The 576,716-nt window shown below is 34.4% G+C and overlaps 2 protein-coding genes across 3 annotated transcripts; one reads left to right on the top strand and one right to left on the bottom strand.

Moving 5' to 3' along the window:
* Positions 1-116,950: 116,950 nt before the first annotated feature.
* On the bottom strand, positions 116,951-335,944 carry COL11A1 (collagen type XI alpha 1 chain). 2 transcript variants are annotated; one of them, XM_007977793.3, is made up of 67 exons: positions 335,508-335,944; positions 310,698-310,865; positions 306,576-306,789; positions 302,526-302,688; positions 263,841-263,969; positions 258,834-258,950; positions 258,139-258,231; positions 255,335-255,589; positions 253,943-254,005; positions 252,460-252,501; positions 251,465-251,527; positions 249,346-249,420; positions 248,209-248,292; positions 245,771-245,827; positions 241,773-241,826; positions 239,862-239,915; positions 239,680-239,733; positions 239,463-239,516; positions 238,230-238,283; positions 238,060-238,104; positions 236,813-236,866; positions 236,349-236,393; positions 236,035-236,088; positions 235,533-235,577; positions 230,526-230,579; positions 229,258-229,302; positions 228,175-228,228; positions 228,049-228,093; positions 221,700-221,753; positions 219,816-219,923; positions 216,737-216,790; positions 211,946-211,999; positions 211,615-211,659; positions 211,415-211,468; positions 211,263-211,307; positions 207,391-207,444; positions 202,464-202,517; positions 198,038-198,091; positions 195,162-195,269; positions 194,687-194,776; positions 194,374-194,427; positions 178,882-178,989; positions 172,946-173,053; positions 171,662-171,715; positions 167,694-167,747; positions 167,080-167,187; positions 162,215-162,268; positions 160,748-160,801; positions 159,519-159,572; positions 154,910-154,963; positions 153,949-154,056; positions 153,597-153,650; positions 152,887-152,940; positions 151,400-151,453; positions 139,498-139,551; positions 139,221-139,328; positions 138,682-138,735; positions 130,915-130,968; positions 129,916-130,023; positions 129,312-129,365; positions 129,167-129,202; positions 129,021-129,074; positions 127,270-127,519; positions 123,649-123,761; positions 122,139-122,207; positions 120,139-120,372; positions 116,951-118,651 (listed from the first exon to the last, which is right to left on the bottom strand). In XM_007977793.3, the coding sequence occupies exons 1-67, from the start codon at positions 335,611-335,613 to the stop codon at positions 118,505-118,507; spliced, it is 5,421 nt and encodes a 1,806-aa protein (XP_007975984.1). In that variant the 5' UTR covers positions 335,614-335,944; the 3' UTR covers positions 116,951-118,504. The 2 variants fall into 2 exon arrangements, with proteins under 2 accessions (XP_007975984.1, XP_007975985.1); XM_007977794.3 differs by lacking the exon at positions 258,834-258,950 and adding an exon at positions 258,418-258,570 and having other exon boundaries at positions 335,508-335,938.
* Positions 335,945-540,716: 204,772 nt separating this feature from the next.
* LOC119624317 (small ribosomal subunit protein uS14-like) lies at positions 540,717-541,021 on the top strand. Its single transcript, XM_037998121.2, has one exon. The coding sequence runs from the start codon at positions 540,745-540,747 to the stop codon at positions 540,913-540,915; it is 171 nt and encodes a 56-aa protein (XP_037854049.1). The 5' UTR covers positions 540,717-540,744; the 3' UTR covers positions 540,916-541,021.
* The last annotated feature ends 35,695 nt before the right edge of the window (positions 541,022-576,716 follow it).

The raw sequence follows: 576,716 nt of genomic DNA, 5'->3' as shown, positions 1-576,716 counted from the left end.
CTAAGGCACAGTTTGAAGCTAGTTATGAGTTAGCTGAGAACATGTACTACTGCTGGTTTTCTCAATTTAGGACCTACTTATACAGTTTTAAAGTGAAAAGTTATATATAAATATTAATTAGAGGCAGAACTAAAGATGGTATAGCTAGTTTTATCTTGGGTAAAAGACCTAAGGAACTTTTGAAAAGGCGTATGTAGCAGACAAAGAGTGAGATCTTGGTTTTTACACAAACAGATTTGACTGAGCCTGCATATCAAGATAGTTTTGAATATTTTGTAGCTTTCTTGTTTTCCAATGAGTTAGTGATTGTCACTGTAAAATGATAAATCTATGGTAATTCATATTGCCTCACTTCTATCTCAGACCTTCACAACATACAAGGAAATCTTAAGGGTACAGTATAAGTAAGTGGATATATACTAATGCTAATCTGCCTCACTTTTTCCTAATATCCAAGTCTATTTACTGGTCTCCCCTGGGTTATTCCAACCTCATAGAGTTCCTTTTGAGCTCACGATAAACTAGCCTTAAATCTAGTCATGCTAAAGTAATCAATATTTTCATAATAACCCAGAGTAGCTATAGTTGTACCAAGTGACTCTGCCTTTCGAACTAGAGAAAGAAATTTGACCTAAGTGATAGATCAAGTGGTGCCTGTGAATCTGCAGTTTAAGTTTTCAGATCTCAGGTTAAACTAGTCTCTTGAATGGAAGAGATATAAAACTCCGAAGCCATGGCATAGGCATCATCTGTATTTCTAGAAGGCCAGTGAATAATTCCCCTATTTCCTCTGCTCAACTTCGAACCAGTTGAGAGATGAATAAAAGAGACAGTCAAGTGGAAATCAAAATACAAATTGTTATAAAACTCTAGATTAGAGAACAAGACCTTGTCTTGGCACGACTATAGTGTTTTCAATATGACACAATGCTGCAAGAGGTTTTCTAATGATTCACAGTACAGCACTGAAAACCAAAGATCTCTCCATGAAAACAGAGCCCTTTTACTTTACACAGGCAGATCCTCATGCCTCTGACCAAAACTTTCAAACTCGTCAAGGAGTCATTGTCCCACACTTCTGTACTTACTACAGATAAGTAATAAGAAAAAGTGCAAGAATATTAGTCTAATCAGGTATATGTCACAAGGAGGGATACATCAGGAGTAGGGTATAGGCTGGTTCATAGAAAAGAATGAATAAAGACAATATTCATAAAATTAGTTGGTACCTAGATTCCTCGATGAAAACTGAATTAGTCTCCTTTTCTGCCTGCCTCTTCTAATAAAGCAGTCATCATTTTTTAAATTTTATTTCCCCTTTATTTAAATTCAAAATTGTGGATCTATTTTTAATATTGTTTTATCTTGTCCTTTCTAAACTAATCAGTAATCCTATCATACCTACTTTTACCGAAAGAAACATTTCTAATTTCTTTTCTCTCCCCATTGCTACTTTTTCCATCACTTACAATCAAGTCAGCATTTCCAAAAGTATTCTGAGGAACATTGCACTTTTAGAGTCTCTTCAAAGAAATGAGGGCTTCCTGTGATTAAATATATTTTAGAAATGCCACATGTCTTGCCCCATTTTAGAGATTTAATATGCTCATTAGCAGAGATATCTTCCAATAAAGAAAACTCTTTGATTTGTTTAATCCAAAATTCCCAGTCTTATCTCAACATAGCAACTTAAAAAAAAACTCTTATAACCTCTAGAAACTAGTGTTCTGTGAAATGCACTTTGAGAAATGCTTTTCTAAGATACTTTAATGAGTTTTTAACTATCCTGGCCTCAAAGGCAGTCATGCCAAATTTATCAATACCTTTTGTGACTTAAGTGCTATGTTTGAAAACATTCTATGCATCTTCGCTGCCTTTTGAACAAAAATCAGTTCAAACTACTCAGGGTAATATAAAAAGTCAAATGCTGTGTTTACCAACCTATTTTTCTAGAGAAAAAATTCGACTATTTCCTCAAAGAAAATCTTCCACATATTAAACTAAAGTTAAACATGTTCTCTCACTTCTACAAAGGACAATCAATCTAAGTTCTCTAAGCCTCAGTTTCCTCAAATCCTACTTCATAACTGAAACGACATAGCAAGCATTTCCTGATTCATACTCCCTTACCTGAGCTCTGAAGTGCATTAACTGCTGTGAATTTATTCTACCCTGTCTTTATGTTTTGTTCTGTTCAACAGGCTCAGAGTAAATACAAATACAATTAAGAACCTGGGGTCCATATCTTAGCCAAGATCACTTAATAGACATGTGATTTAAAGCTAATCACTTATTATCTATGTTCTTCTTTCCTCATATGTAAAATGCAAATCAATAACTGGTTGGCAGGATTTTTACAAGTATTAAGTGAGAGTATATATGTATATATGGTAATAGAGATTTTTAATATGCAGCTATTATGATTAATATTAGAGTGCAAATTCCTTTATATCAGTATCCAGCTATTATGTTTCTTTGTAGTGTCCCCATTTTACATACAAAAATTTTGCCTATGGGAAATATTGATGAAATAATTTATGAAATCAAAATAGACTTTCAAGGGGCCGTAGGGGTCATAGAATTTAAATTGTAAACTGATGAATTGAACATGTAATTTACTTACCTAATACCACATAACTGGTTGGTAGTACATCCAGGAGTATGTGTCTGGGCCAAGACCTATAAGATCCAGCTTTTAATTGATTTTACACAGACAAAAAACAAACAAACAAATAAATAAATAAAGGCAAGCTACAGTTGCCTGAATAGTTTATTTCAAAGTAAGCACCATTCATGAAGTATATGGTGAAATGCAACGATGGTTCCCAAATTTTTCTCTTTCTTGTGTCCACATTCCTTTACTGTGTAACATTGTGTGGGCTCCCATATTCACCTATGCCTTGACCGTATGACATGCCTTTAATAATTGTGAATGGCGTTTTTCCTCTTTTCAAGCTCTTGCAGCCCGCTGAGAAGCATGTGAAAATGTTCAGACTACGCTTTTGAGATATGAGAGACTGCAAAAAGCAGAAATGAGATGCCTCAGAACCTCAGACCAACCAGCCCCAAGCCAACCTGTCATCTGACCACAGGTTGGCAAGTGAGTCAAGTCAAGTTTAGCAGAAGTCTTCATATCTTGAGTCCAGTCCAAACTTCAGAACCACAGAATCGTGAGGTAAATAAAAGATGGTTTTAAGCTACTAAGTTTTGGGGTGGTGTATTACACAGAAAAATAAAGAACCAATAAAATTAATTCGTAGATTCATTATTAATTAAAGTTATATGAAAAAAGGCAAATTAGCCGCCTCACTTCATGTCCCCTCATGCACAAGAAGATAGTACTTATTCTTCTCTAAACAAAACAATTATTCAGTTAATAAGTATCGTAGACTCTGATATCATAAAAATTTTAGTACGTTTGTCCCTAACACTTGTCAGTTCTTTAGCTATTATATCAGAATGACTTTTCTCTTTTAGAGACTGAGTTTCTTTGTTGGCATTCTTTGGTCATAGCTAGCATTTCAGTTTAGCAATTTATCCTGGCACATCCTACTCTTCGAAGGACGTATTCTGTGATATAAAATACACTTTTGACAATGCTCATGAATGAATAACAGTGGTAATTAAAAGGCAACTCGAATATTTAAATAAGATGATTATATGTTGTAACACTCTACTTAGATGTCAAAGAAACAAGTTAGCATTTTTCCCTCCCTATAAGTGATGTAAAATTTCTTACACCCACATTATTGCATAAAGTAATAGGTTGGTGTAAAAGTGAGTGCGGTTTTTGCCACTACTTTCAATGGCAAAACACAATTACTTTTACACCAACAGAATAGCAGAAAACCATCACTGGTTTACACAGACATTAGATACACTTTCAAAGTGTTCTTGGTAGTAGAGGAAAAGCAATTTGATTTGGAACATGTCAGTGATTATTTGATTTTTCCATTTTACTAAGATGTCCATGAAATGCTGAGTAATAGTTCATTGGAAGTGGTGTGGTGTTGATAAATGTTTACCAGTATTTCTTAATTTCAGTATTTAAGTTATTCTTAAAGTACATATGTCACAAGTGGTGTGTAATCCATATTTTGTATGTTACAAATACATATATATTTGGACAATAAATATTTCTTTTTTATTGATTTTAGACTTGTTTATTCTTTCTCCATAATAATTGTTAAACTATACATAAAGATGTACAGTGATACCTTTTTAAGTAAACTTTTATCTCATTATACTATGGATCCAATGAAAGTACATCTTTTGTGTTTGATGGTGGATAGAGTTTGTGAAACCATACTAAGAAGCTCTGTCAGCCCCGCAGCACCTATAGCATTAGATAATAGAGGATTGATGCACTAAGACAGACAGAAAAATAAATAGGCAAAAAATTAAAGACGGAGTGATTTTTAGTTTATATGTAAGCAGTTGAAAACAAAATGTATGCATATACCAGAGATAAACTATATAACAGATTTCAATTATACAAGCAGTCGTGATGTAGAAAGGTACAGTCACCAAAGCCAATGGGTAAACAAACTTCAGAGAAGCATAGTGGGCAATTCCAAGCAATTCTCCAGTAAAGAACATTCAGGCATGGTCAACAAATGAATAAGTATGACATACTGGTGGTAAGATGGTGTTGATTCAGGGGCAACTCTTTGTCTATTTTAAAACTTGTATTTTATATTATTTTAAATTATATGTTGCTTCGGGAATAGAACCTAATCTTCAAGTTGCAGCTATTATAGAAAAATTATTGGATATGATCCTGTAAATTTGGGCTATATTTGGGCTTATGGAATATAATATGAAATAGAAATAGAGAAGTAAAATTAACAAGAATATTTTGTCAGCCAGTCAATACTTCTTTGTGAAGAGCCCATTACATACAGGGTCATAACCTCATTGACTGTGGCAGAAGTCTATTCTAGACAATCTATAACAGGATATGAATAAGTTAGACGTAGTAATACACTTTTAAACTTTTTTTAGCTTTCACAGCTTATGTAGTTATTTTACATACTTAGCTCATTATTTCCCCATATATAATTATATACATTATGTTGCTATTAATAAGTTAATTTTTCTAGTTTTGTAGGCCTATTCAATATTGACCATCAAACAATTTAATTAGTATTTCTTGGTTCATAAATTGCATATGAACAACTATTAACCTTATAACATTTTTTTCGCCATTTGTGGAAACTAAGAGCCTAAATACTAATCAATTCACTCTATTCTCACAAGCTGAGAAAGGATTCTGAATGTAAATTTGAGTATTTAAACTATTTTTGAAGTACACATGTCACAAGTGGTATATAATCCATAATGGGCTAAGCATGTAAAATAACTACTATACAACATTATTTTACACCTCCCCCTCTCTCAATATCTCTCTCTCTCTCTCTCTCTCTCTCTCTCTATATATATATATATATATATATATATATGCAATAAAGATTCTTGGATCAACTTTTTAAAAATATATTTAGTGTTTGACCCTGGTTCTTGATACAGAGCTCCTAAGAACTTGTAATTTCCCAAATAATAGGAACATCTGACACAGAGCTCCTAAATCTACTGGAATTTATTGGGCAATAGAAGCATCTTTTGTTCTAATGAAAGCATCTTTTGTTCTAATGAAACAACTCATAGTGGGTTCCTGGATGAGGACTGGTCATCAGAAAGACCAACCCATGTTTAGAAGCTTGGAACTTTTAGCCCCACTCCCCATTCTCTGAAGAAGGGAGAGGGGCTAGCAATGGAGTTAATTAATTATATTGATGTAATTAAGCCTGTATAAAAATTCATGAACTGTAAGTTTTTGGGAGCTTCCAGGTTGGCAAATGCTAGGAGAGTGGACATACTCCAACTCCATAAGGATGAAAGCTCCTACACTCAGGTTCCTTCCAGACCTCCTGCTATGTATCTATTCATTTGATTGTTCAACTATAGCATTTATCATATCCTGTTAATACAATAAACATTAGCATATATGTTTTCTGAATTCTGTGAGCCATTCTACCAAATTAATAGAACCTGAGAAGAGGGTCATGGGAACCCTGATTTATAGCTGGCAGTTAGAAGAACAGATAGCCACCTACTACTTAAGATCGGCATCTGAAGTAGGGGCAATCTTGTAGAACTGAGCTTAATCTGTGGGGTCAATCTGAATCTAACTTCAAGTAGTAGTGTCAGAATTGATTTGAATTATAGGATACCCAGTTGTCGTCTTCTGAAGAAGTGTTTAGTGTGTGAGAAAAACTCTCTACCCATCTGTTATGAGAAGTGAAACGTTCTTTCTTGTACTGAATGTTGAGTGGTGTGTGAAAACGAAAAAATAAAACTAAAAAATAAATCTCATACAATTATAAAGCCAAAAGAAGACAAGGGAAAGAAATTAAATTGAACTGATTCAATATTTGCTTCCCTATATTTACTATAAGTCTTAAAGAAGATATTTGGTTATGTCATCAAGATAGTACACTGACAAACACAAGGTTAAATAAAACCATATCCGATGGTAGATAATGTAGTCAGCATACTGATTGGTTAACCAGAACACTCAAATTGAAGGAAAATAATGAATCCTCATCTAGTATAAAGATTAATTTGAGGGGTACAGAATACATCAGAGCTATTTTAGTTTAGACTCATCTAAGTTCACTCACCTGAAATTTGAATGTCCTTACTTTTCCACTACAAATCTAAAGAGTTCTAATTGTAGGTCAAGGTTGATTGGTGGAAGACACTTGGCAGCTGTTGATGTAACTATAAAATGGAATTAAGCTTAGTTTTTTCATCTTGTTAATGATGTATGTATGCGATGCCAAGTATTTAGCAATATTAGTTAATCAGGGAATCCATTGTGAATGATTAAAGATACATTACATATGTAATTGTAATGCAGGCTCAAGGCTACCATTCCTTTTTTTTTTTTTTCTAATGAGTTAATGTGTTTAAAGGGATGATGATGTTAAGCTACAGTCGTTTTAACTTTCAAAGAAAAGAGCTTTTAATTAGTACAATCACAGATTCTCCTTGAAAATCTTATTATCTTTTTATGGGGAACTAAGAAACTATGTTTTGCCTTGCAATTAAATTTTCAAGATAGTAATGACAAATGTGGTATAAGAAATTACCAGTGTGGTCATGGAAAAAGGCTTTGTTTTATTATAGCTGATTCAAAATTTGTTCACACAGGAGGAACAGGAGATGCAGTAGAAAAACAAACTTCCTTATAAGTTATGGGCAAGCTAGAATATGACATTCAACAGAGTGATAATTTTACTGTATTACACAAATAAACTACCTAACCATGAATGCCTAGAGAAAAAAGAGAATATTTTAGCTTCTTGCATTCAATTCTAATAAGTAAAGATTGCATTACTCTGTAAATTGAATTGTATCTGATATATAAAGCTGGGGTTTTGGTTTTGTTTCATTTTGTTTGTTTGTTTTAGAGGCAGAGGCTTACTCTGTCACCCAGGCTGGAATGCGGTGGTGCCATCATTAGTTCACTGGAGCCTTGAACTCTTGAACTTAAGCAATCATTCCTACCTCAGCCTCCTGAGTAGCTGGGACTACAGGTGTGTGCCACCATGACCGACTGACTTTTCATTTTTTTTTTATTGTTTGTTTTTTTTGTTTTGTAGAGATGAGATCTCATCTTGTTGCCTAGGCTGGTCAGCAACTCCTGGGCTCAAGCGATCCTCCTGCTTTGGTCTCCCAGAGTGCTGGTATTACAGGCATAAGCCACCATGCCTGGCCTATAAAACTGTTTTAGGGAAATACCAGAGCTTTTTAAAATTTTCTATATCATCAGTAAATCAGATCATAGATATCTGTCAAGGCCTGACTTGCACTTAGTCTAGTCTGCTAATGTCAAACTTGTGAGATTATTATTTTTTTATCTTTGGGATTCCCTTTCAATAATCCTTTGCTGTAGAAAAAAAGATAGAAATAAACATTATCTATCTTGTCTGAATAAGTGATTACTAATTAAGCAAAATGATATTTAAAGCTGCTTTATAAATGATATGTCAAAGCCTTTGTATGGAAGGTAGATCTTATTTTCACGATGACCTTTCACTGAATTTTGATGCTACTTTTGTCAGAAAAGGACACATCAGGAGAATATTTTATCTTCATTACTATTTTCATTACCATCATCATGACAATGATCTAAAGCATTTTTCACCATCATGGTCTAAAAGCATTTATACCCATTGCTCATCAATATGTTCTGTTTAAGCATTGTTTTAAAAATATAATAAAGTTGTTATTTCACTATCATCCATTCTAAGAGTTAAAATTCACATTTGGCTTCAAAGAGTAGTAAATTCGGATGATAATCTTGAAAGGAAGCTGGAGAACAAAATATTAGATTATTAATATATACAAAAGTGTTTTCGCTCAGGCAATTTACCTGTTCATATAGGTTTGAATAAAATCAGTATTTCTACATTTTAATAAGAACAATAAGAGGAAACAATGTATTCTATCAAACTTTTAACATTTCTGGAAGTATGAATTCATGTAATTGATAATTCTTTCTAATCTAATTTCAGCCTGAAAAGTTATGTAGAAAATCATTGATGATTTTATTTTTATAATTGTTTTATATTTTATAATGTATACAATTATGATATATATTGCAAAATATATGTATAATGTATTTTACATTTTATATATATATATATGTGTATATATATTTTTTCAAACAGTATCTCCTCTGACAACTAGGCTGGAGCACAGTGGTACAATCAAAGCTCACTGCAGCCTCAACCTCCCAGACTCAGGCTATCCTCCCACCTCAACCTCTCAAGTAACTGGAACCATAGATGTGTGCCACCAAGCCTGGCTAAATTTTTATTTTTTGTAGAGACAGGGGTCTCACTATGTTGCCCAGGCTGATATATTATAGTTGAATTGAAAATTCCAATAAAGTGATAAAATTCAGGACTTCCATTCCGAGAAAGCAAATATATTTGGTTTGATATGGTAATTATAGATGTATTACTCATATGCCTGACTGACATAAGCCAGCCAGGCAAATATGGGTTATATAGCGTATATACAAGGTTCTTTTTCTTTTTCTGTAAGGGCAATGATGCCAAAGGATAGCAAACACTATTTGCTGTATCTATTCACTGGAGCCCAGAGTGGACTTAAAATCACTTATAGGAAGCCAGGATCTCAGAAACTATGGAAATTTGAAAGGTTAAGATCCACTCAGTTAATAGGAAAACAGAATGCCTCAATTATTTTACTTTTGAAATTCAAGTCGGACAAGTTTTATAACAGCAACCAACTGTTAAATATTACTATGAAGTATGAAATAAAGGAGAGAAAATTGTGAGCTGAATAAGAGTTCTCAGAGACATAAAGAGCAGACTCAGTGAAGCATTGAAAAATGATCTATGGCAAACAATGAGATAGTAATTAACATACCTAGATAAACAGAGGATTGTGGCAATCAAAACAAAAAGAAGAATAAAATTTCCCAATGAGTGGCCAGAATAAACAAGTAAATATAGGAGCATTATCAAATACAGCAATAAAGAAACATCAGAATATTCATAATATTAATATTCATCAATATTCATGTTGTAAATTGGCAGTCCGAAAAGAAAATGATAGAGGTGCTGGAAAATAAAGAATTGCATAGAAACATATATGAGGTAAAATTATCAGCAAAAGATGTGATCATCAGATGCAACTGTATGGTAGATGGTTAATAGAAAAGTGAATTTTAAATTAGAAGCAGTTTTTAAAAAAATAAATGAGAGAAAAATTTTTATTATACTTTAAAGATACTAGAAAATACAAGCAATAAAGTTCTTTGGCCAAAACTCAAATTTTATTTTGCTAATAAATTGATTTTTAAATTTCTTTTGTGAGGATCTTAATAAATCATCATAATTGTGCAATATCAATCATTTTGACGATGTTTATGTATCAAAGCATAGACAATTTCAGAATTTAAGTTTCATAATGGATAAGTTGCATTGCTATAGTTTCTCAAAAAATCAAGATGTTTTATATCCATTCAGAGAGAAGAGAGGTTTTAGAGCTCTAAAGCCAGTGCTTTGTACTTGATATGCACACAAGTTTAATTATTTATTTATTCTGAATTTTTAATGCAAATATTTTTAAATTTTTCATGCAAAAGAATTCTTTACTTAAAAACAGTTTTTGTAAAATTAGAAAAGATGTTGGTCTCTTCACTTCTTCAACTAAAATACTTGTTTTTCTTCAGAAATACCTGTATGGCATACTGGGAATCACACATTTATTGTATTACTTTGTCTTTTTCCATAATATTTCTTTGGAATGAATATAAAGGAATGTAAGTAAAACTTGACTGATGGAATTTTCCAGAGAATTAAAGGACCCATAAATTTTATCAGTTTACCTGCTAAACAATTGACTTATTACTTATCAATATTAATTATATACTTGAATGCTCAATTTAATGAGATATTCAACTGGCCTTTAATTATGTTAATAAAAGATTTTTTCATTTTAATTGAAAGCTATGAAAGGAATATATAAAAATAATTTAAAATTGTTTTCTGATACAACATTTAATAAAATACATTATTCTTACAGCATTGTCATCTAGAAGGGCACCTGAGTATTCTTACTTTTTATTCTAACATGAATATATTAGAGTAGACAGAGAGCTAGACATGAGCAGGAGGGGAAGCACCTGAAAAGAAGAGGTCTAGAAAATCTCACACCCCACAAATCACCCAAAACATTCATGCTAGATACGACCAGAGCAAGGGGGACGTACCTATGCAGAAAGAAACGCCCTGAAATGCTTCGTAAGATGTGCTAATAACTATTCACTTGGCAATCAAACTATCAGAATGTAGCCAGCTCACACCAATAAGAAGAGACAAGGACAAAGGAGAAATTGCTAAGAGATACGCAGGTGCAGTGAATGTAGATTTCACCACTATTCAACCTTCCTGTGGTGGCATTAATGAGCAATGTAGCCATTAGAATTTGTATCCAGTTTCATTCTCCTACACGTGCCTAGCCAATTACTTCAGCAACATTTGTTGAAAAGGGTGTCCTTTCCCTATTTTATGTTTTTGTTTGCTTTGTGGAAGGTCAGTTGGGTGTAAGTATTTGGGTTTATTTCTGGGTTCTCTATTATGTTACATTGGTCTATGTGCCTATCCTTATAACACTACCATGCTACTTTGGTGACTAAGGCCTTATAGTATAGTTTGAAATCATGTAATATGATGCCTCCAGATTTGTTACTTTTGCTTAGTCTTGCTTTGGCTATGCAGGCTCTTTTTTGGTTCCATATGAATTTTAGAATTTTTTTTTTTTTAATTCTGTGAAGAATGATGGTGTTATTTTGATGGGGATTGCATTGAATTTGTAGATCGCTTTTGGCAGTATGGTCATTTTCACAATACTGATTTTACCCATCTATGAGCATGGGATGTGTTTCCACTTGTTTGTGTCGTCTATGATTTCTTTCAGCAGCATTTTGTGAAATTGAATCCTCACCTCTCACCTTATGCAAAAATCAACTCAATGCATCAAGGACTTAAATCTAAGACTCGAAACTATAAATATTCTGGAAGATAACATTGGAAAAACGCTTCCAGACATTGGCATAGAGGAGGATTTCATGACCAAGAACCCAAAAGCAAATGAAATTAAAACAAAGATAAATATCTAAGACTTAATTCAACTAAAGAGCTTTTGCATGGCAAAAGGAACAGTCAGCAGAGTAAACAGACAATCAACAGAGTGGGAGAAAATCTTTACAATGTATACATCCAACAAAGGACTAATACCCAGAATGTACAATGAACTCAAGCAAATCAGTAAGAAGGAACCAAACAATTCCATCAAAAAGTGGGCTAAGGATATGAATAGACAATTCTCAAAAGAAGATATACAAATGGCCAACAAACATATGAAAAAATGCTCAACATCACTAATGATCAGGGAAATACAAATCAAAACCACAATGGGATATTACCTTACTCCTACAAGAATGGTCATAGTCAAAAAAAAAAAAAAAAAAAAAAAGATGTTGGCGTGGATGTGGTAATCAAGGAACACTTCTACACTACTGGTGAGAATGTAAATTAGTACAGACACTACGGAAAACAGTGAGGTTATTCTCCACAACAGTGTGGAGATTCCTTAAAGAACTAAAAGTAGAACTACCATTTGATCCAGCAATCCCACTACTGGGTATCTACCCAGAGGAAAAGAAGTCATTGTACAAAAAAGATACTTACACATGCATGTTTATAGCAGCACAGTTTGCAATTGCAAAATTGTGCAAAATTGCAAATGCTCATCAATCAACGAGTGGATAAGGAAACTCTGAGATACACACACACACACACACACACACAATGAAATATTACTCAGCCATAAAAAGGAACGAATTAACAGCATTTGCAGCGACCTGGATTAGATTGGAGACTATTATTCTTAGTGAAGTAACCCAGGGATGGAAAGCCAAACACTGTATATTCTCACTGATAAGTGAGAGCTAAGCTTTGAGGACACAAAGGCATAACAACGATACAATGGACTTCGGGGACTTGGGGGAAAGGTGGGGGGCGGGGACAAAATACTACAAATAGTGTGCAGTGTATACTACTCGGGTGATGGGTGCGCCAAAATCTCAAAAAGCACCACTAAATAACTTAATCATGTGACCAAATACTACCTGTACCCCAATAGCCTATGGGAAAAAGATATAATTCGTATTCAACACTGTACCCGCACATGCTCATCAACTGACTTTAAGGGAGAATCTCACAACCCTAGCGTAGGAAGTAGGTGAGGGAAAAGGTGGAGACTTAAGGCAGGAGAGGGAAAACTCGACAAAGAAAAAAGGCAGGCACTTAAGACAGATGCGGGAACTTCAAGAAAAAAATCTGACATCATAAAATCCCAATGCAGAACTCTCAGAGCTGATGCTGGCTCTTTTCAGCAGCCCACCCTGCCTCATCTTTCAGAATGTACTATCTCTCCAAATAAGTTTTTTACTCCTAATTTCTTTTCAATAAAGCTCGCTCTCAGAGCTGTTGCTGGCTCATTTCAGCAGCCCACCCTGCCTCATCCCTGCCTGTCCCTCCAAATAAGTATTTTAATCTTTATTTCTTTTCAATAAACCTCTCTAGTATCTTTGAACTGCATCTTGGTCAAAATCTTTCGCCCAAGATGATGATTCTCACACTTTCCAGCAACAAATATTCTTAGATTTTTATTATACTTATGATCTTTTTTTGTTTGGTTTTGTTTTGTTTTGAGTCAGAGTCTCACACTGTTGCCCAGGCTGGAGTGCAGTGGCACAATCTATACTCATCACCGCAACCCCCACCTCCCAGGTTCAAGAGATTCTCCTGCTTTGGCCTCCCGAATAGCTGGGATTACAGGTATACACCACTACCCCTGGCTAATTGTTTTGTATTTTAGTAAAGATGGGCTGGTCTCAAACTCCGGAGCTCAGGCAATCCGCCTGCCTTGGCCTCCCTAAGTGTTAAAATTACAGGGGTGAGCCACACATCCGGTCACATTTCTCATCTTTTAAACTTAGCTTCTGAAGTTTTCTTTTCTTTTCTTTTTTTTTTTTTGTGAAACGAATATATAAATGAAAAAAAAAAAGAGTAAATTAATAAATTGAGTAGTACATATAATATCTATCATAATCCACTATTGTAGATATGTTATACTACATTAGGGTGACTAACAAAATTATTCTGACATACTAGCTCATTCTTAAATTTTAGAAAATATTGTCTTCACCTCTAACTTTCTTTGCATTTTGCTTTTCAACTTTGGCATTCTGGTATTGGTTGATTCCTGCTGATTGTCACTGATGCATATGGCAATTAGACAACCTCTCTCTTTGCAAATAATATTTTCTATTCTTCTAAGGTATATACAGTTTTGATATGGGTTATGCTGTATGAGACTATACCACTCTCCATTAAACAAAATCCCCCTAAACATGTTGAAGAACAAATCGTAGAAAGCGTATTAACTCATTATTTATTCCCTTTTCAAAAGACTTATGTTTTTAATTTTATTTATTTTATTTTGGAGGCATTTACCTCCATGAGATGATTGAGAAAATAGAGTATTGATGCATTTTGAGAGAAACTAGATTAGGTAGGCTTAATTTAGAAGAATATTAATGTTTGAATAACCATATAGAGTCTTACTAAAATTATAATTTACCATTCAAATAAGTATTTGCAAAGGAAATTTAAAGTTAGAAAACATTATTGTGAAAGTATCTATGCAGAAAAGTTGGAGCTGTGCGTTCTTACATTTTAATCTTTGCTTATCTACTAATATTGATGCAGTGGCCCTGTCCTTGAGCCTCTTTTCATCTCACACTGCATATTCTCTTTAAGGGATAACTTTAACTCACTTCAATTAGTCACATATGGATGAAAGTTAGATATCTCTAGTCACCCTCTCAATGTAAAAATAAGTATATCCATTGTCTGATGTTCATTTCTTTATAAAAGTTCTGCAGAGACTTATGTTATTCTTTACTAATCCCTCCTCTATTAAGCAATTCAGTCTAGTTTTTGAACTCTGCTCATAAAATCACCATTCAAAAAATATCACAAATTCAAACCTCAGGGTTAAATTTAAATCCTTCTTCTCCATTACCATGATATTAAATGGTCTCCTAGTCTTTTCAATTCTACTTTAGAAATATCCTCTACTTTCTAGTTCCACTTCTGCTATCTTATTTTTGTTAATCCTATCTTGAGAATTGCTCTTATGATTTAAAATATTTTTTCAATTCTATTTTATTTCATCTCATTCCATTTGTCAAACTTCCATCAGGATTTTTGTTCTGAAAGTCATTCTGATATTTCACTCTTCCATTTCAATAATTTTGATAGCTCTGCTTGCCTATGGACTAATGTTAAAAACCTTAACTTGTTGTGGAGAACAGTATAATTTTTACCAATTTACTAATGCAACTTCATACTTCCACCGCTCCTCCAACACCCATGTTTTTCAGGTGCCCAGTGACTTTGCACACAGATAATTTCTTTCCCTCTTCCTTCTTTATTCATCTAGTACATGTCCACTAATCTAAGTTTACTTTTCTTCCAGTTTAAAGAAATTACATTTAGTTCTTTCAGTTATCAGATCAAATGACCCTTCTTCCAGCTAGAATGTGAGATCGTGAAAGGAATTTTATCTTGTTTATCATATTGTCCTCAACAACTATCACGGTTCTTTGTATATATTTCAGAAAAATATTTATTGAACAGAGATAAAAACCTATATAGGAATAAAGTAAAATTATCATTTTGGCTATTAGTGAATATAAAAATGCATTAATATTATGAAATATTTCTCTACGTTATTACAATAGATTGGCATGGGAAATAGCATGTTGTATATTAAGAGAGAAAAGATTAGGATAAAAAAGTTACTATAAATATATCACACATTGAAGTTTCTTTAATACAGTATAGAATAAAAGGTAGAGAAGCAACTTATCTTTAAATTAAGAAAACATTATGATTTACATGAATCAAACATGGACATAGAAAAATAGATGAAACTGTTGTACCACAACCAAAAAATGTGGTTCCATTCTAATAAAGGAATTTCAGGTTTTGTAATGACTGAGAAAAACATAAATTGAATGAAGGAAAAAGGAATCAGAGATTGTGACATCTATGTGTGTATTTACACACATACACACTATATCTTTATAAACAATAGTAATCAGTAGTTCAACTGGAATGGAATATAGACATTTACAGCTTTAAGAGACTGGGAGGCACTATACAATAATTTTTAACAGCCTTTTCTTTAAAGAAGTTTTAGCAAAATTGAGTAGAATGTTTCCCATGTACACTCTGTTCCCACACACGCATAGATTCCCCCACAACCAACACTCCCCAGTAGAGGGTGTGATGGTTAATACTGAGTGTCAACTTGATTGGATTAAAGGATGTAAAATATTGTTCCTGGGTGTGTATGTGAGGGTGTTGCCAAAGGAGATTAACACTTGAGTCAGTAGAATGGGAGAGGTAGACCCACCCTCAATCTGGGTGGGCACCATCTAATCAGCTGCCAACATCGCTAGAATAAAGCAAACAGAAGAAGATGGAAGGAACTGACTTGCCCAGTCTTTGGCCCTTCATCTTACTCCCGTGCTAGATGCTTCCTGACCTCAAACATCAGACTCCAAGTTCTTCAGCTTTTGGACTCTTGGACTTACAACAGTGGTTTGCCACTGCAGAAGGCCACTGGGCCTTCTGCTACAGACTGAAGGCTGTGCTGTTATCTTCCCTACTTTTAAGGTTTTGGTAGTTGGACTGGCTTCCTTGCTCCCCAGCTTGCAGACAGCCTGTTGTGGGACTTCGGCTTGGGATCATGTGAGCCAATAATCCTTAATAAACTCCCCTTTATATACACTATCTGTTAGTTCTGTCACTTTAGAAAACCCTGACTAATAAAGACGGGTACATTCGTTACAACTGATCAGCCTACGCTCACATTAGCATTATCACCCAGAGTCCACAGTTTACATTAGGGTCCACCTTTGATATTGTACATACTACAGGTGTTGTTAAATGGATAATGAAATGTATCCACAATTATAGTATCACTCATAGTAGTTTCACTGTACTAAAATTTTACTATGCTCCCCCAGTTCATCTCTCTGTGTGTGTGTGTTTAACCTGTGAAAACCATTGATCCTTTTGCTGTCTCTATAGCTTTGTCTTTTCCAAAAGATCATAGATTTAGAATTATATAGTATGTAGTCTTTTTAGATTGGCTACATTTATTTAGAAGTATACATTTAAAGTTCTTCAACGTCTTTTCATGGCTCAATAGCTCTTTTTAGCACTGAACACTATTTCATTGTCTAGATGTACCACAGTTTATTTACCTGTGCATTTCCTGAGGGATATCTTGGTTGCTTCCAAGTTTTACCAATTATAAATAAAGCTACAAAAAGCATCTATGTGCAAGATTTTTGTTTGGACATGTTTTTAACACCTTTGGGTAACGCATGATAAGAGTTTTTTTAGTGTCTTCCAAAATGGTTATGACATTCTTGCATTCCCTCCAGCAATGAATGAGAATTCCTCTTACTCTACGTCCTTGTCAGCATTTGGTGTTGTCAGTGTTTGTGGATTTGGTGGTTCTAATAGGTATACAGTAGTATCTTATTGTTTTAGTTTGTAAAAGTTTGGTAGAATTCAGCAGTGGAGCTATCTGATCCTGTGCTTTTCTTTTTGATACTGATTCAATCTCCTTACTCACTATTGGTCTGCTCATACTTTCTGTTTATTCATTATTCCAATTGTATGTATCTAGAAATTTATCCATTTCTTCTAGTTTATCCAATTTGTTGGTATAATTGTAGTAATTTCTTATGATCCTTTGTTATTTATTATTTATCCCTAGGATTGCTTTTTAATTGTTTCTATTTCTTTGTCAAATTGTTCATTTTATTCAATTGTTTTCCAAATAATATTTAATTTTCTATCTGTATATTCTTGTTCACCAAACTATTTAAATAGAATTATTCTGAACTCTTTGTTAGCCATGTCAAAGATCTCCACTTCTTCTGGGTCCATTTCTAGAGATTTATTAGTTTCCTTTGGTGATGTCATGTTTTCCTGATTTTTCATATATATATATATATATATATATTTTTTTTTTTTACTTTGGTCCCTGTACATTTAAGGAGATGGCCAAGACTTCCAGTTTTGCTGACATTCTTTGGTGTCAATATACCTTTGCTATTTAGTCTATCCTGAGATTCTGGATGAACCAGCTGAGAGCAATCCTGGACAGGCAGACCTTGGTTTCAGGTTGTCTAGTTAGGTTCTGTTGCTTCCTGTGCTCTAAGGTTAAACAGTACTGTTGACTGCTGCATGGTCTGGTGAGACCATTGGCTGTCTGCCAGCAGGTGGATTTCCCATCCTGGCTCTACAATAATCTCTAATTAGGCGAGGTTTCAGGTTGTCTTCCTGACTGGGCCATATTGTTTACAATCTGCAGTTGGGTAAGGCTATATGATGAACTCCCAGGCTACGTGAGGTCTCTGGGGTTACTATTAACCCACATGAAGTGGCTAAGCCAGAAATTATGCCCCACAGGTATGTGTGGTCTTGGGCTCACCTCCTGGCCTACAGAAGGCTTAAGCAGAGAACTCAGGTGTGGTAGAGTTTCTGCTCAATAGCTGGGGTGGGGCAGAGCCAGATGCCCCCTCTGCCAGTAATCATTGGCCTGCAGCTGCTTCCCAGTCTAAGAAAGATTTAATGTGATCACCAGAACCTAATTTGATCAGATTGAATGGGACAATATGTTCCCTCTATGGGCACTCACTGACCTGTAGTTGCCTCTTAACTTGGAAGACTTAAGGAGAGCACCTGGGATGTGGCTTGCCACAAATTTTGATAACTTGTGTTTTCATTTTCATTTAGTTCAAAATGTTTTTTAATTTCTATTTTGGTTTATTTTACCCTTGTGCTATTTAGATATATGTTATGTAATCTCAAGTAATTACGATTCTTCCAGCTTTCTTTTTGTTATTGATTTCTAGTTTTAATTGCATTGTGGTCCGGGAGTATACATTATATAATTTTTATTAATTGAAATTTGATAAGATACTTTTATGGCCTCATATGCAGTCGGTCTTGGTGAATGTCCCACATGAACTTGAGAAGAATATATATTCTGCTGTTATTGAATGAAGTAGTCTATGTATGTCTATTATATCTAGTTGACTGATAGTGTTTCTAAGTTCTACTATTTCCTTCCTTCTTAATTTTCTGCCTCCTGGATCTTTCCATTTATTTTCTTTCTTTCTTTCTTTTTTTTTTTTTTTCTTTTTGAGATGGAATCTAGCTCTTTCACTCAGGCTAGAGTGCAGTGGTGCAATCACAACCCACTGCAACCTCCACCTCCCCGGTTCAAGCAATTCCCCTGCCTCAGCCTCCCGAGTAGCTGGGATTACAGGCACCCACCAGTGTGCCCAGCTAATTTTTATATTTTTAGTAGAGATGGGTTTTCATCATCTTGGCCAGGCTGGTCTCAAACTCCTGACCTCGTTGTCCACCCACCTCAGCCTCCCAAAGTGCTGGGATTACAGGCGTGAGCCACTGTAAAGGGCATTAAAGTCTCCATCTCCGATGGTGGATTCATCTATTTCTCCTTGCATTTCTACTAGTTTTTGTCTCAAATATTTTGACATTTTGTTGTTAGGTGTATACACATTAAGGATTGTTGTTCTTTTGGATAAATAATCTCCTTATCATTATGTACTATCCTTCCTTATCATTGATAAATTTCCTTGCTCTGAATTCTACTTAATCTGAAATTAATACTGCTACTCCTGCTTTCTTTTGATTAGTGTTAGTATGTTATATTTTTCTCCTTATCTTTACTTTTACTCTGTGTGACTTTATATTAAGGTGAACAGTTTGTAGACAATATATAATTAGTTGAGTCTTGTTTCTTGGTTCACTCTGACAACCTCTGTCTTTTAACTGGTGCATTTAGACAATTGACATTCAAAGTAATTATTGCTATAGATCAATACGCCATATTTGTTACTATTTTCTATTTGTTGTTCTTGGTTTTTGTTCCTTTTGGTCTTCCATTTTATTTATTAGAGCCTTTCATATTTATTCCTACTTGTTTTAAAATTCCTGGTCTGATAATTCCAACATCCCTGTCATATCTGATTTTAGTTTTGATGTTTGCTCTATTTTCAAACTGTGTCTCTTTTTTTTAATTTTGCTTTTTAGTGTTGCTTGTATTTTTTTTTTTTGATAGTTTGACAGGATTTATTGGTTTAAAGGAATTTCTATCAATAGATCTTTAATAACCTAGTGGTAAGATGTGATTGTTAGATGTGAAGAGAGGAGAAGCATTTTACAATCCTATGAATAGGTCTCAGTTTTTTATTAAGCCTATACCACTGGACTGTGAATTTCACATGTAAATCTCATTTTTTTTTCTCCCTCCAATGGGACAAGATAGCTAGAGTGTCCTGGAATTGGATATTTCCTTTTCTTCACGTGCTAGAGACAAGTGGAGTTGAATATTTTCTTTACCTTCGTGTTAGACTTTGTTAAAACCTCAGCAGTTTAGGGTCTGGTTAAATAGCTTCTACTGAGGTCAGACCTTGTTAAGAAGAACAGAATGCTCTGGCACGTTTCAAAATTATTTCTTTTCTTCTCCCCTTCTAGAAGCAGCAGGGGATATTTTTTCAATATTAACTGTGAGAATCTGGCTTACCACCTGTTGATAAGCCTCACAAAATTGTGGAGCCTCAAAATAGCTGGGTGTCCTTTGAATTATTATCTTTCAGGTTTGTTTTTGCTAAGCCTCCAGCAATTAATCCATCATAGTTCAGGTTTTCTTACCTCAGTGCTGGTTCCCAGTGTTGCTTTTGCTTGTGGGTTTCTGCTCCAGCAAGCTGCAGTTCTCTGCATTCACCTGTTGGGCTCTCCAATATTAGGAGCAGCAGATAGCTCTGGGAGTCCACCTTTTTGCTGGATCTAAGAAGAGTTACTCTATTAATTATTATTATTATTAATATTAATATTTTGAGACGGAGCTTCACTCTTGTTGCGCAGGCTGGAGTGCAATGGCAGCATCCACTCATCACAACCTCTGCCTCCCTGGTTCAAGCAATTCTCCTGCCTCAGCCTTCCAAGTAACTGGGATTACAGGCATGTACCACCACACCCAGCTAATTTTTTGTATTTTCAGTAGAGACGGGGTTTCTCCATGTTGGTCAGGCTGGTGTAGAACTCCCGACTTCAGATGATCCACCCGCCCTGGCCTCCCAAAGTGCTGAAATTACAGGCGTGAGGCACTGCGCCTGGCCAACATTTGTTTTTTGTTTGTTTGTTTGTTTGTTTTTGAGACGGAGTTTCAATCTTGTTGCTCATGTTGGAGTGCAATGTCACGATCTCGGCTCACTGCAACCTCCACCTCCCGGGTTCAAGCCATTCTCCTGCCTCAGCCTCCTGAGTAGATGGAATTACAGGCGCCCACCACCATGCCCGGCTAATTTTTCGTGTTTTTAACATACACGGGGTTTCACCCAGGCTGCTCTCGAACTCCTGACCTCATGATCCACCTGCCTCAGCCTCCCAAAGTGCTGGGATTACAGGAGTGAGACACTACGTCCTGCCCGAGTTGTTAATTTTTAAGTGGTTTGTCATTTTACTTGATGTAAAGATGGAGTGGTGACTTCTAGCTTTTTACATGCCAGACAGGAAATCGGAAGAGCACCATGCAAAAATGTTAAAACTTTAATTAGTGACACACTGGTAGCCTACTTCCTTTGTTTTATACACTACCCTTTTCTTGATTAGGTTAATCGCGGAGCCATCATGATCAGATGCACAATCTCCATCACATATACTCAACACCAACTATAACATTTGCAGTTAATATTTATCTGTCCACTGAATAATTCAAATAATTTTACTTAATGAAATCTAATGAATATACAACTAAATGTTCAGAAACTACATAGATATGTGGGTGAATTATGCTAAATCATGATGCCAATAACGTCAAGTCATAGATTTCACCTAGGAAGTGTATATATATGCCTATGGAGATATTTCCATTTTAAAAACATTACAGAGAGATATAAAAATATATATTATTTTATTTTGCTATATAATTATACAAGAAAAAGAGAAGAAATCTAAAATATCTACTTTTTGCCAGTTGCTATTTTAGCTCCTTCATATACTACTATCTTTAAATTTTGACATATAATAGATTTTCATTTTGTATGTGTTTATGATACAGTATATTTTATTTCCTTTTCTAAATTAGTTTCATGAAAAATATATATGAGGTAGTGAGGAAATGAAGCACTATTTTCTCCATCTCGCATACTTAATTTCTGAGAGTTTTTGATTATGAACTGTTACAGGAAACAGGTCCTGATTCAGACCTCAAGAGAGGGTTCTTGGATCTCGTACAAGAAGGAATTCAGGGCGAGTTCGCAGTGCAAAGTCAAAGTAAGTTTATTAAGAAAGTAAAGGAATAAAAGAATGACTACTTCATAGAGCATCCCTGAGGGCTGCTGGTTGCCCCTTTTTACAGTTATTTCTCGGTGATATGCTAAACAAGGGGTGGATTTTTCATGCCTCCCCTTTTTATAAACCATGTAAGTTAACTTCCTGATGTTGCCATGGCATTTGTAAACTGTCATGGCGCTGGTGAGAGTGTAGCACTGAGGACGACCAGAAGTCACTCTCGTCGCCATTTTGGTTTTGGTGGAGCTTGGCAGGCTCCTTTACTGTAAACTGTTTTATCAGCAAGGTCTTTATGACCTGTATTTTGTGTTGACCTCCTATCTTATCCTGTAACTCAGAATGTCTTAACCATCTGGGAATGCAGCTCAGTAGGTTTCAGCTTCATTTTACCCAGCTCCTATTTAAGATGGAGTTGTTCTGGTTCACTTGCCTCTGACAGATCCTTAATCTAATAGTATTCCTGTCATGTCCAAACTGGGGATGAACGATACGGTAAACAATAAGCAAAGAGAAATAACAATTATTTGGATATATTATAGGAGAAAAAATAAATTCACAAATATTAATTGCCTCTTCTATTCTTTTTGCTGAGATTACCAATGTTAAGTGTTTGTTGTATATATTTGCAAAATTTTATTTAATGTCTTTGCATTACTTTTATAACTATTTTATTTTTTAATTTTAATTTTTAAAAATTTGAAATCTTTCAAAATAAAAGATTTAAAAAAATAAACCTCAAAATGTATAAATCACATACCTTCTTTTGAAGTAAATACTTGTTTGCAGAATCAAAAGCAATATAATAACATTAAAAGGTTTTGGAAAATGGAGAAAAAAATGGTTCCAAACTTTACCAGTTTCACAATCATAGTTTTCACTTGGGTAAAGCCCAGGCTTTGCACTCGCACATTCCTGTTTGTGTGTGTGTGGGGGGGGGGGGGGGGTGCGGGAGTGTAGTTATTATTTTCATTATAACTTTATTAGCTATTATTTTCATATAACTTCATAGTATCAGTTTTTATTTTGATTTTTACCCTATATTCTCTTATTTTCCTAAAATCTATCTTCTGTTAAATATAGTGACCATTTAGGTCAAACGTTTCTTTTTTAAAACCCAAAGTAGCATCATTTTATTATATAACCAATACACTATTGCATAGAAAAAGGTGGGATACACTTTTGTAAAAGCTCCCAAACCCCTTGCTTTTGATCAAACAGTGCAAAGTTCTATCAAAGCTGCATATTTGATTCAGAAATGTATTATGAAGTCTTCAGTCGACATGGGCCTCAGGTAAATTTTAGCTCTCCTGAACCATTGGCCAAAAAAGAGCTCACGCCCTTCTGCCAGCCACTGGTTCTCAGTTGTCTGGGACACAAGGTAAGAACAGGTGCCAGAGCCCGTCAGTCACTGTAGGGGTGCTGTGCAGTGCACATTTGCCTTCAAAGTGTCTTTCTTTGATCTGTCAGAGCACCAGAGGAGATCTCAACAGGAGCTAGGCATCTGGCCAACCTTGTCAGCTTTCTGCCAAACTTTTGATTACAAATGCCAGAGAGGGAAAAACAGATTCAAAAAGAAAGTCTTCGGGGATATAGTTAAATATCCTTTTATTTCCAGTTTCCGTGGGGCAGGTGGAGGCAGGTGTAGTAACTAGGTGTTCACTAAATAAAAAGAACAAGAGACAAGGGCTTTAAAAAGTTGAGATGGGCTGGACCTGGTGGCTCATGCCTGTAATCCCAGCACTTTGGAAGGCCGAGGCAGGTGGATCATGAGATCAGGAGATCGAGACCATCTGGCCAACATGGTGAAACTACCTCTCTCTACTAAAAATACAAATATCAGCTGGGCGTGTTGGTGTGTGCCTGTAAGTCCAGATACTCAGGAAGCTGAAGCAGGAGAGTCACTTGAACTAGGGAGTCGGAGCTTTCAGTGAGCTGAGATCGTGCCACTGCACTCCAGTCTGGCAACAGAGCTGAAACAAACAAACAAACAAACAAACAAACAAACAAATAAATAAATAAATAAATAAATAGTTGAGGTGCATGCAGAGGCAAATTTCAGCTTCCTTATTGATCCAGTCACTGATTTAAAACTCCTGTTGGACCATCATCCGAGGATGCTAGCCTAAAGATAGCTATTCCTGAATGTTCCAGATAAATATAAGATGATGCCAACATGGATCCCAAAATCCACTGTCTATAATTAGTGTCAAGTTGTTATCCAAGAGCTGCCAGCACAGTTGTTTTCCAGCTAAAGGAATTCATGTTCCAGGAATTCCAGAACAAAAGCAAAGGGTCTGGACTGGATAAAATACTCAACCTTAGGCAACTGAAAGTGATTGCTTATGGCTGTTGGATTTAGTAAATGAAATCCACGATCACAATCTTCATTGTGTCAGTAGCTCTCTATGCCCTGATCATACTTTAGCCACAGAATCTAGAATATTACCTGACATTACCTGATGAGTACTAAGATACGAGTAAAGGAATGATTGATACTGACCTTGAGTTTTTTCCAAAGTCTGTCCCTCAGCCCTCTGTTGTTTTTTGTTACTAATTATTGTTAAACATTATTATAATTATTATTATAAGTTGTATATTTTCTATTTGTATTTCCTCTTGTTTGAGTGTTTAATGGCCTTTATTTGCTTAACTTCATTTCTATTTATTTATTTATTTATTTATTTATTTATTTATTTATTTATTTTTGAGACGGAGTTTTGCTCTTGTTGCCCAGGCTGGAGTGCAATGGCATGATCACTGCACCTTCTGCCTCCCAGGTTCAAGCCATTCTCCTGCCTCAGCCTCTGGAGTAGCTGGGATTACAGGTACACACCACCATGCCTGGCTAATTTTTGTATTTTTAATAGAGACGGGGTTTAATCATGTTGGCCAAGCTGGTCTCAAATTCCTGACCTCAGGTGATCCACCCACCTTGGCCTCCTAAAGTGCTGGGATTAAAGGCATGAGCCACTGTGCCCAGCCTGCTGAACCTCATGTCTTAGGGAAAAACAATGTAAACTCTCTATTTAATTTTAACTCAATATTCACATCATTTAGTTTTTTAAAATTAATTGTAATAAGGATGATGTTCTTTATTTTTTATGTGATACACATTTGATTGCCTTTCTCTCATTTCCTAAATACATGCTGACTACTTAAGGAGAGATTGAGTCACCTCTTAAAGATGTTATCAGGTACATTAATCACGACTTGCTTTTTAACCTTCATTTTACTTCTTGTTTGTAACTGATTTTCATTACTTAAAATTCCAGTAGTGTTTTCTTCCAAGGTGCTTTTCTCTAAGGGCATATAAAAATTGCCTACATGAAATATTTTGACATGTTATTTTGAAAATACAATTAAGAGCCAAGAAATGGATTAATATTTATGGAATCATTCAGTTATATAAATTATGTTTAGTATAGTCTATTGTCAAAATAGATTTTTCTGCAATAAAAAAGATAAAAGTTGACTCATTAAAGAAGATTTTCCAGAAAATTCTACTTCACAGGATTTTAATGTTAACAAAATTTTAATGTTCAAATTGAACTTGATTTGGAGGACTTAGAGTGATATCAGACATTTAAAAAACAAGATATTTGTCTTAATAAATAAGGGTTTTTTATAATTTTCTCTTGCTATAGGTCAATATACTACATAGAAATGGAGTGTATTCTTTCATGCATTGTTCCCAAATTTGATTATCTTACAATTTTAAAATTTGATTTTTTCCCTTAATTTAGTGAGTTGCTAACAGTTGTAACTTGCATATATCTTCCCTCATCCTGGAGCTCTTGATTACCTTATACTGCTCTATGTTTTCTTTTTTTCAGTCACACTTGTCATTTCCTAATATTTAACAAAACTTATTTTATGTTTTATTCTTTACTGTCTTATTCTTCCTTTTAGAGTTGGCTATTTGAAGCCAGTAATATGTGTATGTGTGCATGCATGCGTGTGTGTGTGTTTGTGTTTTCACTAATTACTGTATCCAGAGCACGTGGAGCTCCTTCTGGCACTCAGAAACATATATTTAACAAATAAGTATTTGTTAAAAGAATGATTTTTAGACAGTGACTAAAGTAAAACTAATAATCTTATCTGTTTTCATAGGATGAAATGTTTCAGTGTGTTGGAAGGATCACTATAAATTTGCCACGTACAAACACAACTTAAGTTAGATATCAAAACACCTTAGTTTTTTATTTTTTATTTTTGTTAACATTTCAACAATTGCAATTTAAATCTCATTCAAGTTTGCAATACAATTCCACCTATGGACCATGTTCCCAAATATGTGTGGTATGTATGAATAGAAAGGAAACTGGTAGTTGTGTTATATAACAAAATCAATATCTTAGGTGACTCATCAATCTCATTACTGGATATATACCCAAAAGAAAATAAACTGTTCTACTAAAAAGACACATGCACTTATGTGTTCACTGCAGCACTATTTATAATAGCAAGGAAATGGAATAAACCTAGGTGCTATATACACCATGGAATACCACACAGCCATAAAAAATGAAATCATGCCCATTGCAGCAACATGGATGCAGCTAGAGGCCATAACCCTAAGCATACAGTTTTATGTCATCCCTATTACTTTTGTAAAACTGAGTTTATGTAGCAAACAAGGACAGACAAAAATAAATAAAATTTAAATATTTTTCTGTGTAAAACATTCATTTAGTTTTATTGTTTCACTATAAATACAGATTTCTGTATTTGGGGTGGCATTTATCATTTATATCATAGAAAGAAATTATGATTTACAGATTTTACAAGGTCATTCTGAACTTCAAAACTGAAATTTGTTATTTATTATAGAATTTTTCAATACTTTGAATTTATATATGATATTTACAAATGATAGATACAGCTTACTAATAATTCCATGTCAGAAATTAGTAGAGAACAAATGGTTTTTTAATAGATTTTTCCTTAAAAGTTGCATCATCTTTTTGTTAAGAGAATTGTAAGAGTGTTTTGACATTATTTCTTCCATCTATGTAAATCCATAGAAAAACATTAACATGCAGTGGGTGTTAAGAACAACAAAGTAACTCTTGTCTTTAATCATATAGTCAATTTTATCCAATTAAAATAGCCATAAAAGATGCCTAATAAATATAGAAAAAAAGAAATAAAAATTACTTTCCCAAATAAAAAAGCCTACCTACACTGTATATTTAGTTTGTCAATAAATAAATAAATAAAATAAATAAATAAATAAATAAATACTTACTTGCCCTGGGCTTTTCTGCCTTTTTGATGAGGAAGTGGTTTAGCTGTCTTAATGATAAGCATTCATTTTTCTTACAAATTTATAGGCAGAATAATGATGAAAGTAGACTGTGAGTCATCATTTAACAATCCCAGAATTGTTTATTCTTAACAAGAGAAAAAGAATATCTAATTGAGAGGTGGGAGTCTGCACTTATGGTAATTTGTGAATCATTTCTGCTTGAACTTTCATCTGAAAAATTGTGCATTCTCTGAAAAATAAGCTAAAACCAAGACAAGAAATAAGAGGGCCCTAGTTTAGGAAATGAGGAAAAGGTCAAGAGAGGTAGATAATGAAGGAATAATAGAGACAGAAATTTTTAAAAGTGCTATAGAAAAAAAGTAGAAAATATACCACTCAGATGTACCAATGACATTAAGTTATACATCCCAGTATTGAATCTCCATGTGACTGATTCTCGTTCAGCCTACTTTGTCATTGACATTATGAAGCATTATATAATAAGTAACCACTATGTAGCCTGGAAGGTCCTTTAAGCATTTGTATTTTATTAAAATTTTGTCTGACCGTAATTAAATCTTGCATAAACACAAAACTCAAAACAAATAAAAAGAATGCTTATCTGAGTATTTGTTTTAGTCCATTCTTATGCTGCTAATAGACATACCCAAGACTGGGTAACCTAAAGGAAAGAGATTTAATTGACTCACAGTTCCACAAGACTTGGGAGACCTCAAGAAACTTACAATCATGACAGAAGGGGAGGAATACGTCCTTCTTCACATGACGGCTGTAAGGAGAGATAAATGAGAGCTTAGTGAAGAGGTAAGACCCTTATAAAACCATCAGATCTCATGACAACTTACTATCATGAGAATAGCATGGGGGAAACTGCCCACATGATTCAATCACCGCCCACTGGGTTCCTCCCACAACACATAGTGATTATGGGAACTAGAATTTGAGATGAGATTTGGGTGGGGACACATCTCAAGACCTTGGCCCCTCCCAAATCTCATGTCCTCACATTTCAAAACACAATCATGCCCTTCCAACAGTCCTTGAAAGTCTTAACTCATTCTATCATTAACTCAAAAGTCCAGAGTCAAAAGTCTCATCTGAGACAAGAAAAGTTCCTTCCATCTATGAACCTGTTAAATCAAAAACAAGTTAGTTAATTCCTAGATACAATGGGGGTAAGGCATTGGGTAAAGACACCCATTTCAAGTGGGAGAAAACAGTAAAACCAAAGGGGCTACAGGGCTGATGCAAATCTGAAATCCAAGGAGGCACTAATTAAATCTTAAACCTCCGAAACAATCTCCTTTGACTCTATGTCTCATATTCAGGTCATGCTGATACAGGAGGTGGGCTACCTCAGCCTTGGACAGCTCTACCCTTGTGGCTTTGCAGTGTACAGCCCCTCTCCAAGCTGCTTTCATGGGCTGGCATTGAGTGTCTGTGTATTTTGCAGGTACACAACGCAAGCTGCTGGTGGATATACCATTCTTGGTTCTGGAGGATGGTGGCCCTCTTCTCACAGCTCCACAAGGCAGTGCCCTAGTGGGGACTTTGTGTGGGGACTTCAACCTCAAGTTTTCCTTCCACACTTTGCTAGCAGAGGTTCTCCATGAGGGCTCTGCCCCTACAGCAAACTCCTGCCTGGACAACCAGGTGTTTCCATACATCCTCTTAAACCTAGACAGGTTCCCAAATCTCAATTCTTGACTTCTGTGTACCCTCAGGCCCAACACCACATGTAAGCCACCAAGGCTTGGGGTTTGCACCCTCTGAAACAAAGGCCTGAGCTATACAATGATCCCTTCAAGCCACAGTTGGCATTGAAGCAGCTAGGATGCAAGGCATCATGTTGCAAGGTTGCATACAGCCAAGGGACCTAGGCCCAGCTCAGGAAATTATTTTTCTCTCCTAGGCCTCCAGGCCTGTGATGGGAAGTGCTACAGTGAAGGTCTCTGAAATACCCTGGAAACATGTCAGATATATTTTCCCATTTATCCCCACTGGTGATTAACATTTGGCTCCTTGTCACTTAAACAAATGTCTGCAGCCTGCTTGAATTTGTCCCCAGGAAATGAAGTTTTCTTTTCTATGGCATCATCAGGCTGCAAATATTCCAAATTTTTATGCTCTCCTTCCTCTTGAATGCTTTGTCACTTAGAAATTTCTTCCCCCAGATACTCTCAGTTATCTCTCTCAAGTTCAAATATCCATGGATTTCTGGGGCAAGGGCAAAATCTTGTGAGTCTCTTTGGATAGCAAGAGTAACCTTTACTCCAGTTTCCAAGTTTCTTATCTCCATCTGAGATCACCTCAGCCTTGATTTCATTATCAGCATTTTGGTCAAAACTATTCAACAGATCTCTAAAAAATTCCAAACTTTCCCACATCCTCCCATCTTCTGAGCCCTCCAAGTCTCTAGGGAGTTCCAAACTTTCCCATATTTTTCTTCCTTCTTCTAAGTCCTCCAAACTGTTCTAATCTCTGCCTGTTACCCAGTTCTAAAATCACTTCCACATTTTCAGGTATCTTTATAGAAGCACCTCCACTCTCTGTAGTATCAGATTACTGTATTAGTCTGTTCCATGCTGCTAATAAAGACATACCCAAGACTGGGTAATTTATAAAGGAAAAAGGTTTGATTGACTCACAGTTCCACGGGGCTCGGAGGCCTCAGGAAACTTCTAATCATGGCAGATGGGGAAGCAAACATGTTGTTCTTCACATGGTGGCAGCAAGGAGAGAAAAATGAAAGCCAAGTGAAGGGGGAAGCCCCTTATATAAAACCATCAGATCTCATGAAAACTTACTCACTCTCTCGAGAATAGCATGGGGGAAATCACTCCTAAGATTCAATTACCTCCCACTGGGTCCCTCCCACAACACATGGGGATTATGGGAATTACAATTCCAGATGAGATTTGGGTGGGGACACAGTTAAACCATGTAAGTTTTTATTTTATTTATCCTGATTTGAAGACAATTGGATCGTTATCTCATCAAAATTTTTTTGTAGCTTTAAAATGTTTTTGTAGCTTTTGCAGTAAACCATTTTAAATGTATTTTGGATTTCTTCTGAGTAGCATTACTTCTAGCTCATTTGCTTTGTACTATTTTATCTGTAAATTATCTGCTAGAAAGTACACAAATTAAATTGTGAAGTCTTTTAGGATTGTCAGATCATTTCCTTCCCCACATATTACTTCTGGCTAAATGTAATGGTCTGCCACTATCCAAAGGTAATGTTGAACACTTTACTAGAGAGGAAATTGAAATGTATGGCTCAATTTCAACAGACCTAAATAGTGTAATTATTTAGTCATGTATTTGAATGCTATCTGCCTCTCAGTTCCCTTTCTCTCTTCTTGCTTTAGAAAAATAATTCATTTTGACAAACAATGCATTCAACTTACAGACAAAACTTTCCAGACTCTCTTGCAACAAAAATGACCACATTATTAAGCTGTGGATAAAGAGATATAATTAGGAGTGTTGTATCAGGCTTTAGGAAAAATGTTTAATGGGAGGAGCCTGAAGCTCTTGAGTAATGTCAAACCTTCTTAGACTATGAGTTTATCCTGAGGATAGGAGCTAGCCCTAGGTATCTGATGACTTTCTTGAATTGCCACATCAGCAAGGGAATGTTTACATTCAGGATTATTTTAAAAGAATAAAATCTTGTATGTCTAAGCCACTGCAAAACAATGCATATTTAAGTCACTATTAACACAGTTCTGAGATTGCTACTCAGAGAACTTGAATTGATTGCCTCTAGGAATATCTTACATATAAAGTATTTACTAGAAGAAAATAAGTGTTTTTATAGAACTAGTAGCTACTGATGTAGGCCATAATTCACTTTCCTAATTATATATGCAAAAATACATTCAATTTGTGAGTATAAGGAAGTCAGCTGACATTTTTAAGAACCTTGAAACATGATCTGTGTAACCTTTGATTCAAAGACCTCTCAACTCTATGTGCTGTTTAAAAAGCATAAATCTATCTTTATTATACAACATATGAAAAAGGAATAAAGACTTAAGACATTTCTTTATTTATATATTTATTTTTAACTGATAGAGAGTCTCACTCTCTTGCCCAGGCTGGAGTGTGGTGGCACGATCTCTGCTCAATTTAATCTCCGTCTCCCAGGTTCAAGTGATTCTCCTGCCTCAGCCTCCTGAGTAGATGGGATTACAGGCACACACCACGATGATCAGCTAATGTTTGCAATATTTTTAACAGAGATGGGGTTTCATCATGTTGGCCAGGCTGGTCTTAAACTCCTGACCTCAAGTGATCCACTCGCCTTGGCCTCCCAAAGTGCTGGGATTACAGGCGTGGGCCACCACGCCCTGTCTGTCTTTTATTTATATCTAATGTAAAATTCACTGGGGAATGTCAATCATCAAATCTTATTTTAAAAACTGTTTATACAAAGTCTATTATCTCATTTGAATCTCAAAGGCAATAGGAGAGACATTTATTAATTTAGCTTCTTTATATATGAAATTAAGATCAGCTTTCAAACAGAAACAAATAGAGCTCTTATGTTAAATTTAATTTCCTGAACTTTAAAAACAGTTCTGAATACATGGAGGGAATGTGCCATTAAGTGGATACTTTCTCTGTAGTTTGGTCCAAATTTATATTCCAATAATTAATTTTGTAGTGTAGAAAAAGATTTGAGAGGGAAAAAATATGAATTTAGTCCTATACGTTCTGAGTTCTATGTGACTACAGGATGTTGAAGGTGATAAGGAGGCAATTGACTAAACAGATCTAAAGCCTGGAGTGAGGACAAAGAGTACCACAGAGATTTGATAGTCATTAGCATATAGATGAGAAGGGTTGCTGCTATACAAACGCTGCAAAGTTGAAAAAGCAATTGGCCAAGGATGGGATCCTGGAGTTGTAAGATGAGGATATGTCCATAAAGGAATATCTGAATGAGTAAGAGAGAACAAGGAGAGTTGGGTCACCTAAGGCAAGAGAGAAGAACCTTTCTAGAAAGGAGTAGTTGGCAGTTTTAAACTTGCCAGAAAAATCAAGAAGCACAAGGGCCAAGAAAAATCTACTGGATCTGAGAAAATAGAAAGTATAGGGAAAACATATTTTGTTTGAAGAAAGATAAAGATTCAAGAGGGTTGACGATTGAATGGAAAACCAAAAAGTAGAGATACGTGGTTGATTCTGTCTCTTTAGAGTAATGTCACTTTTTATTCTTTATTTCTAATTCTTATAATTAAGATTTCTTGCTCTACTAACTACTACCTTCAGGATAGTAAAGTAGTGATATCTACACATTTTGACCTCTCCTTTACTACGAAAAGACTACTTGTAAGTTTTCATCATTTAGCTGGAAATTGTCTTTGAGTTTTTGATAGAAATGTTATCATATCATACCCTATTTAGATTCCCCTTTAGAAATGTTAGACTTATTTCCTCCAGCTACTAGAAGTGTTGCAAGTAGACAGGTTTTAGCTATTGAACTCCTATCTGGATTGCCTGGCTGAAGACAGCCACCTGATTTAAAGCTATTTCTTCCTGGGACATCTAGCATAAATGACTAATCATCAAAGGATGTAGAGGCTAGGCTTGTTCATTGAGCCGGGGCAACTTTGAAGGATGATCCCCGTTTCTGATCTCCTCATGTAATCAGTGGAGGCTTCTTTTCAGATGGTGTTATAGATCAACATTTCTCTCTGTCTTAATCCTACTTCCCTCACCCCCAACACCCTTCCACAAGAGTTGACTCTAGGTATCTTCCCCAATAAACCAACAGTATGCTCATGATGACAGAGACTGCTTCCTAAAAAATAAGTCAAATTGCAAAAATATTCTTTATCAGATTATTTGCTTCTCATTTATTTATAGTTTCTTAAATACATCTCCTCTTATTTTTTTATTTTATCGTATAAGCTCCTTGATGATTCTTGAACTATACTAGCAGACTGAAGTTAGACTCAGTTTTCTATCAAGGAGAAGTTCTGAGGTTGTGAGTTTTCACATGAAATCAATAGGAATTGATGAAAGGGACTCAATATTTGCCTCCTGCCACTCATAGGCTTAAGATACACATATTTCTGAAACATGGGAATTTTCTATTTCCTTTTTCATGACAAGTATATATTTAATTTATTTCAATAATATTTCATTCTGTATTTTTATATTAGGACACAAGATTCTTCATTATTTCAGTCGATCCTGTTTCTCAAACCAGTAGTCCCAAATACTAGTACATTCCTCCCCAGTCTATTTTCTATGCAAGAAGATACACACACACACACACACACACACACACACACACACACACCAACTACTCAATAGATTATCTATGTGAACATATTTTTCTGTATGATTGTAATTTTTGTTAATACTATTTTGAATAGCTATAGAACATCTCTTTGTCTCAGGACAGATTCCCTAGAAGCAGATCCTGTGGTAGGATATGTGTGCAAGTGATTTATTAAAGCTGTACTCCCAGAGAAAATTGGTGAATAGTGAAATATGTAATATTGTTTGACCTTCCCAAAGCAAGAGAGTTGGGTTTTCAAATTCACTCACAAATCAGTCACTGATTAAGGGCCATCCAGAGGGACATAGCTCGCAAACTCCCAAATACTACCAGCTCTCAGTAGCACAAGAACATTCTCCTGAAGAAAGTTACAGATGCAAGCCTACAAAGAAAGCACACAGAAGTAGGGGGTATGGCTTATAAAAGCAATAAAAGGATCTGAGTGCATCTGGCACCAATAATGTCTGCTCTGCTTATTTTATTATCATATACATCTATATATAAAGTACACTATCAAATATATACAGATATAGTAAGATAAAGCTCATGTTTTCTAACTAAAGAGACTTTTAGACTCTTCAGTTGAACATGAGAATTAAGGATTCTTATCTGTAGGATACAAATTGCAAAACTGTAATAGTGAATTTAACAACATTAACATGTTCTGTAAATATGGTTTGTCTCTCCTAAAAGATGGAAGTAAGGTGCAGGTAAGATGAAATACAGAATATTATGAGAATGAGATTACAGCATTTATATATACATACATACATAAGAATTACAGATCTTGTATGTAAACAGTGCTGAAGGAGAATAGGATGAGCACTGTCGTTGCTTTGACTTCTCTGGAGGTTTGTAGAAAAGTGAAGGTAGACACATCAGAAAGGAAATGGTAGGTTGATCAATCTATGACTGACCAGTGGTATGGAGACTTTGCTCAGAGTTCAAAAGCAAAGGTGAGTAGTTACTTTGATATCACTGCTGAGGTAACTAAAGTCCATATCCAACGGCCCAACTAATTGAACTTGCAGAATGAGATTCTTGATTTCTCATCACTTAAAGAAACCAGCAGTTATTTATGTTGCCACACAGTACTTTTTATTTATTCAGAATTTTAAACTAATATGGTTATCATTACACACACACACATATACACACTAACTTGATACTTTAATGAAGTTTAAAATAACAAATAATACTGGAACATTACCCTTGGAATTTGTGATTTATGCTTGTTCTGGGAAACTGTTTTAAATAATTATTTATTTTGCATTGAAAAAGATGCTATTTAGATTGTTATGTCTTCTAATACAGACTAATGAAAGAAAAATATAAAATATTTTTCTATACAATTGAACATAATGATGTAATCTAAATTGAGTTGAACATATTAAATGTCCTAAATAGCATGTTTCAAAGAAAAATTTTAACTTTAGTCTTTTCTTTCATAGAAATATGTGCTTTTGCAAATAGTTTTAAATACAATAGAACATTAAAATTCTAATCTTATTTGCCAATCCCCAGTTTCCTGAGAATCATCTCCTAAATGATAAGAAATAAAACAGATCATTCCTTTTAAAATTATGTAAGCATTTAAAATAATATTCATGTTTTAAGACTACACAATTAAGAAAAGTCTGACTTGGGTTTTAAGAATAAACTCCTACCAGAACCTTCATTCCAAGTTCTCTAAAAATTACACTATAGTAAATTATAAATTATATTTAAACTCTTAAGAAATCTCAAAACAGATTTTATCTGAATCTTTGAGGTAATTTCATAAAGCTGCAGTGCCCCCTGGTTGCCATTTTATCCACCATTTCTAGCCAGCCTCTGTCTGACTACTCTATGAAATATTCTTAAAATTGCATATCAAAGAGCCTTCTAGAAAACAAGCATGTTACATTGAAATGAACCAATCTGAGATATAAATGTTTTAAAACTTGGCAATAGTCTAAGCATTGCAACATTATAGCTGGAAATTGGTAACTTATTACATTCTTATTTTTACTTTTTTTTTTTTTTTGTATTGAAGTTAGTTGGTTTTAAGTTTTGGGTTTCATCTGAAAAGTAGTGTTTCCCCGTTAGTTATAATTTCCACAATGAAGAATATGGATTATTGTAAATTTTAAACACAATGAAAGTGCTAATAGTTTTCAGAACAATTCCGGTTGTTTTGTTTTGTTTTATTTTTTACTTTGAACATCTGTTTATATCTGTAGAAGACAAGAAAGATAAATATCACAAGTAAGGACTGATGATATGAGAAAACTTACCACTTTTTTAAAGTTGTGCATTAATAGTTGTATTGCTAACACAAATAATAAAATCATATAACTGATTAAGAAATATTATTATTATTTTATTTTTATTATTATTATTTTTTTTGAGACAGAGTCTCACTCTGTCACCCAGGCTGGAGGACAGTGGAGGGATCTCGACTCACTACAATCTCCGCCTCCCAGGTTCACGCCATTCTCCTGCCTGGGCCTCAGGAGTAGCTGGGACTACAGGCGCCTGCTACCACGCCCGGCTAATTGTTTGTATTTTTAAAGTAGAGACGGGGTTTCACCGTGTTAGCCAGGATGGTTTTGATCTCCTGACTTCGTGATCTGCCCGCCTCGGCCTCCCAAAGTAACTAATATTATTAATTAAACAAATAAAACGCACACTCTTAATATGAATAAATTAATTGACAAAATTTAAAATTGGTAGGGTTAAACATAAAGGTTATTGGAAAATGTGTTAATAAATCAATATTTTCCACAAAGAGAGAATAATAATATCAGATAAGTTATAGCATTCATTTTTCATATTAAACAAAGTAGTCCATTTATTAACATCTTAAATATGAAATACAGAGTCAGAATAATTTCAGTAAACCTTAAGAAAACAAAAAAACAAAGGATCCAGTCAATGTTAAAACTATTTTCTCTATTATCTCAAAAATAGTTTAGCTTTAAAAACAGAATTCAATCAATGACAGGCAAAAATGGACTGTGGATCACCGTGTCAGGGACACCTGCTTGAAACTTGAAATGTTCCTTTATGAAAGTATGCACTGAATGAAATCAATATTAATGATATATTTTATTTTTTATTATAAATCATAACAAGGAACGTGCCAAGGTTGTGAAAACAACTCACTATTCAACACCATTTTTTAGGTCATTAGTAACTTTAATATTAGTTTTGACAACAAATTATACAAAAAATTCCGCTAAATAAATCACCACACTTTTAGTCAAAAAAAACCAACAAACCAAAATCCTAGTTAATAGGCTATTTTCTAATTTAATAATTTATACTGCTGGGACTGGTAAATCCTTTATTGAAAAACCTACAACTAATCAAAACTCACCTTGAAGACACCGATTAGAAATATTAATGTTAACACCAAACTTATCGTTTAGCAGATACAAAGTAAAAAATCCTGAAGTGAAATTATTAAATACAAATGAAATGCTTCACTAAAAATCTACATACTGTGTATAGTTTAAAGAAGGCTAAATTAAATTTTATAAACAAATTTCACTATGTGCATTTAGAAGATTAAAAAAGAAAGCTTCTCACTTGAACCATCAATTAATTAATATTCAAACCCTATTCCTGAATGTTGTATTTTCCTCCAGGGTTTCCTTAGGATGAAAAGGCAGTTGTTATACAAAAATGCTAACAAAGTGTTATGATAAACCCATCTGTGGGAATTCCTCAGTTGCTAGTACAAGAACAATTAGAGGAGCTCATGTGAGCAGCTCTGCATCATTTCTTGGCTTCGACAAGCAGCAATGCGTACAACATTTCAACAATATCCTCAGAGGGAGTAATTTCAGAAACAACTGGGAAATACTCACCAAAGATGAAAGTCTGGCAAGAAAGTATTCCAACTCAGGAACTTGCTGCTTGTAATTCGAGGCATGAAACATGTTTAGGAATTGCTTAACACTACAGCATCATTAAACCTTTAAAAAAGTGGAAAGAGTAATGCCTTCATCATGACATTTATTGTTTCCAATTAATGTATTCTTCTTGTTTAAATCATAAGTTATTTATTTTGAAATACATACATAGAATAAAAGAAGAAAAATTGTAAGTTTTTTTTCTTAAAAATCCAACTCAAATTGTGAAACAAACTGTAAAGCATAGTGGTATGGTTAGAAACAAAGGATGATGGAAGTATAAGGGAATAAATGAAGTGAAAAAGAATGCTTTTTATTAATCTGAATTATTCTGCTGATTTTTAAAACTTATCAATAGCTTTGCTCATAAACTCCTGCCCCAAATGTGTCTGCTCCAGAATTTGCAACTTAACTAACATCAGAAAAATCATCATCATGATCATAAGGTGAAAATAATTTCATTTCACAGTGTGCAGTAACATATTTCACAGAAGATGAAGTACAGGGTCAGTTTTACATTTTATCATGAAGAGAAAGATTCACAGATTCATAGAATTTTAGACTGAAGGTCAAAGTCAGCACTAATGAGTAAGACTGGAGGTGTTAAAACGAGCTCTGAAGTGACCAAGAGTATCATGCTTGCCAAATTTTTCTATCTCAGTTTTTAAAAATAATCTGATAATAAAGCCAACCTGTCAACTAATATCCCATAAACATCAATCTCAGTAGATAATACTAATTCACCTGAGCCCATCTATTTAGGCCAAGAGCATGCTCAACTCTCTTGATGCATAATAACTCAGACCTCTTAGTCAATAACCAGTATTCTAGATAAGGAAATAGAAAAATTTTAAAAAGTTATTATCTTTCCGTGACATGTTTCGTGTGACTGGCTTCCTGAAATGTTCTATTTGAAATGGTATATTTGTTTTTCATTTGTAAGTTCATTTACACAAAATTGTATCCACTATTTGTAATTTTCATTTTAATGATAACCTCTTCTATATTTATGCATTTTCTCTTTGTCCTCTGTACCATCTCTCTCTGATCTTTTTTGACAGTGGATTAAGGTAGCCCACATTCTCATTAACAACAATAAGTGCTAAAGGCACCTGAGGGCAGCTCTCAATGAAGGTAGATTACCTGAAGAAATGCAGTGTCTATATACTCTGTAAAGAGGAAGACTGTCCCAATGCTTCAAATTGAAGGAGAGAAAATTTAGATAATTTCTCTGCAATCCAACCAAGGTAGAACTGACTGACTCATCTTAGTGTTTGCTTAGAGTACTATATTATTATCCATTTCAGTTAAGATAACATTCTTAAAGATTCGCTGAATCCAATATCTCTAAATGGCACTCATGCTTGTAAAATGTAATTTTATCTCTGGATATTAACTTAGTTTAATTTATTTCCCATACTGTGTGGTCAGTAAAGGAAATATGTGTATTGCAATTTAGGTTTATAAGTACTTTGAATCAAATTCAATCTCACAAAACTATTATAAGAACATACTAGTCAGATGGTGAATAGTTCACCCAATTGTTTTCAGTATAGTCTGATATTTCAGTATCTTCATTAAATTAAATGGAATTTTAGTTTATCATATATTCATCAGTTTTACTATTTAAACAATAAAGATTCAATCCTTTAATTAAAGAGCACAGAAGAAAAAATAACATAACTTTGGCTTAGGTTAGCGGTTCTGTTTTTGTGTTCAGAAATTCATTCCAGAGCTCCACATTAAAATACAGGAGCTAGGCAGTGGTCCTTTCAATCTGTGGGGCAAAAAATTAAGAGCATTTAGCAACTGTTTAGCTGATATCTGGGCAGAGGAGTGGGAAGAATTTGCTATGGAGATTATCACCTTTCCAAAGATTTAATATATAGCACAACACTAAAGAAAAAGGAGAATAACGACACTAAAAATACTGATGTTTTGCTTTATTTTGTAGTGAGCTTTGCTGTGACTAACATTGCCAACTCAAAGGTAGAATAATTAATCAATATACATTAACCAGTTTTGGAAATATGTAACATTACACATTATTATAATAGCTAATGCTAATAATTTTTAAAAGCTTGTTTTTGGAGAGATGTCATTATATTCTAGGAAGATATGAATAATTAATTTTGCCCACTTATGTTTTCAAAGTCTATTTCAGAAGATTACTTGGTTACAGGTACATATTATTGTATATCTCATTTTACTTGCTAAATTTGATGGCTTTTTCAATGGTGAAGAAAATAGGCAACAGTCAATTGTGTTTCTTAGGGAAGAATAAGTTTAGGAGGTGAATCAGATTGTTCCACAGGTAGAAAAACAAGATATACTCATACTGTTAACACACAAAGGTTTATATAAAAAGTTTAAAGAAAATTAGGGAGGGAGATAACACTAGTTAGAAAGTCTTAAGGATATTGTTGTGAAGGGTGAGAGGGACTAAATTTTTCCCAAAGTTTTGAAATAATTTTTCAGAGTGCAATTTCTAAATGTGGGTTAAATGGATTAGTCTGCATTATATACAGTTCATCTGTCAATGGGCTAAAAATTCTGAAGCTATTTTATGTATATTCTAAAATTAAGAAAGTAAATAAGTACTTTTTGGATATGAGAGCCAGGGTTCTCAATATTATAGAACAGAATTGCAAACATGGAGAGGAAAAAACAAGTTAGAATTAATATGATCCAGTTGTATATAAATTAGACGGATCATATGAACTTATGGTTAGCTATAAAATATCCCATTCTAATAAAAGAGAAGATGATAAATGGTTGAAAGATGATCCTAGAATATTGTGGTGGTAAAAAATTAAAAAGTGCTCAAAAAATGAAGAAAACATGTCAAAAGGACAGGAAAGCCAGCTTGAAGAGGATTCCATTGCACCCACAAAATTATTTTTATTGCTCAAATCTGGTGAATATAAGCAACAATAATAATTATGGTGACATGTTATAATCCACAGAATAGTATTAGTGTGTATTAACTTGTAATCAATCTACAAATAAATGGATATGGAGAATGTTTTGCAGAAAACATGATAAAAATATTATTTGCAAGCCAAGAAAGCAGTAATTGTTCAGACAACAATCATCAATGAATGTTACTATTAATGATATATTGATAAAAGAATGATAAAAATAGAATATTTGCATAGTTTTTAAGTATCTTTCTGCAAGATGCTTATTAGTAATTTTACATTGGAGATGGAAGACAGACACCAAGTTAAGGATGTCATCACATTTAACATTACCAGTGATGGAGCAACATAGTGCGCCTTCTGACATGTTGTAGTTGAAAGAACACTGCAACATTCTGTGGTCCTCCTGGCAAATATGCCTAACCTGAATCTCATTACAAAGAAAACCAGACAAATCAGAACTTTAGGGAAATCTACAAAATAATTGTCCTGAACTTTCCAAAAGTATAAGGTCACAAAGAAATGTAGGGGGAATATTCTAGATTAAATGAGACTAAAGAGACAAGACAACGAAAGCAATGTGTAGTCCTGAATTGGATCACAGAATAATTGGTGCATTTTAATGAGGCTTGTAGGTTATATAATAGTAATATGTTACTGTTAATTTTCTGAAATTCTATAATTTTGCTGAGATTATGTAATACAATGTTCTGGATTTTTTTTAGAAAATTACACCGAAGTATGTAGTGTTAAATGTCTTTGCAACTTACTCCTGAAATTAAAAAATATTGATGTCTGCAGAGTTAAAGATGCGTGATTAAACCAGTGTGGTGCCCTTGGCAAATCTGGGTGAACAGAATTTGTGCATGTTTTCTGTTATTTTTATAAGTCAAAATTAGTTTTTAAAATAAATTCCAATCCTGGAAGAGTGGACTGGATTGGGTCATATTCTCTTGGCAGGGTGAGGGAGTGGCAGGAAAGGCCTAGATTGAGAGGCTCCCCAGTGCCACAGAAATGGGGAAGGAGTAATCTCTGATGGAACACACAAGGGCATTTATCAAGGAGTCAAGCAAGTGATATTTGTCAGATCAAAGAGCAGATGTCCCCCACAGAGAGAGTTTCTTCATTTTAGTTATTGGATAAGCATTTGCAAGATAAACTTGTAGACAAGATAAACAAATACATATATTTATAGACTGCATATGTATAGTTGTAGTTTGTTTAAAAAATAGTTGTAAAGAGTACTGATTTTTTGACTTTTCATGTAAATTTAGTCTAAATTAAGAGAAAGTTTTTTTTGCTGTGACAGCAAACTCTGAGTTTGACATAGGGCTGTTCAAGTATTTTTGTTGTGATTTTTCTGTCGAGAATAAAGGTATGGCTACCGCAGTCCTTGCTGACAAAGTTTTGGTTGAGATAGCTAATATCTTTGATGACAAAAACTTAAAAGGATTAGAAGATTGAACTATTGGACAAAAAATATAAAAAGCTATGATAATAGAGATAAATATAATTATTGTTTTTACATTCAAAATAAATATTAAATAAATACAGAAACAAGGATACCCACAGTATCCTGATAAAAAGAGACTGAGAGAAGGAAAAGAGGTTTGAAAAAGCTAAATATGCACACAGCTTCCTTTAAAATCCCCGCCCAAGACACAATCCGTTTCTTTTTCTCTTATGTGTATTCATGCTCTCCTGCATGACTGAAATAGCTCAAGAGAAGACTAAGGCCCATCTGATTTACAGACAAGAGAGTACTTTATTCACCTTAGCCTTTCTAACCACTTCATGGAAACAGGGTGTTTCAGAATAGCTCTGTTTGCAACTGAGTTCAGAGGGGCAAACATATCTTGTAGATCTACTTTCTCTTCACCTTTCATGGACTGATGACTTAAGAGCTTCTATCACACTGGCTGTCAAAGCAGGTGTATATATTTGGATGAACATACCAAAATAAAGTTGATATAATTTCTTATCTTCCCATATTATTCCTTTACCTTAGCCCAGCATCTCCAAGGCCCACAAATGTTTCTGAAGCAAGCAAGGGTAAATGTGAGGTAAACATCAGGGTAAGTACCCTCCAGACATTAGTTTTTAGAAATTATTGATGAACCAATTCAGCTCTCAGCAGGAACACTAGGATGATTAAGAAACACCCCTCTCCACAACCCTATCAGATGTAGTGAGGTATCTCTCAGAAGAGTGAAAGAGTACGCCTATGAATGTGACCTTCAAACTAAAATCAGAAACAAATGTCTTTGTGAAACTCATCTCTAAACTCACATTTTGGTTCTGGACTCTACTGCTTAGCATTAAAATAGTGCCTGAATAAATCTGACAACATATTGATTAGAACTATGTATACTCATCCTAGTAACTAAAGACTGACATTTCTTAAAGTCACATAATTCTAATGAAAACAGTCAGATTATGTATTTTGCATTTAGGAGGTGTAATAGCATCTTCATGGGAGAGTCCAAACTAAACATGACGCTCCACAAGTTTCTTAACATAAAAGATGAGGTAAATAAAAGATTATGTGGCTTGAAAATAAGCAATGACTGCAGAACTTTTGAGCTGAAACTGGATATTCAATGAAATTCAATGTCACTGAATTTCCATATTTCTCTAATTGGCTCTTCACATACACACCCAATGATGTGGTGAAAATGATACGTGCACGCATGCGCGTGCGCACACACACACCGTGTTAGTATCAGATAGTTCCATACAAAGGAAATCCTTGCCTTATCACACTAAAAACAGACATCTAACCTGATGCACCAGGCCTCTTTAAAGGCAGAAAATTCTGCTGTAGGCTACAGCTACTGGAAATAGTCCCAAGGTTCCTGCTACTATCAGAATTTAGCAAAAAGCCTCTATCAGCGTATTTTAACCATTTGGGAATTATGTTTCTATTTCTTCTTATCACATTTTTTATTCAGTGTTGATGTTAACAGCTGAAACATATTAATACACACAAGTGTGTGTACATATATGTGTGTGTTATATATGTGTGTGTGTATGAATATGTATACACACACACACACACACACACACAGAGTCTCATCCTACCAGGCAGTGCCTTTTTCCAACCTAGTGTTTATTTGATATTCAAATTAGATGAAAAGAAGAGGAGAAGTCTCTCTAACTCCCTAGCCCATATGGACCAGAGTATGTATTTCTATTCTGTGGAAGTGGAGATCTGTTAGACCCCAAGCTTTCTGGCAAACATTCACTGATCTCCAAACCTGCGAGTATCCTGGTAAATGATTATTAGTTGTTATTTTAAACTTTTTCTCTGCTAAATCATAGGCCATATTGTTTTATATTTTCTTAAATGTTGATATAATTCATCCTCATCTTTTCTTAGTTCTCCTTGTTTCCAAATTTAGTCAGAATCACAGATTCTCACAGCCTCCTTCTCCCTCTCTCACTAGTGAAATGCCAAAAGTAGGAGAATATGAGTCATTAAAAGTAAACATTTAAGAGCTTGGCAAAGCAATTTTCTATTTTTTTCCCAAAGTTATGTTTCACCTGCAGTATTACTTACAGATAATAGCACTGCGGAGCTCTGCTGTTGAAAATCAATAGTGCAACACATTTGGTGACCATCTACATTATTCCAACCAAACATCAACAGAGATGGAACATGGGGTATTGTAGGAAGATATTTTCCTAAATGAAAAAGATGGGACAAAAGATAATTAATGCCAATGCAATCATTCTGTTTTCTGCTGTAAACCTGTCAGGTTCCTAAAAGTTTAACTATTTCTCTGAATATTCAGATTCTCTGATTCAGTTTAAAGGTACAAAGGTAATTGATACTGCAGATTGCTGTTCAATAAATAAGTTGGAAATCTATCACCTGGTCACTTAAAGGCATTAACATCTTCTAAAAATTTAAGAAATAAATGCCAAATTTTGACCAAAGAGAGCTCATATTTAAAAGCATAATTTATGGAAATATACACATCTCAATCTTTGAAACCTCTTTTTGTACCTTGGAGCTAATTATTGGAAATAAAATGAATGCATATAAGAAAACAGACATTATTTTAACCAGATTCAATACCCAAGTCTACTCAAATCCATTAAAAATGGTTCCAACCCAAGAAAATACATCTAGAAAATGATGTAAGCAAAATTATGGTGAGAAATAGTTATTTCTGGAATTATGTAACAATATATTCTTGTTTTGCTTATAAATAAAAGATACCATAGCACAGTTGATGCTTGTTTAAACTTTGCACACAAATATGCAAGATGCCAACTGGATTCAATTTATCCTGTCCTAATTTGAATTAACTTGACGGGTCTTTTGACACATGCTGAACAGACTAATTGTTGCTTATTTGGGTGCACTGAATCAGTGAACAGCGCAATCAGAATCCAGGCAGATGTTCATAGTTTCTTTGATTGCCCGGAGCCTAAGGTTGGAAAAGAGGGAGAATCATTTTGCTGATTTACTTTTGTTAGTATCTGTCAAGGCACAGTCTGAATTACAAATACAACTGTTCAAATAGGCAAACTCTGCTAAAGAGTTGTGGATAATAGATAGGAATACTAATTATAATTTTATCTTTTGACACGTTTGAACTTGTATGGTTCCTGTAATCAGGTTTTGGCAGGGGTGAAATTGCCCCAACATATTTATCTTCTTCTTCTCTTATTTTTTTCAATATTATAACCTGTTTTAATGTTGCTATTAATTCATTATGATCTGTTTCAAGAATACAGAAAGCTGTAGGGTAATAAAAAGACAACAAAAAGCTACCACTCTTACTGTCCACTTTGTCAAATTTTGAATTATGTATTACTTACTATGTTATTTTTTAAAAAACTGGAATCTTACAGATTCCATTGAATCCTCCAGTGAATGAGTGAGAGATAAATAGAGGTTAATAAACTCCATAAATTTTTTAAATTCTTGTTACACAATTATATGTGGTCTTAATTAAGATTAGAATTGGGTACATCTATTAGAAAAATTTAACAACCAATTATATCAGAAGAGGGAAAGAAATCTAGAGTTGAATAGCTCAGAGGTCATAAAGTGACTTCTGAAAATTGTCAGGCATCCATTTCATCACATATTTCTGGTTTGCTTATGTTTTCTATTCTATGATTTTGTGTTCTGCATGTCTCATGTGTTTTTGTATTGGATAGTTCATTACTTTATTTCAAATGGGCATGGAAAATTCTTTACACGTTTAGGATACCAGTCTTTTGTTCGTTTAATTTGTTAAAAATATCTTTCTACAGCCAACCACTTGTTTTTCACCTGTTGTTTCACTTGTTTCACCTTGCTGAAGAGATATTTTTTACTTTTAATGTCATAGATATTAATAATCATTTTCTTTTTCTGCTGTGTTTTTCAGTCCTTCTTTAAACAAAAATATTTTTGGCCAAAAAGTATTTCCAAGTCAGAGGTTTTATATATTTTCTTCTAAATGTTTCAAAGTTTGTTTTTCATCACAGTTTTTCATACACTGAGAAGTGATATTATGTATAAAATGTGATTTCAATTTTTCTTTCAACAAAAATAATAATCTCATCGCAATTTTGTCACTATTTCTCTTAACATAGTCTTTTTGCCGCCTTTTCTATCCTCCTCTCCTCAATTTCTTATTAGACATATAAGAAGTCTTCTCATTATTTTTCTACATATCTATTACTTTTATAAAATTGTTTTCTCCTCATTTAACCTGTCTCTTCTTTAGTCTGTGTAATATTATTCTGTGAAAATACCCAAGAAACCCACAACCAGATTAACATATGGAACAGTAGTAGTACCCAGGAAGCTCCCTACTTCCCATTCTCAGTTCACCCCCACCTCCCACCAAGTAATCATCACTACGCTTAGTTCTATCACCAGTGGTGAACTTTATATCAATTGATACGCACTCTTTTATGTTTGACATCTTTGAGATGAGTGAGATCCATCCATGTTTCTGCCTGTGGCAACAAGTTGTTTACTTGTTTTTAAATATTCCATTAATAGTTGTACCGAATACATTTATTACTTCTACAACATATGCCCTCCCCACAAGTTTGAGAATATTATATTGTTGCTATGAACATTCTTGTACATACATTTTATTGTATATAGGTAATTCTGGTATTTATATATCTAGGATGGGAATTGTGAAATATTAGTATATCAATTAAAACAATCTTCCAAAGTAGTTTTACTAATTTACAATTCTATCAACCGTATATTATTCTTAACCAATAATTGATATTGTGAATTTTTTTTTTTTTTTTTTTAGATGGAGTCTCGCTCTGTCGCCCAGGCTGGAGTGCAGTGGTGCAATCTCGGCTCACTGCAAGCTGCGCCTCCCAGGTTCACGCCATTCTCCTGCCTCAGCTTCCCAAGTAGCTAGGACTACAGGAGCCCGCCACCAGTAGAGACAGGGTTTCACCGTGTTAGCCAGGATGGATGGTGTCGATTTCCTGACCTCGTGATCCGCCCGCCTCGGCCTCCCAAAGTGCTGGGATTACAGGCCTGCGCCACTGTGCCTGGCCGAAATTTTTAAGATTATGTAGGCTATTGTAGAGAGTATTCAAAAGTATCTTATCATACTTTTAATTTTCATTTCATTAACAGTAAATAAAACTAGTCACCTTTTCATAATGGGTTATCTGCATATCTTTTAAAATGCCTGTTTAAAATCTATAAAGAGGGTCCAGCACAGTGGCTCACGCCTGTAATCCCAGCACTTTGGGAGGCCGAGGCGAGTGGATCACCTGAGGTCAGGAGTTTGAGACCAGCCTGGCCGACTTGGTGAAATCCCATCTCTACTGTGCACATGTACCTTAAAACTTAAAGTATAATAATAATTTAAAAAAATACAAAAATTAGCCGAGTATGATGGCGGACGCCTGTAATCCCAGCTACTCAGGTGACTGAGGCAGGAGAATCGCTTGAACCCGGGAGGCGGTGGTTGCAGTGATCCGAGATCGCTCCCTTGCACTCCAGCCTGGAGCATGGGCAACAGGAGCGAAACGCTGTCATAAATAAATAAATAAATAAATAAATAAATAAATAAATAAATACTATAAAGAAATCAAATTTGAGCTTTCTGTTTTTTCCTTATTAGTTTATTAGAGACATTTATATGTTCCGAAAATGAGTGGTTTGTCAGATATTGCAAATATCTTCTCCCCACTCTGGGATATGCCTTTTAATTTCTTAATAATATCTTTATTAGGCAGTCTTCCCTATTTCTTAATAAAGTATAATTTATCAAATTGTTTGCTTATGGTTTGAGCCTTTTACCATATTTGAGAAATGTTTGCTTCACCCAAGCTTATGGAGATATTCTCTATGTTATATTTTAAGACCTGGAGTTGATTTTTATTTAAAATTTGAGGCAAGGACCACGAATCCATTTTTCCAACACAGTTGATTCCTCAGTACCTGTGGGGGATTGGTTCCAGGAATCCCCACAAATACTAAATCCACAGGTGCTCAAGTCCTTATATAAAATGGGTTATATAACCTACACACATCCTCCCATATAGTTTAAATCATCTCTAGATTATTTATGATAATCTCATATTAGATTATAATATCTAATACAATGTCAATGCTATATAAATAGTTGTTATACTATATTGTTTTTTAATGTGTATTTTATTGTTGTATTTGTATTTTTATTGTTTTTATCCCAAATATTTTTTATTAGCTGTTAGCTAAATTCTCAGATTCAAAACCTCCAGATATGGAGGGTAGACTATATTGTAGTCAGTTGATCTGGCACTATGTATTAAAAAGACTATTATTTTTCCCCTAAATTGTAGTGACTTCTTTCCTAACTCAAGTAATTGTGTTTTTGTGAATCTGTTTCTGTACTCTGTATGCTATTCTGTTAATCTATTTGCCTATACTTGTACAGCACCAGAGAATGTTTCCAGGCTCATCATGGGAAAACCACTCAACTGACTCTCATCAAATGACTACATGTGTCCAGCTTTAACAATACAATCCATTAGGGTTCACCTGACCACCCTGGTTGGGGCAGTGAAACCTTGGAGAAGGGGATTGCCAAGGGTGTTAACTAGTGGCTGGCAGGAGGAGAAAGCTGGCAGTCAGTGGGCTGTGTGTGTGTGTGTGTGTGTGTGCACTTCCAGTTATAAAGCAGGTCCATGTGGGGGCATCTGAGGGTCTGCACCTGCCCCAGGAGTATTCTCATGATAAAGATGGCACAGCTTTCAACAGCAAATTAAAAGCCATCATGACACACAGGAAAGGTATGATATTTTAGTACCTTTAATGACACTTTTTCCTTCTTTTTGAACATAGAATCTTGCATTTTCATTTTGAACTGACCTCTATGAATTCTAAACTCTGCCCTGGTCTTTAGCAAATACACAATTTATTTGTGCCAATTTCGATGAAATCAAATTATCAATCTAATTTTTTTAATACTGACATATTATTCGCAATTGCCAATATACCAATTATGCTTTTAATATCTTTAGGGCCTATAGTGGTGTCTCATATTTTATTTCTTATATTTTTTTCTTGATCAGATCTTCAAGGCTTATTTGAATTAATTTTATTGTTCCTTTCAAAGTACAATTACAGTGATTTCAAATTATCGAGATGATTTTGAGACACGATATCATAGCTACTACTTATTAAAAATTTACTCCTGATACTTGGTCGTGTTTATACATAAATCATTTTAAGTGTTTAGTAAAAAACAACGGAAAAGATAGTTTTAGAACCACCCCATTATGCACTTAGACCAATAGTTTAGATTTCATTACATGATAATAATGAATTGATGTAAGTATGGTTTTGCCTGGAACTTGACAGTTCTTTTAGTTACAAGGTAGCATGTCTCTCAATCAACATTTTTATTCTAACACTTTTTCATATTGGTAAATCTCAGCAACTAACCTCTTCGTCTCTCTGCTTCTGCTTCTTATTTCAATCTCTTTCTTTTATATTCCATATTCAAAATTATGTGAGTAAAGATCATTTGGGCTTAGTAAAAACAGACTAATTTTGTTCAGAATCCTCCTTTAATCTTCTTTACTATGGTAAATAGCTTGTGTTTTGGGTGAATCCACAATGTGTGAAGGTGTTGTTTGTTCATTTTATTAATTTACATTATTTTCTAGCATTTTAATTTATTATATTAATGTTCAAATTAGCTATACCAATTTTACACTACCACCAGCGAAGTATGAATGTTTCACATTTTGCTAATACTTGGTGTGATCAGACACTCAAATTTTTATTTTATAAATTTATTAATCAAGTTGCTGTATGGTATTGTTGCTTCAATTTCATTTTCCTGAAAATGTTTCTCCTATGATCAGTCCTATACAAGTCTGTACGAGATTTCTCTCCATTTGATGATTAAGAGGTTCAAGCGGCTAAGTTATCCTCTAGGGTGTTATCATTTTTATGTACCTGGTCTGCAGAAAAACAAAGAATATGAGGTGAAACTACAATACATTCCAAAATTTAGGTCATAAGTGACATGCATTAATTTTGCTCATATTCCTTAGCTGAGACGTGGTCAGAGCCACACCTAAATGCAGAAAAGTTGAAGAATATAACCTGTGTGCCAGAAGGAAGAATAAATAGATTTTGTGTGACTGGATTGCAATTTTGCTGTAATTACCTCAAAAGATCGTAATAGCTTGGGGGGGGGGGCGGGGTAGGGCGGCGGGGAGGGGGGGGCTCTTACTCCCCATATCGCGGGGCGTGGCCCACTCTCCCTGCGATGTGGATCGTTAAGAGCCAGGGGGGAGAAGGGGTGGCTGTTACTATCCATATCGCGGGGGTTGCCTCACCCCCCTGCGATGTGGATCGTAAGAGCCGGGAGGGAGGAGAGGGGGTGGCTCTTATGCCCCATATTGCGGGGGATGCCTCACCCTCCTGCGTTCTGTGTCCATTATCACCATTCTCTTTTCTTCTGGTATCAGTGACAATTTCACAGGCTGTGTGTACACAGCCTGAGATATGAAAACTAATAGCATCCTCTGCACCTCCGCAGATTAGGAACCGTATCACACCATGGGTGTACACTTTTTGCGAGATTTGGGGTAATGCCATCCTTGGTTTCCCTGAATATTCGGGGAAATATCACAGGGCGGGTGTCCACCCGCTGCTCTGTTGGGAGGCACATCCTACGTTAGCTACTGGAAATTAGGAGCTATATCACAGATGGGGTGTAGAGCCACTGTCATATCTCAAGTACTATCATGCTCTCCCCCACGAGTTGTGAGGAGCAATATCACGGGCGGTGTATATCTTCTGCCGTTTGGGAGTAATATCATCATCTCTTCCTTTAGATGATAGGAACAATATCACAGAGCGGGTGTACACCCCGTGTATTTTGGAAGCAATGCCATTCACTCTTCTTCTCGATTTTACGATCCATATCAAAAGCGGGGTGTACACCCCTTGCTATATTGGGAGTAATATCACCTCTCCCCATGTAGTTATTAAGGACAAAATCACAGGGTGATGTACACTTCCTCCGTTATTGGGAGTAATATCATCCACTCACCCCCTGGATATCAGGAACCACATCACAGAAGAGTTGTGCACCCCCTTCGATATCATCAGCAATATCATCATCCTCTGCCCACTTGGGTATTAGGAACAATACCACGGGGGTTTGGGGGTGTGCACCCACTGTGAGATCCAGAGTAATATCAGCCTCTTTCCCGCTGGATATTAGAAACTATATCACAGGTGTGTGTACACCTTCTGCGATATTGGGAGTAATATCAGCCTCTACCCCGCTGCCTATTAGGAACAATATATGGGGGGCGGGGGGTTACACCCCCTGCGATATTGAGAGTAATATTATTCTCTTTTCTCTGTACCTTAGGAACTGTATCACAGGGGTCTGTACACCTTCTGCGATATTGGGATCACTGTTATCCTCTCCCCTCCCCCTGAATATCAAAAAGAATATCACAGCAGGGTGTACACCCCCTGCGATATGGCCAGTAATGTCATCGCCTCTACCTTTGGATACTAGGAACAACATCACAGAGGGTGTGTACACCCCCTACGATATTGGGCATAATGTTATCCTCTCTTCCCCTGGATATGAGGAACAATATCCCTGGTGGGGGGAGGATATCCCTGGTGGGAGGAGGTGGAGTACCTTAAGAACAGTATCAATGGGTGGGTGTACACCTGCTGCGATAGTGTGTGTAGTATCATCCTCCCTTCCCCAAGATACTCAGAACAGTATCACAGGAGTGCTGTACAGCCCCTGCGATATTGGGAGTAATATCATCCTCTCCCTCTGTCGACATAAGGAACAATAACCCAGGGTGCGTGTACATCCCCTGTGATATTGGGCGTAATGTCATCGTCTCCCAAAGTGGATACTGGGAATAATGTCACAGGGGGGTGTACACCTTCTTCGATATTGGGAGTAGTATCATCCTCTCCCCTTGGGATTGTAGGCAAAATATTGAAGGGGTTTTACAGCTTGTGCGATATGGGCAGTAATATTATCCTCTCCCCATCTAGGTATTAGGAACTCTATCACAGGCGGCTGTACACTTCTCGCGATATTGGGAGTAATAGCATCCTCTCCCATCGTGGATATTAAGAACAATATTACAAGGGAGGTCCTCCCGCCCCGCGATACTGAGAGTAATATTATGCTCTCCCCTTCGAGATATTAGGAACAACATAGCAGGAAGTGTGTACAACCCCTGCGATATTGGGGGTAATATCATCCTCTCCCCCGAATGTAAGAAACAATATCACAGGAGGATGTACACCGCCTGCGATATTGGGAGTAACATCGTTTTCTCCCCCTCTGGATATTCGGAATAGTATCACAGTGGGTGTGTACACACCCTGCGATGTTGCCACTGGTATGATCCTCTCCCTCCCAGGATATGTGGAACAATGTCACAAGGAGGTGTACACCCCCTGCGATATTGGGGGTAATATCTTCCTCTCCCCCGCCACTGGCTATTAGGAACAATGTCACAGAAGGGGTGTACACCCCCTGCTATGTTGACACTAATATCATCCTCTCGCCCCCTGGATATTAGGAACAATATCACAGGGGTGGTGTACACTCCCTGCGACATTGGAAGAAATAGCATCCTCTCGACCTTTGGATGTTAGGGACAATATCACGGGGGAGGTCTGCACCCCCTGCGATATTGGGAGTCTTGCCATCCTCTCCCACCCAGGCTATGAGGAACAAGATGACCGAAGGGATGTACACCCACTGCGATATTTTCAATAATATCAACCTCTACCCCCTGGCTATTAGGAAGAACATCATAGAGGGGTGTACCCTTTCTGCGATATTGCGAGTAATATCCTCCCCCCCCGGGATATCAGGAACAATTATATTAATTATTAGTATTAATAAATATAAGCACAATTAATAGTAATCATCGATATTAATAATTACAATAAAGAGAGTAAAAGTTAACACTGATTAAAATATTGACAATTACTATTAATAATTAACGTAATATCACTATTCATAATAGAATAATATCAGTAATTCATGTTACTTAAATCAATAAGTGACTTTGGCAATAAAATAATAATTAACATTAATAACTAATATTATTGATAAACAACATGAATAGTAATAATTAATTCAACCATGAATAATCATATATTTATAATATTTATTAAAAATTAATAACATTATACTATTAATTAATATTAACATTTATAATTATTAATAAAACTGATGTTTGATAATTAATAATATCATTACTCTTAATATCACAGGGGGTGTACACTTACCTGTGATTTTGTTCCTAATATCCAGGAACGAAGAGCATGATATTAGTTTTAATATCGCAGTTGTTGTACACTCACCCTGTGACCTTGATGTTAGTATCCAGGGGCTACAGTATGACATGTCTCCCAACAGAGCAATGAATGTACAGTCACCCGGTGATATTGCTCCTAATATTCATGGAAGAAGCCTATGATATTACGCCCAATATTGCAGGGAGTGTACACCTCTTCTGTGATATTGTTGCTAGCATCCGGAGAGGGAGAGGATGATAACAATTCCAGCACCGCAGGCTGTGTTCACCCACCCTGTGATATTGTTATTAATATCCTGGAAGGGAGAGGATGATATTAGTCCCCACAGAGCAGGAGGTGCACACCCACCCCGGGATATTGTCCCTAATATCCATGGAGGGGAGAGGTTGATATTACTCCCAATACGCCAGGGGGTGTACATCCACCCCGTGATACTGATCTTAATATTCAAAAGCCGAGAAGTTGATATTACTCGAAATATTGCAGAAAGTGTACACCCCTGGTGATACTGTTCCTGGTATCCAGAAGGGGAGAAGATGATAGTACTCCCCATATCGCAGGAGGTGATCACCCACTCTGTGATAGCTTTCCTAATATGCAGGGGGAGAGGTATATTATTCCCAATATACCTCAAAACTGTTTATTGTAAAAAGTTTTTCCTTTGCCCAGTGGTTAGCATTGCCTCTTCAGACTTATGTAAAGTATTCATAGATGCACAGGTCTGTCTCAGCATTCTTTCTTATGTTCAATTTGTATTTTTGTCTATGCCTTGAGCCGAATTACATTATCCTGTACATTATAGTACAATTATGGTGTGATAGCTACTAGGAGAAATTCTCCTATTAATAATTATGAATATATTCAGTAAGTTTTCCTATTCATAAATACAGTGTTGCATAAACTTACATAATTTATATAATTTTAAGGTAGATATTGCTAATGTGCATGTGCAAAATAGGTTGATTTATTACAAAATCAATATCATAAAATATTATCAAAATAATAAAAATAATAAGGTTGCTGGTGTGGTATTTCATTAACATTTAGGTCAAATATCTAACTATATTGAAATCTCTGTCTCTTTGTTCTTTGAGAGAGCTCTTCACACTACTAATTGTCTTTAAAAAAAAATTCTGTCAAATCTCTGCTATTGCAAGACCGACAGTCCAACAACAGAACAATACACTGAGACAGCAGGGTGTATTGGTCTATTAGTCTTTTCTCACACTTCTATAAACATATTACCTGAGACTGGACAATTTATAAAGGAAAAAGGTTTATTGAAGATGAGATTTGGATGGGACACAGCCAAACCATATCAGCAGGGTTTGAAGCAGAGTAGGAGTTTAACCATCCCAGGGTGGCCATGCAAGGACATAGGAGGAGACCCTCAAATTCATCTCCCCAAGGAGTTCTGGGCTGGGGCTTTTAAGAGGTTCCTAGAAGGTGAGGAGCTGGAAGATTGAGTTTCTTGTTGCTGATTGGTCAGTTCAAGGAGGATGAAATCATCAGGATGTGGAAAATATATATACATTTTTTTTGATGAGTCAGTTCTTGGGGTTTTGGTTTGTTTGTTTGCTTGTTTTTTGTTGATTTTTTGTTTGTTTTGTATTATTATTATTATTAGAGATAATAATAATTCTCAAATAATAATAATAATATTATTATTATATAAATGCATGATTACACCAATTTTCCATACATATGCTGGAATCCTTAGCATATGATTTCAAGAAAGACTTATGCCTCTGTAATTCTTTCTGTAGCTACTTTTACCATAATAATTATAACTAATGTGTAACTGCGTCAAATCTCAGCTGCTTCTACAAAGTATACTTGTGTACACAGTAATTACAAATTAAACTAAACCTACCAAATGAACACATTAAAAGCTTACTATGTACTTAATTTTGCAAATTCCAGTTAATCATTTCTCCCTAAAACTAGGCAATATATCTGTGATTTCTTTCAGAAGTATTATGTAGTTTTCCTTGTAGAGGTCTTTCACCTCCTTGGTTAGGTATAGTCCTAAGTGGTTTATTTATTTATTTATTTATTTATTTATTTATTTATTTATTTATTGTAGCTATTGTAAAAGGGGTTTCATTCTTGATTTGATTATCAGGTTGGTCGCTGTTTGTGTATAGCAGATCTACTGATCTGTGTACATTAATTTTGTATCTGGAAACTTTGTTGAATTTGTTTATCAGATCTAGGAGGTTTTTGGAGGAGTCTTTAGGATTTTCTAGGTATATAATCATATCATCAACAAACAGTGACAGTTTGACTTCCTTTTTATTGATTCACCTTTATTTCTTTCTATTTTGTTTTGTATTTTTCTGAGAGTCACCCTTATGACTTAGACTTCACTTAAAGGGTAGTTTTAGTCCTGTGTAGAACTGGAACCTAGAATGCACTAGCAATCTAGACGTTTCATATATCATTGTTTATGTACCTCAAAAACTGAGAAGAGGGATGAAAGGAAGAAGTCCTCCCCTGCAACAGTCCAGCAGTGTATACAATGTTGTTCTTTTCCAACATAGGAAATATTAAGTGATAAAGTAGTTTTTAAATGCATGATTGCACCAATTTTCCATACATATGCTGGAATCTTTAGCATATGATTTCAAAAAAGACTTTTGCCTCTGTAACTCTTTCTGTAGCTAATTTTATCATAATAATTTTAACTAATGTGTAGCTACATCAAATCTCAGCTGCTTCTACAAAGTATACTTGTATACACAGTAATTACAAATTAAACTAAACCTACCAAATGAGCACATTGAAAACTTATTATGTAGTTAATTTTGCAAATGCCAGTTAATCATTTTTCCCTAAAACTAGGCAATATCTGCTGCTAAAAAAACAAAACAGGGAAATTAAAATATCAAGTGATATACTTTCCAACAAGTAGAATTTCTAACTGTGATTGCCTAACATTTAGAAGAAGGTTCTAGTCATTCAAAGTAATTGTTTTCTGTCTCTTCATATCTTGGATGTCATCAGAAGATGTTAACTCTGTTTGCGCTATTATCATTGTATTGCAAATACAGTTTTATGCCATATAATAACAATTCAGCCAATGACAGACTTCATATATGACAGTTGTCCCGTAAGGTTATAATACTGTATTTTTACTCTACTTTTGTGTTTTGATACACAAATACCATTGTTTTACAATTGTCTACGGGATTCAGTAAAATAACATACTGTACAAGTTTGCAGCCTAAAGGAATAGGTCATATTATATAGCTTAGGTGTGTAGTAGTCTATACCATTTAAGATTGTAGAAGTATAGACAATGGTGAAATTAATGCTTTTTTTCAAAAAGTATTTACGTTGTTAAGCTACTCATGACTACACTAGATTACTTAATTATCACCTCAATAAACTATATCAAACTCCATTAAGTTAGAGACCTTTTTTTTTGCTCATAATTAGACCACCCCATCTTCTACCATTGTTTTGTTCAGTACTGACAAAAAGTGTTATGGAATGAACTGCATCCCTTTAAGATACACACGTTTAAGCTCTAATCTCTAACGCCTCAGAATGCGATTGTCTTTTACAATAAGGCCTTCAAAGAGGTGATTAATTCAAAATGAGGTTATTAAGGTGGGCCCAAATCCAATCTAATTGCTGTCCTTATTAAAAAAAAAAAAAAAGAAAGAAAAAGAAATTTGAGTACACAGAGAGATGACAGGAATGTGGACAGACAGAGGAAAGACACAGCGAGAAGGTGGCCATCTACAAGCCAACGGAAGAGGTCTCAGAAGAAACCAAACCTGTGGACACTGATTTCAGATACTGAGACCTTGAGTTAAGCCTCCAGAACTATGAGAAAATAGGTTTATGTTGTTTAAGCCACCTAGTCTGTGGTACTTTATTATGACAACCCTAGCAAACTAACACAGTGAGTTCTAAGCAAGAGTGTTGTATGAATGGGCAGTTGCAGACACAAAAGGAGCTAGTGAATAGTGTCTTGAAAGCTTAGGAACCCTTGCCCAGCCAGTGAAATGGACCGAGGGCATTGGAGAGAGAGAAAATTGCTTCCAAAGGCAGTTAGATTTTATTCACTTCTTCAACAAATATTTAATTAACCTATTGCACAGTCTAGGCTGTTGTGATACAATCAGGTGCAAAAACATATATGGCTCCAGCTCTCATACAACTTATAATTTATGGAGAAAAGCATTTAGGAAAACATTAGCAAATAAATCATTGCAAAACTGTGTTCCTATAAGCTGAAATAAACATAGAAAGCAAAATAAATAAATGCATATAACAGATAATTAATGCCTTCTCCTCAGTTAATTGAGTTTTTAAAAAATTCTATTTTGTCTCTACTACTGACTTATTATTTCTTACTTCAAAAAATTTATTGGTTGTCCTAGGATTTAAAATATAAATCTTTAATAAGTCATTCGTTACTTATAAATAACATCATACTCTTGATTTGTAGAGTAAATGGCTCAGAACTGAATATACCAATTATTCCCTTCCATCTTTGTGGCAATGTGGTCATATATTTTCCTTTAACAGATGCTTTAAATATATATTACACTGTGGGGTGGGCATGGTGACTCAAGCCTGTAATTCCAGCACTTTGTGAGGCTGAGGAGAGCGGATCGCCTGAGGTCAGGAGTTCAAGAACAGTGTGGACAACATGGTGAAACACTGTCTCTGCTAAAAATACAAAAATTACTCAGGTGTGGTGGCATTTGCCTACAATCCCAGCTACTCTGGAGGCTGAGGCAGGGGAATTGCTTGAACCTGTGAGGCAGAGGTTGCAGTGAGCTGAGATAGTGTCACTGCACTCAGGCCTGGGCAACAGAATGAGACTTCATCTCAAAAAATTTTATATATATAACATTATGTTTATATACTATTTAATATATGTTACAACATCTCAATATTTTGCTTTATAAGGAATTATTTTATAGCCTGGAATTGTAGTGTGCCTATAGTCTCAGCTACTCAGGAGGCTGAACTCAGGAATTTGAAGCTGTAGTGAGCTGATTACACCGCTGTATTTCAGCCTAGGCAACAGAGCTATCCCCTATCTCATAAAGTACAAGAAAATAAAATAGATATTTTAGTGCAATTAAATTTTAAAAGAAACTGGATGCTATGCTTGTCTTTATTTACTTTATATCCATCAGTTTTTCTTCTTTCTTGTATATCCAGGTTTCTGTCTGTCATCATCATCTTTCTGCCTGAAGAAATTCCCTAATGTCTCTTGTACTGCAGGTCTACTGGCTAGTAAATCATCACAGGTTATGTGTGTGTGTGTGTGTGTGTGTGTGTGTGTGTGTAAGTAGCTATTTCTCCTTCACTTTGAAAACTAAGGGACATAGAATGTTTTCTGCAGGTTTCTTTGTTTTTGTTTTGTTTTGTCTTCTTTCACTGCTTCAGAGACACGCAACCACTGCGTCCTGGTTTGCATGATTTCAGATGAGATTTCTATTGCAATTCTTCTCTTTGAGCATCTCAATGATTTGTATCTTTTTTTTTTTTTTTGTAGTTGTAGCTGCCTGTACGTTTTTTATCATTTTCATTTATTTTCAACAGTTTGAATATGATAGACCTATGCGTATGTCTAATATCTTTCACTAGTTTTGGAAAATTTGTGGCCGTTATTCTCTTAAATATTTCTTCTCCCCATTCTTTCTCTCTTTATTTTCTGGAATTCCTAGAATACATTTATTAGACCATTTGATATTATCCCACTGCCTTTGGATCCTCTATTCTATTTTCTCACTTGTTTTAAAACCTATCTTGAAGTTCACTGAATCTTTAAATTGTTGTGTTGAGTTTACAAAAGAGTCTGTTGAAGTCATTTCTGATCTTTGTCACTATTTTTTATTTGTTTCCAGCATTCTCATTTGTGTCTTTCTTATATATTCATTTCCCTGCTAAAATTACGCATCTAAAATTGTGAGTCCACTTTTTCTATTAGGACCTTTATTATATTTATTAGACTTATTTTAATGTTCTACTTAGAGCTTTCCCACATCAGTGTCATATACCTGCTTGGTTCTGTTGATTATTTCTGTGTCTTGGCACAAAGACTTGTTAGTGTTTTCTGTATTTCTTGATTTTTTATGAATATTTTAATGTTTTACTGAAAGAAGCCCGACATCTCATACATGACAGTAGAAACAGAACTAAATAACTTACTAGTGGGACTTGTCGGGGGTGAGTTAGAAAGAGTCGCCATGCCTCTCCTTCTGATAGATCTTCTGCTAGTGTGAGGCCAGGGGTTGTACTTGGTTAGGATTATTTTGTTGCTATTTTTACCCTCAGCTTAGCAGAGGTATCAAACTCCTCTAGTGATAACTTGCATATATGTTAAGGGATGGTTTTATCATCTCTGCATCACTCTTAGCTTTAGATCCTTACTATGTGGCTTAGAAAGGTTTATTTTCCAGGATTTTGTTCTTATGCTGGTCCTCTTCTAAGAGTTTTGCTCTGTTACCTGATACTTACTAATTTTTAATCTGGTGGCAGAGTGTAGAAGGGACATTCTCTGCTGTTCTTATTAAGCCTCAGTCATAAGTAGACACTGTGTCCCTAGGTCTCACTAGTTTGGCCTGCTCAGTGTCTTTACCTGTACTCCAACTGTAGCACTGATCCACCTTATATTCCTCCTTCACCGATAGGGTTTCCTTCACCAGTTTTCAGCAATGTCATAAATGTCACAGTGTTCATTGTGTTCTCCCATATTTAATTCCGTAGGGCAAGCAGTGAAGAAGTATCTGAATGCCTCCTCTCACACTATTGAAGCTTTGGTCTTTGGATTTGGAAACATCCCTTGGTGAAGACTCACGTTATGTTGTGGGCCATTCTTGTTTCTGTTGCTATTTTCAGATCTTCCCTTCAATAAACTGCTATCCTGCTGCCCATCCTTTCTCTGCTGCTACTCTGGTATTGAACTCCACCTACTGTTTTTCCAACTCAAGTAGACGATTCCTTCTCTAATGATATTATCTCAGTTGGAATAAAACATCCAATTTTTAGGACATGAATTATTGTTAATAAATGTGAATTATATTTGATTTATATTTATCACATCAGACATCAGGCTCTGTTTTATTCTAGTCTCATGTGCACAGTTACAAACCACAATTTTGTCAATAATTTTAACATCTGCAGCTACCTATATGTTGTAAAAAAAAATTTGCTTTCAAACTGCGACTCTCTCAAGATATTGATGTTTACAATTGCCCGCCCCCCGCCTTTTTTTATATATTTGAAGTCTAACCCATCTGTTCTTCAACTGACACCAGAGTTTGCAGAACCTGATGATATCCTAGTACTTTGAAAGTGAAAGAAAAGAAATCTTACTCTTCCTCCCACCAAAATCATTTTTCCCCTACTAATTAAAACATCTGGTGTAATAGAGTCCTCAAATGCTTAATAAACAAATTTCAAATTTTGTCTAAAACTCTCCTCTACCTGCCTCCGTTTGAAGTACACTCTTTATTTTAATTCATGCCTCTTTTCTACATTGCAAGATTTTTTCCTTAGAGCCATTGCTCATTGTTGTATCACTAGCAGTTTTACTGTTTTACAATATTCTTATGTTTACAGATATTAACTCAATTTTTCACAAGCCAATTTTTCCAAATCCATTAGAGTATTAGAAAATGTTAAAAGGTAAAATTTAGAATAATAAACATTATGTCATATAATGTAACTTTAAATCCATTCCAAAAGTTTGTGTAAAACAACCTTTATGTGACTTACACTACATGTGGCCCTGTTCTTTATACAAACTAATAGAAAAACCCAATCAGCACGTTACAATTCTGCAAGCACTTCATTTGGTGCAAAACGTCAAAATTTGAATGAAATGAAATATGGTTGGCTGGCAACCTTCAGTTTTGCGTCTTTGTCATGGAAGGATCACCATATAGATAAAAGAATATGCTCATTCACAAAAAGGTTAGTTATTAGAAAACAACCACATTTAACAAAATTATTTTTCCCTACTCCATTTTAAAAGATTTTTTATACTATAATTTACTTAGTTATGCAACATATCTGCATCTTATTAAAAATATTTACATATATACAATTGCTCAAACAGTAAATATAGCCAGTTTCAATTGTAAATCCATAAAATAATCTTTATGCTAGAAAATGTGGAAGGTGGTCTGTTCAGATCTCAGTAATTCAGAAGTCTCAGAGTTGTGATCTTGTGATGAAAATATGAATGAAAAGCTGATTTCAATGCTTTTAACTTTTTTTGGTTTTTAATTGATATTTCATAGTTGTACATATTTTTGGATGTATGTGACATTTCGATACATGTATACAATGTGTAATTAGAAAACTGAGGGTTGGGATATCCATCACCTCAAACATTTATCTTTCCTTTATGTGGGGAATATTACAATTTTTCTCTTCTAGCTATTTTGAAATATACAGTAAATTATTTTTAACTATAATTTTCCTACTGTACTATCAAATACTAAAACTCATTTTTTTCTATTAATTTTTTTTTTATATCCAGTAATCATCTTTTCTTTTAGCATTCAGGGAAAACTGCTTGATAATCATTGTTCAGATATTATTCACATTATAGCGACCTGCCAATATTTTCTTCTCCACTCTAATGGATCACTACTCTTTCTTAACAAATCATCTATCGCTAATCAATTTTATGCTATAAGAGGAAAGTGTTTTAAAATACGCCATTTTGGCAGAGCAAGATGGCCGAATAGGAACAGCTCCAGTCTCCAGCTCCCAGCGCGAGCGACACAGAAGACAGGTGATTTCTGCATTTTCAACTGAGGTACTGGGTTCATCTCACTAGGGACTGCTGGACAATTGATGCTGGTCAGCTGCTGCAGCCCGACCAGTGAGAGCTGAAGCAGGGCGAGGTATCGCCTCACCTGGGAAGCACAAGGGGGAAGGGAATCCCTTTTTCTAGCCAGGGGAACTGAGACACAAAACACCTGGAAAATCAGGTAACTCCCACCCCAATACTGCGCTTTACCAAGGGCCTTAGCAAACGGGCACACCAGGAGACTATATCCCACACCTGGCCGGGAGTGTCCCATGCCCAGGGAGCCTCCCTCATTGCTAGCACAGCAGTCGGTGATCTAACTGCAAGGCAGCAGCGAGGCTGGGGGAGGGGCGCCCGCCATTGCTGAGGCTTAAGTAGGTAAACAAAGCCCTTGGGATGCTCGAACTAGGTGGAGCTCACAGCAGCTCAAGGAGGCCTGCCAGTCTCTGTAGACTCCACCTCTGGGGACAGGGCACAGCTAAACAACAACAAGAACAAAAGCAGCAGAAAACTCTGTAGATGCAAATTACTCTGACAGCTTTGGAGAGAGCAATGGATCTCCCAACACGGAGGTTGAGATCTGAGAAGGGACAGACTGCCTGCTCAAGTGGGTCCCTGACTCCTGAGTAGCCTAACTGGGAGACATCCCCCATTAGGGGCAGACCGACACCCCACACCTCACACGGTGGAGTACACCCCTGAGAGGAAGCTTCCAAAGCAAGAATCAGACAGGTACACTCGCTGTTCAGCAATATTCTATCTTCTGCAGCCTCTGCTGCTGATACCCAGGCAAACAGGGTCTGGAGTGGACCTCAAGCAATCTCCAACAGACCTACAGCTGAGGGTCCTGCCTGTTAGAAGGAAAACTAACAAAGAAGAAGGACACCCACATCAAAACCCCATCAGTACGTCACCATCATCAAGAACCAGAGGCAGATAAAACCACAAAGATGGGGAAAAAGCAAGGCAGAAAAGCTGGAAATTCAAAAAATAAGAGCGCATCTCCCCCTGCAAAGGAATGCAGCTCATCGCCAGCAACGGATCAAAGCTAGACGGAGAATGACTTTGACGAAATGAGAGAAGAAGGCTTCAGTCCATCAAACTTCTCAGAGCTAAAGGAGGAATTACATACCCAGTGCAAAGAAACTAAAAATTTTGAAAAAAGAGTGGAAGAATCGCTAGCTAGAATAATTAATGCAGAGAAGGCCATAAACGAACTGACAGAGATGAAAACCATAACACGAGAAATACGTGACAAATGCACAAGCTTCAGTAACCGACTTGATCAACTGAAAGAAAGAGTATCAGCGATTGAGGATCAAATGAATGAAATGAAATGAGAAGATAAATCTAAAGAAAAAAGAAGAAAAAGAAATGAACAAAGCCTTCAGGAAGTATGGGATTATGTAAAAAGACCAAATCTACGTCTGATTGGGGTGCCTGAAAGTGAGGGGAAAAACGGAACCAAGTGGAAAACACTCTTCAGGATATCATCCAGGAGAACTTCCCCAACCTAGTAGGGCAGGCCAACATTCAAATTCAGGAAATACAGAGAACGCCACAAAGATACACCTCAAGAAGAGCAACTGCAAGACACATAATTGCCAGATTCACCGAAGTTGAAATGAAGGAAAAAATCTTAAGGGCAGCCAGAGAGAAAGGTCGGGTTACCCACAAAGGGAAGCCCATCAGAATAACAGCAGATCTCTCGGCAGAAACTCTACAAGCCAGAAGAGAGTGGCGGCCAATATTCAACATTCTTAAGGAAAAGAATTTTAAACCCAGAATTTCATAGCCAGTCAAACTAAGTTACATAAGTGAAGGAGAAATAAAATCCTTTACAGATAAGCAAATGCTTAGAGATTTTGTCACCACCAGGCCTGCCTTACAAGAGACCCTGAAGGAAGCACTAAACATGGAAAGGAACAACCGGTACCAGCCATTGCAAAAACATGCCAAAATGTAAAGACCATCGAGGCTAGGAGGAAACTGCATCAACTAACGAGCAAAATAACCAGTTAATATCATAATGGCAGGATCGAGTTCACACATAACAATATTAACCTTAAATGTAAATGGACTAAATGCTCCAATTAAAAGACACAGACTGGCAAACTGGATAAAGAGTCAAGACCCATCAGTCTGCTGTATTCAGGAGACCCATCTCACATGCAGAGACATACATAGGCTCAAAATAAAGGGATAGAGGAAGATCTACCAAGCAAATGGAGAACAAAAAAAAGCAGGAGTTGCAATACTAGTCTCTGATAAAATAGACTTTAAACCATCAAAGATCAAAAGAGACAAAGAAGGTCATTACATAATGGTAAAGGGATCAATTCAACAGGAAGAGATAACTACCCTAAATATATATGCACCCAATACAGGAGCACCCAGATTCATAAAGTCAGTCCTTGGAGACTTACAAAGAGACTTAGACTCCCATACAATAATAATGGGAGACTTCAACACCCCACTATCAACATTAGACAGATCAATGAGACAGAAAGTTAACAAGGATATCCAGAAATTGAACTCATCTCTGCAGCAAGCAGACCTAATAGACATCTACAGAACTCTCCACCCCAAATCAACAGAATATACATTTTACTCAGCACCACATCACACTTATTCCAAAATAGACCACATAACTGGAAGTAAAGCACTCCTCAGCAAATGTACAAGAACAGAAATTATAACAAACTGTCTCTCAGACCACAGTGCAATCAAACTAGAACTCAGGACTAAGAAACTCAATCAAAACTGCTCAAATACATGGAAACTGAATAACCTGCTCCTGAATGACCATTGGGTACATAACAAAATGAAGGCAGAAATAAAGATGTTCTTTGAAACCAATGAGAACAAAGATACAACATACCAGAATCTCTGGGACACATTTAAAGCAGTATGTAGAGGGAAATTTATAGCCCTAAATGCCCACAAGAGAAAGCAGGAAAGATCTAAAATTGACATTCTTAACATCACAATTAAAATAACTAGAGAAGCAAGAGCAAACATATTCAAAAGCTAGCAGAAGGCAAGAAATAACTAAGATCAGAGCAGAACTGAAGGAGATAGAGACACAAAAAACCCTCCAAAAAATCAATGATCCAGGAGTTGGTCTTTTGGAAAGATCAACAAAATTGACAGACCGCTAGCAAGACTAATAAAGAAGAAAAGAGAGAAGAATCAATAGATACAATAAAAAATGATAATGGGGATATCACCACCAACCCCACAGAAATACAAACTACCATCAGAGAATACTATAAACACCTCTATGCAAATAAACTAGAAAACCTAGAAGAAATGGATAATTTTCTGGACACTTACGTTTTCCCAAGACTAAATGAGGAAGAAGCTGAATCCTTGAATAGACCAATAGCAGGCTCTGAAATTGAGGCAATAGTTAATAGCCTACCAACCAAAAAAAGTCCAGGACCAGATGGATTCACAGCTGAATTCTACCAGAGGTACAAGGAGGAGCTGGTGCCATTCCTTCTGAAACTATTCCTATCAATAGAAAATGAGGGAATCCTCCCTAACTCATTTTATGAGGCCAACATCATCCTGATACCAAAGCCTGGCAGAGACACAACAAAAAAAAGAGAATTTTAGACCAATATCCCTGATGAACATCGATGTAAAAATCCTCAACAAAATACTGGCAAACCAGATCCAGCAGCACATCAAAAAGCTTATCCACCATGATCAAGTGGGCTTCATCCCTGGGATACAAGGCTGGTTCAACATATGCAAATCAATAAATGTAATCCAGCATATAAACAGAATCAAAGACAAAAACCACATGATTATCTCAATAGATGCAGAAAAGGCCTTTGACAAAACTCAACAGCACTTCATGCTAAAATCTCTCAATAAATTTGGTATTGATGGAACGTATCTCAAAATAATAAGAGCTATTTATGACACACTCACAGCCAATATCATACTGAATGGGCAAAAGCTGGAAAAATTCCCTTTGAAAACTAGCACAAGACAGGGATGCCCTCTCTCACCACTCCTATTCAACATAATGTTGGAAGTTCTGGCTAGGGCAATTAGACAAGAGAAAGAAATCAAGGGTATTCAGTTAGGAAAAGAAGAAGTCAAATTGTCCCTGTCCCTGTTTGAAGATGACATGATTGTATATTTAGAAAACACCATTGTCTCAGCCCAAAATCTCCTTAAGCTGATAAGCAACTTCAGCAAAGTCTCAGGATACAAAATTAATGTGAAAAATCACAAGCATTCGTATACACCAGTAACGGACAGACAGAGAACCAAATCATGAATGAACTTCCATTCACAATTGCTTCAAAGAGAATGAAATACCTAGGAATCCAACTTACAAGGGATGTAAAGGACCTCTTCAAGGAGAACTACAAACCACTGCTCAGTGAAATAAAAGAGGACACAAACGAATGGAAGAACATACCATGCTCATGGATAGGAAGAATCAATATCGTTAAAATGGCCATACTGCCCAAGGTAATTTATAGATTCAATGCCATCCCCATCAAGCTACCAATGACTTTCTTTACAGAATTGGAAAAAAACTGCTTTAAAGTTCATATGGAACCAAACAAGAGCCCACATTGCCAAGACAACCCTAAGTCAAAAGAACAACGTGGAGGCATCACGCTACCTGACTTCAAACTATACTACAAGGCTACAGTAACCAAAACAGCATGGTACTGGTACCAAAACAGAGATATAGACCAATGGAACAGAACAGAGTCCTCAGAAATAATACCACACATCTACAGCCATCTGATCTTTGACAAACCAGAGAAAAACAAGAAATGGGGAAAGGATTCCCTATTTAATAAATGGTGCTGGGAAAATTGGCTAGTCATAAGTAGAAAGCTGAAACTGGATCCTTTCCTTACTCCTTATACGAAAATCAATTCAAGATGGATTAGAGACTTAAATGTTAGATCTAATACCATAAAAATCCTAGAAGAAAACCTAGGTAATACCATTCAGGACATAGGCATCGGCAAGGACTTCATGTCTAAAACACCAAAAGCAACGGCAACAAAAGCTAAAATTGACAAATGGGATCTAATTAAACTAAAGAGCTTCTGCACAGCAAAAGAAACTACCATCAGAGTGAACAGGCAACCTACAGAATGGGAGAATATTTTTGCCATCTACTCATCTGACAAAGGACTAATATCCGGAACCTACAAAGAACTCAAACACATTTACAAGAAAAAAACAAACAACCCCATCAAAAAGTGGGCAAAGAATATGAACAGACATTTCTCAAAAGAGGACATTCATACAGCCAACAGACACATGAAAAAATGCTCATCATCACTGGCCATCAGAGAAATGCAAATCAAAACCACAATGAGATACCATCTCACACCAGTTAGAATGGCAATCATTAAAAAGTCAGGAAACAACAGGTGCTGGAGAGGATGTGGAGAAATAGGAACACTTTTACACTGTTGGTGGGATTGTAAACTAGTTCAACCATTATGGAAAACAGTATGGCAATTCCTCAAGGATCTAGAACTGGAAGTACCATATGACCCAGCCATCCCATTACTGGGTATATACCCAAAGGATTATAAATCATGCTGCTGTAAAGACACATGCACATGTATGTTTATTGCGGCACTATTCACAATAGCAAAGACTTGGAATCAACCCAAATGTCCATCAGCGACAGACTGGATTAAGAAAATGTGGCACATATACACCATGGAATACTATGTAGCCATAAAAAAGGATGAGTTTGTGTCTTTTGTAGGGACATGGATGCAGCTGGAAAGCATCATTCTCAGCAAACTATCGCAAGAACAGAAAACCAAACACCACATGTTCTCACTCATAGGTGGGAACGGAACAATGAGATCACTCGGACTCGGGAAGGGGAATATCATACACCGGAGCCTATCATGGGGAGGGGGGAGGGGGGAGGGATTGCATTGGGAGTTATACCTGATGTAAATAACGAGTTGATGGGTGCTGATGAGCTGATGGGTGCTGACAAGTTGATGGGTGCAGCAGGCCAACATGGCACTAGTATACATATATAACAAACCTGCACATTATGCACATGTACCCTAGAACTTAAAGTATAATAATAATAATAAAAATACGCCATTTTATGCAAATACTTTAATTTTATTAAGACTGATATCAGCCTGAATTCTCAGCCATTGAATTTCTAAGATGACTCATTCTAGAAATATGGCTTATCTCATTATCACAAACTGAGCAACTTAAATTAACAGAAAGTTACTACCTCACAATGCCAGTGGTTCAGAAGTCTAAGCATAGCTTAACTAGATCTTCTGCTTAGGGTCTCATGTGCTGCAAGTAAGGTGATAAGAAGACTGCATCCTTATCTGGAGGACTGGGGAAGACTCTACTTTCAAGTTCATTCAAATTGGAAGAATTCATTTCCTTACAGTTCTATGAGTGTAATCCTCCCTCATAAGCAGTTCACTACATACTTGTTTGCTTCTTAAAGAGCAGCAGAAGAATCTCTTGCTTGTCAGTCTGCTAAAATGAAATTTTATATAATATAAGGTAATCGTGGGAGACACATTTTACCATCTTTGCCATGTGAACTGTCCAATCAAGTGAGTGATATCCTATCATTTTTGCCATATTGTAACATTCACAAGCAAAACAGAGGCTCCTCCCACACACACACAAAGGATGGGATTACACTTACATAAAACCAGGGGTGAAGATAAAGGGGACTCAGAATTCTCACCACCATATTTCTCTATTGTTCCATTAATTTATTCTTTATAGGTTAGATCCACCTACCAATTTTAAGCATGAATACAAAAAAATTATCTTAGTTTGCACTAGTAGAAAAGTTCTGCTTCCAGCTTAAATAACCTCTGAAATTTCTAAATTCACGTTTTGCCCCATTTATCTCAGTACAGTTTCGTTAACTGTGAAGACTAAAGGCTAAAGCCTTTCCCTACAAGAAAATAAGTTTAGCAAGGCTATTATTTTTAAAGTTCTAAATTTTAAACTTTAACATATAGCAAGTCTCTTTCTTGGCTAATTTTTCGTAAGAGTTTAATGAAGAAAAAACTTTTACAATAGAATCCCCTCCATTACTGAAAATGCCATTTATTTAATTCCCCTTGGTTTAAAGTACCTAGAGAGAGAATCCTTTCCAGTGATTTCTGTTATCTTGGAAGGCAGAACTACTTTGGTAGAAATGTCATTTTGCTTTCTTAATTTCTCCTTTACCCTCTTTACTCTATCCACGCTGAATCTCTCAACTGAGGAAGGCAAGCAGGACCCAGGTCATCTTCCAGGGATTTTTTACCTTAATGGTTGTACATTCTTGGCTAATATATTTAACTATTAGCATTTTCTTATGTCATAATATGTAAAATTGGTTGTGGTAATCAAGAGAGGGGTCTGCCTCCAGTCTCTATCTCCCCAGTAAGAGTTACAATCACTCTGTTCAATAACAGCAGAGAAAAACAAGGCTTTTTGTTTGTTTTTGCTTTGTTTTGTTTTGTTTTTTGAGATGGAATCTCACTCTGTCTTTCAGACTGGAATGCAGTGGCGCCATCTCTGCTCACTGCAAGCTCCGCCTTCCCAGTTCATGCCATTCTCCTGCCTCAGCCTCCTGAGTAGCTGGGACTACAGGTGCCCACCACCACACCTGGCTAATTTTTTGTATTTTCGGTAGAGACAGGATTTAACCATGTTAGCCAGGATGGTCTCGATTTCCTGACCTCATGATCAGCCCGCCTTGGCCTCCCAAAGTGCTGGGATTACAGAAGTGAGTCACTGCGCCTAGCCAAATAAGGTCTTTCTTCTTCCTGCCTTTGTAGGATTCCTATGGGTTTGGCAAAGATCTCACTCTAACTATATTTACTATATTATCTTCACTTTCATTCTGCTGCCAGAATGTCCTGGGCAGCAATGACTGAGACAGTAAAAGTGGAGCCCCTTGGTTTGTTCTAATTATCTCAATATTCTTACCATAAATTTGACAACATGCTCTCTCAACAGTTTCATCCCAGATTTCCAGCTCCAGGCCTTTAAACAAGATCTTACAGAAAGACTGTGCTCTCCTAGTATCCCAACTTGTGAACTGTTTTCTCTTTTCAACAGATAAATATTTTCTGCACTTCTAATTAAAATGCTTATGTTAAAATTCCTTCAAGAAAAAGTGAAATCTGTTTCCTCCAACATCAGTAAGTTTTTCAGGAAGTCGCAAGTACACAAGCATATTGAAAAAGTGAGAAAGAGAGATTGAGCGACATCTGACGTAGTCCTGGGGATTAGCTGAGTTTCACAAAGATATTGTATGGTAAATTTATGTAAATATTTATGATACTCAAAACAAAATTACACAGGATTTGTGGGGCCAGAGTTAAGGAACATGGATTGGAAAGGGACAAAAAAAATTGTTTGAGATGATAGACATGTTCTATATCTTGATTCGGGTGGTGATTACATAGGTTTATTTATCTCAAGCTCATCATGCTTTACATTTACGTTGAATAATTTTATTGTTTGCATATTGTATCTAATAAAAATTGATTAAGCAATATTATTTATAGTTTGTAGTTATTATTTATGCTTGTTAACAACTGTATGCCCATATGTACAAAGAACTTAGAAAGGAATAGACATAGGAAGGGGGATATGAATATTTCTGTATCTATAGTTGTTTATTTCTCTGTTGTATGAAGTGATAGTAATATGTGTCAACTCTGGAATACATAAGTATCTTATTTTCTATATTGTGTTTTTAATCAAATATTTGAAATTTTAATTTAATTTTTTTATTCTACTAGAAATGTAGATACATACACAGTTGTAGGAAAAAATAAAGTGAAAGTCTGTATACCCTTTAACTAGTTTTCCCAAATGGTATCAGTTTGGAAAAACATAGATCAACATTACCAGCAGGATATTGACATTAAAGCAGTCTAGATACATAACATTTCCCTCACCACCAGGGTCAGTCATGTTTCTCTTTCATGGGCACATACAATTCTTTCCCACTCTCATTCTTTACTTAATTCCTGGCAATCACCAATCTATATTATGTCATTGCAAGGCTGATATATAAATGGAAACATAGAGTATATAATTTGGTGATGTTATTTTATTTTTCATTTCAATGAGGATGTAGTATAGCTCATTATGGTATTTATTTGCATTTCACCAACAGCTAACAGTGTTGAACATAGTATAAGTGCTTATTTTCACGAGTAACATCTGCAGTGAAATGTCTCTTCATGTATTTTGCCATTTTTGAACTGGATTGTTCATTTTATCACTGTTGAGTTTTGAGAGTGCTTTACATGTCCTAGATACTAGTCTTTGTTGAACATATGACTTGTCTTTTTTTCTCCCACTTTATGACTTGTCTTTTCATTCTCTTTATGAGTTTTTTCACAGATCATAGGTTTTTAACTTTTATAAAATACACTTGTTTCTTAGTTTTAAAAATTGTTAAATTATTATGGCTACATAAGAGTTGTACATATTTATTGAACACATATACACTTTTGATACTATATGTAATGATCAATTCAGAGTAATCGGAGCCAGGTGTGGTGCTCATGCCTATAATCTTAGCACTTTGGGAGACTGAGGCAGGCAGATCACTTGAGCCCAGGAGTTTGAGACCAGCATGGGCAACATGGTGAGAGCCCACCTCTACAAAAAATGTAAGAATTAACCAGGTGTCAGAGGCCGAGATGGGTGGATCACGAGGTCAGGAGATCAAGACCATCCTGGCTAACACGGTGAAACGCCATCTCTACTAAAAATACAAAAATTAGCCGGGCACAGTGGCGGGTGCCTGTAGTCCCAGCTACACGGGAGGCTGAGGCAGGAGAATGGTGTGAACCCGGGAGGCAGAGCTTGCAGTGAGTGGAGATCGCGCCACTGCACTCCAGCCTGGGCGACAGAGCGAGACTCCATCTCAAAAAAAAAAAAAAAAAAAAAAAAAAAGAATTAACCAGGTGTCATGGTGTTCATCTATCGTCCCAGCTACTTGGGAGGCTGAGGGCTGGGAGGATCACTTAAAACCTGAAGGTCAATGCTGTAGTGAGCCAAATCTCACCACTGTTCTCCAGCCTGGGCAACAGAGTGAGACTCTACCTCAAAAAACAAACAAACAAAAATCATGGTAATGGGGATACACACATTTCAAGCATTTATCTTTTTTTTATTAGAATACTCCAATTTCACCATTTTAGTTATTTTGAAATATACAAAATTATTTTTAACGATAGTCACCTTATTGTGATACCAATATTGTTAGCTAGTAAATTATTGTTACTGTTGGATATAATGAGTTCTAGATTTCTCTTCAAAGAATCAGTATGTTCAGTTCTTTGTCCTCTATTTTAAAGTTTAACTTTCTTGTAGTTTCAATAAACAGTCAGTTTTAATCAGTAGTTCACATCTGTTCCCCTGGGCACCTGTTCCATCCTGACTCATCCTGGTCATCTGCTTTGAACTGAGCCACCCCTGGTCACTTGCTCTGACCTAAGTCACCTTTAGTTACCTGTTCCTAACCATCCTTCCCGCCAAACTACTCACCCTGCCACTCTGGCTCATACCCCTGTTCTCTTTAAAATAGCCAATTGGAATTAGCTTAGACTGTGCAGTTCAACCCTCGCCAATTGGGGAACAATTCCCTGATGCAGGGGCTTCCTGCATCAGGAATAAGAACCCCTTCCCCTCCCTTGTTCAGGTGTGCTCTCGACATTACTCCATTCGTGAGTCGCACCCTTCTATAGAAGTAGAAATTGCCTTGCTGAGAAAATTAAATTTATATTTGAATGCTATATCTTTGCAGTACTGAGGAATAAGCATTTTATTTCAAACAATTGAGGAACAAGCATTTTGTTTCTAACATTACCAATAATGACTAATTGTAAACAGTAAATTATTGTTAACTAGAGTCACCTTATTGTGCTACCAAACACTAGATCTTATTTCTTCTATCTAATTGTATTTTTGTAGCCATTAAACATCCCCTTTTAATCTCTTCTTTCCCATTAAACTTCCCAGCCTCTGGTCACCACCATTCTTATTTCCATGAGTTTATTTATTTATTTAGCTTCCATATATGAGTAAGAGCAGGCAATATTTGTTTTTTATGTCTGGCTTACTCCACTTAACATAACGTCCTCCAGTACCATCTGTGTCGTAGCACATGACATGCCAGGATTTATTTATTTTTAAAGCTAAATAATATTCCATTTTGTATATATGTGCCACTATTTATCCATTCACCTGTTAATAGGCTTTAGGTTGATTCAGTATTTTGGGTATTGTAAACAGTGTAGCAATAAACATGGGAGTTCAGATATCTCTGTAGGGAGCTGAAGGTCTATGGGTCATGACCAACTCAGCATTCTGCTGGAGGCTATATGATCAAACAGCAAATTGTTTATCATTAATGCAGGATATAGGCAAACTCATGACTGCTCCTGCCACCAGAAGGTATGCTGAGTGCAATCACTCCCTGGAGCCATGTTCCTTGAGGTTAGCTACTGGAACATCTGGAGACTGCTGTTCAGAGAATGCAGTCATGAAACCCTGTACCAAATCAAGCAACTGACTGACAACCACCCCCTTCTCCCTATCTCATTTATTCAATAAATACAAGGGGAGCTAAAAGCTCAGGGCTCTTGTTCACTGGAAGCAAGGAGCCCACTGACTGCGTCAAAGTGGCACCCAAACAGGGACTTCAAGGATGTGAATGAAGAAGCTCTGCTGGAGCAGAGGAAGTGAAACTGACAAGATGATGGGTACCTCGGGACGAGACTGCTGGCAGCAGATATAAGGTCAGTGTCCTAAAGAGGTATTGTTCAGTGCCCTAAAGAGATACTGGGAATGAAATAAGGTCAGTGCTGTAAAGAAGTACTGGGAATGAGAAGTTTTCTGAATCATGGTAACGTGGGGCATAATTTGTCTGTTGAAGAAAAACATTATGTGCAGTTGCTTAAAGTTCTGTTGAGACAGTCTGGAACTCAGGTTAATTCACAGACATTAACTAAGCTTCTGCAGCAGGTTATTATGCATAACTCATGGTTTCCAGAGACAGGCACTCTTGATGTGGAAAATTAGGACAGAGCAGGAGAAAGATTAAAATGGGCTCATCAAAAAGTCTTAAAGTTGATCATTCTGTTTTGTCCACTTGGAGTTTAGTTCATACTGTCCTTCTGCCATTATCTCCTTCTTATTCTCCTGGACAGCAGGAGTCACATTCTGAGTATAAAAATCTGAAAGAATCTGTTGTTCCACCCAGAGCACCAATTGAAAAAATATAATAAAACAGAAAAGGGAGGCTAAAAATTGGTCTATACTGCCCCCTCCAGTAGCAGAAACATCTGTACTGCCTCTTTCAGTAGCAGAGATAGAGACCCCAATACAAATAATTTTATGCTCTGCTGTCATAGCTGGAGAGCCCTTAGGTCCTTGCACTTTTCCTATTTCTGTAAGGCCTGATCCAGATAATCCACAGCGGTATACTTATAAACACAACCCATTTGAGTTTAAGTTGTTGAAGGACTTAAAAACTAGTATAGTTAATAATGGAGTAGAGCCCATTAACTTTAGAATTGCTAGAATCTGTATTTGGTGCTATGTGCCTTCTACCCTTTGATGTAAAACATTTGCTGAAACTGGTTTGTCTGCTAGTGCATATCTGACATGGAATTTTAATTGGCAAGAGATGTGTGCAGACCAGGCTAGACAGAATTGTGCTGCTGGACAAGATGTTACAGAGGATATGCTGTTAGGTAATGATCCTTGTTCAGTCCTGGAACATCAAATGGCACTCCCAAATTCTGCTTATCAGCAGTATGCACAGGCTGTTAAACGTGCCCGGGCCACCATTCCAGAAGAGGGAGTTCCAGTACCATCCTTTGTACATATCATGCAAGGGTCACAGGAGTCCTATGCATATTTTCTTGCAAGATTACAAGAGGCAGCGAAGTTTGAAATTCCTCATACCACTGATACAAAAATGTTAACCTTAACTTTAGGTTTTGAGAATGCAAATGTAGAATACAAATGTGCACTGGCACCGGTGAGGTGCATAAAAAACTAGCGAAATTTTCTCAGAGCTTGTCAGGATGTAGGAACTGACCTTCATCACTCTGCAATGTTAGTGCAAGCAATGGCTAATTTAGCAGTTGACAAATCTAAAAAGAGTCAAGGGTCAAACCCTAAAATGGGAAAATGTTATAATTGTAGAAAAACTGGACATTTAAAAAGGAACACCACCAGATCTCAGGACAGAAAGGATCTTAAAATGCTGTTCCCCCACCCCACAGCGGAAAAAAATGCCAGGACTCTGTCCTCGCTGTAACAAAGGAAATCACTGGGCTAACAAACGCCACTCAAAATTTCATCAAAATAGCACCCCCCGGCGGGAAATGAGAAGGGGACCTGGATTCAGGCCCCACAAACAATGACGGCATTTCCAGTCCAGGTCACAACCCTGTTTCAGGAATGGGTCCCAGAAGAAACATTGATTCCCTCACCCCAGGAACACCAGGAAGTGCAGGATTAGATCTCCTAATCAGAGAAAGAATTACATTGGTTGGAGAAGAAAAACCTACCAAAGTTCCCACTGGCATTTGGGGACCTTTACCAGCAGGACTAATTTTAGTCAAAAGCCCCCTTAACTTGCAAGGCATTACTGTAGTCCCAGGAGTAGCTGACTCTATTATGAAGGAGAAATTCATGTAGCTTTAATGTCACAAAATCTTTGGGTTTCTGAACCAGAAGAGTATATTGCTCAATTATTGTGTATTCCCTGAAAATTACACCCTTCTCCATGAAAGGAGAAATGAGGAAATAAAGGGTTTGAGAGCACAACTACATGAGAAATCTATCTATCCCAACCCATAGCCTCTAATAGACCCACCTGTGTAGTACAAATTAAAGGAAAGAAATTTTATGGACCTATGGACACAGGAGCTGATTTGTCAGTAATATCCTGTAAGGACTGGCCCCCAGTATGGCCTCTCAGACTAACCTCCACATCTTTAGTGGGAGTAGGAGCAGTTCAAAGTGTTCAACAGAGTGCTGAGATTTTACCTTGTCTTGGTCTGGATGGATAATCATGTACTCTCCGGCCTTATGTTGCAAATATAGCTATCAATGTATGGGATCAAGGTTGACTAACAGCATGGGATATGAGACTTACAAATAAAAACTTGGTAATTCAGAATTTAAAATGTTGAAGGACATGGGATATTAGAGTGGAAAAGGTTTAGGGAAATTCCTACAAAGAAACTCTAATCTGATATCAATAACTGGAAAGACAGGTTAAACCATTCAAGGAGATTGTTCATTAAATTCCCTGTGGCAATCAAGCAAAGAGGCTGAAGTGGAGTTACAGCTTTTAGAACAGATGTTTCAACAGTGACATTCCTCATGGCTACAGTCACACAAACCTTTGCTTTGTTTGTTCTTCCTACCCCCCACTCTCCAACACGACTTCTAGGCAAATGCTTAGACAAACCTGTAACAGTCATAGAATGACTCTTTCCACCTAATCAAGAGGTCAAAACCTTGTAAGTCTATCTTTCTTTAATTATACATATTGTGACAATAGATAAGCATAGGTCAAAAATGTTTATGAGATAGGATCCAGACAAAATTATTGTTCCCTTAGACAATCAGCAACAGCCCACAGCTTGGGAAATGTCAATTGCATGGAAAATTGCTTTTGTAGACTTAGTGGGAATAATAGACAACAACTAACCCTCAGACAAAATTTTGCAGTTTTATAAAGTTCATTCTTTCATTTTTCCTGTGATTACTCATCACAACCTACTTCAGGTGGCCAGACTTATTTTACTGATGGCTCTTCCAAAGGTCGTGCAGTTATTTATGAACCTAAATATCCTCAAACAATAATGATCTCTGGGGTTTCAGCTCAACACTCAGAGTTAATTGCAGTCATTCAGGTTTTAGAGCTCACAACTTCAGATCCTACCAATGTTGTCTGCGATTCAGCTGATTTTTTAAATGTAGCCAGTCACATAAAAATTACTACAATTAAATGTACCCCAGAAACAGAACTGCTTGTTTCTAAGACTTCAGCAAGCTATTTCCTCTCACACAGCTCGTTTTCATATTTCTCATATTCACTCTTACACACAACTTCCTGGACCACTATCTCTAGGTAATGATAGAGCAGATAAACTGATTGATTCTGTGTTTCAGCAAGCTCAAGCCTCTCATGCACTACTGCACCAAAATACTTCTGCTCTTACTTGCATGTTTCACTTGTCTTGCAGCCAAGCTAAGGCTATAATGAAAACTTGTCCTACTCGCCAGCATGTCCCTGGAGCCATACCTGTAGACGCTGTAACCCACAAGATTTGGCTCCAAATGAAATCTGGTAAATTGATATTACACATATCGCAGCCTTTGGCAAGCTTAGCTATGTTCACATGACTATGGACACTTATTCTCATATGCTGCATGCTACATACCAAACAAGTAAGACAGCTGGTCATGTACAGCGACATTGTCTGTCATCATTTACTCATGTGGGGATTCCTAAATAATTAAAAACTGACAAAGGACCTGCTTATACTAGTCATGCTTTCCAAAATTTCTTACAGTTTTGGGCTATACCCCATAAAACAGGAATTCCTTATAGTCCTGGAGGACAAGGCATTATAGAGTGGGGACATCAAACATTACAACGTATGTTGAATAAACAGAAAGAATAGGAGACCATTTACCACCTCAAGCAAAACTACATTTAGCCTTATTTACTTTAATTTTTTTGACTCCTGATATGGATGGTAAGACTCCAGCAGAAAGACATTGGCAACTGTTAGAGGAAAATAAAAAAGTTTATCCAAGAATGTTATGGAAATCCCCAGAAGAGGGACAATGGAAAGGTTCAGTAGATTTATTAATGTGGGAATGAGGGTATGCTTGTGTTTTTACAGGAGATGGAAAAACCATGTGGGTGCCCTCAAGGTTCACGTGACCATGGAATGGGAGACTGGAGGAACCCCAGGTGGCCAACCATGGTCCCGGTCCCTCTTGTATGAGCCATGAGCCAGCTGAGCTTGAGTGAAAGACAGAGAGAAGGCCAATCGTAGTCACGACGACATCAACCACCATAACCCGGGGGCAACTCAAGAAAACTACACAGAAAGCTGAGAAACTACTGGAGCATCAAGGCCAGGCAAAAACCCCTGATTTAATATTCTTGGCCATGTTAGCCATAATGCCCTGTGCAGTATGTTTTTCCTGTGCAGAGGGAAACATATTGGGCATATGTTCCTGATCCCCCAGTAGTACAACCTGTACTTTGGAGTGACAGTCCCCCTGAGATCTATCATGATCAGGGAGCATGGGCTCCAGGACCCCTATCTCCCCCTGACATAGAACAATTAGACTCTCAGAACAATGTCATTAGTTATACCACCCCACTGGAAGGACTCTCCTTGTGTATCACTACAAAGATGTCCTCAACCGTAGCTGTCTTATAATTCAAGCTCAAGAATGGTTGAATCACTATGGAAAAGTCACGTACCTTTTAAGTCTTGGTTGTATTAATGTAACTGGTATGCTAACCAACCATTCCCGGTCCAATTGCCCCAATTATGCTGACTATATGGAACGGATTCCCTTTGATAGTTTCTACCCTGCTCCGTGGAACCAGTGTCTTGCCCCACTGCCTAGAAAACAATCTATGTTAACTGGAGACATTGTGGATTGGGGACCTAACGGTCAACTATATGGAAAAGATGAAAATCAGAAATCATGGTACAAAGTTCACTGGCATTGGTGGCAAACTTTTAATGCATGCATCTTTATACCAAATCGGGATCCAATCCCAGTTTCCTGCCCAGATTGCTTGGCATAGAAAAGGCTTCAGCCCACTTCTTCCTCAGTGGCATTATCTAGGGAGGAAAGGACCAGTTCAAGAGATATAATGGAAGGCAGCACTCCCGTTTATGAATGGCAGCATCTGGGTTGGGATACTATCCAATAATAGCAATAGTAAGCAACACAGTCTTAACCTTACATTTGTAAAGAGTATCACCACTCAATTTATGATTTTTGTTTTTAATCCTTATGTCTTTTTGGCAGCTAAGAAGGACCAGCTCCAGGTAAACAATACCCAATTGAACTATAAATCTTGCCAGTTATATCACTGCATTAATCTTAGCACATTGCAAACACATAATATCTCAACTTTGATAATTTTGGGTTGCATCCCTGGGCTATGGATTCCAATTAATCTGTCCAAGACTTGGGCTGCCACCCCTGCTTTGCACTTCATGAAACAACTTCTAACTCAGCTTTCTCATCATGCCTGTAGAGCCTTAGACATGATAATATTTGCTATTGTTTCCTTGGTCACACTAATAACTTCTGTTGTGATGTCCTCTTTAGCTTTGCATAGTTCTGTTCAAATGGCTCAGTACAGAGAGAACTGGACACATACAGCCAACCAAGCATGGCTACTTCAGAATAAAATTAACACTGAGTTACAAACGGAAGTGGCTATGTTGAAATCCACAGTTCTATGGTTAGGAGAACAAGTACAAACCTTACAATTGCAACAATTGTGCTGTCATTTTAATCACATTCAAATTTGTGTAACCAAGTTAGAATATAACAAAAGTAAGTATCCATGGGACCTTGTGAAAGCCCATTTGCAGGGAGCTTTCACATCCAACATCATCCTTGATATTAGCAAATTACAAAACAGAATTCCTTATTTAAATAAGCAAACTCAAGAGTTTAAGCCTTCTTTAGAAGACTGGATAGAATTCCAGCAAGGACTGGAGAGCCTTAATCCTTAGACCTATATAAACTACCACATTAACATCTCATATGTAGTTCTTGGAAAAATGCTGTTCTGTCTCTGTTTTCTGTTCATAGTCTGTAAAATCAGATGGACTGCCAATCATAAAATGGGAGCTGTCCAGCCTGGCCTTACATTCATTCAACTAATACATAAACAGAAAGGGGGAAATGTAAGGAGCTGAAGACCTGTGGGTCATGATCAACTTATTGTTCCACTGGAGGCAATATGATCAAACAGCAAGCTGTTTATCACTAATGAAGGATGTAGGCAAACTCATGACTATTCCTGCCGCCAGAAGGTATGCTGAGTGCAATCACTCCCTGGAGTCATGCTCCTTCAGGTTATCTACTGGAATATCTGGAGACTACTGTTCAGAGAATGAGCCATGCAAGCCTGCACTGAATCAAGCAGCTGTCTGACAACCATCCCCTGCTCCCTATCTCCTTTACCCAATAGGTACAAAGGGAGTTAAGGCTCAGGGTCCTTGTTCACTAGAAGCAAAGAACCCCCTGATCTCTTCTTCCAAATATATTCTTTTGTCTTTTATCAGGAGAACCCACTCGTGATGTTTAACATGGGTTCTTTTCTATTTCCCAAGTGTCTTGGCTGGGTTGAGAAATAAAGGGAAAGAGCACAAGAGAGAGAAATTTAAAGCTGGGTGTCCGGGGGAGACATTACATGTCGGCAGGATCCGTGATGTTCCCCAAGTCATAAAACCAGCAAGTTTTTATTAGCGATTTTCAAAAGGGGAAGGAGTGCACAAATAGGGTGTGGATCACAGAGATCATGTACTTCACAAGGTAATACAGTATCACAAAAGCAAATGGAGGCAGGGCAAGATCACAGGACCACTGGATGAGGTGAAATTAAAATTGCTAATGAAGTTTCAGGCACGCATTGTCATTGATAACATCTCATCAGGAAACAGCGTCTGAGAGCAGATAACCTGTCTGACCAAAATTTATTAGGTGGGAATTTTTGTCCACCTGATAAGCCTGAGAGTGCTATAGGAGACCGGGACTTATTTCATCCCTTCGGCTTCGACCATAAAAGATGGGACGCCTTAAAAAGGGGCCTTCTATAAGCCTACCTTCAGGGCTCATTCTCTTTCTCAGGGATGTTCTTTGCTGGGAAAAAGAATTCAGCCATATTTCTCCTATTTGCTTATGAAAGAGGAGGAATATAGCTCTGCTCCGTCTGACTCACCAGCGGCCAGTTCAAAGTTACCTCTCTTGTTCCCTGAGCATCACTGTTATCCTGTTCTTCTTTTAAGATGCCCAGATTTCATATTGTTCAAACAAACATGCTCTACAAATAATTTGTGCAGTTGATACAATCACAGGGTCCTGAGGCAACATTCATCCTCCTCAACTTACAAAGAAAATGATGGGATTAAGACATTAAAGTAAAGACAGGCATAGGAAATCACAAGGATATTCACTGGGGAAGTGATAAGTGTCCATGAAATCTTCACAATTCATGTTCAGAGATTACAGTAAAGATAGGCATAAGAAATTATAAAAGTATTAATTTGGGGAACTAATAAATGTCTATGAAATCTTCACAATTTATGTTCTTCTGCTGTGGCTTTAGCCGGTCCCTCCATTCAGGGTCCCTGACTTCCCGCAACAGTCTTTATCTTTATTCCCGCATTTGCCCCCCTTTGTTCAGTGCAACAGGGATTGGGTCCACATGAGGTCTCTTTAATATACTGATTTTCTTTCTTTTGGATATATACCAGCAGTGGAATTGCTGGATTATAAGGTAATTCTATTTTTAGCTTTCTGAAGAATCTCTTTACTGTTCTCTATAGTAAGATACATTCCTATCAACAGTATATAAGGGTTCCTCGTTCTCCATATCTTCACCAGCATCTGTTATTACCTGTCTCTTAGATAAAAGCCAGTTTAACTGGGGTGAGATGATATCTTATTGTAGTTTTGATTTGCATTTCTCTGATGATTAGTAACATTGAAGACTTTTTAATATACCAGTTGGTCACTTGTATATCTTCCCTTAGTAAATGTTTATTCAGACTTACTTCAAATTATACTACAAAGCTATACTAATCATAACAGCATGGTAGCATAAAAACAGGCACATGAACAGAATAGAGAACCCTGAAATCTATGTATTTACAGTGAACTTATTTGTGACAAAAGTGCCAAGAAGGCCAGGTGCAGTGTCTCACACCTGTAATCAGCACTTTGGAAAGCCAACGTGGGCAGATCATGAGCTTAGGAGTTTGAGACCAGCCTGATCAACATGGTGAAAATCTGTTTCTACTAAAAAAAATATTAAAATGATGGACGTGATGGTACACGCCTATAATCCCAGCTACGCAGGAGTCTGAGTCAGAAGAATAGCTTGAACCCAGGAGGTGAAGGTTGCAGTGAGCCGAGATTGGGCCATTGCACTCCAGCCTGGGTGACAGAGTGAGATTCTTTTTAAAAAAACAAAAAAAAGTCCAAGAAAATTCACTGGGGAAAGTGTGTCCAGAATTGGTGGGTTCTTGGTCTTGCTGACTTCAAGAATGAAGCCACTGACCCTCGCAGTGAATGTTACAGTTTTTAAAGATGGTGTGTCCGGAGTTTGTTTTCTCAGATATTCAGATGTGTCTGGAGTTTCTTCCTTCTCGTGGGTTCGTGGTCTCACTGGCTTCAAGAGTGAAGCTGCATACCTTAACAGTGAGTGTTGCAGCTCTTAAGGCCGCACATCTGGAGTTGTTCGTTCCTCCCGTGTGGAGTCGTTTGTCCCTCCCAGTGTGTTCATGGTCTTTCTGGCTTCAGGAGTGAAGCTGCAGACCTTCGCAGTGAGTGTTACAGCTCATAAAGGTGGCACGGACCCAAAGAGTGAGCAGCAGCAAGATTTATTGCTAAGAGTGAAAGAACAAAGCTTCCACAGCGTGGAAAGGGACCCTAGTGAGTTGCCACTGCTGGCTGGGGCAGCCTGCTTTTATTCCCTCATCTGACCCCATCCACATCCTCCTGCTAGGTCCATTTTACAGAGAGTTGATTGTTCCATTTTACAGAGAGCTTATAGGTCTGTTTTGAAAGGGTGCTGACTGGTGCATTTACAAACCTTGAGCTAGACACAGAGCGCTGATTGGTGCATTTATAATCCTTTAGCTAGACATAAAAGTTCTCCTAGTCCCCACCTGACTCAGGAGCCCAGCTGGCTTCACCTAGCATATCCCGCACTGGGGCTGCGGGCAGAGCTGCCTGACAGTCCGGCGCCACCCGCCCGCACTCCTCAACCCTTGGGTGGTCAATGGGACTGGGCGACTCAGAGCAGGGGGATGCTTAGGCTGCGTGGGAGCCCATCGGGGTGGGGGGTGCTCAGGCATGGCAGGCTGTAGTTCCCGAGTCCTGCCCTGTGGGGAGGCAGCTGAGACATGACAAGAATTCAAGCACAGCGTGTGCAGGCCAGCAGTGCTGGGGGACCTAGTGCACCCTTCACCCGGTACTAAATCCCTCCCTGCCTGGGGCCAGTGGCACCAGCCAGCGGCTCCAAGCACGGGCCCGCTGAGCCTGAACCCACCCAGAACTGGCGCTGGCCCACAAGCACCACAGGCAGCCCCAGTTCCCGCCTGCATCTCTCCCTCCACGGCCGCCCTGCAAGCAGAGGGAGTGGGCTTTGGCCTTGGCCAGCCCAGAGAGGGGCTCCCACAGTGCAGTGGCAGGCTGAAGGGCTCCTCAAGCATGTCCAGAGTGGACACTAAGGCTGAGGAGGCGCTGAGAGCAAATGAGGGCTGCCAACACGTCACCTCTCAAGAGGACGGTCTCTTCCACAAATTTTTTCTGGGAAAACTGGCTATCCTTATGCAGAAGAATGAAACTAGAATCTTATGTCATGCCATATAAAAAGGTCAAAGCAAAATAAATTAAAGAGTTAAATCCAAGGATTGAAATTATGAAAACACTAGATGAAAACTTTGTAGAAATACTACAGGACATTAGTCTTTGCAAAGATTTCTTGAGTAAGATCTCAAAAGCTCATGCAAGCAAAGGAAAAATGGACAAATGAAATTATATCAAGCTAAAAACCTTCTGCATAACAAAGGAATAAAAACAAAAAAGCAAAGAGACAGCTCACAAGGTGGAAGAAGATATTTTCAAACCATCCATCTTATAAAGGATTAATAATCAGAATATATAAGAAGTTCAAACAACTGAACAGAAAAAAAAATCCCAATTAAAAAATGGACAAAATATCTCATTTTTTTCCTTTTTTATGGATCATGCTGCATTTGGAATCATGTTTAAGAACTTGATGCCCAGCCTCAGATTTCAAAGATAATCTTCCATCACATTATTTCTAGACCTGTGGGCCTGAAGGGAACCCAGTGCCCTGAAGGGTGAGTCCCAGGCCAAGTGGAATTCACCACAAGCTGACTGAAGAGTCTTTGGGCCTTAGAGGAATATTGGCAGTAGTCTCATAGTACTCTCTGTGGGTCTGTGACAGTAGTGGCTAAGGGGTGAGGCTTCTCTGCCTTTCAAAAGGGGAGGAAAGTGTGGGAAGGACTCTGTCTTGTGGTTTTAGTGACAGCTCACCCATAGTATAATTGAACATCAAGGAGACGTCTATGGATATAGACTATACTCATTGGCTACATGACAGCATCTCTGGACCTGCTCAGTTCCTTGGGGAGCTCACTGCCCTAAACGGAATGACACAGGCCTGGCTGGCTTTACAACCTGCAAAGATTGTAGAGCCCCAGGGCCTTGAAAAAACATAAGCAGTAACCAGAAAGTGGTTACAGCAGGCCTTGGACAAGACTCAGTGCTATGCTGGCTTTAGATCTAACCAAGTGAAATTCTACTGCAGGTGGCCACAGGGATGCTTGTGTTACTCTAGCCCCAGTTTCAGGTGACTCAGAACAGAGAGAGAGAGGCTCTGTTTGGGAAAAAGTAAGAGAAGAGAACAAAGATCTTTGCCTGGTATTCCATATAATTCTTCTGGAACTTTTTCAAGGCCATCAAGGCAGGACTTCTATGAATTTGCAAGAACCACAGTATTACTAGGCATAGGTTAAACCCTAAAACAGATATAGCTTAGATTACAACTCTGAAGTCAATTTGAATATCAAAAGCCTTCACAAGAATGACCAATACGAACAAACCCAGATTGAGGAAAATAAAATAAATGTCTAACTCTTCAATGATGAGAAACAGACAAACATCTGTAAGTATCAAGACCATCAAAGGAAACAAGACTTCATCAAATGGACTAAATAAGGCACCAGAGGGAGAAGCTGAGATATGTAACCTTTCATACAGAGATTTCAAAATAGCTGTTTGGAGGAAATTCAAATAAATTCAAAATAACACAGAGAAAGAATTTAGAACTAAATCAGACAAATTTAACAAGAAATTGAAATAATTAAAAATAATCAAACAGATATTCTGTGGCTGAAAAGTGCAACTGGGATACTAAAGAATATATCATAGTCTTTTAATAGCAGAACTGATCAAGCAGAAGAAAGAATTAGTGAGTTTGAAGACAGGCTACTTGAAAATACAATATCAGAGGAGACAAAATAAAAGTGATTAAAAATGAAACACATCTACAGCATAGACAATACCTTAAAAGGGCAAATCTAAGTTATTGGTGTTAAAGAGGAGTTAGAGAGTTGGGGCAGAAAGTTTATTCAAAGGGATAATAAGAGAGAACTCCCCAAACCTAGAAAAAGATACCAATGTTTAAGTACAAATAGGCTGTAGAACACCAGGCAGATTTAACCCAAGAAGACAACCTCAAGGCATTTGATAATCAAACTTCCAAAGGTAAAAGATTAAAAAGGGATCCAAGAAGCAGCAAGGGAATGGAGTTCCAATACTTCTGACAGCAGATTTTCCATAGAAGAAAACCTAACAGGCCAAGAAAGAATGACATGACATATTTAAAGTGCTAAAGGAAAACAAATCAAAAGCTCACCCTTGAATAATATATCAGGCAAAAATGTGCTTCAAATATGAAGGAGAACAAGGGCTTTCCCAGAAAAACAAAAGGTGAGAGATTTAATCAACACCAGACCTGTTCAACTAGATATTCTCAAGAGAGTACTTCAATCAGAAAGGAAAGGACATTAATGAGAAATAAATAAATCATCTGAAACTCACTGCTAATAGTAAGTATGCAGAAAATACAGAATATTATAACACTGTAACTGTGGTGTGTAAACTAATCTTATCTTAAGAAGAAAGACTAAAAGATGAACAGTTCTAAAATAGTAGCTACCATAATTTTTCAAGACATAGACCATAAAATAAGATATAAATAGAAACAACAAAAAGTTTAAAAAAGTGAAGGATAAAATTAAGATGTAGAGCCTATTAGTTTTCTTCTTGCTTTTTTGTATGCTTATTAGTATATACAAAGTATTTTCAGCTGTAATCAGCTTAAAATAATGAATTATAACATAATATTTGCAATCCTCATTTTAACCTCTAACCAAAAAACATATAGCAGATACACAAAAAAATAAAAAGCAAGAAACTAAATCATATCACCAGGGAAAATCAACTTTACTAAAAGAGAGAAAGAAAAGAAAGGAGGAAGAGAAGACCAGAAAATGAATAACAAAATGACAGGAATAAGTTCTTACTTATCAATAAAATAGCAGGGATAAGTTTTTACTTATCAATAATAAAAGTTCTTACTTATTAAGTTTATTAATACATTTAAAAATAATTTAATAACCAAAATGTAAATGGACTAAACTGACCAATCAAAAGACATAGTGTGACTCAATGGATGAAAAAAGAAGACCCAATAATCTGTTGCCTACAATAAATTTACTTCACCTACTAAGGAACACATAGACTGAAAATAAGATGAAAAAAGATATTCCATACCAATGTAAACCATAAATGAGCAGGAATAGTTATACTTATGTCAGAGAAAGTGGATTTCAAGACAAAAAGTAAAAGAAAAGGAAAAGAAGGTCACTGTATGATATAGTTTGGATGTGTGTCCCCACTCAAATCTCATATTGAAATGTAATCTCTAATATTGGAGGTAAGGCCTGGTAGGAGGTGAGTGGATCATAGGGGCAGATTTTTCATGAATGGGTTAGCACCATTTATCTTGGTACTGTCTTGGCAATAGAGAGTGTGTTCTCATGAGATCTGGTGATTTCAAAGTGTGTAGCATATCTCCCCTTGCTCTCTTGCACCTGCTTTGGCCATGTGACATGCCTGCTTCCTCTTTGCATTTGCTATGATTGTAAGTTTCTTAAGGCCTTTCCAGAAGCCAAGTAGATGTCAGTATCATGCTTCCTATACAGCTTGCAAAATGGTTAGCCCACTAACCCTCCATTCTTTATAAGTTACCCAGTCTCAGGTATTTCTCTACAGCAATGCAAGAATAGCCTAATACAGTATATAATGATAAAGAGGTCAATTAAGCAATAGGATAATAACAATCATAAATATATATACACCCAACACTGGAGCACCCAGATATATAAAGTAAATATTATCAGAACTGAAGAGAGAGATAGGCCCCAATATCATGATAGCTGGAGACTTCAACACCCCACTTTCTACAATGAACATATCTTTCCAACAGAAAATCAACAAAAAAAAAATTGGATTTAATCTTCACTATAGACCAAATAAACCTGATATTTACAAAACGTTTCATCCAGTGGCTGCAGAATACACATTCTTTTCCTCAACACATAGATCATTCTCAAGGATAGACTATATGTTAGGTCACAAAGCAAGTCATAAAACATTCAAAAAATTAAATAATAGTGATCATCTACACTGACCACAATGAAAATCAATAACAAGAATAATTTTGGAAGCTATACAAATACATAGAAGTTATACAATGTGGTTCTGGATGACCAGTGGGTCACTGAAGAAATTAAGAAAGAGATTGAAAAGTTTCTTGAAACAAGTGATTATGAAAATGCAGCAAACTAAAACCTATGAGATACAACAAAAATAGTACTAAGAGGGGCTTATAGTCACAAGTGCCTACATCAAAACAAAAAAAAAAAAAAAAAAAAAAAAACTTCAAAGAACCAATTGACTTATGTGTCCGAAGGAACTAGAAAAGCAAGAGGAAACCAAACCAAAATTAGTAGAAGAAAAGTCATAATTAAGATCAGAGGATGAATAAATAAAATTGAAGAAAAACAGTACAAAAGATAAATGAAACAAAAAGTCAGTTTATTTGAAAAGTTAAACAAAATAGACAAGTTTTAGCCAGACTAAGGAAAAAAAACACAGAAGATTAAAATAAATAAAATCTGAGATGAAAAAGGAGACATTACAACTGATACTGCAGAAGCTCAAAGGATCATTAGTGAATACTATGAACAACTATATGCCAATAAATTGGAAAAAAAAAAATAGAAGGAAATGAACAAATTGCTATATACACACAACCTACTAAGATGGAACCAAGAAGAAATCTAAATTCTGAACAGACCAATAACAAGTAACAAGATCAAAGCCATAATACAAAATTTCCCACTAAAGAAAAGCCTGGGTCCCAGTGACTTCAGTTCTGGATTCTACCAAATACTTAACTAATAACATCCTACTTAAACTATTCCAAAAAATAGAGAAGGGAATACTTTCAAACTCATTCTATGAGGCCCTGACACCAAAACCAAAACACATTAAAAGAAAAGAAAAGAAAAGAAAGAAAAGAAAAGAAAAGAAAGGAAAAGAAAAGAAAAGAAAAAAGAAAAGAAAAGAAAAGAAAAGAAAAGAAAACTACAGGCCAATATCCCTGGTGAATATTGATGCAAAAATCTTCAACAAAATGCTAGCAAACCAAATCAAATTCAACAATATATTAAAAATACCATTCATTATGATCAAGTAGAATTTATTCCTGGTTTGCAAGGATTCTTCAACATATGCAAATCATCGATGTGATACATCATATCAACAGAATGAAGGACAAAAACAATACGATCACATCAACTGATGTTGAAAAAGCATATAATAAAATTAAACATATTTTTTATTATAAAAACTCTCAAAAACTAGATATAGAAAAAATATATCTCAGCATAATAAAAGTCACATATGACAGACCCACAACTAGTATAAAACTGAATGGGGAAAAACTGAAACCCCTTTCTCTAAGATCTGAAACATGTCATGGATGCCAACTTTCACCACCGTTACTCAACGTACTACTGGAAATACTAGCTAGAGCAATCAGATGAGAGAAATGAATAGAAAGCATTCAAATTGGAAACGAAGAAGTCAAATTATCCTTGCTTGCAGGGATATATTTGGAAAAACCTTGATTCCACAGAAGAACCGTTAATACTAATAAACAAGTTGAGTAGTTGTGGGATACAAAATCAATATTCCAAAAATCAGTTGCATTTCTATAAGCTAATAGTGAACAATCTGGAAAAGAAATAAAAAAAAAAAAAAGCAATCCCACTCACAATAGCTACATATAAAATTAAATACCTAGTAATTAACCAAAAAAGTAAAAGAACCCTATAATAAAAACTATAAAACACTGATGAAAGGAATTGAAAAGGACAACAAAAAATAAAAAGATATTCCATGTTTATGGATTGGAAGAATCAATATTATTAAAATGTTCATGCTATCCAAAGCATTCTACAGATTCAGTGCAGTCCCTATCAAAATGTCAATGATATTCTTCACAGAAATAGAAAAAAAAATCTAAAATTTATATGGAAACACAAAAGACCCAGAATAGGCAAAACTGTAGGAATCATGTTAGCTGACTTCAAATTATACTACAGAGGTATAGTAACCAAAACAGTATGGTACTCACATAAAAACAGACACATAAACCAATGGAACAGAATAGAGAATTCAGAAACAAATCCACACACCTACAGTTACCCCATCTTCAATGAAGGTTCCAAGAACGTACATACAATGGAAAAAAGACAGTCTCTTTAATAAATGGTACTGGGAAAACTGAATATTTCTATGTAGAAGAATGAAACTAGAACTCTATCTCTTTCTGTATGCAAAAATCAAATTAAAATGGATAAAAGGCTTAAATCCAAGAACCCAAACTGTATAACTACTATCAGAATATATTGGGGAAACTCTCCAGGACATTGGTCTGGGCAAACATTTCTTGACCAGTACCTCACAAGCACAAGTAACCAAAGCAAAAGTGGATAAATGGGATCACATCACGTTAAACAAGACTGCACAGCAAAGAGAAACAGTCAACAAAGTGATGAGACAACCCATGGAATGAGATAAAATATTTGCAAACTACCCATCTCACAAGGGATTAATAACCTAAATATATAAGGAGCTCAAACTCCAACAGGAAAATTTAATAGTTTCATTTTAAAAATCAGTAAAATATTTCAATAGATATTTCTCAAAAGAAGACATACAAATGACAGGTATATGAAAAGACATTCAACATCATTGGTCATCAGAGAAATGTAAATCAAAACAATGAGATATAATCTTATTCCAGTTAAAATGGTTTATATCCAAAATACAGGTAACAAATGCTGGTGAAGATGTGGGGGAAAAGGAACCCTCAAACACTGTTGGTGGGAATGTAAATTAGTACTACCACTATGGAGAACAGTTTGGAGATTCCTCAAAGAAACTAAAAGTAGGACTACCATAGGATCCAACAATTTCACTGCGGTATATATACCAAAATGAAAGGAAACCAGTATATTGAAGAGACATCTGCACTTGCATGTTTGTTGTAGCACTGTTAACAATAGCTAAGATTTGGAAGCAACCTAAGTGTCCATCAGAGATAAATGGATAAAGAAATTGTAGTACTTATACACAATGGAATACTATTCAGCCATAAAAATGAATGGGATCCTGTCATTTGCAACAAGATGATTGGAACTGGAGGTAATTATGCTAAGTAAAATAAGCCAGGCACAGAAAAACAAACATTGCATGTTATCACTTATTTGTGGGATCTAAAATTCAAAACAATTGAACTCATAGAAATAGAGAGTAGAAAGGTGGTTATCAGAGACTAGGAAGAATAGTGAGGTGATGATGGGGAGGTGGAGATGGTTAATGGATAGAAAAAAATAGTTAAAAAGAATGAGTAAGACCTAGTATTTAATATCACATTAGGGTGACCATAGTTAACAATAATTTAATTATAGGTTTCAAAATAAGTAAAAGAGTATAATTGGATTATTTATAACACAAAAGATAAATGCTTGGAGGGGATGAATACCCCGTTTTACATGATGTGATTATTATGTATCGTATGCTTGTAATCAAAGCTTTCAGGTACTTCATAGATATAGAAGCCTACTATGTACCCACCAAAATTAAAATTTGAAAAAATGAAAACAAAAATATAAATGATAAGTTACTTTCTTTTCTCTTAAGTTTTACAGTCTTATATTTCATATTTTAGTCAATCATCCAGGAGGAGTTAATTTTGTGTAAGATATGAGATTTAGCACAAGTTTTATTTATTTATTTGCAATTGTTGGGCTATCTTCCTCAATTGGATTTCTTTTGTGCCTTTATCAGAAATGTATTGGGCATATTTGTATCTATTTCTGAGTTCTCTGTTCTTTTCCATTGATCTATTTGTCTAGTCTGCCAATACCACACACAATGTTGATTACTATAGCTATAGAAGTGTTGCAATCAGAAAGAGCAGTTGTTCCACTTTATTCTTCTTTTTTCAAAATTGTTTCAGCTATTCTAGTTGCTTTGGTTTTCAATACACATTTTAAAGTAATCTTGTACACACCTGCAAAAAAATCTTGCTTGAATTTTTATAGTAACTCAATTAAACTTATATATCATTTTTTTTTTTTGGAGAATTGGGAACTTTATTGATACTTCAATATATGACCACAGTATTTCTCTTCATTTTTATAAATAACCTTTGATTTTTTCATCAGTGTCATGTAGTTTTCAGCTTGCAAGTCCTGTACATGTTTTGTTATGTTTACATATAAATACTTTATTTTTAGCAGTTATAAATGGTACTGTATTTTCAATTCTGGTGTCTATGTGTTTATTGCTAGTATACAGCGATAGATTGCTGTATGTTAATCGTGTATCCTTCAACCATGTTGAATGCATTTATTAGTTCAAGTTTTTTTACTTTTTATTTTTGCAGATGCCTTTGGGATTTCTACATAGACAACCATCTTATCTTCAAATAGGAATGGTTTTATTTCCCCTTTTACAATCTCTGTCTTTTTGTATCTCTGTATTCTCTTTTCTTGTAAAGACTCCAGTCATGTTGGATAAGAGTCCACCTTAATCATGTATAAACTCAATTTAACTTGAATTCATCTGCAAAGACAATATATCCAAATAAGAGCACATTGTGAGGTTCCAAGTAGACATAACTATTTGGGAATCACTATTTGTTCTGTTACACTTGGGTTTTCTTTCTGCATCATATATTCCAAACTTGGAGTTGAAGAAGCTGGCAACCCAGAAATGCCAACAGACATGGACATAAAAAGTCTAAACAAAAGCTTATTCTCTCTACCTACAGGAACAGAAAAGGAGAAGCCTAGCAAGGCCAAAAATTTTTACATAGTAACTGCACTACTCCAATTGAAACGTGTGGTGCCACCTTATTGACATCAAGAAAGAATCAGTGAGGATCACACACTTCCATCCTTGTGAGGCTGTAAAAAAAGCTCCCTACATCCCTGCAAGGATGATAGCAGAGAAAGCAATTGAAGATGCTAGGACTTTCATTTCCACTGTTGGCAGTGAGCTCTTCCTTCTGTTATCAATAGAAACCAGTGGGAAGTCTAAACTTTTGCCCCTAGTTGGCAGGAAAGTAACAAGACATCCCCTTGTCTCTACTGGAGTGGTGGCAGAGGCCCATTAGGAAGTCAAGACTTTTACCATTGCCCAGGAGTAATCAGGTTACTCCCGCTGTGGTATTAATGGAGACTTGGTGGGGAGAGCCAAACCTCATCCCTGCGGTAAGGACCCCCACTTAACTGATCTGCCTTTTTCTTTTGACTTTTCAGAATCTACTTATGTTTCTTTTATATACTGAGTCCAGGGTTTTTCAATAGTACTTCATGGGAGGATTAGGGGAATTATATCTACTCTATCTTCCTAGTGGCAGAAGTCACCCTAAATTTTATCTTAAGAAGAGTTTTAAAAGGCTTTCTTGTTTATCCAACTTCCTCTCCAACATGTTCAATAAATCTTTAAAGGGGACTTAGTAAAAAATAAAATGTAGTGAACTGAATGTAGCGTCCTTTCTAGATCAGCACAGGTGGTTGTGTGAGGCATGGTTCCAGTCCAAAGGCACAATCCTCAGAGACAGCCCTTGAAGCTCAGTGTTTCAGAGTCTAGGAGCAGTCAGTTTATATACTGCGCTGTTGTCTGTGTTCTTATGTTCTTGGACAGCCCAGCCCTCTGGGATGATGGTAAGGACAGAAAGAGTGGTCTGAGCAGTTGTCTCTAGATTGCTTCAAACCCTTATACAGGAATCCAGGAAAGTGAGCATCTCTCTGCTTTATTTCAGGGCTGAGCTCCAGATTTCAGAGGTTTCTTTATAAACATCAGTAATTTTTTGAGTTTGACAAGATCACAGCAGTGCTATGAAGCCATCTGAAGCATTGAGGCTCAGGTTACCCCTTTGGCATGTAAGTCAGATGTTCTCCTTCATGATGTTGTTATTTGTCTCTGACACAAATTTTTTCCACATTCCTCTTCAGACATTTAATGTGGAGCGATCTCAACCAGGGATGAGCCATTCTCAAATTATTAATAACTTCTTTTGCAAAGTATGTTTTCTTTATGATGCCGTTGTATAAGATCAAACCAGACAGGAGACTCTAAATACAGGCGAGCTGTGATAAAGACTTTACTTTGACAGCATCTTCACTTGGTTCTTGACTGCCTTCATTATTCTGGTTGAAAGAGTGTAAGCTATGCCATAATATAGCCTATTTTACCTTTTTGTTGTTTCAAGTACTTCTCATGAGATCTGACTCCCTTTCCATAACAACTGGCTGATCTGCCCAATTTCTACTGGATTTATTAATCTATCTCTTATAACTTCTGCTTTTCTTTTGGAAAACAAATTTCTTCTCTGATCAATATTTCTTAATATTTACCCTCTTTTGCTGTTTTTTTTTTTTTTTTTTTTTAAATATTAGTCTTCTGTTTTAGGGCTCAAATGCCTAGAAGGAACAATCAAAATGGAGTAAACCAAATATAAGCAAAACAACAGCGAGTACAGGAGGACACAGCATGTTACAGAGTGCATGCCCCTATCTAACAGATGCAGTGGGCACTTTTCATTTTATCAGATTCTCCAAATTTTCAAGAGAAGCCAGAAATTCAGGCTTTCAGAGGTTTGCATCTAATTAAAAAGTTAAAAATATAAAAGGTGTATGTGACCAAACAACATAGATCTGAGAGCCAGATTTGGCTCTTTAGTCACCAATTAAGGATGTATACTATATTACAATCCCTTTAATGATTTCTACAAAGGGTTCTAGGGGTTTTCATGCAAATCATTCTCCTGTGGCTTATAGTAATATCCCTTAGTGGCTTTGGAAATCAGAACAATTTAAGGCCAACTTATGATGCAATCATGTCTCATGTATTTTTTCAGCTCCATCTGGTAAACAGCTCCCCCTGGCTCAAATAATCATTGTCCAGCTGACTGCTGGCCATAGGGCATGACTCCCTCAAAGAATAGGACATGGGATATCTGCCCAAATCACTCTGTTTTGGGGATAAGTCTGTCTATACTGAATAGTTTATTATGTCACAAGCTGTTATATAGCTGTGCAGCTGCTTCTGCAGTGGCAGCTGAGTGCATCTGTCATACAGAATCTGCAGACATTAATACTATTGCTATATTAGGCACTGGGATTTTATTTTCCACAATATTTTATTTATTTCATTAAACAATATTGAATTTTCTTCTGCCCAAGTTGAGTTGTGAGACTAAATTATCAACAGATGCTTTAAATTGTTCTGTTGATGATAGCTTGTTTCTCTTTCTGGTATTGTTTTATCTCTGAAGTACTGCTTTGGGTTTTCAATTTTGGTGAACAGACCTGTGTTTCTCTTCACTGCAGAACTTTAAGCAAGTCTCTAAGGCATGTCTTACTATTTTATTTCTTGTTCCTAATGTGTCAGTCCAGGTTGGGCAGCAGCCTGCAGGAGCTGCAGTTTGTTTAACAGAAAGTTTCAGAACTACACTACAGAACTTTTTGGTGTGGTGAGACTAAGAGGAAAAAAATTCTTATAGCAATACTCCTCCCTCCCCCCAAAAAAAGGAAATTCGAAATTCTACTCAGACTTTTTGTCTACCAAGACTTTTTCCACTAGATTCATGATGTAATCATGATCTTCCCTTTATTCATGCACTTTCTCTCTCTCACTGCCATTCAGATGGAAATTTTCTACATAACTTGGGGGGTCTCAAATTGAAGATCATTTACCCACAGACACCTTCCTGGGCTCCTAATGAACATTAGAGCCATTGCCGTAAATTGCCTCATGTCCTTATATGTGTTATATCATAAGTGTTATATCGAGGCTGTGTGTTATATGTGTTATATCATAATTCATTATTATTCTTGTTATTGTTATTATTGATGTTGTTGTTATTACTGATATTTTATTTCACTAACACCTGGCTTACTTTTTTTATTTCTTATTCAATGTTTTCATCAACTTTCATTTTAATTTGAGGGGTCCATATACAGGATATGCAGGTTTGTTACACAGGTAAACGCGTGCCAGTATGGTTTGCTGCACAGATCATCCCATCACCTAGATATCAAGACCTGCATCCATTAGATATTCTTCCTGATGCTCTCCCTTCCTCAACCCCTCACCGAGACAGGCCCCAGTGTGTGTTGTTCCCCCACATGTGTCCATATGTTCTCATTATTCAGCTCTCACTTATAAGTGAAAACATATGCGTATTAATGCATTTTTCATGTTGCTGATAAAGACACACCTGGGACTGGGCAATTTACAAAAAAAAAGAGGTTTACCGGACTTACGTTTCCACATGGCTGAGGAAGCCTCAAAATCATGATGGAAGGTGAAAGGCACATCTCACATGGTGGCAGACAAAAGAAAGAGAGCTTGTGCAGGGAAATTCCCATTTTTATACAGCCATCAGATCTCATGAGACTTATTCACTATCACAAGAACAGCATGGAAAAGTCCTGCCCCAATGATTCAATTACCTCTCACCAGGTTTCTCCCATGACACATGGGGATTGTGGAAGTTACAATTTAAGACGAGATTTGGGTATGGACACTCAAAACATATCAATGTGATATTTAGTCTTCTGTTCCTGTGATAGTTTGCTTAGGATAATTGTTTCCAACTCCATCCATAGACATGGTCTTGCTCTTTGTATGGCTGCATAGTATTCCATGGTGTATATGAACCACATTTCCTTTATCTAGTTTATCACTGATGGGCAATGAGATTGATTTCATTGCCTTGCTATTGTAAATACTACCACAGTCAATACATATATGCACATATCTTTATAACAGAATTCTTTGACTTCTTTTGGATATATATCCAGTAATTGGATTGCTGGGTCAAATGATATTTCTGCCTCTAGGTCTTTGAGGAATTGCCACACTGTCTTCCACAATGGTTGAGCTAATTTACACTCCCACCAACAGTGTAACAGCACACCTTTTTCTCTACAACCTCACCAACATCTGTTGTTTTTTGAATTTTTAATAATAGCCATTCTCACCGATGTGAGTTTTTATCTCATTGTGGTTTTGATTTGCATTTCTCTAATGATCAATTATGCTGAACCTTTTAAAAAATGTTTGTTGGCTCCACGTATGTCTTATTTTGAGAAGTGTTTACTCATGTCCTTTGCTAACTTTTAATGCTTTTTTTTCTTGTAAATTTGTTTAAGTTCCTTATAGACTCTGGATATTAGACCTTTGTCAGATGGATAGATTGCAAACATTGTCTCCCATTCTGTAGTTTGTCTTTTCACTCTGCTCTGATGACACTTTCTTTTGCTGTGCTGAAGGTCTTTAGTTTAAACTCAACTTCTCAATTTTTGCTTTCATTGCAATTGCTTTTAAAGTTTTTGTCATGAAGTCTTTACTTGTGCCTATGTCCTAAATGGTATTGCCTTGATTTTCTTCTAGAGCTTTTATAGCTTTGGGTTTTATATTTAATTATTTAATCCATTTTGAGCTAACTATTGTATATAGTGTAAAGAAGGTGTCCAGCTTCAATTTTCTGCATATGGTTAGCCAGCTATCACAGCACCATTGATTAAATAGAAAGTCTTTTCCCTATTGCTTTTGTCAGGTTTATCAAAGATCAGACAGTTGTAGTTGTGCATTCTTATTTCTGAGTTCTCTATTTTGTTCCACTGATCTATGTGTATGCTCTTGTACTAGTACCATGCTGTTTTGGTTACCATAGCCTTGTAGTATAATTTGAAGTTGGATAGCATGATGCCTCCAACTTCATTATTTTTGTTTAGGATTGTCTTGACTACATGAACTCTGTATGCTTATATATGAATTTTAAATAGTTTATTTTAATTCTGTGAAGAATATCAATGGAAGTTTAGTGGGAATAGCATTGAAAGTATAAATTACTTTGGACAGTATGGCCATTTTCACAATATTGATTCTTCCTGTTCATGAGTATAGAAAGTTTCTTCATTTGTTTGTGTCCTCTCTGATGTTTCTGAGCAGCGATTTGTTGCTCTCCTTGAAGAAGTTCTTCAATTCCCTTTTTAGCTATATTCTTAGGTATTTTATTCTTTTTGTAGCAATTGTGTATGGGAGTTCATTCATGATTTAGCTCTCTGCTTGCCTGTTGTTGCTGTATAAGAATGCTAGCAATTTTTGTACATTGATTTTGTATCCTGATACTTTGCTGAAGTTGCTTCTCAGCTTAAGAAGCTTTAGGGGTGAGATGATGAGGTTTTCCAGATATAGGATCATGTCATTCACAAACAGGGATAGTTTGACTTCCTCTCTTCCTATTTGAATACAATTTATTTATTTCTCTTGCCTAATTGCCCTGGCCAGAACTTCCAATACTATGTTAAATAGGCTTTGTCTTGTGCCAGTTTTCAAGGGGAATGGTTCCGACTTTGTTCATTCAATATGATATTGGCTGTGTGTTTTTACAAATGGCTCTTATATTTTCAGGTATGTTCCTTCAAAACCTAGTTTATTGAGAGTTTTTAACAGAAAGATACATTGAATTTTATCGAACGCCTTTTTTTCATCTATTGAGATAATTGTGCGTTTTTTGTCTTTAGTTTGGTTTCAGTGATGAATCGCATTTATTGGTTTGTATATGTTAAGCCAACCCTGTATCCTGGAAATGAATTCAACTTAATCGTGATGGATAGGCTTTGGGATCTGCTGCTGGATTTGGTTTGCAAGTAGTTTTTTGATAATTTTGCATGGGTGTTCATCAAGGATATGGACCTGAGGTTTTCTTTTTTGTTGTTGTTGTATCTCTGCCAGGTTTTAGTATCAGGATTATGCTGACCTCATAGAATAAGTTAAGAGAGGAGTCCCTCATTTTCAATTTTTTGGTATAGTTTTAGTAGAAAGGGCATCAGCTCTTCTTTGTACTTCTGCTAAAATTCAACTGTAAATCTGTCTTATCCTGGGCCTTTTTTTTTTTTTGGTTCATAGGCTATTTATTACTGCTAAAATCTCAGAACTTGTATTGGTATATGCAGGGATTCAACCTCTTCTTAGTTCATCTTTGGGAGAGGGTACATGTCCAGAAATTTATCCATTTCTTCTAGATTTTCTAGTGTATGTTGGTAGAGGTATTTACAGTATTCTCTGATGGTTGTTTGTATTTCTGTGGGGTCAATGGTGATATCCCTCTTATCATTTCTGATTGTGTTTACTTGACTCTTCTTTCTTTTCTTCTTTATTAATCTAGCTAGCAGTCTATTAATTTTATTAATTTTTCCCAAAAAACTACTTCTATATTCATTGATTTTTTGGAATGATTTTCCATGTCTCTATCTCCTTCAGTTCAGCTCTGATTTTGGTTATTTCTTGTTTTCTGCTAGCTTTGGGATTTATTTGTTCTTGGTTCTCTAGTTCTTTTAGTTGTGATGTTAGGTTGTTAACTTGAGATCTTTCTAGCTTTTTAATGTGGGCATTTACTGCTATAGATTTCCCTCTTAACACTGCCTTTGCTGTGTCCCAGAGGTTTTGTTACATTGTATCTTTGTTCTCATTAGTTTCATAGAATTTCTTGATAACTGCTTTAATTTTATTGTTTATCCAAAAGTCATTCAGGAGCAGGTTGTTCAATTTCCAGATAATTGGGTGATTTTGAGTGAATTTCTTAATCTTGAGTTCTAATTAGATTGCTCTGTGTTTATTATTATTTCATTTCTTTTGCATTTGCTGAGGAGTGTTTTACTTATAATTTTGTGATCAATTTTACAATAAGTTACATGTGTCAATGAGAATAATGCATATTTTATTGTTTTGGGGTAGAGAGTTCTGCAGATATCTGTCAGGTCCACTTGATGCAGAGCTGAGTTCAGGTCCTAAATATCTTTGTTAATTTTCTGTCTCGATTATCTAATATTGACAGTGGGGTGTTAAAATCCCCCACTATTCTTGTGTGGGGGTCTAAGTCTCTTTGTAGGTCTCTAAGAACTTCCTTCATGAATCTGGATGCTTTGCTGTTGGGTGTATATATTTTCAGGATATTTAGGACTTCTTGTTGAATTAAACCCTTTACCATTATTTAATGCCCTTGTTTGTCTTTATTTTTATATTTGGTGGTTTAAAGTCTGTTATGTCAGAAACTAAATTGCAATCCCTGCATTTTTCTGTTTTTCATTCCTTAGAAAATTTTCCTCTATTCCTTTGTTTTCAGCCTATATATGTCTTTGCAATGTGTGATTGGTCTCTTGAAGACAGCATATTGATGGGTCTTGGCATTTTATTCAGCTTGCCATTCTCTGTCTTTTAATTGGGGGATTTAGCCCATTTACATTTAAGGTTAGGATTGTTATGTGTGAATTTGATCCTGTCATCATGATGTTAGCTTGTTACTTTGTAAACTTGTTTATTTGGTTGCTTCATAGTGTCACTGATCTGTGTATTTCAGTGCATTTTGGTAGTGACGGGTAATGGTATTTTCTTTCCATATTTAGTGATTCCTTCAGGAGCTCTTGCAAGACCAGCCTGGTGGTGACAAATTCCCTAAGCATTTGCTTGTCTGAAAATGATCTTATTTTCCCTTCACTTATGGAGCTTAGTTTGGCCAGATATGAAATTTTGGGTTAGAAATTCTATTCTTTAAGATTATTGAATATTTGCCCCCAAGACTCTCCTGGCTTGCAGAGTTTCTGCTGAGAGGTCTGCTGTTAGTCTAATGGGTTTTCCTTTGTAGGTTACCTAGCCTTTCTCTCTGGCTCCCCTTAACATTTTTTCTTTCATTTTGACCTTGGAGAATCTGATGATTATATGTATTGGAGGTGATCTTCTCATGGAATATTTTACTGGGGATCTCTGCATTTACTGAATTAGAATGTTGGCCTGTCTTACTAGGTTGGGAAGTTCTGCTGGATGATATCCTGAAGTATGTTTTCCAACATGGTTTTATTCTTCCCATCTCTTTCAGGTACCCCCATCAGTGGTAGGTTCAGTCTGTTTACATAATCTCATATTTCTTGGAGGTTTAGTTCATTTCTTTCCTTCTTTTTTTTCTATATTCTTGTCTGCCTGTCTTATTTCAGAAAGATAGTCTTCAAGCTCTGAAATTCTTTTCTCCACTTGGTCTATCCTGCCATTGATACTTGTGATTGCATTGTGAAGTTCTCGTTTTGTGTTTTTCAGCTCCATCAGGTCAGTTAGGTTCCTTTCTAAACTGGCTATTCTGGCTATCAGTTCCTGTGTTGTTTTATCATGATTCTTAGTTTTTTTTTTGTTTTTGTTTTTGTTTTTTTTTTTTGCATTGGGTTACAACATACTCCTTTAGTTCAGTGATGTTTGTTATTACCCACTTTCTAAAACCTACTTCTTTTAATTCAGCTAACTCAGCCTCAGCCCAATTCTGTGCCCTTGCTGGAGAAGGGTTGTAGTCATTTGGAAGAGAAGAGACACTCTGTTTTCTTGAGTTTTCAGCATTTTTTGTGTTGATTTTTTCTCATCTTTGTGAGCTTCACTACCTTTAATTATTGAGGTTGCTGATCTTTAAGCAAATATTTTGTAGGGTCCTTTTTGTTGATGTTATTGTTTTATGTTTGTTTACTTTTCTTTTAACAGTTAGGTCACTCTATCATAGGGCTTCTGTGGTTTGCTGGGTATCCACTCCAGACCCTAATTTCCTTCGGTTTTCCCATATCTGTAAGTATCACAGTGAAGGCTTCAAAACAGCAAAGATGCCAGCTCCTTCCTCTGGAAGTTCCATTCCAGGGGTTACTTACTTGTTGCTGGCCTGAATACACCTGTAGAAGGTGGCTGGAGACTGCTGTTGGTAGGTCACACCCAATCAGGAGGAACATGATTCGGGACCCAATTAAATAAGCAGTCTGTCTGCTTTTGGATAGAACAGGTGTGCTGCATTGGATGGGATAGTGGGGGTTGGGAGCTTTCTTTGTCTGGACTGTTTGTATTCTCCAGAGCTGACAGACTGGAAAGACGGAGTCAACTGAACTACAGAGGTGGTGGTCATTCCTTCCCACCAGAAGCTACATCCCAAGGAGAGATTAGATCTCTATCTATAGAACCCTGGCTGGTGTGGCCCAGTGAGGAGGAATAGATTGAGTTCCTATTTAAAGAAGCAGTCTGGCCACAATCTGGTAAGGCAGCTCTACTCTTTTGTGGGGGACCCTCCCTCATTCAAGCTATTTGTATTCTCCAAAGCCGGCAGGTTGGAACGGCTGAGTCTACTGAACTGCAAAGATGGTGGCAGTCCTACTTCCAGGAAAGTGGAACCCTCTCAAGCAGATTTCAGCCTGTTGCAGTTGACTGGCTGGAGTTTCAAGCCAGTGGGTCTTAACTTGTGACATACAATAAAAGTGGGGTCTGCAGAATAGCCCTGTTTGGCTCCCTGGATTCAGTCCCCTTCTTAGGGATATGTATGGACAGATTTCCTCCCATGCCAGAGAACCCAGGGACAGAGTATATACAACTCCTGGGTCTCTGTGTGTGCCCGAGGGGCTGTATGCCAAGACCCCACCCTGCTCTGTGTATTGGACCCAGATCAGTGGTGATATGGGCTCATGAGGGGATCTCCTGATCTGTGGGTTGCAAAAATCCTTAGAAGAAGCATGGTTTCCAGAGTGGGGTCACACTATTACTCACCACTTCCCTTGGCTTGGGGTGGTGGTTCCTTGGGCTCTGTGTCACTCCTAGGTTGTTTGCCACCCCTCCTCCTTTTCTTTATTTTCCATGGGTCAAGTTGTTCGCCTAGTTATTCTCAATGCAAGAACATGGATATTTCCATAGAAGGTGTTGAATTCACTCACCCCTTTTCATTTCTCTTTGTGAGTGCTGCAGACTGCAGCCGCTTCTAATCAGCCATCTTTGTTCCTATGTCTGGCCTATCTTTGAAGTCTCAAAGGTGAGGAATTAGGTCTGTCTCATCCACCACTGGATATCCAAAAAAAGAAGTAAAAACACATGTCTTTGCTACATCCATACACTTTTATACACTCTTATGCCTATTTTATTTTTAATCTCGTATACTTCATTAACATTTAGCACCTGTTTGTCAATCACCATTTTATAGTTGCACAGAGCAAAACAATCCACTTTACTCTCCAAATTTAATAATTGTTAGCCACCTTTTTCTTTCCTGCTGCATGTGTTTCCTCTCCTCATATTCCAAGAAATAAGAATAGGGGACATAACTGGTTCACTGGTTACTAGCTTAATTCTGAGTGATATACACTGAAAGCAAAATCTCTTGTTTAATGCATCTGGAATGTGAGATCCAAAACTTTTAAGTTCCTAGCAATTTAATAAAACTCTCTCTTTTCTAAGAATGTAGGATTATTGCTTAATACTTATACATCTTTTATCTACTCAAACAATATTTACTTAATACCTAGTTTTCTAGGCCTACTGTAACAAAGTACCACAAACTGAGGCACTTATACAACAGAAACTTGTGTTCTTACACTTCTAGAGGATAGAAGTTGACAATTGAGATATTGACAGGCTTGATTCCTTCTGAGAGCTGTGGGAGGAGGATCTGTTCCAGGCCTCTCTCCTGGTTTGTAAATTAATGTCTTCTTCCTGTGTCTCTTCACATAGTTTTCCCTCTATGTGTATCTGCCTCTGTGTCCAAAGTTCCTTTTCATAATGACTTCAATCATAATGGATTAGGGCTCAAAATTATTACTTTGTTTTAACTTGGTTATCTCTTTAAAGACCTTGTGTCCAAATAAAATACATATGAGATACTGGGATTAAGACTTGGATATATGAATTTTTGTAGGATACAACTCAGCCCACAATATACCTATTATGTAATTAGAAGTGATTTTTAAGCTGTGAAGGATGCACATTTGTACTCTTTCTGGGTAGACTAAACTAACATTCATTAAAGAGCAGTATATGACACAAACAACTATGCAACCAAGTGCTGAAATTAAGTAGACTTCATGTTTGTACTGTAGGAGTTCAAAAATAAAAATAGCAATATGCATTGGAGTAATCAGAAAACATTGGAGGCTTTAATAAACACAAAAGTTTAATAGAAATAAAGTTGAATAATAAAAATAGAATTTTGGTAAGTATAAAAAATAAAATAAAAAAGCATTTAAGTTAGAGTATATGCGTGAGAGCACAGAACCAAAATGGAAGGCATATTCATGTCAGAGTGAACAGATGCTCTGACTCAGGGAGGAGAAACACATTGAGGAGAAATAGAAAAGAAGATTAAAAAGAAATGAAGCTTAGGCCAGAAAGAAGCAGTTTTTGGATATTAAATATGTAAAAGTTCTTTGAATATGAGATTGACAGAGATTATGATAGAATCCAGATATCATCACAATCTTTCACTCCTTCCTATATTCATGCACTTTGCAATGTAACTTTTCAGCTCCTCCCATTCAGAGGTAGAGACTATTATTTCTTTTTTTCTAGTGAACATGATGGCCTGTGACTTGCTTTTCAAATAGAAAATCTCCTAATTAACATTGAAGCAGTTTTGACACTTTTCCTCAAATGAACGGCTGTGTACGTATCTCATTATCTTTCTCTCTCTTCCTTTCTGTCTTTACCCATTGTGATACCATTTGAAGAGATGTGGTCTAGCATGCTGCTATGTGAAGGAAACTCACACAGGCAAGGTCATTCTTTATTGCCAGACTCTAGTTGGCCAACCAATTGGCAGCAAACACATGAACAAGCCAAAGCAAGATCAGTCTAGTCTAGTTCAGGCCAGAACAACCTCCCATCCATCACAAAGACTTAATATTTAAACCACAAAGTTTTTCAGTTGTTTGTTAGGTAGCATCATTGTGATAGAAAAGAAAACAAACTGTAACATTTTGTTACAGTAAGTCGATAGTCAGGCATGAGAAGAGGGCAGGAGAGGGCTCCTACCTCACCACCCCTCTCCATCCAACCAGTCACACACACACCAGGAATGTCAGTGGACCATTAGGTGATGGTCAGGCAGTTGTTAAACTGTCTCTCTAAAGTAATAATTAGTCGCAGCTGGTGCCAGGGAACGGCAGTCTCCCAATAGATAAGAAACACTTGAAACTGTTTATCAGCACCTTCCCAATAAGATGTCAGGAACTGGGCATGTTGACTCAAGCATGTGCACTAAGAGGCAAAAGGGTGAAGTTTAATTGGTCTATGACCTTCCTCTAGGAATGGTAACTGGTAAGGGAAGAATGCTTCAAGTGAGTATGCACACAACTCCAGTAAACTAATTGTGCATGTGGCCCCTCCCAAGTGCTAACAGACCACTGTGTTTGTGGACAGCCCACCTCAAGGGAAGAATCAGGCGAGAAGGGACACAAGACCCCAGAAGCATACCAACATATAAAACCCTAAGTCAAAGGTCAAAGTGTGCACAAGTCACCCACTTGTCCTTCTTCACCATTTTACAGTTGCACAGAGCAAAACAATCCACTTTACTCTCCAAATGTAATGATTGTTAGTCACTTTTTTCTTTCCTGCTGCATGTGTTTCCTCTCCTCATATTCCACAAAATAAGAATAGGGGACATAACTGGTTCACTGGTTACTAGCTTAATTCTGAGTGATACACACTGAAAGCAAAATCTCTTGTTGTTGCTTTCAAGTGTACTTTACTTCCTTTCAGTCCTACTCTAAAGTTTGTTAATAAACTTTCACTCATGTTATGAAAGATGCCTTGGTCTCTCCTTCTGCCTTCTGCCCCTCAAACTCTTTTTACTGAGGAGCCAAGAATTGAAGTTGCTGCAGGCCCATATGGATTTGCTGCCAGTAACAATCTGAGTAATTAAAGGAAAATAGATCTGACAGCAATAGTGGTGTGCATTGAAGTATTTGTGAGCCTATTTGGAAGTGAAAGTGATGATTAAAATAAGGAAGAATATTTGGGAAATTGATTTAAGAATGAACTCAGACTAGATTACTAATAATTTAGTTTTACAATGAAAGAGTCATAAAAGTATTATGAAGAGAAAACTGAAAGACCTTGCAAATAAAAAAAGGAGATGGGGAAAATTAAGAAATTATTTGGCTTTTTGTCAAGTATTATAGCCAACCTTTTGCAACTTTCTTTTAAAATATTTCTAAAGTGATTTGTATCGTTCAAATAAGCATTTTTTTTTAACCCATTCCTTTCATCAGTTTGTTAGTCATTTGTGGTGCTAAGAATGGGAAGTTTGAGAAACATTTCTATAAACTGTGTGGTCACTTTTGAAACTTTCAGACAAAAGTGAAAAGGCTTTTGCTTTGAATGATTGGTTAAAATGTGAATAACAAAAGCACCTTAGATTTTTGATAAGAACTTGCATTTAGATGACTTTGGTCTTTCAGTTAGTAAGATTTTCTACTTGCTCCAGTTCCATGGTATATCAAGGACAAAGTCAAATTGAATATTTTCCTGTCCTGCTCCTTGACTTTCTACCAGACTCATAGTGCTTCATTACACCTATCCTCTATTTTAAACTAAATCCTTCCCACGTTGTTTTGCAGGATGTGCCATCTGAGCAGGGAAGGATCTTTAAAATGAGTGTAAAAGGCACACCCATATATATAAAAACTATGAAAATATGGATAAATATACCAAGTGTAATTTTTGTTTTACTTTGTTATGAGTACCAACAATAAGATAAAATTTTGAATATTTGAGTAAATTAATGGTCATGGGTATATGTTTGTTAAGAATAGAATAGGCCGGGTTCAGTGGCTCACGTCCGTAATCCTAGCACTTTGGGAGGCCGAGGCAAGTGGATCTCAAGGTCAAGAGATCGAGGACTTCCCGGCCAACATGGTGAAACCCCATTGTATCTACTAAAAATACAAAAAAAAATAGCTGGGCGTGGTGATGCGTGCCTGTAGTCCCAGCTACTCTGGAGACTGAGGCAAGAGAATCACTTGAACCTGGGAGATGAAGGTTGCAGTGAGCCAAGATCGCACCACTGCACTCCAGCCTGGGCAACAAGAGTAAAACTCCATCAAAAAAAAAAGAAAATTAAAAAAAAAAGAGTAGGAGAATAGTAATCTTAGGTCATTTTTAAAACAATTCTCATCAATAATCAAGTAATTTTCTTTTAGGTCTATATTCATGTATATAATGCAGCTTTCACTAAATTTTCTTGGAAGAAAAATCTATTTTGCTCACAGATAAGCAAAGCATCCATTAAAACAGAATACGTTAATTTTAGGTAGAAATTAGTGAGTAAAGAAGAAAATAGAAAATATGAATGGTGTCTACCTTTTCTCTGTTGGGCTCTTTAGTTGTGATTCCTCAAAGATCTGTACATCTGCACATCCATTTTCCTTTTGTTACACAAATGTGTTACTTAAAGACAACGTAGAGACTTCAGTAATACTAATGCTTCTGATAACAAGGCATATAATTTTGATACAGATTTGTATTACTGTGGATGATTCTTGCTGGGAAGGCTTGCATAGTAACTGATGCAGTATATGACACTAACCTACCACTGAGCCTACCTCCAGCTGCTCTATTTGAATGAAGTTAACTAGAATTAGCCTGAAGATCCTCTGTTTTTAGTTTTCTATTTAACGATTCATCTCTTCTTTTGTGTTACAAATGAGAATTTAATATGGAAATAACTAATTTCCATGACAAGACTAGGGTATTTGCGCAGCTTGTTCCCAGTGACTTCAAATGATTTAAAAAAAAAATACAAAAAGAAGCAACATTTGTCTTCAATATATGCAAAATTACTTATGAAACTCAAAGTTTCCTAGACTTTTAGATTTTTTTTGCACTGAAAAGTACATTACAAATAGCATCTCACGTCATTAAATTTACTAAACCTGATTTTTTAACAACTTTATTATTCAAGCTACAAATGTACCTAACCTTTTTGTAAACCAATGTCATAATAGCACACATTTCTATTCTTTTCATTTTTAACTGGTATTGGATAGACAATTGCAATGAACATATTTTAGGTAAAATCTATCTACATGCAATAGGGTCATACAATTCAACTAGCATCACAATGCCAAATTGCACTGTACTTAGACATAGGAGACCAGAGTGAACCAACTTGGACAGAGGCAGAATAGGAAGGAATGTCACTCAGGTGGCCTTACTCAACAATGTAATGTGTTTGACATCTATTCCTTTGGCCAGTGTTTTCTAGATTAAGTAACTGATCATTCTAATGAGTACAACTAATATCTTCTGAAATAAAATACAATACTATAAAATGGAATATTACATACCATGGTGAATCACAATCAATATATTTGAAAATATTATTTCAATTTTGTGTGGAGTGCCTATAGATAAGAGAAAGAGTGAAGGAGTGGTTGTGAAACGTATGTTTTACACATGGTAAAACAGAATAAGTGAAAGTCAGTGTGGTAGGTGATAGGAAGCCATTGAGGAATTTCATATGTGGGAGTGAGCTGTGTGTGGAAGTTAGATTTGGAAATAAGGAAAGTAAAAAATATCACACAGCAAGGCTTTTAAAATTGTGTAGTGAACAATCATCACTACACAAACTTGGACAGTGCTGTAACTGCAGAATGGATTCTTCTCACCTGCTGCCTCGATAGAGCTGATTTATCAAGACAGGAGAATGGCAATAAAGAAAGAGAGTTTAATACATGTAGAGCAGGCTAAAAGGGAGACCAGAGTTGTATTATTACTCAAATCAGCCTTCCCAAAAATTTGGAGGCTAGAGTTTTTCTAAGATAGTTTGGCAGGCAGAGGGCTAGGGTATGAGTCCTGCTGATTGGTTGAAAAATGAAATCGTAGTGGTGTGGAAATGGTCCTTGTGTGCTGAGTCCCTTCTGTGTGAGTGTCACAGAGAAGTCACTGGCCCTCTTGGGACCATCTGGTCATCAGAAATGCAAAAACTTGAAAACACATCTCAAAAGGTCAGTTTTAGGTTCTATAGTAGTGAGGTTATTTACAGAAGGAATTAGAGAAGTTACAAGTCTCTGAAGTGACCTCCAGAATAATGGCTAGTAATCATTTTATTATGCCTGTATCTTGGGCAGATATCAGGCCCTTCTCACCCTCCTAATCTGGTGATCTTTAATGAGTTTTACAAAGGTGGTTTAGTTTTCGGAAGTGCTATTATTAAACTGTAGACTAACTTCCTTCCAAAGTTAGCTTGACTAGTGCCCAAGAATGACCAAAGGCAGTTTGGAGGCTAAAGGCAAGACGGAGTTGACTAGGTCAAATTTCTTTCACTCTTATAATTTTCTCACTGTTATTTTAGCAAAGGTGATTTCAGTGGTAATGAAAATAAAGGGGAAGGAACAAGTCTGAAAGATATATAAGCATAATTGACAGAAATGGATGACTGATTTGAAAGAACAGCAAGCAACTGATAATTACTCCAAATGTCTTTGGCTCAGGCAAAAGAGTGGATGGTAGTGCCATTAAGTGAGATAAGGAGCAGAGGAAGGGGGAGCAGATTTTGACATGATAAATTGTCATCTCTGAAAATATGCGTATTGGATTAGGTAAATATTTTATTATTTGTGATATCAAAAACTTTTAAAAGAGTTCAGAAGATAATTTAAATTGCAGTAGATTAAAAAGTAAATCTTGTGTAAGAAAGTAGAGACTGGGTGCAGTGACTCATACCTATAATCCCAGTACTTTGGGAGGCCAAGGCAGAAGGATGGCTTGAGAACAGAAGTTCAAGACCAGTCATTGTCAACATGGCAAGACTCCCATCGCTATTAAAAAAAAAAAAAAAAAAAAAAAGGGTTAGTGGCTATAATGCTCTGATCTTTCTCAAACCAGATAATTTTATTCCTATAAATTATTCATAATTATGCCCAAAGCTTACAGTCCATTTAACTATTCCTTCTGTGCTAGTGTTTACTTAGGAAAATTTTAACATTAGCAGACAGAAGTATATAACTAAGTTTTAGCAATTAATTACTCTATAAATGTACCTCTTCTACGGTTGATAAGGTACACAAACTTTTATTTCTATCAGGCAAACAACTGGCCCGAAACATTGTAAGTATGTATTGTTTAAGTAATTGCAAGTTATTCATATGTAATTTCTACAATAGTAAATGAGATACAATGGAAGATACAAAGTCAAGCAATAGAGTTATTCCAGATATCATTTATTTCACTGAGACTTGTTGGCTTTTCAGATTTTAGTAAAAGTAAGATTTCTATGTTGTTATAAGTTCTTAAAGGCTAGGCAACTATTTTAAGATGTGTCTGGTGAATGACCCTGGGATATTTGTAAATTTTTTAAAAAGTAATTTTAAGAATTTTATTTATGGCCAGGCGTGGTGGCTCATGCCTGTAATACCAGCAGTTTAGGAGGCCGAGGTGGGCAGATCATCTGAAGTTGGGAGTTCTAGACCAGACTGACCAACATAGAGAAACCCTGTCTCTGCTAAAAATACAAAATTAGCCATGTGTGATGGCACATGCCTGTAATCCCAGCTTCTCAGGAGGCTGAGGCAGGAGAATGGCTTAAACCTGGGAGGCGGAGGTTGCAGAGAGCCAAGATCACACCATTGCACTCCAGCCTGGGCAACAAGAGAGAAACTCCATCTCAAAACAAAACAACAACAACAAAGATTTATACTTCTTTCTTCATTTTAAGTAATGCACGTATGGTTAGTGTAATACAAATTTGTCTTATCACCCACTTAAATATCTTCAACAATCTCTTGGCACTTGGTCTTCATTATCTGACTCATCTCACAGATTCATTCAACATAGATAGAATATCTAGTAGGTAGATTCTGAAAAATCTGCCAACATTGTCATTCTCAACACGACTTCCATTGTGACTTTGTCCTACTTAAGAACTAACATTCATTCTTCATTATATGTTGCATACTATCCAGACTCTTTTGTGTGATTTTAAGCCATTACAACCCAACCCTAAATACAGACCTTGGCAATCCATCACCTGTGTCCATTCACTGACAGCTGTTTCTTCAAAGTTCTTGTCCTTTTCATATGCTATCCCTGCTTATGCTTCTGGAATACTTTCATGGATTTCCTATTCGAAGTGATCTTCTTTTTCTCCTCCACACGCACTCATCTAAACCCTACAAATACTTGGGGACCTACCATCATCTTTACAATGTACACTTACAAACTGACTGTTATTCCTTTTCCAGTTCTGTGAATCTCTGTATAGTCAGAAATTTGATAATAAGCTTTCCTTTTAGATGGGATGGATGCATCTCTTCCCTTAGGCTGTTATTAAGGATATAGTATAGACAACTTATGACACAATTATTTTGTGAACTTCTTTTTAGTAGAAACCTGGACACATCACAATGCTAAATCATATAATTGATCATTGATTAATTGATGAATAAGTGACTATCATATTTTCAGGCATTGATATTCTATTATTCCATGATTTGAAACCCACTGAATATATTTTTAGAAAATATTTACATGAAAACTGTGACTTTCAAGAATTTAATCCAAAATCTACAATGAAAACTTAATTTGCCCTAGTTACATTGTTATTTTACTTTTAGTTAAACAGATAATACTTTAAGGGTTGGTGTTATTATTATCATTTATTTTTTTTCATTCTTATTTCTTTCACTAGTGTATTAGTCCATTTTCATACTGATATGAAGAAACTTGAAAGACTGGGTAATTTATTTTAAAAAAAAGTTTAATGGACTCACAGTTCCGTATGGCTGCAGAGACATCACAATCATGGTGGAAAGCAAAGGAGGAGCAAAGGCACATCTTACATGATGACAGACAAAAAAAAAAAAAAAAAAAAAAAATGTGTGCAGAGGAACTTTCATTTATAAAACCATCAGATCTCATGAGACTTATTTACTATTATGAGAAGAGCAGGGGAAAAACCCACCTGCATGATTCAATACCTCTCACCAGTTTCCTCCCACAACATGTGAGGATTACGGGAACTACAGTTTAAGATGAGATTTGGGTGGGGACATAGCCAAACAATATCATTCTGTCCTTTTCCCTTCCCAAATCTCATGTTTTCACATTTTAAAACCAATCAAGTCCTCCCAACAGTCTTCCAAAATCTTAGCTCCTTTTTGCTCTAACTCAAAAGTCTATAATCAAAAATCTCATCTGAGAATAGGCAAGTCTGTTCCACCTATGAGCCTGTAAAATCAAAAACAGGTGAGTTACTTCCTAGATTCAATGGGGCACAAGAATTGAGTAAATACATTCATTCCAAATGAGATTTGGGTTGGAACACAGCCATACCACATCATTCCACCACTGGCCCCTCCCAAATCTCATGACCTCTCATTTCAAAACCAATCATGCCTTCCCAACAGTCTCCCAAAGCCTTAACTCATTCAGCATTAACCCAAAAGTCCACAGTCCAAAGTCTCATCTGAGAATAGGCAAGTCCCTTCTTGCCTATGTCTGTAAAATCAAAAGCAAGTTACTTCCTAGATACAATGAGAGTACAGGCATTGGGTAAATACAGCCATTCCGGCCAGGCCTGAGGTCTCACACACTTTGGGAGGCTGAGACAGGTGGATCACAAGGTTAGGAGTTTGAGACTAGACTGGCCAATAATGTAAAACACCATCTCTACTAAAAATACAAAAATTAGCTGGGTGTGGTGGTGGGCACCTATAGTTCCAGCTACTTTGGAGGCTGAGGCAGGAGAATCACTTGAACCCAGGAGGTGGAGGTTGCAGTGACTTGAGATTGTGCCACTGCACTCCAGCCTGAGTGACAGAGTGAGACACCATCCCAATAAATAAATAAATAAATAAATAAATAAATAAATAAATAAAATAACGAACAGATAAAGCCATTTCAATGGGAGATATTGGCCAAAGGGACTATAGGTCCCATGCAAATCTGAACAGCAGGGCAGTCAAATCTTAAAGTTTTAAAATGATCTCCTTTGACTTTGTGTCTCACATCCAGGTCATATTGATGCAAGAAGTGGGCTCCCATGGTCTTGGGAAGCTCCAACCCTGTGACTTTGTAGAGTATAGCCCCTCTCCTAACTTCTTTCATGGGCTGGCATTGAGTGTCTGCAGTTTTTCCAAGCACACCGTGCAAGCTGTTGGTTGATCTACCATTCTGGGGTTTGGAGGACAGTGGCCCTCTTCTCATAGCTCCATTAGGTGGTGCCCCAGTAGGGACTCTGCATGGGGGACTCTGACCCCTTATTCCCTTTCTGCACTGCCTAGCAAAGGTTCTCCATGAAGGCCCTACCTCTGCAGTGAACTTCTGCCTGGGCATCTAGGAGTTCCCATACATCTTCTGAAATCTAGGCAGACGTTCCCAAACCTCAATTCTTGACTTCTGTGCACTCGCAGGCTCAATACCACATAGAAGCTGTCAAGGCTTGGGGCTTGTACCCTCTAAAGCCAAAGCCCAGTCTCTACATTGACCCCTTTCAGCCACAGCTGGAGCAGCTGGCTCGAAGAGCACCAAGTCCCTAAGCTGCACACAGAATGGTGACCCTGGGACTGACCCACAAAACCATTTTTCCTGCTTGGCCTCTGGGCTTATGATGGGAGGGGCTGCCATGAAGATCTTTGACCTGCCCTGGAGACATTTTCCCCATTGTTTTGGGGATTAATTTTCCTCTCCTTGTTACTTATGCAAATTTCTGCAGCTGGAATTTTTCCTCAGAAAAGGGTTTTTATTTTCTATTACATTGTCAGTTTGCAAATTTCCTGAATTTTTATGCTATGCTTCCCTTATAAAACTGAGTGCTTTTAAAAGCACTCAAGTTACCTCTTGAATGCTTGTTGCTTAGAAATTTCTTCTGCCAGATACCCTAAATCATCTCTCTCAAGTTCAAAGTCTCACAAATCTCTAGGGCAGGGACAAAATGCCACCAGTCTCTTTGCTAAAACATAACAAGAGTCACCTTTGCTTCAGTTCCCAACGAGTTCCTCATTTCCATCTGAGACCATATCAGCATTTTGGTCAAAACCATTCAACAAGTCTCTAGGAAGTTTCAAACTTTCCCACAATTTCCTGTCTTCTTCTGAGCCCTCTAAACTATTCCAACCTCTGCCCATTACCTAGTTCCAAAGCTGCTTCCACATTTTCAGGTATCATTTCAGCAGTGCCCAGTTCACTGGCACCAATGTACTATATTAGTTTGTTTTCACCATACTGGTAGAGACTTTCCCTAGACTGAGCAATGTACAAAAGAAAGAGGTTTAATTGGACTTACAGTTTCACGTGGCTGGGGAAGCCTCACAATCATGGTGGAAGGCAAGGAGGAACAAGTCACATCTTACATAGATGGTGGCAGGCAAAAATGAGAGAGCTTGTTCAGGGGAACACCTCTTTTTAAAACCATCCGTTCTCATGAGACTTATTCACTATCATAAGAACAGCATTTGAATGACTTGCTGCCATGATTCAATTGCCTCCCATCAAGTTCCCACACAACAAGTGGGAATTCAAGATGAGATTTAGATGGGGACCCAGTCAAACCATATCCCCGTGGTTTTGTTTAACTCATACCTATAGTATTATAGACAGAACTACCATTATAACGTTATTGTAAAATAAATCATAGTTACTATAGCATGAAGCATTTCTGAAATTATTTCAAAATGTGGTTTTAGGACAGAGTTAACAGTGGATTTGTAAATTTTTTTTTCTATTGTTTTCTTTTTACCCTGAACCATCTCCTTCTAAATATTGACAGATGGATTTATTAGATGAATAGGGAATGAGGATTCTGTATGGGTTGCTATGTACAGCTTACTGAACTTGGAATGGCTTAAGCAGGATATTTTTCCTTAAAAAACTTTCTGTAAATAATTCTGCAATCTATGGATATCTTGGCTGCAGCTGTACTGAGCAATGGTTAATCACACAGCCAGTACAGGGATATGAAACTAGCAAAGTACCAAAGTTGAGAGACCCCCAAGACCTATTAAAATCATCCTCTGGCAAGTGAAACACATTTTCGTCTGGCAAGTGAAACATTTTGGTAGATATAGAAAAAGAAGATTTGATAAGCTATGTCTCATGAATTCAGACTTACTGGATATTAAAATGTTTTAGGCTGCTGTTCTTTTCTTGGTATCTTTTGCAAATCGTTTGTAAAACTTGTATATAAATCTCTTTGATGATTTGGTACTCTGTGATCATGCAATTTGCATAATATTTACTTTGTTAAAATGAAATCTTTATAAAAGTTCTATGATATTTTGTAGCACAGGTGTTACTAGCTACATTTTAGAAAGGGATTTATACTGTGGTGATAATAGTGGCAGAAAGAAATCTAGAGCAGCAGCAATTTCTTTATAGCTGATATATGCCTGATATTGTTAGGTAACTCATATGTTTTGCAGCTATCCAGCATGACACCGTCTATTTAACATGAAATTCATAAAGCTTAAGCTCCAGGACACTTCTTTTACATGGGCTCCATTTAAGACCCTGGGAGGTCTCCTAGAAATATGTTTACGTGTTCATATTATTAGTAATATTTGCCAAAGTAAGATTGACCATGATTAGTTAAGAACGTTGTTTTACCACTGCATCTACTCTTTGTCATTTCACCTTTTGTTAGGTAGAGTGGAAGGGGCCAGCGAGGAGAAAATTCAAATATAGATTCATTTATTTGGGGTTTGTATACTATATTTACATGAGGGGGTATAATTATACAACCTGTCATTATTTTTGTATATTAATGCTAGCAATCTTAGTGTAAACGACTTTCTGGAATAACCCTGTCATCCACTGATACAGTTGGGATACGTGTCCACACTCAAATCTTATGTTGAATTGTAATCTGCAATGTTGGAGCTGGGGCCTGGTGTGCTGTAATTGGACCTGGGGGTGGATCCTTCACGAAGAGTTTAACGGCATCCTCTTGGTGCTGTTTTTGTGACAGTGAGTTCTCATGAGATATGGTTATGTAAAAGTGTGTAGCACCTCCCCCATCACTGTCTTTATGCACCTCTTCCAGCCATGTGAGATGCCTCACTCTCACTTTGCCTTCTGCCATGATTGGAAGCTTCCTGAGGCTTTCCCAGAAGTAGAAACTGCTATTCTCCTGTACAGCCCACAGAATCATGAGCCAATTAAACCTATTTTCTTTATAAATTACTCAGTTTCAGGTGTTTCTTTATAGCAGTGGTGGAATGAACTAATTATATGTCATGATGACCACGAAGAGGACTGAGTTTGTACCTTGGCATGCATGTGTTTTATGGTGTCCAGAATATAAAATCTATAGGCAGTGGAGGAGAAACAAGATTTGAAATATACAGAATCAGAAGCTAGTCTGTGGAAATTTCTCACAAATTTGGTAGTGCGTAAGAAATATATGTAATAGAGATTTTGCTAAATTTTTAAATAATCTAAAAATTTTATGATACTTACCAATAACGACATGACACGGAAATATTTCTAAGGTATCAATAAGAAACATTTTTTCACCTTGTGGGTTAAGAGTATCTTACTCTACAGGAAGTTAAATTATGAAATCTCTTATAAGGAGGCACTTGATTGCAGCCAAAAATATAATATAAAAAATCACAAAAGTGTTTCAGAAAGATAGAAACATTGTTTTCCCAGATTTCTTGGTATTTTTGTGTGTCAACTTTTTAATAAAATTAACAATTTGTTGTCATATCTTTATTCATTATAGTCACTTCTGTACTTTGTGTTTGTAGTTTTATTTCTTAAAGAAAGTTAGATCAAATTTCCTGTGCACTAAGTCCATGATTTACCCTGCCTTCAAGGTTTATACTATTTTTTTTGTATTTTTCATATGAATAACTTATACCTGCTGGGGCTAGTATTAAAATGTCATCTAATAGTTTTTTTTCTATTCTGATGAGCTTTCTTTTGTCTAGACTAAATTAATCATAAGGGAGAGAAAAAAGTCTGATGTCCTGAAGAAGACTATATCCATATATGGGAAGAATATAAAAGCAAAGCCATTCAATTATCTATTCATTCTGTTGAGTGCCAAATTAAAGTTTTATTTTTTTTTTAAATGGATAACACTGCATCCCTGAGGCAGGCTAATATGCAAAATATTTTGTTATTGCTATACTTTCATTAAAGTAAATTTTCCAATGTATACAATCCTTCTATTCCATGATACAAAAATTTTATGTATGTTTTAGATAATTAAAAAGTTCTGAATATATGACTAATTTTGAAACAAAAACACTTTTGACACTTTGTAAAATACTTAATTACAAAAATATCTCTTTGAAATTTTAAGTATAATCTACTTTTATTTTATAAATTTAGTATTACCATGTTCTTTTTACTATTTTACACATGTGGGGGATTTAGACAACTTATCTCTGAATGGTAATATGTTTGTTCAGAAGTGTAAAACTATTCTAATCTGGATGGTCAAGAAAGAATCAAAAGCTTTATCTGCAATTGAGAATAATTTGGAAGCTATTTAAGAAAGAAAATGACCAATCCAGGTAGCCAAGACTTGAGTTTATTTATTGGATTCATATCTCCCTTCTTAAAAGGACATTTACAAACTCGATTTCAAAAATAAAAGAAATTCTTTATGACAAATTTCACGTTTTAATTTCAATATTACAGGTATGTTCTTTTGTGATAAATTATCAGTTCAAACTGTTCCAGTGAAATCTGGTATCAATTAATTTAACACTTTATATAAGAAATAATAAAACATTTATTTTCAAGTCTTACATATATTACTTAAAACAGATACAAAATTCAGTTTTTAATTTTTAAATTGTATTGCTATTTCAAGCTACCTTAAAGTAAATACCTTAGTGGGAAAAAAAGTTTAGATTTTCCTGAATAAGTATGACTTAAAACAAATACTCTTAATAACAGTCCACCATATGTTATTTACTTAGCAATTAGGTAGGTCAAATGATTTATAAAATTATCTTGAAAGGAAAAAAGTAATATTTGTCGGGCAAGTAAAATAATTTTCGAGACTGTTATAATATGCAACTTAGAATCAAATCCGAGAACTTGATTGATAAGAAAATCTAACATTGCACAAATTCATAAATAATTGCTTAATTTCCATCTTTAATATTAACCTGCATTACTGAAGCACACTGAAAACAATGAGATGAGATAAGGTAGAAAAAATTATACATATGATCGTTTGCTTGACGGAAGCATTGATTTGTTAAAATACTTTCTTACACACATTTCCCTGTCCAAAAGTATAAACTTGCTTGTTTTCCATATATACAAGTATCCTGTGAAATCCTGGATTCTGAGAAGAACAAGTTTGAGGTATAGCCTTGAATAAAGCATCAAAATGCGTAATATTTTTGGCTGAGATTCAGCAAAATGACTGTCGGCAGAGAAGAGTTGATCGGAGTGTGCTTCCAAAAGTCTTCCAGATTTTTGCCCTCTGAGAATTTTGTTGGCGACATCAAATAATTGAACTCTTCAACATCAATATATACAAAGGCATTTTATTATTAACCAAAGAAAGGGACTTAGAGTCATCAGAAATTACAACTTTATTTTTTCATAATACATATATTTATTGCCATCAGAGTTCTGCAATTCTCATAAAATTAGAGTCAGATGGAATTCCGGGACATGTGCAAGTTTTGGAAATGGACACAGGTAACAGTATAGAACTGTACACAAAATAATTACAATTTATTAAACACACTGTTTTAGCACATCCTGGATGGATGAGAATGAGCACCATATTTTTTATGAATATATATTTTTCTCTTTTTGTTTTCTACAGCACCAAAGAAATTCAAATAGGAAAAGGAGAGATGAGAATTGGGAATCAAGAATCAGCCCTGTTTCCATCTTAGCCACACTAACATATCTTTATGATTTTCAAAGCTTTTGTCATGTGATTCTGCCCCCACAAGGGCATCGGTATCTCCTAAATGGTACCTGCATATGTAGCAAGTTGTTTTCTATACCATCCTTATTCAAAACTTGCATGTGGCACAAAATGGGTTGGTGGCACCAAGGTATATTTTCTGTTGATTTCATGTGTTCTTTGTCCTAATCTTAGCCAAGAAAACAAACGGGACCAACTTCAAATCCGAACTTCTGATTCTGATCACCAAAGTCATTGATCATGACATCAACAATAGGTACTTGATCAATTTTTGGTGTATTGATTTCAATGACAGTCTTTTCATAGCCTTTTCTGGACTGTAAAATAAAGCAGAAATAAAAAGTTACACAATCATTTAATATTTTTAAGTGCATCTTCATTTTTCTTAGGCTTCTAGTGGAGGTAAGAAGCTGAGAGAGAATAGAAAAACAAATTTTCTATTATTTATGTAATAATTCTTATTGCTGAAATAGTTCTAAATTTTGAACATTGATTACTACATTTAATATTTAGCTGTAATTACTTAAGTATGATAGAGCTATATATTTCATATTTAAAAAGAATTTTGAGTTAATAAATACAATATGAAAATTGATGTTGGTATTGAATCCTCATATATATATATTTTTTTTTTCTTTTTTTTTTTTTGAGATGGAGTCTTGCTCTGTTGCTCAGGCTGGAGTTGAGTGGTGCAATCTCAGCTCACTGCAACCTCTGACTCCCAGGTTTGAGCCATTCTTCTGCCTCAGTCTCCCAAGTAGCTGGGTCTACAGGCATGTGCCACCATGCCTGGCTAATTTTTGTACTTTTAGTAGATAAGGTTTCACTATGTTGCCCAGGCTGGTCTTGAACTCCTGACCTCAGGTGATCTGCCCACCATGGCCTCCCAAAGTTCTGGGATTACAGGGGTAAGCCACAATATCCAGCCCCTCCTGTATAAATAATACATCTTTACCATTATAGTTAAGATTAACATGGTCAAATTCTGTTACAGAAAAATTTGAATGCAGGTTCAGAACTATAATGCAGAAGATCAAAAGTCAAAAAATTTCTTCTGCTATATGTTAATTTTATGAATATTTAACAATAAACTATATTGGAGAAGCTTTTCCCAACTCTTTCTCCATTCATTTGCTTTATTCTCTCTTCTTTATTCTACTTGCACTACACTCATTTTGAGGAAAACATGAACTTATTTATCTATAATTGTGACTTCTCTTTAGTCATCAATATTCGGCTAAAGCAATGAGCTTTTTAGGGCACCTATTTATTATTTTCTTATATAAAATCTTATGTATGTGAAAAAGGTACTTCTATAAGATAGAGATAACAATAATGATAGGGGATCTCAAACTGATATAGTACAAATTAACAAGTTTCTTATAAACAAAATATAGGGCTAAAAATTACTGATATTATAAATAGTGTAATGGTGATTCCTTTATCTGTCATTTTAAAACCACCAGTAAGGAGGCAAATGACATAAGGTTTTTTATTTTCTTTTTCATTTTAGGAATAACTGGCTGTGATATGATTCAAATGTCAGGATTAATAAAATAACATAATCCAAGATTACCTTCTATTATGCCTTTAAAAATGTTTCAGAGTGTCTATGCGTGTAACTGTGTTTGTGTTAAGATTACTGGTTTCTCACATACCATAGTTTAACATGTCAGGATTAAGCATCAAATGTTAATAACAACTGACATCCATTTCATGAGAAAAATCTGGCTTAGGACCAATTGAAACGGTGACATATTGCCTCTCATCTCTGTGAAGGCAGACAAGCAGAACTTATACTCACCGCACAGCCATCATACAGTGCTTTGATGAAAGGGTTATTGTCATAGGACATCTCCTCATCATTCGATCCCAGGAACCGAAGGGCTTTGTCATAACTTCCTGATGACACATCATACCAGGCTGCTGACTGATGACAGTGGTAGGTGAAATTTTGCCGAGCAGAGGCAGTCAGAAGTTTCAGGAATGTCATTTGCACCATATTGATGGAATTTCCTTCAACATCTAAATATGAAAGCTAGGAATAAAGGAATAAAAAGGCACCTAATGACTCTTTTCCTCCTTTATGCTACCAAGAATAAAATCATCGTCGACAGTGAACTGTGATGCCAGAAGCATGTAGATGAATCAAAAGTCCCATGTTAACCTAATTGAAAAAAGTGTACATTGAGGGTCAGAAGACCCAGAGACAGGATTTTATGAATTGTATCCCACCTAAGTTACTGTAGCCGCTGCTTACCTTTGAAACAATCATGTTATCTCTATGTCTTAGTTTCCTAAACAGTCAACTCTATAAAAAAGCTTTAGTTTCCAAGAAATGTTTCAGTATATTTGTGCATCTTTTTGAAAAACAAATTGGTAAAATAATGAAACAATGAAAACCAAGGAATCTCAGAGTAATGCGAAGATTATCTGGTTTTACGATGTTTGATTTTGACTATTCCTTTCAAACATTTCAAAATGTATCAGCTTTATCCAAACCTGTAAACATGTTCTTGCACTTTTCATTTTTGGGGCAATAGTTCTCAAAGGTTATTAATATTTTCAGAAATGCCTGTTTGTCTATTTTTAGATGATGTTTGTACTCAACATTGTATTGCTAGCACCAAGCATAATGTGCAAGACAAGTTAATACTTGTTGAGTCAATACTTATTCTGTGATTATAGCAGTATAGTAGTCTTAGTTGTAAATTATTAACAACTCTCTCCTATCATCTTTATAAATTGTCTTAGTTTTGGTATTTAAAATATCTGAGTTCAGCTGAAACATGTACACTTAAATTTGAAAAAAAAAGTTGAGATGTTCACCTAGATTATAGATGAGGTTAATGTAAAGGCAGTTATCTGTTACTTTCTTCCTTAAAACAGATTTTACTTAGTTCTTACTGAATAGCAGATCAGATGATGAGTATTTTTGTAGGGTTGAAGAAAAAAAATCTACTGGGAAAATTTAATCCACGAAGATAGAGTTCTATCTGTATATATTTTAAACGTATACAAAGATAATAGTGTAATATGGATGTATAATATGCAACTGGAAGACTATAATAGATAATTATAACTCCAGTGGACAGCGTCAATGAAAGTGGTTAATATGCATGAGTTTGTATAGAAATAATAACTGTATAGTCATAAATGGAAAATAATAGCTTTTCAAAGAACATTAAACAATTGAATAATCATCTGCATAATTGGAAAACACTTTAAATTCAATAAATTCTAAATAAAATACTTTAAACACATGTATATGTTTAAACACCTTTTAAATATGAATTTAACTTTGACATCTAATCTTAAAATATCTTTAGAAAATTATTGAAATGAACCGGTAATTGTAGGGAAATCTTTAAATTTGTGCCAGAACAATCAGAAAAAGTTGCACATTCCAACTTACTGAAATGAAGAATAAAGAAGGAATTAGGTTTCAAGTAGATAGAAAATGAAATAATAGGAAGATATTAAGTAGATATTATACTCCTTATACCTGACATTTCTAACATAATCAATTTTTATGATGTCTATCTCAGGTACTTAATAAATTGCATGATTTGATCCTTGTTTTCAGTAAATTTAGCATATTTCCATTTACTTTTATACAAAAATGTTAGGTTGCTTTAAGATACCACAGTGCTCTAAGAGGTATTAAGTGGAACAAACTAGAGACCACAGGGAATCCTCCTTTAGCATAATTCAGACTTTCACTGTTAAGGTCCAGAAATACATAATTAGAACTTCACTTCTTGAGTTTGTGAAAAACCATTTCATGTTGAGGTAATAACATACCAGTTTTCCCCTCTTAAATTCACTAAACCAACTTCCTGGTTTCTCCTTTGGCCATGATGAAATTCTTACCTGTTGTAAGGGAATAGAAAAGTTAGTAAATGGGTGAAAATTTACAATATAAACAGTATTTTTATATACATATAATTCATTTTTAGTAAGACTGAGAAAATAAGGAGTTCTTAAAATCATTTTAAAATGATATGAATTAGATTATACAAAATGAGATAAAGAGAAAAATTTGAGATAGATCCTGTAAATTCTATGCAGTGAAGATTGAGCCATTTCCATTTTGTTCTCTTCAGCGGCTCTAAAGGAAAAGGGGAAAGACGACCTGGTAAAGGCATACTAAGGGTTGCAGGGGACATTGGTGGAACACTCAGAAACCCTTTGCAAAGGAAATCCTCCAACTGTCAGTCAGCATCATCAAGCAAGGCAGGTACCGTCTTCACTCCATAGCCAAGGAACATGTTTGAAAGTATTTAGACAGTAGCTAAGGAGAGATGCTGTATGAAAGGCATTGACTGGAAACAACCCGAATCATTCCCTGCTGGTTAGAATATTTAGAATCTTTTATAGATCTGCATTTATTATTCTGCTTTGTGAAGAACAGCAAAGGGTATGTAAGTCCTCACAATAGGGAACTTGAGTTATCTGTGTAAGAAACGGCATTTTCTGTTTTTCCACATTTCTCTGGAGGCTAGGGTAGCTTTACTGTGCTTCATCACACGCCAAGTAGGGTTGGGAGATAGAAGCTGTTTTTTCTCCTGCCCTTACTACCCACTCTTTCCTCAGAAACTTAATTTTTCTCCCAAAACCATTAGTCACACATAAAGCTACTTGTTTTGCCTTAAGGAGTTTCTATGCCTCTATTGTCCACACCATTTACTAGGAAGAATGAGATTTATTACATGAATACCAATAAAGACAAAATGTCCCACTGATAAAATGTTTGGAGAATATTGTTATGCTTGTGAATAAACTTTCTTTACATTAATGATTCGCATTTAGCTTTGAAGATAGAACTCAGTATACTGGTAATACTGTTAGGTAAAAATTAAATAATTTGTTTAAAGGAGCTAAATATTTAAAAAATATGTAAGTGCAGAAAAGACTTTTGTTGTATATAAAAGATTAATTCTTTATAAAATTAGATATTTTGGGTGTAATATGCAGCTGTGAGGTCTATGATGTGGTAATTGGGCAGAAGAACACTATACAGGCAGTAAAATTTGAGATTCAGCTGTGCTGTGTCATGGAAAGCCATAGAATTTTTGAGAGCAAGCAGGTGCAGAAAGAATACATCTGGGTAAAAAATAAAGAAGAGAAGTATTTGTTAACTCTCTGCATCAATTTGGTGCTTATTCATGTTTATGCAAATGAAGTGCTCTAATTATTCTGTAAGAAAAGCAGATAAATGAAAATATGACAGTATAATTTTCCTGTTTAGTTCAATATTGCAAAACATGGCAGGAACTGTCAACATTCACCACCAAAACAGATTGGTACTTACTCCTTCAGATTTTTTGTCTGGATAAATGCAAGTCTCACCACCAGATGTGAAATTACAGTAAACTTTGAAGGAATCTCCTGAGCAACCTTGGTTAGGATCAATCCAATATTCACCTAGAAGGTAGCAAAAATATGTCATATAAAAATGCATTGACATCATTGTTGAATGCATTAGATATCAAATTTTGTTAGAAAGAGAAATAGGAAAAATACATGTTAATAGATGTTTTCCCTTTTAAGCTTTTGGGCATATTGGGGTATGCTTTTTAATAGACAGTGATACTTTCTCTTGTCTGCCTCAAAGCTTTGCAGATGCCCCATATATTCTACCTGGAATACCTTTATAAAATTCTTATCATGCCTATCACTTTTTGGTTTCAGCTTAAATATCATCTCCTCAAATATTAACATTCCATTTATCCCTGTGTAATAAATTGTATGCATATTGAAATAAGACATACTTGACTCCAAATCTCATAAGTATTATTTACTACTTAAATAATCTGAGTAGTATAATCAATATATTTTCTTCCTAGTTTATTCATTTGTAACAATGGAGGTGATGTCGGATCTACTTAGCCTCAGGGATCAAACCTCTGCCTTATTTTATATATAAAAAAACTTCTTGCAATAAATGTACTCTCTCTTTGAAGGGGGTCCTAAGAAGGACTACTTTATATATTTTAATGCAGCCTGCTGTTAATGCTACTGCTGAAATGTTGCAGAACACATTTTATCATGTGAATAATCATCACCATTCATTTGGTGTTATGTGAATAAGCATTGAAAATAGTGGGAGTAGCAAAGTTATTCTTTAGATAACTGACAATATGGTTTTAGTTAACAAGAGTTACTAGGAGTGAAAAGTGATATACATGTAAACATTACTTTGCTTCCTTCTGTTGGTGCTCAGAAAATGATACCCCAAAGTGAAAGCCTATGAAGCAGTTTTTCTCTGACCTCTGCCCTCCTGTCTCTCATCCCTCATTCTCCCTTGAGGCAAGTCATAGAAATTAGAATCCCTCCTCCCCAAAGTGGGTCATAGAAACCAGAACCCCTTTTTTGCAAAGTCAGCTATAAAACCTAAACACATTACTCTAACTGTTACAGTAGGTAGTCAGTCAGACATAAACAGGGAAGGAGAGTCCCGCCAACCCCACCAGGAACGTCAGGCGACCATCAGATGAAGGTCAGGCAGTTGTTAAACTGTCTCGCTAAAATAATAATTGGTTGCAGCTGGTGCCAGGGAATGGCCGTCTCCCTTTCCCTCATAGAAAACACCTGAAACTGGTGACCAGCAGCTTCTTTATATGATCTCAGGAGGTAGGCTAGTGGGCTCAAGCATGCGCACTAGGACGCAAATGGTTGGCGTTTGACTGGTAGATAACTTTCTTCTGGGAACACTCAACAGGTAAGGGAAAAATGCCTCAAGTGAGCATGCGCACAACTCCAGTGAACACAATGTATGTGTGGCCCCTCCAAAGTGCTGACAGCCCACTGCACTTGCAGACAGCGCACCCCAAGGGAAAATCAGGGGAGAAGAGATGCAAACCTCAGAAACATACCAATATAGAAAACCCCAAGTCAAAGGTCAAACCACACACTTGAATCCCTCAAGACGACCGCTTGACCCTCTTCCAAGTGCACTTTCTTTCATTCCTGTTCTAAAACTTTCTAATAAACTTTCACTCCTACAACCCTTAGTATGGCATATGGATTTGCCACTGCTAACATAACCTTCACCCACCTTTCTGTGTAACAGTTGGCCATAAAGAAATTAAAACCTTTATTTCAGAGGGGTTCTACCCTGTACTTGGGAGGATGGAATGCTACAATACAGAGGCCAGGGAGAATCTGAACAGAAGGCCTTACTAGGTTTCCCTACTCAGATTAGTATCATTAGCTCATACACTTTTTTTATCCAATATTATATTGCATTTCTACACAGCTGTCCCTGCCTTATCGAACCTAAGCATAAAATCAGACAGCTTCCTCTGTATCTTTGCAGCTTGAATCTGAAGACTCCTATGTCATGTTAGACTATAATCAAATACATTTTTAATACTTTTCTCTTGTTAACCTCTTTTTTTCTTATATAGGGGTGGCAGCTTTGACCTTTATACTGAGAAGGAAAGGAATCAAATTATTTCTACCTTTATACTTCCAACTGTTTTTCATCCTGCCACTTCATTTTAAATGTTTGAATTACGTAAGTCCACTGGCTATGAACTTTTAATATTTTAAAAGCTCAAATTGCTTATCTTGGTGCTGGAACTCTAAAAAATGCAATATCAACCCGCTTTATCTTCTGCTACTACTTGTATATAAACAGGAAAAGTATTCTAACAGTCACATAGCTTTAATATGTTTTTTAACAAAAACATCTACATTTTTTCAGATGACACCATTAATACACTCATGTCTGAAACAAATTAGAATTCCCAGGAAAAAAAAATACAAGGAAATAAAAAAATCATCCAAGATTTTACTAAGTAGAGATAACCACTGTAAATCTTTGATATTTTTATATGGTTTTTAGGAGTATATAACATTGAATTATCTAAATCATCTAAATCCTTTGCTTAAATAATATCAGTTAAAAGTAAATCTCCTTATAAATCACTAAACTGATGTATCTTTTTCAGATAAACATATTATAAACATGAAGATGTCAGATACCAGTTTGTATAGGAATACTAATAATTACCTGTGTTTTACCTTTAACAAGTGTGCTTAAGATTAGAAGATTTTTGTGACATCCTTTTTTTATGCTGGCTGTTTTTGAACTACACTGAATTTTTCTATCTGCATTGAGTTACGTAGATCACAGTTATAATTGTCATTATATGACTGGTAGTGCAAAACGATATTTTCTGCTGAGTAAAGGGGAGACAAAATAGTTCAACATAAAGTGGGAATTTAAAAATCAGATAAAGATCTGCCCCTTGCTACTTTAATAATTGTATAGGTTTAGTCAACTAACTTAGCATACCTGAAACTCTTTCTTTCTCTGACCAATAGGTATATAAAGGTTTTGTCAAAGAGTTGGTATGATAAATTATCCTCATTGTTATTAGTGAGTAAGAATTCACAGTTGTGTGGAATATCTGTGGATGAGTTGAAGATACATTTTTGCTCCAAGCTATCCAAATTCTTAAATATTCGGTGTACCAAATCATTGCTAAACCGATAGATTGAATATACATCAGTTATGCTATTTACATATATCCATATTATTCATACTAATCTAAAATACTAATCATATTAATGTAAGTATTCGCATTAACATGAAGTTAGTGATCATATTACAATATACACATGTGTGTATACACAATATCTATTCTGCGATAGTTATTACAAGCAAAGTACATTTGTGTTAGCTCTAAACATCCAACAATGATCTTGTCATAGTTTAATAAAACCTTATTTAACAGACAAGGATTTTCCAAAGCAACTCTTGATTTATACAGTATAAATGATTTTTTTCTGTCTAGAAGAGAATTAACTGTTTCGTTTTATTTAGAGACTGTATTAAACATTTAACTAGAATAAATGAGCTGACAATGCAACTCAGAAACTCAGAGGCTCGGTACATTTGCTTTGTCATGTATTATTAACATACCATCTGGGAAGTCAGGATGGCTGAGTTGCAGGTCTTTACAAGTTCGGGCTGGATTGGTCTGAGTACCCATAGGAAATTTCATATGCTCAATGTCTTGTTTCAGGGAATTGAGGGAACCAAATATTTCTTCCATTCCATCTGAGTAATCAAGAATATTATCATCTGCATCTGCTTGCATGCCTTCAGTATGTCTTCTCGTTTTTTTGGAGGACAAGATTGGTAAAGGCTGAATGACTTCTCCAGGTGGACCCTGTAAAGAAGAAAATATGAGTGCAATTGTTTCATAAGGTGGAATATTCTGCAGATATTAATTATTACTGGTTATGTTTTTGTTATAAGAAATTAAAGTTGGTTTAACTTTTCAGTAGCTACAAAATTTATGCTATAGGATAAGTTTATAAATATATAAATGTCATAGATTCTTCTATGATGAACTTGGTGGAAATACTGAGGTAGGCGAATAAGTTAGATGACTTCTCGCCCTTTATGTACACAATAATATAGCACAGATTTGTGTAGATATGTTATACATGTTAGTCTCCTGTTTATTAATTAGTCATCATTTATATGCCCTAACTCTACAACTAGATTGTAAAGTCTCTGAGGATTAGAACAGCACTTTAAAGCTATTACGCTCTTAACTATTATATTTGATAATTTATATTATAAAACATTAACCATTAAAAAATATGTACACATTAGTTTTTTTCAAATACGTGTGACTTAAATCATTATAAATGAACAAACTTAAAATAAATGCAACCAGACTTGAATTCACATTGTGAGCAGAGCTATAGCAAATAGTTATCATATTGTCATGGGTTGAATTGGTTCCCACGACAATTTGTAATGTTGAAGTCTTAATTCTCAGTATCTCAGAATGTAATGCCATTTGGAAATACAGTCACTGAAAATATAATTAGCTAACATAATGTCACTAGAGTGGGCCCTAATCCAATGTAAGCGATATTCTTATAAAAAGGAGAAGTTTAAACACAGATACACCCAAAGAGAGAAGATAATGTGAAGAGACAGGGAAAAGACAGCCACCACAAGCCAAGAAGAGAAGTGCAGAACAGATCCTTCCGCCATGGACCTCAGAAGGAACCAACGCTGTCGACACCTTGATCTAGGACTTCTAGCTTCCAACACTGGGAGACAAGACATTTCTGTTGTTTGAGCCACCGACTCTGTGGTACTTTGCTATGGTAGCCCTAGCAAACTAGTATACATTGGAAAGATTTTAGCTCAAGAAAGAAGAATAACGTTTCTTTCACATGAATCTATATTTTAATTCTACCATTCAATTAGTTATGTGAAGTCTAGAACATTTTAGTATTAATAAGTGGTAGCTATTACTATTGCTTTTATTAGTATCCTTATATATGCACTAGGAAAAAATGTGAAGCATCTGAATTTTTGTCATTATTCCTAGAGTCAAGCATAAATGTATCTTTATGGCATAAAATAAGTTGGTTTCAGTAATGTGACAAAATAGTATATGAATCTCTTGAAAAATTAATAAAAACAAGGCTATAATATATAATTAGGGTATTTATATTTGAACAGTAAAATCAATTAAAATTTAAGTCTTGGCATGTAGACTTGATTATGTAAATGATATAATGTTTCCTATAAAATCAGCACTTTTGACAGAATGTGCTTTTTGTCTATCTTATAAATTCAGAGAAATCATTGGCAGCTTCCAGATGCGAATTATCAGAATATCACTCTTGTTAACATGTACTTACCGGAGGCCCAGGAGGCCCTGGAAGACCACTGTCACCTTTCTGGCCAGCGGGTCCCTGTTAGAAAGAAGAGAGAGGACATAAATAAAGAAGAGGCAATTAAATAGGTTTCAATGAAAAATTAAATTGTCAAAGGGAAAAGTACTTACAGTAGAGCCTTTGTTACCCTTTGGGCCTTGAGGACCCTAGAAAATGCAAAGGCAAAAGCACAGATAAAAATCTGGAGCATTTGTGTCTCTTTGTTATATTTGTAACTTAACCCTACCTTATAAGGTTATTTTGTCTTGTACTTACTGGCAAGCCTGGAGGACCAGGTGGACCTAATGGACCAGCAGGACCAGGAATTCCCTAGAGAGAGAATCAGCCAATGTAAAGGGATTTCCTCAGCTATTTCATTTTCCTGTTTTCATAACTTTTTAACATTTTCATAACAGCATACACTGTAAAATTTAGAGTATGCAAAAATATTTATGAATGGCTTAAACATTTTTCCATGGTGAATCTAAAAATTAACTTGTGCAAAATAATCGGAATTTTTCCTATGTTGCTACAATATCAATGAGGTTTTTCTTTTAAATCTAGGTGTGTATATGTGTATATTCCTTTATCCCTCAGAATATGATTTACAGGTGATGGGAATTTAGTACATGTTGGTTTAAATAATACTCAACTGTAATTTTTATAGTTTCTAACTTAAATATGGTAAAATTTACTTACCCTAGGGCTGAATACAAATATCTTTTTAAGAACATTACTGACAAATTAGAATTAAGACACTCTAAATTCTTTCTTTGATCATACTTAAAGGACTGTGTGTGTGTGTGTGTGTGTGTGTGTGTCTGTGTGTGTGTATATTATTGGAAATGAGTAGAAAAAAATAACCTGTATTTTTACTCACCCCATCCCCTTTTGCTCCTGGAGATCCTTGAGTTCCAGGGAGCCCTCGGTCACCTTTTTCCCCTTGTTCTCCTGGAGGACCAATCAGGCCAATTAAACCAGGATGTCCCTTTGAAAGGCAGAGAAAAAAGTTATAACATGTGTATTACTATCTTCATAAAATTTTAGTTATAAAATATTTGCACATTACATTTCTAAAGCATAAAAATGAACAATGCTGATAGAACAACATTAAAATAACCCTTCTGAATGAAATATACAGTTAAAAATCTCCTTCTCATCACCTAACTGGATCTTTTACTGCTTACTTTAAGTGAGGGCTTTATTAAGCATTGGAAATAATACAAAACAAAATGCTTTCTAAAAATATCATTTTAAGTACTCCATTTGAGGAATCTCTCAACCAATAATGACCATCTATAATATTAGTTGAATAAATAACAGAAAACTCATTATTTTAATAAGTATCCATTTAATATGAAATAATTTCTATTCTTCAGAGACTCTGCAGTCTTTAAAAGGCATTTGAAGATTTAAAAATAATCCAAACAATAATAATACCATTTTTAAAAAGGCTCATTTCTCTAAGTACTTGGTGCAACTCAGCATAAATTATAGGAGAGCAAATTAGTATTTGAAAGATATTTCTAGTTTAAAATTTCTATTTTCACATTTAAAAACATAAAAATAGATATTTTGTTATTCAGCCTGTTTATTTTCTGAATAGTTATTTTAGTATAACCATATGCTTTCTCCATATGGTTGCTATAATGGAATCTTGAGAAGATATAGCACTGAATTCTGGCACATTTTTCACTATTTGCATATTTTCTCCCCTCTAAATACATCTGGGAAACTAAGGATTGAAGCTTTTTTCAGGGTTAGAATGATGAAGATATTGGTTGACATTTTTTTTTTGAATGATTTTAATCTGCAAAAGCAAGGCTATTAGTATATAAAAGCATATTCTTTTATCAATAACACATTCTTTCATTCTCACCTTTTCACCCTTGGAGCCAGGGTCACCTTTGAGACCAGGTAAGCCAGGAGGTCCCTAAATAATAAAAATAAATAAATAAATAAATAATAAAATAGAATAGGTATGAATTAAAGAATCCTATGACTAGTCACAGACCTAGTTTGGTTTTGAAAAAACGGAGTTGAAAATAATAATGATTAATGTTGCTTTATTTTTAAGGCTTCTAAGTAAATTTACATATTGAAAATGCTATGGTTTAATTTGTAACCATAATATTGATAATTTTGATTAAATGAATGTGAAGTTAGAAATAGAACATGGTTATATGGGTTTTCAGTTAAGAAGAAAGTGTCAGTTTTTAAGTACACTAGTTTCAGAAGGGATTTCCAAATTATATATCCAGTCAGTCAAACATTTTTATGTTACACAAATTTAAAAGGTTATAATATTTTTAGTACAATTTTTGAAAAACTCAATAAACTTTTGACAGTCAATAGATCTTTGATAACCACAGGAAAAAAATTAGACAAAATGTTAATACACTGTTTGGTTTGTATTTAAGTAATAACCTCTATTTGTATATGTTAGAATGGTTGCCTAATAATATTCTATAGAATAAGAAGATAATTCCTATATATACTAAATTAAAACATGGAACTCTGTAATTCTTCTAGGCCATGGCCAATTTTCTGAATTCTGATCTCAATTCTTATTCTTTGTTCTCTTGAAATTAGATGTCTTTCACTATGATTACTGGAGAGAGACATATACTAAGAATACTTAATAATTCCAATAAAATATTGCATGTATATTACTCATGAAGAAGTTAGAGATCATGACTATTAATTTCTCTAAGTTAAACTATACAACGTTACAAACTACATCAAGATGGTACTTTCAGCTGCAATTTCTAAATTGTACCTCATATCTAAATGATTTATGAAATTAATAAAGAAATTTATTTTTTATATAAATATACTTCTATTTCAATAATTTAACTTTCTTAATAGTCCCAGACTAAGACATTTATCTTTTTGACTTATATTTCTATGAAAATTACGGCATGACTTTAGCAACTAACTCTTTGTCCTGACTCCCAACCAAAAAAATCTTCATACTGATGACTTTCGAACAAACTGCTTTATCTACAAATTGTTGTACTCTAGCCCAGGCACAATGGCTCACACCTGTAATCCTAGCAGTTTGAGAGCCTGAGGTGGGAGGATCGCTTGAACCTAGGAGTTTGCAACCAGCCTGGGTAACATAGCGAGACATTTTGTCTCCAAAAAAAAAAAAAAAAAAAAGCAAAAACTAGAATTGGTGGTGTACACCTGCTGTCCTAGCTAATTGAGAGGCTAAGGCAGGAAGGTCACTTGAACCCATGAGTTTGAGTCTTCAGTGAGCTATGATCACACCACTGCACTCCAGCATGGATGACAGAGAACACTCTGTTGCTAGAAAAAGTAAACAAAACAAAAAAACACACCACACTAACAAACCAAATTGTTGTACTGCAATTTTGAAGACAACACAAAATACAGTCCTTGTTGTGAAAGTATACAAGTGAAACTACGCAGGCAACAGATGCTGTTGGAAGTGAAACTGAGGCTAAAAAAACGATTTATATGTGACTCGTGAAATTAGGGCCACGATAACCTAAATATGTCACTACTGCTTGCCACAAGTAAGGCACCCAGCAACGAAAGCAAACTGTTCATACGGTTTCTCTATGAATTAGAATTGTTTTGATAGAATTGAATTATCTCAATTATAATTTCAGTAATAATTTTCATCATGGCTCTATGACAGCAAATTGTTTTAACTTTTTACCAACGTACATCATGGGTCACCACTACTGTATCTTCTACAAGGGCTACCATGAGTAATATTTTCCTCTATCTGGAAACACTCTATTTCTTCAGTGTAAAAAAGCACATTATATCCTGGTCCATACTTTTTGTGAATTTAAAGCATTAAGAACTATGGATCTGATCCAAGCAGTGTGATGCACTAGGAAAAGTATGGGTTCAGAATAGGATAGGTCTGGCATAGAAACCAAACTCTCTTCTTAGCTACTTAAATTAATTGGACAAATAGAGCTTCAGTTTTCTCATCTACAAGCTGGGGACTACAAGTCCTGTCTCATAGAGCTGCTACATGAATCAGGATGGGCCTCCCTATCCCTTCGTTTCTGAAGCCTGCTTCTCAAACTGAAACTGTGAACATCAGGAAAGAGCAAGAATAGTGTTAATATAAATTAGCGCTTGTGTAACAATGGTATTTTGGACTATTATTAGATATATTTATGTTTTCAAATTCAGTTAATTCTCTAAGTATTAAAATGGACAATTTCCCTATATTATTCAATTAACAACAAAAGTTATTTTCAAACAAGCATATGCAGTTTTAAGTGTGGATATACTTAATAATAATCTTCTAAGAAGGAGAAAAATACTAATCCTCAGAGTCAAATTTATATGAGTTTAGTTACATTCTCTTTTATATAAGAATAAACAATCATCCCGCCATGTCAAATCTCAGACAAAAAGATCACAAGGAAACTAGCAAATTCATTTTTGAGTAATAGTGATCTCCCCATTATCTGGCGCTTTGCTCGCCACAGTAAAAACTGTATAAACAGTGAAGCATAATACAAATTTGAATTATTATCATTAGTTTTAGATATGCTACAGATAAATACCTATCAACTTTTTCATCCCATTCTAATAGAAAAAACTAAAATGGCAAAAAAAGAACTACTAGTGATTCTAATTGCTCAAGCTTAATGAAAAATATATTAGACATTATTTGTGTTTTGAATGCATTAAAAATCCTTTCCATAAATATTATTCATGAAGAAGTTAGAGATAATGAGTACTAATTTCTCTAAGCTAATAATCTCTCATAATATTACAAACTACATCTAAAGATGAATTTGCCAAATAAAATCAGTTTTTATTTTCATCAGCTGGAAATAGAAATTGGTATGATATTGAGAGCAGTTATAAATAACCCTCTGAACCTGAAACAGATCAAAAACATCAACTCTGCATATAAAAATGTTATTCTAACTATACATATTTTCTATTTTTCTCTTTCGGATATTGTAAATTGAAAACCCCCAGGGAAATACATAATTCATAAGTAATAAAGTGAAAAGGAAAACAGGGCTGATACATTCTTAAGTGTCTAGAATACACAAGCAAACATTTTTCCCTGCAGTATTATGCTTTCTGGAATATTTGCTTTGATCTGCATTTCAAAACTCTAGTTCATTGAAATTTAAAGAAACTGCAGATCCTACACTTTATTTAAAAGACGAAATTGTGGAATAATATTTAATCTGGTGAAAACCAAATGCTTTGTTTAAACCTTTTTAATCATTATGGAATGCTACCCATATCACCCTTGTCTACAGATAACTTAAATGTAGCATTAAAGAAATAAACTCTAATTCAGTATCCCATACTATCTTTTAAGTTTTATTGTTTAAAAAATAATGCTATCAGATATTTATCATTTTATTATCAAAAGCAGAAATGTGTGATAATACTAAATATTCTTGTTTGAACATAAATGCTAAATAATTTTTCAGCTGCATTAAAACAAATAGAATCTTAAGAGAATATGAAACAAAACAAAATAAAAGCTTAAAACTAAGATGTTAATTCTGATTTCAAAAAATCAAATACATTTTAATTTTTAAAGTAACTAAATTATTTCAATTTTGACTTTGTATCAGAGGGTAGAATTTAGACATCATCATTCTTCTCTTTAAAACACTCAATTGGTGAGGCGTGGTGGCTCAAGCCTGTAATCTCGCACTTTGGGAGACAGAGGGGCATGGATCACTTGAGCAAAGGAGTTCAAGACCAGCCTGGGCAACTGTTAAAAACCTATTTGTACTAAAAATGCCAAAAATTAGCCTGGTGTAGTGGCATGAGCCTGTAGTCCCAGCTAATCAGGAGGCTGAGGTGGGAGGATCACCTAAGCCTAGAACAAGGTTGTAGTGACTCGTGATTGTGCCATGGCACTCCAGCCCCAGTGACAGAGTGAGGCTCTGTCTCAATAAAATAACTAACTAACTAACTAACTAACTAAATAAATGAAACATTCAGTCTTATTCCCATTTAATGTTGGTTGACTACTAAAATAGCAGTATAATTCAATCAATACAAAATTCTATTGAAATTTTCAAAAATCCTTTAAGAAACCCTAACAAAATTATACTGACTCTAACAGAGTTCCACTTAAAAAAATAAACTCAAATAGAATTCTTTATATAGGCTCATCACCATCCTTAGCTTTTGATTAGCTTCCATATGTGCTATTTATCTTTTTTGTTTGCTGGAGTGCAATGATGTGATCTTGGCTCACTGCAACCTCCACCTCCCGGGTTCAAGCTATTCTCCCACGTCAGCCTCCCGAGTAGCTGGAATTACAGGCGTGAGCCACCATGCCCAGCCCATCTGTGCTATTTGTCAAACTTCAATTCCATACGGTGATCTAAGTGCACATTTGTAGTGTGTGTGTGTGTTTATGCCTATACACATATACAAATGTAAATCTGTTGAATTCATGTTCATAAACAAGTTTTTTACCATGTGAAATATGTACTTTTTAAAGTAAAAAATAAATACTATATCATATCTGACTCTAGGAGAGCTGATAGCATAGTGTGGGCAGACACCAAGCAGAAATCATTTTAAGAGTCTAAAAAATTAGTTTGTTGTACTCTATTCCAAAGAATTGCATATCCAGAAACTTCCTATAAAATTGTTAAACTAATCTATGTGGGTAATGGATGCTCTGTTAGCTATTTCAGTTGTTTAAATAGGCAGCTGCCAATCTGGAGAGATGAAAGTAGGTAAGTTGTACTTACTGAACAGCTAAGTTGTATGTAAAAGTTGGGGAAAAGGGGAATGTCTTGGTAGCTTTATCTCACCAGTAGAAACAATACAGTAGGTAGTTACAGGCAGCTTCTAGAAGGGGAAAAGAGACCCAATAGGTACTTGTGGAAATCCAGAGATAAGCAAATTGAAGCCTGTGTAGATTTGGATATGGGTGTGAATATATGTTATAATGAGGAAAAAAATCATCATGGAGAAAGTATTATTATTATAGCTTTCACACAGATTAATTCAGAGATTAATAGAAACCTCTATGAATTTCCAAATCTCTGTTAGTCTCACAGCCACCGTGTTATCCACACTTAAACCTCTCTGTTCCTTCTTTAATAATCACATCATGTTTCTAAACAGGGAAGGGTCCCTAGAGGAAATGACGTTTAAATGGTCCGACTCTGTGTATATCTAGTATCCTCTGCTTGAGTCTATCATAGTACTTAATAGGTTAACACTCTAACTTTTGTACAAAAATACAAGGTATTTTTGTATAATTTTATTTGATCTCTTCCATTTGCTTTAATAGTCAACAACTTTTGCATAAGGTTTATTGATGATACACATCATGAATGAGGTCAAATTTAGTTACTTTCCACTAAGAATATAAAATTGATTGTTTTTCAAAATATTTATCATTATTTCATTATTTCATTTATCATTATATCATTATTTCATTCATTTAGTGATTCTTGATTTGGTGCTACTCGTGCTAATTGGTGATATAAAAGTGATTTACAAGCAATTCATTTAATTAACCTAAGAAGATATCCATATCCCAATTTAACTTATTTAAACTTTAGAAATATCATCGGATAGAGGCTAGCAATATTCCCATTTTATAAATGGGAATATATAAATGAAGAATATATAAATATATAATATATATTTAAATATATGTTTAAATATATATAATATATTTTTATATATAAATGAATTATATATAATTTTATATATATATATAAATGAAGAACTTAAAGCTAAAAAAAAAAAAAAAAAAGGTAATGTTCCTAAAGTCATCCACCAAGTAAGTGGTAGTGCTTGTTTCTGAACCCGAGAGTTCAGCTCTAGAGTCAATAACCTTAACTAGTAACCATAATAAGCTACTTCTCATTCTGATTTAAAAATTACCTACTAAAATAGATCTTAGTTGAGTTGAAAGGCTCATTGAATTGCCATAAACGGCATTTTGAAGATGATTTCTCTGCCCATCCTCACCTCATGAAGAGTAAGTAGCATTTTCATTGAGATTAGATATCACACATCAAGACTAACTAAAGCTACGAAAAAAAACTACACATTATATTCACATCGTAAGTATTCTCCATAAAACAAGCAGTCAGAATGGAATGTGCCCATGCAGCCCACTTCTGATGCTTATCATTCCGCTTTACCTAAAGGATTTGGAAATTATTCTGTCCTCTTGCACTGTAAACTCACATTTATTTAAGAGTCAAAAATACAAAAGTTTGTATGCCGAATCAGGTGGTATGTCAGAAGGTTTTATTTTTAATATTAGCTGAAGGAAATCTCCAGCATGGTGCTTTTTATTTCATCTGCAGAAAGGTCAAAATATTTACTGGAAAATCTGAAATAACAAGAAAAAAATCCCTGGCAAATTTTAGAGTGACATTAAGGCAAGGCATTTTTTTCCTTCCAGGCTCTGACTCTGGGCAGTTATGAGTTTATCATATCTAAGGAGAATATTCCTAAGTAATGATACAGATGTGGAGCTGATCCTGCTTCAACCAGTGCCCTTTTCCGAAGCTGGAGGTAATGGGCAGCACTGATCATCTCCTGCTTGAAATCTACCAAAATTTGATAACTTTTTATCTAATTACTAAATAAATGATCTTTAAATTCTTCAGTGAAAGTTTAAATAATCTCTTTAAAACTTATGAAACATTTGGTAGGTATGCTAGAGGAAATTGCTGTGGCATCTTTGTTGAAGGGAATAACCAAATTCTTCCTGAATGAATTGTGAATCCCAGTTGTGATGGCTTTGTGCGTATGTTTCTATCTCTGACATAATTAATATATTTATGATAAGAGGCATCTGAATACATTTTAAAATATATAGAAGGACTTGACTAAACTAATACTCATCACACTTACAGAGTGCTATATGTATCATTTGCCATTTTGATTAATCACTTCACACTTAACTATTACTGGATAATGACACTCAAAAATCTCTACCATAAGAAATCTATATATAAAGCAAATAAGTCACCTAGTAAGGAATTATTTTAAAGGGCAAGTCTTTTATTCTCACTTTCTGCCCAAATTTGTATCAAGAATAGCTTTGGATCCTATAATGAACTCCATCTATGAATAATATCCTAGTCAACAAAATTCTTTATTGCATTTCTCAAGCATGTTGTTTGCACACAGACTTAATGATAGTGACCAAGCTTCACTGTTACAGTAGCCATATCTTTTTTTCACTGAGATTTATTGTTTTATATTTCAGCCTGTATGACTCATGAAGAGAACAATTTATTTTGTCAAAGAATCACTGTATGCTGGTGCCAGCATACTTTTTAAAGTTAAATGCCAGGAAAATAAGTGTAACTGCAAGTGTTTTAGGGAACTATTCAGACTAGGAAAAGCACTGGCTGGATCATTAGTGGCATTTCATTCAGAGTGGAAATATTTTTTTTCATCCAAAGTGCATAAGAAAGAAACAAATCTTCTGATCAAGTGGTGTATTTTCCATATACCTATCAGTTAGGATTACTTTCCTCTAAGACAAAATAATATACTTCTTGGAATATTAGAAAAAATACAAACCTATTTATAAGCTAAAGTGTCAAAAATTCTAGCTAATAGACAATTTTGTTTTAGAAATTCTCACTATTTGAATGACTGAAAAGATCTTACTCACCATAGGACCAGGTGGTCCATCTTGGCCTGCAGCTCCAGGAAGACCTTGTTCTCCCTAGAGAAAATAAAAATGATTGATTTTTAAAATTAATAAAAGAATACATATTTATTTCTATATTTAAAATTTTAGAAATACGATAAGAAAACAAAGCATATATCACCCATAATTTCTGCCATATGGAAGACATCTACAAATATTATAAATAATTTTGTTCCTTTACTATGCATATATGTCTATATTCACATACACGCAAATATATATATAGGTGTATATATAAACATTTCAAATCATTGAAATTTTAAAATTTAGTTTTCTATTTTCTCTTTATAAGTTGTGTTTCACCATGAACTTATTAAATAAATGATATACTTAAATATTTATATAGTATCTGACTTTTTTACATTATATTTATAGAATTCCCACAAAATTATCCACATGATTACTTACGGACTAATGCTAAGATAAGCACCTTCATTCACAATTATTTTAAAATAAAAATGTTATTTTCAAAATAGCATATTTTTAACACAGATGCTCACCACAGGGCCAGGGATGCCCCGAAGACCTTCTGGACCAGGCTTTCCTGCAGGTCCCTGGGGACCGACTGGGCCGGTTTTTCCAGGAGGACCTTCGGCACCTGCTTCTCCCTGTTAGGGAATAAAATATGGGAGCACATTAATGATGAGAAAAGACTTTTATCATTTTACTAAATGTACTGAAAAAAAGTTGATCAGTTTATGCATGAAATTTTCAAATATAATGCCTATTATATATAATATATATTATATATATGTATATATTATTATTATTTTTTACCTTTGCGCCTTTTTCACCTTGTCTTCCCTCTGCACCTGCAGCTCCAGGAGGACCCTATAGATATAAGATTTAATGTAAAGTATGTATCACATATAAAAGTAAAGTTAATGAGCACTTGTTTACAGACACTAAAGTTTAATTTGTAACAGATGAATAAATTACAGTTTTCTATCACTATTTGGTTTAAAACATAGTAATGAAAATCAAAACCCATTTTATGTACAAACTTCCTCTTAAAATACTGAAAAACAGCACAGATTAAGTATACTACAGATAATCACTTCACATCAATATAAGAAAGCAGTAAAAATAAAATTTTTAAAGAACTGCTGATAAATTAAAATCAACACCCTGAATGTGTTAAATACTGATATATCATTTATGTTTATTATTAGAAATTAATTTAATGTATCTATTTGTATTCTACTTGTATTCTCATATGTGTTTGAAGAATGGCCCCTTTCTTAATCTTAGAATATGTATATGTTCATGCCTTCTTACAGGATCCCATAACAACTAAAGAAACACAGTATTTTAATTATGATGGTCAACAGACACAGTATTTTCATTTTTGAGAACTATGCAATTCACATATATAGGTAAAATGAAAGTGAATATCACTTTGTAAATCCTAATATTGGAAGTAAAATTGAAAAAAAATTACACTTCAGATGTCATCCAAAAGTATGAGTACAGAATGACTGAAAAAGAAACTTAACGATCTCCAAGAAACTGCTTTTCATTTTTTCCCCTAAGACTCTGTTATTTTTCCATTAATTTACTTTAATTTTCATAATAAATTGTGCTCAAAATCATTAACTGAGATTGGGGTGGTGGTTGCAGAGAGTAGTCATGGTGGTGTTAATTGGTGAGAATAAGGCGAGACAGGAGGATGCCATATTAATATTCTAATGGTGAATATATCCCAGGCTTTTATATCGTATTTTAAACTGTATATCAATAGCGGTGGATGATGACAGGTTGCTTGAAGGGTACAACATGCATTGCTTCAGTGTTGGATGCACTGAAGGCTCAGGCTTCATCACAATGCAATAACAGTATAGCAAAATTACACTTGTACCCCATGAATATATACAAAAAGTAAAGACGAATAAAATGAATATCAAGCACTTCATCGATTCCATGAACTCCATGGAATTCCATGAACTCATTTTATCTCAGAAAGAGTCAATGATGACATCATTAGTAATTATTTTCTCAATATCATTCCTATAACTTTATCTATTATTAGACATTCATTGTACCTCAACCCAAAGATAAGAAATGTATAAATTCTATGGGTAATATCTTGAGGTAGAATCAACATGCTAATAATAATATATACATTAAAACTTCAAAGAACATCTTTCAAATTTCATATTTATGCAAAAGGAATTCTGTATTGAACCATGAATTTCAAATTTGTTCTATTGTTAAAATGTTGAGTCAGAAATTATTTTGGTGTGATATTTAATAACATGCAAAGTAGATACAACAGTAATAATGACTATTATTTTGGAAATAGAAATGATGATATCCAATGAAATAATAGCTTTTCCTTATTCAATGATAGTTTTTTCTTAGACTAGTAGCATAATGATATGTTGGCTTAACCTCAAAAGATTGCATTTACAAACATGAAGTTTATATTAGAAGAGACTTATCAATGCATGGCTTTTAAAAAAGCAAGCCATCTATTGTCTAAAATTAGAAGGAAAATATCACCTTTATGTGAAAGGAGAAAGAAAATCAGAATTAGAAGAGCCTAGAGAATTTCATCATAACTAAACGAAAACACAGCAACTAAATCGTGATTAAAATAAAGGGCTTCTCTTCCCTACATAATTTCTTCCCTCTGTGAACAAATATCTCTCATAGTAAAAATTTTTTATTAAATGACTTTGTTCTGTTCTTTTTCTCATTTTTCTCAATCTTATTTATTCCTTATATTTTTTCCAGATGACAACAAAATTAAGAAAAATGAGGATGAAAGCAGATATACTTTCCTGAGAGAGTAGTAAGTGTCCTTTAGAGAAAAACTCATGTGTTCCCCAAAAAGCATAGGCTAAAAACTTAATCCTCAACACAGTGTTGAGAAGTGGGACCTAATAGGAGGTGTTTAGGTCATGAGGGCTCATGAACTGATTAGTAATAAATATAAAAAGGCTGAGGCAGCCGGGCACAGCAGCTCATGCCTGTAATCCCAGCACTTCGGGAGATCAAGGCGGGCGGATCACCTGAGGTCAGGAGCTTGAGACTAGGTGGACCAACATAGTGAAACCCCGAATCTACTAAAAATACAAAAAAATTAGCTGGGCATGGTGGTAGGTGCCTGTAATCCCAGCTACTCGGGAGGCTGAGGCAGGAGAATCGCTCGAACCCAGGAGGCAGAAGTTGCAGTGAGCCGAGATCGCACCATTGCGCTCCAGCCTGGGAAACAAAAGCAAAACTCCATTTCAAAAAAAAAGAAAAAAAAAAAAAGGCTGAGGCTGTGATTTTGATGTCTTGCTCTTTCTTGTCTGCTCTTTGTCCTTCCACCATGCCATGGCATCACACTACAACAAGGCCCTTGCAAAACGTGGCCACTCAATCTTGGACGTCCCATCCTTCAGCCAATAAATCTGTGCTTATTATACATTACAGAGTCTGTATTATTCTGTTATAGTAGTACAAAACAAAGACAATGCCTATGGGCAAATTCTTGTCCCAATAATTTATTCCTCATATGTTTGCATAAACAAAGGGCAGAAACTTAATCTGGTGAGCTCTTGCTGTACTTTCATGAAGTAATGAGTGTTCTTATTGAAAAATACCTCATAAAAATATAACACACTAAGATAAGGCCTAGTTAATCTCCACCAGTGGTTATTGTTATAACAGATTTTTCTACTCATGAGAACTATTCTTCACATAAAGCATCTAATATAATCTTCTTTCCACTATTCAAGTTTTATAGTATGATTCTGTAATTTAATCATTTTTCCATTCATATCACAAACATTTAAATATCCCTTCTATTCCAGAATGTGCTATGCATATAAATAACAAATAAAATCAAATCTCTAAGGAATTCACAGAATTTGGTCAAACACACAGATACAAAAATTAACAAATAGAACACTGTAAAATAAACAAAGATGAGATCAGTGTACGAAACAGGTACAATGATCCAGTTTGGCAGTATGGAGGATTTTCCTAAAAACCTGGTCTCTGATCTGAATCTTACAGTATGGGTGGATGAGAGAGGGATGGCTTCTTCTAACACTTTACCTTCTGATCACTCACATGCATGCTCAAAGGAGTAAGAATGGAAAGTACACGATACTCTTTACGGACCTGCTAAGAGTTCACTTAGGCTAGCAGCTAAACATCTATGCATTTGTCTTGCTATGAGGCAGAATATTAGGGTGCATGACTATGTGGTGACTTGAGAGTTAGGGAGGAAAAAAGAGAATTGGAGAAAGGCAGAGACTTGATATATGGAGATCTTGATTTTTTAATATTAGCAAATAAACTGCCAAGTTTAGTATAAAATTAGCTATTTGGATAAACAAACATTTTTGAACATGTTAAATGAATAAGAATTTTCCCACATTAAAAAATTAGAACAATTTTCCCAAAAGTATTACAAACATTAATATTTAAAATAGTTTAAAAATAAATACATTTGATTCAAAATTTTCAGAACCTTTAATACTCCTCTTGAACTATGAATCTCCTAGAAGGGTATATAATCTCTGCAGTGGTTCCCAAATTAAATGCCGACCTTGTTTTCATAATGACCTCACTTGGAAGGCACAGTTTTGTACCACACAGAAATTTTAAGTGGATTTACAATTTATTTTATTATTACAATGTACTTTCTACCTATACATTTATATAAGAATTTTTCAAGGATTTTGTAAAAGAAAACGTCTGAATTTGAAATTTGAATTAATTCTATACATATTATAATACTTCATATGTGTGCGCATATATATATACACACACACATAGTACATGCACATAGAAGGTACACACACACATATATATATAGTTTGTGTGTGCATAGTAAGTTAAAACTTCATCTGTCATTATAACCAATTAATAACAAGAGTTACCATTTTAATTTTTTATTGTGAATTTCCCTTTGGCAATATGAGCTGAATTCAAATTTCCATTTAATATGTGCATTTTCAGGTTATAAAGTTTAAATTATTTTAGTCAGCTCTAGTTTTTTTTTTTTTTCAGTAAAAGGACATGGAACTAGTTAAAATGATAAATTTAGTATTAGAAGTCCACGGCTTATTGAGACAAGCTGTACAAATCTTCCAGTTCCTTAAGGAAATATACATTCATTCTCAAGTATTACAAATGAATGACAGAAAGTCCATGTACTACGAATGATAATGTAATTCTCCTACTTGTTTAATAACCATTAGAATTTTCTTTCTCAGTATCACTGCCACTTACAACATTGTGATCCATATTCTGTTAGGAAGTTTTATTATTCATGCGTAAGATTCAATCACAGAAAAAAAGTGGTAATACTTTTGAACACATTTCTTGTCATTGCTACTTCTGACATAAGATATTATAGAAAAAAAAATGTGACTTTTGTTATTGTTTCCACAGTGGGAAAGTAAGGATCTGAGAAATGTTAATTTCCACAAAATATACACAAAGCTAATTTAAGATTAACATTTCTAGATGGACTAAAGGGACACAGATTGTAAGGCAATTCTGTATTCAGCCAAACCATGAGCCTGTTGAACAGATATTATCCTACTGCATAGAAATATGTTCTTGCTATTTTCACAAAAGTGGTATTAAATTGATTGCTGCATCAGACATTGCTGTCTGCTGACTGAACCCAAAGGTTTGTGGTGACAGTATTCTCAAATCAGTCTCAATTCATAGAATTCACTCTGCATTATATCCCTCTATTATTAGATGCTTTGTGTTCACCCATGGTATAGACAAAGTGACCTCACATATGTACAGTGTATAAACAGAGTGATCTCACTTATGTACAGTGCTTTCCTCTTTTTGACACAGTGTCTCACTCAATTGCTCAGGCTGAAGAGCAGTGGAGTGATCTCGGCTCACTGCAGCCTCAAACTCCTGGGCTCAAGCTATCCTCCCACCTCAGCCTCTTGAGTAGCTGGGACTACAGGCTCATGCCATCATACCTGGCTAATTTCTGTATTTTATTGTAGAGACAGGGTTTCACCATGTTGCCCAGGCTGGTCTCCTACTCCTTAACTCAAGTGATCCTTTTGCCTCAGTCTCTCGAAGTGCTGGGATCATGGGCATAACCAAATACCTCTCACTCAGTTGACTCATAGTTTAATAACTTTATTTTTTCTTAAACTGGTCTTAAATATCTACTGTTTGACAAAAACATTTTATTAAAAAATATATGCAGTTGTCATGAATTTAAATGCTTCTGTTTTTGGTAATTGTTATCATAGGAAATATTTAAACATATATGTCACAGGAATTTGCACCAAGGGATAACCAATTTATATTAGTAGTATAAGTATAAATTTCTTTAAAATTACAATATCATATACTTTGAAAGTGTAGTTAATTATATTCTATATCCTTTTTGAATGCGTATCACCCAGTTAGTTCAGTATTGGTCACCGCTGAACTCAAACACCAAAGCAAAATCAACAATAAACAAAACTAAGTTTACTATGAATTTATTACTAATGAGCTGTCCTTTCATATATATAATGAGGACATTAGAAGAAAATATTTTACTCCTTTTTATCTTTATATTTTATTTAATAATAGCTTTATTGAGTTTATAAATAATACTACAATTTGAAACCCTTATTCAATGCTTAATAATAACATCCACTGTTTGAGATCCTGATAAATTCAGGCATTAGGCTTTGTGCTTTTAATATACATTTTCTTAATTTCATTTACTCCTCACTTCAGTATTGTAAATTAGTTATTATGCCCACTTTATAAATGAGAAAGCTGAGACTCAAATAAATTAACTTATGCCAAGTCACATTTTTAGATAGCAAGGATTTGAAACAAGTTCTGTCTGATTCTGATGCAACAGCATTCTGGTCTACTTTTTAGTGAAATTAAGATAAAAGGAGTGTCAGTTTATAGGTTGCAAATGATGTTAGTAAATAATTTCGGCTTCAATTTTTGGGTTTGCTTTTTTTTTTTTTTTTTTTTTTTAGAGAGAGGGTCTCCCTCTGTTGCTCAGTTTGGAGTACAGTAGAACACTCATGACTCACTGCAGCCTGGACCTCCCAGGTTCATGCAATCCTCCCACCTCAGCCTCCCAAGTAGCTGGAACTACAGGCATGTGCCACCACGCCTGGATAATTTTTTAAAGTTTTTGTGAAGATGGGGGTCTCACTATGTTGTCTCAAACTCCTGGGCTTAAGCAATATTCCTGCCTAAGTCTCTCAAAGTGCTGGGATTACAGGTGTCAGCCACTGCACTTGACCTGTGTTTCCATTTTTTCTTTTTCTTTTTTTTTTTTTTTTCAAGCTAAGCCACCTATTTATGTTGAGATAGAGCTATTGACTAAATTAACTAGTGTTGTAGGCTGTAAATTAATGGTGCAAGCATTAATTGCTAGTGTTAAACCAGAACAAATCATAGTTTTGGTAATAAGATTGTTGACATAAGAGTAATTTTTCACACCATTAAAATATATTTTACTCTGGTGAAGAAAATAGATTATTATGTAAAACAGACAGAAGCAATTAAGCATGTCAGTTTATCCAAACCTAATATAGAAAACAATTTAACATATTGTGTTAAATGGCTTTCAGTTTCAATTTATTGTTGCCATATTTTAAAAGAGAAAACCCTGCATATATAGCTCAATTGGACTGACCTAAAGTTGATTTTTCTGTTATATCAAAATGAATGTGAATAGCTTTGTAAGCAATGCATAGTCACCACCATTCTCATGTTATTATTAATTTATGAATACAAAACCGCCTAATTTTTTTACAAAGTGATGAGAATGGATTAAAATAGCTCATCATCTTTCTATAAATTGTAATTTAAAAAGAGAGGATAGAAGAGTGGTAAAATTTTTATGAGGTTAATTTAAAACAATTTATCAAAAATCAAAGGGAACTCAACTAATGTACTTTCTCATAATGCTATAGAGCACATGCTACAATGACTCAATATTATATTATTTTAGTCTTTCAACATACAAATGCATTACATATACAGTACAGTATCATTAACTTAGAAGCTTCCTACATACCAGTTGTAACAATTGCAATCCACTTTTATTCCACAGAAGTAACTACTATCCTAAATTTTTGTTAATCATTGGCTTACATTTCTTTATCATGTTTACCACTTATGTTTAAATGCTAAACATGTCCTTAACAATGTTGCATATTATATGAATGAAATAATGTAATCTATCTTTTCCAGGTAAACATTATGTACACAAACACACACAAGACATATGTATAAACACACACATATTTATTCTGTTTAATGTTTAACATTAGATTTTGATATCATCTATGTTATGCATGCATCTGTAGCACATTCACTTTTATTGTCATACAAAATTTTAGTTTATGAATATACCTCAATTAACTTATCTTGTCTGCAGTTATTATTAACAAGGATAACAAAACATTATTCCTTGAGTCTTTTGGAGCAAAATGTCCTCTAGGATATGTGCTTAGAAATGGAATTACCAGATGACAGAAAAAGTTCATGTTACATTCTATTAGGTAACGTAGAACTATTTGCCTAAAGCAGCAGTACCCAGTAACTCACAACAGTCGTGCATCATAATCTTCACTGTTTTTTGAAAACTTTCTTCCCAATACTTGGTTTGTCAAAGTATATTTTTGTTAATTGGTGGATGTGATATAGTATCTCAATGTAATTTCTAGTACACACTTTCCTGATTCCTACAAATATTTTCTTTTTTCATGGAGTATTTGTGTCAAATACTTTTTCATGCCATTGGCATATTTTTTCTACTGTTTTTTCTTGCTACTATAATTTGTAAGACATACTTAGATATCCTAACAAATTATTCTATGCATGTTTCCTGTATGTTAGAAATATTTTCTCCTAATCAGATCTTTTTGTTCCACTGTCTTCTAAGTACTTTGGGTAAATAGGAAATTGTAATAGCAGCTTGATACATCAATCTATTCCTTTCTGATTACACCTGTGTGATCAGAACTTATGACTGGATGTCAAAAATTATTCTCAAATAATTTTTGCTAAAATATTTCAAAGTATATCTTTGACATTTATGATTATAAATCAACTGGAATTGAATTCTGTGAAATGAGCTAGATGAGGTATATTTATTCTTTTTCCATATAGAAAATCACTTCTCTCAGCAGAATTTTTTCAATAGCCTATCCACTATCCATTGATGTGTAATGTCCAATTACAAATAAGGTTTACATATACCCATGGGTCTTTTCTGGGCATTTTCTTCAATGGACCATTGCCTATACATCTATATTAAAAAAAAAGTATAACTTTGCAAATAAATTATCTTAGGATCTTATTTTCTACACATCTCATCAATCCACTTAACCATAATTTTATTTTTTTAAGGATTGTTTTATTCCTTTTAATCAGGGGAATTAACCAGGTTGTCTAGTTAGAAATATTGGCAGGAATGAGAGTAACATAATTTTTCTATTTTGTAATTGTATTTGATATTTATGTCTAAAGAAAAATTTACCAATTGCTTATAATTTCAGAATATCATATAATCTTTAATGCTGGATGAGAAAATAATTATTGATTATTGCTATAATTTGGATATTTCTCCCCCCCCATCCTCATGTTGAAATTTGATTCAAAATCTTGGTGGTAGAATCCAATGGGAGGTGTCTGAGTCACGGGAATGGATTTCTTATCAATAGATTAATACCCTTCCTTGATGGGGGTGAGTGGTTTCTCACTCTGTTAGTTGCTTAAAGAGTTGGTTGTTAAAAAGTGCCTGGCACCTCTGCTGCCCCTTCTTTCCTCCTTTGTCACCTTGTGATCTCAGCACACACCTGCTCTGCTTCTCCTTCCATGAGTGGGAGCAGCCCGAGGCCCTCACCAGAAGCAGATGTTGGCATCACGTTTCCTGTAGAGCCTGCAGAACTGTGAGCTAGATAAACCTCTTTTCTTTATAAATTACCCAGCCTCAAGCATTCCTTTACAGCAACACTAAATGTACTAACAAAGGAGGCTTCATGTTCTTAAAGCAACAAGTAACTAAATATGTTTGTACATTTCCATTAATATACTACTATATTTTTATTATAACTGATTATTTCTAATATATGAAAATGCATCCTTCATTATAAGAGGCAGGAATTAAGAATCAGCAATTAACTCATGTTTTAAAATTATATCTCACTTAACTAGAAATTGCGAGGTCCAACTTAGATGTAAATGAATAAGAACGTAAATACGTGGACTTTCTCTTACTTAAAACTACTTCAGTATTGTAGAACAAATGTATAATCTAAACCTCTGAATATGTACTGACTTTTCTATGATATTTTCTCAATTCTAGAATTGGGGGGAGGTCTTCCTAGAAGTCTGACTTATTCACTAAAATTATAATTGTCGATCATTACCCATTCCAAAGTAAGAAACACAAATATATTTTAAAAACATGTTATAATAAAAAATAAAAATTTGTTGTATTATATTATCATGATTTTAAAATTAGTAAATATGACTGAAAATATTTGAAAGTTTATAATATCAATAATGTCAACATTATTATATCAAAATACTTTCATACAACAGCTTAATAGTTTTAACATATAATATTTTTATGTGATAGTTATAGATTTATATATAAGTTTTGGGTCTTATTATTATATTAAAAAGGGGCATGAGACTTTCTGGTTCACACATATATGTCTCTTTTTTATGTTTCCATTAATGCTCTTTAATAAGTTATTTTATCATTTACTTAAAACATTTTTCAAAAATATTCAGCTGTTTTCAAAATAAATAATTCATGTGACCCACCACTGAATGGCTAAAGAAAGGAATTCATTCTAAAACTCTGTTACCATCTTAAGATAATTCATCTCAAATATCAAATGGTAATTAGTTAAATTTATAAAAAAATAAATAAATAATCTTTTGACATATTTTAAAATGAAACTAGACTAGATAGCACTTGCTAAGAGTTTGACTTAAGTAATAAAATGAGCTGAGAAGCTGCCAAAATATAATAGAATATTCAAAGTCAATTTTGATACAGTCTCTACTTTTTTACTTGCTACTACATTTTGAGGCAAGGTTTAATTTCCTCTGTATCAAAAGCATCACGCTTTAAACTTGTATGACGATTATTCTTGTGTGCTCAGAAGTTTTTAATAACTATGCCATAACTCAGAGCTAACACAGCAACAGTTATGAGGTGAATATATTTTTTTTATTGTGTTACATGAGTTATCTTATGTTCAACCCAACCCTAGTGTGGGTGTTAGGTCCCCTGAGAAACAGAGAATACACAATTTGCCAAACGTAATACAAGTAATAACTGGTGAAGCTCGGTTGAAAGCCAGCTATTATAACTGCATTGTTCTACCAACCACATTATATAGCATCCCACCATCTGAGGCCAGAAGAAAGAAGAAAAAAATGATTTACTGTTGTTTCAAGAAGTATTTCAATACATTCTCAAGGATATTTTATATAATTATTCTTCCAAAAGGTCTGAAATAGTATAATAGAGAGCTATGCATCACAGTTTTATGAGCAGCTGGACTTAAAGCAGAAAGACACAATGGATATCAAAAAATAATGCAACACTTTCTAATTACTTTCTAAGAATAACAGCCCCATGGTTGTTTGGGGGATAAATCTATTTATACTGAGACCATGCTTTGGGGTTGCAGACACAATAATAATAACAAGAGAAAATGTAAAAAAAAAAAAAAAAATGTACGTGGCCAATGAAGAGCAACTTGTTTTCAGAGACAAGTTTTATTATAAATTAAGTATATTTTTGGCAAAGAGAAATGTTTGTAAATATTGATTCAAATTTGTATTGCCAAGAGACAAAAGTAAAACTCATTCACATTCTATGTTTACTGTGAGGATATTCAGTGTCAAAAATTCCCCTAAACTAAAGATATCATTAGAAAACAGCAGTGGCACTAATTGCCCTGCTGTAATCCAGTAACTTTGGATTACTGAAGAGGGAATCAGCCTGATAAATATATTTTGATGTTTATCACATATTTTACTTATGTGCCGGTTTGAAAATAGACTGAAGGAGGTACAGAAGAACACTCTAAAGTGAAACAGCTGCTGCAAGAGGCAGGTCTGCAGAGATTGCTTTATTATGAAAAGAATGAATCAGTGAGAGAAGGACAGGAAAGTAAATCTCCTAGGGTCTACTATGGCCAATAATTTCAGCAACATTTATTTATTTATATTGTGCTATAGTACATCATTAAAATACTGTTTGAGTCAGAGAAGTTTGACACTGTAAAGCAATTTAACATTATATACTGATTCCTGAGTTCATTCCATTGATGCATTCAGGTTTTTACAATGTTTTAAGCTAGCACTAGACTTTTGACAGCTCATCGCCATGTATTACAACAGGAGTTAATGTTCAGGATACCACCAAAGTCTCTTATAATAATCTACTACATTTGTACAAAGGGGAGATCTAAGCACACAGGAGTGGAAAACTCCTTAAGTAGAAGTTGTTTTTCTCATTTTTATTGTGACAGTGAAATAGTTAGAATATGTTATATTTTAGTTATTTGGCGCATTTACAAATTGTTTTTAGAATTTATGATATTTCTCATTATTCTTATAACATGCTGCCTGCAGCTTGCATATTGTATAAATTTATACATGGTGACTAATGAACATATGTTTCAAATAAAGAATTAAAGAAACTTACTCTTTTTCCAGGAGGGCCTGGTGGGCCAGCCTCACCAGATGGACCAGGAGGACCCTATAAAATATGAAAAAATACCTTAAACAAAATTGGATATTATTTTGTGGCCTATATAAAATTTCAAAATCTGGATGGAAACCCACCCTCTTTCTTCATTTCCAGATGTCAATATTTCCTGGAAAATCTCGGCCCTATTTCAGATACTTAAACTTCCTCTAGATATTTATACTTAGAGCTGGTAAATTTATATGGTAAAATGATTTATAGTTAGAACAAAATGAATCAAACTCTTTTTATGTAAAACTGTGTCCTATTAAAAAGTGCTAATTTATATCTGGCAGGCATTAAACAGGCATGCTAATTAATATAATCATATGGTTCATAATTCCGCTCATATCACATAAACATGTGAAATCATAATACTATTACTTCTAAATTTCTTTTTGTACAACGCTAACATTCTATGCCAAGGTGTATATATCATGTTAATATGGTTTGGCTATGTCCCCACCCAAATCTCATCTTGAATTGTAGTTCCTATAATCCCCATGTATCGTGAGAGGGACCCAGTGGGAGGCAATTGAGTGATGGGGGTGGTTACTCAAATGGTGTTCTTGTGATAGTGAGTGAGTTCTCACAAGATCTGATGGTTTAATAAGTGGCTTTTCACCCTTCACTTGGCACTCCTCTCTCCTACTGCCTTGTGAAAAAGGACATGCTTGCTTCACCTTCCACCATATTGTAAGTTTCCTGAGGCCTTCCCAGCCATGCAGAATTGTGAGTCAATTAAACCTCTTTGCTTTATAAATTACCCATTCTTGTGTACTTCACAGGAGCATGAGAATGGACTAATACACAGGCTGAGATATGACCCACAAGTCTTATCTATGCAGAATAAGCCTGTATCTGTGACAGAAAGCATCTAGCGGGAATGGCCCCAGAGACAAAATTGTGTTGAGGGACCATTGTCTTTGATTCCTAAATTGAGTGCCCTCCCTTACTTTCACCCTAAATAACTATATGTGTCCAAAGTACACTCCTGTATCATTCATAAGTTTTTTTATAATGGCCTATACTATGTTGAGAGTTCATTTAGGTTCACAATTAAAATAATTCATGCTAATGATGGGATAATAACTTTGTTAATGATGAGACAACTTTTCTTTTAGTATTATTGTATTTTTAATTTTTTAACACAATAGATAACTGAATTTGATATAGTGATACTATATATGATACTAATTATATCATTACTATGATATGATTACATTTTTCATTATAAAGACTGTTTATTAATTTACATCAAATAAGAAACACTCCATGTAAGATTGACTTTTAACTGGAATTCAAAAATTTTTTTGATAATTCTTTCAGAAAAGTGCATATACAGAGAGCTATGTTTTTCTAAGGCTGATCACTCCTGATTGTCTCATTAAAATGCCTTGAAACTATGTAAAGACTTAAAAAAAAAAAATAGTGCATTTACTCACCGGTTGGCCAGGATCTCCATCTTCACCCTTGTCACCACCAACACCATCTTGACCCTATAAGAGGAAATAAAATACGAAGCAAGATGTATCTCAGTATCAATAAACCACACTACTTATCAGGAAAAAGGTATGTTAGGCCACCGCTTGAGAAAAATTATCAGATGGACAACTAAAATCACTATATTCTTTTATCCTTTTTAAAAAAGATTGTGGTACCTCTCACTCTCCCCACAAAATTTTGTAAAACTGCTACTATTAATATATCAAATTTAAAATCCAGCATGCTCTTTATATAAGGAAGAAAGAAGATGTCATTAGTATACAATGCCAGTGAATTCTTTCACCATGAACAAATATGGTATAGTTTGAAATAGGATTTACATTATAGAATAGAAACAGAAAACAAAGATCCTGTAACTTTGAAATAACAATAATGATACTACTCAGATAATCTGTTTTTACAATCCATCAAAGACTAGGAACCTAATCCAACTGTTGCACCTACGTTGCACAAAGAGCTTAATCACTCAATGTTGGTGAAACAGTCTCCAACTATATGGATTTTCCTGCATTTGCAATTACTTTTTATGTTTTCTTTTTCTTTCTGTTTTTGGGAGTTCACTTGGTAATTTGATTTTTTCTTTATTAACAATACAGAAACTGGAAACATTCCCACCAAAATAATTTCTTAATTTTCCCCTGATACTTACTGCAGGGCCAGGTTCCCCAGGAGGACCAGGATCTCCAGGAAAACCAACAGGGCCCTAGAAAGACGTTTTGAAAGAAAAAGAAATAAATGAAAAATAAATTTTTATAAAGTTATGACATTCTGGAGGTTAGGAGGTTAAAATCATGGCAAAACCTGCTGAGAATATTTCTCTTCTCCCACCAAAAATATTCTGAAGAATTAATTCAATTGAGAATGCTTATGAATATATGAAATGATGAAAAGTCAGATTTACCAAGTATGGTCCAGAGCCTCAGGATTTCTAATTTTTCTAAGAAAGGCTCCAAGGTGAGTTTGGCATAAATGCCACATTAGAGGGGATTAAACTCACTTACCGGGTTACCCTTAGGGCCATCATCACCTGGTGGCCCCTTGGCACCAGGAGGTCCAGCAGCTCCAGGTGGACCAGCTTCTCCTTTCTCTCCTCTTTCTCCTTTGGGACCCTACGCAATGTTTTTTTGTTTTTTGTTTTTTTAAAAAAAAGAAGGAAGGAAGAGTTATCTTACAAATTTTGCATAAAAGTTTATTAATTTTGGCACATTGGGCCAGATAATTTTTTTTTTTTTTTTTTTTTTTTTTTTTAAAGACAGAGTCTCGCTTTGTCGCCAGGTTGGAGTGTAGTGGCACAATCTGAGCTCACTGCAACCTCTGCCTCCCGAGTTCAAGACATTCTCCAGCCTCAGCCTCCCTAGTAGCTGGGACTACAGGCATGTGCTACCACGCCCAGCTAATTTTTGTACTTTTTAGTAGAGACGGGGTTTCACCATGTTGTGCCAGACAATTTTTGCTGTGGAGATCTGTTCTCTGCCCTTTAAGAAGTCCAATGGTATCCCTGGCCTTTACTAACTGGGTACCAACCCTCCACGTTTGAAGACCAAAAGTGTCTCCAGATATTGTCAAATATTTCCTGGTGGGCAAATTTACTCCTGGTTTAAGCTAATTAGAATAATATAGTCCTAATACGATTGATACATGTTTATTTAAGGCAGCAGGACTTTTTTGCTTATTCCTTTTATGGACAGTTCATCAAAGGGAATGTATACAGTAAACAGCCCATAGTTTTAATGTTCTAACTTCAGCAAATATGATCTTTTTTCAATTTGTTTATGAATCCACATATGCAGAGGACATCCAAAGTTATTAAACAAGGCTTTATATTTGTGATTATCCCTAATGGGTTGGAAAGGGAAAGTAAAAAGTTGAATCACAGCTAAGAGTTAAGTTACATGTTTGTAATGCTGTAAAAGAAATTCTCAAACCAAAAATACACTATGTTAACAATAACACAGTACTTACTCCTACACCTGCTTCCCCAGGAGGTCCTGGGTTCCCTGCTTCTCCAGGTTCACCCTATATAGAGAAGATCAAATTAGTATTAGAGTTGTAAAATTCAAATGTTATCATATCATTTTAGATTAGCCTTTTATATATTATTTAAAAGGCATTGAAAAACTTTAATAACAAAAATAACTTTTTCTATTAGTGACTCCAATGCTTTTATTTCTCAGGTGAGTAAACAGAAATACATAGGCTTGATGCTATAGTTCTCACTGGTTAGTTAATAGTCAGCCTATTAATCCAGATTACCACAAAACCATCATACCAGACATATGCGTGTTTCCTAAAATATTATGTATTTGCACTGTGTCAATATTCGTATTACAATCAAGTTTATTGAGTGAACAATTTCAAATTGTTTGCTAAAATATAAATTTATTTCTCTTAACTACAACAAATCAACAGATGACTTGCTGGTACATATGTTGATATTTTATAGGATTTGTTTAGTAGGAATAAAGAACTTAGAGGAAAGACAATAATTATAATATATGTAAAGGTTCTTAGACATTAATTAAAACTGCTCCATTTGAGTATACACATAAATGTGATAGCCTTTATTATCTCCCGGTTTAGATATGAATGGCTTTTTTTCTAGCCCAGTGGACTAATAAATACATCTCTTTAACTAGTAGGTTTTACCTATGAAAGTCTGTTGCTAATGCCTCATACTTCAAAATGCACAAAAAATATAACATCTTGTTCAAGTAATCATTTAAGTAAAACAGTACATTCATTTGCTATGTTTCCACTCAAAATCAGTCACACTAGTGGTCTTAGCAATTGTGAGGTGATAATTGTTCTTTTAAATTGAAAAATAAGTGAGTCCTATATTTCCCTTACTTTTTAACTCTAATATTTCCAATATTCCTGACAGAAATCCATTGCTCTTAAGTAAATGTGTCATATTACATACAAACACAATTTCAGAGCAGAGACTATTTTTGTGTACATAGTTTCTTACTCTGAGAACATACACATATTTTAAATTCTTAAATTGCCCACTTAATGGTGGAGATATCAAGTACTTTTCAAGAGTTTATTATTAGTAGTGTGATCTGTACATTACTTCATCTCTCAAGATGAACAGCAAATACTTCCAGAATTTTTGGATAAATCTTACAAGAAAAATATTGCATTTATATTATTTATAAAGAGAGGTATCATTCATCTATCTCAGTGTAATGGAATGATATGTTAGTGATATTTCCAAGAGCTGATATTCATATCTTAAAAATGAAACAAGTACTTTGACATTGAAATCAATTGTAAAATGTCCATATTAAAATATTTATTTAGAAATATGATAAATCTATTGAGCATGTACATTGAACATGTCATTTTTCATATAAATAGAAAAAAATCCTAAAATTCACATGAACCCACAAAAAGAGCCTTATTGCCAAAGCAATCTTAAGCAAAAAGAACAAAACTGGAGGCATCACACTGCATATTTACAGCAAACTAATCTTTGACAAAGTTGACAAAAACAAAAAGGAAAAGATTCTGTTTTCAATAAATGGTGCTGAGAAATCTGATTTGCCTTAAGCAGAATTAAACTAGACTCCTGTCTCTTACCATATACAAAAATCAACTGAAGAAGGATTCAAGAATTTAAACATAAGACCTGAAACTATAAAAATACTAAAATAAAACATAGGCAAAACTCTTCTGCACATTGGTCTAGGCAAATAATTCATGACTTAAGACCTCAAAAGCACAGGCAAAAGAAACCCCCAAACTAGACAAATGAGATTTAATTAAACTAAAAACCTTCCACACAGCAAAAGAAATAACCAAAACGTTTTCATATGTACCACATTAATTCACGGTAACATCACAGAAAGTTAGAACTACAGAAGAAATAGCTGAAATATTTTTAGTAACCCTCTATAAGTTTTGTTGTTCTCTTTTCATTCTTATCAACTATAAAGTTAAATTTATGGATATTGTGAAAAGATTATTTTCTTTTTATTAAATGAGTGAAATGATATGCAGTGAAAAGATAGGTTTAAATAATCTTAGAATTTAAGTATGTGCTTTCTAGTGATAAATGCTTGAGGAGATAAAAAAAATTAAAACATTAGAAAAATTTAAAAAGTATGAGCTTTTTACTACAAAGTCTCTTCATTTTAAGAATAATATATTAATATTCATTTGTCCAAAATATAAGAAAACTACCATTTTGGATGTTAGATCCAAGTGTGCACAATGTAAAATGACAATTAGTTAAAATGAAATTTAAAATTTATCTAAAATGTTTCATTTAAAATATTTTAAGGAAGGTGGGACAAAATCACAAATCAATAAACCATGGCAATAAGACTAATATTATATAAATTAAGTCTATATATCTAGTATCACAATGCTACAAACCATTCTGAAGAATAATATTTTAATATAAGTTTTATGATAGAGCACTGGTATATGAAGGAGATGTTAGGTTATGAAGTCATCATTACTTATTGTGTAACTATTTACCTCATTACATAACACACGTATTTAGGTACATATCCTTTTAGAAAAAACAACAAATTACTCTGTATGCACAAAGTTATAAAATATGTATAAACCTTAAGAAAATATCCTGACATATTTCCAAGTATTGACAAAATTATTGAAGTGCCAAAGCTACTTATAGCAATTATACAGTACATGAAGAACAGGTTAAATATATTTAAACAAAATGCAACATGACTAAAATATACTTTTTTTATTCTTCATTGTCAGTGACTGGAAATAAATTTTTCAATATAGAAATGGGTATACATTCAGCCAGAATCAAAGCTGATGTTAGAAATTTGTAATCTATTAGAAATTATATTATCCTTGATTAAAAAACAACAACAACAAAAAAACAAAGGTTAGAATTCTGCTTCTATCCTGTTCTCTGTCACATAAAAAAAATGCAAAAGAAAGGAGCAAAATTAAAACTGTGTTTTTTATTGTAACACATTTTGACTCGGATTGATTCAAAATGATTCAGATTGACTGAATCATTCTCATAAGAGTCAAAGTTGGCAAAGTATTACTATAATATACATAGGCTTTAAATTAAATGGAAACAATGTGGAAGGAAGTTTCTCAGAACTCTAAACATCTGGCATTCATGCCTATTTTCAAGAGTATCACTGAAATAATGACAGCTTTCCCTCTGCATTCAAAATCTTTAGGAAACAAGTCAGTAAAAGCTGGTAATCCTAGAGACTAGCTCCCACAACAATTGAGTCAGCATTAAAGCCGAAAGGAGATGATGCAAAGAGAAGAGGAAAAGGTGTGTGCCTTGGGGTCTTCTGTCTACCATGATGATATCCTCAGAGACCAGTGGTCTCCCATAGGAACCTGAGCACCATGAAAATTGTTTTCTAGGACAACTGAATGGAATAAAAAATGTGTTTTCAATTTCAACACCAACTACAGGAACAGTTTCAACACACAACTTTAAATTTAAGAATATTAAAAAAAGGCAGTCAATCAAAGAATGCAGTAAGAATTAGATAATGAGTTAAAAATTATCTTAATCAAATAACATTGATTATAATTAAAATACTAGAATACAAGCGTTGAGCTGAAGTAAACATCAAAATATAGTAACATAATCTAATCATATTATATTTTTTCTGAGAATTAAATGCTTTAATTAAAAGAAATCAATTTAAGTATAATATAAAATATATGAAAAAACTTGAGACCAAGAGGGAATCATTTTTAAGAATACGGTAAGTCTACACTATGGATATCCTTTAATAACTAGCAAATTAAGGAAATCTTTAGTGTTTTCACTGCATAATATGTGATGTTATAAATATAATTCTTTCCTTTCTGAAAATGGGTAGTTTATTTTTTAAAACAAGCAAATACCAATAATTTTCTTGAAAATTCTATTAACAAGTGAGCATGAATGCTTAAACAAGAAATCAATGGATCCTTTTGACATTTTTATAAAAGGAAGAGCAGATTTTTTAAACAAAATCATGTTCATAAGAAAAAAAAAAGCTATTCTGAGCCCAGATATTGTGGCTCATGCCAACTATTTTGAAAAGTGACAAAGATAGGTCAGAGTAATAGTAATGAAAATATAACTCAAAATGTAACAAAATGAATGATTAATTCCTTTGTGGTTTGAAAGATTCCTTTTTCCCTTTAAGTCAGTTACATCAACCAATCTCTTCTATTTTGAGTACTGAGTATGACTAGATATTCGTGGACTGCAGTGTATCCTAGCTTAGTCACCTTCTAAGGAAAAACTTTGATGAAATTACAGGAATCCTCTAGGGCTCAGCTTTCTCAGCTTATAAATGTAGATAATAATGACACTATAATTATGAGGTTCCTGCTTAGATTAAAGAAAATAATATCTGCACTCATTCAATATAATAACTGGCAATCAAAACATATTTCAAAATCATGTTAACTTTAATTTTTGAAACTACTAGATGATATGTGAATCATATAACTATGTAAAAGGCTTAGAAACACTCATACTAGAAGCACTTAAACTACTACCCAATATTATTAAAGTTATTAATTAATGCTGTTTCAAACTGTGTGTCACTAATAGATTTACCTTTTCTCCAACACCACCAACTGAACCAACAGATCCTGGGGGTCCTTGTGGTCCCTGCAGTGTAGAAAAAGGAATGCAATTATCCATATTCTTATTAAAATAATGCATTTGTAAACATGTATCTAGTTGTTCTCAAAAAAGAGAGAAATAGATGCATGAGTATTCTTAGTCATTTAAAGAATGAGACTAAATGATACTTAATAGAGTTGTCAAATGTGCTGAATAGCAAATAATTTAATATATTACACTGATTTTCAAATTCACTATAATTTTGAAGATAAAGCAGGAGACTTTCACACTGTAGTTCATTCCTGAAGCATAATTTCAATCTCTTTGCCAACAGAATAGTTAGATTGGTTTTAGGCAGTGATTTTGTAGTGAATCAAAATTATGACCCTGGTTAAGAATTACATAATCCAGGCAAGAAACAAACCCCTTATAACATCTTTTAGCTTTTAAATTACCTAAGAAGAATTAAAATCTACAAACTCTTTCAGTTTCTCCATTTCTAGTCTATTTTTTTTCTCAGCTCTGGCCTGCCAGAATTTAAAGCAGGTATTAAAGAAGAATGAAGAACATGAAGACCAGAGACATGAAGAAAACATAGATTTCATTGTGAAAAGTTGGCCAGAAGGAAAAATATTGTCAAAGCCATAGATCCGTTAATGGTAACAGTAAGATAAATATGGCATTATATTTCAAAATCTTATAACACTAAAATAATTTTTAAGCTTGTAAAATATCATCTTTATGCAATTAAAACATTTTACGTGATAAAGGGTGCACGTATCATGCACATATTGCTGTAATGTTATATCGACTGAAAATACAAAATGCAAAGCTTTTAGATGAAAGCCAGTGTTAACAAGGGCATAAGAGTTATCATATGCAAGGCACAGTCTAAGTATGTTGGTTTGAACACGGTATTATAATTACCATGATGTGGTAATTATAATATACACAACATTATAACCTTTCACAGTCACAGTAAATATATATTGAATGGAAAATGTGTACCTATGTTATATTTACCATGATTTGGTCACTATAAATTCCATTTATTGTGTTACATAATGAAGTGGAGTGAATAGGTGACCCTTGAGTTCTTAACCACTTAATATTAAACAATAGTGTGATTATCTGCATTATAACTCACAGAAAGCATCTGCTATAAAATAACAATATCTATATAACTTCAAAGTAATTAACATATATTTCAGAGTTCTTACGTCAGCTCCGTTGGGACCTTGAGGGCCTCTTGGGCCTGGAGGACCAGGTGGACCCTATAAGAGAGAAATATTGAGGTTTACAAAGACCAAATTCAAATGTGTTTCCAACATTTTCATTTTATGACTAAAAAACTAAAAGAAGTTTAAGCCTGTAAAAACTATAGTTAGTGAAGCATATCAGGGTTATAAGTCATCCCTGATGGATACAATATCATGTTAGCAAATGAGCCTTTACACATAGCTATGAGGAAATTAGGATTTCAGGAGAAATAATTTGACTAGAAAATGGGTCAAGAAAGTCTATTGCTACTGTCTGGTATAATATGTTCACAATATAATTAGATATATTTCATTCTAGAATATGTTACAACATAAAGAGAATGTAAAGTTGGAAAAAGAAATGGTGCTTGAGTAGATTTAGAATTCATTAACTCAATAGAAGTATTTTTTGTGGATACGTATTTTTAGCTTTTTCTATGTCAACTCCTAGGTTCTATATGCTAGAATTAGAAATAAGAATAATTATTTAATTTCATTGTAAAACAAAGATTCTTTCTCCAGACAGTGCAGTAAAATTAACTTGGAACACTTTATATAAAATACTGATGACAGAACCTCCTACCTCAGGGTTGTGATTGAAATAGTCTATAGCAAGTGTTTTTCACTGCACATTAGTACATTTCACAGGATACTAATATTTTTAAAAGATTTCAGTTTATTCTAATGTCATGGTTGAAAAGCTTTTCTGTTATTATCTATTACTATGTAATCAGGAAGAATATATCAATGATTCACAGAACCATGATAACCATATCTGGAAAGTATCTGATACCTCTTGGAACTATTAACCAGTTATTTGAATCAGCAAAGTTTTTTTAGACTTTTCTTATATCTAATTTTATTAATTATGATACAGATCATTTCAAAGAATATAATAGATTTGAGTGTAATTCCTAAGGAGAATAAAACCTAACAGACAAGTGTTAAAATTTCAAAATGTGTATTCTGAAGGAAGTGAAAACTGGGGGCAATGTTGAAGGAAAGGGACACTTAAGACATGCAGTCATCACGTTTCATTATGGATTTCAATTACCTTTGCTAATTATTTTCTTATCTAAGGTAGTGTTACATAAACAATTATATGCATTTCAAATTTTCAATTCAGGTCTTAGAGAGCCAGAATCAATAAATGCAAATAATTATAAGTCATAGCATTCTAATTAAGACATAATTGCTTATTAAATTAAGAATTTGTTTCAAAGTACAGTTAATTTTTGATTCTGTATAAATTGCTAATTATCTAAATCTTAAGTGAATATTACCTATTCTTTACCTGCTCCAAATAAAAATCCTGAGCTACAGACTAAGAAATAACTAAAGCATGGCAGTTGCTTATATACACCTCAATAATAGTAACTGCCATACATATGACACATACCCATCAAACACCAAACAATAAAAACTTACCATGGGACCAACATCCCCATTTTCACCTTTTTCACCAGGTGGGCCTGGCAGACCCTAAGAAAATATAATAGAAAAATAATAAAAATCACTCATGTATTTAAAAAGACACATTTGATCAATTTCTAAGATAAAATCAAGTATAAAGTTCAATAAGTACATGGAAATGAAGATTCAGATACTAACATCTGTTAAAATACCTACTATACAAGTGTTGACCACATGTAATAAAATCTTACACCTACATTTACAAATAACATTTATTTTTTGTATAATATTATATTGTTTATTTTTAGTTACAATAACTAAATATATAATTTGATCTGGGAATTTATGAATGCCCAACCATTTGCTCAGTCCTGTACAAATAATATACAGAACTTCCCTGGTACAGATTTCTGGAAACTCTTGGCCCAAAATATTTTAGAACATGAGGTTTTTATAGTTAGGTACCAGTTTGGTAAAATAAATATTCCAATATATTTCAAAGGTTATAAATATCTTCTGAATTCTTGAAACTGTTAATTCAATTTCTGAATCTTACAAATCATTGAGCTCATGAAACCTACTATATTATACTTTTAAAAACTCTTTCGGGTCGGGAGTGGTGGCTCACGCCTGTAATCCCAGCACGTTGGGAGGCTGAGGCGGGCGGATCACGAGGTCAGGAGATCGAGACCATCCTGGCTAACACCAGTGAAACCCCATCTCAACTAAAAATACAGAAAAAAAAAAAAAAAATAGCCGGGCGTAGTGTCAGGCACCTGTAGTCCCAGCTACTAGGGAGGATGAGACAGGAGAATGCTGTGAACCCGGGAGGCAGACCTTGCAGTGAGCCGAGATTGTGCCACTGCACTCCAGCCTGGGCGACAGAAAGAAAAAAAAATCTTTCAAATCTATTTCCATTGTATTCAATTGCACTGTAACAGCTATTTAGGAGAAGCTCTGTGTTATGGTATAAAGGAAGACAGAAAGATTGCACTCAAATTTCTATTTCTTTATGGAAAAATCTATCTATTTCTTTATGGAAAAATTATTCTACTTCTTGACTACTTACTTGATCTTCCCAAGAATTATTCCATGAAGATTATTTTTATTTCCTCTTTCATGTCACAACAATACTTGGTACGTACATCAATTTTACATTTATAAATTTTCTTATGTCACTTTTGTGTATATTTACAGTCATGAACTACTTTGGGGCATGCATTCATCAGTGATCTTTTAGGTGTCAATTGTTTAGGAACTAGCAGAGGAGCAATCAAAAATTAAAATGTTTGTTGAATGAATGAATTCTAAGAAAATAACCTAACAAGGATAGCTACATTCAATAAAATATTTCTTGCTAACAGTAGCTATGATAGTAAAAATCCTGTCATTCCAGAAGTTTAATCTTAGAAAAAAGAACTAAAGAAATTCAATTATATAAAGTAGTGGAATGTTATGTGACTATTAATGTGATACTAATACTCTAAACATGAATAATATATACAGTAAATAAAAAATATAAATGAATATGGATGGTATAACTTTAACTGTAAAATATGTATCTAGAATAGGCACGCTAATTATCAGACAGAAATAGCAAACATAGTAATCATTTCTAATATTGTAGGATTATGGATTTTTTCATTTTTTAATGTTTTAAGAGTATAATTATATATTAATACATCTCATATATGCAATACATAATTTTTAATGTTTATATAATAATATTTTAGGTGTAATCTATTTTAGACAAAAAAATACAAACCATGTAAAAGTTCTAAATAACTGTTAGTACTTTAGTGATATTACTGACTTCTTGACACTGCACTGCAATTGCTGAATATTATTTGACTGTGAGCTACTGTGAAAAATACATTTTACTTAATGCTCCCTAACCGTGCACATGTAAAGTAGCTGAAACATGAGTTTCAAAAAGCAGTACTTAGCCTTTTGCGCACAGATGATAGCCTTTGATATTTTCATTCTTATTTTACTTTATTCTGCTCTATTTAATTTTTTAATGTTGGTAATGTACAAAATTGTTTTTATAACCTACTATATCCACATGACTTTCAGTTTTTAAAGAGGGTACCTTACTGAATATATTTATATATTTGTTTAATTGTGGCATATATTCATTTTTATAAGGAAATCTTGGTTACAAATTTGTAACAAAAAATATGTACCAGAATTTCATTTATTTTTTCTCAAATGTCAGTAAGATGTCTAAGAAAAGAGACTGCTATATGTACTCCCTAAACCATCATCTGATGATTGTTTCTAGAATTATAAGTGAAGTTTCTGGAAGAAAGAGACAGGTAGTATTTCTCAGATCCTATCGACCTAAAAATTACTTGTAGGTGATTGCAAAAAAATTTAGGTTCTAAGTCAGCCAATTTCAGAAATTCAAATTCTGAATTTGATGAAACACATAAACTTAAATTCTTAAACATGCATGCATATTTTAACACAGTTGAAATAAATATTTCACTTTAACACCATTTTCTTAAATAGCATATACCACAACTTAAACATAATTAAGTTTCCAAAAACACAATAAATTAAAAATTACATTCCTTATTTTCTATCCTGGTTTTCACACCCTTTTAGGATAGGGTTCATCTAACTTAGTATCCCCAAATTAAAAGATATGTCAATATTAGTTCACAGTTTTATTTTTATTACAAACTCAGTTGTACATTTTCATCTTTTTTATGCATATAATTATTCCAATTAATTCAATAAAAATATCACAATAGAAAAAAATTATTTCTTTTTAATTAAGTTAGATCATAGTTTATATTGATTAAGACAGAAAATTATCATTATTACAATCAGTGGAGACATAATGAGTCAAAATCTCTTGTTGCATGGAACTAAACACGCTGAAAGGCACTCTAGGGTTAATCAGTTCTCATGAAATGTCCTATGTTTCTCCAAGGAGGTAATTTATGCATAGAGAGTTTCTGTTTTAAGGTCTGTCAATTTAAAATCATTGCCACTTAAATGATGAGTTGAAAATGAAGTTAGACCAAGAACGCACATTCTCTCTCCCTCCACATATATGTATGTGTGTATATCCTTCATATGCAGATGATAGTAAACATCAAATTGAAAAATCAAGACATTTAATCTGAATGTTAGATTATTTTATGTCTATTATAATTGCTAATATCTATTCTTTCACGAAGACTCAATTAAAGGAGGCAGATGCAATTGTGAACATGTTAATTACATTAGCATCATCCAATTTCCTGATTTAAAGAAGTAGCTGTGGGAAAATATAATCACAATTGTAATGAATTGATTTCTTGAGTCACCCTCATCAAAAAGCACATCTCTTACTTTGTGGAAATGAAGATGATAATTGTATTGAATATTTTATAAATATAATCTACAAGACACCTTCTTTAATCATGAGAACTGTTTCTAAATTATAGTTTTATAGGATTCAGACTAATTAGTCAAATGCAAAAAAAGAAAATAAATATCCATTGGCAATCTAATTTTAATGTCCTGTTTTTTTCAAATATGTGTGCTTCTTACACATATTGATATGTGGTACTTATCACTGTTTATGTATAATTGTCCAACAAGTATAACTGAGTTAAACATGACAAGTATGAAAGTAAAATTTTTTCACTTTCCAAGTTTAAAAAGAATTATTTTGACCTTAAAATAAAATGAGACAATTAAAAAATCATGTTACCTAATAAACATCCATTGAGTGTTTTAACAGTAATAGTTCATTATACTGTCTTTATAATGTAATTTGTGTAATTATGCATATAATAAGCTATCTAATATCAAAAAACAGTAATTGTATAATTATATTTATAAAAATGAAGATATAAACTGTTTATATAAATTCAATTTACATATACTTTTCTACAACTTCATAAATTTCTAGGTTCAGTGAACTAGATGACTTAATTTACCATTTCTAATACTAATAATATACCATAAGTTATCCTCATGTGGTTCCTCAATATCATTTAAGACAAAATGTTACAACTTTTGCATGGATCACTAGGAAGAGATAGAATAAGCAAGAGGAAGAAAAAAGCTCAATGCTTCCAAAGTTCGTAGGAAGCAGTGAACATCACGTGCAAAGTAAAAAGCAACCTAGAATAGATGTCCGCTCTGGAACATTTTGTCTAAGAGTCCAATTATAAGATATATTTGAACAGAATTCTCTCAGCCTTTAGTGTTCTACAATTTAATACTTCTTTTCCTGGATATGCTTCATAAAGTTTAAATTATAATTTTAAAATAATAATAATTTATCTTAAATGATCGACTGTTAATTTGTTTACCTATTATTGTTTAACATGTGCTGTTGGCAGTTGCTATTGGCAGGATCCCATTTCTTTGAGAAATGTTTCTAATTTTTTTTAGCCATCTTGAAAGTAAGAGTCATAGGTCGAATTTCTCCAGGGATCCATCCCTGTCTCCCTAGGAATTTGTGTGCCTCCTATTGCTATCAGTCTGAAATACTAACTTATCTTCTTATGAGTCGTTATGAGTCGTATGAAAGAACCCTAATAACTTACTTTTAAGTATCAGACTTAGGTAAAGCTGTAGTTCATTTTCCAAACAAAATAGGAGTGAAGAAAGGAGGTGTAATAATTAAAGTGGGGCTAAAAATACTCCACAATTAGGAACCAGCCCTGATACACGTTCAGGAGAATTAATCATACATGATAACAAGGATTTCAAGTTCAGTTACACATTTAAATAAAATAATCTTTATGAATAAACATTATTCTCAAGTTCTTATGTAGAAAAAAGAAAAAAAAATATTTTGTTTTACATCCATCAGAAAGCCTGGTGAGAAGTAGGTAGAAATGATGGAGTAAACAAAGACAGGGGCATCTTACCTGAAGACCTATTGGACCAGGAGGTCCAGGGAAGCCTCTGGCACCCTCATCACCTTTTTGCCCAAACATCCCCTGCTGTCCTCTAGGACCTGGTTCACCATCACCTCCCTAGAGAAGAGAAAGAAAAATTGTCCCAAACTAGAAAAAAATCATTATTATATGGATCATTACAAAAAATGTGACCATTTCCAATTTAACCAAAGCAGATGTATTTAAGAATAACCAAGTAAAAAGTAGACTAAATTCCCATTATCTGCTTCAATATGTTATTGTTTGTTTTGCTTGCTTGCTTTGCTTCTGGATTATGACTGATTTTGATTTGATCCTGTATACCAAGAGAAGCAAAAGCTGTCTCATAATGGAAATAATTTTCTAAATTATTACATATTAAGGAATTCTCAACAAATTATTACTTATTTTCAAATGAAGTTACAATATGTTTTGTTTCTAAGAATCAGCTTGGCTAGCTATATTTGATCATTTAAATTCGATTTAATGTGAAACATACAAACAAAACTTATTACCCCCAAAAATTGACTGGTTATGGGACAGTATATAAATTTAACCAGGGAGCTGTAAGGATTTAGATTTATGGAACAATGTGGAATACTTACAGCAATTCCAGGGGCACCAACTGGTCCTTGAAGACCTGGGGGACCAGGAGGACCCTGCAGTGAGATAAAAATAAGTAATTTATAAAGTGAAGCCAGAAGAGCCTCAGCTATATGAAACAGAACATTTAGCCTACCAAGATCAAATATTTCTGCACTCCTTTGGAAAAAAAGAAGCATCACATAGAACTCTTTTGCATTTAGTGCAATCATTATTTATTGTACTTCTTGATACTCAAACTTTCACATTGGAAATCAATTTTAAGTTGACATATATTGAAAGCACTCTTATCTGCAATCTTCAAGATAGATTTCTATGCTAACAGAAATCAAGTTGTAAGATTCACATTTGAAAATTTTCAAAGTATCAGATTTCTTTAATGAGATAAATATGATTAGGAGAGGGCTCATGAAAAATTTGTATACTATCTTCTGAGTGAACATCAGAATTCTGAAGGTTCTATACAGATAGAATGTAGTGATATACGAAAATTTGGAATTTTCACATATGCATACACATGTAAACTAATTGTTATATATTAAGTACACCAGGACCTCTTATTTTGAGTAGTAGTTTTCAAAAGGCATTATGAGTCTTACATGCATAGCTATTTCTTCAGTGTCTCATTTTCTTACATTAGTAACTGGTAAGGTAATAGAAAAAGCTCAGGCATTAAAGAAATAAAAGTATCATTGAACTGTTTTGTTCTGTATCATAACTACTATTTGTGGGGGAACTATTAAAGCAAGATTCTGAAAATCTGGTCCATGGGCCACTGGGAGTTCTTCATATCCTTTTAGGATTCTGCTAGTTCATAACTCTTCTCATAACAACAGTAAGGCATTATTTGTCCTTTATACTATATATACTTTTACACTAATGATGTAAAATCTGTGGTGCATAAAATTGCTGGTAACTTAGCGCTAATCATGTTGGTAGCTACCATTTGTAAAAGCATTAATTGCGTTTTATCATGATATACTCTCAGTCAACATAAAAATGGCTGTTCCGCCCAAGAATGTTATGGATGTAATTGTATTGATGAGGCTTTGGTAGTTATTAATATTATTAAATATTGACCTTGAATATGTGTCTTTTCATATTCGTTTGACAAATTGAAGACATACATAAATTATTTTTGCCTCATACTGCAGTACAGTGTTTGTCTCAAAGAAAAAAAAACACTTGGATTATAGTTTGAAATGCTGGCGGAACTTTTACATGGAACACTAAATTTTACATGGAGCACTATTTTTACTTGAAAGAGCAGCTGACAGAAAAACTATGATTATTTATAATCACAGTTATAAATAATAAATATGATTATAAATAATCAGTTATAAATAATAACTGTGATTATAAATAATAAGTATGATTTTGGCAGATGTTATTCAATATAAAGGAAGCCTTGGATTTCAAAGAAAACAACTGACAGTATTGACCATCAATAACATTTAAACTTTAAAACAAAAATTAGAATTTTGGAAATCTTTCATCTGCCATTGCAGGCTTTACATCTTCCCAATCTGAAAGTATTTTCCTATGATACTGATATTGCATAAAGAATTGTGTCAATACTTTGAGGACCGTACCCAGGAAATTAATAATTTCCAAATTATCAATGAAGGGTATTACAAAATTATGTATGAAACATAGTCATCAACGTGTAGATAGAGCAGTGGAATATAAAGTAATAGCACAAAAAGTTCACTGTTTTTGTTTCAAATTCTGTTTTGCAATTGACCTTTAAGAAAAACTACCACTTATAAAATTCCTATGTAAAATCAAAGAATATTCAAAATTACCTGAAAAGTTACTGAAAATGCTCCTCTCTTTTATAACTACATAATTTACGTGAGCCTAGATTTTCTTCATGCTTTCAACCAAAACATGTCACCACAGGCTGAACTAGATATGAGAATATAGCTTCTTCTATTAAGCTAGACAAAAAAAAATGTAACAATGCTACTCTTGGGACTATATATTTTTATTTGGAAAAATATAGCTTTTTTTAATTAAAAGTGCTTTGGGCCTCTTATTCTTAATTTTAAATAAATCAATCACTAAATATTTTAAATATATCAGTTTTCATTCATATTATAGTAACCCATATAGACAAAAGCTTTTTGGGCTCCTCAAAAACCTTTCAGAGTATGCAAGGGGCCTGAGGAAAACTACTTGAGATTTGCTGGACCAAATAATGGCCATTCAGTCATTTTAGCATAGCTTTTAAGGAATAAATAAAACTTATAAAAATGTGGCTTCTGTCAAGTGTATAAGGTAGTCTAATTAAATCAATAGTATTTATTTATCATTAAGAAATCCAAATGGAATCTAAAGTAATTTACTGCTATCATTTGCATATGGTTTGTCCCCACTGAACCTCATGTTGAAATCTAATTCCCAATGTTGAAGGTGGAGTCTAATGGGAGGGGTTTGGGTTCTTAAGGTGGATCCATAAGGAATAGCTGCATAGTGATTGAGTTCTTGCTCTGGGGAGATTGAATTGGTACTTGAAGGAATGAATTAGTTCCCATGAAAGAGGGTTGTTTTAAAGTCAGCACTCCTGTGGGGTTTGGTCTGTCTTTGTTTAGGCCTGCTTCCCCTTTTAAGTTCTCTGCCATGTTTTGACACAGTACAAAAGCCTGCTCACCATAAGCCAACCAGATGCCAGCCCCAGGCTGCTTTGCACAACCTGCTGAACTGTAAGCCAAATAACCTTACTTTACTTTTAAATTATCCAGCCTTGGGTATTCCTTTATAGTAACACAAAACAGACTAAGGCAGACACCAAAATACATTTTGTAAATTTACAGTCAATACTAACTGCACCAAACATATGCAGCTGGTTTTCTGTACACAATTTCTTGTCATAATTTTACAGTATGGATCCAGAGTATCAGTGCTATCACCTATTTGTTGATGTTTTGTTATACTGCATATAAAAATGAATCCAGAGCCTATTATGCATTAAATACTACAATTATTACTGCAAGATTTTTCTCTTTTAATTCTAGAGTTTTCTTTTTAGTTAGAAAAATTCATCTCATAGGATTTCAGTAACTCTTCAGTTTGGGATTCAATCAATTCTAATAAAAACCTTCTTTCAGTTATGTATTAATGTAGGCAGTAACTCCAATCCTAAAAGCATCAGACTGATGGATCACAAAATGCAACCAGACTGGTCTGTTAGAATAAAACTGCTGGTGATCATGTATAAACTTCTATACTAGGTGAGAAAAAATACTTGAAGGATGTATCTCTGTACTCCCCCGATTTATGTTTCTATTAGAGAGCAAATATATGAACACTTAAAGGGGGAAAAAAGTGAAAATAAAGAACTTAGAAAATAATGTCCACAGATATTCTTTAGAAAGTATAAATTAGGAAGGAAGTGCTGAAGCACGTGACAGTATCATCATCCAATATAGTTCATTTAAGAAGTAGGAACATGTTTAAATACATACTTTAAAGAGAATGTAAACTGGTAATGACCAAAGAAAAACATCATAAAGACAAGAGTGAACATACCATTTGAATGAGCAACCAAAATTATTTTGAAGTTTTATGATTTAAAGGAAAAATTTTAAAATAAGTATTTATAATATATAGGAATGAGCTACCAATTTGTATACATGTAAAACATAGTAATGCTATTAATTTTGGTAAATTTATGTATATATAATTTCTCATAATCTTACAAAAAAGACTATTTCATTATGTTACGCTTTCATTTGTTATAGCAGAGTCATAAATAATGGCCTACAATCACCATACTTTACTTAATCACAGAAACAGAAAACATCACAAATATAGAAAATTATAGAATTATGTAACTGCAGAGGTAACGTAGTATTGGTATTATAAGTTTTGGCTAGGAAAGTAAGTAGTACGATTTAAAAATATCAATGGTAAATAGGAAAAGGTGTTAAATAAATAATGTTCTCTCAATAAAAAGTAGGAAACTCACATTTTCTCCTTTGTCACCCTTGCTGCCTTTTTGTCCCGGTTCACCAATTTCACCCTGAAATTGAAAGATTTGATTTACAGTTTATCTCTAACATGCTATTTCATTGTCTTAATTATCATCAGTTAAGTTTTACCTTTAATATAATGACATGCTAGCGTGCAGTGTCACTGTTTAAAATGGAAAATCTTGGGTTCCCTCTGCTTCTAGCTTTCTAGTGTTGACTAATGTTAACAGACAAGTCAATTTAACTTCAAAGAATACTACAACTGAATTTATAATTTAAAAAATCAATTGTGTCTCAAATATTACCTGTATAAACTGATAATGGAAGTACACTGATTTATAAAATCTATAATTACACATTAATCAAAAATTACTTTACTAACCAGGGGCTGGGTCTCATGCCTATAATCCCAGGGTTTTGGGAGGTTGAGGTGAAAGATTTGGCCGAGGAGTTTGAGACCAGCCTGGGAAGCAGAGTGAGACCCTGTCCAAAAATAAATGTTTTTAAAAAGTTAGCTGCACATGGTGAAGCACGCCTATAGTCTCAGCTACTTGGGAAGCTGAGGTGGAAGGATCACTTGAGCTCAGGAGTTGGAGGCTGCAGTAAGCCCTGTTGCGCCACTGCACTTCAGCCTGGGTGACAAAGCAAGACTCCGTCTCTTAAAAAAGTAAAAAATAATATAAAAACAAAATAACAGCAAAACTACTTCTGCTAATTTTCCAAATGCTAAAATGATGGACATTATCAGAGTGTCGGTTTACAAATTTTTAAATAATATTTTAAACTAATATAATAATATATTCAATAGAAACATTTAACACACAGCCATACATTTGGAATTAGGAGCTTAGAGTCTGTACTCACATATTGGTACATGATAACAGGATTATCAAGTAAATATGTAGCTCATTCTTCAGTCTCATGGTGCAATATGCAAGACATGAGGGCTAATCATATGCATGTAATTAGTGTTTTTATTTTATATTCATTTCAGAAAGATATTCTTAAAAATAAATAAATTTTGGCATCTACTATTTTTTCTCATTACCACTGTTCTTTTAATTGATTTTTCTGTTTATATATCACATACTCTTTTATGGAACAGATACTAATTCTGAACCTCTTAAATAAAACTTTTGAGCATACGAAAATGTGTGTGAAACTTTGAAAAAGGTAACCATCCACCTGGAGCCTAATCATAAAGATTAGAATTATCTAGAATTCTTGACAAAAATTAAGCTTTTTCACAGGATCTACTAACATGGATAACGAATACCAACCTTGTCTCCGTCTTCCCCAGGAGAGCCGGCAGGACCAGCTGGCCCTGGGAGACCAACAGGACCTTGAACTCCATCTCTCCCTGCAGGCCCTTGGGGACCTTTTTCTCCCTGTATTGAATATCCAAAGATCATTGGTTTTACAGTTTTGAAGTGCAGCTACAGGAGTAATAATCTAGCTTCTATATTTGACAAGGATATTGTTTAATGTTTTTTAGAAGAACGTTTTAAAGAATAAATGATACATGATTCCTACCTTTATTTGTGACTAAGAATACTATTCTTTTAAAATCACTTATAAATCTTAGGCTATGATCCACAAAAATAATTAGGACCCAACTTAGAATTTTTCTTTCAAACATGCAATTATTACATATTGATAAATCAGATTCCTTACGTTTGTAAAACTTTGTTGAGCCTCTACTCCCCTTCCTTTGTGCCACTGACATAGCTGTGCAATGGGTATTAGGCTTTAGAAATCAAAAAATGCACTTGCTCATATGTCCAACTTTGCCATATGCTTTACATGTTTCATATGTAACTTTCTTACTTTTAAGTGTTTGTTTTGGTTCTCCTGGTTTTTGAAAATGGCATTATTTTCATGTTTAAATTGACCTATATGGTGTAATCTTTAAAAAAGTGCCTTGATAATGAACTCAACTTCTGTTTCCAATAAAACATCTTTCTATAGTTGAAAATAAATTATTTTCTAAAAGTCAAAATTTCATCAGTTTTGCACAAGACAATATTCTTGATTGCATTCAGAGGTCCTTTCTGTCCTTCTGTGATATAAGCTGGGAATCTACAAGTCATTAGGATTTTGCCTTTTCACAACCCCACTTTCCCTCACTTCTCTTAACATCTCCTGTTCTTTTAAAATGAGTTAGTTTTGTACATTTTATCTCCTAATTGTCTCTTGAATATATTCACTTTATCTCCACCACTGATACCTTATTCTAAAATACTGGTATCCTTGTTCTGAGCTACTGAAAAAAACTCTTGTCTTTCCCCATATGTATTCTTACTTCCTTCCAATCTATTCATCACACTGCATCCAGAAAGCCGATCAGATCATGTTACCTACATTTTTAGGTAAATTTACTTGTTTACTTTTCCTCAGATAAAGATTTCACGGCTTAGTACAGCCTACCATGATCTAGTTCCTGCTACCTGCCCAAACACATTTAGCCTCCCCCAAGCCTTGCTCTCTGCATTCCAACCCTTCTAGACATTTTTCTCAGTCCCTTCTAGACATTTTTCTCAGCCCCTTAAATCTGATGCCGTGTCCTTTCCTGTGACATTGCCTGAGCACATTTTGTTCCTCTGACCTGGAATGCGCCTATGAGAACTCTTTGCACAGTTCATTCCTTCTCATCTTTTACATCTCACCATCAATGCCTTGTCCCAGAAAAGGCCCCAATTCTAGCAGGTCTCTCTAGTATAATCTGACATACACCATTACATTCCCTTCATATCAGTAACCTGAGTTTGTCATTATATATGTATTTAGTGATTCTTTGCATATTATCAAATTGCCCTATCAGATAGTAAACTATGTGAGGGTAGGAACTGTGTCTGATTTTGCATTCTCTTGTATATCTCTGGCCTGTGGACCAGAGTAGTCACTTAAGGAACTGTTGCTACATTACTTAATTAATGACAACAAAAGTAACACTATCTATAAGGCAAAATTAAATTGTTAACTAATTTATTACTTGCCTGGGTTCCACATGTTCTTATTTTCTAAAAAGGTGCCATAATTATTATGTGAGGGATATCCCTGATGTCACTCTGGAGACCTTTTATCTTCTTCAAACAAATATGATATTTCAAATCTATCAATACTCAAAGGATGTGCTGTGCTATTCACCGTAAACTTCACTATATTAAATACAATAGTTGATTCAGATAGCTCCCTTTAATTTGAATTTCCTTGCTAGCCTTAAACTCTACAAGTGAATCCTTTTGTATAAGGTTCCCTGTAAATAAGGCAGATATATTCTCTTCTGCCTTCATTATAGTACACATAATCTCTAGCCAGGAATCACCTGCCATTCATTTCTTCTGACCCTGGTCTGTGTGGTGTTGGGAGAAATTCAACAAATCTATAGCACTCTAAATTTATATTAGCCATTTATAATTCCTCAAGATGACATAACTCTTCCTCCACTATGTATCTCTTGGCCCGCAGTCTACACAACTACTGGAAACATTCATCTCTCCTTGTAGTTCCATTTACATTAATAACTAAATCTTCCCCTAAAAATTGATAGAATTAGCTAAACATCCCCATGTCCTTTGTTTGATTTGGCATGGTCTTATATTTAACCTTTACTCCCACCCACAACTTTTATTACAATACACAAAATCCATCACTCCTTCCTCAACAGCTCATTTATGTATTTATTAGCAGTTTATTATTTCATCCTTTTTTATGGCACTCTGGTTCACACACTGATGGTAATGATAATACTACTACTAAGTGTAATGATTATTCTGAACACTTATCACAATTCTGAAAAATGATTTAGAACTGTAATTTTATCTAGTCCTCACAAAATACTGTGATTATCTTCTTTTCAGAGACGGCCATCTTCTTTTCAGAGATGAGAAAACAGAGGTTTTGATGTCAAATAACTTAACCAAAATCATGAACTAAATAAATGATAGGGTTAGCTCCCAACCCACTTCTGGTTGTCTTCAAGCAGGCAACTTAAGTCTACTCTCATTTCCTTAACTCCTTAACTTTTCCACCAACTATTTTCTTATTATTGATCAAGTAGATAAATATATGCACCACATAATAATAATAATAATGAGGCTATGTATTCAATCTTACTAGTACTTCCACCTACTGTTCATTTTTCTATGGGTTCCACTGCTTTGCTTGAGGTGATTTACACTCCTATATAGCCCATTTTTTTTCTTTTTGAATCAATTTAGAATTAACCTAAAGCTATAAATGTCCAGCAGGTAAAATCCCAGTCTCTTTATTTCTTTGTCTTTCGGATTTCTGTATTCTTGATCTTTTACAACATCCCACAAAAGGGAACTCGTTTATCTCTTGTTCTGTTTGATGGCATGCCTCTGGAGATATATACACACACACACACACACACACACACAAAAAAAAAGAAAGAAAAAAAAACCTTGTGGACTATTTCTCTCTCTTATTAGATGCTTTGGAAACTGACACCCATTATAATTCTCCATGAAGACTGAGTCCAGACTTCTGCTCTCCCTCAACATTAAATCACATAGTAATCCAAAACTATGCCTTTAAACATCACTCTTATTTTAAATGACTCCCAGACTTACATTTCTGGCACTAATTATTTTCTCTGCAATTATACACAGACACACATGCTAGAAATTGTAAATAAGTATTTGGAGAATATTTTTCCTAAAATCTCAAGCTACTATTGCCTAATTCAGTTACAGTTAGTGCATTGACTTCATTGTGTTTTAGATCTAGCTTTTCCTTCAATTTCTACAACTGTCCCCAAGTAGATGCATAGCTAAAATTGCTCCTTATCTGTAATCTTTGCATCCAGTTAACTAATAGTTTTCATTAGAATCAGTTTCCCTATCAAAATTTTCTATTAATGCCATTAAGTTGGAGAAGGTTTTAGCCCCTTTCTTCTTACCTGCTTTCCAGACCCAACTCCCAGAGTTTCTAATCTAACTGATTAATATAGGGATGTTACTTAGGCCATTTCTCCATTCCAGGAAGTGGGGTTGATAGGTAGGTGGACCAAGGGCTTGTCTTCCACAGGCCCGATCTTGTCTTTTTTTTTTTTTTTTTTAAATGCAAGTGTAAACCTGCTGATAATTGCATAACATTTTGATAACACAAGCTACTCAGCAGAGGTAAGATCTAAAATTTGTTTGGAAAAAGGAAGAAGTAAAGGCTAGATATAACATTTTGCCAAACATTTCCATCACTTTTTACTAAACCTCTGAATATATATCTGTAACTCCTTTCACTGAACACTCTTATTACCACTTCATGTTACTGTTCCTAAGCAGACAGCTCCTTCAAAAGTATAATGGTAACAATACAGTGCCTACCCCTTAGTTATTCTAAATAGCTAATTTTGGCTAATAGAAAAAGGAATGAACATCCTGGAGTTGTTGTCCTTGGCTGGGATAACTGAAAGAGAATGGGTAAGTAAGGCATTCCCTTTTCCCTTCCCTAGTTATGATATCACTAATTACCAACAAAACTCAGGCATGAATCCTGGCTCTTACAAAGGCTAATGTCAATAATTTTTCATCTATCTCATCTAATTAATTTCTTATCAATTTCAATGCTTTTCCATATTTTGATCTTTATTTCAATAATTTACTTATTCTTCATAAAGCTAAGGTAATTATCCACTTTAAAACCTACCATTCAATATATTATCTTCACAGAAATATTGACTTATCTAATTAGTATATTCTCAATTTGTATAAAAAGCAATTTATGCCTATTTTCTCCGTATGCATTATTTAGTGTATTGTGCAAAATATGTGTTCCCTATATTTTTAAATTAACTTGTACTAAAGGACCTGAATCTATTTTCTATCTTCTCCCAGTACACAGTACACTATGAAATATATTTTCTCAGCATAATAAAAGTGCTTTTTCTGTCACCTAAAAGTTCTATCCACAGGTGGCATGGCCCATTCCAACACTCTAACTCTTTCTGAAAGGTAATGGATTACAGGAAACAATTTTTTAAAAAATTTTTAAACTGCTACAGTTTGAATGTGTCACCAAAAAAAACATCTTTGGGAAACTTAATTCCCTATGCAACAGTGCAGGGGAATGGGGCCTAATGATTAGGCCATGAGGGCAAAGTGAAATTAATTAATGCCGTTATTGCATTAGTGGGTTCATTACGACAAAGGGAATTTGTTTTCTTTTTACTCTCTCTCTCTCTCTTGCCCTCTCTTTGTCCTTCTACGATGGGATGATGTGTCAAGAAGTTCGTTACCAGATGTGACCCCACTAGCTTGGACTTTCCATCTACCAGTACCATGAACCAATATATTTTTGTTCATTATAAATTACCCAGTCTGTAGTGTTCTGTTAAAACTGCACAAAACAGTCTCAAACAGAAACATTGGAATAATATCACAGAATAATTAGAGAAAATGCATAGATAACGAAAGCAAATCAAATTGATAAAACTGAAGTCTTAGTGATAGATTTTATATATCAACACTTACCAGTATATAAAAATATTAAACTTATATTTTTGTGTATCAGCGCCAGTACTTTTTATCTACATTTACTGAAATAGTTTGCATTTTAATCTTGTAGAAAGAGAGAATTATTTTTTAAAAATACAATCACATCAAAACCAGGAACAAAAATAGAGAAGAAATCTTAACAAAGAAACCTAAATCTAATAAGTGGAATAGAGTCCATAGTCATGTAAATATAAAATGTTAAAATCCAATAAATATTAGATGAAATAATTGGTCAGATGTTCCCTGTCTCATTCACTGGTGATCAAAGCTCAAATTACATGAGAAGGGCAGCTACTTTCTATGAGTTTCATATACAGACTATGGAAATGCTTGAAGTTGAATTTGTATTACAAGAGGTGTAAAAAGTTCACACTTTTCTAATGTAAAGCAGCAAGGTATATCTTTAATCAAAAACTCACAACTTTTTTTATTTTTTAAAGCAAAATGAGAAGCCTTTTACATTAATAATATCCAACTCCCTTACAGGTATTATGGTTTCATAAAGTGTGGGAAAATGTCATGTCATTTAATTGAATTTGAAATTTTCTCTATTATATATATACAAGCCAGTGTATTTATATGCCAGACACATATATAGAGAGAATACAGTGGTGTATGAAAAGCTAATATTATTGAATAAAAAGTAATAATGTGTACAGGGTAGCAGTGTAGTATATTTTCTTCTAGACATTACTTACAGGAGCACCTTTCTCTCCAGCTGGACCAGGAGGACCCTGAGGTCCCGGGCGCCCTGGTAAACCAATTGGGCCAGCTGTACCTGCTGACCCACGTTCTCCTGGTGAGCCCTAGTACACAAGAAAAGAAGTATTTTGTTATTAAAGAAAGCAATACTGGCTTAAGAATCGCTTATTTAACAATAGCATCCTACAGTCTAGTAAATTATGTTAAAGTAACATTTAGAGTTTAGATAATTTTAGGATCCCAAAGAGAAACAGTTGTATCCACTATTTCAGATACTAATTTCCAGGCCCAATATTAAGCATAGATGTTGGTGTTAGAAAATATTGATGAGATGAAAAAATACTTCAAAATTAGATGTATTTAATGTTTACTTAGTTATCTGTTTTTATTTGTGTTCATAATTGTGCACAATGCTTTATAAATAATAACCTCCTACACAAATTTCTCGCTGTATTATAATGAATTGGCAGAATACAATCCCCAGCCTAGTGTTTCTTGAAGTTATCTCTGGGCTTTATTTCAAATGTGCTGAACCAAGATTTCAAAATAAAAAAAAAAATGAGTTCAGAAATTCTTTGCATTAGGATACACACATAATTTTTTACAAAATAACATTTGATAATCACTATCCCAAAGTTTGGACATTTTCTCATAGAATAAGCCCTTAAATTTAACTTAGAGTTCTATAAGAACATGGGGTCTTATGAACACTGATGAGATAATTTGAATCTGATTAGGATTTTTCTTTTAACTGAATTTCAAAAAAGATGTTATGTTTTTAACTAGTTTGCTTTTTTAAAAAACCCTCATATATATAGATTTTTGAAAATAATCACATGGATACTGCCTTTATAGTAGTTATCCGTACCTACAATTTAAGAAAACATTAAAACAAGAATAAAAGAAATGCAGACATACGTACTAAGTACTGTAAAGCTCAAATATAATCTATTACTACTTCCAATTTTGGGTAGTAAAAGATAACAAAAAAATTGCCTTTGGATTCTCAGAGGGGTGATTGAATTACAATTTATCTTTTTATTTTATGATTAAACTATAAAATATTAGAAAATATAATTGCTAGTATTTTTTCCTAATAATTAACATACTTAGATAATAGCATCATCATTTCAAAATTCAGACGGAAAATTATTTATAAAAGTTGGAAAAGACATTACTTCATGTTTTCTACTATTATACTTACCATATTTTAGAAATCAGTTTATTATACAAATATGCATTATTTACCTTGTTCTAATTTGTATTTTTATTAACTAGGAAACTAATTACATGTGATAAAAATGATAATCGTACCATCAACTTGTATTAACATAGTGCTTTACAATTTACCAATCAGTTTAAGTTTCATCTTATCATTTGATTCTCACAACAATTCCAGGTAGTTGATAGAGCTATTGTAGCATCTGTTTTAAAAATGAGGAATCTCTGGCTCAAAGAAGTTAACCGTCCTTCCTGTAATCATATAACTAGTTAAGAGAACCCTGAGCTTGGACTCTACTCTGATTTCTTTCTTTTTTTTTTTTTAATTTATTTATTATTATTAAACTTTAAGTTGTAGGGTACATGTGCACAACGTGCAGGTTTGCTACATATGTATACTTGTGCCATGTTGGTGTGCTGCACCCATCAACTCGTCATTTACATCAGGTACTCTGATTTCTTGACAAAGCCACCTATTGGTTCTTTCTAATGAGGACAGCAATGTTTGTAATTATTGGGTATCTTAAACTTAGGTGACATAGTTTGGAGAGACATTGCCAAAAATATAGTTAAAGAAATTGTGAAATTTGACCTTGATATAAACAAAAGTGGCATTTTTGAGCTGTAAGTAAGTAGATGTTTAAAAAGGAATCTAGGGAATATTTTTATACGGCATAATAAACGAGTTGTATGTAAACTCTATTTTTGCCAATGAAGTGTTCCAAATACTAAAGAGGAGGCTATAGTTACAAGAGAAAATTTCAGTTAGTACTTTTTAGATAATAAACATATACTCTTTTGCCAATGTATTTTTTTTAATTTAATAATATTAAAATATTTTATGAATAAAATAGTCGACCACAAGTTGTATTACTGTTAACCAAGTAACAGACTCCTGGTGAATGATTCTAGAAGTCAGTGCAGAAGAAAAAATAATAAAATCCTCTTAGTGTTGTACATTCAAAATGAGCAACCCTAAGAGTAAAAAGAACACAAATATTTGCCTCCAATTCCTTGAGAGGGAGGTCAGGAAGGAAGAAAAAAGCACATGAGGAGGATAAGGAGAAGAGCAAGAAGAACAAGGGCTATGAATTGAGAGGAATGCAAAGGTGTCCCTTGAATTACTAAAAAGAGAGGAAAGAAAAAAATCAGTAATAAAAGCTCTCCTTTTTTGGTAACAGAAACACATCAACAGAAGACAATACATGATGAAACTAGGGTTACTCTATTCAAGTTAAAATTAATGCCACTAAAGATAAATCTCCACTAATCTGAAAAGCTGATTTATTGAGGATCAATGTACATACAAGGTGACTATATTACATTTTTGTTTAGTATTTCACTTCTAACCCTCACAAAATGATTGCTACCCACTAGTTTTAACAAACCTAGAATAAGTATTTGATTTAACTCCTCCAGTATTTCATTTGTAATTGGCTATACAAAAAGAGGTGCAATTTTAATTTGTCAGGACATAAAAATTTTCTCTCTTTAATCCTGTTTAAACCCTGACTATTCAAAGACTACCCTAGGAAGATATCACAGTAGGCTGTGGTAAAGCTGATGGTTACTAGACTAGAATGAAAAACAGGGGATAATCAGCAAAAGTTGGAAGTCCATTTTAAGAGAATTAACTAATTTCCAATTATTATGCTTACTAATTAACAATTATTGTGCTAAGTACTTTGCATACGTAATATAATTTTATTGCTGTATGACTTGTATATTTTTAAGTTAAAGACCATAGACTCAAGGTCTCTGTGCCTTAATTCACTACCAAGTTTTTTCCTACAATACTTAGCAGTTTATAAATGGTGAGAACAAAATTTCCTTGACTCGTTGTACCCATAAAACTCATGGGTACAATGAATTGTGTTAAATTTTAATAAGTGGAAGAAATATAGCCATTTAAGAGCCACTTCTACCAGAACAAGCTCATATTGGTTGAACATTGTCTAAAACAAACAAAGAAAAAACTTAAAGGAATTGATAAAAATGCTTATCTCCTTTATCCAAATAGTCATTCTCCATCATTCGTTTAGTTCATTTGACTTTTGCTACACAAGTCATTAGAATCTCTGCTCTTGGCCGGGCACTGTGTTTCATGCCTGTAATTTCAGCACTTTGGGAGGCCAAGGTGGGCAGATTGCTTGAGGCCAGGAGTTCGAGACCTGGACAACATGGTGAAAACCCCTCTCTGATAAAAATACAAAAATTATTTGGTTGTAGCGGCATACACCTGTAGTTTCAGCTATTCAGGATAGGAGGGTCACCTGAGCCCAGGGAGGTCAAGGCTGCAGTGAGCTGTGATCATACTGCTGCACTCCAGCCTGGGTGACAGAGCAGGACTCCGTCTCAAAAGAAAAAAATAAAAAGAATCTCTGCTCTTTGTCATTATTGTTTATAAGTTCATTCGAAATTTTCAACAACAAAGAACTGTTTTCACTTTTGGTAATTTTTCAACACATTTCACTGGAGACACCATGGTACTGTTTCACTAGGCTTCCCTCCTGATTTCAGAGTTCACCTATGCTGAAATCTGAAATAGTGTGGTTTAATGCATCTTTTTGAGATATTTATCCTCAGTCATCCTAGAAAAATACTCAACTCACATACTTAGATTTTTCTTTACTTTACATTTTAGCATTTTACTTTGAACGTTATTTTCTCTAAAAAATATTACATCTATCACTGCCCCTCTAACACAATATGTCCATTTTTACCTCTGAATATTTGGTCACACTTGTCTTCTGACATGGAAAATCTCTGGTATTTTCCTATACTACTAAAATTCCAGCTTTCTGTTTTGCTTTGTTTTGACCCAGGTCAATAACCATCTGACATGGTTAGGCTTTGTGCCCCCACCCAAATCTCATCCTGCTTTGTAACCCCCATAATCCTCATAATCCCCACCTGTCAAGGGAGAGATTAGGTTATGACAATTGAATCATGGGGGCAGTTTCTCCCATTCTGTTCTCATGACAATGAGTGAGTTCTCATGAGGTCTGATGGTTTATAAGGGGCTCTTCCGCCTTTGCTCAGCACTTCTTCCTGCTTACTTTTGAAGAAGGTGCCTTGCTTCCCCTTTGCCTTCCATCATGATTGTAAGTTTCCTGAGGCTTCCCCAGCCATGCTGAACTGTAAGTCAATTAAATCCCTTTCCTTTATAAATTACCTAGTCTTGGGCAGTTCTTTATAGCAGTATGAAAATGGACTAATATACTATCTTACCAAAAAATTGTATTTTCCTGAGAATAAGAAGCATAAGATCCTTCAAAGTATTCCTTATACACTCTCTTACAGTACCTAGGAGCTCTACCATTATTTATGGAGTGAATTAATGCAGTCCTTGGCACTACATTCTGAGTAGTAAATATCTCCATGCTCTCTTAATTCATATTAACAAAGAATAACATGTTGATTGTATGCATTAAATAACTATAATGCATTTGTGTTTTTATTATGTATGCAAACACATTGAACATGTTAAAAATTTAGGCTTCAGGCCGGGCACGGTAGCTCACGCCTGTAATCCCAGCACTTTGGGAGACCGAAGTGGGCAGATCACGAGGTCAGGAGATCGAGACCATCCTGGCTAACACGGTGAAACCCCGTCTCTACTAAAAATACAAAAAATCAGTCGGGCATGGTGGTGGGCAGCTGCAGTACCAGCTACTCAGGAGGCTAAGGCAGGAGAGTAGTGTGGACTCGGTAGGCAGAACTTGCAGTGAGCCGGTATCACGCCACTGCACTCTAGAGCCTGGGCAACAGAGCGAGACTCCATCTCAAAAAAAAAAAAAAAAAATTAGGCTTCAAATATACACATATATAATCAAGAGAAAATTTTCAAATTTGCAGGAAAAAAGCAATTGAATGTATATTTTCCCCATTAAAAAATGGTTTCAAAATGAAAAAAAAATTACCTTAACTGGATGCATTATGATTGATATGTTATATGAAAATAAGCCATGGCTTTTACTTATGAAAATAATGGTTATTAAATTTATACTTAAGTATGTTTATTAATTGAAATATTTTAATAATTATTTTAATGTATCTCAAGAAGAGACAGAGTGCTGACTTGACTCTATGGCAATGTGTATAGTTTGTAGATACTGTATACTTTTTTTTTTTTTTTTTGAGATGGAGACTCACTCTGTCACCAAGCTGGAGTGCAGTGGCGCAATCTCAGCTCACTGCAACCTCCAACTCCCAGGTTCAAATGATTCTCCGGCCTCAGCCTCTCGAAGAGCTGGAACTGCAGGTTCACACCACCACGCCCAGCTAATTTTTGTATTTTTAGTAAAGACATAGTTTCACCATGTTTGCCAGGATGGTCTCGATCTCTTGACCTCGTGATCTGCCTGCCTCGGCCTCCCAAAGTGCTGGGATTACAGGCATCAACCACCGCCCCCAGCCAGACACTGTATACTATTTTTTATTACAAAGTTTAACTGTTGCAATTTCTCCCTTGGAGCATTCATAAGATTAAATTTCAGATTGCCATCTTGCTTGTGGAACCTGCATTAAAATTAGTGTTGAGAATATATTACTTCTCTGTAGTTAAAATATTGCTCATGATCTTGTCACAGCTCATAAACTTTGAAACAACAAGTGAAAACAAGAGAAGACTTTCAGCATGTATATCCATGCCCTAAAGTACAACTGCAATTTCTTTTTCTATTAGTTATTTCAAACACTCTCTAAGCCTAGATATTTGTAATAACAGCATGCTCTGCTATAATTTTATTTTATACATCTATAAATGAAAAGTGAAAATCTCTGATGGTATCTACCAATCAAGAAAATGACATAGCAAACTTGCAAATCTTATTTAAATATTCCCAGGCCAACTTTAAAAGAATAAACTTATGAATTCTTTAATCTCAGCAGAATCACTGGAGAAGTTCTATTTTTTTAAACAAAAATTTAAACCCAATATGAAAAGAAGGTCCCATTTATACATTCAGCTAAAAACTCCCTATTCATCACTAGTGAGAATGTATTCTCTTGTGACACTTGACTGTGAATATGAAATGCGTTATGGCAGGAAGCAGCCCTTGAGAAACTCACATTGTGTATACACTTTTTATTTGTTTCTATAAAGAGTAGGCATGTATAGTGAGACATTTTTGTATTGCTGTACAGCTGGCTAAAGAACAAAGGGCTTTATAATTGTCAGATAAATAAACTATTATATCTAAACTGAATGATTGTCTTTCAGCATAGGTAAAATAGATAATGATTAACTTCACTAAGGTAGAGGTTTTTTCTTTTTTTTTTTTTTAATCAATGATCCCCAGCAGTTTGAGTAGTTACTGGCACATAGTACACCATAAATAAATGTGTCAATTAAGTGCATGATCTTTCCCTTTCTAGCACTGGAACCACTAGCTTTCTGATCTTGATTAAATTCTCTATGGGTCACTTTGGTTGATATAGATGGAGAGAAATAGTTTGTTGTCAGGTTTTTGTGATGCTTATTATGATACATCTGAAGTTATTTGGACAATGCCTGTCATAATAGAGACAGAAAGTTTGTCATCAGGTTTTTATCATGTTTAATATGATATAGCTAAAGTTCTTTGAACAATGCCTGTCAAAAAGTATAAATGTTAATATATGTTAGAGAACTGTACATGAACAGTTACATATCTCAGAAATAGACGTAAAATCTCAAATAATTGTAGAAGTAAAATTTTACAGAGAAGTAAACTAAGATCCAGAAAATTATATGGCATATTTAATACTTTAATAAATTAATATCAAAACAACAGGTATAAAATACCCTGTTAAAAGAAGGGTAGGGCTTTTCCCACATAATATAGTATTGTTAATCCTAACTTTAACTATTTGTATACTTGTCTCTCTGCAAGAAGGATAGATATTTTACACATCAAAAGTGCCTAGATAGAACGCAAAGGAGGAACTAAAAATTATAGAAATAATATTTTCTTAATATGTGATTTAAATGACAATAAAAACGTTTCCCAAAGGCAATAATATCTGTTTAATTTCATGAATTATAATGGCCATAATATCATAAGCATTCTGTTATTTCAGTATTAAATGTTAACAACTATGGAAAACATGCCATTTTTCTCTCGTTTTGAACTGAAAAGTGAACATTTACATGCTTTTAAAAAGGAGGAATTTACATTTCTCTACTTAGTTACCTTTCTTTACTTGTGTATTAGCTTTATCCCCTTCTGCAGCCCTTCCCCTAAATCCTGCTGCACCTTCATCTAAACCTTACGATGATAATGAAACAAGCAGCAATAGCATTGGTCTATACTCCTGGAACAATGGAAATAGGAAGTACTTCCCTAATCCTTCACACAGATGAGAACACCAAAATAAACATTTTATCAGTTATTTTCACTGGGTGTTTCATATTCCGAGGAGCATTTATAAAGTAAATGAAAGTGATAGACAAATCACCTCATCAGCATTCAGTTAAGAGGCAGCCCACTAGAGAGAAGAATAGAAGTATAAACACATAAAGCTCTTATGAACCAGAGCTATACAACTAGAAGGCAAAAGCATGTCTGCTTTGTCTTTTTAAGTTGACCTTCTGCCAGGCACCTTGGCTCACGCCTGTAATCCCAACACTTTGGGAGGCCGAGGTGGGTGATCACTTGAGGTCAGGAGTCCGAGACCAGCCTGGCCAACACGGTGAAACCCCTTCTTTATTAGAAATACAAAAGTTATCTGGGTTGGTGGCAGTTGCCTGCAATCTCAGCTACTCAGGAGGATAAGACAGGAGAATCACTTGAACCTAGGAGGTGGAGGATGCAGTGAGCTGAGATTGCGCCACTGCACTCCAGCCTGAGCAACAAGAACAAAACTCTCTCTAAAAAATAAATAAATAAATAAATAAATAAATAAATAAATAAATAATACAAAAAAAAGAAGTTGACTTTCATGTCAAAACTTTCACTCTCTACATGACATACATTTTAGATTACGTGACCTAAAAATTTAGATGAACTATAAAGCATTATCAGAATTTAAAGCATAAACTCTGAATGATCAAACTCAAATCAAATGCCTCAGATTTTGATCACTGGTCCCCATCACTATTGCTACACTTATCTCATCCCTAGTTGGATGTAATCATCTTACACTAAGGTCTACCTGGGTCACAATGGAGAAAATGTGCTTTATCTAAAAATGTATAGAGTCTGACTTGGCATGTCAGTATATGCCATCCTTCTAAACCTTGGTTATTCCCTTGCTTGAAGGATAAGTAAAAACCAAGGAAAAGAAGGTTCTCAGAAATAGGATGAAGAGCAACAAAATAAGAGAAGTAGGAATTATGATAGGAAGAGAATGAGAACTCTTAAAGAAGCAATGAGAAGAAGAAGAAATAATAAATAAAGAAGGAAAATAAAGTCAGAATCAATGGGGGGATGGTCAAATAAGAGGAGTCACAGAAAAAGAGCAAAGACTGCAATACCGCACAATTTTGAAATACTGGACATACACCCTGTACCAGTTATTTGGCTCCTCTCATATACTTTCTGCATATTAACTCCCACAGCTCCTGGGAATAAAATATACATGTGATTGTAAAGATAGAAGGCTTTTTACTAAACACACTACTATATTTGTTTTAATCTCATTTTTAGATAAATAACTGTTGTTAATGAGATTGTTCTCTACCGTGAAGAATATCTGGAGGAGAGATTATTTAAGGAAAATATCTTTTCCTTAAATATTATTTTTCTTGATTTTGTTTTATAAAAATATATGCAGTAGGTGAAAGCTGAGAATTTGTTGCATGATATATTTACATATATGTGTTTACATACATAGAAAACATTTACCCAGTTTACGTTCATCATGCAGAAAAGTGCTGCACTGCCTTTCTCTCTTGATGTTCAGTCTCTTGCTACTTTCTGTCTTGCGTGTGCATCAAGACATCCACTTAGTGACTACATCCCTTGAGATCAGAAGACATGCCCTGGATTTGATTGGCATCTGTTACCAGTTCTTGGATACAACATCATTTATACAGCGAATAGTTTGTTTTCATAGACTTTAAAATCCCAACGTCACAGCACCCTATTGGTATAATTTTGTCATAAGTTGTAGCACGACAGAATGTTCCTCAATATACAGTAACTCCCAGGACCAAAACCTTTAGAGAACCCTAACCTTGAAATACTAGTTCATTACTAAGAGGACAAAAAATGTTGAGCAGTTCAAGACTAAATTTTGCACACAGAAAGGCTGCTTTTCGTAGATAAAACTGGTTTTTATTTACAACTTCAATTCAAACATAATTTCCTTAGGCAAAAAGCATTGTTCTCACCTTTGTGTTTTCTGTTCTTTTAATATATTTCATATTATTTACTATGTTATTTTATCTGCTCTTTATCTGTCCTCTTCAGTAAACCATAAGCTCTTTGCAGCAAGGTCCATTTTATGAATCAATATAACTTCAGTTTAATAGATTGTCTGATAGTTTCAGGTATTTATTTCTTTATGGTACTTTCACAGAAAAAGACTTATAGCAGCTTAAATAGTATGCATAAAGTATTAGACAATATAAATTTAAAAACAGGAAACAGGTAAGCAAATAACTTTTTATTGAAGTAAAATGGAGCCAGCAATATTAGTAAACTAAAGATGCATACCAAGACCAAGGATTTTTCTAACTGTAGATTACGATCCATGAGTAGGTTATAAGATAAATTTCATGGGTCTTGTCGAGTATTTAAAAAGTATTAACTATAACAAAATGTAATAGATAATATTAAAGTACATCATAGGTACATTTTATAGTAAGTTGTGTTCAAAAAGTTTTTTTTTTTTTTTTGAGGCGGAGTTTCGCTCTGTCGCCCAGGCTGGAGTGCAGTGGCCGGATCTCAGCTCACTGCAAGCTCCGCCTCCCGGGTTCACGCCATTCTCCTGCCTCAGCCTCCCGAGTAGCTGGGACTACAGGCGCCCGCCACCTCGCCCGGCTAGATTTTTGTATTTTTTAGTAGAGACGGGGTTTCACCGGGTTAGCCAGGATGGTCTCGATCTCCTGACCTTGTGATCCGCCCGTCTCGGCCTCCCAAAGTGCTGGGATTACAGGCTTGAGCCACCGCGCCCGGCTAAAATAGTTATAACACATTATCTTCTGTAATGTCTCTATTTTGACTCCATTATTTCTGTAAGCCAAAGCAAAAAGAATTCTAAGTTTTGTAATTCAAATTGACTAAAGAAATAAACAAGTCAGTTAACTGTTCAAGAAATAATAAGAAATAATTTAAAATATTCTACAAAAAGAATACTTGAAAAAAATAAATTGCAAATATTTTTAAAGCTGTGGTTAGCAAGAGATTTCTTCCAAGGATATTCATAAAGAGGACCCTGTATAAAGCAATATCCCATATCTTCAAACAGATCTTTTTAGTTTATTTGTTTTACGAATAAAGTTTCTCTAAATATAAGTCAATGGCATACACCTAGACCCACCCTAGTACAGTAAATCCACTTCTATGGAGTGTCATAATAATGACCTATGCTTCAGACTAAATGGATTACAAATAAAGAGAATAGGTACTAAATATACTTATAAATGAATAGATAGAACAACACTTGAATGGATGCATGAGAATTAAATATTATATTTGTTCTTTTCTCGGATTAGAGCATATAGTAAGAATATAGTGCATAAGCTACATAATTGGGACACATGAAAACTTTGCAAATATCACTGTGAGCGATAAGGTTAGCTGATTAAAGCTCTGCTTAGGACTTTTAGTTTTAGTTCATTAGTATCCTATGCAATGAGGGAATTTATTATTTCCCTAGCAATCCAGAAATACACAGCACAACTACATTCCTTATGAGTTGTATTATAGGAGAAAGAAACTAAGAATTCAATGGTATTCTGAAAAATATCTAGTCATTAAAAAATCAATCTGTATATTAGTTTAATCAGTTTCATCTTTGATTCATTCAAAATAAGCAATAGTTATAGAGAATAGTAATATTAAAGCCCAGGTAGTTGAAATAGTAACTCTTCTCACTCTCTTTTGACAAAATTGTTCACAGAGATTTAGAAGGATCAAGATGACTTGAAAATGAGTTTATGTAAAGTGTTATCATGGATTTTTGCCCAGATAATTTGGGCAAGCTCTATACTTCTTCAAGCCTCAGATCTTTTATCTTTAAAAATGGAATGATAAAATAGGAAAAAAAAAAAAAAAAAAAAAAAAAAACACTACCATTCCAAATCGCAAGAATAAGAATAAAAGATATAAATCACAGATACAAAATATCTAGCACAAGAATTGAAAGAATACACACTCAGTATTATTTCATTTCCCTTTTCCATTTGCTTTAGACTTCACATTCTCTTCCTCAGAACTCATCACTTTGCTTTTTCCTTAATACAAACAACTGCTGAATACCCATCACTGTTTCTGTGAATTCCTGTCTTCCACTTACCATTCCTTGTTCAATATCCTAAAGGTAAAGTTAACATGAGATTGATATAAACTCAGACATATCCATTATAAAAGCAAATTTTAGAAGATGTTCTTATGTCTTTATTCCTTATGACTCAGAATTTTATCATTTTTCACCAACTGATCAAATACTTCCCTTTAATATTTTGCCATCACCTTTTCTATTACCATTGCAAAGCAGAACTTGCTACCTTTTAAATAAATCTCTACTCCTCATTCTTTTTTTTCCAATATTAATTGCAGGGAACCTAATAGTAAGTTTTGAACCCCAAAAGATAAGAATTAACATGAATAATTTTCTAGATAAATTAGAATTCACATTTAGAAAACCATCCAGTTTTTGTTTTGTCTGTCATTTGGAATAAAAAAAAAATCAAAATCAAATTTTATGTGATGTAATCACTTTAAATGGAGTAAACTAAGGCTTGTTATGAACCGGGTCATCATCATGCACCTCTTCACTATATTCTGCAGCAATCAAAACAATAGTATTAGGAACTAATAAATGTGCATGGTGTCTTCCTTTTAGTGAATCACTTTCCAACAACTTTAAGGAATAATTTTAATTGGTTGATGTTTGCATATTTGATTTGTGAATACAAGAATGGGTATTAATTTCAAACAAACACAGTGAGCATCTATCAAGCACATCTATTAGCAAAGTAGATAATCAAAAATTACAAAGATAATTTGTAATTTTTTTTTGACTGCCAAGAGGTTTTAAGTTTTTTTTGTGTGTGAATATTTCTGGTTTTTGTTTGTTGTTGCTCTTGATGAGGTAAAACTGCTCTAGGCATGGAAGACATCACCAAACTGTCATTCTCTCAAGGACATAAGCTTGAGGTCGTTGTTCGGTTTTCATTTGTCCTCACTGCCCATATCAAATATTAGTCATAAATCTTACTATCTTGCCCCCTCCATGTTTGCTACATCAGCACTGTCCTTGGATTCCACACTGCCCTAGTCATCGGCTCACTGCAATGTTGACACTGGTCAATGGCCTTTTGTGATCTATTCTCTCCTATCTCTGTTATATATTAAACACTAACGACAGATTTGTTTTCTCAAAACTTCAATTTGTTTACTCCACTTGCTCTGTACATTTCAAATATTCAAATGACTACATCTTGCAATTTTAGAGCTTCAGTAATTATATTACATGTTGCATTAGTGATTTAGTTTTTTTATTATGTAAAATAGCAGAGTGCTTGGATGCTAGCAAGAATTCAATAAATGTTAGACCGTCTCCCAAATTTTGTCCCACTTGGGCAAAAACAGATACTAATTAAACATCACATCCCTTTCCTAATATTTTCTTTCTTTTCAGTGATTTTTGTAATGTTCTGCACTCTGTGAAGCCAAGTTCAAGGGTCATCTTTTCCACATGGCCCTTCCCCTTGTATTTATTATCTTTCTACCTCACTCATAGAATTAACATTTATTGTTTGCATGTCATTAGGCATTTAATCACCAACCAACTTACAGTGATATTTAGTCTTTGGTGTATTTCTGTTCAAAATTGTTTATCCTATTTTATCTCAAGGAATATCTACTGTGACGTTCAGTTGCATATAACAAAGTAATAATTATCAAATACACAATTGAAGCCAAATAAATAAAAGTACATTTGATTTTTATATCATATTTAATGTTATTCTACATGTAATGATACATTTTTCAATTAATATCTTGAAAATTCTATCCCCTGGACATAGTATGCAGCCTACAAATACACTGGTTTCAACTGTTCCCAACCCCTGAGACAGCTTCAGGGCTTGGTCCCTGAAAAACAACTTAAAATAATTTAATCTTTGTAGTCACAGCTCAGATAATTAGTTCAGTGTGCATTGCTCTTAAAGCATCATTTATTCCTATAGTATATCTTTAGAATCTGAAGGTCTAGTTAAATGGATCTCATTTTACTGAAATTTAGAAGATTCTATACCCAAATACGAACTTTTGTCTTATTAGGTTGTTGTTTCTGCTAATGCTACTGCCACTAACTTTTGAGGATATTAGAAAATGTTCATAATTTTATGAACTCCAGTGGAAGTCTAATACAGTTTTCAAGATATATTTTCTTTAAAAAATATCTTTACCACATTTCCATAATTATCTCAATGGTTGTGATATGATGTGAGGGAAGTAAAGTAAGTATCATGTGAATCAATCTGAAAAATGATATACTTGTTGTATTCCCAGTATTAAGTAATTCTATATAAACTTTATTCCAATATTAGGATTCATAATAATTCAAATGAGTAGGTGTGAGATGATTACTGTGCTTCAGGCACCATATTGTGAGTAACCAAAATAATACAGGTAACTCTCAGCCTGATGCGAGAGACGGCCAACTATATTCCAATGTAATCTCTAAACATGGAGATATAATAAACGGCAGTGGGTGTGTGTGTGTGTGGGGGGGATTTTTACCAATACATGAAATGGAGGCAAATTATCCAAAGACAACTTTACAGAGATTTAACATTTAAGAGTTATCTTTATGGATGAGTAGGATGTTCCTCAAGTAGAGAGAGAAAAACTGGAGTTTCCTGGAGGAAGGGGAAAAGTATACAGTATACTCTTTTCAAAATAGAAAAGGTCATGGTTTTGAGAAGCAAGACAACATTCAATCATTAAATTGGGTAGAATTGAAGTGGGGAGCATGAAGAAAAAAAAAAAAGACTATAGAAATTGGGGTTGAACTTTGAAGATGACTTGCTGGCTAGGATAAAGAGCTTGGTTTCCGAAGGCAGTGTGGAGCTCTAGGATGGGTATGACAGAGGAATGCCATAGTTAAGGATGTATGCTAAACTAGTATTCTATAGGTGAAACAGACTGCAGAGGATAAGAAAATGAATCCAAAGATAAGATGTTATTAGTCAAAGAGAAAGGAAGAGGAAAGAGTCTGAACAAAGACGGTGGCGGTAGAAATGAAGAAAAGGGGAAAAATTAGTAAAATATTTTGGAAGTAGAACTAATAAATATTGTGTGAGAGGAAGTTGAGAGGGCCTTTAAGGCAGCTTTCAGCATTTTTAGGTTGCTGAAATAAGAAAATGAGAAGAAAACACTAAATACGGCAGTTTGGCTGTTATAGTGAAATTTCAGTGTACAGATAAGAATAAAGGTGAATTTATTAAAAAATGAAGCATACATTCAATTGTTTTCTGAGGGATTGATATGTATCTCAAGAAAAAAAAAAGATGAGGCAAAAATCTGATATTTACTCATTTGCCAATTATTTCATAACGTTTTGATTAAATAAAGAAATATGGATAATATATAAGATTATGCTTACGGGTTTTATGCTTTTATGCTTATGTCTTTTGTATCATTGAAAAATTCAAGTCTCATCAAGTACTTATAAACAAATTAAATATGTTTTATAATAAATGAATGATAGAATATAATTTATAAGAAACCAAATCTTATTTTGTAAGTAACTTTAAAATAATAGATGTAAATGAAGTAAAAATTTCAAACTACAGCCTCTCCAGGCCTTCCGTGACTATGAGCTTCTATTACTCATAATGAGGATTTATTTCCTTGGGAACCGTAAGAAGCAAGATATCTCCTTTTACCTCCTGACAGCAGCAGAAGCAAATATTTCCAATCATCTAAACCCTTCTGTCTCTGCATTCATTAGTGTATGCAATTAGTGGGAACTAGGCATTGACTGATTTGATTGACATGTGTTTATTTTCTCTCCCATACACTGTGGAATCACAGCATGAGAGTAATGAAAGAAGAGCTGTAATTCTCAACCATGATTGTCTGGCTATTTATTATCATCCTACTTACAACTGGACCTGGTGGGCCCTGGGGACCTTCCCCTCCTTTCAGTCCAGGTGCACCCTGGGAAAAGTGAAAAAATAAAGCAAATGAACCTCTATGAATTGAATACCAATAGGAAGAGATATCTGATTAATAAAATAAGGATGTCAGATAATGTTTTTAGACATAACTACATATATACACACACATATAACAATAATCAAATGCATATGTTTACGTATATTCCCTTAATTACTCATCGCTTTTTAAGTTCTGGGAAAAAATGCTTCTAATAAACAATTTGAATCACTTGCTTTATCTATATAGATATTGATTATACCTGAGCTCCAGGAAGACCTCTTTCCCCTGGGAAACCACGTAATCCTGCTGGTCCATCTTTCCCTGAGATACCTTGAGGACCTGGATCACCCTAAAGAATATTAAACATCCATCAAGACAGATTAATTTCTACACGTATTTCTACAAACAAAATTGTGATTACTTCTAAACTACTGTAAGTAAAATGTGAATCTTATTTAATGATGAGAATATTGGGTGGATTGCCATATGCATTAAAATGAAGTTCCCACTACCTACATTTAAGGGTATATGTATATTAAAGGTTTTATGGTCAATGGAGCTAACAGTCTTATGTAAACGTTGGGCAATATCTTGGAGTATAATAAATGCACACTAAGTATTTTCCTGACACATCTTCTGACACTCATTTAAATGGAATCTGTAGACAAGTGGTGAGTATAGTGAAATATAAATTAAAGTTCTCGGCCAAAAAAAATTTCTGAAGCATGTTGTACCTTTGCACCTTCTTTTCCTGCAGCACCAGGAAGACCTTGCTCACCAGGAGGGCCAGGAGGGCCAGGATGCCCACGTTCCCCTATTGGACCAGTCTCGCCGGTTGGTCCCTAAATTAGATAAGCAAAAACCACTTTAGATTGCTCTTGTATTTTTGGCAAAGATAACACAAACTCAAAAACAGTATTATTCCCATCTACAAAAGTTTATCATCCTCATTTACTCTCATGACATCTTACAAAACACTTTATATAAAGCACTGAAAGTAGCATATCAAGTAAGACTCTAAAAAGATTTTATATAATCTTGGTTAGAATCTGAGTGTAAAAGGAAAGCACATAAATAAAGTCCAAAAAGATGTTTTCTTTGCTTAATACAATAATTTCTGCAGAGTGGGGCAAGTCCAACTATTATTAAAACTATGATTTTTAAATACAGTTTTATGCCATTCCTTCTTTTCATATGAGGTGTCAAATCAGCTTCGTAAAGAGGCATAGAAACCACATTGGTAGCCACTCAATGAATCACTGTTTAAAAATAAACTTAGGGCCTTGAGAACTCAAAAAGCCAGTGGTTCTCCTTGGAATTTCCAAAAGCTTAAAACTTCTCTACTATTAATCTATATTCATTTGATAAAGTCTAGGGAACGTGGCAGGGGATCCTGAAGGCAGTTAGTACAGGTCGGCAGTTCCTTCCAGTCAAAGGTATAACAAATGCTCAGCTGCCTTAAATTGCAGCAAATGCCAAAGTGAAAAATATCAGGTCACTTATGTGTCCCTTGAGTGGTGCTGTTTTGTGGTGCTTGAGTATAACAAGCTTTCATGTATAAATAGAGGATGGTGATCAGTTACTCTCTATCTTAATAAAAAGCAAAATGATGGATTTAAGTTAAATAAAGGGCAAATTTTTAGATGCTAATGTTGTTAAACAGTAGAACATGTTCCTGTACTTGCTTATGAAGCATATATTTTTTTTTTTTCCTAAAAATGCAACATATTCTTAACTGTTTATCTTGGATAAGGAATATACCTGTCCCAATTTGGGTATACATTTCTAGGTTTAAACTCCTTTAATTATATGATTGCTGTAACTTTTCAATTTAACATTAATGTGCAAACATTTATCAAAAACATGATGTCTTCTTAACTATCTGAACACCAGAATCTGAACAGTAAGGAATACGGAATTAACCATAATTGAACAGCTATCACCACTGAGACAAAAATGATCAGAGATTCACATAACTGTTTAAAGAAAACAGTGGATATTCAGTATTGTAATCTATATTATTCCCATTAAACTTTCATTTGTCAAAAGATTTGTCTTTTGTCTTCACATGAAAGTATGGCTACATTTAAAATAGGCTGTTGGATATTTTTTCTCTTAAAAAGGACAAATAAAAAATGTAATTTGGTGAAGGTGCATCTTCAGTAAAACAGCCAGTAATTTTATGCCTTAATGTAAGCAGGGGAACAGAAAAAGAAACACAAGTCTCAGAAGTTTTAGATGACCACAGTGAACAGAACTGTATTTTTGAAAGATGTGAGGTCCTAAAGCATTCAGTTATGCTCCATAATGTTTATATTTTAGTTAAGAATCTAATTCCATTTCTGTTTATGGATATTAAGTATAAGAGGAATATTTTTTCTGGTTAAATTTTCTCACAGAAAATAGTTATAAAGTTGTTTTAAACAGAAAAAATAAAAGTTTTTTGGAGGAAGCTTTCTAATTACTGAGAAAGTATACATAATGTTTTAACTAAAACTGATAAGCAGCTAAAAAGAAGCCTTTAGCACAAATAAGTATTCATGTTTACACACTCTATAAAATAACATAACATTTCCCTTGGCTCAGGGTTAACCTCTGAAATAAAATAATCAACAAATCCAATAATTCTTCATTTTTGCTTCTGTTACAAATATTCCTAACAACGAAATGCAGTTTTTCTGTTTCTCTAGATGTGTGTGTGTGTGTGTGCGCGTGTGTATGTGTGTGTGTGTGTTTGGATGTGCATGTGTGTGTGCGTGTGCACGTGTGGGCGTGTATGTGTGTGAGTTACAGTGTTGAGAACTATTTAGAGACAGAGAAAAGACTAAACCAATTAAATAACTAAAACATGTATCCACCTGCTTTTGCTCCTTTGTTATAATTTGTTATTAGTGGGGGGAAAATTCCAGCCCACTAAATTAAATGTGTTCTGCCCATTCAATATGCTTTGCCAGGGAAGAAAAACATTATTTTCTATTACCATGAATTACTTGTTATAGTTATTTCATACTATAACTCAGGATACTGCACCAATTTTTGAGACGACTTCTGCCACCTATCATGAAAGAAATACTTGTCTCTTCCATTATTTTGTATATCCTCAAAGATAAATTAATATTTACTTCTGATATAATTCATTATTATGGAGGCAAAAATCTTAAGAAAGACCTAATATGTTACAAATATTAAAATTTTAGGATGTAAATTTCTAAATCTAATTTATACTCAAAAACATGAAGTCATTTTATAATTTAAAATTCTAGAAAAAGATGATGGCCCACCTATTTATAAGGAACTTTGTATTTTTATTAGTAGATGGTGTCATAGTCAGGCTTTAGTGTTAAATTCAGTGTGAACTTTCTGATTTATTTTCATTTATTTTATTCTTCTCTTTTATTCTTACAGGCAATTGAAAAGTTGCTTTAGTTAAGTAATAGTTTGTTGGTTTCATTTGATGTACGAAAGCTGCACATATTTAAATACAATCTGAAATAAAAAATACATCATTTTGAATCATAATAAATTTAGAAGATTTTACACAACTTAGGAAGGTTAAAATATAAACAAAAATAAATAAATCTTGCTCAGGAAATAAAGCAAAGGAACATACCTGTGGTCCAACCACTCCCCCTGGCCCAGGAGGGCCGGTCTTGCCTTGAAATCCCTAAGAAGGCAAAGTATTATCTGTAAAAGCTACACACAATACAAAGCATAAATCAAAATTCTATAAGTTAGCTGAATAAGTCACATTAAAAGAAAGTCACCCATTGACTAAAAATATTTATTTTCAAATGCTTAAATATAAGTTTAATATGTCAAACTTATTTCAGTTTTCATTAAAATTCAAAATTTGCCATTTCAACATTTCACATGCTAGGGTAACAATTACCTTTAATAAATTAACCTAGAGCAAAAAAATGTGTTCTTTGCCCTGTTCCACCAGGTCAAACAACATACAGAATTTTAACCCAGGAATGTTTATAAATGAAATAAATGATGATTTAGACATTCTTTGAAACAGTTTACTGATTGTTTATACAGAAATAAATTCACAGTGATATTAATACATGTCTCTCTATTGTATATCTAAAATCTCATAAAACAAGATATAAAAATAGACCTACTAAAATAATGCTTTGCACAGTAATTATTTTAGTATTTATCAACATTCTTTCTTGTAAGAAATTCAAGAGATATAGCTGTAAATGCATTTTGCAAATAATGCAGTCATTAAAATATCTGGTTGATTTGAGCAGAATATACTCACTAAATAAAACTTCTGGGCATATATTCTGGTATTTATATTTCTCTAGGCTGTGGGTTATTCATTCCACATAATTGTATTAAGATAGGTAAATTTCTTACTCATGAGAGTTAAGTTACTTTTAACAGCTGGAGAAGTAGATAGAAAATATTGGGAGAAGAAGTTTTCAAATAACTGAGTATTTTATTCTCTATAACATCTAATCAGACTGAAAGTAATAAGATTAGGAAAAAAATGGGTAGGAACTAGCGATCTCACGTTTGTATCACAATGCTCCTGATAACTATGAAGGAATTATTTACAATAATAAAATTGTATAAGTAGGTAAAGATAAGAGTCTGTAATTATTGCAATTGATGCTACAGGGAAAGAAAATAGATTTCTTCTATTTTTAAAATCTATTAATTCAGACTTTCAGAGTTCTATTTGAGCTATCATCATCAATGGCAAAACCAATCAATTCTGAGGAGAAAGTCATAAAATTTATTTAGCATTTTATAATTATATTAGTCACTTAATTGTAATTTTTCAGTAACTAGTTGGTTTGGAAATCTGTTATCAGATTTACATACACACATACACAGATGCATAAATACATTTATACACGTGCACATATATGTATGTGTGTCCCTGGATTATCTCAATAACCTCCATGACCACAATTGCCATCTCTGTGCTGATGAATTCCTCCACTCCCAACTATTTATAAACCTCTAATCAGTATGAGCCCTAAAACTCTCATGGTAAGTGCCTACTAGAAATTTCCAGTTGTATATCATGCTCTCTCTTCAACATTCCTAACATGGAATTTGCTGATTGTATCTTCTCTTTTGATTTTCCTTCTGTGTTCCCCGCCTTTATAATGGAGTGTTTTCATATCCCAGGCTTTTCTTCAATGCCCATACTTAATCCATTATTTCATCTGAATGCGTCACCTGAGAAGCTCCCTCAAATACAGCTTTTTCTAACTGATCCTAGTAGACTTGTCTTATTCAGACTAGAATCACCTCTTTCCTTCACCATTGCTGAGTTTTTCAAATAAGGTTTACTCACTTGTTTACATTAGCCAGAATCATCACCCACAAAACCAAACATAATAAATTCATTTTTAAACATACGGATGACAAAGTTCTAGCCAATAGGGGCCCAGTGTGTGAATTCAGTTACTTCCTTTGCTTTGATAATGTATCCTAAATTCTAGCCATGCTGATCTTCCTACCTTTTTCTGAATAGCCACACACCCTATGTTTGTATGACCTGTTTCCTCTGTCTGGGTTATTCTTCTTCCAATTTTTAATCACTAAATTGGACAGGAAAATATAAAGGCAATTCCAAACTTTTAAAAAAAGTGTTAGAAAGCTTTTTGTCTTAGTAACTGTGAGAGCAAGAATCACACACAAACAAAATACTGCAATAATGATTAATTAAATGTATTTGATTACAAATCAATATTTAATTGCAGAAAATCTGGACTAAATTATAACATAGACTTGCACTCATACATCTTAAGGGGAAAGAGGAAGTTTTGACTGCTAGACCATGTGTGTGAGTGATGGATTTGGGAAAGCTGGAAGACAGCGTTGCCCATATGTCTGCTCATTCAAAACATTCAGACTGTTTGCAACTATCTAAAACATTTGATCTTGGAGATCTTACAAACAAACTACACAGGAAAACTTTTACAGTTCACAATAAGGTGTGCTTGTTCAATATTGTCATGTAATAAGACTACACTTGCCACATAATTTTAGAATACCTAGTCAAATTATGTTTTTCAAAGTTGCTGAAAATGGAAATTAATTTGACATATTCATAGGTAGTTTGAAAAATGTGCTGTTAAGATCCATCAGAAATGTGACTCCTATTTTGATAATCTTTAAAAGACTAAGCCAATTCTAGGATCAATATAGGATTTGGCATTATGTTTCTGAGACAAATTTGGGTCACTTCAATATAATAGAAACCATTTCTGAAGCTGTTTAAGGCCACCAGGAAAAATTGGGAATAGTTTCTATTACACTGAAACAACCCAAATGAATGTAAGATGTCAGAATAAACATTTAATTAATGGATTTCTGCCTGGAGACAAATTTCAAATATCATTTAAAAATTTATCCATTGAAATAAAAGAGTAAATATATGACAAATAATGCCCACTTTAGATTGTGACTCTTGTACAAGGTAATCCTTTGAATCTGGGTGAGCAGAGAACAAAGTGAGAAAGGTTTGGGGCTTTAAGATGATTCACTATTCCCTTAAAGTGGATGTGAAATCGGGAATATAATTTTTCAGAAATAATCCTGGCTTTAATCTGTGAAAAACTACAAAACAGAAACATTCATTATAGAAACATTATGCTATTTTTCTTCTATGTTTAAATCTCAATGTTATATGTGATATAAGTATTTTCATTAGAAGTGGAAGCTCCAGATTAAATCATAGACATAAAGAATTTTATAACAGTAATTCTCTAGATATCTTTTCCCCAGCAGACATTTTGGAATATTCTATAGTTATTCCCAGGAAGTTATACAACGATTTCATTAAAAATGATTTGGCTGAAAGATTTGAATGAGAATGCATTTGTAAATTCAGTGTTGACTCTCTTTTAGAAAGTTTATTTCTGCTCCTCATATAGATATCCTTCCCAAGAAGATACCCAAACAGTTTATTCTTTGGTCTCACTAAATCATATTTCATCTTTGCTTTAGAAGTGCAAGACTCTAAAGTTTCCCATCTGGCTAAAGCTAAGAAATAGTGAAACTAAGAATTGCCACATGGTAAGCAAGGCAAGAATTGGGTGGCTGCTGACAGATTGTTTCCTCCATAGCAGAAAAATCATAATCTTTTCAGATTTCAGATTTATTATAGGGCACTGCTATGCAACTCCAATATGTATTCAGGCTGGCCAAATACCTTAACATGATTTTCAACCGCATAGGCAAAGGTAGTCTGTATTTGTGGTTTCCTTGAGAAACCTGGATAAAAGTAATCATTGGTGAGAAGCAAGAATTGATTCCATGGAGACATGCTAACCCATGATGATTTCTGACCAGAATGACAATCCACTGGGATAGCCAGATGCCTGGTTTTTAACAGGAGCAAAATAAATGAGCTCACCAGGATCCTCAAACCATCACTGAGCTGCCAGTTTCCTCTCCGCCCAAATTGTTATACACATGGTAAGTTATTCAGTCAATTTGTTTACTTTTATATTATTTATAGTTTTTCAGTAAAATTTAGTCATCATTTTTGATTTGCTTTTTCCTATTTCACATGAAAGGATGCTTTTGCCATAGTTCCCAACCAATTATAGCTAATGGGTCCAATATCAGCAAATATTTAATCCCTTAGTTCTAGATTTAAAAAATGTCGTATTCTGTGCACGGCTATTCGTAATCTGTTGCCTTTGGAGAGTGGAGAGATGATGGGTTTGAGTGGAATGTATCTGTAAACAGGCTTCAGTGAAAAGAGTCAGAGGGACAATCTTGAGGCAATGTCCAAAAAATAATGGTGTCTTCTCCATCAGCTCATACTTAAAATGCGGCTATTGACAATAAGAACAATCATATCAACTAACATCCTACTTCCTGAAATATATTTCTTGGGTCTATTTATGAATTTATGTATATATTTCAACAAAGGCTTAATGAAGTTAATTTTTCCATTTTTCTCAACCTAGTAATTGAAATGTTCATAATAAAGTAGCTTTCTATGAACTGATGAGGTGCTAGAGATGGAAATTTTTAATAAGAGTAACAAGGTCACTTACAGTCTCCCCACGTTGCCCAGGGTGTCCTGGCAGCCCATCCTTCCCAGGTGGTCCCTGAAATTACAAATATTAAATACCACATGTCATAAATATTTATTTAATTATTTTATAGTCTAAATGTGATACGTTAGAAAATTGTCTTTTCTTTTTATATTTTCATTAGACATTTTACTTTGCTCTTCTGTTGATTTTATATATGGTAATACGCACACATATCTCTTCAAGGTAATTCTGTAGATATAACTGCAACCAAAATAAAATAGTAGCACCCTTCTGAATATTTTACATTTAAATATATTTCATTTGCATCAATCATCTGTAAAAGAATATTTGCCAAGGTTTATATTTTCATTTTGTGAAAAATATTACTTCTTTAATACTTCACAAATGAATATTTCCACCGTTTTGGTGATTTATTCCTAATTCTCGGTGCATGAAAACTTGGATAACAGAGAGAAATAGTGCCCTCTAGTGGTAATCCGAGCTTCTAACTGACAAGAATGCAAAAGAAGGCCGGGCCGGGTGGCTAACACCTCTAATCCCTGCACTTTGGGAGGCTGAGGCGGGAGGAACAAGAGGTCAGAGGATCAAGACTATCCTGACCAACATGCTGAAACCCGGTCTCTACTAAAATACAAAAAATTAGCCGGGCTTGGTGGCACGTGCCTGTAGCCCCAGCTACTTGGGAGGCTGAGGCGGGGGAATCGCTTGAACCTGGGAGGCAGAGGTTGCAGTGAGCCTAGATGGTGCCACTGCACTCCCGAGCTGAGACTCCGTCTCAAAACAAAACAAAACAAAACAAAAAAACCAAGAATGCAAAATAAATACAAACTCATACAAACAATGGCATTTTACCTCTCAATTTTTTTCAAAGTAAAGGAAACAATACGTTACACTCAATTCTAGAAGTTGTCAGGACAAATTTTTCCCAGTAGATTTTCTTAAATGTACTCTTGAAAGAATAATGTTTGTGAAGTACCACAGAGCAAATCTGCTGCTATCACTTTCTATAAAGGATGCTGTCTTTGTCATGGTTTAAGAAATTAATGAAGCGAATAACTACAAACTTTAAGTGAACAAGTCTGTGAGGGTCCTATATTTTAAATACTTAGTAGAAAGAGATTGCTTCTTTAGACTGCCTTATGGATTATTCATTCTACTCAGTAACCATTACATATCAAGTTCAAATTTCAAAACATGGTCAATGGGTAGAGACAGAAATATTCTCACCCTTCTAGATGAATGAAATGATTCTTTTAATAATGATATTTTTTAATGACAACAGGTACACCTTTCACTGTATGTTAATTATTTAAATAAAATTGGCTTTGAACATCTCTTTTTAATATATGTTCTTATAGAGTGAGTATGAAAAACAGGCTTTGTTCCAAAATATCATTTTCTCAAATAGCTTTCTTCCAACTGAGTGAGACTTTTTCCAGGTTGGCAAGCTACTTCAGGAGAAAGGTTCTTGGAGGTAACAGAACCATCTCTGTCCCTTAAGTCATCTGTATTGACATCCTGGTTGCCCTGTAAATTAACAACTCTAATTAAAAACCGTTAAGCTACTTCACAACATCATGATTTGCTTAGTGACTTGTTCAGGTTTTCCAGGGCTACCACTGCCATCCTCTTCTTCAAAAAACAAAATTGGGGTGTTTTTAACCAAAGGTCCAAAACATTCTCGGATGTCATTTAACCATAGCTTCTTTAAAAAACATATATTACATGTCCTTGTATCAGTCACTAGGTATATACTAATGCTTAGACTTAGTTTTGCCCTCAGTTTGGAGGTGACATACAGAAATAAGTAGTTAGTTAATTGGAAATAGACTTCATTGAGGTCTAGTTTTACAAAATAGCAAACAAAAAACTTCTGTGCCTTATCACTGGTTTGACACATTTGGCAATAAATTTGCTTTCAATTCTGGGCAATAATAAAAGTTTTACAGAGAGTATGACAGCTGAAGGATATCAAGTATGCCTGGCTTTTTTTCCACCATACTAAAGTGCTTCTTAAATGATGTACTTTGCCATTAATAAAAGACTTAATTTTTTTTTAACACAGCTGTAAATACAAGATTAAATATCTCTTATTTGCTGACATAGATAACACATTCATTGCAAAATATTATAATACTTTAAAATAGCAATCTTAGATCTAAGCAATCACATCCTGGAAAGAATGCAACGTAATATTTAACGGCTCTCCTAGATAGTCTGAGGGAGTAATGTTAATATACTGCATTAAAAATTGGTGTCATTATTGGCCGGGCGCGGTGGCTCACGCCTGTAATCCCAGTACTTTGGGAGGCCAAGGTGGGCAGATCACGAGGTCAGCAGTTCGAGACCATCCTGGCTAACATGGTGAAGCTCCGCCTCTACTAAAAATACAAAAAAATTAGCCGGGCATGGTGGCGAGTGCCTGTACTCCCAGCTACTCAGGAGGCTGAGGCAGGAGAATGGTATGAACCCAGGAGGCGGAGCTTGCAGTGAGCTGAGGTCGCGCCACTGCACTCCAGCCTGGGTGAAAAAGAGAGACTCCGTCTCAAAAAATAAAAATAAAAATAAAAAAATAAAAAAAGAATTGATGTCATTATCATATTTCCTGATTTAAGTATGTACTTTCAATATCAAGCAATTAGTCCTAAATAGCCATAATGGCCACCAACTACTAACCCATAAAATAAGCAGACTAATTACCAAATAATTTCATTGTATTTATGTAAAAATAGTAATTTTTTCATCAAAATAGGCTTCCCCTTTGATGTAGTTGGTACCGGACAGAGGGAACAGATTTGACGAGGGAACCTGTGAAAACTTGTAAGTAATTGTTTAAGGATGTTTTCTCACTTCTCATTGGCACTGAGTTTTGACTTTTTCTATTCTAAATAGAATGTTTCTCATACTAGTCATGCTATAAATCTTAATCATTTCAAGTTAATATTTTTTTTTAAATGGATGGCTGCATATTCCCAAAATATGTTGATATGAGTATGAGACTAACAGAATCTGAAGGGAGTATTTAGATCCATGTGTATATAAGTCCGTGTGAATATATATCATTCATATATATATAAGATTTTTTCCTGATATGATGAAGGAGATGAACCAATTAATTTACGGGAAGAGGTTTTTCTATCTCTCCACCCCAGTTTCTTCTTTCTGTATGAAACAGATGAAGCCATTTCTATCCCAAACAGCCAAAACTGCATACTAGAGAAATGAGGTATTTTTATTTCATGCTCTAATATCTCGTTTGTTAGAGGAACACAGTATAAAAATCATTTTGTTTATTAGTGAAAGCAATGCTCCTGTCTTGTCTCTCCTACTAGAATGCATGCTTCTCAAGTGTAGGCATTTATTATGCTTCTGATACCTCTTAGAGACAAAACACATGCACGATCAATGGCTCAAAACTTGTTGAAAGATACATAAGACAATGGGCTGAAAAAGTCTGAGAAAAAAATGAGTCAAATGGGTTTGTTTGACAATGAAACAGTATTACATGAGTCAAGCAGTTCTCAACAATGTATACAAACACAAATGGTACAATACTGAGGTTATATACATCACTAAACTTTATGTTGCTAAATAATAATCTAATACACAGCTTAAAAATAATTATGAGAATGTTTATAAATAAATACATACAGTGACTTTTGAAACTGTTTTCATTTCTCTGTGAAACTTTGCAGAGTCTTCATGTTACATTTGGAGCAAAACTGGCATAGTAGGTAAGCATTATATACAGGTAGTATCAAGATTACTTTATATTTAAGATTAGCCATACATATTGATCTTTCTATAACGTCTTAACGCAGACAACACTACTTTCCTAATATGTTTGCAGGAATAATGCAAAACTGTTCAGTGGTAAAATAATAATTTAAACAGTGTCTAAAATTACTGTAAAAAGTTAAAGGTTGTCTTAATACTTGACATTTAATTATTTCAAAATAAATAATTCACCAATATGATTTGTGTGCACATTAAAGTGTGTGTAGTATTGTTCATCTGGACTAGCACAGTAGTTCACACACTTTAACATGCATCAGAACTGTCTAGAGGGTTTTTTAAAAGATAGACTGGGCCCTTCCCTGCCCATCTCCAGAATTGTGATTTGGTCAGTGAGACAACATTTCTAACAATATCCCAAGAGCTGTGGATGCTGCTGGGCCAGGGATTACATTGAGAACCACTGTCCTAGACAGGTAGAGAAGCCGACTCTGGCTGTCTTAAAGAAACTGATGAGGTTGCAAAACAAACTAACAATCAAACAAACAAACAGAAACAAAGAAGACCCCAGCATGTTCTATGTCCCCACAAATACTTAAATATGAAAACCCAGTATTTCAATTAACTTTATGAAGATGCTTGATGAACATTCAAGTGTTGCTCTAAACATATTTAATAAAAGGGATATGATTTAATGAGAATTCTCATTACATTTTCTAAAAAGAATAGATTATAGCGACAGACATGATACTAATATAATACATTTTAGCATGACCTAAGTAATATCGGAATGTTGGAGGGATTTAGGAAGTGATATTTGAAGAAGTTTATATTGATGATGGAAGATAAAGATAAATTCTAATATACCATATATTTAAGAGTTGATAACAATTTGTAATGTCATCAATTATGTTCATTGCAGTAAAGGAGCAGCTGAGAGGATGATATTCATGTTTTTCTAGTCTTTGGTATACTATCAAAAAATACCTAATGAAAGATATTGAAATTATATTAAGAAACAATCTATGAACTTCATAAACTAAAAATGTCTACTTTCTTTGACATAAATTGTAATTTTCTAGAGATTTTATCAATATCCTATCTAACAAATATTTAAAATGTAAGCTGTGACTCTCAAAAATGTAAAAATATCAAATAAAGAAGGAGAAAGAGAAGCTCTGACACTTACAGGAGGGCCTTTTGGTCCAGGGAATCCAACTGGACCCTGAGGTCCTTGAGGACCCTGAAAATAAAAAGCAGTGGGGAGAAGTTAACAATATGCCTTAGAAGATGCATCTTTATACTGTGAGGTTTATTTATATTGATAAAATACAATGTATCGTACAGCTTCTTCATCACAGTGACAGAACTATGGTAATACAACATGATAGTAATTACTAATCTAAAAGTAAAATGGATAATTTTTCACACTATTTCTACTCAAAACTACACATCACATCAATGTTACCTCAGGAACACTGTATTTAGAATTCATATGAATTAAAAGTGAATAGAACGTATAAGTATTGAGAAGTTCTGCAGTGTCTTTACTTTTAACATTGGCTAGAAACATTCATAGAAGGAAGATATTTTGATTAAATTCAATTCCACAGCCCCTCTTAAAAAAAAAAAAAAAAAAAAAAAAAAAAAAAAAACCTGTTTTATAACTTATTCCATCCCTGTTCTGTATCTAGCCATCTATTCTAACACTAAAAGAGAAAGTATGTGACTATCTCAAAAAGAACACAGAAGATGCCATTAACTATTCTCCATATCTAAAATACATTTATTTTGGATGATGTCAATATATTTTTTACTCATGTATAAATTTCTTTTGTAGATAAGGTTAAAATAACTTTATTGTGTAGTTATTAATGTTCAGTTCAAATAAAATATTATAATATCATTCTTGGCTTGATTTTTAATTAATTATATTATTCATCTCTCAAAGTTACCTATTTTTAAAGTGCATAAAGTAAGTCCCATCAGAGTGACTCCATTGTTGGCAAAAAAAAAAAGTAATTGGTAAGAGATAATCCTCCATATGACCAGAACATAATATTTACTTTTATTTAAGAAGATTTATGAAAGATAACATAAATAAAATGTGTTAACTAATACATTTAGGGCAGGATTTATGTATTTTTCTAATCAAAAATAGTTTACTGAAGTTGATCTTCAACAGAATTTACTCTTTCTATTTATCAATCTAGGCTTCCCAAGAAAAATCTCATTACCATTCATAGCCAATGTTAGCTCAGAAATCATTACAAGTTTTTACTATTACCAGCAACTGATATTAAAAAAGTATCTTCAAAGTTATATATAAAGTTAACAGAAATAGATGTCACATGAAACTACCAAAACTACTGGGCAAATTTTAGGAACTACAAAATTTTAAACTCTTATTAAACTATGAAATGACGATTCCTAAAAACTCATTTTAAGTACAATTTTTTAAAAATAGCATTCTTTTGGTTATGTAGCAAATTCTATTTTCCTGATTTCTTAAAATGTTATGTTTTTGCTTTCTAAAATTTTGCTGCCTCTCAAATGCAATTTGAATTTAAATTATTTTAAGAAAGAAACATTTCAAAAACCATTACTTAAAATAAAAATGAAAAATTGAGTCTTCATAAAATTTCACAGCAAACATTGGCATATTCTTTTTTTGTTGTTGTTTTTTGAGATGAAATCTTGCTCTGTTGCCCAGGCTGGAGTGCAGTGGTATGATCTCGGATCACTGCAACTTCCGCCTCCTGAGATCAAGCAATTCTCCTGCCTCAGCCTCCAGAGAAATTGGGATTACAGGCGCCCACCACCATGCCTGGTTAATTTTTGTATTTTTAATAGATACAAGGTTTCCCCATGTTGGCCAGGCTGGTCTCGAACTCCTGACCTCAGGTGATCCACCCGCCTCAGCCTCCCAAAGTGCTGGGATTACAGGTGTGAGCCACTGCACCTGGCTGGCATATTCTTTGTGTAATAATCAAAACAGTTTCCAGGTGGGATTTAAAAAAATCCATAATGACTCAGTGTACAGATGGTGTTGAAACCAGATCACCAGATAAAAAGTGCCTAAATTTGAGCTTTAAATAAATAATGAGTAATTTTTAATATATCCTAAATATCACAAGAGACCTAGTTATGACAAAAATGATTTATCCTTTATATAAAATTCAAATTTATCTAGTTGTCTTGGTTCTGTTGTTCCATTTTTGTTTTGTTTTCATCTTAATTTGGTAACTTTACACCTAACTATAAGCTATATTTAACCTTTAATGACCAGCATACATGATCTGCAAATTATGATTATGCAGGATTATATTTCATTTGTAGAATATCTTAATAAAAGTTTATGTATACATATATGTATATATGCATGCCATATATAACTATATCATTAAATAGGGAGTCCTTTGAAATGGGCAAAAATAGGTATTTCATTTTCTAATCCAATAGTACTACAGAATTAATTCCCTGAACTTTCCCCAACTCATACATTTTGAAGAAAATATTTTATGGCATTACCTTTGCCATGTTTCAACTGTGTGCTTAAGACATAAACTAAATAGTTCAAGATAATTAAAAATTCTTGGCAGAAAATGAAGGCATATTTGGGGTGAGATGTCTCATTAACTACAAGGAGCATAGGAAATATGTTCTTCCTATATAGATATTGAAAACATATATGAATATTTATTGAAAATAAATCCACCTAGATTACTAAAACAGCAAAACAAAAAAATGCTCAAGAGGTACTTTTCTTACTCTCAAAGTGATTTTAAAAGTAATTGTACTGTTGGATGACAGTATTGTTTTTCAAATTAAAATGCAGTAGCAGCAAAAGCATATTCACTTGTAAGGAAATATTGTTGATCATAACATTTTGGAAGACAAAACCAAATGCATGAGAGAATCAGTGGTGCTCTAAAAACAAAACTCACAGTTGTGCTTTTTTTTGTTGTTAAATTGTTCTACTCCATTTAATTATTTAGCCATTTTAAATAATTTAAATGTATCTTATTAAAATGACTTTGACCATAAAATACTTCAAATGAGTGTATTATTTATGAGCTCCAAATTTACAGGATAGACCTAATTTGGGAACAGTTCATCAAGAGTGAGAAACATTTAGTGGAAAGTTAATTAAATATGTGCCAAATACTTAATGCAACTCTAATTAAATGTCTATTCTTGTGTGTTATCTACTCCCATTTTCGTCACGAATAAAAACTCAAGTTTTGCTCTTTGCTCCTACTCAAATAAAAATTATTCATTTTCAGTTTTAGGTTATGCATTGCAAGGTGTTTCTGTCTTTTGTAAAATGCCTATTATACATTTCAAAAAATAATATACAAAAATATATGAACCTGACTCCATACTACTGAAAATTATTATAGAATATGAAGAAATGATTCTCATTTTTTAAAGGAATACAGATTCTAATATTTAAACATATCAGGAGGATAGCCTTTTTAAAAATCTGGCTACAAAAATGCTATATTTTGCCAAAAAATCCAAAAAAAGGGCATGCTTGTTTTTATGATTTGGCTACCTCTTATATCAATTTAAAATCAATTTACCAAACAGTTTTTCTATTTACTGGAATAGATGTTTTATCTTGAGTTGAATGTATATTGATTCTGGCTTAATGGCTACTAGTAGCTTGTTTTTTTACCAGCATAATATCGCTGTCAGCTCTGTGAACAAAATGAGTATCAATATGGAAAGCAAGCTGAGTGGAGAAGAGAGCAAAGACATTTTAAGAGTATTTAAAATTTTAAAAATACATATTTTTGTCTTGACTATAAGAGTGATATCTTAGTCCAGTTACACACATTTTTTTCTCATTTCTATAACAAAATTAGTAGAACATATTGATTAAGCTTTTTTTATTGGTGAAGAGGAATAAATTAAAAGATAAACATTTTTAAATTCAGACTAGATTGTGTGGATAAACTTGCACATGTATTAGCAGATATACATCTTTTTCTGAAATCTAAATACTTGCAGAAATACTAATTTTCATTTTTTATTATATGGCTGTATCATACGTACTCTTTCACCTGGAGGGCCAGGAGGGCCATCACCACCTGAAGTGCCCTGGCACCAAGAAAAGAAAAGAAAAATCAGTTTGAATTCCTTCTCATAGCATCTGCCTGGAAAAATCACCTGCAGTAACATCCAAACAGAAAAAGTGCAGGTGCTACCTTTGGCCCGGGTTTCCCAGTGGGACCTCTTGCACCTCTCGAACCTCGAGGACCCTGCAGATGAGAACAAAAGATGAACCCGAACTAGTGCCAGACAAATCCAAAGGCACTAAATCAATTTTTATTTTTGAAAAATAAATTATCTTGAAACACTAAATTCAATATGAAAAATGTACATCATTTTAAATCAAGGCACCTACCGTTGGACCACGCTGACCCCGAGGGCCTGGTTTGCCAGCTACTCCCTAGCAAAGACAGTTCAATTTCAATATGCAGTATATCACAGTAAATTATGACTCTGGTGCTGAGACTGAGTAGTCATGCAAGAACATCATTCATGCATTCATTCATTCATTCATTCATTCATTCAGAGACAGACTTGCTATGTTGCCCAGGTTGGCCTGGAACTCCTGGATTCAAGCAGTCCTCCACCTGAGCCTCACAAATATCTGGGAATACAGGCACACACCACTATGCCCAGCTAAGAACATTTATACACACAGTTCAAAACATTATATTTATATATCATACCCGTGCACCTTTCTCTCCATTGGCACCTGGAAACCCAGGGAATCCAGTGGAACCCTACAGTAATAAAATTAAATAATGAACAAACATGGCAATTAATGTTTTCAATCACAAGATGTAATTTATTTTGGAACAGAGTGATTTTCACACAGATGTTAATATTTAAATCAAAAATATAAATTTTAAGATACCATCGAAGAAATTAAAAATGAACTTACAATGACATCTGAAATCCTGGAAGCATTGAAAGCACAAATTGATAAAACATTTTAGTTTTTAACCTTCTGAGTAAATGAACTAATCAAGAATTATTTCATCTCTTGTTATAAAATAGTAATTATAGGACATTTTATAGAAAACGTATTGCAGTGTAAAATTCTTTGTATTTGCTTCAACTCTAAAGAAAAATTCTATTTTCACAAACAGGAATAGTCAAATATCAAAATAGGGATTTTGGAAAATGTTTTTCCTGAGTTAATATTATCATATGCCTATAGTTACCACTTTTGAGTTGAGTATTTTTACACTTTTAAAACTGGATCAATTCATAGACTAAAAACCTTCCTCCACGTTTTCTATTTGGTGTTTGAACACAACTATACCTAGCTGAAAGTCTGTTTCAATCAGCCAGGCATTACAATTCTATTTTTTAGAATTCTGGACATAATATTGAGATTTACGTTAGTTATGCATCAGCTAAATGCATCAGCTAAGTAAGTTTGGTATATTACTTATGCTCATCAAGTATAGATTTTTCTTCTGCAAAGTGAGGGTAATAATACACAATTTACAGGTAATTTGAAATTTGTGGGACTGAAAAAAATAATGCTTGGCATAAAAATAACAATGATACATAATAAATAATAATTAATGATACATAATAAATTATAATTATTTAAAAATGTAATAAGTTTATAAAGCACTATTTCATTTACAAATGGCCGCATTTTACAGATGGAATACAATATAATCCCCAATAACCAAATGTCCCATATGATCTTGTACATATACCTAAATTTGTATCTGCTTGTTTATTTGATCATGATTGTGATTAGCTTCCCTCATCACTGTATCATAAAACAGAGAAGATTAGTGTTCACATCCTTGCTGCTCAACTTGTTAATTATGAGACCCTGAAAAGGAATGAGTGGAGGGTTTTCCTGTTTAAACCACTGTATGGATTAAGCGCAATAATACATAAAATGTTTAGCCTCTGCTAGAATACTAGACATCCAATTTTGCAAACTTCCCCATATATTAAGGGAAATATAACAAAGTCTTTTTAGACTTGAATACATTCCTTTCTTTTTTTAATCCACTCACTTGCATTGAAATACCCCTAAAAATAATGTTTCTCCAAGTGATACATGGATCCTCTGTATCAGAATAATCTAGAGTAGTTGCTAAAAATATGGACTGCCAAGGCACACTCCACATCTACTGAAACTGAAACAGACTCTCTGGCAGTGAGGTCCAGGAAACTGCATTTTTAACAACTTCTCAGGGTCACATGAACTATGAAATCTGGGAAGTCTTGAAGCTGTATTCTCAGGCATGTACAGTTAGAATAGCCAGGTGTAGAGTATTACCCACTCACAGGAGGTAACTATTTAGCCCTATTCCCAATTTGAAAGTAGTTAATATTTCACACCTATCAGGAAGGTAAGATGCTATCAATTTGTATTTCCTACACCATGCTATTAAGGCAGGTAAATAAAATTGTAAGTGATGCCCTACGGCAGCTGATAGTCAAAAGAATAACCCGAAGGATGCACTGCTAAGCTGCTTTTTATACCATGTTTTCCTATATGTTTCAATACGTGCCTATATAGCTAACTTGTGATCAACCTGAGAACAATTGTTAGGATGTGTAATGTTCACATACTGGGGAAAAAAATCTCTGCACATAACATTTTGAAGAGCTTTCAAAATCTCTTTTCTTTCTCTACACAAAATCAGATAGTTACATCTAGCACAGTATTACTATGTGACTATTGCAGGAATTGGACAAATGAGTATAATACAGTATGAAAATAGAAATTTTGACAGGGGGGAGACAAATATTCAGTTCTGTCCTAACTAGAAGAGATAACTAAGCATATTTACAGATACTTCATTTAATCAAACAGATATTATGCACCAATTTTGTTTTTCATAAATGTATTTTCTTACGTAGAGTTTCTACTCTAGGAAATTGATAGAAAACACAGAAAATGACCATCCCACCAATTAATCAGTTGAATATATGGAAATGTTATTTTTTTTTCCACATACGGAATTATCACCAAAGTATATAATTTCTATGAAAAAGTATTACCTGTTTTTATACAAAAACACACAAAGGCCATCAAGTCAAGTATTAATTGTGAAATTGGCTTGGTCAATAAATGTGAAACTAAAAACATGAAATTTTTAAAATGCTGTCTGACATATAAAAGTATCCTATCTTAAAATAGATGTTATTTAGAAACAGCTATCATTTTATAGCACATGTGGTGCTACATCTTTTTAATACCTTTGTGGTTTATATTGCTACTAAGAAATTAATATGATGTCAAATTACAGTCCTTAATCTGCTTGAAAGCTACTAAGAAATTAATATGATGTCAAATTACAGTCCTTAATCTGTTTGAAAGAGACTGGTAATGGCATTTCACTTTAGTAAAATAAAAATTTAAATTTATTCAAAATTCATCAGCTTACACATAGGAAAAAAACATGAAGCTATCTTTCATCTTTGATGTCCCAGTCAGTTTTTCATTTTAGAACAGAGAAACTTAAAAGCTTTTCTATCATAGAAATAATAAATGAGCTATGAAAAGAAGCAATATGAAGAAATAAAGAACAAAATTCCAGACATTTCAGTAAAAGGATTAAAAGATGTTAGATACCTCTAGGAGGAAGCATTTCTGTTTATTCTGTTGCATTTTGTTAATAAAAACAATTCAAAGAATACTGATCAGAGAACTTAGGAAAAACCAGAATTTTAAATAAGTTGATAACATAAAATTCTACTCATTCATGTAATATTGTGACAGTTTCCCATGTTTTTAAATCAAAACAAAACAATTGCAATTTAACTTAATAAATAGATCTAGAATGCATGAAGTGATGTAAGGATAGCTTGAGGTCCTGGATTATACAGTAAATGGCTTTTCTTGCTCTTAATATTTGTGAAAATGCTTGACATTGAAAGGAAGCTAACTGAAAGACAGAGCAGTATGTTAGAGACAATATTTAAATGATAAAAAGTATTAATCAGTGTCCTGAGTACAGCCGGAAAATATTTAAATATGCCCATATTATTTTTAAATCACAGATGACATAAATCTTATTTTAGAAGGGTTCAAAGGCATTATATTTATCCCCAGCTACTCAAGGAAGGAAATATTTTTTTTGAAACTCAATGGAAAAAAATTGTAAGAAAAAGCTGTACAGAAAGACTAAAAGAGTATTATCATGTGGCAACGAGGGAACACAAGGACATGTGGTTTACATACTCAGGGAGAAGGGCGTTTTTGTCTCCCATAATTATATGTGAAACTTATGAATAGATATATGTTTAAGAATGTTACAGAAGCAGGATTTGCCATACCTATTGTGTCTGTTATACCTAAATGGGTCAAACTCAATAAACTGATAGATTGATATAATCTGATGTACACACAATTAAAAGAATGATATACCTGAAACTATCATCATTTCTCTGTCCCCCTCCTGTATCATAACCACTCTGCTATTAATAATCAACATTTACATATTAATTCACTTAAGCTTAATTTAACTACTCAATGCATCAAGTGCATCCTTAACAAAGTTTTATGGTAGGTTTGAGAAAAATTAGTACACTGAGGTAAATACGCATTTTTAAAACCATATTTTTTATACTTAAAATATGTATATTTCAAATAGCCACAAATGAGATGTGAGCGATACAGCGAATTGAGTGGTGGCTCCTCAAAAGTTATATACATATCCAAATCTATGGAACCTGTCAATGTTACCTTACTTAGAAAAAAAAGTCTTGCCAAAGGCTATTAAATCACGGAAATGAGATCCTCCTGGATTGCCTAGGTGATCCCTAAATCCAATGGCAAGTGTCCTTATAAGAGACAGGAGAGAAGAAGACACACAGAAAAAAGGCCAGATAAAGAAGTGAACAGAGATTCGGGTCATGAAGCCACAAGCCAAGGAATGCCTGGGGCCACCAGAAGCTGGAAGAGGCAAGGACAGATATTTTACTAGAAACTCTGGAGGCAGTATAGCCCTGCGACACCATGGTTTCATACTTCTGGCCTCCGGAACTGTGAGACAGTGAATTTCTGTTGCTTTAAGTTAATAAGTTTGTGGAGATTTCTTACAGCAACGCTGGAAAAAAAATACTCATGGAAATGAGGGTAACAGACAGTGTGAAAGATGTATTAATTAAAAAAAGAAAATCAAGTGGTAATATAAACCCTTAGGATAGTAGCAAGGAAATCAAAAGCTATTATCCATCAAATGTCATCCATGTTAAAACTTCCAGATATATTAGGATCATTCTTGTTCCAATTACAAAGAAGTACTGATCATGCCTTTGTTTCATGACTCCTTCTCCTAAAATATTGCAATCCATAATCACTCAAGTTCTTTGAGCTCCCTGCACTCCAGGTGTCCACACGCTCTATGATTTTCCTTGTGAAATTACTTTTAAGTACTCATAATATAGAGATGTTACAAACTGTAAGGTAACCATATGTGATTAATATTGTCTTCACAAAATGTTAATAAACTATAAATATCAAGTTGTTTTACCTTTGGACCTTGTCTTCCCGGATATCCTGGTAATCCTGGAACTCCAAGTTTTCCCTATAGTTACAATATATAATAATCAAAGTAATATTTTAAGTTGAATTAAGTTTACATAATGATTTCAGTATTTTCTCTAAATATTAGAATCACATATTGTACACTCAAAAGGAAGATTTGCAGGTTTTTATCATTATTTACCTTAATTAAGTTTCTTCATGTGAATTAGGAAATTCTTGCTTTGAACATATTTCTAATGTTATAATGTTGCCTAACTTAACCTTTATTATATAAGTGATAGTGCCTTCTTTAGGTACATGAATCCTGAGGTTGTAGAGTACTCTACACTTCTTTGTGAATTATAAAGCATGGTTAAAAATACTCCTAAGCTTTTTCAACATTGAATACTATTTTAAATTAGTTGATGTAACTGGCACAATATTTAGATTTTATCACTCAACTAGAGTAAGTATTTTTGATAAAATTATTTCATTTATCCCAGTCTAAATATAAAACAAGGGATCATGAGTTATTTAACTTTTCTCAATGAGTAAGTAAACCTAGATATGCAAAGACATTCAGAATTAAACTTTAAGCCAAATTTCTTCTTTCACTCTAACATGTTGAAATATCTGGACTAATAAATATAATATGTGTTGAGAGCTTTAGCTAATAATGATGGTTTTTGTGGAGTGTTTATTCCTCCAAGCAGATAATCGAATATACTATTTTATTCCAGTGCAACGAGGTTGCCTTTCAATCTGAAAGTGCTAAAACAAAATTTAAGTTATAATGAAGTCCAACAATGTGTAACAAATACCAGATGGTTTAAAATACTATCCTAAACAATTTACTTCCCTAAAATTTCTCTCTGAACAAAGCATTAATTAAAAAAAAAAAAAAACACGTAGAAAGATAAAAATAAATGAATTGAATAAAATACGTATGTGGAATTTTACCATGCATCCATTTCCTTAATAAGATACTTATAAAAGCATACTTCATTTATAAAATATTATTTACTACTGTCTTAAACATTAGAAAGCATAATGTATCATTTTCAATGTACATTGAACAACTAAAAATGGAAAATAAACACAAGTTCAAATTTGTATGTGCATTGATAAAAGATGAACAGAAGTTTCTAAATAAAAATAAGTATTTTACTAGATGAAACAAGGCAAAAAATTAAAAGTATGGTTTATGACCTTGTTACAGATTGAACTAAAGAGCTTTCCATGTCATGATCAACATTGCATAGATAAGTAGTCTTTAGATGGAAAATATGCAAACTAACCCTAAAAAGCATACTAAAAATGATGTCACCTTGGATATATTATCACAGCTTGTTTTATACCATCGATTTCAAGTTAAGTAAAATTATCTAATTCTGATCACAAGCTATTTGTTTTCTTTGTTAATTTCCACATTAGAATGTATGGATATACTAATTCATTTTAGAGTCATGTTAAAATAAATTCTGGCAGAAAGTTTGCATTTTCAATAGGATGATAGGCAACTTCAATAAACTAACAAATACTAATGAAATGTTACAAAAGAAAGGAACTGTGAGGTAGGTTAAGCTCCTGATTTATCACAATAGATTGTGTGACTGTTTACACATGATAGAGCCTAAGAAGACAGGAAGGGACCAGGATACCCTTTTAACCACTAGTGTTGAGCATTTTAAATGAAAAGGTTTAAACGTCTCAAAGGGCCTTGTTTTCCCCTGAACTTTTTCTTCTGCTGCCAAATCACTGTAACAGTGTTCATTATTTTACAATTAGCAATGTTTTTTCAAAGTGTGAAACTGCAGAAGTTTCAAAGTATAAAACCCTATAAGAACTGTCACATTAGATGATTCATAAGGACATGAGGAATTTCTATTTGTTTATTCTTATTCTCTGTATAATACCCATATCATGTATTTTCTTTCTGAGATACAATGGTTGGGACTCCCACTTGTACTTTTAGCATGAAATTTCTTTATGGCATGTTTGTTGTAGAAAATATAGACATATACATATAGAAAAGGAACCCTTTGAATTATACCAGCCAGAGATTATTGATATTTTGCTTTAGTGTATATAATGCAATAACATTTGTCATAGGCTGTTCTCATTTTCTTATTTAGCTTCATAGTACATTATCAAAAATTTGGCATGTCACTAAATACTCCAAGAAGTCAAATTTCAATGTTGCCTAATATTATATTGCAATATGAATGTAATGGTTGCAAATATTTTTGACACAACACATAATGCCCAGTGTCTCTCAAAACAATGAATATTAGAATTACCTGGGGATGTTTTAAAACATATTGATACTTGTGTCAAGCCCAGATTAAAATTAAAATCCCTTGAAGTTGGGCCTGAATACCAGTATTTTTTAATAGACTTATGTGAAATGCATGTTTACGTGGAAGAAATAAAAGATGGTTGTACGTCCAAAACCATAAGTAGATCCTCTTTCATTGATTATTTCATCCTTTCATCGTGCATCCTTTAATTCTCAACATCTAATGTGGAAGAACTCTAAGAGTAGCTGATTCTACATGGCCGAGGAGGGCATAGAGGACCAGAAAATAAGGAAGAGTAACAAAAGAAGTGTCTGTCTCATAATCATACCTCTTAGGAGTATTTAATAGGAATAACAGAATTCTCTATTTAATATAGACATATATATACACACACACACATATATGTAGAATATATATATATATGTATATGAAAGAAAAGGAATCATGTGAATTCTAGCCACAATAGATTATTGATATTTTGCTTTAGTGTACATAATGTACTAACACTTGTCATAGACATTTCTTGCTTTTTTTTTAAAATTTAACTTCACAGTACATTATAGAAAATCTACCATATCACTAAATACTTTATGAAGGCAAATTTTAATGTTGCCTAATATTATATTGAAATGTAAATGTAATGGTTGCAAATTTAAAATGATAACGAAAAATGTCATCTTTAATGTATTAAGAACTCAATTTCTGACACCAGTTATTGAAAGAATTTAAAATGATAGTGAAACATCATTTGCAAGTGTACCGGTGAATTTAAAGTCATTTACCAACCTTTTCTCCTGCTTGACCTGAAGGACCTGGGTCTCCGGTTGGGCCTGCTCGACCTTTCGGGCCTTCAGGGCCATCTTCCCCTCTTGGGCCAATCTGACCAACTTCTCCCTGAGGCACGGAATAACAACATTCTTATGAATGAAAACGAAACTTCTTTACAAAAATTATAACAGTGAAAAAATTATGACAGTGAAAGAGATCTGATTTAACAAACTCCATCTTGCCTTTTACCTTCAAACTGCCCTTGATCATAACAGGGCATGGGGCAAGATAACATTCGGAGAAATATACTTTATAGTTCAAATGATGATAGTTCTTCCCCAAACAAATCTGTCTTTATAAACACTAATACAAAGCCACAAGGTTAGAATTATGAGAGGGGTGTGAATTTCACTAAAATGTAGGCATAGTAAAGAATTACCAGTCACTGTTCTGAAAGTTACAATTTTTATAACTTCCCTAATTACTCCAGTAAATAACGTCACTATGTAGAACGTAAGATTGGCCCATTGAGGTGTCTTATCAGACTTCTGCATTTCTGACAACCAGCTGACTCCACCCAGACCAATGACTCCTGACTTAACTGGCCTTGTGGTCCCCAGCCAGAAGCTGAATCAGAATGAAAGGACCATTTTTCCATCCCCCTATGATTGCATCCTCAACCAAGCAGCAGTTCTCATGTCCTAGCCTCCTGCCCACCAAACTATCTTGAAAAAACCCTATCCTCCAAATTTTTGTGGAGGCTAATTTGAGTAATAATAAAATTCCAGTCTCCTATTCAGCCAACTCTATGTGTAGAGAAAGAGTCAAATTCTTTCTCTATTGCAATTCCCCTGTGTTGATAAATAGGCTCTATCTGGGCAGCAAACAAGATAAACCCATCAGGCAGTTACAAAAATACATTTGGAGATTGAAAGTCATAAATTACACTCTATTGTAAGAGTTTTCAACTTTGGTGTGTTTACTAATGTTTTTGTTCATGACAAAGAGGCTTGAAAGTGACTTCATCATTTCGTGTTTAATAAACTGAATATAGTCTGACATTTGAAAATCTACAAAAGTCTAATCCTACCATATATGACACTAAATTGCTTTTAATGCATCTGTGTTGCAGAGAGAGAGGGAAAAAATAATAATAAAGATTGGTCAGTAGCTTTGGAAATTACTGTTTGGAACACAAGAAAAATATCTCTATTTTGTACTTGGCTTTTATCTTTAATGTTTAAGAACTTGTATATGGATGCTGTTGCTCCCAATCCTGCATGGAGACTTCATTTGAATTTCAGGAAAACAAATATTTTCTATAGAATGCTTCTTTGTTCAGATGTATCAGATACTAGCATATTAATTAAAAATAAACCTTCCCAATAAAGCATTTAATTTGCATTAGTAACTAATATTTCTGTTTGTTTTCTATAATGTATTACTAGAAAAAACTTCTATTTTTACATTCAAAAATTGAACACCACCATATAATGAAAATTCATGAAAGTTGCACACATATACTTTCCAGGCAGGATAACTCATTATATATGAACAAAATTTAGAACAAACTTATCAAATTACTTCTAGCAATTTGATCAAAACTTTCTAATGTCCTGTGTATAAACAATACTAACACGTGTGTGTGTGTGTGCACGCGTGCGCGGGTGCATGTTTATTATGGAACTTACGGAAATATAGCATCTAAAAGACAATTTATACTACCCTATCTCCACAAAAGTTAAAATCCCTAAATCTTAGTGTAAAAACTTAAATGATTAAAGACAAAGGTAGTACAAACATTTTATTTATCATATGCTTACTATATTTAAAGATAAGCAAAGGAAAAATATATATATATATATAATTTTATGTACTAGTGCACATTTTCTTTATACTTACTCTGTCACCTTTTAGACCCATGTCACCTTTGAATCCTGGAAAACCATCTTCACCCTAAAACATTACAAAAGGAATTAAATAGGAGTTTAACCAGTCCTTTGGAGTAACCTAAAATAGTGCTATAAAAACGTACGTGCTGATAATGAGGGGAAATTATTTTTCAGAAATGTGAGAGGTAGTTGTGAAACTTACTCCTCCATTTCCCAACTCCAGCCACAGATTCTGATCCCCACTGTCATCTCATTTTTTCACAATTATTGGCTATAAATTATGCTAGGACGTTTTTCACAAATATGTTCATTAAATCTTATTTTGTGAGGGAAATAACCATTCTCCCATAAAAACATATATTCTATACTAGTTAAACAAATAAAAAGTAAATATTTAGCCAGGTGTGGTGGTTCACACCTGTAATCCCTGCACTTTAATAGGCTGAGGCAGGAGTTTGAGGCCAGCCTGGGCCACATGGCAAAACCCCAACTCTACAAAAAAATAAAATAATTTTAAAAAATGAACCAGGTGTGTGGGTGTATGACTGTAATCTCAGCCACTAAAAAAGCTGAGGTGGGAGGATTGCTTGAGTCCAGAAGGTCAAGGCTGCAGTGGGCCATGATCGTGCTACCGCAGTCAAGCCTGATGACAGAGCAAGAACTTCTCCCCACAACAACAACAACAACAACAACAAAAGAAAAAAAAAAAGGAAACAATTATCATTTTAACTTTGTATTACAAGAGCTCTGGAGTAACAAAATGAATAAAATAATTTTCCCTTAATTTACTAATTTATGCCTATAAATTTTATATCGTGTATTTTTTACCATGTCCATTAGATAAATGCCTTCTAGCTCAATGTGTTCTGTATTTTACAATCTTCTTTCAGGTAAAATTAATTATATAAAATAGAAATTAATAATATCCTTTACAGGTAGAATTGCTCATTGTAGCACTAAACACACAGAGCAACAATGCTGAAAACGGAGTCACTTAATGAAGAGAGGAGCAATTTGGGCTATGAAAATATTTTCTATCATTCTTATTGAAACCTGGATTTTTAAGTAAGTTGCATAAACAACCTTACTATCTTTTAAGTTCAAGAAAACAAATTACTAAGAAATAATCATTCATGTATTCAATAAAATTAATCGAGCAATTACTCACTCGAAGTGCTGTGGAGTATTTTGAGGTTTTTGTTTTACCAGTAAAATCTAAAAGTGGGCCGGGAGCAGTGGCTCACACCTGTATTCCCAGAACTTTGGGAGGCTGAGGTGGGGGGATCATCTGAGGTAAGGAGTTTGAAACCAGCCTGGCCAACATGGTGAAAGCCTGTCTCTACTAAATACAGAAAAATTAGCCGGGCATGGTGGTGGGTGCCTGTTATCCCAACTACTCGGGAGGCTGAGGAAGGAGAATTGCTTGAACCTAGGAGGTGGAGGTTGCAGTGAATTGAGATCACTCTGCTGTACTCCCGGCTTGGCAACAGAGGGAGATTCCATCTCAAAAACAAAACAAAACAAAACAAAACAAACAAACAAACAAAACTGAAAGTGGGACATTTGCAGTCATTTTGGCACAAATGAAGTAGAAAGGGTGTCCAGAGAAGAACGCCAAAATGATTTTAATGATGATGATGTATGGTGCTGGTGGAGGGAGTGGTGAGGCAGGAGGTTAATAGGGAAGGTTTGATGGAGGGGTTGGTATTTCAGTTGGTAGAAATGGATTTGATTTGAGAATTTCAGAAAAGAACATTTTGGGCTGTGTATGAAAACAAATCTAGGAAGGGTAGACACAAATATCTCCACATCTTGCTGCCAAAATGACCTCTTTAAAATACAGAATTGGTCACATCAATTTTTACTTTAAAATATCCTAGTGGTATCAAATTCCTAATAATCAATATAAGGCACCTCCCTTCACCACATGATCTAGCCCTTCTTTACCTCGTCAGTCTTTTGTCTTGAATTTCTCCTAAAATTAACCTCTCCATCTCGTGGCCTTCACTGAATAATTATTATCCCAACAATATGCCATCCTGCATTTTCTAGATCATAGGTTGCTTTCCTTCTACTAAATGGCCGAACACAAGAATCCTGCCGAATTAACCTGTGAGTCTCCAGCGCCAAACATGTTTTGGACCTTCAGTAACCACAATGTTCAAGAAACGTTTACTAAATGCCTCAGTGTGAGTTTAGCAAGGTATATTAAAGTTCAGAAAATACCATATACTGGGTACTTATGAATATGAGACCTAATCCTGGAAAAAGAGATTCAAACTGTTATCTTGCATATTCGAAGAACTCTAGCACGCCTGGGATTTTCTTTTTTCCAAGAGAAAACCATGCCATTTTCACCATCCTGCCCATAAAGTGGCCTCCTAAGGAGCAGGATGCTTTCTGTACTGAATGTGATTGGGCAATGGCAGAGGCTTAAGAGCTGAGAATGACCACTGAACTTGCTATTGACAACTGTCTTCATTATCTTCTCCCTAGAGAAAAACATAATTACACAGTTGCCATGCTTAGTTTACAGAACACTGCACTATATGTCTAAAAATCACTTATAGTTTTTACAGACAGAGTTTTATTTTTTATTTATCTTTAAAGTGAGAACTCAGTCTACGGGGAGGCTATTTTCCTCATGTTTTAGTTTTCAGCATATTCATGTTAAAAAAAAAATTAGATGATTCAATTAGGTATTTCCTTACAACAAATGTCATTTTTTAACAAGTAACATATCAACTTATTAAGATTTCTAATACTAAAATAATCAGATAAGGGAAAAAAAAAAAAGAAGAAAACATAGATTTAGAAGATGTATAAAAGTGGAATTCATCTATGCCATCTAATTTATTGAGCTGTGTTGCTCCAGGCTTAAGACACAAATCTGAGGCTAAAAAATGGAGAATTTTAATCATAATTTGAGTATTAACTTGCTATTTCACCTTTGGTTAATAATTAACATCATAATTTTTAACAACTTTCCATTTTCTTCTATCCCTTATGAGATAAATGATCAATTATCCTGAATACTCAGAAAAACAAAATAAATAAGGCATATTAATAATTCATCAGGACTTAATCCTTCGCAGAGTTCAAAAATATGGAGAATTCTTACAATTAAAAAATTCTACTAAAATTTATACAAAATTTTTCTAAATCTATAATTTAGAAAACGAAATCATAATCTATAATAAGACATAATTTACTACTTGATTGGTATATTAGAATAAAAGGTATAGCTGAAAATATCTTTAAAATGTTTTAGGAAATTGTCTTTATTTTATAGACTTCAAATGAGGCTGAGACAAAGTAACTAGGAAAACTATAACAAGAACCCAGAACTTTTGGTTCCCAATTTAAAATTTCAGTTATTTTCCTCTCTATATACTTGCATATTCTGAGACTATACACCCTCAAAACAATGAGCAATTGTTAAGAAGTTTTCCTACATAAAAAATGTATCTTATTTTTTTTCCCCATATGGCTTTGTGCTCACATATATCTAGTCATTTATAATTTTATTTCCCTCTGTCACTTTGCAACTCTCCAACAAGTTTCAGCAGTTAACAACATCCCCATCCCACTCAGGCACTTTTCTTTTAAACACTGCCTAGCCCCTCTAAACATCCTTCATGGGTACTAATTCCAGAGAAAAACATTTGCATTGTTACTTACATTTCTTAACAAGACAAATTCTAAACAGAGACATTATTTCTAGTATAGGCAACCTACAAATTACATGTTAAACCCTACCTGACTCACCACTGTGCTCATCTGTCAATTCAGTGAGATACTATACAGTCTTCTCTTGGTATCTAAGGGTGATTGATTCCAGGACCCTAACCCAACTTCCTATATCAAAATCTGTGGATGTTCCAGTTCTTGAAATAGAATGCTACAGTATTTATTTATAGCCTACTCACATCCTCCTCCTTTATACTTTAAACCACCTCTAGATTACTTATAATACCTAACAAAATTTAAATGCTATATAAATAGTTGCTATATTTTTTTTTTAATTTATATTATTGTATATTGTTACACTGTATATTTTTGACAGGGTATCAGTCTGTCATTCTGGCTGGAGTACAGTAGCTTAATCATGGCTTGTTGCAGCCTTGACCTCCTGAACTCAAGCAACTCTCCTTCCTCAGCCTCCCAAGTAGCTGGGACCACAGGTACACGTCACATTACCTGGATAATTTTAAAAATATTTTATAGAGGTGAGGTCTCACTATTTTGCCCAGGCTGGTCTTGAACTAATGGACTTAAATAATTCTCCTGCCTTGGCCTCCCAACGTGTTGGAATTATAGGCATGTGCCACTGTGCCCAGTCACATTGTACTTTTTAACTTATTTTTTTTGTTTCTCAAGTATCCTTGATCCGTGGTTTATTGAATCCATGGGTGCAGAACCCATAGGGAGAGCCATCTGGTACTCCAAAGTTCATCTAGGTGATCAGGATGAGCTGAGATTACCATTAAGTAGGTAAGTTAATGTGAAATGCATGGCCTTTTTCATACAATAAGTCTGACAACATAGTTGCTTACTTTTAGTATATAATGGTAGCTTTTTTCAGATAAAGTATAATGGATATAATAAATCCATCCCTTTTTGTTATCCATTTCCTATTGGTGCCAAATCCACACATAAGCCTTTTGATAATATTGTAACTATGAAAACAAAGGACTATCCTTGAAAAAATACTAGTATTTGATATAATTTGGATATCTACCCACCCAAATCTCATGTTAAAATGTAATCCCCAATGTGGAAAATGGAACCTGGTCAGGGGTGATTTGATCATGGGGGTGGATTTCTCATGAATGGTTTAGCACCATCTCCTTGATGCTGTTCTCCTGATAGTGAGTGCGTTCTCAGGAGATTTGATTGTTTAAAAGTATGTGGCACCTTCTTCACCCCTCCTGCTCCTGCTCCCAGCACGTAGGATGCCGGTGCCCTCTCTGCCTCCCACTGGAAGCTTCCTGAGGACTTCTTAGAAGCAGATGCCACTATGCTTCCTGTAAAGCCTGCACAACCATGAGCCAATTAAACCTCTTTTATTATAAATCACCCAGCCTTGGGTATTTCTTTATAGCAGTGCAAGAACAGTCTAATAGAGTATGATGTTTTGAGTACAATATTAACAATAGTTAATATCCATGTATATCTCACCAAACCTACTAATATTTTTTTACTATAGAATGATGTGTTGTTTTAACTTTGTATGAAATTTTGTAGTAAGAATTAATTCAATACCAATTCTGAGTGTATTAGTCTGCTTTTACACTGCTATAAAGATACCACCTGATACTGGGTAGTTTATAAGGGAAAGAGGTTTAATTGACTCACAGTTCTGCATGGCTGGGAAAGCCGCAGGAAAGTTACAATCATAGTAGAAGGCAAAGGAGAAACAAGTACCTTCTTCACAAGGTAGCAGAAAAAGAAAGAGAGAAAGGAGAAGCACCAGACACTTATCAGACAACCAGATCTTGTTAAGAACACACTCACTATCAGGAGAATATCATGAGGGAAACCACCCCCATGATCTCATGACCTCCCACCATGTGCCTCCCTAGACAGTGGGAATTCCAGTTTGGATTAGAATTCAAGAGGAGATTTGGGTGAGCACTCAGCTAAACTCTAACACTGAGTAATGCCACTCCCGTTGCATTCCATCATAATCTTTGAAGGATGTGGGGCTCTGCACTCCTACTAAATGTATCCTTGAAAAAAATCTGAATGTCATGTTCTTCAGCAAAAGCCAATTATCTATAAATTCCCTATAAAAAATGCCATATTCGTTCATAGTTTTAGGTACATTATTTCATTCACCTCTGCCTGGTTTTAATTTTTATTTCTCTCTTTTTAACACTTGATTTGTGTGTAATATTATATAGAAAGACTTCCTCTTTCCCCAACGGATTTAGTGTACTTCTAACTCTCCTGTTTTGTGCTGAATTTATTTATACATTTTGAGGATTTCAACAGGGAAAAAAGGAATAAACACTCATATGTTATGCATCTCACTGGACAACATCTAAATCCTGTAGCAAATCAATTCCTAAAGCCAGCCCTATGATTTACAAAACTTAAGCACATGTAAAAAAGAAAGATGCAGAATTAATTCTCTTAGGTAACATAATTTAGTTTCTGTTCTAGTATTTAACCCTCATCACAAGATATAAGACATTGTTTTTAAGTTGTGAGGATAAAGGGTACAAAATTATACTAGCATTGTGTAGTATGTAAGTAATCACTCAATATATTCAAGAAATAAAATGTCTGTTGAATAAATTTAAATGTTAACATAATATACAGAAATTAAAACCACCTAAACGATCATATTTTACCTTTTCACCTTTAGATCCCTTGAGACCTCTGACACCATCTGCTCCCTGTGGAATAAATTAGAAGTATCAAATGACTATAACATTTCACATTGAAAGTGTATAATGTGAAAACAATTTAACACTTACCTTGACTCCTCGGGGGCCAGGGTAGCCAATAGGACCTTGTGGACCAGGAGGACCCTGAAATACATTAATTACCACTTATATGTATAATAAATTGAAAGTGCTACTCATTTACATACTGTAATTTTACCAAATTATCTACAAGGATATGGTTTTTTCTACTGTTAATATTTGATAAAGATTTTTTGGTGGTTTACTCTTTGTTTCTACAATCAGATATGATGAAAAAAAAACATGTAACTAGCACTATTCACTCCAAATGTATTATGTCATATATTCATACTAAAAATATGATACTGAAATGGACTAATAAGGCAAATCTTATAAGCATGTAAAATTATGTAAACAATTCAAAAATTAATAATTTGATTTTAAATCTAAAATATGCTATACTGAAAGTCTATAAGTTATTGAAAAACTAACAAGATTGATAATTTCAAATAGAAAATTATAAATTAGTAGCATTCACTTCATCAAGTATATACTTAAAATTATATATCTTCCACAGCTGGTTTTATTTCTCTAGTCTACCTACATAAAATGTTCTATAAATCATAATTTATAATTTCTGCAGTAATGCTGAAATTTTAATGCTGTTTTAGAATAATTCAAAACAAATGTAAACAAAATGATCCTACCCCTGCTACTGTAATCATTAACATTGAGTATGCGTATATTACATTTCACTTTGATATTTTCATAGCCATTGGTCTTAATTTAACATTTTATTAGATAACGGTTACCAGAAAGTAATAAGTAATAATAAAATTGGGGTTATATAAGTAGTTCAGTAATATTGAGTAATTCTTGTCCAATTTCATTGTTTTACATTATTACCATTTACTCCATACATAATTCACATGTAGAACGTGCACATATTCCTAACCATGGGAATATTTTTTAAAAAGACAGAACATAGTCTAATTTCTAAAGTTACTAATATAAAATTAAAAGTAGTCTAAGATACCATTTTTATACCCAAAATAACTATATGAACATGATTTATATATATGAGATGACCAAATTAAGGCATTTTCTCTTGGAAATTTTTTAATAGGACATTTAGATGGATACTTTGTAACCTACCAGAGCACCCTTTTCTCCAGACTGGCCTTCTTTCCCAGGATGACCCTGTATGTAGCAAAAACATACACTGATAAGATGTTATATAAACAGAGTTGATAATACTATGAAAGTATTTCTTTTGTTATTAAATCTACTAAGATCTTACTCTTTAAGTTTCAAAAACATTGAACACTTTTGCATCAGTGTGTATGGCTTTAACTAAATTGGAAACTATGGCATTTGGAAGTAAACATAATAAGCTTATATGTGATGGATGTAAGTTTCCTCAAATACATAATGCACTTGAGAGAGCTTAGAAAAAGGACATCAAATAATACATATTGTTCATTAATAATTCATCCCCAGCCTCAGAGACTTATATAAAGGTATTTAAATTGTCTTATATTTTGCAAATTAATCAAATGATCATATGTGCACCTTCAAAGGGGCACTAAGATGTGGATGAGACGGCTGAATATATAGCAAGATCATAAATAGTAACAGTGTTAATAATCAACTTATTGAGATTCGGTAAATAAAAATTACAGCCATATCACAATTATACTCAATAGCAAGGAGAAGTAGGATGAGAAATCTTATATCCTAGCACTAAAAAATCTGAATACGTCGTTTAAAGAGGAAAAAAATCTGTAAATAACAAATATTTTAATATAATAACTGTAGAGGTTACATAATTTCATTATTTATTACTATTTAAAGGGAAATAATAAATATTGCTATATTTCCAGAAAAGAAAGAAATCCCTGTAGGCTGAGGTATTTTCACGAAAGATGTCTGAGAACATTTATGAATGGTGAGTAACGTCACCTGGACTCATAGAAACAGATACTTTGAAAAGGAGGAGAGGATGGATGGGCTTTCTAGGAGAGGAAACAGAATTGGGAAAGATAAGGTGATAGAAAATTTAGATCATACTAAGAAAATGTGAGTGGACCTGCTTACCTGGAGCTAATGGTTAAGGAGGAAGTAAAAAAAATATATATATACACACACACATATATGTGTGTGTGTGTATATATATATATGAGATTCTGCGGAGGTTCTAGCTTAGAGTGTCAAATGAGTTTCTACAAAAGCCACTATGAACTCATTAAAGATTTTGCAATATAGAAGTGACATGATAAAAGGTATTTTAGAGAGACTAATGTTTAAATACTGGCTCAATTTATTTTTATTAGTACCTCATATAATCATTTCTAAAACGCATGTAAAATCTATTTTTAAAGATAATGTAAAGAAATTTTAATGACCAGGTAGCTCTTACTTACAGGAGGCCCATCAGCACCAGGAAGTCCAGCAAGTCCTGGTTTTCCTTGTGGTCCCTTATCAAATAGAGAAAAAAAAAATTTAAAAAATAAAAATAATTTTAAAAAGCTTTAACTTGTACATATACTACTAATGAAATTCGTATCCTGAGTCACTGGCCTCAATCCATAAGTAATAAACATTTAAATAACTTTTGAATATATTATTTGGAGGAAAAGCCACGTAAAGATAAATTAAAACTAAATTTAACACGTCACAGGTATGCTAGGTTTTAGTCTGCTTATAATCTTAGATGTGTCTTTTTTAAATTAGCAAATTAGTTTTTCAATACCACAATAAACCGAAGCTTAGAGAACAAAAAGGAAAGCATTATAGGTCAGAAATATATTGATTCATATCGTTAAAGAGGTAAAGATTGTATTATTTCCCTCAATAATATTAATAAGTACTAATTCAAAAAATTACATAGTAACATTGACGAAACACCATTACATAGTAACATTGATGAAACACCAATTTTATTTTTAAAAATTAAAAAATATTTTGCACAATGTTATGGTGTGATAGTTATTCATAGGAAATGAAGGAAAGTAAATCTATTTTAATGTAAAAAGAACATATCCTAATAGGTAACCAACAAGATAATAAAGTAACGATTCAACAGATTAATCCCTGTTTAACCACACAGAGTTCCAAATCACATTGAACATGACCCCATTTCTAAGTTTGGAACATGATAAGAATCACTACCTTTTCTTGGTAGTGACAATATCTTTTCTTGGGAATCAGATATTTTCTTGGGAGAAAAGTAGACATTCTTCTAAGAATATTAAATTTATCAAGCTCCCAGAGCCCAGGTCATTATTTTTGACACATCAAGTTATTGTCTAGGATTCAGAATCACTGGGAAAGTTAAGGACATATCAGCAAGCCTAAATGCTGGACATATTTTTGGGCTTTTCCCATTCTCAGGGAGTAAAGTATAATCGTTGTATTCATATTGCCTGACATTGCAGTTTTACAAGAAAATTTCAACCAAATCATCATAGAACAAAAAATGAATTAAAAGTAACCTTTAAATTTAAAAATTAAGATTTTTTTAACTAAAAGTAATTACACCTCATTTAAAGGACTTGAATGTTTCAACACTCCTCACCAGTCTGCAAAAGTCATATTCAATCAAGTAATTTAACACCATGTAATAAGTATCATAAAACACAAAATTTTTACTCTCATTTTGCCTGTCATTTAAATTACCTTTCACTCTCAAGACAGTGGTTTTATTTCTTCAAAGTGAAATGTAGTATACAAACAATTATTTAATTATTATTATCAGTAAATGTGATATTTTTATGACAATAACCTTTTGGGTAATAAATATTGCACGGAATTTTTATGTTGCTATATATTTGAGAATAGACAAGAGGCCAGGCGTGGTGGCGGCTCACGCCCATAATCCCAGCACTTTGGGAGGCCTAGGTGGGCTGATCACTTGAGGCCAGGAATTTGAGATCAGTCTAGGCAACATGGTGAAACTCCATCTCTACTAAAAATACAATAATTAGCAGGGCCTGGTGGCGCATGCCTGTAATCCCAGCTACTAGGGAGGCTGAGGCAGAAGGATTGCTTTAATCTGGGAGACAGAGGTTGCAGTGAGTGGAGATGGTTCCACTGCACTCCAGCCTGGGTGGCAGAGCAAGACTCCGTCTCAAAAACTAATGATAATAATAATAAAATAAATAAATAATAGGTAAGATATATTAAAACTCTTGCACTATAAGATTGTTATTTAAACAAACTAAAATGAAGAGATCTCTTTCAGAATGGAAGATCCATGACAGCAGAATATCTTGTCTGCTTTGTTAACTGTTTGTTGTTTCCCTGGAGGGGTGGGGAAAAAAAACTTAAAAGAACGTAATATATTTAGATTTTAATAAAGTAGTTAAAGTATACTGAATGTTTCTATGTACTATGTTAGGCAATTTATGTTCATTATCCACATTATCAAAGAACTGCGAGAAATAGTATCGATTAAGAGTTTAGGTAAATTAGCCGATGCTAATACGTGGCAGCATTGCACTCTGGATGAACTTAGGTTCCTATCCATGTCTTCAAAATTCCTCCCTTTAATATTTATTTTGTGTCTTGTTATTTTATACAGGACTCAAGACAGTTATGTAACATCAATTGTTACTGAGCCATTAATATACGAGTAAACTCAGAAATTAAATCACAGGAAATATTTAGGAGAAATCACAATGTATCACAGGATGTATTTGGTATATTTATCAAAAATATCAGAAAAAAATATAATATCTATTTTAGTTAATTAACTTAAATTTTATGAAATATTTTTACCAAAAATAAAAGCACAGGCTATAATAAGTTAGCAAAAAACATAGTTCTTGGATAGTAAAAATATATGACATTCGCCAAATTATATTAAAATGCTAAATTATACCATGATACAATTAAAACATTATTATTTATCAAATTTTCAGAGAGAAGACTCCTCAGCCAGAATAAATAAATCATAGCTATCATTAAAAATAAAAGTAGGCCGGACGCAGTGGCTCAAGCCTGTAATCCCAGCACTTTGGGAGGCCGAGACGGGCAAATCACGAGGTCAGGAGATCAAGACCATCCTGGCTAACACGGTGAAACCCCGTCTCTAGTAAAAAACACAAAAAACTAGCCGGGCGAGGTGGCGGGTGCCTGTAAGTCCCAGCTACTCCGGAGGCTGAGGCAGGAGAATGGCGTGAACCCGGGAGGCGGAGCTTGCAGCGAGCTGAGATCCAGCCACTGCACTCCAGCCTGGGCGACAGAGCAAGACTCGGTCTCAAAAAAATAAATAAATAAAATAAATAAAAAATAAAAAATAAAAATAAAAATAATAGTTTCTACTTTTTAATATAGATGTAATATAAAATTTACATTACAGATGTATTGTCATTAAAAAGTGTTTTCCTCATATTCTTGAGCACCTTTCTCCTTTTGATGGTAAGAGATTGGTTTTGAATCTACTGGCTGGATATATTCAGATCAGAGGCAGAAGCATTATGCACATAAGACAGCTCTCTTCTTACCACCAGAAATGTAGTAAACCAGATTCTATATTTTATCTGGCTTGGCACAGGGAATTCAGATATAACAACTTTTCCTAAGAGCAAATTCCTCTTAACAATCTAGTACATACATGATAAAATCACGGTAGAAATTTAACAGGTGCAGGTGTCAAGTACAATGTAAAATAAATATATTTATAATGTGCTAATCTAAAATATGAGTGACCCAGATTAAAATCCCTGATCTAAATATTAAAAATAACCTTTAGAACCTAACATAACTCATGGGACATTTTCCAATAGTGCTCTGCATCTATATCCAAAGCATCCACAGAAAAAAGTACTTTCAAAACTACTTAAATCTGATGTTTGCTCTCACAACTCAATATTAAGATAAATAATCCAATGAGAATATTAACCAAAAGAGTTTAATAGATATTTTATCAAAGACGTGATAGAAATGGCTGCTAAGCATAGGAAAAGATGTTCAATAAAAGTAGTGATTAGGGAAATGTAAATTACAACCACAATGAGATACCATTTCACACCAACAAGAATGATCGTAATCAAGAAGACAGACAATAACAAGCACAAGTGAGAATGTGGAGAAATTACTATCCTTATACATCTTTGTTTGGAAGGAAAAATGGTACAATCAATATAGAAAAGAGTAGAATTCTCAAAATATTAAACGTAAGTTTACCATAACTGAGGAATTCTACTTCTAAGTATATACCAAAAAGAAATGAAAACACATCGATACAAAGACTTGTATGCAATTATTCACTACAGCACTACAGCAGTGGTACGGATAATAGCGAAAAAGTATAAACTACACATATTCTATCAACTGCCAAATAAAAGTAAACAGAACCTGGTATAGCCAATCAATGGAATACTATGAGAACAAAATAAGGAGCAAAGTACTAATAAATAGTAAGGAGCAAAGTACTACTAAACGTACTACGGCATGGATGAACCTAAAATGAAAGAAGTCAGACATAAAGGTCACATATGCATTCATATGATTAAATTATATATTAAATTTATTCATAAGTTTCATTCATATGAAATAGTCAGAAAACTCAAATCTATAGAGACAGAAAGCAAATTAATTGTTGACTAGGTCTGAGGGGGTAGAAACACGGACTGCAAATTAACACAAGGGTTATTTCTGGAATGACATAAGTATTCTGAAAGTTAGATTGCAGCACAACTGTAAATTTAGTAAAAATCATTCACTTGTGCACTTAAAACAAGTGAATATTTATAGTATGCAAATTACACCTCAATAAAGCTGTTAGTTTTTTTTAAAAAAAAATTGTTATGTTTGTAGAAATCAACAAAAATAATGAAAGAAAAAAGGTGTTGGAAAGAGCCAGCTAGCAATGTGCTATGACTACAGGGAACAAAATATTACTCAAGAACTCTCACAGTGGAGATCAGGGAAAAAGACATGTGTTTAATTAAAGACTTATTCTTGTTTTGATCCAGACATTGAGTTATTAACAAGACCATCATTTGTCATTCATATATGAGATATGATGGCAATGACAACTTCACAATTTTCCCTTCATTATATCTTCCTACAAATCTTTTGTCACAAGCAAACTTAGTTACTTTTCTGGAAAATAATGAGAAAGAAAAGGAGACCTAAAATAAAGAGAAAATATTCACTCGTACCCGTATGTTCCTGAAATTAATATAGCTGAGAATGTCCCATTTAGAAGCTGTTTAAATGGTAACTGAAGTTTTATCATTCACAGTTTAAGAACATATGAATGAATTCTCCCCACACTGTATTTCCATGTCAACTCTAGATTAATTCCTTACGTGCTGAGCAATCTAGATATTAACAAAAACAGAAGGCAGACCTTACACCTGCCTAAGATTGCTAAAGCAAACATGTTCACTAGGCCTTACTAGAACAACAGATTAACTTACTTTTTCACCAGGAGGACCAATTGGACCTTGTGGACCAGGAAGACCCTAATTTAAAAGAATGTATTTCATATATCAGAAATCAAATCACAGTAACACACTTTTAAAACAGCAAATTATTAACTCACTATAGTACATAGAGTGAGTTATAAGAATCTGTATATATTCCCATACACCCCAAAGAATTTTAGAACACGATGAGGAGTTTTACACAAGCTACTCTTTTTGCAAAGGGACTATAATGTGATCCTATTCAAAACTCTCCTGCAGGTGGCTATCAGTCCTGGCATTCCCTAAACATTGAATGACTCATTTTTCCTTGGGAAGACAGGGGTTTCTGCAAGTTTGCACAACTTTTTTAAAAACGAAAAGGATGTATTTTCCTACATTCACATTTTAAACATTGCTAGGCCTACACAGAAAATTGTGAGGCTGTCAATTTTCTTATGCAAAGATAGCATCTTCCCCCCATTATTTCAAAGGAGCTGCAATGGCTTAGACTTACCTGAGGTCCTGGATTCCCTTGTTGACCTGGAGGCCCAGGCTCCCCTTGGGGACCCTGCCAGAGGAAAATATAAAAAGGCTTTAATGGGCTATTTTACACAATAGATTTTTTTCTTCTCAATTGGAAAATACCTCCACCCATCCCTAAACAGTTTGCCCTCAAGAGATTCTGGAAAATATTGTAAAATATTAATGTATCTAATATACTTAGCAAAATGTAAGAAATATTCATATTTTAGATTTAGCAACAAAAATGGCTTCTTAGTGGTTATATTCAAAGATGAGTTATTTTATCACTATTTGCTACATACATACCATGTTCCCTTTTGGTCCTGGGGGGCCATCTACACCTGCCATACCCTGCAATGAAGAAAAAGTATGTATGGTTGCTTATATGTTTTGATGCTAAAATAGAAAATCAAAAAGACTAATCTAAAAGCATGATACTACTCTATCGACTAAAAAATCATTCTAGGATTTAATGTAAATGAAGAAGAGAAAAGACCTATACTTTTTTTTCCATGTCCACATTGGAGACAATCTACCAACATTTTCCTCTGCATGCTGGGGATGTATCATGAAAAGAGTAAGATAGATAATCAAAAGGAAGATAGAAGGAAAGGAGGGAATAATGAGTTAAAGTGAAAGGCAGCATCTGTAGATCTTCAAATATAACAAGGCAATAAACTCTTGGCTCTTTACTGAGGGCTTCTATGGCCTCTCAAAGGTTGATAACAAGCTTTCCCTAGAAAATCTTCAATGTTTCCAGCAGTACATACAGGCTGCCCTGGAGCTCCTGGAGTTCCCCTTGGACCCAGCAAACCTCGTGGGCCCTAGGAGAAAAAGAAAAAAGCACGCCTTTAAAAAAAAAAAAAAAAAAAAAAAAAAGACCCTAAAAACATGCCTCTTCCAATGAAGAAATCCTAAGGTTATTTTCAGAGTAAAAATATCTGGACATCTTTTATTAACACACTGAAAGTGATGTTCATAACATAAATATCTAGTGTTTATACTGATCCAAAAGCCAGAATAAATAACAGTTTTTAGTACAGAAATTGTGTTTCTTTGATTCTATAAATTTACATAGGAACCACTTGGGGAATTTTTAAAATATGAAATAGTTTAGTATTTTCAATATGACACTTTTGTGTCATTTTTTTATTTCAATGACAGCATTCAACATTATTATTCAATCAGATATACTATACAAATAGAAGAGTGCTGATTGTCATTTATTGTACATTTAGGTAAATTTCATCTTAAGATAGCATTCACTGAGAAAAGAAAACGACCAGCTGTGTAGCTATATATGCAGATTACAGCAACCATTTTTGAGAGGTTCCTTAAATTATTTTTATTTACACTTGATTTCTCCTTCTCTTCTTTTCTCCCCTCCTGCACCTGCTCATCTTCTTTTCCTTCTTTAGAAAAGTCAATAAAATAATCTAATTTCTCCCCCATTTGCTTGAATTTACTTGTCAAGGATCTAAAATGTGGTACAAGGTAGAATGTAGGAATTTCAAACCAAAATTAGGAGGCCTATTTCTAGTTTAGTTATTTTGTTAGCTAGCTTCAAGTAAACATTCCCAGAGCAGTTTCCTCATTTGTAATATTTGATGGAGAAAAGTGATATAATCCATATGTCTGGTATATTCCAAGTGACATATTTTTTTTTTTTTTTCTGGTAATAGGATTCATTTCTTCTCAGTACATAAATTTTGGAGCTACTGATGACAGGACAAAAAACAAAACAAAGAAACAGCAACAAAAACTAGGTAAGGTAACATTTTTGGCTGGAAATATGTTACATTCCAGAGATTTTTCCCTCGATTGTCTAAGATTTTCTCTGTAACAAAAGAAGACCTCTATATATCCTTTTTCATTTTTTTCACATGGCAATTATCTGGTTAGCTTAGCTAAGACTGCAATATTTTTCTGAGTTTATAATTGTTTTTATATGTGTAACACCAGTAACTAGTCCTAAAAAATAGAGATATTACTTAAAAATAAAAAGTAAGTTGCTTACAGCTTCACCTGGAAGACCTCTTGGTCCAATTTCTCCATCTTCTCCCTGTCATTGACAAAATTAATGAGAATATAGAACATTTAGACAATGTATCATTTCAACATGATTTTGTTATATTATGTTTTAATTTTAAATATTTCTTAAAGAAATGAAAAGAAGTATTAATATACCCTCATTCCATCATCACCAGGAGGACCTGGAGGACCTTGTGGACCTCGTTCACCCTGTTAAATCAACACAAATATGATTAACACATGGAAATAAGTAGAATGTTTACCAGTCTATCAGGTAGCTATCTAAACCAAATAAAACAGGACATTTGACAGGGAAAACATATGCTTTATTTACCATCCTCAAAACATTTTGCAGATAAATTATAATTTAACAACTTTAACTGGCTTTACATGTTTAGTATGCTAATAATATTTTATAATTACAATATTGTTCTCTTAATTTTCAATACAAAAGTTTTATGTAAAAATAAGTATCTTAAATAGTTTTCAGACATTTACTTATTTTGAGATAAATTATTTAGAAACTTATTTTGCTGATGATTGTATTAAATATGGATATACTTTGGTGACTTTGACCTAAATATTTTCTACTTCTAAATAATTCATATCAAATCAGCATAACTCAGGTGACAAAAGAAATTTGGTCTTTTTTAAAATGGATAAAAGTAGATCTTGATCTTAAGATGTTAGACACACACTACACGTTCTGTCAGACATTCATAGGGTTTTCTTTTCTTTCACTATTTTTTTCTTCTCCAATTTTCTTAAAACTTATCTTAGCCTCATTATTAATGCTGGAAAAGAAAGATATGAAGATCTAAAGCTGATCTATTTTTGAGAGACAGTCTTCATAATTTCCTACTCAAATTATCTGCTGGAATACTGTTCAGGATCATGGTTTATTTAGCCTTCACAAATTACAAGTTCTTGACTTGTACTGAAAGCTTTCATCATCACCAAAAAATAATATAGTGCCTAGTATATTACTGTGTTAATGACGAACTACCTACAGATATCTTCTTCTGAGTATATGTCCACAGACAAAAAGTAATAAAAAAGTTGAGAAAATTATTTAAAAATTAGAGGTAAAATTAAATATCCACATTGCTCTTCTGTTTATATTTTCCATGTACATGTTTATAAACATTCTGATTCAATTTATGTTTGCAAAAAAGAAATATTATAATGTCTAAAAATATTCAAAGAACTTACACTGATACCACATGTGTAATTTTACCTATTTTCCTCCTAGTACCTATTACATTATTATTTAGTCGATTCACAAATGTTAAAATTAATTTTTCTTCTTTTTCTGATTTCCCAAATTGTTATCAATTCTAAAATATTTCATAACATTCCCTGGAAAAAAAAGGAATAGATGTATCTTACCCTGTGACCTTTGTCACCTGGCAGACCTGGAAGTCCATCAAACCCTCGATCTCCCTGTAAAACCATCATCATCATCATCATCATCATCATCACAATTCCAGTCTTTCCATTAAATGTGAAATACTCTCTCAGATTCAGAAAATAGATTTTTAAATATAAAATTTTACGTGGTGAACTGACACACAGGATGTGAATATAAAAATATTGAGCTCCTGACCTTTGACCCAGGTTCTCCTGGCATTCCTCTTCCTCCATCTGCACCTGGACGACCCTGATAATGCCAACAGCATGATTAAGCAAAGTGACTCTTATTACTAGTAGGTAAGGAAAATAAATAAATAAATAAAACTAATGATCATGGCAGATGTCTTCAAAATGCACAACGAAAATAAGCCATACCCTTTTTCCAGGTTTTCCCGTTGGACCAGGGGGACCCTGGACGCCTCGAGGGCCCTATATTAAAACATCATAATTAAACCATATTATAGAATTCTTGATCAACAAACTCAATAGCATCAAGAGAGATGGTGTCAGAAACTAGTATCCTCTTAGCTTTAACTTAATCATTCAAACACAAGAAAATTATTTCCACGTAAAAGTTCAAATAAAGCAGAAGACAAAAGGTTTCTATCAAATAAATACCTATTTTTTCTAAATGGCTTCTTACAAAAAAAAATACCACTTACTAACTATATATGTAGACATGAGGCTACATTTAAATAAAAGAAATAATTACACATTTTATTCTCAAAACCTTGGGGTTTTACATTTCCCTTGATGGAACACACTCTTAACTATCCATTCCATTTCTCTTCTCTTACCAATCCCCTTTCTTTCACCTTTCTCTCATTTGTTGTATGTTCTTTACTAGATACTTCTCCTTTTATTGCACTTATGATGTTGGATTATAATGGTCTTTTCTCATGTTTGAATTTCCCATTTAGATTGTGAACAGCTAAAGTCTTTAATCAATTTTCCCCACTATACTCCTAAAATTCAGCACAGTGCCTGGTACACCTCTCTTTCAATCAGCTACAAAAATCTGGAGGACAATTTGGCCATCCCTGAAGCAGATTATTGACTGGCACTATACTATGCCAGATTAAAGGTTTAAAATTCTCATTATCTTTTTCTTCAGTAGCAGTATACCATAATGTGTCAATATATACTTTTCATGGGGATCGATATATATGTTTTACAGTGAAATTATACAGCTAATAATAGGTCAAATGTAGTTCCACTATAAATATGACATAGGCCTTCATATTTAACTAACTATATATGCTATTTAAAGTTAATTAAAACAATATGCACATAATAAACATAGTAGAAAATAATGAAACCCACATTTGAAAATTTAAATAATTTTTATAATCACTGTGAAATGTTCATTCTAGAAATAAAAAATCAAGACTGTCTAAAGGTCCTGCATGGTGAATCATTCCTATAATACGAGCACTCTGGGAGGCCCAGGAGGTCAGATTGCTTGAGCTCAGGAGTTCGAGACCAGACTGGGCAACATGGTGAAACCTCAACTCTAGAAAAAATACAAAAAATTTCCCGGGCATGGTGGCACATGACTACAGTCCCAGCTACTTGGGAGGCTAAAATTGGAGGATCCTTTGAAACCAGGAGGCGAAGGTTGCAGTGAGCCAAGATCATGCCACTGCACACTGCAGCCTGGGCAACAGAGCAGAGCAAGACTCTGTCTTGGGAAAAAAAAAAAAAGAGGATGGTCTACAGGTTGAAGAGTATGTAGCTTTGTAATGAGAACACTGTACTCTGAACTCCAGTCCCAAGGCATGGGCCAAAAATAACAGTACAAATACTTTTTAGTTTTTAGTGTAAATAATCCTTCCTTTGATAATACATTTCTCTTTTTGGATAAAAGGAGTCAAGGAAAACTAAAATCCTAAACAATTACTGCAGTATGTTTTCAGATTCATCTATTTTATAAAAAGAAAATGTTGAGCAAAAAGTTCACAAACTTTGGGAAAGAATAAACTCCCTACATTTTCATATAGTCTAATATCAGTGTTTTTACACGATTCCCAGTTAAGCATTTTCCATCCTTTCAATGGCAAAGTTAACCAAACATAAAAAAGAAGGCTACTATATCTTGAATCACCCAAATATCATAATCAGTTTTCTCTGATTTTTTTAATTTCAAAATAAACTCTCATACCTTAATAGAATACTACTCAGGAACAACATCAACAAAAAAGAATGAACTATTGATGCATTCTCAAAGGAATTATGCTGTATCAAAGAAGCCAGTCAAGAATAAAAAGACAAATTTTGATTTCTTACCTGAGGACCTGGATCGCCACTCTCACCTTTGGCCCCAGCTGAACCAGGCCCCCCCTATAGAAAAAGTGAAGATATTTCACTTAATTTAGCAATTTCATAACTACTTTTATCCTGCCAATTGCACCTGAAATAATTAAACATTATTCAAAATATATTTAATCATATTAGCATTATCTTATTAACATAGTAAAATTCTCCAGCACTTGCACTGAAGTATATCTCTTCTCAATATATTGATTACATTCCAATTTGTGAGCAATAAAGGTCTATATTTTATGTAGCACTGCATAGAAGCTAACCTCATGAAATCACATCACATTGAAATTGTCTTTTGTGTGTGCACTATAAGAATTCATAGGATGATACACAAAGCATTATTTATCACTACTCTGTGATGTAGTAGTAGAGTAACCCATTATTACCAAATCAGATATACATTTAATCCATTTATACTATAAGGATTATCACTGACAAAACGTTACTGCTTTTATATTCAGATATTTTTTAGACTCTGAATTGTATAATAATAAAATGGCAAGAACCTGGTGTTATTGATACTATTATAATTGCCCTGAAATAGTGTTAACACATTTTTCCCAGGTTGGTTTGTTTTTTCCAACGAGAATAAGTCTGTATAATAAATATATCTTAAATGTATTTACATAATTAAGGTGACCAGACATGGTGGCTCACACCTGTAATCCCAGAACTTTGGGAGGCCAAGGCAGGTGAATCACCTGATGTCAGGAGGTCGAGACCAGCCTGGCCAACATAGCGAAACTGTCTTTACTAAAAATACAAAATTTAGGTGGACATGGCGTCAGGCGCCCGTAATCCCAGCTACTCAGGAGGCTGAGGCAGAATCACTTGAAATGGGGAGGCAGAGCTTGCAGAGAGCCAAGATCGCACCACTGCATCCCAGCCTGGGTGACAAGAGTGAAACTCCATCTCAAAATGAATAAATAAAAATAAATAAAAAATAAAAAGGTGCAACAACAACCTGGCACATAAAATAAAATAAATAAACAACCATAAAATTGCTTTATAAACAAGTTGTGAGTTTTAAAATTAAACACTAGGCAACACATATCCCCAAAAAACTTCAGAACATTAAAAATAAACATGGTGATTATAGTCACTTCATGCTGAAACACAGTGTGTTCTAAAAGATTCTAATTTATTTAAATCCATACACATTCCATTAAATACCACATTGTATAAAGTATGACAAAGATTAAAATTATGCTAAATCTGAACATGTCAGCAATCTATAGCCTTCTGGTGACTCCAAAGTAAAAGAAGTATTAACATGATGTCTACGAAATACAAAAAGTCAAGTAACATGAATTTTCTAATCTTTAAAATTAAAAGAATAATGACTTTCAAGCTTCTAATAAAGAATTAATCCAAAAAAACTTCTGCAAGAGAAAAACTGGGGTTCCACATTAAATCAGATTATTAATCACTGAATTGAATGCAATTATAGAACAGACTATTTTTAATTAATTGACTGTATTATATTCTCTCTATATAAGCACTACCTACTCAACAGATTATAATTATTTTGCTCCAACATTTATTCTAAAAAATGTCACACAGTCATTGACAATAAAATAATAGAGAAAAATTTTTTCTATACTTCCTGCATGTTTTATGATACAGTCCTCCATTTGTCTATAAAGGCAACTGGATGTAAACAAGTGGTTAAAATAATTTTTCATAGGAAAAATGCACAAATGTCAAAATATTGATGTAGAACTTTCTTTTCTAAATCTTAATCTAGTGAATACTTTATTAGACTATAGAGTTAAAAGATATTTGGAAGACTAACAATTTAACATTTTGATGCAAACATCAAATTTGCATGTTTTGAAACAAAGTATAATAGAGTAAATGGTAAAAAGAAACAATACGATTTTTTTTCTCTCAATACCTACCTTCAATAATTAAGAAAGCTGAAACTTTCATACCAAAGAGATAAGTAGATAAAATTAACCAATTTGGGCTATGACATTGAGAATGTGTATATGGTTGTCAATATTTTCTCTTTGCCAACAGGCTATGGAAAATAGGCTGGCCCTTAATGGTTGTTTAATGAAAACAAGAACCGCTAATGTAATGTGCCTCCCTTGTTTCTGCTCATTGCTGCTGTTAGCCTCTATGGATCCATTTCCTTGTGTTTTTCAAGGTAAGTAATGAAATTTCTTTGGATAATAGAGTTTTAGATATCCTAGGACTGATATTTGGTGGTTTTTTTTTGAGACGGAGTCTAGCTCTGTCGCCAAGACTGGAGTGCAGTGACACGATCTCAGCTCACAGCAACCTCCACAACCTGGGTTCAAGCGATTCTCCTGCCTCAGCCTCCCGAGTAGCTGGGATTACAGGCATGCACAACCACACCCGGCTAATTTTCTACTTTTAGTAGAGATGGGGTTTCACCATGTGGGTCAGGCTGGTAGCGAACTCCCAACCTCAGGTGATCCACCCGCCTTGGCCTCCCAAAGTGCTGGGGTTACAGGCTCAAGCCACTGTGCCCGGCCTGATATTTGTAAATTAAATCATATATGGCACTGTTTCTCAAACATGTTTGCCCATAGGAATCAATCTGGTGCACATATTAAAATTACAGTGCTGGTTCTAAATCTGAATCTACAACATTAGAGTCTTAAGTTCAGAGTCTCAGAAATTTTTATTTTTAATAAAATACCTAGGTTAATTCTTCTGACCCCAAATTTTATAATACACTAACATACTACTTACTTTCCTGTTACGTAAATTTGAGTCATTAACAAATAATTAAAAATTAACTCTATTTCATTTGTTAAGTGATATAGAATTTGCCATATTACTGTATTTTGGAAAGGCAAAGTATGATAAAATACATGATAAATATTTAATAATGTGTTAAATTATATAATTTAAATTCTATGAAACATATTATCAGAATATATGTTCCACCTGAGCTTATATGATTGACTGTATATTCCTGCAAAATAAATGTAAAATTTTGACTAAATTATGGTAAATATAAATATAAGGAAATCTACACAATAAAATCTTGAATAAAATACATGCAGAAAAACTATCACCCTAATATAACCAGTAAAACAGATTAAATAATTAGAAGACTAAGCACTTGATTTAAATTTGAATACAATAGTTTTGCTGTGTCTAGTATATACAATACAGATTTTAACTTTCAGAATAACACATTCTGTAAAAAGATTTATTTTCATAAACTATTTTGAAAGTCTGTGAGAGCATATGAAAGCACAGTAGAAAAAAAATTATACTAAAAAGTAAATATTTAAAATATAAATTATGTATCCATCTATTCTAAAATTAATGAGAATCCTGGTTTGAATCCTATGAACCGCTACACCACTTTACATTAGTATATTCTAGTGTCTTTGAAGATTTTTTAGACAAAAATACTTGAAATATCTTAGCTTGCTATCATGCTAGTAAGAAAAACATAATATTTTGTTATTTCCAAGAGTTTCTACAACAGAAAATACTCTCTCTAATATCTGAAGCATCTTGTGGAATACTGAGACAACCTGCAGTTTAAAAAAGTATCTTGCTTGTCCGAAGATTTTGTCGTAATTTTCACAGGCCTCAAATATATTTTTCTTTTTTAACAAACATTTTGTTTAATATAAAATTAAGTCTCAAGGATTTAATGTAAAATATCATTTTGGAAACTGAATGTTAGGCAAATGAATGATACTAATAGTTTAAGAAATTAATATTTGGATATGACTCAATTACATTTTTATTTTATTTATTCAATTTAATTTTTTTTACTGAGACCTTTTGATCAAAATGTACTGAAAACTGAATTGAGAAGGATTTTTATTTTAATGGAAACAACAGCAAGCATGAAAACATACACTATTGTCACCAACCAGAGATAAACACAATCCCTGGAAGAAGTTGCACAGGGAACTGCTAATTTGAAAATTTTAACATATATTATCTTTGTTGGGGTAACCTACCACAGGACCTGGTCTTCCAGTTAGACCCATTGGGCCAGGTGGGCCTCTCAGAGCAATCTAAAAAACAAAATATGTCAAATTCAGTAATATTCTCCTGGGAGAGCAAATTAAAGTACAATATGAATATGCACAAGCTACCCTTAAGTAACATGGGATCAACACAGATTTAATAGCTACATGCTAGAAAGTGTCGGGTTACTGAAGAACTGCAAATTTCTAGAATGACAAAAGAGGTAAATATCAGACATTTTGAAAACTTTTTAACATATAAAATCTTGTAACATATATTGTTATGATTTAATAAAAAATAAAAGTTAAACTAGATTTTAGAACAACTAGTATCTGATAATTTACTATTCTGAATTTACTCAAGAATAATGCATAGCCTTTTTCTCTTAAATGTGTAGGCACAATTTGAGAGACTTTAGATAAAATTATTTTAGCAATAATTTAGGAAAAATCATGATAACTAAAGCCAGACACCATCAAACAAAACTGGTCAGGAAGTGTTATAGTAATATGTGCCTTTTAACAAATCTCAAATATAATGCTATAGAAGAATGTTTTATTTTGTATAATCATAGGCATAATAAACTGATTACATGCACTACTGTTACACTGAATATTAGAAATGTGAAATTAGCATACTTGAAAAGCTGGAACACATACAGTACAAAAGATAAAAATTTGATAGATGTTAAATTAGTATTGTGTGCTACTTTTGAATATTAGAGAGCTCAAGAGATGAACACTTAGATTTATCACAAAGATACCAAAAATAATACCACAACAGAAATAAATGCAAAATCATATTAGAAAAGTGCACGAGATGAAAACAGTAGGATCTCCAAAGTCACTACTGACTCACCATGAGATTTTTGACAATATACTTCTTAATCCTTGAGATTAAATATCTGAAAAATTGAATTATAATGCTTGCTACCTATTTTTCAAGTAGGTGAAGAGGGCTAATAAAATGAGGAATTCAATGACCTCATAAAATATTTAAGTTCAAATAATCACCTTAAAATTGTTCAAAATAATATATTTTATAAAATAAGTTGTAGAAATCTTTAGTAAATTATATTAAATAATTTTAGATTTGCATTATGCCAAAATCTAATAAACAAATATCTTAATTTTTCATTATCTTTAAACATGGTGCAACCAAATAATGATATATTTTCAGATTAATAGACTTAGGAAAGACATAAACAAATATTGAGGATGAATTACAATTTTCACTCATGTTTTCAGATATTTTAATACATGCATAAATTCATCATCATTATGAATAAAAATTTTATCACAGAAGTGATTTATATTGGTTAGAAAGTGGGTAACCATATACATACCAATCATAAATCCTTTATTTTCTTATTCCTCAAAAAGAAAACCAATACTATTTGGCCGGGCACGGTGGCTCAAGCCTGTAATCCCAGCACTTTGGGAGGCCGAGACGGGCAAATCACGAGGTCAGGAGATCGAGACCATCCTGGCTAACCCGGTGAAACCCCGTCTCTACTAACAAATACAAAAAACTAGCCGGCGAGGTGGCGGGAGCCTGTAGTCCCAGCTACTCCGGAGGCTGAGGCAGGAGAATGGCGTGAACCCGGGAGGCGGAGCTTGCAGTGAGCCGAGATCCGGCCACTGAGCTCCAGCCTGGGCGACTGAGCGAGACTCCGTCTCCAAAAAAAAAAAAAAAAAGAAAAAAAGAAAACCAATACTATGAATAAAAAAATGTTATACGAATTCCAATTCCTCCCTGGTCTATCCTTTTGACTTTCTTGTGTATATTCTAATTTCAATGAAACTAATTAAAAACCATAAATGTACTTCTATATTTTATAAGTCTACAAGTAGTGGAAACTTTAAACTAAGAAAAAATCATAAACTGCAATTTTAAAAACATTACAGATTATAAAGATTAGGGTTGGTAAGAAATGTGAAGGTTCCTTTCTTATATATGATGTCCAAGAAATTTAATTTTCTGTGTTACCCTTGATATCTTAGATAATCCAGAAAATTAAGAACAAATGTGTTTCAAATTTTATTCTCTTAATTATAACCAATCATTGACTTACGAGTTAGCAGAGTAAAACTGGATGTGATAGATAAGGTGCACTAGGTGTAAATATATCAATACTCTTGGGAAAAAAAAATTAGAAATCTTGTGTGTTATGGTGGAAGACTGCTAGAATTATATAATGGCAATTATATAATTGCCAATTAGGATCAGCTACCTAACTATAATTTTCAATTAATAAACATTACTACTAGAAAAGTAAATATAATTTTAGCAGTTTTCCAAGTAAGTTCAATACACTATTCAGAAGTAAATATTCTATTAATAATGGTAGCATCTTCCATATGTACAAACATATATACTTGACACAGAGTCAGTCATCTTGTGGGAATGCAAGTTCATCCTTTCTTACCCGAGCCTGCTGAAGAATAGCTTGAGCCTGAGCTTCCTGAGCAGAGATGGTTGGTCCTTTGGAACCATCACCACCATAACGGAACTTGGAAGACATAACATTAAGAAATTCAAAATCAGCTTTGTCAAACATGTTGAATTATGTGCTTTGATCATTAGACAAAAATCACTTAAAATGGTGGGATTTTACAAAATTACAAAGTAACTCCATAATGAATCATGAGATCTAGTTTGTTTTGCTTTTACTCTCTATCTCTTATGGAAGTTCTTTACACTACAGGTTACCAGTTGTAGAAGAAGAAACTAGAAACTGTGTCAATTTTAAATGCTATAATTTCTATACCTCTGGAATAAATAATTGTGACTTTTTAAGCACAAATGCTACCCATTTTATTGATTAATTTGTATAAAATTCCAAATACACCAAGTTCAGTGACGGTTACAGCTCAATCTCTATTTTGTTTGTCAAAATTTTTGGAATATCCATTAATACACAGGAAATTTTCCTTGTGATTTATTTATTTTATTCACCTATTCTTAAGTACTTAAGTTATAAAACAGATCTTCTGTAATATTCCTCTATAAAATTTGCTCCATTTTAACTCAAAATGCAGTACAAATCAATTTTTCATTCTAAGTAATTATTTCTTGAAACTTTGTTCATGACATTGAAATTGATAAATAAAATACACATTTTTTCCCCAAAACACCAGGGCAGCAAAAACTTTACAAAGGAATCTTACAGTAAAGCAAATAATTTTTGAGCAATGAATAATAACACTACTTATGACTATATAGATAATAGATGGTAAATAGTATATTAATGCTATGTTAAAGAACGTATAAAAACATGTTAATAATGTGACTCAGGATAAACCACAATTGGAAATACTATTAAAAACTCTTTTGCTAAGAGTGTAATCAAATAAGGAATTCTTAGTTTTAATTCAGAAATTGATACTTATCAGAATTTTGTTTTGTAAAATTTCCCTGAATTTCCAAATGCTGCTTAATTTCAAGTATTTCTACTTCATACAATGGTTTTTAGTTGATTGCTCTTCAATGTGGTTGAACAATAATCTTTAGAAAAAAGATGACAAAATATCAAGTCATTTCTATAACATAAAAAAGAACATACCGGTAACATCAACATAGTACCAGGAGGACCAGGTAGACCATCAGCCCCTGGTAAGCCAGGACGTCCTGGGGGACCCTAGGAAAAATAAATGAAATAACCAAAATAAATAAATATCAAAATAATAATATTTACTAGAACTAGAATAACTTATAACATAGGTCTACTTTATCTAATTTGCATTTGCCCTTTCCATCTTGTTTAATCTGTTTTTAGTAAGTATACCTAAACAGAATTCCATTCTGTTGCACTAGCTTTAGATTATTTTAATAATGTTTGGTTATTAGTATATAATCCAATTAAGAAATAAATTTTGCTCAAACTTTGTTTGCAGCCTAAAACTGTGTAAAATGAAGAGTTCACATATATTTTGGGGGAAAATAATGTGAGAAAACAAGTAGTACAAGCCTGGTTCTTATAGTTAGATAAAAACAGATTTAAGTAAATAATGAAAGTTTTATTTAAAAATTACTAGGTTTAAGGTATACTTTAGTATTCTTTAACAGCTACATAAACAGTATTTATTTAGTAGAATACGTAACTACATACTATTTTTAATATACTATCTTCAAGAGAGATACTTTTTAATATAGATAATGGCTAATTTTAGCATGCTAATGTTAATCATAGATAATCACTATTTTAAATGTTTACTGATGAAATATACTCAGTGTGTGTATGTGTGTAGGTATGACAATGCTGTCTAGAAATCTAAGGTATGGATGTGAATATAGAAAATATTAAATATGTACTATATACATCTGTTCATAAGTATGTGACAAATAGATACAAGGTATATGTCCATAAGCCTTCAATATAAAGAGACACTTCTACATAGCCATATCATACTTGGCAGGGAAGCAAGCAAATTCAAAAATTAATAAATAACTAGATACAAAATGCTGTAACTCAAAGCGCCCATCCAATATAAAAAAAAAGCAGCAGCACTTTTCAAATGTGAATTTCTTACAAAAACTTAACTCTTAGAAAACTGTTAACGTTGATTCTAGATTGGCAAAATTATATTTTATTTAGAATATTATTTCGATAGATTCTCTACAGGCTTCAAGGAACTATTAAAGTTAAGTTCAAATAATGGCTTCTATAAAGAAGTAATTGTTTCAAATCCTAACAAATCTAGCTTGAATTGTATAATTTCCTATTTACTAAAATATTTCCTACATTTTTAGATCATTTATATGTTTGTATTCATAAGGCACAGTGTAAAGAGATAAATTTATCACCTGATATAGAGTTTAAGGACAGTAAATTACAGAATCCAAAAACGTCTCATGAAAACATGGTGGGATTTAAAAATATTAACTAAAATGACTATTACAAATAAACATCTCCAAAAAACTGGATATATCAAATTAAGTAAGCAGGGCATGTAACAACTAACCTTATGAATTTTATTTTAAATAAAATGTTTCATAATCTTTGCATAATATACTTCTTATGTCCTCTGACCTTAAATAGCTGCCACTCAGGCCAGAATTTCTGAAATATAAAAAAATCTTCTTCCATTAAATTTAAATTAAAAAGTTTTACATTCTTTAAAATGTAATTATATGAAAAGTATAAATTATTTGCATCTCTGGTCCTCTAAAGAACAAAAGAAAAAAAAAGTACAAAGTCATTGGCTACTCAAGGATGTGGGAAAAAAAGAGAAGGGTATTTTATGAGAAGAGTTTGAAGAGACTTAACACAAATGAGATAGTTCAGCATGTAACCCAGCGTTTGATCTTCAAAGTGGAATTTAGATTTATTAACTCATTCTGTCAGCATCCAACTAAATATAAATGGGAATACCTGGAAAAATATGTCTGGAATTCAAATTTGAATACCAGAATCCCTAATGTCATGAGTCCATATCATCAGGGATATTGGCTGAAAATACAAGTTTGATACTAATTATGCCATAGATAAATGCACATTTTTTATCCTCACTTTAAAATAATATTTTAAAAGTTTACTAAAATGTTGTACAGCACTGAATTCATGCTGCCTTTACCCCTCCCACACACAGGAAGAATAACATGTTAAACTTGTAGAATACATTTTAATTATTTTTGTCTGTATGACATGCATTTGTAATGAGATGTCATGTCCATTCACTTACCCTATCGCCCGGGTCACCCGGGGGTCCAGTGGGGCCTTGTAGACCTGGAGGACCCATAATACCCTATAGAGAAACAAAATGTACCTGAATCAGATTCCTAATCTCATTAATATTCAGACGAATTCACCCTAGTCCTGTCGAAGAGTTCATTTATATTTTATAAATATACACTAGTCTTCTAAACAGTTGCCCTATTTATCTTCCTGTGAAAAGACAACATATAGAAACCAATTTGTAGCTAAGTCAGCTGCTCTCAGAGTAGAGGCAAACATTCCAAGGAAAAACAGGAAAGAAGAATATGCCAATGTAAAGTCTCTAAGGTCATATTTGGTCCCAGTTCTAACTGAAGAAATGAAACACTCATAAAATTAGAACTCAAAAGTTTGATAGCCAAGTTGAACATGTAGAAATCATTTAGGTTAGAGGCAATTATATGTTTCATTTTATGGGTAAACATATTTAAATGAATCAGTATCATATATCATTTCAGATGACAAGAGTTTAATTCCACAAAAGACAGAGGATTTATTACAGGGTCTTATCAGTGCAATCACCTGAGAATAAACACACTGAGCAACATCAGCCTTATCAGGAAACCACAATGGAATCTGATAATTACTCCCCACAGAGGTATAGATAAAGCAGCTACAGTCTACCTAGAAGTCCCTATTCCGTTTGTTGAGATATAATTATACCTCTGCAATGAAAATAAGGATGACTCTTCTTTACTTTTATATATTTCAGTAGAAAGATAAAAGTGAGTTGAGAAGATGCAGATCATCTAAGCAACAAAATTATTTAAAACAAAATTTAAAGAGTATTACTTGGATAGACAAATCAGAAGGCAGTTCAAAGGCACCAGCTCCTCTGAACAAATGTTTTTCTCTATAGCTCAACATTCTAATTAGTCTAAAATGTTCTCATTCAGTAATTAATAGAAATCTTATATATGATTACTTTAAATAGACAAAAATAGTCTTAAAACATTTACATACTGCAGGTCCTGCTGGTCCTGGTGGTCCTTCGACAAGCATGCCCTGTAATAAGAAAAGAGAACATCTCTGCCAGGGAAATATAACCCCCAACCTCTTAATTACATGAATATAAGAGAACACTATATCATTGCATATTAAATAGTGAATTATCTATTCATACCATTTAAATTAATTACAAACGTTTTTGCACAGGGAAGGAAAGAAATTCAAAATGATAGAAGATATAGCCTGTGTCCTCAGAGAATGTGTGAATTAAGTGGAGTGGAAATGAATATTTAGATGAATAATATTACAAAGGAGAATATGCTAAGTGCTTCCAACAAGAGTACAGACAAAACACTCTACCAAGGTTTTTGTTTTTGTTTTTTGTTTGTTTGTAGCCCACAGAATAATACCTGGCACAAAACAGAAACTTAGTAAATATATGCTGTGTAAATGAATGAATGGAAAATAAGCAGTTTAATTCAGGAAAATTACAGAAAATTCCAAGAAAAAGGAAAATGGATAAATATGATATAAGCAAAGGAATAAAGAGCTATTCAGAATAAGAACTCAGTTCTAAAACATTTATCATTCCACTCCATCTTCGGACTGCTGAAAAGCTGTAATGTTATTTAAAAAGGGGGTTAAAAATGTTTATAATAAGGATGGATTCATTCTGAAAGAAATATTTTCAACGTTTTTGTGAGCATGTTGCATGATTTTGGAGTAATGAGTAGATGGTCAACAAGGTCCTTAAAACTGAGTCTTTTTATTCTTTATCATTTCTCTTTCTTTTATTATTATTTTTTGGAATTTTTATGTCCTTACAGTTTCTGAAATGATTTTTATGTTGTTCTACCTTCAGTTCTAATACATTAGTTTTTCCGAGTTATTTATTAGCAGGAAACAATGGTAAAACTCCTTCCAAGTAAGAATTTGTTCCTTAGCAATATTATTATTAATAAAAATATTTATACAAATTTTAAAAAAGTAATGTGGAATTAGAGATTCTTCTGTAGATGAAAAGGAAGTAAACAAATTTTATAATAGCATATGACACAATCTGGATATGTAACAAGTGTGTCATATATTTCAAATAACGTGAAGTCATAGAGATTAGATAAAAATATCATTGACTTGGAAAGCAGGAAAGCTGAAAGTCCTATTATATCTGATTGATCAAACATTTGAAACCTCAGGAAAATTACTTAAGTCCTTTAGATCTCTGGTTCTTTAGCTTTACAATGAGAGAATTAGACAAGATAAATTTCAGCTACTTTCAAATTCTGAAATTCTGCAGCTCTATGTTTTGTTTTATTGAAATTCTCCTGTCTAGACAAGACCTTACTAACTTACTTATTTGTGGTGAATTGCAAACATCTGGACATCAAGATTATCATTAGTAATCTTGGTAATACATGAATATACATAATAATTTAACATAATGGTGGCTCCTAAGCAATTTTACCAACCTTTAAAGTGCATTCACACCCCTACTTACAGGTTCAACCACTGCTGGTTCTCCTTTCTGTCCTTTCTCTCCATATGCTCCATGGCCATTTATCTGTTGAATGAAATATTCAAAACAGCCTGAATGTCTGTAAGGTCATTTCTTTATTTCTTTTCTTCTTCCTTTTTTTTTTTTTTTTTTTTTTTTTCTTTCTTTCTTTCTTTCTTTTTTGGAGACGGAATCTCGCTCTGTCGCCCAGGCTAGAGTGTAGTGGTGGGATCTTGGCTCACTGCAAGCTCCGTCTCCCAGGATCACGCCATTCTCCTGCCTCAGCCTCCCAAGTAGCTGGGACTACAGGCGCCCGCCACCACGCCTGGCTAACGTGTTTTTGTTTTTGTTTTTGTTTTTGTTTTTGTTTTTGTTTTGTATTCTTATTAGACATGGGGTTTCACCGTGTTGCCCAGGTTGGTTTAGAACTCCTGAGCTCAGTCAGTCTGCCCGCCTCTGTCATACAAAGTGCTAGGACTACAGGCGTGAGCCAACACGCCCAGCCAGCCATTTCACCTTTTTTGTTTTTTTGTTTTTTTGTTTTTTTTGAGACGGAGTCTCGCTCTGTCGCCCAGGCTGGAGTGCAGTGGCGCGATCTCGGCTCACTTCAAGCCCCGCCTCCCGGGTTCACACCATTCTCCTGCCTCAGACTCCCGAGTAGCTGGGACTACAGGTGCCCGCCACCTCGCCTGGCTATTTTTTTGTATTTTTAGTAGAAACGGGGTTTCACCGTGTTAGCCAGGATGGTCTCGATTTCCTGACCTCGTGATCCGCCCACCTCGGCCTCCCAAAGTGCTGGGATTACAGGCATGAGCCACCGCGCCATTTCAGTTTTTAAAAAGACAATTTAGTAAAGTAAACACATTTAAAATAACCTATTAAAATATATTTTTAAGTATGAAGACCTATTGAAGGCTTAAGTAGGGCAAAACTTAAAAGATAGGCATAAGAAGCATTAATACTGAATCTTAAAATGAGATTGAGCAATTGCCTCTTATAAACATGTTTTGTAAAGACATCTACAGATGTCAGTGATTATTCCCAGGCATCAAGGAATGACATCAAATTAAATTTGATGAAATAGTCTAAAAATCAGACTTGCTACTCAGAATAAAAACAACTATGTTTTAATCTTATCAATGACAAAATTTCTGATGCAATTCTATTCGAGATTTTACTTTCAAATAATGACTCCAAAAGTGTGGCCAACAATACAATTGCTGAAGATTCCTATGTGAAAGAATCTAAGAAGTTGTCCTAGTGGTAATAGGCATTCATAATTTATATAAAAGCTCAACCTGCATTTTAAACCTGAAAAGACATTAAGATGGACATGGACATAAAAATATCCCATAAATAAGACATACAATGACACAGAGCATAGTATCAACTTACGCTTGTTTCTGTAATATCAGTTTCTGCTGGTACACCTGGACCAAATTCTTCATTAGGGGGCCTTGTTGGTTTATCTTCATATTCTTTATATTCATAAAAATCATATTCGCCTAAATCTCCATCTACCAGAAGATCAGAGTCCCTGTCGTCTATTTCTTTGTTTTCATATAGTGTATCCTCAGAATTTTTCCTCTGGGAATCATAATCCTCTCCCGTTAGATATTCTTCAGTAAATATTTCTTCAACTGGATTTGGCTATTAATTTAAATTTCAAGGAATTGAGGAACATGAAGTTTATTGTTAGTAAAGCAAGGTAAGCATTTAAATTACAGTTTGATGGCATGTGATGGGATGAGATTTTGTTACTACTCAAGCAACTCTAAACACCTGGAAGGTCGTCTTTCAAGTATCATTGAAAGAAATACATTTGTACATTGCTATGTACAAAGAGATATTGCTTTCAAAGCACTTTCTCCAATAAACTGCAAATATTCACATGGAATTAACATGTGTATTTGCTTGTTCCATTGGAAAAAACATGTTAGTCAATTTCATATTTACTTCATAGTTTAAGATTTGAACAATAAAAAATTGTATGGAGTTAAATCTGTGTTAATTTTTTTTTTCTTTCTTTCTTTCTTTTTTTTTTTTTTTTTTTTTTTTGAGATGGAGTTTTGCTCTTATTGCCTAGCTGGAGTCCAATGGTGTAATCTCGGCTTATGGCAACCTCCACCTCCTGCGTTCAAGAGACTCTCCTGCCTAAGCCTCCAGAGTAGCTAGGATTACAGGCATGCGCCACCATGCCTGGGTAATTTTGTATATTTAGTAGAGACGGGTTTTCTCCATATTGATTAGTCTGGTCTTGAACTCCCGACCTCAGGTGATCCACCCGCCTTGGCCTCCCAAAGTGTTGAGATTACAGGCGTGAGCCACCACACCTGGCAGCTTTGCCTAATTTTTAAATCTTACAGAACATCATCATGAAATAAATTTGCTACAAGGATAAGCCATGTAAGTTTGAGTCTCATCTCATAAATAAAATAATAATATACCAATATCAGTATAAATAGAGATGTGTCATTACAATGATTATGCAGAGCATTTCTTATGTAGGGAAGTAGCATGACACCAAAGAGTTCTTTAAATCAAATAAAATAAATGATAGCTATCAACATTTAAGACAATGAAATATAAAATATCACTGTACAATTCTCAAGAAGAGTAAGGAATAAATATTAATTCTTAAAAGTGAGAATTATGTCAATAATACTTCCTCAGAGACATAGATAAAAACTGATACATTTTTTCTCTTAATTCCTTACTAGTAGAATAAACCTGAATCTGACTTAACATGTTAATATTTGGTTTTATTATGTTCGTGATGAGGCTCAAATTAAATAATTTATCTTGTTACTTTTTATTTTTTTGAGATGGGGTCTCACTCTGTCACCCAGGCTGGAACCGAGTGGTACAATCATACCATTCTGCAGCCTGAGACTCCTGGGCTTACATGATCCTCCTGCCTCAACCTCCTGTGTAGCTGGGACTATAGGCATGCACCACCATGCCCAGCTAATGCATTGATTGATTTATTTGTAAAGACAGGATCTTGTTGTATTGCTTAGGCTTATCTTGCCAATTTGTAAATTTCATTTTTAGGTAACTGATTTTCTATTCCATAGTAAATCTAGATGACAGAGTAATATTAGATAACAGTATTACACAATCTTGTGAATTAAAATATGTAGATAAATGATTAGTAACTTTTCACTAAAATTAAATGTTCAATAACCATAATTTTTTGGATTCTTAGATAAGGAGTATATGCTGTCTACAGAGACTGCATAATATCTAGGGTGAGAATATTGCTATAATCATAGCTCGGCACTAAAATGCTGGATAAATTTGGTTAGGTAAATAAACATCTTGAATCAAAATACTCATTTTTTTGGAAAATTATTAATTTGAGGTAAAAGAAACTTAAAATGCATTCTCATTCTAAATATTTATTCTCAATTTTGTGTTTTCATATAAAGGCCTGTTGAATCTATTTGCCTCATTGTGAGATATTTTACATAAATTTTCTCATAACTAAATTACATTTCTTATATTCATTTTCTGATAAAATTAAACCAAAATGTATACCAGATATTTAACAAAGTTAAACTGAATTGTATGTTGTATTCTTCATGATCAGAATGCATGTACAATATGAAATTCAGGATGATTAATTTTTACCTACATGTACTTAAATATTTTCATAGAAAATAATGGAAAGATTAAGATATATTAGTTTAATAAGAATTAATATTACATTACTAACATTCGAAAATGTAGTTATTTAAGTCCACTAAGACTACATTTTCTCAAAATGCTCACTGTCATAAAATGCATGATTATTCATCAGATGGAGTAAAATTCTAATTGTATCCTTTGATGATACAATTTTCACTTTAGAGGATTCTTCTCACAGAAGAAAACATGTTGTGAATACCCTTAGTCACAACATGTTGAAAAGCTTGCTCAATTCCAGGAGCAATTAAAAAAATAATAGCAGCCAATTCAGTTTGATCAATTTAGCATCTGCATGAAGCAAAGAGTCATGCAAAACCTGAATTGACATTGATTTCAGATGAACTGCTTTTAGTAATAGTGAACCATTGCTATGGTTTCTCTTACTTTAGTAAAAGAATTAAAACATCAGATGTTTGAGAAATTATAGATTCTTCCAGAGTGAAGTATATCAAAATAAATTACACATTTAAAAAGTAGGACTGTGATTTAATACTGTCTATGTGTATTACCTCATTTGTCCCAGAAACACGCCTAGGAGCTTCTGTCTGGTAACTTTCCATTGTTCCATAGTTGTATTCTTGAAAATCATCAACGATATTTGCCTAATGGTAAATTCAGAAGAGAATTAGCAAACATGTAAGGTAATCCCAAATGTATGGAAATCATGATTTAATTGGGTTATAGTATTAGCCGAGTGAGTATTTATCTAGTTGGGTTAAGACTATGACTCATGATCAGAGATCTTCCAGCTTATCTAGGATAGATCTTGATTGCTTTTTCTTTGCTACCTTTACCCCTAGTTTGGCTTTTGCTGATGCTTGATAACTTTTCTTCTTCTTGGATGAAAATTTTTCAGATTTGGGGGGTGTAAACTTTTTGGACTTTTCCTTTGAGTTAGTAGCCACTGTCCTCATCTTCTTTTTGAAATTGGATTTCTTTTTCTGTAAAATGTGGTGAAAGATGGAATGGAAAACATAAATAAACAAGGAGGGAAATATAGAGCATAGATGAAAGGAAGGCTAAGCAAAAGTGAAATGGACATCATTCTTCAAAACGGCTACTGTCAAATAAAAATCACAGTTATTGGTTCAGAGAAATAAGATGAATGAAAGGTTTATGGTAAGTTTGAGGAGCAGTCAACATAAGGAACCACAGGATGACGAACAGCAGGACACCACATACACAGGCACTGCTTTGTTTTTACCTCCGTCTGTGCTATTGTCTCCTCAGTTACAGTGGGTCCCTCTGTTACACTTTCAGCCTCTTTATACTCTGCTTCCCCATACTCATAGTCATATTCGATTATATCCTCTGGTTCATACTACATTGCAAAGGAAAAAATATCAGGCAATTGTGTTAGTGGTAAAATACTATTCACAAAGTGAGAACCATCTTAACTTTTACATAGTGTAAATGTTAAGAGACAAGAAATTAATGTTATTGATGAGTTATTTTTGCATTACATAGAAGTATTATACTGTCTTATACAGAGTATAATAACATAGGAGTGACAAAGCACATTTCCTATGAGCAGAATGGTGATTAGTATCACAAGAAATCAAAAATGTGGAATAATAATTCAAGTTCTTAATTATGGAATGTTAATTGAAACACAGTAATTATGTACTTGAACATAGATGTCAAATATTAATTTTGATTTGAAAAATTGCTATGCAATGTTTCTCTATAAGAGCTCTACGGTAATTTCAATGAGAATTTTTCATTAAGCTACATGTCTAAAAATAAAAATGTTGAGAGTAGTTTCCCTAAGTATGAAAGGATTTTCGTATCTATTGAGAGATGGGAAAGAGGGGAGGAGGGAAAGGGAATACAAAGAATATTAAATAAGTATATACTCGATTTGAAAAACTGTAACCAATGGGAAAATAAAATCTAAAATGTATTAAGAAATTCCTAATTTCCTTTAGACTTTCCTAAGATCAAACAGAGTACAAAATCCTTGTGAGACATTAAGGATTCAAAATTAGATATGCTTATAATTAATGCATAATTTCAATATTTAAAATTGCTGCCTTTTTCTCTATCGAAAAAAGGCATAACACTTAGATATATTAAAAAACATAATAAATTCACATTGGAAATAGTATTTTATACTAATTTCTTCTATATTAAAAGATTTTAATTAAGGTATGTTTCCTAATAGAGAGAGTTAAAAGACAATCATATATATTAAATAATGAGCAAAATAATGTGCTCAAATCCAAAGCTCCATATCTTTATAAAAATTTTAATTTTCAATCAAGAATATAGATATTATTAAACTTAAGTTAAATTTAGATTTTAATCAAAATAACTAAATACACTAAATCTTATGTAGCATAAAAATTAAGCAGTAAACTAAACAAGTTAAAACTCTAAAAAAATTATGTGTGTGTATATATATATGTATGTATGTATATGCATGCCAGGGGCAATTTATATATAATTGCCTAGGGCAAACATACATAATAATACAATAATACATATAATAAACATATATAATAATACATATAATATAACAACATGTATAATAATACATAAAATAATATATATTTTCCAGGGACAATCTATACATAATTCCTTAAGTAATATATTTGATACAATTCCATTTATGTCTCAACGGGATCTCTCTTCGCATTTTAACCATTCCCTTTTAATCTTCCAACAAAATAACTGTTGACCACAAATGTTTTAGAAAATTGTGATCACAGTGCCTTCTAATAATAAGCTCTAGTAGCTTATAGAGGAGTTATGAATTACAAAAACCATAAGTAAATGCATAAAGTGCCAATTTTAAACCTGGACAACTTAAATGCATTTTAATTGAAATCTGCTATTCAAAGATATATATATATATATATATATATATATATATATATATATATATATATATAGAACTGTACCAAAGTAGTCAATTAATTTTATATCATGTTTTTCTCTTATAGGATAAATTATCTTCTAATTTTCATAATTCTGTTCTTTATTTAAACTCTCCAAATATTGACTAACCAGACTGGTTATGAAATAATGGAGAAAATAACAAGTTAACTGCCCTAGACACTAAAGCACATCTTTCTGGGTTTTGTTTGTTTGTTTGTTTGTTTTTTGTTTTATTTTGTTTTGTTTTTGAGATGGAGTCTCGCTCTGTCGCCCAGGCTGGAGTGCAAGTGGAATGATCTCGGCTCACTGCAACCTCCGCCTCCTGGGTTCAAGCGATTCTCCTTCCTCACTCAGCCTCCCGAGTAGCTGGGATTACAGGCACCTGCCACCATGCCTGGCTAATCTTGTAAACATTTTTATTACAGAGAGGGTTTCACTAAGTTGGCCAGGCTGCCACTGAACTCCTGACCGCAGGTGACCCACCCGCCTCGGCCTCCCAAATTGCTGGGATTACAAGCATGAGCCACTGCGCCAAGCCAGCACATCTTTCTTTCAGAGCTTATTCACTCCTGGTTCTCCTTTATCTGCACAGCTTCCTCCATGTGGTGGTCATGAATATACTCAGGACACTGCTGAGTGTATATTGCAATATATATATATATTACTACGTAAAGCCTCATAACATATTTTTGGAGACAAATCTCTCTCCTCACTATGGAATTCTAAAAATGGCTTGAGACAAGTAGAGAGGAAATAACTAGTTATAATCAATCAGACAAATATATGCAAAAAGACATGCAGTGATGGAATAATTTCAACTTTGTCGGTATTCTAACAGAAATTACAGTAGGTGAGGAAAAATAATCTTCCAGAAATGTCATGTCTGTTCTTACTTAATTTGTAAGAAAACTGGTGACATCAGTTAAAACCTGTGCATCTGATGAGAAATATAATGTATGATACACATTAAGTGAAAAGATAACACATTTGGAAAGCTAATTGTTTTTTAAATTCCTTTATAAAAGATTGTCTGTCACTTCATTTTCTGTTTTCATCCTTTTTTAAGAAAGAATATCAAAAGGAATCCTATAGATTTAACATCTAATTTTTTATAAGACAGGAAGATAATTTCACTTGATCAGAAAACCTCAAATTCATTATAATTTTAATATTAGCTTGTCACGTATTTAAATGGCATTGTGTAGTTTCAAATAGAATTAAAATGTGATGATATTATGATTAAATTAAAATCTGCCTACATTATACATCTCTTACTCCATGGTGATGGTTGTCAAGTTGTGTCAAGCATATAACAATGTGAATCTTAAGAATGGATTAGGATATGTTATTTGAGGATACTAAGTAGACAAAATTATAAGCTGAAAAAGCATATGGGTTGATCTATAAAAGAAATTGACATATTTATTAATCTAAATTAGAATAATAAACATGCAATACCAGAAGTTTATTAGTGAACAATTAAGTAATATAAAGTACAACATGTATGACTGATGCTCCATATTGCACTTTATGTTCTTTACATATTGACGACGAACGTTGCATTATTAATTTATATAGGTAGAAGCTCTGAAGATTATTAATATGCATTTTATCATATAATGACATATTAATGGATATAGTTTAAAATTACTATAAAGACTACTTACTAATTTGATTGATTAGTTTTTGATACTGGTATAGATGTTTATCTTATTGTTGAAGGATCAACATAATTTAGAGTTAAAGAAAAAAGTGAAAGCTAATTCTTCCTTAAAGAAAAAACTTTTTCATTATGACTTATTCAATTTTTAAAGAGGTAAAAATGCAATCTATGATTGCATTACCCAACCAGATTGTGATGCAGTTTCTGCTATAATGTGCTGTTTTTCTCATCAAATACTTCTAGTAAAACTAAGTTTGACATCTCAACAGAATGTTAAATATACATGTCAACAACTAACATGGTAAAAGGCAAGTTCATTTTTAAATGAACTTAAGAAGATGGATACAAATGACCTTGATAAAATAACAGCTTACCTGACATAATAGCATTACAACATGGGAACAAAACACCTCAAAGTGATATATTAAGATTGCAAACCTCCCTTCTTCCAAAAATTAGAGCCATATCTATTGCTAAAAAGAATAATATGCCTTATCTTTCTTTATAAAGGAGCAAAACAGATCTCATCAACCTTGAAAATGAACAGTAAATGCTATAAATTTTAATATTAAGTCAGCACATAACCTCTTAGATATAAAAACACTAAATCTGATAATTATTTTATCTATCACTTCAGAATTCACGGAAAATATATTTAGTGAATCATGAGAGAATAAAAAGAATGAAGTAAATGAGAAATATGAAGCAGGTAAATAAAATATCCCAGTAATTGATCTTTACACTCTCATATTTGCCTTCCTGTTGGCTTCTTAAAATTTTACCCTGTTTTTTAAACAAAAACTTATATTAAGTCATGGAAAAGATCAGTGCAACAGAATTCACTGTTAAACATTAAAAAGTAAAGTAGTGTCAAAAACATATTTCTAGCATTTAAAGTGTAAAATCCAACCTTAATTCACATGCAAAACTAACAATCAGATAAAAGATTTTGACTCATTATAAACAGTAAAACTCAAATGGTGGCACCTATGAGTACATTTAAAAGGAAAGTACTTTCTATCTGATTCATTTTTAGAACAGTTTTGATGTTTCCAAATTTCTACTTCCTTTTTAACACCTAAAGTCTTGAGGAAAAAATCCAAAAATACAGTTTTGCTCCCAAGTGAGGCTTAAATTCCTTTCATTTCACATGCTTTTAAATTTTCCTATGAGAAATGTTTTCTTTTTTTAAAAAAAAAAAAACTCTCTAATTATTCAACACAGCCTGAAAACTTTAAGGTAGTTCTAATGTCACTTTCTCATTTGCATGAATTGCCAAAGGTCTAGGGAGATGGCATGTACACCAGAAAATATGTCACTCTATCTTGAAGCTGTGTTAATTATTTAAATGCTAATGGTCGAAACATCACTCTTAGAAATTATTTTCTTCTCACCCCCTCCAAAATGGAGTATGTGCATATACACAGTATACAGGTGAACACCACTATTTCTAATAAATTTATGTAATAAAATGCTTAAACAGCAAGAAAACAAGTACCAAATATATTCAAGTCACTTTTTTTCCTGGAAATATTACAACACTATTAAAATACAAAGCATAGTTTAACTAAAATGGAATAAATAAGTGTAAGTTCAAAAACTGTAAACTGCACTGCTATGTCCGTATCACTGAAATACAGAGACCTTCTCTGGTCTTGTGCTCCTCACCTCATCTATCTGAGGTTCCTGAGCCTGAGCAGCCTTGGGTGCTGAAGAGTCACAGTCTGGACTATAATGCTCACAGTAGTCATATGCTGCCTTGGGGTCACCTGTGATCAAAAACTGCTGGATGTCCCCCTGCAAAAAAAAAAATAATAATAATAATAAATAAAAAACACACAGACACAGATGCAGTCAGCATATTAAAGTACACATATACCAGAGTCAGATGTATTCAAGACAATGTGTGGTTTATTTTTAAATATTTGAAGAAGAAAAATGACTTATATTTCAATGTTAGGAAGAGTCTTAAAGGATTGAAACATCTATTTTACAAATTAGCTGTAAATATTGGGCTGTTATTCTATGTTATCTTCTGGCTCAGGAAATCTACACTACATTCATTCCTTTGTTAAAACTCAGTTTTACTTCATTGGTAGTTTATACTGCATGGTAGAGGACAAATATAATGTGGGCAAAAGGCTAATTTTAAAAGTCAACACATTTTAAAAACTGTGCATATATAAAAACAGTAACAAAATTCTAATACTAAGTAAGTAAAAAGCTCAATAAGCTTAAAAGGAATTATTGTTAGGAAATTTATATGAAATTTTTAGAGTAAATATATAGATCCAACTATTATGTTCTGTTAGAAAAATCAGTATCAAAAGGAATCCCTACCTACAAAGATGAATGAGAAACGAAGACACCGGAGAAATCCAAATTAAAAATAAAAAAAGCATGAGTTTGATGCATTTATATTAAGGAAAAATAAAGGCGTTCCTAAGGATACATTAAACATCACCTATCAAAAAATCTGTGTTATTTCAATAAAATCAAAATATTAGTAATACTTAATAATAGAATTACCTAAAGAGTTTTAATTTCAAGAGATTTGGAAACTGCAAACAAGAGAAAAATCCAAATATTCTGCTCTTGACATAATGTGACTACTTCCACCTGGACCTTATTTCATCATGAAACTAGTTTAATATAAATCTGTGTGTCATGACCATATTAATTCAGAATTACACTCAGACCTAGAGGAATATCTGGGCTGATAGCCATTTAACTTGAGCATTCGAGTCTCTGTAAGTTTGAGCACATACATCTGATGCATAAAATTCCTGACTCCATATTTAATAATTTAAAAGTCATTCCAGTTTTCTCTGCATCTTACCAACAGGGATTATCTAGGACTTGATACAAATATGGAAATTAAATTACAAATATCTTTAAAAATTAAAGAATGTGGAATAATTCATTCTACATTTATACCACAATATTTATTTATTAACCAATATTTATTGAGAAAGTATTATACACAAAATATTGAACTTGTGGGTGTAGAAACACATATTTGATGTAATCTTTGCTCTTTGGAGAGCAAAACCAGTGGTTAAGAATATTTAAAACTATAGTATAAGGTGGAATAAAATTAATAACTTGAAAAGATATAACCAAATAGTGTGAGAAGTGCCAAGAAAATAAGTTAATTAGCTATTTAATTAGAATTAAGTATAAGTTATTTAATTAGAATTAGGTTATTTAATCCTAGCAGACAATTTTTTATTTAATACTGTGGTTACTACTTGTGGTGTGGTACTTATTTTTATTTGTATCATTCTTTCTTCTGTCAAAAACTGTGTTCATTCTCACCCTTAGAATTAGGATTTAGTTTTAAGGTTCAAAAATTTATATTTCTATGCTTACATTTCTCTTTTTTAAAAATAACATATTCATTGAGCTTTTCACACTATTCAAATATAAAATCAATTATAATGGATTTAATTAATTCACATATAAAATCCATTCTTTCAAAATTTACAATACAGTGGGTTTAGTACAGTCACAGCATTGTCCAACCATCAGTACTAATTGCAGAAAAATTTCATGACACCTAAAAGATAACCTGCAACCAGTGGTAGTCACTTTCAATCCTTCCCTTTTCCCAGCCCCTGGTAAAAATTGGGCATTTCCTATAAATTCAACCATACAACATGTGACCTTTTTCAATTGGCTTCTTTCATTGATCATAATGTCTTCCAGATTGATCCATGTTGTACCATGTATTAGTACTTCATTCCTCTTTTCAAGTAATATTCCCTTTTATGGACATGCCGCTGTTTATTAATCAGTTTCTGGAAATTTGAGTTGTTTTCATTTATTATTTTGCTATTTGTTTTCTACATTTTACGCCTTTGTATTAGTATTACGTTGTTCTTCCATTACTGCCTTTTTTGAGTTGAATAGTTATTTACTATTTTAAAATTTTACTTCTCTTATGTTTTTACTATAGCCTTATAGATTTGTTAGTGGTTACTCTTTTTTTTTTTTTTTTTTTTTTTTTTTTGAGACGGAGTCTCGCTCTGTCGCCCAGGCTAGAGTGCAGTGGCCTGATCTCAGCTCACTGCAAGCTCCGCCTCCCGGGTTTACACCATTCTCCTGCCTTAGCCTCCCGAGTAGCTGGGACTACAGACGCCCGCCACCTCACCCGGCTAGTTTTTTGTTGTTGTTTTTTTTGTTTTGTTTTGTTTTGGTTTTTTTTTGTTTTTTGTTTTTTTTGTATTTTTTAGTAGAGACGGGGTTTCACCGTGTTAGCCAGGATGGTCTTGATCTCCTGACCTCGTGATACACCCGTCTCGGCCTCCCAAAGTGCTGGGATTATAGGCTTGAGCCGCCGCGCCTGGCCAGTGGTTCCTCTTAGAATTATAATTAATTTATTACAATATTTTTCAAATTAATACTTACTTCATGTCAATCTTACACAAAAATGTGAGCTTATGTAGCTCTAATCCCTCCTTCCGCCTTGTAACTATTATTGTTGTATAAATTACATCTTTATATACTATAAGCATATCAACACAGTTTTATAATTATTGTTTTATGCAATTTTGTTTTTAATCTAATAAGAGAAGTATTATAAACAAGCAGCACAATCTTTTATATTTACCTCTCCCAGATAACTGTACTTGCGTTCTTTATTTGAGTTATTGTCCAGTAATCTTCCATTTCAATCTAAGATACTCTTTACATTTCTTGAAAGGGAACTTTGTTAGTGAATATTCTTTTAAATATGGGAATGTCTTAATTTTCCTTTTTTTAAGAGATGGTGCCTTATTATGTTGTCCAATGCTGTTATTGAAATCCTGGACTCCAGCTATCTTCCGATTTCAGCCTCCTAAGTAGCTGGGCCTATAAGAGCAAGACACTGCACCTGGCTGTTTCCTTTGCCTTTGAAAGTCGGTTTTGCTGGCTATAAAGTTTTTCGTTGAAATCTTTGCCCTTTGCCGCCAGAATTGTGAATATGTTACCCTACTACTTCATGACCTCCACAGTATATGATAGGGAATCAGTTAATAATCTAAACGAAAATCCTTTATATGTTGTCAGTCACTTCACTCTTGCAATTTGAAGTTTCTCTCACTGTCTTTGCTTTTTGATGTTTATGATGTATCTAGATGTAGATTTTACAAGTTTATCCGATTTGAAGTTGTTGAGAGTCTTGAATGTGTAGATTCATTACTTTGTTAAATATGTTTTCTGCCCTTACTCTTTTTGGGACTCCTATCATGCCTATTTTGGAATGTTTGCTGGTGTTCCGCAGGTCTCAGAGGCTCTGTCAACTTTTTTGAATTTTTTTTTCTTCCCTTCTTCTCATTGTAGATGATATCAACTGATTTATCTTCAAGTACACCGATTATTTTGTCAGCTCAAATTCTTTGTTGAACTTATCTAATCAATTTTTCGTTGTATGTTATACTTTTCAACTACAGTACTACTATTTAGTATTTTATAGTATATATCTTTATTGCTACTTTCTATTTGGTAAGACATTATCATACTTGCTGTTAGTTATTATGTTTTTTTTTCATTTTTTTAACATATCCATAATTGTTCATTTAATGTCTTTGTTGGGGAAGTCCAATGTCTGTGCTTCTCAAAGGGCAGCTCCTCTTAACTGCTTTGCTTTGCTTTGCTTTTTACTTTGTATGCCACATAATTTTCTTTTTCTTTTTTTTTTTTTTTTTGCTATCTCATGATGTTGAAAGCTTTTATGTTGAAAGTTGAACGTAATAAATAACAACCCTGAATTCAGATACTATCCTCCCCTTCCACCAGGCCTACTGTTATTTTTCTTTATAGTTGTTGGTGCTTGTTTCTTCATGTAGTGATTTACTTGAAGTAATTCTGTAAGTCAGAAGTCTTTGCTGCTTGTGGCCAACGAGGTCTCTGTTTGGTTAGGTTAATGATCCGTAAATGATTAGACTGAGATTTCCTTAAATCTCGGAATCAAATGGAAACAATTAGTATCCCAAGAGCCTTTCTGTGTGCCTTGGTAAACACTTTCAACACTCCTACAGTTTACAGCACTGTCTTAGCTCTCACTTTTTGGCTAGGTAGATCCTCAAAGTCAACCATATTGAAAATAGCAGGGCCTTCTCCTCAGGTCTTACCTGGACAGGCACACAGGTCTCCTAGATCATCAGATTAACATCTGAGCTTTTCAAAGCTCCTTATGGACATCTCATTTTAAATCATCTTTTTAGTGTTTTAACCTGATCCCCTTTTGATCCATATTTTGACATTTAAATACTTATTGCCAACTACCTGAATAATCTTCATCTAGAATGTCTCATTATCACCACAAAACTGAGCAATATTACACCACAAAAATGATTCAAAAACACACATCCACTAATAAAAATTGTGCTGACATAAATGAAATACTATGTTTATTCATCTTCATGATAAATTTTTGCTGACTTCAGAAATATCTCCATTGATAACTTAGATTGTGTTATATTTATGCAAGTTTTTTAGTCATTTTATTTATCATTAATTCATTCACTCATTCAAATAGTGCTTTTAAAAGTACATGTAACATACTAGTATGTCCAAGTAACACCCAAATAAGGAAATGCCTTCTTTAATTTATGGTGAAGCATAACATAAAGCAAAAGTAGAAAATATTCATCTAGACAACCATATTTAAAATCATCGTATTATTAGTATTTCTAACTTGAAAATATTTATTTTTACATGTCATGAGACAATATAAATAATTGATCAATAAAATTAGTTTCTGAGTTTTTTGGTAAATTATTTTTAAGTAGGAGCATCTCTAATATTGTCTAATACCTACTAATTTTAAATAGACACATAGCAAATAAATACAAGTTCTTAAACACATACCAATAACATTTCTCAAATTCCAACTGAATAATTCAGAACACTGAGTAACCATACCTGAATTGTAATAAATGAAAAATAACAAAGAGAAATTTGAATACAAAATTATTAACATTTAAAAAAAATAAGGAGGCACTATTGAGTACATGAGTATATGAACTGAGTAATGGAATCACCGAGGGTTCAATTAGAAACTCTGCTTCCTAAATTTTCTCCCAGCTTTGCCATTAACTACTTGGAATTGTGCATCACTTAATTTTATCATTTGTAAAATGAATGCACTGAGAGATAATACCTAAGTTCCTCTCCAGGAATAGAAATTCTGGAATTCCATACTTAATTATATATAAATTATAATGAATCAAGTGATTTTTTGCTGAAAAACAAAAAAGTTGCTATCATATATATGATATTTATGTATATAAATATATTATATATAATATAAATATATATATGCATCTTATATATAAGTATATAGTACTTTTAAATAATAAATATTTTTAAATAATGCTGGTTTCGTAAGTACTTGCTATTCTATTTAAAGTCCTAACTTCACTAAATGGAATCCTGCCAACTTTTCCACTATAAATTCTTATTTCAGGGGTTTAATAGTCATAAAATATACTAGAAAGGAACAGGAAAAATTCAATAAAAAGCTTACAGTACTATTTTTCCCAGAAGGTATTTTATAGTGTTTTATGTTAATCATATGACATGTTTTAATACAGTATGTAAACAAGCTCATTGTGACAGAATGAACTATAAATATTTAGATTCAATAGTGCCATAAAAATTTTCACAGCTAAAAAAGATAAAGTTATTGAGTAAACTAGCATCTTTAGTATACAAGGCATCCTCCTCCTTTAACGATCCACAAAACCAAGATTAAGGTACAGTTGATACAATTACTTTGTGATCTCCAGCTGTGTGAACTGGGTTTATACTATAGTGTTTGCCTATAGACAGTATACGTATAGAGCAAAAGCCAATAAAATGTAAGAAAATTAAATAGAAACTGTCTATACAGATGATGTTCTTGTGAATGTCACATGCATTACAAAATGATCTCACTATATTTCTTATCAATACAAAGTATATAAGTAATAGCATACTTTTAAAACCAAACAAATAATGCACATATGCTAACAATTTTTTGCTCATTTTTTTACTTGTGTGTGTGTGTATTTTATATATATAATATATATTATAATATACAGCTATGCCTTATATATACTTTTATATATAAGTGTATATATACTTATATATATGAGTGTATATATATTTTATATATAATATATATTATAATATACAGCTATGCCCTATATAGACTTTATATATAAGTATATAATATACAGTTATGCCTTATATAGACTTAATGTCTATATAATATACATAATATACTATATTATATATATTTATATATATTAATTATATATTATAATATATTAAATAATATATTAATATATTATCATATATTATATTTATATATTATATATTATATGTTATATATTATATGTTATATATTATTATATATACATTATATATTATATATTATTATATATTATATATAATATATTATATATTATTATATATTATATATTATATTATATTATATATTATATATTATGTATAATATATTATGCATAATATATTTTATATAATGTATATATAATCATATATAATATATGATGAATAAAATAATAAAATATATTATATAATATATAATTACATATTACATATATATTTTATATAAAATATATATTTTTCATGTATTATGTATATAATATATAATTATATGTTATTATATTACTATATATTATATGTAATAATAATATATTATTTTATTTCATTTATTTATTATATTATATATTATGTAAACTTAAAATATTTAATTATATTATATATTATGTAAACTTAAAATATAAAATATAAAGTCTATATAAGGCACAGCTGTTCAATTTTCTGTGCTATGAATGTAATTACATAATGGTCTACAAAAATACACAAGTAAAGATAAATTTTGATTTTGTGTGTGTGTGTGTGTAAAGAATCACATTTAGTGAAAAAGTATGGTAAATAATACTGGTCTAATGTCTTAAGATCACATGTCAATGTGCCAGTGTTAAGGTTCTGAATTTTCAGATTGAACTCCTTGTCTTATGCGAAGCCAACCAGTGATTGGTTGATGTTAGTTCTCAATCTGAGCATCCATTGAATTGCACAGCAAAGCAGCTGCCTCTAGAGAATGCGCAATGAAAAACCAGCCTCTGATAAGCTGTCTTCTTCAACTCCATCTGATTGAATAATGTGACTCATAGATGGATTATGTGTTTGGAACTTAATAGGATCAACAACAAAGGCAGAAGAAATTTAGATATAACTAAAATAGTTAATGCAGATGTTGAATCAGTGCTCAATTACAACTGAAAAATGATCACCTCTCTTAAATTTTAATCTTACAACTGGTGGCTGTACAATTCCACAAGGCTTTCAATTCTACTCTGAATCTTGCAAGATCTAAACTTTTAACATTAACATTTAAAGTTCTTTATTCTAAGAGAGCAATTTTTGTAAGATCTGGAAAATAACACTGTAACAATTGACTATATACCTTATTAAATTACAGAAGTATCTAGGATTAGATATTTAATCTCCCTCAATGCTAGAGTAAATCACACAGCTATACTTTTGTTCCATAAAATCATCTAGATTCCATTTCCTATAGTTCATTCTTGTCTCCATTAACTTGCAACATATAGGTATCTCAGTGAGAATGAACATTTTTATGAAATGGCTCTTGGAAAAATATTGATGATTTGTTACAAGTAAATGGGAGTTCGCCTAATGAAGGAGATGGAGGTAAAATGCATTAAACATAAAAAGCATCTTAAATGAAACTTCTGAAGGATGAAACTGTATGATGAATTCAGAGACTTAGGGCAGGCGCAGTGGCTCACACCAGTAATACTAGCACTTTGGGAGGCCAAGGTGGGTGGATCACCTGAGGTCAGGAGTTCAAAGCCAGCCTGACCAACATGGTAAAAACCGTTCTCCATCAAAAAATACAAAAATTAGCTGAGCATGGTGGCGCATGCCTGTAATCCTAGCTACTTGGGAGGCTGGAGTCATGAAAATCGCTTGAACCTGGGAGGTGGAGGTTACAGTGAGCCAAGATCTCGCCACTGCCACTGCACTCAGCCTGGGCGACAGAGCCAGACTCTTTCTCAAAAAAAAAAAAAAAAAAAAAAGAGAGAAATATATATAGTGCAGCATAGTTAGAGGGAAGGACTTATATGGTGATAATAAGGAGTGAGGGTAAAGAGTAGATTTTTTTTAAGTTAGGAACCAATTTAAAGAAAAGCCTTGTATGTGAACTGAAACTCAAAAGACGTTATTTGAGTGTCATTTGAGGACTCTGATCAATGAAATAGGTTGACCAATGTTGTACTTTTTAAAAAATCACTTTAACAACAAAAGGGAGGATAATTTGAAAGCAGCCAGTTTGGAGTCAGAGAAATCAATTAGAAGTCTATTTCAAAAAAGTGTTGAGAATTGAAGCCAAGCCCGCCATGGTAGGAATAGAGTAGATGGAACAGACAGTAGATATATTAGTAAAAAAGATATCTGTGAGATTTGGAAATTGACTGGGTGCTGATGATGGATTGAGACAAGAATGATAAGGAAAGATGGAGCAAAGTGTTACAGAGAACGTAGAGCAATTCCGCAGTTTCTCAAGTAAGCAATGGTAGGATGGCAAAGCCATTTATTCAAATGGAACTACAATAAAAGGAAAAAATTGGAGGGACAATCTCTTAAGTCTAAGTAGTAGAATAATAACTAATGGTCATTTACGGAGTAAGTTCAGTGTTTCATTTAAGAAAGTAACTTTCATTTATTTTTGCACTGTATCTCTCCTAAACCTGCAGACTGTCGGATTGCATCATGGAAACCAAACCATGTTTCAAGAATCAGTAAGAATCGGCAGAAAATTTCCCTTTGATCTGACAGTCCATACTTCTTTCTGTAGCAATTTTATACTCATTTTTTTCATTGATAATCAAGAATAGGATGAGCTTGCCCAGACTGAGTGCTAAGGGTTAAATTGTGTCCCCTCAAATTTGTATGTTGAAATCCTAATTCCCAATACCTCATATTGTGACTGTATTTGGAGACAGGGCCTTTAAAAATGTAATTAAGGTTAAACAAAGCCACTAGGATGGTCCTGATTCAATCTGACTGGTCTCCTTTAAGAAAGGATTAAGACACAAACACACAGAGGAAAGACCATATGCAGACACAGGGAAAGGACAACCATTTCTAAGCCAAGGCAAGAACCCTCAGATGGAAGAAAACGACTCTATCAACACCTGGATCTTGGACTTGTAGCCTCCAGAACTTTAAAAAACTAAGTTTCTATTATTTAAGCCACTGAGTCTGTGGCAATTTATTATGGCAGCCTTAGAAAACTAATACAAAACAGTTAATACTAGGTTGTTGTTTTTTTTTTTAATTCCTCTCAAGTTCTGTCTTTATAACAGAGCAAAGGTCACTTCAATTGAAAAAATACAAAATGGATTTGTTTATTTATAACAAAAGTAATAACTGACTATATCCAGAGTCCAGTATTAAGTAGATGCTGTAGAAATATTGGCTGCTTTACAAACTATCGCAAGAACGGAAAACCAAACACCGCATGTTCTCACTCATAGGTGGGAACTGAACAATGAGATCCCTTGGACTCGGCAAGGGGAACATCATACACCGGGGCCTATCATAGGGAAGGGGGAGAGGGGAGGGATTGCATTGGGAGTTATATCTGATATAAATGACGAGTTGATGGGTGCTGACGAGTTGATGGGTGCAGCACACCGACATGGCACAAGTATACATATGTAACAAACCTGCACGTTATGCACATGTACCCTAGAACTTAAAGTATAATAATAATAAAAAAAAGAAATAAAATAAAAACTTTGTTTAAAGTACATATGAAAACCGTGCTAAAATTATTCATTAAAAAATAGAGGAGTAAAAAAAAAAAAAAAAAAAGAAAAGAAATATTGGCTGATTTAATTTGGCAAGTAGCTAGAACACAGGGTAATCTGAAGTTATAAACCAGACAGAATCATCATCACAGACACCCCTCAGTCCACTGGAGATAACAGAAAGTAAGAAAGGTAAAAAAGCATCATTCCAAGTACAAATAAATAATTTAAAGAGAACAAATTTTTTAAAAATATCCATAAATAGTCTTATATTCAAAATACATTTTATTGTGCTAGTAAAAGATTAAAACAATTTGTTTGTATCATTAATTCCATCTAATAAAGTTATATTGTAATCCTACTTCAGGTCAACAATGGAAAACAAAAAATGCTAGAAAAACATACTCCTAATATTTGAACATGTGTGTATATATTTATGTGTATTCTAATTATATATATTATATAAAGAGTTCAAATATATAGTTCAAAAAGTATATATTCTGAGATTAATCTCAAAATATATATTAAAGTATATATTCTGATAATCTCAGATTGTATACTTTTGTGTATTCTTTGTTACATTTTATCAGTTTATGTTAATGTGAATCAAGACTAAACATGTTTATTTCTTGTTGATGGAAGGAAACTCTTATGTAAAAATTTAAATTAAAATTCTAAAAAAATACTTAGAGATGATTCTCAGATTACAAAAAGATTCTTCATATCAATGTTTCTTTAAATAATTAACATTTAAAGTGTTACCACAATTTGATCCCCTTCCCAAAATACATTCATCTGATATATTTTAAAAACATTTGTTGTGCAAAATATGATTGAAATTAACATTTAAAATGCTAAAGAGGATTTTAAAACAAAATGAAAATCATTTTGAGACCTCTTTTTAAAAAATCAACTTGAGAAAAAATATTCATATGTAAGGAAACAGGTATGTAATATTTTTATTTTTCTTTAACTTTTATAATATATTTTTACATAATATATTCAAAACATATAATTTCAATTTGTAATTAATATAAAAGCTATTATTATTCCTACTAAGTTTTTGAAAGATTATATATATTTTACATTTATAGCACATCTCAATTTGAATGCTAATTATTAATGAGAAATTCTTAATCAGTATTTATTTTTAATATGCTTTTTAAGTTTTATGTTTTATTTTGAATTGACACATAGTGATTAACCTGTATTTTAACACTTAGATTCAAAGGACAAGTTCATATAATTAATATCATTGTAAAGGTCAAATATGACCTTTGCATTAGGTATTACTTTCATTACCTGTTTCACAAAGTTAACATTAGAATTTGACATTTACGTTTTATTTCATAGTCTTTAACTTGGCAGTAAATTTTAGACTTAATTTTAAAGTAATTGTTATTTTTGGAATATGAAAGAAATTATAGACCTTTTTCACTATTTCATAAAGAGTTAACAGTTTAACTGACATATTTATTCCTCCAACACAATATCAGATATTTGGGTATCAGTTTTTTACATATCAATTTTTAGCATCATCCTTTTTTTATTGCCTGTTTTAAATCTCTTAGAGAAAATACCTGTCAGAGAATAAAAAGAAATAATTGGTAGTTGCATTTCTATATATTTATTATTTTAATTTTATATAGAATGGTACTATCCCAGAAATAACAGATCTTTTAAAAATAATCCCTTATTTTTACTCTGTTGCAATCCACTATAACAATGAATGATACATTCATTCTTTAGAGAACTGAAGTCTCTTTTAATATAAATTGGCTACTTTATAAAATATGTAATTCTGAGAGGACTTTTAAAGTATGCATATATATGTATAATATAATCAGCACACCTTTTTTTATTCTGAAAACAAAAATATTTTTTAGTGTCAAATGTGAAAACCTCTTTTCTCTACAAAATATAGTCAGTTTGTACCTTGAACATGTAATATTTGTTGAACAGTAAACGATGGATGACTTACTCATAATTGAAAGCTAGAATTCCCTACTGAAATGGGTATATTTTGGAAAAACTATTTTGATTGAAGGCAAAAACAATCTGTTATACAACATTTTTGTATAACAATATTGGTTTGTTATTTTAGGAAAAGCTATATTTTTCCCAAGACAAAATGTTTTTCTTTTGTATGTGTTACAAGTTAATAAGCTAAGAAATATTATAGATAAGATAGTAATTATATTTCTCCTATAACTTTTAATTCTAACTTGCACAAGGATTTTAACAGCCAGATTACTATGAGAATATTTGTCTTTGCCTGTTTACTGTCATTCGTCTATCCATTAATTCAATAAATATTTATGGAGACAAAGTATCACGCCAACACTATGAATAGGAGGAAAAGAAACCTCCTCTCCAATACTTATAGGCTTGTTATTGAGATTATTATACAGAGATACATAACATATGAGACACATATTTCTTTACTACCTGTTATATTCCAATTATGAAGATATAAGAAATTTGAAATAACTTTCACCTGAGAAAATTAGAGGATTTATCTAGAATTTCCTGGCATAATTTATGTGAAAGTGGTCAGTTTTTCTTCTAAATAAAGGCATACTTGTTATTCTCTGTTGGCACCTCAATTCCTATTACTAACATTTCTGTCTTTTACTCTGTGCCTGAAAGAACCTGACCCCTAAAGTCTGCATTACCAGACTCTCCTGCAGATTGGTTTCCAGAACAGACCATGGAAGCCACCACCAGGAGTTTGGAAGTTGTGAAGGGAAAAGGGTTGGCATCATTTACCCCCATACTTTCCTAGCTTGTCACAGTAGTCTGGGACCCCTATCATTATTGATACCGCTAAAAGTACTTCTACAGAACTCCAGCTCCTCACTGAGTGCTGTACCAGTATTTCCGCCCCTTGCCCCTTTAGCCCTCAGGAAGATAATGCTAATTACTAGATTCCCCAGCCTCCCTGCTCAAACTTCTGAAACCATCTAAGGAAAGTTCTGTTTTCTGTGGGAACTCAGAGCGACTCAAAAAGAATATGAGAAGTTGGGGAAACACTATCTACTTGAAGACCTAAAATAGAAATTGGTATCATGTATATAAATATATTTATATCTCTCTCTATATATATAGATTTATATATGAGAAATACAAATACATCATATATATGAAATATATATAATATATATATCTGGATGACTGAACAGTAAGTTTAAGGATGTGAATAATCAATATGTGTGTCACATGCCAGGAAGGTATAGCACCTCTACAAGACAATAAAAAGTATAGTTTATAGACTTGACTCCTTACTTAACCAGTCAATCTATTTTGTTCAATTAAATTCACTGGAATATAAACTTCATGAGAGCAGGGACTTTTCCATTTTGTTGTCTGAGATTTTCCCAATTCCTAGAATAGGCCTTCTCTTAGTGGGTACTCAATAAATGATCAATAAATAGATCTCCTGACCAATAATTTATTCGCCATTGAAAGACTATTTCAACACCTGTAAATGAAGAAAGAATACTATTTCCTCAGAAATTCTAAACACAACTAATATAGATTTAAGCGGTTTATAAACTGTAAAGTATATATAAATGTAAGATATTTTGTTGCAGTGTTTGGAGTCAATTAAAGGAAAACAAACCTTTAAGTGGCAGACTTCTAGTTACAATTTTTCTAAAAATAAGTTCCAGTTTCAGGAGTCGTAAAGTTATTATTCTATAAATCAAACACATGAGGAAAATGTAATAGAAATAAAAGAAAAATACATTTAGATAAGTAGCCTAGTATGTGCAGTATAAAATAAATAGCTTAACAACATTCTATACTATTTTCATAAGATAGCCCCTAGACCCTAAAACTTCTGCTCACATTTGATATTATAGCTTTCAGGAAAAGCCTGGTGGCTCTTTGCAGAGTTTCTGATTGCATATCCAGAAACAAGGTTGAAATTAAATCTCAAATGTGGCATAAAATTCTTAAGAAGTAACTACCATAATCAGAAGATTAATTGAAAACCTATGCTTCCTATCTACTTATAATTCTGAATTTGCCAAGGCATTGACTCTCACCATTATTTTTTCAAACATCCCATACAGTTAACGATTCCTTCTCATCTATTTTGGGTGGTAAAAGCAACTTGCCAAAATGCTTAGAATTTTAGCGTAATTGAAAAATGCATCAGAGATTGCATCTGAACCATAATTCAAAGGAAAAAATGAGGGAAACCATATAATCACAGACAGAACTGCTTCCCACACAGCCCTTATATTGCGCAGAATCCCAAAACTAGCTTGAGAAACCAGCTTTGAGAAAATTAGCAGTGTCTTATATTACTTGAATGTACTCCTAATTCAATATCTACTTACCAAGTGCTACAGAAAATGCCAAAAGTTGGATAAAACACTACCATAAAACTGTATATTTATCTTATACTTTCTATATTATCAATGCTAAGGATTCTTACAAAAGCATAACTACCAATATGGCTCTGTTGCATAAAATAAATTTAATTAATTAAAAAGTTAGAAAAAGGTAACAGATCTTGCTTCCCACTTCCTTGCCTGCTATAGATGACCTATACCCTTTGAATTAATAAGTGCTAGAAAGTATATTTATTCATCCACTAAAAAATGCAAGTATTACATGTCAGGTACTATTTTAGATTTTGTGGACACAGCACAAAGCTCCTGATTTCTAGGAGCTTATATTCCAGAGGGAGAAACAAAAAAAGAAAAATGTAATATGTCAGAAAGTGATAAATGCTGTAAAGAACATAAAGTAATAAAGGATAGGGAAGATGTGTCAGAAAGTAGAATATTCTATTATAAAGTGGGATCATGGAAAGTTTCACTGATTAAGAGACACAGAGACAGAGACACCTGAGGAACTGAGGAAATAAAAAATGCTATATCTAGGGGAGAGCATTCCAGACAGAAGGACTGATAAATGTCCAGGCCCACAGCACAGGCAGCCCCAAGGCAAGGGATTAATTAATATATTCAAGTGAGGAACACCTTGTGAACCAACAATCCACAGGTAGCAACATGGAGAGGAGCCACTGATAACGTCTGAGAGGAGAGGCAGAGGGTGTGGTATGGGTCACATAAGATCCTGCAGACTATTGAAATAACTTTAACTCCAAATGAAATCAAATGCTGCTGGCAGGTTATGAGCAAAGAGGTGGCACAACTTCATTCATTCATTCATTTGTTCTTTTGGCCAGGTGCTACTTGACAGAAATAGACTTGCTTTTCTGTTTGCTGCTTAGAACAGATGAAACAACAAAAGCAGAAAGATCAATTAAAAGGCTTTTGCAATTATCCAAGGAATAAGTAGTACTAACAGTTATAATAATAGACAATACTTAGTTGGCACTCACTATTTACGTGCCACTCTTCTAATAACTATATATAGTCAAACCGTAAATAGAAATAGAGTAGTTTATGCTTTAAAAAACATCAAGTTCTTAAAAAAATTACTTAAACAATAATTTAAATAATATAACAACATTCTTACTACATTTCTTTTAGCTAATAACAATTTCACATTAACTGTGTGTTTACTCTAAAACTCAAGAAGTGTAGAAAAGATGGTGAAATGATTCTTTGGCTCAGGACAGTCCCACAGTCTTTTACTAATTTAAAGCATGGTTAAAAACACATAGTTCATAAATAATACAAAAGATAGTTAAAGTCCTCTACATTTAGTTGAAATTTTAAACAGTTTGTGTCTGTAAAAAGTAAATATCACCTATTTATTACCTACATACTAAAGGCCAAAAATATTAAGTTCCTCCCTCCCATTACCTCTCATATCCCAACAGTCCCCAAGACCTACCAGTTTTATTCCATATTGAAAATAAGACCCTTTTCTCCATTTATTCTGCCATGGCCTTGTCTCTACTCCAAGTACTATTTGAACCAATATTCAACAATTCATGTTTTCTTTTTTTAAAATCAGATTCTTCCAATTCTAGACTAGCTCCTTCGCTGTCACAAAAATAATTTTTAAAAAATTGCAATGTGTAATTCCTCTACTTAAGGAACATTCTCATAGTCTATAGTTTAAAGTTCAGCCACCTTAGTATGGTATAAAAGGCAAATGGGCTCTTACACACTTACTCAGGTCTCCTCCCAAATGCCCCCAAACCACATTACATTTCTCAGAACTGCTGGGCTTATTACAAATGTTCAACTTTTACATGTGTTCTCATCTTCTTTTATTTTTATTACTCTGGGTTTAGTTATTATTCCCTCCCTTGAATATTTTTATGTCGTTATTATGTAATACAAGTCTTTTATTACAACTATGTTTCTATATCCCTTACTCAAGCACAATAATTGACACACAATATATATTTTGTTTCAACAGAGAATAGTCAACTTAAGTGAACACCAAGCTTTTGAATAACATATGCTATCTTACAGCTTTCCCAACCCTTTATTCTCCCTGATACTTCTAACAAAGCCTTAGTTATTTCTGGGTAAAGCATTCACTCATGCATTTACTAATCTTTATTAACTATAAACACTGTGCCAAACTTTGTGATTGATATTGCTCCTGGAATATCTAAAGTAATGGAATATAAAAATCCAGCACTCAAGAAATATGTAGTCTAGTAAGAAAGCTGTACACTAATAGATAATTCTAAAACAACCTGGTAATTACATACAAACAAGAATGCAAATGTAAGATGATTTCTTATTTGAAAAGTTAATAAAGTACTGCAGGCTAATACTAGACCTTAAAAGAGGGGGGAAAAAAAAAACCTAAGGTCATCAATACAGAGACAAATTTGTAAAAGAGGAAACATAAATGTATGAAACACTATTGTGCATTGCCAGCAGTAGCTAATTCAATGATGCACTAATCAGCAGAGTAGAAATCCAAATTAAAAAGGGCAATGCTCCTTTTAGAGGACAAGTAGCATCCTATATAAACAGTGCTACTTTGGATCTCTATAGAGCTCAGAAATCTAAATTTGCCTTAAATGTGTCATTGAGTTTCTTGAAACAGTTTTAGCCACAAATCCTACTAAATATAAAATTATAACAAAAGGTCAATCAAGTCCCAAAATATGGCCTATTACTTGCATATCACAGTACAACGGTGCTGATCTGATTCCAGATGGTCTGACTGGCAACAGGATACCTTGAGGCTGTTGTATAGTAAAGTATAGTAGTATCTAGAAAGGAGAACTGAGAAAATCAGTTTCAAATTCAGTCCTACAGAATCACTGAAGCTTGGTCATAAATAATGTGGCATATTTTTGTGTGTTGTTTTTCACTACACTTGACAGACAAATTCAGTGAGAAGCAATAAAGAATGCAATTATACATAAAACAGCCAAAAACAGATGTGCTTTTGAGTCTTGGCTAAGGATAACTCTCAAAAAAGAATTACACCAAAGTTGTGGCTCTGTCTACCCTTATACAAGTGGTCAGTCGTGGAACTTAAATGTCTCCTAAAAAAAAAAAAAAAAATCAAAAGAGAAAACTTGTATGTGGAATCTCAATTTGGTAAATAATTGATCATTAACACAAAGTCTAATAAAATCTAACAAATGCTAAACTTATTGCCATAAAAACATCTTACATTTTAAATACTGCTAAAAGATACTGTCATGTAAATACACTTGACTATTTCTTCACAAAACCCATAAAACCACCTTTTAGAAAGAACAACTGCCCATGTTGTTCTATATTAAAGAAAGTCAGCACGTTTGTGAATGCAGTGAGGCTTTATATTAGTTTTGTTACAAAACTCTAATATTAGCTGGACGCATGGTATCCCCTGGGATTTTCACACCAATGTACATTGAATTTGTGTGTCACACAGAATTTAGACTTGGATCATTTTTGAACATCAAGTCTACCACATTTTTACCTAATATTTGCTATACACAGTTTATTTCTGTTAAAATTGTACATTAATTTCTGATTTTAGAAAATAATGTTGTTGTTTTAATACATTATACAAAAAAAGGAATCACAAAACAGATTCCAGACAATATTTTCAAGAATTTTAAAAAAGCCACAACTACACTCCGAAATACACATGCTAACCAAATATCTACAGAAATAATTAAACTTAACATCCATAAGTAAACTCAAAGCTTCCTTGCTTTTCTCTTTTGCTGGCTCTATGCTACTCTAACAAGAGTAAGTGATAAAGTACCATGCTAGAATGGCATTTTACTTTTGCCTTCAGGTATAGAAGACTTCTTTAAAATAATAAACCATAAACCTGAGTCTTTTACAAAGCCAAATGTGGCTCCTATGTTAATCATATCTGTGTTTTTCACTTAAATTCAGAAATAATAAATGAAAAAAGTTTTTTTTTTTTCGTTTTCTTTTTTTTTTTTTTACCAACAGGGCAGGCACAGGGGCTCACGCCTGTAATCTCAGCACTTTGGGAGGCCGAGGCTTGAGGATCACCTGAGGTCAGGAGTTCGAGACCAGCCTGGTCAACATGGTAAAATCCTGTTTCTATTAAAATTACAAAATTAGCCAGGCGTGGTGGCGCATGCCTGTAATCCCAGATACTCCAGATGTTGAGGCAGGAGAATTGCTTGAACCTGGGAGGCAGGGGTTGCAGTGAGCCAAGATCACTCCATTGCACTCTGGCCTGGGCAACAAGAGTGAAACTCTGTCTCAAAAAAAAATTAAAAAAAAAAAAAAAAGCAAATAAACACTCATAAAACACTCAATACTGAAATACACAGATTAAAGTATTTTATAAACATTAATTTAATTTCCAAATGATTCTATGAGATGCATAGCCCTGTTATTCCATTTTACAGATGAGGAAAGAGACAGGGAGACTGGGTATGTTGTCTGCAATCTCAGAGCTGGTTAATTTCCAAATCCAAAATTCAAGCCAGGGCTGTCCAGCTCCAGAGTCAACATTGTTAACTACCATGTGTGTGATTTTAAAATGCAAATACTTAATTATCATTATCATAATCTTTTTCATTCAACCATTTCTATATTTGTTAGATACCGAATGATACCTTTACCTTCCTCTTTTATTTCTCAATTAAACAATAAATATTATGTTATCACCTGTGCCTACTCACATCCAACATTGTGTTTGTAAAGTTCATATTTTATGGAAGACCTTCTACACATTTACAAAGATAATATTTAAAGAAATAATTGGTGAATACACCTTTATATTTTAAAATCCAGATATAAAACATGATGTTAATTTTTTTAAATAGTGATAGCTTATTTTGTTTTCTTTCTTAAAGAAGTTCCACAGAGAAGACACAGCAAGGAGGATTTAGACATTAACTGTGAGATAGTAGAATTGTACCAATTTTAGGGATTTGGAAATGAGGCAAGAGCAAGTACCATGCTTGTCTCTTTAATGGTATACATTAAGCTTGTCCAACCCATGAACCACCGTACAGATGAGGCCCAGGAGGCTTTGAATGTGGCCCAAAACAAATTTGTAAACTTTCTTAAAATATTACTTTCATTAGTCTTCGTGTATTTTATGTGTGCCCCAAGACAATTCTTCTTTTCCAATGTGGCCCAGGGAAGCTAAAAGATTGGACACCTCTGGTGTACATTTTTCATAAGAAATGAACACTTTTCACACATTCGTATCTTGGGAAAGCCAATATTCCTATGACTGTGTAAGCCCGCTACAGCCCAACTCTCTTGCTGTTGGAAACTATAAGCTCTGAACAAAACGCAATCAACAACTAGCTGGCAGCTCTATAAATCATGCAGATTAGAGGAGAGAGTCAAAATTTGGAGAAATTAGCCTACAGGTATAACATACTTGTGTTTTACTTTGTTTTGTTTTTGTTTTTGTTTTGTATTTTATCAAGGTTTTGTCCCAAAGGTGGAATCCCGTGGCTGAGCAGAACAACTGTGTTCTGCCTAAAACTTTGAAAGAAACTCTGTGTTTCTGGACAGAGGAACTAGGGGGAAAATGCAGGTTAGAGAGTGTACAGGGAATCTGAGATGAGAAAAATGAAGAGGGGAATTGCTTAATTTTTGTGTGAACCGTAAAAACCTCAGGCTATTTCCAGAATTAAGCATGTGTAACAGACCCAAACCAAAAGAGAAAAAACATAAAAAATTGAACTGAAATTAACACTACTATATGAGTCTCCTAATAGCTTCTGAATTTTGTTATGTGAGAGAGAAAATACCAATATTCTGACAGTTAAAAATTCCAAGAGTTAAAAACACCAAGGGGACTCAGTCATGGGGCAATCCTGCACTTTTGTGAGTTTTACTTGGAAGAGCTCTATAAGGCCTGTAAGTGAATATCATAAAGATTTCCTCTCATGCTTCTGGAAGTGGGAGGAGAAAAGGAATCATGTTGAAAACACCAGAACATTCTGTTCTTCTTTAAAAAAGCATGCCCTCAGAGTAACCTGCTGGGATTTCATCATAGTTAACCTAACTTGAGAAAGGAAAATGCAAGCATACCTTGAAGATATCGCACGTTCAGTTCCAGACCACCACAACAAAGAAAATATTGTCGAGAATTTTTTCAGTTTCTCAGTACATATAAAAGTTATGTTTACACTATCCTGCTGTCTATTAAATGTGCAATAGCATTAAGTATAAAATAAATGTCTGTACCTTAATATAAAAATACTTTATTGCTAAAAAATACTAACGATTATTCGAACCTTCAGCAAGCAGTAATCTTTTTGCTGGTGGAGGATCTCACCTCTTTATCAATAACTGCTTAGGGTGGTGGTTGCTGAGGTTTGAGGTGGCTGTATCAATTTCATAAAATAAGGCAATGATTAAGTTTGCCACAACAATTGACTCTTCCTTTCATAAAAGATTTATCTGTAGCATGTGATGCTTTTTGACAGCATTTTACTCACAGCAGAACTTCCTCCAAAATTGGAGTAAATATTTTCAAATCCTGCTGCTGCTTTATCAACTGAGTGTATATAGTATTCTAAATCCTTTGATGTCATTTAACAATATTCACAACCTCTTCACCAGAAGCAGATTCCATCTCAGAAAAAAAAAAAAAAAAAAAAAAAAAAAAAAAACCCACAGTTTATTTCCTTATCCATTAGAAGCAACTCATCTGTACAAGTTTTATCATGAGGTTACAGCAATTTAGTTACACCCTTGACCTCCACTTCCAATTCTAGTTCTCTTGCTATTTCTGCCACATCGGCAGTGACTTCCCCCACTGCCATCTTGAATGCCTCAAACTCACCCATGAGTTTTGAAACAAACTTCTCCTCCTATGAATCACAAATGTTTTTATTGACATCTGCAATGGTGAATCTTTTCTAGAAAGTTTCTAATTTAATGTGTCCAGATTCATCATAGGAATCACTATCTATGGCAGCCATAGCATTATGAAAAGTATTTCTTAAATAGGAAGGCTTGAAAGTTGAAATTACTATTGATCCATGGGCTACGGAATGGATGTTGTGTTAGCAAGGGTGAAAACAACATTAATCTCCGTATACATCTTCATCAGAGCTCTTGGGTGACCATGTTTATTGTCAATGAGCAGTAATATTTTGAAAATAATCATTTTTTTTCTCAGCAGTAGACCACAACAGTAGGCTTAAAATATTCAGTAAACCATGATGTAAATGAATGTGCTGTCATTCTGATTTTGTGGTTCCATTTATAGAGTACAGCAGGATTGATTTAGTATAACTCTTAAGGTCCTAGGATTTTTGAAATGGTAGGTGAGCACTAGCTTCAACTTAAAGTAGCCAGCTGCATTATCCCCTAATAAGAGAGCTTGAAGCTGTTCTTTGAAGCTTTGAAGCCAGGCATTGATTTCTGTTCTCTAGGAATGTCTTAGGTGGTATCTTCTTCCAATAGAAGGCTGATTTGTTTACATTGGAAATCTGTTGTTTAGTGTAGCAGCTTTCAACAATTTACCTTAGGTAGATCTTCTGGATAATTATCTGCAGTTTCTGTATCAGCACTTGTTGTTTCACACTGCACTTTATGTTATGAAGACAACTTATTTTCTTAAACATCATGAACCAACTTCTGCTAGATTTGATCTTTTCTACTGAAGCTTCCTCACCTCTCAGAGCTTTCACAGAATTGAGGAGAGTTAAGGCCTTGTTCTGGGTTAAGCTTCAGCATAAGAGAACGTTGTGGCTGGTTTGATCTTCTATCTAGGCTGCTAAAACTTTCTTCATATCAGCAATAAGACTGTTTTGCTTCCTTACCATTCATGTGTTCATGAGAGTAGCACTTTTAATTTCCTTCAAAATATTTTCCTTTGCATTCATAACTCTTGCATTCACAGGGCATAAAGGGCCTGGCCTTTGGCTTATCTCAGCTTTCAACATTCCTTCCTCACTAAGTTTAATCATTTCTAGCTTTTGATTTCAAGTGACTCTTGAACACTTGAACCTGTGACTCTTTCTTTCCCTTGAATACACATAGGTCATTGTCAGGTTACTAAATGACCTCATTTCAATATTGCTGTGTCTCAGGCAATAGAGATACTCAAGGAGGAGAGAATTTGAGCTGGTCAGTTGAGCCAGTTGAGCAGTCAGAACACAAAAAACATTTATCACTTAAGTTTACCAACTTATTGCATATATTATTATTATATATAAGATAGCATATGCTCATTTCATGTCTCTGTAACATATTTTGGTATTTCTCATGACATTTCAAATCTTTTTATCGTTATAACTGAAATGGTGATATGTGATGAGAGATCTTTAATGTTACAGTTGTAATGGTTTTGGGGTGCCATAAACCATACTTACAATAATAATGAAAAGTTTAAAATATTGTGAGAATTACTGAAATATGACACAGTCATGATGTGAGCACATGCTGCTGGAAAAATATGATGCCAACAGACTTGCTCGATTCAAAGTTGCCACAAACCTTCAATTTGTAACAAGAGCAATATCTGCAAAGCATAAAGCAAAGCATAATATAACAATGTATGTTGTGCCTAATTCCAGTTCAGCATGATCCTTCAGTGTGAGAGAAAGTAAATTCCCTACTACAGCTCCCTCTGGACTTCCACATGGAAGAAGGAAAATAACCCCAGCCCCCTTCAGCCATCCTGTTCCACCTAAAGTCATGGGGTAAGGGACTATGAAGCACTGATAAAGTTCAAAGTCCAGGGCTCAGACTCACCAAAATCTGATACCTAACCATAGAATGAGTCCCTTCCCCTCTCACCTTACCACCACATTGCTAAGGGCTTATTTACCACAGTTTCTTTTACCCAGTACATCATGTTCACTTTTCAACACAAAATTAAAAGGCCTACTGCAAGGAAGAGAAACCACAGTTTAAAGAGACTGAATAAGAATCAAACCAGAGTCAGATATAGCAGAAAGCCTGGAATTGCCATTCCAGGACTTTTTGAAACTATGATTCCCATGCTAAGAGCTTTAATAAAAAAGTAGACAACAGGCAGGAACAGAATGACTAATGTAAGCAGAAAGATGGTAACTGTAACAAATAATCAAAAATTTGTTGATGGAATAATTGAAATGACGCACACATTTGATGGGCTCGTTGTAAATTAGACACTGCTAAGGAAAGAATCTGAGTTTGAGGAGCTGATGATCAAAACTTCCAAATTTAAAAGCAAAGAGAAAAAAAGCTGGGAAATACAAAACTAAACAGGATATCTAAAAGCTTTGGGACAACTACAAAATAAGTGATTACACACAATAGGAATACAAGGAGAAAGAGAAAAGAATAGAACCAACATTTGAAGCAATAGTGACTGAGAACTTCCCCAAATTAATGTCAGACATCAAACCAAAAATCCAAGAGTATCATATTCAAATATCAGACCAAAAATCTAGGAATATCATATTCAAATATCAGAAAATCTAACATAAATTGAAAATCTTAAAATAATTCAGAGGGGGGAAATAAAGCAACTAACCTATACAAGTGAAGATAAGAATTATATCTGACTTCTCAGAAACCATGTAAGGAAGAGAGAATAAAGTGAAATATATCGTGTTGAGAGAAAAATACCACCAACCTATAATTCTGTACCTAAGAAATCATTATTCAAAAGTGAAGGAAAAATATAGACTTTCTCAGATAAACAAAAATGGAGGAATTTGTTGCCAGTAGGCCTGCCTTACAAGTAATGTTAAAAGAAGTTTTTCAGAAATAATAAAAATTATGTAAGTGAAAAACTTAAATCTACATAAAGAAAATATTCAGAGAATGAATAAATGAAGGTAATTTTTTTTTTCTTCTTATTAACTGATCTAAGGTATAACAGTTTTTTCAAAATAATAATAGCAATAATGGATTTCACTGTATATATGCTTATGCATAAGTAAAATGAATGATGGCAATGACAGAAAAGGCAGGAGAGAGGAATTGAAAATATTTTTATAAGGTACTTGCATTACTCATAAATCAGTATAGTGTTATTTAAAAGTTGACTTGGAATAGGTGTAAATTCATATTTAAAAACCTAGCCAGGTGAAGCAGGACATGCCCTTAATCCCAGCATTTTGGGAGGCCAAGGCTGGTGGATTTATTGAACCCAGGAGTTTTAGACAAGCCTGGACAACATAGTGAGACCCTATCTCCACAAAAAATAGAAAAGAATTTATCCAGGCATGGTGGTACAAACCTGTAATCCCAGCTACCTGGAGGCTGAGGTAGAAAGGATTACCTGAGCCCAGGAAATCAAAGCTGTAGTGCGCTGTGATCACAAAATACACTCCAGCTTGCATGACAGAGCAAAACCATGTCAAAAAAGAAAAAAAAAGAAAGAAAGAAAAGAAAAGAAAAGAAAAGAAAAGAAAAGAAAAGAAAAGAAAAGAAAAGAAGGAAGGAAGGAAGGAAGGAAGGAAGGAAGGAAGGAAGGAAGGAAGGAAAGAAAGAAAGAAAGAAAGAAAGAAAGAAAGAAAGAAAGAAAGAAAGAAAGAAAGAAAGAAAGAAAGAAAGAAAGAAAGAAAGAAAAGAAAGAAAGAAAGAAAGAAAGAAAGAAAGAAAGAAAGAAAGAAAGAAAGAAAGAAAGAAAGAAAGAAAGAAAGAAGGAAAGATAGATCCTAGGGCAAATAATAAAAGAAGATTTACAAAGAATTAAATTGATATTTGAAGAAAAGAGAGAAACATAATCGTATAAGATGCTCTACTTAAGCCACAGAATGTAGAAAAATTGTGGAAGATAAAAATAGAAACAAAGAACAAGGGCAATAAATAAAACATAGTAACATATATGGTGAATATTATTCTAACTATATATATAATTGCCTTTAATATGAATGATTTAAATACACTCATTAAAGACAGATTGTCAGAGTGGGCCAAAAAAAAAAAAAAAAAAAAAAAAAAACAAGGCTCAATTATATGTTGTCTACAAGAGATACACTTTAAATATAAAAACACATACAAAGTAAAAGGAAAGATATAAAAAAAAAGGTATAACATTCTAAAACTAATAAAAAGAAAACAAGAGTAGCTAAATTAATTTCACACAGTGTAAACTTCAGAGCAGGGAAAAGTACTAGAGATAAAGTGAGGCATTACATGATAATACGGGTAAAAAGGTCAGTACACCAATAAGACATGCAATCTTTAATGCATATACACCTAACAAAATATATGAGGCAAAGTCTAATAGATCTGGAAGGAAAAATAGATGAATCCACTATTACATTTAAATGGTAAACACCATTCTAACAGCAGTAAAAAAGATAGAGCAGGCAGAAATTAGTAAGGACAAAGTTGAACTAAAAAACACTATTAGTTAAAAAATATAATTTGCATATATATATGTGTATGTATATATGTGTGTGTGTGTGTATATATATATTCCTATAATCAACAACAGCAGATTACTCATCATTCTAAAGTTCACATGGACATTCTCCAAGAGAGACTACATTCATGACCAAAAAGAAAACTCGTAAAAATTTGAAAGAATATACATCATCCAATATCTGCTCTCAAATTGTAACAGTAAGATAGCTGGGAAATCCCAAAATAATTGGAAATGTAAAAACACACTTCTAACTAATACATGGATTGAAGACAAAATCTCAGGAATAATTTAAAAATATTATAAACAAAATCAAAATCAAAATGTAACTTTTCTTTGAGGGAAACCTACAGCATTGAATGAAATATTAGAAAAGAGAAAAGGTCTAAAATCAACTATCTAAGCTTCTATTCTGAGAATCTAAACAAAAAAGAGCAAGATAAATGTGAAGTAAACAGAACAAAAGAAAAAAATTAAATTACAGCAGAAATAATAAAACAGCAGAAAGTCACCATAGAATTAGGATCCAAATCAAAACCTGGTTCTTTCAGAATATTAATAAAATTGATAAGCCTCTAGCTAAACCAACTAAGTAAAAAAGAGAGAAGTTACAAATTATTATTGTCAGGAAAAAAAAGGAGATATCACCACAGATCCCATGGACATTAAAAGGATGATAAAATAATAAAATAATCTTATGAAAAACTCTGTGCCCACAAATTTGATAAATTAGATGAAATAAATGAATTCCCTGGTATATCCAATCTGCAAAAACTCATAAAGAATTAGAAAATCTGAAAAGGTCTATGTCCAATAAGAAGATTTAATAAAAAAATTATTAAACTTTCTAAAGAGAACAAGATGGGTTCACTGGTGAAGCTTATCAAACATTTAAGGAAAAAGATATACCAATCATCTGCAATCTTTTTCAGAATATAGAAGCAAAAGAATATTACCAACTGATCTTATGAGGCCACATCATCCTAATATCAAAACCAGGTGAAGTCATTAAAAGAAAATAATACTAGAGACCAATATCTCTCATGGACATAAATGCAAAAATCCTTAACAAAATATTATCAAATTGAATCCCACGGTATATAAGTAAATGCCATAGTCAAGTGGAATTTATCCCAGGTATGCAAAGGTGTTTCAACATTTGAAAATAAATTAGTATCACCATCAGCAAGCTAAAAAAAAATAAATTATCATATCATAGATGTAGACAAGCATTGGACAAAATACAGCATTCATTCATGATTTTAAAACACATTCTGAAAACTAGGAACAGAAGGAAATTTTCTCAAACTGATTAGAAACAAGGCAAGGATGTTCTCTGTTAATATTGCATTTCTACATTATACTGGGAGTCCTAGTTGATACAATAAGACAAGAAAAGGAAATAAAATGTATTCAGATGGAGAAGAGAAAAATTAAACTTTTTCACAGATTATATAATTTTCTATGTAAAAAATCCAAAATAATTGACAGAAAAGTTGGAAATAATAAATGATTGTTACAAGGTTGTGTATACAAGGTATATAAAACATCAATCATTTTCTTAAGAATAATTTGAAATTTAACACTCAACACCATTTACATGAGGACTCAAAAAAGAAATACATATGTATAAATCTAACAAAATCAATATAAGATCTATATGAAGAAAACTACAAAACTCTGATGAAGGATATCAAACAAATTGAAAAATAAAGATATTCTATGTTCATGGATAGAATGACTCAACACTGTCAAGATGTCAGTTCTCCTCAGCTTGATCTATAGATTCAATACACTCCCAATTAATATTCCAGAATGTTATTTCATGGATCTTTCGAAACATATTCCAAATTTATAAGAAGAAAAGCATCCAGAATTGTCAATTAACTCAATATTAAAGGTAAAGAACAAAGAGGACTGACACTATCTGACTTTCACACTATTATAATATTACAATAATGAATACAAGGTAGTATTGGTGGAAGAACTGATAAGCAGATCAATGGAATAAAGATCCTAGAAAAAGATCCATATAAATATACTAAACTGATCTTTGACAAAAGGAGCAAATGAAATACAATGGGGCAATGATAATCTTTTCAACTAATAGTGCTGGAACAACTGGACAGCCACATGCAAAAAAATATCTAAATACAAACCTTAAACTGTTCAGAAAAATTAGCTCATAATGATTCATAGACCTAAATGTAAAACACAAACCCATGAAACTCCTAGAACACAATACAGGAGAAAACCTAAATAATCTTGGGTATGGTGATGGCTCTTCAGACACAACACCAAAGATATATTCAATAAAATAATTTATTGATAATATGGGCTTTATTAAAATTTAAAACTTCTATTCTGAAAAGACAGTATCAAGATAATCAGGAAAAAAGCCACATATCAGGAGAATGTGTTTCCAAAAGACATACCTGATAAAGGACTGTTTTCCAAAATATACAAAAAAGTTCAATATTCAACAATTAAAAAAACCCAACAATCTGAATTAAAAATGCACAAAAATGTTGAACACCTCAACAAGGAAGAAATACAGATGGAAAGTAAGTCTATGAAAATATGTTCAACATCATATGTCATTAGAGAATTGCAAATTAAAACAACAATGAGAAACCACAACATACCAAAAGAAAATAGTACTGTTTTTGGGCAAATTCAAAACAGTGATGACAAAAATTCCTGGAAAAGTTGTGAAGCAAAAGAAACTCTCATTCCTTGCTGGTGGGAATCCAAAAGGGTACAGCAAGACAGTTTGGCAGTTTCTCATAAAACAAAGCATATTCATACAACAATCACACTTCTTGGTATTCATCCAAATGATTTGAAAATTTATGCCCACATGAAAACCTGTACATAATTATCTAGTAGCTTTATTCATAGTTTCCAAAATTTAGAGGCAACCAAGATGTTTTTTAGTAGATAAATTGATAAATATGTGCCACATCCGGCTAGTGGAATGTTATTCAGCAGTAAAAATAAATGAACCTCTCAGTCATGAAAATACATAGAAGAGGGCCAGGTGCGGTGGCTCACACCTGTAATCCCAGCACTTTGGAAGGCTGAGGCGGGCGGATCATGAGGTCAGGAGATCAAGACCATCCTGGCTAACATGGTGAAAACCCTTCTCTACTAAAAACACACAAAAAATTAGCCGGGTGTGGTGGTGGGCACCTGTAGTCCCAGCTACTCAGGAGGCTGAAGCAGGAAAATGGTGTGAACCAGGGAAGTGGATATTGCAGTGACCTAAGATCGTGCCACTGCACTCGGCCTGGGTGACAGAGAGAGAGAATACATAGAAGAACCTTAAAGATATATTACTTGGTGAAAGGAGCTAATCTGAAAAGGCTACATACTGTATGACTGCAACTACATACATCCTGGAAAAGTCAAAATTATAGAGGCAGTTAAAAAAAAAATAGCAACTTCCAGGGGTTAATCAGGGAGAGAACCGTGAATAGGTAGAGAAAGGAAGATTAGGTAGAGAAAAGAAGATTTTTAGTGCAGTAAAATTATTCTTTTAGATATTAAAAAGGTGAGTACATGTCATTACATATTTGTCTACACTCTTAGAATGTGCAACACCAAGAGTGAACATGTAAACCATAGACTTTGGGTCATAATGATAAGTCAATGTAGTTTCATCTGTTGTAATCAATTCACACTCTGGTGTGGGATATTGATAATAGGGAAAGGTGTAGGTTGGGGTGGGGCAAGGAGTATATGGGAACTCCCCGTACTTTCCGCTCAACTTCCCTGTGAACCTAAATGTACTCTAAAATAAAAATAGTTTATTAACAACAACAGCAACAAAGGCAATAAACAGATGCCAACCCTGAAATAGGGTAGACATTGAAACTCTCAGGAAGAGTTTTAAAACAGCTATTATAACTCTCCTCCAAGAAGCAAGTGATATCCTATTGAAAACAGTGAAAATATAAGAGTACTTAGCAGCAAAGTAGAAACTTTAAAGAGTGAAGGCTTCCTAAATTTGTTGAAAAACATTCATTTACCGATGGAAGATGCTTAATAAACTCAAAACAGAATAAATTCAAACAATATTATGACACCATACTTCATAGTCAAACTACTGAAAAGCAAATAAAGGGAAAAAAGATCTTACTAGCAGCTAAAGTGGTACATCAAGCACATGATAACAACAATGTGAATGTGAACTGTGCATCAGAAACACAGGGGCCAGAGACAGTGGAACAACATTTTTACAGTGCTAAAATAGTAAAACCGTCAATCCAGAATTCTACTGTCAGTGAAAATATCCTTCTGTAATGAAGGCAAAAGAACAACATTCTCACATATAAGAAAACTCAAGAAATATATCAATAGCATATCTACTGTACAAGAGATGTTAAAGAAAACTTTTTAGACTGATGGAAAAGTGTATCCTAGAAAAATATGGAGCTTCAGAAATAAAAGATAAACAGAAATAACAAATATTTACTTAGATATAAAATTATATTTTTATCTTAAAAGCTTTAAAACATTTGATTCTTTAAAGCAAAAATCATAACATTTGGTGGTATGTTCAATATATATAGGTCTAATAAGTATGACAACTATGCTATACAGATCAGTATGACAAGGAGATGGAAAGGTTTCTACATTACATACATACAATGATATATTAGCAAGAAATACATCATAAAATTTTGGTACAAATTTTAAAATTCTTACAAAAATTCCTTCTTAAATAAAAAATATAGCAAAAATCCAACAGGTAAAACAAAATGGAATACTACAAAATATTCAAATAAACCCTCAGCACCAAAAAAAAAAAAAAAAAAAAAAAAAAAAGACTGGAAGTAGGAAAGCAAGAACAAAGAATCATAAAACAGAGAGTACAAAGAAAATACAAACAATAAGATGCAGACTTAAATCCAGCCATATCAATAACAAATCAATGGCATAATGTAAATTACATGTTATTAGTTTCATGACACCAATTAAAAGGCAGAAATATATAGACGGGATAAAAAAAAGACCCCCCCAATAACCTGACTCTAACAGGCACACTTTATGCAGATACATAATTTGAAAATAAATGGACATAAAAAATACATAGCATTCAAATTGTAGGTTAACAAGAAAAGCAGTGGCCGTTCTAATACCACATAAAGTAGACTTCAAGACAAAAAATACTAGTGGAGATAAAGACAAATATTTCATAATAAAATGTGACAAGCAGAAAGATCCAACAATGATAAATGTGCACGTGCCTGAGAATATCGTATAAGCAGCAAAAAATGGCAAAATGAAAAGGAAGATACACAATTCTACATTATGGTAGAAAATTTTAACACTCCTCAATGACTGATAGAACAAACAGACAAAAAAATATGAAAAGATCTAACTGACATTTATAAAAGTCCGCATCGAACAATTTCACAATGCTCTTAGTTTTTAAGGGCATTATTACATTAACTGAGACAGACTACATGTTAGACCATATATCAAATCTCAATATATCTAAATGGATTGAGATCATACCAGATTTATTCTCAGAAGACAACAGAATTAGACACCAATACCAAAAAACTAAGAGAAGGTCAAATATCTAGACATTAAACATCACTATATAATTATTGGGCTAGAAATAAATTAAAAAAGAAATTCAAAATTATTTTAACTAAATTACCATAAAAACTGACACAGTAAAAATTGTGGTATGCAGCTAAACCTGTGTTTAGAGAGAAATGTGTAATTTTAAATTTTTATACTGGGAAAAATAAATCTTGAAATAATAACCCTATATTTTGAGAGGCTAGATAATTTTTCATTTTCAAATTTATGATAGAAAAAAATAATTATGAAATATAAATGAATCTGTTAAGAGTGATAATTAACAGAGTCTGAAACTGGTTTGTTGAGAATACCAACAAAATTTTCAAGTACCTGTTCAAATTATTGATCTGGGGGAAAATAAAAATTATTAATATCAGGAATAAAAAGTAGTTTTCCGTAGAAAATTTAAAGACATTAAAATTTAAAACAATGAAATGCTACAAACAACTTTATATGAACAAATCCAACAACTTAGTTGAACTAGAAAAATTTATTGAAAAAATAAAACAACATAATCGACGCAACAAGAAACATAAAAACTAAATTAACCTGTATCGAGTAAAGAAATTGAATATGTTAAAACAATTTTAAAAAGAAAACAGGGCCTGAAATTTTCACTGCTTAATTCTATCCTGTATTCAAGAAGGAAATAACATCAGTAATATAAGAAAGTTTTCAGAAAATAGATGAGGAGAGATCACTGAGCAGATGAGTTTATGCCAGGATAAAGCTATCAAAACCTAACAAAGATATTATCAATATAGATATTCATAGACTAGTATACCTCATTAATATAGACTAAAAATTCTTAAAGATATTTTAGAAAATGAAATTTTATGTTATATTAATAAGATAATATACTACATGACTACAGAGGACTCTATATACATCTAAGGAATGAAAACTTGTTTCTAAATATTTGAAAATCAATCAATGTAATTCAGCTTACTAACAGGAAAAAAAACCCCTACATGATCATTTCAATAGGCGTAGAAGAAGCATTTTACAAAATTTAGTACATGTTCATGATAACAAATAAACTAAGACTAATCGTAAATTTCAAACTGATAAACAGCATCCAATGAAAACTTTCAGCCAACATCACACTTAATGCTGAAAGACTGAATTATTTTCCACATGAGGTCAGAAAAAAAAGTAAGAATACCTGCTTACACAAGTTATATTCAATATAATATAAATGCCATATTCAATATATATCCCATTGATTGGCATAAGATAAGAAAAACAAGTAAAAAGCATAAAAATAGAAAACTTGTGAAATGGTCCCTACTTTCAGATTATATAATTTTTTACATTAAAAAAAAAAAAAACCCTGAACTAATAAATGAATTTAACAAGGCTATAGGACAGAAGGTTAATACAAAAAATTGTGTTTTCTATATTAGCAAGAAAATATTCAAATATGAGATTAAAAACAAATTCATTTACTGTAGCACTAAGAAGAAAAATAGGTAGGAACAAATTAAATAAAAGATGTCCAAGACATTTACCTTGAAATCTAGAAAACATTGTAAAAAAATTAAACAAGACCAAAATAAATGGAGAGTTATACTATGTATAGGAAATAGAAAAACTCCACAATTTTTCAAAATTTCAATTCTCTTCATTATGATCTTTGACTTAAATGAAATCCCCATTAAAACTACAACTTTTTGTAGAAATTAATAAGCTTATTCTAACATGTGTGTAGAAATGAAAATGAGCCAAAATTAACTACAGCAATGTTTTACAAAGAATAAAAAGTAGGAGTATTTACCCACATGACTTAAAAACTTTCTGTAAAACTATAATAATCAAGATATTTTGGAGTTAGTAAAAAATAAATAAATGAATAAATAAAATAAGGTAGAGAGTTCAGTAATAGGTACACTAATTAGTAGTCAATTTCTGTTTTAAAGCCAAGACAATACAAATCATGAAAAGAAAGTCATTTCAGAAAAATGTGTTGAATGAACTGGATATCGTTATGTAGAAAACAGTGAATATTGACCTTTACCTTACATCATATGCAAATATTAACTCAAAATGGGACATGACCTATGTGCAAATCCTGAAACAACAACATTCTGATACTAAAAATAGAAGAAAATCTTTGTGATCTTGGAGTAAAAGTTTCTAAACTGATAAACTGAACTTTATCAAAATTAAAAGCATTTACACTTTGAAGGACGCCATTAAGAAAATTTAAAAAAAAAAAAAAGGCAAGTCACATACTGGAAAAAATATTTGCGAACATTTATCAGACAAAAAATCTATATACAGGATATTTGTAAAACTAAACTAACTCCTTAAACTAAAGACAAGTAGCTCCACTTTTTTAAATGGGCAAAAAATTTGAAAAGACACCTTACAAAACAGTATGCATCAATGGCCCACAAGCACCTGGCAAAATGCAAACATCATCAGTCAAGAGAGAAGTGCAAATTAAAACCACAATGTAACACTACAATACATCTAGCTAGAATGCCTAAAATGAAGAAGACTGAACATATCAGAGGTTGGCAAGGATATGTAACGACTGGAACTCTCATACATGCTGAAGAAGGTATAAAATGGTTAATGCCACTTTGAAAAATAGTTTGATAATTTTCTTTTTTGTGTGTTAAGCATGCATCTACCAAATAACCCATTCATTCCACATCTAGGTATTCAACCAAACAAAGCAAAATGTATACATGAATGTTCATAGTGGCTTAATAGAAGCCATAACCTGGAAGCAACACAAATGCCCACTAATAGGGTGAATGAATGAACACATTTTGGTTTAGCTATGTGTTAAAATCCTACTCAGCAAAACAATAATAATAACGATAATAATAAATACAAAAAATATTGTTAAATCTTAAGATCATTTTACTGAGTAAGAACTGAATTGTATGTTATATAAATAAGACAACATACTACATCACCAGTAGGGTCTATAGAACTCTAAGGATTGAAAAGTTGTTTTTAAATATTTGAAAAATCAATCAACGTAATTCAACATACTGTTAATAACAGGGAAAAGAAAAATGAGTTAAAATGAGTTAAGTTAAAATGAATGCATCCAGTATAATTCCATTTGTAAAAGTACCAAAAATGCTACAGTGATAAAAAGCTAATTAATGATTGTCTGGGGTTAGTATAGAAGAAGGAATGAATTATAAAAGGTGATGAGGAATCTGTTGGTTGAGATGGCAATGTTTATTTTCCTGATTATGATGATGGTTTCACAGTTGTATACATCAGTCACAACTGATCAAATGGTATACTTTTAATATTTGCAGTTTACTGTGATTCAGTTGTAACTCAATAAATTTAGAAAAAAATCACAAAAAGCATGAACTAAATGCATCTAGACTGGGGAAAGTGGATAAATGGAAAGGCTATCTCCATCTTATAACATTGTTCTATAGGAAAACTATGTCTAAAATTCAACTTTAAAGTGTGTATCTTGGATAATATATGCATTAAAAAGATATATGGACACCATAAAGCAATAATCAAACTCTTAATGGCTTTTGAGGTGGCTTTACTTTTGGCCATCTCAAAAGCCATCTCAAAAGAGTTTAATAATCTTACTTTTTTCAGGCCTTGTAGAATTATCAAATAGCATAGCTTTTATAAATTATTATTCATTGGTTTCTCCATAGAAAATTATATTCAAAATATTTTCTGAGTAGTTTGAAAAAATGCAAAATGTTCATCACAAAGCTTTTCTACTCAAATGGCCATCATGTGTCGTATTTTACTCATTGTTTCAATGAAATAAATAATCTCCCCGAAGATGGCTATTTGTTAAAAAAAATAAAAGGCCTGCAATAATCTGTTCTGATTATTTTTTAAAAAGAAAATAGAAATAACAATGTTTTGAAAACTTGAACAATGGCTATAACTTGCAATTTAGTAAAGAATTTTTCTTGAAGACTCCAAAAATAATTGTATTGATAATAAATACAAGCAATACAATTCTTCTAATTTAGTTTTCCTCACATCTTTGAATCTTATCAAGCAGGAAAAAAAATCAAGGCTATTGATTAGTGTTGGAAGGACTTTTTTTTTTTTTTTTTTTTTCGCTTTCATGGAAATATTAAGTCAGACCACGTTCCACTTATTAAGGTCTGTACTCAGGTGTTACCTCTGTCTAGAGGGGACAAATGTATCTAATCTCTACAAGGTACTTTGTAAAACTGCTGTAGCTCAGAAAAGAAGTACTGCATTTAGAACACAGACAGACGGACCCATGAGGACTTTTAGAAGACAGACAGAGGGACCAACGAGGAATTTAGACTGATAGATAGGTCACTGTTAGTCGCCCATGTCAAAAGAATTTGAAATGTCACCGTTGTAAAATCATAAGAAAAAGAAGTTATAATAATGTTTGTAAAAGTACACATTAATGGATAATTAAGTTAACAACATACAACCACATTTATATTACATATGTGTGTATGTGTATAAATCTATATATATTTATATTTATACTAGTATCTTAAAGATTGTACATACATTGGCTCATTTTTCTATAAGTCCTATGAGGAAGATTCTATTATATTTCCCATTTGAAACTGATATACAGTAATTATACAGAGAAGATTGAATATTAAGCTATATGCTGGGATTCAAAATCAGATTTTTGTCATCCCCAAATCAATTCATGTACTCACTCTGCTATGCTGAAATTATAAAATCTGAATTACGAGTCTATATGCTCATCTCGTGATGAGCATATGATGAGCATAATATGTAAACTATAATTGTTCAAACTTTAAAATCATCTTCAGCTTTGCTTTTATCTGTATAATGTTGAATTCTAAAAAGTCATTAGATTGGAACTCAAATATGACCATGTTTAATATTTTTTACCATAGTAGTACCATTCTATTAATGTAGGGTAGTGTATACATGAAATTACATATACTAAACAAATCTGCAACTAAATCTGACTTATACTATATCTGAAAAAGTGACATTTCTAGTTTTCAGACTAATAAATCACAGGTATTATATTATCTTCATCATCACAACTATTTATAAAACACTAACATAATGTATAGACAGTACAATTTCTATCTCCTATCATTTTTAGTTTAAATTCTATGTGTTTACTTGCAAAGAGTCATAAGTATATAGGTACTATAATATAAACCAAAAATAAAAGGAAATACATACTCGAATAAGTTTTTACGAAAAGATATATGAACATGAGGTAGAATGAACTAATTTTACAAAAGAGTGAGAATTTTAAATTCGGACTAAACATCTATATACTTGAATTACTTATTTTCTTCATGCTCTATTTTCAAGTAGAAAGAGACCAAATTGTTATTGAAATTTCATATATACATAAATAATATAATTAAGAAAGTAAGACCTGAATCTTATATCTGATGGCTATTTAAGTATATGAATTAGATAAACACTAAATTTCATCCAATTCAAAGATTTCTACTCTAAAGCCATCTCAATATTTTTATTAAGCAAAAATAGTTTCCCTCTGTAACTGGTCAAAGATTGTAAAAGATAAACCTGAGAGAGTAAGTTCTGTATTCATTAACATTTTATAAACTAACTACACTTAATAGTAAGTAAATGTTCTATTTAAAACTTCATAGGGTTTCATGAAACTCTAGGATGCAAAGCAGCTTAATAAACTTATTTTTCACTACTCATTGTCACATTCGCTAAAGGTTTCATTAAAGAATCCTTTCAACATTACTTTTCTTAATGTTTTAATAGTTTCTCCAACTAAAGAGCTGGAGTTACTCCAGGATTCAGAACGTGGCATATAGTATTACAAAGCTAAGAATCAATTTTTTAAAAAAGAAAGAAATTCCATTGATATTGTTCTTCTGTCTTACACATTTATGTTCCTGGAAAATAAGGTGTAGGTTACAAAAATAAATTATAATTTATTCATAATTCACATGAAACATATTTATAAATAGTTTTATTTTCAAAAGAAGGTTTTTCAAGACTATAAATTATATTAATATTTATTTATTCAATGACTAAATAATTGTTTATCATCATGTGCATGCAATCAATGTTAGATATTGGGAGATCCGAGAGTATATTTCCATTATATACTACTCAAATCAGTTTATCATTTACATAATCCAGCATGATATGGTAGTTTAAAATATTTTATGTAGTGTTAAAGGCTTAGGTACACACTAGTGGATAAAAGTCAGAAACAATAGCATCTCAAATAACATGGAACTTTCACAAATGTTAATTGTAATAAAAATTTTAAACAAAACTACACTGTAGGTTATATATATAAGTACAGGAGCGAAATAGTCTAGCTGATGCTCTGAATGAACGTTGTTCTGTTTATGAAAATACATACTGTCTGTATGTTTGTGTATATATATGTGTGTGTGTGTACACATGTGTATATGTATATTCACACATCATAAAATATAGCAAATCTCCAGGTGAAACTGTCTATTAATTTGTAATATATTACACAACTTTACTTCATTACACCTTGACAAAGAAATGACTCAAATTGTTTAAAAACAACCACCAAAATAATAAATAATGCCTGGAGAGTGCATCCTTTAATTGTGTCAGAATTCAGATCATTCATTCTTTTAAAAAACGACTAAATGAAAATTAAAGCATAAATTGCCATGTCCAATGATTGGAGAACTAAAAGAATGTGATTATCATAATTAGTGAAATATAATTAGATGGAAATATCTTACCATGATCTTTACATTATTTTTTAAAGTGATTTATAAACTTAAAATTTATATTTTGCAATATGATCTCTATTTTACCTTAAAAAACATTCACAAAGAACAGAGGAAGGCAAAACATATGACTTGTATATACATCTCTCTAAATTAACCTCCCATAGAATGAAAGGAAGAAAATGTTCTTTTCTGCAAAGAAAATAATACAAAGTACTAAGAGTTAAGCTGTTTGTCCTTTCCAGGAGAATAGCATGTCTGTGTTCAAATCAACCAATCCCTGTAAATGTTTCCCAGGCGTTACAGTCACCATTGTCTGGTCATTCTCTTACTGAAGAATAGAAAACATCACCACTATACTCACAGAGGAAGAAACTAGGTCACCCTTTAGAGTTTCAACTTTGCTTTATAACATATTGCTATAAAGCAGTATTTTTACTGTTGTTAACCCAGTTCATTTGATTTGTCAATATTCAGCTTAGAGTTTGATTTATTTTTACCTCAAAAACTTCTTCATCCAAAATCCTTGTTCCAAAAACCGTGATTCCATTGGTATCAACAATTGCTCTCTCACTTCTATCAAGTGGTTTCGTGGTTTTCTTCTTACAATCAACAATCATTGTCACAGTTTTCTTCTCCACGCTGATTGCTACCCGATGCCACCTAAAAAAGACAAGTAATTCTTTTGTAAGCTTCAAAAAAACAGTGGTTGCCAAAGCAGTATTCACATTAAAATACTGTGCATTTTAAATTATAAAAATGAATTGAAATCATACAAAAAATGTAGGCTCATTTATTAAGCAGCCGGTTAACAGGTGACTACTTACTCTTTACCCAACAGTGCTAGGTACTCAAAGGGACACAAGCAGCATAAAATGCACAGTAGAATTAGCTGTCTGTGCTGATAAGGAAGTGCCCATCCTTTGCTTCACTTTGTGTTGTAGTTACAAAAGCTTAATCTCACTGTGTCCTGATGAAGGTATTTGATAGAGATTAGGGTGGGATATGGGGTAAGTAATAGTTTCCAAGTACGTAAATGCTTTCTTCCAAAGTGGAATTCCATTTAAAAAAAAATCTGCTCTAATGATCCCCTGAGATTGACTGTAAAAGGGTATGTCTACTAATTGAATGAGTGCTCCATCTAGAGCAAGTCAACGTCCTAATTGTAAAACACAATGTGCTTCTCTGTCTTTATTCACATTTATTTCAAGTGCTTTCATTATTTTCCCACTTTAATTTCAAGACAGTTATAGATCACTACTGTAGGCAGGATCCAAGACTGAGACACAATATCTTTCTTCTTTCCAGGGTTGGCAGGAAGTGGAAAACTGAAAGAAAACATAGTCAACACATGTGTGGAATGAGAGTCTCAATTCACTCTGCAGCTACTGCTCCAACTAATTCAGCGCAGTGATGACAGGCTTGGCTGGGGAGACACGGCCAGCTCTTTGGAAACGCACATTCCCTAACCATACTGTAAAATGGTGGGTTTTATTAACAATGTATGGTGCTAACATAAACCATTAAATGAAGCCCACTCAGATTCTGCAAGCCAGTCTGGTTTGTATTTTATATTTTTTCCAAATGAAAAGTGCTAGATTAATATTCCAGAAGTGTCTAGGACTAGATCCATAAAATAAAATACCCAAAAAGTTGCAGGAGCCTTCCTAAAATGTCTGTTTCATGTGACTTGGCATGGTGACCAAGTGTATTTCCATATACACTTAATCTTTGGTCTTTCCACTAGAACATTCAACTGGCATAGGTGTCTGCTTGGTATGAATTGAGCAAAGATTTATACAAGGAGATACTTAATAGAGTGAGAGTAAAATTTACACATACTTCATGCCAAGAAATCTGCATCTTCACTTACACCATTCCCAGTATTATAGGTATGTGCTTTTCATTAACAGAAAATAAAAACAATTTCAATAATTAAAATTGATTAGAACTCTAAACTTGATATTTGTGTTTAATTAATGTAGGCTGTGATAATGATGTCATAATCATGGTATAATATATAATATCCAAATACTAAATTAACATTTAGCCTTAGAGGCATTCTTAATTATTCTCTTTTTCTCATACTACACACTCCTATAGTCAGAAAATTCTATCAGTTCATAAATTCAAAAGTATAAACAGAATCCATTGTGTCTCAACTTAGTCCAAGCTGCATCTCTCACAGCTAGACTCCTAACTGACCTCTGCTTCTACTCTTATGCAACCAGAACCACCTTTTAAAAATATAAGTCAGATCAAGGGTTTGCATTCTTAAAAACTACCAAATACAATACTCACAGTAAAAACTGAAGCCCTTACTCAGCTTCATATGAGGGTCCCCTAGCCTTCTATAACCTCATGAGTTCAGATGCTCCCTGGACTCCCGGCATCCCAACCACAAGGATGTCTTTTTATTGCCCCTTGCACAGGTTCTTCACTCTGGAAGAATTGTTCTTTCTCCATATCCCTACATGGCTATACTCTCACTTCCTTTGTGATTTTGCTTAATGCAACCTCATCAAAAAAATATGAGTAAAACCTCATGTTTTACTTTAAGGATTCATTCATATTAAACTGCCCTATCTAAAATAGTACACTCTACATTTCCTACCTTGATTTATTTTCATTCACAGAACTATCAGCACTTCACATATTTAAGCTCCAGGAGTGGAGGAACTTCACCTGGGTTGTTCATTGCTACAACTGCTGTGCTCTACAGACTACCAGCCAAGTGGTGGCTAATAGATAAGTACGTATGGAATGAATGTTCATTCATGATGAATGTCATGATTGTTCTTGAAAAAAATCAGACTATGCTTAAATACCAATATTTTTGCATCTAAATTACTATGTCAGTTGAGCTCCACAAATATGTCACATTTTAACAGTCTCAAGTAAAAGTATAGGACCTATCTAGCACACAGTAAGCATTTAACAAATTGTTATTGAAGGCATATATGAATGAAAAAAATGAATACTACTAGGTATGAATTATATTCAATATATTATCAAGATAATATTTTACTACTGTGATATATGTAAATATAACTTCTTGTTCTGTTTGATAATCAATTAAAAATATTTATTGAACATCCTCCATTTTTTTGTTTTTATTTGTTCATGTTTTCCTTTAAGGATTTATTCATATTAAACACTGTCTGTTAGTTTTCGATAGAATGTGGTCTGGGCTGCAATAAATTGAAGTTTTTTTTTTCTTTTTTTCAGTTAGGAAAGTAGGATTAAGGAAAAATAAGGTGTGAATAATAAGATAAGTTCAAAATATTTTCTACAATTACCAAATATAGACTAAACTCTTAGTATGGAGTTTGCTAACAGTCAAAAAATGAAACACAATGTGCTATTATATCTAATTTGTTCATAGGATAATAATGTAAATTAGTTGTAAAAGCCTGCTTTTTTTTTGTTTTTTGTTTTTTGTTTTTTTGTAACACTGAGACTTGAGAGTTTCTCTGTGGTCCTGACAAAAATGTAATGAGTGTCAATGAGCACTGCTACTTCCTTCTTACATCTCTGACCAAATGTGCTATTTCGGATGAAGTTTTTTTAGAGGTCTGGATTCAGTGATAAAATATCGAGTAAACTTAATAAGCATAAATTTCTATTTAACTGCTCCATAAGTGAAAGGGAATGACCACTATGCATAATTCAGAATTCGGCATGATTTGCAAAGGAGCGCAGTGCGAGCCTGACTTCCTGAGTTCAAACCCCATCTCTATCACTCTCCAACTATATGACTTAGGCAAGTTACTTAAACTCTCTGAGCCTCAGTTCCCTTACCAGTAAAATTAGTTTATTAACATTACTTTCTTAAAGGAATCAATAGGACTAAATGAGTTAACAGTGTATAAAGAGCTTAGCACGTGGCACATATCAGTACTCTATAATGCTTCCTCTGATCTCCAGTATTATTAGTAAAACGCAAGTCGAATTAGATCATTCTTCTGCTCAAAAAGCCTCCAGTAACTTCCTGTTTCACTCAGAGTACAATCCAAAGTGCTTACAACCTCCTACAATGTGTTATACCATCTGGCCTCCCTCTGCTTCTCCATCCTCATCATCCCACTCTTCTCCTGCCATGCTGGTATCCTTGATATTGCTTGGAACAAATTGTCCACACCCTGGAATCAGAGACTGTATTTGCTTCCTGCTTCTCCTGGAACACTAGGCTTTTAATTATCAGCATGGCAAGCACTCCACCTTTTTTACATATCACTTTCTTAGTGGGATTTGGCTTGATCTCACTTCTTAAAACCGTACCCACCCCACTGCCACACCCTGTCCTCTTTACTGCTCTCTTTTTCTTTCTCACTTATTATCACCTGCTATACTATTTATTAGTGATTTATTTTGAAAGCATTGTTGTTTCCCTGTACATACTATAAATTATGTCTTTATGTATTTTTTGCTCATTTATTTATCACCAGCCACTGGAAAAACTGTATCATACTTCATAAATATTTGTTAAATGACTGAATAAAAATAATGACATCAGCATAGTTAAAACATTGTATTATTTTGTGACTTACTTCCCATCAGCGATGTTAACAGTTCTGAAGAGGGGATAGTCTTCTGGGGCAGGTTTTCCAGTGTGGTCTTCAAACAGAAAAACAGGTGATCTTCCAACCTCAACACCAATTTGCTGAATACCATGTTCATTATATATAGATAAAAGGAAAGACTGAATTCCTTTTTTTGGTTTCACTGTAAATAATATTGAAAAGTCTTCTGGAAAAGGTCCACCTGAGAAGAAAAGGCCAAAGAGTTAGAAATTTCCAATGTCCAATTTCTACATTGTTCCTAGATCACTGTAGTATTTTTGAACTTTCTACATGGCCTTTATAAATCGACTAACTTTGAATAGTAAACAGATTAATAAATAAATAGGGGTCCTCTATTAAGGTTTCTCTTCAATTTTTATCCAAGCTATAGTCAAACTTTAAAGCCACTCACTTAAAGTACTTAAAGCACAATGGCTATATGAAATTAAATTTGATTTAGGCAACGGGATCATGATACCAGTAAATATCAAACACATAGCCAGCACTCTTAAAACACTTATTTAAGTACTAATTTTGGCATAAAGTTCGTATGTTTTGGCTTTGTCTAGTCTCTAGCCATACATTCCCGTTTTAAAGAAGCATTGTAATGACCCAATTTATAAACGTATTATTTTTGTTGTTTCTTTAAAAGCTTCAGAGTTTTCTATTAGTTCTTAATATGAAACAAGGCAGTTTCACTGCATATTGGTTCTTATTAAAGAAGTGTATGTCATTATGAGCCAGAACTATAAGGGTAATTGACTAACTTGATTTTAAATTCAAGAAGGCAGACTCCGTTTTTCTTTCTTTCTCTCAATCATGTGCCAAATATCTAGCATACAATCTGATCTACATTGGTACTTACTAAACATTTGTTAAACAAATACATCATTTAAACAATTATCCTAAGTATATCTCAAATAATTAAGTAAAGAATACTTATATTTTTATAAAACACTGCATGTTAAGTTGTGGGTTTTATTTTTCAAAATAGTTTTACAAATATATCTTATTTGATCCTCTTACTACTCTGGCATATAAATAAAGCAAGCATTATTATCTGAGAAATGAGACGCTTTCAGTTTAAAAGTTGTCCTTTTGCAAAACCATTGTGTATGTGCATGTGTAATCCACAATATCTAGCCCAATATCAAGACCTTCCTTTTTCAATCCATTCATTCCAAATTCTATTACAGGCAGTAGTATACATCTATAAAAGAAACATGAATATGTCTCTCTTGGATTCAAGTTCAAACAATTGTAGATCAGCAATTCTACCACCAAGAATGTATGTGGAGAGGATGCATATGTGTAAACGTATTATGCTTTCAAATCACCAAACCACTATTTATAATAGTAAAATTTTAAAATAAGCTGCAATGATTGAAACTGGTTAAATAAAATACGAATATGTATGTAATAGAATCTTATGAAGCCACGTAGTAGAAAGATGTTTTATGAAGTGGAAATTATTAAAATGTATTACAAAAGAAAAAACAGCAAGAGGCTTTAATACATTTTTATGCTATAAATGTATGCATAGAGTAGTTAACTGGAAAACAGTACAGTATCTCAATTGAAAGTTCTGAATCTTGTCAGATCATTTGGCTCAAATCCCAGCCCTACCACATCCAAATAGGATTACATTTAACTAAAAAGCATTTACAAAGCAAAAGAAAAAATTAACAAATCAAGAGACAACCTATAGAACAGGAGAAAATATCTGCAAACTATGCATCTGAGAAGGGGTTAATATTAAAAACATATAAAGAACTCAACTCAATAGAAAAAAAATAATCCAATTAAAAATGGGCAAGATGTCTGAATAAACATATCTCAAAGAAGACATACAAATGGCTAATGGGTATATAAAAAAATGGTTCAACATCATTAATCATTAGGAAATGTAAATCAAAACCACAATGAGCTATTACTCCACTCCAGTGTGAATGACAACTATCAAAAAGTCAAAAGATAAGTGTCGGTGAAGGTGTAGAGAAAAGGGAACAGTTTCATACTATTGGTAAAAATGTAAATTAATACATCCATATAGAAAATAGTAAAAAGTTTCCTCAAAACATTAGAGCTAGTGCCATCAATCCCACTACTGAGTATACATACAAAGGAAATGAAATCAGTATGTCAAAAACATATGCACTCCTATGTTATATCATCCACTAATCCTACTACTGGTTATATGCGCCAAGTAAATGACATCAGTATGTTGAAAGGATATCTGCAGTCCAATATTTATTGCAACATTATTCGTAATAGTCAATATATGGAATCAACACACCATCTCCTAGCCATGTGCTCTTGATAAATAAAATCCTACTTGCCCTTCCTATCCATTGACTGGCCTAATAATTTAATCTGTCTCATGGAACTATTGTGGAAATTATATGAGACTGTATCATAAAGAAAGCAGTCAGATAATGTTGATTATATAGCTTTTATCACTTAAATATATAGTATTAAAATTAATTATATAAAATTAATGGTTTTAAATAACTACCACATTGGAATGCAGAACACACTGACCCTGAGATAATGAGCCAAAGTATAAAAATTATAACCTGTAATCTGAGTATTTCTAAAGGTTTTTAATTGGTATATTTTTCTATGTTTTCCTCTCTTCAAAATTCCCATCCCTTTATCTATTAAGGATGTTTTCGGAAATGCAGCAGAGTGCACATAAATAGAAAAAGCAACTTACCTTTTTACTTTTAATTTTTTAATTCTATTTTTAAAGTATTTTATGAATTTAATAATCTTTTTAATTTTTTTATTTTCAAAGTCGGAAAAAAAGTTCATTTCATTCTTTATATTTTCAGTTTGTTCTTGTTCACCACAAAGTATGGCAAAACAGAAAATATATTGGAAGAATCAGTGAACAATCAAAATAAATGTATTTCAAAATATTTTAAAATGTCCTTCCATGAAAAGTGTACTGTGCTGTTTTGTAACGTTTAAATCCCTTGATTTATATTTGTTTCCTCTTGTTAGAAAATAGTTTCATATGAAGATAGGAAACTCAAATTTTCTCAAGCAGAGATAATATAGGATAATATGAAGAATTTAAATGAGAAATTGCTGCCGGGAAGATCCCAAAGTTCCAGAAAGGACCATTTGATAACATATAAAATATATGGAGCAGAACAAACCTAGATTATATATTGACCACAATGTAACTTGGTCAACTCAGAGAGCCTCTGTGAAATTCAATTTCCTCCTCTGTTAAATAAGGATGAGAACACCCGTCAATCAACCAATCATAGATAACTGGTATGTATCAAATGGAGGCAAGCACAGTTAAGAAGTTACCTGCTCTGAAAATATGAGGCTCAAAAATTGTCATTTCACCACTCAATTCCCTTTCTCCACATTATCATGATTTCTAGATAATTAGTGTTATTAGGTCAATTAGTGCTCTCATGGAAGGAAAAACAAATATTTAGCAAGTACTTTTCAGTACCATTATGAAAAACTGCCAGCTGACATTTAAAAAAAAAACCCTCTAGTTTCAGTAGAGGTAACTGTGAGATGTGACTAAATTTTCTTATATTTTAGATAAGAACAACATGCAAAAATAAAGCAAAATTATTTGCAAAAAAAAAGTATCTCTTTCAACAGAAACATTTACCTTAATGTTTGGAAAATCTGCACTAAGTATGTTTAAATCCAAATGCCCATTAAATTAACTGAGGTAGTCATTAAGGGGAAAGATTCCCTCCTATACCCTAGTCATGATGAATAACCTCTATATGATTACATGTAGAAATAGGCTAGATATAAAATCCAGTCTCCATATATTATGTTCTAACAAAGTAATGAATTACTAAATGTTCAAATAAGCATATTTTCACACAAATGTGATTGTGCTGAATTACGATTGGCAATTATTAAATTATTTGTTATTTTCATTACATTACTTTGGTGACCACAAAGTATTTGGTGTCTGATATATGAAAGAATTGCATTTTACCATATAATTGGGCATTATCTAACCTGATAAAAATACTAATTAGTAAGGAAATACTAAAAGTAGTAGTAGTGGTAGGAACAAAAGTAGTAATAATTTTAGTAGTAATAATAATAAAGTAAACATACCTGGAAATAACTGTTTTGTTGGGGCACTGAGTTGTGCTTGCTTTGAAACTCTGTAAGCAGTATCTGAGCCTTTAGAATTCTTTCTGTTTGTGCAAAACCCCGTTGTTTTTGATATTCCCTCTGGAGAATTGTGAAAATCTAGTGCTTTTAGTACATCAACTGGAGCAGCTGAAAAATAAGCAAACAATAAAAAAAAAAAACTAGAACTGAACAACTATCTGATATAACAATGAGTATTTTTAACACAGGATAGTATGTCATTTCATACCTTGAATCTATTTATCACTTGCCATGCTTCCCTAACATTTAGGTGGGAGTTTGGGGAGTGGGGCAGCAGGTAGTAATATAAACCATAACAACATTCTCAAATTCAAAATATCTCAAATCTGTAATCAAATTTTGGTTAAGCAACACAGAAGGGGTGTGTGTGTGTGTGTGTGTGTGTGTGTGCACGCGCACGTGTGTGTATACAGGCATGTGTGCATCTGGAATTTAAAATTTCCTGTATATGAATTTATAAACATTCATATGTATCTTGATTATAATTCATAAAATATTTAATAATTCCAAGTAATAACATTATGTAGAATTCAAGTGAAAGCTAGCATTTGTATTTCATTTTCTAACAGAGTTACTAATAAACTATTCATAATCTAAACAGAGGTGATTTTGAAGATTCAAATTACAATGAATATTATATAAACACTGTAAAATGTGCACCTACTTAGTCATTTTGTACACACAAAGAGCAGTTGAAAGAAAGGTGTTAAAAAAATAGGTGACACAATACAATGCCTTTTTTAGTCCTTTCCTTTGTTAATTATTTACAAATTATATACAGGTACAAATGCATGTGCACAAAGGTTTATGTATCTATCTATATGTAATTTATTGATTTTTATTCTCTCAACTTACCAGTTACTTCATGGATATTACTACATACTTCATGATTTAGACTGTAAGTCCCTAAAGATGAATAATTTAGTAATTGTGCCCCTCCACATTTTTATGTAGCCTTAGATTATGTAATACTAGGTTATTTGTCAGTGGAAGCATAAATTTCCCAAATCTAATTCATTCCAGGTACTTGTAGCTACTCTGAAGTGGTCAATATAGTATATGTTTGGAAACTTAAACTTTCCTTTGTAAGTATGATCCATTTATATAAACAGCTTTATTGGGCTATAATTCACATACCATACAAAACATCCATTTAAAAGGGTACAGTGGGTTTTGGCATATTATACTATTATTATTTTTAATTGTGATCAATACATATAACATTAAATTTGACATTTTAGGTTTTTTAAGTGTATAATTCAGTAGCATTAATTACACTCACAATATTGTACAACTATCATTCTTATCTATTTCTGAAAATTTTTCATCAACCCAAACAAACTTCATCACCATTATGCTATAACTCCTCCTTCCTTCCACCTCCTAACCCCTGACAACTTCTTATATACTTTCTGTCTCTAGTTCCTCATTCGAAAAATTTCATTTAAGTGAACTCATACAGAAGTGCCATATGACCCAGCAATTCCACTCCCATGTATATGCCCAAAATAATTGAAAGCTGGGACTCAACTAAATATTTGAACACCAATGTTCACTACAGCATTATTCACAAGAGCCAAAAGGTGGAAACAATCCAAGTTTCTTTCAACAGATGAATGGATTAACCAAAAGTAGTCTGTATGATGAAATACTATCCAGCCATAAAAAAGATGGCTGATACATGACACAACATGGATTAACCTTCAAATAGCACACTACATGAAATATGCCACTTAGAAAAAAAAAAAAAACACTTTATCATTTTTAGATCTTCAAGTTCTCTGGTCCATAATTACATATCTATTTAGGTCACTAAACAAGTCAGGACATGAATAATGCAGTTCAAGTATTGTTATAAAAACAGACTTTAGAACCCATATTACTCAATGTATAGTAAGTCCTCACTTAACGTCCTCGATAAGCTCTTGCAAACTTCGACTTTAAGCAATTGAACTTTAATGAAACCAATTTGACCGTAGGCTAATTGATATAAACCAAAGTTAAGTTCCTACAGTCTATTTCCAGTCACAAAAAACACCACCAAACTTCTAAATAAAGACTGAAAACACTTTTCATATTGAACATTGAACTAAATGTGAGCTATACATACACTTAAGAACGATTAATGAAAACAAAATAATTATTTATCCAATTTTTGGTGAATCAATGAATGACGGTGGTCACAGTAGGGCTGGGTTAAATTAAGGTATTGTAAGCAGCATGTCCTCCCACATGCAGTTCAGAATCAATCACAAATATGATGAGCTCTGGGTGCTTCTGTACTGCATTATTTATCATGTGCATTTGGATAATTATGGTATAGTTTATACATGTATATTTGACAATAATTTGTATTCATTCATTAATTTGTTCATTCATTTTCTAACCTGCTTATCCCAGTTCAGGGCCCCAGATGGTTGGAGCCCAACCCAAACATTCAAGACACAGGGTGGGAACCAGCCCTGGACAAGACACCATCTCATGGTAGGACAAACATACTCACTCAACCAGACTGCGACCATTTAGAGACAGCAATTCTCTGTACACATTTTGGGGATATGGAAGGAAACCAGAGTGCCCAGTGAAATCCCATGCAGACATAGGGAGAACACGTAATTGCCACATAGTGGCCCTGACTGGGAACGGATTTTTTTTTTTTCTTATCAACACTATAACTAAACGAGTTGAACAAAACAACATTATTTGAGTACTTGCTTGACTTACATTCTACTAGCTTCATACCTGTATTCAAAAACAAGCAAAATATTCAGAGTAGACCATATGCTGGCCAAATAGCATTCAGCATGCCTGAGATACAAAATTATAATGGTGTTCAAGAACATTTTTTTTGCACTAGTCCTGCTTGACTATGTTTTTAGGCCAATAGGATATCTGTTATTTATGTGTTCTTTTCTCTTACCTCATAACTAAGAAAATGATAATCATAATAACTGCCAGGGAGAGCCTAATATGGGCCAGTCGCTAGACTAAGTTCTTTACAGGGATTAACCCTCACAAACCATATGTTCTTATCCCTCCTGTGCAGAGAGAGATTTGAGAACCAGAGAGCAAACTAAGATTATTCTTAACATCTGTGTAAATACCAACTCTAGGCTCCTTCCACTTCACCACTCAAACTGCTATACCCCAAAATAAAAACTCTGCAAAAAAAACTTAAAACATACATATAATATGTTAATGTCATTTGAGCCGGCTAATTGATTCCTGATGTTCATATTTATTTTAAACTAAACTCATTACTTGTTCTAGTAAATAAATGACTCTGAAGAACAATGTTTCTGAAAACTACAGCATTTTATCTGCTTAAATTATCTCATCTTTTTGCTCTGAAGCCATTCTCCAAAGTAGAACTGAATAAAGACTTGAGGATAGACATGAACACATCTATGAAGGCTGTAATCTTCCTGGAAAAAAAAAAAAAAAAAAAAAAAAAGAATGCATCCCCACTGTCATAGTCACAATTGGACAGAGGTAAATAACACATAAAATGGACCGCAAAGTCTATAATATATCTTTTAACATCATGACTTTCTCCAAGTGTACACACCTCAAAAAACAATACAAGTAGAGACATATAATAAAGGTTTCAACCAAGCTTTTTCTTTTTCCAAAAAGTCATCTCAAGTTACAACAAAGTAAAACTTCACTAATTAAGTCCTTAAGATCATTTTATTTCAAGTGAACTAAATAATGAATTAAACTACTTTGAAATTCTGACTGTTATTTGATCTCATAATCCTCATACACATTGCATTTAATAAATTGTCATTAAATGGATTCTACTGTTTTATACACATACATACATATATGTTGGAAAGCTATTCTTTGTATTTTGCTAGCTTTCAAAGATTAAAAGAAGTAATTTTATGGCTAAATATGATATATGAAAAAAGTAAAATTTTCATATTCAAAGTAATTATTAAAAGACCTTAATATTTTAATTATCTCTATGTTACCAACTGCTGGCACAAATCACGTTTATGCAATTCAGATGTATCCAATTCAGCACAATGTTTTGTTCAATTATGTTCTCCTGTCCTTTATTGAATAGCTACAGGTTTATTAAATGGGAGAATAGAATATCCAAGCCCATGTGCTACTAAAATAGCCATTTAACTGGGTTCCATACTTTTTCCCATCAATCTTCATTCCACCAGTTTGATTAAGCTTCCAAAAATCCATGTCTCATGTCACTCTTCTGCTTAAATTCCTTCAAAGAACCCCACTGACTCTCAGATGATTTCCACTTTCCTTGAATATACAATTTGGATATCTGGACACTCCAACTTATCCTACCACTCTAATCTCACTGAATGTACAGTCTTATCTCTGATGAGTCCCTAATTCTGTCCTCATTCAGTTTTCTAGCCATACTAAACTCAGTCTTTCCAGAATCCACCATGTTCTCTGGCTTGCTTCTGGGCCTTTATAAATCCTACTCTCTGTTTCAAACACTTCACTCCACCTCACCTGAAGGAGTAGAAGAATATATCTGATAATGCATTTTCTGCAGAAAACATTCTCTATCTCCCAAAGCTGGGTTAGATCCGCTCACCTCTGTTATAGCACCTTTCACACTTGTTTTTAATTATTTGCCTTGTCTTTGCCAATTTTTGCAAACTAGAAAGGAACAGGTATACACACACAACACACACAGACTACATAAAATGTTGGTTGAATGTGAAACACGATAATGTGAAAATATATGGAAGGAACTTCCTCTGAAATACTCAGGCTATCTAGCGTCGAAACAAATTTTTTTTAGGTCCTAATATGTACTTTTTATTGTATTCTATTGACCTCTTAAACACCCCCACTCTTTCACTGATCCATTTGATCCCAAGTCTTTGATCCTTTCTCCTTGTTGTTGCCTTCAGCATCCATATAGATTATTGATGTAACATCTCACAATACTTTGATTGTTTCATCTCTAATTCCTTCTCTAAGCTTCTTTGCACACTTCCATAACTAGCAGTGAACAGCAGCATTACAATGATAAAGGTAAGACTGCTTCTTAAGTCCCCCCCTCTCTCTTGGCATCTGTGTGACTTGGACAGATTACTTAACTACTCCGGGTCTCCGTTTCTATATCAGTACAATGAGAATAACACAAATATTTACTTCAAAGAGTTTTTGTCAGAACTAAATTGGTTTTTGTAACAATACCTTAGAATGTTGGTGGAGGAATCTATGCCTATGGGCTAAGATCTCCTTGCCGCCTATTTTTATATGGCACATGATACAAGAATAATTGTACATTTTACATGGTTGAAAAAATCAAAGGATAACATTTTGTGACACATGAAAACTATATGAAATTTCAGCTTTCATAAATAAAGTTTTTATTGGAATATAGCCACACCCATTCATTTATATATTGTCCATAGCTGGTTTTGTACTGCAACAGAGTTGTGTAGCTGTAACAGAGATTGTGTGCTCACAATAGCTAAAATATCTACTACCTAGCTCTTTTAAGCTGAGTCCCAAGGGATAAACAGGAGTTCCTCAGTGAAGAAGAGAAGGAAAGAAACAGCACATATGGTAGCACAGATACAAAGAGAGTAAAGAGTTCAAGGAAACCACCCATGCTTGCCCAAGGAGACATCAACACTAAGCAAATTTAGCTCTCCAGATGCAATGCACCATGGCTGCTGAGGACCACTGGAGAAAAATCATATCTTCATCATGCGTTCACTGCCGCAAACTCCAAGAGCCATCTACTTGCCCACCCTTAACTTTTATTACTAGAACTGGAATAACTTTCAGTTTCTAAAATGTACCTTGTTGTCTTTATCTGTAGATTTTTTCTATTCCTTCCTCAAGGGTTAAGGACAGTTGACTTATTTTTCAATCCTGTCAATAGAATCATCTGGAGAGTTTTTAAAACCTATGAATGCCTGGAACCCACCCCAGAGCTAATAAAGTAGAATGATTGGGTACAGACATCCATATTTTCTGAGTTTCCCAGGTAAGTCCAATGTGCGGCCAGGGTTGAAACTTGATGGCTTCAGACCTAGTCAACCTTTTGGTGTAAACATAAGCATGCCTTATTCTAGGAGATTTATTCTTAGCCCTTCCAGGAGGATAATGTGACCTCTTTATATGATCCCAGTGTCTTGTATTTCCCCTTAGATCACCTTACATTATTTTGTTTACTTGCTTAATTATGTCTTTGACTCTAGGCTATATGTTCTCAGGCACCACATCTGTCTAAATTATGGTCATGATTTTCTTGTTATATACTCACATCAGTTAATATTTCTCTCTCTCTGTTAAGCATGGAATTTATTGTTTAACATCTGCCTCCCTTGATACACTGTAAACCCGCTGACAGTGAACATCAGTGCTATTGATATTCACTATTAAATTGCAAAGACATCGCAGCTGAAGCACAGTATATAATCAATAGATAAATGTTTAATGGATGAATAAATTAGTAGCTACAACCTGTCTCATAGTCGAAGCATTTTTCCTACCAATCTGAGACAGGAAAGGAAGAGGATTGGAAGTGACCTTTACCAAGAACCTGAAGAAGTTTCCAAGTTTGTTTGTTGCCATTGTTTGATTCAGGTGTGGCAAGAATATTGGTGTGAAGCAGTGCGGTGGCTCACACCTGTGATCCCAGCACTTTGGGAGGCCAAAGTGGGTGGATCATGAGGTCAGGAGTTCAAGTCCAGCCTGGCCAACATGGTGAAACCTTGTCTCTACTAAAAATACAAAAATTAGCCTGGCATACTGGTGCACACCTGTAATCCCAGCTACTCCAAAGGCTGAGGCAGGGGAATTTCTTGAACCTGGGAGGCGGAGGTTTCAGTGAGCCGAGATCACGCCACTGCACTCTAGCCTGGGACAGGGCGAGGCTTTGTCTCAGAAAAAAAAAAAAAAAAAAAAAAAAAAGGCCTTCCTAATGTAGATACTTTCCCAACTTCTTGAGAGTCACTTATTCTTACCCTGTACCTTACATCACAGACTATATACAAGGCATACCACTATGGAACTAATAAAAATAAAATAATACAGAAGAAAATTCTCAGCCATCTTCCACTCAGTCAAAAAACCAGTATTGCTACTATGAGCATGTGGTAGTGAGATGTAGGACTCACAAAAGAGAAAAGGACAGAAAATTGATTATTTCTTGTAATTTTCCTACTACTAATATTCTGCCATATTTCAAAATCATGATGGTTCTTAAGAAACAGCCTAAAAACTGGGACATGCTGAGCATATAAACAACAATTAATAACTAGTTTCCACAGTAAGAAATGCCCAATAACTAACCCAAATTCAGCAGTCATTAATTCTATGACTTTGGATAAGCTATTTACCTCTCCAAGACTTAGTTTTCTCAATTTAGCCTCATTTTGAGAATTAAGTGCTATAAAGAATTTTAAACTTAGAATGGTGTCTAATACATAATATATATTCAGTAAAAATATTATCTAAAATTATTATTCCCTGAAAATGTCTACCTTTTTGAACATCTTTAATGCTTCCAATGAACACCATCCGCATTTCCCTAGAGCTATAATTAAACTGATTCCTGTTATCTGCTTCCTCAGACTACCTTGAGAAGGTTCTCTGCAGTTGAGTAGAATACTAAACAGTTTTCATCTGTAAATGTCCATTCAAAATCATCCATAAAAATTAGGTACTTCTTAGCAATCTCTTCAGCATGTTCATATGTTATTTCAGATACAAACAACCTCGGGAGGTTTCCTGGAATTTAGCTTATGCAACCAAATAGATCTTAAATCTATATTTTCATGCTCAGCATTTCATTACCCCCTATAGTGCAAACTGACATTAATACACTGATATCATTAGCATTTTTCTCTTTTCATTATTTTTTTCCTTACATTGCATGGAAATTGATATAACTATAGCTTAAACACAGAAGGCCTGATATAAGCTATTTACTAAAGATTTAAAAATGTAATATTGTAGACCCTTTTCTCTGACACTATTCTTTCATTTATTTTAAATACATATATTCCACATAACAATCATGAATTATATACGAACATAAAATATTGGAAAATTAAGCACATTGACCTAAATACTCCCATATTTGAAAATATATAGAAGTTCGTATTCAAATGATGATGTGACACAAATAATGCCAATAAAAATTACATAAACTTCTTACCCTCAGCAGAACCCTTTTTGGATGAAATTACCAGATGTTTGATTTGTATGTTACAATCTAATCTTTGTAGTCAACACAAGTGCAAAATTAAAGAAATGAACTAAATACATTAGTAAACTGTAAGATTATATATGAAGCCCTTACAGTTGTATAGTTTACATTAATTAGTACAGGACATGGGAAGTGTTCCGTAATATTATTTAGAGTTCAATTTTCCCCAAAGGGTTCTATAATCAACTAAGATGCGTTGTCACTAATAATGCTCTGTTTACTTAATCTATTTCTCCACGTGTACACTAATATACACACAAATACTACAAATAAACAAATGTATACAAACTGGGTATTTCATATTCAAACAGTGAAGAGCACCAAACTGAGAATGACATAAGAAAGAAACATAAATCAGTAACCTGGAATTTTAGGAATTTTAGTGTTAATTTCATCAAAACAAGCACTTAACAAGCCCATTAGTACTACCTTCTCAGAAAATAGAAATCCAATTTGCAAATGTAAATATACTTTCTTACAATTCCAGGAAAATTCCAATTTAAAACAAAATCAACTGCATAGTAAAAATCATAATTAGAAAGGTCAAGAAACATACAGAGTAAAATATTCTGAAGTGCAATTAATGAAAAAGTGTGATTTCCAGCAAAATCAACTGTATCAGCATCCCATTGTGGCCTGTTTATAATTCTAACCTATTTAGGGATTGGGAGAAATACAGTTGACCCTGAACAATACTATTTTGAAATGTATAGGTCCGGTTATCTGTGAATTTGTTTCAATACACAAATTTAAAATTTAAAAAAACATTTTTGGAGATTTGTGACAATTTGAGAAACCTTCCAGATGAACAAAGTAGCCTAAAAATATCAAAAACATTAAGAAAAACTTAAGTATGCCAGGAATGCACAAAATATATGTAGATACAAGTCTTTTATGGTTTACAACCACAAAATAGAGACAAAGTATAAGAAGTCAAAATTTGTCAAATCTTATGCACACAAACACAGATCATACATGGCACCATTATACATGGCACCATTCATAGTGGAGAGAAATGTAAACAAATGTAAAGATGCAGCAATAAATCAAAACTGAATAAGATTAGCTGTAGTGCATACTGTATACTGTAATCATTTGTTAGCTACCTCTTGTTGCTATTATGGTGAGCCGAACTGTGGCAAGTATCTGCTTAAATATCATCTCTACATGAGCAGCGGATCTCTCTAGGAAATTATCTATCTCTGTAAAAAGTGATCTCTCAGGGTTCTCGTGTCCTTTTCATCATGTTTAGTGCAATATTGTAAACCTTGAAAAGCACCAGGGAACCTATCCGAAGTGCCACTAATGTTTTACATACTCCCAAGAAGCAGAGAAAAGTCCACACACACACACACACACACACACACACACACACAAAGTTGAATTGCTTGATATCTACTGTAGATTGAGGTCTGCTGTGGTTGCCTGCCATTTCAAGATAAATGAGTCCAGCCTAAGGATCATTGTTTAAATTTAAAAAATTTAAAAAGAAAGAAAAGAAAAGAAATCTATGAATCTGTCACTGCATCTATGCCAGTAATTTGCAAAAGTCTCACAGTTTTGCAAAGCATCTTTTTAAAAAATCTTATATTGAAAATGCAGCTTTATGTGGGTGACGGGGGCTATGAGAAAGCCGTTATGTAAGTATGAAGTTCAATATGATTCAAGAAAAAGTGAAGTTTTTATATGACAACTTAAAGCAAAAGCAAGGTTAAGAATCTAAAGCTGAAGAATTTAATGCCAACAAAGGGTCGTTTGATAATTTTAGAAAGAGGTCTGGCTTTAAAAATGTCAAGATAACAGGAGAAGCAGCTTTCGTTGATGAACAGGGAGCAAACCATTTCCCAGATATCACTAAGAACACCACTGAGGAGAAAGGATACCTGCCTGAACAGGTTTTTTCATGCATATGAAACAGCCCTATTCCGGGGAAAAAAAAATTCCACAAAGGATATTTACTAGGAAGGAAGAAGAGCAAGCACCAAGATTTAAGGTAAGAAGAAATAGGCTAATTCTACTGCTGTGCAAAATCAGTCAGGTTTATGAGGAGGGCAGTCCTTATCTATAAAGTTACTAACTCCAAGCCTTGAAAGGAAAAGATAAACACCAACGCCTGCCTTTCAGTAGTACAACAAGAAGACTTGGACAAGAACTCTTTTTCTGGAGTGGTTCCATCAATATTTTGTCCTTGAAGTCGGAAAATATATTGCCAGTAAGAAACTGCCTTTTAAAGTTCTTTTGATATTGGACAATGCCCCTGGCCACCCATAACCCCATGAATTCAGTGACAAAGGTGTTCAAGCGGCCTACTTGTCCTCAAATAGATCTCTAATTCAACCTCTGTGTCACAGGGTAATAAGGATCTTTAAGGCTCACTCACATGGTACTCTATGGAAAACACTGTCAAAGCTTTGGAAGAGAACCCTGATAGAAAGAACATCATGGAAGTCTGGAAGGGTTTCACCATTGAAGATGTCATCATTGTTACAGAGAAAGCCTTGAAAGCCATCAAGCCTGAAACAATAAATTCCTCCTGAAGAAAACTGTGGCCATATGTTATCTATGGCTTCACAGGACTTGCAGCAGAGCAAATCAAGGAAATCAGGAAAGAGATTGTGGATTTGGCAAAAAAAAAAAAAAAAAAAAAAAAAAAAAAAAAAAAGTGGAGGTGTGGGGGTAAAGAGTTTCAAGGTATGGATCTTGGAAAAATTCAAGAGCTAACAGACACCACACAGGAGTAATTGGCAGGAGACCACTTGATGAGGACGAATGCTTCCAAACCAGTGCCAGAAGATGGGGAAGAAGAAATAGAAGAAGCAGTGTCAGAAAACAAATTGATATTAGACAATCTGACAGAAGTGGTCTGATTATTGAAGATTTCTTTTGGCTTCTTTTATCACATAGACCCTTCTATGATATGGTCACTAAAATTAAAGAAAACAGTGGAAGAAGGATTGGTATCATGTGAAAACATTTTTTTAGAGATATGAAAAAGCAAAAAGTCAGGCAACAATTACAATGTATATCCCTAAAGTTACACTGGTGTGTCTGCATCTCCTGCCTCCCCTTCCACTTCTGCCTCTGCTATCTCTGAGACAAGATCAGCCCCTTGTCTTCCTCCTCCTCCTCAACATGAAGATGATGATAATAATAATGAAAATCTTTATGATGATTCACTTACATTTAATGAATAATAAATATATTGTCTCATCCTTATGTTTCTTAAGAACATTTCCTTTTCTCTATTATAAGAATACAGCATAAATGATATACATATATATAAAAAACATACAAAATATGTATTAATCAACTGTTTATTTCATCAGTAAGGCTTCCTGTGAATGGTAGGCACTAGTAATTAAGTCTTGGGGGAGTCAAAAGTTATATATGGATTTTCAATGCACAGGTAGTTGGCTCCTCTTACCCTCATGTTGGTCAAGAGTCAACTCTACATAAAATACAGGATTCTGAATCTATCTTTGATTAAGGGCAATACTAATTTCTAGGTAGCCATCACCATGGTTCTCTTAAACCAACAGAACAAAGTACAAAATGCCATTACCATTTCTACACAGCTGTCATTTCTCAGAACACCTGAATTAATATGCACAGTGTCCATCAAATGAGAAAAAATGCTTTACTGTCTAGAATTTGGCTCTCATATTGACTATGCATAACTGTCTAAAATGGAATAAAAAACTATGGGAATTATTGGATATAGATGGCCTAAATGCTGCTAACATCTGAAAGCTTAAATAATTTAAGGCAACATTTATATTCCAAAATTATCTAATTTTACATTTTACATAGAAAATTAACACAAACTCAGTATCTTTAAATGCACCATTATTTTCTATACCTGAAAAAATATTTGATAAGTACCAGGGAAAAAAAGAATCAGGAAAAGATTATAGGGGAGGTTGCAAAGACCTGGAAAATAATATCAAATAAAAAGAACAGGCAAGTCCTCAATAAGAAAATGATATTTGGGTAAAGTCTAGAAAGTCATAGGAAGCTCCTCTATCCCGCTATTTTTGCAGAATAGGATTCTAAGCAAAAGAAAAAACAAGTGCAAAGAACCTAAGACAATAGTTGGCCCAGAATGTTGAAGGAAATGCAAGGAGACAAATATGTCTCCAACAAAGGGATCTTTTTTTCAAAAAATTCTCCCCCATACCCACTTCCTAATAGTTTGGCTCTCTTTTCTGCTCAGGTCCCTTCATTTGTACATTGGATATTTTCTCATGTAAATCTGCGTAGCACAAAATATTGTTCAGTTTGGATAGACAGCATGGAGAATTAACCAAAAAAAGACAGCTGAAATTCAGTTTGAAGAAATTTAGTTCTGTGTAAAGTTATTTTAAACTCTGTGTTGTATAGAAGCCAATGTGAATATGTATGTACTCGATGTGAATATGTATGTACTCGATGTGAATATGTGAATAGTGCTATAAAAAGATTAACGGCATGGACAAAAAAAGAATGAAACAGATGTGGTCAGAGAGGTAAAAGTGAGGGTACATTGAGAACAGGCTGCATAGGTCTTGTGGAATGTTCAGGGAGACTAGATTTTATTCTAAATGAGATTTAAAAACCATTGGAAGGGTAGGGGGAGAAGGATGATTTTGGGTGCAATGATGATGATTTTAGGGTAAGAGGAGCCAACCACCTGTTTAGGTACACTGGAGTGGCATCAGGCGGCAGTGGGGAAGTAACTGCAATTTTCCAGATATAAAATGTTGTTTTCTTAGACTGAGGCAGAAAGTACGGGTCAGGTTCTACATATATTCTGAAAGTGGAGCAGATAGGAGTTGCTGATAGGTAGAGAAGGAGATAAGAGAGAAAATGAGTCAAAGTTAACTTCAAGATTTGTAGCTGGAACATCATGATTGATTGGGTTGCCATTAAGTGAGATGGAGAAGGCTATGAGAAGAACAGGTTTTAGGAGAGGAGTTCTGCAATTCAGTTTTGGGTATACTAAGCGTGAGATGACTTCATAAATACTGTTAGAAATCATTGAGTAGACAGTCAAGTATGCAAGTCTGTAGTTCAGGGTAAAGCAGGATAGAAATAAAACTTTAAGAGTTGACAGCCTACCAATGCTATCCAGAGCTACAATTAATTAATGAATGACATGATTACTTTAAAATTCTGTTTGAATAATTTCCACTCAAACAGACCTTTAACACTTAAAACAATGCTGACAATAAACAATTGATACTCTCAAATAATCAAAATAGAGATCATGACTTCACATATTAATCCTAAGAAACAAAAATCATTATTTGCCATTTTTGTTCTAAAAACTCTTATACTTTGGGTAATAACAAGGACAGTCACGTAAGGTTTAGAAATGCTAAGTGATGTTTTTGTCTTATAGCAGATTTTACTTTAACATTTCTTTCAAACTCCCTTATAGAAGTGGAAGTTTAGTTATATATTTGGCAACACTACATGACCATAGCTCCATATAAAGTGTGACTTAAATGTACTCATTACTGTTGAGAACCCCGGTGACTTTACAGTGGGGCTGGGTATTCCAGAAAAAACAGCAAGACCCTAGTTCACTGACTGTCAGAGGATCCAGTGGTAGCAATCAACTGGGACAACCAAGTTGTGTGTAGATATCAAAGCATGCACTGACCCTGCTAATTTGGCAGTTTACTTGTACTTTTCGATTAGTGGCCACGCTATGCAGAAAAATCTATCCTTAGGATCTTATGTTACGTGTCCCCTGCCTCCTTCCCCAGCACCATCTCACATCTTACCCCCACTGCTGCTTGTCCAGACACACTGCCATTTTTCAAGCCCTTTCTTCAAGTCCCTTATGGTGTCATTCTCCCTTCATAAAGGCCTTCACATCACTTTCTGGAATGCTCTTTCCTCTTCACTTTAGTTAATTATTCAATGCTCAACTGGTACTTTCTCAGGGAAGCTTTCTTTGACCTTACTGAACTTCTCTTCTGTATTCTCCAGGAACCATACACCTCTCCTTCAAAGCCATCTAGCATAGCTGTAGTTTTATATTTACTTGTGCCACTATTTGATTAATTACTGTCTCCTCAAGTAGACCATAATCACTCTGAGGCAGGTTTGTAACTATCTTTGCCCACCAACTATCTTTAGCTTATAATGAGCTTTTAACCTGTACTTGTTGAATATGCAATAAAATGAATGAATTAGTTTAGAATTTAGGAAGAGTATTTAATAGGTATTTAACAGATATTTGTTGAATAAGTAAATGAATAGTTGCATGTATTAATTAGCTTTTCACTCCATGAGATTAGAGATCATCATACTGTCTGTATAGCCACAGCACTTAACACTGTGATTAACACAGAAGATAGTCATTTAACTTTTATGGTTATTGAACAGTCTCAATCCTGAACACTTTTATATCATAAAAGCTTGACCTGAAAATGGAAAGCAAAAATAGCATCACAACTCCGAGTATGGTGAAGAAAAAAACACAAACTAGTTGAGAGTGTGATATTTTAAAAGTATAACATTTCTAATTTACAAATAACCAAGGCTGTTAAAAAAAGGTGTATTATAAAACTAAAATTACACTTCCAATATAACCACTTGACTTTAATACTGAGAAGAACAATATTTATTGGCATTTAGTTTATTACATTCTCTGGAGAGAATGACGAAAAGAAAGCATTTTCTACATTGTAATTAGTTGATTTCCTCAATTCAGTTACTGCAGAGCCACTACTGTTTAGCAACAGCATATTTATCAAATAATTTGCACATTATGATGAACAACCTTTCACTTGACTTCCAGTGCCTAGTTATACAAGCCAGACACATTTCTATTTATGTATATGTTTGTTTCCTATTACAGACGGTTTGTAAACCCCTGCTTCTGCATCAACATTATCTGTGAAACTTTATAAACCATCTATACTTGGATGTCATAAAAAAAACTTTCATCAAAATCCCTAGCATTAGGATTGGAAATAATTGTGATACTAAACCACGGACCCCTGTCCTCTTGACTTTATTGAAAATATCTTGCTTATGAGTTCATTCATTCAACAAATATTTATTGGCTAACTATTTTGCTCCAGATATGGTGACAGATGCCAGAATGATTTGCATCAGTGAAAAAGATGTATTTCCTGCTTTCATTATGCCATCAAAAATATTTTTAGATAAGTATTTGAGTTTTGGGTAAGTATAGTGTGCTTTATAATGTTATGCCAGGCTAACGAACCCAATCTTCGATGATTGAAGAAAGTCATTTCTAGAGGAGACAATATCTAAATCTCAAGCAAAGATAATTTTTACTTTTAGAAATAACAAAGTAGGAGAGTGCTTAGGGTAGAGGTCATAGGTTGTCTTGGAGGCAAAATAGAGACTGATAGTCTCAGTAAGTAACAATAATATCAGCAGAAATTGGTTCAAGATAATTCTGTAGACATGGAGAGTAGGTGATACACATAGCTATACATCACATCTCAGGTGGTTAGGTTATGGACAATCAAGTCATTAGCAATGTCAACAACGCCCTCACTTCATTCAGCAAAGTTTTATCAAATGCCTACTATGTGATGGATTCTGTTCTAGATGCTTTGAACACATGAAGTAAAGCAGATAAATATACCTATACCAGTGATTTTAGTGTAACTAAAATATACAATGGATAGCAATATAGTATAAAAACTATGTAACTATATTCCAAAAGAATTTTACAACTATTGTTTATTAATCTTATTAAGCACTTCGAAGCTCTATATGTTTCTTGTTTGGAGATGGTACTTCATAATACAATAATTCCAATATATGTAAAATATATAATTTACTTCCTAACTTGAAGAATGAGTTTATTGAAATAATCATAAAGTACTTTATACACACACGCACATACACCCACACACATCCATATATATATATACACATATATACATATATATGTACATATATATGGATAAAACACTATTTCTAATAGTTTATAAGCAAAGTCAGACAACTAATCCCCAACAGCATACCAATGTGAGATGAAAGGTTCAGTAATGAATATATGAGAGAACTATTTCCAATTATCAATTGTACAGATTGATATTATTCTCAGATTAAACTTTCTTATTCACTAGTAGAAAAGTAAAATGATTATTTGTGCTACTGTCAATACCACTTCATATCTTAAGGTATTAACAAAACAAAGTTTTGGAGGTAATACAGTCAGTCTGTAGCAAAAAATATTCAGAGGCTTCTTTGGAGAAAATGCAAAACTGTTTTCCATATGAAAAAGCTAGAGGTAGATTGCAATTTATTTACTTTTAGAAAATGAATTTAAAAAGGAGGAGTCACTACTCATGTCATTACTAACAGCATAATCTGAGGAGGTCCTGAGGAGGTCCTCAAACTTTCAGTTCACACCATTCCAAGCTAACCCAATTTTAACCTTATTCCAGTCTTCTGGGTAAAACAAGAATATAATTAACCTAAATAGTTACTATATCAATGTTGTGTATTTTGTCACCATGGTAGACACCGGGGACACAAATAAAACTAGATCACAGTCACTACCCACCCAGGAACTCCTTGAAGAAGACTGACATATAAATGAGTAATTTTTAAAATAATGATGTTACATTCTCTCAGTTGATTACGCTCCAAAAAAGCTTTTGGATAATCAAGTCTGACATTTTTATGCTGAAGACAATAAGAAAACTCCCATACATCAATCCCCAAAAGCAGAGTAAGGCCTGACAATCCTTGCAATGGATCCTGATTAGGACAAGCAGTGATCTTTAAGAGTTATTTTACTTAATGAAACCAAGTCAACCACAACTGGAACCTTGAATACTAATAGATGCATCTGTCAGCTTCTCCTTAAGTTAGTCAAAGGAACAAAAGTAATATTTAATGGCTCCCAGAAACTCTCCTTTCAGTTCTCCACTACCACTGAGGCTTAGGTTTGTCCATAAAATGGTAAGAGTAATATGATCTCCACCACCGAACTTCAGTGCAGGCTGAAGAGTTATCTGGATTCTGACATCACCTTTTACAGAACCTCCTTATATTTCTCCTTGAAGGCAGTCAAGTTTTTCACCCAATGACCTGATATTTTCTGGGGTTTAGCTGCATGACGTGTACATTAATATTAGGCCCCAGGGCACCATAATCATAAGACAAGTCTAGGAGGCTGTGTAGAAGCATTAGAACACCCAGCAAAGTAAACATGGACAAGTGGTCAAAAGCAAGGGCCCTGGAGAAAGCTGGGCAGCATTCAAATTCTGGGCCTACTACTTACTAGCTGTGTGACTTTAGGCAAAATCTTTCACTTCTCTGTTTTTCAGTTATCTCATGGGTAAAATCAGTATTTTGATCTCAGTTTACTTCCAGGAAAACTGTCACAATTCAATAGGATTCTGTATAAAAGTGCATATGGCAGAATCTTGCATACTGAGTATGCATTCGGTATTAGGGCTTACTATTATATTCACCTCGATATATAAGGGAAAGTTTTCTGGAGCTATGATATTTTACTTAAATTTTGAAGTATAATGTAGGAGAAGGTGTTTGCTGATGGAAGAGAATGATATAGACATTCCAGGGAGAGTGTTCAAAGATAGGGGAGAATACAGGCAAGAGGTTTAACATCGCTAAGTACAAGGTAAATGGAAGTGGGCTTGGGGAGGTGGGAAATGGCTGGTCATGGGCTTGGACATAAAGATAGGCCACATCCCGAAGGGCACTCTAAGCCACTTAGACAACAAACTTATCTTAAAAGCCAGTGAAATACTGTGAAGTTTCATTTGCATTCAAAAAGAAGAGTGACATAGGTTGAACTCCACTCTTAGACTCTAAGGGCAGAAGTAAAGGAAAGACAGACACCACTGTAGTATTTGTGTTTTTTCTGTCTCTGCAGAGCTATCTAAGAGCACCAAGTATGAAAGAGCACCAAGTATCTAAGAGCACCAAGTATGAAAATGTTCTCATTCGCCAACTACTGCTCTTTCTGGCAGTCATCCTTTCAGGAAGTCTATGTGAAAATCTGAGTGAGGAAGGAAAGCCAACTACCTCACACAGTCTAAGGTTCGCTCCTTTAAGCCCGGATGTCAGTTTACCAGTCAAACAGAGGAAGGAAGCTTCCCCTGATACTCTATGCGCTCAAGTTCTATGAATAGGGACCTTCATTTGCCTGTACAGTACAGAGCCATTCAAGAGCAATTAAATTTGGTTAAAATAAGAAAGAAATGCTTTTTAAGAAAAAAAAAAAAAAGAAGGTTTGAGGGGATTGCAAAAGTTGATTGTGCTAAAGCACTTTTACACAGGTTTGTTTTAGTTCTCAATTGTCAAGTCGTATTTAAGCTGGTCTCTTACTCTGAAATATGATAACCTTTCCTTTCTCTGAGTTCTTTCTCCTAAATTAATAGCACTGTCTCTAATTCCATGCACAGCAAGCAAAGAGTTTATTTTACCAGATAACAGTAGGTCTGGTGATCAGCCAATGTCTAAAGAACCACTAGCCAAGTCAGTAGTAGGCCAAAGACTGCAACTGATAAATAGATATTACTCACTAAATCACTTTAAAATTGTCTTTCATCTTTGCTACAAGCTAGTATTATTCATGTTGAGTTCTGACACAACTGAACGTATAAAAGAATACACTTACCTATATCAATAAAACCATATTAGGGTTTTGAAGGAAGGAGAAAGAAATACATTAGCTGCATTCCAAAACAGAAAGTATTTTAAAATTGGAAAAAAAAATCTTTAGGTTTTGAATTAAATTGAAAGATAATTTAGACGGAATATGTCCTCATGTAGAAAGTGCATTAATGTATACTAAAAGTTACACTGAAAATTGCATTTAAAGTTGACTCTTCAGTGAAAGAACTTAGGGAACACTGCAACTTTTTATAACATCTGCATATACCTCTCTTCTTTGCTAAGGAACAAAACTTGAATGGTCAAAAAAGAAAAAGTTTGGTTTCCTCTCTCACCACTCCCAACTCAGGTCACATTTCCCCAGTATTATCTGAGGGAAGTGAAGGAGTAAAAGCAGAAATGCTGACCAACGCTCAGTCCCCACTTGCCGTTGCCTTGAATTCCTAATGATTAGGCCAACCATGCTTAATTATTTCTCCAAAGGTAAGGAGAAAATAAAAGTGTATTTAATGAAATTCTGGCTTTTAAATACCTAAAGATAATCATTAAAAATCATGTACAATGATGGAGATGTCTCAGCATTTTTTAAACTCCATATTTATATAAATTGGTATAGTTACTTGCGAGTATAAAAACTCTATATAAATGCTTTCACAGTATAATCTTCAGGACCTTATGATCATGTATTGCTTTTCCCTAAAGACAGAAAAGACTCTTAATTTGGTAGGAATACTAGTTGAAGATTGAACTTCTAGAAGTAAATGTTGAGATAGAAAAACAAGTTTTTCTTCCCTTACATCCCTGCCATTTCACATACGGTAATTAAATTTGTAACAGTCGTTGACAACACAACAGATATCATGGTAGCCTATTAAGAGTGAGTACTTCCTATAAATTAACTGCCCATTTATGCCTAAGCTAAAAGGTAGTTACAGTAATTTCAGATGCTTTGACAATCCAAAATAAAAACCTTAATTAGAACTTGCACTACTACGTTCTCTCATGTTTTTTCTAAAGTTTGCCACTTGTTTTTTTTTTAAATCTGTTAACACATAAGTGTGTCATAATGATTACTTGACATTAATAAAAGCCATATTGTATATATAAACTATATCATCCAATTAAAATTAACATGAAAATATCAGAAATTTGCCATTTTTTATAATTTTCTTAGCTTCTTAGAAATTCAAAGTTGGACCTAGTCTTCCATTAACAACTTTAGAGAGCATACAAAACTATGTTCTTAACACAGCAACGAATAGAGTATTACACCTTCTATTCTGATGTAGATAATCTTATAAAATCACATAGTTAGGAATACAAATGATCAAAAATTACCTTTCTTCAAACGTAGTAAATAAAGTATTTTTTAAATGCATTCCGTAACTATGTTCTATTTAAATTTCTTTATATAAGGCATTTTCACTATATCTACCTTTTCACTAATCTAAACTCTAGCACATATACGGTCTAGTAATTTCAGACTTCTGTAAATAAATATAGCAATAGTGTATCGAATTATTTCTCTTTTACTGCCTGGAAATTTCACATATGGTAATTAAATTTGTAATAGTTGTTGATCGCACAACAGATATCAGGGTAGTCCATTAAGAGCGAGTATTTCCTATAAACTAACTGTCAATTTATTCTGGAGCTAAAAGGTACTTATGTTAGTTTCAGGTGTTTTGACAATCCAAAATAAAACTTTAATTAGAACTCGCACTACTAAGCTCTCTCCTCTCATTTCATCATCTCAGACTTCTATCATTTAAAATTCTTTTGATCACTATTACAGGTCTTCAATCTGCTCAGAAAAACTTTGAATATTACAGGAATATTTTTTATGAGGAAGAGTATTCAGCTGATAACATTTTGTGCCTTGGTTTCCCCATTTATTGAGAAGGTAAGATTGATCAACAATTTCTATAATTTCTAGTGCTAGCATTCTCTTTTAAAAATCTTATCTAAACACCCTTTTTTTTTAACCTTTTAAAAATTCAGCTTTGTATTATACAGAGACTCTCAACCAAACTTGATTTGAAGCCTCGTTATCATGAAATAGGCAGCATCTACATGAATCAGAGTGAAGAGAACTTATCCCAGGAAAAAGCAAATGTTTAGAAAAGAAAGGTGACTATTTATACATTTTTCTTAGCTAGAAATCCAACCCATAAATTTGAAAAGAGGAGATTTTGCTTTGCTGTATTTTAGGGATAACTTGAACAACCATGTGGTTCTTCTATTTTAGTCACAAATTGAAGAAAATAAAAAACCTAAAAAAAATTAACTAAATTTTAAGCAATTATGTTATGTAAATACATTTCTCACTTTGCTAATGCCTAACTTTAAAACTATACAACTACCTTTTAGAGAATAACTTCTATAAAGTATCGCCTCAGTTAAGTATTAATTATGAAGCAAATTGGCACTTTATGATATTAAGAAAGTTAATTTCAAAACTAATGGACAATTAGGTAAAAGAATCTGTGCCACCTAAACTGAGGCTATGTGTGTAAAGCATGCAGAAAGGTGTTTCTCTTTATTCTATGTTATTTCTCTATTATAGTCCTGATAAATTTTGAATTTAAAAAACAAATGGAAAAACATAATATTAATAAGTTTAGCAAACACTGCATTTCTTATCAGAAGCATATCTGAGTTTCTGATTTCTGATTAAGGAAACAAATGGACAAATCTGATCTCTTTGCAAGGTTGGATTAGCACATACTCTGGAAGCCAGGACCATTTCACCTGCTGATCCCGGGCACTCAAAACAACACTTCTACAGGACTCACTATCAATTCCTGACAAGCTTTCAAAGTTCCAAGTTTGATCAGCCTTTTACAAGATACAGTATTGGCTTAACCGCCAAAGGTTATATGTAATTTTAATTAGTAAAAACTGATTCAATTAGATTTTTTGTTAGTACTTGATTATAGCTAAGTCTAACTCTTACTTAAAACCCTTACATAAACTCATCTATCTTAACATAATCAAAGTGTGGTCACTATGAATTCCAGGTAAACCCCACCTCTTGTGAATAGTAAGCAGTGGACTAACTGCCAAAGAATATCAATAAATCACTGAGATACATCACTTATTTTAACAATAAATATATATATGAAACATAAAATTGAAGTTAATGTAAATAAATATTTATACAAATCACACTTAACCTTGTTGTTCTAAATCAAAGCAAGAATTGATTTTTAATGAGTATAATAAATATTTCCAAGTTATAGTTTGATTTTTCAAAGAAAATAATATGACTAGGTATGAAGCCATAAATTTTCTTTAATCTATTCACTTCCAAGAAACTTTCTCTATATTATTTTCTCTAGAGTCCAACTTTGTTTTGAACCCAGATGTTTTAATGCTTTAATGTTTTAATTTTATATAAAAGTAGGATCTGCTTTAAATTATCTTTGTACTTAATATCCAAACCTTATCACTGTACCTCAGTGATATCAATGCCATAGTATGATGCTGGGATATAATATCTTTATTTAGAAACTGGTATAAAATCTTACTTCTTAGTTCAACCACAAATCTAAAGACTACTCTCAGAACTGGACACTGGGTTTATGTTTCCCTTGTATGATGATTCAGGCTTTGTAGCCAATGTTTTCTTTTTAAGCATTAATATACTATTATTCCCTTTTTGAAGTTAATTTGGGGATAAGAATGCCTACAAAAGTGGGTTTATGTTAACATGTGGCCTCCCAGGAGCAATAAGCACCAAACAGCTTGATAAAACACATTCCAAAATCTTAAAATATAACTATCTAAACTATCACATAACTTTCAGGGCATTTCATCAAGAAGAAATCCAACAAAATCTAATCCTTATGCTTTGCTATTTCTATCATTACTTGGTTTTATAAAAATAGGGAAAGTGGTTTTCCCATCATTTATTTGATGTGGTACTGGGATGCTATTTAAAAGTGTTTCAGGCATGTTGCTAGACTGAAAATAGAAAATGTATTCATTAAAAGTACAGAGATTTGATTTTTAAAAATATCCATCGATCTTTACAGAAAGGCTCAATGTGGAAAATAAAAATAAATATCTTCAGTAAAATAATCCCTGAATTCATGCAAAAGTGTCTCTCAGAGCTTGTATTTCATTCATCACCAAAGGAATTCTCCATTTCTATAATTGTAAACAAATAGCTGCCATTACATTATTTTCATTTACATGCATATGTAACATGCTGAAAAAGAAATGGTATATCCATTTTTCCTTTATCAAGGGTCCTTTTTCAGTACTACTGTAGTTAAGAAGGACTCACAGAGATTTCATGTCCCATGGTAGATGCAGGAATTCTAAATAATAAACAAAACCAGCAGAGGGCAGAACTGCTGACAGAATTGACCAATCCAACCGGTGACCAGGTACTAAAAGTAAAATACAAACTTTTTGATGGATTTCACTTTCAAAGACTCTCTTATCTCTCCGTGAAAATGTGGAAATGAATGAATCAACATAATTAATCAACATAATAAATCCTTTCAACATTCAAATATAGTCCTAATGGGAATTTCACTGCATTTACCAGGAAAAATCACCCGGGGGAATAATTTAGCGCTGCCTGCTACTTGGGAAGCTGACAGTCACTAAGCGTGTGGAAGGAATAATCTGGTCGCAGAGATTGGCCTCCGGGAGGGCAGACTCCCGTTAGGGAGAGCTCAGATCTTGGCATCTAGGCCCAAGGCCAGACTCAGGTTTCTGCTAAAGCCTACGCATTTGGGCTTGACCATTTTTATCTCCCTTGACCCATCCTCGTCACCCTCCTTCCTCGCCCCCAGCTTCTTTCTGCACTCCTCACAAAGCTTGCTGTCTACTCTAAACTGCCTGGGCTCCCTGAGCTCCAAAGGCGTTCGCCTGCCAGACGATTCTAAGGCACCTAACGGACCGCTCCAGCCAGATGCCTTTTCAGGAAAGGGCGGGGGAAGGGAGGGAGAAGGCGGAGGGGAGGAGTGAAGTCGCTCTCCCTCCGTGGGTACTGACAGGGCTGCAGACTTCCAAGCAGGTCTGGCCATTGAATATTTGGTGGTGCCACGTAGGAACTTTTCCTTACCTCTCTCCTCCCACCCCACCCACACCCCCTCCCCTTCCCTCCCAATCCCTAGTCCTCCGCCCCCACCCCATTTGCTTGACGACTTTCATCATTCTCCAAGAGAACTGCACGTCCAACCTGCAAGAAGAAGCGGAGGGGTAGGGTGGGGGGAGTCACTGATATTCAGGGGAAAGTGTTCTTCCTATCTTCAACCTATTCCTAATAATCTGCCAATTTTTGTCCACTTAAAATAGATTGACCCTCCCGCGCCCCCCAAACACACACAGTATTCCTAATCTTCTAGATTCACCCCCCTGGTTTCTCTTATATCCCCAAAACTAAAACAGCCTGCTTCTCACTTTGTTGCAGACAAAGAACTTTATCAAGGTTCATTTTATACCCTTTATATTTTCTCCTCAGCTCACCCTTAAAAAGATATTCCCATTAGTTAGAATCTGAAGAAACCAGATGTGTTCCAAGGGCAGTCTAAAGACTGTGCTTCAAACAAAAGCTTTGTATAACTGCCCTTGTGTTCAAGGTAATATTTTTCCTCTTTTCAAAGAGACTGAAAAGTGGTGAAGGGCATTTTCAGCAGGCTCTCCGCCTGACAGATCTTTTTTCCTGCTACCTACCTCCTCTCCCTTTATTGTCCCGCCTACATCCATCTCTTTCTCCAGTTTCCAATTCCAACCTGGTAGCAGCTACAATCTGGATTTTATTTTAGGGAATTGCTTTTTTTTTTTTTTTTTCTTGAAGAGCAGGGAGGAAGGGTAAAGGGGTGGGGGGGAGGGGCGCAGGAGTAAGACCCACGGCAATCTCCCACCTCCCCAAATCCAGTTTTTCTTACCTCCTCTGACCTCTCTAGCTTGGAAGAGGAAAGTCAACGCGAGGGTTGTTACGGTGAAATCCCAGAGCCACCGTTTCGTTTTCCACCTAGAGGACCACGGCTCCATCTCCGAGCCCCGCACTCACAACTGTGAACTCAACCCACGAAATTGCGACTGCAGACCAACTTCGTCCTTTCCAAGGTATTGCCGGGGATGATTGCTACACAGCCATTGGGGAGGGAGAGGGGAAAAAAGTCAAAGGGCTTTTTCTTCTAAATTTGATGGTTTGCTTTCTTCGTGTCTCTACCCCCTTCCTCTCCCTCTGAGTTGGCCCCGCCGGCCCGGACCCTCCGATCCTTCCTCTGCCGGGCCCTGCCTTCAGAATGAAGGCAGATGAGGGGCTTCCACCAACAAGCTGAGAGTACTGTGTGCCCCTAAAGGCTTCATGCCGTCAGTGGGCTGGACGAGCGGCTCCGGGCAGCCCCCTCCTCCGCCCACTCCCCTCCCTGCTCCCCGCTCCCCCACCCAGGGCGAAACTGACAAGCAGGCTGAGGGTCAGACCCAATCACACGCCTCTGGGCGGCCCCAAGCCCGCCCCCGCCTCCCTCAGCCCAAGAATGAGGACTCCCGGCAGGCCCAGCCCACCAGCCACCCCCCGTCTCCCCACTCCTCTCCTCCCTCCTCGCCCACCAAATCCCCGAGAAAAAAATGGGAGGGAGTTATGCGGGACGCGTGCTTGGCTCCAGCACTTTGGGAATGAAAGGAATTGCAGGAGAGCCCCGGAGCACCCGGAGTTTTCAAGGAGCTTCTGTATTCAATAAAAACAGCTACTTGTCTACTTGCACCCGTCTGTTAGCTCTCACCCGTCGGCGGGAGAGGGGAGGAGTCCAGCGCCTGATCGGCCACACCGCTGGAGTCCTGGGCTGGCGGCGGTAACCTTATCCTTGTGCAAAAATCTGCTTCGTATGGCAGACGTGGAACCAGTGGACTCATTGCGCTGCCTACTCTGAAAGGTGTTTTTATTTTTATTTTTTTAACCCAATAATTAGAAGAAATGAATGAAGGTGGCATGGTGGGACCCTAGAGGTCAAAACCTAGAGTTTGTAGGGAAGTCCTCTTTGGCGATCTGAAACTGACAGGTTTATCTCTTAAACATTTAAATTCAGCACAAGGTTCATTCAGGAACTGTACTTAAAAGAGTTGAACTGTACTCTGAGGGAGGAGGAAGAAAAAATGTATGGGAGCTGACATTAAGAGGGTGAGTAATTTAATTTTCCAGCTGATTCTGTTCTGATCCTGGAATGAGGGGGTACTGAGGAGGGTGTAGAAAAGGCGAGGAAAGCAACTAACAGAAATCTCCAAGAGGCCCTGCCCACAGCTCCTCATTAAGGGCCTGGCTCTGGCCCTCAGCCTCAGGAGCCAAAAGCATGGTCACTCCACAGTGAAAGTAATGAAGAGCGCAGGTTTCTAAATTCCCTCTCTACTTAACCCATCCTCAAAGTAATCCTCTTCCACCTGGAATAGAGATTTCCCAAGTCACTTTTTCCACGTTAAAATCATTCCATCCTATTGACTCCTTTTTGTTCGTTAATAATTCCTAAGATGTTTCTCTCAAAGATTTTCTGGAACAGTGCCCATCAGGGTGCCAGCATACATTAGCCACTCAATAGAGACGGGTTGGATGAATGAACACATTTTTCTGTTGACAAAGACTAGACGCATTGGCCAGGGCCTACTTTGAGTATTTAAGTCTTTTAAATGCTTAAAGGCTCTCAACTAAGTTTACTAGGTACACAGGTTCAATTCTACAGCTGCCACTAATCTTTAGGAACTCAGTTTTCTATTAGTCATCAAAATATGCCTCATGATCTATCAGATTATATCAAATCTTTTCATGCAGTTTAAAATTGGAAGAAAGGTGATCAAAGACTAGATTGAGCCCTTATAGGAGTTTAACAGCATGAACAGAGATATGTAAAATGAAGAAAGCGACTAGAAAATACCTTCAATATAAATATCACTCTCTGTAACAAAGAATTACTCCCTTATCAAGAAGTTATCTCTTAGATCACAAGTTAAAAAAAAAAAACACTTGATATTTGTAATGCTGTTGGCAGAACGTTTGGGATGCCTCATATCAGCTGCAGAGAAATATCATCAACTAGTTTTTCAGATTACAACCTCAAACTGTTGCTTAAAATAATTTAATAAAATAATTTAATATCATATTGCATTTGAACCTGAAATTCACAATTACAAATTAAGACCCTTACAGTAAAAATATATGTATTTAACATCTTCATTATCTTTCATCGTCTCAGCGATGGAAAATTTGTATATGTTTGCTGTTTCTAAACTTCTGTACAAACTGATTTTTCTGTCTAATCTTTGGATATTTTAAAAATTACTTTTTACATCTTCTCTCAAATGTAAAATAGTGAAATGAATGCAAGTTTAGAAATACATATTTGTGAAGCTGCCAGAATTCTAAATCAATTCAGTAGCTAGAGAGAGTTATGGTGGTTGTAGCAACATGTACAAATGGTGTTCCAAATTGTCTCTTAATAGCTCTCAAATTTATTGAGAGTTCTGTGGCTTGATACTGTTCTAGAAGGTGAGAAATGATGCAGTCAATCTAGCAGTCCCTACTTTCTGGTCACATCTCAGACCTTCTCACTGCTGTGAAAGGGTTCTTTCAGGCAAAGCATCTTGGGTGAATAGAGTTATTACTACCTTATGCTCTCTGTACTTGTGGTCTGAATTCCTCTGGCCACTGCCCAGCTAGGCATAATCTGGGTCTGAATGAATGCCTCTAGAAGGAAACATAGCAAATTCATCGTGAGGAATAATTATATCTAAGCCCTCTAGCCTGTAGCTAGATGCCAGATCTAGAGCCTCCGTAGGAACCAGCCCATGGATTTACAGGAGATTAACTCAGTGAAAGAAAGGATAATACTAAGCAACAATGGGAGCAGGGGAAAGCCAGAGGAGAGGCACCTTAGCTAACTTCAACTTCACATGGGGGAACTTCCGATGGCATCATTTCCCGGGCCATCTTTCAACCAGTCCTTGCTAATTGTTTATATGTAGATTCAAAATATAACAAAACAGGCAGTTTTCCTGACATAGTCTTTAGTTTGAAGCACAATTAGTGATATTTTCCTATTTTGTCACATTTACAAATAATGATGTTTAAAGTTATTTCTTCAGCTTTGTAGAATTAGTTGTTATTGACAAGATTTTCAAAAACAGGATTTGAAAAGTAGAGAAAAAACAGTCACTTTTTCTGTAGCAGCATTTTAAATTAACCATTCGTCCATATTGGCTTGTCAGAGAAACTGAGATAATAATTTGACAATGGATTGGGAGGTCAAATTAAGGAAACTTAAAGTTCTAAACAATCTTCAGAGTCCACGGAACTTTATGAAACATTGTAAAAAGCTCATAAACCATCCGTAACATCTTCACAGATCTCTAGGAATCAGGGGAGCTGGACTCAGAACCAGTGTTTGAAATATTAAGACCTCTACAACCAAAGGGAGACCAAAGACACCTTGACAATAGCTGGATGCCCCTAATACAAATAGTATGAAAATATTGACAGAACTCTATAACAATCCTTAAATTACTACAGTTGAAATTAGGGGAAAGAAGACATATATTAGGTAGCATGATTTTATAAACAATGCATCATCTTTTAAGTCACTTGGCATGTAGTCCCCTTTTCTCATACTGTTTCATCCCCCTATTTTTGATATAGATAGATAGGTAGGTAAATAGATAGATTAGATAGATATAAATTAGATATTTTCTCTAAACATTTTACTGTAATTAAAATTACAACATCAAATGTGATTTGTTGAATGAGATATTATGGGGTGAGGGCTCTTGCACACACCAGAAATACTTAAAATGTTTAAAACAAAATTGCTTTTGCATGTAATCCCTCTCTTACTGTGCCTAAAGGTTTGCCTTTCTTGCCCTTTTCTGAACTTTAGGTCAATTATTTTGAGAAGGAAATGACTAAGCAGTTTGACATTCGTTTTACAGTTTTTCTAATGCATGAGTGACTAGAAATTAGTCTCTGTTTAAAAGTAAAGTTAGTCTCTCTGACGTCACAGATGGGCCATTGTATTGTAGAGTGGTGGTGGAAGAGAGACAGAGAGATTTATTTCCATAGTCTAGCCTAGCTCACAAAAACCTTACTGATGGTTGGGTAATTACTGGCAACAGTACTCTGAAATAACTTACAGAACATTATAGGAATCCAAATTTAGCCCAATTTCCATTATACAACAAAATCTTCAGATGAAGAAGATTTTTACCTTCTTCTGTTGGTGTGTTGAAAGAGCCATCTCAGAGATGACAGGTGTATCCTGTTTAAAAGGACCTGAGGCCGGGCGCGGTGGCTCAAGCCTGTAATCCCAGCACTTTGGGAGGCCGAGACGGGTGGATCACGAGGTCAGGAGATCGAGACCATCCTGGCTAACACGGTGAAATCCCGTCTCTACTAAAAAATACAAAAAACTAGCCGGGCGAGGTGGCGGGCGCCTGTAGTCCCAGCTACTTGGGAGGCTGAGGCAGGAGAATGGCGTGAACCCGGGAGGCGGAGCTTGCAGTGAGCTGAGATCCGGCCACTGCACTCCAGCCTGGGCGACAGAGCGAGACTCTGTCTCAAAAAAAAAAAAAAAAGGACCTGAAATAAAATTGGATCTAAATGAACACCAAACAAACAAGGAATATGACCTTGTATGTTCATGTTATTTCTGTTAAAAATATATTTTTGTTAGCTATATTCACAGGAAGCTATCAGAGTTCCTTTTCATAATTGTCCAATCAAAGATAGAAAGGAGAAACAGAGAATGGAATAATTCAAGGTAAATCTTAGATATCTTTTGGACTTTTGTCAACATACCTTTACTCTCTGAATCTCTTTCTTTTTTTTTTTTTTGATTGAATGGGTTTGACATTTACTAGCTCTTAGGGCATCCTGGGAATGTGTGTCAGCAAAAATGTAACATGATTTTTCCCAAGTTGTATAGGACAGCAGGAATACCTGTATTAGTAGAGGTAGAAGAATTGATTTTACATATTTTAGTAAACCATTTCTATAACTAAAGGAAGTAACACACCACTACTAATGTATAACCAACATATTTTACTTTCTATAGTGTTCCAATTATCACTTGAGTAGTATTGACTGGATTCACATTGGTTCTTCCTAACAAAATAAGTTTGCTGAAGGTAGAGATGTTACCATCTTTAAAGGGATAATTTAAGAATTTATTCATAATAATTTCATAATTTTTTACATTTTATTTTCATAGTTAAATGAGAATGTACAATTAATTTTCCTTTGACATTACATTATAAATAACAAAAGGCAACAAGATACCAAATACATCATTACATTATTTCTAAAATAAGTAGGATCCTCTTTCTCACCTCTATCATTTCTTCACAGATTGATCCTCCCCGATACCATTTGACAGTATTCTTGACTTAAACTGTATATTATTTCTAGATAATCGTATGTAATTGTTTTATGCCTCCACTATTTGTACCTAATCATTTAAGTCTGAAACCAAATGCATGTGCATTAAAAATCTAAAGAGTCACATTGGATAGTTTTCTGAATCATATGCAATATTTCTGTTATTTTTATATGACAGTGTTATACATTCCACAACAAATGCCAAATACAAGATTTAAGGCTGGCAAATATGGTTAAATATTGAAATAGATCTGATTTTTAAAACATCTGTATTAAATAACTTCAACTTAATTTGTTTTGCAGATTTTCAGTGTTTAATAACTCTCCCAATATTATACTTTCTGCCAGTAGTGGTATGGTGAAATTATTGCACATTCAAATGCTGGACAAACAACAGATATTATTTCAAAAGCTTTTACAGTCTAATTTGCAAAGACTGGAAAATTACATATGAGTATAAATGGTTGGGTTCCAAAACAAAACAACATTTAGTATAAGAGTATTTTGTTAAAAGCAAAATGCATTTTCCAGTATAGGAAAATTCTTTTTATTTAAAATGCTTAATGGTTTTTTGTTAGTTTTCATAACATCTTCATGAGATAGGAATGTAGCAATTTTAATGATTTCATTTTAAGGTTGAGGTCTGGGACACTTAAAGTTCAAACTAGGAATACTGAAACAGATGTTATATGTGAAAATATTTATATTTTTACACAACTGCTCTCATTATTAATTCTGTTCTTATAAATTATACATTTTAGAATTTGATTTATATTTTTATAAGTTAAGTATTAAAATGAATGAAATCTCTTAAAAATCTCTTAAATAAAGCTTAAAATATAAAAGATAATGCCATTGGCTGTACTTAAAGCCTTAAAAATGTCGAGTTATATCTGTGGATGAATTTTTATGAATAAAAAAGATAAATAATAATGAGCAATTTTTATACTCACGCCAACCCTCAGGTTTCTCTTTCTCCCAGGATTTTAAGATCATTTTATAACTTTATATGCGTTTGCAAAGGTAAAATACTGCTGGAATTAATCCGAAGTCATGTTTTATTTTCCAAGAAGAAAAAGAAAAAAGGAAAAAAGGAATTCAATGTCTTAAAGAGATGAAATAAAATTATAATTATATTAATATTTTGTAAATACATGAAGATCTTGAAAGTCGTAAGTATTATGCAAAGACTTCTCTTGCAAGACATAAAAATCTCTAAATTGGAAAACATATCAAATATTACATAACTGTTTTTATATACCATAAATTCTTTGAAAGCAGAAATCGTCATTCTATACTATATTTTCAATATCTTGATTTCCCCTTCTCTTTGTGCTCTATATGAATTTGGTAACATTTATCTTAGTTGCTCACTTTAATTTGCATTTAGATTTAAAACACAAAAGTGCCAATTAAAATGATTTTGTCCATCATTTTAAAGCATTAGATCTTCAGATATGAATTACTGTGATACCTAAGACCCAAGCTTGGATTGAAACTCCAGGATGTTACTGGTAATACCATGGGGCTTCTACTAATTTAGAAGGAAGACTAAACATCTCTACCACCTGTGAAACTATCAAGACAATGTCTGATGTATTTCATGGGGTGGAGTTCATTGCAATGTTTTACTAAGTCACAGTTGAAAACTTCAGGATCAATTCTGTTGATAGGATGCATTAAATTTACGTCTCCTCCTCATCTCCACCATCTCATGACAATAAGGATCCTGCATAGTTTGCGTATAAACTGATATGAGCTCTGATATTGACCAACAAAAAGCACTACTTCCTGTGTTCTCCATTGTCTTCCCTTGTTCTTTCTACCAATAATTCTGCAACAGGATATCTGGATAAATTTTGATAAGTAGGTAACAATAGGAAAAATGTCAAGAAATTCATATTAAAATTTCAAATTTTGGAGTTACAAATAACTCAAAGGTGTATGTTTTATATGTAAACATATTTATATTGTAGTAACAGTAAAAATTGTTATACCAAAAAGTCATATATATGCATGGATAGTGATTTCATAAATATTTGAGTAGGACATTGTCCTAAATTCTAGAACCTTATATTCTAGTACAGGAAGAAAATATATTAATAAATCAATTACCTAAGAGATGTATTAATAAGTGAATTAATTTCATACGAAAAATCACTTTCTGTAAGAAATCCCTTGCAAATTGTGATTTCTTACAGAAGGTGACTTTTAAAATAAAATCTACATTCTTCAGTACTGTCTTCAACAGATCTTTGAGATTATAACTTAAATAAAATTTAATCAGCCGGGCATAGTGGCTCACGCCTGTAATCCCAGCACTTTGGGAGGCTGAGGAGGACAGATCATGAGGTCAGGAGATCAAGACCATCCTGGCTAACATGGTGAAACCCATCTCTAATAAAAAAAAATACAAAAAATTAACCGAGCATGGTGGCGGGTGCTTGTAGTCCCAGCTACTTGGGAGGCTGAGGCAGGAGGATGATGTGAACCCGGAAGGCAGAGCTTGCAGTGAGCCGAGATTGCACCACTACATTCCAGCCTGGGCAAAAGAGTGAGACTCTGTCTCAAAAGAAAAATAATAAAAACAATAATCATGTGATGATGGAAAACATTTTAAACACACACACAGAAACACTTAACTAGATAGCATAAATAAATACCTTACTGAAATGTAAACATTATCCAAAACTTTGATGATGTATATTATAGTGTTGGGAACAAATGTATAGTGTTTTTTTTTTAATTATTATTATTTTTAAATAACATTTTAGTCTCTAAGCACAGAACAGAAATGATGCTTGTTATTTTTAAAACCTGGTTCAGTCTTTACTCCAATCTACTTTTTAGCAATATTTCTGAGGAATATTCAGTATAAATGCCTTTGCCACTTTCTATTCTCATAGTTTATAGATATTTTTATTCTATTTGTATTCCAAATCTATTGCCAAGACATTTTCTTGAATATTGTTGCCATACAATATTATTTTTCAAAATCTTAGAGGTTAAAACAGGGATAAAAATGTGAATGTTTTTTCAAGAAAACTAATCAACATGGGAGAAAATTGCACCTCTCAAGGGGAACTGCTAGGACATTGGTAGAAGAAAGAGATGAGCAGAGGGTATATGGAAACAGGAAAGAAAACAATCTTAGCAGTCTTTATAACTGAGAAATACTGAAGGAAGGGAGTGCTGCTCTATGATTCATTTTCTTAAGTGTATCTATTTTCTTGCTTCAAGGAGAACCATTTAGTTGCTTAGTAGTTTGGCCACTGCAGAACTTGGGGTCTTCCTGCTGGAGACAGGTAACCTTGACTAAAACTATTTGGAGATGTACCATAAAATACAGAAGTTCAGTTGGGGAGTGGGGGTCTATAAACAGCCAATGAATAACTATCACCCATCACAAAGGAATTACAGGTGAGAAATTCCCAGCATCTTAGTGTGTGTGTGTATAACCAACAAAATTCTGTGTCATTCATCTAAGAAGCATAACAACTCAGCACTTATGTTCTGGGTTTATAACATTTAAAAAAATTCTCATAATTCTGTGGATTTCTTAGGCTCAGCTAAGTTGTCCTGCTGTTCACTGTAATGTCAGCCAGGATCATCCAAGCACTCGAGCAATTGCAGTGAACTGGGGGGAGACTGGCTAGTCCTGATACATAAAAGGCAGGTATATTAACATACCTAGTGCCTCAGCCGAGGTGGCTGGAAATGCTGGAAATGGTGAACTCTGACTGAACCCATCTCTCTAGTAGGTTAGTTTGGCTTGCTAAATGTTAGTTCAGGGCTGCAAGAGAGTATAATCAAAATCAGAAGCAGGAGACCCCTTCAACGCTAAGCTCAGAAGCAGTATAATCTCATTTCTGCAGCATTTCATATGTCAAAACCAATAATAATGAAAACCCAGATTTACTAGGAGGAAAAGAGTAATATACAATTATAGTCATGGCAAGAATTATCAGCAGCCTTTTTTGGATCTAATTTAACACAGCCTATGCAAAGTACACTTACCTCCTCATAATTCCCCCAAACTTCATTCAGTTGTGTCATCAGTATCAAAGTACGGTGTCTCATGATTGAATAAGATCTAGATGTAGATGAGATGTGGAGGTACATCTCCTCTTAATCTGGAAATCTGTGAACAAAAATGACAAGTTATCTGTCATCCACAATAGACAATCTCATTCAAAAAGGGAGGAAATGGAAGGCACAGAAATCACAGTCCATATAAGCTATGATATTCAGCCTGGTACTTTTTGCTAGTTCTCTGTGGTAGCTGGAGATTTTTTTTGTCACAACCAAATTATGCTTTCTTAAGAGTTGTTTGATAATTTGTTATTCTTTACAGTTATTGGTTCAAGCTCTGGGTTCTATATATGCCCTGTGAGACAAACTTCTTCCATAAAAAAGTTCTGTGTTTATAGATCAGTAGCTTTCAGAGCTTTCCTCCTATTCACAAAAGTTGAGACTTTTAATGACCTTTTTTTCATTTTGACCTATATTTGTGCCTTTTAATCAACCGATGATACATTTGTTAATAAAGTGTTCTTAAAACCTTTGTGGATTTCCTATGTATCTTATTGGAGTTCATTTGATTCACTCAAAGCTATATCCATAATTTTCTAAGACAAACATTTATCTAATTTTGGCAATTCTACTTTCTGAAACCATGTCCTTAGGAAGCGTTTTATTTAGTTGAGGGGTTATATAAAACATATCCTAAATGTTTATGAGATTTTCAGAAAGTCTTTTTACAGGTATAGCCTTGATTTTTTCTTGATTCATTCTGAGGGTCATGCAATTGGCTGAATTATTGACTTGATTTTTTTCCTTGAGGTCCTCTCTTATCTTGAAAATCTTTTTGCTGAAGCCATCTATGTTTCTTGGGCCATCTATATTTCCTCGGAATTCTGTTTGAAATAAAATAGTGTTTTAGTTAGTTTATGTCTCTCTTAAAATACATTGTTAAACAGAAAACAATGAAATCAAATGCCAGTATCAATATTCTGATGAAAATCTCATTAACCAATTTTGATACTCTGAAATAAATATTTGTTCTTCATCTCCATTTCTTGGTACACACCTTATAAAACCCTTGAAATCTCTTAAGTGATAAATTCCTTTATGTATGCTGAGGTAACTGGTTATGGGGACTAGGGTTCTTGATAGCCTCACAATGGGGGAGAGTCAGCCAGGGAACACATCCATGTGATTAGAGGATTGGAACTTTTATTCTCATTCCTCTACCTCTGGAGAGGAAAGAAGGGTTGAAAGTTTAGTTGACTGCCAGTGGACAATAACATAATCAGTTATGCCTTCTTCATTAAGCCTCCTTCATGTAGCCTCCATAAAAATTCAAAAGGACTGAGTTTGGGGAGCAGTGGAGCTTTCAGATAACTTCATTTAACTCGGGTGCCTAGAGAGTAGCATCCCAGATAGGAAATGGAAGCTACATGCCTCTTAATGCATACCTTGCCTTGTGCATTTCTTCCATCTGGCTGTTTATCCGTATTATTTATAATATCCTTTATAATAAGTGAGTAAATTAAAGTGTTTTCCTGAGTTCTGTTGAACCACTCTTGCAAGTTAATCAAAACTGAGGAAGGGGCCATAGGAACCCCAACCAGAAGCGTGGGTCATAGTTTTAGGCTTGTGGTCGGCATCTACAGGTGTGGGGTAGTCTTGTGGGACTGAGCCCTCAAGACTGGCCTCTTGGTTCATAGTTCAAAAATAATAATAAATAATAATAACTGCATCTGATCATGTCTACCTCATTCAAGAGGGTTAAACTCATCACTGATAGTGTCCAATAGTAGCTAAATATAAGACTAAAAATCAACAAAAACTTAAAATTTGTTATGCCTCCCTATTAACTATTTTCAATTTCATTTCTCTCACCACTATGGCAATCTCCCACTTGAAGCAAAACCAATTTTTTAGTGATTCTGGTTACATTTTTTACGTTTTTAAACTTTTAGTGTATTCAACTTCTCTGGAAGCTCTTTCAGACAGATTTAATATTCTCTTTGTCCATACTGCCCAAAATATTTGTTTTTATAAAAAGACTGAAGCATAACCAATATTTGTTAAATGACGCAAAAAAGAATTAAAGAGTCCATGTAGAGAAATCAATATTTATATAACAAATATTAGAATCATGAGCTGGGCACAGTGACTTGTGCCAGTAATCCCAGCATTATAGGAGGCCGAGGTAGGGGAATCACTTGAGGCCAGGAGTTTGAGACGAGCCTGGCCAACATGGTGGAACCCATGAAGCAGAGATTGTAGTAAGCCGAGATCGCCCCATTGTGCTCCAGCCTGGGCAATGGAACAAAACTCTGTCTTTAAAAAAAAAAAAAAAAAAAAAAAAATCATGAAATTATTAATCTTCCACATATAATTAGACTATGATGACAATAAAACACAAAGAAAATTGTACATTGGCCAGTTTAGTACAACAAACAGACATTCTACTCTCTAACATAGTTTTTGTTTTGTTTTGTTTTTGAGATTGAGCTTCACTCTTGTAGCCCAGGATGGAGTGCAATGCTGTAATCTCAGCTCACTGCAACTTCCATCTTCCAGGTCCAAGTGATTCTCATGCCTCAGCCTCCCAAGAAGCTGGGATTACTGGCATGCACCACCATGCCCAGTTAATTTTTGTATTTTTAGTAGAGACAGGTTTCACCATGTTTATCAGCCTGGTCTCAAACTCCTGACCTCAAGTGATCCACCCGCCTTGGCCTCCCAAAATGCTGGGGTTACAGGCATCAGCCACTGTGCCCAGCTTCTAACATGGCATTTTAAGAGTGATGCATAGCTTTATGATATAGATGTACCAATAGATCTATGTTATAGATCTAACATTAATAAGAAAAGTAGCAACAAGCTAAGCTGGGAATGAGAACACTTTTTATTTCCAAATAAAGAGATATGCATATGTATACAACTCCAAGTAGAACAGCAATAATATGGTTTAAAGAAAACTATATTTATTTATTTATTTATTTATTTATTTATTTTATGTATGTATGTATGTATGTATTTATTTATTTATTTATTTATTTATTTATTTATTTATTTTGAGTCGAAATCTAACTCTGTCGCCCAGGCTGGAGTGTAGTGGCACAATCTCGGCTCACTGCAACTACCGCCTCCTGGATTCAAGCGATTCTCCTGCCTCAGCCTTCTGAATAGCTGAGATTACAGGCACCTGCCACCACACCTGGCTAATTTTTGTATTTTTAGTAGAGATGGGGTTTCACTATGTTGGCTAGTCTGGTCTTGAATTCCTGACCTCAAGTGATCCACCTGCCTCAGCCTCCCAAAGTGCTGGGATTACAGGTGTGAGCCACCCTGCCTGGCCAGAAAACTGTTATTTTTATACACCTATTAGATAGCATGGTAAACCAAGTCATATCTTGGTTCTCTTATAAAATATTCTGTAGAACATGTATCATTCAAATAAATTGAAGCCTGTGTATCCTGCTTTTAAATAGTGATCCTTGTGAACCAAAATCTTAAGTTATTTCAATTTTCAAAGCATGGCGAGCATCTGTAGTGTGAAGAAAAACCTCCAATTTTGTCAAAATGTTTAACTTCTAGTGATCATTATGCAATTACCAAAAGTTCAAAAAACCTCATATTTAAAAACTACTTTTGACATTTCAGATTTAATAGCTCAAGACAAAAAATCGTAGGAAAATTAGATGATAGCAAATAAGACAGAATAAACAGATCTAATGGCCTGTCTCTCTAGAGAAAGATTAAAAAAAAAAAAAAAAAAGCAGAACTGTTGGAATCAACTTTGTTAAAACTGGAAAATAAATGTTTACAGAAACAAGAGAATGCTGAATCAAGAGAAAGGGAACATACAAATTATAAGAAGGCTGTATAGCATTATTATTTGCATTTGCTTCATCTGGCACAGCCTGTATTCCCAATGTGTCTGGCAGAGTGAGCAGAGCAGACCTCATTCTCAAAGAATGTTATCCTGTATGGGAGCTACTTGAAGGATTAATGAGAAGTGTTTGTCTTTATTTTATCTAACTCAGAACTCACACTGGACAGAAAAACAGCAGGCATTCCTCAAGAATATTATAAGGTAAACATATAAACAAACAAAAAATGAACAATAAAAAACTGCAGCTGCCTAGGGCAAAAGATTAAGGTTGAAGAAAATATAGAGTGCCCAGAGTCTGGAAGGAAAAGCTAAGGAAAGTGTTTCTTTGAATAATTATAACAATCTTAAGCAGCTCTATATTGTGGGGAAATTTAGAAAACAACAGCACATAATTAGGGCAAAATATTTACTCAGAAAAAGACCAGAGAAGACCCAAATCATTTATCCCTGGCTGACATCTAGTCTTAGCGTTTGAAGGAAGGAAAGGCTAAGGTAGAGTTTTAAATGGACTGGCTAAGCAATAAAAGAGTATCCCAGCACAGAAGCAATTTGCAAAGACTGGGATGACAATCTCTCCGGCTCCCTTTCCTTCTCCCTTTCTTTATTTCTCTCTGTCTCCTCTTGGTTTATCAGAAAGTCTTTGACAAAACACTAGCTGAACACAAACTAAAGAAAGAGAGATTTCAGAGGTAAAACATAAAGAAGTTATAGACCTTTAAAATAGTTTAGAAAAGACACTGAACAAATATCCCTGTCCAAATTCCAATGGCCTCTTTTGCAGAAATGGAAAAGTTGGTACTCAGATTTCATACAGGGCTGTGAGGGGTTTTAAATAGCCAAAACAATATGGAAAAAAACAGTGTTGGAGGACTCAAAATCTTCCCAAGTTCAAAACTTACTAATTGAAAAAGTGTGATACTAGACATATTGATCAATGGAATAAAATTGATCATCCAGAAACTGATCCATATATTTTATAAACAATTAATTTTGACAAGGATGCCAAGATCCTTCACTAGGGAAAAAGTACTGTCTTCAAAAAATGATGCTGGAATGATTGCATATCCATGTGCAAAAGAATGAAATTGGATTCTTACCTCACATCATATGCTAACATTAACTTAAAATGGATCAAGTAAATATAACAGTTAAAATAACAAAAATTCTTAGAAGAAAACATAAGGGTAGTCTTCAGGATCTTGAATTTCCCAAAGCATTCTTAGGTGTGACACCAAAACCACGAGCAGCAAAACAAAATAAATAAATAAATAAATATGACTTTGTCAAAAGAAAAAATTTTGTTTACCAAAAGATACGTTATCAAGAAAGTGAAAAGATAACCTACAAAATGAACAAAAATATCTGCAAATCATATATCTGATTATCATCTAATAGAGAATATATAAAGAGTTCTCACATTCAACAACAAAGATGAACAACCCAGTTTTCAGCCATTTTAAATGGGCAACCCATTTTAAAACAACCAATTTTAAAATGGGCAAATGGCTCGAGTATATGTTTCTCTTAAGAATAGGTACAAATGGCCAATAAGAACATACAAATATGTCCAACATTATCAGCGTTCAGGGAAATACAAATCCAAACTCTGATGAGGTGCCACTTCACCACCACTAGAATAGTGATAATTCTTATTTTTATTTTATTTTGAGACAGGATCTTCCTGTGTCAATCACACTGCATGGCACAATCATGACTTACTGCAGCTTCAACCTCCTGGGCTCAAGTGATTCTCCCACCTCAGCCTCCCAAGTAGCTGGGACTACAGGTGTGCCACCACACCTGGCCTTTTTTTTTTTTTTTTTTCAGTAGAGATAAGGTCTTGCTATGTTGCTCAGACTGTCTCTGTCTCCTGAACTCAAGCAATTCTTCCTCTTCAGCATCCCAAAGTGTGTGCCTGTCCAGATTTTTTAAAATGAAAACAACTAATACTGGCAGCAGTGTGAAGAAATGGGAAGCTTCTTTCTTAACTGGTGAGGATGTAAAATTTTTTAGCTTCTGTGGAAAATTGTTTGCTACTTTCTAAAATAGTTGAACATAGAATTCACATATTAGCCAATAATTTCACCCTCAAGGATATGCACAAAAGAATTGAAAGTGGTACTAACAAAAACATGTATACATATGTTCATAGCAGCAATATTCACAATAGCCAAAAGGTGAAAATAACCCAAATATCTATCAACAGAGGAATGGATAAACAAATTGTGACACATACAAAAAATAGAACATTATTCAACCATAACATGAAATGAAATCCCAATATATTATAGCATGAATGAATCTAGAATATATCATGCTAAGTTGAAAGAATCCAAAGACAAAATATTGCATGTTATGTGATTCATTTACATGAAATATCTATAATAGGTAGGTCCGTGGAGACAAAAAGCAAATGTGTTGCCAAGGGCTGGAGAGAGAAAGGAATAAGAAGTAACTGCTTAATGAGTATGAGATGTTCTTCTGGGGCAAGGAAAATATTTTATTGCTAGGTAGATACGGTGGTTGCACAATGTTGTGATTGTACTAAATGCCACTGAATTGCTCATTTCAAAATAATTGATTTAAAGTTATACGAATCTTACTTCAATTTTTTAAAAGCCTCTTACTATTGGGTACAATTTTCTTCTCACTCTATAAAAACGCCTCATATTTTTCTAGGAAAACAATATGGCACAAAGACTAACATGTACTTATTTAACAGAAAGTACTTTTAAAAAAAACAAAACAACAACAACAACAAAAAAAACAGAAAATGTTGCCAGAGATTTGGAGGAAAAAAAAATAGAGAAATTGCATGGTACCAGAGGTTTTCTGTTGAAAGAAAGAACAGATGTTTCTAACATGTCTCAGGTTATGATTTTGGTAGATGAACTGCCTCAATAATAAAACAGCAAGGATGAATTTTGTGGGTGTGGTCAATAAAAGCAAGATGTACTGGAAACAATTTAAAATAATCTTTAATAAAATAATGTTTATTGACAAAACAGTTTAACTGTTTTAGTGTGCCTGTTATGAAATCAACAAAGAAAAAGAAAGATTCTGAAGTTACATTCAGAAATATTATGTGAAGTATTCGTTTACCAAATGATTCACAAAGAAACCATTGCAGTTAAGCAGTAGTAAATAAAAGGCACAAAGATATCACCAATGAGAATAATGTTACCGTTTAAATGTTTAAATATAATCAACCATCTCTTCTTCTCCTTTGATTGCAATGTATGCAAAACAAACATTTTGAGTCATCCAAATATGGAGGGCTAATAAAACAATAGGCCACCTATTTTTATGAAGTTTTATTTGAACATACAAAAAATACACCTGATGTGATATTTCATAAGATGGAAAGTAGCAAAGTATTTAAGAGATTGATGAACACAATTAAAATTATACTTTTCTGTTATCATTGCCCCAAATCATCTCAAATTTACTGAACTTTTTTGATGATAAGTAGTTGTCAGTACTGTTTAACCTAATAAAATTTTTAACCAGTTTTTACATACTGAAATATCCCTTCAAGGTAAAAAGGACTTTTTAATCATGGCTAAGAAAGCAATAGCTTTTTAATAGAAAGAAAGTTATGCTATGGAGAGAGCATTTAGAAAACAGGATTTTGGAAATGTATCTACTATTATGCAATCATTTTTTTTTCTTTTTTTCTTTTTTTTTTTTTTGAGACGGAGTCTCACTCTGTCACCCAAACTGGAGTGCAATGGCACGATCTGGGCTCACTGCAAGCTCAGCCTCCCTGGGTTCACGCCATTCTCCTGCTTCAGACTCCCGAATAGCTGGGACTACAGGTGCCCGCCACCACGCCCGGCTTATTTTTTGTACTTTTAGTAGAGACGGGATTTCACCGTGTTAGCCAGGATGGTTTCGATCTCCTGACCTCGTGATCCGCCCGCCTCAGCCTCCCAAAGTGCTGGGATTACAGGCATGAGCCACGGCGCCCTGCCTATTATGCAATCTTAATGGCCAAACTACATGTTACTTAAAGAATTCTCATACTGCTATTCCCCAAAATATGGAAAGTGATTTTTTAGCTATCTAAAATCTTCCAAATAAATGTTTTAGTGGATTGGAAATCATTTTTTTAAAAAAAATATAGATTCAAAACTTTCTAAAATTTTCAAGATCATTTACAACTTGAAGAAAACAATTAGATCATGAAAGACCAAGAAATGACAATTATGATTGATTATGGAGAGTAGATCTTGTCCACTTACAACCATTGAAATCAAGATAAATTAAATGTGGAGCTGTATCTTTGATGTTTCGTATATCAACATGTAAAGTCAAGATATTCAGAAATAATGAACCAGTTTCTATCACATTTTTCTCACTAACAATATTGTCCATTATTTATATTTTAGAGAACAAATGTCAATACAATAAGAAATAAATTTACCATTAAGAAATAATCATGTTTAATTTTGTTGTTTAGTCTATGTTTATTTTTCCAGATTTATTTTTGTATATATTTTAATATATTTATTATAGAATACATGAATATATAGCATTAAGATTTATGTATTAATATTTATATGTATGTGTATACATACACACATTACTGTTTTGTTTTGTTTTGTTTTTTGTACATATGCTACTATGACTCAGTAAATGTCAATTCCAAGTTGGTACCTTAGTTTAAAAGAGTATTCCATCACTCTCTTAGGCCAGAAACTTTTAGTGATGCAACATGTAGCAGAACTGGTGGATTCCACTGTCATGTGTTTATTGCTAAACCTCATTTGTTGCTGTAAAGTGTATTTCTGTGTCTGATGTAATGTTATGCATACTGTGTTGGTAAATTAAATACTCTGTAATCTAGCTGAGTCCATGTAGATAGGAAAGAAGAACTTATACCTATGGATTTGATTTAATACAGTCAAGATTAATTGCTGCCACTCTGATGGTTTGTTACCAACTTATCACCAAGTGGCTGGTTGGTTTCTTTGGAAGATGATTTTACACTAGAGACTCAGTGTTCGTCATGCTTTTGATTGAATACCATCAGGGGAAGTAATTTATCTGCTTTTTTTTTTTCTTTTTTTTTTTTTTTTCTGGTGGGAGCCCACTGTTGGGCCCATGCACAGCCTGAATTTCTGTCATCATGGTACTTCTATTATTGTGCTCATTGTTCCAGCACTGGGGTAGCCAATTATAGATTTTGGCTTTTGTCAAATGGCCAAGTCATATTGTCTAATTAGGTTAGTGTCTCTCACTGTGAATGCTCTCTTGAACATATTAATATGTAATACAAAGATCTTCAAACTGAGTTCCTACACAAATGGCTTCAGATTTTTCAACTAGAGCTTTCTATGTAAGTCACACATTTTTTTTTTTTTTTTTTTTGACACTACTGATATTCTAATACCGTAAGGGCTTCTGGTTACTATAGCTCAAACATCACAGCTGCTTACTCCACAGCCTAAATGTACTGAAGAGCCCTATCCTGCTCTGAGCACTATCCAAAGCTAGCAGCCTTTTTTATCACCCAGTGAATAGACCAGGACAGCATTCATAAGTGTGGAATATACTACCTCTAAAATTTGAAGACACCTATCAAGTGTTATCTTTTCTTCTTAGCGGTGGACATTGTGAGATGCAATGATTTTTCTTTTACTTTGGAGGAAATGTCCAGGCATGAAACAGGCAAATGGACCTCTAAAATCTTTACTGATACAGTAGGCCCTGAATCTCCATATACTGTTATTCCCAACCTTCTGTAGCACATATGACTTGTCAAGATCTCCAACACAGTTAACACTATGGTTATTAAGTTTAATATGGTGTTGTCAATATAGTGGACAAATGCAATATTCTGCAGAAAGGTCAGATTTTACAGGATCACCTGGCTGGCTGTATTAGGCAAGTTCATAAAGCCCTAGGGCTAAAGGGCTAGACTGTAAATATATATTACTTTCCATCCCAAATGAATTTGAAATGTTCTTAATCCTCTTCCTGATAGGGATGGAAAAAAAATGAATTCACAAAATCAATGACTGCATACCATGTATTTGAGTTTCACACTCATCTACTGTAACAAAAATGCCTACCTGTAACAGCAGTTGTAGCCTGAGTTTGTATCCTTCTCCAAGATCTAACTACATGCTTTGTCACATCTACAACCACCTCAGCACCACCATCAAGATGAAATATTGCTTTTGCTTTATAACTTTGACTCTGAAGGCATTCGTTTCCTAGTCTTGAGCTTCACTTTTCCTACTATAATAGCTCTTGTACCGCAGAATAAGGAACCTATATGGAAGTTGTGCCAAGGATCAAGTATATCCATTACAATTGTGTGTTCAAGAATGGAGTAACTGGCTACCAGAGTGCTTTCAGGGAGATTCAGACCTGGGCCACGTATCCATATACCATCTAGCTCCTATATACTCCCACTCTTAAAGAGGGGCAGGAGGAATCCATGATTTTGGTTTCCAAAGTATAAATATTTTAAATACTTTTGATATTTTATTTTCTCCATATGGTATTGCATGGTTCTCCTCCTGGGGACCTGGTCTATTCTTCAATTAATGAAATTTTAAGTCTGTGGATTGGTTTGATTCTGTAAGCCAGCCAAGGAATTATTGAGAGGGCTATTGTTAGTCTCGAGGTCATCATTCATCCATCTTTCATTTTTGTTGTTGTTATAGACTTGGTAATAAACTTGTTGGATATCCTTCTGTCTTGACTCTAAGGATGCTATATTTTGTTAATCATCTCCATAGTTTTCTGCAGGCCAGACCTCTACTAGAAACTCCAACTATGCCACTTGTCACAAAATTGTACTCACCTTGCTTTTCATAGCTAGATACAACTACCTCCCCTCTATTATCTTGACATCCTACCAAACTGGCTGGTATTAAGGAGCTCAGCTCAAGAGCTTTCTGTAATAGCATCTTTTACTATCAGTACGGGACTATAGAAGACTGCCATCATTCAGTACCATTCAGAACCCAGGCATGGGCAAACACTGCATGATAAAGACACCAAAAGCAATTGCAACAAAAGCAAAGATTGGCAAATGGGATCTAATTAAACTAAAGAGCTTCTGAACAGTAAAATAAACCATTAACAGAGTAAACAGAAAACCTACAGAATGGAAGAAAGTTTTTGCAAACTATGCATCTGACAGAAGTCTAAAATAGAGTATTTACAAGGTATTTAAGATGAAGTTACAATAAAACTACCAAACAACACCATTAAAAAGTGGGCAAAGGACATGAACAAACACTCTCAAAAGAAGACATACATGTAGCCAACAACCATTAAAAAAACTTAAAATCACTGATTAGAGAAATGCAAATAAAAATCACAATGAGGTACCATCTCACACCAGTCAGAATGACTGTTATTAAAAAGTCAGAAAATCACAGAAGGCTGGCAAGGTTGTGGAGAAAAAAGAATGCTTATACACTGTTGATGAGAGGGTAAATTTGTTCAACTATTGTAGAACACAGTGTGGCAATTCCTCAAAGACCAGAAGGCAGAAATACTATTTGACTCAGCAATCTCATTACTAGGTATATATCCCCAAATAATATAAATCATTATATTATAAAGACATGTGCACACGTATGTTCATTGAATTGCAGCATTAGTCACAATAGCAAAGACACGGAGAAAACCTAAGTGCCCATCAATGATAGATTAGATAAAGAAAATATGGCACATATACACCAGAGAATACTATGCAACTGTAAAAAGGAATGAGATTATGTCCTTTGAGAGGAGCTGGACATGGACGGAGCTGGAGGCCATTATCCTTAGCAAACTAACACAGGAACAGAAAACTGAATACCACATGTTCTCACTTATAAGTGGAAGCTAAATGATGAGAACACCTGGACACAGAGAGGGGTACAAAAATTCAAAGAAGTGGTGTTGGTATGGGTCCTGGAAGCATGAAGAATGTAGTATTTTCGACATTAAGAAACTATGTTTTACACTGGGGCCTATTGAAAGTGAGAGTGGAAGGAGAGTGGACGGAGGAAGGGGATCAGGAAAAATAGCTAATGGGTACTAGGCTTAATACCTGGCTGATGAAACAATCTGTACAACAACCCCCCATGACACAAATTTACCTATGTAGCAAATCTACACATGTACCCTTCAATTTAAAAGTTAAAAAAAATAAATTTTTTAAAAGGAAGACTGCTGTTGTTGAACTTTTCAGCAATACCGATGCCCTTTTTAGCAGTGTATTCCTTACTGCTTTGTTAAGTGGAATGTCCCTTGTGTCTTTACATAGAACTTGTTTATCTGGTGTGTATTCCAGTCTCAGGCAGTATATTTATTTCACTATTCCATTTCTCTGAGTCTTTTGGTACATTCTTCTACCATCTTCCACAAAAACTAGATGATTTACCATTTCTATTTCACTTAATGTGGATGATACTTTTTCATGCTTCCAGGATCCACCCAGCACCATTTCTTTGAGTTTTTGCCAGGATTCATAGGAATTTGAGGATTCATAATTATCTGGTACTTTGAGTCAGACATACCCATCCCATGTCTCATCACTTCTCGTTTTCTCAATCAGGGCCCTATCTGGCATAAGAAACTTTCCCAGATTGAGTATTCAACCTCCTCTGGAACTCTGCTGCCCTTGCAATTGTGGGTTTGATGCTCAGTTTTTTCTGCCATAAACTTGAAAGAGATAGCAATATTTTATTTATTACTAAGGAGACCTTCTGGCTTTTGTGCCTAATTGGTTAATGCATGATTAATCATTTCATACTTAGACTTAATTTTTTCCTAATGCATCAATTATATCAATAACCATCCAATTTCACAGTTCTTACATCTTCTGAATTTCTGATATACCTGAGATATTGCACCTGCCTGTGTATTTGCTTCCATCAGTTTCCAATTTCAGTTTACCACAAGTGAAAGTTTTAACAATTATTAATACAACATATCTCTCATGCCAGAGATTGATCATGCCTTCCATACCACCAGTAATAAGGTCTTCATTTTCAGATGACTATCTGATGATTCAACTCCAAAATCCCATTTTAGTTTCCACTTCCTTGAACTACTTCTGATTTCAGCCTTCTTAAAGTTCCTAGGCAACAGATTGAAACAGATTGGCTTGTACCATGTTTATTGGAGACTTCCTTCAGGATAGACACTTATGGGAGATTGAAGGCCATGAGATTGGGTTGACAGAGTTGTTAAACTACTCTGCAACTGCAGTAGAGAACTCAGATGATTCTCCAGGGAGCTCTGGAGCTGACTCAGACTTTATGAACTGCCCAGAATTGACATAGTATGACATTTGCACCCCTTCTATATCAATGTCATTGGATGCAGGTTGCCCATGGGAAGAAGAAATTCTTTTCTGGGTGTCAGAGAAATCATGCCAGCAAAGACCCTCAGATATTGGCAGAAATCTTGCGAAAGGCATGCCATAAGGGATTCTGGACCTGGGGTCTTAAAAATCCCTATTGATATATGAATTGTGTGAACATTACTTTTGGTGTTTGATTTCTCAGGTGTAATTGAAGAGGATATATAATATTATTATTTTACTTTAAATATTATTGTTTCAACAACTTCAAAAGAAACAAATCTCAAAATAATATCTCGAATAATATCAGCATTCCTTGAAACATGTTGACATTGGTTTTTTCACCTCCCATTAAAACAGTCTATTCTAGTTTCTCCAAGTGTATATATCATAATACTTTTTGGAGAAACATAAAAATATTTATTAACAAATTAGATACTAATTCAGATTTGAGGTATGCGAGATAATTTAATACTGAGAATGCTACAAGTTTCTAAATACTGTCTTCCAGAATATATTTTTCTGCAGATAAGAAAATGAATGCTTCAATGAATTTCAAGGTGATAGGCAGAAAAATTCAGTGTTAAGGATTATAATAGACCCCAGAAAACTGCTTCCAAGCTGTATGTTCCAATAACTGGATTTGTCTGGTTTCCAACACATCTTGATAAAAATTGAATTCTTTTACAAAATATCAATTGCTCCAAAATTTGAGATAATCCCATTCAATTATTCTGACATCATTTGAAACTAAATCCTTAATGGCATAATGAGAATAAATTGTATATAAAATATAATTTTTAGTTCCTTCTTTTTGGCATATGTTCATATATGTTTTCATTTTCAATGACGTTTCAGAGATTTTCTTATCAAAAGCTTGTTAATAATTTTTTAATATTCAATGTGGTTTTTTTGATGCTTTATGTGCCCCACACATCATAATGCATTTTCCTAAGATTTCTATGAGGTAGATACTACAGCATCCTCACTTTCTAGATGGTGAATAACACAGAGAGATTGAGAAATTTGTCTGAGACCATGTAGCTAAAACTAAGAAAATGTTCTTCCCTCGGTTGTGCAAAGGGCTGGCTAATTCTCAATTCTCACCTTGATGTCTCTGTTCAAATGTCACTTACTTCAAAAGGCATGTCCTGATCATTCTATCTATAGTAGAGTCCTACAATCTACTTCATAGAAATTATCTTAATCTGTAATTATGCTATTCACTTTTTCTTGACTTGTCTATTTTCTATCTTGTCAGATTGCAAGATTCACGAAGAGAAGAAACTTCCCCTGTCTTTTGCTATGTCATGACTGCTCATCATATAAAAGGCTCACTGAATATTTTATAAATGAATGAATAAAGATTCCATGTAGTCCCATTTGGAATAAGTACCTAATACACTTAGTCAATTAAAACAAATATGTCTTTATTTGAAAAAAAATCCATAGGTTTTTGGGGAACGTGTGGTATCTGGTTACATGAGTAAGTTCTTTAGTGGTGATTTGTGAGGTTTTGGTGCACCCATCACTTGAGCAGTATACACTTCACCCTATTTGTAGTATTTTACCCCTCACACCCTTCCTATCCTTTTCTCCTGAGTCCCCAAAGTCCATTATATCATTCTTATTGCCTTTTCCTCTTCATAGCTTAGCTCTCACATATGAGTGAGAATATATGACGTTTGGTTTTCCATTCCAGATTTACTTCACTTAGAATAATAATCTCCAATCTCATCCAGGTCACTGTGAATGCCATTAATTAATTCTTTTTTATGACTGAGTAGTATTCCATCATATATCACAGCTTGTTCATCCACTTATTGATTGATGGACATTTGGGTTGGTCCCATATTTTTGCAATTGTGAATTGTGCTGCTGTAAACATGCATGGGCATCTTTTTCATATGATGACTTATTTTCCTCTGAGTAGATACCCAGTAGTGGAATTGCTGGATCAAAGTTAGTTCTACTTTTATTTATTTAAGGCATATACATACTGTTTTCCATAGCAGCTGTATTAGTTTACATTCCCACTAGTAGTGTAGAAGTGTCCCCTGTTCACTGCATCCATGCCAACATCTATGTGTTTTTATTTTATTTTATTATTATTATTATGGCTGTTCTTGCAGAAGTAAGGTGACATCACATGATGGTTTTGGTTTGAATTTCCCTGATCATTGGTGATGTTAAGCATTTTTTCATAAGTTTGTTGGCCATTTGTATCTACTTTTGAGAACTGTCTATTCATGTTCATAGCCCACTTTTTGATGGAATTGGTTGTTTCCTTCTTACTGATTTGTTTGAGTTCGTTGTAGATTCTGGAAATTAGTTCTTTATCAAGTGTATAGATTGTGAAGGTTTTCTCCCACTCTGTGGGCTGTCTGTTTACTCTGCTGACTGTTCCTTTTGCTGTGGAAAAGCTCTTTAGTTTAATTAAGTCCCACCTATTTATCCTTGTTTTTATTGCATTTACCTTTGGGTTCTGGGTCATGAAATCCTTGCCTAAGCCAATGTCTAGAAGGGCTTTTCAAAAGCTATCTTCTAGCATTTTATCTATTTCAGGTCTTAGATTTAAGTCCTTAATACATCTTGAGTTGGTTTTTGTATAAGGTGAGAGATGAGGATCCAGTTTCATTCTCCTACATGTGGCTAGCCACTTATCCCAGCCAGCACCTAAAACAAATGTGTCTTGTATATTTGCTCCTTTATTCTTCTAGATAAATTTTGGTATCATTTTGCTCGTTTGCTTGAAATTATGGTAAATAGAATTAATTTAGTTTGGTTTTTTTTTTTTTTTTTTTTTTTTTTTTTTTTTTTTTTTTTGCAAAATTTAGTTTTTAAAATCCAAGAACATGATATGTTTTTAAAGTATTTCTTTTTTCTAATTTTTAGATGTTTTTCTGTTTTGTTCATAGAGGCTTTTATCACTCATCACCCCTTGCCCTTTATTGCCATCATGACTAGTGGTAAGAGAAGCAGTAGTCACAATCATGGTGGTAGCATTAAAAGAAGAAGTAAGAGTAAAGATGGAGTAGGAATAAAAGTCATAAGAGCTGGAATTAGCATGGAAGCAGTAGAAGTTATTGCCATGTAATGGAATTTCCTCTTCCAATTTTTTTTTTTGAGATTTATTTTATTTATTATACTGTAAGTTCTAGGGTACATGTGCACATTGCACAAGTTTATTACATAGGTATACATGTGCCATGTTTGTTTTCTGCACCCATTAACTCATCATTTACATTAGGTTTTTCTCCTAATGCTATCCCTTCCCCCATCCCCACCCCATGACAGGCCTGGAGGTATAATGTTCCCCGCCCTGTGTCCAAGTGTTCTCATTGTTCAATTTCCACCTATTAGTGAGAACATGAGGTGTTTGGTTTTCTGTCCTTGTGATAGTTTGCTCAGAATGATGGTTACCAGCTGCATCCATGTCCCTGCAAAGGACACGTACTCATGTCCTTTTTTTTTTTTTTTTTGTGGCTGCATAGTATTCCATGGTGTATATGTGCCACATTTTCTTAATCCAGTCTATCATTGATGAACATTTGAGTTGGTTCCAAGTCTTTGCTATTGTGAATAGTGCCACAATAAACATATGTGTGTTTGTGTCCTTACAGTAGCATGATTTATAATCCTTTGGGTATATACCCAGTAATGGGATGGCTCGGTCAAATGGTATTTCTAGTTCTAGATCCTTAAGGAATCGCCACACTGTCTTTCACAATGGTTGAACAAGTTTACACTCCCACCAACAGTGTAAAGCGTTCCTATTTCTCCACGTCCTCTGCAGCATTTGTTGTTTCCTGAGTGTTTAATGATCGCCATTCTAACTGGTGTGAGATAGTATCTCATTGTGGTTTTGATTTGCATTTCTCGGATGACCAGTGATGATGAGCATTTTTTAATGTGTCTGTTGGCTGCATAAATGTCTTCTTTTGAGAAGTGTCTGTTCATATCCTTTGCCCACTTTTTGATGGGTTGTTTTTTCTTGTACATTTGTTTAAGTTCTTTGTAGATTCTGGATATTAGCCCTTTGTCAGATGGGTAGATTGCAAAAATTTTCTCCCATTCTGTAGGTTGCCTGTTAACTCTGGTGGTAGTTTCTTTTACTGTGCAGAAGCTCTTTAGTTTAATTAGATCTCATTTGTCAATTTTGGCTTTTGTTACCATTGCTTTTGGTGTTTTAGTTATGAAGTCCTTGCCCATGCCAATGTCCTGAATGGTGTTGCCTAGGTTTTCTTCTAGGGTTTTTATGGTTTTAGGTCTAACATTTAAGTCTTTAATCCATCTCGAATTAACTTTTGTATAAGGTGTAAGGAAGGGATCCAGTTTCAGTTTTCTATATATGGCTAGCCTGTTTTCCCAGCACCATTTATTAAATAGAGAATTCTTTCCCTATTTCTTGCTTTTGTCAGGTTTGTGAAAGATCGGATGGTTGTAGATGTGTGGTGTTATTTCAGAGGCCTCTGTTCTGTTCCATTGGTCTCTCTCTCTGTTTTGATACCAGTGCCATGCTATTTTGGTTACTGTAGCCTTGTAGTATATTTTGAAGTCAGGTAGCATGATGCCTCCAGCTTTGTTCTTTTGGCTTAGGATTGTCTTGGCAATGCAGGCTCTTTTTTAGTTCCATATGAACTTTAAAGTATTTTTTTTTTCCAGTTCTATCAAGAAAGTCATTGGTAGCTTGATGGGGATGGCACTGAATGTATAAATTACCTTGGGCAGTATGGTCATTTTCATGATATTGATTCTTCCTATCCATGAGCATGGAATGTTCTTCCATTTGTTTGTGTACTCTTTTATTTCATTGAGCAGTGGTTTGTAGTTCTCCTTGAAGAGGTCCTTCACATCCCTTGTAAGTTGGATTCCTAGTTATTTTATTCTCTTTGTAACAATTGTGAATGGGAGTTCACTCATTATTTGACTCTCTGTTTGTCTGTTATTGGTGTATAGTAATGCTTGTGATTTTTGCACATTGATTTTGTATCCTGAAAATTTGCTGAAGTTGCTTATCAGCTTAAGGATATTTTGGGCTGAAAAGTTGGGGTTTTCTAAATATACAATCACGTCATCTGCAAACAGGGACAATTTGACTTCGTCTTTTCCTAATTGAATACCCTTTATTTCTTTCTCTTTCCTGATTGTCCTGATTAGTATTCAATAACAAAACAATAGTTATTAACATTCATCAATATAGAACTGTTTTGTAAGTTTTAATGTGTTTACAACTGATATCTTGGGTTTTATGAAGGTATAACATTGTTTCATCCTTTCCAAATCTGTAATTCTTCTTTCTGTTTGTGCTGGTTCTGGCAAGTTTGCCTACAGATCCGTTCCTTTGACTGCTCCTCGTTTCATGTGGTAAATGACACCTGCAGGCATCATTTTTCAAGCTCCTGTATTAAACAGCTTTTGGCTGGTATAGCCAATGATAGGTATTAGTAGAGCTTGAGAGATAAACTATAGAGATACAGCAGTGTATCTTTTCTTCCCTCTCTGTTGGTGTTTCTGCCATTAGAGACAGTACCATGAATGGCTGCAAATCTCTGGGATGCCTATTGAGCTTCACAGATCTTCCGACCTTACAAACTAAAAGTTATACTGATTTTAATGTCAATACTGATATTGACAAATGAAGTTCCACCCATGCTAAGTTTACAAAAAAATGAAGTGAAATACGTAAAATAATTAGGAGCGCATTGGGTGCCCTCAGACCTGTTTAGAAACAGCAAAAGTATAAAGCAAAGCACAGCTTTAAGCGACTTTAAGTGGTTCCTGTCAAATCACTAATGAATTGATTAATTTTTTCTCAAAATAAAGTAATTCTATCATGCCATAAATGCCTCAGAAATTAATACATGATTTAGACATTAAAGTTGAAGATTTCTATTCAAATTCTAAATATAAGTAACTAAACATCTTCTAAAAGTAGAGAGTAAAGAGGTTATTGATGAAACCTATAGCTTATTCTCATCCGGAAAGTAGAAAATCCACCAGCAAGGTTAGACAAAAAATACGGTGATAGCAAATGTAGACAATTTTGCGATGCAGGCAGTAAACAACACATGAGATACATCCTAGGAAAAAAATGCATCCAAATTGTATATCTCTCATGCTATAAGCATGTTAGATTTTCAGTTGAAAACTAAATGTAGAAAACTAAAAAGCAAATGAAATGTTGTAATAAAGAACTAAATGAAGATAAAATTTAAGCGTTAAAAAAAAAAAAAAAAAAATTCCAGCTCCAAACTAACACAACGTAAGAAATAACCAAAATCAGAGCTGAACTGAAGGAGCTAGAGATATGAAAAACTACACAAAAGATCAATGAATCCAGAAGTTTGTTTTTTGAAAAAATTAATAAGTGATAGACCACTAGCTAGACTAATAAAGAAGAAAAGCAAGAAGATCCAAAATAAACACAATTAGAAATGACAAAGGGGACGTTACCATTGACCCCAAAGAGACACAAATAAATACCAGAGACTACTATGAAAACCTGTATGCACACAAACTAGAAAATCAAGGAGAAATGGATAAATTTCTGGACATATACATCCTCCCAAGACTGAACCAGGAAGAAACTGAATCCCCAAAAAGACCAATAATGAGCTCTAAAGTCAAATTAGTAATAAATGGACTACCAATTAAAAAAAAAAAAAAAGCCGAGGACCAGATGGATACACATCCAAATTCTACCAGACGAACAAAGAAGAGCTCGTACCATTCCTACTGAAGCTATTCAAAAAAATTGAAAAGGAGGGACTCCTCCCCAGTTCATTTTTTCTATGAGGCCAGCATCATCCTGAAAGCAAAACCTGGCAGAGACACAGCAACAACAACAAAAAGAAAACCTCAGGCCAATAACCTTGATGAACATAGATGCAAAAATCCTCAGGAAAATACTAGCAATGATGAAGTAGGATTTATCACTGGGATTCAAGATTGAGTCAGCATACACAAATCACTAAATGTGATTCATCACTTAAACAGAACGGAAGATGGAACCCACATGATTTTCTCAGTAGATGCAGGAAAGACTTTCAATAAAATACAGCATTGCTTCATGTTAAAAACTCCCAATAAACCAGGCACTGGAGGAGCATACTTCAAAATAATACAACCTTTTATGACAAACACACAGCCAACATCTTGCTGAGTGGACAAAAGCTGAAAGCATTCCCCTTGAAAACTGGAGCAAGACAAGGATACCCTCTCCCATCACTTCTATTAAGTATAGTATTCAAAGTCCTGGCCAGAGCAATCAGGCAAAAGAAAGAGAAATAAAAGGCATCCAAATAGGAAGAGAGAAATTAAAACTATCTTTGCCTGCAGACAACATGAATCTATATTTAGAAAACCTCATAGTCTCAGCCCAAAAGCAACTTGAGCAAAATTTTGGGATACAGAATCTGTGTACAAAAATGAGTAGCATTCCTATACACTAAGAGCACCCAAGTCTAGTGCCAAATCAGGGATGCAATCTCATTCACAAATGCCACAAAAAGAACAAAGTACTTAGGAATACAGAAAACCAGGGAGTTGAAAGATCTCTATAATGAAATTTGCAAAACACTGCTCAAACAAATCAGTGATGACACAAATGAGTGAAAGAAGATTTCATGCTCATGGATAGGAAGAATTAATATCCTTAAAATGTTCATACTTCCCAAAACAATCTATAGATTCAAAGCTCTTCCTATCAAACTACCAATGACATTCTTCACAGAACTACAAATAAAAAACAAACTATTCTGAAATTCATATGGAACCAAAAAAAGAGCCCAAATAGTTAAGGCAATCCTAAGCAATGGTATCACAGCTGTAGGAATCACATTGCCTGACTTCAAACTGAACTATAAGCAACAGTAAGCAAAACAGCATGGTATTGGTACAAAAACAGGCACATAGACCAATGGAACAGAATGGAGAACCTAAAAATTAATCCATACACCTACAACCATCTGATCTTTGACAAAACTGATAAAAATAAGCAATAGGGAAAGAAGTTCCTATTCTATAAATGATGCTGGGATAACTGGCTAGCTATATGCAGGAGATTGAAACTGGTCCCTTTCCTTAAAACTTATGCAAAAGTCAACTCAAGATGGATCAATGACTTAATTATAAAATTGAATCCTATAAAAATCTTGGAAGATAACCTAGGAAATATCATTTTGGACATAGGAACTGGCAAAGATTTCATGATGAAAATGCCAAAAGCAATCGCAACACAAGGAAAAATGGACAAATGTAACCTAATTAAACTAAAGAACTTCTGCACAGCAAAAGAAAGTATCAGCAGAGTAAAATAGGCAACTTGAAGAATGGGAGAAAATATTTGCAAATTATATATCTAACGATGGTCTAATATCCAGAATCTACAAGGAACTTAAACAAACATACAAGTAAAAAACAAACAACCCATTCAAAAGTAGACAAAGGGCGTGAACAGACACTTTTCCGAAGAAGACATACATGTGGTCAAGAAACATAGGAAAAATGCTCAACATCACTAATCATTAGAGAAATGTAAATGAAAACCACAATTAGATGCCATCTTTCATGAGTCAGAATGACTATTATTAAAAAAGCCAAAAAATAACAGATCCTGGTAAGGTTGTGGCAAAAAAGGAACACTTATACAATGCTGGAAGGAGTGTAAATAAGTTCACTGCTTTACTCAATGGTAGACTTGATAAAGAAAATGTGGTACTTACACACCATGAAATACTATGCAGCCATACAAATCAATGAGATCATGTCCTTTACAGGAACATGGATAGAACGGGAGGCCATTATCCTTACCAAACTAACATAGGAAAAGAAGACCAAATACTGCATGTTCTCACTTATAAGTGAGAGCTAAATTATGAGAAAGCGTGGAGAAACAGGTGAACAACAGACACTGGGGTCTACTTGAGAGAGGAAGTTGAGAAGCAGGTAAGGTTCAGAAAGAAAAGAAAGCAACTGTCAGGTACGATGCATAGTACCCAGGTGATAAAACAATCTGTACACCAAACTCCTGAGTCATGAGTTTACCTACATAACAAACCTGCAATATAACCCTGAACCTAAAATTAGTCAAAATGTTTTAAAAAATCATCTATTTCCTGTTGGGACTGTATATACCAAATAAATATGTTAAATTTGAATTGCCGGTTATTAATATTTCCTCACAAATTTGGCAATACTTTTGGTGTACAGAGTAATGTTTAATTCTAAGTCCATTTCCCTATGCCGGAAACTACCTTGGCATTTATCAGAGTGATTTCCTGGGTTGCTGTAAGATACAGACACGGAAAAATGAGTCTATTTGACTCAGTAAAATGCAGTCTTCTGAGGATGAAGTGGTTTATGGAATGATTTTATCAATGTTAATGATCCATTGTTCTCTACATTCACAAATTACAAAACAAGAAACTTCAATTTTTTTATGATTTTACATAAACCTTGTAAAATACAGGAATACATCAAAATATATAAAATGTTTAATGACAATCATTAAACATTGGTTTAATAAATATATTTCAGAAATTACTTGGACATAGTATGGAAAGAAAGTACATTAATACACTACATATTCTTTCAGTGTATTTAAGATATAATTTTACTTACTTTGTTTCCGTTTATTTTGTATCATTATCTCAAAAAAGCATTGTTGAATGTTTGTTATAAATTCTTCATAACTTTATACCTGGCATTCAACAAACCATATCTATAATCTAACAAGAAACATTTCTGTCCATAAGTTTACAGTTTTGCTGGTAAGATGGTTTCTTTTCTTAAGGAAAAACAATAAAGATAAATTGTAATTTTGAAAGTCAAGGTTTCTGGACACAATTTAGACTAAAGAAAAACAGAGCTAATTTGGTCTTCTTAAGAAATCTACAGAGATGTGGTAGTAGGTTTTCCTCAGATATTTATCAGGTAAATAATTGGGATTATGGTTTCTACCTGAAAGAAGAAGAAGTGGTGGAGGCGTCAGCAACATAATGATTGAAAGAGAATGGGATGATGTCAGGCAACATGCCATTTCTTTGTGGAAGAACTGGTTAGGACCTTTAAAAACACAAGGATGTCAGCTGGACATGGTGGTGCAAGCCTGTGGTCCCAACTACTTGGGAGACTGAGGCAGGAAGATCCCTTGAGCCTAGGAGTTGAAATCCAGCCTGGGCAACACAGTGAGACCTTTTTCTCTTAAAAAAACAAAAGAGAGAGATTTGCATTTCTCTGATGACCAGTGATGAGCATTTTTTCATGTGTCTGTTGGCTTCATAAATACCTTCTTTTGAGAAGTGTCTGTGCATATCCTTTGCCCACTTTTTGATGGGGTTGTTTGATTTGCACATGTACCCCAGAACTCAAAGTATAATGAGAGAGAGAGAGAGAGAGAGAGATGCCTAATATTTATTTTATTTATTTATTTATTTTCGAGACGGAGCCTCGCTCTGTCGCCCAGGCTGGAGTGAAGTGGCCGGATCTCAGCTCACTGTAAGCTCTGCCTCCCGGGTTTGTTTTCGCCATTCTCCTGCCTCAGCCTCCCGAGTAGCTGGGACTACAGGCGCCCGCCACCTTGCCCAGCTAGTTTTTTTTTTTTTTTTTTTTTTTTTTTTTTTTTTTTTTTTTTAGTAGAAACGGGGTTTCTCCATGTTAGCCAGGATGGTCTCGATCTCCTGACCTCGTGATCTGCCCGTCTCGGCCTCCCAAAGTGCTGAGATTACAGGCTTGAGCCACCGTGCCCGGCCTATTTTTTTTTAGAAAACAAACAATATTACATTGTTGATCATAGCAAACAATGAGGTGATATGTGTTCCTGGGAAGTAAGCTGGAGAAGAGGAAAAGGTGACAGAACTTGAAGTACAGATGAGAATATAGAGAACTTTAGAAAAGAGTTTGAGAGTGGGTTGCTTAGATACAAGAGGTATCCCAGGTACACTCCATCTCTGTCCAGTAAAATATTTGGAGAGGGATCTCCATATACATATTTGGAGGCCCTTCTCCATATGCAAGGAAGATGGCAGTACTTGTTTACATTTTTGAATACTTAAATATAGGGTCACTCCTGGAAGACATGAGGACTTTGGATTGTCAAGGCATCTTGATTAAGTTTGTTGAATACTAAAGCTACATATATGGTAATACAAGATAATTGAATATGTGTATATATAATTCTATAACCTAAACACTATTTTATAACAACTTTTTTCATCTACCTTGGGGAGGACACATGACTTGTAACTTGAATGAGGAGATAATAATGTGAGTATACATGAAGGAATCCTGTCTCCTCTAGATATACCAAGTATATCAAACATGCTTTAAAATAATAAGTGACATTAAAATCTACATACGAGGGGCGGAGCAAGATGGCTGAATAGGAACAGCTCCAGTCGCCAACTCCCAGCGCCAGCGACACAGAAGACCGGTGATTTCTGCATTTTCAACTGAGGTACTGGGTTCATCTCACTAGGCAGTGCCGGACAATCGGTGCTGGTCAGCTGCTGCAGCCCGACCAGCCAGAGCTGAAGCAGGGCGAGGCATCCCCTCACCTGGGAAGCGCAAGGGAGAAGGGAATCCCTTTTCCTAGCCTGGGGAACTGAGACACACAACACCTGGAAAATCGGGTAACTCCCACCCCAATACTGCGCACGTGGGCACACCAGGAGATTATATCCCACACCTGGCCGGGAGGGTCCCACGCCCACGGAGCCTCCCTCATTGCTAGCACAGCAGTCTGCGATCTAACCACAAGGCAGCAGCGAGGCTGGGGGAGGGGCGCCGGCCATTGCTGAGGCTTAAGTAGGTAAACAAAGCTGCTGGGAAGCTCGAACTGGGTGGAGCTCACAGCAGCTCAAGGAAACCTGCCTGTCTCTGTAGACTCCACCTCTGGGGACAGGGCACAGATAAACAAAAGCAGCAGAAACCTCTGCAGACGCAAACGACTCTGTCTGACAGCTTTGAAGAGAGCAGTGGATCTCCCAACACAGAGGTTGAGATCTGAGAAGGGACAGACTGCCTGCTCAAGTGGGTCCCTGACCCCTGAGTAGCCTAACTGGGAGACATCCCCCACTAGGGGCAGTCTGACACCCCACACCTCACAGGGTGGAGTACACCCCTGAGAGGAAGCTTCCAAAGCAAGAATCAGACAGGTACACTCGCTGTTCAGAAATATTCTATCTTCTGCAGCCTCTGCTGCTGATACCCAGGCAAACAGGGTCTGGAGTGGACCTCAAGCAATCTCCAACAGACCTACAGCTGAGGGTCCTGACTGTTAGAAGGAAAACTATCAAACAGGAAGGACACCTACACCAAAACCCCATCAGTACATCACCATCACCAAAGACCAGAGGCAGATAAAACCACAAAGATGGGGAAAAAGCAGGGCAGAAAAGCTGGAAATTCAAAAAATAAGAGCGCATCTCGCCTGGCAAAGGAGTGCAGCTCATCGCCAGCAACAGATCAAAGCTGGACGGAGAATGACTTTGACGAGATGAGAGAAGAAGGCTTCAGTCCATCAAACTTCTCAGAGCTAAAGGAAGAATTACGTACCCAGCGCAAAGAAACTAAAAATCTTGAAAAAAAAGTGGAAGAATTGATAGCTAGAGTAATTAATGCAGAGAAGGTCATAAACGAAATGAAAGAGATGAAAACCATGACACGAGAAATACGTGACAAATGCACAAGCTTCAGTAACCGACTCGATCAACTGGAAGAAAGAGTATCAGCGATTGAGGATCAAATGAATGAAATGAAGCGAGAAGAGAAACCAAAAGAAAAAAGAAGAAAAAGAAATGAACAAAGCCTGCAAGAAGTATGGGATTATGTAAAAAGACCAAATCTACATCTGATTGGGGTGCCTGAAAGTGAGGGGGAAAATGGAATCAAGTTGGAAAACACTCTTCAGGATATCATCCAGGAGAACTTCCCCAACCTAGTAGGGCAGGCCAACATTCAAATCCAGGAAATACAGAGAACGCCACAAAGATACTCCTCGAGAAGAGCAACTCCAAGACACATAATTGCCAGATTCACCAAAGTTGAAATGAAGGAAAAAATCTTAAGGGCAGCCAGAGAGAAAGGTCGGGTTACCCACAAAGGGAAGCCCATCAGACTAACAGCAGATCTCTCGGCAGAAACTCTACAAGCCAGAAGAGAGTGGGGGCCAATATTCAACATTCTTAAAGAAAAGAATTTTAAACCTAGAATTTCATATCCAGCCAAGCTAAGTTTCATAAGTGAAGGAGAAATAAAATCCTTTACAGATAAACAAATGCTTAGAGATTTTGTCACCACTAGGCCTGCCTTACAAGAAACCCTGAAGGAAGCACTAAACATGGAAAGGAACAACTGGTACCAGCCATTGCAAAAACATGCGAAAATGTAAAGACCATCGAGGCTAGGAAGAAACTGCATCAACTAATGAGCAAAATAACCAGTTAATATCATAATGACAGGATCAAGTTCACACATAACAATATTAACCTTAAATGTAAATGGACTAAATGCTCCAATTAAAAGACACAGACTGGCAAACTGGATAAAGAGTCAAGACCCATCAGTCTGCTATATTCAGGAGACCCATCTCACATGCAGAGACACACATAGGCTCAAAATAAAGGGATGGAGGAAGATTTACCAAGCAAATGGAGAACAAAAAAAAGCAGGGGTTGCAATACTAGTCTCTGATAAAACAGACTTTAAACCATCAAAGATCAAAGAGACAAAGAAGGCCATTACATAATGGTAAAGGGATCAATTCAACAGGAAGAGCTAACTATCCTAAATATATATGCACCCAATACAGGAGTACCCAGATTCATAAAGCAAGTCCTTAGAGACTTACAAAGAGACTTAGACTCCCATACAATAATAATGGGAGACTTCAACACTCCACTGTCAACATTAGACAGATCAACAAGACAGAAAGTTAACAAGGATATCCAGGAATTGAACTCATCTCTGCAGCAAGCAGACCTAATAGACAGCTATAGAACTCTCCACCCCAAATCAACAGAATATACATTCTTCTCAGCACCACATCGCACTTACTCCAAAATTGACCACATAATTGGAAGTAAAGCACTCTTCAGCAAATGTACAAGAACAGAAATTATAACAAACTGCCTCTCAGACCACAGTGCAATCAAACTAGAACTCAGGACTAAAAAACTCAATCAAAACCGCTCAACTACATGGAAACTGAACAACCTGCTCCTGAATGACTACTGGGTACATAACGAAATGAAGGCAGAAATAAAGATGTTCTTTGAAACCAATGAGAACAAAGATACCACATACCAGAATCTCTGGGACACATTTAAAGCAGTGTGTAGAGGGAAATTTATAGCACTAAATGCCCACAAGAGAAAGCAGGAAAGATCTAAAATTGACACTCTAACATCACACTTAAAAGAACTAGAGAAGCAAGAGCAAACACATTCGAAAGCTAGCAGAGGGCAAGAAATAACTAAGATCAGAGCAGAACTGAAGGAGATAGAGACACAAAAAACCCTCCAAAAAATCAAGGAATCCAGGAGTTGGATTTTTGAAAAGATCAACAAAATTGACAGACTGCTAGCGAGACTAATAAAGAAGAAAGGAGAGAAGAATCAAATCGACACAATAAAAAATGATAAAGGGGATATCACCACGGACCCCACAGAAATACAAACTACCAGCAGAGAATACTATAAACACCTCTACGCAAATAAACTAGAAAATCTAGAAGAAATGGATAATTTCCTGGACACTTACACTCTTCCAAGACTAAACCAGGAAGAAGTTGAATCCCTGAATAGATCAATAGCAGGCTCTGAAACTGAGGCAATAATTAATAGCCTACCAACCAAAAAAAGTCCAGGACCAGATGGATTCACAGCTGAATTCTACCAGAGGTACAAGGAGGAGCTGGTACCATTCCTTCTGAAACTATTCCAATCAATAGAAAAAGAGAGAATCCTCCCTAACTCATTTTATGAGGCCAACATCATCCTGATACCAAAGCCTGGCAGAGACACAACAAAAAAAGAGAATTTTAGACCAATATCCCTGATGAACATCGATGCAAAAATCCTCAATAAAATACTGGCAAACCAGATTCAGCAGCACATCAAAAAGCTTATCCACCATGATCAAGTAGGTTTTATCCCTGGGATGCAAGGCTGGTTCAACATTCGCAAATCAATAAACATAATCCAGCATATAAACAGAACCAAAGACAAGAACCACATGATTATCTCAATAGATGCAGAAAAGGCTTTTGACAAAATTCAACAGCGCTTCATTCTAAAAACGCTCAATAAATTCGGTATTGATGGAACGTACCTCAAAATCATAAGAGCTATTTATGACAAGCCCACAGCCAATATCATACTGAATGGGCAAAAACTGGAAAAATTCCCCTTGAAAACTGGCACAAGACAGGGATGCCCTCTCTCACCACTCCTATTCAACATAGTGTTGGAAGTTCTGGCTAGGGCAATCAGGCAAGAGAAAGAAATCAAGGGGATTCAGTTAGGAAAAGAAGAAGTCAAATTGTCCCTCTTTGCAGAGGGACATTTGCATGATTGTATATTTAGAAAACTCCATTGTCTCAGCCCAAAATCTCCTTAAGCTGATAAGCAACTTCAGCAAAGTCTCAGGATACAAAATTAATGTGCAAAAATCACAAGCATTCTTATACACCAGTAACAGACAAACAGAGAGCCAAATCATGAATGAACTTCCATTCACAATTGCTTCAAAGAGAATAAAATACCTAGGAATCCAACTGACAAGGGATGTAAAGGACCTCTTCAAGGAGAACTACAAACCACTGCTCAGTGAAATAAAAGAGGACACAAACAAATGGAAGAACATACCATGCTTATGGATAGGGAGAATCAATATCGTGAAAATGGCCATACTGCCCAAGGTTATTTATAGATTCAATGCCATCCCCATCAAGCTACCAATGAGTTTCTTCACAGAATTGGAAAAAACTGCTTTAAAGTTCATATGGAACCAAAAAAGGGCCCGCATCTCCAAGACAATCCTAAGTCAAAAGAACAAAGCTGGAGGCATCATGCTACCCGACTTCAAACTATACTACAAGGCTACGGTAACCGAAACAGCATGGTACTGGTACCAAAACAGAGATATAGACCAATGGAACAGAATAGAGTCCTCAGAAATAATACCACACATCTACAGACATCTGATCTTTGACAAACCTGAGAGAAACAAGAAATGGGGAAAAGATTCCCTATTTAATAAATGGTGCTGGGAAAATTGGCTAGCCATAAGTAGAAAGCTGAAACTGGATCCTTTCCTTACTCCTTATACAAAAACTAATTCAAGATGGATTAGAGACTTAAATGTTAGACCTATTACCATAAAAACCCTAGAGGAAAACCTAGGTAGTACCATTCAGGACATAGGCATGGGCAAAGACTTCATGTCTAAAACACCAAAAGCAACGGCAGCAAAAGCCAAAATTGACAAATGGGATCTCATTAAACTAAAGAGCTTCTGCACAACAAAAGAAACTACCATCAGAGTGAACAGGCAACCTACAGAATGGGAGAAAATTTTTGCAATCTACCCATCTGACAAAGGGCTAATATCCAGAACCTACAAAGAACTCAAACAAATTTACAAGAAAAAAACAAACAACCCCATCAAAAAGTGGGCAAAGGATATGAACAGACATTTCTCAAAAGAAGACATTCATACAGCCAACAGACACATGAAAAAATGCTCATCATCACTGGCCATCAGAGAAATGCAAATCAAAACCACAATGAGATACCATCTCACACCAGTTAGAATGGCGATCATTCAAAAGTCAGGAAACAACAGGTGCTGGAGAGGATGTGGAGAAATAGGAACACTTTTACACTGTTGGTGGGATTGTAAACTAGTTCAACCATTATGGAAAACGGTATGGCGATTCCTCAAGGATCTAGAACTAGATGTACCATATGACCCAGCCATCCCATTACTGGGTATATACCCAAAGGATTATAAATCATGCTGCTATAAAGACACATGCACACGTATGTTTATTGCGGCACTATTCACAATAGCAAAGACTTGGAATCAACCCAAATGCCCATCAGTGACAGACTGGATTAAGAAAATGTGGCACATATACACCATGGAATACTATGCAGCCATAAAAAAGGATGAGTTTGTGTCCTTTGTAGGGACATGGATGTAGCTGGAAACCATCATTCTTAGCAAACTATCACAAGAACAGAAAACCAAGCACCACATGTTCTCACTCATAGGTGGGAACTGAACAGTGAGACCACTTGGACTCGGGAAGGGGAACATCACACACCGGGGCCTATCATGGGGAGGGGGTAGGGGGGAGGGATTGCATTGGGAGTTATACCTGATGTAAATGACGAATTGATGGGTGCTGACGAGTTGATGGGTGCAGCACACCAACATGGCACAAGTATACATATGTAACAAACCTGCATGCTATGTACATGTACCCTAGAACTTAAAGTATAATTAAAAAAAAAAAAAAGAAAAGAAAAAAAGAAAAAACAAATAAAATCTACATACAATTATATGTTAAATAAATAAGACATTTCGGCTGAAAAGCTTAACATTTTATAAGAATATTAATACTTGGAATGGTTAAAACTCATCTAATCCTCCAGGGAAGAAGCAGAATGAAATGTGTAGGCTGGACAAAGAATATATTCAAAATGAAGCCTTTGAGAATCAGGCTGAGAGGCATAGTTTCTTGGATAATATTATCAAATGTGGGGAAAATCTAACCATATTTTTAAGAACAGTATCACTGCTCCTTTTAAAGAAGGAGATTTTAGAAGATTTCCTGCATTCTTATGGTATAATTTGGGATCTTTTCCCTTTTGATCAGAGTACATCTCCAGGTTAATAACTGAAGCACTTCCTAACTGTACTTATATAGTGACATTATGTGTTTTTACCATATCTTTTGCCAGTGTTTGAAGGAGAAATGAAAAACAAGCTGTAAACTATGTTGGAGACATGTTTGATGGACATGAAATTGATTATAAGTGTACAATATGTTTTAACTGGAGCTACCAATACCACAGATGTCTTTTAATGAGATTGAGGAATAAAATTGTCCTCCACAATTGTCTTGGAAAGTTCATACATGGATCTTGGAGTGAAAAGATTGAAAGATACTGATTTACAGGAATGGAGATAATAACATTTAACTGAAATAATTATATTTTCTTTTAAAATATATATTACTTTAAAAATCTATAGTTTTTTTTCTTTTTTACTATTCATTCAGGCGTTCAACAAATATTCATTGCAGATACACAACTATGTACCACACATTACATTACCTCCTAGACTTAGAAAATAGGAAAACAAAATCTCTGTCAATAAATGTTCAGTTTTTTTGATATCCAGTTTGGCAAATTAACTTTACCATATTCAGAAAAACTCTTGTCAAAATATGACACAGTTGAAAATATTATAAAAGCATAAATTGCAATGGAAAAATTATGTAATCTTAAAATTAAATATATCCTGATGAATGGGCAAGCCTTAAACTTAAGAGTTGTTACAAAAACTATTGAATCTAAGCAGGCAAAGGGATATGGAAAATTCCACCTAGAATGAAGTGGGCCTAGAAATTCAGTTCCATTGCTTCAAAGATGAGTTATTATAGGACAGCCTAAATATGGCGGAAAATTTCTGATCATGAAACCAAACTAACTTCTTTCTTTGTGACTAATACTCTATTTCTGGAAAATATGCATCTCAAAGCACCATGAAAGGCTGAAATTATGAAAGAGGAATTCAAAAGTTTGAAAGCTCAGCTGGTCTGAGGTGAGGAAAAGAATGTGAGGTTTGAAACACCAAAGTCAATTACTCTAAGCATGAACTCTGGGATATCAAAGCCCATACTCTAGAATGACCCCTTTCAGGTTTAGGATGTACTAAATATTACGGTTTATGATTGTTAAACTTAAATTTCATACCTGTTACTTTTTATTCACATCTTTTTCTACTATACAAAATCCGTTTGAATGAAAATACTTAGTTTGAAAAGACTTCATTATTTTTCACTAAGGAAATGAATTACAATTTACTACTAACACTTGATCCTACTTAATATTAGCATAAGTATACTTACAGGAACATGATATACATTTTACGAATAAAAGCAACGATGGGCAATAAACAGCATTTTCAAATATCACAGGTTTTTTGAACACTAAAACGTAATTATTTGTTGCTGGTATTTTGTTGAAATTTAAAAATATATATTTAATCACTTGTTTCCTCCTAAGGTTTTAAAATGTGATAAATATATAAATGATCACAGATAATTTTATTTTGAATTCTTAGCCTTGAGTTAGACAAATATTTTCAATTAACACACCAGGAGTCAAATATTTTGCCTAACTTAAGTCAGTGTCATTAAAGCTATCATCTCTGTTAGAAAAAGAAATTAAAGTTAGCACATCTACAAGGCAATGAAGCTTGCCAAGTCCCCGTGTCTGCAGGCAGGCTGCCCAAACAAACAAAAAGTAAATAAATAAAATAATTAATGTCACTTTTAGCTATTTGTGCTGAAGCACAGTATTACTCTTTGGTTGAATGGTGCTAGTGGAAGGAGTTTGAAAACAGGAAATGAAAGGGGAAAAAAGAGGCTCTTTCATGAATTACTGAATCTCTAGACACCAAACTGCCTTAACCTCTGAATTCTCTGCTTGGAAAAATGCTAATTTCACTTTACTCTTGAAAACTAAAAACTATGCTACACATTAATAGTATGAGATAACTTAAAATATAAAAGTTAGTTGTATATTTTTTAATAATTTTACGCTGTCACAAGTTTGTCTTGCCAGAGAATCTGAAGAAAATAGGCTCCTTATTCACAGTACCTCTAAAAGACGCTGTTTTTCAAAGAGATGAAAAATAGTCTCGTTTCATGTACAGATAAAAGGTCTCTATTAGCAGAAAACTACGTTTTTTTTTTTTTTGGTTTCTAATTTCCATGAAATTTCTTAAATTATTATTATGTTTTTAATTTCAAAGTCCTTAAATGGAAGAAAAAGTGCATTTTTTCAGTGAGTGGACTGTTTTTAATTTTTCCAGCCTACTTCAGTTGACTACAAGCCTGAAAGAAAACCAAAATCTATTTCACACTAAATGTACTGTAGGAAGGGAGTGGTGTTAGTGGTTAGAGTGTGGGTCTCGTAGCTCAATTTCTTCAGTTCTATTTTGGGCTTAATGCCTGGCAAATACTGTGGTTTTGTGATAGTTGCTTATATGGTCATATATGGGCTTGCCTATCTGAGGATTGGGTGTTGGGAGTTCTCTCCACTTCTAAGAAGTGGTGTTAAGTAGAGTCTTGCATTAAATTCCCTACACAACTAGAACGAAGATTGTATTTCAAACTCGTCACCTGACCTCACTTCTTGAGATACAATTCTTAAAGTATTTTATTTCCAGATGCGCACTCACAATGTTCTCTTGTACCTACTATATGCAATAATGACTAGATATTGAAATTATACACATCCTCCCATATTCAGACTGTACCTCATTGTATCCTAATTACTACATTTCATTTGGTTATGAGAAATAGAAATCTCTTCTGGCCAACTTAGACCACAAATACATTTGCTTGAAAGGGCTCATCAGTATTTCACAGAATCCCAGGACAAATTATTCAACCAAGCACTAGAAAACATGGGAATAAGGGTAGTTTCTAGTCCTTAGTAGAAAGAATTGACAAATTGTTCCACTGGGGTAATGTCAATAGTATGATTGTGCATCTATGATTCCACATGTCCTTTTCTCTCAATTTCATGCTATAAATTCCCAGATAAGTACTATGATAGGTCTGGAACTATGAAGAGTCTCATCTCTGGATTAATTACTTGAGGTGTTGGATTGAGATTATTTTCTTTAGCAGAATAACTGTCATAGTAGCCATGTATGGGTAACAGGAAAGATAATTCGCAAAAGTGAGTGTTGGAGACTAACCTGTTGGTCTCCATTATACTCACCTTTTATCTACCCATTCAACAAATCTACAGGCTTTTTATTACCTACCAGATACTATGATAAGGACTTAGAACAATGCCTGGTCTATTTGTACAAGAAGATAAATAAACTATACATTGTACGACTACTCCAAGACAAGTATGAAAAAATAATTATATGAGATGAAAAAGTATAAAAGGGGGAACAATTAACTCCCTAAGAAGAGCATGGAAATTATACTGGATACAAATTATTATCTTGGAAATTATACTGGATACAATTATATAGGTTGCAAGTGTGTTTCTATTTTTTTCTACTGGAAAGAATTACCTCAGGTTGCAAGTTATAAAAAACCAAACTAAACAAAAGAAGGTAGCTTTTTTTCTTAATTACACAGTAAGAATTCCAAAGGTATTTGGCTATTCACATTAGGTCTGCAGTTCTGTGAATGATGTCAAGATCTTTTCCTTATAATCACAAGATGGCTGAAGGAACTCGTTCTATAAAAGACCTAAATTTATTTTTGTTGTTGCTGTTGTTTTGTTTTATGTTTTGTGTTTTGTATTTTTTAATAAAGAAGGAAAAATCTGGCAATTGTTTATTTCTCATGTCCATGGATTAATTATAAATGTAAAGGAGATTTTAATAAGAAAAGGTGTGTATTTGGTTTCCTTGAGACCTTTAGAAGCCGTATCACTGATAACCCATACACCAAGGGACTACGGAAACCCTTCTAAAATCTTGCAGGACTTTTGACTGTCTATTCCTGTATCCTCTGCTCACTTTCCAAGTTGTATTCACATTAATGATATGCTAACAATACACTTTTCTTTGCAGAACTTCCTCTCCTTCATATTCTTTATATTGTGCTCTTATGAAGTCTATTTTATGATATAAGAACTCCCCTTCATCCTCAACCTTTTCATAGAATGTCCTCTTCTTTTTCCCTGACTGAAATTAGATTTCCACACCTTAAGACCAAAAGGTGAGGTTAACTTCCTATTTGTTTCTCAACCACTGCTTAGGGCTTATTAATTCTCCAACCTTACATAAAACTCATACACATTCGAGGCATTAGACTTTTTAGCGACTTGGTCTTCTATCTCTCCTCCTTGTTTTGCTGCTACACACCCTGACACCAAATATCTCACCATTAATTTAGGGTTTCTCTCTCCACTTTACTCTCTGCCTTCATCTTAGCAGGATTGTAAAATCCAAATAAATAGTCAATCTAAAACACTGCTCTCAGTTTTCTGTTTTTCTCTTCTTTGGTAGTATAATAACTATCATAATTAATATAATGTATAGTGTTATGTAATAATATATAGCATGTATTATGTTATTTTAATGAAGTATAAATATATTAGCCTTGGCACAGTGGCTCACGACTGTAATCACACCACTTTGAGAGGCAGAGGCAGGAGGAAACTTAAGCCCAGGAGTTCAAGAACAACCTGAACAATATGGCAAGACCCTGTCTGTACAAAAACTAAAAAAATTAGCTGAGTAAGGTGGCATGTTCCTATAGTCCAACCTGCTTAAGAGGCTGAGGCAGGAGTACAACTGGAGCCCAGGAGGTCAAGACTACAGTGGGCCATGCTTGTGCCACTGCAGTCCAACCTGGACAACCAAGTGAGACCTTGCCTCAAAATAAATTTTCAAAAATATTATAGTAATACTAAACTCATAAATTTGTCATGAATAGAAAAAATATATAATAAATATATCCAGTACTGCACATGTTACATAGGCAAAAATAAATCGTTACTTTTTTTTAAAATCCCTAGAGACTAACTTCATGGCTAGATCCTTGATTTTCTCAAGTTCAAACTGCTCACTTTTTGAAATGTTAACTTTAAACATCTCAACTACGAGCTTCTGTTTTTTGTTTCTTCCTTATTCTTCCTATAATTTACTTTACTTCACACCAACCTTGATTCCTTAGATCTTTCTATTTTGTCTCCATTAATCCTTTCTTGTTCAATGCAATACTCCCTTTCCTAGCATAAATTTCGTGGTTCTTTATATGAACCACCTTCTCACCACTATTCTCAATACTATCACTCAATTAGCTTTTATTATAACATTCTAGAAAAGATCCAACCACAGATTAATACAAGAGTCTAGCCTCTTCCATGTGTGTAACAACTTTAATTCTGAAATTACTAAAGCTCCCCAGCTTTCTTCTGAATTGTGTTCCCTGATATCTTAGTCTATTACTTTCCTTTTTATCCTTTTGTGTATCTATATTTAAGATGGGTTTCTCGTAGACAACATATAGTTGGACATTTTTTTTTTAATTTATCCAAAAATCTCTGTCTTCTAACTGGTAAAAGTCATTGACATTCAAAATGGTGATTAATGCAGGTGGAATAATATGTGTCATATATGCTATAGTTTTCTTTGCTACCCTTCATTGTTTCTATTTTTTTCACTCATTTTCTGCCTTTTGTGATTTTAATTGAGCATTTTATAACATTCCATTATCTCTTCAGTCATAGCATGTCAATTAAACTCTATTTTTTAGTTTTTAAAGTGAAAAACAAAGAATAAAAAATGTTGCCCTGGAGTTTACAATAGACATTTGCAACTAAAGTTAGTCCTCTTTCAAAAAACACCATACTGTTTCATATGTACTGCACGTACAAATATTCCCAATTCCTCCTTCTCATCCTTTGTGTCATTGCTGTCATTTGTATACATTGACATTGTATAATCATTGAAAACACTGTTGCTATTAACATTATTATTGTGAACACTGTTATCTATTAAATCAATTAAGAATTTTAAAAAGCTTTCATTTTGCCTTCACTTATTCCTTCTCTAATTCTCTTCCTCTCTATGTAGAAATATTTCTTCCCTGTATTATTATTCTTATCTCTGAAGAACTTTTTAAAATTTTCCTGCAAGATAAGTCTACTCACAACAAATTCCCTCAATGTTTGTCTCAGAAAGTTTTTATTTCTCCTTAACCTTTGAAGGATAATTTCAGAATACAGAATTCTAGGCAGATTCTTTGTTGTTTGTTTTTATCCCTCAACATTTTATGTATTTTGCTCTCTTCTCTTCTTACTTACATGATTAGCAGAAGTCAGATGTTATTCTCATTGTTGACCCCCTATACATAATGCTTTGTTTCCTCTTGCTTCTTTCAAGGCTTTTTATTTACTTTAGATTTTCTGTGGTTTGTATATGATATGCCTAGGTGTTGTCTGGTTGTTGTTGTTTCTGTTTTGGTTGTTTTGTTTTTATCCTGCTCAGTGTTCTCTGAACTTCCTCAACCTGCAGCTTGGTATCTAACATTAATTTGGGGAAATTCTCAGTTATTATTGTTTCCAATTACTAATTTTAGAAATTTTACATTGTGAGATACAGGATTTCCATATGTATTTCTTCTTGAGATATGATTTGTGACACAGTAATTTTGAAACAGTTTAATCATTTGGGGTTGTGCTTAAAATGTATTAAGCAATATGATACTAGCATTAGTGTGGGGCAAATTATTCCCTCACAACTGTAGTGACCAAGTGTCCAGGTTTGTCTGTGACTGTCCTGTTTTTAGCATTAAACATCTAATATCCCTGAAACTCTTCCACTCACAATACAATAGTTGATCACTGTACTACTTCCAAGATAAGGCACTCTTGGATGCTCTATCCAGTGTTCCATGGATCTACATTTCCCTAGTAGGAACAGGCACTTTCTCTCTAAATATCTGTCATATCCAGTACTGTCCTGTAAACTCTAATGTCATGTTTTCTGTGGGCTCTCAGCTTTCTCTCCTCAACTTCATGGATCTTTCTCATTCTACCTGGCTTTACACTTTCATGGTATTACTCAGAAAAACTCTCCCAGCAATTATAAGAAACAATAATAACTCATATTACATTTGTTTTTTCACTTCTCAGGGATCACTATCCTTTCTTGCCTGATGTCTTGTATCTTAAAACTTTTGCCTCATGGAATTTTTAAGTTTTTATTTATTTCAGGCAGTAGAGTAGATTGAATCATTGTTACACTATCTATATCGGAAGCAGACATCACTCTATTGTTTTTTAAAACAATCTTAAAAGACTTGTTCACATTGACTTGCACCATCAAACATAGTACAATTATATCTTCAACAATAATTTCAAATGTAAATATTCGTATTTGCACTAATTCCATCAATTGCCTTTTATAAACTCTTCAAAATATCATTTGATGATGCCATTCAGGCAGCATCAGGACTAAGGTGAAGCAAGACAATCACCCAGAGTGCAAAATGTAATGTGGCGTTCATTCTCCAGGTCATTTAATTGCACAACCTTGAGGGTTAATACCTTTTTAAGACTGGGTCTGCGAGAAACAGATTCTCTCATCATTTCTTAATATATAAATGAAAGTCAAGTGCTTATTCATTGGAAGTCCTGAAAGACTTATGGAGCCACATTCAGATTCCATATAGTGTTGTGTTATTAAAGTGCAAATTGGTTATATATTTCTTTTTCCAAAATCGTGACCAGGAAAAGTGGAGAAATGTGTTTTATTTACTTTCCACAAGTCTGAATTAAGATACTTTTTGTCCAGAGTCTGAAGATTGTTGATTCTTGTTGTCATTATTGTTTTTGGTACTGGATATTTATTTAAGCATATGATCAGAGAATGAGGAGAGTAGATTTAATAGTTGGTATAGGCAGGCTTATCTCCTACTTTATTCAAAGTGTAGGGATGCTTGGTGTGATATAACTTGAAATGAACTGTACATTTTCTATACACTGAGTATGGTAGATAATGGTATTTGTAATTTAGACTACTATCTAGTACAATAAACAGCTCTGAGTTTTGGGTAAGAGCCTCTAAAAGAAGCTACTTCTGGGAGAAATCCCCTATATTGGAAGTCTTGATTTTTTTTCCTATTCTTTCAAAGGCTTCAGAGATAACTTGTGAAATGTCAAAACTCAAAAACTTGTACTATACAGAATTAGAGAGGACCTTACAAATATTTTGAAGCAAGAGCCATATAATTAGTGTCACTTTCATGAGATTAGAATTGGTGTGTCAACAAGGAATATTAATACTTGTTAGCAATCAAATCATTTCTACTCTGAGCTATATATTCAAGTGAGCACTGGGCACTTTCAAATGTTCAAAAGACTACTGATGTCTTCATGGGGCTTAAAGTCTGTTAGAGAAAACATATCTCTTAAAAATATGACATAATAGTAAATGCTACACAAGATATGTAGCTATTATGACAGCTACAGCTAAAAATGGAAACATTTCCACTTGCCAGGGTAAGTGTCCCTAGGAAGTGATACTCGAATGAATGAAATTCAGAGTATGAATTACCCATGCAAAAAGAATAAGGAAGAAAATTTCAGAAAGGGAGATAAACACATAGTTGGAGGGAGAAAAAAGTAGAAAGGACTGAAAGAAGACTGGTATATACTGACTGGGAGGGAATGAGAAGACACAAGAGCAATAAAACTTTGGAGATAACTTAGTGATAAATTATGTGAAAGCCTCTTGGTCAAGTTATGATACCAGCAATGAGAAGCCAATAAAATATTTTAGACATAATATAAATTATCATACTTAAATTTCAAAATATTTGCCTTGGATATGGTATGGAGAACAGTTTGGAGGTGCGCCAGAGTGGTGTTTGGAGACCACTTAAGGAGCAATTGAAGTATCCATTGCAGCGATAATGTGAGCCTAAAGATAAAGGGTGGTAAAAATGAAACAAATGAATAGATTCAAAAGATGCTTTGAAGGCAAAATTGACAGTTTTAACTGTAAGTTAGCAGAACTGTTGATAGAAGATTCACACATAAAATTTAAAATCTGTGCAGTAAATCTTTGTGGGAATATGTATTTACCAGAATATCTTAATTTCAGTACTTCATGGAGAATGAAAGATTTTAGATATATAACCTGGGACCAATATGGAGTGTAGTCCAGACAGAATTCACATGTAATTTGAGAGATATATCAAAAAATACATGGAAAGAGGTAGAGGTAGATAAAAAGGTGAGGTAAGGAGATTTGGGAATATTGGGGTTTTTTTTATTTTTTTAAATTTTTTTTAATGACATAAAAAGCAGGAAATTTAAATTTAAAAGATTCAGAATCAATTTCTTACTGTTATCACATTCTGACTCCAAGATTTGGACAGACGACCTAATACCCTGATCTTAACTCAGAGATACTGGGGGAAGAGACTCAGAACAAGAGAATGTAATTAGAAATAAATTTAACCCAGAAGATGAAAGATCTGTACTCTCAAACAATAAGATATTGATTAAAGAAATTGAAGAAGATACAAATAAACAGAATGATAGCTTGTGTTCATTACTAATATTGTAATATAATTAATATTGTAAAAATGACCATTCCACTCAAAGAGAACTATAGACTCCATGCAATCCTTATCAAAATTCCAATGGCATTCCTTAGAGAAATAGGAAAAAAATACCAAAATTTGTATTGAATCATGAAAGATTCAAAGTAACCAAAGCAATCTTGAGAAAGAACAAAGCTGGAGTAATCACACTTTCTAATTTCAAAGTGCATTACAAAGCTACAGTAATCAAACCAGTCTAGTACTTGCATAAAAACAGACATAGACAGTCTCATTGCAATAGAATGAACAACTCAGAAATAAACTCATGCATATATGGTGAACTAATATTTGATAAGAGTGCCAACAATACAGACAATGGGGATATGATAATCTCTTTAATAAATGGTGTTGGGAAATTGGATATCCTCATTAAAAAATAAAATAAAATTAGATGGCTATTGTACACCACTCATAAAAATTAACTTGAAATAGATTACACTTAAATGCAAGCTCTGAAACTGTAAAAGCAGAGAAAAAGAACATAACATAAAAGCTTTTTGATAATGCTCTTTGCAATGACTTTTTGGATACAACATCAAAAGCACAAGAAACAAAAGCAAAAATAGGTAAGTGGGACTACATCAAACTAAAGCTTCTGCACAGCAAAGAAACAATCAACAAAATGAAAAGGAAATAAATTGTATCTTACTCTTATAGAGTAAAATAAAATGTCTGTGATATGGTTTGACTTTGTGTCCCCACCTAAAGTTCATCTCAAATTGTAATCTTTCCTCAACACCTCAGTTACAATTCTAGATGAGATTTGGATGGTGACACAAAGTCAAATCATATCACAGATACTTTGAGACGTGAGAGGTGATTGGATCATGGGGGCTGTTTCCCCTATGCAGTTCTTATGATGGTGAGTGAGTTATCATGAGATATGATGGCTTTCTAAGTGTTTGTCAGGTTCCTCCTTCACTCATAACTTCTCCTTTCTGATGCCTTGTAAAGAAGGTGCCTGCTTCCCTTTCACCTTCCAACATGATTGTAAATTTCCTGAAGCCTCCTCAGCCATGTAGAACTCTGAGTCCATTAAACCTCTTTCATTTATAAATTACCTAATCTCAGGTATTTCTTCACAGCAGTGTGAGAACAGACTAATACAATCTGCAAGCCACATGTCCAATACAGATTTAATATCCAGAATACGTAAGAAACTCATACAACTCAATAGCAAAAATCAATCAAACAAACAAATAACAGAAACAAGTAATTCAACTAAAAGTGGAGAAAGCACTTGAATAGACATTTCTCCAAAGAAAATATACAAATGACCAACAGGTACATGAAAAAGATACTCAACTAATCACCAGGAAATGCTATTCAAACCCAGAATGAATTATTACTTCACACCTGTTAGGATGACTGCTATCAAAAAGATAAGATATAACAAATTTGACAAAGACATAGAGTAAAGGGAACCTTTGTATACTGTGAAGAAGGTCGTGATGCAAACTGATACAGTTGTTATGGAAAATAGTATGGAAATTCCTCAAAAATTTAAAAATAGAACTACCATATAACCCAGCAATCTCATTCTGGATATATATCTGAAGGAAACAATATCAATAGTTTGAAGAGATATGTGCACTCCCATGTTCATTGCAGCATTACTCACAATAGTCAAGATATGGAAACTATTTAAGTGTGCACTGACAGATGAATAAAGAAATTGTGATGTGCATATATATGTGTGTATGTATGTGTGTGTATATATATGTGTGTGGGTGTGCATATACAGGTCAATTAAATATTTTAATATTATAATTATTACCCTTTAAAATTTTTAGGAAAAAATACATTTGTGTCACAAGGTCTCCACAGTAAAAGAAACAAATTTTTTTGTTGTTATTGTTTTATTTTTGTTTTTATCTCTAGAAAAGAAAGAACAAGTAAAGATAAAATAATTAAATACTATAGAGCCATTTGTGTTAGGTTTGTAGTTACAAACATACCTTGGAACTTGAAAGGGTAGAAAAATGCTTGTATTGTCTCAGAACATAGACCTCATGCTTGTAGAAACTTTGTATTATTCTGCGCATTCTTTTTTGTTTTCTTTTTTTTTTTTTGAGACGGACTTTCACTCTTGTTGCCTAAGCTAGAGTGCAATGGCACGATCTCGGCTCACCACAACCTCCACTCCCAGGTTCAAGCGATTCTCCTGCCTCAGCTTCCCGAGTAGCTGGGATTACAAGCATGCACTATCATGCCTGACTAATTTTGTATTTTTTGTAGAGATGGGGTTTCTCCATGTTGGTCAGGTTGGTCTGGAACTCTGGACCTCAGGTGATCCACCTGCCTCGGCCTCCCAAAGTGATGGGATTACAGGCGTGAGCCACCGCACCCGGCTAATCTGTGCATTCTACTGAAAATGTATTTAAACTACAGTGAAGGAACAAAATAGACATACGCCTACAAAGATAAAAAGAAAGACAGTAGATATAACAAACAATTCATATCAATAAAATTCTAGAAGCCAGAAAATGGTTGGAAAGTGGTACTTTCATTTAGAAGATGGTAAAAAAAATAAAATCTAAGTGTTCAGAGAGCAAGCCAACAAGTAAGACCTTCACGTCAAAGAATCCACTAAGTCCTAGTACACAGAGACACCAGGTACCTCTGGAGAATAAACATGAATAAATTTTGAAGTTTATAAGAAATATTTAGATCCTCTAAACCTTTCCTCTGTTTGAAAAAAAAGACACATTTTCTGGCCACCTCTGGCAAAAGAATATGGAAAGACTGAACAAGACAAACTGTGTTTAGGGATAAAAGAGAATGGGCATGAAACACAGTTCTTAAGAAAAATAGTGGAAAATAGTAAATGTTAATATAAAAGTCCCTTCTACCTCTGGATTCTCAACATTCCTAATTGCATTGCTTTGTGCCAAACGAGGCACAAGAAAATGAAGATCTTCTGTCTACTGTTATTGCTATAAGCAATAAAATGTCCTTTTTTCTTGGATCCTCTAGTCTTGTGTTTTCTGCCAACATTCATGAAAATGAGGCATGTTAATGTGTTAGCTTGCAATTAGAGTAAAATATCAGCCCCTTCATAATTCTTAATGATCACATATTTACAAATCAGAAAACAAGCTCACAAGGTTAGATGACGTGTTCAAGGTCACATAACTAACAGAGCATAAGGTCAGATATGAACCTGCCTATATGACTCCAAGTTCACCAACAGATACGTTACTTGAGTTAACTATTTGATAAGGGAGACATATTGGTAAAAAGGATTTAGTGATGGGGTGGTAAAAAGGATTTAGGAAGGTATCTGTGTAATACATTCACATAGGCTATATTAGGCTTTCATTGGCATGGTTATTAAGAATTATCTGTAAATACTTTGGAAGAAGAAGTTTACCTTCCCTTAAAGCAAACAAAACTCTAAGGATGGTCTTCTTTAAAATTTGCAATGGACCCTGGAACTGTAAACTTTTCCGGGGTGTTATTATAATACATTCCTTCTTTTGAAAGATTTCTGGATGACATTAATTATAACAATGAGGTATTAAAGTAATGTGATGTCCAGGAACTCTACTCTTTATAACTCTCACCATCAAAACAAGAGTGGCAAGTGTTTAGTCCAACAGAAATAAAAATCAAACTGGAAAAACCACAAAGTGATTTCAAACACATGAAGCTGCTACTACTGCTGAATAATGGTCAGCCCTGACCAACATCTCTCTTTTCTATTTCTTCTGATTGCCTTCCAACTACAGGAACCACAGGAATTAACTCTAGGCAAACAAAGCCCTGGACGTGTGATAGTAATCTCTGCCACAAAATACATGAGCTAGTCTGGAAACCCTCAACTTCAGAAGAGGACTTTCAATTTTGTTAATGCATTGCAAACTTTTTCTGAGATGCCTGCGCTAAGTAGAACTCAATGAAGTTGTTTGGTGGATAGCAATAAAAAGAGATATATAAGAGTTCCTGGAAAATCCAGAAAAACACTTTCTTCCCAATAATCTTCCTTTTCATTATTTTAAGCTCCTAATTCAGTGCTTAAAAAAGGATGTTCCACTATTTAAAAAAAGTTAATGTTAAAAATTCGAATTTGTCTTCATACCCAAAGTTTCCCTAATGTCTTTGGACTTCTCAAGGGAGTCCAACAGCCTCAGGAGGCTGGGAGGAGCAGAGTAACATACTCTTATGCTGATTTCTCCTCAACAATGGTCTCAGCTCCCACATCTGTTTCTCTAGACATTTAGGTATCAAGATACGTTATTAGTGACAGACTCAATATTCAAATCCAATACACCTTAACCTCCAAATTGCAATATTTCTATTTCTTATTGTCAAATTAAATAAGTAGCAATTGGGCTGAGACTGTCTCTGTGCTTTGAGTTCCCATAGGGAAAATAAACCAACAATAAAAGCTCTGTAACTAACTTAGTATATAAACACATCAAAACCTAATTTAGGAGATTTTATATACATACATATATATATATATAAAAAATATATATGCACTAGGTTTTCAATCACAGACAGGTAAGCTTCATCCAATCATAGACAGAAAACTGATCAGATCTTAACCAAATAAGGTAAATGCCTCATCACACCACACCCAAATAAGGTAAATACCTCATCACACCACACCCAAATAAGGCAAATGCCTAGCTGTAGCCAGTCAGGTGATTGCTCTACTCTGCCAGGTGTCTGGCTTGTAAAAGTTCTCTGCTCATGTTTCTGGGCAGAGCTCACTAAACTTCTTCTGGTTCTGAGTGCTGCCAGATTCATGAATTGTTCTTTGCTAAAATAAACTGTGTTAAATTTAATTTGTCTAAGGTTTTTAACATTATGCTGGCTTCCCACTGGAAAATACCTCAATGGGAGATAGAGACAAGGATCCACTAAAATGGCAATAAGCAGTACCAAAATCCAAATTTGCCTTATTTTGGAATTTTCTATAGTGACTTCATATAGCCCTCAAAACTCAAAAGAATAACAAAAAGTAAACAGAAATCACAGATTATTCAGGAGAAAATTAAGGCCATATCAAAAACTTCAACATGGTATTTTTAGTTAAAGTCTTCTCCAATTATTTTTTTTCTTACAGGAAAAGCACCATGGAAGTGAATGTAAGAATTATGCCTATCCATATCTGTAAGCATGTAAGCATCAAAGTATTTGATGCTGAAGTTTAGTGTCCAGAAAAGTGTTGGTCATCTAGCAAATTACTGTTTGATAAAAGTTAAATATGTGAATAAATGAATGAATGATTAAACTAATTTTTATTTCTGTCTTCAAGTTCAACTTCAGTAAATTCTATGTCTAAACTCATTCATACCACAGTTTCTGAACTAACCCAGATCATATCTGGAAGTATATTAGAAGCTTCATCTTCATTAGTAGGTAGAGTCTAAGTTAATCTTGAGGCCTTTTCTAGGTGCTCCACAAACCTGTGATTTGCTTTTAAGCTCTCCTGAACCAACTAAGCAGCACATTTCTACTTTAGTCTCCATTGCATAAATCAGGTTTTTATGAATAAGTTCCTTCTAAGATCAGAGATCTACCTTAATGAGTGAAGTTTTGATCTTCATTCTAACTCCATCTTCTTTCCACAGAGGCTGTAGTCATACTCTGTTCCAGCAACTGATTGGTTTGTTATCTTGCTAGAGATATCAGCTACCACACCTTACTCATCATATAAAACCTGTTAGATATTATACAGTGGTTTATATTACTTAATGTATTTAAAGTTTTCCCTAGATTATACATTCTTCAAAAGCAATGATTTTCTTGTTTTGTTTAATCGATTTGTTGAATACTATGCTAGGGCTATAATGTATATTCAATAAATGCTTGTTCATCAACTAAACATTTTTTGTTCTAGCAATTTGTATCTGATATGCAGTATGATAGAACATTAATTTTTCTGTTCAGTAATAATTCAGATTAATCATAATTATTTTGAAATTATTATTTTATTTTATTCTACTGACACATAATAGTTGCACATATTTTCAGGGCAAAGGTGATAATTTAATACATTCATGTATTAGTAAAGATTAAATCAGTGTAATTGTGATATCTATAGCCTTAAATGTTCGTCTTTTCTTTACATTAGAAAACTTCAAGTTATTCTCTTCTAGCTAGTTGAAATTAGTATTTCCAATTTTAAGCTATGTTTTTCAAAAGCTATTATAATTTTATTTAGTCCTATATCTACTGCTCATAATATTATTTTCTGAGCATTCCCATCAACAACATTCATTTTAAACTTTCAACAGGCAATTTTAGTTTACATTAAGTACTCTTAATAAAGTTTTGAATAAAGCAATCAGTATTATAAATGTGCTCAGCAAAAAAGAATAAAGAATATAATTTTAGAAGTACTTATCTGAATGAATAAATTTTAGATAGCTATCATTTAAAAGACAAAATCAACAAATACTTATTAAACATCTTTGTCTTGTATATTGTTAGATCCTGGGAAGGAGATAAATAAGTTAAAGGAAATTATTTCTGCCTCTGTGGCGCTAAGGAACCATGTGAGTAACATATATATCTAAGTTTAAAATAACAATTATCTGTACTCCAATTAGAGGTTCAGATAGACAAGAGATCAATGTAGGCTAAAGGGTATAAAAAAGCCTCCTCTGGACATTAGATTTAACCCTAAGCCTTTTGAGGTGAATATAAATAGAGTGGAGGAAATTAACCACATGGAGAAAGAACACTAGCACATATATAAGGAATGGAAAGATATTTTCTTGGGATAAAAAAGATATAAAGCTGAAAAGGAGTCTTGGTACAGATTGCAATGCAGTAAAAATGATGTTAAAACACTGTGTTCTCTACTGAATGTGAATTTTAAAAGAGAGAGAGAGAAAGAAATCTGAAATTAGCAATCAGAGGATATTGTACTTACTGGCCATATAAGGCATCCTCCTAAAAGGTATATTTTATTAGTTGAGAATTCATCAGGAAATAGGTGGCTCGTTCACAGGATGTAGTTAAAGGACATTTAAGGAAGAAACTATTTACAGGATTCGGGGGGCAACAAGAGCGAAGCTCTCCCTCAACAAAAATTAACATATTTAAATAACAAATTTTAAATTCAATATTTAAAGATTTATTTCTATATTTCAACACTTAAAAATTGATTTTAAATATTTAATTTTACATTGAGAATAATTGTGCACTTGATTTTTTTCTTCAAATTCAATGTTTGTTTAAATAGAAAGGAAAAATATATATAGGAATATTAAATTTGATTTCCCACCAAATGAGAGTGGCTTATCGCAGCACTAGAAGAGGTCCTTTACTTTCTAGTTTTTACTACCAATATGGTCCTGAAATCCTTTCTTTCCAATCACTTAACTAAAAATTATATCATGGTGTTTTGTTATGAAGTTTTAATTTTTTTAGGTTGTGTTCAAGTGACGCAAAAATGAAATAAAATATCATCAATTATCTTTATTTTTTACAACAGATATTTGGAAATTGAGTAGCTGCATGAATCGTTAATCAAAAACTTTCATTTATTTGTAGATATTAGAATCATGTGGATATAGTCATTGGAATGTTGCTGGAATTAGTTTTAACTCGTACACACAGAAATAATAACATCATTTCCAAGGTTGCATTTTAAAATCTAGGACAGAAGCTCAGTTCTCAACTGGAAGATGATAGTAGCAAAATGCCACTTTTGCAATAAGAGAGCTATTGTGTCGCTAAAAAAAAGAGTTTCACTAGTCTATGCTAATAACTATATAACACAGTTCAGTCCTCTTTGTAGTCAGTAATTTTTCACATATATTTACTTTTCAGAAGGTTGATTGTATTTGGCTGTGCTTTCACCTCGACTCCTCTGATAACTGAAGCAGGTGGTGCTGAACCCAGCAATTCAATCATTACAGCCCTGAAATGATTGATCTTACACTCTCAAAACAAGTCCTTCTAGCTTCTCAATTATGGTTTGCCATGTGTGAATGCAGACTCTATGAATGACCAGTGACTACACAATTTAGGTGCAAAAGAATAGCCATTATGGCATTAAATCCTTATCATTATGTTGCATTTCCTGTGCTTATTTCACAGTAGCTGAGAGGTCTGCTCTTATAACAGCTCATCACAACAAAACTTTGAAAGGTATCAATCAGAAAACCTACATGTTTGGTTTTATGTATGTGGAGTTTTTTGTTTTTTGTTTTGTTTTGTTTTTGGTTCTGGGATACATGTGCAGAACGTGCAGGTTTGTTACATAGGTATACATGTGCCATAGTGGTTTGCAGCACCTATCAACCCGTCGTCTAGGTTTTAAGCCCTGTATGCCTTAGGTATTTGTCCTAATGCTATCCCTCTGCTTGCCCCCCACCCACCAACAGGCCCTGGTGCGTGATGTTTCCCTCCCTGGGTCCGTGTATTCGACTCCCATTTATGAGTGTGAACATTCGGTGTTTGGTTTTCTGTTCCTGGCTTAGTTTCCTGAGAATGACGGTTTCCAGCTTCATCCGTGTCCCTGTAAAGGACATTAACTCGTTCTTTTTTTCGAGATGGAGTTTGTTCTTGTTGCACAAGCTAGAGTGCAATGGTATAATCTCGGCTCACTACAATCTCTGCCTCCTGGGTTCATGCGATTATCCTGCCTCAGTCTCCCAAATAGCTGAGATTACAGGCATGCGCCACCACACCCAGGTAATTTTGTATTTTTAGTACAGACACAATTTCTCCATGTTGGTCAGATTGGTCTCAAACTCCCAACCTCAGGTGATCTGCCCACCTCAGCCTCCCAAAGTGCTGGGATTACAGGCGGGCTACATAGTATTCCATGGTGTATATGTGCCACATTTCCTTTATCCAATCTATCATTGATGGGCATTTGGGTTGGTTCCAAGTCTTTGCTATTGTAAACAATGCTACAATAAACATATGTGTGCATCTGTCTTTATAGTAAATGATTTATAATCCTTTGGGTATATACCCAGTAATGGGATTGCTGGTTCAAATGGTATTTCTGGTTCTAGATCCTTGAGGAATCACTACACTGCCTCTCACAATGGTTAAACTAATTTCCACTCTGACCAACAGTATAAAAGTGTTTCTATTTTTCCACCCCCTTGCCAGCATCTGTTGTTTCTTGACTTTTAATGATCGCCATTGTAATTGGTGTGAGATGGTATCTCACTGTGGTTTTGATTTGCATTCCTCTAATGACCAGTGATGATGAGCTTTTTTATCATGTTTGTTGGCCATGTACATGTCTTCTTTTGAAAAGTGTCTGTTCATATCGTTTGCCCACATTTTGATGGGGTTGTTTTTTCTTCTAAGTTTGTTTAAGTTCCTTGTAGATTCTGGATATTAACCCTTTGTCAGATGGATAGATTGCAAAAATTTTCTCCTATTCTGTAGGTTGCCTGTTCACTCTGATGATAGTTGCTTTTGTTGTGCAGAAGCTTTTTAGTTTAATTAGATCCCATTTTTCAATTTTGAGTTTTGTTGCAATTGCTTTTGGTGTTTTAGTCATGAAGTCTTTGCCCATGTCTATGTCCTAAATGGTGTTGCCTAGGTTTTCTTCTAGAGTCTTTACTGTTTTATGTTTTATGTTTAAGTCTTTAATTCATCTTGAGTTAATTTTTGTATAAGGTGTAAGGAAGAGGTTCAGTTTCTGTTCTGTGCACATGGGTAACCAGTTTTCCCAGCACCATTTATAAATAAGGAATCCTTTCCCCATTTCTTGTTTTTGTCAAGTTTGTAGAAGATCAGATGATTGTAGATGTTTGGTGGTCTGAGGCCTCTGTTCTTTCCCATAGACCTATACATCTGTTTTCGTACTAGTACCATGTTGTTTTGGTTACTGTAGCCTTGTAGTATAGTTTGAAGTCAGGTAGTGTGATGCCTTCCGCTTTGTTCTTTTTGCTTAGGATTGTCTTGGCTATACAGGCTGTTTTTTGGGTCTGTATGAAATTTAAGTAGTTTTTTCCAGTTCTGTGAAGAAAGTTAATGGTAGCTTGGTGGGAATACCATTGAATCTATAAATTACTTTGGGTAGTATGGTCATTTTCACTATATTGATTCTTCCTATCCATGAGCACGGAATTTTTTTTTTCCACTTGTTTTTGTCCTTTCTTATCTCCTTAAGCAGTGGTTTGTAGTTCTCCTTGAAGATGCCCTTCATGTTCCTTGTAAATTGTATTCCTATTTATTTTATACTCTTTGTAGCTATTTTGAATAAGAGTTCACTCATGATTTGGCTCTCTGCTGGTATATTATTGGTGTATAAGAATGCTTCCAAGTTTTGCACATTGATTTTGTATCCTGAGACTTTGATGAAGTTGCTTATCAGCTTCAGGAGTTTGGGGGCTGAGATGATGGGGTTTTCTAAATATACAATCATGTCATCTGCAAGCAGAGACAATTTGACTTCCTCTCTTCCTATTTGAATACCCTTTATTTATTTCTCTAGACTGATTGCCCTGGCCGGAACTTCCAATACTATGTTGAATAGGACTGGTGAGACAAGGCATCCTTGTCTTGTGCCAATTTTCAAAGAAAATGCTTCCAGCTTCTGCCCATTCAATATGATATTGGCTACAGGTCTGTCATAAACAGCTTTTATTTTTTTGAGATATGTTCCTTCAGTAATTAGTTTATTGAGAGGTTTTAGCATGAAGGGGTGTTGAATTTTATCAAAGGCCTTTTCTGCTTGTATTGAGATAAACGTGGTTTTTCAAATTAGTTCTGTTTATGTGATGGGTTACATTTATTGCTTTGTATATAGGAACCAGTGTTGCATCCTAGGGACGAAGCTGAGTTGACAGTAGTGGATAAGCTTTTTGATGTGGATTTGATTTACCCATATTTTATTGAGGGTTTTCACATCGATGTTCATCAGGGATATTGACCTGAAATTTTCTTTCTTTGCTGTGCCTCTGCCAGGTTTTGGTATCAGGATGAGGCTGGCCTCAGGATATGAGTCAGGAAGGAGTCTCTCTTTCTCTAGTTTTTCTAACAGTTTCAGAAGGAATGATACCAGTTCCTCTTTGTACCTCTGGTAGAATTCGGCTGTGAATCCTTTTTTTTTTTTTTTTGTTAGTAGACTATTAATTGCTGCCTCAATTTCAGAACTTGTTATTGGTCTATTCAGGGATTTGACTTCTTCCTGGTTTAATTTTGGAAGGGTATATGTGTCCAAGAATTCATCCATTTCTTCTAGATTTTCTAGTTTATTTTCCTAGAAGTGTTTATAGTATTCTCTGATGGTAGTTTGAATTTCTGTGGGATCAGTGGTGATATCCCATTTATCATTTTTTTTATTGTATCTATATGATTCTTCTCTCTTTTCTTCTTTATTGGTCTTGCTAGCGGTCTATATATTTTGTTGATCTGTTAAAAAAAAACCAGCTTCTGGATTCATTGATTTTTTTGAAGGGTTTTTTGTGTCTCTATCTCCTTCAGTTCTGCTCTGATCTTAGTTATTTCTTGCCTTCTGCTAGCTTTTGAATGTGTGTGCTCTTGCTTCGCTAGTTCTTTTAATTGTGATGTTAGGTTGTTGATTTTAGATCTTTCCTGCCTTCTGATGTGGGCATTTAGTGCCATAAATTTCCCTCTTTAAGACTGCTTTAGCTGTGTCTCAGATATTCTAGTGCATTGTCTCTTTGTTCTCATTGGTTTCAAAGAACTTCTTTATTTCTGCCTTAATTTCATTATTTACCAAGTAGTCATTCAGGAGCGTGTTGTTCATTTTCCATGTGGTTGTGTAGTTTTGAGTGAGTTTCTTAATCCTGAGTTCTAATTTGATTGCACTGTGGTCTGAGAGACTGTTATGAATTCCATTCTTTTGCATTTGCTGAGGGGTGTTTTACTTCCAATTATGTGGCTGATTTTAGAATAAGTGATATGTGGTGCTATGAAGAATGTATATTCTGTTGATTTGGGGTGTATAGTTCTGTGGATGTCTATTAGGTCTATTTGGTCCAGAGCTGAGTTCAAGTACTGAATATCCTTGTTAATTTTCTGTCTCATTGATCTGTCTAGTATTGAAAGTGGGGTGTTAAAGTTTCCCATTATTATTGTGTGGGAGTTTAAGTCTCTTTGTAGGTCTCTAAGAACCTGTTTTATGAATCTGGGTGCTCCTGTATTGGGTGCATATATATTTAGGATAGTTAGCTCTTCTTGTTGCATTGATCCCTTTACCATTATATAATGCCCTTATTTGTCTTTTTAAAAATCTTTTTCAGTTTAAAGTCTGTTTTATCAGAGACTAGGATTGCAACCCCTGTTTTTTTTTTTTTTTTTTTTTTTTTTTTGCTTTCCATTTGCTTGGTAAATATTCCTCCATCGCTTTATTTTGAGCCGATGTGCATCTTTGCACAGGAGATGGGTCTCCTGAATACGGAAATGTGCAGAGATTTTTTAAAGTTTATTAGAAATCCTTAGCTTTCTGCAAGTTACATGTAGATATATATTACCTATTATATATATTACAGTATATATTGCTTTTATTGAGAAATATATTTTTGTGTTAAATATGTTTTAAATATGTACACAATTATGTTAAACACGTTTTAAATATTCTGGCCATGTGCTCTGCTTTTACAAAAAGTACATCCCAAAAAGTACATGGAATATATTGTAATACATACAATCATGAATTAGACAGAATAGGTTTTTAATGTCTTCGCACTACACTGGCAAGCTGCTCATTTCCCTTCTGCCCTTATATGCACCATATGTCAGATGAAACGTTTTTGCTTGTATACCACATAAAAGCATTTCCACAGGGCCTTTCTCTTCCTAAAATCACAAATAACAATGGGTTTTAAGTATTTCATATAGTTCCCTTTTCAGTATATATTTTCCTCTTTTTGTAGCAGTTGTTTGAAGTTACTGTCTATGCCAATACAAGAAATTTAAGGAATAATTCATTCAAAGGAATGCTACTATGTATCTGGTGCTGGCATAAGCATTGGTAATACAGGAGGGAAAAAAAAAAAATAAGGAGAGCCCTTGCCCTTATACTGCTTACATTCTAAAAGTTTAGCAGTAAGACAATGAATAAATGAAATAGATAATTTAAACAATCATACCCACATACACATAATAGTGCGTTGAAGTTTTAATTGGATTGATCAGTGAAGGCCTTGCTGAGAAGGTGATAATGGAGTAAGTGCCAAAAGCAGATGAGGTAGCAAGCCTTTGAAACATCTATGGGCAGCGAATATTGAGCAGAAGAAATAGCATGTGTAAAAGCCCTGAGGTGTGAGCACTACTGACAGCACAGAAAGAAGCCTGATGCAAATAAAAAAGAATGAGCAAAGAAAAGAACAAATGACTCTGAAAGAGAACAGGACTTATATTGGGTCCAATTTCATGTTGGGTCTTAAAACATTTTTTAATATTATTGGTAGTTCTTCTACCATCCTGCTATTAGAAAACAGCATGGTACCTATGTGTGTGTGTGTGGGTTGGGGGGTATGTGCGTGCTAAGAATGATAATGTAGCAGGTGTGGTTGTGTGCTCCTGTAGTGCCAGCTACTTGGGAAGCTGAGGTGGGAGGATTGCTAGAACCCAGAAAGTTGAAGCTGCATTGATCTGTGATAACACCACTGCATTCTAGCCTGAGTGACAGAACAAGATCTTGCCTCAAAAAAAAAAAAAAAAAAAAAGAAAAAAAGAAAAAGAAAAAAACACTATATATATATGTATAGCATGAGCATACTAATGGATCTAAAATTTCCTAGATCCCAGTCTCCTCTCAGCAGAAAACACAATCCTTAACTACTTTTTCTCCATCCCAACACTTTTCTTTGTATTTTTAATAACACATATATGTGTCGCATAATAATATATAGCTTAATTTACTTGTGGTATAATTTTATTTAAATCATGTCAGAAAGTTTACATTCTCTGCATCTTTTTTACTCTACATTTTATAAGCTGCAGCTCTTGATATATGTAGATGAAGCTCATTTATTTTCATTGCTGTTTTGTATCACAATGCGTAACTCTACCACATTGCATTTTTTATGTCCCAGGTTGACATACATTTGGGTTGTTTCCAATGCCTTAGTATTATAAACAGTTCTATATTATTGTACATGTCTCCTGAACATATTGCAAGAGGATTTCTGTGGTTTATATCTGGAACTGATATTGTTTGAATGTGTGATATGTACATGTTCAACTTTACAAAGTCATGCCATATTGTTTTTTAAATTAATGTTATTAATTATACTCCACCAACAATGTACATGAATTCTTGTTAGTCTCATTCTTGTAAACATATAATATTGGCTGATTTTTCAATTTGATCCCATGCTAGTCAGTGTAAAGTGATATCTGCTGTGGTTTAATTTTGAAATTCTATGATTATGTTTATTGGATATGTGTGGTTTCTTCTATGTAAATGCCATTCATATTTTCTCTTTTTGGGAGTTTCCTTTATTTTTTCATATTGATTTGTATGTTTCCTTTATAAGTTCTGAATATTAAGTCCTTGTTGGTTATATGTTTTGATGTTGTCTCCCCCAGGTTATGTTATGTCTTGCCTTTTTCCCTCAATATTTAAAAGTTTATGAAAAAAGCAACATATGTAATTATAGTCCTTTTTAGTTGCCCAAGAATATTTATATTTGATACAATAATACTAGAGGGATGATATTATTGTAACATTTTTGTGGTATTTTTAAGGAAGAAAAAGAATCACTCACAAGGCAGAAGACACAAAGTCAGTCAGCTTGGCTTGTAAAATCCAAATTACCTTCTAGGAAATGCTTTTTATTTATTTATTTATTTATTTTTCACAGGGTCTTACTCTGTGGCCCAGGCTGGAGTACAGTGGTGTGATCACAGCTCACTGCAGCCTTGACTTCCAAGGCTCAAGCAATCCTCTCATCTCAGCCTCTTGAGTAGCTGGGCTACAGGCACACACCACCACACTTGGCTAATATTTTAAATTTTTTGTAGCAACGTGTTCTCCCTATATTGTCCAGGCTGGTGTTGAACTACTGGGCTTGAGCAATCCTCCCACCTCAGCCTTCCAAAATGCTGGGATTATAGGTGTGAGTCACCACGCCTGTCTCAGATACGCTTTAGATGGTATTTTAGAACACATCATTTTTAGAACACTTCCTTTTAGAATAAATATATCTTCTTGTATGAAGGCTGGATCCATCTAGTTTATTTCTTGGAATATTTAACACATTAAGTGAATCTGTGGACTCTAGGTTTTGAATGAAGGTGTCCTTTTGGCACTCCCACAAATAAAATCAATAATTTTGCTTGGAACCAAAATGCTTTACAAATCAGTGAAATCTATAGTTACAGGTATAATACAAGACTCAAACTGCATAATTTTAATGATCACTTTATCTCTATTGGAACTATGAAAGTAAGCCCCAAGTTTTATTTTTTGTTTTATAAAGTATGGTAAAAACTGGATCATTATTCATCCCAAATAACCTCCAAAAATTCATTATTTAATGTAGGATTTCAGTGCAAAATGAATAAAGACTACATATAAACTAGGTTGACCGATGTAACACAAGGAATCACTTTTTCCTCCAACTTCTGATTTTAATAAAAAATGGATAAAAGGAGCAATGAAACATCTTTGCATTATGGAAATATTATTTTAAACTGAAAATGTGGAATTGTACATTGTAACTTAGCACTTGATGCCAAAGTTTATTATATATTGTAAATCAAAGAAAAAAAATTAAGAATTTGCACAAGTAATAGAACAATCTCAGAGTTCACATTTTGTAATAAAACTCTCTATTTTGTGTTTGCAATTGTTTACGTGGCTCCTTCATATGGTCAGCAGCTGGAAGTTATGCAACATCAAAACCATGAAATGTTCTACATAATTTCCAATGCTCTCCTTATGCAAAATTGTAACAGTAGCAGAGTTATGAATTTAAGCGGTAGATAAATAGCACATTTTTATGCATTCTGAGAGAAATGCCCTTAGGGTTCTACAACAATAATGAAAGAACTGAGGTATTCCCATGGGCTCTAAAACTTAATGATGGAAAGTCCAAGGGTTAGTGCAAAAACATGTGGCGTGGAAAGAGGTTGTAGAGAAAAATATGCATTTTTTGCAATAGACCTGAGGTTGTCTCAGTTCTTCCTCTTACTAGCTGTGAAATTTATTTTTGTCTTCAAAGTGGGACAGTTAATACCAGTCTAGGTTAGATTTCAGTAATAAACAACCCATAAATCTTACAGGCTTAAAAAAAGAAAGGTTCTTTTTCCCTCAGGGTACATGAGTTGGCTAGGGCTTTCCATACTATCTTCTCACTCTGTGACAGAGCTTGGTAGAGAAATCACTTTATCAAAAGTTGTGATGAGCTGCAGCAGAGGGGAAGGTAACCCATAAGTAAATACGTAAATACTTCAGTCCAGAAGTGAAACATGTCACTTCCACTTATAGTGCATTGACCAGCACTCATCATGTGGTATCCCCTCCACCTTAGTGGCATCTAAGAAAGTATTCTTACCATGCTTCTGGAAACCAGAGATTCAAATCCTAGATGTAGCATGAAAAACTATCAAAGGGTTGTTGAGAATTTTTAGTAATCTACATAAGTTTCTAGCATAGTGTTTATAAAATATGGTAAATATCTGGAAACATTCTTCATTAAGTGTTTTATTAAGCATACAATATTGATATCAGCAAGCAAGAAAGATAAACATCACTAACTTTATAGGTCATGTTATGTTAATTCTCTTTGGTGAATATATTTTTTTAAATGTAGAAAAAAAGTCCTTTTTCATTTTTACATATTCAAAATGGCATTACCATGACTTGACCTAATTATCCAACTGGCATGAGTTAGAAAGTTAGTTAGAAATTCAGAAGACTTATGAGTTTACAGACACTCTGGATATTTCTCAGATTTATTAAATCTGTCAGGAAAACAATGTCATATAACAGTTTTAATAAATTATTTGATTGAAGAGTATCAAACAATACATTTTATCCAATCTTTTAAAATTTTTTGAAATAACTAGACCTTAAAATTAATTTTATTTCTCCAGGATGTGGAATTATTTGCTGGTGGAAGGGGAGAGTGACCTCCTCCAGATCCTCTTACTTTATTCTTGGTGGGAGAAACAGAACGACCACAAACATTTTTTGGTTCTAAAAAGTTCTAAGCCTTGTAGAATGTTCCACACAGCAATGGTATATGTAGTATTGGATTGGTGCAAAAGTAATTGTGGTTTTTGCCATTATTTTTAATAGTAAAACCTGCAATTACTTTTGCACCAGCCTAATATTATCATTTTTATAATGATCATATAATATTTTCTGCTATATTTCAAAATATTTACAATATTATTAAAAGCGTTGTTTAATTCCATTCATATTCACTGATTATTTGCCTTGAGGAAAAAATCATATGTGCATATCAGAAAATAAAAGTCTTGAAAGAAGACCTGACAGCTTGTGTATTCTAATGTTGACCGCTAACCAAATGAATAGCTCATAATCGACAAAAGACAATCAATCATATGCTATCTAGAAGGTATTTTGGATATAAGTCTGTATTAGCATAAGTCAAATATTATATGCCAATTGGAAGCTAGTAACTTTTCTCGTGAATATAACTGATTGGTGTTCTAAAATTACATCCTAAAACTATAAAAAACAAAACAGAACAAGAGAAAAGTTAACATATCTTTTTAAGACATTTTATTTAGAGCCAAGTAATAGCAGTAGCTTCTTGCTAAGAAAAAGGGATTCTACAACCATAACCATATTTGATACTTACATAAATTAGATTTGCTTACCACTCACCTAAACTATACCTCTTTGTAAACTTAAAAAAAAACTGTAAACAAAAAATACTAAAAAATTTTACCAAATTTTTTACTTTATAACTCTATACTTTATAGATTCAGAACCTAATAGCAAAAATCCTAGTGAATTTTATGATATATGTATTGAATATATATACACACAGATATATGTAGTATATATATACACACAGACATATACGTGTGTGTGTTGTGTGTGTATATATATTCTACATTTTGGAGGGTTTTTTTAGAGTGGTTTTCACTCATGTCCCTAGACAAAATACGGAATTAAATTTTTTTCTTTAGTGTAAAAAGTTGTATTTTCCATTCTATCCTTCACGCTTGGATAACTGATCCAAGTTATGTCAAATACAATGCATCACAACCTTTGTCATACAGTATTAACCTGGCAAAGTCAGCTGTTACAAACTTTCCCAGGATCACAGACTGATTCTTAATCCCTCTTAGCAGATGAAGCTGGTTGATACGAGCTGAGAATAAATATAGACAGATTGACTCTATGATGGAAACTCTTAAAAACCTACTTTACTGTGCTTCTTTTGAAACTAGGAAATCAACATGTATCAGGAAGTGAATGAAGTTTTGTCATGAGATAAGTGACTCTCTACTATCCTGATTTTGAAACTTAAGATTTCTTAGCATTTTCTAGTTACAAAACAGATGCATACAGTATAGTAATAATAATCTAAACTAAGCTTAAAAAGAAAACCAATAACCCATAGCTAACATCATACTTAATAGTGAAAGAGTGAATGAATCACCTCCAAAACCAAGAATGAGGCAATGATGTCAGCTCTCGTCACTCTTATTTAACCTAGTTCTAGAATTCCTAGGCAGTTAATTAAGGAAAAAAAAAAAAAAAAGGAAATAAAAGGTATTCAAATAAGAAAGGAAATTATAAAACGTTCCCCTATTTGCAGAAGACATTATAGTCTACATAGAAAATTCCAAGGAATCTACAAAGAAACAAAACACAAACAAAAAACTCTTAGAATTAATAGTGAGTTTAGTAAGGCCACATGAAACAAGATTAATATTAAAAAAAATCATATTTCTATATAATAACAATAAACACAGGGAAACAAAAATTGAAAGCAATTTATTTTATAATTACTCAAAAATGAAATAGATATTACATCTAACAAAGCATGTGCAGTATTTTTATGCTAAAAATTACAAAACACTGATAAAACAAAGAAGATCTAAATATATAGAGACATATCGTTTTATGATTTAGAAAACACAATACAATAAAGATGTTGATTCTTCCCCCAAATTAACCTATATGTATAAGGCAATTTCTTTCAAAATCTCAACGATGTGCTTTGTAGACGTTAATAAGCTTATTCTAATATTTATATGCAAAGACAAGAGAACTAGAATAGCTAAGGCAATTTTGAAAAAAAAAAAAAAAAAAAAAAAAAAACGAATAAAGTGGTATGGATCTCTACCCAACTTTAAAGTTTACTATATGGCTACAGCAATCAGACAGAGTGGTGCTAACAAAACAATACATACAGAGACCAATAGAGCTGAATACAAGAAATAGAAATAGGCACGCAGAAATGCATGTTTAAGAGTTCTTAAACATAACACCAGAAGCACAAGTCATAAAAGAAAATAATTGATAAATTAAACTTAAAATGAAAAGATCACATTAAAAAGATAAAAAATACAAGCCAGCATGAGAGAACATATTTTCAAACCATATATCTGAAAAACAGATTCATATCAGGTATAAGGAACTTTTAAAATGTAACACACACACACACACATACACACACACACACACACTCTTCAATTAGAAAATGGGCAAAAGATATTCAATTAACATTTTACCAAAGAGAGCATACAGATAGCAATAAGCACATAAAAAATGTTCAATACCATTTACCATTAGGTTAAAGCAAATTAAAACCACAATGAGATATTACAACACAAATATTAGATCAGGTAAGAAAAAAACTTGTGACAATACCAAATCTGGCAAGAATATGGAAAAACTGAATTGCTTAGAAATTGTTGGTGGGAATATAAGTGGCACCGCCACACTGGAAAATATCTTGGGACTTTTCATTTCTTTTCTTTTTTTCTTTCTTTATTTCTTTTTTTTTTTTTTTTTAAAAGAGGTAGGGTCTTGCTGTGTTGTCTATGATAAACCCAAACTACTGAGCTCAAGCGATCATCTCACATCAGCCTTTCCAGTGGCTGACCATACAGGTGCATTCCAGAGCCAAGCTATGGAAATTTTCTTGAAAAACTATATATCGATCATGCATCCCAACACTCCCATTCCTAGTCATTTGTCCCAGAGCAATGAAAACTTATATCTACACAAGAATGTACACACAAGCACTTATAGCTGTTTTTGCTGTAATAACCCAAAACTGCAAATAACCCTAATATCTTTCAAATTGTGGTGCATCCATGCCATGGAATACTACTCAGTAATAAAAATAAAAATGAATGGACTATTAACACACTCAGAAAACAGAGATGAATCTTAAGGAAATTATTTTGAGGAAAAGTGTCAACTGTAACATATTGTATACTGTATAATTTAACTTACATAGCATTTTTGAAATAATAAAACTGTAAGGAAGACAATCAGATTAGTGATGAAAGAGGGGAGAATGGCTGTAATTATGAAAAGGTAGTTTGAGGGAAATTTTTGTGGCAACTAAATAGTTCCATATCTTAATATTAGTGATAGTTATACAATTCTACATATTTAATTGACTTGCATAGAACTATACATATGATCAAAAAAGAGTGTATGTAAAACTGATAAAATCTGAATAAGGTCTGAGGATTGTACCACTGAAAATTTTTCTGGTTTTAGCACTGTACTGCAGTTATATTAGATATTACCATTTGGGGAAACGTGAAGGGTATGTGGGACCTCTCTTCTATTTTTGGATTTTCCATTGAATTTATAATTATGTTAAAATAAAAACAAAAAAACACTAATGAGAAAAAATTTTACAAGTACCAGTAACAAAACAAAATCAATAAGGCTAAGATAGAAGTATACAAGACTCATGCTAGACAGTGTAGGCTGGCTAGAGGTGAAAAGGGAATGTGACTCCAGGATACTTTGATACCAATGCAAAGAAAAGAACATGAGTAAGTATAATGCTTATAGCACCATAAGGTTAAACAAGCTATGTAAAACAGAATAACAACTCTGACCCCAGACATAAATTTGTTCTCTTGAAAAAGAAGTCAGATCTGCAGTGTATATTCAGAAATAAATATAATATCAACTCAGCAAATATAAGAAACCTCAAATAAGTATTCATTTGAAGGAGTGTTATTGTTCTTAATAATGATACTTACTATACAAAAAGCATATATTTCGTTTCCTTCAGATGTTCTTATATTTCACAAAGGGTTTATGAATAAATTATGTCTCATTAATCCTATCAAAATTTGCAAGATGCCTTTAGAATGTACATTGCAGAGAAAACTGGGGTTCTTACATTTAGTAAATGGAAAAAATAGTAACACATATTTTCTGGCCCTCACTTCACTACCCTTCTATTATATCTGGCTCCTAAAGGCATTCCATAGCTTTACAATGAATATTCTCATTGTAATAAAAGTGAAAATATTTACAATAAATATTTGCAATGAATAATTTGCAATTCTTTAAAATGAATATTTTCACTTTTACACATTCTTTCAGTTTGACCTGTAATGTTTAGCTTGCAAAAATATTAACTCTACACAGAAATAGCATGATCTTTAATTCTTTAATGGAACCTGCAGTGAATTACTTTGTAACCAAAGAACGCTCACATATGAAAAACTTTATAGACTTGTACATCTGCATCTGCAGTTTTAAATCCCCAACAGTCCCACAGTATAGTGTAATATTTTACTTTATGCAAGTAAAACAATTTCTATAAAACATAAACTTGAGCAACTTACGTTATTCTACTTAAGCGAATGCATATGAAGGAACAACAGGTGTGATCATAGCCAGTCACATCAAGGCAAAGAAAAGACATGAGTAAAATATTTAGAAAAATTTTATCAATTCTAAATCTATTCTTGTCACATGTTATATCTAATTATTGACGATAACAGAATATATTATTATATGAAGGCAATTAATTATTCATTAAAATATGGAATGAGTTAAAGTGATGAGATGTATTTTTGAATGAATAACAGAAAGGAAAATACAGTGGCCAAGAAAATGCTCTTTCTTAGATTAGTTACTTCCTCTTGGTTGCTCTGTTTGAGTTCCTGCATGACATTTGATATTTTTTATCTTCAAACATTGCAGTCTTAAACCTATCCCCTTTGAGAGAGTTTAGCAGAGTCAAACGTCACTGTCACAAAATAAGGAGATAATTGTTCTTCAAACACGGTTTGGATAAATGTCAAGGCAACCTATCACCAACCTTAAAAACTCGAATGCAGGACATCTTCAAAAAGGTCCCCTCACATGATATAAAAAGACCATCTGCAGCATTTGATGAGTAAAAGAACATTTTTGCCTAAAGAATGTTTTTTCCATTTATAGATTCCACAATATGAATTTAATTAAGATGTAAAAATGCAACGACTCTTAAAATTTCAAGATTCACTAAGCCCAAAGAATTGTAAATGTATCACTATGTGAATGTTTTATTTGTTTTAATCCCCAGGCCATTCAGCTGCTCTCTAAATGACTCTTTAATGAATGCCACCAAAAATATGCATTCACAATTTATCTGTATATAACAATGAGCTAGCTGATAACAGAACCAAGAATTGAAAATGATTTTAACATTTAAAATAAATAATAAAGGAGAATTACAAGTAGAGCTGGTGGATAAAGATTACTAGCCAAGATTCAGGCCACAGAAGTTAAGGTCACTCATACATTCTTCAGTTTATGGAAAACAGCATTAGTAGCTTGAGAACACGGAGAAAGAAATATCTGGGTTTGTGTTGTGTCACTGACATTTTCTTGCCATAAACATGGATCATTCATCTTACATTTCCAGTTCTCAATTTCCTCAGTTATAAAAGCAGATAGTAAATAAGATTACTTTTGTAGTCATGTCATGAGATTTAGTGGCTTAATGTATATATGTAGTGTTTTATAAAATACATACCACAAAATAATGAACTACTCAGTAAATCTTAGCTATGTGGAATCCTGCATACTTCCCAGGAAAATAGGGAACTATGATTCCCTATAGACTATGAATACCCTCTGGTTAGTCTATCCTTATTGACAAACACTTAGTCAGACGAGTTTTGGGAAAAAATAATTGAGGAGAAGAAAGCATTGATGATTTTATTCAGCAACTAACCTGTTCATATGCAAACCCAAGTTTATCCTTTCCAAAATGTATGATTATGTTTATGTAGCTACAGCATCAATTTTTTTTCTGTACATTGGTGGTCAATGGGTGGAACTGAACATAGTATAAGGAGTTAATGTTTACTTAGCTAGACAATAAAAATCATTTGAGGCCTAGTCATACTGTGAAAATTGGTGCATGCTTTTTGAAGAAAATTTGAAATGCATAAAGAAGGTAATTGGATTCATTCAATGTAGTTTGTGGCATGCTATTTTTTCTTAACTTGACATTTTTTTCATGAGTATTTGACCACGCCATTAAATTATCAACAAAATTTTGATTTTTATGGCTGCATAATGAATATAATGAATTATAAAACTATTTACAAGTTGTTTAGCCTCTTTGAATCTTAGTTTCCTTGTCTGCAGCATAGTGATGATAAAAATAGCTACCCCAAAGACTTATTGTGAAGACTAAATGAAGCAATACTTGTGAAAAAGCAGTTGGTGAGCTGGAATGCACTATACAAATGTTAGTTATTAATTCTGGTAAACCAGTAAGACAAAGGAGGAAAAAAGTGACGGGTTGTATGGCAAAAAATCAATTTTAAAAAAAACTTCGCATCTGCTATTTTATATCTTTATGGCATATTTCTACTTCAAAAGAATTGAACTGCGTAATTTGTTTTCCTCATGAGTTAATTTTATTTCCATGGAATTAGAGCAAACCCTCTAAAAAAGATGAAAGTTAAGAGAAAAGTCAAAAGATGAAAGTTAAGAGAAAAGTTTAGGATAAAATAGGCAAAGAATAAGAAAGAAATTGAAAGATTTACTTCAAAGTGTGTCTCTTTTATAAGAACTAAAACAATATTAAATTAGATTTATTAAAAAATTTAAAAATAGACTTACAGTTAATTTCTTGAATGCTTTTGAGTTGTGTTTTGCTTTAGAGAGCATAAAAAAGCAGGATCTAGCGTTCTTCCTACTCTTACTCTTGAATTTATTTGTATTTTATTAAATCCAGTGTTGAAAAATATTTATATTTATTTGGGGGAAATTATTTTCTAAATATTCTTCTAAAAAAGAGTATGCTACTCAAAAAAAAAAATCTCTTGGTGTTTCCTTTTATAGCAAACTATAGAAAGAAAACATAAGGATGAGTTTTGGCCTACTACTTCTTGGGAGGTTATGCTTCAAAATATTGAAATACATGAGTGCCACACACCCAGTTTTATTGATGTGTATCACTATCGACTTTATCTTAGTATATGATTAAAAACAATCCTTTCTACCAAAAGCTAATCATATGTATGTACTAGACTGAATAATAGAAAGCCTGAGTTTTAGGCACAATTCTGCTACTAATTTGGACAATAATTAATATAGCAAGCTACTTAATCTTCTCAGCATCAGTTTCTATTTTTTTGTAAAATAAATTATATGATTAACTCTGACATTTTTCTAAATATCATAAATACTTGTTCTAATTGTACAATATCTAAACCCTATATTACATTATCTAAGTATAGCAGGTATTTGCTTATAAAGCAAGTCAGATTCCTTCCCATATATACAAGGCTGTTTTGGAGTACTCTAATTTAAAACAGATTTTATAACAAGGTCTTTCTTCTCTCTCTCTCTTTCTCCAACTCAAGTATACATCATTTTTTTGTTGTGATTTATGTCATCCTCTTGAATTCTTCTAAATCTTGCCTGTGTTTCTTTCATCGCCATCCTTCTTTTTTTTTCAATACTTATTTTAAAAAAATAGAAAATATATTAAAATTATAAGCTAGAACTAGCTTCATTGACTAAAATTACATTTTTTTTTCTCATGATGACTACTTTTATAAACTCAATATTTCTCTGTAGCTCTCAAAAGAGATCTCCAGATATTCCTGTAAATTTTATCATGGTGAAAAATAAAAAAAAAAATAAAGCTTTTCCCACTTTTCTGAATATTTTAGAAGAGAAAATTAAAGGATAACATATCAACAGAGAAAACGATGTTCTGAACATCACATCGTTTACATTTCATTAGGGGAAATACGACTTACAGAAGGCAAATGCTTAGCAAACAATAAAACCCCACACACAGTTGATGAGTCAATAAATATTTATAGAGTGGCTAATAGGTAACTAACCAACTGCTCAACTGTGTGGTCCAGATGAGGACTGTAGGAATTTAGAGCAGAAAAAACCCATGCGATCCACTATGCTTCCAAAGATTTTTGTTTTAAACATTATGAGCTCCTATGAAGAATGTTTGGTATGTTGGCCAGGGATCAAATCAGTCAACTGCTTTGAAGACAGCTATGCCTCCAAAATGGACTCTGTAATAAAGACAGTGAACCCAGGATAGAGCAAAAATGGAGACAATGAGGCTCATTAAATGAGACCTCACTTACTGTCATAATGAGCACTTGTACCCTAAGAACTTTCCTAAGGAGAAAAATGTGAGCCTGTTGGATTTAAAAAGCATCGGAAGAAGCATAGCATTTGAACTCAGCTTTAATAACTTCTTCAGAGATACAAATCACTATGATAATTTGGTTTTACAACATTCTTTTGTATCTACTTCAAAATATTTTAATTGATGTTCATTATATATATTTAAATTTAATGTGTTGTAATTATTTTTTGGACAATGGCACCCATAAAATGTGTATGAGAGTTGAGATTTGGCCCACCCATTGCTTTATTTTTAGCTCTTGGCAACTGATGGCCACATACACACACACACACACACACACACACACGCACAAACAAAACTACTCCTGGGGTGGTATAGAATGAATTAATCTTGGAGTGCTTTAGAATTCATTTTAGCCGTAACAGATTTGTTGAGTGTTGAAGAAGCAATCGCTGATGTTCGATTTCAATCACTGAGTGGAGAATTGCTCCCATTGTTCTTCTTCCTTATCCTTCAAGGTTATTTGTGCTCTACAAAAAATAGCAGTAGCGACATTTATACAGACCAAGAGATTCCTTAAGGATCCATCTTCTACCCTCTGATTCAAAACCTCCTCCTTCTACCTTCTCCTTGTTTCTATCCAGGGTCCTTATGTATGAATTTCTCTTTCTCTTGAAGTTGAAAAATAACTTTGATATTCATCTCAGATGTTAGTTTTGGTTTTACTAGTGAATATTGTACCTTGGATTAACCATTCTGTTGACCTGTATTATGGCACCCAGGCAAAACCAGTTAAGCATCTCTTTCCCACCCGCACTCTCTCCATAGCCCAAGGAAAGACAGCTCAGGATTTCAGCTTGTCTAAAATAACAGAAAATTTGACAGGTGTGTTCCAGGACTGTGATTTACCTGGGAGTGCCCCATAAAGCCTGAAGGGGAAAAGAAAAAATTATTTCCCTTTTATTCCTGAGATCTAACAGCTATATGTAGTCTCCAAAGTGTCCCCAAATAATCATGTTGTAGCATGTCCTCATTTAAACATATATAAATATATTCACATATATATTTTATATATATATAAAATATATTTATACGTTATATATTTTATTATATATGTACTTTAATATATATTTATATATAAATTATATAGACTTTATATATAAGATATATTTATATATCTTATATATAATTCGATATAATATATAATATATGATAAATAATCCCTATAAAGTATTTGTAAATCTTCTTTTCTTGTTTATTAATTTTAAAAATTCATTCAGAATAATTTTAATATATTTTATTATATATTTTGCTGAAATCTTGAGGTTGGTTTAGAGAAAAACTAATTTTATTTAATTGCATTTACATTGGCATCTCTGCATTTCTCAAAACAAATATTTGGTGCTTGCTTGCTATGTTGTTTACAAACCATATCTTTTCTTGCCTCTTGATTTCTGGACAATACACCTCAGTAAAGCATTAAAATGTATAAAAATCCTATTCTTGTCTTGTTTCTTTTATAAGAAAATTGTGGAAAACAATAATTAAAACAATAATTTACATTTTTAGCTAGGTTTATTCCTCCTGGTTTCAAAATTCATCAAATAATTGTTTTTCATTCTTCTTACAATAAAAAAGCAATATTTAAAATACTTGTAATTATAATTATTGATAGATTTTTAATACTCATTCTGGTATGTCAAAAATATTTGCTTTCATTTTCTAATATCTTTTAACTATAAATTTAGATCATTGTTAGAGAAAGAAGAGAAATTCTTACTAAAATCATCGTTTGCCTTAGAAAAGGCTACATGAAACTGTCTGTTATTCTCAGCTCTTATCTCCCTAGCAACCTCATAGGTAGGGATAGCATAAGAAAGGCTTCTAGCTAAAAATCACTGGTTGATTCACTCTCGTCTGAGTTCTAGCAAATACATTTCTGAGAGTCTACTGAGATGTTAAACTTAATATATCCCAAATTACACCCATTATCTTTCACCTTCAAGCATCTGTTTCCTCAAGTTTTGCTTATTCTATAACCCTTCTCCTTTAAACCTACTGTATGCTATCTATTAGAAAGCCCTTGATTATGTTCGACTCCCATCATAATTGTTTTTTCTTCTTCAACATCAAATCAATATTAAAAGCTGTCAATTCAATCTCAACGTTATTCCTTAAAACTGACTTTTGCTATCACTCTGTACCAGGGTCATCTTACTGAAACTTAGCAATGTCTCACTTAGATTAATATAATGCTGTAGCCATTAGACTTTCCTTCAACTTTCTGTCTTTCATGCAACTATTAGAATAATCTTCTTATAAAGTAGATCTTCATTTAATTATTTAGTCACTTGGCTACTCTTTTATTTTTATTCCACAAATATTTGTATAACACCTTCCACGAGCTTAAATTTAATTTTGTTTTCCTTTTAAGGATGCCTATTAGCAAACGTGAGCCGTATTCATAGTTGACCTAACGCAAATGTGTAAATTCACTCGCAAATGCATTTGTGGTCTGACTAACTTCATTTTATATGCCCCCCCTTGTTTTCTTTTTCTATTTGCTCTCATTATTGTCTTGTTTTATGCATAATTTCATAATCATGATTAAGTTATGCCATAAGATCAACCATATATAAAGTCATCCATGCACATATCTAAACCTCATCCTACTAGCTTCAGAAATCTTCATGGGATCTTCATCAACTTTAAGATAAGGTATAAGCACCTTGGTATGGATGCCTCAAATATTACCATCCTGTTTTCAAGAACACTGATATCACCTGTAATCCCAGCACTTTGGGAGGCTGAGGCAGGCAGATTACTGGAGGTCAGGAGTTTGAGACCAGCCTGGCCAACATGGCAAAACCCTGTCTCTACTAAAAATACAAAAATTAGCCAGGTGTGTGGCTGGTGTTGTAATCCTAGCTACTACAGAGGCTGAGGCAGGAGAGTCACTTAAACCCGGGAGGTGAAGGTTGCAGTGAGCCAATATCACCTTCACGTCACTGCACTCAAGCCTGGGTGACACACACACACACACACACACTCACACACACACACACACACACACAAAGATATCCAAGGATTTATAAAATAAATCATAGCTTCTCAACTTGGCATATCTTTATATTTATGTTGATATTTTCAAATCTGCTCCACTCCGACAACCGCAATAATTTTATAACATGCAAACAAGAATTCTTTGTATAAAAGTTATAGAGTAAGGTAAGTTTGAAAATATGTTACAGGCCACATTTTTTTTTTTTTTCTGAACATCTTGACTCTGCAATTACTTCCCATCAAGAATACCTCACTAACATATCCCCCTATAAAACCAAAGACAAGAAGTCAGCTACAAATGAAGACCCTGCACAAAGCCCTGGCCCTGTGAAAACATCCAGAAAAGAAGTCAAATGACTGCACTCAATACACATTGCAGTTAAAGGAACACCTACATGCAGAGATGAGAAAGAACCACCATAAGAACTTTAGCAACTCAAATAGCTAGAATGTCTTACGTCCTCCAAACGATTTTATTGTGTCTTCAACAAGGATTCTTAACCAGGCTTAGTTGGCCAAAATGACAAAAACATTATTCAGAATGTGGATAACAATGAAGATAATGAAATTCATGGGAATGGAAAAACTCAACTCATGGAAACTAAGAATCACAATTTAAAAATACAGGAGCTGACAGGTGAAATAGCCAGTAAAAAATACAACCTAACTGACCTAACAGAGCTGAAAAACACACTACAAGACTTTCACAATGCACTTGCAGGTATTAACAACAGAATAGAGAAAGTCGAGAAAAGAACCTCAGAACTTGAACACTGGCTATCTGAAATAAGACAATCAGACAAAAATAAAGGAAAAATAAAAAAAGGAATGAAGAAAAACTCCGAGAAACATGTGTTCATGTAAAGAGGCCAAACCTACAAACCATTTGCATCTCTAAAAGGGATGGGGAGAAAGCAAACAACTTGGAAAACGTATTTCAGATATCATTGTGAAAACTTCTCCAACTTGGCTAGAGAGGCCAACAGTCAAATTCAGGAAATATGGTAAACCCCTTGAAGATTCTACACAAGAAGATCATCTCCAACACACATAATCATCAGATAGAGAGAAAGGGCAGATCATTTACAATGGGAACCCCATCAGGTTAACAGTAGACTTCTCAGCAGAAACCCTGCAAACCACAAGACATTGGGGTTCTATACTCAACATTCTTAAAAAAAAAAAAATCTTCTTCAACCAAGAGTTTCATATCCATAAGTGCCAAAGGAAAGGTTAAAAAAGAGAAAGAATTTTATATTCAGCCAAATCCAGGTTCCTAAGCAAAAGAGAAATAAGATCCTTTTCATATAAGCAACATTGAGGGAGTTCATTATCACCAGACCCACCTGACAAGAGATCTTGTAAGGAGAATAAGCAAAGAAAAGACCATTATCAGACAATACAAAAACACACTTAAGTACACAGGCCAGTGACACTATAAAACAACCACAGAAATAAGCTGGTGTAATTAATAACAAGATAACAACACAATGACAAGATCAGATCCACACATATTGATACTAACCTTGAAGGGAAATGGGCTAACTGCCCCATTTAAAAGGCTCAGAGTGGCAAGCTGAAGAAAAAAGTGAGACCCAAAGGTATGCTGTCTTTAAAAGACCTATCTCACATGCAATGACACCCATAGGTACAGAATAAAAGGATAGAGAAAAACTGCCAAGCAAATGGAAATCAGAAAAAAGTAACAGTTGCAACCCTAATTTCAAATAAAACATACTTTAAACCAGCAAAGATCAAAAAAGGCAAAGAAGGGCATTGCATAATAGTTAAATTCAATAAGACTTAATTATTCTAACTATATAATGCACTCAACACACGAGCAGCCAGATTCATAAAGCGAGTTCTGAGAGACCTATAAAGAGACTTAGACCTCCCACACAATAAGAGTGGGAAACTTCAACACTCTACTGATACTATTAGACAGATCATTGAAACAGAAAATTAATAAAGATATTCAGGACCAGAACTCAACATGAACCAAATGGATCTGATAGATCTCTACAGAACTCTCCACCCCCAAAACAACAGAATATACATTCTCCTAATCCTCACATGGCACATATTCCAAAATTGACCACACAATCGGACATAAAACAATCATCAACAAATGCAAAAGAACTGAAGTCAAACCAAACACAATTGCTTAAGAAAGAGTATTTCTCAACCACACAGATTATAAGAATCACCTAAGGCATTTGTTAACATAATGTTGGGAGGCAGAGACAAGAGAATTGCTTGAGCCTGGAAGTTTGAGACTAGCCTGAGCAATACAGTGAGATTCCATTTTTATAAATAATAATGACACTAATAATAAATTATCTGGGTGTGGTAGCATGAGCCTGTATGAGAGGATAAGGTGGGAAGATCACTTGAGCTCGGGATGTAGAGGTTGCAGTAAGCCATGATCACGCCCCTGCAATCCAGCCTGGGTAACAAAGACCTTCTTTCAGAAAACAAACAAACAAACAAACAAAAAAGTCATGGATTCTCAGGACTATTTAAAGAAAGATACTGATTCATATATCTGAGGTGAGTTCATGAAATCTGTATTTTGTGAAGTGACATAGATTATTTTTATAATCAAGGAAACTTGAGAAACACTTATTAAAGTTTCTGAGAATTCTGCAATAAAGAAATCATCTTAATTTTATTTAACTCAGCATTTTTCAAATATATTTAGGTATGTGTATCTTTTTTATCTAACATCTAATTCTTCTTAAATAACACTTTAATAAATGCTGGTTTATATTATTTCCTTGACGTAATTTTTTCCCAATCTAGAAAAATTCCTGGACATCCTTCACTACCCAGCTTAAAGCAGCTTTCTCCATTATATCTCCAACAGAGTCCTAGTGTCATCACTACAGCATTTGTCTAATCAAATTGTATTATTATTTTAGCAAGTTGATTTATTTCCCCTAGTTTCTGACTTGAAGGAAAGGAACATGCTTGAGTCATCAGTATGTATCGAAGTGCAGATATGTAGACACATACTTTACATAATGAATGCATAAGACTGAATAAATTTATGAATAACTCCATAAATGAATGGTAAGGTATCATTAGGCCATCTAGAATAATTATAGATAAACTATTGCAATATAATCAGAATTTCTGGAAGAGTCAGATTCCAATTTTGTTCCTTTTTTTTTTTTTTTTTTATGAGATGGAGATTCACCCTTGCCACCCAGGCTGGAGTGCAATGGCACGATCTTGACTCACTGCAACCTCTGCCTCCTGGATTCAAGCAATTCTCCCGCCTCAGCCTCTCTAGTAACTAGGATTACAGGCGGGCACCAATACATCTTGCTAATTTTTATATTTTTAGTAGAGATGGGATTTCACCATGTTGGCCAGGCTGGTCTTGAACTCCTGAACTAACGTGATCCACCCTCCATGGCCTCCCAAATTGCTGTGATTACAGGTGCGAGCCATGGTGATAGGCCCCCAATTTTGTTCTTTATACCAACATCATGCATAACTACAGCATATGTTAATTAAAAGTAATCTTCATATGTAATCTTAGAAAAATCATTCTCATGTTTATGAATTGTCACCACTAATCATATTAAATATTTTTTCTACGTTTTTTCACTTTGATCAACTTTTTCTGTAATGCTTTATCACTCGGAAGCTGCAACAGAATCAACACTTTCTTCCATTCTTTTCTGGAAATTGACCATATTCCTTTTGAATTTATACCTTAAGTATACTTTTAGCTTTCATAACAGAGAAAGAAATACCTATGAAGTATTTGCTTAGACAGATGTTTTATATAAGTACAGAAAACAGAGTTCAATATATAATTACTCTAATAGTTTCTTAAGGATCTCATATGAACTTGAATGTGGGCCCAGTACTTTAAAAAATTTTAATCTTCAGTTTGTTTTCATATTCTTATATAAACATTTACTGAACACCTATTAGCAAAAATGAAGGAAAAAAAAGACTTAAAAATGAACATTAATTAAAATGTTGTGAAGAGTCTTAGCCAAAGAAAAAAACTATAATGTGTAATGAAATCAAGTATTTATTCTTGTGAGGTCTGTTTTCCTCTTATAATTTCCACAAAGTTACTCCCAAAAATATGCAAGTATAATTTTGACTTTTCTAGTCTTCAGCCATGTACTTTAATAACCTATTGTTAAATTTTCAATTTAAAAGATATTTCTGGAAAAAAATGCAGTCTGATCAGTGAATGTAGTCAACTGTACTGATGTTCATGAAAATAATTCTGTTTAAGTTTGAAGACTTTTTAAAATTAGTAACAGCATTTTCTTTTGAGAAATTAATACTTAACTCTGCCACGTGGATTCCCAAAAATGCCACATTATCCTTTAATGCAATGTGTGACTATGTTATCAATAGTACATGCATTAATAACTTCATGAAACATAATGCTATTTCTCAAAATTACTATATTATCTGATTTTGAGTGAAAAGGCAGTCTTATCTGTTTTTATCTTGCAGAGTTCAGAATACAACAGAGCTTTGCCTGTAGAATACAACAAATCTTTTGATTTATCTATCTGTATGCCTCATTTAACTTTTCACTAAGTCACCTATATGAAACATATGGTATTCACCAGAAGAGATTTTCTGATTATCATGAAGAAAATTAATAGAGTCGAAAGGTTTAAATGGTTAAAAAGTTAAGACGTTAAATGTAGAAGATAAACAGAAAAGATCTCCGGATTATTTCCAAATAGCCCAAGGGATTCTTCTGACTAGAAATTCAGAGTATTGGTTCAAACAAAATGAGACTTATTTGTATAACTTTTTTTTTTTTTTTTTGAGATGGAGTATTGGTCTGCCACCAGGCTGGAGGGCAGTGGCAAGATCTTGGCTCACTGCCACCTCCCACTCCCTGGTTCAACCTACACTCCTGCCTCAGTCTCTCGAATAGCTGGAATTGCAGGCACACACCACCACCTCCAGCTAATTTTTGTATTTTTAGTAGAGACGGGATTTCATCATGTTGGCCAGGGTGGTCTCGATCTCCTGACTTTGTGATCCGCTCGCCTCGGCCTCCCAAAGTTCTGGGATTACAGGCATGAGCCACTGCGCCCAGTTTTGTATATCTTTAATACTATTGCATTTGTGATATGCCACTTATGAGCAATGGAAGCCAACACCTACACAAAGAAGCCACAGACAAAGAAAGGAAAAAGTCAGCTTCCATTATACAAATACACGTCTTATTGGCATGGTTCCTATAGCAATGTGGGTACACACTGAGGGAAGCTTGCAGAGATCTGTGCCCCCACATCCACTCCTGTTATTTTTTAACTGGTGCAGGGAACCACCTGCCAATGGCTGCAAGGTTATGGGAAGTCACTGGAGGTATTCATATCAGCGTACTTCAGGTTGTTAAATCTCTGATCCCAGCTCCCATTCCTCTATTACCCAAGACAGGTGTGGTCAGTTTCCTTTGATTTTGATTCATTGGTTCTTATTTATGAAAAACTCCCTGGTGTTTTCTCCAAAGAAAGGGTAGAAATTCAATGATATTTTAGTTATTTAATTTGTTGTTAAGTGACATGTGATATCACAGCAAATTATATTATTGGATTCCTGAACTTCCTAGTTCCTTTTCTTTTCTTCAGATTATTTTACTTTAACCCTGGACTCTGTGGAATAAAATTATTATGTATTTTACACTAGTACCTGGATACACTCATACAAATACAAATTACATGCTCTGTTAAGCATACTATAAATTGTCTCCTGAGAAACCATAAGAAACATTTTCTTGATATTTACTATTAAAGAATAATTCACATAAATTAAATGTAACTTTGAGTTTCAACTTATTTTTGAGTGAGTTTTTAAGACATACCCAGAGATTTACTAATTTCTGCAAAAATTTTATTAACGGTGGTTGGAAACTTAAGGTATTTTCCTTTTTTACTAATGCTGATTTTCTATTTCCACATCTTTATACTCTGCCTCTGTGCTTTTTCTATGGTCTTTGTTAATACTCTAAGTGCGTCATCTAATTTGAAACAGACTTGCTGCTGTTTTCAACTATATTCAGTTTGTGGGTTAAATATATGAGATAGAAATAACTGTTCAAAACGTGAATTTCTAAGGCTAGACATTCCAACTGGGCCTTTGCACTCAGGAATGTGAGTGAATCTGGGCAGAATTATAAGCCTGGGTTATTTTAAAGTAATAATAAATGGTTGAGAATCCCAAATTTAGAAGTTCATCTATTTAATTTATATGAAAGGTCATGTTTGAAGAAGAGTGCACTTGGAGGCTTTGTGATTAAATGAACCCATGCACAAATAGTTTCAGTCTATGACGTGAAGGCCAGACACACCAAAAGTAAGTGATGCAGAAGGAAATGTGGCTCGCTACTTTCTCCATCCTTAACCAGCTGCTAGCCTCTGGTGTCAGACACTTTATTTTAGTTGGGAAGGAAATTGGAAATTAAAGCGAATGAACACACGTTTGTTGAAATAAGACTCTTAAACAGAACGTACATGCTGTGGTAAATAATAGCAAAACACTAATAGGTTTACATTTCCTGACCAGACAAACTCACATTTCTTATCTGAAAAGCCTAGTTGGAATGACTCATACCAGTAACCCTGAAGGCACAGTGATGGACGTAGACAGAAGAATGGCTTCCACATGCTTTCACTATGGTGGAGGTTTCAGGTGACAGATTAATGCATTTAGCCACCTTCATAATTTTTGTGTAGCAACACATGAGATACGCTCTTCACAAGTCTAAGTCTATCACTTAAGGTGAAAAAATGGTCAAATAACAAAATTGAATTGGTGTGGTAACAAGAAGTCAAGAAAGCACATTCAGTAGCATATGTATACATTCTAAAAAGCAACAAAGACAAGAATATATGGTGGAATAACCAAATAAGCAACAGTGTAAAAAATGATCTAAAGCCATTTCTTCCACTTCTGCAAAGAACAAACTAGTTTTTAGGAAACATGAAATAAATGACAATGCTATAGTTACATGTTCTCTAACATCAGGACAAACAAATACCTAAATGATGCTTCTCAAATCTAATTTATGTCATCATACCCATAATAATAATATACTGTAGCATTAAGCAAATCTGGGCCACTCAGGCTTATGTTATTCTACTTCGGAGAAACAAGAGAGTTTAAGGTCAAATGTTTGGCCTAATAAATGAGTCAATGTTTCAGACGACATGCTGCGTGTGTTTTCAACCAAACATGTTAATCTTACTAAATTTAGATTCCTGGGGTAAGAAAGGGTAGACTGGCTAACCCTGTCTCAGCTCTTCTCTTTCCCTCAGATGTAGATATGAAGTAATATGCCCAAGCTTACACAGAGATGTGAGGATCGAGAAGGAGAATTCAGGATACTTACTCCAAAATCTATATTCTTTGTGCCATCACACTTATTCCTGAAGTTGTGATTCAATCCCAATTCAGCACTGGCTAAACTAATGTAAATCACATCCTCTCTAGGGCTGCCCCATTAATCCCTCAACTCTCACTAGACCATGGATGGGCCTAATTATTAAACCTACTTATGATTGGCCTCAAAAGCCCTATGTTGGCATGTTGGCAGTCTGAAGTTTGGTTTCAAATTCTATGAATTTACTTATTCCCACAATTACAGCCTATTAAATCTACCACGAGCCATATAATCGAAGTGAACAAGCCATCGTGTCTACTCTCAAAGAGTTCACAGACTAAGACTTCGAAATAAACTATTAAAATTAGTTACCTTAATATAAAAACTATTTACAGAAATGGTCAGGTAATATCCCAAATAAAACTAATGCTTAATGTAAAGCAGAAAAAGAGTAGTCAGTGAAGACCAATGCAAAGATGTCTCCAGAAGAGTGTGGAGACGAAGAATGGGTCAGTTGCCATTCTCTGTGTTTCCCTTTCTCATCTATAAAACAGAAGACTGTGAAAACTTAGTGGATATGTCACATCCATGTGTTCATATAGACCCAGTGCCTTATAAAGTGATCAACACTATATTTTTAGTTATTCCTGTTCTATAAAATAATGTCCACATGATAACAGATTATTATACAATATTATTATTACACAATAAGTGGGAAATTGTATTTATAAAAATGCCGAGACCCTTGCCATAAATTTTGTGTTAGCAAACAAAAAAAAACAGCCTGTCAATATATTATTTTAAAAATTATATGTGTGTGTATAAATATAAAATCAAGACTACTCTTAAATGGCTATCTGTATTTTTTTTCTTAAATAGACCACCGTTAGAAGAGATTCTGAATTTTCAAAGAATTTTGTGCTATAGCTCTGAATTTCCCTTCCTAGTGTTGTAGAAACTCAAATACTGTACATGTTACTGGGATGTATATCTGGTCATAGTACCTGGCATTCTCATTTATTTTCCACTGTTTCTAGATGGCCAATGACTCTGTGCAATGAAAGAGGGATATTGGAGATTTGGACTCTATTCCCATTTCTGATAATAACTTGGCTAAAATCCTGGACAATCCTTGATTCAGGCCTAATGTTTATACAATAAGCAATAGCTGAAAGCGAGGTACTATGTTGGACATTAAGAGTTTAAAAACTGATAAGCTGTGGTGTTGTCATTTAATAAGTTGGCAGTATAGCAGGGGAGGAAATATTAGCATAGCAATAATACGACCTATATATTAAATGTGATAAAAGCTACATACATAAAATGTTCTGATAACTTTTTAGGGGAAATATGACTTTCAATGTCAGATACCTGAAAAAGTAGAAAATAGGAATACTTCTCTTCATTGCCAAAATGCATTACTGAATTCTTTTAGTGACGATAGAGTTGTAGGTGTGCTATAGAAAGTAGAATACGATTGTTATTTTTAACTGCAATAAGTCTATAGAATTGTAGAGGTTGCTATAAAATTTACTTTTGTTCGTTAAGCTTTTAGGACGCACTGAGCAATGAATGTTAGATGTCATGAAATAGTGTTGATTTCATAGGCATTTAAATATATACTCTCCTGTATACCTTAGTATTTCACATTTACCAACCTATAATTTTTGGCCAAAGTATGCATAATTTCAAATTACAGCTTATAAAATAACACTTCACCTATTTATGACAAAATTATGATACGCCAGCTAACTATATCGTAGATCAAATTTCTATGCCATTTTTGTCACTTGAAAATAAGGCAGCTACCTTTTCAGCCCTGAATGCATACTTTTAAAGCTATAAAGCTTCTGTATTAATAGAATCCCAAACATTCCATAGTGCTGGCTCAACATGCTGAAATGTGAGTTCAGAAAGCCCATTTTGATCTAAACTGTTTACTCTGATTTTCAGCAGGGGATACTGAACAAGGGGCCACAGTTCAGTTCTTGAAACTGTGGTCCAGTTAAGGAACCGCAGTGAGGTTAACTGGTAACTTTCAGAATGCCAGGGAGACAGGGCAAAGGGTTGTTCCTGACATTTTTCACATGACTTTCTAAACAAAATGTTTCTATGAGAGTTTCTGAAAGGGGATTTTAGCAGTTAAAGAGTAAAATTCATCGGTGAGGAGTTTGCTATTAACATGGTGGAGAAATGTATTTGGGGAGACGATCAAGAATGAGAAGGAAAAAGAAGAAAGTGGAACACAGATAAGAAGGGGATAGACTAGCGAAAAATGACAAATAAAATTTTTTTATCAAAGTTTCTTGCTTGAGAGTTTGTACAAAAATCCAAAAGCACCTTGTTAATAAATGAGGCTTTTTAAGGCAGAAAAGATATGTCATTAACCAAAATATTGAATTTTACCTAAGAAAGTAGCAATCTTATATTTCAATATGAAAAGCTGCCACATTTATAAAATAGGACAAGAGAACATTTGGTTAGCACATCACCAGTGCCTGGAAAAACTGTTCTCTTAATTATCCTTCAATAATACTTCATTTTCATAGATTAGCAAATACTCTTGAGTTGAAAATTTCATAAGAATTTAATTGTGTTTTCTGGGGAGGTTTGCACCGAAATGACTTTCTCACAAAAATAACTGGTTCTTTGAACAGCAACAGGCATAGAGGTACAGAAATCATTTCTTCCCTTATGGAAATGGTGTATCTATCTCACTCATCACAAGGGAAGTTTCTTTAGAGAAGATCCTGTACTTAATACACTTTAGATGGACCCTGACATTTACCATGATATCCAGTACATATCATGGATATATGTCATTAAGTTGGACAAATAAAATTGAAATGTCCATACTGGAGCAGATTTTTTTTATATGCAATAGTCACCAATAATGAACATGAAAATCAACACCTTGTCTGAAATGCAGAGGAGGCACAGCTTAAATATAACCCTCTCAGGCGCTTTCTGAACAATGTCTTCCTTTACAGTTATATCATAAGGCATGAAATTCAGCTTGAAAAAAATCACAATGGAAACGTTCCTTGCTAATTCAACCGTGGAAAGAAAACTTGGCAATTGAGTTTTGGAAAGCAGAGGCTCTTTTATGTACCTGAGCAATATAGCATAATCGGTTGACAGACTTATTACCACATGGTTATTAACTTACTCAAGCAAATGAAAATTTCATGAATATCTAACAGTCATGGCAGATGTTAACAGAGTTTGACAAAGAGATTTAAAATCTATTATGTACAAGTTTCTTATTTCTTATTACAAACTGTTTTCGCTTTACTGACATGAACTGCAGAAATTGTCATGTTGTTGTTTTTTTTTTTTCTCTTGTCTGTTTGAATCAGTAACCACTACAAAATAGCTTATTGCTTCCAGTTTTTGCCAACTTTGATAAGGTGAAAATATTTAATTGGCATAAGCAGGGTGGAACAGAATGAATATCTTTATACTGTATTTGTCTAGAAATAGATTTGCTCAAACAGGCCAAAAATGAATTTAGAATCATATCATAAAGTGTTCTATACTAAATTATTACTAAACTTTATCTTGTGATGTCTCTGGTAGAGGAAGAAAGTGGATATTATCTTTGTCATTTTAAAGTAAATATAAGATACATGTTTAGTCAAGTCTAATCAAGGCAAAGAAGTATTATTTCCTACATTATTTTGTTTTTCTTTCCCTTGGTTTCCTTCCCTCCCTCCCTCCCTCCCTTTCTTCCTTCCTCTCTTTTTCTTTCTTTCTTTCTTTCTTTCTTTCTTTCTTTCTTTCTTTCTTTCTTTCTTTCTTTCTTTCTTTCTTTCTTTCTTTCTTTCTCTTTCTTTTCTTTCTTTCTCTTTCTTTCTCTCTCTCTTTCTTTCTTTCTTTCTTTCTTTCTTTCTTTCTTTCTTTCTTTCTTTCTCTCTCTCTCTCTCTTTCTTTCTTTCTTTCTTTCTTTCTTTCTTCTTTCTTTCTCTTTCTCTCTTTCTCTCTCTCTCTCTCTCTTTTTTTTCTTATTTTTTTTTTTGACAGGGTCTCACTCTGTCACCCAGAGTGGAGTGCAGTGGTACGATCTTGGCTCACTGCTGCAGCCTCCACCTCTCAGGCTCAAGCGATTCTCCTGCCTCAGCCTCCCAAGTAACTGGGATTACAGACATGCACCATGTAATGCCATACTGCCTGGCTAATTTTATTTTGTATTTTTGGTAGAGACAGGGTTTGACTGTGTTGACCAGGTTGGTCTCGAACGCCTGACCTCAAAAGACCCACCTGCTTTGGCCTCCCAAAATGCTGGGGTTTGGGACCTTATGTTTGTGAACAGTCTTCGAGACAGGCAAGGTTGAAGGGTTGAGGTTAGAGCAAAAGAATCAAGGTTTGAATACATTTAAACAAACATGCAGTGAAAGCACCTAATGTGGATAAGCACAGGGGACACAGTTTGAATAAAAATCAACCCCATTGTCTACAGTTTAAAATGAAAAACAAACATTTTCTGTCAAATGTTCTAGCTTCAGATTTTCATATTATCTCTTATAGACCAGTGTAATTAAGATCAAGGAGATAATGAGCCTTCAACATGGTTGTAGCATCACTGCTATTGATAGCTTCTAGTTACTAGCAATCCTTATCCAATAGAAGGGCTTCACAAACTAAAACTAAGGTTGTGGCATTGGGTTATTGAATCTAATAGAGATTCTACAAACAAATAATAGCAACAGTATCCTTTACAAGAAACTGAGATTTGAGTTAAATTTCTAGAAGTATATATTTCTATTTATTGAATGGAAAACAAACCAAACTAATAAAGTCTGTCCATTATTGTTTTTAGAAGAGCAAGTCATCATATACTCCTAAAGGTAGCTCTGCTATAATTGGTATTTACAGCATTTTTACATGTTTACTTCTAACGTTATAGCCATTTATTATGTAATTAGATACAATCTATAATGAGTTTTTTTATATTTCCTTAGCGAACAAGCTCTTTATTATTCCCCTCATAATCTTTGCCTCCTGTGTTCACACCTTTGTATGATCTCCTCCCCTGTAGTTTGCACAAAACCTGGCTGCTTCTAATCCACTGAATCAGCAAAGCTTATGGACTGCCACTCTTGTGATTACCTCACTATATGGAAGGCTCTGTCTTGATAGTAGACTCAGTCCAGAGACTCTCTTGCTTCCTTGATGGAATATGGGACTATGCAGGAAATGCTTATGTGGCCAGGAACTTAGGTGGTTTTTAGGGACTGTGGGAGGCCTCCAGTTGCTGAGGAGGAGGTTCTAGCTGACAACCAGAAAAAAAGCCTAAGATTACAGACCCACAACCACAAGGAAATGAATTCTGCAAGCAACATGAATAAGCTTGGAAGTAGATTATTCCCTTGAAACCTCCAAACGAAATTCCAGATTGCAGTTTTGTGAAATCCTCTGAAGAAGACTCAGCTAAGCTACATCTGGACTATTGACTCACAGAAATTTTGAGATAATAAATGTGTGTTGTTTTAAGCTGCTAAATTTGTAGTAATTTGATACGTATCTACAGATAAATGATTAACCAACTGTTCTGCAATTACTTTCTTAAAGTCTAAGGAAGCAATTTCTATAGATGAAGCAATAATTTGTTTTTATAATCAATAAATATTTATTTAGTGGCCACACTGTTCCATTCACTAGGGACATAGTAATAAACACAAAAGACAAAATTCATAAGCTCTAATGGGGGACATGTTAATGATATTTAAAATTGTCATAGAATAATTACATAATTACAAGTGGAAATAATTACATAATTAGAACTATTAAGTGACCAACAAATGACCAGTCCGCTTCAGGGTAATGAGAAAAAACTCTCTCAGTGGTGTGCCAGTGGGTGTTTAACAATGGGCTCTTGGCAGCAGGAAGGAAAGTGAGTTCCCATGTGTTGCATTCACTTGTTTCTGTGGCATAACTACCCAACAATGGTCAATTTTAAGATACTAATATGATATTACTAATGTGATATCATTGAACACAAAGTCGGGAAGAAATGAACGCAATCAATGTTTACAACTTGGTGCAGACAGGCCTGCACACCGCTAGGCTTCTCTAAATATGCAACAGTGAAACTGAGTGCAGACAGATAACTGTAACTCAACTAACAACAATGGGAATGAAAAGTTTTCCAGAAAAGCGGCCAAAATATCAAAGGTCCAGACCCCAGAAGAGTCTGCTTGTTTGAAGAACCAAAACAAGAAGAATGCGACTGAAACTTAAAGGCTAAAGGAACAGAAATTCCAAAGGGGAAAATAGCAAATCAGGAAGGTGGTCAGACTGTATTCTAAGCTCTGGGAATACAAGAATAAACGATAGACACAAAGTTCCTTCCTCCTAGTGCTCCCAGGGGCCTGTATGTAATGTTAATAATTTTAGAGTTTGGCCTGATAGCAAAGGGAAACCACTGAATTATTACTGTCAATAAAATAGTTTATATTTTTTTAAAATGACTCTGGATAAATCGATTTTTAAAAGTATATGACTGTTTGTGGGGAAAACAGTTCAGAGAATATTATTCACCTGAGTATCAATTCTTTCATCTATAAAATAAAAATAATAGCACTACCTTCATCATGATTGTTTTGAGAATAATAAATACAAGTTGTCTAGAAAGGTGGTTAGAACACAGTAAGTACTCAAGAAATTTTAAGAATTTTTTTCTCCTTCTATATTCCCTTCTTTTTAATTATTGCTATATAAAGTACAGAGAGGGAGTTTCTTGCAGAGACGCAAATCTGAAAGTGGTCATAATATGTCTACTATGATTTCAAACATCATACGGTGTTTGAACCCATAGCATTCAGCAGTGCCAGGGAGATGATGGTAAAAAAAAAAAAAAAGAAAAGAAAGAGGACCCAGATCAAAGCCATGTGGAGCCCCGAAATTTAAAGTTTGACTATAAGTGAAAAAACGTCTTCCTTTGGCAGAAAACTCATGTCATAAAGTCTGGGAATGAAAGGTTCTGTCTGCAGAACTATGTTGAGCTCACACCTGGATTACAGAACTCGTTTCTAAGGTCGTCATTATTAGAAGTATGTAGAAAAACTGGATAGAGTTCAGGGAAAAGTAATGAGAATGCTTAAAGACTTGAGGTTGACGGATTTATGAGAAAAGATTAAAAAAACCAGAACGTGTTTCAACATAGGCTATGGAGAGATGGGTATAATTAACCTTCTACAGTTTTAAAAGGATAGTAAACATTGAGGGAAAAATATTTTCCTAAGATTGAAAAAAGAAAAAGAAAAAAATCTTAGTCTATTAACCCAAATAGAAGAGGAGACCCTGAGATTGAGAACATTTATTTTGTGGAGTTTTACAGAATGTTTCTATGAGTAAATATCACACATATATATAATGAAAAAAATCTCTGGAAGTCTTTACTTCTAGATAAAGTCCTCACCAGTACAGAGATTAGGATCTTTTTAATTGATGTATCACCAACATCTGGAGCAATGATCAACATAGAGTAATTGCTTAATGAATATGTACCAAGTTTTTAAAAAAGAAAACAATATCCTTAAAATTTAAACCGAAAGACTGCTAATAGAGTCAGTAATCAGTCTATGATTGATCTATGGATAATAAATGCAACCAAATGGATATAAATTCAACTGTGGATCATAATATTCTCAAGCTCCAACTCACTTATTTTGGCAGACATTCTGTAGAGAAAAAATTAGATTACATTTGTTTTTGCTTTTTTGTTGTTGTTTGTTTGTTTGTTTTTGAGACAAAGTCTTGCTCTGTCGCCCAGGTTGGAATGCAGTGGCGCAATCTTGGCTCACTGCAACCTCTGCCTCCTGGATTCAAGTGATTCTCCTGCCTCAGCCTCCCAAGTAGCTGGGACTACAGGCAAGTGCCACCACGCCCGGCTAATTTTTTGTATTTTTAGTAGAGATAGTGTTTCACTATTTTAGCCAGGATGGTCTCGATCTCCTGACCTCGTGATCCTACCCTGCGTCGGCCTCCCAAAGTGCCGGGGTTAAAAAATTTTTAGTTCATATCCTAATTACTTAATGTTATCAAATATTAACTTCCCAAATATTAATAAAATATTATAATATTTCACAGACATTTAGGGTCAAAACAAAAAGAAAAATTCAATAAAATAATTAAAAGCAATTTCTTTCTTTAAAATAGCAGCCACTTGAACTAATGTTCAAGTGTTATAATGTTGGTTTTTGATGGAAGAAACTATAAGAAAAAACAAATATCAAATATTTGCTTCTGGTTTTAAGAAATTAGCTTTTTTTCAAGTTAATATCTTAATTTACCTTTCTTGCTATTGTCATTTCAATAAAATATAAATTCTGTTAAATTAACAAAAGTTTCAAAGTCATCATAGGTTCTATATACTTAAAACCATTTGATTTTAGAGAATGGACTTCATAGGATTACAGACCATTTTGCAATAAAAAAATTCTATAGATGGTAAAGATTGTACGTATTCAGATAATACTAGTCATAAATAAAAGCTTAAAGCCATACTCATAGCAATGATAATAGCACAAATTTGGTAGAAATAGATAGGTGAGCCTGTGTGGTTTCTTTTTAATAACCAGAAATAACAAGGACAACATCTTTTGTGAATTCATCACTGAAAATGCCTTATAAATGATTCAAAGTATGAGTCATCCTCTATTAATGCACTGAATTATGTGCTAATGTAGAAAATGTCAGAATCACAATTAGTAAGTCAGTGATAAAATAGAAAAAGCAATAATGCTGATTTTAGGAAAATTCTGTCAACAATTAGATGTACCACTTTGGACAAATTTGCACAACAGAGCATCAGAAAAGAGAGAACTCTTCAGAGGAGTAGCCCCAGAAGTCTGCAGTGAGATTCACTAGGAGTGCGTGATCCAGACAAGATTGCCAATTACGGGGTGAGGATATGTGTTTAGCAGAGATCTGATCCACGGCTAAGAAGGAGGTGGTAATACCAAAGATTATGCAGCACCAGGAGACATTGAAGATCTTGCCCTCCCAGAGTGGAGAGATGTTGCTGAGCATCATGGGCATTTAGTCAGGAACCTAGAAATAGTATTCATCTTTGGACTAAAGAAACACTCTAGAAGAGGATACACATTTTAATACTAAGCGCAAAATTGAAATAACAACCTACCGAAGACTAAAATAAAGCTTGTTACAGCCAGGAAATCCACAGTACCTTAACTGCCAACCAGTACAAAAATCAACACCCATTAAAAGAAAGCAACGTAATCTAGATGTCCAACAATGTATAATCTACAACGGCCAACCTGCAATAAAATAATTAGTAGACATACAATGAGGCAGAAAGATATTTTTTCTTAATGAAGAAAAAAAGTCAATAGCATTAGACTAGGAGATGAGAAAGATGTTGGAATTAGCAGACCAACATGCCAAAAAATTATTTTATCAATATGTCCTTAAATATGCTTATATATGATATAGCAATATTATTCTTAATAATAAAAACCTGAAACTTCATGTGCAACAAGAAGAAAATGTATAAACTGTTATGTGTCCACAAAATGCAATATCACTCAGTAATAAGGTAAAATATTGATGTAACACACAGAAAAATAAAATCATTTTAAAAACATTATATTGAGTGAAAGAAACTAGATTTTAAAAGAGTACATACTAGAGCATTCCATTTATATGGAATTCAAAAACAGACAAAACTAATCTTTAGTTATATAAATTGAAATCTTTTTTTTTTTTTAATGTAAGGGATCAGAATTGATTAAAAGGGGATGGATATACAGGAACTTTTTGTGGTCATAGAAATATTCTGAATCTTACCTGGGGTATTGCTAAAAGAGTTACAGTGGTGTGGTGGAGTTGTCTCATGTTGGCTTACGAAAGCTGATTATTAAAGATTCAGAAATTCCGTGAGCTGCTTGGTAAGCCATTGATAACTTGAAATCAGATACAGTGAGATTTGTACCTGAAAGCAGGTAAACACTACAAATCAAGGGTTTACTTGCTTCCTTATTCAGTTTTATTTCTTTTAGAGAGCCTATTTACAAGCACACCACTTCATGAGTGTATGAACTTATAAAATTTATTAGATACTTAAAACCTGTGTGTTTTCTTCTTTGTAGATTTTATTATTGAAAGTTTGATATGCATATTTTCAGAACTCTACTTTCATGTACAAAAATGTGGCTCTGTTTCTGTCTCATTAAAATATATTTATATGCTTAAATACTTTGGTTCGGTGTACATTTTGTTTTGTGTGTACATTGTGTTTGTTTTGTTTTGACAAAAATGGATTCTACTATATGGTGGTATTATACGATGTGTACTCTGAAATCATACCAGTTGGACTTGAATCTCAGCACCATATCTTACTAGCTTTAATATCTCAAGTCATTTATCTTACTTCTTTAAGTTTTAGTTCTCTCTTCTGTAACTTATAGATAAAAATACCATCTACTTCAGGTTGTTATGGAAACCAAAGAGCATAATAAATGTATAGGGTTTAATTCAGGTTCCATAACATGTTTATCATCCCCAAATTTTAGTTCATGTATATGTACCACCTGATAATTTGCTTCTAACAATTATTAATACATCCTAGGCATTAATCATACTGCTATATATTTTGTGTGCATAGAACAAAGCCTCATTATAGAAATTCAATATTTATGAAATAAATTAATGAATTATTGCTAAAATTAGAGCTGTTAGAATTCAATAGAAAACCTGTATTTTAATTATATAATTTATAGATATTTTAACTATATAAGCTCTTTCACTTATTCATGCATCCTTAGTTTTTCTCATATTATATTTGCTTGCAGTCATTCTGATAAGTAAACATTAAAATAAATTTAGACTTTGTATTATATATAACTGCTAAGCAGAAAATAATATCATGATTTTTAAAATATATATTATGACTATAATCACCATATGCATATGGTATAATGCAGTTCATATAAGTTGCCTAGATATACAAGTTGTCTTATAAGACAAGAATTTTTTTTATTAACCAAGAAAGATTCTTTACGTAGTACTAAACTAGAAAATGGCTTCTGTCTTTCCAAACAACAAAGTTTTAAAAAAAACTCTCTCACCCTTATCTTTAAAAAGGCACAGCTGCATCATATGAATGCAGGGCCACCTGCAAATCATACGCAGGTGGGAAAATAGTTGGTGTAGCTGATATGCTTTATGATGTAGCACATAACGCACTTTGTAGCGTTCAAACGAAAGGAAAGCTGTATCAACTATTTTCCCACCTGCATATTATTTCTTTCCCTACAGATTAAGTATTGTAACAGCACAAGGAGACGTGCCTAGAGTTTGAAAATGCAATTGAAGGAGACAGACTCTTTAGAAACTTTAATTTTTATGCTAGATATTTTAAATTTTCTCTTCCAGATTTATATTTTATCTTTTTCTATCCCGCTCTGTGCCTTGGGAGACTGGTTATGGAACTAGCTGGATAAATTTTCTTGCGTTCTTACAGCTTTAAATTAAACCAGGGGATGAACTAACAAAAAATTGGAGGGTGTAAGAAAAGTGCTGGGTTCCTGTGGGTCAGCTGCATGTGTCTACTAAGGTTATAGTCTTGTAAATCATTCCTTTCTTATAGCTACAGTTGCTGCTTCTTACTGTTACAGTTGCTGCCTCTCCTTATGTCTTCCTGACAAGGAATAGCAACAGTTCTTCACTGACAATATTGCAGGGTGCTTTAACATCCTGACTGAAAATCCCTTAACACTGGCTCCTATTTGAAAATGGTCCCTTAATTAAACTCTCTTTAGTCACCTCTTCCAAGAATGCTATTTCTTTTCTGAGGGAATTCTGACTGGTACAATTGCAGACAGGAAGACAGAATTTGTGGCAGTTTATTAATCGTCTTTGTTGCAAATATATACACAGGACAAATCAGAGAAAAATACATATAGGTATAGTTAGTAGAAGGCAAACTAATAAGTGAAATAAAATTATGGTAAAATTAGTATACACACTGTAGCTGGTGCAGAAAAAGCTCACATAGTCTTACAAAAACGTTTAAGTAGGCCGGGCGCGGTGGCTCACGCCTGTAATCCCAGCACCTTGGGAGACCGAGGCAGGCAGATCATGAGGTCAGGAGATCAAAACCATCCTGGCTAACATAGTGAAACCCCGTCTCTACTAAAAATACAGAAAATTAGCCGGGCGTGATGGCGGGCGCCTGCAGTCCCAGCTACTTGGGAGACCAAGGCAGGAGAATGGCGTGAACCCAGGAGCTGGAGCTTGCAGTGACCCGAGATTGCGCCACTGCACTCCAGCCTGGGCCACAGAGCGAGACTCCTTCTCAAAAAAAAAAAAAAAAGGCTTAAGTAAATAATGATTTATGCACATGTAATACCAACATATTAGATAAACAATGTACAGCACGCCACTCATGCTGTAATATATGTTCAATTTCTTTATCTGCTGTGAGGTTCTTTAAAATTTCATAGTCTGTTATTCTCAATAGAGCAGCCAAAAAAATTATCCTTTTATAAGTAAGTCAGATATCACTTATCTGCTCTAAACTTTCTTATGTCCTCACATCTAATTAGCAGTAATAATCAAAGTCCAGAGAACCAAAGTCCTAATTTCTCTGATTCTTATTGTTCTTACTTCATCTTCTACTATCACCCTCCCTCATTCTGCTCCATCCACAAGTAACCAACACGCTAGCCAATACAACAGAAATGCTTCATCCACAGGATTTGGAGTTTTGCTCCCTAGCTGGTATAGTCTTCCTCCAAAGAGCTGTATAGCTCTCACACTCACATCTACTTCAAGTCTTATGCGAAATGTTACCTCTTAGTTGAGGCTTTCCCAGACTACCCTGTTTAAATTTTCAAAACCTCTTCTCATCATCATCACCTCTAATACCCTCTCCTGGTTTTCTCCTGAGCACCTACCATCATTGAATATACTATGTATTTTACTTTAAAAAACTGTTTCTTGGCACTTCCCCTCTACCAGAACATAGGTTCTATAAAGATTAATATTTTCATTTATTTTATTTACTAGTGCATTTTTAGCCCTCAGTACAGTCAGTGCCTGTCACATTTATTCATTGTTAGTGAACGGGTATTTGTATAACATCAACTGATTTTTAAGTCACAATTGTGGTATTCATTATAGATTGGTACCTAAGTAGCACTTTTCTTATTCAAAAGTGCTACTAATTATAAAGAGCCTATTTTCAATAATTTGACTTTTTGATTATTCCTTATTATGCAAATGATCCTAGATTCCAGACAATAATATTAATATATGCCTGTTGAAGAAAATTTGTAAATGTCAGAAAGTATAAAGAGGAATTTATATTACATAAGTATATAAATACTATAAACATTTTAATGGCTTCAAAACATCCAATCTAATAAATATAATCATCTCCAAGTGATCCTGTTGTATCTACTTTTTCATTATTATGAAAAATAATGCAACTTAGATTAAAATAAGGTTAGGTTTAAAAATATTGTAATTATGTTGTCATGGATTAAGAGAATGAAATAATTCTTTGATACTTCAAAATAATATATTGAAATAAAAAGTTTGTTTTTCTAATTGGACACGAAACACCACAAACAAAACATGGCCCTTTATTGTGTCAAAACACATTGTGTGGTCACTGTATTTTTATAACCACGAAACATCCCGAAAAAACAATTTAGACAGGTGAGCCTAACAGCAGTTTAGCCAAGTGGATACTAAATTTAAGAGTGACTGAATGTGAAAGGAGGGAGATAGACTTCTGGGATGTTAAAAATATAAGAAACACTAACCAAGCCTGAATGGATATAAGAGAAAATAATCAAAAAGTAAATGATATTAGGAAGTCTATAACTGATTAGAGTTTGTGGTGAAAAAGTAACATATTAGTTAAAAGAAAGATGTTACACAAAGGCATTCCGTAGATAGTCCTGCATTTTCTCATTACAAACCATTTTTCAAAGAAGTACAATATTTGTTCACTGCTGTATCCTCAGAATCTTGGAAGAGTCGTGGTGTATTAGGATAAACAATAATTAATTTTGAAATCACTGATTGTATGTATGTAATAAATATGTAAACACTGGTTTATAAATAATTTCTAATAACGCTCTACTCACCTTCCAGATAAAACATTTACAGCTCTGACAGATGGAGAAATATGAAATATTAGACAACAGTAAACTTATTTTATTTTATTGCAATTAAGCTTTATAAACAAAACAGTAAATATCCACATATAAACAGACAATGAAAGTCAAGAATCAGATTATTGATTGCTACAATTTGAGTTAAATGAAGACTTGCTCAGCTTTCATGTTATGTGCTTGTATAAATTCAGTCATGGCTGCTAACAAAAAAAAATTAAATTGCTTTAAGAAATAAGTCAGTGATTTCTATACAATTGATTTTAGATTTGGTCTGTGCTTTACTGTCAAAGGGTTATTTATTATGAATGCAGTTTGTATAGCAAGACGTTATATTTTTCTTCTAAATTTTTTAATAGATTGAAATGTATTTCTCATGTTGAACAGTCCCTAAAGTTTCTTACTTGTACTGTCATTTATTGATTCAACAGGTTATTTATTTTCTCACTGGACCATTACAGTTAAAACATTTATTAAATATCATATGTACATCTATAAAATGCTTTAAATATTTTCGAACTTGAATATTAAAAAATCTATATTTATTTAAGAAATTTTGTTTTACACTTGCTTAATATAAGACACATAGGTGGTTTTAGAAATAACAAATATCATAAAATGAGTTTATAATTAATTACTTTATCAAGCCACCAACTGCAAACCACCAGGGAAGTATAAAATTAGTGTCTGTAAATTATCATCATTCTAACAATTAAATAACCATGAGTGGTATCACTTTAATTCAGATCTCAATGATTTACATAAAGAGGCAACTTACAATGAAGATACTCATGTTAAAATCACTAAAAGATAACTTTTAAAAAAGAAACCAAGACCAAAATCTATACTCACATAGTTACTGTAACTGAGCATGAAATTTGGGTTTTATCTGTCAGAAATTATGGGAAAAGTGTAAAAAAATAAGGATGTGGGAGGCCAAAGAAATGAAAATGAGTCTAGTTGATTTAAGACAGGAAGGAAGAGAAGATCAAATAATAATAATACATTAATATTTAGATAGAATTTAAAAAAATACTTTAACCCACTTTACTACACTTACTATTCAAACCAAGGTATATATTATTGTTCCTATTTTATATGAGGGAACAGAGGCTTAGAGAAGTAAGCCTCTGATCACAACATTGCCTAATTGAAAGTAGCATGACTGAGACTGAGAAACAGATTCCCTTTTTTTTTTTTTTTTTTTTTGAGACAGAGTTTCACTCTTTTTCCCCAGGCTGGAGTGCAATGGCGCGATCTCGGCTCACTGCAACCTCAGCCTCCCGGGTTCAAGCGATTCTCCTGCCTCAGCCTCCCGAGTAGCTGGGATTACAGGCATGTGCCACCACCCCAGCTAATTTTGTATTTTTAGTAGAGACGGGGTTTCTCCATATTGGTCAGGCTGGTCTTGAACTCCCAACCTCAGGTGATCCACCTGCCTCGGCCTCCCAAAGTACTGGGATTACAAGCGTGAGCCACCACGCCCGTCCAACAGATTCATTTGCTTAAACTTCGAGTCCAGTTCTCTTCTTTTCTATTCTACGATGTAGGATCTGATATTAGTTTCAACTCAGTGTTACTTAAAACAGAGAAAACTTTGTTACTGTCTATTATTTTCCTAGTGGAGTTTTATTAATTTTTTAAATGTATTTTTAATTATTATACTTTAGGCTTAGAATAGCACAATAAAAGAGAAACCAAAAAATTACTCTCTTATCCTAGAGCTATTGAATTTAAACTCAAGCAAGAACCAGTTACAGAGCAAGACACCAGTCAGCTGGTAAAATCTGCAGTTTCCAGATAAAGCAATAACAATTTCTTCCCAACCTTGAAACACTTTGTTCTGGCAAGACTGAATTGTTCTGGAAGGATTCTCTTCTGCCTGAGACTGTGTCTCTGAGAAGTCCATTTCTATTCCTCCTTATTTATTCTAATAGAAAGCTGTTGCACCAGTTTCACAGAAAATGGAAGACAGAACAGTCACTCAGGACTGCTAGAAGGTCCTTTCTACTAAAAACTTTGAACTGACATATCTTTTTTTTTTTTTTTTTTTTTTTTTTTTTTTTTTTTTTTTTTTTTTTGAGACGGTGTCTCGCTCTGTCGCCCAGGCTGGAGTGCCCTGTTAGGATCTCGGCTCACTGCAAGCTCCGCCTCCCGGGTTCACACCAGTCTCCTGCCTCAGCCTCCGGAGTAGCTGGGACTACAGGCGCCCGCCAACACACCCGGCTAATTTATTTTTATTTTTATTTTTTTTATTTTTAGTAGAGACAGAGTTTCACCGTGTTAGCCAGGTGTCCATCTCCTGACCTTGTGATACGCCCACCTCGGCCTCCCAAAGTGCTGGGATTACAGGAGTGAGTCAACGTGCGCGGCCTGAACTGACATCTCTTAAAGATTACCTTGTGGGCCTAGGGACTGGATAAGTAGTTTGCTATACGTGTGGTAAGTAAGTGAAGAGAAGTGAAACATATGCTCCTTTTTCTAAATTTGTGCGTGTGTGTGTGTGTACATTCTCACTGGACCACTATAGTTCAAACATTTCTTACATATTTTATGTATTTATATGAAATACTCTAAATATTTTGAAACATTACATATATATTTATATGCACACGTACGATATACGTATATGTTATAAAACAAACAATAAATGTCTTGAAGCCAAGTTTGTATCTTGGCATCGTTGAATTTTCCTGGCTTTCCCTCTGAGATGACAGAGTCACACTGAGGTCCTCTTCCCAACATTTGCACTGTATTCAGTGTTTCATTGTGTGGTCTAAGGAGAACCAGGGTACAGATGTCTCAAGGGTGTATATCTTTAATGTTAGTTGACACTAAAGCCTCACCACGTTTAGTTAAAAGGGAAATTGTTTAAAAATAAATCCCTGAGCTAGCAGAAGCTGATTCCATTGCAAATAGTAAAATTTAGATGACCTGACTCCTATTATTAGCTAAGAGTAGTAGGTCCAGCTGCAGCTACAAGGATGATAGACCACAAATATGGGAGGCAGAGAGCGACAGAGCCAGTTTAGGCTGAGCACACAGTGCTAGAGTGAACATTTTTGCTTACCTTGACTGAATGCAAGGTAAGTACTGTATGAAAACCCAAAATAAAGCTTTCTGCTCTTATGAGCCTTTGTCTATGCCTATACCATGGACTTGGCAGGATGTTTCTGTGACCATAAGAGTTTGCTGTTAGGCCTAAACTTCCTCCTCCTCCCACCCACAACCACGTAAAAATTAAAGCAACATCTCATCATGTAATATTGTTTGTTAGATTGTACTTAATAGGGCCTTTGTGTTGAACTTAAAATGTTCACTTTAAATTTCCATCCGTTAAAACTATTTGGCATCATACTAAATTTGGTTACAATTTAAACAAATAGTGAAACAATAAACACTAAAAAGCTTTAAAGGTTCCATTCTAAATCAAGTGAACCTTTAATTCTCATTAACTAATTGATGTTTTTAATGATTATTCAACATTAGGTTTGTACTTCTGTTTTCTTAGAAATTTCGGCATGTCTCAAGAAACAAAAACTATATTTTTCTAAGGTGATTGTAGAAATCAACATAATTTCTTAAGATAATTTTATTCTCCTACTCCAAGTAAGATGAGAAAATAGCAACAATATTAGAGACACTGTGAATTTTCTCTAGTTTTAATATAATTTTAATATAAGATTTTATCTCATATGTAATTACTGCTTGCAAACTGTTAATTAATTTATAAGTAAATACATGTGATTTAAATGTTTACAGACTATACGTAGACTTTTCCATGCTTGTGAGATTTTGATTAATCCATTTTTAATGACTTATTTTTACATTAATGGCAATTATCTGTCGATTAAGTCAATAGGCATGATTTATAAAACTATTTTTGAAAACTAATTAGTTTATAGGTGGTGATGCTTAACTTAAATATTAGATTACTTGGCAAAAACAGTTTTTAAAAACATAGTGGATTATTTCTCCCAACAATTGAAACAAACGTGATTTTAGTCCATCAAATACTTTTCTATGATTATTTTTTCATATTCCATAAAACTTACCATTTTAAAGTGTACAATTTAGTGGTTTAGTACATTCACAAGGTTGTGCAACAATTACTGCTATCTAATTAAGAATATTTTTATCACTTGTAAAAGAAACCTCATATCCAACAGCAGTCTCCCCACACTCCAGCTCCTGGCACCCACTAATCTACTTATTGTCTTTACGGAATTGGCTACTCTGGATATTTCATATAAATGAAATTCTACAATATGTTGCCTTTTGTGTTTGGCTTCTTCCAATTAATATAATGTACTATCACTTCATTCCTTTTTATAGATGAATATTTTCTTGTATGGACACATCACATTTTTGTTAATCCATTCATTCATTGATAAATATTTGGGTTGTTTTTGTTTTTGTAAATATTTACATACAAATTTTTGTTTGGACTTGTGTTTTTAATTCTCTTGTGTATATACTTAAGAGTCAAAGTTCTGGGTCATATGGAAACTCCACGTTTTAAATTTTCAAAGAACTGCCAATCTCTTTTCTAAAGTGGCTGTACATGTTATATTACCACCAGCATCAATGTTTCAGTTTCTTCAGCTCTTTGCCAGCACTCTTTACTTTCCAGGTTTTGATGCTACTCATCTGATTAAATTTTTACCTTCATTACTTTTGATGAAGAAATGGTAAAATTTGCATATGTCAAGAAGGGAGTAGTCAAAAATGACTCTAATGTAGGTGACTGGAAGAAAGAGTGGTCTTGTTATTATTAAAAGAAGAGCAGCCAGCAAATATGATTTGGGAGAGGAGACTTGTTATGAGACTGCAGAAGACAGTTCATCATTTGTAAGAGCAGGATGAGAGCTTAGAAATAATATCAGAGTTTATCATGAGTGGCTTTCAGTAATGGTAGAATTAAAGCAGGAATTTCTGGAGTCATTGGTCTGGGTTTGTACCCAGTCTCCAACATTTACTGTCTTTATGACCTTCAGCATGTGACATAACTTCTTTGGTCTACAGCTTCACCATTGCTAAAATGAGTACGATAATGGTGTGTGTCTCAAAAGATTGCTGTGAGAATTAAATAAGTTAGAATAGTATATGTAAAGTGATTTGTAATGTGTCTGTCACATAATAAATATTAGCTATTATTAAAGTGATCACATAATTTATTCTCTAAAGCAGAGCATTTTCACTCTCAAATATGTCCTGTTTTAGACATCAAATAAGCATTCTCTTAGCCAAACTGGGATGTGTGGTCTCTTTTTTAGTGTTATTGTGAACTTTTGATGCTTTCATTCAGCCCTGAAACAACTTTGGCAGAATGCTAAGAGAAGTTAAATGAAGAATAACTACGGTATTCTTCTTGCTTCAGCCAAAGTTTTGAAACAGATAAAGAAAATTACTAAAACAGGGACATTTTGCTTATTTATTAGGTTATTAACCAAAATACTATAATGATAGAAATCATCACAATTAGAAATTATTTGTCTTGAATCTTAAATATGCATCTTACTAGGTCTATGTTTTGGTACATTTTTCTCTGCAACTTAGTTTTTTCATCATGAGTCTTATCACTGTTGTAAGGATTAAATGACATAGCATATGCAAAAAATTATTTAAAGTTAAAAAATCCCTATAGAATATGTAGGTTGTTATTATAATTAACTGGATGTAATTTTTGCTAATAAAAAATCGAAGGCTCTAAAACTATCAAAAATATTACTTTGTTTATCTAATCTATAATTTATGAATACCTTCTCTAGAAGTATGGAGGTGATTTTATAGAGAGGTAGTGAACAAGACAGCATGGCTACTACAAAAAATGAGAAACTGATAAGTGTTGATGAGGATATGGAGAAACTGGAATACTTCCACACTGTCGGTGGTGATGCAAATGGTGCAGCAGGTGTGGAAAATAGTGTGACACTTCCTCAAAAAATTAAAAACAGAATGAAATTACCATATCCAGCAATTCCACTTCTGGGTATATGTCCAAAAAAATGAAGGCAGGATCTCAAAGAGATATTTGCACATTCATGTTCATAATAGTATTATTCACAATAGCTAAAAGGTGGAAACAACTCATGTCCATTGATGGATAAATGAACAAGCCAAATTTGGTATATAAATACAATGGAATATTTGTTAAGCTTAAAAGGGAAGGAAATTCTGATACATGCTACAACATGGATGAACATTGCGGACATTAAGCTAAGTGAAATAAGACTGTCAAAAAAGACAAATATTGTATAATTCAATTTACAGGACTTATTGAAAGTAATCCAATTCTTAGACACAAAGGTAGAATGGTAGTTGCCAGGGACTGAAGGAAAGGGACAATGGGGAATTATTGTTTATGTGTGTAGAGTTTCAATTTTGCAAGATATAAAGAGTTATCAAGATACAAATAATATGAATGTACTTAATACCCCTAAAATACACTTAATAATAGCTAAGCTGTTACATTGTTATCTAAGGTTTATTACAATTTTTTAGTTGAAAAAATGTGAACAAGAAATTAGAAGCTTTGATGTTTCTTTCCAACTGTGTAACTTACCTGCTTAATTATAGCAACAAACATAAATATTGGTTAATTTTTGGAAAAGTTGATTAGTTGCTAGATAATGCTGACCAGGAGGAATTGAGACTGGGAACTGGTCTAGAACAGATGGTCAGAACCCTGTTGGCAGTATGCAATCTCATTTACAGACAGGAGGCTTGTTTATATAGAAAAGACACGGGTAGTCGTTGACACTGTGAGAGCAAAGGAAAAAAACTAATGTTGAAGATTGGGTAAGACTGGACAGTAACATAAAAGGCCATATTATAGATGAATAAAGTGAAACTTGTATCTAGATGGCCAAGTCAGGAATCAATGCCCAAGTTTCAGAAGAGGCATTGCAGGAATAAGTGAGTTTGGGAGTTAGTTTCAAACCCCAGCTCTAGTATCCACTAATTATGTGGCCATAAGCATGGCACCTAACCATTTTGTTTGTCAGTTTCCTATTATATAAAATTGAAGTAGATAATGTTATCTACCCAAGAGTTGTTGCAGCTTTGAATAAGATAATATGCACATAATACTTAACATACCAGATCTACAGTGAATACTAAAAATATATTAGCTATAAAGCTATTGTAATCAACCATAATTTCAGATAGTTTGAGTATAATAACTCTAAATTATAATTAATAATTAAAATATCCATTGATGCCATAATTATTCACCAATCATAAGGAAATAGAGAACAAAGTTCAGATTGGGAGGCTAAATATCAAGATCCATATTAGAAACTGAAATCTACATTGATTTTATAAGATCCATATTAGAAACTGAAATCGCCTGTTATATATGGAGGAAAAAAATTATAGTTCCATGGTGTGAGGAAAAGTAATTTTTGAATAGTTACTTTAGAAAGGATGGGCCCAGAGAGATCATCAAAGGATAGAATTGGTTTTGGAAACTTAGAGGCCATCTTAGAACATCTGTACTCCTTCAAGTGGGCGTGAGAAGGGGAATGGAAGCAAATGGGTAATATAAACTGCACCTGAGGAAGAAGAAAGCAAGTGGAAAGCCCCTGGAGAAAACTCCACTCACTTTGCCATTTTGTCCAGAGTGCTGGTGAAGACCTAGAAATGGTCTTGCTAGACACTTAGCAATATGAATAAGCCCTCTGTGACCACCCTAAATATTACCGTGTCACAGAAATCTGTAGCTTTGGCAGTAATCGCGAAGGCCACGTGAGTCAGGATGGTGATACCATAGTTGGGCCTATTTCATTTCAGATTCTTTTGAAAGGAAAATAGTAAATACAGAAGGAAGAAAATGGATGACTTGTAGCTACAAATTTGAGGGGAAAGTATTACAGCAAATATGTCTTTCTCTTTGCAGTATTGTTACATTAGTTACAGTAACTAGAGATTGGTTTATTTTTTGAAGTATCTTTACATCTCAGTAGTTTTTCAGCTAATAATTGACATGTGTTCTTGAAATGCTTACCTTAAAGATGAGCTGTAGACTAAACAGAGAATCAGATTGGAATCACTAGCTTTCCTTAACTGAATTGAAGACTTAGGTTTTTGGAAAATCAATCATGAGAATAACGAAATGTTGTAACATCTATTGTCATGCACTTCTGGTTCTTAATTTTAGTTTGAGTTGAAGAGAACATCTGACTGGCAGTTCATTTCAGTTCATTTTTGGAAATAATGAACTCGTATGACTAGAATATATACAGCACAGGCTGTATTCTTCCCACTGAGCTTTTTAGACATAAGGGATCTTTAGGACTGGACCCAAACAAAATGGTAAATTGAAACTTTTGTCTTTTATGATCTTCAATGTTCTCTCTGCATGACTTCTTTTTTCCCTGTATTTCTCAGGTCAAGGAGAAATTGCATCTAATCAGAAACTGGCGTCAGATAGATAGATAGATAGATAGATAGATAGATAGATAGATAGATAGAAAACCTATGAAGAATAAATCAAAGATAGTCATCCTTAACTAGCTGTGCCCAACAAAATATTTGCTGCTGTAATTTTGAACAACTATTTTTAAAATATTGTTTTTTCATTCATTATCTTGCTTATTATACATCCAATTAACAATTCACTTTTCTCAAATATAACACGTATTGAGTTCAGTGATCAGACTCTTGAGAAGCCAGTGTTTGTCCAAGTTTTACAGAAGCAGATTTTGCTCATTTGTCCCTGTAACAGATTCAAAACAAACAGATTTATTTAACTATTAAACAAATACAAAAATAGGTGACATTTGTTTAGCATTTCTCATAATAAGAGCTGTAAGAATTTTTTAACTTAATTTTTAAACATGAAACAAATTTTAATGTGAATGAAACAGATTGAAGTATGCTCAGAAATTCAAACAAATGTTATAACTACGATTTTTAAACACACTTCCCACTCACCAATATTAGAATGTGGCCATGATATGCTTATTGGTTGTTATCATGTTTCATTGACTATAGTGATTATTTAAAAATCATTTTCAGTCAGCTAAACCTGGGGGAAAAGCGTCTAATCATTTCGTATCAGAAAAAATCCCACAAAGATGATCCTATGAGATTTACAAGAAATGTCAACGACCTTTCTCCCTATCATTTTTATCAGGAAGGTGGTGTTGACAGGGGCCTCCTAGTCTGACCACCATGTGAAAGGAAGGCACTAATGTGTCTACTATAGTCTGTATCTCCAGATAAGTGAGAATATACCTAGAATGATCACGATTTTTTGTGTTTCTCTTATACTTCATAGGCCCAAGGGAAGCTCTGCTCTTCATAAACGTTTACATTATCATATAAAATTCTACATTGTTTGTATAATAGCTGCCTTTACCAAAAGACTGAAAATTATTTAAAATCATGCATAATTTCTAATATAAATAGTAACCAATGTTAATCAGAGAAACTAAGAGTATTTACTGGTAAAAGAGGCCAATCTGTTGGCACACCGCAACAACTAAACAAACTAAAAGAAAACAAGGAACCACAACATCAACACAAAACATGACATATACTGGAACTAGTGCAGTGAAATTCTTCTTAGTTGATCCAAATAAAGATGTCGCCAAGTGTCTTCTAGCATGTGAGCTTGCTGAGCATGTTTCTCTGATGTTTCACCTCAGTCAGCTCCAACTGTGATGCGGTATTGTCATGTCGCCCTTTCCCCTTGGCCCTTACACACCACTTACTACATAGTTCTCTCTCTTCTGAATTCTCCCTCCACAAAATCTTCCAATGCTTCTCAAAGATGTTAATCTGAGCCTACCACATTTCTTCCTTAATTTGGTATCTACTAATTGAACTGAAGTTGAGCTTTTCTCATTCAGGCTTTGGTACTTTCTAGGAAATATTTGACCACATTCAGCTCCAGTGATGGCTACCTGAACAGCAAGATATGTTCTGAGAAATATGGCTTTAGGTGATTTCATTGTTATGCAAACATCAAAGAGTGCCCTTACACAAATCTGGATGGCATAGCCTACTACAAACCTAGGTATGTAGCCTATTGTTTCTAGACTACAAACCTGTGCAGCATATTACTGTACTGAATACTGTAGGCAACAGAAACACAATGGTATTTGTGCACTGAAATATATCTAAATATATAAATGGTACAGTTGCCTATGTTTATACCTAAACATAGAAAAGGCATTATAATCTTATGGGATCTGCATCATATATATAGCTTATTGTGGTCTAAATCAAAGTTATACTGTACATGACTGTATTTTTTTCAATTCATTAATATACTATCAAATTATAATAATTAGAAGCTTTTTAAAAAATTAGTGCCGCTTGTTATAGAGAGTGAAACGATCAAGAGATATATTTTAATAATAATATGCTCACCTGTATTTGTGAAGAGTGTCAGCAGAAATTAGTGATAGTTACATAGTGCACTATATTGCCTAATAGATCTGTAAATGTGTAACAGATGCAAATAGGAAGAAACTTTAATAAAGCAGCATTTGGTATTGCTTGTCTATTCTACCTACATTGAATGCCAGAACTTTAACTTCTAATGTCCTTATCTAAAAGAATTGTTTATTTTATATTTCTCTAAAAATAAAACAAATAAAAATGCATTATGGAATAAACTATATACATGCACATTGCTTAACAGTTAAATATAATTCTCAATTTTCTTGACTGCAATTGCAAAGTATTTAAACATAAATCTTCATTGAACTTAGTTACATATTCTGTGATCTTAGAGGCTTTAACTTTTATAGAGATGTAGGAAGTATAAAAACCAGAAGGGTTTCTCTTTCTTCCCATTTGCAGTGTTTGCAAAATGCAGATGTTATTTTTCTCTGTTCTTCCTAAACATGCCTCATTTTTACACCTCTCAAGTATATGTCTCTTTCTCCATTTCTCTCTCTGGAGCATTAGAAAAGAATTTAATGATCTTGACCTTTTAAAGGGAAAAGAACAGCTACCATTTTAACACATACTCAAGAAACTCTGTGTTTATGTGAAGTCGTTTGAGTGATGGTAGTAATATCTGGGATAGAATCAAAGAGAAAAATACAAATACTTGGGACATGGCCTACTGCATGTTAAGCACTATATACAAAGTATCACATCAAATAAATACAGTTGGGTTATCAGTGTTGAACACTGAGCCATGTAATTAGTTACAGCTTGCTGCTACCTTGGAAGTCTTCTAAGACAGTGAAGGAGACAACTATTGAGTAGAAATATATAGGAAAAAAGAAATCTTTGAGAGTACAAGTCAAGATGAAGTGAGTCTCAAAATAAATTAGTTCACAGGACTAAATGCAACTTGGAGGTAAAGGCCTGACACTGAGAACAGGTATCTATATCGGGATTGGTAATTAGCAGATCATTGGTACCCTCTGGAGAACAGATCTATCAGGTGGATAGAAGCAGATGCCAGAAACCAAGTCATTTGCTAAATGAGTTGATAGTGGACAAAGGCAGTGACTATGGATTGCTTTCCTCAAAAGTCAGCTCCCAAAAGACAGATTAAAAGTTTATCATATTTAATAATGCTTGTCAGATTGAGACAACCTGAGCACAGTCAATGGTACAGGGGAAGGAGTCAAGGAAGAAAGATGGAAAATATAAGATAAAGATTAGGTAATTGCTAGAACCAGGTTCTAATTAACGTAGAAAAGAAGAAGACTCAAGCAGAAACTTTCACCTTGGACTTAAATGGAGAAGGTCAAATGTTTCTGAAGCTGGCAGCTAAAAGGAGAAAGAAAAGAAGAAAAATATTGTGATCAAATTAAAAAGAAGATTTGGAGGGCCTAAGCTAGAATATCCCCATCTCCCAGAACTGCAGGAGGAGAGAGTTCCACAAAGATAAAGGAGTGAGGAGAAAATAAAAGTGTTAGGATGAGTGAGAAACATTTTTATTAATTGCCATAGAGAATACAGCAAGCATATAATTAAAGACAAATAAAAGTATTTCCAAGTAGCTATGAGACCTAGCTGAGACTGAGCTGAAGAAGATAGTTAGAAATCATCCTGAGTGTCTCTTCCCCATGTAAGTCCTCATTAATCAAACTTCTGGGAGATGTTTAATTATCCCTGCTGTATCTTCTCATTGTGTCCTGCATTTACATAATCTTTTTTGGATTTGTGACTTTCTCTCTATAATACAAGCCTCTGAAGCCCCCTTTTTATTCATTTGTATGCATATATTCAATATCTGCAACAAAGAGGATATCTAATTTTTTTGTTTTAATAAATGTCTTATTTCCCGGAAGCACTATATGTTTGAGTAGAGTCTACCCTAGTTGAATTTAATTGTAGTTAAAGCATCCTATTTCAACTCTAGCAAAGTCAGTTTGGTTACAACCAAACGAATAAACTATTTTTCCTCCTTCTGTCTTACATTTCCTCAAATGCTCCTCCTTCATCTGTCCTGCTCTTTACATCTCATTTGTTTCTTTTCTATGGGCTGTAATTATCTTTCCTTGAACATTGCAGCACTTCTTCTTTACTGATCCTTTGCAATCATCCTTAGACGCAATTCTGTTCTTGATGGGCTTCCTGTTCTGCGTCCTTTCCTGCCTCGTGTGATTTCAATTGCCCTGGAAGCTCTGCTGGAGGAAAGGCATCCTGCTTGGTTAGCTCTTCTACTGGATCAACACTGGGTCTGGCAACAAGGATAACAAATGAATAAGGAATAAAACAATTAAATTATGCAGCTTATTAAAAACCAGGAATTACCTGCTTTGGCACAGGAGAAAGCCTAGAAGTTGAAGTGGTCAAAGAGATATATAAAGTTGGCTAGAAACTCAACAGATGTCAAAAGATAAGTGATCTTTTACAGGAATATAAGTGGAGGACCTAATTGTTACTCCCTTTGAACATTTACTGACCAACCACTATAATCAATGAGAAAATCAAATTTCAGATCAGTGGAGAAGCTTCCAGTCTAGATTTGAAATTTTTACACTATTAAAAAAAAGTTCAGTTCAATGTAGATTTATTGAAGATAAATTAAAATTTTATAATATTTGTTATTTTTACATGATAGAAAACCTACTATGTGTCAAGTAAGATGCTGTTTCTTTTATCATTTTTAATTATACATAGAATCTATACAGACTACCTCTTCTGTGATCATTCAGAGATCATTCCGTGATCAATTTTATTTCACAAGCTCTTGTCTAGTACTTGCTGTGTGTCAGCTACTCTTCTAAGTGTTCTCTCTAGGGTAACTCATTAAATCTTATGACATCATTACCCTTTTAGATATTTTATATGAGAATACTAAATAGTGACTCTCCTGGCACACATTGGTTAATAATTTGAGTTAAACTAAACATGTTATGAATAAACACATTTAATGGTAATCAAATGCTACCAAGGTGGATACATCAATATTTACCTTAAGTAGAGTTTTTGAATCGCTCTTGGCACAAAAACTAGACATCTAAATAGATTCATTCATTCATTTATTCATGCCTACATATATACCTTTACTCATTCAATAAACTTCTACTGAGTGTTTGCTATATAAAAGCAGTATGTGATTATAAAAGAAGATTAGATATTGTATTCATATTCAAGGATTTTATAAACTAGAGAGGCATGTTGTGGCAAACAATTCAAATAAGAAAGCAAATATTGACATACAATACATGAAAGCTTAAAAAAAAAGCTTCATAATAAACATAAAAACAAAGCCCAGGGTAGATTGCGTAAGGCTATGGAGAAGACAGCCTTTAAGCCGAATATGTGTCTTTTTGGTGGTGGAAGTCCTTACTAACAAACAAGCCAAAGGTGTAGAAATATGGATGGACTTCAGCTGGATCAAGTTTTACCTGGGCTAATGTAATATGTTAACAATTGTTAGGGAAAAAACATTTACAAAACTCTTGAGAAAATGCAGCCTCTGCAGTAAAAGAAAATTTTGTCTACTAGTTCCAGAGCAAAATAATCTACCAGTCCTACATTTTTTGTTTATTTTACTGTTTCTGAACTTTGATTGCTGTAAGAACTAGAAATATCTTTCATCTCCAGCTGGCAGTAAAGCTATACCCCATTTTCCAAGTTGGATTTCTATAATCCTTCTTAATGAGTCTGCCATAGCTCACTCTCTGGGGCCTCCAACTGGACCAGAAAATAATCCTTAGCCAAAGGAGCAGCAGAACACTATGGTCTCTTCATCCTGATGCAATGCTCTTTTCAATTGTTGCCTCTAGATTTTTTTCCAAGTACGAGGTGTTTTGAAATATTTAAAGATGAGCATTGAAAACTCATGAACCTTGTTTTCTTCTATCAGAATAAAAATAATACTAACTGTTCCCAGGGTTGTACAAAAATGAGAGGTCCCACAATATTGGTCTGTTATAATCAGGAAACAGCAATCATATTTTTACAGATGATATCATATAATGTCTTCTTAGACTAAAGGAATACTTGTGGGTCTCAATTATGAGAACTGCTAGTGAATGAATTATTGAATGAGGAAGTGGTAAATGATTAGCTGGATTGCAAGTTCTGAAACTTTGTAACATCTGCTGCTTTTATAACAATAACATATGAATGAGAACTTTCTTCTCTGCTTTCAGGAATGTTATTAATCTTGCATTCCATACAGGCAAGTCTGGTATTAACAAAATTACAAAAGAGACTGAAAATATCATCTAAATAAATATCTCATGAAAATCTAGTTAAAATAGATAACCATCGCTTAATTTTAAGAAAAACAAGACAGTTGTTGAATAAGATTTGAATTTACCATAATTGAATGAACTTCCATATAGTTAATGGCAGTAGAAGAAGTGAATTCACATGCTCATTGAGTATAAGTATGTTTTTTTCTTATTGAGGCCTTCAATATAAGTTCCTGCTGTCAAATTATGCCTTTGGTAGTGCCTATAGTAGCTAAATGGGTGCAGAAAAAAGGGTTAGAAATATTAGATAAAAGCTGGACATCGGTGTGTACATGAAATTTTGTCCTGGAGTAGTAGAATGTCTGACTTCTGATTTTTCAAGCACTTTGTATTCCTTTTACTTCTGTGTTAGTACTGAAATTATGTAGAAACCATGGGTGTTCATGGTGGTTTGAAACAATAAAAAGTCAAGTTATAAAGGAGGGGTTTTGACATTTTTTATGGATTAGACAAAATGTAAGAGATAAATGATCCAAAGCTCACTTCAGCAATGTCACCAACTGAGGCAATCTCACACTTTAAATCAAGCCTGGGAAAGCTCAAGTTATTTACCAAAACATAACAAAACAAGCAAAATAAACCAAATAAGATTGAAATTCACAGGAAATCCCCAAGACCAAAATGACACTAAATTTAAGGTGTTACATGAATGGTCAACTGACAAGGAATCTTTCAATGGACATGAAATTACAGTTTTAAGTCACACCCTTCATAGTTTTTGAAATTTCAAACATACTTATACAGACACAGCATATTAGCTGGAGCCAAACTGAATAGGCACATCTTGGGTGTTTTAAATCAATGTCTAAAACAATTTCAAATTTTTGTTATGAGATATGACAATTCAAACAAAAAAAAGTGTCCCCCTGATTGGTTTTGTTTTGTATGTGTTAAATTCGATCAGCTTATTTTCTTCAAATTTATTATCCACAATTACACAGTAGTCCATTAAATGTGTAAGAGTCAGACCAACTAAATTTTTAACATCTACTTAGTTACTAATCAATATAACATTTTATACATCATTCTTATACCATTTGGGTAAAAATGATGGAGAAGAGCATAATTCAAAAAGAAAGGAAGGAAAGAAAAAGGAGATGGATGGAGGAAGGAAGGAAGGAAGAAGACAGGGAGGAAAACAAAAAAGAAAAACGGAGTGTACCAGAGCATTCTAAGATCTTTATGACAAGTGTCAAATTAGTCCTGTATTACAAGGCCTGGTAATTACCTTTCAGGCACTCTGTATATGGTAAAGCAGTAAACCAGGGGTAGAATTGAGATTCAGAAGAAATATTACATTTTTATTAGACAATTACAATATTTTGGTGACCGTCAACTGAGCTCCCGTTTTAATGTTGGTAATTCTTTACCTTATAAGTCTTGGTAGGGGTAAAATATCATCTCCCTTTAGAAAAGCTAAACATTCTGGCTTTCCTAGCTAGGGAATAGCCATGTGACCCAAGCTTCACGAATCAGAAGCACTCAATTTAGGCTTACCTTTAGACCATGGAATAGTTCTCTCTCTCTCTCTCTCTCTCTCTCTCTCTCTCTGTTTCTCTCTCTCTGTCTGTCTTTCTAGTGGCTGCAGTAGCAATTTCTGCAAGACCAAGTTATCCATGCAGAAGGTTTTGTGATTTATTTTTTAGTTGGGAGCTCACATTCCTTGGATCTTTGTGGGAATTCTTTGAGGCCTGGGTAAAGGATGTGTTTCTCTGAAAGGTTATAACACAGACTGTTTCCACAGGCAGAGTCTTGGTCATAATAATGTGGGAACTGCCAAGAAATCAGTTTGACTAATCTGTTAAATAGTGCCTTAAATAGACTTGTATTTAAAGAGCCATTAGCATGTTTTCTTGGCATTTGTCCTGCTGGTCAGTGATCCTTATTAAAGGTCTAGGATTAGGCTTGTTTAATAACACTTCTGAGGCGGGAATGAAAAACATTAGGCAAGGGGGAACTATAGTTGCCAATATGCACTTTCTGATCTTTAATGGCATTTGTTGCCTAGCTGAAGAAGCCCTTTCTACCTTTGCTATACTTACAGAGATATGTATATATTTTCTAATTCAGTGTGACTTTTCAAAATAAATTAATATGTAAATTCTAATGGATGATATTTTCACATTGATTATGTATCAGAAACCACAACTTATGTTTCATCTACATTTGAGAAACACATTTTTGGGTTTTTTTGTTAATATATATAAGAATTTATTTTGGGCATATACTTATGAATGAATTGCTAAGTCATATGCTATCTTATTGGAAAATATTTCCAAAATGGTGGGTGTAACAATTTACATCCTGAGTACTGTATGATTTTCATTTTCATTTCCTTGGTGACTTATGAGATTGAACACTCATTTGTTTATTGGCCTTTTGGGTAACTTCATTTATAAAGTGTTTGTTCATTTATTTGCCTAATTTTAATTGGATTATATGTATGTTTCTATTTGGGGGTAGCTCTTTAGGTACTGGATACAAGTTCTTTGCTGATCAGATATACTGCAGAAAATGTATATCTTGTGGCGAGCTGTTGATTAACAAAACTTTATCATTTTATTTTGCCAAAATGTTTGAAATATGTTTTAAGGTTAGAGCTTTTGTATTTTTATCAAAGAAATCTTTGCTTACTGAAATATTAAAGATATTCTCTCACAATCTACCAACAATTGATTTTGTGTATAGGAGAGGTAAAGATTCATTTTATTCTGTATATATGTTTAGTTAACTCAGGATCACTTTTTGAATAAAAACATGTCTACATTTTCAGTGCCACTCTTATCTTAAATCAAATACTGATATATGTGTGTTTCTATCCTTTCTGTTCTATTCTATTTGTATATAACACAATGTCTTAGTTTTTAGAGTATTGTAATAAATCTTGTATCTGTAACTATAAGAATGCTAATTTTGTTCTGCAAGATTTTCTTTGCATTTGAATGTTCATTTTAGAATCATCTTCTCAATTTTTGACAAACAACTTAGTGGAATTTTGATAAGTGTTGTATTGAATCTTTAGATCAATTTTTGTAGGATTTACATCATCATAAACTAGGCTATTGGCATATTAAATGTTGATTTTGTTGAGTTTTTAAATTTATCTCAAAAATGTTATAAAGTTTTTGGTATAGAAGTCTTACATATCTTTTCTGAGAGTTATTTTTGTGTATTTCTTTCCTGTATCTATTGTAAATTAATTATATTTTAAAAATTTGTTTTCCAAATGGCTTCTCTCACTATATAGAAATATAATTAATTTTGTATAGAGTTCTACAATCTAGTGATCTTGTTAGTTTCAGATATTAATTCTAATACTTTATCTAAATAACTTTTTGAATTTTAAATAACACAATTCATTTGCTAAAAACCAGTATTGGAGTTTTTTGTGCTATACTTATACTTTTTACTTCTTTATCCTGCCTAAGTGCATTGTTAGGACCTCCATTTCAAAGTTGATTAAAAGTGGTAGCAGCCAATATTCCTATATATTTTCTGATTTTAGTGATATGATCCATTGTCTAAACATTAAATATAATTTTGGTGAATTCTGTTTTCAGAGTAAGATATTCCTTTCTAGTCCTAGATTATTAAGAGTTGTTAGACCAAGAAAGTGAATTTTGTTCAAATGTTTTTTCTACCTTTGTTAAGACACTCGTATATTTTTCCTTATTTATTAATGTGATAAAGTGACTGACTTTTAAAATGTTAATCCAACATTACATTATTAGAATTATTATATTTTTATAATATGTTATCATTTTAACAGTATTGAATTTCATTTGTTAACATTTTGCTTAAGATTTGTGTGTCTGTATCAGAGAGATGAATTACTCATTTTTGTAATATTTATATGAAGTTTAGTAGCAAGATAATATTAACTTATTAAAATTAGTTAGAAAGTGTTTCTTCTTCTTCTTATTATTATTATTACTTCCTAGGAGATTTTAGGTAATTAATTTACATATTATTTCAGTGTTTGAAAAATATACCAGTGACGCCATCTGAGACTGAAGATTTTTGTCAGGAAAGTTTTTAATTAGTATTATATTGCTTTGATGGATTTAGTAGCACACAGTAAATTGTGCATTTCATAGACAATTGTTAACTTCTTATAAATTTTCAAATCATTCAATAAAATATGTTCATAATATGCTTTCATTATCTATGTAATGTTAACAAGATTTGCAGTGATGGTAATTTCTCATTTATTTTGATTATTTATGCCTTTGTTTTGTCAGGAGTTTCTAATATGTATTAAGCGCTATAGTCTGGATGTTTGTCCCTAAAAATCTCATGTTAAAATATTGTAACAATGTTGGAGATGGGGACCTAATGGGAGGTGTTTTGGTTTGGGGGCAGACACCTCATGAATAGATTAATTTCCTTCTAGAGAGGCAGCGTGAGGTGGATGAGTGAGTGAGTTCTCTATTCCCACAACAGCTGGTTGTTAAAAAGAGTCTGGCACCTTCCTTCTCTCTCACTGCTTCTCTCACTATGTGATCTCTGCACATGATTGCTCCACTTTGTCTTCTTCCATGAGTGGAAGCAGCCTGAAGCTCTCATGAGGAGCAGATGCTGGCTCCATGCTTTTTGTACAATCTGCAGAGCCATGAGCCAAATAAACCTCTTTTCTTTATAATTTACTTAGACTCAGTTATTCCTTTATAGCAATACAAAATAGACTTAAACAATTGTTACTGAAGAGTGTGGTGTCACTACAAGGATACCTGAAAATGTGAAATGATTCTGGAACTGGATAATGGGCAGAGGTTGGAAGAGTTTGGAGAACTCAAAAGAAGTCAAAAACACTAGGAAAAGTTTAGAAGTTCTTAGATATTTGTTAAGTGGTTGTAAGCAACGTGCTGGTAGAAAATTAGATATTAAGGGCCATGCTAACAAAGTTTCGGATGGAAAAGAGGATGTTATTGGGAATGGAGGCAAAGATCACCCACGTTATGCTTTAGCAAATAATTTGGCTCCATTATGTCCATTCCCTAGAGCTTGGCAGAAAGCCAAACCTAGGAGTGATGACCTAAGGGAATCTGGCAGAGAAATTTCCAATCAGTAAAGCATTACGAGGCGGTGTTTCTGCTTTTAATAACTTATGATCAGATACAGCAGCAAAAGAGTGACCTAAAGATGGAAATTACAGTTAAAGGGAAGCCCAGCATAAAAAATTTGGAAAATTCACAGCCCGGCTGGTAGACAAGGAAAGAGTGTTTCCAGGAGGGGAATCTAAGGGTGCTATAGAACAACCACTTGCTAAAGAGATTTCTGTGACTCAAAGGGAGCCATATGCAAATACTCAGAACAATGGAAAATAGGTACCAAAGGCTTTTCAGAAATCTTGAATGCAAGCCCTCCCTTCACAGTCTCAGAGGCCTAAGAGGACAATTGGTGCCCCTTGCTACCTCAAGATGCTGTTGACCACATCCTAGCCACTCTGGCTCCAGCAGGGGCTCATCAGGTACTGCTTTGACCACCAACCTGGAGAGAGCAAGTGGCAAATCTTTGCAGCTTCCATGTGGTGTTAAGTTTGTAGGCATGTAGAATGGAAGAGTGGAGTGGATTTACTGGCTTTCAACTAAATTTTAGAGGATGTATCAGAAATCCTGGGTGCCCAGGGAGAAGTTTACAGCAAAGGCAGAGATACAAGCAGAGAGCTTCTATTAGGGCAATCTCTAGTAGAACTGGGGTAGCAGGTCCATTGACCTCCAGATTCCAGAATGATACAGCCACTGGCAGCATGCACCTTCAGGATAGAGAAGCCACAAACATTCAGCTTCAACCTATGAGAGCAATATGTAGTCTGCACGCAGCAAAGCCATGAGGCCATGACACCCCTAGGCCTTAGGAGCCTACCCCTCCGACTAGTGTGACTGGGATGTGGACATGAAGTCAAAGGGGATAATTCTAAAACTTTAAGAGTGAATGTCTGTCCTGCTGGTTTTTAGACATGTGTAGGACCTGTTACCCCTTTCTTCTGGAAAAGTTCTCCCTTTTAGGAAAGGAAAGTGTACCCAATGATTATACAACCGTTGTATCTTAGAAGTAAATAATATCTAAGATTTTGATTTTACAGAGTCCTAGCTAGAAGAAATGTATTATACCTTGAGTTTCAGATGAGACTTTGGACTTTGGACTTTTGAGTTGATGCTGGAACAAGTTTAGAATTTTGAGAACTGTAAGGATGGAATGATTATGTTTTGTATGTGAGAATGACATAAACTTTGGGAGGCCAGGGGAAGAAATATCCAAAGAATACTTTGGATATTTGTTCCCCAGAATCTTCGTTTGAAATTTGATCCCCAATATTGGAGGTAGGGGCCTGTGGGAGGTATTTGAGTCATGGGGACAAACTCTTTATGAATAGATTAATGCCCTCCCTGGGCAGTGAATTCCTGCTTTATCAGTTACTGCAAGAACTGGTGGTTCAATACCAAAACCAAAAAAAAAAAAAAAAAAAGAAAGAAAGACTGGCATCTCCCCCACCTTCTTCCTGCTTCTTCTTTTGTCATGTAATCTCTGCAAATGGCAGTTCTGCTTTGCCTGCCTCCATGACTGGAAGCAGCCAGAGGCCGTCACCAGAAGCAGATGACGGGATAATGCTTCTTATACAGCCTGCAGAACAATGAGCCTAATAAACCTCTTTTCTTTATAAATTTCTCTCACTCAGCTACTCCTTTATAGCAACAAAAAATAGATTAAGATGTTAGGTTAATTGAACACTTGTTAAAGAATGTATTCTGTATAATTTTAGTGCTTTGATATGTATTGCTATTTATGGTGCAGCATATCATCGACTTCAATGCATATGTATTTTATGTCTACTCAAAAAGAATGCAAGCAATTATATTTGAAACAGTTTAAAATATAGTCAAACTGTTATCTCAGTGTTATTTAAACCCTCAATATCCTGATTGATTTTGTACCCACATGATTTATCAGTTCCATGAAAATAATTTAAAATTTCTAATACTAATTTTATATTTGTCTGTTTCTCCTTTTAGGCCTATTTTTTGACATACACTGAAGCCATAATTAGGTGTATGAATGTTTATATTGTTATGCCATTATAGAAAATTGATATTTTCATTATAATGAACTGCTCCATTACTGCCAATGGTCATATTGAGCTTTCTATAAAACTAGAGCAACTTTATTTTGATCAATGTGCATGGCATATTTTTTCCTATCTTTTTATTTTCAATATTTTAAAGTTAATTAATATCTGTTTTGTAAGTCCAATTTAGGGAGTATTACATACTCAGGGACTACTCTTACCTCCTTGTTTTCCAAGATGAGTTTGTTGCTTTTAAATAAAATGCCTCATTAAAAATAATTTTAAACAAGTTCACATATGTACTAAACTGTTCAGTTAGGAATGGTGGCCCTACTAGAAGGAAGTAACCATACCCTTATAGATAATTGTGATAAGGACATACAGGACACATAGAAGAGAATCTGAAAAACAAAACAAAACAAAAAGTGATACAAGAAGAGAGGCAATTATGTTGCAATATTTGATTAAATATTTTGAAAACTTTCTTAAGTAGGAAGGTAAAAACTGGGAAATCAGTATCAGAACCTTACTATATATAGAACATTTTAAATTAGGCAGTTGTTAATAGCAAACTACATATAGATTTCATTCCATAGTGTTGGCATAGTCATTTACAAATATTCATTTCACGGTCTTTATGAACACAGTTAAATATTAATAAACCAAAGCAAATTGATGATGGCATGAGAGAAAAAAAAATCTAATGTAAGATTGAAAAACATTTTGACTGCATTCTGTAAGTTAAAGACAAAAAAAAAAAACTATACACAATTGCTATAAAACAATGTAATACGCACTTGCATTTATAAACTATATAATATTCTCACCATGTCTTGCACAGATGGAAAAAGAACAGCTTAGTTTTAGAATGTGAGAAGCAGACTACAACTCTGGACAAGTTAAGAAATTGCTTCAGAAAACTCAAATAGAAATTAAATGAGGAAAAAGCGTATATACTGAATTTGGCAAATGCGACAAATGATATCTGCAGAAATTGTTTCAAAAGAGGAATGGGAAAAGCACACCTAATGTTGAGGAAGAGTATGTGAAAGTTGCAGAAGTGGAAACAAGGAGATGAATCAAGAAGCTCAAGAAGCGTGACAATGAGATTAAAGAGAAAGGTGGTGTAGAAACTACAGAGTGGCACAGAATCAAGGGAAAACTTTGGGTATTTTTCTTTCAATTGGGGGCTCAATTATATATATACACACATATAAATATATGATATATTTATATATATTTGAATATATGATATATGTTTATATATAGATGTCATTATGCATGGCATATATTTACATTTATATATTATGTATGCATGAAACTACATTTAACATATTTATATTACATATAAATTTATAAATATAAATATATAATGAGAAGAGTAAATTAATTGAATGATTAAGAGGAAGAAAGAAATAAACTGATGAGGCCAAGTAAACAGAAGGAGATAAGACACTGCTTTAGGCAGAAGGAGGAGGCAAGTAAGAAAGGATGGATGTGGGGACTGTTTCTAAATCTTGAAGACAAATAAGGGAGGAAGCAGGAGGTAAAAAATTATCTCTGGATTGCCTCAATTTTCTTGGTGAGGTAAGGGAAAAGGTCATCCACTGAAAGCAAAAAGATAACAGAAATGAAGAATCCTTGAGGATGATGACAAAGGTTGGAAATACCTTTTGAGAAAATGGAAGTTTAAGCTGAATAAGACCAAAGGCAATAATTACTTTGCAATGTTAGAAGTCCAAGTGAGGTTGAAAATTAAAATTCCAAGGAAAGTAGCATTCTTTAAGATCATATGATTTCTCTCTCGGAATATGAGAATACCAAAAACATAGACATTCAATAAAATGGATGTGGAAGAGAAAGAACTATGGTATTGTATATGTATAAAAATTCATTGAGCTATAGGCTTAGATTTGTTCACTTAGCATTTAGTAAATATCATCTCAATATGCAAGTAAATAAGACAAAGTACACAGTGAATGAATCATTTCAGGTTGATTACAGTCTGGATTGGGTGGATGCTATTGACTATTGCAGTCTGAATTCTTGTACCCACAGTAGCTATCAGATTCTTCAACTCAGCATTTCTCAAACTTAGAAGAGCATACAGTACACCTGAGTATCATGTTAAAACACAAATTTGAATTGCTATGAAACTTCCAGATACTCCTGCTGGTCTGTGGGCCATATTGCTTACAGAACTTCATGCTCCACAAGAATATGTGAGCAAAAAGTAACATTTTCTTTTTCTATCTACTAAATTGTGTGATTTTTTAAAACTCAAATTTCTTTCAGTTATTAAGGACACATTATTTTCCTGTGGATAATTGTAATTAGGATATATGGCTGTTTATGGAAGGCAGCACTGACACAGTTATATAGCCCACATGCTGTGTATAAGCACTGGTCAGTGGAGTACTCTTTCAGTACTCTTAGCAGAGGAGTTAGTTTCTGTCTCTTCCACCCTACCCTCTCCCAGGATACTAAATGGAATTAGGTTAAACAATTGCTCAGGGCCGAACCAATATAAAACTCATCGTAGATTTATTCTGGCATACAAGAGATCAGTTTAAAAATTATTTGTATGACACTCTTTTTTCACACACTTGTGAAATAATAGGACAAATTTGGAAACTTCCTTAACGGCAGCTCTGCAACCATGCCCCCCATGCCTAACTAAATGAAGGCACAAAGATGCTGAAGTCCTTTCTATTTTATGTAGTACCTCTTGGGTCAATTGGAAAAGTTCCAGTTGAATTGGTGAAGGTACTTCAGTTATATGCAATGTTCTGAAAGATATCAAATTTCAGTGATTAGAGAGTAGGATAATCTACAACTTGCATTTTATCCTTACTTGGGTTAGGAAATTAAATTTCCTGCTGATTATGGTTTTGCATATTCATATTTCACAAAAAATGCACACCAACACATAGAGATAATGGAAAGTGAGGTAAAAATTTTTAATACTTATTAATGAAAATAGTCTCAGTGGAGAATTTATTACAAAACAAATGAAAATTTCAGGAGGTATTCACATGCTTAACAAACATTTAATATCTTAAAAATATAAGAGAAATTTCAAATGAATAATTGTTTCATTTATTGATTAGTTTATTTTACTCATTTTAAAATACAAAAGGAGGTAGACAGGCATTTAGAATAGAAGGACATAATTTTTGAAATTATTTACCTACAAAGATTGCTTCAGATCTTAATAACAGTGGTTCGTAGATCTGGTCATATCAAATAACTACAATAAACAACTAAAAAAAATGCTTATTATTGTGTGTCGAGAACATATCAGGCACTCTACATATAGTATTTTGTTGACTTCTCTCAAAAAAATTCAGTAGATACTTAAGAGTCAAGAAATGAAGCCAATATGTACCAGCATCAGAATTAAAACTCAGATTTCCCTCAACCTAAAACTGATCAATATTTCACTTTATGACACCCCCATACAATAAAAATTATGTTCTAAACCCAAGCATTTCAATTCTGGTGGTTAAAGGGACCTTAAAATATGAGCTACTGAAAATATTTGTCCATTTTTGATATTGTAAAACTAGTATTTATCTATTAACTCATCATCACTAATCACTGCCTGAACACGCTGAGTTTCTCTACTATAACACATTCAACTTCTACCATTATATTTAAATAATGAGGGTTATGTTTTAAATTTTTTATCAATGTGGTCATTGAATGTAGTTAACCAAAATGTAAGACCGAGTCATCGATGGCTCAATACTGTGATGACAGGGTAAAGTTTGCCACAAAACTGCAGTTAGGGCAATAGAACACAGGATATGATGCATATACACATGAAATGCTGTCAACCACACTTTTCAGAAAAAAGATCCTTAGAAAGTTGTCACAAAAGGAACACCCGGTGGTTTCTTTATAAGTTTCTGTCATCATCAAGCTATCCATTGAAATTATACTCTATAGTGAGAGTAGTAAATCTAACAGATTTCTCTTTCACTTGGGTTTACTCTATATATAGTAAATATATATATAAATATATTGTATATATTATATAGTATATATTATATATAAAATGCAATATATAGCATATGATATATTATATATTTATATATTATATGTTATAGATGATATATAGTTAAATATATTATATATGTTATATATGATATATTATATATTTATATATATTTTATATATTATATATTATATATTTTTACATATATGTATATTTTGCAAAAGTGTTTAATTGTATTTTATACGAATTTAAAAAATGTGTTTCCCTTTTAGGAGAGTATAATTTTTGGGGTAAAATACTAAAGTACAGAAATGAATTTTTTTTTTTTTTGAGACAGAGTCTCTATCTATTGCCCAGGCTGGAGTGCAGTGGCACGATCTCCTCTCACTAGAAGCTCCGTCTCCCGGGTTCACGCCATTCTGCCTCAGCCTCCCGAGTAGCTGGGACCACAGGCACCCGCCACCACACCCTGCTAATTTTTTGTATTTTTAGTAGAGACGGAGTTTCACTGTGGTCTCGATCTCCTGACCTCGTGATCTGCCCGCCTCAGCCTCCCAAAGTGCTGGGATTACAGGCATGAGCCACTGTTCCCAGCCAGAAATGAATATTCTAAGGTACTTAATGCTTTGAGATACTTAAATTAGTGGCCCCATAAAACAAGCAACTTAAAAACCAGAAGCAATTTGAATAAACTTGCCTAAAACAAAAATTCATTTATACCATACAATGCAGTAAACTATTTTTAATTATTTGTAAATATAATATTAGGTATTCTATATTTTATTTTTATCTGAAGTCTTTTATATATGTTTTCATTCACACATAACATTCATTTATAGAAGCAAAATTATTGACATAATTATTTAATTAAAATTCTTGTATTTTTGTATTCCAGAATTATATTTTTCAAACCATAACTTTTACTTTCCTTTTCAAAAGCAATATCAAATATGTATCTATTTAGCTACATTAGTCATTTTAAATTCCAATTATTCTATGGTGCTTCATAGCACTACCTGTGTACAACTCTTGATTGTTGAAGTATATATCAATTCATCATTGTTCTTTTTCTAATTTAGCTTTTTGTTTACTGCACATACTTTAAAAGTTTTGTTAAATATTAGGATAGCTGTATAAATTAAATGTACCTAATTATTAATGTCAGATTTTGATTACTGATAAAGAATATTAATTGCTCAGCTACATGTCTGTATCAATTTTGGATATCCATGATGATTTTGTGTAGGGAAAACAGAAAGTAGCAAATAATCTACTCTGTTGGAACTGGGAAACCTTCTGAGACAAGAAGAGCGTGAGGATCCATCCCTTAGCCAAAGAGGAATCTATATCTGGAAAGTCCAGGTAACATAGTCTGCAGAAATAAATGTAAGAGGAAAATAAGTAAATAAATAAATAAAACAAATCAAAAGAGAATCAAGCAGCAAACCAAAACAACAACCACAGTAACAAAAAAACACCTAAAGATTCTCTGTCCAAAAAAATGTAACCAGACTTGCTAGCAACTTAGAATCTGCAATAATAGGAATAGAATTTCTTGATGAGAGAACATCCTAAGAGACATGAGATTAAGGTCTTTTGAGATAGGATCCAACTTCTTAGACCTAGCTTACTGGCAAATCACTCAAAGAAAGCCCTTATGCTGGAACCAGAGGCATCAACCTCAGAAGGTAACAAGCATATATTTCTTTTTTCATATCTGGTAAAACAAACAAACAAAGGGATAAAATCAAAGACGGGAAGTAGACGTGCGCATCTTACTCTCTAGACTTAGTATAAGCCTCTAAAACGTATTCCAGTTGGGCTTCTCACAACAAGATCTGTGGACACCCTTCCTCATAGGCCAGTCAGCACAGAATTGCTTCTGATGTCTTAGGGCCCTGTCTTCTTTCAGCTAGCACATTTCCTACCTTGGCTGAAAATGACAGCTATAGGTTTGGATTGCTGATGGGATACCAATAGCCCTAGTATACAAGAATGAGAAGAAACATTATTTCTCTTGCGCTGCTGACAGATGGGAAAAAAAAGGATTAGTAAAAACATAACAATTTGAAAATGATTTTAAGCTGAAAGCTTTTTGCTTTTCTATTCCTAACTTAATATAAGACTTCAGACAAAAATTTGTTGAATATATAACTGGTGCTAGTTATAGATTTTAGATGCAGAGAATTCAGCAATAAAAAAGAGAGGCAAATTCCAATATTCATAATAATTATATTCTGCTCACCTTGTCTTGCTGTAGGCTTGTTTTATACAAAGATTTCGCTATCTTTTTTAAACACTTAACTGAGATGTATTTTACATGCCATACACTTTGCCCATGTAAAGTGGTCAGTTTAATAGTGTTTAGTACATTCACGGTTGTGGGGATCATCAGAGCTTCATTTTAGAACATTTTTGTCACCCTTGAAAGAAAACCAGTGGCTCATGCCTGTAAATCCCAGCACGTTGGGAGTCCAAGATGAGAGGATCACTTGTGGCCAGCAATTCGAAACCATCCTGGCCAGCATGGTGAAACCCCATCTCTACTAAAAATACAAAAATTAGCCGGACATGGTGGTGGGCACCTGTAATCCCAGCTACTTGGGAGGCTGAGGAAGGAGAATCGCTTGAACCTGGGAGGCAGAGGTAGCAGTGAGCTGAGATTATTCCACTGCACTCCAACCTGGGCAACAGAGTGAGACTCGATCTCAAACAAAACAAAACACAAAAGAAAACTCATACCTGATACAGGTACTCCTCTCTCCATCCTCCTAGTTCAAGGCAAACAGTAATATACTTCTTGTAATTTATGTGTATATAGGTATGCTAATTTTGGACATTTTATATAAATGGAATCATCTAATATATAATCCTTTTGTTCTTTAACTTACCATAATGTTTTTAAGATTTATCCATATTGTAGCATGAATCAGTACTTCATTCCTCTTTGAGGATATCAGCTTGCTTGTACAGTTAATTTAAAATGAGATCTGTCCTAGTTTATGCCTCTTAAACTTTCCCATACTCTGTAGAAATGTTCACTTTTAATTGAGAATAAACTTTGAATAAAATGTTTTAATTATAGAACTAGAAAATGCTGGGAGAGCGTGTAGTCAACTTACACATGATAGATAACTACAAAAAGAAGTAGTTTGCTGAAGGCCTTATAGCAGAGACACACATTGCTGGCTTGATTATTTATCACAGTGCTTACTTGGTGTAGATTTTGATAGCCTTGTATTTTTTTTTTTTTTCAGGATTCTGCAACCTCTTTAAATTGAAGAAAATGATTCTAATTCTCTTTAGTTTATAGACTACTGGATTTTCCTATAAGAACAGTTTTTGTTTCTCTTATGTAATATCAAATAAAGCTATATAAAGCAAGCAGATAAGAATTATTGTGACACAACATAACGCCTGTTTAATATTATTTTTATAAAAGAATTGCAAAAACTCATAAAATTATATACCCTACAATTTTCACTAGTATCTTCTCTATTTCTCAACTTAATGTGCCATCCATTATATAAAATTTTAAAAAGGTATCAGCCAGTAAAATCATATCATCAATATCTACCCATCTATATTTTTCTAGACTGCCTGAAGTCATACAGGATATATCTTTTTAAAAAAATCACAATGAACAGTGCTTGGGATTTTAATGTTGGAAAAGATGAAAATTTTGCAGTCTTTTCAGAATTTACAAATAAGCTCTTTGGCTTCCAGATGAAATGAATATAGCAGGGTACATGTCATCTAAACAGCACCCACCACAGCTTTTTTGAAAGTAGTCTCCACTTAAGCCTACATTCCTCAAGTAAAAAGATCCATTTAAACAATTATATATCAAATTACTTGAAAGTTTCTAATGAAACGCCTTTACATTTTCTTGAGCTTTATTTAACTCTTATCCTGAAGTTTTCTTATGGTCCTAATATTTATTTTATATTTTAATTTCTGTATGACTTCTGGTGTTGTAGCATTTTACTTTCAGTTAATGTCTCCCGACTAAAACCTCTCTTCTCTTTTTCCCAACAATACCAACAAGTAGAATCCTTAGGTATCATTAGCTATGTTTAAATGTTCCTTCCTGTAATTATTGTGATATAAGTGCAGGTACCATTCTCAGAGTTTGTATTTCAAAAGTATACCCACCTTTCCAGAGTAGGTGTCTGCCTCAACGTGTACTCAGAATTATTTACGTAGTATTCACTTTAACTGACTTGTTTTTTGTTTTTTTTTTTTGTTTTTTTTTTTTTTTTTTTTTGGAGACGGATTCTGGTTCTGTCGCCCAGGCTGGAGTGCAGTGGTGCGATCTTGGCTTACTGGCAAGCTCTGCCTCCCGGGTTCACGCCATTCTCCTGTCTCAGCCTCCCGAGTAGCTGGGACTACAGGCGCCCGCCACCACACCCGGCTAATTTTTTTTGTATTTTTAGTAGAGACGCGGTTTCACCGTGTTAGACAGGATGGTCTCAATCTCCTGACCTCATGATCCTCCCACCTCAGCCTCCCAAAGTGCTGGGATTACAGGCATGAGCCACTGTGCCCGGCCAACTGACTTCTTATTTCATCACTGATGGCAGAACTTAAGAAGTTTCAGGAATTCCATTTAAACATTTAGTCCCATTTGATATATGTAAATAGTGCAGGAATCTCTTACTGGTTTACAAAAATTGAATGTAGCTGTTATTTAACTTGCCTCTTTTCATATATTTAATACAGTTTTTCTGTATTTAATACACTCTTAAATCCTAACATATGTTATTATTAAAATATATTTTATATTAACTTATATTTTAAGATCTATTTTCATTAGTCCTTAAGGTCCATATTAAGGTATATAATAAGAACAAGAAAAGTTGATGTGGTAGAGAGAGGTAAACAGTAAAATATTATCTCAGAGAGCCACTTGAGAAAAATATCTCAGGAAGAAACTTGAATGCATGTTTCAAAAGAAGTAACTGCCTCTTAATTGCAGCAAGGTTTCCCAATCTCTATGACCTCACCTCCAATTTTTCTCTAGCTTTCTTATCAAGGCTGCAGGATCATGCACAACTTCTCAGGCTTAAGCCATAATGGAGAAAGAACACAAATGTCTAGACCAACTGAGACTTTCGGTGCTGAAAGCTTGGACAGGCTCTGATCTATAGAAAATGTGTATTTTATGCCAGAAATATTTTCATATTGAGTCCAACTAAAAGAAGAAAATAATTAAATAACTTTTGGTTGGGTTGGCAAGCTGGGGATAAATCTAGGATTGTTTGTTAGAATTCTAAAGTAATCTTTTCAGCTTTCCTTGAGTGTCACCTCCTTGCCTCCAGATGTGCAATGTAAACACTTGGGACTTCCTTGTAGTTCTCAGTTTAGTGACATTCTTTGTGTTCTCTCTCCATATTTCTCAAACCTAAGTCCTTCCTCAGCTTCTTTAGAAGTTTCTACAAAGACCCCATAGACTCTGTGACCTCGTAACTACAGGTTATAATTTTATAATACATAGTTTGGATTTCCATGGGTTCTTATTTTATCTTTTTTAAATCACAGGACACTAATTACATTTATGCTGGTTTCTTTCAGTAACTTTGTATTAATCCTTTAGTCACCTATAATTTTATAGGGCTATATTTATAGGAATATTATACAAATATGTAGAAATAGGAAATATAGAACTAAAAGGAACAACTCTGAAGCATCAGATGCTAAACAAGATGGGTGATATGGTTTGACTGTGTCCCCATTCATATATCAACTTGAATTGTATCTCCCACAATTCCCACATGTTGTGGGAGGGACCCGGGGGACATAATTGAATCATGGGGGCTATTCTTTCTTATGCTATTCCTGTGATAGTAAATAAGTCTCATGAGATCTGATGATTTTATAAGGTGGAGTTTCCCTGCACAAGCTCTCTCTTTGCCTGCTGCCATCCATGTAAGATGTGATTTGCTCCTCTTTGCCTTCCACCGTGATTGAGAGGCTTCCCTGGCCAAGTGAAAGAGGTCCATTATACCTCTTTCTTGTATAAATTGTCCAGCCTCTGGTATGTCTTTATCAGCAGCATGAAAACAGACTAATTCAGTAAATTGTTACCAGGAGAGTCAGGAATTGCTGAAAAGATACCCAAAAATATAGACACAACTTTGGAACTGGGTAACAGGCAGAGGTTGGAGCAGTTTGGAGGGTTCAGAAGAAGACAGGAAAATGTGGAAAAGTTTGGAACTTCCTAGAGACTTGTTGAATGTCTTTCACAAAAATGTTAATAGTGATATGAACAATAAGTTCTAGGCAGAGGTGGTCTCAGATGGAGATGAGAAACTTGGGAAGTGGAGGAAAGGTGACTCTTGTTATATTTTAGTGAAGAGACTGGGGACACTTCACCCCTTGTGTAGAGATCTGTGGAACTTTGAACTTGAGAGAGATGATTTAGGCTATCTGGTGGAAGAAATTTCTAAGCAGCAAAGTAATTGAGATGACTTGGGTGCTGTTAAAGGCATTCAGTTGTATAAGGGAAACAGAGCAGCATAAAAGTTCAAAAAATTTGCAGCCTGACAATGTGATAGAAAAGAAAATCCTATTTTCTCAGGAGAAATTCAAGCCAACTGCATAAATTTGCATAAATAAATGAGGAGCCTAATGTTAAACCCCAAGACAATGGGGAAAATGTCTCTAGGGCATGACAGAGGTCTTCATGGCAGTCCCTGCAATAACAGGCCCAGCGCCTAGGAGGAAAAAATGGTTTCATGCACCAGACCCAGATTCCCTGTGCTGTGTTCAGGCCTGTGAGTGCACAGAAGTCAAGAAAAATTGAGGTTTGGGAATGTCCACCTAGATTTCAGAGGATGTATGGAAAATGCCTAGATGCATGCAGAAGTTTACTGCAGGAGTGGGGCTTCCAGGGAGAACCTCTGCTAGGGCAGTGCAGAAAGGAAATGTGGGGTCAGGGCACCCACACAGAGTCCCTACTGGGGCACCACCTAGTGGAGCTGTGAGAAGATGGCCACCATCCTCCAGACCCCAGAATGGTAGATCCACTGACAGCTTGCACTGTATGCCTGGCAAAGCTGCACTCAACACCAGTCCATGAAAGCAGTTGGGAGGGAGGCTGTAACCTGCAATGCCACAGAGGCAGAGCTGCCCAGGGCCATGGGAACCCATCTCTTGCATCAGCATGACCCAGATGTAAGACATAGAGTCAAAGGAGATCATTTTGGAGCTTTAAGACTTGACTGTCCTGTTGGATTTCAGACTTGCATGGGGCCAGTAGCCCCTTTGTTTTGGCCAATTTCTTCAATTTGGAATGGCTATATTTACCCAATGCTTGTACCCCCATTGTTTCTAGGAAGTAATTAACTTGCTTTTTATTTTACAGGTTCATAGGCAGAAGGGACTTGCCTTGTCTCAGAAAAGGCTTTGGACTGTGGACTTTTGGGTTAATGCTGAAATGAGTTAAGACTCTGGAGGACTGTTGGGAAGGCATGATTGGTTTTCAAATGTGAGGACAAGAGATTTGGAGGGGACAGAGGTAGAGTGATATGGTTTGACTGTGTCTCCATACTTGAATACTTGAATTGTATCTCCCAGAATTCCCACATGTTGTGGGAGGTACCCGGGGGAGGTAATCAAATCATGGGGGCCGGGCTTTCCCATGCTATTCTCATGATAATGAATAAGTCTCATGAGATCTGTTGGTTTATCAAGGGTTTCTGCTTTTCTTTCTTCCTCATTTTTCTCTTGCCACCACCATGTAAGAAGTGCCTTTCACTTCCTTCCATGATTCTGAGGCCTTCCCAGCCATATACAACTGTAAGTCCACTTAAGACTCTTTTGTGAGGGGCGGAGCAAGATGGCCGAATAGGAACAGCCCCAGTCTCCAACTCCCAGCGCGAGCGACACAGAAGACCGGTGATTTCTGCATTTTCAACTGAGGTACTGGGTTCATCTCACTGGGGAGTGCCGGACGATCGGTGCTGGTCAGCTGCTGCAGCCTGACCAGAGAGAGCTGAAGCAGGGTGAGGCATTGCCTCACCTGGGAAGCGCAAGGGGGAAGGGAATCCCTTTTCCTAGCCAGGGGAACTGAGACACACAACACCTGGAAAATCGGGTAACTCCCACCCCAATACTGCGCTTTAAGCAAACAGGCACACCAGGAGATCATATCCCACACCTGGCCGGGAGGGTCCCACACCCACGGAGCCTCCCTCATCGCTAGCACAGCAGTCTGTGATCTACCGGCGAGGCAGCAGTGAGGCTGGGGGAGGGGCGCCCGCCATTGCTGAGGCTTAAGTAGGTAAACAAAGCTGCTGGGAAGCTCGAACTGGGTGGAGCTCACAGCAGCTCAAGGAAACCTGCCTGTCTCTGTAGACTCCACCTCTGGGGACAGGGCACAGTAAACAATAACAAACGCAGCAGAAAGCTCTCCAGACGCAAACGACTCTGTCTGACAGCTTTGAAGAGAGCAGTGGATCTCCCAACACGGAGGTTGAGATCTGAGAAGGGACAGACTCCCTGCTCAAGTGGGTCCCTGACCCCTGAGTAGCCTAACTGGGAGACATCCCCCACTAGGGGCAGTCTTGACACCCCACACCTCACAGGGTGGAGTACACCCCTGAGAGGAAGCTTCCAAAGCAAGAATCAGACAGGTACACCCGCTGTTCAGAAATATTCTATCTTCTGCAGCCTCTGCTGCTGATACCCAGGCAAACAGGGTCTGGAGTGGACCTCAAGCAATCTCCAACAGACCTACAGCTGAGGGTCCTGACTGTTAGAAGGAAAACTATCAAACAGGAAGGACACCTACACCAAAACCCCATCAGTACATCACCATCATCAAAGACCAGAGGCAGATAAAACCACAAAGATGGGGAAAAAGCAGGGCAGAAAAGCTGGAAATTCAAAAAATAAGAGCGCATCTCCCCCGGCAAAGGAGCGCAGCTCATTGCCAGCAACGGATCAAAGCCGGACAGAGAATGACTTCGACGAGATGAGAGAAGAAGACTTCAGTTCATCAAATTTCTCAGAGCTAAAGGAGGAATTACGTACCCAGCGCAAAGAAACTAAAAATCTTGAAAAAAAAGTGGAAGAATTGATGGCTAGAGTAATTAATGCAGAGAAGGTCATAAACGAAATGAAAGAGACGAAAACCATGACACGAGAAATACGTGACAAATGCACAAGCTTCAGTAACCAACTCGATCAACTGGAAGAAAGAATGTCAGCGATTGAGGATCAAATGAATGAAATGAAGTGAGAAGAGAAACCAAAAGAAAAAAGAAGAAAAAGAAATGAACAAAGCCTGCAAGAAGTATGGGATTATGTAAAAAGACCAAATCTACGTCTGATTGGGGTGCCTGAAAGTGAGGGGGAAAATGGAACCAAGTTGGAAAACACTCTTCAGGATATCATCCAGGAGAACTTCCCCAACCTAGTAGGGCAGGCCAACATTCAAATCCAGGAAATACAGAGAACGCCACAAAGATACTCCTCGAGAAGAGCAACTCCAAGACACATAATTGCCAGATTCACCAAAGTTGAAATGAAGGAAAAAATCTTAAGGGCAGCCAGAGAGAAAGGTCGGGTTACCCACAAAGGGAAGCCCATCAGAATAACAGCAGATCTCTCCGCAGAAACTCTCCAAGCCAGAAGAGAGTGGGGGCCAATATTCAACATTCTTAAAGAAAAGAATTTTAAACCCAGAATTTTATATCCAGCCAAACTAAGTTTCATAAGTGAAGGAGAAATAAAATCCTATACAGATAAGCAAATGCTTAGAGATTTTGTCACCACTAGGCCTGCCTTACAAGAGACCCTGAAGGAAGCACTAAACATGGAAAGGAACAACCGGTACCAGCCATTGCAAAAACATGCCAAAATGTAAAGACCATCAAGGCTAGGAAGAAACTGCATCAACTAACGAGCAAAATAACCAGTTAATATCATAATGGCAGGATCAAGTTCACACATAACAATCTTAACCTTAAATGTAAACGGACTAAATGCTCCAATTAAAAGACACAGACTGGCAAACTGAATAAAGAGTCAAGACCCATCAGTCTGCTATATTCAGGAGACCCATCTCACACGCAGAGACATACATAGGCTCAAAATAAAGGGATAGAGGAAGATTTACCAAGCAAATGGAGAACAAAAAAAAGCGGGGGTTGCAATACTAGTCTCTGATAAAACAGACTTTAAACCATCAAAGATCAAAAGAGACAAAGAAGGCCATTACATAATGGTAAAGGGATCAATTCAACAGGAAGAGCTAACTATCCTAAATATATATGCACCCAATACAGGAGGACCCAGATTCATAAAGCAAGTCCTTAGAGACTTACAAAGAGACTTAGACTCCCATACAATAATAATGGGAGACTTCAACACTCCACTGTCAACATTAGACAGATCAACGAGACAGAAAGTTAACAAGGATATCCAGGAATTGAACTCATCTCTGCAGTAAGCAGACCTAATAGACAACTATAGAACTCTCCACCCCAAATCAACAGAATATACATTCTTCTCAGCACCACATCGTACTTACTCCAAAATTGACCACGTAATTGGAAGTAAAGCACTCCTCAGCAAATGTACAAGAACAGAAATTATAACAAACTGTCTCTCAGACCACAGTGTAATCAAACTAGAACTCAGGACTAAGAAACTCAATCAAAACCGCTCAACTACATGGAAACTGAACAACCTGCTCCTGAATGACTACTGGGTACATAACTAAGTGAAGGCAGAAATAAAGTTGTTCTTTGAAACCAATGAGAACAAAGATAGAACATACCAGAATCTCTGGGACACATTTAAAGCAGTGTGTAGAGGGAAATTTATAGCACTAAATGCCCACAAGAGAAAGCAGGAAAGATCTAAAATTGACACTCTAACATCACAATTAAAAGAACTAGAGAAGCAAGAGCAAACACATTCGAAAGCTAGCAGAAGGCAAGAAATAACTAAGATCAGAGCAGAACTGAAGGAGATAGAGACACAAAAAACCCTCCAAAAAATCAATGAATCCAGGAGTTGGATTTTTGAAAAGATCAACAAAATTGACAGACCACTAGCAAGACTAATAAAGAAGAAAAGAGAGAAGAATCAAATCGACGCAATTTAAAATGATAAAGGGGATATCACCACCGACCCCACAGAAATACAAACTACCAGCAGAGAATACTATAAACACCTCTATGCAAATAAACTGGAAAATCTAGAAGAAATGGATAATTTCCTGGACACTTACACTCTTCCAAGACTAAACCAGGAAGAAGTTGAATCCCTGAATAGACCAATAGCAGGCTCTGAAATTGAGGCAATAATTAATAGCCTACCAACCAAAAAAAGTCCAGGACCAGATGGATTCACAGCTGAATTCTACCAGAGGTACAAGGAGGAGCTGGTGCCATTCCTTCTGAAACTATTCCAATCAATAGAAAAAGAGGGAATCCTCCCTAACTCATTTTATGAGGCCAACATCATCCTGATACCAATGCCTGGCAGAGACACAACAAAAAAAGAGAATTTTAGACCAATATCCCTGATGAACATCGATGCAAAAATCCTCAATAAAATACTGCCAAACCGGATTCAGCAACACATCAAAAAGCTTATCTACCATGATCAAGTGGGCTTCATCCCTGGGATGCAAGGCTGGTTCAACATTCGCAAATCAATAAACATAATCCAGCATATAAACAGAACCAAAGACAAGAACCACATCATTATCTCAATAGATGCAGAAAAGGCTTTTGACAAAATTCAACAGCCCTTCATGCTAAAAACGCTCAATAAATTCGGTATTGATGGAACGTACCTCAAAATAATAAGAGCTATTTATGACAAACCCACAGCCAATATCATACTGAATGGGCAAAAACTGGAAAAATTCCCTTTGAAAACTGGCACAAGACAGGGATGCCTTCTCTCACCACTCCTATTCAACATAGTGTTGGAAGTTCTGGCTAGGGCAATCAGGCAAGAGAAAGAAATCAAGGGGATTCAGTTAGGAAAAGAAGAAGTCAAATTGTCCCTGTTTTCAGATGACATGATTGTATATTTAGAAAACCCCATTGTCTCAGCCCAAAATCTCCTTAAGCTGATAAGCAACTTCAGCAAAGTCTCAGGATACAAAATTAATGTGCAAAAATCACAAGCATTCTTATACACCAGTAACAGACAAACAGAGAGCCAAATCAGGAATGAACTTCCATTCACAATTGCTTCAAAGAGAATAAAATACCTAGGAATCCAACTTACAAGGGATGTAAAGGACCTCTTCAAGGAGAACTACAAACCACTGCTCAGTGAAATCAAAGAGGACACAAACAAATGGAAGAACATACCATGCTCATGGATAGGAAGAATCAATATCGTGAAAATGGCCATACTGCCCAAGGTAATTTATAGATTCAATGCCATCCCCATCAAGCTACCAATGAGTTTCTTCACAGAATTGGAAAAAACTGCTTTAAAGTTCATATGGAACCAAAAAGAGCCCACATCTCCAAGACAATCCTAAGTCAAAAGAACAAAGCTGGAGGCATCACGCTACCTGACTTCAAACTATACTACAAGGCTACAGTAACCAAAACAGCATGGTACTGGTACCAAAACAGAGATATAGACCAATGGAACAGAACAGAGTCCTCAGAAATAATACCACACATCTACAGCCATCTGATCTTTGACAAACCTGAGAGTAACAAGAAATGGGGAAAGGATTCCCTATTTAATAAATGGTGCTGGGAAAATTGGCTAGCCATAAGTAGAAAGCTGAAACTGGATCCTTTCCTTACTCCTTATACGAAAATTAATTCAAGATGGATTAGAGACTTAAATGTTAGACCTAATACCATAAAAATCCTAGAGGAAAACCTAGGTAGTACCATTCAGGACATAGGCATGGGCAAAGACTTCATGTCTAAAACACCAAAAGCAACAGCAGCAAAAGCCAAAATTGACAAATGGGATCTCATCAAACTAAAGAGCTTCTGCACAGCAAAAGAAACTACCATCAGAGTGAACAGGCAACCTACAGAATGGGAGAAAATTTTTGCAATCTACTCATCTGACAAAGGGCTAATATCCAGAACCTACAAAGAACTCAAACAAATTTACAAGAAAAAAACAAACAACCCCATCCAAAAGTGGGCAAAGGATATGAACAGACATTTCTCAAAAGAAGACATTCATACAGCCAACAGACACATGAAAAAATGCTCATCATCACTGGCCATCAGAGAAATGCAAATCAAAACCACAATGAGATACCATCTCACACCAGTTAGAATGGCGATCATTAAAAAGTCAGGAAACAACAGGTGCTGGAGAGGATGTGGAGAAATAGGAACACTTTTACACTGTTGGTGGGACTGTAAACTAGTTCAGCCATTATGGAAAACAGTATGGCGATTCCTCAAGGATCTAGAACTAGATGTACCATATGACCCAGCCATCCCATTACTGGGTATATACCCAAAGGATTATAAATCATGCTGCTATAAAGACACATGCACACGTATGTTTATTGCAGCACTATTCACAATAGCAAAGACTTGGAATCAACCCAAATGTCCATCAGTGACAGATTGGATTAAGAAAATGTGGCACATATACACCATGGAATACTATGCAGCCATAAAAAATGATGAGTTTGTGTCCTTTGTAGGGACATGGATGCAGCTGGAAACCATCATTCTTAGCAAACTATCACAAGAACAGAAAACCAAACACCGCATGTTCTCACTCATAGGTGGGAACTGAACAATGAGATCACTTGGACTCAGGAAGGGGAACATCACACACCAGGGCCTATCATGGGGAGGGGGGAGGGGGGAGGGATTGCATTGGGAGTTATACCTAATGTAAATGACGAGTTGATGGGTGCAGCACACCAACATGGCACAAGTATACATATGTAACAAACCTGCACGTTATGCACATGTACCCTACAACTTAAAGTATAATAATAATAAATAAATTAAAAAAAAAAAAAGACTCTTTTGTTCCCAGTTTCAGATATGTCTTTATCAGTAGCATGAAAATGAACTAATACAATGGGTGATAAGTAAGATGGTCACAAATCTTGGTTTGCATGTTTTCCTAGAGTGATTATCAATAGCATAACCTTTCTATCTTGGTCTATTTTTGTGTTGCTATCAAGGAACACTTGAGGATGGATAATTTATAAAGAAAAAAAGTTTATTTGACTCACAGTTCTGCAGGTTGTACAAGAAGTGTGGTGCTACTGAGAGGTGACAACGTGCTAGCAGCCCTCACTCGCTCTCGGCACCTCCTTGCCCTTGGTGTCCACTCTGGCTGTACTCGAGGAGCCCTTCAGCCCACCCCTCTCTGGGCTGGCCAAGGCCAGAACTGGCTCCCTCTGCTTGCAGGGAGGTGTGGAGGGAGAGATGTGGGCAGGAACCAGGTTTGTGTGTGTCGCTGGCCACCAGCGTGAGATCTGGGTGGGTGTGGTCTCAGCCAGCCCTGCACTCCAGAGTGGCCAGCTGGCACCACTAGCCCCTGGGAGTGAGGGGCTTAGCACCAGGGCCAGCGGCTGCGGAGGGTGTGCTGGGTCACCCAGCACTGCCAGCCCGCCCATGCCACACTCGAATTCTCACTGGGCCTCACCTGTTTCCCTCGGGGCAGGGTTCTGGACCTGTAGTCTGCCATGCTCAAGCACCCCCCACCCTCGTGGGCTCCCAAGTGGCCCCACCTGAGCTTCCCTGAGGGGCACCACCCCTGTTCCACTGCGCCTGGTCCCATGGACAGCCCAAGGGCTGAGGAGTGCGGGCATGTGGCCTGGGACTAGTGGGCAGCTCTGCCTGCTGCCCCAGCGCAGGATCCACTAGGTAAAGCCAGCTGGGCTCCTGAGTCAGGTAGGGACTTGGAGAACTTTTGTATCTAGCTAAAGGATTGTAAATGCACCAATCAGCACTCTGTGTCTTGCTCAGAGATTGTAAACACACCGAATCAGTGCTGTGTGTCTAGCTAATCTAGGGTACTTGGAGAACTTTTGTGTCTAGCTAAAGGATTGTAAATGCACCAATCAGCACTCTGTATCTAGCTCAGGGGTTGTAAACACACCAATCAGCACTTTGTCAAAACAAACCAGTCAGCTCTCTGTAAAATGGACCAATCAGGGCTCTCTGTAAAATAGACCAATTGCCTCTCTGTAAAATGGACCAATCAGCAGGATGTGGGTGGGGTCAGATAAGGGAATAAAAGTAGGCTGCCCCAGCAAGCAGTGGTAGTGGTCTGGGTTCCTCTTCCACACTGTGGAAGCGTTGTTCTTTCACTCTTCACAGTAAATCTTGCTGCTGCTCACTATTTAGGTCCACATTGCCTTTATGAGCTGTAACATTCACCGAGAAGGTCTGCAGCTTCACTCATGAGGCCAGCGAGACCATGAACCCACTGGGAGGGATGAACAACTCCAGACGGGAGGAAGGAACTACTCCAGACCAGACATGCTGCCTTAAGAGCTACAACACTCACTGCGAAGATCTACAGCTTTACCCCTGAAGCCAGTGAGACCACGAACCCACCAGAAGGAAGAAACTCCGAACACATCCGAACATCAGAAGGAACAAACTCCAGATGCACCATCTTTAAGAACTTTAACACTCACCACAAGGGTCCACGGCTTCATTCTTGAAGTCAGCAAAACCAAGAACCCACCAATTCCAGACACATTATCATCTGCCTCTGGTGAGGCCCTCAGGGGCCTTTCTCATAGCGGAAGGTGAATCACATGAAGTGAGAGAGAGAATGAGGAAAGGTACCAGGCTCTATTTAACAACTGGTTCTTGTGGGAACTAATAGAGTAAGAGCTCACTCACTACTTGGAGCACTACACCAAGCCATTCATGAGGGATCTGCCTCCATGACTCAAACACCTCTCATTAGGCTCCCAGCTCCAACATTGAGAATCAAATTTCAACAAGATTTGGAGGGATCAAACAAGTCATATCCAAATTATAGCACTTTTATACCCAAAAACGTTCTGATTTGAACAAGCTATATGGTTAACCATATGTATTTATGCATTTGTCTCCCACAACATTCTATAGCTTAACTGTGCAGAGGCACTTTTTTGTTGTTTTTCCTTTTGTAGGTACTTTATTGAATTGTAGGCACCATACAATGTCACTGAGTGCTGATGGGTAATGATCTTTATTTACAAGCATTCAAAGTCACAGAGTATATTAACTCCCTCTCTACCACTATCCCTAGGCTTTCCCTAGAAAGTACCTCTTTTTAAAACAACTGTATTGATACATAATTGAAATATAAAATGTGTATATGTTTAACTTGTACAATGTGATGCTTTGATATACATATACATTGTGAAATTACCATAATCAAGTTAATTGACATATCCATTAGCTCTACATAGTTACCATTTTGTGTGTGTCTGTATATGTGTTGTATGTGCCTGTTGAGAAGACTTAAAGATCTATCTTCTTAAAAAATTATAAATACACGCTACAGTATTTTAACTATCATCACCATGGCAAAGTACTCTTAAACTACCCAAATCGATCTCCATGTCAGATGAATAATGAAGAGTTTTTTTATTGCTTTCATAAAATCCATTACTTACCTTTCCTGACAGTTCTGCTCTAAGTTTCTTTTGGAATAAAAAAACGCTGCTCTCAGTGAAATGGTCCCCACTCCAAGACACCCCTGATTGGAATAAACCGATAATAGATTGTCTTAAGAGGGACCCATAGCCAACCAGAGCCAATGAGATGTGGTAAGTCATCTGTGGGATTTTTGGGAAAGAGAAGTCTTCTGTATTTCTTTGAATTTTTGTCATTGTGATAATGTAAGCCTAGAGCAACAGGAAGTCTAACAGAGGAGGAACAACAGAGGATGGACCCGAGGGATGCTTCACACAACAGCATTTGAGTCCTGTATCCAACCAACCTTTTAAGTAATATGAAGTAATAGATTAATTTTGTTTTAATCTAGTAGATCTCAATTGCAGATAATTTTGTCCCCCAGGGAATATTGGGACATGCTTGGAGACATTTTTTACTTTCACAACTGGGGATGTCAGTGGGGGCGCAGTGAAGGAGGTTGTTATTGGTATCTAGTGGGTAATGATCAGGGATGCTGGTAAACTTCCTACAGTGCACAGGACAGGCCCACACAGCAAAGAATTACTTGGCCTAAAATATCAATAGTGCTGAGGCTGAGAAATTCCAGTTTAGACCACTTTGAGCTAAATTATCTGTCATTTACAAAATTAAAGATCCTACATAATACAAAGGCTCTCTATGAAGAAAAGTCCCATCTGCAAATCATTGACTCCATTGACTTTTTAGATTAAAAAATAATAAGTCAAATCACATCAATCCTATGTTTTAAAGCACAGTTGCTTCCCATCTTCTCTGTATAAAATCTAAAGTACTTGTTATTGCCTGTATCAGGAATTGGCAAACTTGTTCTCCTTGCTGTTCCTTGCACATACAATCACAATGCCTTTACACAAGCTATACTTTTCACCTAAAATGTGTTTTCTCCTAATCTTTAAATAGCTAGTTTCCTTCACCTTTTAAAGTAAGTCTTCTCTTATTATCACATCTGAAACCATGACCCCTATCCTCATGCAGTGCTTTCTTTCTCCTCTAGGTCTCATCACCAGTGAAGCCATGGAACCACATACTATTTCATTGGTTTCTTTCCCACCTCTTCTCAATAGAATGTAACCTTCATGAGAGAAGATACTTTCTGTTTCTTTCACTCCTGCATCCAGAACAAGGCCTGGCATAAAATATGTACTCCATGAGCATTTTATTTGCATGAATGGATTGTTATTTATATTTTTCAAACTTCCTATTTATTTCGGTCTTCATCTCGAATAACATTTTGAGGCTCTACATGATTGGGAGCTGGTTGTTGATTCTGCTCCCTTCAGAGTTTCTTTAACCTCTAATATTTTGTACACTGTTCCACAATATGACTGCTGCATAAATCTCCTCTCTGCTAACGGTGAGACTCTTCAGTCTAGTTGAGCTGCATTCAGTATCATTTTAACCATTAATAAACTTCCATAACTCTGAAGCTAAGGTGATCCTCCTTGTGTATTATAAGAGAACAGTGATGCCCCAGCCTGCTCCCCTTACTGTGTCTGCTGCACAGATGCTCACAGCTGCACTACAGTTTTCAGAAAATTACCCTCAGCTGATGACAATCATCTTGGTAAGAAAATTATGCCCAAGGAAGTTGCCCACAGCCAATAACTATTATTAATAACTAGTAGCAAATAAATAGAAAAGGTTAGGCTTTTTGCCTCAGGGAGATGATTCTAAGGTACAGTTTAAGCTTTACTGCCCTTCTTCTCTGGCTCAGGCCAGGCAGTCGTTTTCTAAGATCATATCCTTGTTAATCCCTTTTCCTTTCCTATACTGCTTCACTCTCTCTATTCAGATATTTTCTGATGAGCACCCCCTAGTAAACCATATACACTTAAATTTTTATCTCCAATTCTGCTTCCGGGAAAATTTTTCTGCTTTACTAAATCTATCAACTCTTACACAGTGCCCAAAATAAATAGGTGCACCCAAATCTATTCTAAGAAACACAAAATCATAGCATTATTATACGATTGGATATAAAAACCTGTTTTAGAGCACAAAGTAAGATTCCTTCCATCTACTGATAACTTTCTTCTGGAATGTAGCAGCAGCAAAGGTTGATTAAATTATCAAATGAATTATTTTCTGTTTATCAATATGCAGCTTGTGCTCCCATTAACAGATTTAACTGCTCAAATGAATGCATAGTTAAAATTCAGTTTAATAATATAGATGCAAATGTATGTAGACAAAAATATTTTTATATGTGAGTATGTAATATACACACTTTTTTTTTGCAGAAGCAGTGACACCCTTGGAGTAATAAGCACACCTATTCACTAGACCTTAGTTTCTAATATCATTTTCCGATTAAATGAATCAGAGCTTCACAAAGAAATGACAGATTCTAAGACTGAGGACAAGATGAGTCTGAGCCATTTTGTAGTGCAGAAGGTAAAATGACAACAATAGAAACAAAAAACCCATGAACAATGGTGGGGGTATATCTAATTTGCACATGAGCCAATCAAAGGACTGCCAAATGGCCAAAGATGGAACAACTTGAACAACGAAGTAAATAATGTTATATCGGACTAGATCCCAAATAATATAAATGTGAACTCATACTGATATAAAAACACAAATTTGAGAGAATAGACAAATATGCTCTGCAGAAGAACTTCAAATATATTATATAGATACTCCATATTCAAGGTAGTAGAGCATAACTTCTACCTCTTAAGTGTGGGATATGTGTAGTGACTTCCTTCCAAATGCACAATACGGTAAAAGAGAAAAAATAAGTGGCATGGAGAAAGCTGTCAAACTCCACCTCAGCCAGATAATCAAGGTTAACACCACCATGGATGCTACGTAGATATGATGTTAACTTTATTGATACAATGAGAATGATGCTTATTCTCTGTGGTCTTCCTCCTCAAAAGCCCTTAACTCCAGTCACATGAGAAAAACATCAGAAAAAGCCCAATTAAGGGACAGTCTACAAAGTATCTGACTCTTCAAAGCTGTCAAAGACATAAAAATGAAGAAAGTTTGAGAGACTGTCACAGCCAATAAGAGTCTAAGACATAACAACTAAATGTAATGTTGTGACCTGATGAAATTCTAAGACAGAAAAAGACCATTAGGTCAAGCCTAAAGATAGATGAATAAAATGTGGATCACAGTTAATAATAATGTATCAATTTTGATCCATTAATTGTGACATACAGATAATATTGAAATAAAACGTTATTTATTGAGGAAACTTGGTGTGAGGTACACAGGAATCCTCTGTACTATCTTCATGACCTTTATGTAAGTCTAAAATTATATCAATACAAATGTATTTAAAAACTAAAATTTTAAATTTAGAATTACAACTTAAAATTCTATTGTTCAAGGATTTTTTTCAAGAGAATGCCTAATTCACATTAGAATACTATGAATATCATTTTAATTATTACTGAAGGAAACCACTTTGAAACTTCCAAAAGAATATTAATATTTTATATGCCCAAAGATTTTAAAGTTAAAATATTTTGGCATTAGCAATATTAAAATAATTCTCATCAAAGTGAAATTATTAATGTTTTCAATAATGCTTTGGCATTATTTTTTATAATATGTATCATGTTTAGTTAAGAACTGAAATATTTATAATGACATTACAATGAATTCATAACATTCTATGACTGTAGAAGCTTTTCATTGATTTTTAACTTACTTGACCTAAGAACTTTTTGTATTTTATAGGGAATAGAATTTGGTGGAATGAGCATTAATGTTTCTTTGGCATTTGTGGTCCACTGTGCATTAACTAGTCTAGGGTCTCATATTTGTCTTCCAATTCCTTCCCACCACACTCTAAGAAACCCATAGTTTAACTAATTGAGAGACAGAGAGACTCACTGACTATAATGCATACCCACTGAAACATCAGTAACTGAGAAAAAGCAGAGTCTTCATCTGTGGTACTCACTCTTTTCTTCCCAGAACCTAGAACTATGACAGGAAAATAGAGGATCCTCATCAAATAAGTATTGAATAAATGTATGAGAATATATGACTTTATCTAATATAACACAATTATTCAGAATAAAATCCAACGTTATTACTGCTGCTTACAAGGTCCGATCATGAGCTCATGGCAGGTGTACTCTATACTGCCCTGAAGGAGAAGTCTTAAAGGAAAAGTATCTGCCAAGAATCCATGGCCACCAAATGCAGGGTACTGAACATAGTAGGTATAAAGTCTTTGAATTTTCAATGAGTTTATCAATGGGCCACAAATAAAAGAGAAATTTAGGCAAATTGGGAAAAGGGTTTAGATTTTCTTCAATTTCACTTTCATGAGTAAATTACTTTGCTCAGAGGAATTATGTAAATGAAAGCTCTGATTTGATAATATATGCAAATTTTTATTTTTCAGGAGTTGTACAGATTCATTTATTGCATACTTTTCCTATTTATCAGATTGTATAGTTTTTATGCTGGTTGTAACACAAGAAAAAAGTAATAAGCACCATGCTATCAAGTGACTACATTTATAAATAACTTAAAGAGAAACATAAATAGAAACCCAAATGCAGACATATTTTGAAGCAATGTTATATAATTACCAATGGATACAAAGAAGAGACAGTTTCTCTGACATACATTAAACCATAAAAACCTGAGTCCTGTCTGGAAATTCCATTTTATTATGCAATTTCTAGGGAAAGTGGGAAGTTGATAAATATAGAGTCTACATATGAGCGCTATATAAATGGAATTTGCATTACTGTGAAATCATTGTTTTAGTACTTTTCTACTTAAAAAATCATAAAACAAAAATATACCACCTAAAGTTATTTTTAAAATGTCTGAAATTTATTTTTATTTTTGAGTTTCATCTCTTCTAAAGGCCTTTTAAATAAGTACCTGAGAATATAATTCATTGCTCTACAAATGCTAAGCTAATTTATTGTCAGTGACAGTGGTATTTTTAATTTTTTTGGAAGTAATAATATTTATAAATTATTCAGATAATTTATTTTTCAACTCACATCAAGGTTGAGTGTGTAGGCTAGGTGTCCAACTGAAAAGATTTATCTAAGTCAAAATAGATACCTTAATGCTTAAACCTTTCATGATTTTTTTTGAGGAAGGCAAGGGGTATAGCCTTCTTTACAATTGTTTGCACCTGCCAAAGGGAATTCTCTTCACTGATCTTTCTGGATTAAAAACCAGTATGGTCAGTCCCTACCTTCTTATATTTTTGCCTCCTTTTATTAAAGTTAACTCAAGGACTCAAATTAATGAAGATGGTTCTAAATGCTGCTATCCTGCCCAGCTAACTTCACATTGTTGGTGACAGAAAGCACAGAACGCAAGAAGCAAAATCTTCAAGACTGTCATGCCCTTGGATATTAAACAGGCCTTTGTTTCCCCACCTTCACAACTGTTAATTTTGTCCCCATCAACTCACAAAGAAATTCTGGTGGCATCCAAAGGAAAACTTTTTTGCTCTTGCTTGGCTGAAAACAGAGAAGGCATGTTTGACACATAATATAACCAACAATCTTGAAAAAAAAAAAAAAAAAAGAAAAGAAAAAAGTTGATAGACCAGATGGCTGAATCTACAAAAGAATAGAGAGGTGTACTGAATTCAGCAAAAAGGCATCTCATAGTGCTAAACATTGCAGGAAGAGGCAGAGAGGGATGTGCTTAGCAGCCATCTATTTATGCACATACTGAGAAGCTCTTCTTCTGTACCAGGCACTGCATTAGGGCTGAAAACATCGGAGATTCCATCCTAGTGGGGAAAATGTAGGAAAATGACTAACAACAGTTAGTTAACAGAACTTGAGAATGACAGTAAGAAAGACAATAGTAATGTCAGAAATAAAAACTGCCATTTTACAAGAAATAACTAAGATCAGAGCAGAACTGAAGGAGATAGAGACACAAAAAACCCTCCAAAAAATCAATGAATCCAGGAGTTGGTTTTTTGAAAAGATCAACAAAATTGACAGACCACTAGCAAGACTAATAAAGAAGAAAAGAGAGAAGAATCAAATTGACGCAATTAAAAATGATAAAGGGGATATCACCACCGACCCCACAGAAATACAAACTACCATCAGAGAATACTATAAACACCTCTACGCAAATAAACTGGAAAATCTAGAAGAAATGGATAATTTCCTGGACACTTACACTCTTCCAAGACTAAACCAGGAAGAAGTTGAATCCCTGAATAGACCAATAGTAGGCTCTGAAATTGAGGCAATAATTAATAGCCTACCAACCAAAAGAAGTCCAGGACCAGATGGATTCACAGCTGAATTCTACCAGAGGTACAAGGAGGAGCTGGTACCATTCCTTCTGAAACTATTCCAATCAATAGAAAAAGAGGGAATCCTCCCTAACTCATTTTATGAGGCCAACATCATCCTGATACCAAAGCCTGGCAGAGACACAACAAAAAAAGAGAATTTTAGACCAATATCCCTGATGAACATCGATGCAAAAATCCTCAATAAAATACTGCCAAACCGGATTCAGCAGCACATCAAAAAGCTTATCTACCATGATCAAGTGGGCTTCATCCCTGGGATGCAAGGCTGGTTCAACATTTGCAAATCAATAAACATAATCCAGCATATAAACAGAACCAAAGACAAGAACCACATCATTATCTCAATAGATGCAGAAAAGGCTTTTGACAAAATTCAACAGCCCTTCATGCTAAAAACGCTCAATAAATTCGGTATTGATGGAACGTACCTCAAAATAATAAGAGCTATTTATGACAAACCCACAGCCAATATCATACTGAATGGGCAAAAACTGGAAAAATTCCCTTTGAAAACTGGCACAAGACAGGGATGCCCTCTCTCACCACTCCTATTCAACATAGTGTTGGAAGTTCTGGCTAGGGCAATCAGGCAAGAGAAAGAAATCAAGGGGATTCAGTTAGGAAAAGAAGAAGTCAAATTGTCCCTGTTTGCAGATGACATGATTGTATATTTAGAAAACCCCATTGTCTCAGCCCAAAATCTCCTTAAGCTGATCAGCAACTTCAGCAAAGTCTCAGGATACAAAATTAATGTGCAAAAATCACAAGCATTCTTATACACCAGTGACAGTCAAACAGAGAGCCAAATCAGGAATGAACTTCCATTCACAATTGCTTCAAAGAGAATAAAATACCTAGGAATCCAACTTACAAGGGATGTAAAGGACCTCTTCAAGGAGAACTACAAACCACTGCTCAGTGAAATCAAAGAGGACACAAACAAATGGAAGAACATACCATGCTCATGGATAGGAAGAATCAATATCGTGAAAATGGCCATACTGCCCAAGGTAATTTATAGATTCAATGCCATCCCCATCAAGCTACCAATGAGCTTCTTCACAGAATTGGAAAAAACTGCTTTAAAGTTCATATGGAACCAAAAAAGAGCCCGCATCTCCAAGACAATCCTAAGTCAAAAGAACAAAGCTGGAGGCATCACGCTACCTGACTTCAAACTATACTACAAGGCTACAGTAACCAAAACAGCATGGTACTGGTACCAAAACAGAGATATAGACCAATGGAACAGAACAGAGTCCTCAGAAATAATACCACACATCTACAGCCATCTGATCTTTGACAAACCTGAGAGAAACAAGAAATGGGGAAAGGATTCCCTATTTAATAAATGGTGCTGGGAAAACTGGCTAGCCATAAGTAGAAAGCTGAAACTGGATCCTTTCCTTACTCCTTATACGAAAATTAATTCAAGATGGATTAGAGACTTAAATGTTAGACCTAATACCATAAAAATCCTAGAGGAAAACCTAGGTAGTACCATTCAGGACATAGGCATGGGCAAAGACTTCATGTCTAAAACACCAAAAGCAACGGCAGCAAAAGCCAAAATTGACAAATGGGATCTCATCAAACTAAAGAGCTTCTGCACAGCAAAAGAAACTACCATCAGAGTGAGCAGGCAACCTACAGAATGGGAGAAAATTTTTGCAATCTACTCATCTGACAAAGGGCTAATATCCAGAACCTACAAAGAACTCAAACAAATTTACAAGAAAAAAACAAACAACCCCATCCAAAAGTGGGCAAAGGATATGAATAGACATTTCTCAAAAGAAGACATTCATACAGCCAACAGACACATGAAAAAATGCTCATCATCACTGGCCATCAGAGAAATGCAAATCAAAACCACAATGAGATACCATCTCACACCAGTTAGAATGGCGATCATTAAAAAGTCAGGAAACAACAGGTGCTGGAGAGGATGTGGAGAAATAGGAACACTTTTACACTGTTGGTGGGATTGTAAACTAGTTCAACCATTATGGAAAACAGTATGGCGATTCCTCAAGGATCTAGAACTAGATGTACCATATGACCCAGCCATCCCATTACTGGGTATATACCCAAAGGATTATAAATTATGCTGCTATAAGGACACATGCACACGTATGTTTATTGCAGCACTATTCACAATAGCAAAGACTTGGAATCAACCCAAATGTCCATCAGTGACAGATTGGATTAAGAAAATGTGGCACATATACACCATGGAATACTATGCAGCCATAAAAAAGGATGAGTTTGTGTCCTTTGTAGGGACATGGATGCAGCTGGAAACCATCATTCTTAGCAAACTATCACAAGAACAGAAAACCAAACACCGCATGTTCTCACTCGTAGGTGGGAACTGAACAATGAGATCACTTGGACTCGGGAAGGGGAACATCACACACCGGGGCCTATCATGGGGAGGGGGGAGGGGGGAGGGATTGCATTGGGAGTTATACCTGATGTAAATGACGAGTTGATGGGTGCAGCACACCAACATGGCACAAGTATACATATGTAGCAAACCTGCACGTTGTGCACATGTACCCTACAACTTGAAGTTTAATAATAATAAATAAATTTAAAAAAAAAAACAACAAAAAAAAACACTGCCATTTTAGAGTGTCTGCCTTGTCAAGCATTGTGTCTGCCTTGTCAAGCATTGTGTTATATTTTCTTTTTTTTTCTTTTTTTTCTTTTTTCTTTTTTTTTTTTGAGATGGAGTCTCGCTTTGTCGCCCAGGCTGGAGTGCAGTGGCCGGATCTCAGCTCACTGCAAGCTCCGCCTCCCGGGTTCACGACATTCTCCTGCCTCAGCCTCCCGAGTAGCTGGGACTACAGGCGCCCGCCACCTCGCCCGGCTAGTTTTTTGTATTTTTTTAGTAGAGATGGGGTTTCACCATGTTAGCCAGGATGGTCTCGATCTCCTGACCTCGTGATCCGCCCGTCTCGGCCTCCCAAAGTGCTGGGATTACTGGCTTGAGCCACCGCGCCCGGCCGTGTCATATTTTCAATCTTACTGATCTCACATCAAACATTGGAGACAATTATGTACGAATGAGACAAGGACATAAGAAAGGTTAAATAGTTTACCAAAGATGTGACAAGTAGTCAGTGGCGGAGTCAGGGTTTGAATCTTGGTATGTTTGTCTAAAACCCACACCTTTTTACTTTCTTATATTGCCTTTCAAAAATAGCCAACAACTTAAGGTGGAAAATACACCCCTTCCTAAAAAAGAAAAACATAATTTTCTTTTCTAGAAATACAATATCTAGAGGCAGGATGACATTTATACACTATGAGACTTAATAGCATTGTGGTTAATAGCAAAAATTCTGTAGTCAGACATTCTGAGCTCTAGCTCCACCACTAACTAGCTGTTCCAACATGGGCCAATTACCCCTTCTTTGCCTCTTTTTTTCTCATCTGTGAAGGGATTACAAGAGTACTTCCTTCTTTGGCTCCTTATGAAGATTAATTGATACATGTATAGTGCTGATAACAATGCCTAACTATAAGCCATCAATTAATGTTAACTATTCTTATTGTTATAGCTGTACTTTCTGGACTGAAAGGAACAGACTGAAGTGGACACCTAACTTTTTTTTTTTTTAATACTTTAAGTTCTAGGGTACATGTTCACAACGTGCAGGTTTGTTTCTTATGTATACATGAGCCATGTTGGTGTGCTGCAGCCATTAACTCATCATTTACATTAGGTATATCTCCTCATGTTATCCTTGCCGCCTACCCCCGCCCCACAATAGGACCCAGTGTGTGATGCTCTCCTTTCTGTGTCCAAGTGATCTCATTGTTCAATTCCCACCTATGAGTGAGAACATGCGGTATTTGGTTTTCTGTTCTTGCAATAGTTTGCTGAGAATGATGGTTTCCAGCTGCATCCATGTCCCTGCAAAGGACACAACCTAACTTTTAAGAAAATCTGTTAATAATCCCATCTCTCTCCAAAAATTTCAGTTTCCTGTATTTCTATGTTTCTTCCACTCCCAATAAATATTGGTTATTCATCTATATGTCCCTTTCTCCTTCATTTCAGTGGCTTCCCTATACTTTTTAATCTTCCATTCTTATTCTACTCCTATTATATTCTTTAATATAATATAAATCTTACATTTTCACTCTTTATTTTTCCTTTGTGTCCACTTCAAACTTGAAGTGAAATTCCATTTCAAAGTTGAGTTATGATTTATATTATAATTTTTACATAAGTTTTTCTTACATTGACCCTACTCTACAACTCCTGATGATCAATAAATATTTTATAATGTTACTTTTCTGCCTTTTTTGAGATGATAGTGCAGTATTTAATGCAGCATTTTGCACATAGACAAATAATGCACATTTGTTGATTAGGTGAATGAGCCTTTTCCACCAACATTTTGCAAATTTACATCTATTGAAGGTGAAGAAGAATAGGATTGTCCTTGTTTCCTACTTTTTTTTTTTTTTTTGTCTTTCCATTTACTTTTGGATTCAGCCCTTTTCTGTAAGAGCCTTAGTGTATTGTATTATGTTATGTCATATCAAATCATATATACTGTATGTTACTTTGACTTATATGAATCATTTCCACCTTCAAATATCTCTTTTTTAACTGTCATTTGGATGCATTACAAATGAACATGAATAGTTTCCAAACTTTAAGCCAGTGCCAAGGTGGAGTGGGTTCTTCTGACCACTACATTGTTATAAACAAAACTCACACCGTAATTTTCCCTCAAATTACATCACAGGATTTTATATCCAAAGCATGAATGTCTTTGGATAAAAGAGGCCACCAGAAGTGAAAATAGATGTAGGAAAATTATATATTTTACTTTGTAAGGTTTATATTCAGCACATTTTGAGCCAACATATACCCCTTAGATGTAGTCACACATTTCTATGGATCTTTAATGGTTGCATATCCAAGCACAAAATACTTTGAAACAATTAATTTGTAATCAAAACCCTTTGAAATTCCATAGAAATGAACAATTCTTAATTCAAATGCAATCAGCCTATGATAATTTTACTTTAAAAATGGAATAAAAGTATATTTAATGTACCATCTAGGCGATTTACACTACTACAAGGAGAACATCTTCCTCCAAAATCAACGTGAAAATCTTCTCTATAACTAAAGCCATTATTAAATGTCGGCTTAAATATGCCACTCTATGAGTATTAACCATCATCTCAGTGCTATCCCAGGAAAGCCATGAGGTGAAAACAAACAAACAAACAAACAAAAAGCCAGCAGAATCTCCCCAATTTGTCTCCTGGCTTGACACTTGAAGCATGGCTCTCAGAGCAGAAGCAGAAACATCTGTTTTGGACAAGCACATCTCAAACTTGAGTATACTTATGATTTAACATTGATTCAAGAGGGGTGAAGTGAGGCTGAAATTTTATGTTTCTAATAAGCTCCCAGGTGGTACTAAGGCTGCTACTCCATGGTCCACACTTTGATTAGCAAAGGTTCTAGAAAATCAAGAATAACTACTGTTTATGTTGTACCTTAACATCCTACACATCCTATAATATATAATGATATTATTTTATGACAGTATGACTTCAATAAGTATATTTTTGAAGTACTTTGAAAATAGCAAATATTTATTGAACACACATTTATGAAATACAATTTGAAAGTAAAAGCTTTTTATAAAAGGAAAGAGTTAAATAACTGATAAAACTTTCTGAAGCATAAAAGTCTCTGGAAAAAGTCAGAGAAATGTTATCAAATTATTGAAAGGAAATGTACGTATTCACTGAAGAATAACATCCATGTTGAGACCATGATTTAATACAGTGTTTCACTTGATAGCCACATCCTGCTTATGATTAAAATTTTAAAATAAATTTTGAAGAGTTTGAAAGGAAACACTTGCTTTTAATTGTGTATGAGCAATCTAAATTCTCTTTTTCATAAGGGAAAAATGGGAAAATCAAGATGTCTGGCAGTTATTAAATTGTCATAAATTTTGACATCTCTGTCTTAGTACATTAAGAATGTGCAATTGTTTTGACAGTTCCATTCCCTACTCTGAATAAAATAGTTGTTTTACTACCCGATTGATTTAATATCTGGGAGGTGTGGCGTATCCTGCTGGGCAACATTTTGGAAATTGAGATGTCATTATGTCAATAAAATATCTGTAACACATGCATATAAAGGACATTTGAGTGCTTTTAGAGCTGCAGGAGTCCCTGGAAGTCGTGTGGTACATTTTCTTCATTTTAAGAAGGAAAACAATCAAATATCCAATAAAGCAAGGTGATTTATTCAGAGTCCCACCCAGCTAGTTAGTAACAGAGCTAAGACTAAATGCCCATAATACAATGACTGTAAAAAGAAATAATTCTAATGGCAAGTTAGCAAATAAAGAATGATGTATTCATTTGAAGGAATGTACCTTTAAAAATTAGAGATATAGGACTCAATTTGAAAGATGAAATCTGAAATTCAATACATATATTTGAAATATAATAATTATTTTCCTTGTTTCGAGTGTCATAGTTAAAATAATGTTCACATTATGACAAATCTGGATCCTCATCTGCCTCTCATAGCAGGAAATTCAGTCTTTCCTCAATATCTAAAGCTATTCATAAGGACCCCAGCCTTGCTTGCCCTAGCTTGTTGAATGTGTCCTTCTCTTTAATGGCCTGCTAGCATGGTCAGAGACTGTGAAATCAGGTGGACTTCATTAAGTCAAGTTTATGCAATGGTTGGCGTTCTCACAGCCTTTCTTTGTGGGTCATCGTTCTCCAGTTCAGAAATCACTCCCATGGCTAAAGTTCAGAGCTGTTCAGATATCTGGTACAAGGCCATAAGCAACAGAAATTGCCACAAAGCTGAACTTCTGTTAGACAGAAATAAATGAATGCCCAGAAGTCAAGTTGGCCATAAGGCCAATTTTTTTAATGCAGACGCTCATTCTTTGGAGAAGTATTCCTCCCTGTATTAGGTTCATTTAGGAGGTCCCACAACAAAAAGAAATGCCTTGAGTCTTAAGTATGATAGCTTTTAAAGAACAGATTTTTAAATTTGCTTGCTTTTCAGTTTTTCAAACTTACCAACAATCACAGGTCTGAGTATTTTCCAGCATAAATCATTTATTGTGCTCAAATTCAACCCTTCCTAAGACAATGTCAGGTGCAAGTGATGGGTCCAGAATGTTTTTCTCATACTACACTTGTCTTATGGACATGGGGCATGCTTGCTGCCCTTGCCTGCTGGCAAACCTCGATGGGTCCCATCCCGGTATTCAAGGTATTTTAATAATTCTCAGTCTCAGGAAGAAAGGCTATGGTTCCACTTTGCATAAAATGGGAAGTCTTTTTGGCTCTTTGGCAAAATTTTGGCTGCAAATACTCTTGACATAGGGGTACTGCCTAAAACTACACACTACCAGCATGTGAATTCTAGGCTCCTGATGTTCCCAAGCATCCTGACAAACCCTTTTCACAAAAGCATAAATATATTTTCTTTACATCTGTCTATATAACTGAAGGAATGGGAAAATCTGTTTCAACACATTGAAAAGATGTATATTTGAACAAATTGCATTATTACTAACTTTTACATATCAGTACTAAACCTTGAAAAAAAAAAATTAACATTTCGTGCTCATTGAAAATAGATACAGGCAAGCATATGGCTATAGCTAATTCTTTAGAAAGCTAAAAATACATTTAAATGGTCCATAAGCAGAAGGAATCCAGTATATAGCAAAGATGAATATATGACTACTATAAAGTAGATTTTTTTTGTCCTTATATGATGATTAACTGATTCATACATTTAACAAAGGTTTTTCAGTGTGTACCCTATAATAGAAAATATTTTAGACTTCTCTATGTGTATACTTAAGTTATTTATAATTATTTCAGTTCTAAATATTTTTAATTCTCATTATTATCTTTATGCAATTTAGGAAAGCCAGGCTCATTGACTTTGTGTAATAAAGCAGAAAGTGCAATACTGTACCTTCAAACTTTTTAAAAAATTGTTAAAAACCTCAAAACATTTTCATATTTCATCCAATGATTATATGCAAAAATGTATATATCTGGCATCAGGCTCGTAACACCTTTCACCAAAGACTTCAGACCTTAGAAAACTGGACTGTTATTCATGATTTTACTTATAAAGTAAGTATTTATTATCAACTATTGTTGAGCTCTGATCGAATTGCTGCTATACAACTTTGAGTAGATACATGCAGGTATTTAAACTGAAGTTCAGGAACTGCCTAGATCTCATTGAATTGTATATCTCAGTGTTCTTTAGGAATTGCAGTATGTCTTATGCAATTTTAAAACTAATCATAAATATTCAACAATTTTGTATGGATTTTTGTTTGTTCATTTTTCTCCAAAAATGCTATTATAGTTATATCTGGCAGGAGTATAATTATGTACACAAATATTGGAGATAATTTAAAAGATATCTTGAACAATATTTAGGGACCCAAAACATCAACTGAATAAGGTTAGACTTTACCCTCTAGCAAATAAGGAAACTCATTTCTTTACATGGGTTAAGCAAATGGCTTTATATTCACAATGACTAAGAGGAAGTTCCAACTAGAGTCAGAGAAAATTGTTAGAAGTTTATAACATACAAGAGGAATGCTGATTAGGGCCTGACCTGAGTGATAATGGAAGAGACAAACAAAAAGTAATGGATATGAAAGATCTTCTTGCTTAGATCTACATTCCTTTTAGCTCCCCTGCTCAGCTCTGGAAGGCAGAGGACTGACCCTTACAGGCACCAATTCCTGAGCTGCTATGTCACTGGACTCCCAACTGTGTTAAATCAACAGAAGGATAAACATCTTTCCTCTTGCACTGGCGTCTCCAACAGGAGCAGCTTGTCTTTTATGGCTCCAGCCTCCACTGAACAAGCCTGTTGTGATGCCAGCTTCTGCGTGGAAACCCAGTCCTGAACTACCATAACTCTGCCTTCTTCCTTTGTCCTCTGGTCTAGGAATGAAAGTAACTTCCTGTTGCTCCTAATCTCTAGGTTCCCTCACTCTCTAGTTGGCTTCTCAGCATTTTCTTTTAGCTATTTGATGAATTTTCTGCTTTGAATGCCTTCTATGTTTAAGACTATGAATGACAAATGATGTTTTTGTTTGTTTTCCTGAATGAATTCTGACTGAGATAGCATATACAATATACTTAGTGTTCTGGATTAATAAATTAATGTGTTAAGGAGGTATACATTTAAATCGAGAACACAGATACATTCTGTCAAAAACAGCTGCAAGTGTATTATTCTAGGTTTTGTACATCAGATTCTCTCGCCTCCCGCTCTTTTGGCCAAGAAACAGAAACCCATTCCTAGTAGCTTGATCCACAAAATTTGTGGGTGGCAGGGTGGCTAATTTAAAAGAAAATTAGGAAGTTCAGAAATAAAGCTAACAACTTGAAACTGTAACATCATGCATTCATTTCTTAGGGCTACTGTAACACAGTGCCACAAACTGAGTGGCTTGAAACAAGAGAAAAGTATTCTCATAGTTCTGGATGCAAGAAGTCTGAAATCAAGGTGTTGGCAGGGCCATACTTCCTCTGGATTCTTCAAAGGAGAATCTATTCCACTGCTATCTCCCAGCTTCTGATGGTGGCTGGCAGTTGTTGGTGTTCCTTAGCTTGTAGAGGCATCATTCCAATCTCTACCTCTTTCTTTCAGTGGTAGTCGCTCTGGGTATCTCAGTGTGCACATTTCCTTCTAATAGAGACATCAGTTATTGGACTAGAACCCATCCAAAACCAGGATGACGTCATCTTAACCTGATTACATCTGCAAAAACCTTATTTCCAAATAAGGTCACATTCTGGGATCTAGTGGAATGAACGTGGGGGAGGACACAATTCACCCAATACACATTAGAAACTAAGGTTACATTTGCATTGCAATGAATCCCAGTAATTGAAGGTAATCGGAGACAGTCTTTTCCACGTAAGCTTAATATGAAAAATACAATTGATATGTTTTGGCTCTGTGTCCCCACCCAAATCTCATGTAGAATTGCACATCCCACTTGCTGATGGTGGGGCCTGGTGGGAGGTGATTGGATCGTGGGGGTGGTTTCTAATGGTTTAGCACCATCCCCCTAATGCTGTCTCATGATAGAGCTCTCAGGAGATCTGGTTGTTTCAAAGTGTGTGGCACTTTCCCCCACATGCTCTCTGTCTTTCCTGCCACCATGTGAAGAAGGTCCTTGTTTCCCCTTCACTTTCTGCCATGATGGTAAGTTTCCTGAGACCTCCCAGCTGTCATTTCTGTTAAACCTGTGGAGTTGTGAGTTAACTAAACGTCCTTTCTTCATAAATTACCCAGTCTCAGGCAGTTCTTTATGGCAGTGTGCAAATAGACTAACACAACAACTGTAAATAAGTACACTTACTCAATCAGCTGAAAGCTATTTGTTGAACATTTCAACAGTGCAATTATGTACTAGGTATTAAAATTCATTTTGGATATTAAACATGGTCCTTATATTTAAAAATAAAAGGTATCAATGAAGTTTTCAAAGAACAAAAAGTGTTTATCTTAGATATATTTACCTTATACTTATCTACTGTGAAGCTTGGGGCTACAAATATTAAATGAAACTTTTAAATTTCCAATTAACCTAGTTTCAAATTCCTTATATTAAATAGTCTATAAGTACAACTGAAATGGGCAACAGAGTAAAATTCTTTTAATGTTTATTTTTCTGAAGAGTGTCTGTTCTCACTTTAAAGTAATACTGATTTCTTCTCAAAGTTGCTTTTGGTTTTCAAAAATTGCTTAGATAACTGTATTAAATATTAGAAGTGTGCTTAGCCTCTTAATCTCTGAACAGCATTTCATTTTTGATGTTATTATTTTAAACAAAATGAAGAAAATATTTTAAAATACATTAAAATGTTTCGAGTAATCTAGAATTAAATCTTCATGTTAATATCTTAAAATAACTTAAAGCTGTTAAATTTGTGGAGTTTCTAAGTTTTTTGCTCAAATTTTCCTTTTAGCGTAAGTATGTTCATTTATAATTACGAATATTTTTGACATTATTGATCCATCCTTACATGATAAGAGTTGTAAAAAGTACAATAGTAAAACTATACTGGTCTGACCTCAACCTCTGTTATTTTATTTATCACTTTAAAAATACGTATTCCAACAATTCGTTTGAAAAAGCAGTGATTACACTAAACATCTGTATTTAGATCTATACACCCGGAGATGAACACTTTTTGTTTTTCTGAGCACTTTTTTCTGGGCAACCTCAGGGTTACTTTAAGAGAGAGGAATTTGGACGCAAAAACAAAGACACACAGGAGTGAAATTCATGTGAAGACAGAGGCAGAGATTAGAGTGATTTATCTACAAGTCAAGGAATGTCAGAACATAGAAAAGGCAAGGAAGGATTGTTCTCTAATGCCTTTGAAGGAAGCATGACCCTGCTAACACCTTGATTTTTGGACTTCTAGCTTCTAAAACTGTGGAAAAAAATTAATTTATATTGTCCTAAGTCATCCACTATACTGCAGTCTTAGCACACTAATGCACGCTCATAGGTATTTACACAGGAGAAAAAAAAAAAAAACATATGTGCACACAAAGTCTGGAATACAAATGTGCTTAGGAACTTTATTTGTAATAGCCAAAAACTGGAAACAAGAGCAATGTCTACTCATATGCAAATAAATAACAATTTTTTGCAATGACCACACAATAGAATACTACACAGAAATAAAAGAATAAATAAACTACTGAGACATCCAGTATCAATGATCTTAAAACAATCATGCTGAGTGTAAAAAGCTAAAAATTAAAGAGTACATACTATATGGTCCCATTTACACAAAATTCTGTACAATCCAAAATCATCTATCATGATAGAAAACAGATCAGTTGTAGCCTAGGGATGCACAGGGAGTGTGGGGAGGGATAGGAGGAAATAATTCAAAGGGACATGAATAAATTTTTGTGGGTGATGAAAAAAGTTCATTATCTTGATTTGTGGTGATGGTTTCATGGCTGTATACATATGTCAGAGCTCATTAAATTATACACTTTAAAATGTGCTGTTTATTGTATATCAATTATATTGCAATAAAGCTGAAAAAATTGAATTCGTTGGGATGAATGCCATGAGAAAGAAAATCCCTGAGATATTTTGGGGATGTGCTCGGAAGGCACTTAATCCAGGCTAACGCTTGGAGGCATAAAAATGATACTCAAAGAAGACACTGCAACGCAACATCAAAGGAGGAAAAAACTTTTCTGGAAAAGTGGAACTTGTTAGTTGAGAGGGAATCGTACTATGAGGAAGCATAATGTACAAAGACACAGAGGGAGAAAACTTTGGAAGCCTTCCACAATACGAAATACTTCATGAAGGCTGAAGACGCCTGACAGGAGAGAGGTTAGGGCAGATGAAATTAAAGGGGGGGGCAAGAAGGATGTACATCTGAGACCTACATTCCATTTTAATAAGCTTAAATTTTCTCTTGAAAACTATGGGGAGCTTCTGGGTGCATTTAAACATGACATACCCTCTCTATACTATTTCTTTAAAACAGTTCTGACTAGAGAACTTCGAAGAACTGGCTTATTAGTCAGACCTAATACATACAGGCATTTCTGAGAAAGAAATTTCAAAAAATTCTGTCATCAATTATAACTCAATTTCATTTATTCTTACCACAGTTCTTTGAAGTAATTGCCTTTGTTTATAGAACATTCCACTGTAGACTTGGAGTCATTCTTTCAGTAATATAAACATTAGCTGGTATCACATTACAAAGAATGATCTTTTTTAATTTAGAAGAATTGTCTGTAGTCTGGTTTTTAAATTAAAGACATTGTTCCTTTTAATTTTAAATCTTAAATGCCTCTTGCATTATTACAAACCTCCTACCTTTTAGTCTCAATCAGAAGAAAACAATAGAATAGTACAAAAGAAAAATGTTTTTTATAACTCATTATATTCACAATCGTGCTAATCTCTCCCTCTACCTGTCTCACCCTATTAATGCTAATAACTGTTATATGTCCTTCCTTATCCACAAAACTATGCAAACAAATATACTTGTACCTAGAGGATTCTGGTACCATTTCCAATTATAAAAATTATATTATACATATATATGCAACTTGTTTTTCTCACTTAGCAATACATCATGGGCATTGCTCTGGGATATGTTTCTGCTTTTAAAATAAAAATAATACATAAAATATCCATATCCTGTTTCATGTAAGAGTTATATGCAATCCTGGCTTTTCAATAGTTAAATCTGAAGATTCTCCCCAGATGTGGCACTTTTTTATCACACACAATACCAGCTAACTTCATATGGGGAAGTCCAAACTAAATCTCTATTTCGGATATTCTGAAAACAATGTCCCTTCCATCTTGCAAATATTCTATAGAAAATAGTGAGTTTTCATAATCCCGATGAGATAATTCTTGGTTGTGCTTCCTCAAACTCTTAAGCTCTTCTAGACCACCCTTTCCAAATTTTAAGAAAGAAAATTCCTTTAGTTTATATTCTTATAAATGGCAGGGCCTGAATTTTCTCTGTATTAGCTTTAGCTCCATGTAAAGTGACAGAAAGATAATTTTATGAAGAAGCCTTACTGGGGAACTGTATTAGAATATATACATATAAATAGGTCTTGAAGGAGAGAGTCTAGGAGATGTTCCATAGTATCTACTACAATGACCAATTATAGAATAATAAATCACAAATTAAGATTTATTTTGCTCTTTAGCCAATCACATTAGACTGCTGAAAAGAAGCTTCTGTTTAGTCTTTGGACACAAATATAAATGAGTGGGCACACGCATGTGTGTGAATATGTATTATAATGCATCTACTGAAATGTCCTTCTTAAAACAGATAGGTCATCCAAGCCAGTCCAGACTTAGAGACCATTTAACATCATTAGAAATCAAACTGCCAAAGTATGAGTAATGCTAATGGAACATCACTGCTGAATTGGAATAAATAAAATTCACACAATTATAAATCCTTTATTTTATGAGGCATTTTTACTTTGAGATTCTTCATGAATCTGAAAAACAAGAGAAATAGTTTCCAGTTGAGAAAAGATTTGACCATATTTCTTTCCTTACTAGAACTAAGAATCTGTGTTAGCTGTGCTCTAATGGTTTGAAGGAACAATGAAGCACTTCAGGTAACTCAAATAATGGAAGTTATAGTGCAGGGGTATAAGTAGAAATATGACAAACAAATATTTCAGCCATGGGTAGAAGCTTCACAGAACCAAGAAAAGCTCAACAACTAGACCTGTTGAGAAAAGTAATTACAGTATAGTAACGATATACGATATATGGTAAATATAGCGTAATTAGGCCTACCACAAAAAAAAAAAAAAAAAAAAAAAAAAGAAGAAGAGGAAAAGAAAAATGGTTCAGGTTGAAGATCAAGATTCATTACAGTTTTTGCACAACCTCTTGAAATTCCTTCAGGAGCAGGAGTTGGCTTTATATCTAACATAGTGTCACACGTTGGTGACTCAGCTTCTCTCTCCTTCTATCTGACTTTTTAAAACCTGTGCTTTGACTCTGTTCTATGACCAATTAGATGACCTTCCCCTATCTCACTCTAAGCCTCCATTTTGCATTCCAAAGATTGGTTGAGTGATCACCATTATTTTTATTTGAGGACAGTCTTGGAATCACTTGGAATCATGCAGCCTCATCTATTAGTGTACAGATTAGATTCTACTGTACGGGTGGCCATGCCTGTTCCAAATTGCTAGGGTCAGAATTATAATAGCGTAATTCAGATATGGTCACATATGTCAACAGAACTACCTACAGATATTTTGTCAGCAGGGGCATATGGTGAGAGCAATTTTAGTTAAGGGGGGCAAGAAGTAATAGACGCCTAGTGCCATGTGTATAGAAAAATGTGTAATTACATTTTTATATTTGAAAATGAGATTCTCATGTAAAAGCTACTACTTAAAGGCATGGATCTGTTAACACACACATGGGAACACATGCCCACTTGCACACTGCAATACCTCTGAATAGGCTTTACAATTCACTTACTATCTTCAATTGCTTTGATTTCAAGATGAGAAGCCTGTAGCGAATGAATAACAAGAATTAGAGGAAAATAATCAGAGTATTATTGAATGAAATTAGTAGCAAATTTTAACTCGAAGAAAGCAGTTATTAGCAGTGACATAATAGATATATTGTCAAGATAAAGAATTCTAGTTTGGACTTGAGAAAAAATTAGTTCCAAGCACCCACCTTAATAGAGACAATATGTAGACCTGTTCTTATTATAGGCAAATTTTTAAAATTTAGAAAATAATTATCTACACATTTGTTAATTATGTGATCTTTAGGAATTTTATAAAATAAACTTTTAATGGCACATTTTTATGTTTAATCGATACAATCACAGCCAATAATAAAATGTTTATATTGATGTGTATCTAGATTTCACGGAGCCCTTTCATTTGTCTTTCATGAAAACACTAAGAGAAGGTCAAGGTAGAGCATGCACAGAGACTGTAGTTTCATCTTTAAGTTCACTATTCTTGACACTAAGAAAGTGCTCAATAAATGTTTGCTAAATTGATGATAAATAAAGATGCCTGGGAGAAGGAGAAAGAATTTAGTAATGTCATATGAGTGGTAAAACCAGAAATAAAGCTTGTGTTTTCAAACATATACTTTCTACCTTGTCACTTTTCCCTATTCTAAATGCTCATAATAATCCCTAATTATAATTCATAATGGATTTTAAAGTAAAATGTTAGAGCAGAGTTTAAGCAAATTAGATAATATAGTATTTAAAAAGATGTTTTACATGAATCACTTTATGAATATGATATTTAAATGTACCTAAAATATAGTTCAATTGAAACTCCCTATTAGTAGTAAATTATCAAGTGGGATTAAAATGACAGGTACAGACACTAGCTGCATTTTTTTAATATGGCCATAACCACATTCTATTTTACATGAGCCTCCAATTCGGATGGTAACTCTGCAGTGGAAAAACTGATTTTATTATAGGAAGGCCTCAGGGTAAAAAAGCAGTGTGCATTCAAAAACTGACCTCTTTGTAATTAAAAGAAACATTAAAAACACCATCATATTTAACAATGTTTCTAAAGGTAAAGAGTGCATTTGAAGGAACAGTTTGTATATATTTTTTACTCTCCAATTTGTATTATTTAAAAAACCAGAGGATTACATGTTATTGTTTCATAGTTAAAAATTGTAAAGAACTCATGAAAAGTCCATGGGTGGTTTAAGTACAAATCCCTTGCCAGTGTTTCTTAAAGTGTGGCCCAGTTATTTCCACCAGAATCACAGCAATATCTTGCTAATATGAATATTCCTGGGCCCCACCACAACCCGATTAGTTTAGAATATCTGGGAATGGGTGAAGAAATCTGTATTATAGACAAATTATCCAGATGATCCTTATATATGCCAACTTTAAGACTCATTGATTTTTCAGACACCTGTTTGACCTTCTCCAAATGTGTAATTGAAGAAATTTCATCTGCTAGAGCCAACCACTTAGGAGACAAAATCAATGAGGCTAGAGAAAAATCTTATAACATCACCTGTACACACGTACTTATATGCTACTACAAAAATCATTGACCAATGTGTTTTGTATACACAGCTGTGCATCCCTACTTCTGTCAACTGGAAATTTCTTAGCAGTTAATAAGCTATTTTTAGAGAAACAAATTTTAGAAGAGTCAACTTTTTATTTTTAAAATATCTAAAACATATTTAAATATATTAGACACTTTTAAAAAGCGGCAGTCTCACTAAATTGTTCATTACTTCTAAGTCTATATCAGAAGTAGTAAACATATAAGTATTATTGACTATAAAATAAAAAAGGTAAATCACAGTTACATAATATTATAAAATAACTTTCAATGTAATGATACAGATATTCAGAAAGCAATTTAGAAAATAGTGTATAATTTTCTGAATTGTGTAAAAATAAAGTAGACGATGGATTTTCAAAGCTGTTATTGTTATGTGATATAGTGATGAGGGAATACAACTTTAAGCATTATATGTATATTTTATTTACCAAATTTTCCACAATAAGCATGTAATGCCTTTGAGATAAAATAATAGATGTTATTTTTAAAAGTTAATTTATATGCAACAGTAATAAAAGTCCAATTCCCCAATTAATTTTGCATTATAGATCCACTCAGTTATTATTTTTTAAAATGTACTGAGCCCCAGTTTTTATGATTAGTTCTTGAATGGAGCAGTGAAAAAGATAGCCATAGTTTACAGTCTAGTGGGAGAAAATAGCAACTAAAAAAGCAACTAAGATTGTCTCTGGTAGGTGACATAAGAGAAGATGTCCAGGAACATAAAAACACTGAACCTAGGCAGAAAGAATTAAGGAATGCCTAATTCCTGATTGTGTGTGTGTATGTTATTTAAGAGGGACTGAATGTATATGAATAAGTAGGAGGGGGCAGGATATAAAAGCCAGTAATGTAATCAAGGCCTAGATAATGAAGAATCTTTCAAATCGTGTTCATATACTTGAATTCTTTCTAAGTACAACAAGAATCAATTAAAAAGTTTTAATTCTTAAGAAAGTGGCAAGACAAGATTTGTATTTTTAAAGAGAGGTGCAACTCTGATATAAAAATTAACTGAAGAAGGCAAGATAAGAGTTAATGAGACTAGGGTTAGGAAACTGTTGCACTGTAGTATTTAGGGGAAAGGCGATGGTAGCTGAGACTAGCATCCCAGCAAAGAATATTAAGAATGAGAGCGGCAAGATTTGATAATTATTTCCATTTGAGAATAAAGGAAATTGAGCAGTAAGAATTATGTCTTTATTTCTTACTTTGGAAACTGAATAGATGCTAATGTTATTTAGAGAGGTGGAGAACAAAGAAGAAAAAGTCATTTGGTTGGTAGAGGAGTGAGGGGAAGGTGAGAAGTTCAGTTCGGAACATTTTAACTTGTGGTGCCTGTGAGATACTGAAGTGGAAATGCCCAGAAGGCATTGGGACATATGTGTCTGGGTTAGTACTTTGATAGTAGTGGCATCATGACATCAGATGATGACTGAAACCACATAAATTGATTCAATCTTCTATGAAAGTACATAGAGTGCGATGGAGAAAGCCTAAGAGACAACTCTGAGATGCCTAATAACACACTCAGAGAAATCTTTAAAGGAAACTGAAACAGAAAACTATAGAAATAGGAAATAAATGTGATAAGCATGCTGATGCAAAATAAATTAGTTGAAGAAAGAAATGGTTAAATTGTAAGACATTGCTGTAAGGTAAATACAAATAAGAAAGTAAAGTATCCATTACTTTCATTTGTAATAAAGTCATTTCTTATGTTCATGAAAACAATTTCAGTCATATAATAAGTCACATGATTTATTCACTTGCTAAGAAATAGAGGATTGTTCTGGTCAAGGAATAAGTAAAACATTATGGAAAAGAAGTTTAAATTATACTTTCAAAAAGTATAGCTGTGTAGGAGAAGAGAACTATAAGGCATCAAAAGGTGTATGTGTGTGTGCATGTATGTGCATGATTTTTTTTTAAATAGGAGACTCTTCAGTTGCTTGAATGCCTAAATAATGAACCTAAGCAGGGAGAGATTTAAAATATAGATATGAAAAAGAATAGCTGAATTAGAAATTATTTTCCTTTAGTGTTGAAATGTAACTTAAAAGATTAAAATTAAGCTAGGGAAAGTAATTGTTATTATAGAATATATAAGAGGAGGCTAAATTCAGAGTGACAGTGTTTGTACATTCAGAAGGGGAAAAAACCCCATTGTCAGAATTACTACCTATGCCCAAGTAGTTGTGTCTGTCACAGAAACTTTGAGGAATCGGGGGCGGGGAGGTAGATGATTGATTTAGGCATCCAAAATTATAACAGAAAGAAAGAAAGAAAAAAAACTCACCCGTCCTCCCACAGGCAATATAGTTTACTTCCAAATCAATGACTGATCTACAGAAATAGTGAAAAATAATACAATGGTTTGCTTAAATTTTAAGATCCCTTTCTCTCACCTTCTTGTTGGTCATTATAATCACAGGTAATGTTAAAACAAAAATATGTGTCCTTAACCTCACTTCATTTTTCACCTCTTTTCCTGATAAAACCTCCTTGGCTAACATCCCTTAGAATTTTTTTCTAATTTCCTTTAGGCTTGTTTATACTGTGGTTTTGTTAATAAATAGTGCATTCACCAACCTACAACACAGCAGCACATTCAGAAAAATGTGGACTTCTTCTGGAATGTAAAAAAATATACATATGACTTTCACTATGAAGTGAGAAATAAAAGACACTTGGCAAGCCAGTTATTGCTAAAACAGTAGTTGTAAATATAAGAGACAAAATTCAATCAACTGTAATCCTTGAAATTTGTATTTGGTTCATTAATTAGTGTGCATACATGAAAAATTACACTTATCAAGGTGTGTTTATTTTATTTTAAGAAGATAAAAGCTACAAATGCGTTATCATTGTAAAAACTACAAATACATTATCATTGTATCAGTGAAAGAAAGAAGTTACAATATGGCTAATTAAAATGTCTTTTTTTATTTTTCTACAACAATCTCAAGCACTGCAATTAGACCTGCAGAAAGAAAGAAAATAAGAAACAAATTTAAACAAACTTTCCAAACCTACTTCAGAAAACTTAAATAAATAAAAATAATTAATCATTTTGAGGCTTAGGCATATTTTCCCAGAGTGATTTCTTTTGGGAAGCAATCGGCATGCTGAAACAACCAAAATAGTCCCAACAAGTTAAATTTATTTTATGTATTTTTAATATTGTATAATTTATTTTGTCTTTTCCCATTACTTCTTTAAAAAACTTTTTTTGTAAAATATGCAATCCTGTTTCATAGCTTAAGACAAGCCTTGGAACTAGAAAAAAGATTCTTTTGGATCTTTCTCTTTTTAATATTGTTCTTTTAGAGAGTAAATTAGAAGAATCGTAATTCTATCTTTGAGTAGTTTTTATCTTTATTATAAATTACTTCTGCATGCAAAGCTTTGGTCAGACTACTAGAGTCTCAGCTTCATGTGGGCAAGAACTGTTGTCTGTTGGGTTCACTGTTTTATCCCAAGAGCACAAAAGAGGGCTTGGCAAAGAGTAGAGGACAATAACAATTGTTTAAATGAATGGATTTCCTTTATTAACTAATCATTAAAGTAACTGAAGCCTTAGGTTTAATTTTACAAATTGAAAAATATTTAAAATGAGGGTAAATAAATTTTAATAAGGCCAAAAAATGGGGATTTCATACTTGAACCCAGGTCTCCTGAAACTAACTTGTGACCTCTGACCTTATAAAATAGACATTTTAGCTAAGATGGCACAATCTACCTACATTACTTTATTTAACCCCAATAATATTCTGTGAGGTAGGTCTTCTTATTCTTATTTTTTTAAGAAGAGAAAATTAACATCTAGAGATGACATACCTCAGAAAATGATTATCTTGGAAATCACGCTCAGGTCTATCAAACTCCAAAACCTGCATTTGAGATGTATTTGAATGATTTGGTCATTTGGTTTCACAGTGAAAATATCTTGCTGTAGGAGGCACCCATTTACTTTTTATCTTCCTAATTTGGTGAACCGTATTACACTGCCTGCTATTTAGTTATAATCCATCTAGTCCAGCTTATGTCCGACATTAGTTTTGGGTTGAAGGTTCTTAAGTTCTGGTTGTGTCATAAAAATATGTCAACTTTTTAAATAACATGTAGTCCTCTATGACATTTCTTATCTTCTTTTTGAATTATGAAAATAATATTGAAGAAGCCTAAAAACAGACATTTTGCTGCTTATTGCCAATAAGAATTATGTGACTGACTTTCCAGCTGTTAGCTCCTGACATCTTAAATGTTGATGTTTTTCCAGTTTTATTTTCTCCTAGGAGGAAAAAAATATATAAGGTAGAAAAGAGAATTTTAAAAAGAGCCTAACACAGAACATATCAACTGCACACCACCTACATTTCAGCAGAAGCCAAAAAACAGGGCAAATGCCACATTACTCATCGTCCACCCACAAGGGTTGGGTCATTTGAAGCCCACCCCCAGGGGAGTGGGTCCCATTGTATTGTGGACTTAAAAAGTGGCTACACTCTGCTTTCCCTCTATTGGAAGGAAGGCTTTGGCATGTGGGTACTCCTTTATCTAGGATAATCACTGGAATTTTTGTTTGTTGGTACTTTGTCTTTCCACACTTGCACTTATCCTGACTTCCTCAATGACTGCAGCATTCCAATGGAGAGAAGAAAGCTTTACCAGAAATAGAAGTAAACAAAGGCAATTTGAACAATTTAGTCCACTTAATGTTGAACTATTAAATTTGTAAGATTAATGACGTCATTAAAGAAAGGAAAATAGCATATTTCAACGTGGAGTAGATGGGACAAAATACACTGTTGCCCTCTGCTTGATAGAATGGTTCATAATTTTATCATATTTATGACTGCAGAAAAGTTTCCTAGGCTTTATGGATGGGGTATATAAAGAGCTTTGGAAAGCTTTTGTACCTCAGAAATGTGCTTGTTGGGGTTTGGCTTATTGGAGAGAGGCAGAATTCTGGAGACATTTAAGAGTTCTGAGTACTGCTTGCTTTCATTCTCCTTTGGTTGAATGTTGCCTTTTTTATACAAGACACAATTTCATTTTTGAGGTTAACTTGCATTTTTCCTGCATTCCATGTTTTGGTAACCTTATACGGGAAGAATTGAAAAAATAATACATAAAGAATCCTCAATAATGCTATTAATTTAGTACTCTGAAATAGTACAGATTATCCACAGGGAAAAAAATATATATATAAATAAGTTATCAAGAGTCTCCTCAATGAATTATTTCAAGAACAAGATGGTACAATTGACATAAATATTTTCCCTCCCTGCCTAAAGCCCTGTAAAATGCTAATACATGTACATTGAAACAAAAATTATTGAGGACCATTCCTTTCATTACTATATTTTTCTCAAAGCATAGACAGGAGAAAGCTGCAGGGGAACCCCTCTCTCGAAGGCCGGGAGGGGAATTCACAGAGGTGGCTGGTATGGATAAAAGAAACGAGTACTGATCCCTTATTAAGGGTAATTAACTAAAGGGTTGTTTTGATGGTTAATAATGAGTGTCAACTTGATTGGATTGAAAGATACAAAGTATTGATATTGGGTGTGTCTGTCAGGGTTTTGGCAAACATTAACATTTGAGTAAGTTATTTCAGAGGAACAGAATGTTAAGGATGAAGTTCTTTAGTTGGTTTTGGGGTTTCTGGAGTTAGCTGCTTAACATGATTAGACCAAAAAATGCTAAGGACTCTGCTTCTAATAGTATGGAGAAAACTGATAGTCTAATCACTGGTGTGAACTGTTTAAATTGTTACGGAAAATAAATGCATTTGACACTCCTGAGTCATTGCTCATGAGAAGCAAGGAGTTCAGTGAGTCTACACATAATACCTTTGACCATATGTGGAGAAACAAGGAACATAATGAAGTTGGTTGTTTGCTCCCAAGTTCAGTCAGTGGACAAAGTGATGAAAGAAAATGATGAACTCAGGGATTTTATCTCCCAGTTGCAGAAGCAAACACTGAGCCTCAAATCTGCTAAGATTGCTCTGAGTGAGAGTCTTATCTCCTGTAGAGAAAGAGCTGAAATTGTGGAAAAACAGACACAAGCTCTTATCATGTGAGTGGCTGAGCTGCAACAAAAGGTGCATGCACAGCCTTGCCACATCCCTACTGTTAAAGTGAGGGCATTGACTGGAAAATAATGGGATCCTGCAACTTGGAATGGGGGATGTGTGGGAGGACTCTGATGAAGCTGGGGACACTGAGTTGGTAAACTCTGATAACCTTTTTTGCCAGAAGAAACAGCTTCCCCATCCTCGGTAGTGGTAACATCCCCTCCCCGACCCATGCTGCCATCAGCCTTTCCACCTTTGCCAGAGGAGTTAAGCCCTGCACTGCCTGAGACAACAGTGATGGCCTCCGCCGAGGCAGTGGCCAGGCAAGATAATGTCAATTCTCCTCAGGAGCCATGTCCAACACCCCTGTTTGCTTCTAGACCTATAACTAGGCTAAAGTCCCAGTAAGCCGCTAGTGGTGAGGTTGAGAGTGTGACCCATGAGGAGATGTTCTACACTCAAAAAGAATTGCTAGAGTTTTCTAATTCACATAAACAGAAATCTGGAGAACAAGCATGGGAATGGATATTAAGGGTGCGGGATAATGCTGGAAGGAACATAGTGTTGGATCAGGCTGAATTTATTGATTTGGGCCCACTAAGTAGGGACTCTGCATTTAACGTTGAAGCTCGGGAGTTTAAAAAAAAAAAAAAAAAAAGGTTCTTAGTTAGCTGAAATATGGATTAAAAGATGGCTCACTGTGAGTGAGCTGAAAATGCCTGATCTCCCTTGGTTTAGTGTAGAGAAAGAGATTCAGAGGCTTATGGAGATTGGGAGGGTGGAAGGTATTAGTCACTTTAGACCTACTCATCTTAACTGGGAGGGTCCAGAAGGTATATCCTTGACCAATGCCTTGCAAAATAGATTTGTGAGGGCAGCACCTGCATCTTTGAAGAACCCTGTAATTGTTCTTTTCTGTATCTCAGATATAACAACAGTCGCTCAACTACAAAATTTAAATACAATGGGAATAATTGGATCCTGCAGTGGCAGTTGCCAAGTGGCAGCAATCAACCATCAAAGGCAAGGTGGTATAGCTACTGTTATGGACAGCAGAGTCAAAGCAGCAATCAGAATAGTCTGACTCTTGTTCAACTCTGGCATTGGCTAATCATGGTATTCCTAGAAGTGAAATTTATAGGAAGCCTACTGCATTCCTAATTAATTTATATAAGCAAAAAAGTTCTAGGTTGTATGGACAAAAGACTAATTTGAATTATAAAACCAGAGAATCACAGCCCCTCAATCAATTTCCAGACTTGAGACAGTTTACATACCCAGAACCTCTTGAATGAAGGGGAGGCCAGGTTTCCTTGAGGAAGGACCCCACTATATTACAGACAATTTACTCAGTGAATCTTTCTCCAAATCTTCCCCAAGAATCTCTTGGCCTTTTACCAGGGAAACTATGCAATGAGGAAAGAGAAATGACCAGACATTTTGGGTACTACTGGACACTGGCTCTGAGCTGATGTTGATTCCAGGGGACCCAAAACATCACTGTGGTTAAAGTAGGGGCTTCTGGAGGTCAGGTAATTAATGGAATTTTAGCTCAGGTCTGACTTACAGTGGGTCCAGTGGGTCCCTGGACTCATCCTGTGATCACTTCTTCAGTGCCAGAATGCATAATTGGCATAGATATAATTAGCAGCTGGCAGAACACCCACATTGGCCCCCCAACTGGAAGTGTGAGAGCTATTATGATGGGAAAGACCAAATGGAAGACCATAGGACTGCCTCTACCTAGAAAAATAGTAAACCAAAAACAATATCACATCCCTGGAGGGATTGCAGAGATTAGTGTCACCATCAAGGACTTGTAAGACACAGGGGTGGTAATTCCAGCCACTTCTCTGTTAAACTCTCCCATTTGGCCTGTGCAGAAGACAGATGGATCTTGGAGAATTACAGTGGATTATCATAAGCTTAACCAAGTGGTTACTCCAATTGCAGCTGCTGTACCCAATGTGATCTCATTACTTCAGCAAATTAACACATCTCCTGGTACCTGGTGTGCAGCCAGATACTTGACAGATGATTTTTTTCTCCATTCCTGTCCATAAGATCCATCAGAAGCAATTTGCCTTCAGCTCACAAGCCAGAAATATACTTTTACTGTCCTACCTCAGGGGTAGATCAGCTCTCTGGCTTCATGTCATGATCTTATTCAGAGATCTTGATCACTTTTCACTTCCACAAGATATCACACTGGTCCATTACATTGATGACATTATGCTGATTGGATCCAGTAAGCAAGAAGTAGCAAACACACTGGACTTATTGGTGAGACCTTTGCATGCCAGAGGATGGGAAATAAATCTGACTAAAATTCAGAGACCTTCTACCTCAGTAAAATTTGTAGGGGTCCAATGGTGTGGCCAGTGTCGAGATATTCCTTCTAAGGTGAAGAATAAGTTACTGCATTTGGGTCCTCCTACAACCAAGAAAGGGGCACAACTCCTAATGAGCCTATTTGGATTTTGGAGGTAACACATTCCTCATTTGGGTGTGTTACTCTAGCCTATTTATCGATGACCCAAAAAGCTGCCAGTTTTGAGTGGGGTCCAGAATAAAAGAAGGCTCTGCAATAGGTCTAGGCTGCTCTGCAAGCTGCTCTGCCACTTGGGTCATATGACCCAGCAGATTCAATGGTGTTTGAGGTGTCAGTGGCAGATAGGGATGCTGTTTGGAGCCTTTTGCAGGCCCCCACAGGATATTGACCTCTAGGATTTTGGAACAGGGCCCTGCCATCTTCTGCAGATAACTACTCTCCTTTTGAGAGACAGCTCTTGGCCTTTTACTCAGTTTTGATGGAAACTGAATGCTTGACTATGGGTCATCCAGTCACCATGCAACCTGAACTGCCTGTCATGAACCGGGAGCTTTATGACCCATTTAACCATAAAGTGGGTTGTGCACAGAAGCATTCCATCATCAAATGGAAGTGGTATATAGGTGATCAGGTTCAAGCAGGTCCTGAAAGCACAAGTGAGTTACATGAGGAAGTGGTTCAAATGTCCATGGTCTCCTTTCCTGCCAATCTGCCTCCTCTCTCCAACTCCAGCCTGCACAAATGGCCTCATGGGGAGTTCTCTATGATCAATTGACAGGGCAAGAGAAGACTAGGGCCTGGTTCACAGATGATTCTGCATGATATTCAGACACCACCTGATAGTGGACAGTTGCAGTACTACAGCCCCTTTCTAGGACATGCCTTAATGACAGTGGTGAACGGAAATCTTCCCAGTGGGCAGAACTTCGAGCAGTGCACCTGGTTGTACATTTTGCATGGAAGGAGAAATGGCCAGGTGTGTGATTACATGCTGATTAATGGGCTATAGCCAATGGTTTGGCTGGATGTTCAGGGACTTGAAAGAAGCATGATTGGAAAATTGGTGACAAATAAATTTGGGGAAGAAGTGTGTGGATGGACCCCTCTGAGTGGTAAAAAACTGTGAAGATATTTGTATCCCATGTGAGTGTTCATGAATGGGTGACCTCAGCAGAGGAGGATTTTAATAATCAAGTGGATAGAATGACCTGTTCTGTGGACACCACTCAGCCTCTTTCCCCAGCCACCCCTGTCATTGCCCAATGGGCCCGAGAACACAGTGGCCATGGTGGCAGGGATGGAAATTATGCATGGACTCAGCAACATGGGCTTCCACTCACCAAGGCCGACCTGGCTACGGCCACTGTTGAGTGCCCAATTTGCCAGCAGCAAAGACCAACATTGAGCCCTAGATATGGTAATATTCCTTGGGGTGATCAGACAACTACCTGGAGGCAGGTTGATTATATTGGACCTCTTTCATCATGGAAAGGGCAGAGGTTTTTCCTCTCTGGAATAGACACTTACAACTTATATGGGGTTGCCTATCCTACACACAATGCTTCTGCCAAGACCATCATCTGTGGATTCACGGAATGCCTTATTCACCATCATGGTATTCCACATAGCATTGCCTCTGACCAAGGTACTCACTTTATGGCTAAAGAAGTGCATGGAATTCACTGGTCTTACCATGTTCCCCACCGTCCTGAAGCATCTGGATTGATAGAATGGTGGAATGGCCTTTTGAAGTCACAATCGCAATGCCAACTAGGTGACAATACTTCACAGGACTGGGCCAAAGTTCTCCAGAAGGCCATGTATGCTCTGAATCAGCATGCAATATATGGTACTGTTTCTCCCATAGCTAGGATTCATGGGTCCAAGAATCAACGGGTGAAAGTGAAAGTGGCACCACTCACCATCACCCCTAGTGATCAACTAGCAACATTTTTGCTTCCTGTTCCCGCGACATCACATTCTGCTGGCCTAAAGCTCTTAGTTCCAGAGGGTGGAATGATGCCACCAGGAGACACAACAATGATTCCATTAAACTGGAAGTTAAGATTGTCACCTGGACACTTTAGGTTCTTCCTACCTTTAAGTCAACAGGCTAAGAAGGGAATTACAGTGTTGATTGGGGTGACTGATCCAGACTATCAAGATTAAATCAATTTACTACTGCATAACCGAGGTAAGGAAGAGTATGCATGGAGTACAGGAGGTCCATTAGGGCGTTCCTTAGTATTACCATGCCCTGAGATTAAGGTCAATGGGAAACTACAACAGCCCAATCCAGGCCGGATTACAAATGAGCCAGACTCTTCAGTAATGAATGATTGGGTTACTCCACCAGAAAAAAAATCCCACAACTTGCTGAGGTGCTTGCTAAAGACAAAGGGAATACAGAATGGGTAGTAGAAAGTAGTCATCAATACCAGCTATGACCACATGACCAGCTGTAGAATCGAGGACTGTAATTGTCATGAGTATTTCATCCTTCTTTTGTTAAAAACATGCACAAGCATATATACACTTGTACCAAGAAAATATCTTTGTTTTATATCCTTTCTCCTTTTTCATGTGATGTAAGATTTATTGAGTTCATATCAGCATTTAAGTATTGTTAACTTTATGTAATAGTATTTGGGTTGGGGATTGGCATATTTGCAGTTATAGGAAAGATAGTTACATTATGTTAGATGTAATTAGGGCCTTATTATTGTCTTTATTTAAAGATTATGTATAATCTCAGGAGATGTGTATAGGTTCAATTTGACAAGGGTGGACTTGTGATGGTTAATACTGAGTTGAAGAATACAAAATATTGTTCCTGGGTATGTCTGTGAGGGTGTTGCCAAAGGAGATTAACATTTGGGAAAGGCAGATACACCCTTAGTATGGGTGGGCTCAATCTAATCAGCTGTCAGCCCAGCTAGAATGTAAGCAGGCAGAAAAATATGGAAAGAGAGACTGGCCTAGTCTCCCAGCCTACATCTGTCTTCCGTGCTGGATGCTTCCTGCCCTTGAACATCAGACTCCAAGTTCTTCAGTTTTGGAACTCAAACTGACTCTCCTTGCTCCTTAGCCTGCATACGGTCTGTTGTGGGACCTTGTGATCATGTGAGTTAATACTTAATAAACTCCTCTTTATATATATTTGTGTGTTTTTGTGTGTGCATGTGTGTGTGTACATATATATGTGTGTGTATATATGTATATTCCATTAGTTCTGTTCCTCTATTGAACCCTGACTAATGCAGTTGTTTACTAAACAGATAAGACAACCCCTTTCTTTCAAAGATTTTCCTGTCACTAGAGAAAGGGACCGATATAAGGAATTTGGATTTTGAGGTAATTCTAAAGTACCACAAAGGGTGCTGAAAAAAGGAAAGAGATAGGAGATTTCTAACAATGCCCTCCTTCCTCCTTATTTTCAAATAAGTGTGACTGTGAGCGAGTGTGCCCTTTCCCTAAACAAAGTCGGAAAGAAAAGCTTACCTATTTATAATACTCATACTTTAAAAAGTTCAGAGTTCAGCCTTCTCATGCAGTGTGTGTGTGTGTGTGTGTGTGTGTGTGTGTGTGTGTGTGTGTGTGTTTGGAGAGGGACATGTATTTGTAATTTATTCAATAAACAAATATTTGTTAAGTGTCTACCATATCAGATTTCTAGATACTTGAAATATGGTAGTGGGTAATGCAAAGTTTCTGCCCTCAAGGACCTTACCTTTTACATCCTAGTAGGGAAATTGTATTGAACAAGTATAGCCAATGATATACTCTAATTACATATAGGCAAGTGAGAGAAAGAAAAATAAAGCAGGAGAGAGGGCCTACAGATGAAACAGTATTATAGTGATAAACAGTGAGGTCAGGAAAAGCCTCTTGAGGTGGTGATATTGAACAGAAACCTAAAGGAAAGAGGCGAGCCATGCAGAGGGATTACTTTCTAGTCAAAGGGAACTGCTAGAGCAATATATCCGGAGCAAGAATGGGATCAATGCATCCAATAAATAATAAGAAAGCCAGTAAGCAAGAGGTGAGTGATAGGTACAACTACACAGGAAACACAAAAAATGTCCTATTCTGAGCAACATCATTCATTCATTAGGTAAAAATGTGAATAATCAACTAAGGATTAAGAGACTCTTGATAAAACTAAAATTCTGAAAATGAAAGGTCAGGATGGAGGACATTTAAACCCTGATGGAAAAAGGAATATTATAAGGAATATTTGGAAAAACGAATGTTTTAAGTTTCATATTTGAGATGCATATTATTATCTCAAAAAATAAGAACAGGCAACTAAAAAATAGATGAAAGTATTAGAAATGAAACTGTTAAAATATTGCTTTTACCTTTTATACATATAATGTAGTATCCTTTTTAATAAAATACAAATTTCAGGATTTCCAGAAGCTAATTAGAGTGCTTTCATGACTCACTGTACCCTTGACCTGCTGGGCTCAAGCAATTCTCCCATTTTAACCTCTTGAGCAGCTAGAACTACATGAGAAAGTCACCACACCCACCTAATTTGGTTTAATCTTTTGTAGAGACCAGGTTTCACTATGTTGCCCAGGCTAGTCTTGAACTCCTAGGCTCAAGTGATCCTCCAACCTCAGCCTGTCTAGGATTAGTGGCATGAGCCACCAGGTACAGCAGATATATCCATACAATCCTAAGGCATGTTTTAGCCTAGGACAATTTAAGGATGAAGAATAGAAAGAAAAAAACTTTAAACTAGTAGATAAAGTACAGAAAGAGTTTAGGTATATATATCTATGACCAACCACCTACAATAACATTTTTCAAGTTTGAATCTTTGTGTATGATAGACAACATTACACTTGCCTATAATTTTCTTGGCTTACAAATAGCCGTCTTCTGACTGTCCTCATAAAGCCTTTCCTCTGTGCTCACAAAGACAGAGAGAGACAGAGCAAGCTCTCTGGTGTCTCTTTTTACAACACTAATACTATTGGGTCAGTGACCCACCGTCATGACCTCGCTTAACCTTAATTACTCCTTTAAAGGCCCAGTCTCCAATTATAGTCACATTGAGGGTTAGGATTTCAGCATATGAATTTTGGGGGGAAACAAATCTTTCAGCCTGTAATACTATGCAAGTGATGAACAAGACTCAGGGAAATCCTAATAGTCATTGAACAAAGTGTTCATTTAACAAATGTTTAATGCTGCCCAAGGCTTTTAGTTTCTTTACCGTTATGGATAAAAGTGAGGTAGAGAAGATTTTACGGTTACATCTCACGTAATTATTAGCATTTAAAATAATTTAGAGCATTTGGAGAATAAAATGACTAACCCTAAAATAATAAACCTGAAAAAAACAATGTGGACTAATAATGAAACTAAATGTATATTCAATAAGCTATGTCTTGTTATTTTTATGTCAATCTATTTTGGCTACAGATTCAATCAATTTAAACTATTTCTTAAACTTGGTTTCTAATGAAAAATATCAATTAGAGAGCTTTCTTCACTTCATCATGATGGTTAATTATTAGCTGCCAAGCATACATATATATATATATATATATATATATAAAATTAGCTGCCATGCACACACACATCTATGTAAATTACATCCTAAATATATACATAATATATGATATAATTTATATATAATGCAACATATATACATACAATGTATATTTATATATAAATACATATTTTTATATATATTTTCATTTACTGTTCATATACAGTAAATATACTGTTACTTTCTCTCTATATTTTATATATATATAATATTTCATGTACTGTTCTTCATCAGGTTTTTTGCAGGGCATGAGAAAGATGATATTCTAAACCTTAGTTCTCCACTAATTGTGTATGACGTAGCAACAATCCAGAATTCCTCATGTGTCCCACTGTAAAACACAGAGATGTCTGAGATCGAGAAACAATTGGCCCACCATCGAACCTCTATATTGACCTATAAGGTTACCTTATAATAGAAACAGCTAAGTCAATAGGAAATAAAGCTGGATTCAGAGTACCTGCCACACGATCAAAACCCAAGGTAAGGCCAAGTTTACTGGTAAGAGTTTCTTCTTCACAGAACACAATTTCACCAACTCAGATTTCAACATCAGGTGCTAGAAAGACAGTCAGTAACCACTAAGCCAATGAGAATGCAGAAGATAGAACAAGAACTAACAAAAACTAGAATAGTCCCTGATTCTGAGGCCCCTCTCCTTTTATCTCAAAAACTCATAAGCTTCTCTCTATACTCAGATACATCTTGACTAGGAAAAATAATAGAGTTAATTCATTTAATCTTCACAAGAACCCTAGGGAGTAATTACAATTGTATTTCCTATATCAAGATGGGAAAACAAAAGTTCAGAGGGATTAACTTGGCTATTTTCATGCAGCAAATAAATATTAAAAGGTTTCAGTTTGTTCAAAAATAGCACTGAATTTTATTATTTCATTTCTATATTTGTTCCACCTTTCAGAAGAGATTGTTACCACATATCTCTAGCATATGAAATTACTGACTTAATTTTAAAGTAGAATAAAAAATTAGTTTAAATCAAAAAGGGTACATGTGCAGAACGTGCAGTTTTGCTGCTTAGGTACACACGTGCCATTGTGTTTTGCTGCACCCATCAACCTATCACCTACATTAGATATTTCTCCTAATGTTATCCCTCCCCTAGTCCCCCATTCCCCAACAGGCCCTGGTGTGTGATGTCCCCCTCCCTATGTCCATGTTCTCATTGTGCATCTTCCACTTATGAGTGAGAACATGTGGTGTTTGGTTTTCTGTTCTTGTGGTGGTTTGCTGAGAATGACGGTTTCCATCTTCATCTATGTCCCTGCAAAGGACATGAACTCATCCTTTATTATGGCTGTATAGTATTCCATGGTGTATATGTGCCACATTTTCTTTATCCAGTCTATTACTGATGGACATTTGAGTTGGTTCCAAGTCTTTGCTATTGTGAATAGTGCTGCAATAAATGTACGTGCGCATGTGTCTTTATAGCAGAATGATTTATATTCCTTGAGTATATATCCAGTAATGGGATGGCTGGGTCAAATGGTATTTCTAGTTCTAGATCCTTGAGGAATTGCCATGCTATCTTCCACAATGGTTGAACTAATTTACACTCTCATTGACAGTGTAAAAGCATCCCTATTTCTCCATATCCTCTCCAGCATCTGTTGCTTCCTGACTTTTTAATGATTGCCATTCTAAGTGGCATGAGATGGTATCTCATTGTGATTTCGATTTGCATTTCTCTAATGACCAGTGATGCTGTCTTCTTTGGGAAGTGTCTGTTCATATCTTTTGCCACCTTTTTTATTTTTTTTCTCGTAAATTTCTGTAAGTTATTTGTAGATTCTGAATATTAGCCCTTTGTCAGATGGATAGATTGCAAAAATTTTTTCCCATTCTTTAGGTTGCCTGCTTACTCTGATGATAGTTTCTTTTGCTGTGCAGAAGTTCTTTGGTTTAGTTAGATTCCATTTGTGAATTTTGACTTTTGTTGCCATTGCCTTTGGTGTTTTAGACATGAAGTCTTTGCCATGCCTATGTCCTGAATGGTATTGCCCAGGTTTTCTTCTAGGATTTTTATGGTCCTAGGTCTTAAGTTTAAGTCTTTGATCCATCTTGAGTTGATTTTTGTATAAGGTGTAAGGAAGGGGTCCAGTTTCCGTTTTCTGTATATGGCTAGCCAGCGTTTCCAACACCATTTATTAAATAGGGAATCTTCTCCCATTGCTTGTTTGTATCAGGTTTGTCAAAGATCAGATGGTTGTAGATGTGTAGTGTTATTTCTGGGACCTCTGTTCTGTTCCATTGGTCTATATATCTGTGTTGGTGCCAGTACCATGCTGTTTTGGTTACTATAGCCTTGTAGTATAGTTTAAAGTCAGGTAGCATGATGCCTCCAGCTCTGTTCTTCTTGCCCAGTATATGAGAAAATTGAAGTCTAGAGTTATTAATATACCAATACATATTCAAAACATCAGGCTTTAGACTTGTAGACTGTTGGAATATTTTCATTCAGTGACTTTCTACAGGTATTTGTTCTTGCAGTACCTATGCTCCAACTAGGGCATCAGACAAATAATTATAACACAATGACAAAAATATTTTGAAAGAGCTACCTTTTAGAACTTGAAATAGGGAATTATTTCTAGATGGGAGACAAAGAAGTCTTTAAAAAAAAGTGTTATTTAGGCCAGGCATGGTGGCTCATGCCTGTAATCACAGCCCTCTGGGAGGCCAAGGCAGGTGGATAATCTGAGGCCAGAAGTTTGAGACAAGCCTGGCCAATATGGTTAAACCCCATCTCTACTAAAAATACAAAAATTACCTGAAAATTCTGATTCCCAGAATTTTCCCTCAGGTAAATATTCTAGTCACCTAGCATTCCGTTTAGCTGACAACTTAATTCTTTGTTATCCTAAATCCTTATGAGGATTTGTGGTCCTTTTAATAGCAACACGAAGGGGACTTGGGAAAGAAAAAGACAGCCACTGTGCAAAGGCAGCAGCTTTTTAGGAGAATGGGCAGAACACCTGGAATCATCATTCGTTTGGCTATCCTGGTGTTCTGGGAAACTGGGGGAAGACTTATAAATAGATTCCTACACAATATACTAATCTTGGAGCCAGTCGGGAAGAGACTAGTCTATTTAAACATACTTTTACTTACTTTCTCTTCCTTCACTCATATAAGTTCCTGTATTTGTAGTGTCATTATATTTAATCCATTATATTGTATGTCCTCTATGCAATACTGAAAGACAGAAGTCAAAACCCCAGAGATTGAATGTCTGAAATGGTTTATTGGAAAAGAGACTGATTTTTTTTTCATACTGAATCAGCATATATTTATTAAATATTTTTGCACCAGGACTTGTTCAAGGTTGTTAATAGCCATTATTGCTCTCCTAAATCTTATATTTTACTAATAGATTGTAAATTAGGAAAATGTCCCAAGTTCATAGTCCTACAGGATCATCAGTGCCACCAAGTGTCATAGATTAAATGCCTAGCAGTACAACCTCACTTCTCCAGCATAGCTCTCTTTTTGAAGAAACTCCTTCAAAATTTTGACTGAATACTTCCAAGAATCTGTGAGCCTCTGCCTATTTACACTAACCTAACTTCTTCTTAGATAATAGAAAAAGCAGGGTTTTACACAAGAGTAAAATTTATCTTATAATAAGTGAACTTCCAAGATGCAGACCTCTCCCTGGTTCAAAATTCTCTATAAAGGCGGCCCTAGTTGTACAGTAGTCTGAGTTTCTTGACATCATGAATGCCTTAGCTCACTATCATATCATACCAGTCTTTCCAAATCTTATATAAACTATCTGTTTATTTTGGAGTTTACTCCACTCCTTTACTCTTCTTAGGGCAGGAATTGTGTCTTATTTACCTATGTGTTACTGTGTCCCAGTAGTGTGATTAGCACAAAACAGCGATTCAGCAGTATTTGTTCCAGTAATTTGTGACAACTATTACAAATAATGTGCCACTATTATAAAACAATCTTCAACGTTACTTATGATAATGAAAGATTATAATCAATCTAGATATTCACTCAACAGACTATTACATAGTCATTCGAAAGAGGTGTGTGTGTGTATATATATATGCATACATAGGTATATACATATACACATATATACACCCATATAAATCTCTTTTAAAATATTTACCTCTCTCTGTACATAAAATTTAATATATTTTTTATAAAAATACTATGATACACATTGCATTTAAAATATTACTCTAAAAGTCTAAATTCTTTAAAGACTGTTCATCAAGTTACAGGCCAGAAAAAGTAATATTTTTATTGGTTATCTTTAGGTAATGAGGTATTGGAAGATGGTTTATTTACTTTTCATTATTCGATTCTTCATTTTGCATTTTTTCTTTAATTTATAATTTTTAAACAATGAGAATATAAAGAAATGATTTACAAATGCTTTCCTTTTAATGCCAAAATGTATTGCATACGTTTTTATTTATTTATTTATTTATTTTAGAGCCTGGTGTTATTGATTTATTAATGCCAGTTTATTTAACCTATCTTTAGGTTATACAAATAGAGATACAGGGGAAAGGGGAAAACAGAAGTGGTAGAAAAGGCATTTCCGATGTATAAGTACTCGTCCCTCACTTAAACAAAATCAAATACTCTTCAAATATTTAGCTAATTAACTAACTTGAATAGTGTTCTCAGAAACATAAAGATAAAGAAAAGAATTTTAATTCTTTGTAAAAATGTACTCTGCCATTACGATATTAGAGCCTCACACTTACAATATTGTAAATGTTTTACTTTCCCCCTTTTTTTTTTTTTTTTTTTGCTTGAGCTTTTGTAGATTTGATATTATGCCAAGAGGAACATCTTCCAGCTGAAAAAATAGAATTCTTCTTAGTGCATTGGAGCATTGAAGTGTCTGCTGAAAATAATTTGAAAATAATTTACAGTTTTGGCCCAAAAACTAAATAAGATTTTTTTTTTGAGCACTTGCCAATTCTTCTGTACCTGATTAATCACTTTTTGAAAGACGTAGGGTTTCATTAATGGTTTCCCATTGCCCTTGGAATACATAAATCAGGGAAAGAATAATTCAATTCTTAAATTTTTTGGCATGCATATCAAGAGATTAAGCTATGGATGGGATCATTATTATTCTTGCACTCCATATCATCCTGGAATGGGAAATCACTTAAATATGCAATCACTAGTATCTCCTATTTTGACTTTCAGCCTTAAAAATGGTTCTATTCTGTAATATATAATCAGTCACATGGTTTAAAAAGTAGGTTTAGCTAAATCAAAAATTAAAAGTTTGCCAGAAGTACATCTGGAAACAATGTTAGAGGCATGAATTTCTGTGTGCAGAATCTTATAAGAGAGGTATATTTTCAAATGAAAAAGCATACCTTTAATCTATTGCTGTTCCATTTAAGAATCAATTCTAAGTTTTCAATGTTTGGTAACAATTTAATATCCATTGTAACTTTGGGGGAGGAAAGTATTGCCATTGCGTAATCAAGTTAATTACAGCGATGGATCTTGGATTTCATTTCTTGGTACCATCCAGTTAAGAAAGAGCTAAATGCAGAATGTCAGTTTATGGAAATCATGTACATAACAGACTGAGGTTTCCTGGTATGTTCCTACTGTAGCCAGTTGAAATGCTTCCATTCCTCCCTTGAGTGTAATGAGAGAACACTTTTTGAGCTTTGAGGCTTCAAATGAAAACCTCTTCAGTTGTATCTTTAAAAACAACTATCAAATAACTCTTTGGTATGTTCCATTTTTTATTTTCTACTCAGAATTTTTCCTTTCCTTACATCTTTTTTATTTAGTTTGGCATTCTGCCCAATATCTCGCTCCTCAGCTGGTACCAATTTGACTCCTGGGTTCTCCAGAACATTATGTGCTTCGATAAGCCAGCTGGCCACAAGTCTAATTTTTGACAATTTACTGACCTAATCAGCTGCTATTTTTCTGTTTAAAATATGCAGGCTCTCCCTCATCTGGACATTTACATATTGAGGATACTTTTATTTTTTTCTGGTGGGCATTTTTTTCTGATTATTGAGAGAAATTCCTGATATTCTCCTTCAATGATGATTCAAAGCATAACATTCTGTTCTGGTTGCTGAACAAAATAAACAGTAAAGAGTTGGAAAGAGAACTGAATAAGAGCCATGAACTCTACCTATGACTTAAACATTACATTCATCCACCTTTGCCAACTTGCCTCCTATCAGAAAAGAAGTGGTCTTCTTTCTCCAAAGGCTTCTCTTGATCAATCAAGTCCATATTATCTGGCCTGTAACCTTAACATTTCTCTCTCAATTATAATTTCCTCTCTAATGTTAGTATTAATTTTTCTGAAAAATAATTATTATTAACTTGATATTGTTATGTGTCTTCCAGTTAAAAAAAGAACCTTTCCTTGATGCCACATCTCCATCTAAATAATAGCTAAGTTTTATCTTCCTCACAATACAGCATTTTAGAAGAGTCACCTGGAATCACTCCACTGAGTTATCTTTAAGTCACTTCTCAACCGTCAGGTTGGAATGCATTCAGCTACCAAAAAAAAAAAAAAAAAAAAAAAAATAGAAAAGTTAATCTAACAATAAGGGTCTTCATTACCTCTTCTGAAATAAGCCTATGGTTGGGTGGTTCCAGAACTGGTAAATCTGGTGACCTAGAAATATCAGGACTCTGGTTCCACTTCTCTGTGTTTCTCCTTGCTTTTGTTTCACAGGCATAAGAAGCTTTCTGCAGTTCCAAGCATCAGGACCCTACAGGTCAGTGTTCAAAATGAAGGAAGGAGCAAGACTTATCCATAGGAAACTCTTTTGATCAAGGAATAAAATCTTTCCCAGAGGGCCCTAGCACAATTTCTATTACATTTAACTGATAAAAACATGGTACATAGTCTACCCTAAACAAATCACCCCCCCAAAAAAAAGAAAGAAAACTAAAATAGTCCTAATCCTATTTTTCTAATAACTTTAATTGCTTATCTGACATTTTTGCCTGAGTGTCCCAAAAGCCTGTCAAATTTAACATATGCAAAAGTTGAACCCATTGTGTTATACCTTGATTTCTCTGTATGTTCTCTATCTCAATATGTGACACCTGCATTTACTCATTTACTGAGATAAAATTTGTATGTCACCACCCAAATTCAACCAGACAAAAAATTGTGAAGATTCTAGGTTGTTAATAATTTTTCAGTCTGTCCACTTCTCTTCATGCCTATGTCATTCACTTGGTGTAGGCAAATATTCTCTCTTGGTTGGATTACTACTCCTTGCCAAATTGGTTTCCTGCTTTTCACCTTGGCTGTTTCTTTTTGTTGCTGCTGCTGTTGTTAGACGGATTCTCGCTCTGTCGCCCAGGCTGGAATGCAGTGGCACAATCTCGGCACACTGCAACCTTGCCCTCCTAGGTTCATACGATTCTCCTGCCTCAGCCTCCTGAATAGCTGGGGCTACAGGGCTGTGCCACCAAGTCTGGATAATTTTTGTATTTTTTTTAGTAGAGACGGGGGTTTCATCATATTGGCCAGGCTGGTCTCGAACTCCTGATGTCAGGTGATTCGCCCGCCTCAGCCTCCTAAAGTGTTGGGATTACAGGCATGAGCCACTGTGCCCAGACTCTTGGCCCTTTTACATACATTTTCCATATTCCCAGATGGATTCTTTAAAAAGCAAAGAGGATCTTGTGATATTCACCTTCATAAAGTAATTCAATGACTCCTGGTAGCCTTAAAATGAAGTCCAAACCTTAGCAGGTATGTGAGGCTTTTCGTAATTTGGCCACTGCTGATATCTCCAGCCCCATCTTTCTCCTTATCTGACTCCAGTCACACTAAATTACCTGTAATTCTCCGATGCCCTGTGCTCTCCTTCTTTACTATAGGCCTTTACTAATTGCACCTTCTTTGTTGAGAATGATTTCCAGATTCCCACCACAACCCCACTCACAACACCATCAGACCTGGCTGACCCTTCCTTTAAGAACTCAGTTCGGAATACTTTCTAAGTTCTCCCTATCTCTTCCCAATATATTAATAGTTTCTGTGCCTATTATCTGTGCTCCCACTATCATAACACTTTATATTTTGTATTGTCATTATCTACTTCACATTCAAAGTGTGGCCTGGTGGGAGGTGATTGTATTATGGGGACAGTTTTTCATGGTTTAGCACTATCTCCTTGGTGCTGTTCTCACGATAGTAAGTGAGTTTTTATGAGATCTTGTCGTTTAGAAGTGTGTGGCACCTCCCTGCTCTCTCTCTCTCTCTCTCTCTCTCTCTCTCTCTTGCTCCTGCTTCAGCCATGTAATACTATCCTGCTTCTCCTTGCTTTCTACCATGATTGTAAGTTTCCTGAGGCCTCCCCAGAAGCTGAGCAGATAGCCAGCATCATGCTTCCTGTATAGCCTGCAGAACTGTGAGCCAATTAAACCTCTTTTCCTTATAAATTATCCAGTCTCCGGTATTTCCTTATATCAGTGTGAAAATGGACTAATACGTCATCAGTACTGTCTGTTCAAATAATGCATGCCATAAGTTTAATGTTCACTATATAACTTACCACACTTTTAATTATCCTAAACTTTCTTTTCTCAAGGTTTGAACTATCTGTATTAATATTTGTTGCCATATCAAATCTCAACTATGAACCAGGCATTGTGCTAGATCTTTTACTTGTATGGTCTAATTTAATCATTAACACCACCTTGAAAGAAAGTTACTGTCATTTCTATATCACATTCTATATAATCCTGTATAAGAAAGCAAGAGTCTCTGAGATTAAATGCCACATAAAATGTAAAGATACTTTAGATTGCCAGTATCAGAAACATCAACAGAAAATGAAGAAAACTAAGCTTCTTGTCGTTCATCTTCAGCCTGGCTTCACTGAGCAATATAATGCTATATTAGCTCTGGAATTCACATCTTCCTTTTTTAAGCTCAGTGGGTAATTTGAAAACCTGGGTACACAAAACCCTATATAATCTTCTCTTTTCTGGCCACAATTCTGCAGAAGCAATTGTCTGCTTGTGATGAAGGAAGTATATACCATGAGGTCCTTGATTATTACCTGCCACCTTTCCTCTGATTGTTAGTTTGAATAGTAGCATTGCCATCCCACAAAGCCTCAGATTTCCAGTCCCTCAACCATCATAAATAGCAGGCCCTACCAAAATCGATTTTTTTTAAAAAAATATATTTTCTTGTCTCCCTTCTTCCAGATAGGCTAGTTGCAACAGAGCTTTTCTGTTTCTTATAGATTCTTACTAAGTGAAAAATACAGCCAACGTTTTTCAGCATTCTAATTTTTTTCTATGAAGTCCTAGATCCTCTAACCTCACTCAACTCATTGTCTAAATGCCACAACCCATCAGGAAATATTCTGTTTAACTGCTTTTCTACTGTGAATAAGACTTGCCAGTCTCCCAGTCCAGTATACAGGGCACTTAGCCACTGTATACACTATTTCTACTAATTCAATTTCAAAATTTTAGAAACTATTACTCCTAACATTTTCATATTCTGACATCAAAATTATTAGAAGTACTGAATATAAAAACCAACCTCAAACTGCTTAAGTGAAAAAGAAATTTATTCATTTATATAACTGATAATACTAAATATAGAGCCTTACTCTGGCATAGATGAACATTAGGCACAAATAACATCATTAGCACTCAGTTTTACACTTTCTTCCAGCCATGTCTTCTCTGAAGAAGTTTCAGTGTCAAATGGCATTGTGGCAACAGGGTTGCTGCTGCCCCACCAAATGTGGAATCTCTCAGGAAGAGCCTGGAGATGGGACACCACTTCTGCTCTAGCATTTCAAGAAAAACATCATCGCCCTTAGTTGCCTTGATTATGTCTCATGCCCATGCCTAAACCAAATGTTGGAATCTGAAGCATCATGGTGGAACAGTTAACTCTGGACATGTTCATTTACTCTGAGCCAGAGACAGGGTACATAATTCAAGTGCGTGGGAAGACAGCAAGGGAGAGGCAAAAAAACAAAGTAAAGTTGAAGTTATTTAATCCTTTTGGGCTAATATAGCAAAATACCATAAACTGAGTATCTTATAAATAGCATAAATTTATTTTTCACAGTTCTAGAGTCTGAGAAGTTCAAGATTAAGGCATCAGCAGATCCAGAGTCTGATGAACACCCACTTTCTCATAGATGGTGCCTTGTTGCTGTGTCTTCACATGGTGGAAGAGAGAAACAAATTCATTTGGGCATTTTTCTTTTTAAAGGCTCTAATCCCATTCATGAGGGCAGAGCCTCCCAAAGGCCTCATCTCTTAATACCATCACATTAGGGATTAGGATTTAACACACGAATTTTGAAAACATTCAGACCACAGCAAGGTCCTTGACTAAAAAGAAGAGGAAATGAGATGAAAGACTAATTAACAGAGGGCCACTACACTAAGATTGAATAGCTAGCATATAGCTAGAATAGAATTTGATCCTCCCATAAGTTTTTAAGTATACACCATACTGTATCCCTAAATCCAATATGAAAAAGTTTTTATAACTAAATCAATTATCTAATTTCTTGTATCATTTATAATTTATAGATTTTCATTTTTCCAGAGAAGCACCTTAAAACCTGTTTTCAATGTATTATGTTATATTTTGTATGTAATTTTTATTATTGACACCTTTGGGGGATCATTAACAACAATAAGATAAAATGTATTTTCAACCTATTCTTGTGCCTGTCTTCTTCAAGAAATAGGATCTTCATACTTGTTAGCACACTTTAAAGAAGAAAACTTAAAGAAGTATCACATGAATCTGTCATTGTGCATGCAAAAGTCATCATTTCTTTATTAGATGAGAAAATATCTTGAAATTAAACTAAACCTGAAATGATTTTGGATACAACTATTGTGAATAAGCAGAATTTCAAGAAAGTTGGAAACTCTAAAAATTGCTAAAGCATTATGAATCTGTTTAAGCTCTCTATAAAGTTCCTTGATTCGTGGTGTACAAGAATTAATTAATTAAGCTATATATGCAACCAGATGGACAACTATTCTCTAAATCTCTAAGCAGAACAAATATTTATATAATTATATACAGTTTTCAGGGCCTCATCAAGATCCTCAATATGATAAATGACATATTTTGCTGTGTGGAAAATTTCTGATTTATGGTATTGTTTCTGCTTAATTGAAGCATTTCATAATTACTTATAAATATTTTAGTTTTATATGAAAGGGAATTTTCTAAACTTCATTTTAGGACTGGCTTTATAATTTATGGCACCTGAAAAACTTCATATATTTCTCTTTAATGTAGTTACATAATTGAAAATTACCTTTAGTGAATGTCATATTGATAATAAACAACATTTGATAAGAGATAATGATAAGTTACTTCAAACAGGTTGGAATCTACTCTCACTTTATATCCTTCTATTGACTGCTCACCCAACACTAAGCACAGAGGTACACACATGGACAGTGCTAAGTTAGTTTTTGTTAGATATTCTTTAGTAATTCAAAACAAACGGAAAAACAGCACATTTCATGTCTCCAGATTTTGCCTTCATGATTTGAACTCATAATTTTCTATTCAATGTTATTTGTTCAGATAGCAAAGTTATATTGTATGACTATACATAATGCAGCATTTTAATCAAAATTATATATTAAACTTAATTCATTCAACAAATACCTATTGAGCTTCTATTAGGTGTCAGACAATATTTGAGAACCAGAAATATATTAGTAAAGAAAGCATGGATTTTGCACTCAGAACGGGAAGAGATAAGAGTCAAGAAATCTCTTAATACAGTATATTAGATGTTAGACCTTTTGCACATTTTTCTAATTTCTAGTTAAATTTGTCTTCTTAAAACACAGGAAGAAAAACAGTATAGATTTCAATAGATCTAAAATGGCTCTATTTAGGCTTCCATTTGTGTAAATTAGTAATTTTAGGATAGAATCTTTCTCTTAATCTAAAAATATTTCCACATATTTATTATGATGATGCCTATGGTATTGTTTTACCAAAAATATAGATTACATAACCATAATAATCATTCCTTCATTTAACCAATGAATATTGGTATTGTATGCATTAAAATTATTTAATCTATACACCTTTCATACTGCTATTGTTACTATATGACTTTTTTGAGAACTGTGTAAACCCCAAAATTTATATATTACAGTTTCTTACAAATTTAATTGCAGAATTGGCACAAAGCACATATCATCTGTTTTGCTGCAGTTAATTCACAAAATATGAAGCAAATAGGGTATAGGGTTATTGAGAAGATCACAGAATCGCAAGTCGGAAATTCTGTATTTAAAGCTTTCCTAGACTGTTTTTTTTTAACCTTTCACAGTCACATTAAATCTCTCAACCTCATTTTCTCATCTGTATGATGGAGATAATATATTTGCATTATTTGTACAAGTTATTTAGAGCATCAGTTAGAAAACATTTTTGAATACACACACTTTATGTTATCTAAAACTCTATGCAAATGATGACATATTATTGTAGTTTTATGTTGATTTCATTAACTTATTAGGTTTAGTAACTTATTTCATTTATACAGTTCCTTTCTATGAAAAATAAAACAACCTTTTACAACATGAAGCATAAATAATAGCAATAACTTTGTAATTACTCAGAAGACTATTAAGAGGAATACAAAATAAAAAAGGTAATATCTTAAAAGTTATTATGTCACATTTTATATTGGAAAAAGTGTGCTCTATAGTCAAAAAAGAGGGAGAAAAAGACACATTTTTTTCTGTATATTTTCACCTAAGATAATATTGTTAATATTCTCAGGAAGGAGACAAGTCCAACATTGAGAAGCTGATGTCTTAGAACCCACTATCTTAATTCAGCTTTCTTTCACCTGGGAGCGTTATGGGTTGTGGGAGAAATACTAGCTATTTGGAGCCTTCTACACATAGGCTTTTTATTCATTCATTCATTCTGCAAATATTTATTGAGCATTTTCTATATGCCCACATTCTAACCAGCAAGTACAAAGATTAATATAAAGTCATGGTTCCTGCCACCAAGTAGCTCACAGTCTATCAGAAAAAAAACAGTTAATAAATGTATTATTTGCAAGGTGTTTTTCTGACTACTATCTATAATTCCCTTTTAAGCAGAGGATTGTTCTAAGGACTATCAGGATGAGAGGCAATTCTATTAGGACTAGAGGCAATTCTATTAGGACTAGAGGCAAGGTAAATGCCATTAAAAGAACAGTAAGAGTTAATAATACACAAGCATACACATGCACAAACGTACCACTCCTAAGCCCACCTTCAGTATGGATGTATGTACCAAAAGCAAGAAAAGGACTGTAGAGACAAAAGCTCATGTCCATGGGACTTTTAAGTCTTCTCAATGGCTTAGATCAGTTCTATAAAATATGCGATATCTGGAAGACAAAATAAAATATACAAGTATAATTAAATAATGCTGAATAAGTATTTCTCCTTCTAATAAATTTTGTGAATGTACTGGAAGAATTTTGAACACATCTTCAGAAGTATTTTGGAAACCAAATAAATCATTGAAATGCCTAAATAATCAAATCAAAGGCTATTTTCCTTAACTTCATTTTTCTGGTTGAGGTCCTCAGAATTCTGATAATTTTTATCTTGGTGAATTACCCGTGTTTTTAAGTCTCTAATAACTTGAATGAAGCTGTAAAGGACAGCTTGGGTTGATGTTTGCCTGCGCTTGCAGAAAAGATTTTTGTGTGGGTATTTGTTTTGGAAGGGAGAGGTTGAACACTTCTCAGAGAACCAACAAATCAGCTGCTTAGTGATTTTAATCTTGAACTTTTGGAAATGATTCTAACCTTTTTATAACGGTTTCAGTAAAGATTTCTTACTAAGATTCTGACTAACAATACTCTTCAGTCAGGTATGTTGGACATTGCTGTGAATACTGGGAAACAACCCAAGAAGAATAAATTATAACTTTAAAATCTAAGCCAAAATACACACCCATTTAAAATACCGCTCTGTAATGTTTGGCTCATGTGAAGAAGGTGTATACTTTTAATTTACTGGAAGTATAGCTGAATAACACTTTTAGATTATTTTCTGATGAATTCTCATTTCCAGGTAAGGAATAACAAAAGTGTAGTGGTTTATCTCAGCACCTGCTTTTTCATGTACCTCTCCCAAACATCTCCTTCCACCTGCCTTTTACATCATAAACCTAGGTTCTTAGCCTGAGGCCTCTCATTCTTAATCACTCAATTCCTGTATAATACGGTAGTCCATTGTCTTAGACTGGATTCCCTCCTGCACATTCTGACAGAATTCCATATGAAAAAAATCTATATCTATCTATTATCTATCTATCTATCTATCTATCTATCTATCTATCTATCTATCATCTATCTATATCTCTATTTCTCTATCTATCTGTCTACCTACTAGGGAAATGAGAAGAAAATGAGATCATGTAACAGTACAATAATAGTAAGTCCTATGGAAGATATCTTTGGCTCAATCCTGCAGTGGAACTCTGCAAACACCATAGATCAATCACACCTCAGAGTTGTCCTTACCAGAAGATAGAATATTAAGACCTCCTATCTGTCAGTTGTTTTTTAAGTGCTGTCTCTAGGGGACAATAATTCCTGGTCACTGATGGCTATCAGGGAGCATAGGTAGTGGTGGTTCTAACACCCTAAGGATAGTCTTTAAAAATGAGACACTAACGCTGACTGGTGGGAAGAAAAATCCACTGGGAGCCTGTGTGCATGAAAATAGCCAAGGGATACTAGGGTATATGGGTGGAGTTTTTATAGAAGTAACCAAGTATTGTCAAGTATTTAAAAACACACTTTACATACCAGACAATCAGGATCAATTTTGGCATTTGTTACTGATTAACTGAGCAATATTGGACATTAGATTACATTCCCAGGTTTCTTCTGATGTTAGTCAGCATGATAGCCAACATGAGCCCATTTTAGCCAAATAAATGAAAATTTGTCTGTTCATATAGTTAAATCACCGCCTTAGCTAAGGGTAGACTTTTGCCTTAAGGATCAGAGGAATCAAGGCTCTGATACTAACCAGTACTAACCAGCAATTCTTTTTCTCTATCATCTCTTCTTTGTGTGCCAGATTCACTTCCTTCCACATAGTAGTAGGCAATGTTGCCTCTATCAGCTCTTGATTTTAAGCCTCACAATTTCACCCACATTTGCTCATGGTTTTGGTTTTAAATGGCAGTAAAGAAAGTACTTTATTTGACTAGATTTGAATTTTTTTTTAAAAAAACTTAACTCTTCTATAATTCCTGTGGCCAGAGGAAGAGTTATTGCATTTACACGGATGTGCAACCATCTTAGAGAGATACCTGTGGCCATTAAGGTGAGGTCATGTAATATTAGAGCAGTTTGTATTTCGATAATATGGTTAGAAAGGGTAAAGCATAATTCTCCCGAAGTAAAAAGGTCAGATCGCAAAAAAAAAAAAGTACACTGAGCAAAGCAAATGATACATTTCTATGTCATCTGAGCTTTAGTTTCCTAATTAATAAAATGCAGTCCAAAACATTTATTAAATTCATTTAACAAAATTTTTTCAAGTATTCCATATGACAGTATCATCAAAATTGCTTTACAAATTATGAAGTTTAGCTTGCAAATATTAAATGCCACTTACATAGGATATTAAAACTTCTGTCAGATCCGTTCATCTACAATGTTTTTATATTACCAGTAAGTACAAAAAGGTCAACTAAGAATTAGGCAAGAACCTAGAGTTTTCTATCCTATATTTTAGTAAACAAAACTTAGTTTTAGTTTCCGTGACAAGTTTGGAGCCTTAAATCTTGGTAGCATCCAACTTTATTTTTAAGACAGGTGAATCATTCATATGGAAACAGGAAGAAGCAGATAGTTACTCACCATTATTTTTGTAAATGCTATTAGGCAAATTATCTTAACAGTTAGAAATATCTTTAGGGCATCAATATATCAGCTGCCATCGGGATTTCCTTGAAAACAGCAATATCCAGGAAGCATATAAACAATTTCTATCCTTTGCAAAACCAAACATAACATCACAAAAGGGAAAAAACAAATAAAGTAAGATGGCATTTGGACTATTAATTTCCATAACGCCTCAAATTACTCAAACGACAAACCTTTCTTAATACCATCAGTCCCAAAATTTGGTTCGACAACATTCACAGACTTTACTCAAGGTTTGCTCTGACCTGGCTACTAGTGACTATTCAATATAGAGAGAAACATTAAGAGACAATTCTAAATCTTAAAGGCCTCATAGTGAATTGGAGAGGTCAAGTTCTCCTTTTCAATCTGCCGTTGTCCTCCTTATTTCTACTATGCCCTTTCCCCTGTGCTCCAGATCTTATCTCATTATACTTGTATTAAGGCATTAATCTTGTAATTGGTCTTTTTGTTCCAGTGTTTCCTTCAATCTAACACCAGTCACACTAATTTTTCTAAAACAATTTTTGTACTATATCATTTCTCTTAAGGAAAAGAAATCTATGGCTCTAAAATTTTAAAATAATAATGTTTATTTACTTACAGAATTTTAGAACTATAGGGATGCTTAAAGTGTTTGCACTAAATTCAACTCAATTTGGGATAACTTTTACTCATGAGTCAGGCTAACACTTAATAAGCTAACAAAATGATTTTATTTAAAGTCCTGGATACTACACAAAAATTATGTCAGTGTCTTTATGTTGTAGCATTGATAAGCAAAATTAAAATTTTGAACAATCATAGAAACGTGAATGAGAAACACAAATAAAATTTGATGTGTATGAGTAAAGATTAGAACAACTGAAGGCTGGAGGATCAGTTAGGAGGCTTAACCAACTATCTAGGCAAGAATTCATAACAGTTGAAATTTGAATGATGGCAGTGAAAATGGAAAGTAAAGTGCAGATGCAAAAGACATTATGGAAGATAAATTGACAGAACTTGATGACTGGGCCAAGTGAGAGGGATATGTGAAAACTATCTTGAGGTTTTGGCTCTGAGAGAATGGTGGTACATACTATAACCAAAAGGAGAAAAAATCAAATGGAGAAGTAAATTTGTTACAGTTTCTTGAGAAGGAATGATGTGCTCTGTTTTCAAAACATTAAATATTCCTGAACTTGGCAATTGTCATCCTACATCATTCACCGTTTACCTGGTAACAGCAAGTACATTTTTCTTTGGGAAACCACTGCTCCTTCATCCTTACCTGACCCCTCCCCCAGCTATAAGGATAGATCACCAGTCTTCCAAGGAAAACACTGCATTTCCTCAGGCCCAGTGATTAATTCAGAGCAAACATGACCCAGTTGGAGGCAATGTTACAAAATGAGATTTTGCTCAAACAGTTGGGAAGCAAAGTACTTTTTCTATTGATTCACCAGCAGTTAGTATGGTGTGGTTGGTAAAAATGAAGGCAAGCCAATAAAAGGTAATGTGAAAAATGGATTGAGCCTGGTTCCTGATGACATCCTTTGAGACCTAAATTCAAGTCTCCTTCCATATTTTCAGAACATGAGACAACACATTCCCTTTGGACTTAAATAATTTGGGTAGCGATGCTTGCCTGACAACTAAAAAATCCACAACACTTGCTTTACTGAAGAATTTACAAAAACTAAATTTCTTACTTTAAAAACAAATTAGGAAGATAGAAAAAAGAAAGAAAGAAAATAGCTTCCTAGAAAGCTACAAGCTTATTATTTATGAAAAATACATATTTGCCTATTTTTAAAAAGGCAAACATCTGTTGAGTTCTTTTTTTTTAATTTCTTTCTCATCTTTCCAAGTACATGTCATACTTCTGTGGGCATGTGCAGATGCTAAACTATATCATTACATTTATTTTATATTGTAATCTTCCTCTGAATCCATAGCGAGTCTTTCTTTGACGTGTTCTCTTACAGGCCCACAAATTACTACTGGAATGGTAATAGTATATTCACTCTCTGGGGAGTTTTGGCATTTCCAAAGAGGGCCATGTCTTCATTTGTGTCTTGTCTTTTCCATTAGAATTCCAGGGAATGAAACCCCAGAATCAAAAACAGGAAAATGAATGCTTGAGTAATTGGCATCATCAGTACATATGGTACACTTCATTTGATACTTTCTTTAAAAAGTAAAACCAAAGTCTACATTTTTGACAAAAATAACTGGCTGTTATTTTCAGTAGTTGATCTTTTAATTTTTTTAATACTGGTATTCTTTTAACTAATTCTCTACTTTTTTGCTTAAGTAAATCATTTGCTTGAAATTTAGTGTATGTGTGTGCATACACGTTGCGTAAGGACAAAGATATCATTCTGAGAAGTGCATCATTAGGCGATTTTGTCTCTGTGAACATTATAGAGTGTAGTTAAACAAACATCGATAGTGTAGTCTACTATACACCCAGGCTATACTGCATAACCTATTGTTCTTAGGCTATAAACCTGTACAGCATGTTACTGAACCGAAAACTGTAGGCAATTATAACACAATGGTAAGTATTTGTGTAGTTAAACATGTCTGGGCACGCATGGTGGCTCATGCGTGTAATCCCAGCACTTTGGGAGGCCGAGGCTGGCAAATCACAAGTTCAGGAGTTCCAGACCACCCTGGCCAACATGGTGAAACCCTGTCTCGACAGAAAATACACAAAATTAGCTGGGCCTGGTGGCAGGCCCCTATAATCCCAGCTACTTGGGAGGCTGAGGCAGGAGAATCTCTTGAATCTGGGAGGCAGAGGCTGCAGTGAGCTGAGATTGCGCCATTGCACTCCAGCCTAGGCAACAGTACGAGATTCCATCTCAAAAAAAGAGTCTGTTCTTGCTTTGCTGTAAAGGAATACCTGAAGCTGAGTAATTTACAAATGATGATAATAATAATAATAATAGGATTAACTGACTCTTGGTTCTGCAGGCTTTCCAGGAAGCATGGTGTTGGCATTTGCTTTGGTGAGGTCTCAGGAATCTTCCAGTTGTGACAGAAGCAATGGGGAGCCAGCATGTCACATGGTGACAGCGGGAGCAACAGAGAGAGAAGACTGAACCGGATCTTGTGTGAACTAAGAGAACTAACTTACTACCAAAGGAATGGTACTAAATAGTTCTTGAGGGATCTGCCCCCGTGATCCAATCACCTCCCACCAGGCCCCACCTTCAACATTGGGAATCACGTTTCAACATGATATTTGGAGGGACAAGCATTCAAACTGTATCAATATCTAAACATAAAAAGACACAGCACAAATACAGTATTCTAATGTTATAGGATCACCATAATACATGCGGTTCATCATTGACCAAAATGTTGTTATGTAGGACACGACCATATATCCTAGAATAGATTATTAATGAAGAAAAATATGTATAAAGAAAGGCTTCTGCTTATATATACATACCAAAAATTCATAATACTAAAATTATATATAAATATATATTTTATACAAAGGCAGATTTCCTTGTTCATAGAATTACATCTTGCCAATAAAAGACTGGCGATAAATATACCTTTATTATTTCTCAGCACTATTATCTTTCTTGTCTTTTCTTCAGTGAAAAATTGCACTCAATATTTCATTATCTGGGAAGACTCGATCAATTAGGAAACAAGTATTTCTTAAGAAAAACAAGTATGTTTTTTTCAGCATTACAAGGAATTCGGAGTAAGTATATAATAAAATCTCTTTATCAGAGTTCAAAATCTAGTAATAAAAAGTAAATGGCAGAATTAAGGAGGCAATGCTAAGCTGAAGGAAAGGCACTGGGTTGCTTGCTTGGCAAGTATACAAGCTGAAACAGCTAAGATAAAGACCGGCAACTTTTAAAACTTTCCCATTAACGTGGCACACTCAGGATGTGTAAAACAGAATTTCTGATCGTTCCTCTAAGGCCCCCAACCCCAACAAAATCTGCCCTTATTGCCACTTTTGCCACCTCAATTACTGACATCATTCCTTTGCTCATACCAAAACTCTTAGGTCTGTCTTCAAGTCCATTAATTCTCTCATATGTACATCTAATCTGAAAAAGAAATCCTGTTAGATTCACCTTTGAATTATCTTCAGACTGATTACTTCTCACTCTCAACACTCTTTGGTTCTTACCACATCTCTCATGTGCTACTGAAGTCACCTCCTAACTGGTCATTATGTTTCTGTCCTATTCCTTTACAATCTCTTCTTAAGACAGTAGCCAGCGTTATCCTTTTATAACACGCCTAGCAATGTCACTTCTCTGGTCAGCATAAGTCATAGTCTCCATGAGGGTCTACAATGCTCTACAAGTCCTGCTACCTCTCTGACCTCTCTTGCTCTTTACTGTTCCCCTTTTCACAGTGTCCTTTTTGCTGCTGCTCAAACATGCCAGTTAATAGCCCACCTTAGGAACTTTATTCTGGTTCTTCTCTTTGCCTGGAAAGCTTCCCACCTCTCTGACTGTTTTCAAGTCTTTGCTCAATTATAGTTTTTAAAAAATAAACCATGCTCTATGATCCACTTAAAATTGCGCCCTCAGATATTTTCAATCTTTGCTGTACACTCTATTTTTCCATAGCACTTGTCACTTTCTTTATCTAATACATTTAGCATTTAGCAATGCTAAATGATCCATTTGTTTATTCTATTTATTGACTGTCTCTGCCTGATCTAAAATATCAGCTCCATACAGGTAGAAGTCTTGTCTGTTTTGTTCACTAACTTTTTCCAAGAACCTGGAACAGATGCTCAATACATACTTTTGGAATTAAATAAATGAATATGGCACAATGCCTACAGAAGATAAGGCATAAATAATTTGGAGCCAAATTATCTTACTTCTCATTTAAATATATTTTTGATCATTTCACAATGTTTTATTTAGTCAATACAGCAACATCATACAGTGGATAATATCTCATTTTACACATGAGGAAATTAAAATATGTAATTAATTAATTAATTAATTAGGGTACTGAAACAAATTTCCCAAAGTCACTTAAGTGATAGGTGATAAGCTCAGAATTTGCACTGATATTACCTGAGGCCAGAGCCAAAAATTTTTAATACCCGGCTATGTGGACTTTAGTGACTTGCTTTGCCTTTGGGTCAGTCATTTACATTCTATGAGCTTTTTTTCTCTCACCAGTTAAGCAGGGATACTAATCCCTCTCACACATCATTGTGGTATGCAATGGAAATATTTGTAAGTGTCTTGTAAATAATAGGCAATCATTAGCTGAAAATAATATTCACATCCTTCCCATATTATGCTTACAATATGAGATGTTTTACATAAGCTCAATCCTTATAGGATGTGTCTCTGCCTTTAAAAGACATCTGAGAATTAGGTTAGGGATACTATAAAGGTCTAAGAAACATGCCCATACTTCTTTAGTTTAGACTTGAGTCTAGAAAGTCAAAATTATTTCTCAAAGCACAAAGTAATGCTCTAGCTGATAAAGAATGGTCCATCTTCCAGAGTGTCCCTTTTCTGCATATTTCCTTACTAAGACAGCCACGGCCACAGATCCTAGGGCAGATTCAATGACTTAGAGGGCATCTCAAGCCCTGACAGAGCCAGAAGTTCCAAGTCTCCACTTTGCCACCTATCCACCGAATATTCTTGAACATGTCACTTCTCTGTCCATGACAGACTGTAAGTGACTTTTAGATGGCTAATCCTCTGACAGTGCTGACTCTGTGCCAGGCACTTTCTTGTGTATTAGCTCTTTTGAACATACAAACAGCTGTCAGATTATTAAAAAGAGAAACCAATGAGGGTAGGGTTCACCAAAAATGACCTTAAGAAAGAGCTGGATCTGGCCGGGCGTGGTGGCTCACGCCTGTAATCCCAACACTTTGGGAGGCCGAGACGGGCGGATCACGACGTCAGGAGATCGAGACCATCCTGGCTAACACAGTGAAACCCCTTCTCTACTAAAAATACATAAATTAGCCGGGCGCGGTTAGTCCCAGCTACTCAGGAGGCTGAGGCAGGAGAATGGCGTGAATCCGGGAGGCGGAGCTTGCAGTGAGCCGAGATTGTGCCACTGCACTCCAGCCTGGGCGACAGAGCGAGACCCCGTCTCAAAAAAAAAAAAAAAAAAAGGGTCTTAAGCTAACTCCTGAAGGACAGACAATACACAATATATCTGCTTTAGATGTCTGCTTTGGATAAACAGAGAGTCAAGATAAAAGCATTCTCAAAGCAATGACAGCAGAAATCCGTGATTAATAAGCACATGTTAAGTACAGGGTGTCAGGTACCTGCTAATGCTGTGAGCATTCCAGACCCACAAATAAGGCATGATCCTTACTGGAAAGCAGTTTATGAATTTCACAGTCCAGATGGAAGTACAGACAAGAAGACATTTAATCATTATGAGGGACCAACTCTAACAAATATTATAAAAGAAACTCCACAAAATACATGAAATCAGGAGAAAACATAGATTAATATTTTGTGAGACATTAGAGATTGTTTTATAGAGTAGATGATATATAAACGAGAGATAAACAAAATTTTCATTAATAGGAAAAATTTTAAGGAGATTCCAAGCAGAAATGTATGGTTGGTTCTACGAAAGAGCAAATAACTCAGAGACAGAAATGCATGTAGAATACACAGAAAAAAATGAAGAGTATGTGCAAAAATACAGTTTCAATATTATCGTAAGTTAAGTTAATTTACTTGGAAGTCTCATTTTAATGAAAAAAATAAATGGTGAAAAAAAAAATCCTCCTAGCAGTTCAGGCAGCTAGTTCTACCTTACAAATGTCTTTTTTTTTTTTTTTTTTTTTTGGTCAAATATTGTCATTGTATATATGGAAGCATCTCGAGGAGAAATCCAAGACCTTGCTGAAATTTTCTTTCTCTTCTGTCTTTCTCTAAATTGACACATCATTAGTACTTCACTTTTAAGGAAACACAGCTAGACTTATTGATTCCACAGTAAAGCAAATTTATTCTTAAAGGACTAAAGTAAATACCATGGCTTTAATCAACTAAGAAAACAGACCCAACTTCCCCCCTCCCGGCAAGTGCATTTGAAGCAGTGTAAGGTCTAAGTTCGAGCAGATGGATTTCAGTGCAAGTAATTACAAGCTGCAACATAATTTCCTTAAAACTACACACATACTAGACAAATACTTATTTGTGGTTATAGAGTGGGTAAAGTTACTATAAAAATAGTAGCACACCTTATAATAGTGCCATATGCCATAATTTACCTTTGCTATATCTGAAGTGTCATATCTTGTTCCAGACTTAATATTTAGTAACTAACAATTTAATGTACAAATCTCTAGCCTAAGCAACAGAATAATTAGCACAGGAGGGCCCCCCTTTTTACGCACCAAAAATACATTCGACCATGCAAAATGCCTGAGGATTATATAGAAAAGGAAGGGAAGGGATCTTTAGTTATGAAAAATAAAGGTTCATTTTCAAATAACTTATGAATTAAGGAGTAAATAATAGAGACTTGCAGAAGAGTAATAATAGATCATAAATGGCAACAGACTTCTCTTATTAAAGTAAATATCATGAAAAAATCTTCAATTTGATGTACACATGACCTCTGAAAATAGAATTAAAGCCAATTATTGAAAACAATGCAGTGAAAGTCATCATACATTACATCCATTATAAGTGAATGCAAAAACAAAATGTGGTCAATCAGTTGTGACTTATTCTTAAGAAAAAATCAGCTTTGGGGCAATTTCCCATCTATTATTTCACCATCCAAAATAAACCTCTTATTAAACAACAACAATAATAAAACAGAAATTATCAACAAAAACATTTTCCTATGTTGATGTAATTTGTTGTGCTGTTGGGGTTCATTAAATGAACCAGAGTCCCCCAAATATTCAGCTATTTTTTGATAATTTCTTGAGTATATTCCAATCCATTTGGTCTATTTATTTGAATCCACTGGACACCAGTTTACCACAAGGCAAAGAATAGGGTCCAGAATTCAGTTCACTTCAAAATATTAGAGCTCATAAGACTCTCCTGGGGTAAAAGCAATTCCTGGTGGTTTATATGAAATCTATCAGTTAAGTCAGCAAAGGGAATATTTTATGAGCTTTTCCAAACTACAGCACAACCTAAAAATGTGTGGGGAATCACAGATGAGATTCATAACTTTGAAAATATAAATCAGTACACACACAATCTATTCCCATTATTTCCTTAGTTTTTATTGTTTCACATTTTATCATTTCAGTCACAAGTTAGAAAAGGAAAATGCAAAAACCCAGCTCCTATCACAAAATCTATCATCAAAGATACTATGCATGGAGAAAAAAACCACCCCAGAATATTTTAAAACGGACCATGAGTGACACTGACACAAACCATTTCAGGAAGTTAGTAGAGTTAAAACTTTGTTGCCATGAATTGAAGATGAGAATTGAGGAGACATAGCCAACAAACGTACACAAGTTCTCAGTAAGCATTACCGTAAAGCAAAGACAATGGGGTAACAGCTAGATTTGGGAAGGCAGAGAATCAAGAAGGGAATTAGCCATCCTCCAAATCTGGGTTGAAAAGAGATTTGACACCAATATAGATGAACCTTAAAGACATGGAAGCAACTATTTCATCAAGCTTAAGTCTAAAGTCATCTCTTTTCACTGTGAGCTAAAATATCATTTATTATAAGTTGGAGAGACTATCAGTTAAACACGGTGGATGGAACACAGAAATATAATATCTCTTCTACATGAAAATTCACTAAAATTATTATAAAGGAATAAAAAGTTGTTAATAAAAAGGCAAATAGAATGCAAAAAAAAAAAAAAAAAACAAAAAAACAAAAAAACAGCAGACAAGTAATTAAAGAAAAAGAACTTTATCACAGGAAACATTAGGCAGGATTCTCAGAATGATGATGAACGAAAATACAAGGACAATAGTTGTGCCTAGTTTTAGAGATCAGTCCAGGTGGAATCAGGAGAGATAGTTTCTAGAAGTGATGATAATGTAGATTAAAGAAAAGTAGATACATATAGATAAATAGATGATAGATAGATAGATAGATAGATAGATAGATAGATAGATAGATGCACTGAGAGATTATGTAATGTGTTTGACCATTTGGTGATGAGTTTTATGATTCTTTTAGAGTCGGAAGAAAATTACCAGTTAGTAACAAAGACACTTAACCAAATGCAATAATGAAGGAATTACTAATTCTAGGAAAACTAAAAGCTACTTAAAGAAAAAATGTCACTATTGTTCATCACCTGGTTTAGTTTTCATAATATTTACATATAGTTACATAAACACTGAATACTTATTTCAGCACAAAATTGATACATTATATTGGGAGTATAGTGGAACGGAAGTGTGTGTGTGTGTGTGTGTGTGTGTGTGAGCATGCGTGCACCCATGTATTACAGAGAGAGAGAGAAAGCGTGTTTTAAAAACATCATCAGATTGTACTGGAGAGCTAACTACTCATCTTTACAATAGGAAATCTGTAGATGTCACCAATTTAAGTATTAAGAAATAGCAGCAAAATATATTTATTTAGAATCAGTAGATGGAGACTAGTTTCTAGCTAAAAGTTAAAAGCAGTTTTTGTGGATTGCAACTTGGGGTTGGGCAGTGGCCAGGGCAACGTGCTCTGATTTTCATTACAAGAATTTAGGGCTTTTACCTCGTTGCACTTCTGAGAGCAAGATGGGTCACCAGCAGCTGTACTGGAGCCACCCGCGAAAATTCGGCCAGGGTTCTCGCTCTTGTCGCGTGTGTTCAAACCGGCACGGTCTGATCCGGAAATATGGCCTCAATATGTGCCGCCAGTGTTTCCATCAGTACGCGAAGGATATCGGTTTCATTAAGTTGGACTAAATGATCTTCCTTCAAAGGATTATCCAAGGCCATCTACTCAGTGAAAAACCATGATAGTTCTTTGTAAATAAAATAAACATTTGGAAAAAAAAAAAAAAAAAAAAAAGAATTTAGGTACAATTTGACTTATTAAACCATGTAAGTACATTTACTGAACCAATAATGTAATTTTAAAAAGAGTGAAGAAGTGGTTTCAAAGCTTTTGAGAAGAATAGTTAGGGTTTTAAAGAGTTTTTAAGGATGAGAAGAAAAAAGAAAGTACCTACAAAATGGAAAAAATACTACTCTGTTAGTTCTTAAAAATGGTCTCAATGTGTATTTCCTACCACATTGACCATAGCTTCAAAGAGGGTTCCTTAATATCCAAACAAGCATACCTTGTAGCAAAACCTGCACGTTCAGCACATGTATCCCAGAATTTAAAGTAAAATTTTAAAAATCCAAACAAATAAACCATTTACTCTGCCCAAAGTTGCCTTCAGTTACTAGCATAAAATCATTCCTTATTTCCACCTGTCAAATTTCTGACAATCACTCAAATCCTATCTTAATGCCACTTCATTTTTCCCTAGCCTCAACCATTTAGAATAATTTACTATTGTGATGTCCACTGAACGTTTCCCTCTCTTACTACATTTACTTAACCTCATTTTACATTCTTTTGCAAATTCAAATCATTCTAAGTTGCTTAAATCATTAGTCTGTTACTCATTTTGCATTGCTTGCATTAACTGACAAACCATTTGAATACATATAAGTCACTTCGTGACTGTGTTAAATAAAATTGGAATTTGAAATGTAATCCTCCTCTGTTTTTAAAGAAGTACCATGACCTTGCCCTCATTTTTATTATTGCTAGCTTTAATTATTTAGACTACTCTAATACTACTGCTGTGGATGACTACTACAGGTAACTTGGTTAAGAAACAAAATAAAATTGAGGATCTAAGTGTTTACATTTGGATATTTAATCTTAAAATTCTTTTCATCAGAGATTTGGAGGAAATTAACATTTTATTTTGTTTTGAAATTGCAAAAAATAATTAAAATAATAATTAAAATAATTAAAATAATTATCTGTTTTAACACCTGTAATCCCAGCCCTTTGGGAGGCCGAGGCGGGTGGATCACGAGATCAGGAGATCGAGACCATCCTGGATAACATGGTGAAACCCTGTCTCTACTAAAAATACAAAAATTAGCCGGGCATGGTGGTGGATGCCTGTAGTCCCAGCTACTCATGAGGCTGAAGCAGGAGAATTGGTTGAACCCAGGATGCAGAGGTTGCAGTGAGCCGAGATAGCGCCACTGCACTTCAGCCTGGGAAACAGAGTGAGACTCTGTCTCGAAAAAATATTAATAATAATTATTATTATTTGTTTTAATCATCAATGACAATAATTTCTTCTTAATTAATTATTAGATATATTAATTTCTATTACTTAAAGTGATCAATTTGAGTTATAATGCCATATCAGAAAAAAAGATAATTAATTATTGGGCACTTAGAATATTCCAAGTTACATCTAAGGTGTTTATATTAATTTTCTTACGTAATTCTTACAGAAACAATAGCAACAGATAGACATTAATAGTATACACATAGCACTAACTATATGCTAAACCCTCATCTAAGAGTTTTTTACACATACTAAGACATCAAGCATCACACCAACTCTGTGAATTGGGAACTATTATTATTTTCATTTTGCAGTTGAAGAAATTAGAGCATGGACAGGAAGTAATTTCCCCATGGTCATATAATTGAAAAATTCAATACCAAACTTGAAATCCAGAATCTATGCATTAACTGCTATATTTAATAAGTGTTCTTAGTAGTGTTATAATCTTTATTCTTTCTGAGTTTTAAAAAATATTTTACTGAAATATAACATTATACAGAAAAGGGTACAAATCATAAACACACTGCCTGATATAATTAAGAAAGACATGAAAAGATAGGAAATATAGGAAAACAAAAGATAATATTTGATATTTTAAGTCTGTGTTTTTATCTACAATAATTTGTATGATTTACCCTATGTTTACACATTTCTCTATCATCAGAAGCTTTAAGAAACTTAAATCCAATGCTCCTTTGTTCAGCCTTTTATATAAATTAGAAGGCAATATATTCTCAAACACAGACTTGTTTATTCTTCAACTAGCGTTCTTACATTTGGATAAAGTATACTTTTATAAGTATAATCCCACAATTCCTTTTTTAAAGTGATCTGTGATTTTTTAACTAAATAGTATCTGTTATGCACTACATGTTTTGCTGTGTAAGTAGGCAGTTGCCATGTGGAACTTCAATGGATTCTTTTTGATGCCCCAAAATAAATCAAATTATACAGCAAGCAGGGATATCACTAAAGTCTATGTAAATAAAGATATAAAAAATTAAATGTAACCTGTCATTTTCCTTGTGACTATTGAAAGTAAAACTATTCATGTTGTTCCAAATAAAACTCCTGAGGGTCACAGTTTTTTCTGAGAGGTGGTAACTAAGAATGAACACTTTTTAGCAGGGAGAGAAAAGGCCTTTTGAAGACCTGATCAGGCCTATTCCCCATGATTCCTCTTTGCTTTACCATGTCCCAGACCTGCTCAGAAAGATTACAGAACTTTCTTTCATCAATCCATTCACCACTGAGAGTAACTTCAAAGTGAATTGTCACAATAGTGTGCAGTAGTCTGTAAATACATAAAGCATAATATGGAAGCTGCTCAGTGTGTGGCTTAAGTAAGTTTTCAAACACAGAAGGTCAAAGACGTAGTACCTCAAAGAGTTTTTGTTCTGTATTTTTTTACTAATCATAACATGATCTCTCAGAAAACCAGTTTTCAGTATTTTGGGGCCTTCCTTCTATAAATTTATCCTCATCTCCTGCAATTTCCAATCTGCCACCAATGTTTCTAGTAAATTCATTCTTCATCATCTCAATTTAGGATTTTTGCAATAATATCTCAGTGAGTCTTTCTGCCTCAAAATTTTCTTCTCCTTGTTTCATTCTGTACAAAACTGATAAATCAATCTTCCGAAATCTACAATGTCCTTGCTCGAAACACTTCAGTTGTTCCCTAATGTCCACAATGAACATTTTGAATACAATTTGAATACATCCATATTCATTATCCTGAGGAGAGAAATTTGCCTGCTCACCTAAAACAATCCTCCATTCTAGTCAAACTGGTCAATATGCCATCCTCTGTTCCCCTTCACCCCACACCCCCAAAATCTGCAAACTTGGATAATTTATCAAATGATTTAAATATCATTAATTCTTTCAAGACTACTTCAAGTGTCAATTCTTACTGAACTTTTCTAAGAATGCCAGACATCAAAAATATTTTTATCCTCTGATTTGTTGAAGGTTATTCCTTCTATTGCCCACTTACATGGCACCTAACAAATTGTTGCTTTATACTGTCAATTTTATTTTTTATTTATGTTTTGTATATCTAAATAAATTAAACATTCTTTCACAGAGTGGTCTATGTCTTACATGTTGTTATATCCCCAGCACACATCCCCAGAATTGAATTACTAAATGATAATTTAATAATATTAATGATTATAATTGGTTTTCATTTAGTCTGTTTCTCATACTTATAAAGGTGTTTAAGCCAAAGATGAAAATGGTCTATTAGGAATGTTTTACAGTGAACCCATCATTATGTAGAAGATTGACTAGATGACATCTAACATCCATATTTCATCTAATAACCCATAATATTTCAAAATAATACATCTAAGCTTCATACATGTTATATAACTTATCTTGTGCAATTTATTCAGTTAAAAAATGTGGGCAAAGGATATGAACAAACACTACTCAAAAGAAGACATTTACGTGGCCAACAAACGTATAAAAAAAGCTCATCATCACTGGTCATTAGAGAAATGCAAATCAAAGTCACAATGAGATACCCTCTCACACCAGTTAGAATGATAATCATTAAAAAATCAGGAAACAACAGATGCTAGAGAGGATGTGGAGAAATAGGGACATTTTTTCACTGTTAACGGGAGTGTAAATTAGTTCAACCATTGTGGAAGACAATGTAATGATTCCTCAAGGATCCAGAACCAGAAATACCATTTGACCCAGCAATCCCATTACGGGGTATATACCCAAAATGTTATAACTCATTCTACTATAAAGATACATGCACATGTATGTTTATTGCAGCACTATTCACAATAGCATAGATTTGGAAGCAACCCAAATGCCCATCAATGATAGACTGAATAAAGAAAATGTGGCACATATACATCATGGAATACTATGCAGCCTTAAAAAAGGATGAGTTCATGTCCACTGCAGGGACGTGGATGAAAATGGAATCCATCATTCCCAGCAAACTAACACAGGAAGAGAAAAGCAAACACTGCATGTTCTCACTCAAAAGTGGGAGTTGAACAATGAGAACACATGGACACAGGGAGGGGAACATCACACACTGGGGTCTGTTATGGGTAGGGGAGGGATAACATTAGGAGAAATACCTAATGTAGATGACAGGTTGATGTTTGCAGCAAACCACCATGGCATGTGTATACCTGTATAACAAACCTGCATGTTCTGCACATGTATCCCAGAACTTAAAGTATAACAATAATAATAATAATAATAATAATAAAATGTTAAGCCACTTCTTTGAGTAAGCACAATAGAAAGAAGTATAAGTCCAAATCTCCAAGGAACTTGTAGTCTTATTGGAGACACAAGCTATACACACACAAAAAAAACTCCTTAATTAATGACAGAAATGATATGGTAAGAAGTTTAACATGATGATGAAACAAAAAGATGCTTAGCTATTCCTTGAAATTTTCCAATTCACTGAACATTGCATCTTCATGGAAATCATATTCCTGTCTGTGAATTTTTTTTTTATTTTTATGATCAGTATCTAACAATCTGTGGGCTTCCTTGAATAAATATTTCCATAACAATGAGATTTCTAACATTTACTATTATATTTCCTACTGGAACCATCATATCTCGATGTCTTAAACACTGTACTAATATAAATATTTGTTAACCTAAAATCTTGCAGTTTTCTCTTATTCTTAAGATAAAACAAAACATTTTCAGTAGCCTTATCACTTCAAATTTTGCAATTTTAACTCTATTGATGAATTATTACTGTTCAAATAATGAAAATTAATCTTTATGTCACTTGATTAATATATAAAATATTATATGAGCCCAGGTTGAATGAGATCATGTATTTTATAGCAACAAGGATAAAGCTGGAGGCCATTATCTTAAGTGAACTAATGCAGGAACAGAAAATCAAATACTATATATTCTCACTTATAAGTGGGAGCTAAACATTGAGTACATGTGTATTTGAAGGTGGGGCTAGGAGAGAGGATAGAAAAACCACCTGTCATGTACTGTGTTTATTACCTGGGTGACAAAATAATCTGTACACCAAACTCCTATGACATGCAATGTAGCTGTATAACAAACCTGTACATGTACCCCTGAACCTAAAACAAAAGCAAACAAAATTGTATCATAGTAACACAGTTTTTAAAAAAAGGGAGCTCAGATTTTTTATTTGGTGATAATATTTCAAATGTCTTTCCTTCCATGCAGCCTAAAATGACCTACTTCTTAGTGTACTTACATTCATATTTAGATAATTCTTAAAAATGCAACGTAATGTTGAGATCAACTGCCATCGTTGATGACAGGTAATATATAGGGAGAACCCGCTCCCGATGTTTAACGTGGGTTCTTTTCTATTTCCTAAGTGTCTCGGCTGGGTTGAGAAATAAAGGGAAAGAGCACAAGAGAGAGAAATTTAAAGCTGGGTGTCCGTGGGAGACATCACATGTCGGCAGAATCCGTGACGTTCCCTAGCGGTAAAACCAGCAAGTATTTATTAGCGATTTTCGAAAGGGGAGGGAGTGCAGGAATAGGGTGTGGGTCACAGAGATCACATACTTCACAAGGTAATAAAATATCACAAAGCAAATGGAGGCAGGGCGAGATCACAGGACCACCTGATGAGGTGAAATTAAAATTGCTAATAAAGTTTGGGGCAGGCATTGTCATTGATAACATCTTATCAGGAAATAGCGTTTGAGATCAGACAACCTGCCTGACCACAATTTATTAGGCGGAAAATTTCCTCCTCCTAATAAGCCTGGGAGCGCTATGGGAGACCGGGGCTTGTTTCCTCCCTTCCACTTCCACCGTAAAAGATTGGACGCCTTAAAAAGGGGCCGTCTATAGGCCTACCTTCAGGGCGCATTCTCTTTCTCAGGGATGTTCCTTGCTGAGAAAAAGAATTCAGCGATATTTCTCCTATTTGCTTATGAAAGAGGAGAAATATAGCTCTGTTCCGTCTGGATCACCGGGAGCCAGTTCAAAGTTACCTCTCTTATTCCCTGAACATCGCTGTTATTCTGTTCTTTTTTAAGATGCCCGGATTTCATATTGTTCAAACACACATGCTCTACAAACAATTTGTGCAGTTGATACAATCACAGGGTCCTGAGGCGACGTTCATCCTCCTCAGTTTACAAAGAAGATGAGGGGATTAAGAGATTAAAGACAGGCATAGGAAATCACAAGGATATTCGTTGGAGAAGTAATAAGTGTCCATGAAATCTTCAGAATTTATGTTCAGAGATTACAGTAAAGACAGGTGTAAGAAATTATAAAAGTATTAATTTGGGGAACTAATAAATGTCCATGAAATCTTCACAATTTATGTTCTTCTGCGGCGACTTCAGCCGGTCCCTCAGTTCGGGGTCCCTGACTTCCCGCAACAGTAACAGATTATGAATGTTTCATTTTATTTTTGTTTTGTTTGTATGATTTAGTAAGCATGGATTTGAAATATGAAATAAATTCATTTCCTTCAAAAGTAAAAGCTACATTAAAAATACATGTTCTCAAGCTAATCTAGAGAAAATATTTAATTCCCATTTTGGAAAACAAAAACTGAGGCACAAAAAAAGGGGAAGCACATTTATGTTAATGTCTATCTTTTCAATACTTAGGAGCTGGTGAATAAATATTTATGAAATGAAGCAAAAGGGAAACAAGCAAAAAAAAAACCCTAAAGATAAAAAAGGAATGGAAGGAAAAACAAGAGGAAGAAAAGAAAGGAGAAAGAAAAGAAAGGAGGAAGGAAGGAAAAAAAGGGAAGTAGGATATTTACTAATAAGGGTAATGGTAGTTACTAAAAAACAGATAAATTTCAAAATCTCAGTAGCTTACACAATAGAAAGAAGTCTATTTTTCTCTCATGTAAAAAGTCCCAAATGGATGTTCTTGATCAGCGAGAGCCTCTTCCTAGAGGTAATTCAAGAACACAGGCATTTTTCATCTAGTTCCTACCATCCTCACCAAGTGGCTTCTGTGGGGAAGAACATGAAGACAGTTTTCATGACACTCCTTGATGTGGAACACATCACTTTGACTACATTTCAACAGGCTCAGTAAATAGCTCTCTAGGATCTGCCACAGGAAGGATAGAAGAAAAGGAGGAAATGAAGGAAAGGGAAAGAAAGAAAGAAACCAACTTACACAAACACACACAGTTGATAGGCAACAAGTAAGATCTGTCCCTACACCTCTTGGATTCCCTTCCTAATCCAAAGATTAGCTACAGTGTAGTTTGCTTGTTTTGAAAACATCAGAAACAGTATGGGAAGATGACTGTTTAAAGAAAATAGTTGTTTATCCCTGAATAAATCATAACAAACTCATCAAATTCCCATCTTTTTAGTGAGGTGGTTGACATTATATATTTTATTTCAAATTCAATATTGGAATTAATACATTTTGATTAAAATAACCAAGCATATGTCTACCTCAACAATAATCCAGAGAACACTGAGTAGCATTTTCTTGTTGTCACTGTTAGGTGCTGACTCATACTCAAATAAGGAGTTGTCATATTTCTGTCTGCGTATTTTTAAAATCATGGGATATAGGTTACATAACACTTAACATATATTTATTTAGGCTGAAATTTAACTTTAAAAATAAAAAGAGTGATTGGACATATGATGATTCTTCATCAAACCAAGGTATGTAGAGTTTGAAGTCAGTTTTGAGCTTCAGATAATGAGCTTCCTATTTTATATGTTGCTCTTTAATAGTAGAAATAGAGTTGTCTTTTGTATTTGGGTCAAATGTGACTGGAAGACCCACTGAAGGTGAAACAGAAATAATTTTTTTAGTCAGAATGAAAATAAAGGAGTAACCTAAAACTCAATTTAACAACTTAGTTTGTAAAACTAAAGATTCTTCTAGCCATAAGCTTCAAGATAATTGTCAAATCTTTTCCCTTTTAGATGAATATTGAGTATATTAACAATGGCATTTTTATCTATTTAAAAAGCTGTTAGATCAGTACAGCTCTTCATGTAACACTAAAATAATTTTTTACTAAATTCAATTACATGCCTTATAAAAGGATCAAACATTACATTTCTATTCATTTTTAATGTAGACAATAATAAGATCATCTCTGTAACTTATTGAGACTTATTTATAAAATCTTTTTATAAAAATCTCATGATTGTATTATCTAAAATGGTAGATTATAAAAATCATTGCCCTATACTATGAAATAAATGTTGCAATTTCTCATACTAAATTAATATCATCAATATGAATTGATATATTAACTGAAAAAATATGGATTACCCACTAAATGGATAAAGTCAATTTTCCTTTTTTCTTTTACCATTCTTTCTCCCTTCTATCCTGTTCAAATCATTCTCTATTTCTTTGATCTGTCTTTTCTACCAGTAAAAATATTACATATAGACTTCAAACAAAAATATTGCACAAACACACATTTGTGGAAGCATGATACTGCAGCTAATCATTTTGTATGCCTCTGAAATACAGACTGAAAAATAGGATTAATCCATACCACAAAAGAGAAAAAGAATCAAAATGGCCATTATTTTAATGTCAGGAAATAAAGTCGGTCATGGTTATTACTGGAGCACATTTAAAAGGGTGACAGGAGATAAAAACATTGTAACAATTAAAAATAACCACGGAGATTTAAAAAGAAAATATTAATATACCATTATCATAATCAGATGTCAGAATGAGGCTTGGTCATATAATAAACAACATTTTTTATCAGTGAAGTTCAAAAGATTATGAAGATCAGAAAAGTTGCTTAAGTAATTAAATTTGCTAAAAAGGGCCAGTTTCACTTTGACTTATTTGTAATATTAAGTTAATCTTCTTAGGAAAGTTCTCAGAATATCTAAAGAAAGTAATTATGCTTTTGAGATGTACAATTAGCTGCCCAACACTAATATGTAAATATGCTACCTAAATTGTCATGTTATATATATTACCTTATGCATAAAAAATGTCCGCTACTATTTCTTTCAGTGCATCTATTTTCATTCTTATTGAAGACAATCACTTCATTTTTCTTTTTTTCTTTTTTTTATTTTTATTTTTTTTGATACGGAGTCTCGCTCTGCCGCCCAGGCTGGAGTGCAGTGGCCGGATCTCAGCTCACTGCAAGCTCCACCTCCCGGGTTCACGCCATTCTCCTGGCTCAGCCTCCCGAGTAGCTGGGACTACAGGTGCCCGCCACCTCGCCCGGCTAGTTTTTTGTATTTTTTAGTAGAGACGGGGTTTTACCGTGTTAGCCAGGATGGTCTCGATCTTCTGACCTCGTGATCCGCCCGTCTCGGCCTCCCAAAGTGCTGGGATTACAGGCTTGAGCCACCGCACCCGGCTGAAGACAATCACTTCTTTTTTTTCTTTTTTTATTTTTTTTATTTTTATTTTTTTGATACGGAGTCTCGCTCTGCCGCCCAGGCTGGAGTGCAGTGGCCGGATCTCAGCTCACTGCAAGCTCCGCCTCCCGGGTTCACGCCATTCTCCTGGCTCAGCCTCCCGAGTAGCTGGGACTACAGGCGCCCGCCACCTCGCCCGGCTAGTTTTTTGTATTTTTTAGTAGAGACGGGGTTTTACCGTGTTAGCCAGGATGGTCTCGATCTTCTGACCTCGTGATCCGCCCGTCTCGGCCTCCCAAAGTGCTGGGATTACAGGCTTGAGCCACGGCACCCGGTCGAAGACAATCACTTCTTTTTTTTCTTCTTTTTTTTTTTTTTTTTTTTTTGAGACGGGGTCTCACTCTGTCGCCCAGGCTGGAGTGCAGTGGCCGGATCTCAATTGCAAGCTCCGCCTTTCGGGTTCACGCCATTCTCCTGTCTCAGCTTCCCGAGTAGCTGGGACTACAGGCGCCCGCCACCTCGTCCGGCTAGTTTTTTGTAATTTTTAGTAGAGACGGGGTTTCACTGGGTTAGCCAGGATGGTCTCGATCTCCTGACCTTGTGATCCGCCCGTCTCGGCCTCCCAAAGTGCTGGGATTACAGGCTTGAGCCAAGGCGCCCGGCCGGCAATCACTTCTTATAAGCAATCACCCTTGTCCTCAGGAGCTTATAAGCTAACAGTTTAAAAGGGGAAAGAGAGAGGGAGAGATAAAAAGAGAGATGAAAGGAGAAAGAGGGATGGAGAGAGAAAGGAAGGGAGGGAGAGGAAGAAAAGATAATAGCATAAGGACACATAGCACAGGTTAAAAATTATTGTTTTATAAATTCAAAGGAAGTAGCAATAAAATGACAATTTTTAATAGACATATAGGCAAAATAAGCTACATAATTTGTGGGCTCCACTTTAAAATAAAAATTAGGATCCTTTGTACAAAAACTATTAAGAATTTCTGGCAGCAGTGATACTTTAAACCAAGCTTGGGACTTTTCTGAGCAGGAGCTCTGTGCGACTGCACAAGTCACCCATACATTCATGAAGCCAGCCCTGTACACAGGACAGACATTTGTTGATAACCCTGTATATTTTCATGAATCATACTATAGTAATTATTCATCCAGACCTCATTCTCCTTCTGGATCCACAGGTTGAGAGAGTATTTATCCCAGTGGATCACTCTCTGGGTGTTATGGCCAAGCACTAACAGACTGTAGTCTATCAGTTCGGGCAGAAAACAAATAGTTAAAATTTAATAAGGAATCTCAGGCATATTTGTTTAAATGGACTATATATGGCCCACATATATATGTGTATATATATGTTTAATTATAAATATAAATATATATAATTTGAAAAACATATTTTTTCTAGCAAATTATGTTAGCAGCTTTTTACAAAGAATAAAACAAGCAGTATTTATACACAGTTTGAATAATTTTGAATGATCCTTTTATTTTATTTTATTTATTTTATTTTATTTTATTTTTTGTAGAGATGGAGGTCTCATTATGTTGCCCAGGCTAGTCTCAATCTCCTGGGCTCAAGCCATCCTCCCACCTAAGCCTCTCAAGGTGAGTGCTTTAATTTATAGTCTCTTAGCTTTTATTTGTCTCATTTAAAAAATATATTTATTTCTATTACATGTATTACTTAAAGAAAGAAAACAATTTTGACCAGGCTTTAATACCACATTTACTGAAAGACTTCCACATCATTGAAATCACTGGTGCTCTGTCTTTTCTCTAAACTGCTTAATCATTTGTTGCCTGTACCACACAGCATATTCGGCCTTCTATCACAATTATTGTCTTTTCTAGAATGTACACTCCTAGAAGCCATGAAACATGCCTTAAGTATTTTCTTAAAAGTCACTACTCCAATGAGCTGTTTTAAGATGGTAGCAGCTCTGTATAGGTTTCTTGAGAGGACAATCCAATAAAACTTTGGTTTAAAATGTTGTGTACTGTTTTTGTAAGGAAGATCAGGAAGATCAAATATAATTGTCAGTATACAGATAGCTTATTGTGGTTGGGATATGATGAAAAATGATCACTTTTGTTGGAAAAGATCGAATTTAGTTTGGCTTTCTAGAAATGCCAAATTGCAAAAATTAAAGTATTGCATTTCTCCCAATCTTTTTATATATCCTTAAGCTTTACTTTCAAATTATTTCTGCAGCAAAAGAGAAAGTAAGAAATGTTCTGTAATTATAGTAATTTATACAGAACATTTTGGTAAACAGAAGATCAATTTAAAACTAAACATTACTAGTGTTTGCTTATATTTATATTTGCATATCCCATAATGTAATAATTTTAGTATTTCGTGTTATTTTATTCTTATCTTTAAAAACAAGTATTTGACCTTCAATTCAAAAAGAATAAGAAAAAAGCAAGCATCCAATGCATAGTCTTTCTGAATGCATGTTTTGAAATGGATATAAAATCATAGTTCAATGATTCTATAATTATTAATTTATTCATTTCTTCTTTTCTCCCTTCCTCTTGTCTTCTCTATTTCCTTTCTTTCTTCTTTCTCTTCTTACATAATAATTTAATCCAAATGCCATTAATTAAATCTGAACAAGGTAGACATCTGTGAAGGGAGGGGCAGTGGAAGGGGTTCACCAGAATGAGTTATTGTTGGCAACCTGTCATGGAATGTCAGAGCCTGAAAGAGCTTCAGAGCACAACCAAATGTAGGTGGTGAGGGTGGAAGGAGAATGGAGTGGCAATGATGGCAATGGAAGTTTGGTTGCACATAGTCAGGCTTGATCACATGTGCATGTTGTAAAAATAGAAAGCTAGGTATACCATGTTGGAAAAAGAAGTTACAAATAAGAAAGAGGAAATAACTACAATATACCGTGTTGCTATTGGACAGACATTAGTATACTATTGTAAACTCATGGTTTTTAATGCACAGACATAGATGTAGAAATATAGATATAGATGTATGGTGTGTGTGTGAGCATATATTCATATATTTTTCTAGCACTAAGAGGGTCTGAGAGCTACTAAATTGTCATAGTAACAAACACAATTAGTGTCTATATCTTAGTTTCTAAACATTTTTCTCCATTAAAAGGAACAAAGGCTCCTTGGATAAGTGGCTGATTCCATAGGGATAGCAGATACAGTATAAGGAAAGTCACAAAATTGGTGTAGGGCCAAAAGGAAATGCTCATATAATGAGGGGCATGTCAAAAGGACACAAATGCCACCTTGAAAGTGCTTCTATTGGCCAAAATCTGAGACAATTTAAGCATTTGCATAATTCATGATCATAACAGGATATAGCCTATTAAGTAAAACTATGCTAAAACGTGCTAATACAGATGATAGGTTATTAGATTATTATATATAGAGAGGGAGGTGGGTGGGGAATGAGAAGAGAAAGCATTGAAAGCTTTGTCTTGTTGAAGAATGACAACTAATAGATATAGAAGAAATAATGGAGTTATTTAGAACAGCTAATAAAATTGAATGACATTTGTGGATTAAATTATAGTAATCTTAATTTGCTGATATTCATGCTAATTTTCTGATATAGCTTTTTTAAAATAGAGAGCTTCCTTATTCTTAAACTATGTATAAAACGATTGTAGTGATGAGCATCGTGTCAGCAATTTATACTCAAATAATTCCGGATTAAAAAAAAAAATGTTCTTTGCACTTTTCCTGCAATTTAACTGTAATTTATGTCAAAACTAAAAATTAAAAAATCAGTTTAAAATACCAAAAGTGAAAGGCTTTTTGCCTCGAAATCCATCTGGATTCCAAGGTAGCCGTTTTTGAAAAATTATAATTTTCAGTACAAAGAAGGATATTCTTACTGATCGAAGTGTTAATGTGTCAGATACATGAAATATCATACATGTTTGATTTAGAAGCATTAGAACCTGGAATCCACTGTATACCTATGGTTGTTCAAATAATATTAATTACTTAGGCTGTTGTTAAGTAAACCATTTGTGAATTTAACCATCACAAAAGTCAAGTGCATCACAAACGTCTGATAACCAAACAATCTGCCTGGTTTGGTCATTGAGTTGCTAGCTAACTAAAATGTATTTGATTTTACAGTCATCTTTATTCTTTAATTAGCTCAGTCATATAGCAATTGCCTGTACTGTCAGACAAACTAGACATGTGAATCAATCACCATATCTTCCACCTTCTCATTATATCTTAGACTGTATATTGAATTCATTACTTATTTATTGAATGGCTACTATATTCTTGATCATTTTCTAAGAACTGAGAATGTTAAAATAAATAAGGAATCTGCTTTCAAAGAGGTTATGGTTCTGCTGGGGAGACAAGTTTTACATAGATACCGAAAAGGTTTTGTCTACAGTTTTGTTCAGGAATTATGGATATAGCAGAAGTTGCAGTTTGGTTCTATAATTTAGGATGTTTGGGTATTTTAATAGAACTGCTACAAAGAGACAAAAGGAATCAATTTCTGAGAGGGTCTTGGGAGTTGCCTAACGAATATGAGAATGGATTTTATCTGTTTTTTGGGGAATTTTTATTTTGCTCTAGTTTTTGAGTTCTTGGTGGGAAGAAGGAAAGAAAGAAAGAATACATAATATGGTTTTATCTAAATTTAGAATCCCACAGTATATCCAGGTACTCATGTCTGTGCTGTGTGAAGAAAAAGGCCACAAGAAGATGCCAAGTGTGCTAATTTCATGTTGCTTGGTGGTCATAAGAACATAAGCAAGATGCATAGAAAAGTGGCACAACATGAGAGAGAGGAACCATCTTTCTTTTTTTTTTTCCTTTTTTCTTTTCTTTTCTTTTTCTTTCTTTTTTTTTTTTTTTTTTTTTTTTGTCAAAAACAGCTAGGCTTTGGTACATCCAAAGTTCCTCACTCATAGTGCTTCTTTGGCACTTTAACAGTTTGCTCTGTTCAACATTATCAGGAGACAGAACCCTTGGGATGGTCAGTGATATTGTGATTTCATTGTCAATGCTACGATTATGAGGTACCATGTTCAGTGTTTTTGAGAGCAGGCCAGAATAAAAGAGCATGAAAAGATTAAACTGAGATCACTTATATAGCCCATGAGAATAAGCTGGAATGGAGGCAGGAAATCCTTCATTTTGCAATTGGGGGGCATCAAAACTTTAAATGATGAGTTATTAATCTTAGTAGGATATTACCATAAATTACATATATATATGTGTGTGTATGTGCCTGTGTTTATGTATCTACAACAGTTGAAAATAGTCTATAATCAAAACATTCTTCCTCTTATAAGCTCCACCTGAAGATGAGTTACATGTGTACTTCGCGGTGTGTGTGTGTGTGTGTGTGTGCGCGTGTGTATAAATGTGTTTTCCACAATACTATTTGTAAAGCCAGTCTCCAATTCTTGCTTCAGTTTGACCACATAGGTATTTCCATACTTCTCCTATTGCAATTCTTGACAGATAAATATTTCAGTTACAGTTTCTTAGTCTATGTATTGACAAAACCACGTCTGTTCTACAAATTGATGACATCCTTTGCTGAAAGTTCCCCAAAATGATTTATCTACTATGAGTTTTTTTCTTTTTTTATTTTTATTTTTAATTTTTGTGGGTAAATATTAGGTGTATATATTTATGGGATACATGAGTTGTTTTGACACAGCCATGCAAAGTGAAATAAGCATACCATGGAGAAGGGAGTATCCATCCCCTCAAGCATTTATCCTTTGAGTTATACTCTTTATTTTAAAATGTAAAATTTAAGTTATTATTGACTATAGTCACCCTTTTGTGCTATCAAATAGTATGTCTTATTCATTCTTTCTATTTTTTGTACCCACTAACCATTGCCGGCTCCTCCCCAATGCCCTACTATCCTTTCCGGCCGATTGTAACCATCCTTCTATTCTCTATGTCCATGAGTTCACTTGTTTTGAGTTTTAGATCCCACAAATAAGGGAGAGTATGTGATGTTTGTCTTTCTGTGACTGGCTTACTTCACTTAACATAATGCTCTCTAGTTCCATCCATGTTGCAAATGACTGGATCTCCTTAATTTTTCTGCTGTATAGTACTCCATTGTGTACATGCACTACATTTTCTATATCCATTCATCTGTTGATAGACATTTAGGTTGCTTCCAATCTTAACTATTGTAAACAGTGCTCATAGAAAGGTAGATATCTCTTCAGTATACTGATTTCCTTTGTTTTGGATATATAGCCAGCAGTTGGTTTGCTGGATCATATGGTAGCTCTACTTTTAGTTTTTTGAGGAACTTCCAAACTGTTTTCCATAGTGATTGTACTAATTTACATTACCACCAATAGTGAACAAGGGTTCCCTTTTCTCCACATCCTCACCAGCATTTGTTATTACCTGTCTTTTGGATATAAGTCATTTTAACTGGGGTGAAATGATGTCTTGTTGCAGTTTTCATTTTCATTTCTTTGATGATCAGTGATGTGGAGAACCTTTTTATATGCCTGTGTGCCATTTGTATGTCTTCTTTTGTGACATGTCTTTTCAAATCTTTCCACCATTTTTTGATCAGATTATTAGATTTTTTTCTATAGAGTTGTTTGAGCGCCTTTTATATTCTGGTTATTAATTCCTTGACAGATGAGTACTTTGCAAATATTTTCTCCCATTATGTAGGTTTTATCTTCACATTGTTGATCAGATTCATTGCTGTACAGAAGTTTTAACTTGATGTGATCTCATTTGTCCATTTTTGATTTGGATGCCTGTGCTGTGGGGTGTTGCTCAATAAATTTTTGCCCAGACCAATGTCCTTGAGAGTTTCCCTAACCTTTTCTTGCAGTAGTTTAATGGACTGAGGTCTTAGACTTAAGTTTTTAATCCATTTTGATTTGATTTTTGTATATTGAGAGAGACAAGGGTCTAATTTCATTCTTTTGCATATGGATATCCCATTTTCCAGTACCATTTATTAAAGAGACTATTTTGTCCACAGTGTATGTTCTTGGTACCTTTATCAAAAATAAGTTCACTGTAGCTGTGTATATTTGTTTCCACCTTCTCCATTCTGTTCCATTGGTCTATGTGCCTATTTTTATGCCAATACCATGTTGTTTCAGTTACTATAGCACTGTAGTATAATTTGAAGTTGGTAATGTGATTTCTCCAGTTTTGTTCTTCTTGTTCAAGACAGCTTTAGCTATTCTAAGTCTTTTGTGATTCTATATAGATTTTGGAATTAAGAATGTCATGATGTTTTGATAGAAATTGCATTGAATCCGTAGATTGCCTAATAATACTGCTTCTTCCAATCCATGAATGTGGAATTTTTTAATATATTTTGCTATCCTCTTCAATTTCTTTCATCAGTTTTTGTATTTTTTGTTATAGTGAACTTTTACTTTTTTGGTCAGTTTTTAGGTATTTAATTTTATGTGTGGCTATTGTAAATAGGGTTACTTTTTTATTTTTCACATTGCTCACTGTTGGCATATAGAAATGCTTCTGATTTTTGTGCGTTGATTTTGTGTTCTGCAGCTTTACTGAATTTACTTATCAGTTCTAATAGTTTTCTTGTGGAATCTTTAGGTTTTTTTTTTTTTTTTTTCAAATATAAGATCATTTTATCTGTAAATAAGGATAATTTGACTTCTTCATTTTCGATGTGAATGGCTCTCATTTCTTTCTCTTATCTGATTGCTCTAGATAGGACTTCCATAAGCATGTTGAATAACAGTGGTGACAATGGGCATTCTTCTTGTGTTCCAGATCTCAGAGGAAAGGCTTTCAGTTTTTCCTCATTAAGTATGATACTAGCTGTGGGTCTGTCATATATGGGTTTTATTATGTTGAGGTATGGCCTACAAAACAATATCTGGTGTATATTGATGTGTACATCGATACGTTCTTCAAATGAATTTGGAAGCCTTTTCTCCTCCTCTATCTTTCAGAATAGTTTTAGTAGGACTGGTATTAGTTCTTCTCTAAGTGCTTGGTACAAGTCAGCAGTGAAGGCATCAGGTCCTGGGTTTTTCTTTACTAGAAGACTTTTTGTTACTGCTTCAATCTTGTTACTTGTTATTGGTCTGTTCAGGTTTTAGATTTATTCTTTGTTCAATCTTGGTAGGTTGACTTGTCCAATTTTTGAAATTTTCCAATTTATTGGCATACAGTTTGCTCATAGTAACTTTTAATGGTCCTTTGAATTTCTACAGTATCCGGTGTAATGTCTTCCTTTCTTATTGTATTTATTTGGATCTTTTCTCATTTTTTCTTAGTCTGGCCAAAGGTTTGTCAATTTTGTTTAACTTTGTTTAAAAAAACTTTTTGTTTCATTGATATTTTGTATCTTTTAATTTTAATTTCATGTATTTCTACTCTGACTGTTATGTTGCTTTTCTTTTACTAATTTTGGGTTTAGTTTATGCTTGCTTTTCTAATTCTTTAAGACACATCATTAGATTGTTAGTGGAAGTTTTTTCTCTTTTTTGATGTAGACACTCATAGCTATAAACTTTTCTTATTACTTCTTTTGCTATATCCCATAGGTTTTGGTATGTTGTATTTACATTATCATCTGTTTCAAGAAATGTTTTAATTTCTTTCTTAATCTCTTCATGTACCAGTGGTCATTAAGGAGCATATTGTTTAATTTCCATGTATTTGTATAGTTTCCAAAAATCTTTTTGTTATTAATTTCTAGTTTTATTCTATTTTGGTCAGAGAAGATGCTTGATATTATATCAATTTTTGTGAATGTTTTAAGACTTGTTTGTGGCCCAGCACATAGTCTATTCTTGAGAATTATGCATGTGCTGAGGAGAAGAATGGGTATTCTGGAGCCTTTGGATGAAATGTTTTGTAAATAAATATTAGGTGCATTTGTTCTAGAGTGCAGATTAAGTCTATTGTTTCTTTGTTAATTTTCTGTCTGGAATATCTGTCCAATGCTGAAAGTGGGGTATTGAAGTCTCCAGCCATTATCTCTCTTTATCTCTAGTAATATTTCCTTTATGTATCTGTGTCCTCCAGTGTTGTGTTCATATATATTTAAAATTGTTATAACCTCTTGCCGAATTGACCCCTTTATCATTAGATAGTGACCTTCTTTGTTTTCTCTTATAATTTTTGTCTTGAAATCTTCCATTTTGTTCTTTGTTTTCTAATGTTTTGCACTCATATCTTCTTATATGTTTTCCTTCCTGTCTTCCTCTAGTGAAGGTAATTTTCTCTGGTGGTATGATTTAGTTTCTTACCTTTTAACTAAAACTTACTTTTTAACTTTAACTTCATCCCCCGACTTTTAAACTTTTTGTTGTTTCTATTTATATTTTATTGTACTCACTACATTTTGAAAAGTTGTTGTCATTATTTTGGATCGATTCATCATTTATTCTTTCTACTCAGCATAAGAGTAGTTTACACACCACAGTTACAGTGCTACAATTTTGCGTGATTTTCTCTGTATTTACAATTAGCAATAAGTTTTGTACCTTCAGGTAATTATTTATTGCTCATTAATATCCTTTTGTTTCTGACTGAAACACTCCCTTTAGCATGTTTTTTAGGATGAGTCTGGTATTGATGAAGTTCCTCAGCTTTTGTTTCTGGGAAAGTATTTTTTTTTTTTTTGAGACAGAGTCTCACTCTTGTCACCGAGACTGGAATGCAGGGTCGCAGTCTCGGCCCACTTCAGGCTCCACCTCCTGGGTTCACGCTATTCTCCTGCCTCAGCCTCCCTAATAGCTCAGACTACAGGAGCCCGCCACCACGCCTGGCTAATTTTACTTAATTGTATTGTATTTTTAGTAGAGACGGGGTTTCACCATGTTAACCAGAATGGTCTCCATCCCCCGACCTCGTGATCGGCCCACCTTGGCCTCCCAAAGTGCTGGGATTACAGGCGTGAGTCACCGCGCTTGCCCTTACTTCTCTTTCATGGAATAATTTTGCTGGATATACTATTCTTAGGAAATTTTTTTTCCTTCAGCACTTTAAATATGTTAGGCCACTGTCACTTAGACTATAAGGTTTCCACTGAAAAGTCTGCTGCCAGACGTGCTGGACTTCCATTGTATGTTATTTGTTTCTTATCTCTTGTTGCTTTTAGGATCCCTTCTTTATTCTTGACTTTTGGGAGTTTCGTTATTAAATGTCTTGAGGTAGTCTTTGGATTAAATCTGCTTGGTGTTCTATAACCTTCTAGTACTTGGATATTGATATCTTTCTCTAGGTTTGGGGAGTTCTCTGTTATTATCCCTTTGAATAAACTTTCACCCCATCCCTTTCTTTACCTCTTCTTTAAGACCAGTAACTCAGATTTGCCCCTTTGAGGCTATTTTCTAGATCCTGTAGGCATGCTTTTTGTTTTTTATTCTTTTTTTCTTTTGTCTCCTCCGACCGTGTATTTTCAGATAGGCTGTCTTCAAGTTCACCAACTCTTTCTTCTGCTTGATCCATTCTTCTATTAAAGGACTCTGATGCATTCTTCAGTATGCCAATTGCATTTTTCACCTCGAGAATATCTGCTTGTTGGTTCTTTTTAATTATTTCAATCTCTTAGCTAAATTTATCTGATAGAATTCTGCATTCTTTCTCTGTGTTATCTTGAATTTCTTGGGTTTTCTCAACACAACCATTGTGAATTCTTTGTCTGAAAAGACACATATCTGTGTTTCTCCAGGACTGGTCTCTGGTGGCTTATTTAGTTCATTTGGTGAAGTCATGTTTTCCTGGAAGATGTTGATGCTAGTAGGTATTCTTTGGTGTCTGAGCATTGATGAGTTAAGTATTTATTATAGTCTTCAGTGTCTGGCTTTATTTACAGCCATCCTTCTTAGAAAGGCTTTCCAGATATTTGAAAGGACTTGGGTATTGTGATCTAAGCTGTATCTGCTTTAGGGGACATCCCAAGCCCAGTAATGCTATGCTTCTGGCAGATTTGTAGAGTTACTGCCTAGGTGGTCTTAGAGAAGATAAAACAGAATTATCTGGGTTACAAGACATGAAGCCAACATGGCTCTGGGTTTTGCCCAAGGACTGCTGTCACCTGTCCTTGACTAATGCTTATGTTTGCTCAAGGCCCTGAGGCTCTACAGTTAGCAGATGGCAAGCCCATAAGGCTGATGTCCTTTCCTTCAATGTGGCAAGGCCCCCCAGGCTCCGGGTGGGTCCAAAGATGCCATCAGAGAGTCAAGATCTAGAGTCCAAAACCTTAGAAATCTACCTGGTGTTCTATTGTATTGTTGCTGAGCTGGCACTTAAACCACAAGGCATAGTCCTTCCCACTCTTCCTTCCCCTTTCCAAAGGCAGACGAGGCTTACCCCATAGTCACCACCTTCTCAGGCAGTGAGGAGTAGTGCCAGACTGCTGCTGATGTTCCCTTAAGGCCCAAGCACTCTTAAATCAGCTTGTTAAGAATGCTACCAGGCCTGGGCTCACCCTTGAGAGCACCGGGGTTCCCTCTGGCCCAGGGCAGGTCTGGTAATGTTGCCCAAGGGTCAAGTTGTGGAACTGGGGACCACAAGAACCCACTTGGTGCTCTAATCTCCTGTGGCCATGCTGGTACCTAACATGCAAGACAAGTCTTCTTTGCTTTTCCCTTTGTTTACTCAAGCAGAAGAAATTTTGCCCTGTACCCACAATAACTGATAACCGACCTCAGTGTTGTACCAGTATTGCCACTGGTTATTCAGAGCCCAAGGGTTTTTAAGTTATCAAAAGGTGAATGCTGCCAATACTGGATCCTTTCCTTCAAGGCAGCAGGTTCCCTTCTGACCCAGGGTGTTTCTAGAAATGTCCCTGAGCTAGGGCCTAGAATGGGGGCCTCATGACTCTGACTGGTGCCCATACTCCTGTGGCTGAGTTGTATCCTAGATGCAAGACAAGGTCTTCTCCACTTTCCCTCTCCTCTCAAGTGGAAGGAATGGTGTCTTTTGGAACCATGAGCTGTCTAGTCTGGGACTAGGGGAGGGTGATGCCAGCTGGTGTCTCAGTATGTTGCTCTCCTGTTCCCCATCAGTCCCGCCCATTGTCTCTGGACCTAATTCAGCACTGGGACTCGCCTAAGAGTTTCAATCCTCATGGCCTAGACTGCCCTTCAATTTTACTTGGAGACAAGAGTGCTGTAGCTCTCGGTGGTGAGGTTTGCAGGCATCTCGATTTGGATGCTGAGATCTGCAATTCTCTGGCTAGGACTGGTTTAGATGATACCTCTGTGAGCAGGTGAGTTTGGTCAGGTTTTCCTGTCTGCTCTAACAAAACAGCACCGTGTTCAATGCCTCACTATTGCTGTGTTCTCCCTCCCCCAGGGCCCAGATTTGCTCTCTGCATCAGGTGGCTGCTGCTAGGGGTGGGAGATGAGTGTTGTTGATGATTCAGGACTGTTTTTTCTACCCATTGCCTCTTTTAGCGATATGAAGTTAAAACTAGGTACTTTGAGTGCTCCCCTGATTTTTGGTTCTTATGAGGGTGTTTTTTATTTTTTCCTTTGTAGATGATTGTTTACTTGTTGTCCTTGCCAGGGATAACAATGAGTGGAGCCTTCTATTTTGCCATCTTGCTCCACTTCCTTCCAAAAATTTAAAAACCACCTTCTTCATATTTCAGAAGAATATTTTGAAGAATCCTATTGGCAGATATAGAAAATAATGCATTATGACTAAATATTAAATTCCTTAATATAAAATATTAAATTTTAATGTTCTATTTAATGGGAGCAAAATTTTCCCTGATTTATCAAGAAAATGCATTAGCCTAGTGATTACAGTGAACATAACACAATGATTTAATGAAGTTCAAACTGTTATCAGTTGCAGTGTGTCCGTGGTTTTCACAGTTTGCATTTGACAACTTTTCTGCTACAAACATATGCCAAATTAATGATTTTATAGCCTTTTACTTGAATCCTGATGAAAGAAAACAATTTGATCTTGTTTTGTTAGCTTGATCTGTCATTAGTGTTTCACATATTAAAAAAAAAAAAAAAAATGGGGGGCCTTGGAAGCCATCATGAAAGTAACAACTGAGATTCAAAGCACTCATCTATTTTACTTCAAAGAACATATTCTTCTGAGCTTAGTACCTGGGCATTTATTATTAAAAAAAAAAAAAATTGTAAATTGAAAAGTACTGAGGACTCTGCTAATACCTTAGAAATACTGTATACTATATTTCATTCTCTTTATCACACTAAATTCATATGACACTAAAGAGTCTAATAGTCTATAACTGATATATTATATTTTACTATGAGAAAAGCATTTTTCCAAGATTCCGCCACAAGCAGCATAAAACTTGAACTTTCTTGAAATATCAGAGTTGTTTTTCAGCTCGATTGAGGTAAAGAAATTATATTATCCAGTTAAAAAAAAAAAAAACTTTTACATATTCCAATTTATCTATATAAATAAAGCACAGCATTTTTGTACAGGGTATATCACCAAGTCATGTCTGCCTCAATAGCTTCATCTCTTCACTTATGAAGCACACTTCAGAACTGAAAAACAACCCTCTGATTCTCATCTCATGCTTGTCTTCATCCAGATTAGTTTTTTTCCTTAACCAACTTCCGTTTATGTTTCAAATCTCACTCACCTTAAGGGTCTTCTTATCATGGACCCTTCCCTAACCCCAACCTAATCCTTCCACCTATCAGAAAGACCTGTCTCTGTATCTACTCCCTGCATTACATCACACCATTCCCCTCCCCAACCACTTCTGCCTCTGCAAAATGTATTGCTGTCATTGAATTCATAGCACTGTGTTGAATTTATCTTGTCATTCTGTATTTCTCTTTAGTCTGTAAACTATTCAGTGTCAAGGATTATATACTTTTCAGTTTGTATCCCTCACAGCAGGAGACACAGAGATTCAGTCATTTAATAGAGTTTCCCTAAAAGTTTGTTTAATTTAAATTACCTCAGGAAGGCTGTTTGCTATGATAAATAATGGAGGAATTATTTTTTTAAACTATATCAAAGACTGGTAAACTAGGTGTTAATAGGATTATGTTTTGACTATGACAAACAATATTTCATACTTTTTAATGTGAAATTTACTAAGTCAAGTATTAATTTTGCCCACTGTTTATGGAAGTACAACTCCTATTCTACTCCAGCCTACATGGTTCAAGTAAATATGACCCAATCTCTTGGCTCACAGGTTGAGTACAAGATCTAGGTCTCTCTAATTGGGGCACTCCATCCTGTTTCGCACTCTGGTCTCAATTACTTATTGATTCAGGAATGGGCAGTGGGTCAAGATTACTCAATCAAGCTTTTCCTAAGATTTCAGTTGTTTAAGTATGAGACAAAAGGTTTTCCTGCACTAGTACTACAGGCTGTAAATTATTTGAGGCTAAAGGATTGTGAAAGCCCAGAATTTTCAAGGAGTATTTCTACAGCTACATGGATACATGACAATGTAATTGACACAGAGGACACTGCAAACAGGATAGAGGCTGAATATTTCATATCAAACCACACATACAACCCCATGATCTCTACTAACTAGACCGGGTGGAAATCTGTCTTATGGGCACTCTAAAGTAGATAAATTTCAGATGGCATGTAATGGAGAGGTCTCTGGCCAAACAGCCTAGCCAGTAATCAACTCTTTTTCAGAAATTTAATTAAAAAATAAAAACAGATGAATGCAAATCACTATAATAGCTAGGGATGCAAGGACACACACAAAGGGTGCACAGGAGGCAAGAGGAGTTATGGCAAGCCAGGAAAAAAACATAAACAGAAGCTAAGCAGTAAATAAAAGGTACTCAAAGCATGAAGAGAGCCCATTTGCTAAAAGGAAGAAAAGTGAGAACAAAACAATTGTTAACAACGATAAAGTATTTATACTATGCCCATGCTCTCTTCTAATTATTCTAAGTAGATTATCTCATTTGATATTATATCATATTGCTAATATTCTTCTAAATTTCCTGCGTTCATTTATTTGCTTATTTGCTTAATAATTTAATACATTATTATTGAGCTCATTCTGAGACTATAGAGATAATAAAGCGCATGACCTGATATAGTTTTTCTCCGTTAAGTCACACAGCTTCCCTATGAGGAATGAAACAGACTACACTCAGGTTTTCTAATACATCTTTTAATTCTGAGTAGAGAATACCTAGAATGGTCGGGCGCGGTGGCTCAAACCTGTAATCCCAGCACTTTGGGAGGCCGAGGCGGGTGGATCACGAGGTCAGGAGATCGAGACCATCCTGGCTAACATGGTGAAACCCCGTCTCTACTAAAAATACAACAACAACAACAACAACAACAAAACTAGCCGGGCGTGGTGGCGGGCGCCTGTAGTCCCAGCTACTCAAAGGCTGAGGCGGGAGAATGGCGTGAACCCGGGAGGTGGAGCTTGCAGTGAGCCGAGATGGCGCCCCTGCACTCCAGCCTGGGTGACACAGCGAGACTCCGTCTCAAAAAAAAAAAAAAAAAAAAAAAAAGAGAGAATACCTAGAATGACTTTTTGTGTGTATAAAACTGGCTCATGATAGAGTGAAAATGAAATGGCAATTGAAGAGAGTATTTCCATCACTGTAATTTTATGGTAGACTGATACATATATATATATATATTTTAGACTGAGATACTTGAGTAAAACTTTGGCATTGCCTTTAACAGAGGTTATATAAATGAACTTAGTGAGTTAGAAAAAAAGACTAATTATTAGGTATGAAAATCAGTTTATGTTGCTTGTATTATTTGAAATTAATTTTTTTCTATCATTCAATACTTCTGATTTTCTGAAAATAGCCTTTGGATTTTAACCAGTTTATAAAATAACAAATTACACTTCATTTTCAGTAGTCTAGATGTCCATTTACAATTTAAGTCTGATAGACTATAAATTTACTGTGGTAAACTTAGATCACAGTTGAAAAGCTATCTTCTTCAGGTTCAGTAATTTATTTACTAACAGTTATTAATATTTGTGGGCTCAGAGTTTTATTTATTTCAAACTTTTAGGTAGTAAACTAAATCTCCTAATACATTAGTTAAATGACTGTTTAACGATGATTATTTACTTTTTATTTAACTAGGTGTTATTTGACATTTATTGTAATACAAATTACACAAAACATAATTTGGTGAAGAGATTAAAGATAGCAAGATATATTCAAATCTTCATTAGACATAAATATACTATTATAGCAGTTTGTCAGTCTGTTTAAATAATGTCTTTTTCTATAGATGCATTGCATATTTATCTGATTTAGGGCAACTGACACTTTTAAACATAGAAGAAGGCTTTCTTATTTAATGGTAAAAAAAGTAGAAGACTTTGCATTTCTTACAAAGAAAAGTTTTAAGGAAATGTAAAATAGAGAAATACATTATGGTAGAAGTGATTTCATCAATAAATGCAATAGCTCCACTAAATTAATGTTTTCCAAACTTCCATGCACACTAGAAAATATGTCATTCCAAGCCAAAGTTGCATTAAAATAATTATATTTAATCATGCATTTAGATTTTCAGGGAATAAGGCATGGATTTTGTAAATGAAAGTGTGGATTTGTGGATCTCTGTCTCTTGTCCTCTGTTGATACTTTCTATACAGTTCTATTATGTTTCATGATTATAACACACTAGTAAAAATAAACAACTAAATTTACCTTAACTGTGCATCTATGCTGCACAAATGTGTTTCTTGCCGTTGACTAGACATGTATCACGACATGAAAACGCTCACAAAATACTGTAGGGTATCTGTTTTGAAGGTGCTGTTTTCCTAAAACATAAAATGTACATTTCCTCTGAAATAACTATTTGTATCATTTTTTTTTTCTGGAATCCATTTCGTTCCATGTTGAAACAGGTTCTAAAATGTAGTAATCTAGAACCATATGGGAACTTATTTTGTCAGAATTATTCATTTATCAGTACTTCGTTAGGGCAAGAATTATTTAGTAAATGTGCTAATTTTGAACACTATTTCATCTCTAAACATCTGCAACCCAGTGGGTCCAGGTAGCTCCCAAGACCATAACACTTATTCAATTCTATTTATTTGCATGCTATTTGTTGATTTGCCTATTTAAGTTTGTCATTAATTTCCAGTATCAGCTTTTATAAATTAGCACAGCCCTCCAAGATTCTAGACTCCTTCTACCTTTGTTCAACCTCTCTACGTAGACCTACTTTTTGAGGAGTAAGTGTCATGTTAGCATTGGATACCTATCAATGTGTGAACAGTAGAGGTGAATAATGACTTTGAGATAATTAAACTATTTTTTTTTCTGTTCTTTTTCCCACAACAGATTCTCACCTATAGTTGTCAACTGTGGGGAAGACCAGACCTACTGAAAAGTACAGATAGCCCATAATTCCCCCTGACTGTTGTGATCAAAACCTATGGGCAAATACCACCCAAAACTAATGCAATGCTAGCCATATATGTAAATTAAATGTTCTCACCACTAAAAATAAGTTGTTGAGGTGATGGATACGTTAATTAGCTTTGTTGAATCTTTCTACAATGTATACATAGATCGAAACATCAAAACATCGGCCGGGCGCGGTGGCTCAAGCCTGTAATCCCAGCACTTTGGGAGGCCGAGATGGGCGGATCACTAGGTCAGGAGATCGAGACCATCCTGGCTAACATGGTGAAACCCCGTCTCTACTAAAAAATACAAAAAACTAGCCGGGCGAGGTGGCGGGCACCTGTAGTCCCAGCTACTCCGGAGGCTGAGGTGGGAGAATGGCGCAAACCCGGGAGGCGGAGCTTGCAGTGAGCTGAGATCTGGCCACTACAATCCAGCCTGGGCGACACAGCGAGACTCTGTCTCAAAAAAAAAAAAAAACAAACATCAAAACATCACATTGTATCTCATAAATATACAATTATAATTTATCAAATAAATTAAAAATAAATATATTGTAGTCACATTTAAACAAGTAAAAGCAGGTGAAATTAATTTTAATAATACATTTATGTAATTCAAATATATACAATATTATCATTAGCATTTCAACATAAAATCATATTTTAAAAATCAATGAGATATTTTACATTCTTTTTTTAAATACTAAGTCTTTGAAATCTGGTGTTTCAGATTTCAGAACATCTTAATTTGTATTAGCCACATTTGAAAGACATGAGCTAGTGACTAACAGTTTAGGCCTAAACTTTTAGATTTACTAAAGGTTGTAAGTTTGGGAGAAGGATTTACTAAAGGTTATAAGATTTACTAAAGGTTATAAGTTTGGGAGAAGGAGGATAAGAGAGCTGAATTTCCTCCAAGAATAAAAGACCTTCCCAAGCAGAGTTCCCAAGAGGCAGCACAGCCCTAGAGAGGGAATCATTGTAGATGGGATTATAAATAGATTTGTATGAAGGAATGTAGACATTGGAAAAAGATCCCTGTGTTCTCTGTTCATAGCCCAAGAGAAGCCAATGGAACTTCTAAAACTGAAAGGGCATATTAGGCAAGGAACAGGAAAGTCTCTCAGCTTCTCTATGTCAATCAAAGACCAGCTACGTCCACTATCCTCATAACACCAAATCATAAGGCATATCTTCTCTACTTGAACCTTAGGACAAGTTTTGTAACTGGGGCGATTGCAAGATTGATATGGCTAACACTTACAATGACTGAATTTATTTTTCCAACATTCCAGCGGAATGAACCTTGATTAGAAATTACATTGAAATGCATAACTTATAAAGTATTTTATAGTCATCTATTACTATTTATTATATTTGTGAATTACTTGTTTGTTTAGCACATTAAATATCACTGAAAGTTATGGAATGGTTAAAATTCCCAGTAATATTACACAATACAAATTTATATTTTTGACACTTTACCTCAACCTGAAATTCGGAAAATTTTTCCTCAGGCGATTTCTGGAAGCCCCTGGGGATAACTCATTAAAATTATCAACTGCCACATTTTTCTTTCTCATTTCTTCTATCCTCCTCTATTTTTCTTTTAAAAAAAGTTTCTGCATGCATCTGGTTGGCAGTATAACATGATAACAAGCATAGGCTCCGGAGTCAAATCGTACTAGTACAACACACACCTTTGCTGCTTTGAAACTGTATGGCCCTTCAGATCAAGTGTTTAACCTAGTTCTCAATTTTCTCATCTGCAATGTTCAGATAAAAAGAGTTCTCCATAAACAAGTTGTGGTAAAGATTAAGTGAGATGATGAATTGGAATCACTTACAACAGTGACTGACAATTAATATATGCTTAATAAATTATAGCTAGTCTTATTAGCCTGCTCATCAAAGATGTTTAATGCCGATATTGTGGTATAGATCTGAAGGAATGGAGATCCCTCTGCGAAGCTCCAAAATCATTATTCACTGTTGCCTGCCCAATCTTTCTCCACCACAAACAGCCAGCAATTACTACTTTATTGAGTCAATCTAAGATGTCATCATTCTAAGACACACTGCCAACTGAACAATGACACAATAATCTTTTATTACATAAAATATTTAAAATAATTATTCATAGAAGCTTTTGAACTTTAGTTGTAGATTTTTATCATGTATTTCACTTGTGCCTATATAAAGTAAATGTGAGAAACAAAATTGATGGGTTAAGGTATTTCTAAGACTTTCGAAGTCCCACTCTTTGCGTTTTGTTTTTTAAGTTGAGGTGAAATTCAAATAACATAAAATTAAAATTAACAATTTATAATTTACATTTTGTACTTTCACCATGTTATACAATCCTCACCTCTGTCAAGTCCCAAAACACTGTCTTCATCCCTAAGATAGCACCCAAACCCATTTAACAGTCACTACCCATTCCCACCACCCTCATGTTCTTGCTTTCCACCTCTATGGATTTATCTACAATGTGTGACTTTGGAGACTGGCTTTGAGACTGGCTTCTTTTACATGGCAAAATGTTTTTGAAGATCATTCACATTGTTGCATGTACTGATACTTCATTTCTTTTTATGGCTGAATAATATTCCATTGCAAAGTCCTCATCTTTTCAATTAGTTTTCAACTGAGTCATGGGTGTCTCAATTTTCCCATAAGAACATCATCCTCTGTGTCTTCAGGAACATTGTTGACGCAACATTACATAATTAATCCTCCACTACTGTCCCTAGGATGCTCCTCCAAGCCACTGACATACATTCTGCAAGCTTTGATATTCATTCTTCGGCAATCACAACAATTTCACAATCGCAGTGTGATCTATTCTGTAAAGAATATCCTGATTTCAGAATTGTTAAATGTTTTTTTAAGTACATAGCATAATCAGCAAAATATAATATTTTATATATAGCCATATAAAAAGATAAACATACACACAAACATAAACACACACATAACAAGTGTATTCTATATCATAGTATAAAATATATTTCTTACTGTGGATTCAAATTCAAGTGAACAAGTCCTTTCTGACCCTAGTCTCTCTTCCCTTACAATAAACTCAAACACAATTTTATGTTAGCTATTCTTCATAAAATTTGGGACCTACATATGTAACTGCACTTACACAGCCATGAGTGTATAAATTTTAATGAGAATATCTGTTAAGGCATCAAACGTCAATCTAATGCTATATATATTTTCTAATTTGCCTCATCCATTTGGTTCTGTGTTTCTGCTCTCTTAAATTAGCTTCCAAATTAAACATCGATATTTCTATTAAATAATTTGGAACATCAGGCAGAATAGAATTATCTTTCAGATCTTGGTAAAAACAAAAAAACAAAAGAAAAAATGATTAAAATACTGTGCACATAACAATTTAAATAAACCAAATATATGAAACTTTGACTATTTCTTTTGAAAATCTATTTTCCAATAAAATTCTTGCATATTTCATTTAAAATAATTAGAAATAAATCCTAGTACATAAAATAGCAACCAAGAAAGAATATTGAAGTAATATGGTTCAGTAGCTTCAATTTACAAATGACAACCTGAGTTCCAATGATAAGAAGTACCTCACCAAAAACCGAAAATTTTTATGTAGCTATCAAAACTAGAACATTGATGGCCTGACCTTTACTTCTATCCATTAAGCTTCAAAAGTTCTGATACTTAATTTAAAATTCTTTTTACTAATATATTGTAATTGTGAAGATTATTATCATATAAACCTAATAAAAATACCAAAAATCTAAATAACTAAAATATTATTCATAATTTATCTAATCTATTGTATTTATATTACTCTTCATACTGTTTACTCTTTTCAAATATAATTATAAAATTCAAATGGAATTTCAAAGCTTAATAATGATGGCTAATATATCACATTGTAAAGAAGAAACAAATAAAGTTGCTTAAATGTGAGCTTTAAGTCTCATGATAAAATATCTGACCTGAAAAATATATGGTTTCTCTGCTCACTTCCCCACAGATCTTTCTGGTCTGAAGTGTTGAAATGGGTGTGATACTTTATTTATTTTATTAAAATGAAAATAAAACATTAAGCTTAATGTGTCTCCAACTAACTATTTTATATTATTTTATATTTTACTTTGAATATGATTCCTATCATAGTTTATTTTTCTCTTTTTTTTGACCTCTATTCCTGTTTTCACAAATTGGGCTGAATTATTTCATTACAAGTCCTAAATGGAATCATACAAATTTAGCCATCTCCAAACATTTGCTACATGCAGCTGGACTCATGTAGCCCAGACTAGCTTTTAAGAACCCACACACACATGCACACATACAAACAGGTCAAACTGAAATGAATGGAGCTATTCATGGAATTAGAGAAGGAGCTATGCAAACTTTGAAAGAACTGTTGTACCATGTATACATATTCTACCACATTTACAGTCTTTATTTGTGGAGTGCAAATCTTTCTGTCCAAAGGTTTACTGCATTTAGACTCTTATTCATTATTCACAATTTCATATTCATTTTTTTTCTGGGAAATGATAGTAGTTTGAATATTTAGCTTGCCCTCCATATGAAAATAAACATCATGGTTAGCACACTCCCAGACAAGGCTAAAAGCAGCAATTGAGAGAGTTGAAACTGACAGTTGAATTCATAATTCATTCATTTAAATACATGGTTTTGAGACTTTAAACTGGGCTAGGTATTTCTTTCTTGCAAAAATTCATTTGTTGACAATATTTTGGAATTTTTGTAGAATAGGGAGGGATGTCATATGCTATGGTATAACAATTCTACAAAATTCTGAACAAATTTTCTCCTAAAAAGATGGACAAATTCAGATGTGATATCAAATTATTTTAAAAGCTGAAGTAATATCTTAAAAGGGGTTTCTTCTTTGAACATATGTGTGTGACACTTGAACTGGTTTATAATTATTTGTTATTCAAAAAAAGGAAATGGAAATATTAGTCTGGGGTCTTTTCCCTAAATTTAACTTTATTTTGTTTATCATTCTCTGTTTTTCTTTCTTTATTCCAACCAAGTGATTAATTAACCCTCAGTAAAACAAGTAAATAATTCAGGTATGCTGAATTTTAAAATTTAGAGGTAAATACCTCAAGGGACTCATGGCTTCCCCTACAGACACTTTTTGTACCTTTCCAAAGATCCTGTGTTCATGACCATTTGCAATAGTTTCATTTACGTAAATGCCAATTACTGTTCGTTTTGGACAGTTATATTTTTAGCAAATTTTATCTCAATAATATAATTAGTAAAACATGCTGAATTTTCAACCATTAATTTTTTCAGTATTTACAATTGTCTTGAAATACAAGTAAATTTCTCTGAGAGGATAATGTTCAGCAGTACAAAGAAATAAAAAATAGTTGGGTTGTTTTGAAACCACAAGCATTTTGTATGATTAGAGGCCTTGGTACAGTTTCATAAACGATTTTATTTTTCACATAGCCAAGAGATGATTTATTCCTTTTTTCTTCTAGAACACAAAAACATTACAATCAATTTTCATGTTAGGTTTCTAAAGTAATGACAAATGGCCTATACTGGGTTACTTCCACCTCTTCTTCTGGGACTCCAACTACATGTAACTTAGGCCACCTAATATTTGTCCCAGGCCATCATGGCTTTACTTATTTTAAAGTCTATTTTTTTCTCCACCTTGCACAGTCTCCACTGTATTTTCTTTATGCTTTTTGTTTTAGTTTTCATTTTCACTTTTGTACTGTCCAGTGTGTTTTTAGTTCACTTATTGTTTTTTCTTGGTGTTTTTTAGTTTAGTTTAGTTTAGTTTTGTTTCATTTTAGATATTGTTTTGCTTTCAGTTCCAAAATTTCCCCCGGATTCTTTTGTAGATTCCATTTATTTGCTGATATTACTCATCTTTTTCACTCATATTTCCACCTTTCCCCTAAATCCTTAAGCAGTGTTGTATAATTGTTTTCAAGTCCTTGTGTGTTAATTCCAACATCTCTATCTTTGTGACTTTCAGTATTCAGCCACTCCAGGATGCATTGTATGTTTTTGTCTTTGGAGATCTCTCCTCTGTTATCTCACAAATTCCAGTTGCTCAGCAGCTCTGAATACAATCTCTGCCTCAGTGAGACCTCTGTCCCCTACTTGGGCTCCACCTCCATGTATCATGGTTTAAAAAATTGTTTCCAGACAGAAACCATATATACGTCGTCTGTCTTTTTCTCCTCTAAGAGATCAAAATACTAGGTTGTCTGTTTTCCAGTGTCTATAAATAGTTGCTTAACATAGATTATTCAGTTTACAGTTTATGGTAGGAGTCTAGTCATGTAACAATTATCATGTCAGCTCAGAGTGGAAGCCCAGAAATTTTAATGTTAATAGATACTGCCAGTTTACTTTCCTAAAGAATAAAGCAATTCATAATCCTATGAGTAATGTATAAGAGTACCCATTTTTCTAAAAATTATTTAGCCATAGATCATTTATCCTTTTAATTTTGTGTTTTGTGGTGTCACTGTATTCTAATTTGCATTTCCCTAAAAACTGAAACTTCTTTCTGTTGACTACATGTTAACTTTACTCTGTATTACATGTTCATATACGTACTTTGCTCATTTTCTATTTTTTGATGGATTTGTGGGATCCTCATTGCACTATAACAATTCCTTCAATCTTAGTTTGAATATTCCATTATCTTCAAATTGTCAAAATATATATTTAGCTTACAATACATACAGTTTTACTTAATTGTATTCATATGTATTTTTTCACAAATTAATTGTAATCAAAGACCATATACTGGATCTAACACTGTACATTATATTTAAGCAATACATATTAACTGTTAAGCAATTTCTTCTGGTTTGTTAGAAACCATTTTGAGGTAATTAATAATAATTTTTAAAAGAACTTTTCCACAGTAATACCATTTGCTACAGTGAAGTGATGATTTAATATTAAGTCTACTGCAGCTTCCAAAAGAACCCAGTGACACTCCCAAGAATTGGCCGAGCCACTTGGAAAAACTGACCATTCTATATAAACTAGTGTATTTGAAGTAGGTAGTTTTAATGGCCTGTGATTCACTCAGCATACCGTAGTATACAAGAGTTACCTATTTCTTTAAAAAATATTTTGTTTAAACTGGAATGGAGGAGTAGAGCCTAAATTAATTAACATAAAAATCTGTCCAGATTCTGCCTTGTGGTAGGTATGAACTGAATAATATGTCATGTTTCCATTATTTAGCTAAAAAATTCTGTTTTTATTATTTGTCTGATTTCACAGTGAGCTGTAAAACTATTTATTGCCAAAAGTTACCTACTAAGTCATAATACCTCATATGGGACACATGTCAAATCATTACTGTCGAGTATTTCCATAATAATAAGTCAGTTGAGATTTAAATGTATGAGCCTTCTTTGACAGATATATTAGATTAATTCAAGTTGAGACAGCTAAAATTATGATAAAATAATAGAAAATGTAATTATATGATTCAATAAGTAAACTAAACTATAAAATCTTCAATCATATAAAAATATATGTCTGGAGAGACATACATGAGAATCAAAATCAAAAGGCTAAATATGACAGATATGAAGCATTTTATTTCAACAAATACGTTAGAGTTAAAATGATAAAAAGAAATGGTTCTTCCCTCAACACAGCCTGATGAAAGAGACAGATGTATATACCAATAACAAGAATATAATTGTATTTCTTTAGAATACATTTATCTAATTTCTATTTGTTGATTAATGTTTTGGTTGGGTGGTGAAAGAAAATCAGCTTTAGCATGTTTCCTTGAAGAAACGGTTCTATGTGAAATTAATGTTTGATGTGTAATCCCTTAAAGAAGCATGACCCAAGGAATGTCAAGGGAGAACAAAAGGGAGTGATAGTAAAATTAAAATTTGTGAATACTTAATCTGCATGCCATTTTTCCAATTGTACCATTGCCCAGCAAAATTCTTTGAATGAATGTATTTACTCTTCCAAAAATTTTATAGCAAAATTACTCTCATAAACTAAGGAAGATAATACAGGCTTAAGGATATCTGGTGAGTTATACAAGATTATCTAACTAATAACTAATAAAACTGAGAGCCTGAGAACAGGAGTCTTATAGAAGTGCTTTACTTAGGGTACACACAGGAGAAGAGGAAATGAGGGAGGCAGGATGTGGGAGAGACAATAACATCAACTTCAGTGGCGCAGGTACCCTTGTTAGCGATCTTAGGCCCCAGGTACCCTTATCAGAGCTTGGTTGCTATATTCATTTATTTAAGGTTAAAACTAGGAAGAGACGCTGGATGGATCATCTGAGTACCAAATGTATTTCTCCCTGCACCCATTATGTTGCAGGAATCTTACCTTCTCATGATAATCAAGTATGATTACTCCTGCCAGTAATAGTTCCTTTTCTGTCTCTTCTATTCTCTCTGTGCCAGGAACCCAAAGTCAACAGGTAGAAGCCATAGTTTTAAGTGTAGTGACACTCTTTCTCTGTACCTTGGTAAAAAGAAGTGTCCCTCTTTCAGTAACCAAATTTAAAACCACAAAGCCTATAGTTGCAGGGACAGGAAGCACAATTTCCCCAAAACACACGACCATGAGGTCCACTGGTTCTGATATGTATCATACTTTCTAGTGGTACCAGTCCAATAGTGTTTGATACCTGTG

Source organism: Chlorocebus sabaeus, chromosome 20 (genome assembly GCF_047675955.1).
Source record: "Chlorocebus sabaeus isolate Y175 chromosome 20, mChlSab1.0.hap1, whole genome shotgun sequence".
Lineage (NCBI taxonomy): Eukaryota > Metazoa > Chordata > Mammalia > Primates > Cercopithecidae > Chlorocebus > Chlorocebus sabaeus.
The sequence above is the reverse complement of the archived record's forward strand: the minus strand, read 5'-3'. Positions and strand labels throughout refer to the sequence as shown.

Excerpts from the sequence above, each read along its gene's own strand:
- COL11A1 (XM_007977794.3), bottom strand. The coding sequence starts at position 335,613 with ATGGAGCCGTGGTCCTCTAGGTGGAAAACGAAACGGTGGCTCTGGGAT. Across the intron at positions 228,229-229,257 it reads CTGGAGAAAAGGGTGCTCTG|GGTCCTCCTGGTCCACAAGG; the intron begins GTAGGTTACAAA and ends AATGTATTTCAG. Across the intron at positions 194,428-194,686 it reads GAGGTCTTCCTGGAGCTCAG|GGTGCACCTGGACTGAAAGG; the intron begins GTATAATCAATA and ends CACTTTTCCCAG.
- LOC119624317 (XM_037998121.2), top strand. The coding sequence starts at position 540,745 with ATGGGTCACCAGCAGCTGTACTGGAGCCACCCGCGAAAATTCGGCCAG.